Source organism: Pelobates fuscus, chromosome 4 (assembly GCF_036172605.1).
Source record: "Pelobates fuscus isolate aPelFus1 chromosome 4, aPelFus1.pri, whole genome shotgun sequence".
NCBI lineage: Eukaryota > Metazoa > Chordata > Amphibia > Anura > Pelobatidae > Pelobates > Pelobates fuscus.
Window position 1 is genome coordinate 334,667,208 of NC_086320.1, and position 576,716 is coordinate 335,243,923.

At 38.2% G+C, this 576,716-nt stretch overlaps 1 protein-coding gene across 1 annotated transcript; it reads right to left on the minus strand.

Moving 5' to 3' along the window:
* Positions 1–48,075: 48,075 nt before the first annotated feature.
* Positions 48,076–387,520, minus strand: NXPH1 (neurexophilin 1). Its single transcript, XM_063450742.1, has 2 exons — positions 386,834–387,520; positions 48,076–49,963 (listed from the first exon to the last, which is right to left on the minus strand). Exons 1-2 carry the CDS (start codon positions 386,885–386,887, stop codon positions 49,202–49,204), a joined length of 816 nt encoding a protein of 271 aa, XP_063306812.1. The 5' UTR covers positions 386,888–387,520; the 3' UTR covers positions 48,076–49,201.
* Positions 387,521–576,716: the final 189,196 nt, after the last annotated feature.

Below are 576,716 nucleotides of genomic sequence, written 5' to 3' on the forward strand. Positions count from 1 at the left end.
ATTGTTTTAGCAGCAATGCGACCAAACCAAGACAGTATTTGTGAGGTACAGTATAAATTGCTTCAGCAAAATCCAAATAGATCACATTCTCTGGAACACCTTGATCTATACTTCAACTAAATTATTTATAGAATGCAATTATGTTAGTCTGACATGATCGGTTTTCAATAAAGCATGTTGATTATTTCTAATGACATTGTTGTCTGAAATGAATTCCTGATAATAATCCTTGAATAACCCTTCAAATAATTGCTCATCCACTGCTAGAAGTCAATTATTAGATCTTACAAGAATGTCAAGTTGTTTGAGGTCTAATTTGAACAAAAGTTTTGTACATATTCAGAAATTATGTGAAATATCTAAAATAAAATCTGTCAGAAACTCAGAGGTTTATGGCTGAATGCACAACCCCCCACTGCCTGTGACTCTGGGCAAATGAAAGGCTAAGAATCAGATAGATGAGGTGGTGTCCGAGCAACATTTCCACTCTAAAAATAAGTGCAATAGTGCTGGGATACATAATTGGAAACAGATTTTTTAACACAAGACTGCAGATTGTGAGGAATGACTAAGCAGTTCAAAAATATTGGGTTGGTAAAAACTGCTATTTGAGTTATCAGTGGACTATGTTGTCCAGGTGATCCAGAAATAGTAATTATGATATACCTCTTTAAATGCATGCTCTGCCCAAAATAGCCTGCATAGTGGCTATGTAACGAACCTCATGTACTTCGTGAAGTACATTCGTTTGCACACTCCTGAAATGCTAGAGGCTTAGTAATTATAGCCCATTTGCATAGTACGCTGGTTGGTACTTTCCCAAAATCCAAGCAGGTCATGTTCACATACCCAAATAGCAGTCGAGACTTGATGAAGGGTACAACTGGAATGTTTTATTATGGCCAGATGGCCCAAGTATATACACAGACCCCCAATATTGGGTTTCAAGCAAGGACATAGTGTAAGACTCCTGCAACATGCCCAAAACACACTCAAGACACTCCCAGGCATCTGTGTCTGGGAGATAATTTAGTGTACTTTGCTTTAAACTAATTATCTCCTAGGCACTAGAGGTAAAAATCACAACACATAAAATACCCCAAAATACATATAACACATAGAGGAACCCCCGCAAATATGATATCCCTGTATAGCCTGGATCTGAGCGCCTAACATATCCAAACAGCGCTCAGATCCCACGAATACCGCCGAATAGTCACCGGGGTAAAGTTTTGACTGACTGTACCCGTGGCGCTTGCCCAAATTAGTTCTAGAGAGTCAGTGGTAGCAGTCGGTCAATTTTGGGAGTTCTAAAATGAACAAAAAGAAGAACAGTTCCCCTGGTTCAGAGGTAGCAATTGTTCGCCTTGTTTATTCGAACAATCCTACCAAACATCGCTCTCCTGGCTTGACGTGGAAAGAAGCAGGCGTTCGTGTGAAATTACCAGTGTTCACGGGGTCGAGTGTCTGACTTATAGTTCCAGAAACCCGACGACAAAGTCCCATTGTGTCATGTTCTCTATCAGGTCAGATAGGAGACAATTGCCAGGTTTAACAGAAGGGACTTTATTCATAGTTTTTGACATTATAACAGTATTTTTAGTAGAATAAATAATAAGCAAAAGGGAGAAATAATCGTTAAGGCAATATGCCCTATATAGAAAATAACCAAGAGTCCAAATTATAAAGCTGGAGAAGTATATTGAAAATAACAAGACAGGTATTAGTAACTTTAAAAGAATCAGGAATGATATCAAATTGCAGCAATGTCCAGATAGTGGTTTTTGCAGGTTTGTATTTATCAAGATAGTTAGGATAATTCAATAGCAATCCATGTAGGAAGGGTGCAGGATTGAACGAATTAGGTAAGCAGGTTCAATCAATAGTAGATCAAGTAGTTATGATGCAGGTTTGAAGAAATTCAGGCAGGATGCAATACAGGCAAGTACAGGAGAGTTGATAGCAATTCAATTTAGGAAGGAGTGAGTATGTTATGACTAGTGGCTAGGGAGGCCACTAGAGGTGAAAACCAGAACTGCATTTAAAGGGACGGTAACAAAAAGAAAAAAGTCTTGCTTGTCATCATAAGAATGTGACACACTGCCTGCTTTTATGCGACAAGATAGTCGCTATTTTCTCCAGCACGTGTTGTTGGGTTATACAAACGTTGGTCACACAACGAGAGCACTTGAATTGGCATTTTATTTGAAGTTATTGAGCCAGGGGGTTGGTCGGTGTTCTGTACATCCATCTACCAAACACAGGGAAATTAACTGGGTGAATAAAAATACAGAGTGTTTGTCACAGGCTACACCTTAATGGAAATCTTTTTGTAGATATGCCCATTCACTTCATGGGACTATGCAATAAAATGTGCTAAAGGTACTGACACCCAATTGATATCTTTCTGGGGATTCACATTGGAGCTTGATAGACTGTAACCGCAGCTGGTTCCCCTATTTACCACTATGAAGTCTTAAAACATAGAATTTAGAAGAGCTTTCTGTGGCTATAATTTTACATAGTTAGTAAGAGTTCTTCTATTTAAAATATATAAATAATTGATGATACAATAAAAAATAGGGATTGTGTTGAAAGCAATAACGTTTTGTCTTTTAAAATATTTTATTAAAATATAAATACATATAGACATATAAAAACGTAATAATCCATTGTACAAAATTACAGCAGAGTTTGTGAGATTAAAGTATGTTCTTGCACTATCAGTAAAATAGAATAACATACTCTCTTGAACAAGTCAACCTCTCAGTCTTGATGAAATAGAACCGCGTCTCTGCATCCAAAATTGTCTCCTCTGTCTCTAATATTAATAAGTACACATATTTATACCATGTTAAGACCTACCTTAACTTGGCAAAGAGAAGAGGCCATGATCATTAAATTACATAGCCTTGACCTATTAATTTCACATGGGAACATCTTAATCAGTCTATTATCATGACCTAGACATCTTCTCTATATTTGGACTAAAACTTAAGGTAGGCTTGAGGATGTCTTGACAGAGACCTTTTAGCAGGTCAAAATGTTGCTGCTCTTTTCTGTTCCATTAAAACTGCTTGCGGCTTGAACACTTTGAGTGCCTGGAGATTTTCTTTTTGTTTGCCTTATCATTGTGGGATTGCTGGTCCTGCTCCGGAGCATTGGGTGGCAGCTGGGATTGAGTGCTCCTATCTCCATTATGAAAACTTAAGGTAGGACATGATGTAGGTAAGGCCCTGATTTAGTGTCACACTAACCTAGGACAAGATGGTGTCTAAACGTCTAAACATCTAATGCACTGAATTTGGGTAAGAGGTCATTTACTAAATAAACATTGTATGAAAATCAATATGTTTCACTTCTAACAACTTGTCAGTTTGCTAAATATCTTAAAGACAAAGTACAATTTTTCATTCTAAAAACTTGTAACATTTGCATATGCCCATAACAAAGCAAGCTAATCATTTTCTTAACAGCAATCACCTTCTTTACATGGTATTTCAAACATTTAAATATAAATGGGATGATCTGGACTTACAGAGTGTAAGTCTTAGCTAAACAATTTGACCTTGTGTGGGCATCTTTTTAAGTCTGCTTTCACTTGTATAGAATCAATAAAGGTGCTGAATAGTGGTAATAGTAAAGGAAAAAGAAGGAATTAAAGGATCACTATAGTGTCAGGAAAACAAATCGGTTTTCCTGACGCTATAGTACCCTGAGGGTGTCCCCACCCTCAGAGTACCCCTCCCGTGGTGCTGAAGGGGTTAAAACTCCTTCAGTTATTCACCTTCTTCCACTGCCGGGCTCCCTTACCTCTCCTCCCCCGCCAACGTCAGCACCCCCGTCTGACGTCAGCAGAGCGGAATGCGCATTCAAAGTGTTCATAGGAAAGCATTTTTCAATGCTTTCCTATGGACGCTCTGCGTGATGGAGGCATAATATGCCTCCAGCGTTGCAGATGTGCCTCTAGTGGCTGTCCGGAAGACAGCCTCTAGAGGCTGGCTTAACCCCAAATGTTTCTCTGAAACTGTTATGTTTACAGCAGGCAGGGTTAACCCTAGAAAGACCTGGCACCCAGACCACTTCATTGAGCTGAAGTGGTCTGGGTGAGTATAGTGTCCCTTTAAGAAAAATCTGTCAGATGTGACTGCCTATGATTCATCAATGCCATGGTACAGGTGAAGATTAATATCTATGTGGATTTTACATTTGTGAGTTCCCTCTAAAGCTATACCACCACAAAATTCTGTCCTGACTTTCATTTTTTCCTTTTTTTCCCTTACCTCTAAGTAATACCCATAAAGGGTTATCAGTACGAAGAGTTCACATTTTTTGCTGATGTTTCCTTTTATACTTGGGAACAACTGAGAGCTTTTTCCCCTTTTACAAAGACTCTAAGGCAAAACAATATAAGATATGCATAGGGTCTTCTGACTAAAGTCCTTCTAACTTAAGAAGGCAAGTGAGACCATTTTTATTCCATAAAAAAGTTGCAAGAGTGGTTCAAGAAGTAGAAAATAGAGGATAAATCTCAAGTCTTAACACATCAGTACTGTATTATGATATTGTTAGGTTTGCAATAATAGAATACAGGAGTGAGGGGTTTTGTGTTTTTATTTTTTGTTTTTGTAGACTTATAGGGGCAGTGCACAGATAATATTTGCTAGTTATATCTTTGATATTGTTACTAATGTTATTTGATTCATCAGAAAAGTTTTATAAGAGGATATTAGAAAGATATTAGTTTCGGTTTAGTACAATTATATAGTGATAAACAATTTTTTTTGCAAAATTAGCTTATTAATCATTTGATCGGAGGTAGCAGATTAACACAATATATTGGGGGTTGTCTTTTTCATATAGATTTATTAGGGCAATACTAATACACAGGGAATATGTGCTAGCTATGTTGCAAATGTTGTCTGATATATCACAAAAGTTGCACAAGAGGGTATAAGATAGATTTTAGTATGTGTACATACACACATTTTTTTAGCGTAGAGATACACACTTGTTTTTGTTGTTTTTTGTTTTTTCTCTTTGAGAGAGATTTGCACAATAAAAAAATTGATAAATAACTAATCCAGGGGTTTTATATGAACAAAACATAATTATTACCAATTATTATAATTTATTGAAATATTGGTTTATTATTAAATTGACCAGTTGTTACAGAATACCACATCATATGAGTGTTTTTTTCCTTTGTTTTATTTCCCCACAGATGGATATTTTTAAAAGGGGCAGTTATGGTTCTGCATGAGTGTACGTTATTTGGAGCTGTGCTATGACTCTAAGAGTCAGGCACAGATAGTCAGGAAGAGTTGGGTATTTTCTTCCTGTTTTAAGATAGGTGATTTGTGTATTTCCCAACACTAAACTACTGATGATGTTATATGGTATCTATGTAAGTCATCATCTGAGAGAGAACTAGGTCAAGCTTTTTAAAGGCTTTACTTATTGAATTAAGTTAGTCACAAATAAATGCATGAGGGGTGAAATTTCCACAATAAAGTATGAGTTTTTTGGACTTTCTGAAAAAAAAAATATATTTCATATTTGTGTTTTACAGGAAATGCACTGAAAAATGTCTGATAAAATATATTTAAAATCAAAGCACACAATTAAAAAAGTGAACAGCACACTATAACACATTGATAGTTCACCACAAAATTAAATAATGTAAAATGGTGATATGCAGTGATATTAAAAGAGTGTGTATATATTCTTAAATAATCTTGAGCAGTCACTTTAAAATAGAACACATACTCTCATAGGGCAATATAGCAAGTAACTAGGATGAATAAATAAATAAATAAATAAGAACACTTAAAGGATACACACTCACATGTAAAAGAGCATGTAACAAGCTGGCTCGGGTGTATGTGCTTGAGTGTGATATGAAGGTTATCCCAGCAAGGTACTTTGATAGTAGCTTTTCCTCGGAGGCTAAAATGGAAGAAAGGCACAAAATGTAAGATAAAGCAACAATATTTATTAACATTAAAAACATAAAATCTTACATTCAAGTTTGCTAGGTGCTATATAAGTTCTCAATGATAAGCTGCAACAGCACAATGTGTTTCATCGCAGACTGCATCTTCCTCAGGTGCATAGCTTCTGGAGTGGAGATATTGACATTGACTTTTGCAGCTACTTTCATAATTTCCAGTTTCGCCTTCCACAGTTGCGGTTCTTGTGGCAAACATGTAGGTACTCCCGAACGTGTACTGCATAATTTCTGCAGGAAGAGCTTTGTTCGCTATTTTGTGGCTACTCACCAGTATCATCATTTCCCTCATGGCGTCCTCTGGCTCCGGCCAGAAATGTTGCGGAGGACCTATTAGGCCTCCCTTTGACTACAATGGTCCATTACTTACTACAGAAACATCGCAGCAGCCTCTCTCTGCCATAATAGTCTATTAAAACTCACCAAGGTCCATATTTTTCACCAGAATTGATCTGGTAACCATATTGCACATGTAAAATAAAGTAAGGGAATAAAGTAGAAAAGGAAGAGTGATATTTAAAATCTAAATTGTACTCAACTGTATTTAGTGTATCAATAGAAAAATAAAATAAAAGTAGCATTGCATTGAGGATTATTTAGCAGGAGCTAGATCCAGAAGGTAGATATATAATAATAGTTTGTAAAGTCAATAAAAATACCTATGCCACAAATGAGGCCATTTAACATTAACCAATTGGTCAATAAAACTAATAAAGTAAAGCAAGTTACAGTCGTAGTGATGGGGGAATTACAACTGTGTCTTAGATCACGACATTGATCAGAAATCTTAAAATTCCAATAAAATATATAGGAAAGTTAGGACAATATCAGTTAGATTCCAGAAGATTTTTGGAAAAAAGTTTATGGTACCTTACATGGGTTTTTCATTCAGATGAAAATGATTTTACATGTTACTCAAGGACAAATAATTATTATTTAAGACTATATTTATTAATTGAAGATACCTTTGTAGTTGAAAATACTAAAAGTGTTAAGATTAAAGATGTTGTTGGGTCAGTCCACAGTTGTATAATCCTGCTATTAAAGTAAACATTCAAAAAAATTAGAACAGATTGAAAACTGATTAACTTCTTATTACAGAGTAGATAAAATATGGAATATATAAAGGAGATGACATTCCAATATTGTAAAGATAATAATGATGAGGTTTCTTCCCCAGTTGCATTGTGTGCATTTAAAAGTGTAATAACAGGGCATTTAATAAAACTTGGCACTGTCATGAAAAAAGAAGAGACCACGAGATTTGCCAAATTTGCATATAACGTTAAATAACTAAACAAAAAAAGGATAATCCTTCTGATAATCTGTCTGAGAAGATTTATAAAATCAAGAAGACTATTAATGGACAACTTTTAAATGATGCTAATAGTTAATTGGAAGTTTTAAAAAAGTCTTTAGCATAATAACAAAAATAAGGTTAATAGTAAAATTACTAATAGAATCAAAGCTGGTATAGTTAAAAATCTGATCTCTAGAATGATTAATAAAATAAACTATTTTGTCACCTGTGAAGATAAGACAGGCCTTTAGAGATTTTTATAAGAATCTTTATAATTTACCATTTTAAGATGAAGAGACTAAAATAGATGACAACTTCATAGATATCCACTTACCCACACCTGAAGTACAATTGGGAAATTTAAATAAACCTACATCAGTTGAGAAAGTATGAAGAAAAATAGAGAGATTAAGATTGAATAAATCTTCAGGGCCAGATGGCTTTAATAATATTTTTTATAATTTGCTGAAACACGAAATTAAAAAACAAATGAACTAAAGTGTTTATTGAGATAATGACTTCAGGTAAAATACCAGATGAATTTTTGAGGGCAAGCATTGTTCCATTACGCAAACAAGATAAAGATACAGAATGTGTTGCAAATTATAGACCAATATCGTTATTGAACATAGACATCAAATTGTACTCTTCAATCTTAGCAGAGAGATTGAAATTGGTGGTAGGCTCTCTCGTGCATCTAGACTAAGTTAGTTTTGTGCTAAGGAGATCACTAGTTAGCAATATTGGCAGCATAATAGACATTTGAGATATTGGTGGTGTTAATGGAGTCCCATTGCTGACTGAGCCTTACACGCCAAGAAGACTTTTGATCAGATGGGACTATGATGAAAACACTGGAGGTTTTTGGTCTCAATGGTAAAATATTGCCAGGCATTATACACAAACCCTTTAGCTAGGGTGGTGGGTACAGGCTTCATTTCTGACTGTAACTAAACGGAAAAGGATCAGCGCTTTTAAAACCAAACACAAAATGTAGAATTTATGTAAATGAGGCAGCACACCTAAAATGGTAGGGCTCCCTCTAAGCCCCACAAGTAAGTAAAACCTAAACAAAAGAGGAGATAAGGTTGCTCCAAAACAGAATAGACACAATATATTAAAACATCCAATATAAAAAATATTTATTAAAAAAAGTCTAATAAAAGTCCCAATAAAACTTGCCAGAAGATATAGCCACAAATATGTCCAGAATAATTCTTCTGAACGAGTGTCATATCAGGGTATTCATCCGTACGGAAAAACTAATAGTGCAATATATCCCAGAGATAGATAATACCAGTATAAAAAGTCCAATATAGTCCTACTCACGTTTTAAAGAGTTTATAACCTACACTTAGGGATATGTTATAATATGTTGTTAGGTAGATGTTTCATCAATATGTAGACCATAAAATAAATTTAAAAGAGCCACAATAGTGTTTATTGTGTAACAAATTCCAGGAGAATGAAATAATAAATTGTTACTCACATTTAGTAGAGCAGACAAACTGCTCACTGTATAGGGCGTAAGTGGTGTAATCCCCACCACTTTAGGAGTGGGCCTCACTGGAACATAAAATGGATGCCAGGTAGAAAATAAAAAAGTAAAATGGCACACTTAAATATGGAAATAGCTAAAATACCTTTATTAAAACAAAATAAAATATCCACAGCAGTATAAAATATCCACAACGCGTTTCTCCAACAAGGCTTTATCAAGTTAAGATAAAAAACGTTTGCCTCTAAGTTCAATTTTTATCAATTCGAGTTTTATGTTGATATGAATCGTTTTATTAGGCAACTATGTTTAAAAACCTTTTTTTAATGTTAAAAACAGTGTGATAAAAACAGAATTAGAGACATAATTTAAACATACCAACTTGAAAGAGAAGTCCAATTTTTATCCAAGGAATATGATTTCTAATGAGATTAGGACTTTCAAAGTCATGGTTATCAAACATTAAATAAATACCAGCATACCCTCTCAGATAGTGAAAAGGATGCACTTAAGAACATGCAGAAAGATAAAAATGTTATAGTAAATACAGCAGATGAGAGGAGAATGGGTTGTTTTCCCTAAGGATTTGTATGTTAAGAAAGCGGAAAGACTACTCTCCGTTTCATTGACTTACAAGAAATTACAAATGAATTCAACAGAAAAAAAGAAAAAGACAAATTGAATGCGCATATAGAAAAAAAATCAAATGAAGATTTAATAGAGCAGAAAGCCAAATATTTATCCACCCTATATCTGCCCTTTATCCTAGGATTACAGAGTCTTACCATCTACCTAAGGTGCACATAAATGTACATAATGTACATCTGGTAGATCGATCATATCAGACATAGACTGAGTATCAGTACCAGTATCGACACTCTACACCAACCTGCACGGATTAAAAATCCAGCACTTCTAAACAAATCAAATTTTGTTAGATTTCTAAACAAATCTAATTTAGTTACATGTGATGTAACCTCCCTCTATAAAAACAGAGAATTTCAGAACTCTGAGAACAGAAAAAAAGCTTAGAGACACTCAGTAGCTTGCCCTTCGGTAAATCCCACTCAGGTATAAAAATTGTTTTTATTTTACTCACTTGTGCCATTAAAGAAAGAATCAGTTAAAAGGGCATATCATGCAATTCCCACCCATAAGGGCAGTCCAGAACTGAAATGCCAACAAGTTCTCCATGCACAAGAAATACACCAACCCTTGACAATCGTTTCGACTTTCTTTGGTCCTGGACAGCGAGGTATAGCACAGGATCCATGTCTGCATTACCATTTTGAACTTGGGGAGAGCCAAGTTAATGCATTGCAACAGAAACAGAGAATGATAACTCTGAGAACAGACAAAAGTTAAGAGGAACTCAGTAGCTTGCCTTTACGTAAATCCCTGCTTGGGTAGGAAAATAGTTTTTACTTACTTGTGCCATTTCAGAGAGAACCAGAACCTCCCTCTATAGCATTATACCACATGACATAGGAATGGAGGGGGTGAGACATTTTTTAACCCGGTCTAATTTTAAAGATAAATCAAATTTATTTTAGAGGGCATATTTTTAATACTTACTATTAATTGCTTTTGGTTCCAGGAAACATTTTATCTCCACACTCGAGGAACAACGATAGGCATCAAATTTATACCAAGTTATGCAAACTTATTAATGGACTTTTGAGAAGAAAAGCATGTATACCAAGGCCATTCCTGGGGTGAGAATTTGGTGTTCTACTGCCATCGATGGCTTTTTATTTGGACAGATACAAATACATTTAGATTATATTTTAAAATAACTCAATGATAACCTTTGGAGGATCATTTTTCCATCTATTAGTAGCCCCAGAGTCATTAAAAAACATTGGCATCTTATACAGGATGACCCAATTTTAAATGGAATATTGCCCCCAATACCCATTATAATAAATGGAAGAGCAAAAAAAAAAATATATAAAGTAAAAAGTAGCTTGGAACCAAAGATTCAAAATCATTTTTTAAATCAAGAGGTGGGATTTTTTTGGATGTGTTCTATGCCTTGCTTGTGGAGGCCTTAAAAGTAAGAAAAGAAACATAACAGAGATGAAGGAATGTATAAAGAACATCAATGACCAGTTAACATGTTTTCCAAACACCTGATATATGTAGTAAAATACCCTTGTAATTTACCATATGTAGGTAGAACCATTAGGTGCCTTAACGTTAGGATTGCAGAACATATCAGGAACATTAAAAAAGGTCTGGTGACCCGTAGTGCCTAAGATTGCACCTAACCAAAATCCTAAGGGACCGTTCTTTGCACTTTAAAATTAGTAAAAAGGAGATTGGAGACGAGGGGATTAAAATAAGAGAATAGGTATTGAAGAAATAAGATTTATGTTTCACTTTAACACTTTAATCCCAGACGGCCTTAACCAAACTGTTGAAATATGGCACTTTTTAAAATGAAAAACTATTTTTAGTAAAAAAGAATTGAGCATTTAGTTATTATTTATTTTAAATAATTTTTTTATAAAATTCACTTTTATTATAAATAATTTTAGGCTTTATAGAATTATTAAATAGTTTTACTTCATATCATATGTTCGTCCAATTACTATATATTCAAGAGGAACTTGAGGTTGGCACTTCATTACTTTACAATTAAAAAGCATGTTTCTTATTGTTTTGCCCATTATACTATTTACTTGGATTTGTAAGCATTTTTTTATGTGAAAATTCATTTTTTAAATAGGGGGTGATAACATGTAAGCATATAATAAAAGGTTACTATATAGTAGATTTCTTAACATGAATTATATTTTTTAATATTTGTTTTACTAATGTCTTATTTTTTAGATTTTAGACTCTGAGTTATTAATTGGTTATGCATTCATTTTGAATGTCTATTTTTATTTCTGGACTAAGAAAGTTTATAAGAAATACAGGGAGTGCAGAATTATTAGGCAAGTTGTATTTTAGAGGATTAATTTTATTATTGAACAACAACCATGTTCTCAATGAACCCAAAAAACTCATTAATATCAAAGCTGAATATTTTTGGAAGTAGTTTTTAGTTTGTTTTTAGTTATAGCTATTTTAGGGGGATATCTGTGTGTGCAGGTGACTATTACTGTGCATAATTATTAGGCAACTTAACAAAAAACAAATATATACCCATTTCAATTATTTATTTTTACCAGTGAAACCAATATAACATCTCAACATTCACAAATATACATTTCTGACATTCAAAAACATAACAAAAACAAATCAGTGACCAATATAGCCACCTTTATTTGCAAGGACACTCAAAAGCCTGCCATCCATGGATTCTGTCAGTGTTTTGATCTGTTCACCATCAACATTGCGTGCAGCAGCAACCACAGCCTCCCAGACACTGTTCAGAGAGGTGTACTGTTTTCCCTCCTTGTAAATCTCACATTTGATGATGGACCACAGGTTCTCAATGGGGTTCAGATCAGGTGAACAAGGAGGCCATGTCATTAGATTTTCTTCTTTTATACCCTTTCTTGCCAGCCACGCTGTGGAGTACTTGGACGCGTGTGATGGAGCATTGTCCTGCATGAAAATCATGTTTTTCTTGAAGGATGCAGACTTCTTCCTGTACCACTGCTTGAAGAAGGTGTCTTCCAGAAACTGGCAGTAGGACTGGGAGTTGAGCTTGACTCCATCCTCAAGCCGAAAAGGCCCCACAAGCTCATCTTTGATGATACCAGCCCAAACCAGTACTCCACCTCCACCTTGCTGGCGTCTGAGTCGGACTGGAGCTCTCTGCCCTTTACCAATCCATCCATCTGGCCCATCAAGACTCACTCTCACTTCATCAGTCCATAAAACCTTAGAAAAATCAGTCTTGAGATATTTCTTGGCCCAGTCTTGACGTTTCAGCTTGTGTGTCTTGTTCAGTGGTGGTCGTCTTTCAGCCTTTCTTACCTTGGCCATGTCTCTGAGTATTGCACACCTTGTGCTTTTGGGCACTTCAATGATGTTGCAGCTCTGAAATATGGCCAAACTGGTGGCAAGTGGCATCTTGGCAGCTGCACGCTTGACTTTTCTCAGTTCATGGGCACTTATTTTGCGCCTTGGTTTCTCCACACGCTTCTTACGACCCTGTTGACTATTTTGAATGAAAAGCTTGATTGTTTGATGATCACGCTTCAGAAGCTTTGCAATTTTAAGAGTGCTGCATCCCTCTGCAAGATATCTCACTATTTTTGACTTTTCTGAGCCTGTCAAGTCCTTCTTTTGACCCATTTTGCCAAAGGAAAGGAAGTTGCCTAATAATTATGCACACCTGATATAGGGTGTTGATGTCATTAGACCACACCCCTTCTCATTACAGAGATGCACATCACCTAATATGCTTAATTGGTAGTAGGCTTTCGAGCCTATACAGCTTGGAGTAAGACAACATGCATAAAGAGGATGATGTGGTCAAAATACTAATTTGCCTAATAATTCTGCACTCCCTGTATTGTTGAATAGAACAAAAAGACTACCTCTTTCAAATATCCAGAAGGAAGGTGTAAGAGGGGACACAAGATGTAGAGTAAGTGAAATGTACTCACGAACACCCAGTGTGCCTGATATGAGGGTAAACTGGGGACCTAATAGAACGCATCAGTGCATTCGGGTAAGAAGACAGAACACTTACTCATCAGCTGAGGAAGTCTTGCTGTAAGGCTAAATGCATTTAGTAGAGTAAAGGAGACCAAGGACCATATTGGATTTTTTTTCAATTTTCAATTGTCCAAACTTGGGATTTTTTATTTTATGTTTCTACATTTTAAAGTTGTTTTGTAATATTTTAATAAAGCATGTACTACCTTTTGGTGGGATATTTGTGGACTCTCTTAGTCTTCATCTGTCTTGAGTGCTTTTTGTTACATTTTATTGGTTTATTGTGTGGCAGTATTACTCTATAAGATCTCTCCCATCCTTGTAGTCACAGGAACCACAGAGAAGAGTGGTCAGGATTCTCTATAAGTATCCTACTGGCTTCCAGTTTGTGAGTATAACTTATCTATAACATTATATTCCCACTTTTAGGGAAAATAAACATTATACTATTATTATTAATTTTTTTGCTACTTATCAACTATAGATTATCATCTACAATTATTTGAGTGTTCCACATATTGTATGCGTACCTTTTGATATTGTATGTGTGTGAGTTAAGGGGATTTCACATGGGTGTTGAGTAACATTATATACACTTTATTACTGTGTGTTCTTAATTTTTCCAGTAGTAGTGAGACACCTATAAAGACCCTATCTAATGACTGTAACAATCGCAATTCTTACTAGTGCCAATGACAGTGCCCTAGATTACCGTCAGAGCTCCCTAGTCTTCCACACTATTTCTTCCAACATTGCTCTTCCAACAGTCTTGTGAAGACCACCACATCCATCCCCCAGGAGGAAGGCTGGGTTATACATCACTTGGCTGGAGTGGAATTAAGACAATTCCAGTTTGGGTGCTTGTGAATGTCAAATCGTAAGTGTAGCTTTTAAAAAAGGGTGTGAATCTGCCAGTTTAACCCCATGTGTCAGTTACAACCACTGCAGAACCTCCATTGGCTTGCCCACTAGTACTGTTTCCACTTCCTTCCAGAATTGAAAAACCCTGAGCTTGGACCATTCTAGCATATGCAGTAAGTGTGCAGGTTGGTAGTACCATCTGAAATCCAGCAGGGCCACTCACCTTCAACAGCGCAAGGGTGACATGTTTGATATGGGCCAGGGATTTACGCCAGACAAATTTCAGAATCATCTAATGGAGGGAGGTGAAATACACTTCAGGAATAGTTATCAGTAGGGTCTGGAATAGGTACAGAACCCATGTTAACAGGTATATTTTGACAGCACCCACCCTGCTGAACCAGGAGAGGCATGGAAATTTAGCAATATTTGTGCATATAGTAAAATATAAATATTTCACCAGATTTAGTTGCATTTTCATGTGTCAATGAAAAGCTTTATACATAGCTGGTGTCAAGTGAGTTTTCAAAATATACTATCTAAATGCATGAAGCTAGCTTTGTGGGAGAAGGAATTCAACCCCCTTTCAATTAAGAGATGGGAATCAAATTTAAATACTGTTATTCAGAAAAGAGAATGGAATAAGTCTTTGTAGTTGGTATATAAAACATACACTGTTTGCATTTAATATAATTACACTTCAAGATTATGAATCAATGGTATCTGCTACCCACTCATTTAGAAAAAATGTATGAGGGTGTGAATAATACCTGTTGGAGATGTTAAATCAGAGAGGGTAATTTTAAGCATATATGGTGAGATTGTAGTGATATTAAAACAGTTTGGATCAATGTTAGTAAATAAATTATTATTACATGTGAAATTGACATAACACCAAGCCGAAAGGTCATATCATTATATCTTAACCTGCCTAAAATGAACAAGGATAAAGTTATTATATGCCTCCACATATTGGTTGCTGAAAAGCTGATTTTATCAAAGAGCTGGAAATCTATTAGAATCTCAAGTTGTGACAGGGTTAAAGAGCAAGTTATTTGGCAATGCAAGCTGAAGAAAGATATAGTGTTAATTAACAAACCGATCTCTTCAATAATTTGAATGTGGAATAACTAGATTAAAAAAATACGATCCCCCAACCAAGTGGTAGATATTTTTTGAGATCTTTAGTTTAACTAATACTGGCTTAGTCCTCCACTCTTTTTAAGCAGATGACAGGAACATATTTAAAGTGAGGGATAGTTTGTGTTTGTATGTCTATTGTTTATAATGTGTGTTTACATTTATGGATAATTGTATCAATCAAATCTTCTAAATTTGTGAGACAAATTTGTAATGTATTGTTATTTATATATGTATGATAAAGATAACATTAATAAAGAAAGATTTATAAAAAATCCACATGAAAATATAAATAAAAAAGCAAATATTATACATGTATTACATAAGCTTAAACTCTATATTGTGATGTTCAGTTGCTTGCATTGTTTATCAGTGGTTCTGCAAAGAGCAATGCTTATAAGATGAATTAACTGGATCAGGTAATGTAAATGAGGTAATATATTTGAAAACAGATATTGAAAGTCATAAATATGAATTATAATTATAGAACATTGCAAAACAACCAAACGTATTATTTGAGCTTCTTATATTTTCATAAAACAATATGCATAAATGTTTTAAAATATTGTAGATCAGGTACAAGTGTGTATTCTCTATGTAATTAATGCTAATGTGAAATGTAAATTTGGGGAAGATTTAGTATAGATCATACTAGACCTACAAATAGACAAAAAAAAGTATTACAAATAAAAAAAATGACAGATCAATCATGCTCAACTTTTAACTTATTAGTTGGTTCATCGCTAATTGGGAATAATGGTGAGCAGTTAAACAGGCAAGGATTTAAACCTCTGTAGTGTTATTAGTTAGGTAAGAAAAAATAGACAATCACCAGTAATTGGAAGACGAGGGTGCTATCAAGATTTATGTTTATATTCATACATTTCATTATTTACAGGGTCATTCTAAACACCATTACCACCATATTTTATTGTCCTAAGACTCTCAGTCAACAATTGCCATCCAAGGATGAATTGATTCATACTAATGATGTGAATGTGTAATTTATTACCATTGTGGCTGTAGATAGACCAAGCTATGGGTATGAGAGGATGAGTTTTTGTCAAAACTCTGGAATGACAGAGAACGAGGAAACTTTATTCATAGACTCATACACTAGACTTGTGCAAGCTGAAAAATTTGGTTCAACCAAATTAATTTGAACGAATCAATGAACCAATGAACAAATCGAACAAAAACATTGTTTTTTTAGATAGCATGTACATCATTGACTTTTTTTTATTAGAGCACAGTTCAACGCACATATATTATATAATGTAGCATGAGGTAATTATAATCTCTGGTGTAGTTCATTGATTCTTGTATCATAATTTAATTGAGTCTGCTCTGCATACATGCCCTCGTGCCCCCATGAAGTGTACAGTACGTAGAAGTATTGTACCAATATAAAAGAATACATAGCAAACATAAAAGAACTTAAAGAAAAATATAATAACCAGCGGTGCAAGAGGGTCCACCCCCGAACATCCTCCTTTTATTGGCCTATACTTACCTGTCACCATATGTTTTAGGTCTAGTGGATACATATGGATGCCAAAGTTCCCATGACAATTTGACTGGAGCTGAAGGCAGGTCTAAGGAAGCACCCAGCGAATTCCAGGGTAAAATTGTGCCCCAGTTAAGATATATATGAACAGACTATTATTCGCCCTTGGCGCTAATGATGATGTTATAAGTAACAAGAAATATTCTGTTGAGCTCTGTATGTGAAGGTTCTCTACTGACTGTATTAAGAAGTAAAACCTGTGACAAAAAAAACTTGAATTCCTGAGAAAGTACATCAAACATGGTAAATTATGCCTTGTGCATTTTTACATCTCCAGCACTCTGGGGAAGCCCCTGTGAATATAATATATACCTTCTCTGGTGACATATACTGACTCATAAATAATTTGTAATGCATTTCCAAATGGTTGGTGCACTGAGTAACCTGTCGTAAGGCTGATGCTGCACCATTCTGACTCTGAGGAACTATGTCCTATGTCAGTTTTCCAACTCTGAGCATATAATGGTTTGTAGTCAGACAGATATTGTTGCAAAATAGCTATATGACACAAAGAAAGTAGCTCAGGTTTATTGGCTGAACAGACTCACTGCTGTGATAACAAAGCGGAGAAATCATGAAGCTCTGCACCTAAAGAAGTCTGTAATGGTAAGGAATACTTTGTCTCCATTCCAGATACTCTCAGGAATAAGAAGAGCGATAGTCCAAATATTTCTTTCAGAACAGGGAAAGGGGTTAGTCCAGTGCCAGCTATCAAATCTTGTAAAGTGGTCACTCCAAGCTCCCTCTAATGTCTCAAATGCAGGTCTTGGATTTGAAAAGACAATGTGTCTATCAGCTCTTGGTTAGTTATGTACACCACAGCCATCCAGCAGCTGATCCCAGATTGTGATAGTGTGTTTTGTGGTAGGGCATAGCTTAATAATATGTTTTCATAGCTTCTTTGGAAGCCACATTAAAAAAACAACCAACGTTTATTTCTTGGTACATAGCTATGTCCACCTGTAACCTTTTAGCCTCATCCAGTGCAAACCTACTTTTATTTGGGGAGTTTAAACCTTTACAGTTTAGGGATAGAAAAGTAAATAAACATAATTGCTCTACAGTACATCTCTCTTACCACTGAAACCTGCTTACCCACCCATTCACTCACTGTCTCCTCCCATATCCCCCTTTGACATTGACACTGAATAGACTAAGGGACCCCATTTGCAACACTACAACAGATAAAGAAAATTATAAAATAACTGAACATAATAACAGAACATATGGCATGCATTTAAATTGTGGGCTCTAAAAGAAAATATTAACTAGAGACATTTTACGTAAGCTTTTTGCCGAAGGAGAGCCTCCAAATTAAGACAACCCTACTGCAAATATCCATCTTTAGAGGAATATATAGGGACATAAGGCGTCTTCCCTTCAATGGAATTTGATGAGCAGTATTATTAGTGCTCTCTCCCCTCTGAGAAAATTTGATAGAATCTTGTTGCTTTTAATTATATTATTATGACACCCTATATATAGTAATGCGCATGATCCAAAGCACAATGACCTATGAATGTCAAAATTGCCTTGGAGGTTTTCAAAACAGAAAAATCTAAATGAATTATATACCGTTTGTAAAATAAATGTAATAAGTTTCCACGGTAGAGACGTCCTGCTCTAACACTATAGTTACAAAAATAACTTTAACTTAATGAAGTGGATTTTGTGTATAGATCATGCCTCTGAAGTTTAACTGCTCAGTTCACTGCCATTTAGGAATTAAAGCCCTTTTGTTTCTGTATATGCAGTCCTAACCACACCTCCCCTGGCTGTGACTTGCACAGCCTGCATGAAAACAAAATTGCAATCAGATGTAACTTACATTAAAGGAGACTCCTGCAGGAGGTTCCTGAAAGCTATTAACAGAGCAGGAGATAAGGAAGATGTCTCTTTACAGGAAGTGTTTAGTAAGGCTGTATGGACAAAGTGATTTAACCTAAATGGCAGAGAATTGAGCAGTGTGACTGCATGTACATGATCTATACCAGTGGTAGTCAACCTTTTTTTACCTACCGCCCACTAATGCAACTTTTTGGTTGAAAAAATTTCCTTACCGCCCACCAGTTTTCGCGCAAATGCGGAATATTTTTTAGAAAGGAGGGTGTTTTACAAAAAATAAATGTACGTACATTTATCTTTTTATTTCTACTTAATGCAGGTTTATAAGGTTTTTAACTTTATAAAGTGTAATGAGAAAACAATAAAGTAAATTGAAATTACCTTTACTAGTGATTAATGAGATCCTTGAGGTTGATGCTGCGAGACTAAATATTTGATATCTGGTTCGATTTTCGTAAGGAACAAACGAAGGTCTCTTTCAGTGATATTCAGACGACTTCTCTGTTTGCGCATAATATGATTTCTCATATTATCTCTCTATGATTTTTCTTGTGCGTCAGCTCATCTCCTCTCCCTCCTCAATTCCCCTCCCCACCTTTTTTTCCCCTTTTTTCTATTTTTTTAACCTTCCTTGTAGCAATGCCCAGTAGGAAGGCTGAGCTAGGTAGCCCACTTACTATATAGTCCACTATAACAGACAGACACACATACAGACACACATACAGACACACACACGACACACATACAGACACACACACGACACATACACACACACGACAAATACACACACACACGACAAATACACACACATACACACACACACGACACATACACACACACACGACACATACACACACACACGACACATACATACACACACACACGACACATACATACACACACACGACATACATACACACACACAGACACACATACACAAATACAGACACATAGATACACAAATACAGACACATAGATACACAAATACAGACACATAGATACACACACGACACATACATACACGACACATACAGACACACATGACACATACAGACACACACAACACATACAGACACACACGACACATACAGACACACACGACACACACACACATACATACACACACACGACACATACATACACACACACACACACACACACACACAACACACACACACACACACAACACACATACAGACACAAATACAGACACAGATACACACACACACACACACACACACGACATACACACACACACAGACACACATACATACACATACACAAGACACACCCGACACATACAGGAACACAGACAGACACACATACACACAAGACACATACATACAGACACACACAAGACACACATACCAACAGACAGTCACACATACATACACACACACAAGACACACATATATACAGACACACACACACACACACACACACAAGACATACATACAAAGACACACACACACACTATATTTAAGTCACCCTCCTGTTTCCTACCTTTAAGGTGCAGGAGGGTGACTTTCCCTGGGGTCCAGTGGTGGCTCAGGTGGATGGGAGTCAGAGTTCCCACTCTGACTCCCTGGTCTTCCTCCCGCGCGGCTCTCAGGGTTAGCTGGGAGGAGTGACCGGGGAATCTCTTCCTCCCAGCTCTGTGATGTCATCACAGGGGGCCCGGTCGCGCTGTTAAAGCGCCCAGCGCTGACCGGGCCCCCTCACAATCCACATCCATCGGGTGGCCCTGACAGCATGGGCCACCCGATGGACCCCTCCATATACAGCCCCGGCGGTTTGCCGCGCGGGCCGGAGCCGCAATTTGTCACGGCGGTACCCAGTCGCAGGGGTACCGCCGGCTCGCACCCGCCCGCCCGGTCGTCAGGTCGTCAGGTCGTCAAAACCTGGAAATCCCTACCGCCCACCTGAAATCCTAAAACGCCCACTAGTGGGCGGTAGGGACCAGGTTGACGACCCATGATCTATACACTAAAATTGCTTCATTAATCTAAAGTTGTTTTGGTGACTCTAGTGTCACTTTAAAGCATCCATATTGCAAAAACAAAGCCCTCATTATTTTAGGCCATCTTACTGCTGTACTCTTTAATCTTGATATTCTTTCTCTGTGAGTGTCATCAAAGCTACCTGTTTATTTTGGCATGAAACAACTACATGCAAATAACAAAATTAATTATAAAATGTAATTGTTTCAAATACCAGATGGGTATTTCACTAGACTCATGGATAAAGCAGCTGTTAGAAGTGGCCTTGTAAGAATAGGATTAATTGTCCCTTTTGTTTTTCATATTGGAGCACCAATTCTTTGCCACTCGCCCTCTTCTCTTGTCGTGGTCCCCGGTTTTCTCAAAGGGTGCGGGTTCTCCTTCTCCATCTGTATGCCCCATTGAGATCGTAGTGTTGTGCCTTTTTTCTCCATATTCATCAGTTTTTTGGGGAAACCCTATCTGTTGATGATACTAGCATTTCGTGTGACTTCTCCAAACTATCTTCTTTGTGCCAATGTGCCAGGTGTGAGGTCAGTGAATAATTTAAGTATTTGGTATTGTGGCGGTAACTCTGGTGATGATCTAGCTGTCATCATAACTTTCTCTTTTATCATAGGTGGTAGGTGTTTAGGACTGGGTATACAATTGGCCCTATGTATCAGTAAATCTCTTGGTTCCTCTCCTGGTACCAGACTACAAAAATATATTATCATAAAGCTTGTCATTGTCCACCTCCTCTGGCACACCCCATATATTAACATTATTTCGCCTAGAGCGATCTTATATATCTATGATTCTGCTACCCGTATCGGTACTTCTAATGCCTCATGGACATCCACCACATTGTTATATGCTGTCACAGACTCTTCTAGTTTAGTTTCTAACCTTTCTGTGTGGTCCCCCCAGGATTGGATTTTTGTTCTCTTTCATTTGCTTTGTTTGCGAGGAACGCGACCATCACATGTAATTCCCCCGCTTCCTTCGGTCATTTTAGGCTGCAGGGTTTTATCTATAATGTTCAAGTGTTTGATGTACTGTCTTTGGGCTTAGGTACAATTAAATTAGTGCTGTGGATGTGTCAAAATTGATCATCTCGGTTGGGAGCTCGCCATCTAAACACCCAGCTCCATTGACTTACAGTCTAATCCCAACCCAAAATGTAAATTTTGAGCAATTTGTTCATTAGTGTGAAATGCAATTCATCCGAAACTGAGTGCCCATGTCTACCATATAATACAACCCATTATAATATGTTGTATTAGGTATAGCACTTTTAGACAAATTATTACTTGAGAAAAATGCTAGTTTTATAAAGTACTATAAATTAAGATATCTCATTCCCTTTATTAATTTTAAAATACACGTTTTTACAGTTTTATAATGCCTTTCTTAAAAATCAATTCACAAAACTGTGCTGTATATTCACAGTAGGGTTTTGCTAGCTGACATTGCACACTGTTGCCAAATTGGTTGCCTTCAACTATTACTATTACAAGTCCTTTTAATGTAAGTGTTCACAGTGCAACTATATTTAGAATGTACTTGGAAGTTTATTTTTGTTTCTGAAATGTGTGTATTTGCATTTTCTTGGATTTCATCTACTAGGTACCTGTCCAGTCCCCAGTTTATTAAAATCAAAATCGTGTTTATTCTGTATTAAAGGGTGGCTCCCATCTAGGAATTATCCATTCCTTTTTAACACATTATATACATAATACATTTCCGAAAATGTGTAAAAACATCCAATCAGAAAAAGTAAACAATAAAAAGACAATTGGTTTAAATTTTTTTTGATGTTGCATTTGCATCAACAGGGACTCTGGTAGCAGCTTGGCCAATCAAAAGCCTCACATTCAGTTTGGATCTTCAGCCTTCAAGGGAGATAATGGCTTGCCCAGTGGCCCCCTATAAGCTGACTTTGAGACCTTGACAAACAAGTGCTAGTATGAAAAACATGGCAGTCCAGTGATTTTAAGCATTGTCCATGAATTTTGTGTCAAAGGTGAAAACATATAGAATAACAGATTCATGAAAATAAGGTGCAACTATGCAAGTGTTATCTATAATGACAGAAGAACCATCAGAGAGATTTCTTTCGATTAATTAGATTTGTGTTCAAATTATAATTGTTTTATAAATTGGCAAGATATATTGTTGTCGCAACAAATAAAATTAATGTGTGCATTTTTTAATTCTTTATTTTTTTATGCATATGGTAACAGACAGGCTTGCTTTTCCACAACAGTGAGTGCAAGCACAAAACTTTCGAACATAGTATAAACAGAGGCATGTCATATAAACAGTAGGACATTTTTAAATGAAGGTATTATGGAATAAGGACAACATGAAGACAGGTATTTCAGTTGTTTTTCTAGAGCACGAAGGCTGACGATTAAATTTGCCAGTCTGGGGCAACTAAGGTAATGCTAGGGCCTTTTCTGGACATGGCTTGCGAATGTGCCCATCGTCTGGCCTAGAGCCGACTTTGCATTTACTTGGCTGGATGAAGGAGTTGTTTGGGTAAATTGCCTTAGGCGATTTGCTAGCACCAGACTGGAACCTGAGTGCTAGTCATAAGTGGTAGGGAGGATGGGAGAACACAATAATCTCCCTAGGCATAGCTGACCGGTACGGACGCCCCATAGGGGTATGCCTTCTAGGTATAGTTGGGCAGTCACCCCCTTGCTGCTATTATCATCATAGTGTGTCAAGTAGCTGCTCCTGGGTTTTCTCTTGGTCGAGGAATGAAAGGGACAATCCTTAAGGGGTCCCATACATGTGATGGGATTGGATTTTCTGAAGGGTCTGAACTCTCTGGGAGACCGAAGGCGTGGAGGAACGGGACCGCTTCAGACAATGTGGTGAGTTTCAAGATAGTGCCATTGTGGGCAACTGTCAGAGCTCTTGGTAATGTCCATCTATAGTCTATCTCCACGTCCCAGAGCCGACTTGTTACAGGCCTCAGAGATTGTCTCCATAGTATCGTGTTGCGTGTAGGGTCTTGAAAGAACAAGAGCTGTGTGGACTCAAAGTTCAATGTAGTCTTGCCTTTCACCTAAGATGACCTGCTTGTCTGTCAGGTGTTGGCACCGCACAATAACATCGCATCAAACTGATGTAGGTGCATGATTTGGGGCATCATTGCCTTTGTAAGCCTTCTGAGGTACTGAGGCAATTCATCAGGACCAATTATGTCCGGTATGCCCCTAATCTTTAGATTGATGCGCCTATTCCTGTCATCTGCCATGTCGAATCTTGTCAGCCAGGCTGTGTGGGAGGACTGGAGGGGGAGAAAATCTTTCTTTAGGGCCTTAACGTCTTGTTGTACCTCCATGATGTCTTCCTCGGAGACCTGCACATGGTCTGTCACCGCCTGAACCTCCATTTTCATCAGGTCCATATCGGCCGCAGACATTTGTTTTAACTCCAGCAGGAGGTTATTGATGTCCAACTTAGTGGCTGGAGTCAGTGTGTCTGGGTCCACTGGACCTGTGTAAGAAACAACAGAAACTGGGAAAGTTGAAACAATCTGTGATTCCAATTACCGAACAAAAGGAAGTCTTTCCCAAGCCTAAATATGACAAACCAGAACTATTATTTCATCTAGTAATTCTCTGAATTTAGCAAAGCAATCCCTAGTAAAGGTGTATGTCCTCTGTATGAGAGGCATGAAGTACAAAGTCAAAATGCACACATTCATTTTATTTGTTGTGACAACAATATATGTTGACGATTCATAAAACAATTATAAAGACTTCCTCTTGTTCGGTAATGGAATCACAGATTGTTTCAACCATAAGTTATTGTTCATATGTTCCTTATATTTTAGGGAAGGAGCTACCAACTCACAGGTCTACTACAAAAGGCATAACTACCACAACAGCTATCAAAACATCTATATAGTGAATTGAATCTGGTTCATGTTGGAAGTACTGCTTTCACCTGTAGATGGAAAGGGAGAGATTTTGGGTTAGAGACATGCATTTTACCTCTTATACATATATCCTCTTATACATATCTAATATCCAACCTTCCATTTCTGGGGAAAATAATTGATAAAATAGTGGCAACTCAACAGGAGGTCCATCTATTAAGCTTGAATATATTTGATCCTTTTCAGTCAGGCTTCAGATGCCGGCACAGCACTGAAACAGTGCTAGTCCAAGTCCTAAATGATCTCCTTAAGGCGAGAGACAAAGGTGATTACTCCATCCTAATCCTCTTGGATCTCAAAGCTGTATTTGACACTGTTGACCAAAGGATTTTAACAGAGCACTTGCTGCCAGGGACGTTTTAGCCGCAAGGCAAACAAGGCATTTGCCTTGGGCGGCATTTTTCCGGCTCTCGGCATCACTCTGCGGCACGCGAGAGAGCTGAGCAGACAGCTCAGAGGAAAGTGCTCCCTCGACAGCGCCGCCCGCCCACCCAGCAGCCCCTCTAGACCCCAGAGAGAAAGATACCCCCAGCATTCCCAAAGGTAAGGAGGATGGGGGGGTGAAATTTAAAAAAGTGAGTGTGTGTATCTGTTAGTGAGTGTGTGTGTCTGTTACTGTGTGTGTGTGTGTCTGTTAGTGAGTGTGTGTGTGTGTGTGTGTGTGAGTGTGTGTGTCTGTTAGTGTGTGTCTGACTGTGTGTGTGTTAGTGTGTGTCTGTTAGTGTGTGTCTGTTAGTCTGTGTTTGTTAGTATGTGTCTGTTAGTGTGTCTGTCTGTTAGTGTGTGTGTGTGTGTCTGTCTGTCTGTCTGTTAGTGTGTGTGTGTGTGTGTGTGTGTGTCTGTCTGTCTGTTATTATGTGTGTATGTTAGTGTGTGTGTGTGTATGTTAGTGAGTGTGTGTGAGTGTGTTTGTCTGTTAGTGTGTGTGTCTGACTGTGTGTGTCTGTTAGTGTGTGTCTGTTAGTGAGTGTGTGTGTGTTTGTCTGTTAGTGTGTGTGTCTGTTACTGAGTGTGAGTGTGTGTATTTTAGTGTGTGTGAGTGTGTGTCTGTTAGTGTGTGCCTGTGTGTGTCTGTTAGTGAGTGTGTCTGTTAGTGTGTGTCTGACTGTGTGTGTTAGTGTGTGTCTGTTATTGTGTGTGTCTGGCTGTGTGTGTGTGTGTGTGTTAGTGTGTGTCTGTTAGTGTGTGTGTCTGTTAGTGTGTGTGTGTCTGTTAGTGAGTGAGTGTGTGTGTCTGTGAGTGAGTGAGTGTGTGTGTATGTGAGTGAGTGTGTGTATGACTGTGTGTCTGTTAGTGTGTTTGTCTGTTAGTGTGTGTGTGTGTCTGTTAGTGAGTGTGTGTTTGTCTGTTAGTGTGTGTGTGTGTGTGTGTGTCTGTTAGTGTGTGTGTGTGTGTGTGTGTGTGTGTGTGTGTGTCTGTTAGTGAGTGTGAGTGTGTTTGCCTGTTAGTGTGTGTGAGTGTGTGTCTGTTAGTGTGTGTCTGTATGTGTCTGTTAGTGAGTGAGTGTGTGTCTGTTAGTGAGTGTGAGTGTGTGTGTCTCTTAGTGTGTATGTGTGTCAGAGTGTGTTTGTGTCTGTTAACGAGTGTTTGTTTCTGTTAGCTAGTGTATGCGTATCTGTCAGTGAATGTGTGTGTGTATTTAGAAGGCGGGGCAGGGGGGAAGGGTTGGGTGGGGGTTGCGGGGGGCGGGGGCACCTGAGTTTTGTCCTGCCTACGGCAGCAGAAAACCAGGATACACCACTGCTTGCAGAACATATGTGGTCTAGGAGGCACAGTCCTTAACTGGTTTAAATCTTTCCTTGCTGGTAGATCACAGAGAGTAACATCAAGGATCAAGCTCGTCGGCACGAACAGAACTGACCTGTGGAGTTCTACAAGGATTCATCTTGTCTCCCATGCTATTCACAATTTACTTGCTACCAGTGGGGGACATCATTACGTGACATAGAAAGGCTGAGAATCATGGGAGTTGTAGTTCAGCAACATCCAGAGGGCCAGAGTTTGGGGAAGCCTGGCCTAAGGTATCATTGTTACGCTGATGACACACAACTCTACTTCTTCTTTGCTACCACAGACCCAACATGCCGCATCAACAGTTGCTGAGCAGAAAGTGAACCCAGAAAAAACAGTTACTCTTGGTGAGGGGACCCCAGGCCCCAGTTCATCAAAGGTACAAAACCTCAGAGTGCTGATTGACTCTGGACTATGATTTAAACAGCAGATTTCCTCCATCATAACATTTGCCTACTTTCATCTGAAAAACATAGCCAGGATACAACACTTAATTCCACCAGATGATATGCCAACATTAATCCATGCATTTGTATCCTCTCGGCTAGATTAATGCAATATACTTTACTTGGGCCTCCCGAAAAAAGAACTCCATCGCCTTCAGATGGTACAAATTGCAGCAGCCAGACTACTGAACAATCAAACTCATTCCTGCCACATAACACCTGCTTTCCACACCTGACTTCCAATTAAATGGCAAACATATTTTTAAATTGGTCTGCTGACCTTCAGAGCCTTAAACAATCAAGGCCCACAGTACCTGAAAGAGCTCCTGACACCCTACATTCCATCCCGTTCACTTTGGTCAGCCAGCAAATCCCTACTGTCAGTGCCAAGAATAAAGACAGACTCAGGTTTCAGGGAATTCAGCCACGCTGCCCCTACCTTCTGGAACTCTTTACCGTGCGCAATCAGAGAAGCACCGTCCTTACAGACTTTAAAAAAAACAAAAACTAAAGACCCACCTCTTCCATCAGGCATTCAGTCTGCTCATCTGATCTTCAGAAACTCCTAACTTTTATGTCTTCATGTTTGTTTATTTGTAAAGTGCTTTGAGTCTCACAGGGAGAAAAGTGCTATAAAAATCGCAAATTATTATTATTATTATAAATTTTTAGTTAATGCCATTTTTAAAATGACCTCATCTGTTCTGCGAAATGTGAGTCTCAGTCAATGTTAACAAAAGATAGAAGGAAATAATAATGAGTAGGAAATAATTCTTGTAACTCTTTAGTAATCATAGTTCTAGAATCATTATGTACAAAGCTTTGATCCAGCCAGAGAAGGGTCATGGAATTACCAGCATGTACCAATAGAGAACACATTTCTTTAACTTGAACATTTCAATTGCATGTTCACAAAATGCTTCCTAAGTGATTGAAGGAAGGACACTTTTTCTCATAGTCTTACCCATGTTATTCTGCTAGCATATGCTAAGACAGTGGAAGCAGTAATGGAGAGTTTTGGGGCAGGGTTTGAGGCTAAACATTCACTGTCAGTATTAGTTATTATCTCATTATAACATCCTTGGTTATCACCCTAAGGCTAACACAGAATCTGCCGTGTTTGCTTAAACATACAAGTATTCTCTCAGACACTACTGGTCACAAGTTCATTAGATTACCTGTACAGAATTGTATTTGATTGACAAACACAATAATACAATTGCAATATTTACTTAAATGACCTAATTAAGAGAATCCCATAACCATATCCAATGCTCAAGGATCCTGGATAAATCAGATATTTAATTTCTCTCTTATTGTGGCAATATCATGGTTTCCTGTAGAATAAAGAAGGCTAAAGTAAAACTGTCTTTATCTTTATTGGTTGTTGGAACCCCCAGTTTCTTGAATGTGGAGCTCACACCGTGCCTGAGTAGAATGCTCTTCCCAGCTGTTCCCACCTCCTAAAACCCCCAATCCATTACCAGCACTGTATTTAGCATTCCGCTATACAAAAAATAAAGTGGCCACATCCTCATATACATATACTCATATACATATACTACAGAGCACCACAATAATGGAATGACCTCACGGACACAATAAAATCTTCCTCCAGTCTAAAATCCTTTTAGAAATATATGGCAGCATACTTCAATACAGAATGCACTTGTAATCATGGTTGATGATATTTTATTGCCTGTTCAGTGTTAAATTTCTATATGTGTATTTTAATAGTATTTAATATTTTTAATACTATATTGTACCTTATTGTAACCGTGGAATGTTGAAAATTAGAAAAGTCTCAATGTATCCTTGTAAAATATTTTATAAATAAATAATAAATCCCCTAGACCAACTCTCCAAATCCTTCATTTCACTCTCTTTTTGTATTTTTTTAGTTTTATTACAGTTTACAATGTACAACACACATAGTAAAACAAGTAGTGCAAAGTTTGTTTGGACACGCAGGGCTGTCTTTCACATGTTACATAGAAACGTTTCTAAATGAATCATTGTAAAACAGAAATGTAACAAATAATACTTTTTCTACTTGTAGACTTGTACAGAGAAGCCATCTATCAAAGATCTTGATGCTGCTCTGTAATGTTCCCATCACTTGTTTAGCTCCAGGACACCAATTGTTGCAGTATGGAAACCAAATTTTAGTACCCCCTAATCCTCCGAGCTGTGATCGGTTCCCCCCGCTTTGATCTGTGAAAGAAAAATAATACCTAAGGGCAGTTTAACTAGTCTCTTCAGTTTGGGCAAGTGCCATAATCATTAAGGCATGAATTAACACATTATTGCCAAAACTTCCAAGGCACTTTAACAGCATTCCCAGAATAAGGTAAGAAGACATAGTATACTAGTGCTTGCTGGATTCCATCTCACCTATCACATTTATCAAACCTAAAGATTCTGGTGTTCTCCATGCTTTGGCTATGCTTAGTTGACCAGCTATTAGTATGTGTAGAAAGAGGGCATATGTACATGTTGGTACTTGTTCTGGGTGAAATAACATTAAAACGATTAGGGGCACCCATGTTTACCATCCCTTGTATCAAAAAGTGCACCTGGGACCACAAATGCTTGATAGTTGGCCATGTCCACCACATATCTATCAGTGACCCGTCTGCATCTTGGCACCTACAACAGACTGGTTGTACCCCTGAGTAAATTGTATTCAACTGTTAAGGTTAGATAACCATTTAATTGTTCATTTGTAATGCATATCTAGATGGTTTGTGCCTTTTGTCATTTTGTAGGTAAAGGAAAAAGCCTCATACTAATCCTTCAAACCACAGATCACTCTTCCATCATTGCATGTACAATAGTTTAGGGCCCTCTGGATATGGTGTCGCATGCATAGCACATGGACAGAAGCTTAGTTGTAGTCAGATTACATTTCTGGTGTTTAGCCACTAATGATGCCCAGTCATATTTCTCTGTTACATAGTTACATAGTTACAGAGTTGAAAAGAGAGTTCAGCCTTTCTCACATTTGTTTTTGCTGTTGATCCAAAAAAAGGGAGAAAAAAAAACCCAGTCTGAAGCACTTCCAATTGTGCAACAAACTAGGGGAAAAATCCTTCTTGATCCCAGAATAGCAGTTAAATATCTCCTTGGATGAAGCTATTACCCGACTAATTTAAAAATGATATCCCTGTATATTATGCTTTTGCAAGTATTTATCCAATTGCTGTTGAAACATCTGTATAGACTCTGATAAAACCACCTCTTCAGCACCTCTAACTTCTAACTATAAAAAAAACCTTTCCTGCCTTAGACTAAATCTCATTTCTTCCAGGCTAAATGCGTGACATTGTGTCCTATGCATAGTTCTATTTATGAAGATTTACAGACAATTGTTTGTATTGGCCCCTTATATATTTGTATAATGCTATTATATCCCCTCTGAGGCACAGTTTTTCCAAACTAAAGAGATTGGAATTTGTTAATCTCTCTTCATTACTAAAATACTCCATTCTTTTTATTAATTTTGTAGCCCACCTCTGCATTTTTTCTAGTGCCATAATATCCTTCTTTAGGTGCCCAAAATTGCACAGCATATTCAAGGTGTGGTGTGGTCTTACCAGTGATTTATAAAGAGGCAAAATTATATTTTCATCCCAAGAATTAATGCCCCTCTTTATACATGACAATGCCTTACTGGCCTTAGCCATTGCTGATTGACATTGCATAGTGTTGCCTAGTTTATTGTCTGTAACAATTCCCAGATTCTTCTCATGTGTTGTTAACCTTAATTTCCTTCCATTAAGGGTATAAGTTGCTTGTGAATTCTTTCATTCTTTACCCCAACGTGCATAACTTTGCCTTTTTCTACGTTCAATTTCATCTGCCATTTGAATGCCCAGTCCCCCAATCTATCGAAATCCCTCTGCAGCAAAACAAAATCCTGCTCACAATGTATTACTGTATTACTTTACAGAGTTTTGTGTCATTCAAAAACACTGAAACATGGCTTTCAATGCCTATTTCAAGATCATTTACAAATATGTTAAAAAAAAGCTGTCCCAGAACAGAACCCTGAGGGGCACCGCTTACCACTTTTGCCCAGCTTGAAAATGTACTATTAATGACAATTCTCTGTACTCTATCTTTAAGCCATCATCTGTTGCTTGGGGTCTATAACAGCAATACATATTTTTCCAAAATGCCTGAAAAATATGCCTAGAGTGAAGTTTGTGTCTCTCCACTAATAGTTTGAAATATTTGGGAAATATTAGATGTTGCCAATGGGGCATGACTAGGTATGCATTCCTTATCTCTGTGAGAGAATAGTTATCCCAAACTTGCAAAACATGTGTCGTGTCATGTTATGTCATAATCAGAAACAATTTAATTGCTATTTTCCTCAACTTTCTGAGGCAACCACCTATAGTCCATCAAGGAGGATGAGTCTAACAAACAATTACTTCCCTGATTACTTCTTCCCCCTGACCTATTTAAGAAAGCTTATTTAATAAAATGGTCCAAAAGGTAAGTTGGTGTTCACTTGGCCCATAGACATTAAATAATACATAAGGTATCTGATTGAGTGAGCAGTGTAAGAAGTATCTACCATTCTTGTCTACTAACTTTTGGGTCCCTGGTTGTAAACTGGCACATGGAAAATTAAGGCCTCCAACAGATAGACACACCAAGACTCCTCCCTTAAACCCTAAATGCTAAGCTGATAACAACTGCAACCCAAGCTTCAATGAGATGTAACCCTCCCCATATATTAAAATTTGCCTCAAAGTAAACATCATAAGATAATAACATACAAAACAACCTAAACAAAGGTATGTATAGTAATGTGTGCTCTGTGTGTACCCAGTATATGGATCTGATCATTGTTGATAATGTGGATAATTGTTGGTTACAAGATTACATTCTCAGCAGTTATGAATCATCTCCCCTCCCTAATTCCTACCATAGGAACCTTACTTGCAGGTAAACTTTACTGCAAATGGCTTATCAATCAGAGTGCCAAGACCACCCAGGCCAAAACCTTATATTTAGAGTCCAATGGGAGACAAACAGCTTCTTCTGTATTTTCTTTACATCACACCATTCTTTTATTATGCACATTGCCCAGGCCAATGCTGGGGAGACGCATGATCCCCAACATCCACCTGTATGTTCCTCTGCTATAGCCATTTCATCCCCTCATCTGCAAAGAGAGCAATTGTGTTAGACCTTGTCTTTGTACAATAAGTTTTGGTGAAGAGCCCCATTTATATAGGATGTTAGCGCATTTAAGCTCTTTGGTAGTTGCTATGAATTCCCACCGTTTAACTAGGTTGGTAAGCGAAAGGTCAAAACACGGTTGTATGTCCTTAAGGTGGTCTGGTAACTCAGGTGATGATCTGGCCGCCCTCATTATTTTTTCTTTAATAGTATAGAAATGTACCTTTACTATAACATCTTTAGATGTTGTAATTGGTAAGTGGTTAGGTCTCGGTAAGTGGTAGTCTAATAGTAGGTCCTATTGTTCCACAGTTGGTAGTAGGGCCTAAATTAGGCTTTAAAATAATTATACAAAGTGGTGTTATCCACCAATTCTGGAATGGTTCTGATTCTAATATTGTTTCTTCTAGACCTGTCTTCAAGGTCTGCTAGTTTTCATTCTGTTGCCTCTACTCAATATTTCAGGGACTCATGTGCATCAGCCATGATGTTATTAGCTGATGGCATCTCCTCAAACTTTCTTTGCATGTGATCAGTCCTGACCCCCAGTAGTTGGTGCCACTGTAACAATATAATCACTGTTATTCACTTCACCTGTCAGTTTTTTTTTTTATGTTGTGGCTGACCAGTGTAAAACAAATCTTAAAGGGAGGCACTCAAGGGATTTAGGAGCATTAATGTTTACCGCAAATGTATCTTCTTGATAAACGTTTGATAAATAGACTGAACAGACTGAAACATTGGCATGCAATTTGTATAATCTGCACAATAAATCAGTGCTACTGGAGTCCCTATATCAAGTTTCTTGAATGCACTCCTTTAAGATTTATATATCAGAAATTGGAGTATATACATGTATTACCAAATATGTGCAGCACTTGTGTGACTTAACATTGTTTTTTTTCCAAACTGCTAAATTTAACAGTTCATTTAAATATGTTAAATGGCAATTGAAAAGTATTTACAAGATTATACGTTATAGTCAATTTTAAGATGGACTTTTCCTTAGCAATTTTATCTGCTTTGTTACCATGTCTAGTTTCACCATGTTATTTTTTTAGAACATTTTCGAGGTATGTAGATAATCTTGAATAAGCCATACCTGGAGCAAAAGACATTAATGTGTATGACACCTATTTCCCTTTGATGGTGGTAGAATGAGAAAGTAACAACTGAATAGCTAATCTGTAAACTGAATTTGAGCATAAAACATGATGCAAATAAACAATGTTTGCAACAACATGTTATCAAAACTTTTCTGAAGTAAGAGCGTCTTTACTGTTTCCTAAAATATTCATACACATCTGCAATTGCATGCAAAGTATGTGATGGTTCCTACTTACAGTGTCCCTGCTATAAAATAATGTTCAACCTTGAATGGTGTACTATTTTCTTGTATTTTATTATGTGATCTCATTTTCCTTTACTCTAAGTTTATTTATTTGATTATCTTTTTAGCATTATAAAAGTACTTGTTTTTCTACTAATTAAATACATGGGACTAAAGAACATTTATTTATTTAGGATGGCATATCCGTGTCAGCCATTCAAAAGTGAGCCATTTGTTTATTCATTTTAAATGCATTTAAAAAAAAAAATATATATATATATATATATATATATATATATATATATATATATATATATATATATATATATATATATATAAAAGTATAGTCAGTCAAGCACAAACAATGTATAAAACAATACAAGAATAGCTCAACCTGCATGGCAACCCTAGCAGGGTGGAGATGAATTATTATTATTTTTTGGGGGGGTGGGGGGGTGAGGGTTCTGCCACTTATTTTTTCTGGTTTGGTTATTTTTATTTATTTATTTCATATTTAAATTTTTATTGTGGTTATAAAAAACACCTTTATTATAGGGTATATACGTTATAATAAAGGTGTTTTTTATTTTTGTCCAGTAAGGATAGACCCATAGAATCTATTATTGGTGCTCCTGAGCTTATCTGGGCTTGGGACCACCTCCAGTTCTCATATTTTGTTATATATCTAAGGGTTAACCCCTACATTAGATTATGTGGACACACTAGAGATCCCATTTATTGGGAATCCAACCACTTTACATTTATATTAAACACATACAGTATGACAAGAAGACTTAGGACTGTTCATGCTGCAAAGTGTACTGACTGAGGCAAACATAGCAAGATATTGTCACAAAATCATAACAGTGGACGTTTTAAAGTTACAGAGGGTTGCGCTCATTAAAGTTAACAGTAAAACATTTAGGCAACTAGATATTTCTTGATTTACTAACAGAGTAAACTAACCACTCTCCTTGGTTGGTTAAGTTATTTATCAACTATTAATAGTATTAATAGTATCATTATTGTGGATTCTTATTTAACCTTTTGGGAGACTGAACAAAAGAAGATGATTTAAGAAAAAAAGACTTCTGAAGGTAGATATTTTTCTTACAGATTTTAGATCTATTATTCTTCAAATGTCTTACACAACTTGTTGTGTTTGACATTAAAGGAAACACTGCACAGTGCTCGCACACTTGCACAGCACACATCAGATTGAACACAAGAAATAATAAAATAAAACAGCATTTTCTTTCTCCATACAGTTTAAAAAAAAATAACAACTATATATTGGTTAGGTAGTCTCACATTAGGACCAATTACAATTTTTTGCAATTTTGCAATATCCATACTCCCACTCAAACTTGTTTCAAGTGCCCCTGGCCATATCTAATAGCTAGATACAGTTACCAACATGCTAAGCATGATCTCACACTAGAATTAATGACTCAGGCTTTCTCACACTCCAGCACATGTACAGCAAGGATAAAACACACAGTATCGCTGCTGGCTTGTCTCCTTCACTTGCTCAAGTCAAAGTTTCTTGAATAATCCTGCTTCGATGTATAGCTTGTTTTAGATTGTCCCTCCTTTTTTTTCTTCTATTGGCCAGTTGTCACCTCTTCTGTGAATATCAACATTTACTGGTTGTATCCTCACCAACAATAGTCTTTTTTGCCACCACTTGATTAGACAGGATATTAAGACCATATGTTTTAGGAGACCTCTTTTCCATCCTGGCAAACTAAGCTGCTGTTTATTTGTGCCCAACAAAAACATTCCAACCCCCTTTTCTTTCTTTTGCCAGGAACAGCACTGTGAATCAAGAGCCAAACAGAGTATTCAGGATTGTGAAAGTTGGTTCCCCAGAGATTCTTGCACAGAAATCAAAATTTTGGCCAATCATCCGTTCAGCCAAATTTGGCTGAATTGCCTAAAACTAATCTTCAACTCTAACAGAGATCTCTTTAATATTTGAAAGTAGTGCTGGTGGTGGAAATGAAGATATCATTCTAAATATATAAACTAATTTTGGAAGAACTCTCATGCTTACTTTTGCAAGCTTGTCAAGTCAGGATAATTCAGATTTGCTCCAGTTATAAAGATCAGAAGAAATGTCCATTTAGATCAAACTTGTATATATATCACATAGCTAAGTAGTAAAATATCTTCAAATCTGTTCTATATATAAGTAGTAAAATATCTTCAAATCTGTTCTATATATATATATATATATATATATATATATATATATATATATATATATATATATATATATATATATATATATAACAGATTTGAAGATATTTTACTACTTAGCTATGTGATGTGTTGCCAAAAGTAAAATATTTTGAGGTTTTGGAGCTTTTCCCTGGGAATATTGATAGAAAGGGCTAATGAATTGGGTGTATTTATTTTATAGCATGATACTTTGCAGTATTGGGAAAAGCTGTATATAGTTTTCAATTAGTTAGTTGGGCTACAGCAAAAAAGTTGAACTGTCAGCATAAGGGAGAATTTGTTATAGCTTGAGATTATTGAATTTGCCCTGACCATCAGTTCCAAGAGTTCAAACACAAGAATATACAGCAGTGGAGATCACAAATGAGGCAAGCTGAATATTTCCAATTTTACAGTTGTGGACTGAGGGTTGATGCTTAAGACAAAACATGCTGAGCAGGGTGATGGAAGGAGGACAGAAGACAGAATATATTGTTCACCGATATGTTTGCATACATTTCTGGTTTCTATCAATAAGATAGGCCTAAAGGTTTCACAATTGGGTATTTATTTTTCCATGGTTTCAGATGTGTGAACAAGGAATGTAACTATTCCTGAGGAATAAACAAATTTCCTTTTAAAACTTTATCTGATTCCAGAAAGAAAACTCATTTTGATGTGGCTTGGTGATACCAAATCCTGATGATCTCAGCCAATCCAATACTTCACCATAGTCAAGCATTGGGAGGTTAGTGCACATGTGTGGCAAATCACAGGACTGCACTAATAATTGAGGCATTGCATCTCTGTTTGAAGTGTCCAGTGTCTCCTTTAAAAGTGTGGAAGCATATTTACGGTACAGTGAAATCTGATGATCTGATTTTGAAGGTGGTTTTAATGACATATGACCTTCCATGTAGTGGCAGAGTGGAAAGGAAAGTTGTGTCCTGGAAAGGAAACCTATATTTATGGAGCTAAATGCCTGTTGTTTAAGCAGCCTGCAACCATTTTCTAGTCTTTGGAAGACATGTGGAGAGCTGTTTGGAGAAATGATAAATTTAACTGGAAAATCCAATTTGTAGGGGCAGGCTTGCTTGTCAAAGAAAAGTAGTTAATGGGAAGCAGGATTGCAAGCATTGAGAAATATGTGAAAAGCTGAAGAGGAGCATATTTACAGAAGTTGCAGAATAAGCAATGTTTGTAGAGAATTGCCTCTTTTCTTTAAAATATACGTAGAGTAGTTTGGTGGCAATATTCTTTGTATTTTCTTTTGGATTGGTTAGTTAGCATCCTGAGTGATGCTATCAGCAGATCTCATTCAGTATTTCAGGATCTCCCCCCCAAAAAAGGATAATTTACAATTTATAACAGTTGATAACAGCCTCTTTTGTGTTTTGTACTGTGATTGATTACCATTGTCCATTAATTTTGTTTGGGCTGCAACATCTGAGAGAGCTTGGAGTTGATCAGCCAGAGCTGGGATTAGTGAAGATGCATGAGCTGCCCCTGCACTTCAGTATTTTCTAAGATATTTTTAAACAATAGCTACCTACCTAGTTAGAACTAAAGTGAAAAAAATAAAAATAAATAAAAAAAAAAGCAGAGGTAATATCGCCATAATGACCATAATGACAAGAGATTATTATCTAACAGACCTGAGATCAAGAGTCAGCAAATAAAAATGTATTATGTAAATATGTTGTATAAAGGGAGTAGTTGTTATACTTTGGAGAACTGACAACCAAATTTGATCATTTATGTCAAAATAATAGAGTTGGATTTTTTTTAAATAATTATTTTAGTTACTATGATCTATGTTATTCCAAGTTAGATTTGCGCGCAGTATAATTAACTGTTACATAAACTTTACTTTTTCACTGTCTACTAGTTCTCAAAGATTTGTCAAATGGGGGATTTACTTTTTCTTATTTTGCTCTTAGAATTTTTGCTATTTAGCTTTCATATTGTGACATTAAATATGTGACTTAGGAGAGTTATTTAGGCAAAGTTTCTGAGTTGTTCAAAAAGGCATCTTAAATAAATTCCATAAGTAATGGAACTGATTGTGTAAATGTTCTATGTCCCTAGTTTTCCAGTACATAAAGGTTATGCAAACTTCCAAGGGTGATGTCTTCTGTGCTCTTATAATGGTACTATCAACTGATCTTTATAATACATGCAATATTCATATACTAAACATATCTTGCCCTGACTCTTAATAATATGGAAACAAGATTAAATTAAACTATTTTTTTTTTTTGCTTTTAGAGAAAATATAACAAATAACCTCTTCACCTGCTTCTCAAGGGAAAATATCGGAACCCTTTCTGTATGGAATGTGCTAATTAGTTTTTCTGTTTAATAGATTCTTTTGTATGTTAGATAAAACCAGACATATTTTTATTTTGTGAAAATGATTAAATGATGATAATAAAAATTATTTCAATCTGGTTGAAGAGGGTTCGGGGATCCCTTGCAAGAAGCCTCAACAGCATGTACATAATGCACTCTTGCACAATAGCATAGGCATTTTAAGAACATTGACCCAGCCTTGCTAAGTTATATAAGGACTGAGGGTTAATACTTAAGACAAAACATGTTGAGCAGGGTGATGGAAGGAGGACAGAAGGACATATAGGACATAAATGTGGGACTACTAATAATCCAATGAAAAGAGCTGGGACAAGTAATAAATGAAATATATCCCAAAATGATTTAGCTTATGTTTTTGTAAGAAAATTGCAAAGACAAGGGAAATGTCTGAATCATAGCCTGGGGTGAAGATATATTAAGGATTTCAGATGAGATGTGCACAATTAACAAATGTGTTTCTTCCAAAAAGAAAAAAAAAATCGGAACGGTTACATACACGGTTATGCCTTATATGGATTCAAAAAAATAATAAGATTTAGGAAATCTAATGAGACTAACCAAAAGGTCATGAAAATGGGCCAATGAGTGTACAGTAAAATATATGCATACATGTTTGCTTCACAGATTAAGACCTGGATTTAATATTGTTGGATACGTTTTCCAAATTATTTAATATTTTTGGATAAACTTTTAAAATTATTTAATATTGTGAAAAATATTTAAATGTTTTAATATTGATATATTTTGATGCATTGAAATAATTTTACATATTATATATTTTTGATATTTTAATATTTTGAAAAAAATATTATTTTTAAAAGTTTATCGATTAATATGAAATCATTTGGAAAGCTTATCTAACAATATTAAATCAAGATCTAAGTGACAAAATGTAATTAATAAAGGGAAATAAATGAGGAACAGAAAAAATATCTATATTTATTTATCATAGCAAATATACTGTTCCTCCTTTTTTACCTTAGCCACTTCTTACTTGATTTGTGAATAACATCAACATTAATTTGCCTTAGCTAGAAATCTTATTTTTTTCTCATCAATTTTTTTGGGGGGCTCCATGGGTGTAATTCTGAATCACGATCAAGGTGAACATGTCCTTCCATTGCGCAATGTATTTGGTTCGTGAATTGGTTACATTTCAGCTCAGAGTTCAAGAATTTGTGAGATCACCTTATTGGGCCAAATTCTGATCAATTTGAGTTCATAATTAAATTAAACATTGTCTAATTTTCAGCTTTTCAAAACTAAAGAGAGATCTGATAGCACCTTATATATGTGGTGGAGCAACAACCCTCTTTAAGTCATTTACAACATGTGAACCATTTTTTTAGTATCTGTGAACAGGGTTAACCTTTAAGAGCACATTCATCAGATCTGGATAGTTACAGCAAATTTGCATATTTTTAAGTAACATCATTAAAGCATGGGCATTTCATCCAAAAAGGATGTTCCATTGATAAAAAAAATTGAAAAAAATAAAGCATGTTTCATTCTATTCTTAATGTAGCAGAGTATAATAAATACAAATGTGGTGCACTAAAAAAATATATTTAGTAGAGTATTTTTTTTAAGTGTCCCTCCTGTTTCCCTACACCCAAAACAATTAACAGCAGTTAAAATTACTTGAATTAATTTATTAACTGAACTGTAGGCTTAAAAAACATCTAAAAATCATATATTGGTATTTGATAACCATATAAATACACCGATCAGCCGCAACAATAAAACCATTTGCCTAATATCATGTAGGTCCCCCTCGTGCTGCCAAAACAGCTCTGATGAATTGAAAAAGACATAAGCAGCAGTTTTCCAGCAATTTGAGCTACATTAGTTCTTCTGTGTGATTGAACAAGACAGGCTATTCTTTGCTCTCCATGTGCATCAATAAGCTTTGGTGCCCATGAGCCTCACCCATTGTCCTTCCTTGCACCACTTTTGGTAGATACTAACCACTGCATACCAGGAACACCCCATAAGACTTGATGTTTTGGAGATGCTTTGATCCAGTCGTCTAGCCATAACTATTTGGTCCTTATCAAAGTCACTCAGAACTCTGCGCTTTCCCATTTTTCTTGCTTCCAACACATGAAATTCAAGAATTTACTGTTCACTAGCTGCCTAATAGGCTACTTAAAATAACCTATCTTAGCAAACAAATACATGGATTCAGTTACACTATATTGTCGTATTGTGTTAAACCCACCACTACATCAATCTACCCCAATATCGGTGGGTCCTACACTATTTTAAACACTGGAGACAAATATTCTAACTGCAATACTTATTGGTTAAATTGATTCCAGAGAATCTCCTCAATTTATGCTTTCATGTGGACACCTCCAGAAGGGTGCCAACAGTGGTGGTGTGGAGTCTAGATTCAAAACATACACAGAATAAAAGAGAATTGGGGGCACACCCATAATATGAATTTCTCAGCAGATTAATACATTAATACATACAAAATACAGATTAAGGAACAGGGCTCACACAAAAAAATACAGGTGATCAGAGTAAAGCATGCATTTGAGGAGAGTTTCTGGAAGCAGCTTAAGTAGTATGTATTGAAATTAGCATGTCTGTCTCCCCTGTTTAAATTAGTGTAGAACTCACAAATATTAAAGTACTGTGACAGAGAGGCGGGCTTAACACAATGTGGATTTATGGTGTAACTGATCCCCATATATGTTTGCTAACACAGGTGATTTTAAGTAGCCTTGTAAAATTTTAAACTATTTTTGTTTAGGTAAATGTGTTAGGCATTTCTTTCATAATATATGAATATAGCAAGGGAAGCTCAGACATTATCCCCCTATCCCTTCATGTTATTCAGGTCTAAAGGGATCAATATTACAAAATGGGATTTCAGAGACCCACATTTCCTTTCCCCTGTGCTATGACATGAGGGATAATAAGTGTGTGTGTCTTGAAGACCCAGTAATATCCACAGAGCAGTTTCTTTCCCTCCTCTTCACTCATAGTTGAGAGATGCCGAAGTATTATATCTGTGCTAAGCAATGATGAATACACGCTAAAGCATGACATTTGCATATTGATAAATGTGAGGAATTTCCTAGTTCCCTACATTGTTATATATGTATGTAAGCCAGTGTTAGATTGGAGAATGGAGGAAAGTGCAAAATGCAAAAGATCTTGCTGGGGTTTTTTAACATTATTTTCCTCACACCTAGTTACAGTATACTGTGTCTGCAGACTTAAAAATATCAATGAGTTTAGAACAAGAGAAGGTATTGTGGGGACACATGCTTAGTCACATTACTAACATAGACAAACATTGAAAAGAGATTAATAAAAAAGGATGGAGCCTGAGTGGAAGATATGCACCAGTGGTGGAATACTCTGTTAACGAGTAATGTCTTTAATTTAATCAAGGATGCAAGTCCTTCAATTGTTAAGATGACTTCATAACTTTACTTTCTTTTCTGAAGTATATCGACCTCCTCTATTTCATCCTGGAGAGGCACGCTGTTTACTATGTAAAGTTTTCCAACATCTACGTGAGATCTATCGGATAAGTATGTGTGATAATGTGTATACTGATTCATTTAGACACAGTTTGGTTCTCTGTTTAGTGACCTGGACCACGATCACTGGCAGAGTTGCAGACCATGCATACCCAGTCTAGGGCTTGTCCCTTTCAGTCGTAAGTTGAGTACACACACCACACGTACAAGCTGTGCAAAATTGACATCACCAGCCCACTATTTGACAGCTTTAAGGGGCTGTTTTAGAGCTTCAATATTTCCTTTACAAATGTATGCGGTTCTAAGGCACCCTCAGAACGTAGACTGTAGCATGTCCTATGCACCATCATTTTTACAAAATGTTGTGGTTTATGGAGTGTCCATTAGTTGTTGTTGTTCTCAAACCAGCATATTAATTTCATTAAAACTAATGTTGACGGTTTGAGGTTTTTTTAACCTACTTTCCAAAATCCTCTATAAATCTGATTACTTTGTGGTCCACTCCATTGAATTCATGCAAATATTTTTTTTTCCTTAATTTTATAGATATAGGCAGTTGTAAAATCTTGAATTACTGTATAAGTGATTTTGATTGTATGTTCTCTAACAGTGTGTATATTTTGTATTTAAATTTTAACACATTATCTAAAGTATGTCATAATTTATAGAGATACTGTATATCTGGGCTCAATATGTCCACTAGCTATTGACGAATATAGTGAGTATACCACAGGTTGCAGTGGCAAGTACATTTTAGGGCCTGACTAGTAGCATAGAACTTCAAATTTAAGACCTGGTATATATTGCCAATCCCCACAATTTAATCCTGTGTGGATACATCACACTTTTACCTTTTTGTGAAACTATACCCCACATAAACTGTATGTGTTCTTTTTTCCTTTGTGCAACATTACTGAATATTTAGGAATAATAAAATTCTACTACAAATACCACTTATATGTACTCTTAATCCTAACTAATATTAATAGTTAGTAACCTGATTTAAATGTTTTACTTTTATGTGTTTATGTGTGTGCGCACATATGTGTATATCTTAAAAAAATTTAGGATTTTAATTTTTAATTTTTTTTATTTTATATAGCTAAAGAATACACATATTTCATATAATTTGTGATGGCCCTCCTCCAAAATATAAAGAAACTATCATATTTTACAGTTCCACAGCTAGCACATTTATTACATAGCAGTTGATTTAATTTTCATTATTTACATTTTTTTGAATGAATAATTTGGCAAGACATAATTAGTGTCTTTATATAGTTATTCAGTACAAAAAGATGAATCTTCAAAAATAATTATTCAAATTTTTTTTATATGCTGCATCTAGTATTGAATAAGTAATAGAATGATGTCAAAAGTCATTTTTTTTTTATTTGGAAACCCGTATTTTAGACCGCAAATTCTTTATAATAATAATATATTTCAATAATATATTTAAAAGCAAATGGTAAATGCATAGGAGAGTAAATAAAGAACAGAAAGCTGCATTTGTCCATTCTGGTCATGTTACTTAAAACACTGTACATTAATAAAGACAATATGTCTACATACAGAGAATGTATTGCTAGACGTTTAAACAAATATAATACAGCATGGCTCTTTCTCATTGCTTCAATACAAAAAATTAAATCATATTGCCTGCAATAAATCTATCACAAAATATATTGCCATTGTCCTTAATACCCTGAAATCTAACATAATGAGATAAAACAAAGATCTATGTTGAAGAATTTTGAATACATACAATAAACACACTCTAGATTTCTATATCACAAAATGAATATAAACAAAGTTCAGGACTAGATTTAAACTTGCAGTATGACAAAAGCAAAAAAAAAAGCATTCTTTCAGTTATTCTGATTTAGTTTTAACATAATTTCTGTATCTTACATCATAAAGAAAAACTTACAAAAAAACAAACAAAGAAGACATAAAAATACGTCCAGAGAATCATCAAATCTAAGGTCAAATTTGGATATATTAAGCATAGTTCTTCAAATTACTCATTATAATAAAATAGAGTTTTTCTTATATTTTGTGTTTTTTTGTTTAGTCTGAATGGGATGTGGTGACTTAAGAATAAATCTCTAGTTCATCTAAGTCAAAGATGTTTTCCAAATTAAAGCTATAATCAGTAGATTACCACCAACTGTAATTTAAATATAGCAAACATCCTAAAATAATTAGTTATAATATTAGACTTACATTAGTCTATTTTTTCTTATTATTTTCATAAATTACATCTTCATATATATTTTTTTCTTTATCGTTGATAACATAATATAGAGTTTTAAAAATGTTTTGAAGATTAACGTATAAATAAAATAAGCCTGAGTTTCTTATAATTCAGTTAACAGTTTTCCAAATCATTCGGATTAGATATGTATAAGTCTTGTTTTAATAATTCGATAAAAACACAACTCAAACTCATATAAGAATAAAAAAAAAAATGCGCGGACCCTCTCTCAGCCACGTTGTGCATGTATATGTATGTTTAGCCCTGGACTGCTATTGTGGCACCATGGGCCCGTTTGTTAACTTGCGCACTGCAAAAATAAAGAATAAAAAATAAATTTAAAAAAAATATTCCGATAATAGGGAAATTTTAGCAAGATCAAAAAATCGAGCATGGTGTACACTTCCTTTAACCTACCGGTAAATGGTTCACAACTAAACTACGCAAATGGTTGTAAATAAATTAAGATCTTAAAATACGTTTGCACTGCGTGGGTCTGACAGGAGCTGGAGCCCTGAAAGGGGTCATGAAACACCCTGTTACTAATTTTGGGAGCATTTCATTGTTAGTCCTGAGTCCCCAGTGATACTAAGAGAGAAAAAACATCTCTAATTATATAATTAGCAAGAGTGCCACTTTAATGCAGCATATTTGGTGTTAATTATACGGCGCACATTATTGCTGTGGGTGTAAGGTTTTAATACAGAGCTGTAAAAGCTTAACCCCTTAAGGACCAAACTTCTGGAATAAAAGGGAATCATGACATGTCACACATGTCACGTGTCCTTAAGGGGTTAAACAGCATGGCTTGAGCTTAATAGAACAAATGTAGAGTTTACAAATATAGGCTTGGTGTCATAATGTAAATTAGAGAACATGTTATGGTTTAGAGTAGGACTTAGGGCATGGTATAGGGCTGGTTTAGGAGGGGCTTACCTCAATACTTGTGGTAGGGGCCATAACATATACCCTTGCTTTGAAGCCCTTGGTCTTTTTGTTACTTAGCAACACCTCTTCCAGGAATTGATGGATGTTAATATTAATTGGTTATTTTATGACCTTTTTTTTTTAATTACATATTCATATTAAAGGACCACTCTAGTGCCAGGAAAACATACTCGTTTTCCTGGCACTAGAGTGCCCTGAGGGTGCCCCCACCCTCAGGGACCCACTCCCGCCGGGCTCTGGGGGGAGGAAGGGGTTAAACTTACCTCTTTCTCCAGCGCCGGGCGGGGAGCTTTCCTCCTCCTCTCCTTCTTCCTTGCAACGTCATCGGCTGAATGCACATGCGTGGCAGGAGCCGCGCTCGCAGTCAGCCGGTCGCATAGGAAAGCATTTACAATGCTTTCCTATAGACGCTTGCGTACTCTCACTGTGATTTTCACAGTGAGAAGCACGCAAGCGCCTCTAGCGGCTGTCAGTGAGACAGCCACTAGAGGTTTTGGAGGCTGGATTAACCCTCAGTATTAACATAGCAGTTTCTCTGAAACTGCTATGTTTATAAAAAAAAGGGTTAATCCTAGAGGGACCTGGCACCCAGACCACCTCATTAAGCTGAAGGGGTCTGGGTGCCTAGAGTGGTCCTTTAATACTTATTTAGTAATTTGGTCATTAAAGCCAAACCTATGTTAAATTCATATGGCAATTAAAATTACACATTAAGTTTTTGCTTTACAATGAGACCACTTTTAAAAATAGCAAAATCTGGGACTATTCAATAACGTAGAAAAAAATATCTTATAAGCGCTTATTAGTTTGTGTTACATTTTCCTACTTCTGTTGTTTTCCTTATTAACCAGTTTCCTGTTGTATCCATTAAATGAAATCTTAAGAATGCTATGTTCACAGGGTTGCAGTGTATGCCCTACTGTAGCAGGTGCATGATCTTAACACATCTTCTGTTTTCTGAAATATACTGTTGAAGGCATTAAGAATCTTGTAATGCAAATTGGGGCCAAAGTAATCATAGACTTGTTCCATGTAATCCATGGTCCTTGAAAATATCTCTGATTTTACTGATATAGATACAAACAATAAACAATAATAATCAGAAAAATGACATAGTTATATTCTCTGAATGACTGCTTATTTATGGTCAGCATGGCCACAGATAGATTATACGTCTTCTGCTGCATAATTTGCCTAAATCGCTGAATTACACATGGAGTTTCCAGGTTTATTTTTAATTGCTCAAAACAACCAACCCTGATTTCCGTTGATAAACGATGTACTTGAATTTTTTAAATATTGCTGAAACAAACTGATTGCACTGGCTATTTAAGTACATACTAATTTAAGGGACTTAATAAAACATTGTCAGGCAGCTTGCTGCTTAAATGAAAAATTATGTTGATTGTAATTTTAAATTAATTTTGTTTTAAATTGTATAATAGAACTACCTACACAATTAAAAAAAAAGTGAAATATGCTATAAAAATATGCTTTACCACTGAAAATGTTTATCATTTTATTATAGTTTCATTAAATAGCATTAATATGATCCATTTTCTAGTAATGTATGATAGATGTCTGACATTAGGTTGCAAAAGTGTTCCCACACGTGTCATTCAAAAAATAGATATATTACAATATTTGTTAGTTATACTTCAATAGTGCTAGTCATGCCATAGCACAATATCACAATATCACATTTCACCCTGATAGGCATGATGAGGATGCACGGCAGGTCAGTCATCCAAGTCAGGAGCAAAGTTCAGGAAGGTTTAATACCAACCATTATACTGCACATTTCCTGCTGTTTTTGATAAAATTGGTTAACAATTACATTTTAGAACTTACCAATCACCTACCTTGTCACTCACAGAATTGTGTTTGAGAGGACAAAAAAGTATTTTTTTTATACAAAACAAGACAGGATATTACATCATATTAGTATTTCACCAGATAACATAAACTGAGTATTTTTCTGTTGAATCCCTTGAGGAACAAGAGCTCAGCATTGAACTACAAGTCCCATGATGCCGTGCATACCTTTAGAATGACAAAGCATCATGGAAATTATAGTTTTAAAACATCTGGGGATCTACTTTTTGGGCACCCCTGAGCTAGGCAAATCCTTTCCGCTATTTGTCAATGCAGAGTTTAATTCATAGAAATGTAATGAGCTTATTTAGTGAGTTATAGGGTTAAGCATGCAAATCTAAATAAAAGAAATATGACATATTTGTTCATATGTGTACTTACAGAGCAACAGAGATACTGCTTATTTGTGAGGTTTTAAATTTAATCAAATGGAACATGGACATGTATCATATCATATTATCTTAGTGCAAGTTTGTTCTTTTGAACCATAATGGTACTATATGTAGTTATTACTGTACACTTTAATCTAGCTCATTGGATTTGATGGTATCATTCCATACACTGGGGAAAAAAAAAGATATTTAATTTAAAATTTTTACATGTTAACAGCACAGCCATTTCTCTGTTTACATTTTTTTTTCAGATTCAGTTCCAGTGCAGTTTAACTCCATTGTGTTTTGCATTGCCATGCGTTACAGAAACCTGGTTAAACAAACCTTTATGCGATTTGTATAGGTGATAGAATACCGAGAGGAAAGGCATCTGTAAACCTGAATGTGAAGTCTTTGAAATTATCATGAAATTGTCGTAGAGTAGTCTGTTCTCCATAAAATTAGTCGTAACCACCAAGCAATCAAGGACAAATACATACTGATTTCACATTAGCATTTTCTACCTCCCAGATGCGCACATTATTAGAGAGGCATGTGGAAGATCGAAAACAAAATATGTACACTGTAAATACTATCAAGAGAACTAGTGTTCATTGAGGAGCTTGAATGAATCAAAGTACTCTTTACAGAATAATATATTATTCATTTGGTTTAAACTCCACACATTTTTTTCTTCATGTTGTTCATACCATTTTAATGTTATGTATTTACTCTTCCTATGTTCCAAAAAAGTACTTTTCTTTTAATAAAAAATATAAAACAATATTTAGATGTTCTTTAAATGTTGCTGCTTTCATCCATGCTTTACTTTTTTTTTTTTTATTAATTTAGGTAATCAATTTATTAATATTAATCAGCAATGACATATGAATTATTTTTCAATTTGTCAATTATAGGTCACCATTCCCAGTAACCTGCGTAATACATTGTAGAAGACCACTAAAACAACCACTGGTAAATATTTAAACTCAACTTAATGTATTTTATTTTATGTACAATATTTCTTTTTTTTTTCCAGAAATAAAATATCTAAATGCATACAGACTTCAATGTTGTATATGTTTAGCTTTCAACAATACTTTAGCAGAATAAATGCTTTGTACATAATTATGTCCCCTTCTTGTAATGACGTTTACAGCTAAGTTGATAGAATGGATTCCTCAGTTCCTTGTTTGTATTTTAACCAATAACAAGCAGAGACAATTACTAGTTATATTAATAAGCTGCTCAAGTAACACTGGTTAAACTATGTACAATACAAACCATTCATACAAATGTAGACTAGGATATTGATGTAGTTACAATATACTGTACTAAAGATGCCATCCTCTTATAAAATACATGGTAGCATTCACATATGTTTAATGTCTATACAGTAACTTCATAGTTTACAGGAACCCAAGTATTCAATATTGAAATACTAATAGAAGCTTAAATTCAGGTGTCACATTTGCTATCATGTACATTTTAAGTGGATTTCCATCTTTTCTTGTGACTGGCTCCCTTCAGAGATCATATGCCACCATACTTGCCCTAAAATGTGCCTACTATTTTCTGTTATTTAGATTTTTAGGGTTTATTGTATTGAACTTGGAGTAGAACATTCCCCGTTCATAAGTGTATATAAGGGTTCATAAGTGTATATTCTAGGACACTTTATTATATTTTTCCAATAACACCAGACGTGTGTAGGAGGAAATGCATACTGGAGTGAAAAACAGAATTATAACTTGAAATTAATTTGGGTCGACGGCCTTTTAGAAATGGCATTCCTTTTCGATTCCATCGTAAACTGGCAGGAAACATGTTTTTAGGTAATGAAGGCTCTTTTAAAAAGGACCTTAATAAACAACCACTTACATCGTGTATTTTTTGTTATATATCCACAGTGACTTACATCTAATAAATGATATATGGAGTGATTTTGGGAAACTAAATTGCATTTGATAATTTTTTTTTTCTGTATAAAAGTCTTGGTTGCCAGTTAAATTATATGCAATGTAGACACATTCCATGATGTTACTTCCTTTGTAAAGGTTCCAGCCTGGTCACTTTTTATTCCTTAGAGATAAAGTCTTGCATACATAATTCATCAACCAGAAGGGAAATAGGGTGTGTCACTGTGGTAGTTGTAATCAGGACACACCTTCTGAACTAGTTTATAATCTGTACTATAAAATGATATATAAATACAGATCACTTTAAAGGGCTTGGAACACAACCAAGATACGTGACTCTGGGTCTGCTCCTGGTAGCATGTTTTTGATGGATCATAATTGCAAAGTGTATTCTTCGTTGCTTTGTCAACCTTCTCATATTCAATGCGACAATTAAAAGACTTGGAATCTTTAGCATCTATCACTGATTGTTGCGCCAAGTCGAATTCCACAATTTTAGTTGGAGGAACCAAACTCACAGAAACATTTCCTTGACCGGTTGAGTTGTGTCTAAAATAAACACTGAAGGTTCCGTTGCCATGATCAACAATTTTCCCAGTTATCAATAAATTTAATTTTACGGTTTTGATATTGGAGTGAAAATCTCCCCATCCGAACATTTTCTTAAATTTTCCAGTTTTCACAATGGGCCGCCTTTTTGCTCTAGGACGAGGTTCTTGCAGGTCAGTGTTGTTCCTCAGCCAATCCCAAAGCTCTTGCTCAGTGTAAGGTTCTGGAGTATCATATCTCATATCCAAAGATGTTCTATTTTCTTTACTGCGAAAAGTCTGTGAAAGGAGTCGGCTGATTGACAACTCTTTGTTGCTTTCTGTCCATATGTGCTTAAGCGTTGATAAAGAATTTCCTGATTTTAAGCTTCCAAGTTTTCCACCACCTGTTGAATTTGCACATGTCACCTGCAAAGTAAAAAATAAATTATTAATCTCCAGATATTTTAGAAAAAAGTCACTACAATTTGCAATGTTAGCGAGAGCCTTTCTCACAATTTGCATAGCATAAAAAGGCTTCTGAGACCATGTGTATATATTTCTACATGTTAAAAAAAGGCATAATGTTCAATCACCCAAGGATAGATGGTAGATAGATAGATAGATACATAGCAAAAGAGCATCACGTTCATCCCCTCCTGAAAAGCTATACAGCTACAAACTGAAAACAAATCTGAATAATCTTATAGCACTCAGTGATTTTGTTGACATTTCAGTAGATGCCATTTAAGAAAGTTTGTATACAAATTGCAATGTTTTGGTCCAGCTTATGGAAATATACCAAGCTCGGGTGACAATCTACAACCATAACACATTTTGACATACATATCTTAAAAACAAAACAGTATTAAAAACAGTATTAAAAATAAATATAGATTAAAAGTCCTTATCCTCCTTCCTCCCAATAAGAATAAGGACATTAATCTATATTATTTGTAATTCTGTTTCCTTTTAAAGATACATGTTAAATAGATTATTTTAATTACTATACCTACTTATCCGCATAATTTGTATCCTTGTTAAAGAAGGAAAGTGTCACCCTCCAACTTGACACAACATCTATATACGTGGAGCATATAGTTAAATAGACTCAAAGTAAAGGTGAGCATTTGTGGTATATAGAGGTTGTATTCACTACATTGAGAATACTAATTTAGATTGCATTCTACTCTGTTTGTTCTTCAATCCATATCTGCTATAGGGAGAGATACTGGCAATCTATTGATAAAGGTTGTGATTGCCACATTAAAGGGACAGAAGTTCAATAGTCTGAGAGCCTATACCTACCAAAATGACTCTTATTAATGTGAGTGTAATTTCATGCACTCACACTGCATGATTTAGAATTACTATACAATATTTGCACTATCGTTGTTTTTTTTTCTTTTTCTTTTTTTTTCTTTTCTGCATGCCCATCTTACTTGCTGTGCTTAGGTGTGGGTGTAGCACCTAGATGACGAGTCACAGTTTGTTTTGTAAGTTAGGATCTAGTCTATCCAATCTGAGTCCTTGAGAATTTTACTATTTTCTTCAAAATTGTGTAGAGATAAGTTATGTGCTTTAAGAATTTAGCTAATCTGTAGATGGTTGGGTAATGTATAACAGGTGGGAGGATCTTCCCTGTTCTGCTTTAATCTTGTGAGTGTGACTCTGCATGCATCTTCTACAAAGATAAGCTAGTTAGTCATAAAGGTGTAGCCTAGTACTAAGCAGTATACACTATGGCATGTTTTTTTGAGATAGCAAAGCATTCATATATCTTCCAAACATGTGCATCTTTCTAGTCACTTCATCTATGTGTCCCATGAGTCATCTTGTTTGGGAATTTTTTCTCTGTGTGTATAGTTTGATATGGCCTCTATTCAAGCATTTATGTGCCTACCATACTGTCATACATGCCACATCAGGGGTGATGTTTTCCTAAAAATAAGTTTTAAGACCCTGATCTATGTCAGAGACAACCTCTGGTCCAGCAGCAGAGACTAAGTCTCCACAGACACTGGATGAGTCTCCACAGACACTGGAGGAGAGGGGAGACAATTCACCACACTTACTAGGGCATGGTTCAACCAGGGCATTATTCAGATGCTTGCCATCATGAAGTCCATTGGAACCGCCACGAGCAGATTATAATGGATACTTCATTTAGGAACCATTTTAGTGCAGAGAAGTCCCCCCACTCTGGGTGCACCGCACACAAACTGTTCACCAATCTCAGCCTAGCCATAATACGTTTAATCCTGCAGAGGCTCTGATTCATCAGAGAAATACCCCAGATGGAGACTTATGTTTAAAATGACTCCTCATCAAAATATTCAAGCTCTAATATAAAGGAATGGAGTTGTTACTGTGCCAAGAGCTCCCTGGTGCTTCCTTACCTTTAAAGGTTAAACAGTTCACTAACATTTTAACCCCTAAGTTGGCTCTACAGCACTGTTCCTCCCTGTAACCATTTACATCCATTTTCTCTAATTTTAATCCAGGAAGCATGGCATGCCAACAGGCAGAGGTAGTACTGATTGGCTTAGAGCAATCATTGATGCTCTTAGTCAATCAGTTGCCCCCATTCATAAAAATGGTAAATACCCTTCTAGAATGGGGGGCTGCTGATTTGCTTAGAATATCCGCCAATGGTTCATGCTGAGAGGTGACATTTTGAGCCCTGATATATTCACATATATGTATAATACATTATAAAATTATAAACTGGTAGTAATACACACTGGTGGTGCATACCATACTCGTTCAGAAACGAACAAACAAACTGATAGCTGTCACAATAGACCCAATATGTAAACCTATAAAACACTTTTTTTTTTCTAAGTTTCAAAATTGTTGTTCTGTATTTGACACAGATTCCAAACAAGAATTTTAAAATAGCATATTATCCTTTTCACTATGTATGCAGTTTGGATGCAGCATATCAATTTTAAACAACATAACCAATGAATCATACTATTCTACCGCTGAGAGATTGATTTGCACTCAATAGCAAATGGCTAAGCAGCTATACTTCAGATCATGCAATAGCCTCCAGTAATAGTTTGGTGCAGTCAATGCTATTAAGATCTGTAATGACACTTGGCATTAAGTACATGTGCCATTTAAGTCTTTTAACACTGCCACTGCCATCATAAGACATTTGTCCCCATGATGTTTCAAAACAATGAAAAAAAAATCAGTAGAACATTTAATATTAAACATGAACTTTCTAACAATAAAGCAAGTGTCATGTTCACATATTTTCAAAAACTAACATACAAACATAATCATTTATACATAATAATTATTATAATTTTTGTATAGCGCTAACACTAGTATAGAGCTGCATTTTACAATTATAAGATTAGGATAATTGATAACAAGTAATTGACATACAAACACAGGAGGCAAAGAAACCCCGCACAAACAAGCATACAATTTATGAAGAAAGGGTAGAGACACATGAGAAGCATAACAGCATGTCAGAGGAGAGGAGGGATTTATGGATAAAACATTCATGTCAAAATAAGCTAGCAAAAGTGGGGTGTCATAGAACCAAATAGTGGCAGGAAAGCGGATGAGCTGGGCTTTTGAGAATTGTATTGCTAATTGATATATATATATGTATATATATATATATATATATATTGATCATTGGTTTTTAAAGCTATTTAGTTAAAACCCACAGTATCCATAGATGTTGCAATAATCTGGGCATATTGCCCAGAGTTCCAGAACCTTGCAAACAAAGTGCAGGTGTCTTATCACATGACTTAGGGCACTCTGGGCATCTGGTCAGCACTCCAGAGTGGGCTGATGTCTCGTAAGCTGCACTCTCGCATGTATGAAATGTGCATTTCACTTGCACAAACTAGCTGGGTAAACACCTTTTTAGTTAATTATAAAAGCTGGGACTTCCAGTGGTTTTGTCAGAAGCTTCAACCTGTGAACAGAGGTGCTGTGCAGGAAAGTTCCCAATTAATTTACTCTTGACCAAACCTGACTGGAGCTTCCCAGCCTAAAGTGCTAAATGCGATGCTGCGTATTGTTAACATTATTAATAGTGATGTATTCTTCCTTAACTTTTATAATATTCTTTAATGATACTATTTATCTATGTAATACAATCTATTTTATTCATATTGGTATGGTTCTTAGCATGCAGAAAATAGCAAAACAGGAAGTGAGGAGAGCAATTGTAACAAAGCATCACCCAGGGACAATCCTGGTTGGATGCTCAGGTGCTCTGTAGATAGAGGCGGGTCGTGGGGTTATAGGCCCCACCCCTCATGTTTGGTCCTGCCCCTCACATAAGGCTTCACCTCTAACTATCTGCCTTGATTGTGAGAAATGGGACCTACTATGCGGGGACAAGCCTAGTGGTGCACATCCTGCAATCTGCCTCTATCTAAAGAGTGCTTGGGCACCCAATCATGATATGGTAAACTTCCTGAAGAGGTGTCTTTTCAGCGACATTTTAAAGAACTGCAGGCTAGGGGGGAGTCTAATAGCATAGGATAGGGAATTCCACAGGAATAGAGTAACCCTTGAAAAATACTGCAGATAAGATTTCCTAGTGTGGTATAAGCAGATGTCAGGAGAAGGTCACTCACAGAGCAAAGAGAACAATAAAGGTGTCGTTTTTGAGTAAAGAGGAAATGTAGTGATGAGTGGAGTTAGTGAGGACTTTGTAGGTTAGTGTTAAAAGTTTAAATGGTTGAATAGCACAGAAAGGAAATAATTGGCAAAGGGATAGTTAGATAGATGACAGATAGATAAATAGATGACAGATAGATAGATAGATAGATAGACAAAGGTGTATAATAATATATGGAAAGGTCAGCAACGTTTTAAAAGTGTAACAATCAGCAGAAATATTGTACTGGTTTCCATGGCGATTTCTTTTAAAACTGTGTCTGAGAATTTCTCTATATAGTTAGCCCCAGATGTGAATATGCTTGCATACGATATATTAAAACATAGTTTCAAAATGTATTTGTCAAGAAGGAAACTAATGCATTTCACTGAAAAGTCTCTGTAAGGGTACATTTTAGCTAAACTATTAACTTAAATGTAAATTCTCAGGGCTGGTCTTCTGATGTAAGGAATGTTTGGGCCTCCTCTACTGCTTCTTGCAAGGGTAGTAAGTTAAAGGAACACTCCAAACACATAAAGCACTTATGCTTGCTATTCCAGTTTCAAGAGAAATTGTCTCTTTTGTAAATCAACCTTGTTACAGCCCCCATTGTCAGTCAGACAGCCAGTCCTGTTACTTCCAGGTAATTTAGCTCCCCGGAGGTAAACTCAAGAGGCAGGTAATTGCCCAGACCACCTATTTGCAAAGTCTTCTCAGTGAGTTGTTATAAAGTTCATGTAAAGTTTGTCAATTGATAGCCACCAGAAACTCTGACAGAAACACAGAGACACAGAAACACAGAAGCTGTGGATGAAAGGGAGGTCTTGTAGTAGCTGCAGATATTAGGTCTGCATCTATAGCAAGCCAAGATTTCATACACCCCCAAAAATATATCTCTCTCTCTCTCTCTCTCTCTCTCTCTCTCTCTCTCTCTCTATATATATATATATATATATATATGTATATATATATATATATATATATATATATATTTACCACAAGCACATTTTGTTTGAAATAATATCTGCTAAACTTTTAAAATGCTAAAAAATATTTCCGAACAGTGGAGTAAGTGAAAATAAATCCTATTTTATTTTGTGAAAAATGCAGTAAAGCAAATATTTTTGCCAGCGGTAATATTTTGTATTTATGGATCACTAATTTATTGTGTGTGTGTGTTTGTGTGTGTGTGTGTATATATATATATATATATATATATATAAAACTCGAATGACTGAGATTGTCTTACATCCATATAACCTTATCAATAAAACATATTCATCATTTTACATGACGTTTTAGTTGCCCTGTTTATTTCAGTTCTTGCTTGGGTGCCACAAAAGCCAAAACAAATATGCCTTGAGCAATGTAGTTGGATCTCTTTACATTTTGAATAAATTGAATAGTAATGAGAACATGCCTTAGAGAAAAATAGTCTTAAATAATATATTGGATGTGAAAATACATCTTTGTTAAGTAAATGTATGAGCCTGTATTACACATTTCTATGAAAATTTCAGTGAGGATGATATTTGAAAGGGCACCCCATTGCTGACCTATCATTATTATTAACTAAAGCAATTCATTAAAATTATATTCATATATTTATATCTAGTAATAACTCTTTGGCCTTCAGGTATCCAGTGATGTCTATTGAAACAAGGAACTAAGGATAGGCACTTCATTGTCTTCCTTGTCTTTCAACAGAACAATAAGTGAGGATGTGTATGCTTTCCTAAAAAACAAACATACGCACTAATCTCTCATATGGAGTAATGCATGCAGATGGCATGCTCAATGTTGGTGTGTGTAGCATCTCATTCAGTGAACAAAATGAAACAAAAAAAACACTCCCTGAGGGTAGAAAGAAACCTCAATTGCCGTTATTTCACCTGATACTCTTTTAGGTATATTTGTCCCCTTCTGAAGATTTTTGCTATTCCATAGTAACATGCTATACAATGGACAATCACCATGGAAACTAGCAGAATGTCTCTCAACATTTGCCACTTGGCATCCAGAATACCTGATATGCACCATTGTTGCCTAGACTATGTGTCTATCTCTTTGTACTCATTAGAAGCATCTCTAATAATTGGAGTTGGTATACCGGAGCAGATAAACAACATGGTACATGACGAAGCTTGAAGGAGTAATGTAATCTTAACATGGATTTTTACGATAATGAGTTTTTCATCAAGTTTTGAGAGAAAATAGATTCTTTGTTAAATAAAGTATATGTAAAAACTCATCCCTACCTATAGTATATGACAGGAAAACAAACAGTTAGTCTCTACGGTCTTCCCTACTTCACATCCTGCACAGAGCAGTGATATCATCAGACTGACTAACTGTCAAAGTCAAACACTGTCTGATCCAATAAAGGATCTTTTCACAAACTAATAGTAGTTTTCTCTCTTTTTTTTTTTTTATTCTTTATTTTTGTAGTGCAGATAAGAACATACGGCTTGTCATGCCAAAAATAGCAATTGACAAGAGAGTCAGGATACATAATGTACAAGCAATAAGGCATTGAGTTTAAGATGCACCATTTTTTATAAGTAGGTATATCAGGATTATAAACATGCTTTTTAAATCTCTCTAGTAACAAGCTAGGTACATGCTATATCTACATCTGTCATAATAAACTCTTAAGTGAGTAGTAACAGTAGCTTAAGTGGCTTATTTTTATTCTGCTTAATTTCTATGATCTTGTTATGTAGAAGTTAATCATGTTTAGGCAATACAATTAGCTATTAATAACAATATCAAACAGGATCAATAATTTGTTTAACTAGGCTGCCCTAGAGCGTATTGCTGGACACGGGGGTTTCTTGTTTATCTGCTAGAAGCTACTATAGGTATACCTGCTGAAGTAGGGTTGTGCATAAGACAAGGGAGAATGCTGCTTATTAAGAGTGGCATCTCTGAGCTGCAGCTTACGAGCGTTAGTCCCTGAGACAGTTCGTCGTTGCTGTTGGCGGATTCTTGCTGGAGTTGGGTTTTGTCTCCGCGGGGAGCCGCCATCTTGGTGGTCTCGAGACCGTTCTTGGAGGGGAAGTCCCACTGCCGACCAATGCCAGTGCAGCTCGTTCCATGTAATGGGGAAGCAGGCATCTGACCGCTGTCCATCCCTGCTGCTCTGTGGGTTGCTCGCTGGCTCCAACGCCCGATCTCTCGAGGTCATGGGAGCTTGCGTGCGGTGAGGGTTCTCGTGGGCTGCAGCTGCTTTGCAATGTGCTTGGTCCTCCGAGAGCCTGGGTCAGCCGTGGTGGAAGGCTTAGTGTTGTCTGCGTGTGGTCGCTTGGGAGCAGGCTGGAAATAAGGTGAGTGGGATGCCCAGCTTCATGCTGGGGCACCCTGCTTGGTCCTTGCAGCCTGCTGTTGTCGGGGCTCGGGTCTCTCGCGCACATGGCGGCCGCCATTTTGGGTGCAGCGGTTTCGTCCGCTGTATCTCGATCAGGCCTTTAGGGTGAGGACCGGGATCACCCCACAGTCCAGAGGGGGCGGGGGGAATCGGGACCGGGTCCGCAGATGGTATCCATGTTCGACGGGCTCCAGTGGGCAGGTTAGTGGTGTGGCGGCCGTCCACTCCTCTCACTGCCGGGTAAGGTCTCGCCTGTTGCCACAGGGACCTCTCCCCTGAGGGACTAAAACCCCGAGGACAAGCCTCTCCTCAGCTCTGGTAGCCCTAGACATCTGGGGATGCATTTGTGGGCTATTCACTCCCTCCAAAAGCCCGGTTTACAGGCGTAAAAGGTTATATTTAGGTTATATTTAGCAGGAGCTGATCTGTCCTGCGACCGCTCAGCTCGGCGGCCCGGCCCCGCCCCCCGTTTTCTCTTTTTTTTTTTATGTAATCCTGGAGGTATACTTACTGTACTAAACTAAACTGTATTATACTATGTTATACTTTATTGATTGAAAAATCTGTAAAACCAAAACCAATATGAGGTGTGTGTCTATGAAAACTATACAACAATTAAAACAACTTTCTCTCTTTTGAAAATTACATTCTAAAACATACCATAAGCACGAAATAACTTGAAATAAAATTGAATGTCACCGGAATCTGCATTCCCAACATTCTATTGAGTTCAAACTGTGCATCATTGTGCTTATATATTACTGCCCCAAACAATACATACAGATATGTCCTTAGTAAGCATACATTACAAGAAAAGTAAGTAATAGAACAAAGAATGGATGGGGGGACTTCAGGAAAAGTGGGATTAAGATCTGTCACTTTAATGTCAAAAGTCTTTAATAGAGAAAAAAAACAAAGTGACACACACTTTCCTAGAGATCAGGGACACACAGTACAAATATAAATGAAAAGCAAAAATACCAAACTAATCAGGATATCAACTTCCTTATTTCCAGCCTAAGAAATACATTACAAAAAAGCAGAGAACAGGCCTACAAAATATTAATTAAAGCTGCAGTGCATACTTTAGATCCGCTAACAGTATTTTTTTACTGAAATGAGAATTCAAAGTGAATTCAAAGTGAATTTCAAATTTAAGGCACAGTAGCCAAACGAAACTGAATTGACTTGGAAAGATTTCTCATCCAATCATTTACCTAAATTGGATGACTAACCCTGAAAGGTCAAAATGTGAAGGCACCAACCTTGTTTTTGTGTCAAATTAAATTGCGGGATTAGCAGTGTTACCTTGAGGCTGCACTGATTATATCTCTAGTATATATTTCCTAAACAACAACATATACATTTAAAATGTCTTTAAAATATTTGCTTAAAATTTCACTGATAAAAGGGGTGATGTTATAATGACACTTCTATTATATGACTACTGCATCATTAAACTTAAACCGTAAGAAGATATGGTATTAAAAAGGATGCCCCAAGGTTAATGTTATGGTTATGATTAGGGAACTTTAGAGTTGGGGTGCCTTTTAAGATTGGGATGTCCTATGGGCAATTTAGAGTTAGGAAAATTAGGATAAAACCAGACTTAGGGTTAGAGAAGTATACAAATGGCTTTTTGTAGTATATTGTTGATAAACTGGGAAATTATCACTTTTTTCTGTGTATCCATGCATTGTTGGAAACAAATCGTGTTGCTTTTGTACTTTGCTTTCCTGTGTTCTGTCTCTCTTCATCGAGGTCGAAGCAAAGTCCCACAAAGTAAATTACATACAGCAACTTATCATAAGAGAGCACTTATATTGTTCATGCATTGAGTGTATAATATTGTAATCACTTTGCATGGTTGGAGTCTGACATATTTGACTATTTTGGTTACTTTGTTTCCTTATTTGCTGCTGAATTGCTGAGTGTAGAAGATTTCATGTTATAGACTAAAATATAAGAGTCATTATTAACTTGTTTGTTTCTTCCATATATAGAAGTCTATTCTTGATATAAAACTGACTTGCAAAACTTCAGTCAAACCATGGCTTCCCCTTAGAGAAGCATTGGCACACTACAGAGCATGCACAGCTAATCCCACACTGTGTCATTATCCCAACACATCTCTATGGGGAGCCTTTCACATCTGAGTTCATACTAAGCGTAATCGCTAGCACCACTAGTGGCTGTCTGAGGTCTACATTAAGCTGTAGTGCCTCTTTAAAAGCTATTTGATTGAATATAATTTATTCCGTCTGCTTAATTTCCGGTTAATGACACTGCTTCATTCATTTCTTTCACAGTGGATAAGGTGAGATAAGAGTCTTCCGATGGGGGGCGGAGCCAAGCTACCATGCTGAGAGGTCGCACAGGAGCAGAGCTCCATGCCGAAAATGCTCATAAACTGACAAAAACGGGGGAAAAAAACCTAACTAATCGTGGATTAAACAACCTGGAGAAAGAAGCCCCACACGGTAGACTCGGTCACTAAGCATCTCGACTGCAATTAGCGACTACTAACCGGGGATAGACATGAGGCCTACTAAGACAAGGCGAAGGAGGCGACCGATCCCCACGCTGACAGTAGCCACTCATCTGGAGGTCTCCCCGGCATACTCACTTCCCCCCCCCCGCCGGTGAGGGATATCCCGGCAACCAAAGCCTGTGACAAAGCGGCAAGAATACAGCAGTGCCCATCCCATATTTCCAGAGCGGCGTACACAATCATGGCGGACGCCACGTGTAACCCTCGGCACAATCATCAGCAACTCTCCCTAGAAGAAAGGCTAGACCGTTTGTTTGCAGCCTTCTGGGCTAAAATATACTACCAGGGAGGCTCAGGAACGGTGACCCCACCAGCGGCAACCCAGGGCCGGACCAAGCAAAGACGCGTTGCGCCTGGCCGCGGTAATAAAGTTAAAAAGGCGGGAAGGAGGAGGCGGGCGACTCGATACACACACTGTAGCCGCAAACCGGGACCAGTGGTGAGGCGTAGTACCCACCAGCAGGGACTACCCCTAAGCAATTTAATCTCCCTCCGGACGACCTGCACTCACCACGTGGAGTACCCTCGCAAGAGACCACAGAGACTCACCCCAGCACCCCACCGTACCCCCACAGCACATGGAGAATGCATGTCCAAGAGGCTGAACCATCCTGCACGCCGGCGATCAAAGAGGCTTCCAGGGAAACAGAAGGGAATGGAACCAGGGACTTACCTACACTGGGTATTGGATGAAGCTCTCATTACACCGCCGCACACGGGCCCTCTTAGCCTGGACTGTTCCTAGCCCACGCGGTAATGAAACACCCGGACTCAGAGATCTCATGTATCTCCTATGCAAACTGCACTCCCATGCTAGCATTAATAGATATTTAACGTGATATGTCTGACCACACTCGTGCCCAGTGATTTCACAACATAATGTTATTATGCTTTAGTCTGCAACCAAATGCCGTTCTGTTTTACGATATGTTCATGCTTATATTGTACATTTTATTTTTATTTCATCTAATCTTACTGTTCTAGTGTTAAAGCCTGTGTCTCACTATTGGTTATGATTAGAAGTCTATTTCATATAGTCAAGCATACTGCCAACTCACCATATGTCAGCCTGCTTATCTTTAGCTACTAATATTAATGCATTGCCATTCGGCAGACATATTAGACCTATACCAGTGTTTTACTGTTGTGTGTTCTGACTAATGAGTACCCTTGGTTTCCCTCCCCGTCAGCCGCACTTAGTAAGCCTATGCCATTACCATACATACATATGCCACTACCAGCTTATTCCATTACCATGTTATTAATATGAGTGCACTGACGCCACGGGAAACCATCCTGACTGCACTAAACATGTGTGAGAGTGTCTAGCATAATGTTTTTGTTCACTTGTTAATCCTCATGATACGATAGCTATACTACTGTTAATACTACTAAATGACCGTACTCTATAGCAACGTAACAACCCACTAGTTTTGTTTAAAGCGAAAATGTCTAGTTAGTCTATGTTTTAAAATGTATATACATTCACGCCAATACTAAGCTTGTATACACATCTAGGACCGCAACTATGGCGCATGGATAAACCTAAACCTGTACCTAAAAATCAAAAAAATGCGCATGTACCGATGCCACTGTTTAACTCGTTGATATGCACATGTCCGCCGTTGTGGCGTCCGTCAATATTTCTGTACCCTCCTGCGCAACAAAAATAAAGAATTAAAAAAAAAAAAAAAAAAAGAGTCTTCCGATTACAGTGTTCCGGTGCAACCAGGTAGGAGGGGGTGAATTCCAGATATTATCTATCACTCTTGATAAAAGCTCTTTAGCTGAGCCAAAACATTGCTTCAATACATTCTGTTCACTATCTTGATTCAGAGTAGTTTGCTTGTGATATTTCTTATAGGGGGTTCTCAAAGACCTACCAAGGAATGGATGGTCAATTTAGTACCTTGTCTTGAAGAAAATTTGCATTTACTGGTAAATCTGTGAATATGCATCCAAATTGTCTTAAAGGGACACTATGGGCACCAATACAACTTTTAATGCATTTTATAGATATTGGCCTTATTAATATGCTGTTTTTTGTTTGTTTTTTTTGAATGCTCAGAATGCTGCACCATAAGCCTGCCTAGTTACTTAATTCCCCTCATTCTAGAATCTTTATCAAATGTACGCATGAATTCAGCCACTGACCCTACTGAATGATCTGAACTACAAAACAACCTGCATTAGAAGGACAAGACACCCAGGGAGACATATAGTTAGGTTACCATTGCATGTTTATAGATTCTCTGACTGTCTGCAGCCAGGTTGTCAATTAAAGGCAGCTCAATCAGCTCTATTAGGGCTGAACTGTGTGCATACATTTGATACAGAGGTATTTCTGGCACGAGGGGGCGTGACTAAGGAGGCAGGCTTATGGTGCAGCATTCTGCAAAACGTTTGTATTTTTTGTGAAAAAAATATAAAGTTTTGAGCATGAAAAAAATTACAGCACATTAATGGGGCAAAGTCTTTTAAAGTTGCATTGGTGTCTGGAGTATGATTTTAAGTGCATGTGACGGACCTCTGGCACTCCGACCGAGTACCTCCGCCAATCGATGCTCCTAGTGCTTGCTGAGGACTGCAAGCATTCCACCAGACACCATAAGCACTGCAGACCCCACTTTCAGCGATGCAGCTGCGCCGAGGGTCTAGCTGTCCTCCATCCACCCTGGACCCAAGAACAGGATCCAGCTCTCAGTGGGTAGACCTCTCCTAATCCAGAGGGCGTATCAGGAACAAGTTCTTACAAGAGCTTATACTCAGGGGAGTATTGTGATATAGCAATCCCCAAGAGTGTAGTTTTCCCATCCCCCAAGCATGAGCCAAGGCTTCAAGAAAGGGTCAAGCAGGTCTGTTTAATGTAAGCAAGCATTCACAATTTATACAAATCCTCAGGCCAGAGGCACACCCCCTGGGCCAGATGGAACACAGGCACACAAACCAATCAGAACAATACAACAATGTCCGACACTCCCTCATACAGCACACAAGCCCTCCCTTCTGCCTGGGATATAATTAAAATAGCTAATACAATAACCTAATTATCCACATGCAGAAAAACACACATTTTACACAATTTCTATAACTTTAAAATTATACATCACATGCACATAAAACTTACATTTTCTGAACCAGCATACATAGCTGGAAGTTTTATTTGACCGACCGCTACATTCACTACAATTCAAATACTGTTCGAATGCACGAACGGGGCCATTTGTGCAGCCCTGCAATGTTAATGTGGCATTCCCAGAGAAGGTAAAACTTCAGCGGTGTTCGTGCCGTACGATTTTAGTTCCATGAACTCAACGGCAAAACACAGCTAACCGCGTTCGGCTAAATTACAATGCCCGCAGTTCGCCATTCGTTTTTTCAATGGCGCCCACTTCGACTACTTCGGCACAGCGGCTGTATCCGAAGTGCCAATTTAAAGTTGCAGAACTGCTCCAATGTAACTTAAAGGGGCAGAAAGAGTAGTTTACAGTCCAATAAGCCCAAACAGAGCTTTTGAAGGGCTTTACAGCCCAGGGGCCATAGTCACACGGCAAGAGGCTGGCAAGCAGGCCCCTCCAAGCACAAGTGGCGAGGTCACTTGCAGTCAAGGCTTTGTCACTGCTGCAGAACCTTAACCTCTGTTCTGCATCACTATGATCTTATTAGCCTTTTCCCGCTTGCTTGTTTGCCACAAAATAGAATTTATTCAGATAAGCGTGTGAGTACAAAAAGCTACATAAATACACACCTGTATTCTGTTAATGAAAATCAATGACCATTTAATCTCATATGAAATAGAGAACACTGCAACTTACTTAATATCAGATTGCCTCTTCTTAAAACTGACAGTAAATATTGAAGAAATAACTGTGCCTTCTGAGCATTAATGTTCACTTTGATGCTCCATGCATAAAAGGAGCTTTACTTTCCAGTCTGCTACTTGGTGTCTTATCCCTCATGAAAGGATTTGCAACCTAATCTCTTATAATGGGACTTAATGCAATACAAATGTAAGAAAAATCTGGCAGCTCAGAGGAGGAGAATTGTGTGTGGTATGAATTTTCAATTTGGAGAAGGAAAAGCAGTACGTAAGAAACAAATATAAAACACTATTCAGACGTTAGCTGTTAGAGTTACAAATATATATGTATTGAATGTCATTAAAAATATACATTTTATTGCTAAATACTCAGTGCCCCCCCTTTTCCTCCCTGACTTACCCCTCCCCCTATTCCTCCTGCCACTTCCTCTCACACTCCCTCCCCCTGGGATGCCAGGGGGGGGGGGGGGAGGGAGGGGCAGGTGGCCAGGGAAAACCACCACAGAAAATTGATATTTATGTTGCTGACTTGATAGCGTTCATTAAAGGAACACTACACTGTTAGGAATACAAAGTTGTATTCCTAACACTATAGTGTCCCTCAGCCCCCGTACCATACCGCAGCAGCGCTGAAAGCTCTGAAAATATTTTTCACTTACCTTATTCTAGCGTCGAGATCCCTCTTCCGACATCATTGCAACTGAAAGATAATGCTCATGCCGCGCATGCATTAGGCCTTCCCCATAGGGAAGTATTAACTCAAAGCTTTCCAATGGGGATTTTGGAAAAAAAAAATATTGTTCCTTCCCCTTGTTTTCCTCTCAGTTCACCTGGATCCACAACTGTCCATCTCAAGGGCATGTACAGCCGCACATATACATATTTAACTACATTAACATATATGCATACCCTCATATAAATATACATGCACACATTTTTCATTTACCTCCTATATTCTAATGTTTTATTTCTCAAAAACATTCTTATTCTATCATATCTAACTCGTTTCTATTTTCCTTCTTTTATTTTCTCGGTTATATCTCTCCTGATCCCCTGTCTGTGTAATAGTAATGTGAAGATTTATCTTTATAGTGTGCCTCTCCCTTTTCTTTTACTTTCCTTTTTCCATCCAGTTGCCTTTTACCGCTGAGATATGAACTTGTGCCGTAGACTCCAAGTCTGGGCGTGTTTGTCACTAGCATTTGAAAGAGTTGCAATCCTAGATTCTGCAGCTTCAATCTCACTCACTTTATCTTGCCCAGTCTGTACAGTAGGAGATTCCCTAGATTTCCAAACTAATGGAATTAAAATCTTAGCAGCATTTAAAATGAATCTTAATATAGATTTCTTATACTGGGCTATTGAGAGACTCGTGTGATGTAGGAGGACATTCTCCGGCCGGAATGGTGTTTTTTCCCCTAGAATTTTTTTCATAACTACTTGTACCCCTTCCCAGACATGTGTTGTAACCCTAGAATGCCACCATATGTGTAGGTGTGTTCCAGAGTGTTCATTACATCGCCTGCACATTGGTGATTGAGTGGGAAAGATTTTATGTAAACTGAATGGTGTGTGGTACCAAAAAGAAAGTATTTCAAAATTTGTTTCTTGGGATATAGTACAAACCGTACTATAATGGTTAAGTATCAACATTTTTGACCATTGTTCATCTGAATGTGGCCTCTAGATCCTTCTCCCATCTCCTTTTAAACAGAGCTCAGCTGAAATTGTGTTTTTCATATAACAACTGGTACATTGTTGATATTCCATGTGTAACTGAATCTCCCCTACAACAGACATTTTCAAATTTTGTAGTGCATCAATTTAATAAATATTTTAGGGTGTATAGATTCATTAACATGTTTGATTTGAATATATCTGTATTTTTCCATTAATGTAGGTGTACGATTATTTACCAAATATTCTATTATTTTTAACCCCGAGGTGCCCAGAACCTCTTGAATGGTTTTTATCTCACCTATCTCTGAAAAGCCCTCTCTTATCTTTGGGATTCCTCCCGCGAAATCGGGATTATGAATTAGTGGAAATACAGCACTAGGTGTAGGTGCCACTAATGTATGCTTTTTCATTTGAAACCACACTCTCAGTGTTGCATGAATGAGGCTACCTGGAGGTATCTGTTGGGGGATTGTTAGCTTTTGTAACCACATAAAGGCTGTCAAGGGAATAGAACTTAATTTCTTTTCCAAGGCCATCCAGGCTTTTTTAATCCTATGACATGCCATTCTTGTATTCTAAACATATGTGCTGCTTGATAAGATTGCTTGAAATTAGGGAGTGACAAACCTCCCTTTGATTTAGGTAGACACAAAATGTCATATCTGAGTCGTGGATGCGAGCCTCTCCATACGAAATGTATAGTTGCGTTTTTAAGTGATGCGAAAAAAAGAACGTGGAAGCTCAATCGGAATTGTGTGCAACAAATATAAAATTTGTGGTAGAATATTCATTTTGAGGACATTAATACGCCCAAACCATGATATAAATTGCGTATTCCATTTGCTAAGATCTATCTGAATTTCTTTGAGCAGTCGTAAACGATTCGTCTGATAGATTTGAGAAGACTCAGTGGTTATCCAAATACCCAGATACTTTATTTGAGTAGTACATCACTAAAATGGAAATTGTGTTGCTAACTTATTTAAAAAAAAAAAAAATGTGGTTTGTGTATTTCGGGTGCTTGGATTTATAGATGGGTAAGCAAAAAGAAGACAACAATGAAGGGATAAGAAAACGGGTAGAATATGCTTAACGATATGCTTATTTCTGATCAAGTACCCTGTTTATGGAAATGAACGTAAGGCGATAAAACCTGAAAAAGTCTTATTTGAAATTGTACCACCGTCAGATATTGATTTTGTATTCTATTTTTTTGTCATTTTGTAAAGAAAAATACTTAATAAACATAGATTGTCGACACTATAGGGATTTTGAAGATGCTGGATGCCCCCATGCTAAGTGTGTGGACATCTAGGTTAATTTCACAGTTAAACTCAATAAAACTGCATGATGCACCTCTAGTAGCTGTCTAGTAGACAGCTACTAGAGGTAATGTTTACACTGTAATGTAAACATTGCAGTTTCTCTAAAACAGGGACAGGGACAATGAGATGAAGTGGTCTGGGTACCTAAAGGGAAATCATAGGAAATATGCACACAAAAAAAAACCCTGCAGAATAGTTATGTAACTTTAAACTCCCGTATTTACACTTCTTTGCATCCTCATAAGAACAGGAGTGTATTCTTTACCAAACAAGAAGTAATATTTTGATATTTACAGAATGAAAAGAGCTAGTTGGAAAAGTCATAATTCACCTGCTCTCTTTTGCTCACAAACTAAACAATTGCTTAATTGCTATGACCAGCTATAATAACAGTCAGAACTACAAATATGTGTGGAAGGATGAAATCTTGTCTGGATAGACTCGAAAACATATCTTATATAAAGCAGAATACCGGCCAGTTTCACTTGTCTCCCGTTTCATTCTACAGTCCATTGTAGGTACTACATATCCACAATTTCTCAATGTCTGGCAAGAGAGTGACACATTAGGGTCAACTGCCAAAGAATGTTAGTTGACAAAAGTTGGATGAAGTTTGCTAAAGCCGACCTATACTTACTCTATCCTGAAAAAGTTCCAGGTTGTAGTTAAAGGGTTATAATAAAAGTAATCTTCAAATGACTCTTGAGACTGATGATATCTACTCATCACCAAGAGTACTACAACAACAAAAAAAGGATGGTTGGCAGCTCAGATGATAACATTGTCCAATTATTTTTCCATTCACTGATACTGTGAATCCGGTACATCCACAGTAACTGTGAATCAGGCAAGTTGTTTGTGCAACTGCTATACGCTTAGATAACCATTTCATTTATTGCATGTTATAAACAAATTGCTGCCAAATAACAATATATCGCATAATCCATGATGGCCAGTAGATTATGGAATAAATTCAGACCTTACTGAATACAATGCTGCTTATTGTCTAGCCTTGAGAAGATTAATATAAAACTCAGAAATACATCAAAACCGGAACTAAATGTATCATTTAATGAAACTTACAAGAGGTGTTAAAAAAAAGATATAAAGACGCACTATGTTTCTGCCTTTATCTTGTTTATGCCTATAAAAGAGTCTATTATAACTTTAGCGCAACTGTTAAAAGGTTAATGCAAGCATCATGAACACTTCAGTATGTTCAGCATTTCAGAGTGAAGCACTGCACACACAGAGATATTTGAGGTTGTTGCAGGAGATGTATCTCCATTTCTTGCAGTATCATGACTCCGGGCTTGGCAATGTGAAGTCTGTGCATAAAATATGTTCTTCGTCAGCACGTAAAACATGCTGGTGATGGACGAATAGACTGACCACGATCCATCCCTCTCTTTGTCCTTCCCTATCCCTGCCTCCCTCCCTCTCATTAGCAAAAAGTGAATGCAAGTGTTTTACATGCACACTCAAATCCATCAATGCTTCTCTATGAGAAGCATTTCATCGGAATAAGTGAGAGGAAGTAATGTCTTTGAAGGTTGGTCAGGCTGGAACTTGAACTTGTCCTCCATACTAGATTGAAGGTGCGTTATTACCATTTGAAAAATGCTTTATTAATAATGGTGAAGAGCAATATTTGCAAGGGTAATTCAAACAAAAGAGCAAAGGTTTAATAAGCATTTTTTGTGGGGATTGGTGTAAAAAGGTGTTTCATTGCATATACAGAATTTAAACAATAATTACACTGAATAAATCTGTAAACTAATTGGATGTCAAATTAGTCAAATAAAAAACTGTTTTACGAAGCCTTCACCCTCGTTCCCTGTTGTAATTAACTGAGTATACATTTATCAGTGCTTCATTTACTATCAGAAACAAATTTTAAAACTCAGTATTCTGTGTCAGTATTACACTTTACTTGCATGTTATACAGTTAAAATAGCCAAAGTCAATTTCCCAGTATCACTTTACTTCATGGCATTTATTTTTTATGAGTATTAGTCTGTCTCTTAAGATAACGTGCATGCTAGATAGGTCATTTAATCCAAACCCCATGGGATTTCCGATAAGGATATTCATCATTCTCAGGACAATTACCTAAGGCAATACAGATGCCTTGAAATGAAATAAAGGAGGAAGAAATTCAGTGCTCCATAAGTCCTCTCATTTCATTATATGTACTTATTATATTGAGGAAAATATGTTTATTTGAATATATTTTTTTCAAGAAAAAATAACTATTTAGGTGGTTAAGCCGAAATGATTTCTACTATTAGAAGCAGTTTAGATTTTTGTTTTTCATTATGAAATATGGTTAATGGCAGATACATACATTTAGAAGCTATATTCTGCATTCAAGAACAAAAAGGGCTAAAATCTAAGAATTATTCGAGCATAACCCTACAAAAATGCTCTTTAGATTGAATGTAATTCATGGGAAATTGGGGAAAATATGTTTTGATGATAGTGGTGACCAGTATACTTGTTTAATGTCATTAATCACAAAATCATAACCATAACAAAATGTTTCATACATACATAGCCTAAGGCAATGACAATTAGTAGAATCAGTCAGTTAGACATGAAGCAATAAAGAAGAAAAAATAAGGGACTATAAAAGTAAAGAAAACCTTACACGGATTGAAGTATATGTGGAATGTTGGTTGATACATTGTGTACATGTGTGTGTACATACAAGTAAATTGTGTGTACATGGATATGTATATCTTTTATCCCAAAAAAACACGTTACATATTCTATGAAGAGTATTGATGTGACAAAAATTCATGATATAATTGTAATTGTCTCTCCTGTCATCAATTGATGAGTATAAGGTCGTTTCCATAATTGTGAATTTTATTTTAAACTGCATTGTTTTGCATATGCCAAAATCAAATTAAAGGGCCATTGCAATAATTTCTAGTAAAACAATTATTAATGCTTTCACTATGGACTATGGTTCTGTGCCATCATCCGCAGAGCTTGTGAAATGTAGAGGATGACACAGTGTTGCAAATACATTTCTCCTACACTGAAGCATAATGACGAGTGATTTCTGCACGAAGTGATATTACCATGCATTTTGTCGAGACACTGCCACTTCCTCATTGTGGTGCAGTTGGTGGGATCCTCTTCCACTACCTTGTTATCTACCCCTATATCACCTGGAGGTTTAAGAGCTCTCTTGATTGAAAAGGTAGCTTTTGCAAAATGGGTGATTACCTGCAACAACTTCAAAAATATGTTTTTGCTTAGAGAGAGGGGGCCGATGTCTTTGCTTCTGTTTACACTTAGGGGGGAAGTTACCCTTCAGAATTAGCTCTTTTAAATGAGTGTACTCTTGGCAATAATAATAATGATCACCTACATCACTTTCTATAAGGGCAACATTTTATACTATATAATATAAATATACTTTAATAGTCTCTATCTCTACCTTTGTTCATCTTAGAGGAACATCTTATTTTAGAAAGATAAATTAGTTCTCTGGAATTAGGTGTCACATTCCCCTCTTATCTACATAGTAATGATCACCTGCAAAGAGATTCATTTTATAATAGGGTGCAGGGCCCTTTTAAAGCCCCTCTCACTCCCTACAAACAGATAGCAGCATAGGGAAAACCTGTGGTATTTTATACTGCACATATAGATACAGATAACAGATACAGATGCCTCATCTGAAGTAGGGAAATTAGAAGTACAGCGAGAATGCTGTACCTTTAACTAAGACCATCCTCATTCTAAATTGAGTTATATATTACAGATTTTTACCAACACGGACTTTTCTTGATAAAGCCCTTGACTTAGGGTTGAGATGCATTGTTAAAAGTGGTATAGTATGTGGAATATCCTCGCAAGTGTTTAACCAGAGATTGTGCTAGCATCCATCTAAAACAGGTTAGTTTAAGGTCAGCACTAAGAGGAGCGTTTGAATGCTGCACAGACTGTAGAAAGGTAAAAATATGGATGTTGACTCTTTCATAACACCAAGATGTTCAATACTGTCATTTAGTTCAGGGCTATAACGGACAAGAAAGGCATGGAACGCCATGTTTTTAAAGTATGAGCAGGGTTAAATCCCTGCTCCAATCAGTCAGCTGAGGTCATACTTTGTGGCCTCATACTAATCAATCAAGAGTGTGTAGTGCCCTTTAAATCACCATAACTGGGGACAATGCTCAGCGACCATGATTTTTTCAGTATTCGAGGGGATTGTAAAGTGCAGTTGGAGTGCACAAAACTACTTCTGCTCTGTTAGAAAGCTTATAATTGCTGTGTTACAGTGTTAGCAGTTTATCTAGCAAATAAGTAGAATGGGAGAAAAACCTATTAAATATATTTTTTTCCTCCCCCTGTCAATCAATTCTTCGGCATAGACTCTATGCTAAATAATTGATTAATTAAGGAAAGCAGATCATCCACAGGCAGTCTTTCTGCTCTCCAACCATAGCAACCACAGCACATGCACTGTGGTTGCTATGGTAATTCCCTAGTCAGTGCTAGCTAGTGAGTATGGGAACAGAGTGGCTGACATCACTCTGACTTTGTTGCCAGCATTCCAACATCTGAGCAGTGTGTTGGTGTCATGAAGGAGGTTTTCCCCACACTGCCCCAAGCAGGGCAAATCACTGAAGACTGTGTGAGATCGCTGCAGGGGAGTGGAGGGTCAGGTAAAAAAAAAAAATATTTGAAAAACAAAATGGTGAAATGTAAATTCCTGAAATTCATAACAACAAGTGCAGTCTACTTTCTACAAATATAGTTTTGTGTAGCAGTTTTGAATTATTTGACTACCTTTAAAGTTGTAGTTCTCATAGAAAATTCTGTAAATGTTTAACTTTAAAACCAGAATGAATTCCTTAATTCCTTCCTTGCAATATGTGTGCTATACCTTTCAGAAATGTATTGAAATACTGCAAATCTTTTAACAATCAGGATGCATAAGGGGATTGATGAGAACCATTATAATAACTTTTGTCTATCAGGATAATTGGTGTCCTATTCCTAAATATTACTTGTGGTATTTTGATAAAATAAGAACATTTAGGAACTGAATTTCTTTCAGGGTTATTCACTAAAATGAGAATTTCTGGGGATTCAATGTATTCCAAAATGTAGGCCAAAATTTGAATTTTATTTTGTTGGGGGTATTTCTAAAAACATCTTGCAAAAACTGCAGTTCTCTTGTCTGAAGCCTTTCCAAGCATTCCCTTTCCAACCCAGCCCACACATTTTGTGGCTGTCCAATTAGAGGCTTCCTAACGCAGCTCAATGACACTTTTTGTAAGGCATATGCTCTGAACTATTGCCAGTCTCTTGAGTTTATCTCCACTAAGCTAAGCAACCAGGAAGTAACAGAACCGATTTGATGATTGACAGCCAGGGGATGTAACAAGGTAAATTTTCTACAAATGTACAAAATAAAATCTTTCTTTCTATTTCATAAAAATATCAATTGGCTGCATAATATTGAGCAGCAAACATACTGTATAGCCATTGCTCTACTTAAACAAAAAACATGGACAAGGACATGATGCGTTTCAGGTTAAGAAAGAAAGAAAGAAAGAAAGAAAGAAAGAAAGAAAGAAAGAAAGAAAGAAAGAAAGAAAAAAGGAAAGAGGCCCCCCACAAGAATTTTTAGAGAATAATAGTTAGTCAACTAAAAGATCTTAAAAAAAAAGAGCCTTATGTTGGGAATCTAGAGGCCACCTCGAATTAAAAAAAAAAAAACAGCTGTGTTCCCTGCATTGTGAGGCAATCTAATGGAAACACATGCATTGGCAGAGCATTAGGGTAGGCTTACAGGAGATATCCAGATATGGATGATGAACTTTCTGGCAGCCATCCAGAACCATTTAAATAATCTAGAATATCTCAGAGTAGTGCCAGAATAATTAAAGAAAATATACAGGGATAGCGACATTGGGAATAGGGACTCAATATAAGACTGAATTTCTGCCTAGAAATCCCTTATCTGAGAATAGGCTTAAAAACAATGGAATATTTTGATCACCTCCTCCTCACACTTTAAGCATCTAGAGGAGTCTGCCAAATTCAGTCAGTGTTGCAAATCGGGCTTAAGTATGCAAGTAGGCATGTAACGCAAACCCCCAATGCGTCTCCTGGTACAGAGAAAAGAATTTAAGTCATTTTTTTGATTGCAGCAAGAATGTCATCGGTGGAAAGAAAGGGAAATGATACTCCCCATTAATGAACATGCCAGCTTGGTACAGAATTATCTGGGACTGTCTGTACACAATCGTATATGTATACTCTAATTGAGTAATGAGGTGAGTCTAGTGAGTTAATCCATTCAAACCAATTCAATTTAATTCTAAATCTGCAAGTAAGAACAAAAAGGCAGAATTGGAATGAGAGGTACCGCAGTAACACAGTTATAAGAGGGTTAAAATTTGATGATACAATCATTTCAGTTTCAGAGTGTTTAGGCCTGACAATCAAAGAGTTGAGCAAGTTAATTACATTATTTAATATTTATCTACCTATATAGGGTATAGATACGGATAAATGTATTCTGTAATTTTCAATCTTGATACATTTTAGAATTAATTCAGCTTACTAAGATTCTTTTTTTCTTACTTGATACTCATTTTGGAAACTGAACATAAGTTGTATTGTATCTGGCTTCTTGCTTTACTGCAGATATGCGAAAAGAAATCCTCTTTAGTGCACATCTCATTTATATTGGCTGAACACCACAACAGTTCTGATTACATTTGCATGTGTTATGGATGCATCTGGTGAAACCAGGTCCAACTGGGGCATGCAGTTGCTTCACTGCTGAATCTTCCTAGCAAGACAGAGGGGAAGCTTTGTGGCACATTAATTGCTCTTTTCCATTTAGCAACACAGTGTTTATTTTGTAATCAGATTAAGGAAGTTAATTCAATAATGATTAGGCATCGTTAAACTAATCAATGATGTTTATCTCATAGAAATAAAGATTCACGCAAATGAACTAAATTGACAAGCTTGAGTGAAACTATGTGTGTATACGTCTAAATATTGATAAATCTTCAGCAAAGTACAAATGTTTACACTCTAGCAAAGTGAAAACTGTCTGCTTTACATGGTGGGAATTACTCACTAAACTAGACACTGAGAATTTTCGATAAAACGACAAATTGTGGGTCAAAATAATCAAAATAATCAGATATTTTCCAAGTTCAGTTATTCAAACAAAATTATTTATTTTAATGAAGTGATCTGGGTGTCAGGTCCCCGAGGTTTTAATCCTGCATCTGTAAACATAGCAGTTTCAAAGAAACTGTTATGTTTACATTGCAGGGTTAATCCAACCTCTAGTGGCTGTCTTCCAGAAAGCCTCTAGAGGCGCTTCCGTGACGCTCAATGCGTAAATCGCATTGAGCACGCAGAACGTCCATAGGAAAGCATTGAGTAATGCTTTCCTATAGGCGGTTTGAATGTGTGCACTGCTCTGGCTGCGCATGCGCATTCGACTCCACTCAGAAGCTGACGTCGGAGGGGGAGGAGAGGTCACCAGCACCGAGGGAGCCAGCGCTGCATTAAGGTAAGTGGCTGAAGGGGTTTTAACTCATTCAGCCCGGCAGGAGGGGGGGGGGGGGCCTGAGGGTGGGGGAGACCTAAGGACTATATAGTGCCAGAAAGCCTGAAGGTAACGATTCTACTCACCAGAACAAATGCAATAAGCTGTAGTTGTTCTGGTGACTATAGTGTCCCTTTAACATGGAAGAAATAACTGTGTGTCTCCCATCTATACTTCTGTTTTCAGCTTTCACATTGGAAGATGGCTCTTCTGCATATCAGACATCCACAAAGGTGTGCTACCACAATACAAAGACACTAAAAGTGTACCACTGATTCTCTCCAAATTGATCTAGATATAACCTTTGAAATTAACTCCACTTTGTGAGGAAACACATTTCTCAAAGCAGGGCACTATATAAGTGCATCACAGGGTGAACCAATTGTAGTTTTGGGTTAAATGCTCTGTTCCTGGCAAATACTGAGTAATAGAAGAATCTATGTATTCACTCAATTATGCAGAAATAATAATTTGCAAAAAAAAAACAAGTATACATTCCCTAATTGTTTGACTGAAGCAATGCATTGGTGAACAAATAGTTGCATAAAACAAGAATCATCCTAAGAAGAAATGATCATTTATCATACATTGTCTAAAGCACAATGGGCATTCCCACATTTTCAGTGCATCAGGAACAGTCATTTGTTCAAGATAAACCACAAAACAAATATGCCTTATTTGGAAATTCTGTAATGTAACTGCACATCCACTCATCTCGCATTCAAGGAGCTTGCTAATAATGTATCACCTGTATTCTACACATCAGAAGATGTTGCTGTACTTAGAATCCAGCCTGTACTAGATATTTTTATATATGTTATATATATTGGTCCATAGTAATTCAAAACAATTTGTGTAAAAACAAAAGTTAATATTTATTACACATTTGGATTATTAAAAACTAATATAAGGGTCTATCAATTTACAAATGTTATAAGTCATGTTAGTTGGGAAAGATTTCCTCTAAAAATACCAACCAATTCATGCTTTTTATTATGATGTTTTTTGTGAGGATGACAAAAAAGAGAGAAGGTTAAAGGACAACTGTCACCTCAAAACTAATTTTGAATACAATAATTCATTTTATCATCTTTTGAAAGGAAATATTAGTTTTTTGGAATAGGACGTATATGCAAAAAAAAAAAATCTCCCTACCTTTAGATTATGACAGGATCCTTCAGCCATATACGTGCACCTTGGGTCGGACAGCATTTGAAAACTGACAGTCTCTCTGGTCTTCCATGCATCTTTGCAGAGAGTGAAGAAGGGAAGTTGATGGAAACTGTTGGTTTTCAAACACTGTATGACCTAAGTTGCATGTATATGCCTAAAGGACCCCGCCATATTCTTTTCAAAACGCAATGAAATTAATATTATATTAAAAATAGTTTTGAGGTGACAGTTGTCCTTTAATTTTCACCCATTGTGTAAAATGAAATAGAAGAAATGTATCTATAGTAGATATTATCTCTTATGATGATGATGGCTAAAATGTATAAGGAGCCACTCAAAATTCTGTAAGCATTACAACTCATTGTATGGCTCACCTTGTTTCCTCTTAAAGCAATGTGGTTGAACAAAAACTCAAACTCTCCCGTGTACCCATAGCCAAACCCCTCTGTAACTCTGGACAGCTAATAAATAAAGCATCTGGAAAAAAAACTTTATCCACACATAGTCATGTTTGAAAGTCACTTTAATTGGTATCATTAACACAATTAAATGATCTCAGATTAAGTAATGGCATGGCTGAGAAAGTCGATTTGCCATAATAGTTTCAATCACATTTACTTTGCACCTCCTTGCATGGGGTGCTGAGACATCAGAGTACATCAGATACTAGATATATTTACCTGAAACTGTCCCCTGCAGGAGTTGTCATCTTCTTTCTTTAGCTCCTGACTTTTTTTTTTTTTTTGTCAATCTGTATTTTATTGAGGCATAATAGTTGGGATACAGAATAAGAAGAGGGAAATGTGCATTTAGAATACAGTACAGGGTTCGGTAACAATGGTAACTAACATTTCCATAGTATTCGTGCCTCTTTTTTTTTTTTTATACAACCTGGTTTAACGTCGACAAGTAAACGAAACATAAAATAATATCAGTGAAATCAAGTTGGGTGCATGCTGGTCAGCAATAGTGAGTATTTCGATCGAATAGGTACATTAGCTCAAAGGTAATATATATGTTGGATGTCGTCGCTTTTTTAAAAAAAAATTACAAAGACAAGAGTAGGTGCACGCTTGTCATCGCTATTATAAAGTGAGATTATAACACCAGGATTTAAACATATGCAGACTTGGTAAGACTATCTAATGGTATACTGCATGTAAGTTTCAGCATTATTGGGTACACAGAGAAATTATAACGTTTATACGCGGCAGAACATAAGAACTAACTACGTGTATCTAAGCAAGGTGAGTTGGTTACGTTAACCCAGTTGAGCATTTATTAGTTAAATTATGGGTTAAACTCGCATACACGAGTGGGTTTAGGGATGTCAAACGCTTATGGTGCGTGTTGGGCACGAGAACAATATGATAGATACTGGCTAATGATACCTAGGCTATGACATAGTTCGTTACTGACAGTTGCATTTCCTAACCATTACGGCCTGGACTCTTACTGTGCCTCTGCTGCAGGAACACACCTATGGTCAACATAAAACATGCTTGTTAGTCTTAGAACATACTACAACTTGTAGTCTGCATGGCTGATTAGTGAGATGGTCAGGCATTGCTCTAGTCTAGTTAGGCCTGGACTAAATGACTATTATGCTAGCCTTAGAGTATAAATCCCACATATGTATAAGTTGTGTAGTAACAAAATTATAAACGTTCAAATTAAATCGCAGGTTAAAGATAAGTAAGTCTTTGATGCTTCTGCCTCAGTTCAAGACATATATTAGACATGCTGAAAAGAGGAAGGCTTCTTGAACTGTGATGTAAATTAACGAAAACTTCGGTGGTATGAAGAACGTGTAGTTAAAAATGAGTATGCTTAGGTAAAAAGAGTTCTCACATACATGCCCGGGCACAGGCTATGAGAGATTTTGTGGGTCAGTTCCTGAGAGGCCAGCCGACGCCCAATCTGGAGGCTGTAGGTACCTGTCTGGTGGGCTCATTGGGGCTGATTTCTGACCAGGGTGCAACCGATTGCCCTCTCCCGCTCTTGGCTCGTCATGAGGCCGGCGTCTCGTTGCCCTGGTCTCGGGGATCTGTGCCGTTGCTGTGCGCCACCGGGCTTCCTTCCCCAATGTGTGCCATGCTTGCTGTGTTGCTGCCGCTAATCCAGCGGCCGCTGGTACGTGGGTATTTGCCAAGCTTGGGTCCTGCTCCCGGTGTCGGTCGCGGTGGAGCAGAGCTGCGTCGGTCCGGGGGTGGGAATCCTCCCTTGCCCCGGGTCTGTAGGAGAGCTGGTGCTTGTGGTCCACGAGCCTGGGAGCCTGTGTGGTCCAGGGTCGCCCCATAAGGGGTGGTGCGGTAAGATGTGTGTAGTCGCTTACGTGGTCGCTGAACTGCTTTCCGCCTGTGTGGCCTGCACCGTCGGGTCAAACCCTGTGTTGCTCTCAGCCCGGGAGGGCCTTTGCTGTGGGACTTCGGAGTGTGGGTTGTGGCATTGCCCTGGTAAGAGTCCCCAAACCTCCGTCCGCCGCTGGCTCCAACCTTAGTAGGCGTTTGTCGGTGCGGGATTTCACGTTGCATGCAAGCCTCCAATTTTGCCCAGAATCTGTCGAAGATTTTATCAATAGAGTCACTCGAGCAGGCTTTTGTTACTGCCCTGTTAGTTTGGTGCCATCGCTTAACTGACACGCTCGTGTCAGGGTGAGCCACCATCTTGTGGGTGTCCAACCCCATTTTGTGTAGGGGGTTCGCTGCGTCCATTGTTTGGTGTGGAAGTCGGAGCACCCTGTCCGGTGGGGACCGAGATCTCTCCACCATCAGTCCATAGTGGGAGGGGGGTGAATACGGTCTGCGCGCTCGGTACGGTTGGCAACTGGCGGGAAGGCGGCCGTCCGTCCCCCGTGCCTCCGCTAGGCCTCATATCGCCACTGCGGTTTTCTGCCGAGTTCAGCGATGTGAAAGGTACCGGCAGGTCAGTAGGAGCCTCCTCTGTACGTTGAGCCCAATTGCAGGTAGATTCCAGCAAGCGGGTTAAAGATATTCGCAGGTTTTGGGCTCACACTGCAGGAGCTCAGGGAATGTGCGACTGGTCTGCTAGTTGTCTCGGCTCCGCCCCCCCAGCTCCTGACTTTTTGTCCATCAGGAGCTGTGTCAGACCTACGCAAGCGTACATACTGATGTCTATGTCCCTGTCAGGATTATAGTTGATCCAGCACACAGAATTGTATCACACCTAAAGACTAAGGATAACATCTAACTGGACCTTAGAATGTCTGGACTTAACTTACCAGAGAATAGTCAAAATACTTGCTGAGGTCAGGGACACAGAATGAGATGCAACGATGAAGAAAGCCAGAAGTCAAGGATACCAGAAATCAAGGAAGTCAAAACAAAGCCAAAGTCAAATACCAGAAAAAACACGATCAGGAACACATTCCTGGATAACCAGCTAATGGAAACCATGACAGGGCTCTGGCAAAAAGGTAATTTGGGTTTAAATAACCCTCTTTAGGCTGTAATTGGCTGTCTCTGACCTCTGACCCCAAAACGTGCATGCACATCTATGACGTGACGGCGCACGCACGTTGGCGTCATCTTTAACGTGGGCGAAGGTAAGTTTATTATAAAATCCTGGACCATAGCGACCGGCGTTCCTAAGAACGTCGCACCCGCTGGGCACTGGATTGGAGGGAGACCGGGCAACTGCCCGCAACAAACAAGGTAAGTTAGAAACCTTTCTGTCGGCAGGGCTGTCTAGTTTATGTGCAGCCACGCCGACAGAAGAGCCGAGAGCCATGGCAGTCCCTCAAGACCACAGGAAACTCCATAGACTAAGTCTCACAATCAGCAAGAAGAAGCCTGATTCAAAAAGCCATTTCTAGCAATGGCTGGGGAAACGTGACAAAACTTAATAGCGGGAACTCCACTTTTTTCACAATTTGTCAACCTATGGTCTTTATGATCTGTAGTTTGTCTTGTGATCTTTTGACTGTGTCGGCAACCCCAACTCTACCTACAAGTAGATGCAGAGTGTGTGTAGTTGATTCAGTGGATGTGTATAGTGAATGCAAACTGTATGTGCATTGAGTATACAGTATGCATAGTGGCTGCAGTGTGTTTGCAGTGTATGTATATAGTGGATACTGAGTGTGTGTGTGTGTGTGTGTTTAATGGATGCAAAGTGTGGATGTAGGTGTGTAGTAGATGCAGAGTCTGTGCATGAGTAACGTGGATGCAGTGTGTGTACATAGTGGACGCTGGGTGTGTGTGTAAAATGTATCTAGTGTGTATGAGTTTGTGTGTAAAGTGAAGGCAATGGTTGTTATATTTGTACATTTTTTTAGTGGATTATTTTTTATTATGAAAATATTATTTTGGTATTTAGTTTTCTGTATGTGTTTATACATTTGTGAAGCAAAAACTCAAGAAATTATCAGATGTTATCATCTTTTTCCATGTAGTCTGTGTATTTTGGTTTTTTTTGTCTCTTGTATTTGATATTCTGAACTACGAATGAATAAAGTATCTGAAAAAATTAATACCTTTATCCACACCTAGTAGTGTTTGAAAGTCACTTTAGTTGGCATCATTAATTCTGCAGTTTGCTCTTCATTGTAACTACAAAACCTACTATTGCTATATATAACTTTTGAATCAAGACTTACCCTTGACCATTTTTTTTTTGCTCAGTTCACAGCAATTTCATTGGAAATCTGCCACAATACCTAAGCAGTATCTGCCCTCGGTGACCACCTCCTGTTACCTCCAGTACACTTTCAGTACTTTATTCCATATCATAAAATGTAGGTGAATTTGAATAAACATCGAAATACTGTCCATTTTTTCCACAAGCATAAAATGTGTGGAAACATCGTATATTTATACATCTTGTATACATCTTGTATATTTAACTTACAATTCAGTTGTAATTTCTCTGAGCGCCTAATTGAATTGCATATAATTTGTTTCATTTTATCTGTATACAATTTTAGGATATGCTAGAAATTGAAAGCAAAATCAATGTATTCTTTCTGATAAATAATTATTTGGGACAAAATAAAACTCACTAAACTATTGAAAGAAGTATCAATTATTTTCTGTCTTCCAATATTCCAATATATATAAATATAAAACATACAAGATCTAGCTCATCCAGCTCATTCATTCACGTAATTTAATATTTACTTAATCTAGGCAAAATGAATGGAGGTTTAGTTACAGTATGTGATCATACATTGCATAAGCCTGCCACAACGTCAATTTTCCCTATTCTTGGCAGGTCCTATCCTAACAACCTAATGCCTGCTCTATTTGGGATATCCATCCTTCTGGGACTTTATGCAGGGCAAGGTTAACTAGGGTCCTGGAATAAGTCACCTGTGACAGTGAGGAGTGCATAACCAGGAGTTTGCCTGGACTCCCAAATATTGATTTTATACATATGTTTGGAACATGAATGAATGCCACTATTGTGACATTTATTATGGAGCTTTTTAATACTCAGATTAATGTTATTGATGTTATGTTTTTATTTGTATTTGTCAAGTACTCCATTAGGTCTGTTGTAAACATAGTTTCACAATCAGTGAAAAATGTGGTTCTGTAACTGAAACATAAAAATGTAATCACCTATACGGCAAAGTCCCATAGCAATAAAACTCAATTTAATTTTGAGAACAGATATTCATTGCTATCTATTTGAACTTATGGAAAAAGATTTATGAGCAATCAGGGGGATAATTGATGATTTGATTGATGTGATACATCTGGAAATGTACCTTGGGGTTTTTCTGGTAGCAGACAACTTTGAGCTTTAATGCCATGACACAGAAAATCAGTTAAATTAAGATTTAAAGCTGTCAGATATCTACTGAAAGCTCTTTAGCATCTGCCAAGGTATCGAGAGATAGCTAAATATATCTAACATCAATTGTTGGCGTTTTTTTAGGTCTTTCTTGTTGTTATGGCATATTCATCAAAAGAAGTATTTCAAAAACATAGTTTCACAATTACATTCAAAACAGCTAAACAAGCTAGAAAATTTAAGATCGTTTGAGTAGAGTCTTCTCTGATAATAATTTGTATGTCAATTACTTATTGTCAGTTACAAATATTCTAAAATTGAAAAGCGCTGTGGAATATGTTGTCGCTATATAAATAATTATATTAAAACAATAATGTATACAGTTTTAATATTTAACCTTCACCACAACGCAATTGCTAAAAAGTGTTGATGTAGCATAAAAAGTGGCTACTGTATGCCTAATTAATGTGGTATAATCTAATAATTTCTATCATATGGCTGCCTGCTAAGAATTGTAGAATTTGTAGACTTTATTTGTCAGTGTTCAACATTGTCTACATACGACAGCAGAAGTTTATTTTCAAGTAAATCTGTTACATCTATTGTGAATTTTGTCATTACAATGTACAAATACCATTATAATTACAAGGATTTATATATCTCCAGCATTATCTGAAACACTGTACAACAGATAAATAGTGATGCATATTCACTAAATGTAAAACATTGTTATATAGGGGAATATAACAATGTTTGGCATTTAGTGAATATTCCCCTATATAACAAAATTTGGTTATTTAGTGAATATTCCCCTGTATAACAATGTTTTGCATTTAGTGAATATTCCCCTACATAACAATGTTTTGCATTTAGTGAATATTCCCCTATATAACAATGTTTGGCATTTAGTGAATATTCCCCTATATAACAATGTTTGGCATTTAGTGAATATTCCCCTTTATTCACTAAATGCAAAACATTGTTATATAGGGGAATATTCACTAAATGCAAAACATTGTTATACAGGGGAATATTCACTAAATACCAAACATTGTTATATAGGGGAATGAAAATAATGAGGGGGGTATCTACTGTTCCCCCCCGGCCCCCACCCCTGAGCGGTGGGTGGGGGCCCTAAAAAAAAAAGGGGGGGACCTACTGTCCTCCCCCCCGGCCCCCACCCCTGAGCGGTGGGTGGGGCCCTAAAAAAAACAATAAGGGGGGGACCTACTGTCCCCCTCGGCCCCCACCCCTGAGCGGTGGGTGGGGGCCCTAAATACAAATGGGTAATACTAGGGTCCCCCCTCCCCCCCCCCAAAAAAATGATCCCCCTACCTACCCCCCTCACCCTAAAAATAATGAGGGGAGGACCTTTAACTAAGAACCTGTAAAAAAAATTAGAAAAAAACAACTTACCATTCGATGTTTTCTTTCTTCTAAAATCTTCTTTTTTCAGCCCCAAAAAAGGGCAAATAAAAAACCATAATAACTGACGCAATAAAAAAAAAAAATACGAGTGCAAAACAAAATAATCCATCTTCACCCATGGAGGGCTCCGCGCAGACTGAGCTCTGCAAGGCGGGGGAAGGCTTATAAAGCCTTGCCACGCCCTGCAATTAGGCTAAGAACACTCTGATTGGCTGGTTTAAGCCAATCAGAGTGCTCTTTGTAATTTTACACCCGCCGCCCAGGGGTGGGGGCCGGGGGGGGGGAGGGAAGGAGAGTAGGTCCCCCCCCCCTTCAATCACTATTGTGGCCAGAAATATTCCCTGTGGGTTTTAAAATTTGCCTGCCTATTAAAGTCTATGGCGGTTCGCCCGGTTCGCCCGGTTCGCGAACATTTGCGGAAATTCACGTTTGCGGTTCGCTAACCGAAAATGTTATGCTCGCGACATCACTACAGATAAACCAAGAAAATAATTCATTTTAGCAAAACATGTTTGACATATGAGATCAGTAGGTGAAGATGACTCTGCCCAAACAAGTTTTTAAACTAAAAGATGCATCGATACAAAAAGTATACATATTTAAATTTTACACTGTCTTCTATTAGTCTTGATATTTTGTTACAAAACATGAAGAGAATATTTGAATTGCTCATAAACATATGTTATCTATGGGCTGTAATGAATAGAATTCGTGTAAGTGTTTTGAAAAATGCAATAAAGTCCTTGAATATGTTGAAGCATGATCATAACCTTCTATTTAAAGATCATTTTGAAAGATAAGACTGTGTTCTCAAAATAAAATATCTTGTATCACATGCCATTAACAATTCAGTGTTCCATAGCAAAAAATAATGATGTATGCCAAACCAGGACACAAAACTATCCAATTAATTAGGTGTGTCAGGATGAATTAAAAAATGAAGAATGACTTCTTGAAAAAAAATGTCTGATGATTTTTAAGCTACTTTGTAAAATAAATCTTTGAGATTCAGGCAAATGGAAAAAAAAATCAAACAAAAGAGCTTTTGTACAAAATGTGTTATTTGCAGTTAGTGTAGCAGGTCACAATCATCTATTCCCTTGCCTAGGGGTTCGCCACAGTAAACTATATGACTTCATCACTGTCAGAAAATTCATTATACCATTGAATGTAAGAACATGCTTTTCATCCTTGTCATCACTTTCATCGTTGTCAGAAATGTTAACATTCTCATCTTATCACAAAGTTCTGATTCGTATAGCTTTTTTTTTCTTCTTATCATCATATCAGATAAAGTTTACACTTGCGGGTTCTTAAATACTCTAGTCATACATAGTTATATATAATTATATGCATATCTATGTATTATGATATATATAACTGTGATATGAAGAACAATGATGTCACTAATAATTTTTCAGAGCCATAAAAGTCCAATATGACTGAAGGTCAAGTTAAGTCAACTTAAGTTTATAGTGACATGTAGTTATTAGTGTTTCAAAGAGTAGCAGAGCTAATCTTTAGCAGCAATACCTATCAGAGAAGGTAAATGCACATACTATAACATGGCCTATTATTTCTGGAGATAAAAATACCAATTATCCCCTCTTTAATAACAATGCTATTAACCTTCAAACAATAATTAATCAATGGTATGATCTAAACTATAGTATACTTAATAAAGTTACACTACTGTTTTATCTGTAAACCATTGATTTGTCAATTAATGATACAGAATATGTATATATTTGTATTCCGGGCATAGAAAGCCATAATGACAGTATATAACTTATGCCATATAACAAAATAAAAAATATGAACAGTCGGTTGTGGTGTGCCAAAACCGACGATGCGGTAGGCCTGTAATAAAAGAGGGCAAAAAGAGTATTGCCATCTAAGGTAAACAAAAGTTGGTCAGGGGAACCAGGAACAATGGTTAGGAATTTATCTAGTACCTGTACCGGGCACCATTTGTTACCAGTAGGGTAATAGGGGATCTTTACAAGTTTATTTATTGGTGTGATTTTAGTGTGGTTGAGGGATAGTATGTAGTGATCTTGTATTTTTATAATCTGGGATCTCTTAATGGCGTCTTGGGATGTGATGTTTGTAGTGGTAAACTCTCCGGGTCTGAGGAACCCATCGAAAGCTAAGTAGATAGCGGTTTTAATGACATGATTAGTGTGTGATTCTAAAGGGGTTGTATCTGATAATGATTGGAAGAGTTGACTTTAAATAGGTGATCTAGAAGATAGTGGTGTCGGGTTTGAATTCTTAATGCCTTTTAGTATGGTTTTGTTTTGATAAGATGATAGGAAACTGTGGTTGTTTAGCCAATGTGTAATGATATGGTGTTGTATTCCTGTAAGATACAATTTGATGGTGTTGTAAGATAATTTTAATTTAAGGTGGCAAAAAGAAGTAAAAGCTACAATAGTTTCCATTGAATATTTATTTACAACCTGAAAGTCAAACAAGAATGTTATAAACACAGAAGGCCCTGTCGTATGATTTTCTAGTATTGTCAGACAAAGCTAATTGTGAAAGGAGTCTGCCATGAGTTTACAGATGCCCGAATCTAAGAGGCAAGTAAAGGGATAAACATGCTTTTCCCATTCCATCTCATTAAAAATCCCTGCCACATGCGTAAATACAAGGTGGCTGGAACGTCCAGTGAAATGGATTGTGCATTCTAGATCTAAAAGCCTTGCGGGATAATTTTCATGGCAACGTTGAGGGAGCCTAGTATAGACTGTAATTCTGTACAATTAGATCCCACAGAGAGATATAGACCACTGCTGAACATGATGCGCTCAATCTTATCTATAGGCAAACTGGCTTGCATATTAACCGAATCTAGCGTGATACCCAGAAAATTAATAAACGTGTTGAATCCTTTTGTCTTTTTAGGGTAGACGGGGACCTGCAGGTATAGGAAAAGCTGTATCATGGTTTTCAGGCTACTGGGTGGAAATAAGTTACTCTCAATAGTCAAGGTATCGAAAATCCTGGGGCTACTTTTTGCACCAAAAGTGAGACGAGTGAAAAATAGTAAGAACCCTGCCACTTAACACTGTGTAGATGCCACAAAGAAGGATCAATTGAGAGGAGCTTGAAGGCATTAATGAGGTCAGTCTTACTGAGCCATGCCCCCTCCCTGCAGTCAGAATTGCGTCAATGGTGTTATCAATGGTGGCATACTGAAGGGAGAATTCCTCTGAAGAATGAGAGTTCAGACTGGGGGTCGTGGAAGAGTGGGGAGCAGAGAGGATGTCAAGCAACCTTTGCTTGGCTGAACTTTTACCAGAGACCACCCCTATAGGGTTAGTTCTCCATACTGAGAAAGGTGGGGAACTGAACGGTCCAAGTAGGAAACCTTGATCCAATTCAATCTGTAACAGTGTTAACCACTATTGGATTGGCAAGGGCGGACAGTAGGTTCTTACATTCTACATTGCCAAATGGCATGTAAATGATTCCCATATGGAACCCTTCCGTGAATCCAGTCACAAAAAACTCCATCAAGTGGGGTTAGGGATGGTTATGTAATAAGACGGCGAAACAAGTCACATTGATTGAGGTCATGTAGGGTTTGGGAAACAATTTATTTGGACATCTTGTCTTGGCATGTGCCCTAAAACAAAGAGAACACACATGCAATAACTGGCAAGCACTAAATCCACAGGAACCTGCATTAAAGTTATTGCAAATATGGGAATTACCCAGAAAAACAATATTACGACCAAGCTTGTCCTTAATCACCTTTTCATGTTTAGCTGTGCAGAAAGGAAAGGTAGAACCTAGGTCCAGGGTATAAGGACATAGGTTCGTGGTATGTGAGGACGAAGAGCAAATACCACAAGCTGGGGACATGAGGCCCGCAAAGTGCCTGCAAAACAGCTCTGTGTGCAACGGGCTCCAGTCCGTCTGAAAATTGAACTGAGCCAGAGCTGCAGACGCCTTTGCGGAGATTGATCTGTGGTAATCATAAAATGATGTACCTCCATACTTATGCCCCAGATCCACCATCTTGTGTAAATACAGATCAAATTTCTCTCTGCGCTCGGGATAAACCGAGCACACCACGTCCCTATAAATACCAAAGGCCAGGACGAACTCAGGAATTGACAACTTCCTATTCAACCTGGGGTCCCTAGCCTTCAGTACAACAGAGACATCGCCAAGACAAGGCAAGAAGGCCAGAAAACTAAATAAGCTGACTCTGAAACCTATCAGCTAGTAGACAAAGTCTTATCCTAGTGTCAGTTGCAGGATGGGGAGGCGGGGAAGGTGTAACGACCACTGGGTTCCCATACCTGTCATATCAAATGGATATAGAGTAGGACAGAGTAGATAAAACCTGAGCAATACCTAAGAGTAATAGCAATGTTGTAGTACCCATATCGTGACTGTTAACTAGCAGAAAAACTAAATAATATGGGATACCTTCCAGCCAATAGGCTTAAAATTAACCAGCAAAGCGTAAGTGGTAGTATAACTAGTAGGGCCTAATACCTAACAAGTTAGGTTATCTGGGCAGTGAGGGTCAGATCGTGGACCCCCAAGACAAATCTAAACCACTAAATGATGTGAAATTGTAGAAATCGAAAGAGAGTAGATGGTAGTGAAATGGCAGAGTGACTTCAATCTGTAATATACAATACCCCACATATTAGAACCTTCAAGAGAGCATAACTGACTACTAATTGACAAAAAATTAAAAATCCACCTAAAGCGATTTGGAGAATTGAAACTTAGTCAACCAGAACCTATGAGACTTGAAAAACCCTCAGAGGCACAGCCATAAGGAAGGTTCAACCCCGGCAACCTATAAAACATATTTTTACAACATATCTAATAGGCAGAATTTTTTTTAGCAACAATGCTCTGCTCAATTAAATTTAAACAGAAAGTATTTGATCAGAAATGTAAAACATGCAGTACTCCCCTACGGCCTCTAGAGTCCAGCAGCCTAACAAGCATATAAATACAATTATACAAACGTCCGCATGGACCCAAAAAATACCTATTACTATAATATGGCATTCGGCTGTAATTACACGAACGGCCCCAAAGAGGAGCAAAGAGCCGCATAACAACTGAACGCTCCATGTCTAACACTATAACAGACATGTCGTAGGAATCTTAAGTAAAGTTCGTGCATACGAACTAAAGGCCAAATGGGTGAGCACAACCTCACGAAAGCCAATGTATACAAACCGACAAGCAGTAAAATAATTAAACCGTACATTCGTATGGAAGTTAACGAAAGACTTACGAAATAGAGGTAAGTATGAGAAGAGAGTTGGCCTGTAATGACGCTGTGCACCCGTGACAGGGTCGCGAAGGTCAACCAACTCACTGTTACTGCAGCTTCGAGACAGTTAGTGGTAGCAACCGGAAGAGAGGGGCAATATCCCGGAGGCCTTGGACGGCTGAAAAACTTAAACCAGGAATGGGCAGACACTCTAAGATCAGGTAAGGTATCCACGAGGAAAGGTAAGCAAAATGGAGATCTGCTGCAGCCGGAAGTCCAGGTGTGCAAATCGCCTGACTAACAACGGTAATGAGGAGGGGTCTGGCAATCCTTAAATTGGGAAATCATGCCCCTCTTACAACTACAGGCCCAGCCCTCCATATATTTATTTTAATTTTTTTTTCCCATTTGTTTTTAACGGACCACCTTCAAACATATCCCAAGTAAACCACCTTTAAATATATTCAAAATATATCTTCAACATATAAAAAATAATTTTAAATATGTCACAATTCAGAAAGAAAATGTTTTACAATTCATCATATTTACATGCATTTCTTTTCTTGTAATGTTTTGAATGTCAAATTGGTGATGTGCATAGAGACACAGTATGATTACCTTGATTCTATTTGAGATTAATCGTTGTTCCATAAAATTAGCAAGTACATTGCATTTTCTGTATGTTCATGGTTTTATGAAGGATAACAAATTATGCTTCTCACTCTTTTATTTAAGAAGCTTAGAAAAACAGGTTACTTCACCACAGTAGTTCCTTACATCTAAATCCCCAGGAATATGAAAACACAATTCAGACCAGAACATCTACATTCTATATTTAATTAGTAACTGTAAACATTAGGTTTGCTTTGTAAAGAGAAAAGAATATTAAATTGTAGCACCCAAGTTGTTCAGTATAGAGCAGATCATATTCTAAATCATGTATGTTAATTGCAGATAGACAGATATACGGACGGACGGACAGATAGATAGATAGATAGGATAAATCTGTTATGCATCTACAAACGCCAAGAAACACCCGTGCTAAATAGTTTTTAAATTTTGTCCTGAGTTGAGAAATACCCACTGTTAACATCTTCTTAGGGTTTTGTTTGCAGGTTATAGGGCAATAAGTGCAAGTAGCACTTTGCTATTTCCAAACCATTTTTTTACAATGTAACACTGATATCTGTCAGGAATCCCTGAATAACCCTTCACATGTATATGTTTTTTTAAAAGAAGACAACATAAGGTATTAAAATTGGGGTATTTTGACTCTTTTCATGCAACCATTTTACCACCAATCTATGCCAAAGATTTTAAAAAAACTATGTAAGAATACATGTACTGAGAACTTTAACCCCTTAAGGACCGCTGACGGTTCAGGACCGTCAGCGGTAAAACGTGCGTTTGGACCGCTGACGGTCCTGAACCGTCATAACGGTTTTGGGCTACTTACCTGATCGCCGTCGGTTCCACGGCGGCGATCAGCTCTCCTCCCGGTCCAGGGGGGTTGCCTGTCTGCCCGGGCAGTCCCCCCTCGGCAGATCAGGACCCCACGGCCATGTGATCACTCGATCACATGACCGCAATAGGGGTCTGTGTATCTGCCTGCAGGGGGACTGTCTGTGCTGACAGGCAGTCTCCCTGCATCTGTAAAATCATAAAATAAAGTGTAAAAAAAAAAACAATCAGTATAAAAAAAAATAATATGTGTATATATATATATATGCTATATATACATGTATTATATCTATATATACCTATATATAATATATGTATATATATCATATATATAATGTCACACTAAGTGTATTTTTATATTTATATATACGTATATAATTATAAAAATACACTTATATTTAAATTACACACGAATATATACAATATATATAATAACTATATATATGGTATATATATATTATTATAAAATACAAATATGTTAATAAAAATAAATAACAAAAAATAAAAATAATTTTTAATAATTAAAAAAAAAATTATATATATATATATTCAGTTTTATTCTAACAGTATTTTGATATTGATATATATATATTTATATCAAAATACACTTAGAATGTAATGATATATATATCTATGTATAAATAAATAAAAATAATACGAAATATACATATGTCCACATACATAATTACATAAATAATTTCATAAATATACACGTAGACGTCAAATATATAAATATGTATATATATTAAAATTCTACGTGCATATTTATGTAATATTTTTACCTAATTAAGTAATTTTAATGATTGCAATTTGAGGGACCTGCCTGCCAACCCAGGCCAAAAGTCCAGATAATTTAATTTGCTAGCACTGTGTTTAACCCTGTAACTTTCTATGACACCCTAAATCCTGTACATGGGGGTACTGTTTTACTCGGGAGACTTCGCTGAACACAAATATTAGTGTTTCAAAACAGTAAAACATATCACAGCGATGATATTGTCAGTGAAAGTGAAGTTTTTTGCATTTTTCACACACAAACAGCTCTTTCACTGAGGATATTATTGCTGTGATATATTTTACTGTTCTGATACACTAATATTTGTGTTCAGCGAAGTCTCCTGAGTATAACAGTACCCCACATGTAGAGGTTTTATAGTGTTTGTGAAAGTTACAGGGTCAAATATAAGGCTTGATTTTACTTTTTTTTTTTTTAATTGAAATTTGTCAGATTGGTTAGGTTGCCTTTGAGAGCGTATGGTAGCCAAGGAATGAGAATTAGCCCCATGATGGCATACCATTTGCAAAAGAAGACAACCCAAGGTATTGCAAATGGGGTATGTTCAGCTTTTTTTAGTAGCCACTTAGTCACAAACACCGGCCAAAGTTAGCGTTTTTTGCATTTTTAACACACAAACAAATATAAATGCTAACTTTGGCCAGTGTTTGTGACTAGGTGGCTACTAAAAAAGACTGGACATACCCCATTTTGAATACCCTGGGTTGTCTACTTTAAAAAATATGTACATGTTAGGTGTGTTTCGGGGATTTATGACAGATAACGGTGTAACAATGTCACTATTGATACATTTAAAATATATATATATTGAAACAGCAATTTCCTACTTGTATTTATAGGCCTATAACTTGCAAAAAAAAGCAATAAAGCATGTAAACACTGGGTGTTTTTAAACTCGGGACAAAATTTTGAATCTATTTAGCAGTTTTTTTCATTAGCTTTTGTAGATAAGTAAAAGATTTTTCAAGTAAAAGTCCAAAAACATGTTTTTTTTTTTTTTTTCACCATATTTTATTATTTTTTTTAAATACAATATATGACATAATATACATACTGGTATGTAAAGAAAGCCCTTCTTGTCGTGAAAAAAACAGTATATAACTTGTATGGGAACCGTAAATGAGAGAGCGGAAAATTACAGCTAAACACAAACACCACAAAAGTGTTAAAACTGCTCTGGTCCTTAACGTACAAACATCGCAAAAACAGGCCGGTCCTGAAGGGGTTAAGGGTTACTGCCAAAGAAAACCCAAATATGTGTTCAAGAACATCTCCTGAATACAGTGATACCAACCATGTACAGGTGTGTCAGATTCTCTGGGTACGTTTTCCAACATGGAATTTTCACATCTGGTCATCATGCACCCATGTCCTATTTGGGAAATTTTTGAAGCCGGCCAATGTAATTTACCCCCATCAAACCATATATCTTTGAAAGGTAGACACCCTAGGGTATTTTAAATGGTGGTATTTTAACACTTTCCATGCATTAAGTCTACCACCATCCTTTGTCAAACATTTGGCTAGTCATCTTTTTGTGTTATTTGTCCCTCACATTGTACTTTAGGCATGGAGTATCAGTTCCTGTTCTGTGTTACTGACAAAGAACATCCCAATATGTGTTCAGCAACATCTCCTGAGTACAGTGATACCACCTATACATAGGTTTGTTGGGTTGTTTGGGGGTGCAATGCCAAACGTCTGACATGTGTTTTTCGAATTTGACATATCTTCTTTGCCTATCTTCTTTTTGGGGGCCTTTTTACATATCCCAATTTATTTTCTTGCCATGAACGTGCATATATTTGAAAAGTTGACACCCCAAGGTATTGTATATGGAGTACAAGCAAAAAAGTCAATCACTATATGCTCTGAGAACATGAATATATCCTTTCTGGGAAAAAGTGTTCCCTTGAAACACTTAGAAGTACTAAAAAGTTACAAAACAAAACCAAAATAATAGAACAGAACAGCCTATATATTAATGCTGAAATACAATTGGTAGATGTATATGGGGAAAAATATGAGGAATATAGTGCAGTATAATCAGCACAGCGGTGGGGGGAAGGGATGATGGAAAATTCACTAGATGGGTGCAAAATCAAGCAAATCCCCCTCTTAACAGAGATGAACAATCTCCAGATGGATATCTTCAGAAAGGGTATCTTTTAATAGCACTCAAAATTAAGAAAATAGAGAGAAAAGATGTGCAGATTATATAAAAGCAACACATTTATTGAATACAAATGCACTTACAAGATGTCCAATGACAATAAACATATCTCCACATAAAAGTGGTATCCCGGACTCCAGCAAGTAGCAGGATAAAACTCCCAGAATGGAAGATGCAATAAAACAAACAATAATAAAACCGAGATAAAACAAAATAAAAAGTCCTACGCATTTCATCCTATCAGGACTTCCTCAGGGATGTATAATGTTGATCCGTTGAGTTCTTCTTAAATATGCTTTTGATTGCACCGAAATCTCTCCATATGGTGGTCGTGATGGCGTGCGTTCCACTGTGGAACGCTTGACGAACTTCCGGGACAAACAGCGTCACTTCCAGTACATCTCCGCCTACCGGATATTTACACGTTATCTCCTTTTTGGTTTTGTTTTGTAACATTGTATATGGAGTCTTTTGATGCCTTTGATGCAACCGTTTCTGCCAAAAAAGTTGAAGAAAATGTGTGGTGGTAATTTTTCAATTTTCATTTTTACACACACATTTGTGTGTGATTTAGGGGAACCTGTTGGTTATTGCAAGAAAACACTTCAGGTTGTTTTCTGCAAGGTCTCCTGAGTACACTCATGCCCCCATGCATAGGTTGTACTTAATCATAAAAATAGTCTGGCGCAGTAAAAGTAAAAAAAAAACTGAATGCCAAATGTAAAAAAAAAAAAATTACAAACGGACCAGTGTGTGATATCGCTTGAAGCAGTCCTCAATGCAGAGTCCAGGCTGTCCAGGGCAATCAGGACAGGAAAAGACGGTGTCCTTTCTCTGCCCCCTCTTGAAATAGACTCTGCATCATTTTTTGAGGATTCTGCTTTGCCGCAGTAGGGTGGATTTTAAAAATAAAGTGGGTAGCCACTTCTCAGCTGCATTTCCAGCAGGAGAAGCAAGTCTCCTTCTGGCAGGGGGTCTAGCAGCCACAGATACATCTAGTGATGTACCTGAGCACCTGGCAGGGTCAAAATCAGGGTCGGAGTGGGGTGTAGCCAAGCTACAGAGCAGAGCGGTCGCATGGCACTACAGCTCCTGCGATTTCCACTCAAATTACCCTAATCGGACCGAAATCAACCGGCCAAAACAGCCAAAAAACGGTGATACAGAAGCAGAACCAGCATGGGCCGCAAGAATAAGAAGCAAAAGCCCGACCAACCGAGAATGGGTCTGGACATTAGAGCCATGTGGAAGCAGGCTTATGAAGCGACAGGGCCCAAAATGGCCGACTACCCAGCTATGGACTCCGACCTGTCGGACAATTTCTCTCAGGGAGAGGACGCACATGACTCTCTTGTCCGCTCCAGTTCACACTCCAGGCAGAAATGGCGGGACTCCGCACGGACCTCCAGGGAATAACCGGGAGACTGACCACCCTGGAAAACGCCTCCACAGACACAGCGGCTCACATCAGCTCCATGCAGTGGGAAATACAAAACCTGCAAAGTAAAGCAGAGAGCGTTGAATGGAGGATGAACGCAGAGCAACCAATCTGAAGGTACGGGGACTCCCTGATGATATGCCGGCGGAAGAAGTGCCGCACTTTGTGCGAAGACTCTTAGCAGCACAGCTACCACAAAAGCAAGCCAAAACGATAAGACTGGATGGCATCTACAGGGTCCCCAAACCTGCCAAGGCCTACCACAACCTAACTCTTATGCTATTACTGTATCCACATAAAAGATTGCAGCCAGTTCACTGCATACCATGCACACATACCTCAGTCGTCCAGCATGTTAAAAAAACTCTCCTCTCCCCCCTCACTAACCCCCTCCCCCCCCGTCTTCCATAAACAGACACGAGATTCATAATCCCCTAGCGGCAACTAGACGGGCACACTACACACCTGGTAACCAGACCCTCGCCACGCTACACATCCACCACCATGACAACAGTAGGGAAGGCATACCACACTGCAGAATTAACCACTACCCACTAAACATACAACCTCCTGGAACAGCCACCTGATCACATAGCGGGGTATACTTTACGCCATGGCACTAACTTTTACCAGCACTCACCGAACAGCTCAGAGTGCCACATAACAAAGACCAAATGGTCCCTTGAGGCCATTATTGTATGCAACCTTTTAAGTACTCATCGCCCAACCTTTCGATCTTACCTTAAAAATAAGAAAAGGGCATTTAAAGCATTTAAATCAGACAAATCAGATGCATCTTATAAAAGATATAAGAAAGCAAATAATGCGTGCAAAAAGGCAATTAAACTTGCTAAACTTCAAAATGAAAAAATGATAGCTAAAGAGAGCAAAACAAACCCCAAAGCATTTTTTAAGTACATAAATTCCAAAAAACCCAAAAATGAAAGTATAGGTACACTTAAAACTGAAACGGGGGTGTTAGTTAATGAAGACCAAGAAAAGGCAGGAATTCTAAATAACTATTTCTCCTCCGTATATATTAAAGAAGAACCCATGGCAATAGATGTGCAAATGATTGCTACTAAAAACTTGCAGAATAATTGTAATTGGTTAACTCAAGACAATGTGCTGCAGCAACTAAAGAAAGTTAATATAAACAAAGCTCCAGGGCCTGACGGTATCCATCCACGTGTACTTAAGGAACTAAGTGTAGAAATAAGTGAACCTCTGTTTTTAATCTTTCAAGATTCTTTTCTTTCAGGAAGTGTTCCGGAGGATTGGAGGAAGGCAGATGTGGTTCCTATATTCAAAAAGGGTTCAAAATCCTTGCCTGGAAATTATAGACCTGTGAGCTTAACTTCTGTGGCTGGTAAAATATTTGAAAGGTTATTAAGGGATAATATTCAAGAATTCCTTGAGAAGAATATGGTTATCAGCAAAAATCAGCATGGTTTTATGAAGCACAGGTCATGTCAAACTAACTTGATTGCGTTCTACGAAGAAGTAAGTAGAAGTATAGATCAGGGTGTTGCAGTGGATGTGATCTATTTGGATTTTGCCAAGGCATTTGATACAGTTCCACACAAAAGATTAGTGTTCAAACTCAAGGAAATCGGTCTCGATGAAAATGCTTGTTCTTGGGTAGAACATTGGCTTAAAAACAGAATACAAAGAGTTGTCGTTAATGGTAAATTTTCAAGCTGGACAGAGGTGGCAAGTGGTGTCCCTCAGGGGTCTGTTCTGGGACCCCTTCTATTTAACATTTTTATAAATGATCTTGAAGACAGCATTGAAAGTCATGTCTCAGTGTTTGCAGATGACACAAAACTTTGTAAAATAATACAATGTGAGCAAGATATTACTTTGCTGCAGAAGGATTTAGATAGACTGGAGGACTGGGCACTCAAATGGCAGATGAAATTTAATGTTGAAAAATGCAAAGTTATGCACTTCGGCGTAAAGAATACACAAGCAACGTATACCCTTAATGGAAGTGAATTAGGGATAACAACACACGAAAAGGACTTGGGAATTGTTATAGACAACAAACTATGCAACAATGTGCAATGTCAATCAGCAGTGGCCAAGGCCAGTAAGGTATTGTCATGCATGAAAAAGGGCATTCATTCTTGGGACGAGAATATCATTTTGCCTCTCTATAAATCACTGGTAAGACCACATATTGAATATGCTGTGCAATTTTGGTCACCTGTTCTAAAGAAGGACATCATGGCACTAGAAAAAGTGCAGAGGCGGGCTACAAAATTAATAAAAGGAATGGAACATATCAGCTATGAAGAAAGGTTAACAAATTTAAACCTATTTAGTTTAGAAAAACGTCGCCTGAGAGGGGATATGATAACATTATACAAATATATTCGGGGCCAATACAAACCATTGTGTGGAAATCTATTCACAAACCGGACTTTACATAGGACACGAGGCCATGCGTTTAGACTGGAAGAAAGAAGATTTCGTCTAAGGAAAAGGAAAGGTTTTTTTACTGTAAGAACAATCAGGATGTGGAATTCTCTGCCTGAAGAAGTGGTTTTATCAGAGTCCATACAGATGTTCAAACAGCTACTAGAGGCATACTTGCAAAGACAGAATATTCAAGGATATAATCTTTCAATGTAGGGTAATAACTGCTTGATTCAAGGATAAATCTGACTGCCATTCTGGGGTCAAGAAGGAATTTTTTGTCCTAGCTTGTTGCAAAATTGTGCTTCAAACTGGGTTTTTTTTTGTTTTTGTTTTTGTTTTTGTTTTTTTTGCCTTTTGGATCAACAGCAAAAAACAGGTGTGAGGAAGGCTGAACTTGATGGACGCAAGTCTCTTTTCAGCTATCTAACTATGTAACTATGTAACTATGTAACCACCAACCCCCTCCACAAGGTGTACCTGTACTTCTCTCCCCTTCTCACCAAGCTGAAAATCACTAGCCTGAGTTCCACAATAACAAATATGTGCAAAGCCTTAGCGATGCCACAGTCTGTTTTCTATTTAACTAAAAAAATGCAAAGACTAGCCATGACAATGTTTATCTATTTTAACTAAAAATGTGCAAAGTCTTAGCAAGGACAAAGTTGATTATCTATTTTAACTACAAATGTGCAAAGTCTTAGCTATACCAAAGTTTGTTTTGTTTTCTATTTAACTACAAATGTGCAAAGTCTTAGCCAGGACAAAGTTTATCTATATTAACTAAAAACGTGCAAAGTCTTAGCTATGCCAAAGTTTATCTATTTTAACTAAAACCGTGCAAAGTCTTAGCTATGCCAAAGTCTGCTTTCTATTTAACTAAAATGTGCAAAGTCTTGGCCATGGCAAAGTTTGTTGGCTAATTTAACTAAAACATGTGCAAAGTCTTAGCTATACCAAAGTTTGCTTTCTATTTAACTACAAATGGGCAAAGTCTTGGCCATGACAAAGTTTATCCTTTTTAACTAAAAATATGCAAAGTCTTAGCTATGCCAAAGCTTATTTATTTTAACTCACAATGTGCAAAGTCTTAAAAAACAAAAAAACGTGCCATCAGTGCCTTAAGCGCACACCTATAATCTTATAGGCTGGTCCCCAGGATACCTGCAATACACTACTGCTAGCACGTACCCAGCCTGTTAAACACAAAACACGATCTTATAATACCCTACAGCTAATGTGTACCCAGCCTGTTACACACAAGACACAAGCATGTCATACACTATTGCTAACATGTACCCAGCCTGTTTACCACAAGACACAAGCTGGTCATACACTACTGCTGGCAAGTCCCCTGCCTGTCTACCACAAGACACAATCTTGTAATGCACTAATGCTAACACATACTCGGCCTGTTTAACACAAGACATTAGCCTGCACTTCATTACGGTTTCTCATTTAGACTAGAATACTAGAATACTTAATTGAACGCATCAGTTATATTAAGCTTGTTTTAAAAAAAAATGTGCAATTACTCATGCCACAGTCTAACCTGTACACTTTTATGTACGCTGTTGTGGCGTTTGACAATGTTATGTACTCACCTGCACAATAAAAATAAAGAAATAAAAAAATCAGAGATTGGCATATACCTCCTCAGCACTATACAACCTCTGTGACCTCTGTTACATGATCACAATCACTTTATTTAGTGATCTGTCACAAAAAGAAAGCACAAAAAAATAACCCCTAAAAAAATGCACAGACAGCAAAAAAGTGCTGCTGTGCAAGAGCCAGTGATTTATAGGGATCACTGGCAAGATAGGGGCTAATGGCTCTGAAAATAGCCTTTTGGTCTCAAAATTTTACAAATCCCTACGTAAAACTACCTAAATATCTCTATCTAAACAAAGATCCCTCTCTCTCACTAAAACACAAGTGAAGAGAGGGAGGGAGATCGACACTGATCAGAGTCAATATTTACTAATATTGACCTCACCAGACAAATGGAGATCATAGTAATAATAAATATTATTATAGGGGCAAGCTCTGATTGGATGACCCTAGCCTGCCTCTATGATGAGGCAGGCTAGGGACACCCCCACAAGCCCTATAATGCACTGCCTTGGAAGCCACATGGCTGAGGGTAAGGGGGGGATTAATACATTTATTTTATTCGTTTTTTATTAATTTGATTTATTTTATTGATTTTATTAATGAATAGAGGGAAATTGCAATCTGAAAAATGCTGGCACAGTCCATTCAAATAATTGTACTGGCAGTTAGAATCATAGCTTCTCAATGTGTTATCAAATAGCAAAGGGTGTGGACAGACTTAGGGCTTCAGCAATTTTTACAAATATCTAAAAGATTACATTATGACAGAGCAGCTCCTTGTACCACAATTAAGTATGCACTGAGGGCCTGCACCAAAAATCCCTCAAATGATATCATTTGAACGTGCAAAGTGCTACCTACATGTAAAGTGAATAAAAGAAAAAAGGAAAAAAAAGAAAACGCCTGACGCGCATTTCGGCATGAAACTATGCCGTCATCAGGGGCAAGGTGAGGTTGCATTCACAGTATAGTTTTGATGACTTCTATCCAGGTGAAAATAAGTTTTTACAGCTTTGCTGTACATGCATTATCCTCCATATGTACATAGTTGTGTCATCATGTTATTATTCTCCTGTTCTTTCATTGTTTTCACTAGACAAGGAATTGTTTGCAGCACTTTCCAGATTCCTGGAAGAAACGCATATGTTTGGAGTAAGTTTCATAAATTGAAACACAGGGGGTAAAAACATAGTGTAGGTCATTTAATAGAACTATATTAGGCGTGAGTTAGTTTGTCTTAAATGTACCAAGAAATGATCAGTCTCCTTGAGAGATGCTAATTTATGATAGCCAACATTTAGTACTCTTTCAGAAGTCTGTACCATATTAATAAATACAGCATATAGTATAAAACATATAGCACACAATGCAATGTTTGAAATATGTTTAATAACAATAACATTATACAATATAAGTACCTTTTCATTAATGTTATACATCAGAATAACATATTATTGCACATGATATATGTTGTTAGTGAATTATTTACTATTGTTTAACTTACTTAATATTTATAAATTACTTTACAAAAGAATAATAAAGATTGAAATAAGAAAAAAAAAGTGCACACCAAGCAATTTAATTATTATGCTTGAAAATGAAAGTGATTAGCTGTGTGATTGTAATTGGATTTTTGTAACCACAGCGACAAAACATATATAAAATGATCTATTTTTATCATGAGCAAGTTTACATTCATTTTCATTTGGTAAAGTCATTAACTTTAATTTCATCATTTTTTTATGTTGCTTTTTTTTGTTATATTTGGCAGGTGATACAATATGATGCTTGTAAATTTAGTTAATTTCTCACTTTCAAATTGTGAAGATATGTATTAAACAAAGATATGCAAATATCACAGTATAGGAATTGTGCAGAGCAAAAAAAAAAAACAATTAAGTCCAAATCAATTCACCTAAAAAACATTGGTTCGTCTATGGCATTTTGGTTCAGAGGAAATCTGTGTTTGCAATGCCAAGTGTGAAATTATAATAATTTCTATATTATTATTATATCCATATTAAAAAAAAATAAGTGGAGGGGCGAATCTTGACACTCAAACAGCTCGGACGCCATTCTTATGAGCTCCTGCATGCTACCAATAAATCTGCCACTAATTGTGGTTTTGGTGAGCCATCAGGGTGTGATACCACAAACCTTCTCTCCCTGATGAAACTAGCTACCAGCACATATCAATTCTTGTATACTCCAACTTGCAGGAGAACTCACTGATGCTCAGGGGCCTACCTTGCCCTACTGCCTGCTAAGGCCTTCACGCTTGATTGGACACCTACCCTAGAGCCTCTGGTCCCATCCCAGTTGCCTGCCACAAGCCACCCACAGTAGACACAATGGGCCGCTGCTCACATAAACCATAAGCAGAGGGAACAAAGACACCCGAGATATCGGTGCCTTGTTACAACACACAACGGCTCAGAGGGCACCAACTAATCCAGATCCAGAGGCCTGCTCCACGTGCTCTGACTTACCAGCGGAGACACTGTCTGAAATCGCCTAACCCCCAACAATCACTGCAGCATGGTCAGATAGAGATACACGGAATCTCACCACCAAAGAGGATATTCACAACATTATGCTGCAAATGCAGGAGATTTCAGGCTGTGACATCACAGGTACAAACGTCCGAGAAGGATGTCATGGATATGAGGCAGGAGGTACAGGGACTCAAAGACTCTATACTCTAATCTTCAAGCCTCCCACACTATGGTGCTCAATAGGCTGGAACTTGTAGAAGATCACAACCGGAGAGTTAATGTGAAGCATCCCTGGTGACATCGGTCCGTCCGAATTACCACAATACCTCCGACGTCTTCTAACCATGATCCTGACGCATGCACAGGCTAACATTTGACAACTACTTTAGGGTCAACAAGCCCTAACCTTGTACTGCCACCGAGATTTGATTATCCGCTGCTACTCGATCTCTGACAAGAACCGAATAATGGCTGCAGTAAGGAACAAAACCCTGTTTTACTTTGAGTTCTCCTGACTCACGTTCTTTCAGGACTTAACAAGGAACGATGAAACTTACCTCTTTGTCAGAAGCTGCTCCATTCCTGCAATCACTGGGACTCTCCCCACAGCACCCAAATATTGTGGAACCCTCCACCTCCCATATTTGGACCCTCCAAGGGCTGTACCATTCACACCACATAGAGGCAAGAGGCTGGGGGCAGCCACCTGAAATGCTCTCCAATCTAGCATATACCAAGTTTTACTGCTTTACATTGTTTTGCATTTATGTTTTTTCCATTCTACGTCTTACTAACATCTCTGACACACTATTACCCTGTCAGGCACATACGGACTTTAATGAAGATACTCTCACCACAGAGAGAATCCTATTATATACCATAAGCTCAAGTTGACTCCCAAACTTTTCACTCCCCCACCCATATCTCCCATTGGGTAGGGGTCACATAACGTCTTGTGGCACACGTAGGTTCCGGGCACCCATCCTAATCCCCAAAAAGCAGTACCACACACATGGGTTTAGATCCTGCAACATACGAGGGCACAGAAGCGATAGACCCTGTCCCCCTGCTATCTGACTGAAGACACAACTCTTGGTCTGCTATAAAGAGGCCTGACAACCCTCCTGGCACAACATGATTTCTTAACTACTACCAGAGGTAGTTGTCTCACACTATATAGGGCTATAGGTAACAATGCTGAAATAATGCATGTCCCAGTGGGTGGTCCCTAATTATGCCGCACACCTGTTTTTATAGGTCTTTTGAAAAGCCTGTACCAGCTGTTGTGGCGATGCAAGCTTACGTGTATGCGTTCTGCACAACCAAAATAAAGAATTATAAAGTGATAACTAAGTTTTGTAATGATTTCTTCCTTTTGGAACCTTAAATCGTAAATTAATGAAAAAGGAACATCAATAGCAGTACTTTTAATTTGAAAAGCGTGTTTTTTTTTAAAAAAAATTAAAGGAAAAATGAAATTGAGTGGGCAATTGACGACCCACTGAGAAGAACAACGCTATCCCACAAATCCAGTATGTATCGTGAGTGACCTGCCTTCAGTGTTGAAAAATAGTTCCCTATCAGGTTATACAAACTTTGTATGAAGAGGTAGCAGAAGTTACAACTTCCATTAACAGCACCACTACATTCTAGAATGCTTTTAAAAAATTGTAGTAAGCAGCCACACACTGTATTGCAATTTGCAAAGCACTGGCACTGATGTGCTCCTTTTTTTTCCTCTCTGTTGGTCACTTGTCACTTGATCTCTGAAAATGGGTACAAAGCATTTCCATATCTTTCAAAAGTGTAACTGGGATGTAAAACCTCAATATAAATCTCAGTTGTTGAGCAAATCATTATGCAAAACAGCAATTTTCTACTTTTAGTAGTTGACAAGATAACTTTAAAACAGAGACTTTCTTTCCCCTTTTTTTCTTTAAATAAAACTGATGGCATATTTCCCCCGACTTCAAACATTTTGGATGTGATTACGGTATTACCAAACAGAAATTTGCTAGTTGATGCAAAATATGATATAGGATTATGAATCCCGTTATTCTACTACAATCTTTTTGTCGGGTATTATTGGGTTTGAACTATTGACATATATTAACAATATACTTTGCATGCTTCATATCTTTCACATTTTAGTGCAAAACTAAAACTTTATAAATTGGCTAAATTGACATTGTTAAAATATTGAAATTCAATTTTATGATGCATGAATTTGAAAGATTAATTGAAGGAATTAACAAAGTGAAATATAATCATGGACCAACAGGAACAACGTTCTAACAATTTATTGCACTTTTCAAGGCATCAACAGTTTTAAAAAAAAAAAAAGTTGAAGACTTGAAAATACAAGAATAGCAATGATAATAGTATATATATATTATATATTATCTGAAAACGAATAAAATAAATATTAAAAAATTACACGACAACTTAATTATGGATGCAATTGCATGAAAAAAAAATGTTGCATAATTTATCAAAAAAGATCTTTGAATTAAAAAAGCACATTGAGCTTTTTAAAACTTTTTCTTAATTTCCTATTCATATGTCATATGTGCGTACACATGTGAGGGATAAATAGTCCAAGCAATATTGCAGAGAAAGATTTGAATACATATAACTGTGGTGAATAACTTTTCAAGTCAAACAAAACATTCCCAACTTCCTTCTGTATACCTCACCACATTTTGGAAGAATCTGCTAATTAACTCACCCATACAGCACAAACAACAATGTCTTCACATGCATAGCAAAACGCACCATCACAACAAACCACTGTATATATTAGCATACCGAAGAACTACAAAATTAAGATATTATTATTTTATCCTTAGATCTCTATAAAACCAAATATACAAGAACTTATAACTGATATCAATGTTTTCCAAACAGAAAAAAATTATTTTTCTAGGCACCATAGGTCAAGAATGTGTTAGATTCGTTCAATTTAATTGTTACCTGCAAAAAGTAAAAACATTTGATGAAATTGTGTACTCTCCTCTAATATTGAGATAAAAATCATGTTGAAAGTCTACACCCTGTTTGTTTGTTCATTGTTCCATTAAGTCCTGAATATGTTCAAGTGTATCCCACAGATGCTCAATTGGATTGAGATCTGAGGAATTTGGAGGTCAAGGCAAGACCTTGAACTCTTTGTCATGTTCCTCAAACCATTCCTGAACATTTTTTTGCAGTGTGGCAGGGAGCATTATCCTGCTGAAAGAGGTCTTTGCCATGAAAGGCAGTATGTGGTTTTCAACAATGTCTGGGTAGGTGGTCCATGTCAAAGTAGCATCCATATGAATGCCAGGACCCAATGTTTCCTAGCAGAACATTGCCCAGAGCATAACACTGCCTCTTCTAGCCTCTTCCCATAGTGCATCCTGCTGCCATCTCTTCCACAGAAAAATGACGCACCCTTCTTCCATTGCTCCATGGACCAGTTCTGACACTCATGTCCCAGGACATACTTGAAAACAAGAGAAATCTCAATGTATGTTTCCTGGTAAAATATTTTATAAATAAATAAATTGAAGATGCTTTCAGCGATGGACAAGGGTAATTTGGGACACTCTGAACAGTTTGCGGCTACAAAGCCCCATATGCAGCACACTGTTATCCACTGTGTATCGTGACACCTTTCTATCATGCCCTGCATTAAGGTTTTCAGCTATTTGAGCAACAGTAGCTTTCTGTGTGATTGGCCCAACTGGCTAGCCCTAAATCCAAACTAAAAACATATATCCAATATAAACCCACCATACCATATACATTGTAAGCTTGTTTGACTCTGTTATTTTTCTTATGTTAATTACTTGTTGTCAGATATCCCCATTTTATAAGTGTAAAGCGCTGTAGTGAGCAGGGCCTAATTGGTCTATACCCATGTAGAGTAGGGCATACAGAATTGTTACCAATGTTTGTGAGTAGGTGCAACCTGAATTACAAGAGTGACCATAGTCAAAGGTACAGTTATAGGTATTTGTAGTGGTTCAAGGAAGGAAGTACTATTTAGTGGGAGGTGGATGTCAGTGGGTTGTCTGATTCCATGCCTACAAATTCTAGCCAGGGCTTCCAGCAGGCAAGATATTGGGCATAGGAGTGTGATAGAAGTAGTTTAATTCTTCCATCACCCTAATGGACTCCACTTTTCCTATCCAGTCCCTGAGAGTCGGGGTCAGAGGTTTCTTCCAGTGTATGGGGATCAATAGGTTGGCTGCAGTTAAGAGATGGCTTACCAGTAGGCATCTGCACTTGGGTATACAATTTGGGTATGATAGAAATGGAATGACCTTGGGTGTATGTGGCAAATTTATGTCTGTGATTTGTTGAATCATTTTGTAAAAGGGGGATAAATGTTTGGTTTTCATTGAGTGGGCACTGCAAAGTTTTTCAAAGGGTGTGAGGTCCTTGGCTCCTTATATATGAGACGGATTTATTTTGAGTAGATGCGTGAGTTGGGAGTGTCAGGATCGGGTCAGGGATCCAACACGCAGAGTACAAAGAGTAGCAGATACGTATACCGGTCCTTAGAATGGCCGGACTTAACGTATAACTACAATAGAATGGTCAGAGACAAGCCGAGGTCGAGGGAACGAGAGAACAGGTAAGCGAGAGACAAGCCGGGTCAAGGATAACAGAAAGGCAGGAGAGTAAACAACAAAGCCGGGTCAGAACCAAAGGACAAGTGAATAACAAAGCACTGTGTGACTAGGCGGACTAGAACCACGACAGGGCAATGAGTGAATGAGAGAGCCACTGTTAAGTATCCTGGCTAGGGAGAGAAGACACGCCTCCGGCGAGTCCTGATTCGTCTCCCGAGATTTGAGTGACAGGACGTTCCGGGTTGGCGTCATGACGTCTACCTCCGGTCCTCCTGTTATAAAAGGAAGTGACTCCCTCGCGGCCGGCGTTAGCAAGACCGAGTGAACCGCGGGAGGCCGAGGAGACATGCCGTCCGGACGGATAAACTTCTAAGTCTCTACCTCTCTCAGAGGCAGAGACCTCAGGTACCCTGACAGTACCCCCCCTCTCAGATACGCCCACCGGGCGGAAGGAGCCGGGGCGAGATGGAAAGCGGGAGTGAAATGCCCTGCGAAGACGAGGAGCATGAACATCCTCTTGTGGTACCCAACTCCTCTCCTCAGGACCATATCCCTTCCAGTCAACTAAATATTGTACTCGCCCCCGGGAGACACGAGAATCAATAATGGAGTTAACCTCATACTCCTCCTGACCCTCCACCTGAACAGGGCGCGGAGGGGCGATTGTGGAGGAGAATCTGTTACAGATTAGAGGTTTCAGCAATGACACGTGAAAGGAATTCGGGATGCGTAAAGTAGCTGGGAGAGCTAGACGATACGCCACTGGGTTAATTCGAGTCAAGATCCTGTAGGGACCAATATAACGAGGAGCGAATTTCATGGAAGGAACTTTAAGACGAATATTCCTAGTACTCAACCACACTCTATCGCCTGGAACAAAATTCGGAGCCGCCCTTCTACGTTTGTCAGCATGTTTCTTAACCAGTACAGAATTGTGTAGAAGAATCTGTCGAGTCTGATCCCACAACTTCCTCAAATTGGCCACATGGACATCAACCGACGGCACTCCTTGGGAAGGAGAAACCGGGGGAAGAATAGATGGATGAAAGCCATAGTTCATGAAGAAGGGGCTTGAATGCGTAGAGTCACAAACGAGATTGTTGTGCGCAAACTCCGCCCAAGGAATCAAACCGACCCAATCGTCCTGGTGTTCGGAAACAAAACAACGTAAGTATTGCTCAATCTTCTGGTTGGTTCGTTCAGCAGCTCCGTTAGACTGAGGATGATAGGCGGACGAAAAATTCAATTTGATGCCTAATTGAGAACAGAACGACCTCCAAAAACGTGAAACAAATTGGGAGCCTCTATCAGAAGTGATCTCCGAAGGAATCCCATGCAAGCGAAAAATCTCTTTAGCAAAGACTTCCGCCAATTCAGGGGAAGTCGGGAGTTTAGGCAAAGGTACGAAATGTGCCATCTTGGTAAACCTATCGACTACGGTGAGGATAACAGTGTGCTTTTTAGAAACAGGCAGATCCACAATAAAGTCCATTGCCACACAGGACCAAGGTTTGTCAGGAATTTCCAGAGGTTGTAGAAGGCCACAAGGAAGCGAATGCGGTAGTTTAGTTTTAGTACAGACCACACAAACCCCGATAAAATCCTTAATATCCTTCCGTAACGACGGCCACCAGAAATCCTTGGAGATCAAAGAATACGTCTTGCGAACACCCGGATGACCAGCCACCTTACTCTCGTGAAGACACTGTAAGAGCTCCAATTGGAGTTCAGGGGGGACGAAAAGTCTGGAAGCCGGAGTCAGTCTAGGTGCCAGATGCTGCAAGTTCCTTATCTGATCAAGTAGCGGAGAATGAACTTTGAGAGTAGTGTTAGCGATAATGTTACACTTGGGTACTATAGAGGACAAAACCGGCTCAGATACGGCAGCAGGTTCATATTGGCGGGATAAGGCGTCGGCTTTAGAATTCTTAGAACCTGGCCTATATGTGAGTACGTAGTTGAAGTGAGTGAGAAATATGGACCAACGAACCTGTCTAGATGATAGTCGTTTAGCCTCTCCAATATAGGATAAGTTTTTATGATCTGTCAAAATAGTAACAGGATGCAAAGTACCCTCCAATAAATGTCTCCACTCCTTCAAGGCCATTATAACCGCTAGTAGTTCCCTGTCACCAATGTCATATCTGCTTTCAGTACCTGACAATTTTTTGGAAAAGTATCCACAAGGATGTAATGGTTTATCTACACCCAACCTTTGGGACAGAACAGCACCTATACCTGTCTCAGAAGCGTCAACTTCGAGTAGGAAAGGTAGAGTAGTATCAGGGTGAACTAAAATTGGTGCGGAAGCAAACAGCTCCTTGAGTGTCTTAAAAGCCAGAAGTGCTTCAGTAGACCAATTCTTAGTCTCAGCCCCTTGTTTGGTCATATTGGTGATGGGAGCAATGATAGAGGAGTATCCCTTAATGAAACGTCTGTAGTAATTAGAGAAACCAATGAATCTCTGGATAGCCTTGAGACCCTTAGGTAAAGGCCACTCTAATATGGATTGGAGCTTCTCCGGATCCATTTCAAACCCTTCCCCAGAAATCACATAACCAAGAAAGGTAGTTTGGGATTGGTCAAAGCTGCATTTCTCTAGTTTGCAGTATAAGCCATGCTGAAGAAGTTTGTGCAAAACCCTTCTGACTTGTCCGTGGTGAGTCTCAATATCCCTGGAATGTATAAGTATATCATCAAGGTATACAATCACACAGTCATCTTGAAACTCCCTAAGAACCTCATTAATAAGGTCCTGAAATACCGCCGGGGCATTGCAGAGACCAAAAGGCATTACAGTATACTCATAGTGCCCATATCGAGTATTGAATGCAGTTTTCCACTCGTCACCGTCGTGGATTCTCACCAAATTATAAGCACCTCTAAGGTCTAACTTAGTGAAAATTTTAGAACTTTTTAATCGATCAAAAAGCTCGGTGATCAAGGGAATCGGATATACATTTCTGATGGTTATCTTGTTAAGACCTCGGTAGTCAATGCAAGGTCTTAAAGAACCATCCTTCTTTTTAACAAAAAAGAATCCAGCCCCAGCAGGAGAGGAGGATCTTCTAATGAACCCCTTGTCTAGGTTTTCACGAATATACTCTTCTAGAACTAAGTTTTCATTCGTAGACAAAGGATATACATGACCCCTGGGAGGCATGGTACCAGAAAGTAAATTAATTTTGCAATCAAAAGGCCTATGTGGTGGTAAGGTATCAGCCTTTCTTTTGTCAAATACTGCCTTTAAATCTTGATACAAGGACGGTATCTGTACTTTGGTAGAGTCGGTAGCGTTATTAAATGAGTTGACACTACAAAGAGGTGACACTTTCTTTAAACAATTCTCTTGACAATTCTGACCCCACGAAACTATTTCCCCTGATCTCCAATCTATAACTGGGTTATGTCTCTTAAGCCAGGAGTATCCCAGGACTATGGGAACAGAAGGGGATGAAATGAGTAGTAGGGATATTTCCTCCTTGTGTAGAATACCAGTAGTTAAGTAAAGAGGTGTGGTCTCCCGGAAAATCACAGGCTCAACTAAAGGTCTACCATCAATGGCTTCAACAGCCAAGGGTGTCTTCCTTAACTGGGATGGGATAGTGTGTTTGGTGAGAAACTTTTGGTCGATAAAACTCTCAGCAGCGCCAGAGTCTATCAATGCCATAGTCTCTAAAGTTCCCTTCTCCCAAGTTAAAGAGACCGGTAATAGGAGTCTATGTTCTTTGTAGTTATGAGTAGAGGACAAAATCGAAACACCCAAGGTCTGTCCTCTAGAGAAACTTAGGTGCGAGCGTTTCCCGGACGGCTGGGACAGCTCAAACGTACATGACCTCTGGCCCCACAATACATACACAGTCCCTCTCTTCTCCTGTACTGTCTCTCCTCCTCTGAGAGACGAGTAAGGCCTAACTGCATAGGTTCTGAAACCTGTGGATTTTTGGTTTCAGAAATTTGAAATGATGGTGCTAGTCTAGAGAAAGATTTAGCGGTTCTATCTCGAGTATTCTGTCTCTCCCTTAGACGTTCGTCAATACGAGAGATAAAGGAAATTAAGTCCTCCAGATTCTCGGGAAGCTCTCTTGTCGCTACCTCATCAAGTATTACATCAGATAATCCATTTAAGAATACATCTATATAGGCCTGTTCATTCCATTTTACCTCTGACGCCAAAGACCTGAACTCTAGTGCATAATCCACAAGTGTTTGGTTGTCTTGTCTAAGGCGCAACAGTAATCTGGCTGCATTGGCCCTCCTGCCAGGAGGGTCAAAAGTTCTTTTAAAAGCAGCTACAAAGGAATTATAGTTATAGACTAATGGATTATCATTCTCCCACAACGGATTAGCCCATCTCAGAGCTTTCTCAATGAGTAAGGTAATAATAAATCCCACTTTTGCCCTATCAGTAGGGTATGAACGGGGTTGTAGCTCGAAATGAATACTGATCTGGTTCAAAAAGCCACGACACCTCTCAGGAGAACCAGCATAACGTACAGGTGGGGTAACTCGGGAAGAAGCACCTACAGTAGCTACCTCTAGCCCCGAACCCACAGAAGAAGCAGACGTATTACGCATCTCCTCAGGTGGATTAATAGGGCGAGACAGCAGCGCCTGTAGTGCTAGAGCCATCTGATCCATCCTATGATCCATGGCGTCAAACCTAGGATCAGGAGAACCAAGCTGACAATTTGTACCTGCAGGATCCATGGCCCTGTCGTAATGTCAGGATCGGGTCAGGGATCCAACACACAGAGTACAAAGAGTAGCAGATACGTATACCGGTCCTTAGAATGGCCGGACTTAACGTATAACTACAATAGAATGGTCAGAGACAAGCCGAGGTCGAGGGAACGAGAGAACAGGTAAGCGAGAGACAAGCCGGGTCAAGGATAACAGAAAGGCAGGAGAGTAAACAACAAAGCCGGGTCAGAACCAAAGGACAAGTGAATAACAAAGCACTGTGTGACTAGGCGGACTAGAACCACGACAGGGCAATGAGTGAATGAGAGAGCCACTGTTAAGTATCCTGGCTAGGGAGAGAAGACACGCCTCCGGCGAGTCCTGATTCGTCTCCCGAGATTTGAGTGACAGGACGTTCCGGGTTGGCGTCATGACGTCTACCTCCGGTCCTCCTGTTATAAAAGGAAGTGACTCCCTCGCGGCCGGCGTTAGCAAGACCGAGTGAACCGCGGGAGGCCGAGGAGACATGCCGTCCGGACGGATAAACTTCTAAGTCTCTACCTCTCTCAGAGGCAGAGACCTCAGGTACCCTGACAGGGAGTAGCTGAACATACTGAAAAGGCGTGATATGGTCATAAAAAAGGATTTGGGCAGAACAATGGGTAGAGCTTGCAATAAGAACAGTATTTTGGGTAATGTGTTAATTTTGAGTATGTGTGCTCAACAGAGCCAACCAAATAATGGTTTATTCCATTTGGAGAGGTCTGATGTCACAGTCTGCAGGAGTGGTGGAAAATTGAGAGAGTAGAGTTTATTTAAGTCATGGAGAGGTATACCCCCAAGTACTTGACTGCTGTTTTGAACCAGAGGAAGGGAAATTTTGGCTCTAGGACCACTTTGGTCTGGGAGTCTACACATAGTGGTAGAATTTCACTCTTAGTAAAGTTAACTTTAAAGTTTGACAGGCTGTTGTACATAGAGGTCTCCTCTAGTAGTGAAGGCATGGAGGACAGTGGGTCTGTAATGGTGAAAAGGAGATCATCAGCAAACACTGCTTATTTGAACTCTTGTTGGTCGGGTTTAATTCCATGAATATCAATGTTGGTGTGTGTACCTTGAAGGAATGGTTCCATCATAAGATGAAGAGGAGAGGGGATAGGGGACACCCCTGTCTTGTGCCATTGCAGATTTGGACCGGTTCATAGAGCTGGCCATTGATTTCAATTTTGGCGCTCGGGGAGGAATAAACTGCTGCTAACCAATGGACTATTTTAGAGTCTCAAAGAGCAAGGACCAGTCCACCCTGTCAAACGCCTTCTCGGCGTCTATGGAGAGTAGAAGGCATTGCGTGCGATTTAGTTTTGCCAAGTGGATCAGGCTTAACATCTTGGTGGTGTTATTTTTTTGCTTCTCGTTCTGGTACAAAGCCTGCCTGATCAGGATGGAGTTGTCCGTGTTGGAGAGGTCTTAACCTATTAGCTAAGATTTTAGTGAAAATGTTTACATCGGTATTGATCAGGGAGACTGGTTGGTAACTACCAGAGCTGGTTGGGTTTGCCTGGTTTGGGGATGAGTGTAATGTGAGCCTCTAAGGCTGAGTCGGGTAGATATATGGATTGAGTTACAGAATTGAAGGCCAAAATGAAGGGTGTTGCAAGAGTCTGCATGAATGTCTTGTAGTATTTGTCAGAGAAACCATCTGGGCCTGGGCTTTTTCTCAGTGAGAGATGGTTTACTACATTTTGGAATTCTTCCCTAGAGATGGGAGCCTCCAAAGTCACTAGATCTAAAGAGGGGATTGTCTGGTGAATTTTGCTATTTAGATAAGGGATTTAGCTATTTCCCTTTTTAGCAGGAGGTTCTTGTCTCAGGTTATACAGATTTGAGTAAAATTTGTGGAAGGCTGCAAGTATATCTAGGAGTTTATAGGGTATTTCCCCTGAGAATAGTTTTATTCGGGGGATAAAGGTGTTCTGTCGGGCATCCTGGAGCATACTGGCTAATAGGCGGCCATATTTTCCCACCCTGTGAATTAAACCTGTGTTTGTTCAAGAGTAATTTGCATTTCGTCTGGACATTAAGTAGTTGTTACAATTCGGATTGTTTGCTTGTCAGTTGTTTGTACATCTTAAGGGAGTAAAAACATTGTTAATAACCATAACCATATAATATACTTATCAAGCGGAGTGGTAGGAGAGGATATTGATGGGGCACAGTCTGGTTAGTGAGCGAGTACGCTTGAGCGTGGCATGCAACAGAGATTGTAACGGTAGTCTGTTAGTCCTGTGGGGGGGGGGGGGATTGCAGTAAGTCCATCGCATATATGTGTTGAAAAAAATCATCCTCGGACATAGCCTTAGTAGTTTAATGCTAACAGTTAAAATGTTGACGTCAGTAGCAAGCCGTATATGTTGTAGAGTCCCGGAGAGACAGAGTTCCACTGTGCTGAGGGATAGAGGGGAAAATGAAAAAGTGAAGAGAATAAAAGTCAACTGGGAAAGTCTGTCTAGGAGTGCCTTGAGCCTGGGACGTTGCGTTCATTATAGCTGTGGGACGGTTTGTAGCTCCCGGTTATAGGTGGTAGATGGACAAAGTGGTGTTTCTTCGTGGCTGTTGCTGAATTAGTCCTGGTGTGGGTATTTTGTATTCCAGCTGATGTTATCCACAAGGTCTAAGTATCCGGTTAATGGGAGGTGTGTGGGTTCCTAAGAGGTCTCGTCAGTGCACACGCTTCACCCTGTTTCTGCCTGTTTCTTTTGGAGGGTGTTTGCCACCATTGCCTCTGTGGGTGTTGGGTGCTGGAGACAGCTGATCCCGGTCAATACCAGTCTAGGATGTGTTTGTCGGTTAAGTCCAATGCCTGCATAAACGATTTAACATCCTGGGCCGAAGCAAGTGAGTAGGTATTTTATCAGTATTTTAGATTCCTCATGCGGAGTTGTTCAGTGATGGGCTGCAGAGCTTGTCTTGTATGCAGGGTTGCCCAGGATAAGTCCAGGAAAACTTGTACCGGTTAGTCATGAAACAGCAGAGGTTGGGGGGTCTGGCATAGGGCCTGCATGACCTCTTCCTTGTATGTGAAATAGTGTAGCGTGGCACTTCAGTGGTTACTCCTCGTGGTCGTAAAGCTCTATGCGCCCTGTCCATCCAAACCTGCGTGTCAGGGGTCTTCCCAGGATGAGGTTAAAAAGTTCAGTCAGGGAAGCCATTAGGTATTCCTGGTCCCGCTCTGGTAACCCCTTAATTTGAAGGTTGTTTTGCCTCCCCAGGCTATCCACATCATCGTGGAATCTGTGTAGATGTTACAGGTTTAGGGATGACTGTAACTGATGTATTTGAGTCTGCAGGTAGTTTATATCATCTTCAAGTGTACTTTCTTGGTCTCCCACCTAGTGGATATCTGCTCCAATAGAGTCGAGTTTTGTTTGAATCAACCGTTCTAGCTTCCCCAGCATATTAGTGATATCACACTTAGACGGCAAGTTTTTGATAACTACCTCGAGGTCGATATCAGCAGGGGGGAGGGAGTGTTCTGAGCCCTCCAGGCTTGACGGGGCTGAGCCGTCTTGTGAAGATGCAGGTGCCATGTTGTGACACGAGGTACCTTCTTGAGAGTCTGCATTGTCCCGGCAAAATTTTGTCAGAGCTCCCAATTTACCAGCAGTGCTCTTGTTCACCATGTGCTGAGTTGATAATGATTTTTTAGGGTTCCCCATCATTAGTCTATTGCCCGATGATTGAGGATTGACTGTAGGCCTGCTCGGAGCGCTCTCAGAACGCGTCCATTCAGCTCAAAGGTTAGCTCCGCCCTGGAAATATTTTTTTAAAGCAAAAGAGCATCTAACTGAAAAGACTAGAATTTATATTGTAAGTACTATGTCAAACTGAAATGGATAACTCATTGTTTGATACAATTTTACCAACAGCATCAGTATTACTAACAATGTTTTGTTCAGTTTAAACATTTTAAATAGCCGTATAGCCTAACCGTATATCTTTTAATTATTCTCAAGGACAATATGGATCTAAAGCCCTAGCAGTTTCATTTTAACAGAATGCAGATCTTCTCTCAAGTTCTCATTTGTTACTTTTTAGCTATGAAAAAGCAGCTCTATAAATAGGTTGAATATTTGGTAAATCTATTGATCCAGCTTTAGTGTTCCTAAGTAAGAGTTTTTGGCTGACATGCATCTGCTTAGATTTCCTGACATATCTCTTTTCATTTTCAACATGGAAACCTGACCTTGTTAGATAAGTGAGATAAGAGATGACCCATTTGGACATGTATTATATAGTTATAATGTGTTCTCCTTAGTATTAGGTAGTATCCAACACAATCAATGTTATTACCTGTAGGAAGTAAGGCGTAATGGTAAGGATGATTTTATGCTGAAGAAATAGGACTAAAGGGAAGTGTTGTACTAAGAGTGGCTGAGGAGGTAATTTAAAGGGACACTGCAGTCACCAACACAACTTTAGTTTAATGAAGCAGTTTTAGTATATAAATCATGCCTCTTCAATCTCACTGCTCGATTCTCATTTAGAAGTTAACTCACTTTTGTTTCTGTTTATGCAGCCCTTGTCACACCTTTCTTGGGTCTGAGTGACAGAGCCTGCTTGAAAACATAACAGTTTAACTTTTATTAGATGTAACACACTTTAAAAGTTTTTACCTCCTGCTCTGTAAATTGAGCTTTAATTACATACAGGAGACTCCAGCATGGTCTAGTAGGCTATTAACTGAGCAGGAGATAAGACATTCTAACTTAAATAGAAATAAATAAAGGAAGTATAAACATTAGATGAATATTTACAGGAATTGTTTAGGAAGGCTGTGCACGTCATATGCTGGCAGCTGTGACTAAGGCTGCATAAACAAAGTGATTTAACTCCTAAATGGCAGAAAACAAATCAGTGATACTGCAAGGGCATGATCTATACACCAAAACTGCTTCATTAAGTGAAAGTTGTTCTTGGTAACTATAGTGTCCCTTTAAAATCAGATACAGAGTAACCGATGTAGATTCAATTAAGATATTTGTGGTTTATTGAAGTTTACAAAAATGTTGTGAATACAAAATAGATTGGATGTAGACATTTGTCCTCAGAATAGGGTACTAAGTATATACAATGGACCATGAGTATAAGAGGAAGAACAGAGGATCAGGTAAGATATAACAGAAAAGATAGTGTGGTGTTTTTGTTTAGTAAGGGTGTGATGACCCAGAGCATAACAATATTTTTACTTTAGCAGAGGTGAATATAATATTGTCTCATTTATTGTCACTTGCAGTCTTGTGCTCAAACAGGGATGAATACAATTTGGGCTGTTTACCACCCCAGAGTACTGCAATTGCTGAGCCCTATAATTACAGAGGTTCACTCATTTCATTTAGTTTAATTACATATCTAATCTTCATTTCAAATTAAAGAATAAAGCTTAACCGCCGCATGGTTCTCAAAAAACAGATGGTGACTATCATTGTAAATAGAATCGTATGGGAAATTGGAAAACATTTTATGACTGTACAAATATTTGTTTTTTGTAACTATGAAAGGCTAATGTATGAACTGTGCCATAGAAGTCAATCTGCTCCGAACCCAAGACCAGGCACTTGTGGGCACATAATTCTAAAAATTCTAAAGGCTATTGTATTTCAATCCTTTATCTTAGACAAGCTTATAAGTAAAAAAACATGAGAAACGTGTGATCGTTTTTCAGATAAAATCTTTCTCATGGTTATTAGTATGAAAAATGATTACTTTGGAAAACATGAGGTCTCTACCAGATGTTTTGTTAGTGATGGGTAATAGGCCTTACACATCCCCAAATGTTTTTCTGCTTTGCCTCATAGCTGCCTGATGGGCTGGAAAACGTATACTGCAAAACCCCAACACAGCTGTTACGGATCTTCACTGAGAAACTCGACTTCGTAGCAAAAATCATAAATCCTCAGCGTCTGTAAGAGCTGAAAATACAACTGTCTTTTAAATCTCAACTAGAACATGATTAATTGCAAGCATCCAGTACCAGATCAAAACCAGTATTCATGTTTCATTATAAAGTACAAAATCTATTGGTCTTATTTTACCATTAGCATACACTTCTGAAAAATAGCAAATTTTAGAAAGAAAAATTGCATAAATATCTAACAACGCTTGCCTATTTATGGAGTACATCATTACATTATAATTTTTTTTTCATTGATTGTTTTTAGCAGCTTCACGTTATTTTGATAAGGCATTTTACAGATAAACTAGAATTAGTGTTTTGTAACTTGTTTGTTAGGAAATCTCTGCTTATGTGGATCACGTTCCACATTCTTCCTTAATATCTGCATTAGCACTGCAGTGGAAATGGGTTAAAACAACATATTAAAGAGCATGTTTAGCATATATATGTTTTGCTAAAGGAGTAAATCCAACATATTAAAGAAATAGGCTTATTGTAAAGGAAATGGTACATCATCATCATCATCATTTTAAAATAGCTTCCTTGTTGAATGCACTGCCAACAGTACCATCTAAAACAGGGCTGCAGGTTCTAGATCTAATAGAGTCAACTCATTGTTATGAATATCAGAAAATTCACACATTAGTTTGTGCCTATTCCCATCTGAACAAACATCTGTTAAAAGTCACCTGTGTATAATCCACAGGTATCACTGTTTAGCGTAGGTGGTAAACTATGAAAATATATAAGCTCTGTTTAGCTACTCATGGCTGTTCTAGTAATCTCTTCCTACATTTTGGAAGAGCTACATTGTAATTTTGCCCATTTCTTTTCATCCACTGGGCATGCAGATGTTGGACTGCACTACAAACAGTTTTGTTTTTGTGAATAGACATTATGATATTCACCTGAAGGATTGGCAAACTATTTTGTTATCTGGTATATTGCGGTAGTGTTGGAATAAACTCCTAATGACTGTTTTGGACAGTATATTAGTATAAAGAAAAGACTGCAACATAGGGTCCTCCTCTCATAAATCTAAATATTCAGAAGGAACTTCAAAATACAAAGGAGAGGTAAACCTGTTAGTCTCTAACACAAAAGATTATTATTATTTTATTATGTATATAGCGCCATCAGATTCCATAGCGCTGTACAATGGGTGGACTAGCAGACATGTAATTGTAACTAGACAACTGGACGTACAGGAACAGAGGTGTGGAGGGCCCTGCTCAGGAGCTTACATTCTAGAGGGAGTGGGGTATAGTGACACAGAGGGTAAAAGTAGGGGTATGAAGTACGTTGTTAGAAAAGTATTAATTGAGGGCTTAGTAGGTACTTTTTGACAGTTGCAGGAGAGGAGTCATGGAGGGTGGGGGATGAAAACCTGCTAACAGTTTAATTGATATGCTTTCTTGAAGAAGTGAGTTTTCAATGATTTTTTGAATGAGTGGAGACTGGGTGAAATTCTTACGGAGAAGGGAAGAGAGTTCCACAGAAGAGGTGCAGGCCTGGAAAAGTCTTGGAGGCGAGCGTTACAGGTGGGAGTACGGACAGAAGATATACGTAGGTCTTTGGCAGAGCGTAGGGGCCTTGACGGGACATACTTGTGTATTAGGGAGGATAGGTCGGTTGGAGCAGCATTATGTAGGGACTTGTAAGCAAGCACCAGAATTTTAAATTGAGCCCTATATCTAACTGGAAGCCAATGCAGGGACTGACAGAGCGGGGAGGCATGAGAGGTGCGAGCAGACAGGAAATGAGCCTCGCTGCCACATTCATTATGGATTGCAGTGGTGCAATCTGGGAACACGTAAGACCACTGAGAAGAGTATTGCAGTAGTCCAGGTGAGAGAGAACAAGAGCATGGACCAGCACCTTAGCCGCATCCGGGGTTAAATAGGGGCGGATGCGCGCTATGTTTTTGAGATGGAAGTGACAGGATTTGACGATTGATTGGACATGAGGGGTGAAGGATAGGTTGGAGTCAAAAAGAACACCCAGGCAGCGAGCCTGCGAGGTAGAGGTAAAGGTAGCGCCGTTGACTTGGAGGGAGACAGACATGGGAGTAGTAACACTTAAAGGAAGGAAAGACCAGAAGTTCTGTTTTGGACAGGTTGAGTTTAAGAAAGTTTGCAGCCATCAATTTGGAAATCGAAGAGAAGCAGTCAGAGACAAGAGTCAAGATGGGCGAAGAGAGATCAGGAGAGGACAGGTAGATTTGCGTGTCATCCGCATAGAAATGATAACGGAGGCCAAAAGAGCTGATGAGTTTACCAAGGGAGGCAGTGTAGATAGAGAACAGTAGGGGACCAAGGACAGAACCTTGGGGGATGCCGACAGAGTGTGGTTGGGGGGAAGAGGCAGAGTCAGAGAAAGAAACACTGAAAGAGTGCTGGGAGAGGTAGGAGGAGCACCAGGAGATAGCAGTATCCCGTAGACCAAAATGATGGAGAATGTGAAGAAGATGTTGATGATAAACAGTGTCAGACAGCAGAAATATCAAGGAGAATTAGGATAGAGTAATGGCCATGAGATTTAGCAGCAATTAAATGTTGGATACTTTGGTCACAGCCGTTTCGACAGAATGACCAGCGCGGAATCCAGACTGAAGGGGGTCAAGCAGAGAGTTGGTTTCGAGAAAGACAGTCAGTCTGGTGTACACAACTCTCTCAAGGATCTTGGAGGCAAATGGCAGTAGCAAGATAGGGTGGTAGTTGGATGGGGAGTTGGGGGCAAGGATGGGCTTTCTCAGAATTAGGGTTACAGTTGCATGTTTGAAGGATGAGGGAAATGTGCCAGAGGAAAGGGAGAGATTGAAAATTTTAGTGAGGGGAAGAGCAAGAGAGGGAGACATAGTATGGATGAGATATGAAGGAATAGGATCGAGAAAACAGGTGGTGGGGCAGGAATACCGGAGCAGAGCAGAAACCTCTTCTGCTGTAGCAGGTGCGAAGAAGTGTAGAATGGTGGAGGGAGTGGGGTTGGGGGATGTAATGGTAGGGGAAGGAGAGAGATTAGCAATCTCTTCTCTGATTGTAGAGAATTCAGTGAAGTGATATGCAGAGTTTGTGGCGGACAAGGTGGTAGAAGGAGGGGGAGAGCATCAAAAGTGTGAAATAGGTGTTTGGGTTTATGGGACAGTGTACTTATGAGGGTGTTAAAGTAATTTACTTTTGCAGTAGAGAGAGTCAGGCTTCAGGAGTGCAGCATAAATTTATAGTGGAGGAAGTCAGATGCAAAGTGTGACTTTCTCCAGCAGCGTTCAGCAGTTCTAGAACATGTTTGGAGGTAACAGGTCAGCTTGGTGTGCCAGGGTTGTAATTGGGGGCTCTTGCAGCGTTTAATTGTAGGAAGTGCCATGATGTTGAGCTGAGAGGAGAGAGTTGAGTTGTAGAGTGAGGCAGCTGAGTTAGGGCAAGTTAGATTTGAAATGGGCAAAAGGAGAGTATTGAGTTTGGTGGAGAACTGCTAGAGATCAAGGCAGATGAGGTTTCTGCGAGATTGGAGAGTTGAGGGTGGTCAAATTTTGGTATGGGGTATTCTGATGTCAAATGTTAGTAGATGGTGGTCAGACAAAGGAAATGGAACAGTGGAGAGATTAGAGGTGGTACAGAGATTGGTGAAGAGTGCAAGAGTGTTTCCTGCTGTATGAGTTGCTGAAGTTGACAACTGCGTGAGGCCAAAGGAGGAGGTTACAGAGAGCAGTCGGGAGGCATCAGGGTAGTTGAGGTTATTGATTGGGATGTTAAAGTCCCCAAGTATGAGGGAGGGAGGGAGTGCTAGAGGATAGAAAGTGGGGTAGACAGGAAGAAAAGTGTTCAATGAATAGCCTAGGATGTCCGGGGAGCTTTTAAAACTCAAACTGTGGAAAGAGAGAGGATAGGGTCAAAAAAAAGCCTGCAATAAAACTATGGAATGGAGATGCACAGAGGAGGTGAGGATTTGTCAAGCAAGACCATTCGGGTGGGTATCAACAAAATAAGGGGGGAGAGCAGAAATGACAGAGAAAGTCTTTAGAGAAAGATAATTAACTAACTGTGGATTAGGGCCTCTTGACACACTACTAACTACAGAAGTTTTATATGAGTACTTAGCTCCTCCTTCAAATCAAGGAGCTAAGTACTCATTACAGCCATAATTTTAATGTATGAATATATATACAACACACAGGCTTGTGTATTTTTCCAAGTTACCTCTTTAACTTGCAATCTGTCTATTTAACATTTTCCCCCCATTCTTCCCTCCCAGAGCAGGTTTATGACACCCTGGAATATTTTTTTTTTCTTTAAACTGTTCCTTACAGATATCTTAGCTTGCTTGTTAAACATGCCTTAGGTTTGGTATGGAGACGAACTCCTGAAAGGTCATCACTAAAAATGTTCTTAAGTCCAATAAAAGTGGTATTACACGATGCTGAAATACTTTACGCTCTTGCAGAGCTTTTATTATTTGTGAGTCTATTAACTAACTAGTGAATCCAGCCAAATCATGTCTGATTTACTTGACACAAGAATAAAGACCCTGACAATTTTGCAACCCATAATCTAACTCAAATTTTAAGCTCTAGATAACACCAACAGTGCGTGTGAGATTTGCACTATTAGAATTTGAATGGCCAACAAAGATGTCTTTAGTGAGATTTGAATGATCATACTGTGTTCTCACAGCATGTGAAAATAACAAATGCAAATCCCAATGTCACGCTAAAAAAGATATGCAATTTATGATACCACCAATGGATCAACTATATTTAAGCCTCCTGACCAATTTTTTTCATTTCAATGAATTTCAAATGATACATTGAAATGCATTCTTTATGATATTTTATTTTAACACACAGAAATGTAAAATCAATTCTAAGGCGGCATTAGTGTTATAATGAGATAAGTATTCAACCCCCGCATATTAATACTTGGTTGAGTTCATCTTTGCTGCAGCGCCAGTTTTAAGTATATTTTGATGTGTGTTTTAGCTTTGTGCCTTGTCAGATGGATTTTGGGCTATTATACATTCAGATTTGTTCTAGGTTGGTTTGAAGGTCCGCTGTGGGTTTTAATTTTATGATAGTGTGACAGATTGTGAAAGGGATAGGAAACAAGACTTTGTCAAGGCCCCCTTAACCCTTTAAGGACCAAACTTCTGGAATAAAAGGGAATCATGACATGTCACACATGTCACGTGTCCTTAAGGGGTTAAGATAGTCACCTATTTTTATTTAACCACTCGAATTTTATATTGACCTTGTCTTGGGAACAATGTCCTGCTGAAAAGTGGATTGTTTCAAAGTTTCAGGCTACAAAAGGCTCTTAAAGACTCATAAATATTATAGCTGTATTAAGTGATTATGGTGCAAATATGTTTTGGGTTCCATAAACCTATTTTTAGTCAAAAACAAGACTCTCTCAGGACCTAAATTCCAGTCACCAACTGCAGAGATAAAACTGAATTTTTACATCAACTTTGGAAAGTAATTGTAGGCTGCAAGTACCAACCTATCTTTATGTCACAATTATGTTAACTCTCAATCTGGTGCAGTACCTCACAGTACCACTACTTGTCTGTGGTGCCATTGTAGGCTGCTGTATGTAGAGAAATCTTTCTATTCCCAGCTGTCCAGTTTATTCTGTCAGGGCTCTGGTCCGGAAGGGGTGCTTACCAGTGCAGCAACCTCTATAGGGTTATTCAGATGACCTACTCTTACACTGAGTTATTTGTGCTTGTACTTGATTGTGTTTTGTTCCAAGTAAATAACAATAAACTTGTTTTGTCCTTTATTTGTGTGTTTGCTGGTTTACTTGCATTCTGGTTTCCACCCGATAGAGGCCGCTGCACGAGTCAGCACCCCTTCCGGACCAGACACCTGACACATTATTATCTAAAACCATTCAGTTAATGCAGACACACAAAAAAATATTTAATTCGTTATTTTGATGTTTTTTGATGGTTTGATGGCATTTTGAATGCCAGGAGAAAACTTTTTGAAAAAGGTTGACAAAAAAAGTTAGCATGCAAAGACTGTTTACACCATACCCACCACAGAGAGCTGTAGTTGGCATAGTGCTTATAGTATCCCTTTAAGAGGGCCGATACAGTTTCTTAAGCAGCATTTCCTTATATTCTGCTCCATCTGTTCTTCATTCTGTCTTTATAGACATTGAACCTTTGCTAATATGGAACACACCACTACATGATGCTGCAAACACCATATCTGTATTGATGTAGTGGTGTCCATCCTCATCCTGATTGTTATTCAACTACCTTCCTATTCATCTGTGTTGATATCTCTCTAACTTCAGTTCACTACTCTTTGGCCTTCATTGTCCATCAAAACCATAGCCTCGTTAACAACCCTTCAATAGTGTGTTGTGAGACAACGTTAATGATTCACAAGTGAATAATAATGGTAAAGTAATGGTGTCCTTGTTAGAGCAGGAATATAATAATTCACCTACACTAGGAAATAAATTACAGCCAATGTCTTTGTACATGCATGAAAATGGTCAATATATTTACTGTTAGACAAGTTTAATGGTTCAGAGAACATGATGATAATTGGTGGTGATGAATAAATACAAATAGTGAAAATGTGAATGAATAGATGGTGTTAAAATATCTGTGGGAAAAGTAATTCAATACTTAAGCCTCAAAATTATGCAAAGACACTTCCATATGTTCATCCAGAGATGTACTGACTCTAGAGAAAAGCAATTGGCATCAGCACTAGGCTAATGTGCATAAAATCAAAAACATAGTTTTGGGATTTTCTTGTGAATAAACATGTTTCCTCTTCTCTTGGATGAACCTTTGAACCATTAAATATGGTGAGACCACAAAAAAGGCTCCAAAACGATCAATAAAAAGCCTGTTAAATAGAAATAACAGTGAACGTAATTCTATCATATACTCTTAGTGTTCTCTGCTTTATTACGTGATAACTTATTTATATTTTCCAATGTAACATTAGCTATGTCGATGTTTTACATCCCATATAAATGCTAATATTGTGTGTTGAATTGTCAGTGGGAAGTATTTCATTATTGTTATCCTAGACACTGGCCACTGGTAAATCTTCAGCAAAGAATAACACTAAATCCACTAATTTAGGGAATATTTGTGTGCTAGGCATGGAATATTGCCATTGCTGCTATACTACATATTGCACTCCAATACGTGTTTTATTTTTAAGTGTTATTGATTTAAAATAATGTTGTTAACGAAAGAAAAGTCATTCATTTATAATTTTGAAAAAAGTAAGATTTTATTGGAAAAAAAAATAAAATAAATAAAAATCATATTTGCAAGCACTTTGTGCACTAGTGGTATATTGCCATTGCTGCTATACTACATATTGTACTCCAAAACGTGTTTTATTTTTAAGTGTTATTGATTTAAAATAATGTTGTCAACGAAAGAAAAGTCATTCATTTATTTTTTTGAAAAAAAAGTAAGATTTTATGTAAAAAAAAAATAAAAAAAAAATCATATTTGCAAGCACTTTGTGCACTAGTGGAAAAAGTATCCGGATGTGTTTTGTGAACCTGTTAATGCTTTCTAAAAGAAGAAAGGATCTTATTAAAGCAATGAACAGATGTTTGGCCGATAACACAGAGGAGCCACTGTCAAAGACTATAAACTAGGCTTGAAGTCGATAAAAAGCATGTGCTGAAAAAGAAATGTATAGTACAAAACAGGAACTTGTACAAGGGAGATTAAAAAAAATATATATCTGGATAGATATAAACCAAACCTGCATGCCATTATGTAATCTAAAAGAAATGAGAGATAGCCCAGAGTGATGTGTCAAGTGAGTTTTTAAAGATCTATGTAAAAAATACAATGTATGTAACTCATACAGTAACTCAGCAGTAAAAGCCTTTCATGAATAAAAACCTCAGTGTACTAACAATCAATAAAAATAATTTAAAGGCTTCTATAGCTGTATGTCTTTTAGTGACATAATGGACTATTTATGCTGTGGGATGAAGCATTAAAGAAACATGCAATTTTAAAACAAACAAACAAAAAATATATATATTTTTTTCTTATTTGAATGCGTTCCTTTAAAACTTTAGACTAAAAATAAAATAAAATAATTTAAAATCACAATTTGCATGTAATCTAGTGCCAGGACAGAGCCTTCACTGCAGGCAGCCCGATCCATGAAGTTATCTAGATTGATTACTTTTGTCCAGTCAGGTGCTTCCCATTGAAAAGCCCTAAAGGCACTTAGTGCATGCATGACTGTAGAGAAGCATTGGATGCGCACAGCCCATTGAATACCAATGCAGGACATCAAAACAAATTTCAATAAATTAATCTATTTCAGTATGCAGCATCCAGTGGCTGTCTGTAAGGAAATTGCAAACTGTAATTTCTCTACAATAGCCAGGCTGCATCTATGTCCCAAAATAGCTTCATTAGGATGAACTTATTTGGGTGCTTACACTGTTCCTTTGAATGAAAAACTAAACTATAATGATGTCTAAAGGAAACTAAGCCCACTTCCCCTGAGCACTTGTAGTACACCATGTGGCATAACCAAATAAACATTGTAGCGTTTGAAATACAAACATGTACTTTTAATGCTATAGTAGCTCAGTTGGTAAATTCCTTGACTACAGAGCCTGTTCAAAAAGGCAAGGTCACAGGTTCAAGTCAGCTTAGCCCTTCATGCTTCCGAGGTTGATACCATCAATTGGGTAATGATAACATTTATTATTTAGATGTCTATTTGGTTAATTCCGAGAGCGTGAGCTGAAAAGTGCTATGAGTCTCACTGTGAGAAAGACGCTATATAAATACAAGTTATTATTTCAAATTATAGTGTTCTGAAACCAAATATTGTCCTCTCCAGCCTCCATGTAAGACTTTTAAAGATAAATATTGCTTACCTGTCTCCACAATTGTGCTCTGCCTCTTTGGCTGAGATCATCAATGTAAGCGATTTCAGCCAATCTAATGTTTCCCCACAGGGGAAAATTGGGAGGCTAGTGCACATAAGCACACTATGCTGTGCCAATCAAATGCGCTCTATGAGACCATCTGGTTAAATAGCCAAGGCAAAAATGCTTCTAGTTCCTGTCTTGAAGAGTGAACGGCAATGTTTCTAGTTAAGCAGACAGGGACATGGCCTCCAGACTACTTCATCTCATTGCAGTGGTCAGGATTCCTATAGGATTCCTTTAAATAAAACAATTTTATGATTACAAATAAATTAGCTAGACGTTGAAATATCAAGTATCAAATATACAACTGAATAAACAATGTCAAGAGACTATTTCAGTTAATACATTGTTTTTCATTTCATAATTAAACCCACAAAATGCATTTCATTAATAGTTTTGATTATTTCCCATATCTTTCTCTGCACAGACATCATCATAGATAACCATATAAATACTATAGCTACTAGGCAGATTAATTGAGCCATAGTTAAGGCTAAAAGAATGTTAAGACAAAAAACAGAATTGCTTTCTATCCATTATCAAATTAAAAAGTTACTTTGGCTGGGGACTGAAGAATATAAATGTTGATATTTCATAGATTTACTGAAATGTTCTCATTCAGTAGACCAGGAGAGCCCAAAAGGCTAATGCCCAGATGTTGTACAACTATGCATGATGCTATGTATGCCTTTAGAATGGCAAAGTATCATGGAAGCTGTAGTTCTAAAACATCTGGAGATCTACCTTTTTTTTTTTTAGCACTCCTCCAGTAGACTATATACTAAGTCCAGAGTTTTGACTATCAAATTTGGCAAAGCCAAGAGCTTGGCACTCATATTTTACCAACACATTCTATTGATCTATATGAAATTGCTCAAAGACTACACTTTTAAAATCAACTCAAATTTGATAACATTATTATGTTACACACATATATGATATCAAACAAAAGTAATTTCAGAAGTGATGTTACAAGAGAAATTTGGAACTGAAAAAAAGAATGGCTATCGCCAGATCACTTATTTGCATAACTAATAAAATATGTAATAGGCTTATTTAAAACCAAACTAAATAATGCAAGATTGTAATCAGTCATTAACAGCACACAGAGGAGATTAGTCAATGTGTGTAAGTAGAAGAAAAATAAAGATGTAAATTTAGTAAAAAAATGGATTTTATGAAACCTTGAAGTCTGTTTATCTAGCTCAAACATCTACAGTGGCATTACTACATGGTGGGGGACTATGAAAATGGATATTTGAAATCTTTACCATTGCTTAGTCATCTTCTCCACAAGCGTTTAGTTAAACTCCTGGAATGTCCAGGATCAGACCTATCAGGGGAATAAATAAGCTGGGTCCTGCTCTATCTTGGCTCAATATGTGGACATACCTCCCAAATATTACTAAGCAGGAGGGACAGTCCCTATTTTGGGTCCAAATCTTTCTGTCTTGCTTTTCCATCCTAATGTCTTTATTTTCTAGGAGCTCCATATTGTTCATGTGTCTGATTTCATGACAGCAATAAAACACAACAATAAAAATTAAAACACAATAATATGACTTTAAACTACAATAAATGTATCAGTCTATGTAAATAAGATAAACCATTACATTGTGCTAAATTAAGTTCTAGCTGCATAATTTATTAGCAAGTCAACAATCATTTCTCAAAAGAGCCCAGCTCCTGACCACACCCTAATCACAGCAGTAAAATTAAAATCTCCCTCTTTATCCATTTGAAATATTGGGCAGTATAGAGGTTTTATGTGAGTGTGGGATTTCATACCAACTCAGAAACAGGTCTACTATTTCTTCATAAAGCCACATGGGTAAGCAGGTTGTGTATAGCAATGAGCTACAAGGCCTCTAATTCATACAGGGTTATTGAATTCAAAGTGACTTTTACATTTAAAGCGACAATTTAGTCACCAGAACAACTACAACTTAATGTAGTAGTTCTGTGAGTATAGCCTAACGGCCACTAGAGGTGCTTTCTGGGTGACTTTCAGTGTCTCCATGCTCTGAACTTTCCCCATAGAGATGCATTGATTTACTGAATCTCTATGAAGAGATCCTGACTGGCCATGTTGGTGTTTGGCCCCACCCATGCCTCCTTGGCGATGTCAGACAATTCAATGCTTCTCCTATGGGAAAGCATTGAATTGGCTAAGAAAATCAACTCAGGCGATGTCAGCCAAGTAGGCGGATAAGGTGTGGGGCCAGCGACAGTGGGCACTTGAGGCGTTGGTAATAAGGTAAGTTTTCTTACCTTTTAAGGGACTCAAGGGAGGAGCAAGCTACCTAAAAGGTGGTTTTAACAATATAGGGTCAGTAATACACGTTTGTGTTCCTGACTCTATAGTGTTCCTTTAAGAGCAAAATTGTTGAACTGGAAATATTCCCTAAATCAGCTATGCTTTCCGTTCAGCTATTTTGGCCGTAAAATAGAATTGAACGTTGAATTGTCACTTTTGTAAATAACCCTGAAAGTTAGTCTTAATCACAATTGCCCTCTTAGGCCCTTCAGCACCCAGAGCAGACATCCCCAACTATTTCTTTGCAAGACTAACTCAAATGATATATACACATACCTGTCGGATGAAATATGGGTGGGTTCAACTAATCTGAAAAAATATTTGAAAATCTCAATTATAAAATGGTAGTATCGAAGTAATAGCAATAGCAATACTATATCTGCAAAACCTTTCTATTATCTAGTTTTTATAGTATATGTAAGAACGTAGGCAATCTCACAATTGTCTATTCTGGAAATAACTTTATTGATCCATGCAAGTACACACAGGGAATAGACAATGGAGGCAAACAAAAATTCAAGGTTTACATTTTGCACTACTGATTACTCATAAGCTTTTCCTGCATTTACCTATTTATGGTTTTAACCATATATGCACAAAAATTAAACAATTCCCAGCTAGTTTATTTACACAATGTTTGACGAAAAAATTTAATTGAGATTCTTAATCCTATGTTTTTTTTTGTTATTGAAATGTTTTATTAAATGAACTGCTAGTGTAATGCACAGCTTATTGGAGAGACTGGAATAGTTACAACCATGTTCTAATAGGTCAGGCTCACCTTAACCTATAACATCTCCTATAGAAATAAATATATAATTTCATCATAAAATTAATTAGCTAGGCAACATTCATGATTCTGACATGCCATGTGAAAAATATTCAGTACCTTGTGATTTATATTTAAACATTTGTATTACAATTTTCTTTTCTACTTCATTAGCATATGAAGTGATGCCTGCTTTCTACAACAATCTACGCGTATACCGGTATATATACAACACACAAGCCTCAGCATTAGTACCTGCACTCTCAACCCTCCATACCTTGGTATCTCTTCATTTAACTCATTTTGTTTTCTTTTCTCAAATCTCCTGCCCCAGGGCAAATTTATGACACCCTGAAATAGCTTGTTTCCTGCTTTAACCTTTGCTTTCCAGCTGTCTTAGTTTGCTTGTTTCACTGCAGTCATAAATGCTTTAGACTTGTGAAACTCAGGAAAAGTTCTCACTACAAATCCATGCTAATCCAGTAAAAAAAAAGCAGCACAAGAAACTGCAATACTTTATTATTTTGATTCTACATTACTGGACTAATACAGAAATTCAAATATCATGACCACAAAAATCTAGCAAATTAGAAGGCCTTATTTTTGTTTTGATTTTTAACAATATATTAAGTTTTATTTAAAAGCAATTTTGACTACAATCATGCTAATGAAATAAAGAGAAAAAAAAATCAAATACTTATTTTGATCATAAATAGTGTTATCAAGAAAGTATTTCAACTAAGTTTAAAGTCATATGACTTACCTATTTTACTTTCATCATTCCAGAAAGGGTGTATTTAATAACAGACATGAGTCTAACTTTAGTTTATTCTCATAGCAGTTTCCATTCCTGGACACAAGGCCGTAAGTAGAACTGCAGGTGTATTCTGTTTTGTACAAAATAAAAAAGAAACCAAAGTAGAACTTTGATTTCAAACCAGCCATTAAAGCATTTTTGTATGATGTTTTTTCCTGCTGCTTTTGGTAGTACCATCTTTTCTAAAATGTATTGTGTCTTAAAGTTGTTGTGTTCGATAACTTTATATTCAGATTAGATTGTGTTTCAGTGTGTCATTTTAACTAGCAATAATTTGTATCACTTTGTTGAAGTAATGCTTTTAGTATGCATGCGCTAATATAGCACAAGATAACATGGAGCATCATGAAGCAACAATGTAGCCTAAACATAAAAGAGCCGTAGAGGTAAGCTTTTTTACTTACCTCCATAGCACTACTCTCTCTATAGTAAATGTTTTAATAGCATTTCTTAGGGTGATGAAATGAGGAACCTTTTGACAATTTCACTTTACACAAGGACCTATAGCAGCTTAGTACGACAAACCAAAATGCCAATGCTAGTGTAAGAATGGAGGCAAGGTAAACTTAGAAGGAGAATTATTTGAAAAATAGTAGCACCCTTCAAACTCACCTACACTGGTGATTGCAGCTTAAATGAGCATTTAATTACATACAAAAAGTTAGCAATCAGTAATTATAAAAAAACAGTGTGAGGAAGATAGACAGATCTTCGAGATTAATCAGAAATAGGCTATACACGTTATAAGAGCTTCCAAATCACCCACAGAAGAGAAAATAACACAATCAGTAAAAAAAAAAGGGGACAAAACATTTTTTAGATACATAAATGAGAAAAGGAAAGTAAGATAAGGATTAGTTAGATTAAAAACAAAAGAAGGATGGTGTGTAGAAAAGGATAAAGGTCTAGCTGACTGCCTCAATTAATATTTTTGTTCAGTATTTACAGATGAAAATGAAGGAAAGGGACCTCAGTTAGGAAAAATAACAAATTAGAAATGTGTTACATGTGAGGAAACTATTTTATTTCAGCAGTCAAAAGTAAAGACAAATGAGTCAATGGGGCCTGATGGAATACACCCTGAGTTATTAAATGAGCTTAGTGGTGTACTAGTAAAACCATTAACGGCAACTATAGGCCAGTAAGCCTTACTTAAGTAGTGAGGAAAGGAATGGAAACTATGTTAAAGGATAGGCCTGTTGAACATCTGAAATCACATTTATTTCAAGATCAGAGACAATATGGGTTTACTTCAGGAATATCATGCCAAACTATTCTAATTGATTTTTTTTGATTGGGTAACTAAAATAATAGATTAGGGTGGTGTAGTAGACATTGCTTACCTAGGTTACAGTAAGGCTTTTGACACTGTTGCACATAAAAAAAGCTTAGCAGTAAACTGCAATCTTTAAGTTTGAATTCCAATATTGTTGAATAGGTAAGGCAATGGCTAAGTGACAGACAACAGAGGGTTGTATTCAATTGAGTATATTCAAAGCATGATCTTGTTACCAGTGGGGTACCTCAGGCATCTGTACTTGGACCCATTCTCTTTTATATTTGTATTAGTGATATTGCAGAAGGTCTTGATGGTAAGTTATGTATTTTTGCTGATGATACTAAGATATGTAACAGGGTTTATGTTCCAGGAGGGATAAGACAAATAGCAAATGATTTAGGTAAACTAGAAAAATGGTCAGAGCTGTAGCAGCTGACATTTAATGTGGCTACGTGCAAGATAATGCATCTTGGACATAAAAACCCAAGGGCAGAGTACAGAATATTTGATAGAGTCCTAGCCTCAACATCTGAGGAAAGGGATTTAGGGGTAATTATTTCAGATGACTTTAAGGTCAGCAAATGATGTAATAGAGCAGCAGGAAATGCTAGCAGAATGTTTGGTTGTATAGGGAGAGGTATTAGCAGTAGAAAGAGGGAAGTACTCATGCCATTGTACAGAATACTGGTGAGACCTCACTTGGAGTATTGTATGCAGTACTGGAGACTGTATCTTCAGAAGGATATTGATACTTTGAAGAGAGTTCAGAGAAGGGCTACTAAACTGGTTCATGGATTGCAGGATAAAACTTACACGGAAAGGTTAAAGAATTTTAACATGTATAGCTTGGAGGAAAGACGAAACAGGGGGGATATGATAGAAACATTTAAATACATAAAGGGAATCAACACAGTAAAGGAGGAGACTATATTTGAAAAACTATCACAACAAGAGGACATAGTCTTAAATAATAGGGGCAAATGATTAAAAATAATTTCAGGAAGTATTACTTTACGGAGCGGGTAGTGGATGCATGGAATAGCCCTCTAGCTGAAGTAGTAGAAGTTAACACCGTAAAGGAGTTTAACCCCTTAAGGACACATGACATGTGTGACATGTCATGATTCCCTTTTATTCCAGAAGTTTGGTCCTTAAGGGGTTAAGCATGCATGGGATAGGCATAAGGCTATCCTAGCTATAAGACAAGGCCAGGCACTGATAAAAGTAGATGGGCCGAATGGTTCTTATCTGCAGTCACATATTATTTTTCTATGTTCTATGTTACACTAATAAACATCTACTTAAAACGAGGTGAACAGCTATCTTACTGTTGTTTTCAACCACATCTTCATGATAAAAAAACATGTAAAGAATAGCAGCTTAGAAAATATCTAATCAAATTTAAAATCTCCCAAACCGAACTTCTAAGCCTCTGCTGCTTGCATCGTAATAACAACAAGATTATCTATTAATTAAGAATCTCTCCATGAAGTTTCATGCTTTGCAAACTTCACCACATTACTTTAAATGTCTGTTTAAATCTTCACTGTGCATGTGTACAGCAAACAGTTTTATTTGTATTAATACTATGTGTGTATGAGTGTGTAGTATTAAAAATGAATACCTAAATATTTTGTAGAACTGTCAAGAAATGAATGATCTCTTTGAATGTGAATATATCGCTGTAGGGCAATCATACAATATGGTATTACTTCATTATAATTAAGTCTGAGGGACCCATGCTAATAATTGGGTAAGTGTTGTACAGTTCCCCTTAACCCCTTAAGGACACCTGACATGTGTGACATGTCATGATTCCCTTTTATTCCAGAAGTTTGGTCCTTAAGGGGTTAATAAAGTACAGGGAAATGGTTCTCAAAGGCCTTGGATAATTAAAGTACTTATCTGCCTTCATAGAATTCCCAAAAGAGGAATTAAACATGACGCTGGTATTAATAAGTTTAACCAGTCCCCACAAAAATGTGGGGAGTATCCTTGCTCTATTTGGAGCTGATGCGGATACTACATTTGTCCATGACACATGAGCATCACTCCACAGTCAGAGCACTTAGGTCTCTCTACTCCTGTCTGTTAGTGGCAACAGGGAAAAAAATCTTACCATGAATGGTACCTACTACGCTGAGGGGATATTCACTGAAGTTGGTAAAGTGATGTTGGTGCTCCAATTGGTACTGTAGCACCAGTATCATTGTACATTCATCCCAGCCCATCAGGCATGTTTTAACCCTAACACTAAAGTTAAGTTCTAATGACACAAGTCTATCCCGGGTGTGTGGAAGACAATTATGGCAACTTTAGAGCATAATTTAGTGTGAAAAATCATTATGTTTCTCCTACTCCCTACCCCAGTCTTTAAATACTATTTGGAATTTTGATACAGTATAGAACATTTTTAAGTTACAAATTATTACTTCTAACTTTCCTATTCACTTAGTTCTGAAAGTAGATAGGGAATCACTTTCATGACTGTCTTTTAGCGCTTCTGATTTGAGCTATAACTCTCATATCTACAACAGTATCAGCAAAAAATATATATATTTTTGTTGCAAGACCTTGTTAGAGCAACCATTTTTCAGTAATCACTGTACTTTTTTTTATACAGTGACATGTATCCTTGATATTTATTTCACATTTTCTTTAGACTTTTGCATTTTGAATCATGCACAAAATACTCAACGTAAATAGCTTAATATAATATCTTATAAAACTCCAAATCTGGAGTCCTTAAAATGTTGTCATTAAAAAAATAATAATAATAATAAAGATTACTCAACTGAAAAGATACATATTCTATTTTATAATGGTCTTGACCCATATTGTTTGCACTGGCCATATTCTTGCAGTAGATTTTGTGGAAACTGGAAGCATTGTTAAAAGTATGTCTCGGGAAATGGAAACATGAATAAATAAATTGCAACATATCTATATTTTATATTAGACTTATGCATTCGGTTTCAGATGAATCACGATTCATCTGATTTTTTTGCAGTCAGTGCGTCACACTATTTACGCAACTCACAAACAACATATAGATGAATCAAGAAACAAATGAAATGAACATTTAGTGACTCTCACCTAGCCATCAGTCATCAACTTTTTTTTCCATTAATCCTCTCTTTTTTTGGTATCACAGGGGGAACTCTGAATATCAAATCAAATTAGCATGTTTACCCATTCTGCTATTCGTTTGTATGATTATATGTTCGTATGTCACATTCTGTTCACCCCCATAAAAAAGTCTATTTATATATTTAATATATATGATATGTAAATAAAGACTTTTGAATGCTACTCCTCTTGTTTCCTCTATTGGTCACTTCTTTTTCTCTTGGTTCATGAACCAAATGGTGGAAAAATGCCCATATCAGTGTACATTTATATGATGTATATACATTGCAGTACACTGAATGGCCTGGTCTCAGTTTATCAAAATCATTTTCCTAAATATTTATTTATTTATTATGAATCATATTTATATGAGCTGAACCATCAACTAAATAAGTGTATCCGTTTCTAAAATAAATGTTATTTTAAGAAAAAATTGGTTCAGCTAAAGTTAATTTTTCTGCCATGCACAAGTCTAATATTTATTCAAAGATGTAGGTCACAAAAGGGTGACAATCAATTTGCAAAATGTTATCAGATTATTTAAGTTGGAAACAATTCTCCAATTTATTCTCTGATCATCGTGAAAGGACCCTCACAAAAGAATGATGATCTATGCATCACAATTTGAGTAACACTATCCAGTATCATACAGTATCATAGAAAATTTGGAATTGTCCTTTTAAATGACAAATGGGTAAGCAAAGCTGATATTATTTGCTAACAATAATGAATGCAATATGTACAAAGCCTCAACCATTTCATTTCATGCTTGAAACACAAATTGTCCATAATAAGTGAGAAAAAAAAATCAGAAAACTTGTTACATTTTACATTGTAAAATGTCAATAAAATCAGTATATGGAGGTGTCCAGCACTAGAATTACAAAGTGATCCAAAACCGTTTTAGTTGATAAAATAGCAGAGTTTACCATTGTCCTTTTTTGGGGAGTAAATTTTACAGATGATAGTTTTTGCACAGGCAACGGGATAATATTATATATTGTATACTGTTATACTTAAAAATACAGTCTATTTAGAATGAACCCTATTTGTCTCTAAAAATGTGCATTGCACATGCTAATGAGTATTTAAACTATATATATATAGGTGCAAAATTATGAATTTAGTCATGGATATCTTGAAAAATTAGCTATTTTGTCGTCTTCTTTTAATTGGGATGGTAGCAGGTCTTCCCTAAACCCCAAAGCAATCAAAGGGAACTATTTTTGCATAGCTAAATACAAAGGAGAAATATGAGTATTCAAACATGATCTAATTAATTTTCTAGAAAGAGCAGGGTCTCTTTGGTCCCTAGTACAGGATTATCATAATTTTCTCCTTGAGATTTTAATAATTGAGAACACAGACACTAAACTTTATGAGCAAAGAGAAGAAATCTATTGACACACGCATTCCAAATGTAGAGATATCAATTTAATCTAAAACAAAAGAGAAAAAAAATCATAACTTTATTCTGATCGAAAACTAAAAAATGAAGATTCATTGTTGTCTAAACTGTCAACAAGTTACAGTACATGTTGCTGTTGGAGTATAGTCTAACAAATCAATCTTTTTACTGGCAACTACAGTAAATGGAGATGACAAGATAACTGTACAAGAAACATATGTGACATCCCAGTCTTGTCAAAATGCTGTGAAAATGATAGTCTTTATTGTACTTGTCAGATTGCCTGGAGAACAAAAAAATAGTATTTGCTAACTTAAAACTTGCATGCTGGGTGCGAAAAACAAAATCTAACCATGACAATCTTCAATCTCCAGATGTCTGTTCTGACTTTAGTCATAGACTGATATGAAAATTGCCATAGTCGAGGCCAGTGCAAGGATTATTGACTAAACAAACAAAGACACATTTCTTGTTTTAATTAATTGTTGATGTTTTAAAGACACTCACTGACACACACTGGCATAACCACATTTACTGTCATAGACACACGCACACAAATTTACCAAAGACATTTACTCTAACACACTGATGGGCGTTGTCCTTACCGGGGTTGCTTTGCTGGGTAGTCACAGGGTCATGCAGCCTGATTTCTTGCCCCTTAATGTACAGCTATTCAGAAAGCTAAGGCTTTCAGAATCTGACATCATATGTGGGCGAACATAGCTCTGCCCATTGTGTGGCACGACTGGCTGTTGTAGCTACTCGCACCTACCACTGGCACCCTTGCTACAAAGAAGAAGAAGGCCTCAACCAGCATCAACAAGTCTCAGGTAATAGCGGCCCATCGGAAATTTCATGTTATCCTGGTGGGCCAGTCTTGTCCTTCACAGATTGACTAGCAGGATTGGGTGAACTATGTGTACCTTCTTCTCACCTGTCACATTGGCTTTGCTCCCCCCTGTGTCAGTGCCCCAAGCCAACTGCCTCTGCCGCTTTACAGTAGAACCAACCCTGGTCATAGCAATGTGTTATTTTTGTATTTTTAAAACACATTTTTACTTTTTACTTTAGGTTTAAAATTACAGAAAAAAAACTAAATAATTAGATTAAGATTCTCATTCCTATAGGATTAAATAAAAGCTGTTGATGTTTTGTTGCCTACAGACTTTCAGTGCCATCCCCCATTTTTTTTTTTTAATGGTTTAGGAATAGGTTAACATAAATTAGTACTCTTCCTGGCATCCAGAGTACACCTGTCACAAAACTGACATTTATAATGCCGAACTATTAATGACATATTTTCAATGTTGCCAAAGAGGAGGGAATGGTCTTTCGGATCCAAGAAGAGCCCCAGTTTACTATTCTTAGATGGTTTGACATTAAATAATTCCTGGACATGCTAGGCATATTAATCACTACAGGTAAAAGTTCAGTGTTATTTAGACATGTGCAATTTGTTTTGGTCCGAATGTAAATTCGGATGAATTTCGGCAATTCGGACATTCGGAAGTGGCGAATTGCCAAATTTCGGAAGTGCCAAATTTCAGAAGTGCCGAACCGAATTGCCAAAGTACTGAATTGCAGAAGTCCCGAATTGCCGAATTTCGGAAGTGCTGAACCGAACCGAATTGCCAAAGTGACGAATTTCGGAAGCGCCAAACTGCTTCAGATTTCTGAAAAGTGGCAAAACAGGAGAGGGAGGGAAAATTTTAAGAGAATGATGACAGGAATCTAATCTAACTCTACCCCTAACCCTACTTCTACCCCTAACCCTAACCCTACCTCTAACCCTATCCCTAACCCTATCAGGGTTAGTGGTAGTGTTGAAGTTAGTGGTAGGGCTAGGGTTGGGGTTAGGGGTATGGTTAGGGTTAGGGAAGTCCTGAAGTCCCGAATTGCCAAAGTCCCAAATTTTGGAAGTGCCGAACCAAACCGAAGTCCCGAATTGCCAAAGTCCCAAATTGCAGAAGTCCCAAATTTCGGAAGTGCTGAACCGAACCAAATTTTTTGCCCATGCACATCCCTAGTGTTATCACTGTGATTGGCTTAAAGTGGTCAGCTGACACACAGGGGATGAGCTGTTGGGGATTCTTGTTTAGTATTAAAACATTAAAACTGATTTAACACTGAACAGAAGGGTGGCACCAGGGAACTCAAGACACTATAAACACATAAATAAGATTAAGCAGTTATAGTGCCTAGAGTGTCCCTTTATATTTACATAGCTTTTCCTGTTTGGCTCAGAAAGATTTAAATATATCCTACAACTCACATTGGCATGTTTAAAATGATTGTCATGAGAATGGTAATAGTCTGCTTTTGTGGTCAAAATTACGAATACACCCATATTCATAGATCCTGATTTTTGATAACATGAAGGGATTAGAAAAACTATTTTCAGCTCAAGGTGAGTCTGAAAATTCAGAGCATATTTGCCAGTTAGGAAACTTTCAATGTGGTTGTCCATTGAATGCTCAATGTGCTGTGAACTATATTTTTAGTTGATTTTAAAGAATTTAAGAAAAGGCTGTGATTTTTATAATTGTACTAGAGTAGTTTGAATATTGTGTTTGTGAATAAGCATTGTAACCTAGCTTTCACTGTGTCCATAGGTAAGACACCTAATGAGATATGTCTGCCCACATCAAATGCTCATAGATTGTGAGCTTATTTGAGCAGAGACTTGTTCACCTCTAAATATCCCCTTTCTATAATAAAGCTCTGTAGAATATGTTTGCGCTATATATATGTGAATAATAATAACTCTTTCACTACCAAGTTCTTTTTGTTGAACAGAATTAAACTTCGACATGTGTCACCTATACATTAGTCCAGGGATAGGCAACCTTCGGCACTCCAGATGTTGTGGACTACATTCCCCAAAATGGCAAAGCATCATGGGAGGTGTAGTCCAAAACATCTGGAGTGCCGAAGGTTGCCTATGCCTGCATTAGTCAGTGGTAGCCACGTATCATTGTCCAGGATGGGCAAAATTGATATTGATAATGTGAAAGTGTAAGTGTAAGGTTTGCTTTACCAATGCGGTTGAAGAGAGGGAGAAATATAAATGTATGAGAAAACACCTGATTTTGAAATATGACTCTCTGTAAAAACTGTAGCCTCACTGCATCATATCCACATATATTATATATTGTTTTTCTCGTCATTAAATGGTATTTCTAAAGATACAATTATTTTCATCATATATAATTTACTCTAAAAAAATTTATAAAATATTCTGAAAAAATTTAAAAAAACCTTTTTCTAACTTTGACACCCAAAATCTGTTACGCATCTACAACCACCCATGCTAAATAGTTTCTAAATGTTGTCCTGAGTTTAGAAATGCCCAATATTAACATGTTCTTAGCTTTTTTTGCAAGTTATAGGGCTATAAGTACAAATAGGACATTGCTGTTTAAAAATATATATTTTTAAAATTCATCAATAGTGACATTGTAACACTGTTATCTGTCATAAATCTCTGAATCACACCTCATATGTACATATTTTTCTTTTAAAGTAGACAACCCAGGGTATTCAATATGGGCATGTCCAGTCCGCGGAGGCCTGATTTGCGAAGGGGGGGACTGTCTGGGCTGTCAGACAATGCCCCCAGACAGTGAGGAACACAGAGTGGTGGGGAAATGGCGGCGATCGGTTAAGTGAATGGGAATACCGCGGATGTATTAGGTATGTCTGCATCCTGGGGGGGGTTTAATACTTATATTTTACTTGTTTTAATTATTATTTATTCTCAACTGAGTGCCTCCACCCCTTGATGCACTCAGCACTCAGGCAGTGCATCAGAAGCCTGCCCGATGGCTTCTGATGCTCTGCGACACTGCCATGCGCCATGTGGGGAAACCCGGAAGTGATCACTCCTGTGGAGCTGTCACCCGGCGGCCCGGCAGTCAGGAGAGGTATTGCAAGATGCCTCGACATAGAAGCATCGCTGCTATACCATTAAAATGGCTGGAAGCGCTCACATTTGCCGCGGATGCACCAGGTACGTCCAAGGTTGTTAACGACCATTTATGGTTTTTTATTTGCTTGAAATTTTACTTTAGAAGTTGCAGAATATAGTGTAGCATATGAGCCCTTTAAATAGCAAGGGATGGATTACAATTTGAATAAAGCACCTTGTTTCAAAATAAATCAAACTGTAGCAATATTTATTCACGCTGTTTTAAAAGTTCCAAGAAAAAGAAGTATCCAGGGTTAATTGACTGTACACATGTCCATTATATACAGGATTATTTACTAAAGTTAGAATTCAAAGTTAATGCAAAGTAAATTTTAAATTTAAGACCAGAGTGGATAAACTAACATCATAGCTCGCTTAAACATTTAAAAATTATCACTTTACTGAATAAAACTGTTTCAATTCATAGGCCTCCAGTTGAATCTCCATTTGTTACATGTGGTCAATATGTCCCTCCACAAATTCATCTAGTTTAGATTTTACATGTGATGTCCTCACTCCAGGGTCTTGGATGTCGTTTTGGAATGCACTCATTGAGGTTTATAATCTTGTGAAGAGCTTGTCAGACACCACATTCAGACAAGTTTGAAGGACCACCTGAGTCACAGGTGATTGCTGATTTCAAGGGACCCGTGGCCAGAGTCACTGTCCTTATCTCCACCATCTTGGCCATGGTCTTGTGAGGCCTTCAGCTTTGTTTGGAGTGTACGTGAAAAAGCTTAATTTATTTCATTTTTTCGGCCTGTATCTTGCTTTTGCGGTGAGTCATCACTCTGAGGTATGAGGCAACCTCCAGTCTCTAGAATCACTTTATTTTTGCCTTTTAAGGCCAGACTGTTGCAGAGCTCTGCACTTTTATGTCCAACTGCTTTGCTCCAGAAGACATGCCCCTATTCATATCTATTTTAATAAGGATTTTATTAAGGTCATACATGAGCTTCAGATACAAATAAAATACAAACATACTTTAAAACTATACTTGGATGATATTTTCAGTAGTAGAAGAAATAGCCAATGAAGCTTTTTCACTAAACATTAAATTGTGAAGACTAGGCAAGTGCAATGCAATTTTGGGCTAAATTCAGCAACTCAACATTCTACAAACGTAGCTATACCCAAGCTCTTTTTTTCCCTTCTCGTTTACTTGGCCTAATATTTGGAAATGACTTGTCAATTCTCTGCAATTGTGAGTTTAGTGAACAAACCCCTACACTCTCCCTGACGCTGTCTCTGTTATATACATGTTTTTGTGGATTGCAGAGTGCAGATACATAAAAAATATATTTTCAAAGTGGAAAAACTGACACTCTTTGAAAATTTTACAAAAGTGGACATTAGAATAACTTGAAATATACATACGATCTATTAGATTCTGACTAATTAAATCTTGTGAACATTGCTTCGTTATTGTGTTAAGATCTCTATTATGATTTAGGTAAAATGTTGGATTTTTTAGGAATGTGTCTGATGTGTTAATTTGCAAGTAAATGCGATAAAACTCTGCATTGTTAAAATCAAAGTAATATGAACCATTTTATATTTGGAAACAATTTGTTTTTTCTTTTATGTTTTAACAAGTAGTTAATTAACATGTCAGAATGTTTTAGTATGAATTATCTGTGAATATCTCAACATTTTTGAAAAAAATGTTTTATTCTTAATTTTCTTTCTGATGAGATAGACCATTTTTTGTTTTCAATGTGTAAGAGTAGTGAAGTAGTAGTAAGTGTGCAGCTTAGTTGGTACTATGTATATCTGACATGTCTCCCAAAAAACATTGTGTTATTTATTTTTAACACAGCAGGACATTTCTAGTATTGAATAACTTCACCAATAACACTCATCAAGGACTGTAACTTGAGAATTCAAAGTTCAGCCCCTACCATTTAGTATCTTGTTAGTATTGGCAGAATGTCAATCCCTACCTACTCGAGGGACAAAATATCAGTTTATTAATATACACTTGATACATTTGCATATAGATTGTAAGCTCAAGGGCTATGTTGTATAGTACCTTATAGTAGGTTAAAGCACATGGGCCAGTTTCTATACTCCTTTTGTATCAGTGTGTCAAATTATATATCACTCTGTCTGAGTGCTATATGGGATCTGTGAAATAAATAGAATTCTAAGGCAAGTGAGATCCATGTATATATTTTATGTTTTTTGTTTTTATTTCCTATGGGTTTTCTTATTATTATCTAAATTTCTTAACTGGAAATAAGCTTCTTTGCTGCTCATGTAAAAAACAAACTAAAATTAACATTCACATGAGGTGAGGACATAGTAAATAATTGCATTTACGTATTTACAAATTTTTACCATTTGACAATATTAAATTAAATTCACTGCTTAGTAAATAAATCCTGCATCCTCCAACGTAGGTCTTGACTTAATAAGCTTTCCAAATGAGTTAATATTGGCCTTGATTTAATATTGTTTAATAAGCTTTTGAGATTATTTAGTATTTTTGGATGGGCTTTTTAAATGATTTAATATGATGAAGATGATTAAAATGTTGTAATATTTAGATAATGTTTTGATATATGTTTTGATATTTTAATATTCTGAAAAAGTTTCCATATCCAACAATACTAAATTGAGGCCAATGTTTAATAAAGTTTTGTTAAGAATACAAATTATTAGATAAATGTTCTTAATTTGTACTTGCATATAGTTGGTTTTATCTTTTTATTTTTTTATTAGGTTCATAATGACCCCAAAGGGCATCTATTACTGATTTTATTTTTATTATTTTAATGAAAGCAAGAAATATGTATATTTAAAGTCAACACATTTGGGAAAAATGCAATTATTATGTCTACAATACTTGCACATAAATGTTTGTTACACATTTGGTTAGTCTTTAGGAAATTAGTTAGAGAAAGTATCCTTTGCATTTTCTTGTAATGCATTTCTGTAAGAAGCTATTTTTTTTTCAGGGTCCAAAAATGAAGGCAGAAAAAATAATTAAAAATGAAATATTTACCGAGCATCTGCTGTAAAGTTAGAAAAGAAATGTTAATAGTTTATTTTTATCAGTTAACAAAATGTAACGTGAGTGAACAAAAGATATATCTAAATCAAATCTGTGTTTGGTGCGACCCTTTGCCTTAAAAACAGCATCAGTTCTTCTAGATACACTTGAACACAGGTTTGTTAGGAACTTGGAAGATAGGTTGTTCCAAACAGCATGGGAAATTAATCACAGTTCTTTGATGGATTTCGGCAGCCTCAGTTGCTTCAGTCATGTGATCCCAGACTTGATGATGTTGAGATCTGTGCCCTGTGGAGGCCCTACTCGCTTTTAGGACTCATTTTGTTCTGGAGATTAAAGGAACACTTTAGCATTAAGAATTCATACCTGTATTGCAAACGCTATAGTGTCCCTGACCCTAAATTTGTAGGTCTACCCCAGTGGTTGATTAAAAGTTTAAACGTTTTTTATCTAACCTTTTTCCAGCCCCAACACACTGACGTCTCCTCCTCCCATATCATAACGGTGATCGTCGGACGTAATATTTATTGTGCAAGCTTTAACCCCTTAAGGACACATGACGTGTGTGACACGTCATGATTCCCTTTTATTCCAGAAGTTTGGTCCTTAAGGGGTTAAAGCTTCATCATAGGTAGGCACTTATTCAAGAAGATGTTAGATGTCCTCATGCAAAGTGTGAGGACATACAATGTCATATATCAGAGTAAAGCTCTGTTAGGGGTCCCGGAAGTGCTGGAACAAAGGACTAGTGGCTGTCTGGTAAATAGTTTGCTCTTTATTGCACTTTAATTGTATAGCCTTTTTTTGAGACTCCACTTATGAGTGGTCTATGTAGTTACACTAAATATATTTGATTGTTTGTAATTAAGTATGTATTTAAATGGCATGTTTGTTACTTGCCACTCAGGCTGAAAAAGACCCTGAAGGGTCGAAATGCTGCCGAGTGCACTGTGGTGGAATAAATATACTGTTTTTCGTTACCTGGTGTTGCAGTCCCATTTTATTCCGTTGAGCAGAGAGAGAGAGTAAGAACCAATTTATCAAGCAATTATAGCCACATACTTGCAATTTAATGTTAAAAGTAAACCTCATAACAAACATGAAATTAGCTAAAACCATCTAGAGTTCTATCTCAAATAAATATATTGAATGGAGATAAAGATAGCTATTATTTCACAGTCCAGAAGATATACATGCAATGTAAACTTACAGTGTTATTCACAAAAGTGAGAATCCAATGTAAATTTCAAATTTAGGGCCAAAGTAGATGAACTGGATGCATAAATTAACTACTTTAGTGAAAAACAATGTTAGTCTACTATTAGCAGACTTAGTTTTCATTTTTTAATGATGCTAGAAGATTGTAATAGATTGCATATGGCTCCAATTTTTAAATTTAGATTAGAATCTAAGCCTAGCAATTACAGACATATGTTACTTTTTCTTTAGATGAATACAAATGAATGAATATGATGAATATTACATTATCTGCCTACCTTTAAGTCATCATCAGAAATAGTCACCCCTAAATCCATTTCCTCAGATGTTGAGGTTAGTTACCCCACTGGTGACAAACCCATGTTTTAAATATACTCCATTGACTACAACCCTCTGTTGCCTGTCACTCAGCCACTGCCTTACCCATTCAACAATATAGGAATCATAATATTAAACTACACTTAGAATAATGGATTGTGTATGTGTAGGTGCATATAAAAGTACTTAGATCACATATATACAAATATATATATGATCTAAATACTTTTATTTACTTTATTAAACTTTTTAACAACTTTTATAAATTTTTAAAACTTTTTTTTGCAGGTATGAGGGGGACAGCGTGAGAGCTCAGGGCTATTCCGGCCATGTGATTGCGAGGACCCCATGATCACATGGCCAGGGGGGCAAGAACAGCTGCAGGGAGACTGGCTGGGATGCTAGGAAAATCCCCACATCGTGATCGCCTGGTGGGGTTTTGCCAGCGATCAGGTAAGTGGATATTTGGGATTGGACGTACCAAGTACATCCACGGTCGTTAACAACCGTTTTTTGCAGGACGTCGGGAAGGGGTTAAAGATAAAATGTTGTAAAAATAAAATTCCAAAATCATTGTAACATAATAGTACACTGTTCTGTCCTGGGCCTGCTTTTTAATGAAAGTCATGATTTATTATTGGCAGATGACAAAACTAGATAACGTAATAGGGCATAAAAATTGACATTGTTAGTTGATTGACCAAGACAAAATACAGGCTCCATTCTGGGGTAGAAAGGGATTTCCCCCCCATTTTAGAGTATCATTGTAAATTATTGTAATGAGAATATTTTGCCTTCATTTTACCTAAATTGGTTAAACACGAGGGCCTTTTTTCTAACAGGAGAAGTATGCTATTTTAATTACGATAAATAACAGAGTAATCTAGCAACCTTTCTTAACAAAATTAATGGAAAGCAGCATGCAAAATTTCTGAATTAGTATCTATTTTTTAAATGCATATATCCACTAAAATTATATAATCCTATGTGTTAATGTTTTAGAAAAGTAATCTCAATAAATGACAAAAAAAATCACACTGTTATATTATATTTTTGTTTTAATAGTGGGGTAAAATTCATCATTTAAACTGACCACTATTTTCTAATTTCTAAACAAAATAATGTCTGTAAATATCTTCCAATTTTTCTTTTGGTATCTTAGTATTCGTCTAAATGTAGGCTCTGTATCCATATTCAGTTCTTTTATCTAGTCACAAGGAATAGTCAAGACCTGTCTTCCAAGCAATTTCAATTTGTTCTTTGTGCCACTCAATTAGTCATGTGTTACAGTACTTCTCAACAAGCACAGTATTTTATCTCTTTCACTTCCATTCCAAGCAGTGATGTTTCATCCTTAATATCCCAGGAGCTTGGCATCTCATTTCTTATAAAAGGTCAATGTATGGTAAATGTGAGTGCCCACTGGCAGAAACCTGCATCATTTTATTTTATTATTAAAGACATGAAGCTTCTTCAACTAATTAATTCAGTATTAACATTGGAAGTAATGTAATGCTACTTATTTTTTTTATACCAAATAGTTTTTTAGAAATGCTCATATGTAGACAGGTTTAATTTAATATTCTTTGTAATTTAAAATAATCTTTACTGCAAAAGCAATCCCTGTTAGTGTGCGTCTATTTTTTTTTTTTATTTAAACAATTTTAGAGCAAAACATAATTTAAACTCATATTTTACTTATTTTGTAAATACACCAAGGAACATTTTACCATATCCCATTTGTTACTGCACACATAAATATAATTATACCTGCATATTAAAATTATACAAACTTACAACATTTTTATGTATTCATTTATCTTTATTTGACTAAAAAATTGTTAGAGATTATATGTTGCAATACATCAGACAGGGTCTGTAATATTGCACAGAAGTGGAAGAACAACATTTGGGGAAAAAACTGTCAAACTCTATGCTTGGTATGGTACAATTGGCAATGCAAATTATATGAAGTAGTGTTACAATGTGTGCATGATAACACAATTAGTTAACTAGTTAAGACCAGATATATATAGTATATAAGGCTTTAAATGCTATAGAGGCTTTAACCCCTTAAGGACCAAACTTCTGTAATAAAAGGGAATCATGACATGTCACACATGTCATGTGTCCTTAAGGGGCTAAATGTGCCGGTATAAAGAAAGAACTTTATCCACTCCTGAATTTTAGAATGCAGCATTGTACAGTGTGAGCTTCTTAGGCTCCTGTGTAGTAAGGCATGGTTAGTGACGCGGGCTTTTACATGCCTTCTGTGCTATATACAAAGTATAAAAGTAGATGATGGCGTCTTGACAGAGAAATGTGTTTCTCTTCTAGGAAAAACTCTTCTAGTTAAATTCTAATTTACCACATCTGAACTGGGCTATACCTGTTAAGCAAAATTGTTGTCAGTTTGGTTATCCATTCACAAAAAAAGTTAAGTCCTCAATAAATACTGCTTAAATCAGTGTAATGTTTTTTTGAATAAAAACATTTCAGGAACACTCTAATTTTAAAAATCTATAAATGTATATTTTTTTAATTGGAAGGTTCTTGTATTTGTGGTTAGGTCATTGGGGCACACATTTTAGTACTGAATAGTTTAAAAAGTTATTAAACTCACCTTTATTCCAACATTAAGAATGTCTTTGCTCCCGGCAGCTTCAATTTACCTCATATAAAGTCATCATTACTGAGGACTTGTGTCCAACCAGATGAGTCTCATAGAGAAGCATTATACACACAGAGCATGCACAGCGATTCACCAGCAATGCTTCTCATAGTGAAGCATTTAAACAAATATATATTCTATATGAGAAGCAGTCGCGTCCATTTGTGAATACAGTTCAAAGCAAGTGAGTCAGAAAACCATAACAAGATTTATAAAAGTAGGGATTTCTCATGAAATTGTCACTTTTATAAAGACATTTATATTATTTAATGATTCAGAATTAAAAAGAAAAAAAGGGGATTGATGGAAAAAAAAGATGATTGATGGATAAGGGATTTTATCAAATGACGATTCAGAGTTAAAGAATTTAGGTGACAAATCAATCACCAAAAGTTCAGATGAATCAAGGATTGTTTGAAACAGAATACTCAAATCTAATTATTATAGCATAAAATACTGTTTTTTACCAAACAGATATATATGATATATACCGTATATACTCGAGTATAAGCCGACCCGAATATAAGCCGAGGCCCCTAATTTTATCCCAAAAAACTGGGAAAACTTATTGACTCGAGTATAAGACTAGGGTGGGAAATGCAGCAGCTACTGGTAAATTTCTAAATAAAATTAGATCCTAAAAAAAATATATTAATTGAATATTTATTTACAGTGTGTGTATAATGAATGCAGTGTGTGCGTATGTGTGTGTGTATGAGTGCAGCGTGTGTGTATGAGTGCAGTGTGTGTATGAGTGCAGTGTGTGTGTGCATGAATGCAGTGTGTGTGTGTATGAATGCAGTGTGTGTGTGTATGAATGCAGTGTGTGAATGCAGTGTGTGCAGGGCCCGTGCAAGGATATTTGCCGCCGTAGGCAAAAAATGTTTTGCCGCCCCCTCCCCCCCATATGTCCTGACTTCCCCTCCTCCTCCCTCAGTGGTCCTTACCTCCCCACCCCCGTGTTCCTTCACTCCCCCCCCCCAGTGGTCCTGACTCACCCCTCCCCTAGTGGTCCTTACTTCCCCCTCCCCTAGTGGTCCTTACCCTCCCCTCCCCTAGTGGTCCTTACTTCCCCCTCCCCTCCCATAGTGGTCCTTATCCCACCCCCTCCAATAGTGGTCCTTATGCCCCCCCTCCCTCCCATAGTGGTCCTTATACCCCCCTCCCTCCAATAGTGGTCCTTATCCCCCCCCTCCCTCCCATAGTGGTCCTTATCCCCCCCTCCCTCCCATAGTGGTCCTTATACCCCCCTCCCTCCCATAGTGGTCCTTATCCCCCCCTTCCCTCCCATAGTGGTCCTTATACCCCCCCTCCCTCCCATAGCGGTCCTTATACCCCCCTCCCTCCCATAGTGGTCCTTATACCCCTTTTTTTTGTTATTATTATTTTTTTATTATTTCTTATTTTATTTATATATATTTTTTTTCGTCCCCCCTCCCTGCTTGATATATGGCAGGGAGGGGGGCTCTCCTTCCCTGGTGGTCCAGTGGCAGTTCAGTGGGGGGAGAGGGGTGCTGGCAGAGCTGTACTTACCTTTCCTGCAGCTCCTGTCAGCTCTCTCTTCCTCCGCGCGGTCTGTGCAGCTCCCTCTGTCAGCTCCCACTGTAAGTCTCGCGAGAGCCGCGGCTCTCGCGAGACTTACACTGGGAGCTGACCGAGGTGCTGAACGGATGGCGCGGAGGAGGAGAGAGCTGACAGGAGCTGCAGGAAAGGTAAGTTACAGCTCTGCCAGCCCCCCTCTCCCCCCAGTCTGTATTATGGCAATGCAAATTGCCATAATACAGACTCTGACTCGAGTATAAGCCGAGTTGGGGTTTTTCAGCCCAAAAAATGGGCTGAAAAACTCGGCTTATACTCGAGTATATACGGTATATAGATCTCTACATGAAAAAGTTCAACATATATTATTATATTTATAAAAAACAAAACAATCTAAGCATCACCTTGCTAACTCTGTTTTACAACTCTATACACCATTGTGGGCATTCAAACATTTTAAACTTTTCTTGCCTTGTGTAGGAGAACAAGTATTAGGATATAAATAAGTCCTTAGATAGTTATGCATGATTGCAAAGCAACCCATAGTATACTGCACCAAATTATGGTACATTACGAGTTAAAAGTAAAATGGAAATAGAAGAAAATTCTGTTAAGCCAAAACATCTATCTCAATATTGGTTGTCTAAAGTACTGCTTTTTATCCGTTTGAATATATACAATGATTGCTTAGTTCAAGTTTTTCACACTATTGTACGTGCTATCAAATTACAGAAACAAAAGCAAAATAAGCTATAATTACTATAGGGTTTAGAACTTTGCCATCTGTTGGATATTAGCCTATGGCAGGGGTAGGCAACGAAAAGGTGGTGAAGGTCAATCCTCAATTTATACATTGCAGCACGTAGAGGAAGTGATCTCAGATCACTTCCTCCCAGCACTTGTGAATGGAAATCCACACTGTAGTAGAGCAGCCCGCAGCTGCTATCACAGCTCCTGTCCTTAAGCTGTACCTGGCCAGCCTGGTCCCCACTGGAACCCAGGCAAGCCAGCCACAATGCTAGATATACACAGAAATGCAGAATAACCCTCCCCTAAAAGTAATAATATGAAAAGCCCACACACAAACATACACACAATCCCCACAAACTCAACACCACTAACAATCCACATACATGCACACAACCCCACATGCAATACCACAAAAAGCCCCACACATACACACAATGTAATATATCCATCCACACACACAATTCCCAAACACAGTCCACATTCATAGGTATCATACACGATACCACAAACGACTCATGAACATATACAATATAATAGCTCATATACCCACAAATACAACAATAGAAAGCAACTGCAGTATAAATAACACTAGCAGAATATGACAACATCCACACCTCAATTTAAAAAAATAGGACTGGCATTCTACGGGACATCACAATCTTATTTCGGCACAGTGCTGCTAAAAGGTTGCCTACCCCTGGCCTATGGCATGCACCAACTGGTGCAATACCGAGCCAGAATCAATTTTTAAATTGGAAAAGACCGCATTGGAGTTTGTTTTTTTTTACTTTTCCTTTAATTTAACTTTTTTCATAAGAAAATAAATATTGTGCTATTGTGGTATTGATAAAACAATCAGTTTAAATTAAACTTTAAATTGCAATACAGGAAAAACTGTATCCATAGTTTTTTTCTTTTAATATTAGATAAAATAAAGGACATAGTATATGGTAAAAATAGTAGAATCTAAAAAAATAAATAATATAAAATGCTTATAAACATTGTGTACCAAGAGACAATTCCAATAGACTATAAAACCCCAAAAATATAAATGCTAAATTATTATCAATATAGGGTAATGTAATACAAATGCAAATCACCAATATCAGGTCATGTATTTCAGAAAAAAATATGAAAATTGTCTGTTACCTCAAACTTATCTTTTTTCCTATTGTTACCTCTTCTCTTCCTCTTTTAGAATATGTTCTTCCTTTCTTCATTTCTAATTTATTTATCTTTAAAATATTAAGACAAAGTAAGGACTACTTTGTCTTGTGTATTTTTCTACACTTGACAAGCTTCACCCTTTGTAAACTCGACAAAAAAAGTAAAGCTTTTCTTAAGCTCCACTGTTTTGTCCAAATTGTCAATCACAACAGGAGAAAACGCATAAGACAAAGTAGTCCATACTTCATCTTGTGTTTCAAAGATAAATAGAATAGAAATGAAGAAAAGAAGAACAGATTCTGAAAGAGATCGGGAAAAGGGAACAATGGCAAAATGGTTAGTTTTTAAGGTGACAGAGACACTTTTAGATCATTGAGCCTCAGCTCATAGCAAGATCCCATCTATACGTGTTCGTGAAATAGGAGCGCTGTCTATGAAAGTTAAGTTGCATTCTCTACAATATGATGATAATAAATACACAATCCAGTGGCAGCTGGTGAAGTTTTAAGACGTGAGGTGTCAGACTTCTCCCCTAAATGTGTACTACTTCCTATACAGTACAGAGATACTCACACAATACAGAGAGCTGAGTATAATGCAGAGATGCTCATGCAATAAAATAAGCTGGGAACAACATACAGATATCCATAAAATACATAGAGCTGAGTACAATACAGAGAACCATACCACACATAGAGAAAAAAATAGAGATATAATACACAGAGCTTGCACAATACAAACATACCTATACAATACAGAGAGCAGGGTACATAGATACCCAAACAACAGGTAGAGCTGAGTAAAATACAGAGAAATACACACAGTAAGGAGATACTCATACCTATTTCACATAGCCACAATCACCGTGACGGATTACACAGAGCTGCAATACAGAGATCGCCACACAATATATGTCTCTTGAAAATGCTATAGCTTTCTATTAAATATTGCTGCTGTTATAAAACATGTGAGCTAATCCATTGGCTATCAGCACACAGTGTGCACATGAATAAAGCATTAAGATATTGATAAACACTTTCATACAACTATTTCAGCTACTCCTGACTCACTATTAGCTCTCATCACACAGTGTACATAGGGTTAAAGTAGCAGGATACTGATAGACTCTTTATTACCTTTGCAGCTGGCAATATAATCAATCTGCAATGGTAATATGAGCCTAGTAGTAGCTAGCACGGTTAACAGATTCAACAATCATTACAGATTTAAACAGATTGAAATCAGAATCAGATCGGTCCTCAGAGTCCCAGCCCCATTCCTGTAGTTTGAGGCTTCACAACTATTAAACTATCCACAACGTGAGTGTCTTAGTTTTCAGCTGTAGAGTAACTGAGCACTTTAAAGATGATGGTGGGTGTGTACAGTAGAAGTTATTAAAACTAGAGGATCATACACTTACATTTGGCTGTGCTCTCCCTGTGCTGTTCCAATATGGCTTGTTACTTCTCTCTCCTGTGGGAACTGTAACCACACTCCTTGTTGCTAACAGAGAATGAGGACTCCTGAATAGAGATGCCATTAGCATGCCTTCCCGTTATGTGCAGCTGGCTTTGCTGCCCAAATGGCAATTCAACGGATGCTAGACATGTGCAAACCCTGTTGAAACAGGGCAAATTTCATGCTAGGTGGTGGTGGTGGTAGACAAGGAGTGGCAGTACTGGTGGATGTGGCAATGCCCAGTGATTTTATAACAAGACAGGAGGCTCGTATGATGCATTAACTTTCTTTACTTAACTCCAGCAGCAAAGACATTTTTTTCAATAAAGTTTAGTGAATAAAAAAGGTAAAACAACAGAGTAACTGAAATGGAACGTTGGTAGCCAATCAGCATCCAGCATAGTCCATATAGTGAATGATCCCCCAATATTCTCCCTCTTTCTTTGCTGCTCCAGTAGATATAAGTATCATATATATTCACTTATATTATTGTTTTCTAAACATACCTTCTAGTTTGATTATATGTTTGACATATGTATTTATTCATTTGTAATATATGTTTTTCTGAAGTAATACTATGTTTTTTATAGTTTTTTAAAACATATATATATTTCTATTTGGTACACTGTCTTTCATATTCTGTCTGGTAATAAATTGCGGTTCGTCCGCGTTCGGTAGTTTCTTGTCTTTAAACTGTTAGGTCAGTATTTTCTATGAATCACGTTCATTTTTTTTCACACGAATTACACCCATTTACCTTTGTATGTACTTTATTCTCGCATTCGCTGTTTTTTTGTATGCGAACGGTCAATTCACTGTTCAGTCATTTCGGCAGTTTCTACACGAACCGCTGCACGCACGTTTTTTCTGTCAGTTAGTCCCTTATACATTGATGATGTTTTATGGGCGGGAATACCAGTTACTTGGTCATCAGCTAACTTTCCCGCCCACTTTACCTCAGGACAGCGCTTTCCTCACAACTTGTTACTCTCTAAGGGTAATTATTATTATAATTTGAACTATTTGAATTCCTGTCAGTATTTCCCCTCATAATTGGCAACATTTATTTATTATTTAACTATTCTACGAATAGTAGATACAATTACTATTTGTTGAAATTTTGAAATTATGAACTCTAAGGAGATCAGACAGATTGAATCACCAAAACCTGGTGTTTCTCATGACTGAAATCTTCACTGAGGATTCTTTACATAATATTGTGGATTTATCCGTTCAAAAGTCAGTTTCCTCTGCTACTTATACTGCAATGTACTCTATGCAATTGCAAAGTCTGTGGCTCAAGCCATAAATAACTTAAAACCCAGTGAGAAGACTCATTTAATTAATACTCCTTCAGACCAATTCTGGTCATCTGTGGAGTCTGAACGAAACCTAGCTCAAGGTTTTAGGAGGTCTGGGAAGGCCACCCAGAAACGCAAACATTGCTTTGACGGCCCTGCAGAATCCCCTAATGGCTCTAAGCAAATTAAGAGAGGGAAGGATCAAGACAAAAAATACAATGCGTGCTTCACGCAAAACTGAAGAGTGTAATCAATCACTCAAAAGACCCTCTGCTCATGAGGAAGTTAAACGGGCTCTGAAGGCCATTCACAGGTACAAACCTGATTCCTATAAAACCTCCTCAGATAGTGAATCATCTTCAATCTCAGAGGATGAAAAGTCTGACTCTGATTCTGCCTCAATTTGTTCATATATCTAGAGACACCTGAGCTTATTTCTAAATCTGACGATGAAAACTTTATTTTGGATTTTAATGGTAAACCATTATTTGACCCAGACTATATTAAACACCCCAGGTCAGCCGAATGGGTCCCTATGGCTCATGTAGCCAAATATCTTGAACACTGGTTAAGGAAACCCCTTGACCAAGCGACTAGAAATAAACTAAGGGCTGAATGCTCTAGACCGACCTTATCAAAGAAAGTCGCACAGACCCCTGATCTAGATCCTACTATTGTACAATTTTTTATCAAAATTAGGGAAGAACCCAAATAAAGGTCTTGACAGGTCACTGAAATCTTGTCAAGGTAAATTAATGGACATTTCTGGTCCTGTGACTAAAATGTTTGAAACTTTGGAATATGCGGCAGCATCTGGGAATCCTCCCAGCATTGATACTTTGAGAGGCTGGTCCCAACGCATTATATGTCTTTTGGGGAATGCTAATGCAGAATGTCTCGCTTCAGATCTTCATCCGGTGAGTATGACAACTCCCCGTTCTTTCCCAGTAAGGTTAGGGGGCAGACTCACTAGTTTTTTCCAAGTCTGGAGTCAGGTTACAAACGACTCTTGGATACTAGACACGGTTCTAGGTTACAAAATAGATTTTATATCATTCCCCGTCCAAAGAAACATGCCTTTCCCGATAAAATTTTTGTCCCAGGACCAGGTCCTGGTGCATCAAGAAATATTAAGTTTATGTTCAAAAAATGCCATCATACAGGTGCCCATGAACAGCCCAGGCTTCATAAGCAATTTATTACTTTTGAAAAAGAAAGATTCTGGTCACAGACCAGTCATAAACTTGAAATACTTAAACAATTTTGTCAGATACCACCATTTCAAAATGGAGGGAATTTATTACCTCAAAGACCTGTTGATATTCAACGACTGGTTGATCAAAATAGATTTGAAGGATGCTTACGGTACCTATCCACCATTCATGTCAGAAATATTTACAATTCCTATGGCAAGGGAAGAAATGGCAATTCAAATCATTGCCATTTGGTTTATCCTCTGCACCTTGGTGTTTCACCAAATTACTGAAACCAGTAATATCCCTACTTCGAAGCAGGGGAATAAGAATGATAATGTATCTAGACGACATACTGATTATGTCACAGAGTGTGCAAACTCTTCAACTACATTCTTAATGGACATTGAATCTGTTAACAAGCCTTGGCTTTGTAATAAATTACGGAAAATCGATTTTTAACTCCCTCTCAGGAGATAGAATTTTTAGCATTTCTAGTAAACTCCAATTTAGCCACTCTCAGCCTTCCATCACGAAAGTTGAAAACAATTCGAAAAGAGATCAGGTCAGTTCTAAAGAAGGAATTAATTTCCATCAGGTCATTAGCAAGTATTCTAGGACTTATAATAGAACTTTCCTGGTGGTTAGATCACGTTCAAATTTGGAACGAGAAAGCCATGTTCACGTCATTCCCAGACCTAACTATAGAATCCGCGCAAGTCGTTTAGGCTGGGGAGCTCATTGTGGAGGCAATTCCACAGGAGGCAAATGGTCTCTAGAAGAGATGAATATGCATATAAACTGCCTGGAACTCATGGCAGGGTTTTTCGCTCTACGCAGTTTTGCGAAACACAAATCCCATTGTTGTATCCTTCTCAAGATGGACAACATATCAGCAGTCCAATATATAAATCGCTTAGGAGGTACAAAATCCAAGCAACTGACCAACATTGCCAAAGAATTATGGCATTTTTGCCTCGATCGAAGCATGACGTTATGAGCAGAATACCTTCCCGGCCTTTCCAATACAGTAGCATATTGGAATTCCCGCTTCCTAGTGGATTACAGTGACTGGATGTTGGATCCCAACATCTTCCAACGAATACTTACTCTGTGGGGTCCATTTCAATACGACCTCTTTGCATCACGGCTCAATCGCCAATTGGAAACATTTTTCAGTTGGCGGCCGGATCCAGAAGCAGTAGATCAAGATGCTTTCCTCCAATGTTGGAAGGACGGAGTCAATTATGCTTTCCCCCCGTTTACGATGATATCCCGGGTACTTCTGAAAGCATGGTCCCAGAAATCGACCTTAGTAATTATAACCCCTCTCTGGCCATCTCAACCATGGTTCCCTCAGCTTCTCAGCATGCTGATAGACTACCCTCGACTCATACAGATGCTTCGCGACCCGGAGGAAAATTGTCATCCTCTAGTACTGTCGGGCCAACTACCCTTGATTGCATCCCTTATTTCAGGTCATTCGAATCTCATAGTGAATTTTCAAACACTACTAGAAACATTCTCTCAGAAGCATGGGCACCGGGAACCCGTGCAAATTACAGATCAGCCTGGAAAATTTGGCTTAATTGGTGCATGGAACGGGCAGTGGATCCCATACATTCAGATTTAGCAAACATTCTAAATTTTTTGTCAGCCTCTTTTGACTCAGGGAAAGCTTATCGCACCATTAATGTCTATAGATCCGCTATCTCAGCGAATCACGACCCTATTGAATTTTTCCCTGTGGGTAAACATCCTCTAGTCTGCAGACTTATGAAGGGTATCAGATTTAAACGTCCTCCATGCCCTAAATATAATTCCACCTGGGATGTTACTCTGGTACTCCAGTTGATAGAATCATGAGGGGCCAATGATTCATTATCCTTAAAATTGCTTTCGTTTAAACTTACCACTTTACTATGTCTCATCTCTTTCAAAAGAGTTTCTGACATTAAGGCTTTAGACTTAAATAATAGACAATATACTCCTGATGGTGTTAAATTTTTTATTGTTAGACGTACCAAAACTAATCTCCGTACTGTATTCTATCCTTCATTTTCTGACCATCCTCTTCTATGTGTTGTTAGTTGTCTTCAAACATATGAGTTTAAAACCTCTTTGATTCGAAATTCTAATTTCTCACAATTACTAATATCCTTTCGTAAACCTTTTCTGCCTGTCTCCTCTACATCTTTAGCTAGATGGGTACGACAAACTATGTCTATGGCAGGTATTAATATTTCAATGTTTGGAGCTCACTCATCAAGAGGAGCTGTGACTACTGAAGTGTTTCAAGCAGGAGGCTCTTTAACAGATCTATTAAAAACGGCAGATTGGTCTTCAGAATCTACATTTAAACAGTTTTATTTTAGACCTAGCCAGCATGTTTCAAAAATAATATTGTAATAACTTCTGATGTATGTTATATTATGACTACATAGCTTTGAACATGCATAATACGAGCCTCCTGTCTTGTTATAAAATTCAAGATTTTCCTAGTCTTGACGTCAGAAAATATAGATTTTATTAAAGACAGGAGGCGAGTATTATCCCTCCCATTAACCCACTCTGTTATTTATATTTCAGCTTAATCCTGTTTGGAGTTTCATCATTCTATCCTTGGAGTTACTCTACTAGACACTTCTTCTACATTTGCAGCTCGAAAGAGGGAGAATATTGGGGGATCATTCACTATATGGACTATGCTGGATGCTGATTGGCTACCAACGTTCCATTTCAGTTACTCTGTTGTTTTACCTTTTTTATTCACTAAATTTTATTGAAAAAAATGTCTTTGCTGCTGGAGTTAAGTAAAGAAAGTTAATGCATAATACTCACCTCCTGTCTTTAATAAAATCTATATTTTCTGACGTCAAGACTAGGAAAATCTTGAATTATAACATCAAGAAGGAACATGAGACAGATAGTCCCAGCTGTGATAGGAGCAGTCGGGGGAGTGGCTTCAGCAGATTCCACATGGGACATCTTAGATTACTGTCCATTAGAGTGCAAAACCTTCAGACTCCCAGACCTCTGGTAGAGAACCCAAGAATTAGGAATACACACACACACATATATATATATATATTTATTTATTTATTTATTTATTTAAGTATATTGATTGACCCATCTTTCATTTGAATCACATGATTTTGGAAAGGATAGGACTGTCTCACTTGTCCTATCTATACTCAAGGAACCAAAGGATGGTCAGACCAGTACTTGCATATGTATGTAGTCCACTGCTATGGCAAGCATATACAATTAAATGTATTGTATCCAAATTTGTCAGCTAAAATGCTGATGTATCTTATTTAATGCATTACCAATCAAGGCCTCCGTTTTAAGTTTTGATTAAGCTTTCCGAATGATTGATTTTTTTGGGGATAAACTTTTAAAATGATTTTGTTTTCTAAAAATATTATATCAAACACACACACACACATATATATATCAACATATTAAAATGTTTTTCAAACTAATAATTCAATTTAAAAGTTTATCAAAACAATTTAACTCGATACCAAAGTAAGATATAGGCGCCCGTTTATGTGATGATATTTTTTAAATTTGCTTAATGAGACAATAAATATAACTGTCTATTTTGTGTTTGTTTGATGAGACAATAAATATAACTTTCTTTCTCAGAATGCAATTGATATGTGTATATTTTCTTATCTTATACTGCTGACATTTTCGTTACAATACACAAACGGTCTACTTTTAAGAAAGATTCTATCTATACTATCATGTTTTGTTGGATGATGTATAAGCAGGGATGTGCTTTATAATAACCATTAATCCCTGATACCATTTCTGTACATCTGTGTAATCTCCCTTCATCATCTTGTGTTGTGCTAGGGATATATTTTTTTCTATTCACTATCTCCAAACACTTCCCAATGGGATGAAATTTATGCCACCGAAACCTGAGCAGACTGATTAAGCAGAAGGGGCTAATAAAACAAACTCTCGATAAAATTGGAATTATGCAGCATTGTGATTTAAAAGCAAACACAGAGATTTGTATTTCGTGCATAAAATTATAAAAAAAGTCAACCGTGTCTGTCACTCATTTACTGCTCAAATACTTTCTGTGTTAGTTACCATTATCATAGCCAAAACACCCAATTGACATTTCCTCACTCATTCCAAAAACCACAGTTCCTTTCTCATTTCCAGAAACATTTTTTTCCTTATCCCAAGACATATTTAATCAATCTCCAGACCTATAGCCATTTTCACTCATCAGATGTATTCCCATGCCACCCCAAGTCATATATCCTTCAATACTCCCAAACATTCTGTCCATTTAATCTAGTTCTGTCACATCTACTGTAAATTACATAATTGCAGCTCTACTTCTACTCCCATATTTCAGACCCCGTCTGAAATATTGCTTGATAGTGCATGCCATGTATTCACAGAAATACCACAATCATATTTCTTAAAATGGTTAAGAAATACATGTAAAAAAATAATTTTATAAATGTACCATCACCCTGTGTTAGAAATTGCTGTTTTATCTTCTGTTCATGTTGGTTCGAATCCATTGTTTAAAATATCCCATGCTATCTTTTTAAATGTATACAAATAGGTTAAAATAGAAATGTTTGCTATGTAGGTAGATAATAAGGAATTCCCATAGCATGTCTTTAAGTGTTAAAAATTACAAACTGCGGAGTAGATTGTTAAAGTGCAAGTGCTGTCTTTAGAATGATATTTTGACACAACGTAGCATTAGGAAACATTATGAATACAACAATTAAAGGGATACTCTAAGCAAGGAAGTGGTTTTGGTGTATAGTTCATGTCCCTGCAGTCTCACTCCTCAATTCTCTGCAGCCCTAACCACACCTCCCCTGTCCGTGACATGCACAGCTTCCTTACACACTTCATGTGAATATAGATCTAATTTTTAAACTTTCTTTATTGCACAGGGTGTTTACTTTAGAAATTCTTATCTCCGACTCCATTAAGTGAACTTTAATCACACACAATAGGCCCCTGTAGGCTCTAACTGGCTAATAACAGCAGGAGATAAGCCTTTTTAAATTAAACACACTGCAATAAAGGAAGCTTAAAAGTTATATGTCGCTTTAGAGAAAGTATCTAGAAAGTGTGTAAGTCTCAGTTTGAGGATGTGTAACTAGGGCTGCATAAACAATGTGATTTAACTCCTAAATGGTTTAGAATTAAAACTGCAGGAGCATGATCTATGTACCAAAACCACTTCAATAAGCTACAGATGTTTTGGTGCTTAGAGTATGCCTTCAATAACTGAATATTGCAAAACAGCTTAGATATTTAAGATGTTAGTCTTATATATTACAGCTGTTAAAGGACACCATTGACACCAACACCCATTCTGGAAAGCCTTGCCCTTGCAAAAGGTACATTGCCAACAGCTAAAACTGCCAGGTAGCTTTATTTTGTGAATAAATCAAATGAAATATAAAAAAAGAAAAACCTGCAGAGTAGATTAGGTTCAAAAGTCCTGACTTTTTATAGCTAGGAACTCATCATGCATTTTAGATCATGCTGGATTTATGAAGCATGAGTATACAGTATATCATGCTGTGCTATTTGCAACAGAGCAATAAATATTATACAGGCAGGGCTTTCAAATATCTCCAAAAAATCCTTTACCTACTTTGTTGGGGCAGGATCTTTCACGATCCTGTTCTAGAAGCAACACATCAACATACATAGCAAATTCACTTATTATTATTACATCATGTTGCATTAAAAAACAAAAAAAACCTTGTATTTAAGTTATATAATTAGATACTTGTTTTTTATTAATGGGGTTAAAAAACAAACAAAAAAAACCTTGTATTTAAATTCTATAATTAGAGACTTGTTTTTTTATTAATGGGGTTAAAAAAAAAACCTTGTATTTAAATTATGTAATTAGAGACTTGTTTTTCATTAATTATATAAATGGAGTTAGACTTGTATTCAAGGCTCTTGATGCATAATATTGAGAATTATGCACAATATGTAACAAATTGTCATTGCATTTTTAAGGATATGTACAGTAAAATAAAGTGTAAATATTGTTATATTTGCACAGTTAAAAATAATAGATAATAATAAAATAATGTAATAATGGAGAGTAGATGCATTGTTAACATTACAGAGTAGGAAATCAGAATTTGACACCCATCTACAAAGTCTTGTCTTGTGTGACTGGATAGTGGCTTTATTACATATGGTTAAAAACACAGTTATTCTAATAATGGTGAGTTGCTTGCAATGAAATATATTTGCATTGCAACATCCTACACAATCCAGTTTATTTTAGTCAGATATGATTAAAAAGACGATTAACACGGTTGTTCACTATTAAATTAAAAGTGAATTTCAAAATTAAAGCATAGATAATAAGAATTTTTGACTAATTTGACCTTAAAAATAAAAGTTGCTTTGAATTCACTTGGAATTCGCTCTTTAGTAAATAACCCTGTTTGGCACCTTATAATGAAAGCAAAACTACTGCAGCTTTTTTGATCAAAATGAATTTGATGAAATCGGATGGACTGCTGAGTATCACTGACTGTGCCCTAGTAAAGGATTTGTCCACCAGACAAGATAGTCAGTGGATTGTTTTGAGATATTAATCCTTACTCATGGGTTTAGCAACAGGGAATTTATTTTTTCGCAAAAAATCATTATAAGCTTTTATTTTTTAACTAAGCAATCTTTTTTTCTAACACTGACCACATTTTTTTATTTTTTAGCTGTAGCCACATCGTCTATTTCCTAAGCCCTGTCTTTATTTCCAAACCTGCACAGAAAAATAATGAGCAGATGATATTATTCAAACACTGGCTATTTATATTTGGCCTTTTGACATTTTGGGCCAAGCAATAAAGAGGCACTGCAAGCGATAAAATAGCAAGAATGTGTGTAATAGGACATTAACCAAAACGGAGTTGTGATATGTTTCGTGATGTCAGATGCATGACTTCTGAAAAAAAAAAAGAAAAACCTTTTATACATTCTATTGTCTCCTACAAATGCCAACATACCTGGTAGAAAACATAGAACTCCGTGGTTTTTATACATTCCTTCACATTCAAGTTAATGAGACACTATTTTTGCTACTTGTCTTTTACCTGTGCAAGGGGTTATGGTTTTTTTTCTTCCATAAATAGATATAAAATGTGTTGTGCAAATGAACCCAAGAAGTTTTGAAAATAATAAACTTAAAGGCAAACCGGCGATGTTATTTTCAAACGCCACTAGAAAATGTAAAAACATTCACTCAGATGCTTTTCAGAATCAGTTGGATTCATTTGTTTTCCATTTACTTACATTTAAGATGGTAAGTTCAGGTATTTGACACAAAATAAAAAAATATAGTTTTATGTTAAACATCATATTTTGCATGCATTAACATCCATGTCAGATTACGGAGCAATCACTCATACTCAAGTTATGGTGGGGACATTACTGGCCGACAGATCTCACCCAAGTCTTTGTCAAGGAGGACATCTCTGAAGAAGGATCAGAGCATGGGGAATTAACTGTAGAAGAGAACATTTTAACGCTAAGCATGTTTCAAGATAGTTTTTAATGTTTTATCTCTCTAATGGATGAAGGAGACATTCATCATTGAGTTTCCCTTTAAATTACTACGTTTTACTACGAGACGTGAAACATTTCAGAATTCAAAATCATATCAAAATGTATCAGTCCAAAATCCACATTCTATGCATTTCTAGAATGTAATTTACTCCCTTGTTCCTGTTCAATAAAGAAAGATATTCACACTGAAGGTTTTCTGTTGTAGATATAATTCATGATAGGCCAGCCACCACTGAGTCTATTCTTTCACACAAAAAGGAATAAAAGGCTCTTGTATAGTTATGGAATGTCCTTTGGTATAAAATGTTCCACAGCAGGAAAGGCATATCTTAAACCCCTATCTAAAAATCCCAATAAATAAATTTTTAAATCTGTACATGCTGTTCCTCAGTAGCCGCTTGTGAGAATCAGTTTAAAGGATAGAAGTGTGTGCTTTGCTATAGACAGGTAAAGGATTAAATTGAGCACAAGAATTATATCTGATCATTATATATGATATGCAAAAAATGAACACTGTAAATGGCACATTTTTACATTGTTTCTAGGTAAAATGTTACAGACTGAAACATTTTAAATATTTCAAAGAAAGGCACGATTTCACTAAACTAACTTGTAGCCATAAAAAACAGATACAATTTGTATCTTGTAATATATTTTTAATGGGACTAACATGATTTTTTAATGACAAGCTTTCGGGAGAACCTCCCTTTCTCAAGTCTAAAGCATTTCTGAGCAAGACAACACATAGAATTCAAATTTGAGTTGTGATACAGGTGTTAAAGTGACATGAGTGCAGATAAGACACAGGTTTGATAGAAAACAGACACCATTCTCACAGAGGGTTGTAAATATCTTGTGTGAAGATCACAGAGTGAGGGGGGAGACAGAGAAAAAAAACAAGCAAAGAGTGCAGAAGATGGTGCTAGAAGGGGAGAGTAAAAACAAAATAATTACCTATATTAAGAATACATGAATACATGGACCTGAGAAAGGGAGGTTCTCCTGAGAGCTTGTCATTAAAAAAATCATGTTAGTCCAATAAAAAGGTATTGCAAGATAAACATTTGACCTGTTTTGTGTATATATATATATATATATATATATATATATATATATATATATATATATATATATATATATATATATATATACATTATCATGATCCTAATGAAAGTCCTCTTGGAAGGACTGAAACGTTGATCGCAGATATTTTTATGCTACTACAATAAACTTTGGACTTTTACAAAACCGTGAGTGCAGCCATCTACTTGTATTTTTTGGATACATTAGCTGTGTATGGCTGGCACCCGGTCATTAAGGGATGCATTAGCGTGAGTGCAGGAATCAATTAGTTTTTTTGGACACCAGTGATATATATATATATATATATATATATATATATATATATATATATATATATATATATATATATATATATATATATATATATATATATCACTGATGTCCTCCTCTTGGGTGAGATCTGTCAGCCAGTAATGTCCCCATCATAACATGAGTATGAGTGATTGCTCAGTAATCTGACATGGATGTTAATGCATGCAAAATATGATGTTTAACTTTAAACTATATTTTCTATTTTGTGTCAAATACCCAAACTTACCATCTTACATTTTCATAAACTGAACATAATGCATTGTATGTTTATTACATGCTCTGCCTGTTTTTTCAATCTTGCACATACCCATGTCTGGCTGAAATTAGTGGGTGTTACACTTCCGAGAAGCATCTGCTGCCATTTTAAGTAGCTGCAGCCTGGGACTGTCCCTCTAATTTTAGGAAGAACTGGTACACGTATATATAAACTTGCTTAATTCTCTTTCTCACTCTTTCACTATCTCCATAAATGCACAGTGTGCTTGGTAATAAAGGAGATACAGAAACTGCTATCTGTGCAGTAATTAACATAACTACACAGCTGGTACTAGTATTAGACTATCCTATTCCACAATTAGAATTTAAAGACATATCCACATTATATACTTTTTTTTCATTTGAGACCTCACTAGCAAATTATAATGGTGTAATATATTTTTATAAATTTTAATTAGCAGTTCTTTATTATCCACACTAGTATATAAAGCAAGGAGATCAAATTGGAAATGTCTATAGCACTATTTTGTAAACCCCATACAAATTGGTATGTGAAATGGGTTGGAGACCCCAATAACTTACACCCAAGTGTCCGATTTAAACTTACTTCTATCTTAGATTTAACTAATTGTTTTCCACAGTGATATTAACACTCCAAGAACCATAATCACTACTGCTTATTATAGCTGTTATGGTACTATGAAACTGTCCACTTAACTTTATTTATCCTTCCATTGCCTTATTTTATGACAAGTGTCCTAATTTGTGTACATGTAAGCACAGTGGTCTGAGCCAGGCTGGGAACAGTGCTGTAATCACAGCACACCTCCTCCAGATTCACCCAACTGCCTCATTCTGTTTCGGTAGAATAAATGCTTACCTTGCCCAAAAACTTTGTGGTTAAATGTGGAAGCTAGGTACCAACTGTCACATATTCATCCTCACCTTGTGATATCTGCGATAGTTAACTACCTTCCTGACATTAACAGAAGTACCGCTAAGCAGCCCTGCACCAGAATATCTGACTCCTGCAACATGTTGATGGATGCCGGCTGCTGCGGATCCACGCCCTTTTATAGCCCCACGTCCGCCCACGGTAATGACGACGTCAACGTACATGTGACATCACACAAAAGACGTGCACGCACGTTCTGGGGTCAAAGGCTGGTTATGGTCAATTGGATCTGAAGGAGGCTTATTTAGACTAATTTTTACTTTTCCTCATTGCCCTGTTGTGGTTTTCCTTAGATGGTTATCCGAGAGTGCGTTCCTGATCGTGTGTTTCTGGTTATTGACGTTGGCTTCGTTTTGACTTCCCTGACTTCTGGTATCCTTGATTATTGGCTTTCCCTTATCACTGTGTCCCATTCTGTGTCCCTGACCTTGGCTAGTATTTTGACTAATCTTTGGTACGTTAAGTTCGGCCATTCTAAAGGTCCGGTTAGACGTTACCCTTACCGTTAGTCCTAGGTGCTGGATCTCGCATATCTGCGTGCTGGATCAACTATAATTCTGACACCATCGTGACATCAGAGAATGCTAAGTGAAGTTTTTGTCACCACAAATTCAGGACAGCTTTATAACACAATAACCACCAAAATTAGCTGAATTGGCTATCATGACTAGACTTCAGTCAAGCATGCTAACACTAGTTCTGCTTCTGTATTTGTGACTTTTTTGAAAAACCATAATTTTGCAATGGTTTCAGAGAAATAGAACAACTGTAGCCAGCTGTCTAAGGACCAGCTTGTGACACCTGCTGTCTAGAATGAAGTACAGTAATTATTTGATTGCTGGAATATCATGTGTTTTCCAGTATATATAAAATATGGCCTATCATAAATGTATCTATTTTATTTAGACTATCAGAGAAGGTTTTAAACAAACAAAACTCTGGTGTTATAATATTATCAGCACATATATACTTTTTTTGATTATAATGGTACACCTTATTTGTGATTAATTATGGTTTGGATTCATTGGATTCTTAGAATTTGTATATTTAGATGGATGTTTTTTTTCCCCCGTTTTATTTTCTTATAATTTTATTGCTGGTTTAATTTTTAATTTTTTTACATTTGAAAAATCCTTTAATACAAATTATTGAACTAGAAAAGAAAAGTAGAACAATTCCGGCTATTGGATTAGAAAAATATACAACTATGGAGATACCAAGAAATATCAGAGACTTCTAAAAGACAAATCTAAAAGTAAACTGTAATTACACCACTTTTCAATTCTCCCAAATTGTAAGGATGAAAAGTGACTGCAATTTAAAGATTATATAGAGAGAAAAAGGATTGTACTCTGAGAATTACCGATGGTCAAATACAAGCAAACTCCATATCTCCACAATAAATCCCCAAGGTTTGACAGCTTAATAGAACAAACTGTGCACTGTCCTATTGTAAAAAAAAAAAAAAAAAACATTTAATAGTTCACAAACATAGCCAGTAAAAAAGCACAACTACTAAAAATAGGTTAAGGTGTAAAGAGTCCTAATTATAAATGTTGATTAGTAGTCTTAGAAATTAATTTACTTTAACATAGCACTATAGTATATATTTTAAAGGAACTGTTAATTTTCTGGAAATGATACCATTGGCTAAAATGCTAATAATCACGTTTTTCATGAAGTGCTCCATTTCCTTTTTTATTTATTCTAAAGATTTATCAAATAACATAATCTTTCATTTCAGACAAGGCAAAGCCAGGGCAAGTATTGCAAATGAAGAGGGAAAATAGAAACACAATTTAACTTATCCTTTTCTCTGTATGCTTTCTTTATATTGACTATGAGGTGCAAGCGGCAGAGCTTATAACAATGATGAAATAACTTGGACACAACTTGTTGCAGGGTAAAGAAGTGTTTTTACATTGAAACATTTTTCGTGAAAAAAACCCATAAACATAACAATAAAAATCATAGAAAAAGACAGTTCACCATTAAACATGTATCATCAAGATATGTAGGGTCTATTTGTGATTTTTTAAGTTTTGATAAATAGACAAAAAATTCATATAAATTAATTGTTATAGTAGCACTTATAAAACAAAAATCAATAATTAATCTGGAATTCTGTATTTTTTTTTTTTAACCAGCATTTCTATTTTGGCTTACAACAAAAGAGAGGACTCAACCTAGTCAATGAACCTCGAAGGCTATTTGTAATTATGTCTATGGAGTCATGCATGCAATCGTAGAAGGTCTCTAACTGATAATGTGTAGCAGTAGCATGCACTGTATAAAGATGTGGTTCATCATTTTCTAGAATGCACAAAGTGAAGCTAAAACAAAAAAAATGCATAATTGATGTCATATAACAGTTGCAAATATATGGTGTGCATTTTTAAATTATAATAATAATATGTATATCAGCATAACTTACCCGGAGTACTATATATAATGCAAAATAGAACCTCATTTATTAAATATACAATTCAATATATTCATAACAATGAACTATGATCGTGAATACAAAGAGGTCTGTAGCATAAGTATGCATTATACAGATAGAGCTGTTTTTTTTCTAATCGGGATGCTAAAGCCTGATTATTCCATATGAGGTTATGAAATGCCAGTTGTTTAACTAATCTAATCGTTTATCTAATACTATCCTTGTACTACAAACTTTGTAATATTTATCAACAAAGACAAGTTATACATGTCTACGCAACATCCCTTTGGAAGTTTCCAAAGAAACCTGCTGTAACTAACAAAAGGCCAAAATAATCAGTGTCCAAGAATAAATAAATACATCTAGAAAATTCTAAATATACCATTGAAGTTAATTTGCACTTTGCTGCAATTCATGGGGATTTTAATCTTTCTGCATTGCATTCTGCTGAGCCTAGGAAGCAACTGTTAAATCAGCTTATTCTAGCTATTCTAATCATTTCATTGAGTGTTTTATGGATAGCCTCTAAGTCCAGGTTTTGCAAGGTTTTATGTAATATGTTTCTTTACCATACAACATTAGTTCCATTCGTAAAATTATATCAACTACTATCGAAATACGTAAACACGGATTGCTTCTCAGTTGTTTCATGCTATCTAAACCAGTTTTTATTTTGTTTTAGATTTGAAGATTCATTTTGTGACCAGAATTTCATCCGAATTTGAACCGATCGGGAGACTGTTTGAATTCCAAAAACTCTGAGCTGACATGTGGCCAAATCATGAACTAAACAAACACACAAAGAATGAGCAAGTTATTTTTGATTCAGGATATTGATGATGACTTTTGTGGAGCCAAAGAAGAGATGATTCATGCGCACTAAGATGAATGATGGCTAGGAGACAGTCATTTAATGATGACTTTATTCACTGATAAAGTGGCACGCGACCAACACAAGAAAAAAGAAACATAAACAAATTTATAATGATAAATGTCATAAATATTAGAGATGTTTGCGGTCGCCGCGGCGGGCGAACATATGTGATGTTCGGTCCGCCCCCTATTCGTCATCATTGAGTAAACTTTGACCCTGTACCTCACAATCAGCAGACACATTCCAGCCAATCAGCAGCAGACCCTCCCTCCCAGACCCTCCCACCTCCATGATGAATAGGGGGCGGACCGAACATCGCATATGTTCGCCCGCCGCGGCGACCGCGAACAAGCTATGTTCGCCGGCGAACTGTTCGGGACATCTCTAATAACTATATAATATATAATAGCACTGGGCAGATGGTACCTTGAAGATAGTTATCCTAATAGTAATCCCTGGTTCATTGATTTATTTATTTATTATTTATTTTTTATCTTTATTTAAAGATTTTTCATTTTATGACAAACAGACAAATAGTTTTTAAAACAAAGCACATACATAAGCATTGGTGTCTTCTTTTATGATAGAATTACACTCCATATTAAAAAATAAAAAAAATATTGCCCTGGTCTTTTTCATTCAATTTTTTTTAATCTTTATTTATCTCCCGGTCGTTTGTAACTCCATATCTGTTTATTGTGCCACCTTTATATATGTGAATACATCAAAACTTACCATACATCACACAAAATATTTAAATCTTACAAAGATTTTTTAAAAATGTCTTCCTGTATCGTAAAATCTATCTCTTGTCTGATTTATCTATGTTCTCTTTATCTCTTATCCTCCTTTTTCCATCGCTAGTTATCCTGTTTTAGTCTTTTTTAATCCTCTCTACCCAATCATTCCATCTTGTACTTGCATTGCAATGAAAATGGTTATCTATGCCCTGTTCCATTTGACATTTATTTATAAATTTATATCTTTTATTTTTGGCGGGAGGTTGGATTTCCAATTTTTGGCTATTTGTAATTTGGTTGCTAATAAGATATGAATTATTAGATCTCACTTATCCTTTTTAATTTTATGCCATCCTAGGTGAAGGAGTGCCGATGCTGGAGAGAACTCTATTGTTTTTGTTGTCCACTCCTCTATCCATTTAAATATTATCACCCATATTTTTGTGATTTCTGGACATGACCACCATATATGGATGTAGTCTGCACTCAATTTTTCACATCTCCAGCATTTTTAAGATCTAGTTGTATATATTTTAGAAGGTTTTAGAGGGTCATAATACCATCTGTTGACTAATTTGTATTGTACCTCGATAGATTTAAGCAATGTATAGCTTTACTTAGTTACGTCAACATTTTATATGAAGTACTATATCCTATGCATATCTGTAGCTCACTATTCCAGCGTTTTATTGCTGATATTTCGATTTGTTCGTAGTGTAATGAAGTTAAGTGCATAGCTTTGGTTATCGTTTTTTTTTTTTTTTCGTTTAACATTTGGGTGAATAGATTTAGTTGGTCAGTTGAATTGATTAATCTATCTTTTGATAGGAAGCTTTTTATTCTTAAGTATGAAAAGATCTCTCACGATGGTAGCCCTAAATCATTCCTAAGTTGTTGAGACAATAATATTTCATTATTTCTTATAAGTTCTCCTTTTAGTTTTTTTCCTTTTTCTTTCCACAGCTTCATATCTAGGTTCTCTAGATTTATCTCTATTATTTCTATTGGAAGACCATCCGTAAATTTCTCCTGAATATCCCATCTGGCATTTAGACTTATCCAGAGTGGATACATATCTTCCATTATTATCGAAGATTCTGACATTGATTTTGCTTGTTTTCTATTTAAATTCCAAAAAATATTTTTCAAATTATTGGTTCCCATATTATGAATTTCTATTTGATACCATGCTTGTTTTTTAGCTTCTTTTTTTTTAACGTGCTGGCTCCCTTGTTCATGTATTTATACCTTTGTAAGCATTTCTGTTCTATATGTTCTTTCTTGATCATTACTCAGTGTGGTAGTATTAATACAATGCTAACTAAGGATGTGCCATAACATGGTAGGTTATAGAAAAAAAAAACGGAATAAGTCAACAATTCCTGATAACAGGGAAAAGGTTGATACACAGACCCCGACATCCAACATACCTTTTACAAGGAATTATGATATGAAGTGATGTTATGGTAGGCCTTTGAAATGGGTATTTGTCTTTTGGATGCATTGTACCTCATATGCTGTTACTTTGTGTAATTTTCTATGGAAAATCCAAATAAAAATACTTTGAAAGAAGATCCAGTGTACCTTATAGCTGAGCCTACACTATGCAATGTACAGTAGGAGTTATTAAAACTTTTAATGACAGGCTGCACTGTGATGTCTGTCAGAGATGTCTGACATTTTCCCTTCGTTCCCTTGTCCCTCCTTTGTCTTACAGATATATATTAATTATATATTTTAGTAAATGACCTTCCTTTATCAGATCTCAGAAGACACTGAGGCTATTGGGGAGAGAAAAATATAATATTAAACACTTACATTTGACAAATGACCAGAAAATGCTGCTTCTGTGCTCTCTCTGTTCTACTTCCGAGATGGCTTCCAACTTCTCTCTCCTGTGGGCACTGTAACCTCACCCCCTGGTGCTATAAGCCAATGATGGTCCCTGAACAGGGAGACTAATAACATGCCTCCACTCATGGACAGCTGTCTCTGCTACACAAATGGGATCGCAATAAGAGGCCTCTAAAATTCTTTCTTAAAAGAAAATAGGCATGTGCAAATCCTGCTGAAACAGGATAGATTCCAACTATCTCCCATTTTTTGACATTCCTAGTTGCTCTCAAAAAAGCTTTTCTAGGCAGCCACCAATGATGGGGAAAGGGCCCTGCAGTACTGAAACCTATTAAATAATTAAAAGTTAATTATTGCTTTATTTTACACCCACACAGACAATAGCTGGTGTATGTTAATTTGCCCTTTTCCATATTTTTCAGCTTATCCCTTCCCACCCAGAAAAAGTCAGGTCTTTGCTCACTCAACTGGGCCTCAACGCAGCTAACTACTCAGGGCACTCCTTCTGCATAGGAGCAGCCTCCAGTGTCAACATTCCAGTTCATGTTATAAAAACACTGGGGTGCTGGAAGTCATCCGCTTACTCACGATACATACCGAACCCAGTACAAGAATTAAGGGATGCTTTGAAAAACATGTCTGGTTGATATATGTATCTGTATTGGTTGTCTGTAATAAATGTGATTACTTAATTTTTGCCCTCTTCTTTCTCAGGCCTACCTCATCGTCGGTTCCGGCACACCACAACCGACTTGCCCTTTTTACTATCCTACATTTGATTATGGTATTTTACTCTGTACTATCATGAGCACCTAACAGAAGTATTAAGGCAATTTGGCCTGGATTTGTGGGAGGTGCTTGGTATCCACTCCTAGCCTACTTAAGGCACACCCCTTACCTTGCTCCTTACCGTTTAAGGTCAGCGTTGAATGACCCTCCCACCACACGACAATTTTAACATTTATTTCCTTTCTATTTCTTTTTTCCTTGGTAGGCCCTCTTCTTTCTCAGGCCTACCTCATTGTCGGTTCCGGCACACCACAACCGACTTGCCCTTTTTACTATCCTACATTTAATTATGGTATTTTACTCTGTACTATCATGAGCACCTAACACAAATAAATATAAATATATATATATATATTATTATTATTATTATTATTATTATTATTTTTTATAAGTACTGGTTTCAGATTTCAAGATTTAACACTGTATTTTGTGGTTTTATTGAATTGTACAAGCCTAATGCAAGATAATAGTTTATATAAATACAAATAACAGTTTGGTTTGGTTATGTTTGCTTTTCTACAAAGAAATCAACACGATAGCCGCTCTGCAAGCTTTTCTTCTTGTCTACTTTCTTCACAGTCCTATTGACACCTCGTAATTTGAAGAGAGATGTGGCTGGCCAGTGACAAAGAGCCCCTGGAAATTATACTTAAGTGTTGGAAAGCATTATCAGAAGTAGGGGGCTATATAGCACTCACTGAATGTATTTCACACAAGCAATGCACTTTCTCAAATGTGTTATTTATATCTGTACTCAGAGCATATGGAGCGATATAGCCAATCATCATATATGTGTTGACAGCTAATTGAATAATTAAGATAAATGAAGCTTATTGCAAGTCGATGTACTAATATATGTGTGTATTTTTGCATATGTTCATGTATATTCATTGTGAATAGTATATTAAAGCTGATTAGTCTTTTCTTGTTATTTATATATGACAGAAAATAGAAATGTGCTCGCACCTCCTGACATGTTCTATTCCTCATTGTAAGCAAATGTTATGTATATGTAAGTATAACAAAAATACTATGCATCTCAAGATACAGCATGAATATATTGTGATTAGTGATGTCCCGAACGGTTCGCTGGCGAATAGTTCCTGGCGAACATAGCTTGTTCGCGGTCGCCGCGGACGGCGAACATATGCGATGTTCGGTCCGCCCCTTATTCGTCATCATTGAGTAAACTTTGACCCTGTACCTCACAGTCAGCAGACACGTTCCAGCCAATCAGCAGCAGACCCTCCCTCCCTCCCAGACCCTCCCACCACCTAGACAGCATACAATTTAGATTAATTCTGAAGCTGCATTCTTTTTTTTTTTTTTAGACAGAAGTGTGTTATATTTGAGCATGCTAGGCTGAACGTGCGTATATCATGGCTAGTTGTACTGAGGGTATGAGTATATAGCAGTACATTGTTGTGAAGGATGGCTGTCATGTTTAGGGTGTAGCTTGCACGCACGTTATCAACTGTGCATTTATATCAGCAGCTCCACCACTAGTTATAAATCAAGTGTGAGTCGCCCCATGAGATGAGACTAGTGAATAACATAATACATGAACGGTTAAGGTAAAGGCATGTAAGGAACTACGACAATAAACTCTTTAGGAGGTGAAATAATGACATGTTTAAACGCTTGCTACTTTACGATTAGTTAATGTGCAGAGAGCAGTTCATGTGATCAAAGGCATGGTGTGGAGGATCGGCTATAGTGGGACATGCTTGGCAGGCTGCTGTTTACTGCTTGTGCTCATCCGATCCCTTCTGGGCGCCAGGTGCAGACCCTGTGAGTCCCTGATACCTGGAACAACAAAGGCAAGTCTCTGGCTGAGTGCCGGGTTCGCGGCTTGAGGTGGTGGAAGCTTATTTTGTCGGGTGGTCGAATCTGTCCCGGTGGTGCTTCATGTCCTGTGCGGGATTGTGGTGGCTTAAGGTGGAGGCGAGTGCTTGACGTCGGGCAGGCTCTGCATTTCTGTTTGTGCCTTCAGTCCCGTTTTCGACGCCTTTTGCGTTGGTGGATTTTAATGGGGACTGCGTCGCTTAGCTGTGGTGGAGCTTGCTGGGGCTGTGGTGGAGCTTGTTGGGGCTTCCTGCTTGTAATTTGCTTCCAAAATTGATTAAAGAGTCTGTCCAGCTTAGACTCAATATCCTGCCATGCTTTGCTGGTACCAGGAGGAGACACGGCTGCCGCCATATTGGGAGAGTCGCAGATGAGTATGTCAGCCTGGGAGACTGTGCTCTGTGCGTCCATTAGCTCCAGACAGCCTCTCAGTGGTGGACCGGGATAACCCCCACCGGTCCGAGGGGGGGTAACGGAGCTCCTGCCGGAAAGTAGCTGCTCCTGGGCATCCCAGGATCGGGAGATCGGTCGCCTCTCCCGCCCGTTGAGCACCAGGCCACACTTGCCACGCGGAGGTAAGTAAGGCTCTGTCGAGTTGCTGACCGCTATTAAGAATGTCGGGTCGGTCAGGTAGGAGCAACATTGCTGGGTCATCCCCTTTTGGGGTGAAATTCGCTTGTTGATAGCTGCTTAAAGTGAGATATTGAGGGAGCTCACACGAAGTGCGTCTTTCCTCCATGACAGCTAGTCCCCGCCCCCCGGAAGCTGCATTCTTAGTGAGAGGAGGGACAGTGTAGCTGCTGCTGATTTAATAGGGAAATCGATAGCTACGCTAGTGTATTCAGTGTCCACTACAGTCCTGAAGGACTAATCTGATCTCTGCTGTAAGGACAGCACCCAAAAAAGCCCTTTTTAGGGCTAGAACATCAGTCTGCTTTTTTTTTTCTGTGAAATCTAATTGCAGTTGCCTGCCTGCCAGCGTGTGTGTCAGGCTCACAGCGTATACTGTGCCCACTTGCCCAGTGCCACCCCTCATATCTGGTGTCACAATAGCTTGCATTTAAAAAAAAAAAAAACTTTTTTGACTGTGAAATAATAGCAGTCAGTTTCCTTCACACGTGTGCGTTTCAGGGCCTGCCAGGGCACAGTGTCACACCAGTGCAACTCATATCTGGTGTAACAGTAGTGTACATTTAAAAAAAAAATACATGGGGCTTGTTGTCACCTTTCGGGGACCCTTGGTGTTGTACGTGGCTGGGTGGAGGAAGAGACCTTCAATGACATCAGTGAGGACAAGGAACGGGACATTGCTAGCTTGGTATCCAACCTTGTGCAAATGGGGAGTTTGCGGTTGTGCAAATGGACTGTTTGCGGTGCGTTAAACGGGGAGATTGGTCTTTCACTGTGAAGCGGGCGTAACCCTTACACTACCTGATCGATACAACATCATACCTGATGTTTTAAAGCACGTTATTCCAAACAATTTAGGAATGTTAGGTGATTTTTGCCCTTTATGGATTAAAACCAGACTCTGCATCAACTATGTAATTTTCCATGGGAGTTTTGCCATGGATCCCCCTCCGGCATGCAACAGTATCCATCACTATTATGGCCAGAAAGAGTCCCTGTGGGTTTTAAAATTCGCCTGCCTATTGAAGTCTATGGCGGTTCGCCCGATTCGCCCGTTCGCGAACATTTGCGGAAGTTCGCGTTCGCCGTTCGCGAACAGAAAATGTTATGTTCGCGACATCACTAATTGTGATATTTAAATGCATTACAAATAATTAGTTTGTTCTTTTAATGCATTTCTCCTGTATGCTCATTATGTGCTATTTTAATATTCATAAAGTTTGACTGATATATTGTATTTTGCTCTTGCAGTTCATTATACTTGATACATGTTGCAGAGTTCTACGTAACCTTGGTGCCATCATTCCATTTGCAGAACCTTATTGTTGGACTCATTTTGCAGCCCACATCAGCCAATTTCCATTCAAAATTCATCTAGAATTTTAATATCTATTTTGTTTTTTTGTTAAGTATAAAACTACATTTTCATTTCTGATTTACTGTGATTTTCATGATTTTATTGTTCAACTTGACTGGTTCATTGGGTTGTCATGTTATTAGTTTTTTCTGAAAAAGATCTTATTCAAACTGCTATTCTATTAGACTTTATAATATATCTTCTTGCCATTTATGCTACACATAACTACCCAGAGGCACTAGTTGATGTACCAGATCTAGGCAACATAAAATGTACTGCTAAAAATGGTGATGTCTTTGTGTAAGTATGTCGATAATACAATCAAAACCTAGCTAGTATGTCCATAGTTGCCAAATTAGGACATATTATTATTATTTTTATTATTATTATTATTATTATTATTATCATTTACATAGCACTTACTTTTCACACAGTGCTTTACAATATTATAAAGGGAAAACATTTACATTAAATTAGATAATTACAAAATGTTACAGAACAATAGGTTGATGAAGACAATGCTCAAAGGAGCTTATGATACATTTACTAACTAAATTAAGAATTTCACACTTTGTAGTTAGTATATAGTTAATTATAATATCAAGGTTAGAAAAGTTATATTTTTTATACTCCAGCTTTTTAAAGGAGCATTATTATTGTTTATATATATATATATATATATATATATATATATATATATATATATATATATATATTCCAGAATCCTAATACAACAAAGGAATGAACTGTGATGGATTAATGGGATACACCCTTTGATTACTAGACTCTTTGCAGGGGTTGACATTAGTGACCAATTACTGCCACTTATGTCTGATGTAGTGATGTCAATGGTCCTACAGGTATTATGCATGGACTTCCACATTTAAGTTCCCCTGATGATTTTAACCCGGAGATACAACGTTTCCACCTGGCTCTAAATACTAAGATGTACTTAGATTGCCTTTTCATTCGCGTAATTAAATTATTGTACAATTCACACTTTTTATTGTAATGATTAAAATACCCTATTTTTCTGGCAGCTTTTGTGAACAGGAACCTTGATTTAAAAAAAAAAATGTAGAAATAAATGGCAAAACTCCTCACCAAATTTGCTGCATTACCATGGAAATTGCTAATAATGAGCTATATCATCAATAAAGGTTTAACCAATACATCAATACAGTACATGGATTTACAATGCAATACAGTATATGGAACTTAAATAGGAAATTAAATTCAATAAGCTATTCAATGTGTTGTTTCCCATCCTTAGTTCAGATTAAAATCCAAAAATAAAAAATATTGAGAAGGTTGAAGCTAAAATGATGACATGATTAATTATATGAATATGGCTAAATTAGATATAAATTGCAGGTAGTACTTGTGATTTGTTTATTTAATCCCACAATACAGCATGGATGTAAGGTGCCTATTTCATACAAATGCAGAAGATATCACAGAGTTAAATGTGTGCAGCAACACAAATGGAAGAACTTCAAGCAGATGTTTTAGAATCTTGTAGTGAATAGATAGAATGTATCATCCATGATATTATTCCCTGTAATGAACAGGGAATAATGCTGTTCATCTACATGCAAATTGGCTGCTCTAATCTTTAACATTTACTTCTAGAGAAGGGGCTATATATTGGGTTACATATTGAGATTAATGGGAGTTCTGAGCAACGACTATTTTAACTGGTGAAAATTTTCTCAACTCAAGAACGAGCATTTTACATATATATATGTATGTATTCCATATGATTGGATTGAAATGTTGGTAGGACTATGTATTTAAAAATAAAGATGAGAAGCTTCTCTATGAAATCTTCAAGCGCTATCTTTAATATTATATATTCAATTATATTGTTATATTATTATTAGATATGTTCTTTAAAAAGGTTATATACTAAAGTGAGAATTCAACATAAATTCAAAGTGAATTTTAAATGTAAGGCCAAAATAGGCGAGCTGGAAAATCATGATAGAATATTTCCGTCATGTGTCCTTAAGGGGTTAAAATTAATTCTGAATTCACCTTGAATTCTATCTTTAGTAAATTAACCTGTTAATATTTAATATTGGCTTTCCCGTGTAATTTGTTTTTCAAGTCTTTTTACAAATGCCAAAAACTCATCCTTTAAAACTGTGTTCCCCCTGCAGCCCAATTCTCTTCAAATGAAATCATAAAGACAGATGACTTTTGCTCAATTAGATGCTCCTCGTGGAGAGGCATTGAACATGGTGCACGCACAGCAATGACCACAAACCACCAATCCAATGCTTCTCTATTTAATACTTGAATCTATGGTAGTCCTAAGCCCCTAATGGATGTCTTTTTGACAGCCACTAGTAGTTGTGGAAACTGCAAAATGTATATATTTATCTGAAACGGTATTGATTACATTTAAAAGTTTGCACTTCACTTCCATAAAATGATTTTTGTTCTTAGATTGTTAATATAAACATAACTCCTACACTATCATTGCACATTACCACAAGTTCTAACATAAATCCTAACACTAACCCTAACTTAAAATATCATATAATATAATATCCACCTGAAAAGTGTGTTAGGGTAAAATAAGGACATCTCAGGGTTCTGGAAACATTTTATATGACTAACTGATGGAGATTTACCAAGGTATTCGGTTTTAAAACGTGGTCAAAAGGTATTAAAAATGGGGCAATAACCATGGAAACCAATAGAACCAGCAAGCACATTCCATTAGTGGCTTCTCCTCGTCTTCATTTTTGCATCACAATTTTAAACAGAACACTTTGATCAACCTCGGCAATATACGGCAATCATAACATAAAATCATGTGAACCATGTGATTTATCTACTGCCCTTCCAGTTTGAGTGGGCGCTATCACATTTGTTAACTCATGTCTTTGTCTCAATAGTATTCAGCACATAATTGTATTAATGTAAATATTTGAAAACTGAAATACCCTGGTAACGTATGAAAATAAATAGTGCTACTAGCATGCTTTATAAAAAGATTGCCAATTCATAAAATTGCAAATGTTTTAATAAATAAGTTATTAAAAATAAGTGCCTAGTTTCTGGTCCATGCATCTAAGTTCATGCCTTTCCCTGTATTTTACTGTTCTCCCAAGCGACTTAGTTGATCTAGTGAAAAAAAGTAAATACATCACTGAGTAGAGCAGTGGTAGTCAACCTTTTTCTAACTACCGCCCACTAATGCATCTTTTTGGTTGAAAAAATTTCCTTACCGCCCACCAGTTTTCGCGCAAGTGCGGAATATTTTTTTCGAAAGGAGGGTGTTTTAAAAAAAATAAATGTACGTACATTTATCTTTTTATTTGCAATTAATGCATGTTTATAATGTTTTTAACTTTATAAAAAGTTTAATGAGAAAACAATAAAGTAAATTGAAATTACCTTTACTAGTGATTAATGAGATCCTTGAGGTTGTAAGGAACAAACGAAGGTCTCCTCTTTCGTTGACATTCAGACGACTTCTCTGTTTGCGCATAATATGATTTGTCATCTGTGCGTCAGCTCCCCTCTTCTCCCTCCTCAATTCCCCTCCCCACCTTTTTCCCCCCTTTTTTTAACCTTCCTTATAGCAATGCCCAGTAGGAAGGCTGAGCTAGGTATCCCACTATAACAGACTGGCACACATACATACAGACATACAGACACACATACAGACATACAGACAGACAGGCACACACACACACACAAAGACATACATACAAAGACACATACACATACAGACAGACACAAGAAACAGACACACATACATACACACATATATACAGACAGACACACACACGACACATACATACACACATATATACAGACAGACACACACACACACGACACATACAAAGACATACATACAAAGACACACACACACACAAAGACATACATACAAAGACACACACACACACAAGACATACATACAAAGACACACACACAAGACATACATACAAAGACACACACACACACAAGACATACATACAAAGACACACACACACACACACAAAACATACATACAAACACACACACAAGACATGCATACAAAGACACACACACGACATACATACAAAGACAAGACACACATATATACAGACATACACACAGACACAAACAAGACATACATACAAAGACAAGACACATGTATACAGACATACACACACACACACAAGACACATACATAAGACACACACAGGACATACATACAAAGACAAGACACACATATATACAGACATACACACACACACACAAGACACATACATAAGACACACATACAGACACACACACAAGACATACATACAAACACAAGACACATGTATACAGACATACACACAAGACACATACATAAGACACACATACAGACACACACACAAGACATACATACAAACACAAGACACATGTATACAGACATACACACAAGACACATACATAAGACACACACAAGACATACATACAAAGACAAGACACACATATATACAGACATACACACACACATAAGACACACACAAGACATACATACAAAGACAAGATACATGTATACAGACATACACACACAAGACACTTACATAAGACACACACAATACATACATACAGACACACACAAGACATACATACAAAGACACATACACAAACAAACACACATTATATTTAAGTCACCCTCCTGTTTCCTACCTTTAAGGTGCAGGAGGGTGACTTTCCCTGGGGTCCAGTGGTGGCTCAGGTGCATGGGAGTCAGAGTTCCCACTCTGACTCCCTCCTCCTCCTTCCTCCCGCGCGGCTCTCTGTATGCTGGGAGGAGTGACCGGGGAATCACTTCCTCCCAGCAGATTTGATGTCATCACAGGGGGCCCGGTCGCGCTGTTAAAGCGCCCAGCGCTGACCGGGCCCCCTCACAATCCACATCCATCGGGTGGCCCTGACAGCATGGGCCACCCGATGGACCCCTCCATATGCGGCCCCGGCGGTTTGCCGCCGGGGCCGCAAGTGGTGATGGCGGTACCCAGTCACAGTGGTACCGCCGGCTCGCGCCCGCCCGCCTGCCCAATTTATAAAAAAAAAATTGAAAATCCCTACCGCCCACCTGGAATCCTGAAACACCCACTAGTGGGCGGTAGGGACCAGGTTGACGACCCATGGAGTAGAGAGTAGTCACTGTTTCTGTAGTTTGTATAATGATCCATTGTTAGTTTTAAAGAGTACACTATATGCCTTGCCCTGTATGCAATAAGTCTAAGGCAGTACTTCAGGCTGCTATTGACCCATTGTTTTTTATTTCAAGGACCCCAAAAGCACGTTAGCTTGCTGAAATGGTTTATGTGTGAAGAGTGTGACTGTGTCCTCTTTTTTCATTTTAGAAATAGCGCAGATTTTTTTTTTTGTATTAATTTTGTTACAAATTGTCTTTTTACTTCCTGGTTGTTTAGTTCAATGGAGCTAAACTCAAGAGTCAGGCAATTACCCAGAGCAAAAACTTCCAATTGAGCTGCACTGGGATATCTGTGATTGGACAGCCACAAGTCTGGGCTGGAGAATAATGGGAGGGCTTGCAAAGGCAACAGACCTTCAGGAATTCAGCTTTTCCAAGCTGTTTTTAGACATACCCCCCAATTAAAAAATAAAACAAAAAAATGCATATATGTTTTCACATTTAGTTCAACAATATTTTTTGTTTATTTATTTTTTTATATTTGGGCAGTGGAGTGTCCCTTGAATTGTATAGATAATAAAAGATAAAAATATACTTCTAAAGTTATTTTTTTTTTTACATATCTCTGCACATTATGTTATCAAGCTTTCCCATGCCTGTATGTAGCCTCTCATCCTGATCTAAGAAATTTGTATGAAAATTTCTGTTTATGTGAGCATTAGAAGTGAGGGACATAACTGACATTCCTATCAATACCTTTGTTAAGAGCTACACATGATAATTTGTGAAGTACAGGCAGAGAGGTATAATAAAATGGACAATCGAGTGAGTAGTTAAGTATTTGCTATGAGCTGGTGAATATATTTTTCAGTTCTTTAATTTTTAAATTGGGAACCGTTTGTGGATGTGTTTATATGCTTTCTTAATTTTTATTTAGATTTTCAGCTATGAATATTCAATGTAGCTCTGGTATTAAATTATTCTCAGGGCTTTTATACAAATGCTAGCAACGGTATAGCTTGTCTGTAATAAACAGCAATTTGGAAGGAGAATATACCTCTTCAATTTATGTGTTATGACGTAGGTGCAAAATGTATCAGTAATACACATGTAAAGAACCCTTTGTGTATGTGTATGAATAAAGGTAATTTGAGTGCTTATGTTGAGTCATTTTTTCTTTATTCCTGTAAACTAAGAATAAACCATAATGTTTTATAAGTGAAAAATGCATTTGTTAAGTAAATTCAAATGTGGTTTCTTTGTTTGGGGATTAAAACTAGAGTCTCTGTACCATCATGCTGTATGTGAGGGAAGTCCATCTGTATTGTCAACGTAAAGTGGTTTGGTGTGTCTCCTAATGAGAGTGAAGGAGAATGAAAAATGTATTTGATGAGTCACAGAAAGCCTGTTTGTTTTGCTAGTGTGAAAATATCATGTCATGTATTTGTAAGGAACTATGTAACTATGTATTTGTGAGATGAATGAAACTCTGTTGATTGAGAGAATGGATCCCGATGTCTGCATATATCTACAGTGTTTGTGTGAGGGATGTTTTTGTAATGACAGTAAATATGTGATCTCTATGACAGGGTTGTATAGGCAGCATATATGTTATGAAAACAAATCTCGAATATCTGCCAGCAGAATGCAACTAGAAATAAGTGGAAACAGAGTACAATGGCCCATTTTACAGCATGAGAAAAGGTGCAACCCAGTGGCATAACTAATGCAGAGAAGGCCCTGGTGCAAGAAATATTTTTGGACATCCTTCTAGCGCAAGGGTTGCTAAAAGGTAGATTCCCATCTGTCGTACAACTACCACAATTATATGCCAGCTGGGCAGCCACCATTTGCCGATCTGACAGGGCGAAGTCACAACGTTAAATTGCTGTGGCACCCGACTGTCCCCCTGTTCATATATACCCGTGGGGTGGCGCAAAGTGCATAAGTCAGTCAATGATACCCCCAGCGTATACAGAGAGTGATTATAGTTTTGGTATGGTAAAACCAAGTCATAATTGCATTTGGTTTGCTTTTTATTAGTATCAATTAAATATATTACATGATTCACTACAGTGCCATAAGATATAAAACACGTTAGGTGGCTTATTGCTGCAGTGCTGCACTTTGTATTAACCCTGTTGATATTTTATAAATCCTAAGCATGTTAATCTTCTGGATTTTTTGATACATTTCATATACTAGTTAGACACTCCATCTCTGTCTACATGTTTTTGGGTGAAGCCCACAATAATTTAGTCCAACAAAATCTTACCTGCCACAATAAAGAAGATAGACAGCACTGCATAAAAAAGTTATACCAAGCACCATGATCACTTCAATGTTTTGAAACCCTGCACATACTGAGATGCACAATGCAGCTGCTGGAGGGGTAAGTTCACCTCTGGCAACATCATTTTAACCCCTCAAGGACCAAACTTCTGGAATAAAAGGGAATCATGACATGTCACACATGTCATGTGTCCTTAAGGGGTTAAACTATTGTACTATGCACAAAAAATGTCTGTCCTTGGCTTACATAACATGCTGGCTACGTACATCTAATGGTGGTAGTACCATGCTAAACACTATATCTCGACCCTGGATTACAGGTTATGCTTTTATTTTATTTTATTTTTTTTGTTGGGTGGGGGGAGGGGTGCCAACAAGGGTTTTTCTAATATTAAAAAACAGAGTTTTATTGAAATGCTGCTTTTTTGGTCTGATTTTCTCTCAAATATTATATCCATTGTTCACAATAATGCAGAAAGTTGTTGCTGTGGTAAGGTACTGTCTTAACATAAAGTCCTTGATTTCCTGTGACCAAAACCAATCGAGGATTTAATGAGACTTATTTCTTGAAACATATTCCTCCTCTTTTTGGAATTATATGTATTTTCTGCAGGATTCTGTCAGTAAAATTGATGACAAAGAAAGGATAAATCAAGGGTATTGCATATCTTAGCATCCTTTAAACCACTCCACATCTCATTTGTGTTTGAAAACAAATGACAATCCGTTTTAGTATTTAAATTCAAGTATCTCAAATCAAGAATAATTAGATACGACCATTATTTTTATAAACGCCATAGCTGTCAGTTAGGAACAACATAGTTTAAATTATCTTAGACATGACTATTTTCTCCTTTTTTTGAGTTAATGGAAATAATAAACAAAATATTATGTGGCATTTACATTTAAGTTATTACTGGGAGCTGTGAATTAAAACCATGGTGAGTATGCCAGTCCCTTGTAACTGGAAGAGTTTCAGACTTGAAAATGGGAGAGTCCCATGATATGTGCAGGACTGGTCAGCTTCAGTTTAGGAGTGTCTTCCCACCATACCTGCTATGCACAGCCAAGTCTTTAAACAGGCAGAGTTTTATTGACCTAGTAGTTCTCAAACACAATGAGGCCATGCTGTTTATCCAGGCTTGAGGACTAGCAGAGCCTTACTAAAATTACATATCACATACATTTTATACTCCCTCCTTGGGTACCACCCTACTATTTATTTAAATGTGCATAGAAATTTGGCATAGAGCGCAAGTAACTTTTTTTTTTGGGGTGGGGGTTATTATATGTATTGGGGCTAATGTGTACAATAGTCATTGCTGCTGTCCAGTAGTTGTAGCAGTTGGAGAGTAGGGGTTAATTTTGTATGTTTTCCATAGGTGTCTTGCATTGGCGCCTTTAGTTGTCTTTCCATATCCCTTTTAGGTCTCTTCCTAGCTTCCAGTCTGTCTCCCTAAACCCTCAGATTGTCTACCTAGGCCATCAGTTTATCTCCACAGCCCCAAATTTGGCTCCCCACCCCAGCTTGTCTGGCACAAGTTTTCTCTTACTAAACTTACTTGTCTCCCAAGACTATCAGTCTGTCTTCATAGAACACATTTTGTCTCTTAAGCCTCCATTTCCCTTACCCTAGCACTTGGTTTATATCCTTAGCCCCCAGTTTGTCTCTACCTAGTACCCAGTTTTTCTCCCTAGCCTTCAGTTTGTATTCTTCTAGGCCCTACTTTGTCTCCTTGTTTCTTGAATCTCCAGCCCACCTGTAGCTGCCCCAGGTGGTGTAGCCATGCTTTGTGTGCCCCCCTGTGTTAAAAATTTAACAGCCCTAAGTTATGGACACATAGTCCTGGTACTTTCCCTAAATGGCCAGTAATGAGTGAAGGAGAGGAAATAAAATATTGTAACAGGGAATCCTATAATCTAATTGTATCCAGTAGATTCTTGTGTAATCCTTCTTCTCATCCATACACACACATTTTTACCCCTTCTATTCCCACACCACATACATGGTATGTGTCACTGCTTACCCTTCTTCAATCTCTGATTGGATGTCCTCCCGCTTTGTGAAACTCAATCTCTGTAAAACGGAGCTTCTTATTTTTCCCCCTCATAATGCTGATCCTCCTCCTTCGCTTTCTCTGCAGGTTGATGGTACCTGCTTCATTCCATCCTTGCAAGCTCGTTCTCTTGGTGTTATCTTTGATCCTGGCCTCACCTTTCTCACCTCTAGCTCTGCTACTTTTCCACCTTGTTTGGTGGCTGTCACCCTTTCTGCTATGTTGTGTATTTTTACCCCACCTCCTCTAGACTGTAAACTCGTTTGAGCAGGCCCTTAACTACCTATTGTTCCTGTGTCACTGTGTAATTATCACATTTATTGTAAATTTTCCCCTTTCATAATATTGTAAAGCGCTGTGGAATTAGTTGGCGCTATATAAATAGGAATAATAATGGTATACGTGGTAAAGTTTGGGTTAAACTAGTTAATGTCTTACTCTTGAAGAACTGTGCAAACAAACATCCCAAGATGCCTCCCGATTTAAAATGATCAGAAGAATTGTTTGAGGCTGCAGCCCACAGCCCCTTTTCCAGCTTCTCCAATTTCCCCACCTGCCCCCTTTACTACCGTGTTTCCCCGAAAATAGGACCTACCCCGAAAATAAGCCCTAGCCGAATTTTCGGGGTGGGCTGCAATATAAGCCCTACCCCGAAAATAAGACCTAGGCATTTTACCTTTGGCGGGACTTCCTTCTTCTATGAGGAGGGGGAGGAGCGTTGCGGGCCGCGGCATCGCGCAGCGTGATGACGACGTGCGCAGCGTGATGACGACGTGCGCAGCGCCGTCAGTCTGCCTTCACGGATCTTCAGCGGAAGGATCCATTCCGGGCGGTGAGGCACCCAGTGGTCGGACTCTTTGAACTGTGAGTAGATACCGGTATTTTATGCCTGGGACTTAATTAATTAAAGGGGGGGGGTGAATTAATTAAAGGGGGGGTGAATTAATTAAAGTGGGTGGATTAATTAGAGGGAGGGTGAATTAATTAAAGGGGTGGTGGATTAATTAGAGGGTGGTGGATTAATTAGAGGGTGGTGGATTAATTAGAGGGTGTGTGGATTAATTAGAGGGTGTGTGGATTAATTAGAGGGGGTGGATTAATTAGAGGGGGTGGATTAATTAGAGGGGGTGGATTAATTAGAGGGGGTGGATTAATTAGAGGGGGTGGATTAATTAGAGGGGGTGGATTAATTAAAGAGGGGGTGGATTAATTAGAGGGGGTGGATTAATTAGAGGGGGTGGATTAATTAAAGAGGGGGTGGATTAATTAGAGGGGGTGGATTAATTAAAGGGGGGGGTGGATTAATTAAAGGGGGGGTTCAATGTACATACCGGAACCGTAAATAAATAAGCCCTACCCTGAAAATAAGCCCTAGTGTGTTTTGTGTGACTAAAATTAATATAAGACCCGGTCTTATTTTCGGGGAAACACGGTAGTCCTCCCATGGCCTGTATTCACTTTTATTTCCCACTGATTTCCTAGATCACCCTTTTCATTATTATTTTATTGTATTAATCTATGCCTATTTCTATCACTACAAGTTATGTTTTCATTCTAGCCATAAGCATACCAAATGGATGGTGATGTTCTATGTGAGTTGTGGTTCACTAATAGCTGGAGGTCTGGCATTTAAAGAATACCACCGTATAACATATTTTCTATTTCACGCACATTAAGCAACGATATCAATAGAGATCTCAGAAAACTCTATTAGATTATCCCAGATAAACTACTAGCTCTGTATTATTAGCAAAAGGAGATTATCCTTTAAAAGCAGAAAAAAAACAGAACAGAGTAGGTAAGCAAACAGAAAGTAAATTATGTACAAAACCAGTTTTTTAGCAATTAAAAAAAAAAAACCTATACAGTTGCACATTCTTGAATGTAGGGTACAGTTTTTTTTAAGTATGGGATTGATGAAATTTCCATTTTGCAAAACTATTATTGTTTATTAATGTCAATAAATATGTATTTTCATATCTAAATAAATGTGTATTTTCAGACTAAGACGCGATATAGTTAATTTTAGACTGGATTTTGTCATGGTAGAGCTAGCATGATTAATTATTGTTAAATGGTATTTGGGGGGGGAAATGTTCATTAACATAATGCATAAAAATATGTTATCTGTTCCTTGTATCTCTTTTGTTAAAAGTCTGTATGTCCTGTGTAATAAAACAAAAAGTGGAACTTGGTGCCAAGAGGGACAATGGATGACCTTTCCTTCTTTCAATGCATTTTGCAATATTTCCAGTTTTTTAAATGTGAAGCTAGATCAGTGTAGCTCTGCAGAGGTGCCAAGTTTTACCTAGTCATATATTACTATGCATGACCTTGGCATGTTCATGCTTATATCTATTACCGAGCTCTGCCTAAAATTACTACAAAATGTTACTTTAGCATGAATAAAATTACCCTCCTTGACACCCACTCCATACACAAACTCCATGTCCATAAACAAATATTGGCATCAGAAAAGCATGTACTGCATCATTTTGGGAAGACTACCTATGCCTCCTTTCTAGTAGGCCTCTTTGCCATTAAGTCAGTTACTCTACTACATTAAGAGCTGGATTCAGATTGGCCAGAGCCATAGACACGGTGCCAAATTGGGGCCCACTCCTAGGGCCCTGGGCTCTGTTTTTGTGAGTGTTATGTATGCATTTCGGTGTGTGTGGTGACTGAGTATTATATATGTGTTGGAGAGATTGAGTGTGTTGTGTGTGAGAGTCTGTGTAGTGGCTGAGTGTTGTGTGTGTGAATGGAGGAGGCTGAGAGCTGTGGGGGAGGCTGAGTGTGCCTATGTGTGATGGTTGAATGTTGTGTGTTTGGTGACTGAATTTTATGCTTGGAGGAGTTTAAATGCTCAGTACAAGTGGAGGGGAGTCTGAAAATAAATACATACACATATATTTCTATATACATTGACACACATAGATACTCAAACACACAGATGCACACACACGCATATAAACTGAAATACTTCTATACACTTAGAGATACATATACTCACAGAAATAAGTTATGGCATTTATATATTAACCACCCTCTTGCTCCCTTACCATTTGGTGCTGGAGGATGGTTTCAGTGGGGGTTGGCTGGATCTTCAATGAGACACGTGACGGCAGGCTGTAGTTCACAGAAGTAGGCTGGGGACATGGGGCATCAGTTCTGCCTCCTGTCTGCCTATGCTGCTCTCTGCATGGTTTGAGGAAGTGAATTGTGAACCCAGCTCAGCATGGTATGTAGGGGAACTGACAAACCAACATGGACCCAGTCTGGTGCACAGATAAAGATCCACAACACCTCACTGTGCCCCTCAATAGATATGCGGTATGTGTCTCCAAAGCTTGTGTACCCCAGAGAGGTTGCATCACTAATAGTTTGGCACAGGACTGAGCAGGAAGATCTATTGATCTCCTTGATGACTCAAGGATGGCCCCTCACTTCCTAGAACAAGAAATCCAGGACCAATCAGGGGCTCTCCAGGTCCCTTTCTGACCCAGGGGCCCAGGTGGGAAATAGAAGTAATCCTTTTTTAGTTGCAACACTCACAATGCAGTTACAAATAGCTTCTAGAAGCAAATATAGCACATGAACTGCTCTTCTTTACCTTTACAAATGTTTTTCAAGCACGGCCAGACTGGAGCATTTTAAGGCAGGGCAGCTCAAGGATGGGGCGCGTTGTTTCCTACACACACACTAAAGTGAGCATATCAGCTCAGTGCCACTCCAAGGCAGTGCAATTGCAGAGACCTTTTGAAGAGCTCTCACATGGGGATAAATGCCCTGTGTTTCTATAACACAGTGCAAGTGATTCTAATGATACTCCTGCTCTGTATTTTCCAATTCAAATGAATAGTCAGAAGAAAGCTCATGAGGATGGAAGACCTCATACACGCACAGTATGCTCACAAATAGCTCTCATTTGTTTCTCTGAACAAGTGTTGAAGATGCATGTGTGTTTACTGAAAGGTAATTTAGTTACACAGGCATCAGCTGGAAAACAGGAACTGCCTGTGATTTCTTGGTCACCTCCTGGTTGATAGCAGCAGTTTGGGTATTTGCTCCAGGAGAGGCACATATAGCAGTGATACTTAATGGTATACATTGAGACCACAATGGAGTGTTCATTTCATGCCTAGAATTACACAGAATATAATATCTCCAAATACAAATTGCACACAAAAAAATCTATATATTTAATATGACTTCTCTCAGAAGGTCTCACCAGCTTCTCAATCCATCTTTTTTATTTTGTCCCCTCTATTGCAAGCCCCGTGCAGACTATATATATAGCATCACAGCAAATTTGAGAAAAGCAAGTCTTATGGCTTGACTGGTGTCCAGATCTGTGTTTAACAATGTATTGACTATCCACTGACTTCAGTTGGAAGGGGTTTTGAATCACATTTTTTCCCCACCATAACTTTTTGTTTTTTTGCTTCGCAAGTACGACCAAGCCTCAATAGCAATAATGAGTTGCATTAACAATGAAACAGCTGTCCATGAGTGGTTCACTGGCTTTGCATCTCTTCCTGAGTTTTGTTTCAAAGCTGTTGTATACAGCAAACACAAACTCAAAGGAATCCATGTTTAAAATGAAATAATGAGGTAAAATGTGACCTGTGTTTAACAATGTATTGACATATATATATATATATATATATATATATATATATATACACTGAACAAAATTATAAACGCAAAACTTCTGTTTTTGCTCCCCTTTTTCATGAGCTGAACTCAAAGATCTAAGACTTTTTCTATGTACACAACAGGCATTTTTCTCTCAAATATTGTTCACAAATCTGTCTAAATCTGTTTTAGTGAGCACTTCCCCTTTGCCGAGATAATCCATCCACCTCACAGGTGTGGCATATCAAGATGCTGATTAGACAGCATGATTATTGCACAGGTGTGCCTTAGACTGGCCACAATAAAAGGCCACTCTAAAATGTGCAGTATATATATATATATATATATATATATATATATATATATACACACACCATTTAAACCCTTTCATGCTCATGCAATGAGAATCCTTTACTGAAACAAATAACAACATAAGCATTAGGAAGTATTTTATATAAAAAAATAGATATATTTTCTATATTTATTTTTATTTGGTAATTGGTTTAGAACTCTATGTATGTCTCACAGATAAACAAATATATCAAAAGAGCAGTAATTAATATTATTAAAACACTTTAAAGAGTACAATAAGCTGGAATAAGTAAAAAAAATAAATCATATCAAACCAGATTAATGCAAACATCTTTGAGCACTAGTATTACGGTGACTGAGGGGCCAGGCCATAGGTGCCTTCGAACTAAAGATTGTTGTGAAACAATTCAAAATGGTTTGATTCTGAACCAGGTGATAGTACGTGCTGCCTACTAGCACCATAACCAATATTACTGTATGTAGTGTCCAGGGTTCCTAAACTTTCCCTTTGAGTTATGGAAAGAGAGACAAACTTGTAGATTTTAAAAAGTCCTCTTGCTTTCAATCTATCAGGAACATTGAAGTTCCGCACTGTACATGTAATTATTTATATAATAGTGAGTGCAAAACTCCAATATTCTGAAAAGCCTGGGTAATCAAAAAAAAAAAACATTGCTTCCAAGCTACCGGGGTTTGGTGTATTATCTTTAATCATTCTTGCTGGAATAAAACAGCAGCGACAACATGGCCAAACGCTATGGATTCCAGCAGAGCCATCAATGTGCAAATACATCTAATCTATTGATTCCATTAACACTAGAGAGACTGTTTAAATTAAGTAAGCCAATTTTTGTATCCCTGTGTTCATTAAATGTTGCCTCTGCAAGGGTGACCATAATCTATATAACACATGAACGTGAAACCATTGTTTGCTTACTTTATTTTTATCTCTAAGTCTTTTATAGTCTCTATGGGGTTTTTTGTTAAAACCTGCAGCACATTTTTCATAGGAATTTACAATACGGTCCATTGTCCCTTAAGGGTGTTTTTTATCACTCTGGTTGATTTTACATTGATGAGAAGTTTTTTTTTGTGTGTTTTTTTTTTCTTTGTTTCACTGAATGCAGGCATGACTTTCTATTGATATTTTTAGCATTGGGTGTTTTTTTTTTTTCTTTATACGATGAGAGTAGCAGCTTTTCAGGAGCAAAACATTTGTTACATGCTGATTCCTTGTCACTTTCTCAGGGATAATAGCCTTCTGCCTCTTTCTCTTATATAGCTTTCAGTGGCTGCTTTTAATGTTCTTTTTAATGGTATCACTTAGAACTGCACATCTTAAATGGCTATTTCTATTTGTTTTTTTACCAAGTGGTTTCACTTCATTGCAAACAACTTTTCATCCATTTGCAGGTTTAATTTTTGTATTTAAAAAACTTTAATAGATCCTTAATAATTTTATCCTTATAAATGTATTACCTCTTAAAGGAAAACTATAGTTGTTTTCCTCGCACTATAGCTTTCTATAGTGCCTCCCTCCCTTGTGGCCCCCCACCCGTGGTGCAGAAGGGGTTGAAAACCTCTTCTGTCACTTACCTGATTCATCCTCCGCCTTCGCTTTTCCCAAGCCGACATCAGCGAAGGTCACGCTCGCATTAGGACTCCCCGATAGGTAAGCATGTTTTGGGTGATGCTGGACGTCCCCATTCATAGCGTGAGGATGTCCAGCATCAGTTAGGTGACCAAAAGTCGCCTAACAACTGGGAAGTCCCTCTAATGGCTGTCTGGTAGACAGTCACTAGATGTGGAGTTAACCCACAAAGGTAAAGTTTATTTAAAACTGCAATAATTACCTTCACAAGGTTAAGGGACCTAAGACACTACACTCAGACCACTGAAGTGGTCTGGTTACCTATAGGGGACCTTTAAGGATCACAATCAGGTCCCTAAAGACCCTATACAGAATCTACTGTTTATTTTGCAATTGCAAATAGGGCCTATACAGTCCTATATTCATTACATGAGTGGGACATTCCATTTTGATATCGTTTATTAAAAGTTGGTTTATTAAAATGGCACATTTACGATGAGGAAACAATGCAGAATTTGCAAAGACCCCTGACGGTGACAATGCTGCTGGTGGTCTGGTAGGTGAGGTAAAGGTGAGCTCTACATGCCTGGTTTTGTACCTTGCGGGCATGGTCATATTCCTCGGGTGGGAGTGCAAGGAGCAGACATCACTGCTCTACTCTCTTCCATAGACAGAGCCATTTACCTGCAGCCTTCAGTGGTGACGCTTTGGATTGACACTTAAAGACGGCGGTAGCTCTGCCCAGTTTTTTTTTCGAGATGTTAGGCGTATGAAACATACAGAGACAAAGTAGCCCTAGTATACCTCTTGACTGGGTTGGGATTTCAGAAAAAATATTAACACATTCAAAATGAGTATTTCATAATGATTCTATCTTCATGAGATACTAATTTATCGGGTGTGGGGGGAGAGGGTGACAGTGCCGCTTTAAGGGTTTAAACGTTAATTTTGTTACTTTGCTATTTAATGATTGTTTTGCACAGGGGTTACTTAAACTGGAAAATAACTTTTTTTTAAATGTGTTTATTTAAACAAACAGGATACAATCATCAGACACAAAATTCCAAAATACTCAGATCTTAGTAACATAACTATTAATTACATAATCTTGTTAATAATAAACATTTGGCTTTACTTTTTGCAATTTTGAAGTGTCTTGTCATCAAGCTCCTATAGCTTAATGCTCTCATTTTAGTAGATTTTATGAATCAGACACTTTAGTTAAATACTAGAAGTTCTCTCAGAGATCCCTCTATTTAAATTTAGCCATGATCTATTGCCTGAGTCTTCAATCACTTCTATTAGAATCTCTCATCAAATATGATGCCTAAAATTTTATAGCTGAGTCTTGAATTCCTTGTACGTTTAGTCTTAAAGTCCTATCCTATTAGAGTTAGAGTTCACATTTTCCTTCTTGACATTAGTCTATCAGTATCAGCAGATTTGCTTTCAACCAATGAGCTAAGCCTTGCACCCCCAAGTTCTCCTGTAGCTAGTGTGGCAGAATGCTCTAAAGTAATTTGACTGCATACAATGGGATGGGTGCCAAAGCATTATTGTGGCCTGTAGTGGTTATGGTGCTTGGAGTGTAAAATGTATCAAGTTCTAGAATTTAGATGGAGAGACTCTAAATATTCTAGTTCTACACTAGATACAAAACACTGCACTTATGGCCCTGTCCACAATGCTAGTGTATAAAGGTGTTGTGATACCATCCAATTAGTATAACTGAAGAGTGCTAACAATTAGCATTAAACAGCATTGCATGAATTTAAATAGTATGCATTCAAAGCTAATTATACTTTTAGCACATTAATCCCAAAAAACGGACAAAAAAAGGATCTTTATACATGATATTGGATTGAAAATATAACTACTATTTGCGAAACCTATTTTTACAAGTGATAAGTGCATGATGCTTATCAGTAATATTAGTCTGTTTTAACACATCTTCAGGATAGGTCATACTTTAAAATATATGCCATATATAAACCATGGCATTAAAAATGAATGATGTCAACTCGGAGGTGAGTTAAGGACCTAGAGAAAGGTAAACAATGAAAGTGCATAACGCAGTATAAAATAACAATAAATGCTTCCAAATTTCTCCCTAGAGGAATATAAACATAAAACTACAGGAAAACGCATCTTGTGAATTGGATTTAGCTCTGATTGGGTATTTCTTGGTAACCGGGCACCCAGGTAGGTGATTCACTACAGGTGAGGACCATAAATATCTTTGACCTCTCATTTCATTATTATTATTATATTATTTATAGAGCGCCGTCAAATTCCGCAGCGCTTTACAATGGGTGGACGAACAGACATGTAGTTGTAACCAGACAAGTTGGACACACAGGAACAGAGGGGATGAGGGCCCTGCTCAATGAGCTTACATGCCAGAGGGAGTGGGGTAAAATGACACAAAAAGGTAAGGATAGTATTAGACTAGTGACAGTTGCAGAAGAGGAATCAGTTGGGAGCTATTAACAGTTTAATTGATACGCTTAAAGGCTTGTTGCCTAGCCAGATAAGAAGGGCTTTTGATTTAACTTACCATTTAACCATTCTGTCTTACCTATAGCTAGTTGCTAGTGGCCAGGCCAAGTGATTCACTTCTGCTAAAAGTTCCAGCTACACTTTTAGAAATCCCTCCAACAGTTAAGATCAGTGTATCAAGAGAAGGAAACAATTATGCCAATGGGAATACTTACAAATGTAAGTGTTTACTTAAAATCACTGCTAAAGTCACCTAAATGATCATATTATCACTGTAGACAAATTTCAATGGATGTGAGCACCTAAACCACTTCAGATATGAGAATGAAATACTAACCACAGTAATAGAGCAACAACATAGTCTAAAAAACAGTTTTATTCTATGCTCCATCATAACATTCTTATTATACACTTATTGGTCCTCATTTATTTACATTTCTTAGCAAATAATCAGAATATTATACTTCTTAGGATGCAGGAGGATTGATATCTAGTGATGTCGCAAATATGAAATTTTCCATTCGCGAATGGCGAACGCGAACTTCCGCAAATGTTCGCGAACGGGCGAACCCGGCGAACCGCCATAGACTTCAATAGGCAGGCAAATTTTAAAACCCACAGGGACTCTTTCTGGCCACAATAGTGATGGGCCCCTACCCACCGCTCAGGTGGGTGGGGGCCCTAAACAAGAATAAGGGGGGGACCTAATGTCCTCCCCCCTGGCCCCCACCCCTGAGCGGCGGGTGGGGGCCCTAAATACCAATAGGGGGGGACCTATTGTCCTCCCCCCGGCCCCCACCCCTGAGCGGCGGGTGGGGGCCCTAAATATCATTGGGGGACCTATTGTCCTCCCCCCCGGCCCCCACCCCTGAGCGGCGGGTGGGGGCCCTAAATACCAATAGGGGGGGACCTATTGTACTCCCCCCTGGCCCCCACCCCTGAGCGGCGGGTGGGGGCCCTAAATACCAATAGGGGGACCTATTGTCCTCCCCCGGCCCCCACCCCTGAGCAGCGGGTGGGGGCCCTAAATACCAATAGGGGGGGACCTATTGTCCTCCCCCTGGCCCCCACCCCTGAGCGGCGGGTGGGGGCCCTAAAAAAAATGTGTGTCCCCCGGGTGACTAGGGGTCCCCAAACCCCTAGTCACCCCCTCCACCCCCCAAAAAATGATCCCCCTACCTACCTCCCCTCACCCTAAAAATAATGAGGGGGGGAGTCAATAAAGCTAAAAACCTGAAAATAAATAAAAATAAACTTACCATTAGATGTCTTCTTTTTTCTAAAATCTTCTTTCTTCAGCCCCCAAAACGGCCAAATAAAAAGCCAATATAACCGTCGGCTTTTTTTTTTACAGTGAGCAGCCACAGGTTACATAATCCACCAATCAGAGTGTTATGAGTCAAATTACACAGCATGGGAAAATTCCACAGAACTTTCCCATGCTGTGTAAAATGACACAGGGCACTCTGATTGGGTGGCTTGAAATCCACCCAATCAGAGTGCTCTGTGCCATTTTACACAGCGTGGGAAAGTTCTTTGGAATTTTCCCACGCTGTGTAAAATGGCACAGAGCACTCTGATTGGCTTAAACCAACCAATCAGAGTGTTCTAAGCCTAATTGCAGGGCGTGGCAAGGCTTTATAAGTCTTGACCCGCCCTGCGGAGCTCAGTACGCAGCGTGCCCTCTAAGGGTGAACAAGGATTACATTTTTTTGGCGCTGTTTTTTTTTTTTTTTTTAAAGTGCGACGGTTATATTGGCTTTTTATTTGGCCTTTTTGGGGGCTGAAGAAAGAAGGTCCTCTCCTCTTTTTTTACTTTAGGGCCCCCACCCGCTCAGGGAGGGGGACCCTTTGTTTAATAAACATGCCCCTACTCGCGGTATTGCGAGTAGGGGCACAATTTACTAATACTTAGTAATTTTTACTTAGTATTAGTAAATTTGGCTGAAAGACCACAAAAAAAATAGGGGGCGGAGCGAACATCGCATATGTTCGCCGTCCGTGTCGAACGCGAACACGCTATGTTCACCAGGAACTATTCGCCAGCGAACCATTCGGGACATCACTATTGATATTGAAAAAGTGCTGTCCATGCATAAAGTGTATTTCATACCCCCGTGTCTTGCGATGTTTTTGGTGTTGATATTGTGTTTTCAGTGGATTTAATTTACATCTGTTCTTTTATACCAATATCATGCATTTAAATCTTTAGATCTTTGACATGAGGATTTAAGTGTCACATCTGTGGGTACCTCCAAAGCTGAAATTTAAATACTTAATGCAACTATACACTTTTTATTTATGAGCCTCAAAAACATGCTTATCATTCTAGTTCTTTGTACAAATATCTCTAATTTTACCCTTTGTTTTCATGTTCCGTTGCTGTGCCTCATCCTCATCTGCATGCTTTTTGTTAATTCCCCATCTGTTAGTTAATTTCCTGACTTTCAGAACGAGGATTACTTCTACATTATAAACCTATTCAGTAAGCCTTTATTGTAATCTGATTACTCGCTGTAATCAATGCGATTGCCAACAAATGAGAAATGAACACTAGGCAAATGCATTATATACTAAAATCAGCACTGCTTATTATAAACTTTGAGCGAAAATACATAAAACTGTCCATTGTCTCATGGGTATATATTGTATAAACACAAGCTGAACCTTCACTTTGTTGCAAGAAACTCAATTTGTTAAATTGGTTATTGGAAACAAAGACGAAGTATTGTTGCTAATCTGAATGGAACTGGACTGAATATAATTAACATTATTGGGTAATATTATGCAGGGTAGTCAATTCCATGGATAATTGTTTCATAGGACCTTTGTATATGAACATACATGTGACCAATGGTGGATTAACAATTTTAAGTGAAAGACAAATCTGTAATCACAGTGGTATGCAATTAAAATTTAAAAAAATTGCTAAAAGCAGATTACTTATACTTTACAGTTCCCCTGACACAAATAAATAATTGCAAATATAACTCAGTCTCAATCAGTGCGTTCTGTTGCATGTTCCTGTATTCTAGCACACTTAAGGCATTAATTGGAAAGGGTATAGGCAGTACACTGATAATAGACCCTCTCAGTCAGGGGAACCTGACTTTATTTGTGTGTGTCCAGGCTACTCAATGGACTTCATTGAAAACTTACAGCTCGCAATGCACTCCCAAATGGCAGCACTGGAAGGAGAAACGAAGGAGAAAAGAAAGCCCATCAATTTGTTAGAGTTTATTCCAAACTCAATACCAAGAAGGACATCCTTTTTGGTCAAGGGGTAGGCTGTATTAGTGTTTCTGGGTTGTCTTTGCCTGACACATTGAATCTGTATGTCTCTGGGTGTTTATATCCTAGTTTGTATCTCTCTGTATATGGCAATAAAGTATGTTTGTGTATATGTTTCATGTCTATGTGTGTCCTATATCCCTGCCTCTCCTGGCTGTCACCTGTGGGGGACCATCATTTCTCCCCTTTGTAGCCTGGAAGAGCAACTTAGCAGTTATATTTTATATTATGTGATTGCTTTAAAATTAGTTGCTTATGTTAAAAGGAAAAAGAAATAACACCATTATCCTACTAGCCTATCATCACATTTAGCCACATATAGTTTCTGGGATAGAGATGTCAGTAAAAAGATATAAATTGCAAAAAACAAGAACATGCTGCATTTCTAGGTAGTTAATTGAATCCTGCCTAATTACAATACTCAATCAATGGAGAAAGAGTATAGCTCAGTCCTCTGACTAGACCCCCTCCTGTCACCTGGAGGGGACAATCCATTATTACTTACCAGTGATCTTATTTATATCAAGGTGGATGTTTTGAGAATTTTCTACCTGATGTAAATAGAAAAATCTTAGTATCCTGCTGCCTATCAACCACCAGTGGGGATCCAAGGCTAAAGAAACCTATATCATGGGCTTCAGCCCCTAAAGCCTCCCCAGCAATGCCTCTGAATTGAAACAAACCTTAGCTGAGTTCCTATTTGCTTCAATGGGAAATTGAACGTACAGTCTATATGTACAGTCACAGCTGTAAATAATGACCATAGTTCTTGGCCACTGCTACCACAAACCAGGTGGATTAATTAGAGAATACACAAGTTAAGATAGAACTTTTAGATTTAGAATGAGAGAGACAGAGAGTGATCCACTAATAATCCACTGTTGATCTTATCATCTCAGCTGGACAGTTTGGCTGGGTACTCTGGTTCAGCATATAGCTGACAAATAAAACAGTAAAAGTAGTGAGAGCACACCCGAAATACAATCAATTTTGATAGTTACCCTTATGTCCAGTTAAAATCCTGCAGAAATAAAATCAGGAAAAACAGACATAGGGTAATAACGTACAAACAATTTTAAATGAGCAGATAAATATATAAACTCACATATTTCTGAGCCACTTCAATTAAAAGCTGGCTCAGACTAAGAACGTTAAATGGATGATGTGGTAATAGCTGGAATCAGATGCTAACTGCTCACTCGTCCTTTTTCTTTAACAAAAAAACAGGATGCAGGATCTTTGTAAAAGGTTTATTCCATAAATATAAAAAACAGCAGCAAAAAATTGAAAATCAGCAATCTTATTCTCCACACACTACACTCAGAGAATAAGATTGCTGATTTTTACTGTTTTATTTACATATGTATGTGAGGTGAGTGACCCACATTGGTGATTGTAGCACTCCATTTTATATTGTCTTTTTAACCAATATATCTATCTATTTATATTATATAGCTGACAAAGTGGATGGATTATTGGGAAGGATTGGGGATGACCCGGCTGTCATGATCCATATTGGTACCAATGACAAAGTCAGAGTAAAATAAAAGGTCATAAAGAACACGTTTAAGGAATTGAGAAGTAAACTGAAAAAAAGGACTTCCAAGGTAGTATTTTTTAGTAATATTACCTTTGCAGTGCACTACATTATAAAGGTAGCAGGAGATTAGGAAGGTTAATGTGTTGCTAAAGCCAAGGTGTAGAAAGAATGGTTTTGGCTTTTTAGAGCACTGGGCTTATTTTGTGCTTGGGTACAATGTTTATAGCCAAGATGGATTGCACCTAAACAGAAGAGTGTCTGCTGTGCTGTGGGACAGGAAGGCAAGAAGGTTGGAGCAGATTTTAAACTAGTGGTAGGGGAGGAACATAGAGAAATCTACAAAATGGAGATAAGACTGAAAGGAGTTGGGCTTTAACTCAGCAAAAGGGGTGGAGGTGGGGGGCGTGGTCTGACTGCCGACAGAGATGGCCGCCTAAAGCCGGAGCTCCGCACCAGAGGCTCGTAAATTAGCACTATAAACAGCACCAACCTGATCCAAACTCGCCCAGACTCAGCCCCAGCGAACCCTAAGCTGCCAACCCGCACCGATCGCGGATGTCCAGCCGCAAACCCGCCAAAAAGGGCCAAAAGGAAGCGCCATCAGTGGCGGAGATGTTCACGGCCCAGAGACCGTCGCCTCGTGGCACTGCTACCGACACGGGCCCCAGTGAAACACACCAGCCTGAAGCAGCCTCCACTGCCGCACTGACAGCCCCAGAGGCCTCTTCCTGCGCCATCCTTAAATCGCTGGCGGAGGTAAAGGGATACCTCGCAGCTGAAATCAGCCGCACAGCGGCGGAAGTGAAGGCAGAGATTGCCGCCATTGGGGCCCGAACAACCGAAACGGAGCGCAGAGTAGCCCAGATGGTCACTGCGCAGAACGACACCGCTAAGGCCACCAACACCCTCAAACAAAAAATTTCTGACCTAGAGATCGAACTGGAGGATATATCTAACCGGTCAAGACGCAATAATTTACGTGTTAGAGGCCTACCAGAAGCTGTGAGGGACGAAGACCTGGAACAGGTACTACTACAAACTTTCCAACAGCACCTGCCTAACATACCGGATTACCTCTGGCTGATTGACAGAGCACATAGAGCCCTCAGGGCCAAAGGCCCGAAGTCCAGTCCGCCAAGGGACGTCATTGTAAGATGGCACTATTTCCAGACAAAGGAAGCCATACTTAAACAGAGCAGAACAAAACCGTTCCAGCATGAAGAAGCCGAACTGCAACTGTACCAAGACATCGCGCCTGCAACCCTCCTCAGAAGGCGGGCATGGAAACCAGTTACAGATCTGCTGCGCCAGAAGGGAATCAGATTCGCCTGGGGGTACCCCTTCAAGATCATCGTCTTTCATGGGCCCTCACCATCCATACTGCTACCTTCAACAAATGTCCGAGACTTTCTAAAAGATCTGGATATACGGCTCCCAGAGGATCTGCAACTCCCGGTGACGGGCACCACGGACCTGCCACCATTGCCAGCTAGCTGGGAAGATCGCGACTCCCAAGTGGACTGAGTGATCGGACTGTAACAAACCAGTAATGTATTAACTGACTCTGGACTTGCACACGCATCATAGCAACCATTTTATTGAACGCAATTTAATCGCTCACGGTTAGAGCAAGTTAAAGGGGTTTTGAGGTCACATTTCGGCCTCGGGGGTTGAGGCTGAGGCAGGGGATGTGTGGGGGGGTGACAAGTGGGGTCCACTAACTAAAGAAACATGGGTGGGAGGGGGCGACCAACGGGGCCCCAGGCAATACGTTACCACACATTGTGATAGGCCATAACTGGGACAAGAAAGGGGGGTAAGAAGCAACAGGAGGGGAAAAAAAATAAAAAAAAAAAAAAAAAAAATACCAATGATAATAATGAAAGAAGCATAAAAAGACAAAAAATTGAAAAACAATAATAATAACCGAAATAAAAATAAACTGCATTTATGGGATGGAGGGAAATGCAAGCTTACAGGGAAGAATGGGGCGGGAAGGCAGGACAGTGTCCAGTAACTACATTAGACCGCTGTCCGAAGAGCGGGAATTTCGGGTCAGGTGACCTGGTGCTCCCGCCTAAATCGGAGACCGGAACGTTAGGATAAGAGAAAGGAATAGACGTTACCAAACATTCCAAGGGTGCCTCTTCCCCACCCCCATACTGCATAACCGCACTCTCCCGGAGGGCAGTAATCAGGATCCCTGTTAGCCGCACCTTAACAGACAAACCATGGGTGGTGTACATAGCCAGAACCCGGGAGACTTTTGACCCCGCACAAGGCAGCACACTCCCTGACGCCACATACATAATACATAAGCGGTTTACTCCAAGCTTCGACTGAGGTATCCCCCCCCCCCCAGACCAGAAAACCGAAAATAAGGCGTAGTAACGCAGAGCGCAAAGGGCTTGCTCAGGCAGGGAATATACGAGTGGACGACCCATCCCCCCCCCCCCCCCCCCCCCCCCCGAGATACTCAGCAGACACAGGTTGTTTATTCTTTGGCCGAGCCTCGGCAGGGTGCTTATCGGCTGAGTTTCCCCCCCGTTAGAGGAGATACCCTCAGCGCGGTGGATGCCCACCCCCTATAGCTCCTGGCGACTGGTAAGACCCGGATAAGTTAAATTTAATTTATTGTTTCACTATATTACGCTCATTGTGAACTTGGTTGGTTCACACTGCATATTGTACTGTTTTTAATTAATTATTCATTTGCTTCTTCGTAGGTTGTATTTTCACTACAACCTCCTCTTTCTACCTACCCACTTCAATCTCTCCACCCTCCCCTTTCCCCCGTTCCGCACGAATACACAAGCGACTTAGAGGAGATTGGCACCTGAGGACGCATCTGCTGGGGTGGACGGCACCGGTTTCGACCTGAGCGCGAGATAGACTGACACCTCGCCCTAGGTCAGGTAAGCGGACGCACCATATCCCACACACAGACATGGACCTAAAGATAACCTCACTGAACGTGAATGGGTTAAATGTACCCAACAAACGAAGACTACTTCTGAGAGAAGTGCGACGACAGAGGGCAGACGTCACATTCGTACAAGAAACCCACATACCCAACGGCTCCCACATAGCCTTAACTGACCACGTATATACAAGGGCATTCGCATCCCGAGCCCCATGGAAGAAAAACGGAGTAGAGATACTCATCCATAAAAAATGCCCCATACAGATCACAAATATACAAACTGATACAGAGGGCCGGTACGTGGTCCTGTCAGGCACAATTCACTCCAACACATATCATTTAATTAACGTATATGCCCCGAACACTCCTTCTCCGGGGTTCTGGGCAGAACTCGAGACAAGGATCTCCACCCTCCCAAGGGGCATAGTGATACTAGGGGGGGACCTTAATGCGACACCCTGTCCAGCGACGGACCGAGGAGGCGGGCAACACCTCCCACGATCACAATACAGAGGGGGACAGGACAAACTCCTAAACAACTTCATACTCAACACGGGACTACTAGATCCCTGGCGTATTCACCACCCGAGTACACGTGATTACACGTTCTACTCCGCCTCCCATGCCACCTACTCACGCATCGACCTATTTCTCACAAACAAGCTGGGCATGCAGTGGGTCAAAAATTCTGCGATTAACCTAATCTCCTGGTCAGACCACGCAGATATTGAAATAACCCTTAAAACTGCGGGCGCACGCACACCATGGAAGTGGAGAATGAACCCCTCCCTTCTTAAGAACCTACAGGTCCAAGAGAGTGTTAGACGCGAACTAACACAATATTTCCAAACCAACGACACCCCGGACATATCGCCCACAACCCTATGGGCGGCCCATAAGCCCGTTATCAGAGGCCTTCTTATTAAGCTAGCTACACAACACAAGAAGCAGAAATACGATAAGCTTACGGACCTACTCAAGCAATTACGCAGAACAGAGCAGCAACATAAACAAAACGCTACACCCACAACATATAGAGATTTACAGGAACTTAGACGGATGATCAGAGAGCTGATGGTGGACGAGGTCAGCAATGACATGCGCCACACCAAAAGACTCTTCTACGAGAAGTCCAACAAAATGGACACCCTTCTCGCAAGAGCCCTACGACCTAGAGCACATAAAACCACGACAATCATCGTCAAAAACGCACAAGGAACGGTCCTTACCAACCCCAGTGAGGTGAACGATGAATTCACACAGTTCTATACACAACTATATAACCACTCCCCCACCCTGACGGAGTCCAATACCGAGTACATGTCGGAGCTTCAGGCATTCCTAGCCAGGGCCCGAATCCCGAAACTTGCCACAGACCTGACAGAGCCCCTGGGAAACGCAATAGAAATGGACGAAGTAGTTGCGGCTGTCGCAGGGCTTAAGGGGAACAAAGCCCCAGGCCCTGATGGATTTGACGGCACATACTACAAGACATTCAAGGACGACTTAATGCCATACCTAACCAACATGTACAAATGCTGGACACAAGGCGACATGCCACACCAAGACCTCTCGACAGCAGACATCACCCTAATCCCCAAACCTGATAAGGATACCACCAGCATCACCAATTACCGGCCCATATCCCTAATAAATTTTGACCTCAAAGCTTACGCAAAACTACTAGCCAACCGGTTGAACCCGCTCCTCACAACATGTATACACCCCGACCAAGTGGGCTTCGTCCCCACGCGACAGCTGTATGAGAACACACGAAGAGCGGTGGACCTCATATGGAGGACGGGCGAGAAACAGACGCCTTCTCTGATCCTCTCACTGGATGCGGAGAAGGCGTTTGATCGGGTCCTCTGGCCCTTTCTCTTCACATTACTGCGCGACATGCACCTACCAGACACATTTATTAACGCGATCCAGGCCCTATATGCGAACCCCAGAGCACAAACACTAGTACCAGGAACAACACAACGCCCCTTTGCCCTTAAAAACGGCACGCGACAGGGATGCCCCCTGTCCCCCCTCCTATTCATATTAGCATTGGAACCGCTCTTGAGGCTCATTAGGGAACACCCGGGGATCCGAGGAGTCAGGGTAGCGACAGAGGAGTTTAAAGTTTCGGCCTATGCCGATGACATCATGCTGACCCTCACCAACCCGAAAGACTCAGTGCCAAACCTTCTTGACCTACTCGACGAATATAACCGCGTCTCAGGGTACAAGATAAATGTTGACAAATCGGTGGGCATGCCCATCGGACTCCCAGACTCAGACATCGCATGGCTGGCCAACACATACCCACTGAACATTAGCAGCCGCCCAATTAAATACCTAGGAGTGGCACTCCCCCCCGACCCTAAGGACCTGTATGCGGAAAACCATAAAAGACTGATAACCACACTGATCAAAGACATTACCAAATGGCATGAAAAACCCATCTCATGGATAGGCAGACTACACAGCGTCAAGATGAATATCTTGCCGCGCCTCCTGTTCCTCTTCCAGGCCCTACCGGTACGGGTCACTAAAGGAGACCTAAAACCAATTCAAACAGTAATAGACGACTTCATATGGGCAGGGAAGAGGCACAGGATAGCGAGACAAACCCTGTATACACCCAAAAGCAGGGGCGGTCTCGGGCTACCCCATCTCCACGCCTACTACCTATCCGCACAATTAGCGCAAATAATAGAGTGGCATTCGCCACCTGACACCCACCGATGGGTCGATCTAGAAACGATGATCATGAACACGGACCTACCGCAATATTGGATCTGGGTCCCCAAGCTGGACAGACCGGTTCTCTCTACGACCTGCCCAGCAATCCTGAACTCGATCAGGATTTGGGACGCCACGGCACACAAACACGCCTTAACTCACCCCATCTCACCCCTAACACCGTACCTACGCAATAACGCCTTTCCACCTGGCCTGACAGCTAGAGATTTTCAGGGAATAGAGAACACGGGCATCCAAAGATATCACCAGCTATACCAGGCAGGTACTCTCAGAACATTCGAAAACCTCGCCACCCTGGCCCCATTAACCACAAAGGACCATTTCAGATATATTCAGCTCAGGGACTTTGCGGGTAAGACACAGGTAAGGGAGGCCGCTCATACCAGACCAACATTCTTTGAAAAACTGTGCATATCCGAAGGACCACGTACCGGCCTAATCACCCTCCTCTACACCCAATTAAGCGCACCTACAGACAAGACATACACTCCCGCCTATGTCACACAATGGGAAACCGATCTACAACAAACACTGGAGGGGGGAGAGTGGCAAGATATCTGGGAAGCAGCAGCAAAAACATCCATCTGTGTACTCCATCAAGAACAATGCTATAAAACTCTTATGCGGTGGTACACCACACCGGTTAAACTGTACCGCATGGGTAAAACACCCATTGACACATGCTGGAGGGGGTGCGGGGAGAAGGGTACGTACCTACACATGTGGTGGACGTGTCCCAAGGCAATGACATACTGGGAAGGAATAGCCCGCCTTATGACAGAAGTACTACACAAAACACTGACCCCGGACCCTTGGTCCTTCCTGATAGCCAGACCAGTTGACGGCCTGACCAACAAAGAACAAAGACTGTTCAATAAGATATCCCTGGCCGCAAGGCGAGCTATGGCGCATACCTGGCTACAAACTGACATGCCACAAATAGAAAAAGTCATCCACAACATCATCCACAACATCAAAGAGGCACACCTTATGGATAAATTGACAGCACAAATAAGGGACACATATCCTCAATTCATCAAGACATGGGAGCCGTGGGAGGACTATACTGATAGTTGAGAATGACATAGACGAAGTGACGTTTATTCAGGAACACACGTTTTGGAGATGGCCAACGGTGCCGGCCACCCCGATCTCATGGATGCCCATACCGCACGAACGCAACCCTGTACTACCCCCCCCCCCCTCTCCCCTCCCTCCTCTTCTCCTCCTAAATTTCTCTACTTTTCACCCAGACCCACTCTCGGGTCATATCATAAAATTGTTCATGTCATGAAAGGGTGTATAAGACACAGATACAAGGCCACAGGCCGCAAATGTATAGCGTATATTGATACACAGAGATACAAAAAAAAAAAAGGTCTACACGTGGACAGCAGCTAGCATCGGAGCTGGAACAGAGGCCGAAGACATATCCTCGAAAAAGACCGATTGTCCTTACCTCACAAAACAAGGATAGTAAACTAATGTATATTGAAAGATGAACCCCCATTACTGTTCATAACTGCATTGGCTAGACCAGTCTTGTGTAACCTGGCATGGAACATCTCATTTATCATTGTATATTTGTACCACTGGCAAGTAATTTTTGTCTGTAAAACCATACAAGCATATACCCTATAAAAAAAAAAAAAAGGGGGTGGAGGTGAGGTAAGGACAATCTTTGAATAGAGGAGGTATGTAATAGTAATACAAATTCACACAAAGTACAAGAAACTCATGATAATATTAAATGTATGATAACTAATACAGGGAACCTAAAAAAACTAAATGGGGAAACTAAAGGCAATAGTATACACTAAGCAATATGACATAATAGGCATAATGGAAACATGGTGGGATGGGACACATGACAGGGCAGTTAACTTTCATATTATTCAGGAACAATAGAAAAAAAACAGGAAAGGTGGTGTGGTATGGTGTGGTAATGTCAGCAATTAGTTAATGCATACGCACATAGGGCAGGGGTGGGCAATCTGCGGCACTCCAGATGTTTTGGACTACATCTCCCTTGATGCTTTGCTAGCATTATGGCCCTAAGTGCATTATGGGAGATGTAGTCCAAAACATCTGGAGGGCCGCAGATTTCCCACCCCTGACATAGGGTATACTAAAACATCATTTTCAAGAGACTAATTTCTAAGATAATGGCAGCTTTACAGCATTTTGACTGGCATAAGCTTTTTAGTGAAAAAAAACACTGAGGATAAATGTAATATTAGAAAGATACACTTTTCAGTATGTACCATTGAGCAATACCTATAAAAAACACATTGAAACCAATTTGGCTTATTGGGAAAGTAAACCAAAAACTTAAAAAAAGGACATTTAAATCAGACATTTCCCAGATATGAGATTTAAGGCAATAATGCATTCAAAAAGGTGATTAGGGTGGCTAAATTAGAAAATGAGAAAGTGATAGCCAAAGAGAGCAAATGCAACCCACACATATTTTAGGTACATACATTCTAAAAAAACAAATCAAAATGAAAGTGTAGGTACACTGAAAACAGACATGGGTATGGTAGTTAATGAAGACCAGGAAAAAGTAGACATTTTAAATAACTATCTTTCCTTGGTATAAATTAAAGAGGAACGTATGGAAAGAGATATGAAAATGAATGCTGCAAAAAACTTGCAGTTAAATTGTGATTGGATGAATCAAGACAAGGTGCTGCAGCAACTAAAGAAAGTTCATGTTAACAAAACTCCGGGGCATGACGGTTTTCACCCAGGAGTACTTAAGAAGTAAGTGTGGAAATAAGTGAACCTCTGTTTTTAATCTTTCAGGATTCTTTTCTTTCAGGAATTGTACAAGAGGATTGTAATAGAGATTGTGTTCCTATATTCAAAAAGGGTTCAACATCATTGTCTGGAAATTATAGAATTCGGTGGCTGGGAAAGTACCGAATGATTATTAAGGGATACTATTAAAGAATTCATCGGGAAAAACATTGTTTATTATATACAATTCTTTATTGAATAATTATTGATTCTTCTATTCTCTTTAACAATTTTCTCAATACATACATAATATAGGAGACTAAATGACCGATAAGTTGGAAGTGATGAACACTGTTTATAGCAAAAATTAATGTTGTATGAAACATAGATCATGTCAAACTAACTTCATTGCATTCTATGAAAAAGTAAGTAGAAGAGAAGAATAGATGAGGGTGTTGCAGTGGATGTTATTGTTCTGTTCTGAGGTAGCTTCTATTTAACATATTCATAAATGATCTTGAAATTGAAATTGAAAGTCATGTTACAGTGTTTGCAGATGACATCTCCAAGAAGAGATATGACTACCATTCTGGGGTCAAGTAAGTATTTTTTCCTAGTTTGTTGCAAAATTGGAAAGCACTTCAAACTGTGTTTTTTGCATTCTTTTGGATCAACAACAAAAAACAGACGTGAGATGCTGAATGGGATGGACACATGTCTCTTTTCAGCTATGTAAAAATGCAAATTAATTTAAAGACGCTCCGTCACTTAATGTCACAATATGAGTATTTCAAAAGAATAAAATCTTTATTAAATACTATTGTTGAAATTCCAATACAATAAAAAGATTCAAAGTGAATTTAAGATAAATTACGATTTAAAATCAAAATAGCCAAACTGTAAAAATTCTCAAACTCGGCTATGCTTCCATGTTGGCTACTTTTGCCTTAAATTTGAAATTCACTTTGAAATCGAACTTTAGCGAATAAGTTTGACATTGAGAAAAAGTTGAGACTACTTTGTCTTATCGTCTAAGCCTAAGTTGACTAAAGGCAGATCTTCATGAAAGTATAACTCCCTTCAACTACACCTCTGGGCCACAAGACACTTAAAGGGGATGTAACCATAAAGGGACTTCTCAAAATATACAAAGCCCTCCAAAAGTGTCATAAACGTTTAAAAAAATGAGTAATAATGAACAAATTTTACTTTATATAACGTAAATGTTAAGGTGTTAATTACATAATGTATGTAATAATGTAATATATATATATATATATATATATATATATATATATATATGTATATATATATATATATATATATATATATATTATTATGCTCTTAATTAAAAGTTTAAACTGAATACACTTTAAAATATAGTCTATGACTGTCTTCACTTTTCAAGTCAAATAGGGTTTAATTTGCTCAACTCCAGTAACACTGTTTACCCCAAGATTTAAATGTCTTTTTTGCTTGTTTGATAAATTACAATATAATTGCAGACTGTCCTCCTCCTTAAATGGTTGATACAGAATGGTAAAGTAGGCTGGTATAAGTATATGCTGGAGTTTTTGCAACAAGTCAATAATTTAGCATCTCTATTAAGACATACTAGAATAGAAGGGAACATGCCTGTTTAAGCTTTTTGTAGGGATAATGTTTAAGCAAGATGATGAGTCTTAAATGAGCATTACATCTCACATTTAAAACACGCGAATAAAAAGGATTAATCTTCCATGCTACAGGGAGAAGGAAGGAAAGCGAGCAAAAAAGAGAAATATCCTTATATATTTTATATTCATGCTCAGGCACGGATTGACATCTTAAGTGTCTCATGTCCAAAAATTACACAGGGTTCCTACTCTTTCCACCCTTTACATAGTCCTCCCCTACATTGAGTATTTAGTCAAAGCACTGTGATCAGTTTGCTGTAAAACTACCGTGATCTAATGGGCCAGTCTAACTTACCCATTACATACTATTTTCTTGCACGTAAAGCACTGTGAAAATGACTTCTATGCCAACCAATCACTGTGCTCTGATTGAAAAAGGGAAGGGCTTCAAAAGGCTGACACCTTTAACATATACTCCCAATTAATGCGTGCATTCAAATTCATGGTATATCTACTATGCAGTGATTTATATTTTTGCCCATTTGGACAGGGGACTGTCCTTTTAAGGATGTTTAACCCCTTAAGGACACATGACATGTGTGACATGTCACGATTCCCTTTTATTCCAGAAGTTTGGTCCTTAAGGGGTTAAAGTTACTCCTTTCAAGTACATTCATACTGTACATTCAGGGTTCTAAGTATGTGCATCGAAGGGCCCTCTAACTTAGGGCTAGGCAACCTGTCAGATTGTTTGCCTGAACAACAGATACTGAAATGTTTTTCAGAAATTTTTTCCTGTTACGCCTAAAGATGACTAAACACATCATAGAACAATTATACTACCTTAATGATTTGTGACCTTCTACCTAGCTAAACACAAAATAAACTTTTTTCTTTAACTTATTCTTTTTGTTGTGTATGTTGAATATCTTTTAAATATTAAATAAGCCACGACAAAAAAATCCTTATATATATGTTTTTGAATAGAAACCATAATTTTACGGTGTAAATTGGCTATAAAGATAATTTTTAGATTGGATGTCACTGGGCAGGAAAATAAATAAGAGCAGTCTCTTGGACAATGGATTTTTGTAAGAACCTAAAACACTGTGCTGTACTAACTCACTAATGTACAATGTTTCAGATTTGTTTGAAGTTTGAATTATACAAGTGAACATTTTTGTTTCCATACAGACTCGATTCATTTGATTTGAAGTAGAAGGTGACAGAAGAGCAGCAGCAACGTAATGCAGCTGTGTCCTACGTCCAGCTATCTCCTGTAATATTAGACATGCCAGTCACAGTTAATGATCCACAGAAGGAAGGATCCCTGGGTTAAATACTGCTATCAAATGGCCAAGTGAGCTGTGTATTGAACAAATAAATATATAGTTGCGGACTGCAGGTGCAAAGAGATAAACGTAAAAATTGTAGGCCAAACAAACTACACACATATTAAAAGAAAATCGTCTTTATGTCCTACAGCTGTTTTTTTGTTGGGGGAAGTTTTATGTTTAACCTTTGGTGTGCCAGAATAAAATAGAAATCAGTACTTTATATATGACTGTGGAACTTAAAGGGTTAATCAAGCCTTCATGACCATTTCTACTCTTAGAAATAATCTGTATTTGCATCGTTACTGCTTCATACAATGCACATGCAGATATATTTGCTTAAAGTCCCACAGAGCCCAAGGCAGGTTACTAGTTTAGGGCCCCCGCTTCATTCTTAAATAGGACCAAGTGAATCTATGCTTCCAGTGCCCCTGTCTAACTCTTGGGCCCTAAACGGCCATTTAAGTTCACCTTATGGTTAATCCTACTCTACTGCTCTTCAATTACGGGCAGATGAAGCTGTCAGGAGAAGCATTTTTGTTTATAAACATATATCTATGGAATATTCCATGAGATCACAGCATCCTCTGTAGATCTTCCTATACATGCAAAATGAAATGCCTGAGGGAAACTTGACAGATCCAATTTAACCCCTTAAGGACTGAGCCAAATGTACACCTTGTGATCAAAACAAAACGTAAACAAAAACTTTAATTTGCGCTATATGTCTGTTCAGGCGTAATTCACCTCTTTCATTTTATGTGCACCCACACTTATTATATATAATTTTATTCAGGGGAAACAGGGATTTAATTTAACATCAAATATTTAGGTATTAAACAAAGTTTAATATGAATAAAATGTAAAATAAATGGGAGAAAATAAGATTTTTTTAAAAATGTTTAGTTCTATGTGACATTTTACCTGTGAATGTCATAATACTGTTTGATTTTACTGCAATAAAATACACATATTTGTATTCAGCGATGTATCACGTGTAAAACAGTACCCCCTATGTACAGATTTTATGGTGTTTTGGAAAGTTACAGGGTCAAATATAGCATGTTACATTTTTCACAAACACTGGCAAAATTTGCGTTAAAATTAGTTTTTTGCATTTTCAAATATTAACACTAACTTTGGCCAGTGTTTGTGACCAAGTGGCTACTAAAAAAGACTGGACATACTCCATTTGCAATAACTTGGGTTGTCTACTTTTACAAATGGTATGCCATTATGGGGGTAATTCTCATTCCTGGGCTACCATACGGTTTCAAAGGCAACGTAACCAATCTGGCGAATTTCAAAGTGAAAAAACTGGAACGCAAGCATTATATTTGACTCTCTACCTTTTGAAAACACCATACAACCTGTACATGAGGGGTACTCTTATACTCGGGAGACTTCGCTGAACTCAAATATTAGTGTTTCAAAATGGTAAAATGCATCACAACAATTATATTGTCTATGTAAGTGCCATTTGGGTGTGAAAAATGCAAAAAATTTAACGTTTACTGACAATATCGTCATTGTAATACATGTTACTGTTTTGAAACACTAATATTTGTGTTCAGCGTATTCTTCCCAGTAAAACAGTACCCCCCATGTACAGGTTTTATGGTGTCTGGGGAAGTTACAGGGTTAAATATAGTGCTAGCAAATTAAATTCCCTGGAATTCTGGCCTTGGTTGTCAGGCTGGTCCTGCTAATTGTAATTAATAAAATTACCTAATTATGTAAAATTATTACATAAATATAAACATAGAATTATTATATATATGTGTGTATATAAATATATGTATATATATATATGTATGTATATAATTTTTTTTATTATTTTTATATATATAGGTATATATATAGTGATATATACGTATATACTTGTGTATATAGATATATATATTATTTCGTTCTACATGTAGTTTGATATCAATATATATATATATATATATATTAATTTTAAAATACAGTTAGAACAAATCTACACATATATATTTTTTATTTATTTATTATTTTTTATTAAATTTTTTAACGTAATTACAGATTTATTTATTTTATATTATATATAAATATATATATAATGACAAATATATATATAGATATATTTAATCAATATCATTGTACGTGTATTTTGATATAAATATATATTTATAATTATGTCTATATTAATATTAAAATACACTTAGACAGTGTATGTGTATGTGTATATATCTGTATATATATATATATATACTTAGATCATATATATAATCAATATATATATGATCTAAGTATATATTATTTAATTTTACACTGATTTAACTTTTATTTTATTTATTTTCAGACAGCAGGGTGAGTACCTGTCATTACAGGCACTACCCCTGCTGGCAATGCCTTGGATGGCTATGCTGTCCATGTGTTCGTGAGGTCCTCGCAAGGACCTCGTGATCACATGGCCCAGGGGGCCGAAAAGGACGGAGGGGGACTCACTGGGCTCCCAGGTGAGTCTCCATACTGCGATCGGCGGCGTGGGATCGCCGGCAACCGTGTAAGTACAAAGGACGTTTTTTAATTTAATATGAATAAAATAGAAAAAATGTAAAAATTAAGAACCCCCATGTACAGGTTTGATGGTGTTTTCAAAAGTCAAATATAAGGCTTGCATTTCTGTTTTTTTTTTACATTGGAATTTGCTAGACTGGTCATGTTGTCTTTTAGACCAAATGGTAGTTCAGGAATGAGAATTACCCCCATGATAGCATACCATTTGCAAAGTTAGACAACCCGAGGTATTACAAATGGGGTAGGTCCAGTCTTTTTTAGTAGCCACTTAGTCACAAACACTAGCCAAAGTTAGCATTCATATTTGTTTGTGTGTGAAAAATGCAAAAAAATGAATTTTAATGCAAATTTTGACCAGTGTTTGTGACTAAGTGGCTACAAAAAAAACTGGACATACTCCATTTGTAATACCTTGGGTTTTCTACTTTTGAAAATGGTATGCCATTTTGGGGCTAATTCCTGGGCTACCATATGGTCTCAAAGGCAACATAACCAATTGGGCAAATTTAAATGTAAAAAAACAGAAATGCAAGCCTTATATTTGACTTTTGAAAACACCATAAAACCTGTACATGGGGTGTACTGTTACACTGGGGAAACTTCATTGAACAGAACAAAATTAGTGTTTCAGCAGTAAAATGTATCACAACTGAAAGTGCTGTTTGCGTGTGAAATTATTTTTAAAAATGGCCCTTTCACTGACGATATCAACGTTTTGATATGTTTTACTGTTTTGAAACACTAATAGTTGTGTTCAGCGAAGTCTCCCGAGTAAAACAGTATACCCCATGTACAGGTTTTCGGGTGTCTTGGAAAGTTAAAGGGTTAAATATAGGGCTTTCAAACCAAATTCTGTGGACTTTCGTAATTAATAAAATGACTTAATTAACCCCTTATGGATCAAACTTCTGGAATAAAAGGGAATCATGACATGTCACACATGTCATGTGTCCTTAAGGGGTTAAGTAAAAATATTACATAAATATATTCGTAGAATTTAAATAAATATATATATATATATATATATATATAAATGTATATATATATATATATATATATATATATATATATATAAATGTATATATATATATATATATATATATATATATATTTATGCTAGGAACCTTGAGTTTAATATTCTGTGTGTATATAGTTATATATAATTTTGTTCTAAGTGTATTTTGATATCAATGTATATATATATATATATATATATACATTGATATCAAAATACAGTTAGAACGAAATTATGCATGTATATATAATTTTTTTTTTTTTTATCTCACGGCTCCTATTGTCACGGCTCCCGGCTCCTCTCCCGGGTCCTCTGCCGGCGTGGCTACACAAATTCTAAATTTCTTAAATTTATTTGGAAGTAATTTGGCTACAACAAATAATATGTGGCTATTAAGTGACACCTTTGGGCTTATTTATTAAACTAGAATCCGTGGTGATTTTATGAAAGAAGTATGAATTCTAAGTAAAAATAGCAGAAGTGAAGATAGAGCAGCTATAGTTGGATTTATTTTTTCAGTTGGTTTATTTTAGATTAAAAGGCTCATCTCTATTCATTTCTCTACAAATCACGGCTTAGTGAATAACTTCTACTGTCATATTTCCATAGCACATGTACTTTTGTTCAAATGTATTTCACTGTTATAAGATTGCAAATTTCAAACATTCAAATTCACAAGCGCCTTTAACAATAGCAGATATTTAAACCATTTATTTATCAGCTGACAGTTCATTCTAAGACACTCTGATTCTCCTACGGGAAAAAAAGCGCTATATAAAACAAAGATTAAAATACCATCTTTCCTACAATAGTTTGATTAAGATCTTTCGCTGCACTGTTTTTACTGTGTCTAGATATTATTTGGAATCAGTCAAAAGTATATCTTTTTGCTTTATAAAAAAAAAAACTGATACAGAATATATTTGTAAATTATGAGCAAATAGGAAATATAGTTTAACAATGAATGCTTCAGTGAACTATGATTATATCTAACACGGCTACATTAGGCATGCTTTCAAGTGAGCAGGGTAGAAATACCATAATTGGTACATGTCAAGGATGACTGAATGGTTCTCTATCGAAGGGGAAATAAACTGCTAGCAATTCCTTAAAGGAAACTATATTTAGTTAGCACAACTGCACATAGGCGAGCTATCTCCAACTTCACACGTTCGTTCATAATGGAGGGGGCAAAAGGCTTTTATCCTCCTTGAGCTTGACTGCAACCACTGACAGTTAAATAATGATTACATTTTTGAGTGTGAGATACAAATGCTGATCTTTTAGGTTTTGCCGGCTTTCTTCTACTTGCAATGGAAAGTACGCACTGATAATGAACAAGTTAATAAAATAATAATTAGAAAATAGTTTTTACGAGGGAGGATATAATCACCCTTTCCATTTTCCATGCATACTTGGTTATTGATGTTAAATGAATAACAAAACTTTATGTTTGTAACATCAAAAATAATATCGGAATGTATGAAAGTTAAAGAAAAAGAGAACATATAACCATAATACAAATCATAACGTCCATTTCAGGCAGGTATCAAAATTATCTGTAACCTCCTATGAAATACTTTCTTTCCTAAGCACGGACTCAGGGCCGGCGCGTCCATAAGGCGGCACAGGCGGCCGCCTTAGGGCGCCAGAGGAGGGGGGCGCAAAAATCCGAATCTCCTGCCTCTGGCTCCGCCCCTGCCTCTGGCTCCGCCCCTGCCTCTGGCTGGAGACTCAGATTTGTAAACTCCCCTCTCTCCCTGCAGCCAGCACACAGGAGCAGGGCAGTGAAGTCAGCCGTTCTCCTCTGATGATGTCAGAAGGGGGCGGGACTTCTACTGCTCCCAGACTCCCCAGCGGTCCTGACTGCAGCTCCAGCCTCCCAGCCGACCACCAGTTGTAAGGTTCTCCCTCCCTGGCCCAAGGTAAGCTTCTGGGAGGGGAAGGGGGTGGGGAAGAACTTCAAGCATTTTTTTTTTTTTTTTAAATCAAAACGTTTTTTTTTTCAGCCCCTTTCTACAGCCCCTGCCCCCACTATACTCCCCCTGCCCCCACCATACGCCCCCTGCCCCCACCATACGCCCCCTGCCCCCACCATACTCCCCCTGCCCCCACCATACGGCCCCTGCCCCCACCATACGGCCCCTGCCCCCACCATACGCCCCCCACCATACTCCCCCTGCCCCACCATACGCCCCCTGCCCCCACCATACTCCCCCTGCCCCCACCATACAACCCCTGCCCCCACCATACAGCCCCTGCCCCCACCATACAGCCCCTGCCCCCACCATACAGCCCCTGCCCCCACCATACTCCCCCTGCCCCCACCATACTCCCCCTGCCCACACCATACTCCCCCTGCACCCACTATACGGCCCCTGGCGCCACTATACGGCCCCTGCCCCCACTATATGGCCCCTGCCCCCACTATACGGCCCCTGCCACCTCTATAGCCCCTGCCCCCACCCCCACCATACTACCCCTGCCACCTCTATGGCCCCTGCCCCCTCCAAACTGCCCCACCATACTACCCCTGCCCCCTTTACAGCCCCATCTATAACCCCTTCCCCACCATAGTGCCCCTGCCCCCTCTACTGCCCCATTTGCCCCTCTACAGCACTTCTATTTCCCTCTATAGCCCCTGCCCCACCATACTGCCCCGGCCCCCTCTACAGCCCCTGCCCCTCCAAACTTCCCCACCATACTACCCCTGCCCCCTTTACAGCCCCTCAATAGCCCCTGCCCCACCATAGTGCCCCTGCCCCTCTACTGCCCCATGTGCCCCTCTACAGCACTTCTATTTCCTTCTTTAGCCCCTGCCCCACCATACAGCCCCTCTATAGCCCCCACCCCTCTATGTCCCTCTATAGCCCCTGCCCCACCATACTGCCCCTGCCCCCGCCCCCTCTACAGCCCCTCTATGCCCCTGCCCCACTATACTGCCCCTGCCCCCTCTATAGCCCCTGCCCCGCCATACTACCCCTGCCCCCTCTACAGCCCCTCTACAGCCTCTGCCCCACCATACTACCCCTGCCCCTTAACAGCCCCTCTATAGCCCCTGCCCCACCATACTACCCCTGCCCCTTAACAGCCCCTCTATAGCCTCTGTCCCCACTCTACTGCCCCATGTGCCCCTCTCCAGAACTTCTATTTCCCTCTATAGACCCTGCCCCACCATACTGCCCATGTCCCCTCTACGTCCCTCTATAGCCCCTGCCCCACCATACTGCCCCATGTGCCCCTCTACAGCACCTCTATAGCCCCTGCCCCCACCATACTGACCCTGTCCTCCTCTACTGCCCCCTGTGCCACTCTACAGCACCTCTATTTCCCTCTATTTCCCTGCATAACCCCTGCCCCACCATACTGCCCCTCTACAGCTCCTCTATTTCCCTCTACAGCCCCTATTTCCCTCTACAGCCTCTGCCCCACCATACTGCCCATGCGCCCCCCTCTACAGCCCCTGTCCCCAGTATACTGCCCATGCCCCCCTCTATTGCTTTTGGGCCCCCCTCTTTATCCCGTGTGCCTCCTCTATTTCCCTCTACAGCCCCTGCCTCTGCCCCCCTTTCACACGCCTCTACTGCCCCGTCTCCCCCCTCTACTTCCTCTACCCGCCTCAACAGCCCCTGTCCCCCCCTCTACTTCCCATTTACCCCCTACCATATTGTCCCTGTGACACCACTTTATTGCCTCAGTGTCCCTCGTTACAGCCTGTGCCCACACCATACTGCCCGTGTCCCCCTCTACTGCCCCTGTTTCCCACCATACTGCCCGTTTCCAACCACATTGCTCCTTTGCTCCCAACACAGCCCCTATACTCCCTTCTACAGCCTCTAACTCCCTTACTTCACATCCCTTCCACTCCCTTTTACACCCCATAACTCCAGTACAGCCCCTATTCCCTTACTACAGTCCTTACCCCCACTACAGCCCCTCTCCCCCAATTGCTGCCCATATCCCCCACACTACAGCCCCTGTTCCCACTTGCAGCCATCAACCTACTTCAGTCCCTAACCCCCTACTACAGCCCCAATTCCCCAAAACATTTCCTAAGCCCCCAATTACAGCCCCTAACTCTCAACTACAGCCCCTGTCCCCCTACTACAGCCCCTAACTCCTCAATTAGAGCCCCTATTACCCCACTAAAACTCACTACTACCCCCCCCCCCCCAGATTAGGTTCTGGATCTGCCCCTGCTCTGTATACCTGTCTGCATCTCTCTGTATGACTATGTCTGTCTGTGTATGAAAGTGTATGTATGTCTGTGTCTGTATGTCTCTATATGACTGTGTCCGTGTGTTTCTGAATGTCACTGTATGCCTGTGTCTGTATGTCTCTGTATGACTGTATCCATATGTCTCTGTATGCCTTGTTCTGTATATCTTTGTGTGACTGTCTGTGTATATATGTCCCTGCATGCCTGTGTAAGTATGTCTCTGCATGCCTGTATGTATCTGTATGTCTCTGTATGCCTGCAGCTTCATGTCTCTGTATGTCTGTGTTTGTATAAATGTGTCTTTATTTATCTATATGCCAGTGTCTGCATGTCTCTGTGTGTGTGTCTGTATGACTGTATGTCTGTGTACCTGTATGTGTTGATTGTATGACTGTGTGCCTGTATGGCTGTGTTTGTTTGATTGTGTGCCTGCATATTTCTGTGACTATGTGCCTGTATGTGTGTGTAGCTATATATCTATGTCTATATGGCTTGGGAGGGAAAAGTTACACAAAGAAACATGAGGGGAAGAGGGACACACAAAAAACAGGCTGAGGGGAGAGACCCACAGAAAAGGGCTGTGGGAAAGAAAGACACACAGAGGGGCTGGGGGGGGAAAGGAGATACACATGGGGGTTGTAAGAGACATACAAGGGGGTGTAAGACACACTAAAGGGGGGTACAATACACTACATGGGGATTTCAAAAGGCTGGATATGAGACACCGCTAAAGATACATCTTATTCGTGTGTGTGTGGGGGGGGGGGGGGCGGCAAAATTAATCTTCGCCTGTGTAGCCAAAAATCCTTGCACCGGCCCTGCACGGACTTCAAGTTTATAAGTTAGTGCATAGAGCAATATCAGTATCAGGTGTAATAAATGTTTATGTTTCCCGCGCTGCTTTCTTTTTTACCTTTGGTGTGTCTAGATATCTTTTTTTTTATAAATTATTTTACTAAGCATTATTTTTAAATAAAGAGTAAATCTTAAGAAAAAATGTAGACAGGTAATTTAACCATGTATAAAAAAGTTATTTAAGGTCTTCTTTTAAGGGATTTACAAATTATCTCAACTATATCCTACTAAATACCTGGAATATGAGACTTTGTAGGGAAAAAACAACAACACATAAACAAACAACATTATAAACTAAGATCTTTTTGTAAAATATAGTGTGCACCTACATAGAATAGTTTGTACAAGCTGGAATAGGAGTAAATGAAAGAGTTACTCCAATTATCATTTAGCAATGGTTTGCTCCTTTACGTAGGCCCCCTGGTTGGTCAAGTCACCTGCTTCTAGCTACTACAGAACCTCAACCAGAACCATTCATTGTCTGAGAACATCAGCTGACCGATCTCAGCCAATGACTGACATTCTGTGCAATGAAAGTTGCACAGAATTGACATAAGAAGGCACAGAACTCAAGTTTTGGGTAGCTCGATGACACCCCAATGATGTCTAGCTGATGACATCCAAAGGAGTTACACTTTTGCACACTTCAAATCATTGAAGTGGTCATGGTGCTTAGAGTAAAATAAAATAGTCCTATGATTATAAATGCATTGCAACTCCCTAGGGGAGTAAAACTGAACAAACACCTAGCGGACAATAAAACCGTCACTAGGTACATTTCACTTTTTTAAAGATATTGCCTATTTTACTTGTGACTTCTACTAAAGAATGTGTACAATTTAACATGAAAGAGCAATGTGCACTCAATCAGTCTCTTGTTATCCTTCTATGTCCTATAATGTTGGAGAGTTTTGGTCAGTCCTACATCTCGAATATGCATTTAGCCAAAAATATAACTTTTCTGCAGTGAGTCTAAAGAGGAATTAGTGGAGGAGATTAATCAAAGCGTTCTGTATTTAAAACAGAGACATCACCAATGGAATGGTTCCAAGGTGATTGCCCCAATTTTAGTACTTTGAACTGTTTTTTTTAGAACAAAACATTGATAAATATCCCCCATGAGTTACAAGGTTGGCTATAGCATGATTTAGAATGTATTTTTAAAAGAGATTTTGCCGATTCTTTTTGTCATTGGAATATTTATTTAATTTTAGAAGGAAAAAGAGATGGAAACATAACCATTGTTTAACCCCTTAAGAACACATGACATGTGTGACATGTCATGATTCCCTTTTATTTCAGAAGTTCGGTCCTTAAGGGGTTAAATAACTTTCAAAACGTACAAATCTTTTAAATATCTTTTTTTGCTATCCATACTATTTATCATAATTTAATGTGTACTTGATGTTAAATAAAATCATACAATACATTAATGTCATGTTTTCCATTTTGCAAGCAAAATCACAAATTACATTTTTTTTTTAAAGTCCTTATAGCGCACTCCTACTATTTATGAGTATGAATCCGTATACACAAATAGCACTTCAAAACTTAGCACAAATCTCAAGACATATTTATGTATTTTTTTACCTTTATGTTGATAAACTAATATATTAATCCAATCTAATGTTAAACACAATTCTAAGCATACTGGTATACATTTGGTTAGCAATATGAATCGCGGAACTTGTCAATAAAGTACCTTTGTTTTATGTTTGCATGACAGTTCCATATTTCATGGGGGTGGGGGGACACAACTTACTACTTAGAAATGTGTTAAATTGCACTATGGGACTTATAGATCGGGTATTGGGAAACTGAACAATGATACAAATGCTGTCAAAGTCCTTTTTTAAGTAAAGGAAAATAATGCACTATTAGCTAGCAGTTCATTATGGAGTAAAATGATGCCTGTGATTTCTGATCAATATACATCTGGTAATTGACTAGCGTATGTTAAAAGGCTGAATCGATGTAATGTCTATTATTCCCTGGATGATGCTCCCTTTAATTTTAATGATTTTAATACACTACTGTTAACATTTTGAAGTCCGGGGAAGTAAGCAATAAATTGCAGTTTATTGTTCTATCCATTTTTCATTTCAGCCTTATTTAGCAGGAAGACTGCAGATGGTCGGATCATTATTACAAAACATTTTCACCAGTTTTAAGCACATCAACATCAAGAGGACTTTAAGGATGATTTGGAAAGTAAGACCACAGTTGTTAGATTACTTTATATGCTAGGTGTACAACATACTAACCACAACATTTTTATAAAAGTAAATACATAATAAATCAAATACTAGCAGAAATGAAAATAGGATTAAAGGACCACTCTAGTGCCAGGAAAACAAACTTGTTTTCTTGGCACTATAGGGTCATTAGGTTCCCCCCACCCTCAAGGGCCCCCTCCCGCTGGGCTGAAAGGGTTTGGTAGCCTATAGTGGTCCTTTAAGGAGCTTTTATAAAAATGTAATGGCATTTGGCATGTTTTGTGCTATGCTATGAGCTATATTTGGGTTTTGACTTTCCTTTGCGTGCATCTCCCTCAGCCACCGGACTCCCATCGAAGATGTCACCATTTGGGGTTCTTTGCAAATTCTGCAAAGACCTGTGACTGTGAAAGTCCAGATTTAAGGTGCACCTATAACACCTATGTTCTTTTTTTTCTTTTAATATAGTAATTAGGCTAACAGACAAATAAATGCCTTGCAATTTACAGGGCTATACCTCCATCATGCAGTTTAGAACAACATAAATAAATTCAGTGTTAATCATATTTTATTACATTTCGCTTAATCCCAAGGGGAAATGTGCTCATTCATTAACCATTATTAATCTTAACTTCATAGTATTATGATACACCAGTCTTTTAAAAATAATGCATCAATATGATTTGAGATACATAAATCGTAATCAGCATTTAGATTTCAATTAATGGATTTCAAATGTATATGTCCTTACATGTGCACTACCTCCAATATATGCAATATTGAACTATATCAAGCAGATCACTATAGCAGCATAGCTCATTTTCATTACGTTTGTCAGTTATGCAAGCACTGCGTAGAAAGAGCACCCTCCTCCTGTAGTGGCATCTAAAATCTCAACGCATGATATGTGTTTTAGAAGAGTTCATCCGCAATTAGATTACAACCAAAGAATCTAAAATGTAAAAAACAGTGTTTTGGTCTATTTATTGGCTGCCTAACTGCTTGGGTGGTACTTTATTTAATTCATTTATTTAATATGGTCAAGGCATTGTACATTGTATATTGTACATCAGACACCAGTCTTCATATAGAGTCAAAAACATAATAATGTCACAAAAACAATAAGAAAACGTTCAAAAATAAAATGCAATAACAGTCATACTGCCCAGCTATAGGCCACAGTAAGGATAGAAATATAGAAACATAACAACATAATATTGTAAGACTATCATAAGTGTTCCATTTTAGATCATTTTTTTAAATTGAGGGAGAGATAAACAAGGTTAAGGGAAGGGTTGGATAAACAAGAAAGTGGCTGTTTTGGTTAAATGGCTTCCTCTTATAGCAATAAATGGGAGAAAAAAATGCATATCATATAATTAATGAAAAAGCAACTGATATTGCATAGTCTCTTCACAGCTGTGCGTTTTTTTGTGCAACATGTTGGGGCTGAGAATCTGGTGAGGGGTTCTGAGCTAGTTGTAACTGGAAACCAAACTTTAAGACATCCACTAATAATTCCTGCATTATTCTATTTAGATAATTCTCTGTTTCTTGGTTTGCTATTTAAAATAAATTCATTATTTATTTACTGATCAATTTATAAGTATTAGGAAAGAACAGTTTATAGCAATGTGATTTCCAAAGAGGGAGTGGGACAGGATGGGAATCTGGGTAGAGTTAAGATAATGGCTAAGAGGCATAACTAGAATCCACCAGACCCTGGTGCAAAAATTACCCTGTGCCCCCATGTATCTCATCCCCACCCAGCCCTTTCATGTGACTCATCCCTCGCTTCCTTGTGTCAATGTCCCCCCAGTTTCTTCCATGTGTCTATCCCCAGTCTCTTCCATGTGTCAGTTTCCCCCAGACCCTTCCATGTGTCAATTTCCACCCCAGTTCCTTTATATGTCTCAATTCCCTTCAGTCCCTCCTATATGCCATCCCCCCAGTCCCTTCCATGTGTCTCAACCCCCCTCGTCCTTCCATGTGTCAATCGCCAATGAGCCCTTCCATGTGTCAACCTCGGCCAGTTCCCCAATGTTTCTCAACCCCTACCTAGTCTATTTCATGTGTCTCAATCCCCGCCGTCCCTCCATGTATCTCAACCTCACCCAGTCCCTTTCATGTGTCAATTACCCCCCAGTCCATGTATCATGGCCAAGCAGACTACAGTACCCGATCTGGCAGGAAGTGCTCTCATTGAGCACTTCCTGTCATACAGAGTAGAGGGAAACAGAGGCCGCTCTATCTGGAGTCCACTCACCCATACAGTGACAGTAGGGGTGTGCTGTGTACTCCCCTCCTGGTGGTCACACCACGAATCCGGGCTGGTGTAGCCGTGCCCAGGCTCTAAAGTGATTGCAGCCTGCAGTCACAGGGGTCACAGCTGCGACTAGGAGCCCTAGAGTGATGTGCCAGGTCAAAACTCCAACTCCTATGACCACGGTAGTTATGCCACTGGCTAAGCCTTATTTTAGAAGAAGAAAAAAACAGACAAAATTCTTGTTGGGCATCAAGGAACCAGAACCAGTCTTTAGAAGTATGCACATCAAAGCATGCCCACCTATCCATGTAAGTGCTTACAACCTGAGAATCCTCCAATCTTATTTCTTCCTGGTGCTGCTGTACCCTTTCCATTACTTATTATGTTTCAATCGTTTTGGTAAGTGGACTTGTCTTTGGACATTTTAACTGTAGTGCAGAGATGTGAGCATTACAAAAAGTACAAGTATAAACAAGACAGAGCCATATCCCCTGACTGTACATTATAATTTCATTAGACTAATAAGAACCACTGACAGAAAGCTCCTCTATAAAAATGTTCTAACCATTTTTTCATTATACGAAGTGCTAACAGGAACAGCTTTTTCTGATAGAATACCAAAACATTAAGATTTTTTTTTATTCATTTCCATGATATATTACTTAACTGACAAAATAGTGAAGCAAGCAGAAATTTATATAACAAAATACTACCATTTTAAAACTTAACCTTCTCTCCTCCGTGCAGATAAGAGCTTCTCTTTTCTTTCCCTGTTTGTTTTCAGCTTTTTTATTTACATTTTTATCTCTAGTGTGAAGGCGCTTTCGTGCACATACATTCGAGCACTCACTGGAGACATCATTGTCAAAATATGGCATGAAGAAGTAAACTAAGATGTAAGATTTAAAGTGGAAGCTAATTGTATATATAGTACTGATTAGATGACTTCTATTTTATTTTCTGTTGTCCACAAAGAGTTCTTCTTTAACAAGTACCCAAAATGATTAATACTTACTTGTCTTGTGCAGAGCAGAAAGTTTTGTTTTGGCCAAATCCCTTCTGCCAAAAATAAAATATTTTTAAGAATAGGCAAATTTCGGCCAATGACAATTCGGCTTGACTGAATTTTGTTTTGATAACGAAAAAAGAAACCTAAAGGAATGAAAATGGCCCCATTAGTGTAGTACACAATATATACATAATATGAATATTATGTATATATTTTACTGTACACTGATAAGCCAGTTTTCCTGCCATTGTTTCACAGATCAAGTAAGAAAACATAACCAATATTGTGGAAAAGAAGTAAAAAAGTCAATAGTTTTACTACTCCTCCCTTTTCCCTTCTATGGGCCATTTCTTACTTGATCTGTGAATAAAATTTACCTTTAGTTACTGTATCCTAGTCAGCAATCATCTTTTTTTCCCATCAATTATCTCTTTTTTGTGGAACCCAAGTCATAATCCAAATTCACAAATCAAAATGAACATGCTCGGCCATTGTGAGTGTCATTTGTCAAGATTGTCAAGTGTAGGAAAAATAAAACACTACTTTGAAGCACCTACTTTGTCTTGTGTTTTAAAGAGAAATATAACAGAAATGAAGAAAAGAAGAACAGATTCTGAAAGGAAAAGAGAAAAGGAAACAATAGGAAAAAGGTAAGTTTGACGTAACAGAGCCACGTTAAGGTCAGAGTAGTCATATTGAAAGCAAATCTGACTTACGGATTTTTCCAGTTTTGAAATGTTGTACTTAAATTTGAAATTTACTTTGAATTCACTTTGAATTCCCAATTTATTAAACAACCCTGACAATGTTTACCTTTAAACAATGACTTTATTTTCTCTTGTTCACATTCTGCTCAGTTAGAATTATCTGCATAGCTGACCAGACAACATACTTATTAGTACGGAGTAATTGTTTTAGACTGAATCAAAATGCCTTTTAATCCACACTTGGAAGAATCGATCTTCTCAGATTTACCTTTGGAGTCTTATTCAATTAATACTGTCCACTGTCTTGATGTCAACAAGTTTACCTTACTGTCCTCATGGCTGTATATTCTGTTGACTTCATAATTGCTGTGCCCACAAATGCTGCACTATATTGACACATAAATGATTAAAATATTTACATTTCTCATCCTGTGCCCCAGCATTGTGGTTTCCCTTAATGCTGGATGCAATATTCCAACATTGCAATACCATAAATGTTCTCACACACCTTTCCAGTGATAGATTCAACATAAACTCTTTTAAATTAACAGTGCTTGTGTTATAGCTTAGGAGACTGTTCTTTGGGATTTTGTAAAAGCTTAAGTGCAATAGCAGGGTCTCCTACCACCACCTAAAGCCAAAGAAAGTCTTAAAAAAGGACGGAAGGAGTTGGGTAAGTATTTTTGTTTTTCTAATGTGATGCCAAGGTAATAAAGGCTATCTTTATCTTAAAGGAACATTATAGGGTCAGGAACACAAACATGTATTTCTGACCCTATAGTGTTAAAACCACCATCTAACCCCCTCTGGCCCCCTTGTTTCCATAAATACAATAAAATCTTACTTGTATTCAAGTCTGCAGCAGCTGTCTCTGCCTCTGACCTGCCTGCATGCCTGACATCATCAGAAGTGATTTTGTGAGCCAATCCCAATGCTTTCACACATCATTGGCTGAGACTGTCAGTGAGGCAGATCAGGGGCAGAACCAGCACAAGTCAAACACAGCCCTGGCCAATCAGCACCTCCTCATAGCTATGAATTGAATCCATGCATCTCTATGAGGAAATATCAGTGTCTCCATGCAGAGGGTGGAGACACTGAATGGCAGTACTGAGCAATGTGCACAACTGCCTCAGAAAGGTTATGAAGAAATTCTTGGCAAGCATTGATTTTCCCAAGTGGTATTGTCTAATCACTGATAGCTAAACTGGCTAATTTATGAATTAGTCTTTTTGCTTAAATAATGCAAGAAATTCAAGGTGCAGCTTGACACACCAGATTGACTTTCAAGTCACCATGTAATAAAAAAAATAAAAAAATAAAAAAAATAAATCCATTTAATTTTGATAGAAAAGCATATATAAGCTGAATTAATTCTTAATGGTAAATTTTATTACTTACATTAACAGTAATGAGATTCAATGAATTCTAACAATAAAAATTTGTGATTAATAGTAGCTGGAAATGTATAATGATTTATGTTATTTCTTTTCATCTATTTTGGTTTTAAACTCTTACCAAATGAAAAATGTTTCAGATTAATTGAATTCTGTATTTCTGTATAGGAAACTGACTATCAAATTAATATTCTGCATAGGCTATTCTAAAGCTCAGTTCTTTTCAACAACGATTATATTCCACTAAGAAAAGAGGAAATTGTGATCTAAAATCAAGGGGAAATGTTATAAAAATACATACATGCATACATAGAGATCAACACTTTGTAGTTTATTTTGATTGTTATGTAAAAGCACAAGTTTATATGGATATATATTTTATTTATTTTTCAAACCTTATAATTCAATTGTATGTTTATCTGCATAATTTACTTAAATATGTCATTAAAAATATATATTTTTTAAAAGCGTCTTAGGTCTACATTCAAAAGCTCTGACTATTTAATTAAAATTAATTAAATGTATAAAATATATATATATTAAAAAAACATAGGGTTAAGTGTAAACATGCAGCTCTTTTACATCTGTACTGCAGCACAGCACATCTGTAACTGCACATTGGATGAACAAGAATGTGGCTGCTTTGGTCAAATGGCTTTTTCTTATTACGATAAGTGGAAGAAACACTGTACATCTGTAACATCACACTTGCACTTAAAGGTCTCTTGTTGTTTAGTGTTAATATGGTTTGTGTATATCAAAACAAAGCAAATAAAAACATACATGAGTATTATAACCAGGAGGGTGGGTAATGATGTCTCAAGATGAAACATGAATATAGGTGGAGGACCAGATGAAATCCAATGAAATCATAATAAATTAAAAATATTGTAATGGATCCAACCGGTCTCATGTTACTAATAATAACAAAAGCTTCACAAATGTGTCAGAGGTGTAATATAACACTTTGAATCCAAAGCCCTGAGCCAAGAGAAGATTGCACTCTGTTCACATGCAGTCTGCCTGTGGATTTCTATTCCTTACAGTAGTGGTCCCTCGTAGGCATGGTGGTCTTTCGACTGGCACTATTCCCACCTGGACTGTCAATTTCCTCTAAGACATTAAGCTTTCCAATACGATAAATTGTCAGACACAAATCCCAATAAATAGCTACATGGATCAGGGTCAGAGTAAGGGAGAAGCCATAAAAATATAAAGGTAATGATACTTAAAGGTCACAACCCCTAAACCAATTAAGACTGGGACAAGGTACTACTAGAGGTCTGAGCATGTAAATAGCATGTAATAAGAAAGATTTATAACACTATAACTAATGGATAAATAACTGGATACAATTCTTGTTTATTGGGACTTACGCCACAGAACATATATAAAAAACAATCATAAATTTAATGTTAAATTATTATATTATCAAGAAGGATATTATGGATTGGGGGACCTGTTTTTTAACAGTACTGTGCAAAGGAACATATGGTATCCATTGAGACTTGAACAAAAGAGAATGTACATATCCTCCTGGGAACTGAGGAACAAAATTGTCTTCCAATTTCTTTTTTTTTTTTTGTGATTTCCTACCTATTTCCTTCCCAGCATCTGAGCCTATCACATGACATATCACTGGAATGACATGTACTCTTTACATTACAGCAGAGATTGATAGAGTAGCTCAAAAGAATAAAAGGAGATGTATGTGAACGAAATGTCCTGTACAAAGGACACGAGTTAATGGGCTGGGTCTCAGGAGGATATAACAGATCTCTTTATAATCAGAACAATAAAGATTTATAATTATTTGCCTAGAGTGATTGTTTAAAGGGAACCTATAGTCCTAAAAATACTAAACATTATTTTAGGCCTATAAGATCCCTTTTGTTTAAAAAAAAACCTCACTTTCTTTCCAGCACCAGGATTCCTCCACCGCAGTCGCTCGCTTTGCCTTCAATCAGCATGCCTGTTGACATCTTCTGCTCCATTGCATCCTATAGACAAGCAATGGATTGGAGCTATGCATGCACATCATCATTTGATTCCAATGTTCCAGAAGTTGCAAGAAGTGCCTCTAGTGGCTGTCGGGAAGACAACAACTAAAGGTGGATTTAACTCTTGCATTTTCTTTAAAAACTGCTCTGTTTTACAACGCAGGGTTAAAATGACAGGACCAATGAAACCAGACCCCTTTATGGAGAAGAAGTGGTCAGTTTGACAATAGTGTTGCTTTAATTAGATTCTTTAGTTATGGATGCTTCCTGACAATTCATGATATTTATGGTAATGAGAATGAGAAATAATTATGTGCGGTATTACCAGCTTATTGATCCAAGGATCAAACATGTGGAGGCAACGAGGATTTCAGATATCAAAGATTAGATTTCCTGCTTTTGTGGACGATAAACTATTTCTTTTTACTACACCTGTACGCATACCGAATTAGGTTTTTTGAGAGAAAAGTAACTCTGACAAACTAGAATGAAAGGCTCCTGATAAGTAGACCATTCATAGTCTGTTGACACCTGCATATATGCAAGTGCAGCATTAACAACATTAAAGTAGGCAATTTCTGGCAATTCCTGCTGCCAAAAAAAACAATAAAATAAAAAAACAAGCACAGAATATGGAATTAGGAATGAATTATTCAGCATCAAATGGGATAATCCACAAAAAAATGTCTTTACTATTTTGTCCACATTTAAATCAATAAATAAAATACAAATAGTACATTGATGTTAAGAAATCAGGACAGTATGACATAAACTATATTTTTGCTACAGCTAATTATAGTAAACAAGAGAATACCGTGTAAGAGAAAATGTTCATTTTCTTTTTTTCATTTTTACTTTCCAATTAGCAAGTCATGTGACATGTCTTCTATTTTCCTAAAAATAAATACATCATAGTTTATGGAAAAGATGAATTATCTTTCAGGGTCTAATTATCTCAATATGTGTATTTCTGTGCAGTTATTCTATTGTTTTGCAGAAAGCAATTAAGATTCAACTTGAACAGGTGTTCTTGGTAGAGTGAAATAAATGGAACTGGTGAATTTACTAGCTTTTTGCAAACGTGAGACCATTGTTGTTCTGAGACAGCTTAGGAAAACATCTTGAAAATTAACACAATAATTAAAGTGTCATGACAGTGTCCATTTGATGAACTTCTCTCAGAGATACTTGAATGTCAACCCAACCTTTTAACCCTTTATCCTTCCAAACTTGATAATGATATCTAGACCAGTATTCCCCAACCCAGTCCTCATGGACCACCAACAGTCCAGGTTTTATCAGTATCTCCATTGGAATAAAACAGGGACTGGACAACTGGACTGTTGGTGGTCCATGAGCAGTGGGTTGGGGAACACGGATCTAGACCCTAGAACCTATTTGTAACTTAGCTAAATTTACAGTTCCAGAAAAAACAGGTAGTAAGCACTAAGACCTCAAGAGTACACTGTAGTGTTCATGGTAACAAAATTCTTTATTTATGGATAGGCACATGTAAACATACAATCATCAGTCATGACAGAGACACTCTGTGTGCCATATGTTTTCTTTAAAAAAAATGAGTGAGAGAACTAGAGAGATATAAATAAGAAGAAATCAAAGAAAAAGAATAGGTTAAAAAGACGAGGTAGATATGTTATCTGGTAGAGTTTGTGGCAAATCCCCATATCATAAGATAGTTAACCTCTGTCAATCTGAGGGTATTCAATGAAGAAAAAAGAAAGTATGCAGCATAGTTACAACACAAATCAAGTTCTGATGGGCATCTGATAAAAGCACATTACACCCGGGTTGGATCATGATTTATGAAAGCAAGTGCTATGTTCTAGGTTAGTTGAGATGGTTCATGTAGCTTATTGAGCAAGCCAATGAATAGGAAATGTAATCCCCCTTGGATTAGTGGTGACTATAAACATTAGAGAGAGTTAGGCTGGTATATGGACATTGCAATTTAAATGTGTAGGAGGAAGTTCTGAAAGGAATAGTCAAATTAAATCTTTAGATATTTGGAAGTGCATAATACATGTTGGGTAGGAACAGTTCCTGTCTTGGGTCCTGATAGTCAAAAGCGCCAAAGTAAAAAAACATTAAATCTTTAGGAGGTAATTACTATTCAGGTAATATTGGTACTCAGACTGGTACAGTAGGCTGTGGTCTGGTGTTACCCAGTAAAAGTAGCACAGTCTCTATAGAAACACAAAAACAGAGGACCGGGGCAATCTCATATCTTTATGGTTTAGTCTCAGGTTGCAGTAGTGGCTTGTATTATTATCGAGGTCATCAAGCTGCAAGATTTATCTTGTTAGACTTAATTATTCTTTTCTGATAATAAAGATCATTGATCATTTCATTTTATACATAAATACACAATAGTCTAATTTGCTGAGACAGAACCTTCTGTTGAATTCTCACTCTGTTGTAGTGTGTCCATACACAAGGGCCAATTTACAACAAAAAGCCAAATGTCAAAATGCATTCTTGCTGAATTTCTACACAAAAAATAAAAAAAAGAAAAGAACAGAATATAAATGTACACATTTTTATAAATGTTTAAGTTAAATTATAAGTTTGTTCCTGATTAAAACATTCCTTGAACTCATATCTCAATTTGTTCAAATAGTGGGGAAGTTCAGTGTTTATTTGAATTTCAAAGAAAATATGTAAAAATAATATTTACGTAATGCTGCCACCTTCTGACTACAAATGGGACACAATCAAAGTATCCTAATTTACTACAAAGAAATAATTATATTGTTTTTAATAATTATAGGTGTATGCAAATAAAATCTGCAGTTTCCTTGCACATTTGAATATAAGTTTGTAATAAATGCAATTTTCCTGCAGATGTAGTTTTAGAGGTAATTCACATATATGTGTTTGTTTCTGAAAACACCTCAGTAAATTTATCTGCGATATTATTAAATGAAGGGGGTGGGGCTATCACTATAGTACCGTAACAAACTGGGATTAACTTGGTACTGTCATGATTACATATAACAGTGTATGAGTTTATACTTGGCAATAGAAAATTCAGTTACTAAGATCTTAAATGGTACTAAGGGAGCAGACATATTATAAAAGGTAAGACAGGTTAAATCTATACTTTATGATGTTACTATAAATAAGCATTTTCCTATTTCCCTTTACTAACGTGCATGCACAAAAATATATTGCTCACCAGTATGGTATTTGAAGGTAAGAATTGTCGAAAACTAAAATTGCAACCAAGCAAACAATTTTAATATTCTGATGTATTAATTTATTTTAGTTTTTTGTTTATTTAAAACAATAGCATAACATTTATCTGAATTATACATAACTAACAAAAAACTTAAGATAGTACCAAACAGAATGCAAACATTTTTTTTATTTTTTGTACATCTATTACAGCAGAAATTTTCAGAAAACATATAACTAGATAAAACCCTTTAGAGAGAATAAGATATTAGGATAATAGATATTAGGATATTGTGTATTATTTAAGGCAAATTAGTATAGAAGTGATGTGACTCCTCATACCATAAGCACTTAATTGGCGGTGGTATGTTGTATTATATCCCTTCTATGTTTGCCCATCTGTTTTGATCATCAGTTTTTTTTATTCTTTTTAGACTTATAATGATTTTTTTCAAAGTAGAGTACATAAATATTTAACCCTCATAGGCCAATGAAGTAATTTACATTACAGCAAAATTAAATATTCTGCAACAATACGCAGAGAGATAAGAGGCAGTACAATACTGTAGAATGCAAAATGTTTTGAAAATATATCACCTAATACAGAAACATAGAACATAGCAACATTTTCCTAATGCCCATGACACGGGACTCATTCACAAGAGCTAATGAGGGAGCATAGCAGTATCTAAAGTCCAAGAGAGAAAGTACAAAAAGCCAGATGTGACCGATAGATACTCAAGAAGAGGTAAAAAAAGAGGAAGAAAAAGAGGAAGGAGGAAAAAAAAAAGAGAAGGAGGAGTAGGGTGGGAGCAAAGGAAACTTTCTTTCCCTCCCTTTTATATTATGACCCACTCCAAGTCCTCTCTGGAGCATAGTGGGAGGGGTGCTTGCTCCTCTACCCAAGCCTCAACCCTCCCAATGTCTCCTACCACCACAGAACTTGTCCCTGCGCACACTCCAAAACCCTCCAGACCATGTGTGCCAATCTGCTCCTACTCAATCCTCAGGGCTCTAGGATAATTGATTAAAAAGTATTAATCTGGGGTAAATCTCAATGACCATACTCACTGAGTAAGGGGTTGAAATTTAAGTATTGTGGTTCCAAGGACATGACATCTACATGCTGGGAGCCTTAAAGGGACACTCCAGGCACCCAGACCACTTCTGCTCATTGGAGTGGTCTGGGTGCCAACTCCCACTACCCTTAACCCTGCAAGTGTAATTATTGCAGTTTTTCATAAACTGCAATAATTACATTGCAGGGTTAACTCCACCTCTAGTGGCTGTCTACTAGACAGCCACTAGAGGTCACTTCCGAGTTTCTAGCACAGCGTCGCTGGACGTCCTCACGCTGTGTGAGGACCTCCAGCGTCCCTCAATACCCCATAGGAAAGCATTGAAATGATTTTTCAATGCTTTCCTATGGGGACACGTAATGCGCATGCGCGGCATTTCCGCGCATGCGCATTAGGTCTCCTCGGCCGGTGGGCGAGATTAGTCTCGCCCACCGGCCGACGTAATCACAAGGAGGAGCGTCGCGGAGGCGGAGACAGCGGCGAGGGACATCGCCGCTGTCCCAGGTAAGTCACTGAAGGGGTTTTCACCCCTTAAGTAACCGGGGATTGGGGGGTGGGAGGGAGAGGGACCCTCCAGTGTCAGAAAAACGGATCGTTTTTCTGGCACTGGAGTTTCCCTTTAACTTGCTTAGGCATCATAAAATGTTTTGTACAGATCCACACATTTATTCATCTAAGGATCCACATTATAAATGACTCCTAAAATGTATCATTCATCTAATCTACAGTTGCCACCTGAATGTTTTATCTTTGGAAATCAACACCCCAAATATTAAGTAATCTCTTTCATCCTAGTTAAGGCTTTAACCACACAGATCATAAGGTCTGTTCTATACACCACCGTCTAACAACATAATAGAGTTATACCCTATCTCTTTTAAAAGGAGAACACTAAATCTAGACATGTATTGGGGTTGATATATAAATATCTTGCTGTTGCTTCATATCAGTTGAAGCCTTGAAACTTACTCACATTTTTATTTTGTTTTCCTTTTGATATGCTTCAGCAGCCAATTGTTACCAGAGTAATGGATGTAAAGTGCTATACGAAGAATTCACCCCATAACTATGATTCCAATTTTATACATAATAGAATTAATATGGTAGTGTGGAAATGCTCTCTTCACATGCATTAATATGGGTTCTTTTTAGTAGCAGCATGTAATATGCATCCGGGAATGATGCAAAATGGAAACCGACCCAATAAATGTCAATTATAAAATGGACACGAGAGCAGCAATACATGACATATTGTGAGTTTTATGGTTTCAAATGAGTAACTGGAAAATATATAATTTTACCCACAGAGCTATTCATGCATTAAAGCATTGTTCTGACTCTAGAAATTTGGCTAGCGAACTTCATTACAAAAGATGGAAGTATTGCAAATTACATTACTGGATATTTGCTTTGTGTCTGCAAGCCCCTATTAAGTTTTTCCTTTCATCAATTGCAAGCTGATTTTTCACTTTCTTCTCAAATATAGTTCTTAGATTTGTTTTTTGTATATTTTATTTTTTGCTATTAACAAGTCTGGTTTCGTATTTTGCATTGAATACCTTCAGCACAGTTAATGTTCCTTGATTATTCCTGTTTTCCTATAAAGTGATCGTTAACGTTCCTTTATGTTTTTTCAGAACAGACCCGATTGACTGAAATAAATGTCAGTGTGAAATGCTCGATGCACAAACAAACAAACAAAATACCCCCAATTTTAGGCCTAGGACAATTTTCTTTTTTAGAATTTATTTTATAAGAAGAAAAGAAAAAAAATGGTTTTCCAGCATGGAAAAAAAAAAGTGTTGACAAACCTTGAAAATTGAGCATAAGAGGAACACTACACAGTAAAAAGGAGACTTTCAAAATTTTTGCTGGGTTTAATAGGTTTCCTGCTAACCTTTTTACAAATGTCAAAAAGAGGAAATAACTGGAATCATGTATGTATCAAAAGACTGAACAAAATACTCTCAGAACTGCAGTTTTCTCAAAAGGCCATATTTTTATCCATTTTCTCCATAACTATTGTAGATTTAAGTTTTTTTTTTATTCCTATTTATTCCAGCAAATGTCAATTTCTTTAAACTCTACATTGGGGCTCCATTTATCGTTTGATGGGAAATATTATATAGGAAATATTAATAATTACAAATGATTTACAATAGGTTTAAGCCATTTAATAATGTATAGGGTGATTATTTTTTTATTAAATACATCATAGTGCTCAACAGAGTTGTGTCTTTCTATGCAGAAATTCAGGATATTAAATATTTAAGAGCATATTTTCTTACTTAAATGCTAAGAGTCTCATTCAGCAAGATGTGTTAAAAATGCTAGCAGATCATGAGATAGCAGATCAGAGAGCAGATCATTAGTTCAGAAAAGGCTTGAGGGGGTGATAAAACTTGAAATGTGTGTAATAGGCTGCAAAACACCACGTTGCAGGCTGCATGATTCTGTACACATCAATAAATACGGTGGATACTGCGTCCCTGAGAAGCAGGATACCATAGAAATAACCCAGATTGGCAGAACACAGATCCCAGATTGGGACTGTGCCACAAGATCCAGGAAACTTGGGGGGTATGACGCTTTTAGGGTGTTCTATCCTTAGCATTCTGTAATAAGGACCATCATAATCATCAGTACCAGATTCATAAGGCTCTTAATACAGTACTGTATATGCTGCTATTGTCATTAAGTCATACTAAGTACTTTGAACTAATCACAAATGAAAATTCTATCATTATTATTCATATAGCGCCGACATATTCTTAAGCGCTTTACAATTATAGAATGAGGATATTTCACAACAAGAAATTGATATGCAGAGATAAGAGGTAGAGAATATATGTGTAAGTGTAATTATGATTATAACATATTACATTGTATACTTTGTCATACACAAATTCAATTTCTTGTATAATTCCCATTTCTGATCAATGAAAATAAAGTCAAATAAATGTTTTCGAACTTGTATGGTACTTGTTAAACTGATCTCTGGCCAAAAAAAAATCTATTTTCAGTTAAATTGTAATTTCCAACTAATTAGTTTATATAGGATTTATCTGCTCTGAAGTCAGTTTAATCAAATATTGCCTGAAACAAAATTGCCGAAATGGCAATAAACATATGTCTCAACATTAGTACATAAAATATACTGCATGCATGACACCATGACAATAGCAACTTTAATTATTTTATTGTCAGTTATTAAGAATACTCAGTAAATAACACATCACTAAATACTTTAAAGAGCAATGTAGTGTTTTGACTACACAGACGAAAATGCATTTTGCTGCCCCTTCTCAAAAAATACATCTTCACCCCCCTTTAAAATTTTGTACCCCAATTTCTTACCTCATTGTATGTTTCTTTTTTGAATGCCTTACCTCCTTTAGAGTATCTAACCTTCCATTTTCCCTTTTGTATGTCTAGCCCCTTTTTATGTGTTTTACTTCTCCCAGGCCCCTTGCATGTCTCTTTCTCCCAGCACATCGTCTCTTTCTCACTACCCCTCTGTCTCTTTTCCACCCAGCCCCTTTGTGTGTCTCTTTTCCCCCTAAACCCTCTTTTCCCCCTTTTAAGCATCTTCTATGTATTGACAGCTTCCTGTCAGACCAGGTAGAAGATACAGAAGATCCTTTACTGCAGTCCACTTGGCTACATGACGTGATTGGCATGAGGGGGAGCACTGCGCGGTGAGCTTCCCTCCAGATGGTCAACCAGACATTGTGCCCCCTAACCCAAGGCCAGGGTGCCCTTTTGGTTGCACTGGCCCTGCAACACAACTATCTGTTTTATTGATTATCCCCAGAGCTTCTATGGGGACCATGCACTACCTGATTCATGTCCTCATTGTGGCAAAGGAAAAGGGGAACAATCACTGGAAAGCAGAAGGGCAAGTGATGTTGTTCTCCATGCACCAGGAGAAACCAGTGCTATTGTTGTAAAGGGTTTCCACAATGCTGTGGTGACCATCCTGTGTTTTATTTGTGTATCTGCACTGTAACAAGTATCAGATGGGCACACAAGGGCTCTGTGCATATAACACTGCACAGTTTCTCCATGCAGTATAGCCATGCAGTATAGTAACGGATCTTCCTTACTAGTGAGAAACTTGTAGAACTTGTAGAATAGTTAAACTGTATACCAGGTAAATCTCCTTTGGGTAACTTTTAGAGCCCATTTTGCAAATCACATAAGGTTTATGTGGTTGGCACTTTAAGGTACAAATTTAACAGGTACTGAATTAAAATTCAAAGAGAAGTTTTAAAACTATCTTTTAATTAAATGTTATCTCCAGGGACACAGATAATGTATCTTTGAAATAAATGACAGCAAATAAAGCATTGTAAGATTATCCTATTCTCACATGCAAAGATAGACAATTAAATGAATACTTCATGACCCACTATGCTTGCTTGACCTGACATTTACTAATGTCTGAGAGTGAGTTGTTGTGTATTGACATGTACTGGTCATATAGAGCTGATTTGTACTACTGTATGTAAACAGTAAATGAGCCTGTTAAAGTAACACAATAGGCTCCAGAACCACTGCAGCTTAATATCATGTTTCTGGGTCATAGAAACTGTCCCGGCAGCCAGCAGCATAAACACAGTTTTTTCTGAGAAAAGTCATTGCTTACATTGCTGCATAATATCCACCTCTAGTGGTTGTCACTCTGACAGCCTCAGAATGGTTTCCTGGGTGTGGAGCTGCAAATATTGCAGGACCGATGTACAGTATTTCCACTAACTGCATGGAAATGCCGAATGCTACAGACAGAGATGCATCAACTCAATGCATCCCTGTAAAGATGCACTGATTGGTACAGTTTGGCAATCTGCCCTGCATGCACACCAGCCTCCCAATGCATCCCTGTGGGCAAGCAATGGATTGGGTAAGATCAATATAATTGATTATCTCAGCTAGGTAGGTGTGGCAGCCGAATGCAGACTGGCGTGCTGGGGGTATAATGGTAAGTAAACTAACACTATACATATTTGTCTTTGCCTTTGCCTTCTTAACGCTACAGCGTTCTGTTAATGTTAAAATCTACATCATATCACATGGTTTATTCAGTGTGAATTTAAAAATGAGCAGCAGTTTAGGCTAAAAAAAACCAAACCGTGATTATAGTTCATGTGAGGATTTTTTTTTCCCAGATGGCTATTTTGGTTTGATTTTTTAATTCAGTTTTTTATTCACTCTGATTCACAGTTTTATGAATAAACAGTTTGTTTTAGTGATTGATCCAATATATACCTGTATCATGAATGCATCTGAACAGGCACCCAATGGTAAGACCCCACCTTGAATATGAAGAGCAATTGTAGACTCTAGCTTTAAAGAAGGATATTGCAGAACTAGCAAAAGAAGTGCAGAGGTGAGGTACAAAACTAATAAGGGGGATGGAAAACATTAGTTATGAATAAAGGCTGGAAAAAACTGTGTTTGTTTTCTTTCATATAAAGACATCTCATAGGGTATATAGCATTATACAAATATATACAAAATATATATTCTAGTCTTTCCACCCACGGCCATGAGAAGGCATTGTGGCTATCTGTCTGCAGAGCTGGCCAGCCACTCACCCTTCCCTTCTGCTCACAGTGCCAGAGGAGTCTGCCCTGCTCTAGCAGAGAATAGCTGTGACTGGAGGACGGGGGGCTCATCTTAATGTAAGGGAAGAGGGGTTTGAGGGACCTTCCTGTGTAGTGTGTTAAATTGGGGAGGGGGGCAGTGTATTCATTTGAAGGAGGGAGCAGTGTATTAATTTGGAGGAGAAGGCCAGTGTATAATTTGGGGTAGGGAGGGGGCCGGTGTATTAATTTGAGGGAGGGAGGAAGCAGTGTATTAATTTGGGGGAGGGAGGAGCCAGTGTATTTGAGTGGTGGGAAGGGGGGGGGGGCATTGTGTTAAATTTGGGGGAGGGCAGTGTATTAAATAGGGGGAGGGAAAGGGGCAGTGTATTTATTTGGGCGGGAGGGAGGGCAATGTATTAAATTAGAGTGGTCGGAAGAGCGGCAGTGTATTAAATTAAGGGGGGGTATATTGGATTGGATGGAGGGGGCAGTGTATTTGATTTGAGACAATATATTGAATTTGTGGGCAGTGTATTAGAATGGGGGGAAGGGGTAGTGTATTAGATTGGGTCTGCATGTAGGTGCTGAATGCTCCCCATGGAGATACTGATTGGCAGCGCAGCGTTTTGCCACACATGCACAATAGCCTTCTTTCTTATGGGAGAGCACTGGATTGGCTGACATTATCAAGTTTGATGATCTCAGCCAAAGTGAAGAACACACTCATAGGACTTCAAAATCAACAAGATAATGTAATTTGTTTTTTACAGCTGTGCAGCAGCATACATTCACCATTTCATTCCCTTCACCAAAGTTTTCTTAATATGTCAAGGTCGTTGGACTAAAACATTGGTTCTATGCAAATGCACGTCTCCTTAAAATAAATCTGCTCTTTTCTTTACTTTGAAGCCCTACGAGCGTGAGGACGTCCAGTGTCAGTTAGGCGACTTTTTTTATACTGTACTTTTCGAAATAAACCTACATTTCTATGAAAACTGATTTCTATTTTTTATTTTTTGCGGCCCACATAAACGTAAACCTTGTTTATTTGGCCCATGTTAGCCTTTGAGTTGCTTGCTTTATAGTAAGAGCAATAAAGAAATTGAATTATCTCCTTAAAGAGGCAGATATTCTATACAGTTAAATCTAAATCATGTTTCATGTTCACATCCTTTATTATTTTATATTTTATTACCATCTTTTATTTTACATATTTTTTCCAAAGTTATAATATCTTTGAATAATTTGTTAATCCGCAAATTTGGGTAGTTTTTTTAACTCTGATTATAACTAAAAAATGTTGCATTCAGATTATATCTTGTGCAGACAGAAGGTTTAATAGATCAGCTATCTCCGTCTAATTAGCATTACAAAACCATAAGATTTACATATGAACATAACTTGCATTGGCATCTTGCCCTTATATTTCAGGCCTTGGCTTTCAACTAGCTGATGTCTGATCTTGATATAATCATGTTAAGTGCTGCCAACTTACTTTGCTTCTATTGACTGAATACAAAACCTCGCAGCAACAGTGTAGACATATGTTCTGTGCTGGACTTGAATGAAGAAAAATTGTTTGGTTTATAAACTGTTACTGAATTGCCTATGCTGTTTTATCTATTTTTTAAACAAGTATCTATCTATCTATCTATCTATCTATCTTTCTATCTATCTATCTATCTATCTATCTATCTATCTATCTATCTATCTTTCTATCTGTCTACAAATCAATAAAGCAATCATATTCCTATAAGTACCTAGGATATTTCACAATGGCTAAGGAACAGATTGATTAAGATATATAATAAGCAATATTTATGTGACACGGTTTAATAAATTACTGCAATGTATCATAAACCCATCAGCTGCTCTATGACATGGTGAGAACATTGACCATCTAATTTACTTGCATACGCTGAACGATTGATGTGATCTTTAACACCTTTTAGAAAATTAAGCAAATGTGAGCACATTTATATACTGACATTGTACTCACCCTACATTATACTATTTTTCTTAAACTTTTTTTTTTCTGTAATAGATTAATTTTAGAAAATATATTTTGTTGAAATACAAACTCTACTACCTGTCCATGCTGTAGTGAGTTGTTGCAGTACGCAGCTTGTCCACAGTAGGTATCTCTACTGGAATAATGACAAGATTGTCTTACTGAGTATTCTTTCTATATTGTCAGACTTTGCACTAATAATGTAAAGGTCTTTCTGCGTAACTTTGGTTGAAAAGTGAAGAAATTTCTAAAATGAGTATTCCCTCGATTTTGCATCACACACTCATATTGCCCACCCATTGTTCACCATAATCTATTACCCTTTTGTTGTAATGGAAAATATGACAGTAGAGGCAAAGCTCTGATTGATAAAATGGAAATAAATTTATATATTTTGAGTTAACCAGAGATCTAGAAATATTACAACTAAATTGTTAAAATATTTGGATGGTTAAAACAAAATTATTTTTTTATTAAATTATATCTTTGAAATAGTGATCTATTTAGAACATCAACATAACTATATGCATCGGTTTGATAACCAAAGGAAATGGGGACAGCCTTTATAGTAAATATGTGTGCCATAAGGGGTGTATATTAAGCCATCAATTTTTCTCTAGGCAAAATGATAAACTATGACTGGATATACTATTGGTACATGTTTAAACTTCTTGATCTCACATTTCAATATATGTAAATATTCAATTTCTCACATAAGAAATCAGTTAATCTATAAGGATCTTTTGAAATACTATATATTTGTTTTAAAAGCTCTGTGGAAATAAAAAGCAAGTATTTGACAAGTATTAGAGTAAGTGGACAGAGGTTTATGTACAAGCATACACCAAAGGTACTACTTAACACAGATCTTACCAACATATTCATAGGTGACGCAACCTACGATCTATTGCTGGTGGTGGGATGTTTGATATTTCGCCGTAAGATGTTATACTCATAAAAACAGCTGATCCAAACCTTAGGCAGGATGCCCTGTACAGATAGTTGGGTCTTTATTTATGTTGAATTTTTGATGTTATTGTTTGTTTGTTTTTTTCATAATGTGTTTTTTGGTTTTTATTTAACTATGACTGGAAACAAGCAATTGGAATGTCTCGAGTTCTACAGACAATAATATATGTAAATATATGTGATGATTTAATGCAAGGGTGGGAAACCCTTTATCTGCCAAGGGCCGTTTGGATATTTAAAACATAATTTGCATGCATTTGTGTGTGTGTGTGTGTGTGTGTGTGGTGTAGTGTATGTGTGTGTGTGTGTGTGTGTGTGTGTGTGTGAAGGGTGCAGTGTCTGTGTGTGTTAGAGAGAGGGGCAGTTTGTGTGTGTGGCAGTTTGGGTGCATTGTGTTTGTGTGAGGGGTTCTCTGTGTGTGTGTGTGTGTGTGTGTGTGAGGGGTGTAGTGTGTTTGTGTGAGGGATGCTGTGTGTGTGTGAGGGGGTATAGTGTGTGTGAGGGATGATGTGTTTGTGAGGGCTGTCTAGAGTACGTTTGAAAGGTGCAGTGTGTGTGTAAGGGAGTGTAGTGTGTTTGTGTGAGGGGGTCTGTGTGTGTGTGGTGCAGTGTGTTTGCGTGAGGGGGTGCTGTGTGTTTGTGTTGTGTGTTAGACGTTATCCACCCCTGATTTACTGTATGGAAAAGTACCAATGTACAAATAAAAACTTTGGATTGTATTGACAAGACATTATGTAATGATATTTTTTGGGTGAAAATCAATTAAACATTAATGGGAAAAGAAAGTTATGTGGAGAAGATAACCAACCTAGACCTTTAAGACATATTTTTTTAATCCATGACAGCATCAACAAATGATTAGCTCCACCCACTTGGCTGATCAGGACAGGAAATAAAACTGTCAATACATCCCCTTAGACTAAATAGCTTCAGTCTTTTTTCTCTCCTTTGGCGGTAGGGACTCTGTTCTCATAATAGAACATTTTATTGTTTTATTCACGTTTACCTTTTTTAATTCGGCTATCCTAGGAGATTTTAGCCATTCTCTCTTAGTAGCCCCCAGTATGAAGCCCCGTTAAGGGATTCGTGAAGTGACAAGGTGTTATGATTATGTAGACTATTATATGTCTGAGAAGAAAAGGAAAGCTTAAACATTAACTTTATAATTAACTTAATAATAGAATGTATGTTGTAAACTAAAAACCAATGCAATGTTGTCATTTTCCTAGATAATTAAATCTCTCAATAGAATAAGCTTTACAGTTGCTGGTCCCTTCTAGCCTGTCCTAATTACGAAGATATGATTTTAATGGAATCCTTTCACGTAAAATTCTCATCATTTATAAAAATTATGTGCTTTCTCTTTCAGCATTAAAAGATATCTTTCAGAGTGTGTACTGACCTCTAAACCCGTCTTCAGTACATCATATAATTCTATTTCTAGTGCCAGCTGCTTTGCACAAAACTTTGTTTACTAATTTAATGATGCCCCATTTGATAAGTTTAGCATGTTACTATGTCCTCTCTAATTCCACAATATCAGCTTATGATTTATTACCTTCCAATACAATCTAAACTATTCCCTTCATTATTCAGTTTCCCTTTTTCCCTGACATTTCATAAAAATGTATTTTGTTTCTTTTCATTCTTTACCTTACCTTTAACTCCTTGCACATCATCTAGCACCTTTTAATCAATATATTTAAATAATTAAGAATCAGATTATTCTTGTTATTCTACTATACCATGCTCCTGTTGTATCTCATTCATTTGATGTGTCTCATATTATTATTTTTTATTAATTTCCTTATTTATGAGAATTAGACTTTGTTTTGTTACAAAATGCAATTCATCCAAATTTGGACCAATTGGATGATACTCCGAATTCCAAGGTTGAGTTAAAATGTAGCCGAATCACGTAATAAATGAGAAAAAAAACAAAAATTGATGGGGCAATAATAAATGTTTTACTCACATATCAAATGACCAATAGATTGAAAAAAATGAGATTCAGTACAAGCAATATTAAGAATTATAATATGATTTTATAAATATATGAAAAATAAATATATAAATATAGACTTTTATTTTGTGTATTGCTCCTCTTCTTAATCGCCCTTTAGTGGTTTCTTTTTCTCACTTCATCTATGAACAAAATACAGACACTCCTCTCGATCCGGTCATAGAACAAATTGGTCGGTAAGTGAGTTAAGGGATTCCCTGCTCTGGTGCGTTTGACTATGTTTGGGGAAATTTCACCGAACATAGATTTGCGAAATTTCCTGTTCTGGTGCGCTTGTCTATGTTCGGGGTCGTAAGTGCGAGCAGTCGTAAAACAGGTAGGTCGCTAAATGAGGACCACCTGTAGCTGGAAAATGATTTTATATATATACATATATATATATATGTATATATATATATATATATATATATATATATTTGTGTTAAGGGCTCATGATAGTACAGAAGAAACAAACACTGATAAGTGTAGGATGGTATTAAAAGAGCAAGGCGGCTGTGGTGTGCTGGAACCGACGATGAGGTAGGCCTGTAAATAAAGAGGGCCCACCAAGAAGAAATGTAACAGAAAAAGAGTTAATAATGAGGAGTGGGTGGGAGGGTGATGCAGCGCTGACCTCGAACGGTATGGAGCCAGGTAAGGGGTGTCCTTTAAGTAGGGAAGAGGTGTGTCATACGCCCCTCCCACAATTACAGGCCAAAAGGCCTTAATACTTGTGTTAAGGGCTCATGATAGTACAGAAGAAACAAACACTGATAAGTGTAGGATGGTATTAAAAGAGCAAGTCGGTTGTGGTGTGCCGGAACCAACGATGAGGTAAGCCTGTAAATAAAGAGGGCAAAAGTAGAAAATCTAATTTATTACATACCAGCAATATACATACTTTTAACCAGACATGTCTTGAAAGGCATTTCTTACTTCTTTTAGGTATGTATCTGGAGTAAGCAGATGATTTCCAGCACCCTAGTGACTTGATAACATGTACTGGAATGTTTGCACTGGATGCTGTGGAGGCCGCTCCTATGCAGAAGGAGTGGCCCGAATAGTTAGCTGATTTGAGGCACAGCTGTGTAAGCAAAGACCTGACGTGTGTCATAAAGGTAGTGGTAGTGAGTACCGAACCTTGTAGACAGAAAAGTGGTTGAGGTGGTGGTGCATTGTTATGCTGGGTATATGAGTCCAGTAGTTTGACGGGGCACCACTTGTTGTGAGTAGGATAGTATTTAACCTCTACTGGAGGTGCATGTTGACTGGTTTTGGAGTGAGGCAGAGTCAAGATATAATAGTCCATGTGTTTTGTTAAGTGTGAATGAAGTAGGATGTGAGTGGACTGTGTTGTGTTGATGGCGGTAAATTCTCTTGGTCTCAAGAAACCATAAAAAGCTACGTATGTGGCGGTTTTAATGACGAGATTTGTGTTGTTGGCAAAGGGTTTTAAATCTAGTAAGTTGGATAAGTCTTTAAAAATATGGAAGTCTATAGGTAGCCTCTGGGCCATACGTGGGGGTTCGGATGTTCTTAATTTGGTAGGAGGACATGAAACTTGAGTTGTTTGGTTGTAAAGTTAGCATGTGATGTTGGACGCCTGTCAGATATAGTTTGATTGTGTTGTATGATAAATTGAGTTTGAGGTGGCAAAAAGAAGCAAAGCTCAACAAGGATGTCATGATGAAAGGTTGTAAGATGTTGTGTTCCGACAGGAATCTTTTAAATAAAATGAAAGCCCTGTCATGAGTTTTCCGGGTATTGGTAGACAGTGCTAATTGGGACAATGTTCTGCTATGTTGCATGATAGCGTCTAGTCCATTACTAGATGGTGCAATAGTGGAGTGGTCGTGGCTGTGAGTGCATCTGACGGGAGTATTTGCCGAAAAGCCTGGAAATTAAAACGAGACAAGTTGTCAGCAGCCGTTTTACATACACCTGGAACGTGAACACAAAACAAGAAGAAATTATGACATGCAGCCAGCCAAGTGAGTTTCCTCAGGAATCTCATACTAGTCAGTGATTTGGATCGGCCTTTGTTTATAATGTGACAGGTTGCTTGGTTGTCTGAGTAGCAACGTACTGACGAACCTGCCCATAAATGCCCCCATGCCACGGCAGCCGCCACGATGGGATATATCTCAAACAGAGCTGAGGTAGTGGAAAAACCCTCCAGGACCTGAACCTCTGAAGGCCAGCTGCCCCAAAGCCATTCGTTCCCAAAAATTGCTGCAAAACCTGTGGTAGACGCCGCATCTGACCAAATGGTAGGTGAGGAGTCAGACAATTTAGGGAGGAACATACTTTTACCATTCCAGGTGGTTAAAAATTTCTCCACATAAGTAGGTCTGCCTACGCTTGGGTATCCAGGGGTAACCTGTGTGCATCATGTCTAAAAAGGGGGAACATGTAAAGGAGTCGTGAGATGAAAGCCCGGCCTTGAGGTATGATGCGCATGGCAAAATTCAGTGACCCAAGCAGAGACTGTAATTCTTTTCGGTTGCAAGTACCGAGTTGTATATAGAGATTAATGTTGGTAAGAATGTTTTCTACCTTGGTGCATAGCAGGCTAGCTTGCATGGTGGCTGAGTCTAGTATGATACCCAGAAATGTGATGAAGGTATCTGTTCCTTCAGTCTTGGTGGGGGAGACTGGGACACCCACCTGTTCGAAAAGGCTGATGGTTTCTTTGAGGCTACTGGGAGGGGAAATATTCTCATCGACCAGTAAGAAATCATCCAGATAATGTATAACTGTAGGGCATCTGGCTATATTTAATAATAACCAGCATAGGGTTTTGGCGAATACGTCGAAAATGGCCGGACTACTTTTGGAACCAAAAGTTAAGCGTGAGAAAAAATAGTAGTTTCCAGCCCACTTAATACCATGCAGGTGCCACAGTGTAGGGTGGATAGGCAGTAACTTGAAGGCATTTGTGATATCAGTCTTGCTGAGCCATGCTCCAACCCCTGCCTGCATGATAGCCGTAATGGCGTGATCTATGCAGTGAAAATTCCTCAGAGGGTATGAGGGAGTTCAGACTAGGAGTGGCAGAGGTGTGAGGTGCAGATAGATCAATGATAAGTCTCTGTTTGTGGGAAGATTTCCCCGTGACAATACCGATGGGGTTTGTCTGCCATGTGGTGAAAGGAGGGGACTGGAAGGGCCCCAATAGGAAGCCCTCTGCCACTTCTTTGGCTATGAGTGTGTCCACCGCTGTAGGGTTTTGTTGTGCGGATTGTAAATTAGGACATTCCAGGATTCCGGAAGGCATGTGTATGAGACCTGTGTGGAATCCTTCTGATAGACCTGAGATAATGAATTCTACCAAATGTCTAGATGGATGATGTGACAGTAATGCGGTAAGTACAGAAATGTTTATCGACGTTAAGTATTGTTTAGGATACATTTTATTTGGACACATAGTTTTAGCATGTGCCCTGAAACATTTTGAACATATATGCAATAACCGACATCCACTGTAGTTACATGCTCCGACATTAAAATTATTACATATCTGGGACTTGCCCAGAAACTTGATAGGCTGTCCCAGTTTGTCTTTGGGTGTTTTTTCTGCAGAACCAGCGGAACTAGTGCCCTGCAAGGGGGTAGGTTCGTTCGCAGTGGTTGGACAGAAGTTAGCCGTATGAGCCATGGAGGAGCAGTATGCACAAGCCGGCGTTCTTAGACCTGCAAAGTGCCTGCAGAAAATAACCGTATCAATCTTGCTCCAGTTGGACCTTGTTCCGTACTGGGAGAAAGCGCCAGACACTTTGGCAGAAAAGGATCTATGGTAATCATAGAAAGCTGACCCACCATATTTGTTGCCCAGGTCCACCAGCTTGTGCATATACAAGTCAAACTCCTCACGTCTGTGGGGATATACTGCACAGATAGCATCACGATAATTGCCAACAAAAATTCAGGGATAGTCAGTTTCCTATTTAATCGGGCATCCCTAGATTTGACCACACACAGAAATATCGTCATAAGCGTATGTCTTATGTTCCACGACATCCTGGGAGGCAATCAGCAATGAAGCCAAGTTGATATCTTTACCTTCCATGATATCTTTTTTGAGGTGCTCAGGTTTCATATGGGCAGGGTAAACCTCTTGATCATCCGAGGTAATGGCTGGAGAAACTGATTGCAACTCGACCAGTGCTGGAGGGGTTGCAGCGGCCGGTCCAGCCATGGTAAGGGCTGTAGTGACCAATTCAAGTTTCTCCAGCCTAGAATTGACCTTGCTTATGGATGCCATGAGGGATGAGAGCATGCCATGTATATCTCATGGGTTAGACTGGCTAGTCCCTTCCCCAGCGTCCATATTATCGGTTGAGGTGTGCAGTAACTTGTAGAGCTCCGCTTTCCCTGCTGTTGCAGGAAATGGGATGTGACGTCTCCTGAGTTCGTTGGTTATGCAAGGGATTGTCCATGACCTGAAAGATGCAGGACTAGCCACCTCTCCTCCCTGTGATGGGGTGTTTGCTCTAGCAGGAGTGCCTGGTAGGGAGAAATCCTCTACCCCTTCTTGAGACATACTAAATGACAAAATATTTGGTTAGTGTATGAAAAACCCAGGGGTGATACTGGCAGGCTAACTAGGCCTGAAAGGCGAAAAATTAATCTTGTTTTGTGACAGGTGAGGCCCTGCTAGTTGTCAAGTGGCTATGAGAGGATCTGTCTATGAGTTGTCGCGAGGGGTTATTGAGGCCACCCGTTGTAGTGGCAGGAATCGTAGGCCTCTCGGTGATAGTAAAAGAAAACAGGGGGAGGGAGTGACAGGTGAGGCCCTCTCTATAATATTGCGAGGCGGCTAACGTGTGGCCCGATGGCGTTTGCCTCCGAAACGTTGAGGCGGGGTGTTGGCCTCGCGGACCACTAAACGATAGGCAGAAATGCCAAGAAGGGAGGTACCTATTTGGGTCTATACCCCTAACTTGCCAGTACTCTATGTCCTAGGAAAATGAAACGTATGTGAACTACAACGTGAACAGGCTTACGTACCTGGTAGTATGTATAAAGTTTTGAGATTCGACAGGTATGATAAACCTGGATAAACCTAAAAAGGGTAGAAAACAAAATGTGATAGAGTGAAAATGGATCCTGTGAGACCTGTGTAATCTGTATAGGCTGGGATTAGGGCTTCTACCAGTATGTGTGGCAGGTGTAAAAGTCTATGAGTATGATAGTGACATGACTGCCCATGCTTGGTGACAAGCGTTACGCTGAGTCCGATACCTGGCAGCAGGGGATTGACCGGGTAATGTGTGTCTATGGAAGGTGATCAGATGATATGCATGTCACTAAACTGATCTGGGAAATGCAAGGGACTTTTAACGTGAAATGACAATATGCAGAATCATAAATGTTGCTGTAACGTGACGTATGAATGGTTGAACCAAAACGTGTGATTCAAACCCGAAAGTCTTGTGAGACATATATGACCGTGTTCTTGAATACTCGTGTTACGTTGTCTGAGTATGTCAAGAAAAAGCCTGAGTTTGTAAATGCCATGTAAAACGTGATGTACATGGTTGTAAGTAACAGCATGATTACCATAAAACCTTAGAAATAAGCCATAATCGTAGGCTAACCTTTACATGAAAAATCTATAATTTAGTAAATCAAAATCACTATGATCTAAAACCAATACATAAGAGACAATTTTAACCAGATAGGAACTTAATATCATATGCATATGTATGGCAAGTATAACTGATTTATACGAATACATGACATTACCTAGAAACGGTAAAACCGAATTTGCCTTAATATAAAACAGAAACAGAGTTTGTCGTATGACAGATATGAAACGAATATGTGCATAACTGAGCAAACTGCCGAACGCATACTTAGAATGAATAGAAAGAAAACAGTGTAATTCGTCAAAATTGACCGACCTAGATGAAAGATATCTGTAACAGTCGAAACGGAAGGCAGCATGAATGAGAGCTTTCGGTACAATGAAGCGACAATGAAATGAGACGAAATGGTGTTTAAGAAACCTGCGTACCATACGGTAGAAACATACCGAAAGGATTATGGCACGAACAAGTGATACCGAAATGACAAATTAACATATGCAATTGCGACCTGGCCGTAAAGCCGTGAAGCCGTAAAGTGAGGACCCGTTTGAGAACGGAACGCTGTGGGACTAAACCGGGCATCAGACTTACGATTTTGAAGTCCCTGGGATGTTATCTTTGCCAAAAACCCGAGCCACGAGGAGCTGGACGGGCGGAAAACCTTGAAGAGGATTCCTGGACACAGCTACATGTGGAGAAATCGTGGGTTTCTGAAAAACCAAGATGTCTCTGTACGAGAACCGGAAGTGGATCCTCATGCAGCGCTGACCTCGAACGGAATGGAGCCAGGTAAGGGGTGTCCCTTAAGTAGGGAAGAGGTGTGTCATACGCCCCTCCCACAATTACAGGCCAAAAGGCCTTAATACATATAAAAGAAGAAAATCCAGATAGCACTCCTTGGACTTGATAAAAGTAAAACTAAGCTTTTATTTGTCCTACATAAAAATGACATGGTCAACAATTTTTATATAAATTGGTTCCTTTGATTTTCCCAAATCTTCCTTCATTAATGAAATTCAGCTGACCCAAACCACCATGCGGCCAAAATTCAGACATCCCAAAAGAAAGAAGAAGTGGTTTAGCTGTTATTAATTTTTTCCACCATGGAAGTCTAATGAGGATGATTTTACCTTAAATAAGTTGCCAAAATGGAATAGGTTGGGGTTCATCGTGGTCGGGAGAACAGCCCTTCAACAGACAATACAAGGTTATAAGAAATGACACAGTTATAGTCCAAAGTAGTTTGTTCCCAAATTAGCATATGTCTTTACATATCTAGCAAAATTATATTAGAAACAGCTTATGTATCACTAATGCTTCTATGGATTAGAGTTTGAAGGAAAGGAGGAGACATATATTTTTCCAAAATTATAGTAAAGCCTTTAATTTTGTATGGGATTTTTGAAGCATATTAACTGTTTTTTTTTATAATAATATATTTCCATTCTAGCAGAATTTGCTATTCTTCCATTCATCTCATATTCCTATCCATATTTTTGTCTTTGCTTGTTTGTGTTAATTATCCAGACAGTGTAAATAGACAATTCATTTGATGGCATACTACAAGAAATTAAGGAGCATTAAATTTCATGTGTACGTTTACGCTGGCAAAAATGTGAGCAAAAGTACAGATTTTAATTTAAACAGCACTTTGGTGCCCCCCCCCCCCCCCCCCCCTCCTACTTCCCATTGTAAGGAGTCAAACTGTTTTAGAATGCTTTGACTTCTTACCTGGGATTTTTCGGGCACCACTCCCTGCAGGTAGATAATGCAATAACAATGAGAGGGTTCTGATATTAACAGAGCCATAGAATGACGGTATAAACATTGTAGTTAATGCAATAACAGCTCACAAAGACATTAGATATTAATAAAAATATTATGATCACTGTTATAACTAATATTGAACGTCGACAGGGTAACAAGTTCACTTTTAGCTTCAACTAGTTCATAATAGTTCATATTAGCAGTGTCTTTATGCTACACATATTATTTTACTTAAATATAGTAACAGTAGCAGAGACATTTAATGATATAGCAATGAAACACAAGCATATATTTCATATAAAATATCATTAAGAATTAACTATGTGAGTAATGTACTTTCTAGCTGTATGTTCATTTGGCTGATTATTTATTGATCATTTCTGGTAATGTAACAATGCAGACGTGATAAGATTAAAAAAAAACTTACATTTGGTCTTGTTTCTTTAATCGTCCAAAGCATTTAAGGACAATAAAATCTCAGTATCTGTTATTAAGTTTTATATCAGTGTTTAATTAGCACTATTAGATGTTTAATTGTATGTAAAATGTGTTATTGACCGGCTACACAGTGTTGTACAGTCAGTAAGTAAACTTATAAAATGGCAAATAAATATTCAGTGAATATCTCCAAATATTCTCCAATGTACAATATGGTTGTATAACATATCAAGCGCATGTTCGGCATTTATAAGATATGTGCATATTATACTGGAATAGAGTCTGGTCAAATATATTATTCAACTTATATTATAGACCTTTTACATAGCTTTTTTTCATATATCATTTGGTAGAAGCTAAAAGAAATGTAAAATAAGATTTGACCTTATTTTATATTAAATTAAATAAAATTGAATCATAAGCATGAGAAGATTAACTTGCTAGAATATGAAAAGCAATCCTGCACATATAAATTGCTTTAAAATAAGTTTTAAACATATATCCCATGAGTCCTCTCTGATACCTTTTGCATCTTACCAACTATCAAATCACTGATTACAATCATCTTAAATTCACTGCAATCTCAAGCAGGTGCACGTAAACATAAAACACTAGAGAACAGAAATTGTTCTTCAGGGAACACACAATTTTTCTGCTTCTTCTAGAAGCTTAGGATGCCATATCTCAAACTAAAGATAAACTGGAGAATAATTATTTTTAAACCAATAATGTGTTTCTTTTTATATCATTTTCATGCAAAAGGTGACTGTAATTGACAGTCCTATGCTTCTATACTCTATTGCAGTGGTTCCCAAAACCAGTCGTCAAGACAATCCCAACCAGTTCAGGACTTAGGGATTACTCAGTCATGTATAAGGTGTTTTTATTTTATTTAAAAACACCTTAGACACAACTGGGTAATTCCTAAATTCTGGACTGGTAGGGGTGCCTTGAAGACAGGCTTGGGAACCCGTGCTCTATTATAGTCTTTGTTTATTTAATATGTAACTATAATGTTTCCTTAAACTCCTTTGCAGGTCAACTGTATGAGCTGCTACTTGACTTTTTCCTGGTTCTTCTTGGTAGACTCTAACAAATAGCTTTGAGTTTAAAAATTGAATCACACAATGAGCCATGTAGCTTTTTAAAACAGGTAAACAATTTGAAGCCTATCAAACATCTAACTTTTCAGTAAGGAGCATGATTGAGGTACAACAATATCAACAGTTTTATTGGGTCTCCTGGTACTTCGATGTGTGTATGCAACATACTCACCCAATGGAAGAATACAAAATAAATCTCCTTCAAATATCATGTGTAGTTACAGAAGACCAACAGGATATACCCGATTAGCAAAATATTTATTGTGGCTTTATGTTATAATAATAGCAAAGTTAAATTACTCTGCTCTAAATCTAAAATAGAGACTGAAAAACAGCAATCAGATTTACTGCAATTTATTCAAGGGCTCTCTTCCATCCAGAGAAAACTGAATTTCAATGCATGACCAAGCTGTAGAATCACATTATATTTCCACAAAATACAATACAACCAATGTATACTTAGCAAATTGTTAGTATCCATTCCTTTACACTGCTATATTTAAACAGTTTATCTGCTCCTTTGCAAAAGGAATCATCTAAATGTGTAAACCAAAAGCTTTTTCCTTAATATGTCTTTATACTTGCTGCATTTAAGAGCAAACAGTGAGAAGAAAAGTTGTGAGTAAATGCAAAGTTATATAATCTAAACATTAATCCCATAAACAAAATAAATCAGTGGCTTATCTTGGTCGGTACAAATACTTTAAGCAACAAAACAATTGTCTTTGAGCTGTAGACAGATTTTATTTGGGGACAGATTGATGACAGGACCTTAACATTAAATTGTTTCTGGATTGTCTTTGTTAACTGCTTGTCCTTGATCCATTTCCTCGGGTGACCACCTGTTTTAGTCAATACATGATTCTTCACATCCAAAAACCACACAAGGGTCGGTCTGTTGCTTGACTGATATTTCTGTTTTAACAATTTCCTAGTGTAGGCCAGTGCTTGCTCTCCCATTGTTTTTACATACAATTGTGTCACTATTAATTACTTAAAGGAAGACTATAGGGTCAGGAACACAAACATTTATTCCTGACCCTATAGTGTTAAAACCACCATCTAGCCCCCTTCTCCCTTGCTTCCCTAAATATAGTAAAATCTTACTTGTATTCAAGTTTGCAACTACTGCTTGGCTGACATCATCAAAAGTAATTATGTGAGCCAATCACAATGCTTTTCCATAGGATTGGCTGAGACTGTCAAGGAGGCAGATCAGGGGCAGAGCCAGCACAAGTCAAACACAGCCCTGACCAATCAGTATCTCCTCATAGAGATGCATTTAAGCAATGCATCTCTATGAGGAAAGTTCAGTGTCTCCATGCAGAGGGTGGAGACACTGAATGTCAGTCACACTGTGCAGCACTGTCCCATGAAGCACCTCTAGTAGCCATCTGATAAGTGGCCAGTGGAGTTATCACTAGGCTGTTATGTAAACACTTCATTTTCTCTGAAAAGACAATGTTCACAGCAAAAAGCCTAAAGGGAATAATTCTACTCACCAGAACAAATACAATAAGCTGTAGATGTTCTGTTGACTATAGTGTCTCTTTAAATAAACTTAATTGTATTTGTTGCTACCAGAGCTACGAGTTTTCCGCCATTGTAATCCTTGTGCAGATGTGTGTCAGTCTAATAATATCTCAGATATAATTTGCTTAGTTATATATTAGATAGGTGGACATTCCACCTATGCCACAGAGATGTTTTCAAGTTAAAATTTGCAGTATTTCTTTACTGTTAATACATGTGTGCAATAAAACTGGAAGGCAATCAATTTTAGAAAATAATAGACTTTCTTCAATGGATTTTATGTTGACTATGTACATTTTGGATTCATTTTACTGAGTCTATTACCCTAAGGTTAATGTGAGTTTAAAGGTTGTCTTTAAAGGGATTATTTTAAAGAGGGATTACTGTTTCGGAATATAATTGACACTAAAGCAGAGAGTATGACATTGAAGATCAGTTTTAATTGAATACAAAAAGAAGAGTATGAATTAATATTTGCTGTATTGATTAACTTTCCAAATAAAACATATGTATGCATCCTTGCAGCACAGATGCTTCATATCGTTTGGATTCTTCCAAAACCAATTAGCCCATATGTGGCATGTAAATAAAACATAACACAATCTGGAATCAGAACACACAAAGCATCATCTTACTTAAATAATAGTACGAGGGAATTCTGAATATTTATCTTGATTCAATGTGCTCCTGTTTTATAACCAGGATTAATTAGTACTTTCCACTGTTTTCTTATATATTTTATAGTTAATAAAGAGCGAGAGTGCCCTAGCTAGTATTTATTACAATAATTAGAGCTCACACCTCCTTTATAAAATGATTTCTTTAAAATTGAAAGATCGAGTGAGCACTGAGCACTATAAAAACAGTTTATTCTCTAATTTCGAGGTGCGAATAGCCCGATGGTAGCATAGACATAACAAATAATTACAAACTGCTAAACTAAAGTAAATAATTAGAAAAATAACATAAACTGCTTGGTAGTATCCTTTTTTTAGTACTTTAGCAGTGATAATGGATCCAAAGGGTTTTCAAGATGGATGCTGCGGGCTACTTTTTCTATCCATCGTATAAGTTACATAGGTCGGAGGCTGAGGCACTAAATTGAGAATATGGTAAGGTTTCTGCTGTTTGATCATTCAAGCCTAACAAGTTTAATCCTGTATTTGGGATATTTTTCTCAAAAGCAAGCAAAGTTCTAACAGTTGTTAATACAATTAAATAAAATATGTGATTGGGCTGACAGTATAATGTTATAAAGTCACATGTGAGTAGAAAATACTGTTATAAAAGCAATTGAATGCAAAGTTCTACATTTAACACCAACCTTACACTTCTTAAATGTTTACAATATACACACAGGTATGATGGCAATGAACATAAATGATTCAATGTCATAAAAACTAGATATGTAACACATTAAATCACATGTAAGTGGCAAAATGTTCAAAGCTAAATTGCATGGCTTCTCCCACTCATAGTGACTTAGACTTTTTAAAATCCCACCCTGCACCACAACCTACACCCAGCCCTAAACTCTCTAAATAACATTATAATGCACAATCTTTGAATGAATTCAGTGTATAATAGAAATCTTAATTTTGAAACATCACATCTGCTGTATGAAACTCATACCATGCAGCATGAAACATGTAACCAACTACCTTAAAACCCTCCCGCGCAATATAGCCATGCTGTGCAGTATATTTAACATCATATATGATACATTTAAGTGCCATTGTTATAAGCTATGCAATAAGTACAGAAAGGTGCCAAAATTAGACCATTTCAGGATGGTATTAAAATAGTACTCTAAATATGACGAGCACAAGAGTGCTTTGTAGTGGTTATGGTGCCAGGATTATTCTAGCGCCATCCCATTGTATAGATTCAAACTATTTCTAATGATTTGACACCTCGATCCTTTTCTTCCCACAGTTCTCCCAGTGTTCTGCGATATCAATTAGGCAGAATTTCCAATTCCACTTAAGCAAATATATTCGCAGCCAATACAAACCATTGTCTGGAAATCTATCCATAAACAGGGCTGTACATAGGACACAAGGTCACACATTTAGACTGACAGAAAGGAGATTTAGTCTTAGGCAAAAGAAAGGGTTTTTTACAGTAAGAAAAATAAGGATGTTGAATTCTCCTCCTGAAGAAGTGGTTTTATCAGAGTCTATTCAGATGTTTAAACAGCAATTGGATACATACTTGCAAAAACAAAATATTCAGGGATATAATTTTGAATGAGTGGGGTAATAACTTCTTGATCCAATGAGATATCTGACTGCCATTCTGGGGTCAAACTGTTGTTTTTTTTTTGCCTTCTTTTGGTTTAACACCAAAAACAGATGTGAGAAAGGTTGACATTGATGGATGTACGTCTTTTAGCGATGTAACTATGTAAATATAATTTTTTTCACTATTTCCTTATTAAGACTTAATTCAATGCCTATGATCGTCAGCTGACACTCTCAGTCAATGAATGATGTCCCCATTTGTACAAAGCAGATATTTCCAAAGCAAAATGGGAACTTTTGCTTTAGTGATATCACAGAAAACAGGAAGGACTGCAGGCACACATGGGATAAAAGATGCAAAGGGGGGTAAGGGCTGCGCCCAGGGCTAATAACAATAATATACAACAATAGAAAACAGACCAAATGGTCTAAATAGTGATACAACAACAAGTAGGCCTATGCAAATAAGGAAAATGGTAAAAAATAAAAAGTCTTGCTAAGACAACAGAATAAAATAGAGGTGTGATCCTCAGGAGTTGATCCTTCCGGATAATAAAATACAAAAGTCTCACAAATATATTAGGATAAGGTAGGGGTACAATCCTCAGGAGTTGATCCATCCGGATGGTAAAATATCCGTATATGTGGAGAGACAAAGGGGAAATACGACAAACAGCCGATAGTGTAATAAAGTAAAGGTCCAATGGTAAAAATGGATAAAAAAAAGGTAATAAACTCACATTTGTGAGAGCTCTAACCAGCTCTGGAGTGAAGGGCGTTTAGAGGTATAATCATAATAATAGTGGAGAGGTGTGTTGGTCAATCCGGTCTGAATTTTCAATGCTCCAGGATAAAAAATAGCAATAGTGCTCTCAATTTGTAAAACATAAGTTGTAAAATATATATATATATAAAATATACTCACAAGTATAGAGCAGAAGGTACTGCTCTATTAACACAGCGTTGGTGGAATAATTCCCACCTCGGATTGCTTGAGTACAGGATACAATAAAAATGCTAGGAAGAGTAATAATAAAAAGTGCATAAAAAACACAATTAAAAGAGAATGGGACCTTGGAAAATGGTATACCATTCAAAAATGATTGCACTCCTTACTGTAACATGGCACTAGGGGACTTGTAGCACCCTAACCACTACAGTACACTGCAGTGGTTATGGTGTTTGAAATACCCTTTAAAAACCTTTGTGATTATTATTCATCACATAGTTACACTATTATATGTCTGTATGTTTGACAAAGAGTAGAATGGATGCATAAATAAAACCATATAGAATAAATTAGCATAGTAAAAAGAGTGCTTTGTATCCCAATATTCCAAGATTGTAACCCAGAAATTATTTTTTTGTTTACATTTAATGATTTGGTAACTTCAGTTCCAATTTATGAAAGGCAAATAATTCTCAATACCACCATGCCAGCTGAACAGTGAGATAAAAAAAGAAGGTCAAACAAAAAGTTATAGATCCGAGGACAATGCCTGGCATTCAGTGCTCCTAAATTTCCTAATTAAATGATTAGCTTAAATGTTTTGTCTTCAGTGTACGTAAAGGTGAAGAAGGCAAATGTTCAGACTCACGGCAAAGCTAAATATATTTTAACAGGCACCATTTGAGTTATTATAATAGAAAAAAAATAAAATCTTGATTACCCAGAGAACCTAAAATGTGCTATAAAGTTGAAATGATGCAGGTAGTAAGCATTTATTGCTAGAACTGTAACTGTGCTTTATGGTAAAGAATAATCACATGCAAAATGGTGCAATATCTTAAGATCTTTATAATATTTATAATAATTGAGTTAGAACTGTGCTCTGCTGTTAGATAAAATGTGTCTAAATGTGAAATATCAATATAGAAACCAATGTAATTTTAATATTTTGTGAAAAAAACTATGGAATATGTTAGGCTTGTGACATGATATTTGTAAATTAGAATGAAAATATTAATGCACTTTTTTTTTATCTATTCCTTCGATGGCTTCCTTAATGCACTTTGCTGTGAATTATTCCCATTTTACATTTTGATAACAGGATGTGTTTATATTTTGAGAATAAGGACAGTCATCTGTTCAAAAATGCTTTTTGTTTAATCTCCAGCATTTCTTCTTGTTTTTATCTTGGGTAGTAGCGTAAAGAGGTGACTACAAAAGAATAAGATATTTTTACTGTAATATGTACTTAAATGTATCATCGAATATCCTTTTGTTAACAAAAAGAAGGGATTTACCATCCAAGAATGTATCTCACCTGTGATCTCTCTTTATATTATTATTCAGCAAAAAGGTGGAGTATCTCTACAGGCACATCATAAGCCATTACATTTTGTGTAAATTTACCCCACTCCCTCTAGAATGTAAGCTCATTGAGCAGGGCCCTCGACCCCTCTGTTCCTGTGCGTCCAACTTGTCTGGTTACAAATATGTGTCTGTTAGTCCACCCATTGTAAAAGCGCTGCGGAATTTGTTGGTGTTATATAAATATAATAATAATAATTGCAGTTTGATAATCTGACTTTGTTCCAGATAATCACTCTGAAAGGGCTGATTGTTTATCTCAAAGAGTTACTGCAGCCGAAAAACACTGTTGGCTGGAATGCCCCCTAAAATAATGAAGAAAGGCAAATATACCTGCGAACCCACGTCAAAGCCAAGTTCTTCCTCCTGGCCAATCCTTGTTCCATGATGTCCCTTCCCCTCGAGAGTTGGCTGAGGGACGACTTAGGGCAGCATGGTCAGGGGTGCAGTACGTTCATTGGTCTTTCATTGCCAGCATGCTTTGTGTGCTGGCAACAGATGCCTTTTATGCATAGATTTACAAAATCAGACCAGAACTTTCAGCTCCAGTAGTGCTTATCTGTGTGTGTAGTGATTCTTGTGTGAAACATTGCACATATAGATTTCGAACACCATGACAACTTCAAATCCCTGGTCAACAGATGGTTCCCCAAGCAACAACTGCCCAGCCCCTCACAAGTTACCCTTCTGCATTAGCCATATTGTTTTTCCATACCTGGATGGCTGTGATAGACAGAGCCTGCGAATCAATTAATCTCCTACAAATAGGGACAATCTTGAAATTGCTGATGTGAAAGTGTAGCGTGAGAAACCAGTCCATCTGCAACTTGTGGACTTGAACTTTTTTTTCTCAAACCTTTCAAAATTCAGAACCTTTCAGAACTGGGGAGTTTTACTGGTGGCCTTCTAACACCATAACTACTACAGCAGACTTTAATGTTAATTTCACTAAATAAAACAAAGATAAGAAACATTCCTGATTTAATTTAATTGATCCACATGTAGATAGTAATCTGAAAAATGTCCAATCACTTCACATTGGTAAGCAGACAATAAGGGTTACCATCCTTTTAAAAAAAAAAAAAAAAAACATGAAAAGAAATGTATCTTTTTTAAAATGCTAATTTTAGTTCAAGCTGTTGTATAAGAATGATTACAGCAGCATATATTCCAACATACTTACATGAATACACTCACAAATAAACTCGCTTGTAAAAATCCTACAACTGTGTTTCACAGTTTCACAGAGGTAATTCACGGAGGTTACTTACCAAGGGCTGAACGTTCCTCTGAATTATAACATTTTAGAGAAAAATCTTAAATTTCACTCAAAATTGCTACGTTGATATATAAAAAAGGAAATTCAGGAGAATGTTCCTCAAAATAAAATTATGAAAAAATGATTACTATAATAATAAATGTTAGCATGTCTAATTGTATCTGGGTTATTTACTAAACTGAGAATTGCAGGGAATCCAAAGTGAATTCAAATTTACTGTAGCAATAAATGGAAAATGTGACATTACAATAGGGTGAACGGACTAACCAATCACATTGTTTCCTTTGTCAACTGTCCAGCTACATCTCTACAAGTGACTTTAGCTATCTGTGATAAAAGAAAAAATGGACACTTCAATCTAAATAAGGGTCAGAAGAACTGTCCGTCCAAATGAACGACACAAGACAGATATGCCAATTATTGTCTACTGCAATAAAACAAGTGAACTATAGTTGTTCACAAAAAGGGTAATAGCACACATTTAAACCTGGGTTGTGATATATTTTAAATGCAGACAATTTATAGAATCTATCTTTATTTAGAAGGCACATGACAAATAAAAGATTTGAGATTAGCAGTAATACCTATACTAGTATGTGAAATAAGCCTTAATACCTGGAATATTGTGCAAATGGAGACTTTATGGGTTGAAATACTCAATGGGGTTGAATTTTCGAAGACACGTTGGTCAGAATATATTAGAACTTTCAGAAAAATGAAAGTGTCTGCTTAGTAAACTGATATTTTTATTATCAGGGAAAATCGTAGCAGAGACTTGACATATAAAGCATGCACTATAGCAAAGAGAAAAAGATTTCTGGTAATTCAAAAAAGCAACTTTTTTATAGCTGGCTGTGAAAAATACAGCAAGCCATGTTGTGTACATCATTGTAAGGTCATCTATCTGTATTAACATGTTTTTAAAGTTTATCTAATAACAGAAACAAAGATCACAAACTAATAGAAACTATGGTCATTTTAACAATTGTATGTGGCATTATCAATTGTACTTACCATATTGCTATGTGTTCCCTAGTTACACAATGCTGATATACACTAAATGTAAAAAATTATTGTTGGACATTTGGGCAAATATTTGCTAAAAGCATTTGGCTAACAATCACACATCTTGGTAAAGGTGGCAAAATAGTCAAAAGTATAAAAGTTGTTGGAGTTATTGATTTCACAAGGCCTATAGCAGGTTCTGATCCCGTCGATGAGAAAGCATACAAAATTCAAGCAAAAAAACTATTGTAAAAAAATAAAATCCCAAACAGTGCAAACTGTAATTAAAAACAAAATTGCCTTTACTACTCCATAGTTAATATTACGACTGGGACCAGCAGTAAGGGGAAAGACATCACTATGATAATGTTAACGCCTCACTGGCCCTTCATCGGATATATGATGATAAATTATGATGAATAAAATACCATTAGAAAGTTTTAGTTGTCACAGTTGAATGCATCAGTTAATTAACAATTAATATTGCATTCTTTGCAAAATATATATATATATATAATATCCGTTGTTAGTTTCAATATTTGTAACTAGTTTTTGTTTTCTGAATTTAGGGTTAAATTACACTAAAAAAACTAAACTCTTTTTTCCCCTGAAATACATGAACACCCTAGTCTCTTATTATGGAGTACAATAATATTTGTGTTCCATAATTAGCATAAGTTAATCAATTTTTCCCGTTATTGTTACTTTTGAATAGACCATTAGAAAAACCCTCAGTAAACAAATAATATCTGCTCTTTAGATTTGTGGTTTCATTTAGAATCGTTTTTGGTGCTTGTGTAAACCGATGTCCTATTTTGAAATATGTGTTGCAGTATTGTATAGAAGAAGCACTATTTGTTACTAAACAATACAAGAAATAGGCAATTAATTTTCTTTTCATCCCAGGAGGACATTTTCTGTAGGTCAAGGTTGAAACACATTGTAAAAGTATAATAGGGTCGTTTTTTTACTGGCCTACAGGTTCATTGACATAATGAATTATACCTTGAGTTAATATTCTCTTGTTTATCAGATATAGTATGCTTAACATGATATATGGAAATAAGGACAGGATGGCAAAAAAGACGCAAAAAGTAGCATTTTAGCAGAAACATTTTGGCTAACATTAAAAAACCGGCTGAGAAATCTTTATAAACTTGAAAGTGAGCAAATTGCTGTTCTTTTTACATTGGAATAGTAATCTAGCTACAAATTTGTAAATGTTCACTCAAATTATGAAATAAAATCAGTTAGAAACAAAAGTTGATTGAACAAAGTACTCCAATTTAAGGTGACAGCTTGAATCTGACACTTCTCGCAGAATACACAAAGTGCGGAGTATAAGTGGGGGAAAAAGCTTTATCCTTAAAAAGGTTGGAAGAATCATCTATAGCAGGGGTACCCAAGAGGTAGATTCCCAGATGTTTTAAAGCTACAGCTTCCATGATGCTTTGTCATTCTAAAAGCATTCTAAAGGCATGCAAAGCATCATTCGAGTTGTAGTTCAACACCATCTGGGGATCTATCTTTTGGGCACCCGGGATCCAGAGCAACTTTTTTAAAGACCTCTATTTTTTTTCTGGCAATAATTACTTTGTAACAGCTAATTTCAAAGTCACATTCTAGCATAGGAACAAGGTATAGCATGTTTCAAATTCCAGTTGGTCAGTTGGGATACTTGTAGGGTGGCAGCCACACTTCTATCATGTAGGGATTTAGTGAGAAATTGGAGGTAGGGTGGGTGGGGGTTCTATTTTTTTTTGTCTCTTTATTTATATTTGTCTGTTTGCCAGATGACAAATCAGTTCTGCCAGCACTCGTTTTCAATGGCATGCTTATAAAACCAGGATAATGGAAGCACCCTAATTGATATCTGTAAGAACTCACATCTTTAAGTCTAGTTCAGGTGTATGTTTGTGGATAACTCACTCACTATACTTATATATGTCTTAAGCCTAGTTCTGTACTTCAGTGCATAACAAAAGGACATTTAATTTAGGGTATTCAAATCCTTAAAAGAATACTATATTGGTTAAATAAATATTTAGGTTACCAGCCCTCCTCTTTGTGGAATAAAAATATAGTTTACTTACCTTTTCTCCACTGCCACACCGGACTCTCTGCTGCTGGCTGAGATCTCAGCTAGGAGGCTATTGAACATGTGCAGCAAAACACTGCCCTGCGCCAATCAGCATATCCTCATAGAGATGCATTGAATCAATGTACCTCTGGGGTGAGCGTTCATCATCTCAATGCAGAGGGTGGAGACACTGAATGTCAGTGCTGCACACTGTGCAGTACTGTCACAGAAAGCACCTCTTGTAGCCATCTGAGGAGTGGCTACTCAAGGTGTTCCTAGGGAGTAATGTAAACACTGTCTAGTGTTAAGACAATATTTTCTGATAAAAAAAAAAAGCCTGCACGGATTGACTATACTAACCAGAAAAACGACACTACCTTAATCTCAGTAGTTAAAAGAAACAAACCACTGATAAGTTTAAAAAAGTAGAGTTTAAAAAAGTAGAGTTTAAAAAAGTAGAGTTTAAAAAAGTAGAGTTTAAGTTATAATTTACAATAAGGATATTACAGTATATTACAGTATCTGTACACAGACCAATGGAATAGGTCAAGGTCAACCTGTAAAAGAGTGATGTAAAGAAAATAAGTACTGGGAATTAAATACACATAATCTACAGTCTACCATCTCATTGTGAATCATGGTAGCAGTAGTATTATGTCTTATGTATGTAAGAGTGTCACTGACACTGAATGATTAGTCCGTATTGATTATGTGACTGCCAAGAGCAGCAACCGATATGTGTAATCTACTCAGTTCCGACCAAATGCTGCATAAATAGAATTAAATGTAATTCACCCTACAGCTGGATAATAGCACCAAAGAGGGGAATGTTCTTAACTGGCCAAGCACATAGGCTGACCTGAATCCAGCTGAGCATGCATTTCACTTGATTAAGATGATACTGAAGCAGAACAAAAAAAGCTTCAACAAAAGTACCACCAAGGGAATATCATGCAACCTAATCAAAAAGATAAATATGTAACAAAAGCAATCAATCACTACAAGTGTCGATATAAGTGAAATTGGAGCTAGAGATGGTGAACCTCACCAACACCACCAAAAAAACAAAACGTACTAAACAGTGATAGACATGAGAATATATATTTATATATAAGTAGAGATTGTATCTTCCATATCCCCTGTATCACAACTCAACTTTGAATTCTATGTGTCGTCTTGCTCAGAAATGCTTCAGACTTGAGAAAGGTTGTCATTAAAAAATTCTGTTAGTCCAATAAAAAGGTATTACAAGATATGAATGTTATCTGTTTTTTACATATATATATATATATATATATATATATATATACAATGTCCTGTTTTTTACATATATATATATACAATGTCCAGAATAAAAACTTAAAACAGAGGATGGATACCACCTGGTAAACCAACAAGAAACTGATCAGGTAGTTATAAACATAAAACGATAAGACATCAGAATAAACAGGCTTGTCCCCCAAACGAGGGGTATAAGACCATGTAGATGGATACTCCGTATAATGAGCAGCTCACTGTCATTACCGCCAAGGTCCGCAGTCTTTCAGGGACTGTTGGTGTAGAGAACAGAACCGCCAAAGAAGTTGATAAAAATAAAAATATTTATTGGACAAAAAGTTAATTAAAACAACAGAGTAAAAAGGTCCCAACAGTTTTTTTTTGTTGGTTCATCAGGTGGTATCTATCCACTGTTTTAAGTTTTTATTCTGGAGTTTACATAGATATATTGTCATATATATCACTGTTTAGTGCAAAAAGATAAATATGATAACTTTGTATATATATATATATATATATATATATATATCTTGTATATAATATATTTAGTTGGACAATGTGCTTGCCCCCTCCCCATCTCAATTCAACATCAACTGAGTTTTGAAGTTTGAAGTTAATTATAATACATTAGGCAAACACAGATGCCACTTCACAGTTTCTTTGAACTATATGTTAGGGGCTATAATAATATAAACGTTTTGGATCGCACAGGTGTAGAGATGTGACAAACACACACAGTTATAACCACAACTTGACTATTCCAGCCTAAATGTTGCTCCCAAAATACCATTATAATCTAAAATGAAACCTGTATGTTCATAAAGCTCATATATATGTACAGTTAAACCGGGTATGTGTACAATACAATATATTGCAGACTAATATTTCAGCATTCCAAGAAACCTCCCTTAACTTAATTCATGATGTTTGGCTTGCAAAAGCTTGTGAGTTAGCCAACCATTTACATTAACTCTGCAGAGATTGAGAGGGACAGAAATGGGCCCTGGTGGCTAATTTGATTTCTCTGCAGGATGAAAACCAGGACTGGAGCAAAGGGCAAGTTATTGTAAGCAACTGCAAAAAATAAATGGTAGCAGTGAGAACTGAGCTTCCGCTGACTACTTCAGAGTGAGTACAAACTAATCTGTTTTCATATTTTAATATATTTTATCTATCATGTATGATGACACTTCTATGAATATTCCAATAAAAATCTAACTACCATATAGATGGTGGGTCTGATTTAAGAATAGATGAAGAATAATGTTTAAGAATATAAAGCTGTATTGCTACCATTCTTTAACAAAGAACTATATTGATTTAAATAAGCATATTTTTATGAAATCACAATGGCTAGTTTCCATTCATAGTAGTTATTTTTCATATGTATTTATTCAAATGGAGACAGGGTATCATAAATAAATGTAAGCATTATATGCAAGAGATAATATATTAGTCTGTTATTCAGATTGTGGTGTAATGACTAATGCGGTTGAATTTTCAGATAAGGTAAGATTTTAAGTCTTTTAGGAGCAAAAATATGAGATAATGAAAAGAAGATAGATGAAGAACTAGATTTAGCAAGGCACAGGGAAGTTAAGTAAGTAATCAGATCTGAAAAATATCTGAGAAAGGAATGAAATAGTCTGGTCTATCATTTACCACTATAATACCTTTATTCAGACACAAAAGTAGGAGAAAACAACACATTGAAAAGTAAGATTAATGACATATATTGACAGAAATTGCAGGGAAATAAGTCTTGCAGCATATAATTCTTGCCCTCGAACAATACAATGTGAAAGGCCAGAAGGATTCTGGGTTCTAGAAGTGGTGGAACAAAGAGAGAAACACCTGCAGTGAGCAAAAAAAAATAATAAAATAATCAAAGCAATACAGTTAAAAAATATTAGACTCTGCATGAATAATATAGGGGGTTATTCAGTAAATTCCACATGTAGATAATTCAAATCTGAATGGCAATATTAAGGCTAGAATATCATTTATGGAAACATTTCCAACTCAGCAACAATAACCACTTGGCTATCGTAGCCCAAATTTTCCATTTTAATTTTGATTTGCCTAGATTCAGGTTAATTAAACCTCTGTAGAGGTTTACTTTATTTTAAATTAATTTAAAGGGACAGCAAATTTAAAAATAAAACATTAGAAAAAACAATATTGCTCATTTTAATTCATACCCAAATTCAGTATAAAAATAATTGGATAGGGTAGTACTTTCCTTAGCCCTAGGGGGTAAATGAAACCAGATATAACTGATAAATCATACTTCAGACTTGTTATTTTGACTTTCATTATGTCTGCAGCTGTCAAACCAGTTTCTTGGGGTATCCTATTCACTGTCAGACAACTGATTCTAGAGCAGGTTCAGATGGATAAAGACTACTGGACAAAACATTATGCTGTTACCGATCATGAGGCTTCGCTAATGTGACATACATATAGCCAAAACACTTCTTTTTGATCATTCAATGTAATACCTCGATATGTATTTATGCCATATTAGGGTAACTGATCATGAAAAGCCCTACCAGTTCCACTCTTTTTTCTGCCCTGAATTTCAAGCTCATTTTTTTTATTTATTTTTTTATCATTTTAACATTGTAGCTGTGTTTTTTTTTAACAGCTTGGTTTTATACCAGTTGTCTGGTGTTGATAAAGACTAGTTGCAACCATACTTGAATATCATTGTAAATATATCTGCTTTGATTCCCGGTATTATATAAGTCATTATTTGACAAACAGCTAACTTGCTACACTTTTTATACGTAACGCAGCTCTTTTTCTAGACCACGGCATGCACGTTGTCCTATTTGAATTAAGCAGCTTGCGAAAATAAAGATGGATTGACACATAAACCGAATGGCATGGATATCTTTTAAAGACTGATATTTCAACTGATATTTGTCTGTAGAAAAATCTTCTTTATGTGATGTAACTCGTTATCCATAGAATTTCAGGGTCAGTACCAGAAACACCATTAGTCCATAATATAAAGATCTTCTCATATGAGCACATGTTATTCATTAGCTAAAATGATTTAGGGATTTTTACACTATTTTACAGTAATAATACTCTGACAAACTTTACAGCTAGCATATGAGTATTTGCACTGCCTGAAAAATTAAGAATAAAGATCAAATCATTAGAGAAACATGAGTTTTCTCTAACTTGCATTTCATGTGATTCAGACTAATGGAAACATTATTGTGTGATTTATTTTTCTTAAACTAGGATATATTGTACTAAATATTAATGTTGAGTGTAAACTACACTATTTTAAATAGACTTAATTTACATATTTTACATTCTCAATAACAATGGTTTAATTCTTTTTAGTGGAACTCAGAAACAACAATACTGTAACTGGCAAAGCCAGCTTATAATGTATCTATAATAAAATGGATCACATTTGTCATATTACTAAACAAACCATTTTATTGTTACTGAATGTTTTCTAGGTTTGGCCAAATATGAATAAATGTGACTTTCACTTAAGAAGGGCACTGAGCTAATTAACAACACCTATTAAAATACCCATCCTAATTAACCACTCTACTGCTGCAAACCTTTATGGGAAAATAATCATCTAATATTCCAAACAATTATAAGCTAAGAATTGAAAACATATTAATTGAAGCACATTACAAAAACAATAGGAGTTTTTTTGGATCATACAGTGGCACTAACCAAAATATATGTATATTTCAAAATATCTGGAGAGCATTAAGTAAAATATAACCATAATAATAATAATGCAAGCAGTGCAGATATAGCTCAGGGGTGACAAAACTAAAATAATACTAAACTAATCATTTAGAATATAGGAAGAAAAACACATTTCTATGTATCTATCTGTCTGTCTGTCTATCTGTCTATCCTATCCTTTTGCATAGATATACACAACCTCCCACTGAACTGTTCAACTTACAGTCCTAACTATCTGTACATAAAAAGATACAAAGGGAAGGTAAAGCAAAGGTCATTAATGGTCAACTTGTAAATCAAGCTCAATAACTATATATTTTGTTGAACATGTAGACTTTAGGCTTTTTGAAAGGACTCTGTAATGAAGATCAATACTTCTCCAGAGGTAAGTGGCATAAATAATTCCTCAACGTATACACCACGGGATCTTTACAGTGTGTTGTATACAGTAATTGCATTTTATAGATGACCGTGGAATGCTTCAGTCTTCATTGATTTTGATCATAAACTAAAAGGCTACAAGAAGAAAGAAATGGCACTTTTTATGAAGAAGTCAGTCAGCTGAAGCTGAAGGTATAATGAAAATGTGGCTTGCCGCATGTGATCAATTCATATTTCTTGGAAAATGAATGAAGGATTTGAGTGCTTTCATTATGGGCCGCCAGCGAGATTTTAAGAGTGAAATAAAATACTCAATGTCGTAGCACCCATCATTCGCATTTAAGACTTCCTGAAATACAGCTCCTTTAATATCTTTTGATCCAGAAATTTATATTTAGTGCAACACATTTTGCAAGGTATTATTAATCCCTTCTGGCTTACAGTAAAGTAGTGACTGTAAGCACACACCCATCTCGGTATAACTGTAACCTTGCAGTGATTATTTTTAAAGTATTGCTTATTTAATTTATTTCTTGTATTCATACCCTTCACAGACAGCAATTTAGAAGGGATTCTCGTATAGTCCTTTTTCCGCAGCCAACCTTACAATATGGGCACAATGAGTGAAAAAGTAACATTGAATAGAAAAAGCATAAACCATCTGTCAGGGACTCAATTAGCAAGATCTACACAGTTTCACAGCCAAAACTGATAAATTATGCCTGGATAAAGTGACCAGCACACAAGAGGTGACAATAAAGCTTATTTAGAAAAAGGGAATAATAATGTATGCAAATTAGATTGCTGTCTTATGACTGTACATTTTACCCCTTAAGGACAGAGCTTCGAAAGCTTGTCTTTCACTTAATGACAACGGCATTTTTTGCATTTTTTGCTGTTTGCGTTCAACTGCAATTTGCATTTTACTAATTTATTGCACCGACGCATATTATATACCATTTTTTTAAAGGACAGAAAGGGCTTTAATTTGATGTAACATATAAAACCATAAATGCTTATTTATTATAAAAAAAATACAGAAAAATTCAAAAAAAATAAAAAAAATTGAGTTTGTTTTACAGTTTTTGCAATAATAATGTGTGCACAATTAGTGCAGGTTAAGGAAAGTAATTAAAAATAAATTCATTTAGTTGTTCTGATTCACAGAATATATAATGTGTCTGGGATTTTAAGTTTTTTTTCGTAGTTACAGGTCACAAAGCACTAGGAGTAAAATAAACTTTTAACGTGGAGCGATTTTAGAATTTGGTATGTTTGTCTTGTAAGCTTAATAGCCATAAAAGAAAACAAAATTGCCACACAAAAGTATATATTTATATAAAGTAGACACCACAGGCTATTTACCTAAGGTTGTTTTGACACTTTCTACATAGCCATTTTACCGCCAACCTCTGCTTAAATTTTGCAGTAAAATTGTGTTTTTGGGGGGTTTTGGCACACAAACTTATAACAAAGAAATTCTCATGTGTATTTTGTAAAGTTGGTGTGTGCTATTCCTGTACAAAGTTTTATTGTGTGTTCAGTTACTTCTGCTGAGTACAATGGTACCCCCATTGTATGTCTTTGGCACTATTTCGTGAAGCTACAGTGCCATATAGGAGACCTGTCCTTTTCAGTATTCACAGTCGAATTTTGAGAGACGTATTTAATGAGCCTATGCTTCCATTTGGGGCAGTATAGTAGTTTGACTGTTCAAAAAACCCCACAAAGGCCTACGATTTGTAAAAGTAAACACCCCAGGGTATCTCATAAGGTGCATATTGTGCCTTAACATGCCCCCATTATTTCACCAATATATGCCAAAGTATGTGGTAAAAAATAATTTTGAGCATTTTTTACATACGGATTGCATTTTTGCTGGGCATTTTGTATATTTCATATGTGCCACTAAATTCAACCCCCCCAAATTATGCTCAGCTAAGTCTTCTGAGTAAAAGGACACCCCCATGGTATGTCTTTGGTACTATTTTGTGAAGCTATAGTGCCATACAAGAGACCTGTCCTTTTCAGTATTCACAGTAGAGTTTTGAGAGACGGATTTAATGAGCCTATGCTTCCATTTGGGGTATTATAACAGTTTGACTGTTCAAAAAAAAAAACACAAAGGCCTACCATTTGTAAAAGTAGACACTCCAGGGTATCTCATAAGGTGCATATTGTGCCTTAGCATGCCCCCATTTTTCCACCAATATATGCCAAAGTATGTGGTAAAATATTATTTTGGGCATTTTTTTACATACGGATTGCATTTTTGCTGGGCATTTTGTATATTTCATATGTGCCACTAAGTTCAAAACCCCCAAATTATGCTCAGCTAAGTCTTCTGAGTAAAAAGACACTCCCAATGAATGTCTTTGGCACTATTTCGTGAAGCTACAGTGCCATATAGGAGACCAAGCCAAATCAGTTTTTACCGAACTTTGAATTTTGATGCTGGGCCTATGTGCAATTTCCAAGCATCTTCGTAGGTTTTAAATTCAAACTACCCCACAAAGGCCTACCATTTCTTAAAGTAGACACCCCAGGGTATTTCAAAAGGCATATTTTGAACCTTAGCGTGGGATCATTTTTCCGCTAGCTTGTGCCAAGTGTAGTGGTAATAAGCGTTTTTTCTGCCTTTTTTACACACAAAGTGAGTTTGCACAGTATATTTTGCAAACCTTATGTGTACTACCACTGTATAATACTTCATATGTTGCTCAGCTATGTCTGCTGAGTACAAAAATACCCCCGTATGTACCTTTTCCAGGTATATGTGGATGTTGAAGGGGCACATTTGAGACGCAGCCATTCAGTTTTTTTCTAACTTTGAAGTTTTACGCTGTGTCCATGTTCCAATTTAGAGTAGTTTAGATGGTTGGTTATTGAAACTTCCGCACAAACTCATACTATTTAATAAAGAATAAGCCCTGGGGTAATTCAAAAGGCATATTTTGAACCTTGGCGTGGGATCATTTTTTCTCTAGTTTGTTCCAGGTGTAGTGGTAATGAGCGTTTTTAAATGTATTTTTTAACTTTTTAAAACTTTTTTAACTTTTTAAACTATTTTTTAAACTTTTGTTTTGCTTATTAATTTTTTTAAAGTTTCCTAAACTTTCTTAAAACTTTTTTTTTACAGATTTAGCATTTTTCTAAGCTTTTTCATTACCGTTAACCCCTAACTAGCAGTAAGCAGCACTAACTGTAAATTCCCAATTTTCCCATAACTCCCACCTACCCTAGCTAGCAAAATATTTAATTAAACAATATTTAAATTAGTTAATTAAATAAATTTAACCCCTGAGGGTTAAAAAATAAATAAAAGTTAATTGTCAGGGGTTAAAAAAAATTAAATCACAGTATAATACTGTGATCTGTATTTTGATCACTGTAGGCAGTGATCGACTGGCAGGGAAGGGGTTAATTTTTATTTGGACTGGGTAGGGGGGGGTTATTTTTTACTTTATTACTTTAACGTTATTAAAACTTTTTAACTTTTTAAAGCTTATTTTAAAACTTTTTTAACGTTAACCCCTAGTTAGCTTAACACTAAATCCCCCAATTCCCCACTAACTTCTACCCTCCCCAGCTAGCTAAATTTATAATTTTAAAATATTTAAATTAATTAATAAAATAAATTTAACCCCTGAGGGTTAAAAAAAAGAATTAACTCTCAGGGGTTAAAAAAAAAGTCAGATCATAGTAAAATGAAATCGCTGCCAATTAATCACTGTAGGCAGTGATCGACTGGCAGGGAAGGGGTTAATTTTTATTTGGACTGGGTACGGGGGGGCTTATTTTTTACTTTATTACTTTAACGTTATTAAAACTTTTTTTTAACTTAATTTTTTAACTTTTTAACCCCTTAAGGACACATGACATGTGTGACATGTCATGATTCCCTTTTATTTCAGAAGTTTGGTCCTTAAGGGGTTAAAGCTTATTTTAAAACTTTTTTTAACGTTAACCCCTAGTTAGCTTAACACTAAATCCCCCAATTCCCCACTAACTTCTACCCTCCCCAGCTAGCTAAATTTATAATTTTAAAATATTTAAATTAATTAATAAAATAAATTTAACCCCTGAGGGTTAAAAAAAAAAAGAATTAACTCTCAGGGGTTAAAAAAAATGTCAGATCATAGTAAAATGAAATTGCTGCCAATTAATCACTGTAGTCAGTGATCAATTGGCAGGGAAGGGGTTATTTTTTTATTAAACTGGGTAAAGGGGGGTGGGATTTTAATTTAACTTTATTTATTTTTTACAGGGGGCAGGATCAGCACTGATCCGTCTCCCTGCACTTCACAGTGAACCCGGAAATGCAGGGAGGCGGAAGGTGAGTATACTGAGCACATGTGCCCGCTCTGACATGTTGTCAGAGCGGGCACATGAGCTGGGATAGCCGGATCCGGTGCTCCATGCACAAATTATAACTGTCATAAAAAAATCTGGTAAAATTATGGAGTCAATTTGTCTTACAGATCGTCCATTTTGTTGGATGGAGGGAGGTTATAATACTGTTTTCGGTTCCACTTTTTGTTCATCATTGTTTTCATTATGCTAATTTTGTATTCTTCTTCTAATAAAGATAATTTGCCAGGCTATTTCAGTAATAACAGTTGAAAACTAGTTTAAAGAAAAAGCTCAGAAGGTTGTTACTAATGGGAAATTCTGACATTTTAACCAAAATAAAACCTGTGAGGAAATTGATAAACATATGAGTGATTTGTACCTGGAGACTTTTATGTACTTTCAGTGTTAATTATATTGAAATATAGAACTGTGTATTTTTATTTACAAAATACATCATAAACAAAAAATATTTTACATAAATAATATTTTATTTATTGATAGGGCATGTGTCTGCCTTCTTTACCCTACACAATAAATATAAGGAATACAAAGAAGTCCTACCTGCATATATAATTTTTATCTTTTTTCTTTTTGTTTAGTTTAATAATAATTTATGCTATTGTGTTTTCTGATCTCTTAGCACATCTAGGGATTTAGTACCTTGGTTTAATGCTATTTTTTTTTCTTTTAAATTGGTCCATACTATTTCATCCCATGTTTCCTACCTAGTAATTTATAACCTGCCTCTTCCTGTCTTTATTCAGAAATGATCTGTCTATCCTCATAGTGTTGTGATGCCATTATTTAATAGATTGCATCAAGGTTTAAATATAGGCTTGTTTTCTTGTATAAATTGATTAGGAACTATGTAGCCCTATTGTAGTATAGCACAAGTATTAAAGACTGGATTAGAGGTAGAGGTAGAGGTCTTGGGGACCCCATTCCCACCGTTATATTATTGTAAACCTGCTGCACGCAGAGTGGCGAAAGAGAGAGAGCTATATAAACCAACTGATTGTTGAGATTCCAAAAGGTTTCTACAGATAGAGATTTATGTCTCCAGAATGAGAAAGCCAAATCTTTTAGCACACATTGAGGTGTAACAGACCCCAGCATATACAATATCTTACAAAAGTGAGTACACCCCTCAAATTTTTGTAAATATTTTATTATATCTTTTCATGTGACAACACTGAAGAAATTACACTCTGCTACAATGTAAAGTAGTAAGTGTACAGCCTGTATAACAGTTTAAATTTGCTGACCCCTTAAAATAACTCAACACACAGCCATTAATGTCTAAACCGGTGGCAACAAAAGATAGCACACCCCTAAGAGGAAATGTCCAAACTGGGCCCAATTAGCCATTTTCCCTCTCCGGTGTCATATGACTCAACAGTGTTACAAGGTCTCAGGTGTGATAGGGAGCAGGTGTGTTAAATTTGGTGTTATCGCTCACACACTCTCTCATACTGGTCACTGGAAGTTCAACATGGCACCTCATTGTAAAGAACTCTCTGAGGATCTGAAAAAAAAGAATTGTTGCTCTACATAAAGATGGCCTAGGCTATAAGAAGATTGCTAAGGCCCTGAAACTGAATTGCAGCACAGTGGGCAAGACCATACAGCGGTTTCACAGGACATGTTCCACTCAGAACAGGCCTCACCATGGTCGACCAAATAAGTATGAGTGCTGTCAGCATTGCTGTAGAGGTTGAAGGGGTGAGGGGTCAGCCTGTCAGTGCGCAGACCATACGACTCACACTGCATCAACTTGGTCTGCATGGCTGTCGTTCCAGAAGGAAGCCTCTTCTAAAGATGATGCACAAGAAAGCCCGCAAACAGTTTGCTGAAGACAAGCAGACTAAGGACATGAATTACTGGAACCATGTCCTGTGGTCCGATGAGACCAAGATAAAGCTATTTGGTTCAGATGGTGCCAAGCGTGTGTGGCAGCAACCAGGTGAGGAGTACAAAGACAATTGTGTCTTGCCTACAGTCAAGCATGGTGGGGGGAGTGTCATGGTCCTGGCTTGCATGAGTGGTGCCGGCACTGGGGAGCTACAGTTCATTGAGGGAACCATGAATGCCAACATGTACTGTGACATACTGAAGCAGAGCACTATCCCCTCCCGTCGGAGACTGGGCCGCCAGGGCAGTATTCCAACATGATAACGACCCCAAACACACCTCCAAGATGACCACTGCCTTGCTAAAGAAGCTGAAGGTAAAGGTGATGGACTGGCCAAGTGTTCCTGGAGTGTTAAGTGAATTGATTTACATCAAATATTTTGTATTAATGTTTAAAAATATTATAATATATCATCCAACATTGGCATATATATAATGACTTATAAACCATTGTCAAAACTAAACAAGCAATCAAATAAAATACACATAAATATTAGAATTATTTGTATATGAAACAAGTAAACTAAGTAGAGAAATAAAATAAAGCGTCAAGTAATTAATTACAACATGGTTTTAAAAAAAAATCAAGAAGCAGAATATGTATTCAGTCAGGTGGGAACATGGTTAAAGTCTGAATTTATCTGTCACATCATCTTCCCACATTGACCATTCATGCTGCAATAAAGATGTGAAAGTAGATGGATCACGAAAAGCCAATTTACACCTTTTATGTTCAAAAACGAGAGATAAGACCTCACCCACAGTTGGTACAGTGGGTGACTTTCAATGACGAGAGGATGCTATGAGAAGATAACCTAGTATAATTTTTTTGTATTTCAGCAGGTTAGATGGAATTTTCTTAAAGAGACAAAGACACAGGGATAATATTACATTGAATTCTAATATATGATTAATTAATTCGAGAATTTTCAGCCAAAACGTTTTAATTTTGGGACACGAATAAAAGATGTGGAGTAATGTACCAATTTGACCACAGTCTCTCAGGCATTTATTATTTTCGATGAGGTGCCTGTTAAAAAGCTTGGAAGGGGTTAGGTACCATCTATAAATTCATTTGTAATGGGATTCCAAATAGTTTGCACATTGAGTGATACCTTTTAACGATAATAAAAATTAATTCCACTCTCTACTGTGTTTATGCCACCCAGTAACTCTCCCACCTCAACATGTAATTTGATTTATCACACATGTCACCTGCAAAAATATTGTAACACAAGTAGATGCTTTGTTTCCGACCAGGATCTAATAAATAGATTTTTTCTAATTTTGTCATATCCAATTTCAACACGTTTGAATCCTGATCGGAAAGAGCGAAATGTTCTCTAATTGTTGTCATGAGTCTCTCATAGGTTGGGGGCATCAAGTAAACTTAAATCAAATTTATCTTTCAATTGATCGAAAGGCAAAAGGCCATTGGAAGAAAATAGATCATTAATATGGACAATCGAATGGGAGGCCCAGTAAGCTACATCCAATTCAGGTAAAGCATTACATACTGCTGATAATGGTGTAGCTCTTGGCCATGTGGCAGAAGGTTGAATTTTTTTTAATAATAGGTTCCACTTTTTAAAAGTGAATTGATTTACTACTTAAAATTTGGAAGTAGATTATCTAAAGCTTTGTTACTCATTTTGATTATATGCTTTCCCTAGCTGTTCCCACTTCCTATAACCTCCGATCCAGTACCAACACAGTCTACCTCAATACAAAAAGAAAGCAGCCCGATCCTCCTTCTCCTACAGAGCACCGCAATTGTGGAACGACCTCCCGCACAATTTAAAATCTTCCCTAAGCCTGGAGTCCTTTAAGAGATCCCTCTCTACATACCTCAAAACAGAATGCACCTGTCATGGTTGATTATATATTTCGTACCTGTTCTATGTTAACTTTTGTATTTATTGTGTATTAATATTGTTTTTGTATTTTATTGTACCCTAATGTAACAATGCAATGATCTGTGGACCCAGGACATACTTGAAAACAAGAGAAGTCTCAATGTATCTTTCCTGGTAAAATATTTTATAAATAAATAAATATATACATGCATTTTACATACACAGCCTAGGCAAAAACATAAATTTTGGAAAAAGTGATTTGCGTAAAATGAAATTTCCCATGTTATCTTGTTTACTCTATAATTTTCTATGTGTCATAATACACCTCATATAGTTTATTTCACACACTTAAAATCAATTAATAGAAACAGACATGCTAATGAAATTTGGAGCACATACTACAGTCTAGCAAATAGCACAAAACAATTGCCAGGATCCTTGGCATTACTTTAAGCTTGAAACAATCTGTTTCATACAGCTGTCTCCTCCCCAAATTTGCAAAACATTGTAAACATCCAGCTCCGAGTAACAATTTTCATAATGTTCTGAATAACAATCATTAATTAAACAAGATCTCATTGTTACAGGGAACTATTTAAATACATACAATAGCAGGTATTCCCATTCATCATTTACCACTGAATCTATTATACTGGTATCTAATTATACATTGGACAATGAAAGCTATTATTTGCCTATATTTAACCCTTCGAATTTCTCAAATGTATACTACCTTGTTAAAGTATTTATGTTGTTTTTTTTTTCTGATAGCACAGATCTAAATGACTCATGCTCCCAAACCATCATTAACCCCTTAACACTGGGGGATGTACCATGCCGCCCTGCAAAAAGTGGGCTTTAACCCCACAGGGCAGTACACCCTGCAGATCACCACCCTCCCTTTCCCCCACGTGCATGCACCACCATACTTACCTATTGTTGCAAAACGATTTTGGGGGAATAACTAAGAACCTAGAAAGTCCCCTGCAGCCAATCCGGCTATCCAGAGCCTTGTGATAGCAATGACATTGTGTGAAAAATGCGGAAAAAAAATATCAATGCTAACTTTGGCCAGGGTTTTCGACTACATGGCTACTAAAAAAGACTGAACATAACCAATTTTGAATATCCTGGGTTGTCCATTTTTGCAAATGGTATGCCATGATGGGGTTTGTTTTTCTTCCTGAGCTGCCATACAGTCTCAAAGGCAACATAGGCTCAACAATCCAAGCTGGCAAATTTGTTAAAACTAAAAAGGGAAAAGCTGTATATTTCACCTTGTAATTTTCCAAAACTCCATAAAACCTGTACAAGAGGGGTACAGTTGTACTTGTCAGACATTGCTGAACACATTTATGTGTATTTTATTGCAGTAAAAACTAATAGTATTATGATAGTCACAATTAAAATGCCATGCAGAACTAAAAAAAAATAACATTTTATTCATATTAAATTATGTTTCATATCTTAATATTAGATTTGAAATCTGTTTCTCCTGAACAAAATTATATTTAATTGGTGTGGGTGCACTTAATATGAAAGAGGTGAATTATGGTTGAACAAACATTTAGTCAAATTCCAGGTTTTGTGTTGATTTCGTTTTCATCAGAACTTGTACAATTGCCTCTGTCCTTAAGGGCTTAACAAGCATTCTTATAAAATTAATTAATAAAAAAAAAAAAACCACAAATGAATGTTCAACAATCGTTTGGGTCACTGGTCATTTTCTACCTAATCCCAAACTTGTTGAAACTAATCCTAGGTTAACACTCAAGATTCTGTAGAAGGAACACCTAAGTGTGGATTTATCCAACAGCTTCCACTACTTGAAAAAAGATTATGTCTTTTTGTATTGATTTAATTAAGGATTTACTTTCAAGTCCAACCTTTCAAATCAGGGTTTCCCTATAGAATTTAAAGCATTATCCTAGTGTTATGGTAAAGGAGGATTGATTGATTTTTTTTTTAATTTATTTGGTTGTGATATCATGCAACCTATTATTGTTAGGGACAGCAAGGCACTGAAAATTGCATAGCCAAGCGAATACGTATTGGAAAAATATTGAGATTCTGAGCTAATATTTTACTTCTAGCAAGATATGTTAAAAATAAAGGAGGATCTGCTTTCAAAATGAGTTGATTCTGCTTTACCTTTATTTCAATTCTACATCTATATTTACGTAATCTTTTCCCATAATTATGTGATTTTATTAATTCTAATTTAAAGGACCTGCCTGAAAACCCAGATTCTTTAAATTCTTTATAGTACAGCCCTTTCTAGAATAAAGTCTGAATGGATGCTGCACCTTTACTAAACTAGTAGATTTTGTTGTGCGCTTTTGCATATATCCTTTTTATAATACTTTAGCAAGGATGAATTTTGATAAGCATAGAAGAGATCAGTGTGTCGCATACAAATGCTTTGCAAAATTAATTAGCTCATTTTATATGGTGCAAATTTTCTGTGAAAATGCCATTATGAATTGCACAGTATTTTTAAAGTGAACCTGATATGTTTCACACAACTTTAAATAAGTCAGTAGAACATTAAAATCACCCCATTTAAAATATATATATATATTTTTTTTCCTCCCCATGTCAACCACCTCTTCAGGATAGACCTCTATGCCGAAGAGCTGACTAACAAAGAGGAACAGGAGAAACTTCATGCATGTGGTTCTCCTCCTGTTCATTCATTCTGGTTGCTATGATTATTCATTAGCCAATGCTTCTAGTGCTGACTAGGGAGTATAGGAATGAAGTGACTGGTAAACTCTGTTTAGATGTTGGCTTGCTGGCTATAAAGCCATCATGTTGGTGACATGATGGAAGTTTGCCCTTGCTTGGGGAAGTGTCCCTAAGCAGAGCAAATGCAATCCAACTTTGGGGTGGGAAATGTACAGCAATGTGACAGCCACAGTGTTGAGGGTATAGCAGCAATGAACCGCAGGTAAGTAATAATAACATTATCTAGAAATGTAATGTTAAATACATAATTTATCTATGATAAATTATATATTCAATGCTTATAGGGGCACTCAGGTCTTAAGGACTGACATATTACCAATTCTCTGAGCAGATTTAAGACTAATCAAAGTGGTAGCATCCAAAACTTAAAGATTTATTGTCAAGTTAGACAAATAAACATACAAAATTTAATCCCACACATACAAGTGCACAAAACATATAATACCTGTGGTATATTGCTCATTAGTTGTTAAATTTGGATCAACAGCAAAAACAAATGTGGGAAAGGATGTACTTGACGGACACATGTCTCTTTTCAGCTAAGTAACTATGTAACCATGTAAATTAACTGAAATCCCAAGGTAGTTAGTGATACTTGTTGCTATGGCACCACCTCTTAATAGATACTTGACCCAGTTAACCCAAACTCAGTATTCATAGTTTATGTAATGTAAGAGAATGCCAAAATCAAGTATAGAATTTGATCGTTGGCAAGGCAACCATGTCCTTAACTACTTTGAGATTTAATCCCTCAAAAGCTCTACTTGCTGCCTATGACTATTATGTAATGTTGGTTCTCTGTTCTATGTATCCTGCTATGCCATTGTGTATTCTGTGTCATTGCATCCTCACAGTTCTAAGGGCTGACAGTGGTCTATAACCATTAAACTACCAACTGTGATTGGGTAAGTTATTTTGCTTGCTTGTCATTTTTCTCACTACTCAGGGCTGTAACCTGGCAGCTGGGTAGTCTCTGTTCATTATACATGTGTTTATTATGTGGTCTGTATAAGCAACCTTGTTTGGTGACCCTTCCCCCCATCTGGCCTGCCTTCTGACATCAAAGTGACTGGAGGGAGGCAGTGTTTGGGCAGAACTTTAAACTAGCAACCAATTAGCAATATACACTTGTGTGTGATTTTCATGATTAAGAAACATATGTTTGTATTTCTCATTTGACAATACATTTTAGATTTTTGGAGTTCTCCCACTGTGCAGCTCACTTCTTTTTTAATTTAAATTTAAAAAGGGGTGCACCAGGGGCAATTCCTCTTACTTCAAGAATGTTCCTGTGTGCAACAATTACTTCTGTTGCTTTCTAAATTGAGGGTGTGCAGAGAGTGAGCCCTTCTCCCCACATAGCATAAAGTTAAAAGGCAAATTAACAAATATATACTGTTAGTGACTATCGCATTTCTAATCTCTGTTTAAATATAGTTAAAAGAGATCTGTCAATCTTTTCATATATTTTGCAGAGACTACCAAAACAAACAGATCCAGTTTTGATCCGGTGGCCTCGAGGTGCAGGGGACGTGAGTTTTACTTACCTCATGCTGTCCATCATGGACACGACCACCATGTTAATGCTGTAGGCCTCTTCGGCTCCTGGTGCTTTAGATGCCAAGAGTCCCGTTAATGCTGTACTCTTGTGCATGCATGAGAGTACAACACTGAGGACTATATAGGATCCCACAAGACTGCGGGAGCCTCCACAGACAAAGCCGAATTCCCACCATCATCATTTGTTACTGCTGGGATTGGACAAAAGATTACAGAGGAGCTGCTTCTTTTGTCAACGTTTGTCAACCTAAAGGCTTTACCATAAGACAAAGCAGTCCCTACTTTGTCTTTTGATAACTCTGGATTGTATTGGTATTTTAACAAAATTCCAACACAGTCTTAATTAGTATTTCATAAAGATTATTTCTCTACGAAATACTGAATAGTGACAGATCTGCGTTAAGCAGCTAGTGTCCTGATATGAATTTAAAAAAACTTCCAGTGCTGGATTAAAAAGTTAAAAGTTCAGACTCCATGGAACAAAATGAGAAGCTACTGATTGGCCAAGATGATTCTTAGTGTGATCAAAGCTGAAGGCTTATGATGTAATGTGTGCTATTTTGCATTACATAAAAGAGCTTTAAAAGTGAGTATCTTTTTCATCTTTTATTATTTTGGATTGGATTTGTTTTGCATATTTTACCTCTATTATTTATACAATTAATAAAAAAAAAATACCAAACATGAGTGCTCCTTTGCAAACTGAATGTATTATAAAGAAAACAAACTTTAACAAATAAATAATGAACTAAAGATATAGGTATTATAAAAAAACTACATTTGTACAATACCTATACACTGTACTTAGAGTACCTTTTTTATCTTATGCACAAATGTAGGGATTAGTGTTTTTTTTTGTTTTAATTTAAAAAAATAAAAACATTTTAACTGTTTGAATATTTGTCCCTCTCCCAAAAATATTCTGAGCGTTAACATTGTCAACCCCACCCTCAGATCTTTTTCAATGAGATGGAAAGGATAAGGAACTCTTCCTATGATTTTTTTTATAATTCAGTACCTTGCTCGAGAGTAGATATGTAATTAAGATGTGGTTCACTCCTAACTTTCACATTAGATGCAGTCATGCTATGCATTATAAAGAGAAAATACGCAATTTTTTTATCCTGTGCAGATTTCACAGTAGGTTATCTCACTGTTAAAATCAAAGTACTATAGAATTCGCTGCGGAACATTGTATTTTCTATAAACGTTCTGCAATGATTCTGTGCTGAAAGCATAAAGCAAGGGATATCAAGTACAAGGACAAGTAACTATTTCTAATTCCACAGAGCTCTACACACCCTTGAGCATTTATTGCTGTTGTAAAAGTATTGATGAATCATATTGAATGAAGGATTTTACAAAAGATGTTCAAACTGCTTTAGAGAAGAAGTCAATAAATACAGTGCTTCCCGAGACAGTGATTTTCTGACATTTAAACTATACTGATTTATAATTTAGAACAAAAGCTCTTCTAATATCTGCAAAAGAATGGTGCACTATTCGAATGCGAAGTCGATGCACAGCTGTCCTTGTTGTGTGGAACTTGTCATTTAGACATAATTCATCTCCATCTTTTGTCTGAATAGATGTTATTATACATCTTGTTCTGTGAAAAGTGTTAATATCTTATTAACAAGAAGTGTTTTTCATATCCTTAACTAATGCAAGAAAGTAAACTTTGACATCATTGCATTTTTTTTATTTATGTATTTATTTAAGAAATTACAAGAAAGTGATGTGTGTATGTATGTGTATGAGTGCAGTGTGTGTGTATAAGTGCAGTGTGTGTGTATAAGTGCAGTGTGTGTATGAATGCAGTGTGTGTGTATGAGTGCAGTGTGTGTGTATGAGTGCAGAGTGTGTGTATGAGTGCAGTGTGTGTATGAATGCAATGTGTGTATATGAGTGCAGTATGTGTGTATGAGTGCAGTGTGTGTGTATGAGTGCAGTGTGAGTATGAGTGCAGTGTGTGTGAGTGCAGTGTGTGTGAGTGCAGTGTGTGTGTATGAGTGCAGTGTGTATGAGTGCAGTGTGTGTATATGAGTGCAGTGTGTGTATGAGTGCAATGTGAGTGTGTGTGATGCAGAGCCTTGGTGGGGGGTGGGCATTTTTATTATTATTATTTTTTAATTATTATTTTAATATAAAAAAATTGTTATATTATTATTTTTAATATTATTATTTTATTTATTTTATTATTAATCATATTTTTTTCGCCCCCCCTCCCTGCTTGATACATGGTATGTCATATACCTCAAATACTTTAAAGGGTCACGTAAGCAACGTGAAAAGCTTTCTGAAAAGCTTTATGTGTGAAGAGTGTGTCCTCTTTTTTCATTTTGCAAAAAGTGCAGATTTCAATAGAAATTGACTCTTTTATAAATTAACCTGGTTACACCCGCTTGGCTTTCAAGCAGACAACAGGTGATGTTACTTCTTGGTTTCATTAGCTCAACGCAGCTGACCTCAAGAGGTTGCAATTGCCCAGAGCACCTGACTTACAAAGACTTCTCATTGAGCTGTATTGGGAAGTCTGTGATTGGACAGCCACAGAAAGTCTGGGCGGGGTTAGAAGAGGAGAGCTTGCAAAGGCAGCAGATAAGAGAACTGCTGTTTTGCAAGATGATTTTAGCTATTTAACTCAATAAAAATAAATAATTAAATGCATTTCATTCGTGGTATACCTACTAAAATGCATATTGTGACTTATTTAAATATCTGTTAACATTTGTTGTGATATGGAAAAAATTATAAATATATTGTCAAAAGCCACCTTCTTTTACTAGTTAGTTCTAATTAAAATTTACACCTAAAAAAAAGATGAAAAGAGCCATAAAGATAAGATAGACTGTGTGCACTTAAAGGGCCACTTCATGCCCCATGGTGTTTTCCCCAAAGACATCCCCCGAAATTAAGCCCTAGTGCATTTTTCGGGGGGGAAATTAATATCAGACCTGGTCTTATTTTATTTTCAATTTTTTTATGAAACTGACCAAGCTGGGCTTTACAACAGAACTCATAGCTCTTTCTCGAACGCTGTCAATCAGAGAGTTGAAACTTACCCTTCCCAGATCTCATATCAATGAATTGGTATGTCAGCAAAAGTCCACATGCCTCTGTGATGATTGATGCTGCACACAACCCTGTCTGTATGCCTAGTACTAATCATCATAACAGTTCATTGCTGATGCTTGTACACTAGTGGCTTTAATGCTCCCCAATGAGAAGTGATGATTCTGCATGAAAAACATTTAACTGATGCAATGCATAGTATTAACACATATGCCATGCATTCTCATTGCTTCTCTGTGAGAAGCATTTGATTGAACAAACATCATCAAGCTAGATGTAATAATTGATGGATTAAATGGTGATAGTGCTAATATACTGTCCCTGCTTTCTTTTGTTACAATTCTTTTATGAAACGAATAAAGCAAGGTTCTACAATAGAATAAGATTAAGTCATAAAGCTTGTTTCATTTTATTAAAAAGTAGAGGAGGTATCCAAGCACCATAATCATCTCAATAAACAGAAGTAGTTAATTTACAAAATGCTTTCTCTACATAAGGTACTATCTAATGTTTTCATGCAAAATGAATCCATAAAGCACTACCTGAAACCTGAACAGTTCTTGTTTAATATACATATTTGTATTGCAACACAATATGTACAAAAAAAATCTATTCATGCAAGATCAATCACATTCAAATGTACCAGTTTAGAGATGCACTGTGGTCAAAGTTCAAGCGTACTGGCTCCAGGAACGATCCCTTCACTTACAGACAATGGCGAAATGCATGCACAAAACAAACACAAATGGCAAAGGCCCAATATTTCAGTGAACATTTGAACAGCAACCTCTCAAACCCAAGAAACGTTTGGAAAATCATAAATAGCATACAAACCCCCACAATCCACTCCCAACCAACCCTCCACCGTCAAAATGGACAACCAAACACTGCAACACCCCCTAGATGTAGCTAATGCCTTTAATAATTATTTTGTTGGATGTGCTACCACCCTGGTTGCTACGATAACAAATGACACTCATTTTCAGACCACAAATAAAGATCAGGCCCTGTCAAATATTCAAAATCCTCATATAGAGAAATTAAATTTTAGACCTGTGCCTGTTAGTGTCGTTAAAAAGCATTTTAATAATTTAAAAATGAAAAACCAGTGTGGACCAGATCTAATCCCAGCAATGTTGCTGAAGCTCAGTTCGCCAGCAATTGCTAAACCTGTCACTACCCTAATCAATGAATCCCTGGTGTCAGGATACATACCCAAACTTTGGAAGACTGCAAAAGTTGTACCTATTCATAAAAGCTGCAACAATACTTTGGAATCTAACTATCGCCCCATATAATTTCTCCAAGCATTGTCAAAATCTTGGGAAACTGCATCCACACATAACTATGTGAATATTATCGACGTTCAAATTATCTGACCCCTGATCCACATCACTCAACTTTCTCTGCCCTCTTAAAAGTTTTAAAATGACATCCAAATTGGCATGGAACATGGATACTTAACTGGAGCTATTTTCATGATTTCGCCAAAGCCTTTGACACAGTAGACCATGGCATTCTTTTGCAAAAACATAAAAACTCAGGCATTGGTGATCGTCCGCTAACCTGGTTTCGATCATATGTTTCAGACCGATTGCAATATGTGGCCATTTCTGATAGCGCCTCCCTCCCTCTTCCAGTCATGTGTGGTGTTCCCCAAAGCTCCATACTTGGCCCCCTACTATTCACATTATTTATAAATGATCTGCCTAACATCTGCAAATCCTCAACTGTACACATGTATGCAGACGACACTGTAATCTACGCTAGTAAACCCAATCTACCGCAGCTTGAGGCTGTGGTCCAAAACCAATTCACAGAAGTAGAAAAGTGGATAGCGGATAACAAATTCTTAGTAACTGACAAAACTGTTGCAATGATCTTTGGAACTGTAACTAAATTATGTGAACTACAAAATCAACAACTGTGTATCAGAACAAATTCAAATACCACACTGACAGCAGTCTGCTCTAGGTATGTTTCTAGACCCCAATGTTTCCTATGGCCTTCACACTAAAACAAAATTCTTCAAAACTTTAGCCAAAACTAGGTACCCTGTACAGAAACAAATCCTGCCTAAGCCTACAGTAAGGAAACAGATAGTGCAACAAATGCTAATGCTGGTCATTGATTATGGGGATGTAGTGTATGCACCCGCACCGCAAACCCACCATAATAAACTTAATACGTTATATAACTCATTCTGCCGCTTTGTACTAGAATGTAATTACTTTACCCACCACTGTGACATGTTAAAAGGGCTATCGCTGGAATCCCAACGCACTCTTCATCTTTCCAACCTTGTGCATAAGAGCATTTCTGGGAATCTCCCACCCTACCTGAGTAGAATGCTCTCACTGGCTGTTCCCACCTCCTATAACCTCCGATTCAGTACAAGCGGGATATTTAGCATACCGCAATACAAAAATAAAGTGGCTCGATCCTACTTTTCCTACAGAGCACGGCAATTATGGAATAACCTCAGGGACACAGTCAAATCTTAATTTAATCTAAAATCTTTTAAGAGATCTATGGCAATATACCTCAATACAGAATGCACCTGTCATGGTTGAATATATTTATTACCTGTTATGTATTAAATTTATATATGTGTGTGTGTGTATGTATATATTTATATGGTTTGTATATTGTATCTGTTTTGTATATTGCAATGTTTTGTGGACCCAGGAAAACTAGCGAAATCTCAATGTATCCATCCTGGTAAAATATTTTATAAATAAATAAATAAATAATATGGCGTAACAGTTTCTGTTCTTGTATGATGGATTTTAGGTGGAGGGAGAGCAAATAATCAGTGGTGCTTGGCTTCCAAATGCTTATTTAGTATTGTTTCCAACTTCCAAGTCTCTATAAGTCCAGAAGGAGCATATTTTAAAAAATTGTAACAATGAGCTATTACTCAAATAATAGACCTTTTCCATACTATTATGCTAGATGCTATGATAAGCAATACACATATATCTGGTAATTGAATAGCAATTTATCCTATAGTTGTTAGAGAGAGAACTGCTATTATTAACCAAAGTTACAATTATCTCTAGTAATAGAATAGAGACATATATTGGATTGTATTTTCTGTTTCTAATACTGATTGTGTTCTGACATCCTGGAATTCATTTTAATGACTGATATAAATATAAAACGTTTGTCATATAAAGACATTTGCATGATTGTCAAGGTTTGGTATAAGAAACCCAAAAAGGCAGAATTTGTAGCAAAATAATTTTAAGAATAAGTCCAAGGCAAACAAATCCAATAGGGCAAGGCAGAGGCAAAGTACGGCAACCCAAGGTTCAATGGCCAGACAGCAAAGGTTCAGTAACAGTAAGGTCAGGTAACAGGTAGTGAGAAAACAGGTAACACAGGTAACAGCAGGATGTAGCACAGGACAACTAAGAAATGAATGCTCAGCTGTTTTAGGTTTAAAAAGGGTTGCCATATTGAAACCCCCCTTCTTTGGCAAGCCTCCATAACACCCCATGGGGAGTGACTGCCTTCAAATCTGTTCCAGCCGCACTGTTCTGCGTTTTGGAACGCTCGTCCATGCCTTCCCATATCTATGGTTGCCTGAGAGACGCAATCACAGTTCGCACTTTGCAGCCCACCCCCTGCCATCGCACATGCGCACATTCGGGCGACCGTGACCCGGAGATACCGCCAGCATAGCAAGGGAGTGAAGGCAAGTCGTGACAATGATATTGCAAAAATGTCCCAATCAGCATTATTCTTTGAATAGTAGGCAGTTAAGACAAAGGTTATATAACATTAAAGATTAATTAATTTATGTTGATGCAATAAAATGAAACCCAAAACAGAATATGAGTAGCATAAAATGACACTTAAAGAGAAAATGCAAACAAAACTTCAAAAATCAGAACTTGCTTTCTAGTTGAGCATGTTTGGAGTAGGAATCTTGTCTGCAGCTTGATAGTAAGAGGTCATCTTTTATAGAATTGTCTTTATTCATCTACACATCACCATAGTCAACGTCAACGTATAAAACATGGCACTAATGGTTAAAAGAAGAAAGCGAGCAACATTGTGTTCAACATTCTTATATTTTTAGAACAAATATAAATGTGTAGCTAAACTCCAAATAAATGCCTGAATTTGGATGTTTCTTTGACAACCCCACGGAATTGTAACACAATGTATAGGATTAGCTCAAAGTAAAATGATTAGGTGAAATATTCCATGCCAAATCATAGTAATAGTAGATAATTGTCAATTTCCCCATGTCACCTATGAGAGCGACCTGAAAATTGTCTGATTTTTTTCTTGAAAATTGTATAAATATGTTTATTTTAATGTAGCAGTTTTATCCTCTCATTGGAAATTCTACAAGGCAAAACCAGGTGTTTGCAGAATTAGGTGGCAAATTGCTCTTGTGAGTTTCTAGAAAAAAAAAATGCTAACATATACAGAGTTATTCACTACAGTGATAATTAAAAGTCAATGCAAAGAGAATTTGAATTTTAAGGCAAATATAATATAGGCAAAGTGGAAAACAAAATTAGAGAATGTTTCCAGTTTGGATATTTTTCTACGTTGAATTTGAAATTCCATTTGAAATCACTTTCAATTCTCACTTTAGTAAATAACCATAATAAATTAAGGACATGAAAACTCTCTCCGTGTCTGTAACTAAAGTCTGAATTATTTGGAATTCAAACAGAATTTCATGTTTTGGGCCAAAATAACCAAATAGGAAAAGAAAAATCTCCAAGTCAGCCAGGTTTTCAAATTTGCTACTGTGATCAGAAGTTTAAAATTCACTTTGTATTCTCGTGGAAATATAAACAATTCACATTTTATTGAATTACCGTTAAAGAGCAGAAATAAATGTTTCATCCGGTTTCCAATACAGATTATCATTGTGAGCAAAGGAACTCTTCCCTTACTCTTTATTAAATGTATTTGGAATAATCTGCAAATTTGGTTTTTATTACTGACTTTAATTGACCATAAGAATGTATTAAGCTATTATTTAATGAAGTGAAGAAATTTGTACACGATATAATCTAATATTGAAATTATTATTCTGTTACTCTTTATCGATGTTTATATAAGATAATCATGTAAATAAATTTTCTGACACTAATGACTACAACCTTAGCAGCAGATGAGTAAGTAGGTTTAAGAAAGTGAATAAACTTTGAATGCATCGTGCTTATTCTAGCTTTACTATAGGCTGTCTATAGTACATTGCAAGTGGGACATGTGCCATTGTTTAAATATGTTTGCCGTTAGCATGGAATAAGAAAATTCATTTCAAGCTGGGAATTTGTGCTCAGTCAAGTATTCAGTGCATAAATGAACAAATTCAGTGTATCGTTTCAATAAGAACACCCCATATCTGCCTGGCAGTAAAAGAGGATTAAATGTTGGACACATCTCAGCACAGTTTTTTGATTAATTAATTTCTGGCAAGCAACAGTAGCCTGACCTTTTCTCGTCTTCATGCACTTTTGGTTGTGGCGCTTGATATGCCTTTCTTTTAGACATTGACTGAAGAGGAAACTACAATGCAATGACTGAAAATTCAGAAATCTCCATCAATGTCAATCGCCCAGCCTACCGGGTCTCATTAAGAATTGGTCACAGTGCGTGTGCTATGCTCATCACAAGATGTTGCATTACAAATGGTACCGTGCTACTGAGAGCGCTTATGTGCAGTTTTTGTCAGTAATTGAAGTGTCTGGAAGATAAAAGGATCTGACCATGAAAGATAAAAAAAAGAAATGAAAGAAATCCTTAGGTTGCATGAAACAGCCATTTCTACTCATAAAATGAGACGAACCAACACACTTATGACTCTGGAACCTAGGAGAAGACTTTTGTTTAGTGTAACTCGTGGTGAAAAGGGTAATAAATGATGACGCCTAAGTCTGAATATTATATTTTTAAAATGAAGCATATCTTCATCTACACATCAATGGTTTATAAAGTACTATTGAGTGTATTACTGAACATCTATATTAAAAATGTTTGATTGTTTGATCCTGATGATTGTTTGATCCTGAATTATTTATTATTGTCTCTGTGAAACACAGATTCTATAAAATTATTATGTTGATAAACATGGTCTTTTGATATTCACTAAGAGTATTTTTTAATCCGTTAGACCTAATTGTTATGTAATGCGCTAGATGGTGAAATTTATTAGGACACTTTGTTTATACAGTTTATGCTGTATGTTTGTCTTGAGTAACATTTTCATTATGCTGAAAACATTTTACAAGATTAAAATATAAAGGTTCTAGAATAAAAAAATATCCTGACTACAGAGAGATATCGCTGTTAATTTTCCCAACACACAGTAGGGAGCCTATTTTGGCAAGGAAACAGCTTATATGTTTGTATAATAATTCCCTCCTCCAACATCATTTTACATTGTTATGAAAAACACAGATGTGTAAGAGACAAACACATTAACCTCTCCATCCACTGCCCTTTACTAAATGCAGTGGTTGGAGAACCCACTTTTGAATGAAGAGCAGATAACATTGTGGTAGACCCCTGAAAACACGTCACAAACAAAAAGAAAATCTCATCAGCTTTTCTTCTTCACGGCTTCAATAAAAAAGATCTAGTGTGTATATTCCACTGATATATTTAATGTTGTGCTAGGATTCATTGACTTTGCAGCCAACCAAATACAATGCAAGAATACAAGTATAATGGTTATGCACAGACACTGATCAGCCACAACATTAAAACCACTGACAGGTGGAGTGAATAACATTGACTAAATCATTACAATGGGTGGGATATATTGGGCAGCAAGTGAACAGTCGTTTCTTTAATTTTATGTGTTGGAAGCAGTAATAACGTGCAAATGAAAAGATCTGAGTGACTTTGACAAGGGCCAGGTAGTGATGGTTAGACAACTGGGTCAGAGCATCTCCAAAACAACAAGTGTTGTGGGGTGTTCCCAGTATACAGAAGTTAGTACCTACCAATGTTCTGCTGAGAAACCTTGGGTCCTGACAATTATGTGGATGTTACTATGGCATATAACACCTACCTAGAGATTGTTGCCTTGGCCTCCAGATTCCCCAGATCTCAATTTGATTGGTCATCTGTGGGATGTGCTGGAACTACAAATCTGGCCCATGGAAACCACATCTTGTTACTTGCAGGACTTAAAGGATTTGCTTCTAATGTCTTTGTGCCAGATACCACAGGATAGACTCAGAGGTCTTGTGATTTATTTTTGTGGGGCTCTTGTGGAGTCCATGCCTTGACACATCAAAGCTGTTTGGCAGCACAAGAAGGAGATACACGATATTAGGCAGGTGGTTTTAATGTTGTGTCTGATCAGTGCATTATTAATGAATAGGGATAATATCAGGCAAGGGTGAATATACTACTGCTGTGAACCAATAAAGATGAGAATGATGGACCATCTGATTGCATTAGGTAATAATTATAACCCCCTCATATGTAAGCCTATTAAGGTTGAAAGAAAAGGGCACCAGTTTCAAGCCTTGTTAGGCTAATGAAGATGCTGTGAAAATTCAGTTCCACTTACAGAATTCTCCTACATCTAGGCACAGTGTTAAGGTAATATGCATAGCATTTATTATACAGATATAGTACCCAGTCTGAATTTTTTTTTGTATATACCTAATAAATAATCCTATAGTTTTTAGACATACATCCAGGGACGTTTCAGCCGCGAGGCAAACAAGGCATTTGCCTTGGGCGGCATTTTCCAGGGGGCGGCAAAAATCGCCGCCCCCCAAATGCCCAGGGCAAATGCCTTGTTAGCCTTGCGGCTGACTGACATGCTGGGCTGGGGGGCGGCACTGGCGAGCGGGCGGCTGGCGAGGGAGCTCTTCCTCTGAGCTGTCTGCTCAGCTCCCTCGCGCGCCGCCCGCGAGGGAGCTGAGCAGAGTGCTCAGGGGAAGTTCTCCCTCGCCAGCCGCCCGCCCGCCAGCAACTGGACCCCCAGGGAGAGGGAGAACCCCCGCCCCCCCAGCATTCCCAAAGGTAAGGAGGCTGGGGGGAGGTTAAATAATAAAAAAATGTGTTAATGTGAGTGAGGGTGTTTCTGAGTGTGTGTGTGTGTGTGTGTCTGTTAGTGTGTGTGTATCTGTTAGTGTGTGTCTGTTAATGTGTGTGTGTGTGTCTGTTAGTGTGTGTGTGTCTCTGACTGTGTGTGTGTTTGCCTGTTAGTGTGAGTGTGTGTGTCTGTTAGTGAGTGTGTGTGTATCTGCTAGTGAGTGAGTGTGTCTGACTGTGTGTGTGTCTGACTGTGTGTGTGTCTGTTAGTGTGTGTGTGTCTCTGACTGTGTGTGTGTTTGCCTGTTAGTGTAAGTGTGTGTGTCTGTTAGTGAGTGTGTGTGTGTGTGGGTGTCTGCAAGTGAATGAGTGTGTCTGTTAGTGTGTGTCTCTGACTGTGTGTGTGTGTGTTTGCCTGTTAGTGTGAGTGTGTGTGTGTCTGTAAGTGAGTGTGTGTGTGTCTGCTAGTGAGTGAGTGTGTCTGTTAGTGTGTGTGTGTCTCTGACTGTGTGTGTGTTTGCCTGTTAGTGTGAGTGTGTGTGTCTGTTAGTGAGTGTGTGTGTGTGTCTGCTAGTGTGGGTGTCTGACTGTGTGTGTGTCTGTTAGTGTGTGTGTCTGACTATGTGTGTGTCTGTTAGTGTGAGTGTGTGTTTACCTGTGAGTGTGTGTGTGTCTGTTAGTGAGTGTGTGTTTCTGTTAGCTAGTGTATGCGTATCTGTCAGTGAATGTGTGTGTGTATTTAGAAGGCGGGGCGGGGGGATGGGTTGGGTGGGGGTGGCGCGGGGCGGAGGGGGGCGCCTGAGTTTTGTCCTGCCTAGGACAGCACAAAACCAGGATACACCACTACATACATCTCTAGCAGTTATATTCTTTAAAAGTATGTGGGCATTTAAACAAGATCGCCATATACTTGGGGAACTTAATTTAACCAGTTCGGTTTTAAAAAAGCAAATAATGTGCTCAGGGCCCTATCAAAATAACTAAAGGTTTAACAATAGCATTTTCCCACTCTGATTAACTGTCACCCATTATTAAGAATGTCTAGAGGAATGCCATATATTTCTTGTCTAGTTAGAATCCTCATTTACTTTCTTGGTATTCTAGAACTGCGTGCATTCATTGACTCTGACAGATGGCTCTGGCATTATGTGTGTATTCCCAAAAGACTTTGTTGTAAAGAAAATAAACTCAATAAAGCACATAAGCAATGGATTCTATCTACCTGCAGCGTTTGAATAAATCTTTGCAAAAACAGGCTCCTTTAAAACATATCTCGTTCATAAATCTTTTTATTAATTGGATCCAGTGCTTTGAATTACAGCCTTAAACACTGTAATGAATTTATCTATGAATTTTTAACAGATACAAACTAAAGAACTGCAAAGCACCAGGGACACACAATATAGAAGTCAGTTTAGAGAACTCAAAGTATTTTGACATAAATATATAATTTATAAGGAATACTGCTTTATTAACGCAGCTGAAATACATTCCACAAAATATACATGAACAGAAGAATATCCGCAATACACGGTTGTGAAACAGGGGGTTAAACCTATAAAGGGTCAATAAAATTTTTAAGTAAGCCATAGAAATTATTTAATGTTGCACAATGTATTTCATCCATCAATTTAGCCTGCTACCTGAAAAATGTATTCTGGAAATCAGGTATAAATATGTTCAGTAAAAGTACTTCTGGACCAGCAATTTAATGTGGATTAGTCATTATGCTTTCTTACCTTGTTTGTTTGTTTTTTAATTACATTAATATACTATCATTCTGCAAACACAACTGCCTTCTGAAATTTATAGTTGGCCAATTTAATGCATCACTATGAACTCAGCTCTCCAAGATGACAAGTTGACTTGCTGTAACAGGTATTGTGAACATGCTTGGCAAAACCTACAAAGGTGAATAAGCAGTGCTTTTTATTATTACCTGCTCTGTTTTGTATCACAACCATGGGTGCTGCTAGGACCCCCTGGATTTCAGCTCAAGGGTAAATTTGATGGCACATCCTGCGTAGACAGTAAATAGACTTTGAGAAGCACTCTGGGCACCATAACAACTTCATAAAAAATATCAGTAGCTCCCCATTCATAAAAACGTCTTGAAAAAGTATGCTGACCATTCTAAGCCAATCAGAATGAATGAAGAATTTAAAAATCGCAAAGACAGTTGGGCAGAGCAAAACGGCACTGGAGCACAGTGTTTGGGGTTAAACTGTTCGTAAATGGTTGAACCCCTAATGATGAGCCAGCACCAGGGACCTCCTAGCACTATAACAACCTAATTTAGTTGATGTTGTTGTGGTACCAAAGCTGTTCCTTAAAGGCACTCCTAGAATCAGCCATATACCATGCCCAAAGTCCAATCCGAATGTATTCTATAATATCACATTGTCACCCCAAATCTTTTAAAAAAACAAACAAACATCGAACCTATATTTATAAACTCCACACTTACTGTATTAATCTGGAGCCATTCTGTATTAAAGGACCACTCTAGTGCCAGGAAAACATACTCGTTTTCCTGGCACTAGAGTGCCCTGAGGGTGCCCCCACCCTCAGGGACCCACTCCCGCCGGGCTCTAGGGGAAGGAAGGGGTTAAACTTACCTCTTTCTCCAGCGCCGGGCGGGGAGCTCTACTCCTCCTCCTCTTCTTCCTTGCGACGTCATCGGCTGAATGCGCATGCGCGGCAGGAGCCGCGCTCGCATTCAGCCGGTCGCATAGGAAAGCATTCATAATGCTTTCCTATGGACGCTTGCGTGCTCTCACTGTGATTTTCACAGTGAGAAGCACGCAAGCGCCTCTAGCGGCTGTCAATGAGACAGCCACTAGAGGCTCTGGAGGCTGGCTTAACCCTCAGAATAAACATAGCAGTTTCTCTGAAACTGCTATGTTTATAAAAAAAAGGGTAAAAGCTAGCTGGACCTGGAACCCAGACCACTTCATTAAGCTGAAGTGGTCTGGGTGCCTAGAGTGGTCCTTTAACCTTTCACTCCACTGCATTAAAACCCTGTATCTCGAGAAACACCCGTACACTGTTCTGTATTATTAATTCCAATATAGAGAATATTAATGTGGCACTGTAACAAATTATGTAATTGAAGGTGCGATGCTAACAATGAAATGGTGCCATAATTAAACCTGATCTTTTCAGGACCAACCACCACCACCACCTGCAAATCTCTTGATTACAAACAAGTCTCCTCTTGAGGTATTTGGGATTGAAGATCACAGTGGAATCCATCAGTTGAATACTTTCTGTGCTTGATGGGATTGATAGGAAGGCTTTGTAAACTAGATAATCCAGACTCCTACCAAGTGGCTTATAGCATGTGGCCATTCCACATGACCAGTAAGGCACAAATGTTTTCCTTGGCCAGGCTGAGTATCATGAGAAACTCTGTCCACAACCTTGTGTGGGACAGACTTGTAAAACAGGGGTGTTGTTCTGTAATTATTGGAAAATTAAATAGATTTGCAAAAATACTAAGAAAGATAGACTTTTAACTGGTGCAGTCAAAAGTGTTAAACGTGTTTTTAAAGAACATTGACTTGTTATTTGACAATAGAATATATTGTAACTCAGTAATATTGTCATATTTGTACTATATACAACTAAATATACAAGCCAGCCACCGATAAATGAATTTGTTTCATATATAAATCAATACTTTTCAGCTGAAACAATGTACCAATGAACCAAGAAATTTTTATAATTTGTTTTCCATAGATCTGCACATCTCCTCAGCGTTCTGAAGCAGGATACACAAAGTAGATGTATGTTTCTTTTTAAAGGGAAAGTATGCAGTAAATTATAAATTGATGTGTATCAGCCAAGAGTCAGTTCTCAAAAACAAACAATGCTCCTACTTTATTTTTAAAATTCAGAGGTTTTGTTTTTTCCCATTATAACTTAAGCTTGTTTGAGAAGGGCCCTCGGCACCTTCTGTTCCTGTACATATAACATGTCTTTTTGCGACTACTTTTTCGTTAGTCCAACTATTGTACAGCGCTGCAGAATAAATAATAAAAAATAATATTGGCATTCACTTGATAGTTTACCACAAATGCTTGTTTAGTAGACAAATCCTTGAGTTTTTCCCAATACATTTTGAGGAATTGAAAACTACATTGCAAAATTCAGAGTAAAACAGCCAAGCATTAATTATAACTGAATAGAAAAAAATTACCTTATTTTCTAAATATTTTTTTTTAGTCCTCTGTAATTCAGTGATTATTGAATGCATTCCTTCATTTTTGTACTATAACATATATTAGATTTCATTTAGGGGTAGGAATTCCTGCAGATCAATATAGGTTATATATTTAACATCCATCTAACACATATAGAGTTAATATGATTAGACCGATTTTTATGTTTAGCGGAAATAACTAAATAATGATTGTACGTCACATCAAGTAATAAGATCTTTTTTCAATTATTACTTTATTTCACACTTGCATTCGATTTGTATGTCGGTTGTATCAAGACTATGGTAATCAAAGTGTAAACATCAGATCGTGCGAAACATATCTTCTGCTGTTAAGGAAAGTATCCATGTACTGTGTCTTACAAATCAATCTTCCATTTCTATTTATCTTATAAATTATATGGGATTTAGTCAGTTAGTTATATGGCATTTGGTCAGGGGAGTATACCTCCCTCTCTAAAAGAGAAAAGAAAAAAATCTTTAATCAAAAAATCAATGTTTGAAATAGGCTGTATAAACATCTTTATCAGAAGAATATCTGAACAGGTATCATTCTTGTCAAACAACTGGACAATGACAATGAAGCTCTTATGTTGGCATCAAACAGGAGGTGCGTAGGTTCAACCTCCTGTTTGATGCCAACATGAGAGCTTCATTGAGAGAGCTTTGGTAATCATTTGTGAGATCTAATCAGATATGAGGTGGGAAGATAGGTAGACAGTTAGGAGGTGAAAGAGAATGGGGATCAAGTGTTACATTAGTGTAACACTATGAATTGGGGATCATGGCGGCCAAAACGCTACAGGAGAAAGGGTGGTTAAAAGCTCCTTATGTAATGCAATTTACAATGTATTATTATTCTAGATCATATATTCTTTGTATAAGGAAATGTAAAGAAAAATTAGAAAAGTGAAGTAATGAGCGAATCAACGTATTGCACTTATACCGCAATAGATTTTAGTCACTGCTTATACCTCCTGCTTTTGTCCTGCCTTCCTTTCAGTAATATCTCCTAATAATCAGATAACGCTTTGCTTAAATTGTTCTCTATTGAACTGACCTTAGAACAACACACACACACACAAAAAAACACAAAACTTCTTTTGATTTTGATTAACAAACCAATAATGATACAATGATCATAGACATCCCTGCTGTGGCTATAACACAAATGAAAGCGTAGCTTGTTAAACATATCCCTCAAGTCATCAGCCTACAAACGGTTTTCATTAGGGAAATTTCCTTAAAGTTATTCATTAAATTGCCATTGCTTAAACTGTTAAGTGTCTGTAAACCGAAACACTGCTGAGATCAATTTCTTTTTAGAAAAGAGCAGACAAGATGAGCTTCACTGGGTTTGTTCACCTGGGACTTCAGAAGACTAAGGTTAGGCATTATAGACTTTAGGATGCTCAAAGGAATTTGAAGGAAAGACTAAATACATTTATTTGATCTGTTCTCTGCTAGAACTAAGAATGAGATTGTTTCGCAAGTGGGAAGCATTTTAACAATATAAAGACATAAGAGTCGATGAGCCTAACCCTTTCAGAAGAATGGCTAAAAAGGCTAAAAATAACCTAAATGCTGTTGTTTGTTGTTGATGACAAAATTTAACAAAGAGGTCTCATTGTCTGAATTTATATGTTACAAAAAGTAATAAAATACATTGTTTAATTCCTTTTTATAAAACAAAACACTTGTGGAAATTTGCATGATTTTCTTTATTTCATTTATCTGTTCATCCTTTACAGAAAAAGTGGGGGAAATTAAATCTTATGCATCTCTTGTTGCATATATTATATCTTGTTATATTAATACATTGCTCTATTAGTACAGAAATACACATAGGTGTAACCAAATTTATAGAATTGCTCTAATTGCCTGTTTTTATGTATATGAATAGGCGTAACAGATCACCTGGCACCCCGACTGGGTGTAACAGATCACCTGGCACCCCGACAGGGTACCTCTGTTGATGGATGCTCACAGTGCTTCCCGATGGCTCCAAGCACTCCACTTGACACCATAAGCACCGCAGACCCCACGAACCGCAACAGCTTGGTTGGGGTCTCGCTGTCTCCTACCCACCCTGGACCTACGACAAAGCTCCAGGTTCCAGTTGGTGAACCTCTCTTTCCCCAGAGAGTGAAGCAGGAACAAGCTCTTAAAAGAGCTTAGTGATTATTCAAGGGAGTATGAAGAGCATAGCAATCTCTTGTAGCTGTTTCCCCCAATAAGAGACAGGACTCTAAATTGAGGGTGAAGTAGAACTGGCTTTATGAGCACAAAGGCATTTCTTATATACAGTTTTCCCCACAAGATTACCACCCATGTGGACCTTGTGGAGCACAGGACACAAAGTCACAACAGCCAATCAAAACAGTATTGTACAGTTAGACACTCCCAGCTAATGTACACAAACCCTCCCCTCTGCCTGTGATACAATTAACAAAGACAATGGACTAACTCAATTACCACAGGCAGAAAATATCCAGTTCCACCCAAAGTCCAGAAACACCCCGAAACACAAATACATTCCCATAATTCTACATCCCTGGATAGCCCTGATCTGGGTGAAAAACATATCCAAAAATCACCCAGATCAGAGCAGGGGTTCAAAGGTTTTATGGAAGTCACATTTGACTCAAAACCCTAAAAGTGAACTGTTGGTCTTTGGAGATTTTAATATTCATTGGCTGAATCCTAAAAATAATAGTTCTTGCACGCTGTTTAAGACTTTGCAGCTAACGCAATTAATCTCCTCCCCAACTCGCATGAACATTAAAAGCTTTACCCATACCCTGCTAGATTGGATTCTTTCCACTTCTCCTGATAGAATCCAGGAGGCCGGTGTTTTCCCAAACACTTTCAGTGATCACTGTTTAGTGTACTGTGTGCGCAAAATAAAGGCTATTAAATCCTCTCCCAAGGTAAAAATAACTAGGTCCTTCAAAAAATTTAATCTTGAATCCTTTCTAAAGGACATCAAGAACCTCCCATGGCACAGATTAAACATTATCCCAGATCTAGAATGTGCTGTTGAATTCTTTCAGTCTGAACTCCTACAAATTTGGAATCTGCATGCCCCGTTGCGTAAGGTGAGGGTAAAAGGAGCATATATGAACTGGATCACAGCTGACCTCATCCAAATGTACCAGTTTCGGGATTCTTTTCGGTCAAAGTTTAAGCGTACTGGCTCTATGAATGATCACTGTGCGTATAGACAATGGCGAAATATATGCACAAAACAAACAAAATTGGCCAAGGCCCAATATTTTTATGAAAATCTGAACAATAACATCTCAAACCCTAGAAACTTTTGGAAAGTCATAAATAAACTACAAACTCCCCCAATCCACCCCCAACCCTCCGCTGTCAAAGTGGATAACCAAACCCTGCAACTTCCCTTAGATGTAGCAAATGCCTTTAACAATTATTTTGTCAGATGCTCTACTGCCCTGATTGCCAAGCTAATAAATGGCACACATCCTGAAACTACAAATGTGGATCAGGTCTCACTAAATTTGCAAAGGCCCAATATAGACAAGATCATTTATAGACCTGTACCTGTTAGTGTCATTGAAAAACATCTTAATAATCTAAAAATTAAAAACCAGTCCGGACCTGACCAAATCCCAGCAATGCTGTTGAAGTTCAGTGCGCCGGCAATTGCTAAACCCGTTGCAACTCTAATTAACGAATCCTTGGTGTCTGGATACATACCCAAACTTTGGAAGACTGCGAGAGTAGTGCCTATCCATAAATGTGGTGACACTACTTTGGTTTCTAACTATCGCCCTATTTCATTGCTCCCGGTATTGTCAAAAATCTCAGAAAAATGTGTCCATACACAACTATGTGAGTATTACCAACAATCAAACTATCTGACCCCTGATCAATCGGGCTTTTGCCAGAATCACTCCAATACAACTGCCCTCTTAAAAGTTTGCAATGACATCCAAACTTGCATGGAACAAGGAGACCTAACTGGAGCTATTTTCCTTGATTTTGCTAAGGCCTTTGACACAGTAGACCACGACATTCTACTGCACAAACTCAAAAACTCAGGTATTGGTGATCATTCGCTAAACTGGTTTCGATCGTATGTATCGGATCGCTCGCAATATGTGTCCATTTCTGACAGCGACTCCCTCCCTCTCCCAGTCACGTGTGGTGTTCCCCAAGGTTCCATTCTCGGCCCCCTACAATTTTCATTATTTATAAATGATCTGCCTAATGTCTGCAAGTCCTCAAATGTACACATGTACGCAGATGACACGGTAATCTATGCGAGCAATTCCGATCTACCGCAGCTTGAGGCTGTGCTCCAAGACTAGTTTACAGAGGTAGAAAAGTGGATCACAAAAAACAAACTGTTCCTGAACACTGACAAAACTGTCACAATGATATTTGGAACAGTACCTAAATTACACAAATTACACAATTCCCACCTATCCATCAAAACAATTTCAAATGGCACACTGACCACAGTCCACTCTTTCAAATACTTGGGTATGATGTTAGACCCCAATCTATCTTTTGGCCTGCACATAGAAAAGCTTGCATCTAAACTTTATCCAAAACTAGGTGCCCTGTACAGAAACAAATCCTGCCTAAGCCCTTCAGTAAAGGAAAAGATTGTACAGCAAATGCTGATGCCAATCATTGATTATGGAGATGTAGTATATGCATCTGCATCGCAATCCCACATTAATAAACTCAACACATTTTATAACTCGTTCTGACGATTTGTGCTACAATGTAATTACAGGACCCACCATTGTGACATGCTAAAAGAACTAAACTGGCTGACGCACCCTTCATCTTTCCAGCCTTGTGTTTAAGAGCTTTTCTGGGAAACTCCCACCCTACCTGACCACAATGCTTTCCCCGGCTGTTCCCACTTCCTATAACCTCTGATCCAGTACCAACACTTTACTTAGTCTACCTCAATACAAAAAGAAAGCAGCCCAATCCTCCTTCTCCTACAGAGCACCGCATTTGTGGAACGACCTCCCGCACAAATTAAAATCTTCCAAAGCTTAAAGTCCTTTAAGAGATCCCTCTCTACATACCTCAAAACAGAAAGCACCTGTCATGGTTGATTATATATTTCCTACCTGTTCTATGTTAAATTTTGTAAATATTGTATATTAATATTGTTTTTGTATTTTATTCTACACTAACTGTAACAATGCAATGATTTGTGGACCCAGGACATACTTGAAAACGAGAGAAATCTCAATGTATCTTTCCTGGTAAAATATTTTATAAATAAATAATAAAGAATTCTTAATACTCTTACATCCCCTATGTATAATTTTAGGTTTAGGCGGCAATATATTTTTCAGAATAAGGTCATCTTGTAATAAATGCCAATATTTATTAATGGCATATCGTACTTTCTTGTTCTGAGCAGAGAAATTACAAATAAATGGAACTTTGATTTTTGTCTTCCTCACTTCGTTTTTTCCTGTAGGTGAGTAATGTTTATCTTTCCAACCCTTTGACTTCTTCTCTATCCTGGAGATAGTTGGCTTAAGTGGCTGTGGTAACTTAATTATCTCCAGGTACAGGAAATATCTCTAAGTCAAAAACTGTTACAAAAACCACATAAAAATACATAACTCTTATAATACAACGTTTAACCTATGTGTCCAACATATCCCCAGATAGCTTGGATCTGAGCGCTCAATATGTCTAATGTTAAAAGTGCCCTATAGTATAGGGAAGGGTGGGGTCAGACAATAGCAAGGGCTGATGAGAGATTGATGGGGGACAAAGCAGCCAGTTTCAATTGGTCTGGCAGTGTCCCTGGGACAACGCCCTGCTGGAGAACAATAGGACAGGAAAAAGGGGAGGGGAAGAGGCACATTTTGCCATGGAAGTCACTTTTTAGCCTGTCTTTTTGCAGGGGCCATACTCTTGGGGCAGGAGGCTGGCAAGTAGTCCCCTCCAAAAACTCACGACAAACTCCCTAAAAAAGGGGAGTTTGTCACAGTGGGCATTATGCATGTTTGTATGGTCCCTATGTTGTTAAAAAAACTATTTAAGTGGCTTGCCCTCCTTAGCCCTCTTAAAAGGTTAAGGAAAAGCATTGGATTGGCTGAAATTGACAAGGAGGCAGGATGGGGGTGGGGCCAAATGCTGGATTGACCAATCAGGACTCCTCATAGAGATGCATTGAATCAATGCATCTCTATGAGGAAAATTCAGCATCTCTATTCAGAGTGAGGAGACACTGAACGATAGTGCTGCAGAGTGTGCAGCAGTGTCACAGGAGGAGTGAGGAGTGACACTGCTGCACACAGTGACCACAGTAGGTGTCCCTAGGCTATAATGTAAACACTGCCTTTTCTCTGAAAAAGCAGGGTTTACATGAAAATGCCTGCAGAGAATGATTATACTAACCAGAACAACTACATTAAGCTATAGTTGTTCTGGTGACTATAGTGTCCCTTTAAGGTGCAATGTTGATGTTCTGAGCCCACCCTCTAACTTAGAGACATCACCATAGGAAGATGTTTTGATTTCTTAGAAGTATTCATCTGTTGGGCAGATATTTGTAACAGAAAGCTGTAGAAGAGACAGAGCAAACTGTGTGGTTGGAATTAGTTCCATTTATAAATTAAAGGGAAATAAGCTATGGAGCCAGGATCTCCTGACACTGTCACGCTGTTATGTGTCACATCATTTTCAAATGGCTTACCCACATCACGTCATCATTATATCTCTAAAGTAGAGAATCAAATTCCAGATACAATTGATATTACTAATACAGAAGGTGAACTTTTACTTTAGCAGTATCTTTAAAAAGGAGCAAGACATGAGGTAACAGGTGTTTTTCTGCAGTTAGTATCAATCTTTTTGAAAATGTTTTGGCACTCAAGGTAGCACAGGTGACTCTTGGAACATTTTCATTTACAGTGGGCTGTAGTGGTTATGGTGCTTAGAGGCCCCCTTTAAAGTGATGGCAGCCATACATAAGCTAACAGTTTTGTCAGGATATCTACTCCTATACTTGAGTTCTATTTGAGTTTTATGTAATCTGCTCAGCTTCAACTGAGAACAAACATTGCCAGAAAGATTTCTGCTATTTCCTACCATAAGAGCAAGTAATTGCATCTAAAAAACTACAAATCTAAGTTCCCAGATGTTCCAGATTCATTTGTTCCCACTGTTCAAAAAATGTTTTTTACAAGGGTTTTACAAGCATCCTACACTGAATAATAGAGTATTTTCTATATGGTCAGTCTTTAGTTTAAAGTCTAATTCAGCAGTGTTTCATTAATTACAAAAAAACATAAAAATTAAATTAAATAATAAAATGTTTCTGATGTAATATGTCAGTGAAATATAGTCTAGAATAAATTATGTTTCTGATGTAATCTGTCAGTGAAATATAGACTAGAATAAATAAAAATAAAAAAGCATGCTTTTAAAAGTCGGTTTGGGTATTTATCAAGAAGTTTTATATAAACTGTTGTGTAACACAGAAATTCAATGCATCTGATTAAATGACCTGTATGCAATGTGTTGTGTAGCAAACTCCTCAAATTAATATATCACTTGTAATTTTCTTAAAAATCACCAGGGTGCTATTGAAGTGTGAATGAGGAACAATCCAATCGCACTCTTGTGAATTCTCAGAAAATTAAAAGTGACATATTTATTGGCTGTGCACTGCCAACAGACTAAAGGATTTTTTCTTACTTGCTAGTTGTTATAATACAATGAAAGCATTTTTTGAGGTGTTTTTAAAAATCCTGTTCTGTAATTTTATTAAATCTGGCAGTAGAACAAAAATAAAATGTTGCAAAAAATTGCCAAAAAATATGTATATGTAATAGATGTACATTTTTCTTAAGTAATAAGAAAATAGTTGGCAATAATAACAATGAAAAAAATATCTGATTGTCCTTAAAACTACTCCATAAATAATTTACAGAATAAAATAGTATTCAATCAAATTATAGCACAACAAGTCAACGTCAGAGAAATAAAAACACTTTAAAAAAAGTACTTAAACTGGCACTTGTCAGCAAAATTACATAACAAAATATACCCACTGTTTCTGACAATAAAAATGTGTATTTGAAGATAATGAAACAAAAAAATACAAACTTTCCAGTCAATAGAATCTTAACTAAACTTCGAAATGAATGTGTAAAGGCTTTTAGCATTCACATTTTAATTTATTAATTAAAAAAAAAATCTAAATGTGGTCACAACAATCTTCTAGTATATATTAAAGTACACTGATGCCAGTTCTAACCCATATGATTAACATTTATATTTGGATATATAAAGTTGTTGAGTTAGGCTAGAGTTTGTAGCCATATTAGTCCAGTGATGCAGATGTAAAAAAAAAATAAAAACAGATAAAATGTGTATCTTGTAATACCTTTTTTATTGGTCTAACAGAATTTTGGAATAACAAGCTTTTTTATGAGAACCTTCCTTGCTCAGTAATATATGAAATTGTTTTGTAATACTGACCACAAGATTATATCATCTATCCTCAAAGGACCATGTTGTATATGGATGCACTCATGATCAAGATACATGAGAATTTTCACCTTGCAATGTTCATTAGCGAAGGGGAAAGTCAACCTTTTTGTTTCTCAGTAATTGCTAAATTCTTTAATAGTTTCTTTTGCTCAACTTTTGAAAACTTGCCAGAAACACTGTAAGATTTTAGAATGTAAGATAGCAGTACAGGTAATGTATTAGTATTTAAGATACTCACCTTTACATTAAATTTATTAGATCATTTCCCCCTAAGTCTTTTCTCCTGGTTTTCTGTGCACATTGGCTATTTATTTTTTTACATAAAATTTCAGTGGAAAAGGTTAAGATTAACACCCAATTATGTTCTCTAACACCATGGAATTGGAATTGGATCCAGTCTGCCTCTCTGCATTATGGGGTTTGGTGTAATTTCCCCTTACCCCTCCTGTGCTTCATCTTAACCTACATGGTTCAAAAGTACACTGCTACCGAAAGCAGCAGGGAAACTTTGGTTCTATTCATGTTTATTGTATTTACTATATGTGAAATATACCATATGTACATCCTAATTGTATTCAGGAATCTGCATTTACAAAATGTCTACTAATTTTCTCAAATACCCATTTGCCATTAATGGCATTAGTTTATCTACGCAAAAATTCCAGATCTTGACTGATATATTGCAAGATAAGGGAAACCGCATAGTACCCATAGCTCTTTATATTAATGAAAACATAGAGTTGCGCAAATTTACAAAACTTGCTTTTTTTAAGCATGCCTACAAGTAGTCTATACACTGACAACGCTATCTATGCATCTTCTGTTTTTAAATTTATTTTTAAAGAGCTTTATGTAGTGACGGATTTCATTTGAATCCTATTTATTTCTTAAACAATTTTTTGCAATGAAAAATGAATTTATATAAATAAAGTCTCACTTACCTCAACATCTGCTCCCACTCTGGTCATTATGCAGTCTAAAAAAACTCAATTTAGTATCTCTGCTTGTGGGCAGAGGAGTATAAATTATATTACCCTCTCCCACGTTCTAGGAAATATCTATACATCTATTGTTCTATTTATCTATCTATCTATCTATCTATCTATCTATCTATCTATCTATCCATCCATCCATCCATCCATCTGTCTATCTATCTATCCATCTATCTATTTATCTATCTATCTATCTATCTATCCATCCATCCATCCATCCATCTGTCTATCTATCCATCTATCTATTTATCTATCTATCTATCTATCTATCTATCTATCCATCCATCCATCCATCCATCCATCTGTCTGTCTGTCTGTCTGTACATATTGTGTATACATGTGTGTAAGCATACATATGTAAATATTATGCATACATCTGTGTGTGCATATATATATGCACCTGTGTATGCACATGCACATAAATATATCTGTGTAAACAAACAGTATGCTTCTAATAAAGCTTTACCTTATTTATCTGTAGATTATTCTATTGTTTTAAACACATGATTACCAAAAGGTTTTCTGCTGATAACCAAACTACGGTTTATTTTGTATTCATGTTTAGTACGCAATAGTAAATGTGGTGTACAAATCCCCTGGGCTTTTTTCCTTTCTGTTGTCTCCGTAACAGCTAGGACAGACACGAGCTTTGGACAGTAATATCTGAAGATGGCGTTTCTGACAGCTGTGCACATGGATCCCACAGTGCAAGTCCTTTGTACTGTCGTATAAAAATGAGTGAAGTGTTAACATTAGATAAACTGACAGCCAGGTTCATTTGCAAATGCCTGTGGATAGCTGGCTTTTTAATGATAAAAACTACTACTCAAAGAAACCTGCTATGAGACAGAGAGAGTGAAACATAATGAAACAAATGATGTTTTATTTTTTTCGTAACCATTACGGCTTGTGTTTGAGGTACTATTTATTCAGCTTTGCAGTCATAGCAATGAGGTTCCAGCCAGCCTCCGTTCAATGGTGTATATTCTAGTTAATGCTATATTTTGATAACAAATCATTTGTAAGGGAAGAACATTGTTCCTTTCATGGCACATAAATGTATAGAAATATTAGTCACATAAATATATACAGAAAAGGTTTCTGTAAAAAGTCAAAATGTTAAATTTAGAGATACAATATTGTCAATTTTCAATTTAATAGGTAAATGATACCATTCAACTACACTCTTTATCAAGCTTTTACAGAGATGAAAAGGTTGTATTCTCATGGTAGAATGTTACATTAAAGCACTACATCCGTGGTTCTCAAACCAGTTATTAAGGTCAACAAGCAGAAAGGTTATAGATATCAATATTTGAAAACAATTGATCTATCCTTAAATCCTGTGTTCCTAATGGTCCTTGAGAACTGTTATCCCCAAAAAAAATTTTAATGGAATGTTTTTACATTTTACTAATGTTAGTATAAATTTCTTATAGGCAAAAAGTACTTATTAATTATATTAAAACTCACACAATGCATTTATTTTATAACATAATCATCAGTATTAAAAAAAAAATAGGATCAAGGAATATGTCCCTATTTTACATGTAATTAACCAAGTGAAAACTCCAAGTTAGCCACCGTGTTCTATTTTACACAGATCGGAGTTTAGACTGAAATGATATTTTATATAATGCCTGTTGTTCAACTTGAAAATGTCAAATAAAAGTAAAAAAGTTTATGAACTGTGATTTGTTCAAATTTGTCCAAATTCCCGAATTCCCTAAATGTTGCTGAATCACAAACCAAACGCACAATGGACAAGCATGTTCATTTTGATTCATGATTCTGAACTCTGCCCATGGTGTAAAAAAAAAGAGATAATTCATAGGGGGAAAAAATTAATGTTGGCATGGGGAAAGCCTTAAATGTTGATTTTATTCCCATAGAAAAAGAGGGATTTGTTATTAGACCAATAATTGAAAAAAAAAGGAGGAGGACCAAAAAAAACCCTCTATATTATTTATATTTTTATATATTATATAATAAATGTGTAATATACAAATATAGATTTTTTTTATGATTCCTCCTCTTTTTCCAATTGCTGGTCTTGTAACAAATGTCCTGTTTCCAATTGAACCCAAGAGAGTGAAAATTAATTTTAAAAAATAATAATAATAATTAAATAAAACATATCTTTAGTATTCAGAGTGAAAAAATAATTTAATGCTATAAATACCGTTTTCTACTTGTTACTAAATTGTTTCAAGCTCACACATTATTCATAAGGTAGACAAACCCTTAGATGAAATTAAACATAATAATTATGCGGCCTTAATCCCTAAACTGTGGAATAGATACCACCACAACCTTAAAGTGGAACCTTCCCTTGTGAGATTTTTGCACAACTGAATAGCTGAGTAAAAGTTACTCAGCATTATTTGTATTTTAATTTGCATGCTGCAAAGGGCATTTGTTTGGCATTTCTCTATAGATGCATGGGTGCATATAACCTGCCCAAGGAACCATGTGACGGGAAAGCCCAGAATGTGGAAGTGCAGAAGAGGTAAGTGTGTTCTTTACTTACATCTACTGCATTCACTCCAGTAGATGGTATAATAGCATTTTCTGGGGTAATCGAGTATCTGTCACTAGCAAAGAAGAGAGAGTTCTGCTTAATGCTCTTGTTCACTCTTGCTGGATATTGTAATTAACTAATTATTTCTACCTGAAAAGTATTTTTTTATCTTTTTATGAACACGATGCAAAAACCTGAATACTGCTCACAGTCCGATATCATTCCATCCGATTCAAATTATTTTAATTTGCATGGATGTACAGAAATTTGTGATAATCCGTGAAATAGACTACAGTGGTATGATTATTATAGCAATGGTTTCATTCTGGAAAGCATTAACACGTTCAAAAAGGAGATTTACCATGTAACCCATAATTCCCATACGCAAGCAAGAAGGACTAAGGTCTCCTAAAGGAGGTCCCTAGATATATTGCTTTATGGAGATTGTAATCAAATGATTATTTCTGCCTGTAAGGTATGATTATTTCAATATGAACTTGTAATGCAACATTTAAATACAGTTCTCCGCCAGATACTGGACATTCATGCCACATTATGTGCATTCGTTTTCCATGATTTGCTCCCCTGATCTATAATAATGATATATATCTTTCAGTAATGCTCGAACAAAAATATCTTTGCTAATGCAATGTCTTGAGAATGCCAGTACGGAGGTCTTAAACATATCCCTTTCCCTCTTCATCTCGGAGTAATCAAATAGTATACTTATAGCTGTATTAGTATCACACAGATATGACGCTAAGACAGTCTTAAGGCTGTGAGAACATCATGGGAACTTCAGTTCTACCACAGCGAAGCATTTTAAGCATTTGAGTATTGAATAAAGGTTGTGTAAGACAACACCCTATGCCCACATGGGTATACAGGCATGGAAGGATGTAGGGATTTTATGCCAGTAGTGCCAAGTGGATTGAGTGTTTGCTAGCACTACTAGCATGAGAAGATCAGTGGCAAGTACCCCGCCCCATTGTAATGCAGTCAGTGGGGATGGTCTTGGGAGATTACTGGCAGGTCCACTTCTTATGTATTGTTCTGCCCCCAACCAATGCCTTTGAATAGGGCTTAGAGAAGGATCCCTCTGCATTATTTTTTTAATAGAGTCACTGGTCATAAAGAGTGGGGGCTTAGGGGGAACAATGGAAGATCCCTTAATGTACTATTTATCATATTGTCATAGCTACCCTTCTAATTTACCTTCTAAATGCTGGGCAGTGGGTGGGATTAAGTGGGGACCAGAGGCAGGTCCACATTATTATTATTCTATATAACATATCACGGTTCAGTAGATTAGATGGGATATTAACTGTTGAGTAGAAGGTGTTAAATGCCGACCAGTTGCTGCTTAACCTATGACATGTCAGAAGAGGTTTAAAGAAGGATGTGTCATGCCAATAATTATATCGGGGTAATAGAGAGACCATTTTTATTTTTTTTATTTTTGTTGGACATGTAATAAGCAGGCACTGACCAGTGGCCACATTATGCCATTTTGGACTTTATTGAATAAGCATCTTACAGTTTTTGATATGCATATTGACTCTGTTTGGACATAGTTTGGACACCATATACTTTCTTTCTTCTGAATTTGAGTTGTTGCAAATTACTATATTTAAAAAAAAAAGAGTCTAAAACTATTTTGTGGTACAGTACTAATAAACTAGAAAAACAAACATGATTGTAATCATAGTAATTAATAGAAATAAGAAACACTCTTAGCTACAGACAATGCCTCAACATAATACAGTACAGATGGCAAAATAAGTTTAGCCCTATTATAATCGTATTCTATTAGTCTATAGCAATGTTAGATGTAAAAGGTTGAGATACAGTTTTCAGCATTGTTGCTTAGTTGAAAACCCAAATTGTAGTGTATATTCACATGCATTTTATGATGCTTCTAAAAATAAAGTATGTTTTCTTTTCCAAACACTGGTTTTGGAGATTGTAGTATTGCCTTTGAATTAATTTTATACAAATAATCAAATGCAAGTAGTTAATATGTATATCTGTATTTACTGCATCCTACCTCATCCAATCCTAATTACCTTTTCAAAGATTTACAGCAGGCTTTTCTGTAACTTACATAATACATTATTTTATTTAAATGGAACTCACAACACTTTTCTCTGTTAATTTCCGTTATAATGTTTCTTTTCTGTTTGTTCAATACTTCATGAAGTTTAATCTATCCATTTGTGTCTTAATTAACTGAAAGAAAATGAATAAAATATTGGGTTATTTAAGAATAAAATAAACTATGTTAGATGATTATTAAGTGACTATTAGAAGCCTTAAACTATGAAAAAAAAACTCAATTCAGCTTCTTCTCTTACATGCAAAAAAAAGAGTAATTTATCAGGCTTGATAAAGAATCCTCAGTGGGCTGAAACCTTGCTTAAATGACAATTAATTGCCCTTAAATTAACTTTATTCAAGTAGATTCGTAAAAACAAATATTTAAATATGAGTGATTTGGGTCCATTTGTCCATGTGACGTTAAATTTTGGACTAATTTTGTCCATCTAAATATTTCAGGAAAAACAATTTGGATAAAGAAAATGATGCAGGAGGTGCCTTTAAATGTTCTGTAAAATACATGCAAAAAGTAAGTATCTAAGGTGAATTCAAAGTGAATTTCAAATTTAGAACCAAAGTAGGCTAACAATTTTAAATTAAAAGTTCACCTTTCAATTTAATGAATAACCCTCTATATACAGTTGGTTGCAGAATTATTTGGACACTGACACAATTTTCGTAATTTTGACTCTGCACGCCACTACAATGGATTTGAGATGAAACAGCTGAGATGCAGTTGAAAAGCAGATTTTCAGCTACTAATCAAGGGGTGGAATTGCAACTCTTTTCATACACAGTACCCTTATTTCAGTGGCTCAACTATAATTAGACAAATGAATACAATTATGAATAAAATGTATTTTTTTTATTACTTTTTCAAAAATCCTTTGCAGACAATTACTGCTTGACATCTGGAACACATGGACATCACCAAACACTGGGTTTCCTACTTTGTGCTTTGCCTGGCATCTACTGCAGCTTTCTTCAGTTGTTATTTGTTCATGGGTCTTTCTGCCTTAAGTTTTGTTTTTAGCAAGTAAAATATATACTCAATCAGTCATTGCAGAATATTCCACTTCTTTGCCTTAAAAAAGAACTGGGTTGCTTTCGCAGTATGTTTTGGGTCATTGTCCATCTGTAATGTGAAGCGCCGCTGAATTTGGATGAATCTGAGCAGACAACATATCCTTATACACTTCAGAACTCATCCGGCTGCTTCTGACTTCTGTCACATCATCAATAAACACTAGTGACCCAGTGCCATTGGAAGCCATGCATGCCCATGCCATCACACTGCCTCTACAGTATTTTACAGATGATGTGGTATGCTTGATTTGGCCACTCCTAATGTTCGTGTTATCTCTCTGTTTTGTTTTCGCAGCCTAAGGATGGCCTGTTTCACTTGCATTAAGAGTTCCTTTGACCGCATGTTGTTGGTTGACAGCAACAGCTTCCAAATGGAATTCTGGAATCAACTCCAGACCTTTTACCAGTTAACTGATGAATAAATAATGAAGGAATATCCCACACCTGTCTATGAAACAGCTTTTGAGACAATTACTTTTGGTCCCTTGGAAAAGAGGGGGCTATATATTAAAAAAAAATGTAATTCCTAATCCCTTCTTCTAATTTGGATGTGAATACCCTCAAAATCAAGTTGAGATACTGCACTTTAAACCCATATCCATTTTTTTAACTGCAACTTGACAGTTACAGACAAAATAACAAAACGTGTGTCCATGTCTGGACCTAACTGTACACATTTTGCTCCGTTTGTTTCACAGATAAAGAGAGAATAAGTGACCTATAAAAGGAAGAAATATGAAGCAGTAAATAAATATATATATATATATAAATTGTAAAACCTTTCACTAACAAATCTCCATTCGTTCCAGCCCTTCTCCCTGTCCATTTTACATCAATAAAGGTTCTATTTCATACCAATTTATTACAGGCTCATGTCATCTCATGCCTCTTACAATTTATAGAAAGTCACCTAAGCACCTTGCCCATGTAATTTATTTATTGTTTTCATTCCTCATCAACTCTCCACTCTCTTTCCATTTCTTCCCAGCTCCACCACATTCTTCTTCCCTCTTTTATCTGCTCTTCCACTTTCCATTGAATCCTCCTTCAGCAATTTCCAAGTTATGACATTTCCCTGCTTCATCAGTTATTCCTCCGCCAATCCCTCCTTCATCAGATCCACATTTCTACCACGTTAGATGCAGTCTACTCAAGCCAGTCACCACACTGATATCATATATTGAAATGGGATTTGAAATAACAGGCAGACCATGTGCTATAATCTTAATATCAAAAACAAATGTATGAATTGAATTAAAATGCATTATTCACATGTGTACAATTAAAATGCTCATTAATAAGACCTCTTATTTAAGAAAGAGCAGATATATTAATTATTTCTAACAAATTAATTAGTGGTCTTTCCAGTATGTAAATCAAGCTAAATTAATGAACTGATATGTTTATTTTATTATTTTCCTACTTTATAAATATAATCAATATAAAAAAAAAATTCTTGGTCAGGTTTGAATATTTATATGTGAGTTCAGCATGTTTATTTGTTTTACATAATTGTGGCAACTGATCCTCCCCAACAAGCCACCTGGGACTGCATGACGTTTACACTTAAAGGTATGAAACACGGAAATTATTATTATTATTATTACAATTTATATAGCGCCAACAGATTCCGTAGCGCATACTATGTCTTTAGTGGAATTGGAAGAAGGCTATGAAAATGCATTCGGTTCCACTCCATAAGGATTCATCCTTGTATCTTTAGCATAAATGTAAGCCCCTATAGACAACATAGCTGTGACTATTCAATAAACAGTGAATTCTATATAATTGAAAAATTAATTGCAAAATTGTGGCTAAAATAGCTATGACTATGGTAGAATTGGAGAAATACCCAAATCATTGGTCTACATTTTTCCAGTTCTGCTTTCATTTCACTACAATTCACTGTTCCCCCAATAACTTCCTTTCAAGAAAAGCCTTTAAAATGCATGAAACAGACATGTTTCATGAATAGTTGTTCCTATTAAATTTCATGTTCCACAAGATTAGGATTGCATGGTTTGTCATGCTTTTGAATCTCTTTTTACCCATTCTCCACGATAAGGCATCTCATATAAACAGGTTTCTGGGATTGCTTTTGTTACTTTATTTATTTTATTTTTATCATATTTATTTATTTATTTTACTTTATTTTTAATCTATGAAAAAGACATGTCAAAAACATTTTATTTGTGTTTTAATTACTTAAATATCAAACCACTCATCAATGCAAATTAAACCTATCAATGAAATCCCTAATGCTATCCGAAAATAAGCTTAATTATGTGACAAGTCATATTTGATGTTTTTTGTTGTTTTTTTTCGAAAAGCTTTTTATGGTTTTGTTTCTGCAATATGAAAACATGAATGGTTTCCTTCCCTGTCTATAATAAGTGTTAAAATATGTTCGATTTTTGCGATCCTTTATTATGATCTGTTAACTGCAATGAAGAAAAGAAAAGGAATTTAATGCCAAGAACCTTAACAATTTGTAACTTACAATATTGCAATTAACACAACTCTCCTAAATTTCAAACCCTTTGTTTCAGTAGTTCACAGCACAAGATTGAACAAATAAATGTGATCTCAATGTGATCTCAGCTAATGTTTACATTTTATAGGGTAAGTCTGTTGGCTACAAAAAGTGTTGCTGCAGGAGCTATGGAAGGTTGAGTTTTGTAGTTGAATTGGAAGTGGTTGGGAATCACCCCTTCCAACAGTTTAAAGTCAGGATAAGAGACGCTAAGAATGTTTCTTTAACCCTTTAACCCCTTTAGGACCAAACTTCTGGAATAAAAGGGAATCATGACATGTCACACATGTCATGTGTCCTTAAGGGGTTAAGGGGTTAAGGACACATGACATGTGTGACATGTCATGATTCCCTTTTATTCCAGAAGTTTGGTCCTTAAGGGGTTAAAGTAAGTTTGAGATGACACATTACACAACAGCTTGATCAAGTACCCCTCCATCAATGCTTGTCAACAGCAAATACATTTGTGGCCAGGTAAACCCCATACAGCCTCTGGAGGAGGCAGGAACTGCAGTCTCTATAATTGCAGATGTAATAAATCAATAATACATCAATAATTAATGTAATAAATCAATAATAAATACATCAATAATAAATGTAATAAATGATGCACACCAGTGAGAATCAGATTAGCTTTGTATGTTGGACAGTAACTGATAGCGATCAGTATGATACATGGACCAATAAACTAAACAATGATATCATAGCATATCAATGTATAAAGAGTTAAAAGGGGCAATCTTTATTCATATCAATGTATCCTATAAGAGTAGCAATTCAGACTCTAAAAGTGCCAAATGTAACACTAGCAAATATAAACAATGCATGAATAGAAACCACACAAAATGCATATATATATATGTCTATATGTATATCCTGATAAAGACGGGTCATAAGGTTGATTCATGTAATGTTGAAATACACAGTGTGATTGATTTAAAATCCAGTAAGTGTTCTAATTTCTTCTTTAAAAAAATAATAATAATAAATATATACTAATACTAATAATAATAAAAATAATAATAATAATAAAAATAAATACTTATATACATATTTTATATACATATAAAAGCATAGAACAACAATTTGACTGGATACCTTTTCACTGGGTATAAAACAAACTGGCACTTTTCTGATATATAAGCCCAAACTGCTACAATATAAAGCCAGCAAAAATTGGCACATCATTGGTGCCATCCACATTACAAGTGCAAAAGAATCTATAGGCTTAGGCAATGACACAAGCAATATGGAATACCATGCAGACCAAAATAGTGGTGAACATATTTGCAGTATTATCATATTTGTAGTAAACAGGTCACCTGTCACCTGAAATGCATGCTTCATTATTATTGGTATGGTCACTAACACGTGTCATTTAAAATAATCGCCAAATTCAAACATTATTGCCAGTTCCTGTCTGCTGCTGAAGGACAGCATCACTGCTGCATTTTTGCACAAGCTTAATAAAAGTCTGCATGTTCCACTAAAGTTTACTGATATTCCGAGCTTCTTAATAAGCCGCATAAAAGAACACAGTTATTGCAATAGTGCTATGATATTATTTAGTTATCAATATAGTTCAGAATTTCATCCAAAACTAAGGCTTCTTTATCTCAAGTCAGTATTCCACGATCAACTGCTGATTGGCCCAGAGTATGCTCATGTCAGTAAGACCAATAGCCAATCATCTACAAGGCAGGGTAAATTATAATGTACTTGGTAATATACAAGCAGCTTTCAATCAGACAGATGGCATTTTTATTGTACTTTTTAATTGTATAAGAAAACTAAATGTCTACATTAATGTAAAATGTCACGTTAATCAGATAGTTTAGAAATTCCTTGGTTGCCGTCTATTGCTTTAAGGGTTAAACTGTGGAAAGAAATTGAATTACTTTATTGAGTTCTATAATCAAACTACATTGCCTTTCACTGCTTGGAAAGTCACTTCTTGGAGTTTAATGTCAGTGATCTACATTGAAGTGGAAGCAAAAAGAATGGATAAATATTTCTGATTTATAGCCACAGAAAATTCTCAGTGAGCACTTTCTATGGCCCATATAACAAAGAAAGTGTCTACATTTTATCTCTCTCAGCATTTGACTACAAAACATTCAACAAACTATGTACTGTCACAGAGACTTCATTAAAATTCAAGATAAATTAATTATAGCTTTATTTGTATTCGTACCATGCTCGACTTTAACCATAAACAACCCAGAATTCATTGCTAACATCTGGAGTGTCTCATTTTATGAGAGAAAGCAGGACTCTTCGCTTTTTTCCAATTGTGACATTTCCATAAAGGTTTAAGTTGATAATGCAAGAAATACCACTAAGTAGTATATACATTAACACATCTTCCCACGGTTGCAATGCACTAAGCACAAATTCTCCATTCACTGATTTAAAATAGCACAATCATATAGTATTATGGAAATATGGGAAAATAATCAGGCACACCCAAAATTCTAAAGGAATCCAAAAGCGCGTTAAGAAGCAAATGTTTTCAATGTTTTCAATATGTATACAAACATATAAACATATAGTAAATATATATAATGTGTGTACTATCATTTGCACAAACCCGTTTTCCTGACACTATGTCATCCTCAGGGTCCCCCTCCCGTGGCGCTGAAGGGGTTAAAACCCCTTCAGCAACTTACCTTAATCCAGCCCGGCGCTGGTGACCTCTCTTCCCCCGTCGACGTCAGCTCCCGAGTGGAGCGGAATGCGCATGCGCGGCAAGAGCCTCGCGCACATTCTAACAGTCCATAGGAAAGCATTTCTCAATGCTTTCCTGTGGATGTTCTGCCCGCTGGATGCGAATTTTGCATGCAGCGTCACAGAAGCGCCTCTCGCGTATGTCAGGAAGACAGCCACTAGAGGTTGAATTAACCCTGCTATGTAAACATAGCAGTTTCTCTGCTACACAGGACACATAGTTTGCACACATACTGTGGGTAAATAAAATAATAATCTTGTATATGGATTGTTGGTCAGAGATATCTAAAGCATTGTAATGACACATTTAAATATGGAACATATTTACACACAAAATTTTTTTTTTCAAAATCACTGCAGAACTAACCCAGTGTGTGCTTGACACAGCTCATTGTACTATAACCTATGCAAAAACATATGCAATAATCGTTTGGTTGTTAAGCACTTGGAGAGTCCCTCTATGATGCACCACCAACCATCCATGTCGGTTTATTTGTCACCTTTTTTGTTATTTCATTTACACCACTTTTTAAGTACCGGTAATATTGTATTGCTTAATTTGTTTGCCTTTTTTGTATGCACACAAATGCTAATCACTGTAGGTAATATATTTAATTTACTAGACCTGGCTTTTAGGAACAGGCCTTGAAATTGCTTCTAGAAATAGACTAACTAACCATTCTTTAGAATATAGCAAACAATACTTACAAAAACAGCTTTCGTTTCTTTAGTTTGGCGAGCCAAACAGAAAGGCAATGAGAAACTGTCGATGATAAATTATACAAGTACAGAACTGAATTGCACAAGCTGCTGTACCAATATATGTGCAAGTTATACATAGATAACATAATACAGAACAAGAAAATCAACCCAGTGACATTTTGATTAAGTGTTCACCATTCTAAGTCGAGGATGATACGACAAAATTACTGTGTGACACTGGAAGATAAAGTACATTTTCTCCCAGCATGATTGAGGTCCACTGACAAACTGGCACTATAATTCACATTGTTTTCAGCCAATTGCAGAAGGGACATGTAGCAGGAAATATATAATGAAGAGCAAAGGAGTGGAAAAGTGAGTTTAAACTGGTTTTGTGATCAGTATAGTTTTGTGTTACTTTTTTTCCTGAAACTCAAATTTACAATGTTACATTTCCAATAAGTTCACATTTACTAAAAATAAGTAAATGACATGTCATAGTATTTTTCAAGATTGCGACATTTTATTGTGGTATATAGAAAAATAATAAAATAATAGCATTATTTCCTTAACGTTTAGGGACAGAATGTATCTGGTGAATAAGATAATACCATAACAGGTATGAAACAAAAAACAAGCACAAATGTTTGTTAAGTTAAAATGGTATCATATATGGAGAAAAAGTCTTAAAGGAACACTCCACAGGTTGCTGAAGTGCTTTATCTGTCATGACCGTCTCCTTTTAATTGCTGTTTAGGAGATTGCCGATTTCTATTTGAAATTGGCACATTTATAAATTATTGCAGAAACTGATGTTCCACAGAGCTAACGGTAGTGGTAGGTGCACTTTAGTCACAATGTACTTGTGGGTGCATGCACATCCACAGAGCTCTTGCGTCCTTTCTTAGAGGGACTCCTGCCTGGCCTCTAAATTGGAAAGCCATGTGCATGTGACTCAGAATCAAATGGAATAACAACAAGTATTGGTTAATAATTAGACTTTGTATGGGCTACTAGCTACAAAAAAGCATGGTGAAATTGCACTATGGCTTATTTTCTTTCTCTTTTCCACAAAAGCCATGCATACATTATCTTAAAAAAGTATAAGTAAAGAGAACACGTTCAGACTTTGTGAATTATCTTACATAAAATGTATCCGCTTTTTCTTCTAAATGAAAGTGTGTTTGTCATAGGCAAACCAAAGAAAAATACATATCTAGCATAGTAATACCTTAAAAATCAAATGTTACACTTTGGAGTCATTGTAGGTTGGTCTCTGAAGGCCTCTGAAGGCCAGCATGAGATGTCCTTTTTATTTGGCTTTTCGTTGTTCATTCAAGCCAATTACTTTTTTTTCCAATGACAATTAAAGACAGGATTGTTAAAGACCAGTTTATCGTGATGGTATAAAGTAGATCATCTTTGGTCCTTAAGGAGTTAATTGTGAATATTCAGTATCTATTAAAAGAGCCTTCCACACAATGCTTGGATGATCATGACAAGGATTTGATGAGGATCTGCTATGCAATTTTGATGATTCCTATATTTATCATTTTCCACTCGACTTCCCTGTCTATTCTTAGCTGAGTTAGAGTTGATCTTGCTAAGAATCTAAATAACTTACTGAAGAAAAACGTTTGAGCTGCTAAGTAGGCAAAGCTGTAATTTCTATTTCATCATCTTTCTCCAATTACATTTACCATTGCTTACTTCTAGGCCTAAGCCAACAACTACAGGATCTCTTTACAAACTAAAGAAAATTTGTGTGAAAAGAAAACTTAATATCATAATAAACTGCAAAATCTAAACTCCAGTGATAGTTCCCCTTATGCAAAAGAACCAATTTTTCAGTATTTGTATTATTTCTGCAACACCTAGAGCCATCCTGTATGTGATCTAGAGAAGCTAATCATTTCCATTAAACAAATTTCTATTTCATTACCATCAAACAAATGGTAACTGTTAGTAATGCTTCCCTCATAACACTGTCTTGTGAGACAGCCATGGAAGACCTGTCAATGGAAGCATGGGGGAAATGTCCCAATAGGATGGTAGTATATAGGGGTCATTGACTGATGCCTTGCACCATTCTCCTACAAATTAAAATAGCAGGACATGCAAATAATATATTGTGGCAAATTACTATGGGCACAAGGCAGCTAGTTGAATGTGAGTAGGTCCTTTGCTAACTGTATGTGTTTGTGCTGAGGATGGTTTACAATCCTAATGCTGTGGCTTGGATTGGCTCACAGGAATCTGTCCAAGTGGACTTCAAGCAGCCTCACAGATGATGAGACAGTACTCGTAATGTTCATAGTACAGGCCAATTCTAAGTGGTGGCAATAGAGTTGCGGGACATGGATTCTGTGTCATTTGGGCTTCCAGTATCTCTACCAATGCTCAGACACACTGTGCAAGTCAAACGGATGGAAATTACAGGGATACACATTGTCACAACTTGTAACTCCACAACCTTCCAAATGACAAATGTATATATATATCACATGCTAAATGTGAGTACAATCATCTTTACAGAGACTGTTTTATTTGTACTCGGCCACCAGGCAAACCGTTGCCAGCCCTCCCTTGAAAGAGCTTGCCATTCACCTTGAAATCCACAAGTTCCTCTAGGAAATTCATGGGAACCAAGGGGAAATGACAGAATAATAATACAATATAGACATGTGCAATTTGATTTGTTCCGAATGTACATTCGGACGCATTTCATGCAATTCGGACATTCGGATGTTTACGAATGTTCGAAGTGCCGAAGTTCCAAAGTTTTTGGGAGTTCAGAAGTGCCGAACAGAACCGAATTACATTGGTCCGAATTGCCGAAGTGCTTCAGATTTCTGAAAAATGGCAAAACAAGAGAGAGGGAGGGAAAATTACATGAATGATGACAGGAATCTTGACCACTAAGCTAATTAATGGCACTGGGAGCCCTACAGATGTGTAAGTGGTTGTGGTGGCAGTCCGGCACTGGGAGTCCTATAGATGTGTAAATGGTTGCGGTGGAAATCCTGGCACTTGGAGCCCTAGAAATGTGTAAGTGGTTGTGGTGGCAGTCCGGCACTGGGAGTCCTATAGATGTGTAAATGGTTGTGGTGGCAATCCTTGCACTGGGAGCCCTATAGATGTGTAAGTGGTTGTGGTGGCAGTCCTGGCACTGGGAGCCCTACAGATGTGTAAGTGGTTGTGGTGGCAGTCCAGGCACTGGGAGCCCTATAGATGTGTAAGTGGTTGTGGTGGCAGTCCAGGCACTGGGAGCCCTATAGATGTGTAAGTGGTTGTGGTGGCAGTGTGTAAGTGCGGGTACTGCCACCACAACCACTTACATATATTTGGCTCCCAGTGCCAGGACTGCCACCACAACCACTTACACATCTGTAGGGGTCCCAGGGTGCATACTGCCACCACAACCACTTACACATCTGTAGGGCTCCCAGTACCAGGATTGCCACCACAACCACTTACACATCTGTAGGGCTCCCAGTGAAATACCAGTACCTCATTTAGCCTTGAGGTGATTTTTTCTTTGTTACTTTTTATAACCTATATAAATGATGAATTCATATTTGAATCCTGGGTGGTATTACAAATATTTACCTACAGGATTATTTCCATTTAAGACAAGAAAAGAGGCTCAAAGAGGATTAGCAGACAATGAAATGTAAACAAATGTTTAACTACCACTGCATTGATTTACTGCATTGAGCACATTCTAGTTACACAAGGACAGACTTTCCAAATTGAGAATAAAATATATTCATCACACTTTGTTTTGAGTTTTTATTTTTTATTTTTTTTGTACTTGTCTAATTTAGCCTGAATCTCATATATCAGTGCTAAATTCACCAAAATTCACTATATCTGAAATTCCACAAAGATCAAGGGTAATGCATAGTAGGTAATGGACAAGAAATACTGGCTGCTAGGGTCTTGCACCATCAATAAAAAAATAAATAGGCATCTGGTCCTCTCACTCTTTGGTGAATATTCTTTCAAATGGATTCCACAAAATATTTTTACTTATTTATTTAATAGATTTGGCATTACAATTCTAAAGTTTCAGATGGCATCATGATTTCTAAAGGTTTCAATGTGGCTCTTTACTTACAACTTCACTCTTTTGATTGCAACAATTCTACAAAGTAATTAGCAATTTTGCATACAAATTAGCACTTACTGTTTTAGTGCTTCTCCCGTTGGTGCTGCTTACTCAACTGAGTCCATTGAAATGGAATGTTAAAGTGGAGGGATATATGAGTCACCACATTAAAAAACAGCAACTGACTTGTAAGCCACATCTGCATCTTCAACCAGGAGTGTCTGCTTCCCCGAGATGATCAAATTCCGAAAGACAGTGATGTCTATTTTTGGTTAGTGTTATCCTCAATGAGTCTTTGATTATTGATTTCTAACAATAATTATTGAATATTAAAATACACTTTTTTTAAACAGTTTTTTTAAAACCTTGCAGGACATAAAATTGTCTCCAGGTCTTTGCATTAAGGCAATAACCATACAGTATTAAAGAGTTATGCTGCCTTTAGCAGTGACTAGAATGCAGCTGTACAATTCAAAAGGTTTGTAGTTCTACCAATATTAGAGGCAGACAAATAGTATACAGACATTTACTCTGGACTTCACCATAATTTGCACCATAAAAGGAAAGAAAATCAAAGTTACCATGTTCTAGTTAAATTTTAAAGGGATACTATAAGCATCATAACCATTAAAGGTCATTGTATTGCTTCTCTGGCTTTAGGCTTTTCTGAAAGCCTTCTTTTATTTTGTTTTTTATAAACTGCACAAAACATTTTCACACAAGCCAGAGAGGCCAAGGCTCATAGATGTTTTTCACCAGAGCAAGATTAAGATTGTCCAGGGCCCTAGGCAGTATGTCAGATAAGAGCCCTGTGATCTTTTATGTTAGTGTTGTGTGTGGTGACTGAGTGTAGTATGTGTGTGGGGGATACTGAGTGTTGTTTGTGTAAGAGTGTGTAGTTGCTGAGTCTTTGGGGGGCTGAGTGTTCCTGTGTGTTCTCATTGTGTGTTGTGGGTGGGGAGAAGGAGTCTGAGTATTTGGGGCTGGTGTTTAACATTTGCCTTCCTCATGTGTCCAGTGGGGAAGCATTTTGGTCTGCATCTATATTGGATGCAGACTACTTTAAGAGCTCCCTTACAGTTTGGCACTCAGCTAATGACTCAGTGTGCTTAACCCCTTAATGACCAAACTTCTGGAATAAAAAGGAATCATGACGTGTCACACACGTCGTGTGTCCTTAAGGGGTTAATGAGGAAATCTGATGTCCTGGGGGACATCGAGGGTGCTCTTAAAGTGGTCTTCACCTGAGACTGTTGAAGACTATAAATGTCTCTAGATTAAGTGAGTCTTCCAGCTCAGAGAGGGCCTTCTCTCATACACAGCCAGAGCACCAGACCCAGACAGGGACCTACTGGGCTTCTGTCAGAGACTGGGCTCTATGTGGCCACCTAATGGGTAATCTGGATCTGACTGCAGGGGTTCTGTTGCTAAGAGTCCCCCAGTATGGCAAAAATACTATAAGCAGGTGTGCCTGTCTCTTAAACATATAGAGTAAATTCTGAATTAAATGTAAAGTAATTGCATTTCCAGTTTCTATATATGCAGTTGAAAAAATGTATGTGGACTTAGTGTTGCAAAAAGTCTGTAAAATATAACTTATTCTGCAGTATAGCAGTGGGGGTAGTTCTTGAAAGCAGGGCTTGTAAATGATAACCTAATGAGATACGTGTGATTTAATCATTGTAATGCTGACATTAGTTGAGAAAATAGTAGAATAGTTCGCTTTCCACTTATCTGCAAATTTCCATTTTATAGCTACAAAAAACAGACACAACAAACAACAAAAAGAAGATCACAGAGATGTGACGGTCCACAAACAATGCATACATTGCTTTTATAAAGTGATTCCAGACCTTTATTCAGCTCAGTTAGTTTTGAAGTGTAAATGCGTTTGACAGTCAACATGGGACTCATGGCAACATGTTCTCTTTAATGTCAAAACAAAGCTAGCACATCCACGTATAAATGTCTAAAAAAAACAGGGGACTGTAAATATGTTAAGATGGCATTTTTCATTGATGTCTTTTGTCTTTGCAAATCACTTTACCCCAGAGAAATATTTGAAAGACCCATGATGACAGCTTGTATATGACCTGTGAAAACAGCAAAAGTATTTTCCTTTAAATTGTCACATGTGAATCAAATAGCAATATGCTGCAGGCTCTGCTATCATAGTCTATATCCGGGGTAGGCAACCTTTTGTACTCCAGTAAACATTAAGTACATTTTAAATTATGCATGCAGAATTTGTCAGTGAACATAAGTCAATTCATATTATTTAAAACAATTCTGCAACTTGCGTCTTGTTATGAAAACTTTTGCTTTTGATTTAAATCTTTCCCAGAAGATACCAATAATAATATTTTCTATACTTTTGTGAGGCAGTTTTGGTTTCTGCTAGAACTATGAACCCATCAGGAACAACTGATGTTTTAAGCTTTCATCATATTTCATCATATTTTGGTCCTTAAATACCATATGCAAGTACCCAGTGTCCTGCTTATTTACTCCTTCCAGATCTACACAGTTCTAGTTCTGTTATAATTAAATAAGTAGAAACAATCATATTGATTTAGAACTTAAAATGTGTTTTGTTATGATGGAATTGGAGTTAAACTTCCCTAACATGGTTCTACCATACAAATTTAGCAGACATGCTACATGCATGTCCTATAATATATGACCTATAAACGCAAACAAAGACTTTTTATATGAGATAGCCTTAAATTAGAAAAAGATATATGGATTTTGAAACAATTACAGACACAACTGTAAAAACAAGATTTTCTTCCAAAAATGCCAATGCACAATGTATATACAAACAAACATAAGTGTTATTGAATGTCTGCATCACTTTTCTCCAATTTCTACACTGAAGCTAAATTGTACCATTTTGGTTATTTGACAACATTCAAATTGAAAATAGTGTAGACACTTTGAGTAGGCTGGGCAATTAGCATAGACAGTAAATTCAATAGTCAACAGACATGAATGAGCTTCCTAAGCAATCAGAATCGCTCAGGAGTTAAACTCAGGGAAAACCCCCACAAAAAAGCATGAATGTGTCGGTTGAGGGATGATGCTAGCCTGTAGGTACACTTAAGTATTTTTCCTAGAGTGTCTGAATGAGTCAAGCGCTTAAGTATATATAACTGTAGCACTGGCTATTTGATAATATCCAAATCAAAAATTGCACTGTGTACAATGCGTGCTTGTATGGAATAAAATATAAAAGAAACATAAAAACATTAAATGTGATAGCAGACAAGAACCGTTTGGCCCATCTAGTCTGCCCAAGGCCCATCTAGTCTGCCTTTTTTTTTTTTTGTCTATAATATAATATATTTTTATGGAACGATAATATAATTTCAGGGTTCAATCTCCTAGTTTATTGTGATGTCTCTAGAACCATTCTGTTACATATTTATCCCATAACACACACTTCACAATTATGTATCCGCTCTCTTTCTCTTTCTGTTTCACACCCAGTGGAGTAATCCCGACACTGTTAGTTGATACATAATATTCTATTTATTTATCGATGTTAATGGTATCTGTTATGAAGCAGTAAAACACACAAAAACTACAATCAATAATGGCTGGGGCTTGTGGAAGATGTTGTCCATCTACAGTTTTGTTAAATCTGAACTTATATTGCAAACTATAGCTGCATTCCTGTGACATTCACATATTTTCTCATGTATACTTTTTATTGGCAAGTAGAAATTCCATACTTTGAGATTTTATTTGTTTGACTCTTTCAGTATAAATGAAACCACTGCAAGGAGCTTGATGCATCAGGGTTTCCTCTGTGGCCTATATTCATTAAACTGCACATGTCAATGCACTGGCCTCAATGACCTTTGCTGTAGCTAGGGATTGTTCTGCACTGTTACTCTTCTAGATAACATGTGTAGTCATACTGCTTGATGATGGAGCTGCAAAAGAAACAATGTAATGGAATGTATCACACTTGTATTTCACCTTTTGTTCTCTGTTATTGGTCTGCATTGAGCAAATATCTACTGAAAGAAACATTCTAGAGTTAGGAATGGAACATGTTTTCCTAACGCTAGAATGTTTCTATAATTATTGATGACCTTAATCAACCAAATGATTTCATTTCACCTCATTTCCTGTGGCTTGTTGGTTTCACCACAGCACTTTCTCCTCCACTGGCAATACTGATAATCTCATCCGATCCAGTAATTGGGAGGCTAGTGCGCATGTGTTGCAATCACTATGTCAATCAGCTTTAATGATTAAATGCACATCTATGGGTAGTGTTAGGCAACTCCATGCAGAGCATAGAGACTCCAATGTCAATCCTGCAAACTTTGCAGGACCGCAACCAGGAAGTCCCTCTATTGGCTGTCTGAGTGAAGTCCATACTGAGCCTGCAGGGACGGGTCCTTTGCCTCAAACCACTTCATTAACCTATAGTGGCTCTGGTGCCTAGTGTCCCTTTAAATTGCAAACTCCTTACTATTATATAAATATAGGTGCTGAAAGCTTAAAAGCAGAGAAACTGGGTAACAGTATAGACCATAAATGTCATCTATAATAATACAATGTGCACGTATTCACACCTCCTACTCTATTTTCCATTAGCAAGAAAATTTTATTTTAATGTTATTTTAACATGATGCGTAAAACATTTTTTTCTATATTAGGAAACGTTATGACTAAAATGTATTTTGCCTTTTAAATTATTCAGTGGTAATAAATCCACATTAAAACTCTAAAATATAAGCACATCTGTGTATATAGTACTGATCATTATTGTATTAATATTGTTACTTTAATATTATTATTTGAATACCAATGCTGATTAAGCAAAAATCACAGTCAAAAAGCTTGCTCCTACCAGGGGCAATTCACATCTTTTGGCATCCCAGAGAAATCTATACCCTATCCCAGGGCCGGCCCAAGACATTGTGCTGCCTGGGTACAAGGGTAAAATGCTGCCCCTGCACCACCAAAACCACGGCCACAATAGTCCGATTGGTCACGCTATATGAAGTGATCAGTAGGAAGTGGAGCGCTGTGTGCTCTCCCCCTGAGGCACCCAGAGTCCAGTTATAGTAGCTCTTACTGATGCACCCTAAGGTGGCCCCCTGTGCCATCTTTTGGTATCGCCGAACCTGAGTGTGTGTAGTGTCTGTGTTTGTGCAGTTGATGCAATGTGTGCTGTGGATGCAGTGTGTAGTGGGTGCAGTGTCTGTGTAGTGCGTGTAGTGGGTGCAATGTCTGTGTAGTGCATGTAGTGGACGCAGTTTCTGTGTAGTGCATGCAGTGGTTGCAGTGCCTGTGTAGGGCATGTAGTGGGCGCAGTGTCTTTGTGATGGGTGCAGTGTGTGTAGTGCACGTGTAGTGTGTTTTGCGTGCAGTTTTTGAGTAGTGGGTGTAGTGGGTGCAGTATCTGTGTAGTGCATGTAATGTGTGTGGGTGCAGTGTCTGTGTAGTGTATTTATGGTGTGTGCAGTGTTTGTGTAATGCATGTAGTGTGTGGTAGGTGCAGTGTCTGTGTAGTGGGTGCAGTGTCTTTGTGGTGCATGAAGTGTGTGTGGTGGGTGCAGTGTCTGTCTTTATGTAGTGTGTTAATATAGTGCATTTTTGTATTTTAAATGTATAATTGTTTATTCCCCCCTTCCTCCCTCTTACCTGTGGTCAGGGAGGGGGAACAATGGATTCCCTGGTGGTCCGGTGGCAAATCATGTTGTACTATTTAGTGTTGTATTTTATTTAGTCAGTGTAAGCTTCCCCTCCAGCAGCAGGTACTCCTCTCGCGAGCAACAGAGAAGGGGTACAGGTTGCAAGCAATGCTCCACGCGGCAAGCACTGCATGCCGGAGTGTTGCCATGGCCAGTTATAGCTGTGCTCTTGCGCCTCGCAAGAAGAGAGAGGAGCACCTGCTGATTAAGGGGAAACTTACACTGCCGGACCTTCACTTCACTGTGTGAGCTAGCTGGGGACAGGGTATGGAAACATAGAAACATAGAATATGACGGCAGATAAGAACCATTCGGCCCATCTAGTCTGCCCAGTTTTCTAAATACTTTCATTAGTCCCTGGCCTTATCTTATAGTTAGGATAGCCTTATGCCTATCCCACGCATGCTTAAACTCCTTTACTGTGTTAACCTCTACCACTTCAGCTGGAAGGCTATTCCATGCATCCACTACTATTATATATATATATATATATATATATATATATATATGCAGATAGGTGGCAAGACCCTGCCCAGCACATTTGTTAGTGTACAAAATGCTGCCCCTGCTAAAGTGCCGCCTGAAGCCATGGGTACACTGGTGCCAATGGACGGGCCAGCCCTGCCCTAGCCCATATATGAATACAAGAAAAATGTAGCTGTGTCCATTCTTTAAAGGCCCCTTAATTACTTTTATTTAAATGTTAATTAAGTAAACAAAAAAGACAATACGGTGTGATAAGTATCCTTGTCTGCAAGCAACAAAAAGAGTAAAGCTTATAAATTGCTCTCATATCCCTGTCTTATTTTTTATAACTTCAACATGTCTTCAATTTTATTATAATCAAATTATATATATATATATATATATATATATATATATATATATATAATGCAAGTAATTCGTCTTATACTTGAGTCAGTGTCTGCATTATGCCAATTTACATTGCCATATTACAGACTGGGGGCTGTGTGCGGTTACTTACCTCTCCTGCAGCTCCTGTCAGCTCCCTCCACCTACGCGCCGGTTCGGTCAGCACCTCTGTCAGCTCCCAGTGTAAGTCTCGCGAGAGCCGCGGGGTCATAGTGCGGCTCTCGCGAGACTTACAGTGTGAGCTGACAGAGGAGCTGCACGGAACGGCACGGAGGAGAAGGGAGCTGACAGGAGCTGCAGGAGAGGTAAGTGCTTCCTGCCAGTCCCCCTCCCCCCACTGAACTGCCAATGCCACTGGACCACCAGGGAGTGAGAGCCCCCTTCCTGCCATGTATCAAGCAAGGAGGGGGGACGAAAAAAATAATAAAAATATTAAAAATAATAATAATTAAAAAAAATTAAAGAAATAATAATTAAAAAAAATTAATATAACAAAAAAAACTATTAAAATAAAATAATAATAAAATAATAAAAATGCCCACCCCCACCAAGGCTCTGCATCACACACTCAAACACTGCATTCATACACACTGCACTCATACACACACACTGCATTCATACACACACTGCATCACACACACACACACACTGCACTCATACACACACACTGCATTCATACACACTGCATCACACACACACACTGCACTCATACACACACACTGCACGCATACACACACTGCACTCATACACACACACTGCACTCATACACACACTGCACTCATACACACTGCACTCATACACACACTGCATTCATACACACTGCACTCATACACACACACTGCACTCTTACACACACACTGCACTCATACACACACACTGCATTCATACACACACACACTGCACTCATACACACACACTGCACTCATACACACACTGCACTCACACACACTGCACTCATACACACACTGCACTCATACACACACACTGCATTCATACACACACTGCACTCATACACACACTGCACTCATGCACACATTGCATTCTCATACACACACATTGCACTCATACACACACACTGCACTCATGCACACACACTGTAAATAAATATTCAATTAATATATTTTTTTTAGGATCTAATTTTATTTAGAGATTTACCAGTAGCTGCTGCATTTCTCACCCTAGTCTTAGACTCGAGTCAATAAGTTTTCCCAGTTTTTTGGGGTAAAATTAGGAGCCTCGGCTTATATTCGGGTCGGCTTATACTCGAGTATATACGGTAATACAATACACATGGGCATCAGATTTGAAATGTACATGCATATCTGTTCACTGCTTAAGAACTTTGACATTTAGGTTCTAATACCCTCATTGAACTCATAGGAGGGAGTTGGCATGAAAAATAAATATTGAATGCAGTTTTATTTTAAAAGGAGCTAAACAAAATGTGTGATCCAATCCATATTAATAATATCTCACTACCTGTATTATTAATATGAGCTTAGTTCCATAAACTGACCTAGGTATTGCAAGAGAGTCTCTCCCTCTAATATATCACGCAGGCCTCGTGCAGGCCTCAAAATTTCCATTTACCACTAGCCAATTGGGAGTAAAAATGTTGCCCTGTTAAGTAAATTGAGATATAAATTATCCTGTGGCTTGCAGGAGTGATGGGCTTGCCATGGCTTGCAGGGGTGAGTAACTTTTAAGGCCTGGCTACCAGTGTAGGACTTGAAATTTTAAGCCCTGATAATGTATTATAGAATTGAGCATATTGGACAAGACAAAATTATAGTGATTCTGACGTAAAGTGTAGAAATATGCCCACTAGATTCTCCATATTTCTCAATTTGTTCCACAACTGCTCCAGTTTTAAATAAATATGGTGTATTGCATATACTTCACAGAGCCTTCCATCATTTCAGTTTTATTAAATAAATGTAATACCTAATACATATTTTTAAGATGGAGTGATAAATATTGGAATCCAAAGCAATAGTGACATAATGAATATTTCAGCTCTACTGCATTAATTTTGGGTAAGACATTTGAGTAAAACTTCACACTGCGATATTAAAAATAAATATATACACTTTTTATTTTACATATATACATATTTATATTAGTAACTTGTGGAAAAATTCAATTTCCCTTACAACTCAACATAAGTACAAAGTCACAGAATACATGAATATTAACTATGGTAACGTACATAATTTTCACACCGCTGCAGATAATTGTTTTCCTTGTAAATGTGTTAGTAGAAGTGGCATAGTGTCTTCCTCTTGGAAAACTTTCATGAATTTCTTTTAATGATTTTTCAAAACTTTTAATTAGGTAGTGGCTTGGATTTTACGAGAAAGCAGATGAAATTTTGTGCACTGTAGTAGAATTGTCCTTTTCGGTAACTTATAGTTAAATTGAATGTAGGTCAAGCACGTTAACCTAATTACCATTCTATTTTAATTTTTGCGTGTCTAATGCATTTATGAATGTAACTCATAATATTTTACATGTTTACTTTAAGTTGAAATTTTAAAATAGGGGTTCCATTTCCAGTAACAAATACCTTTCTTTGTGAAACTCAAATATAAAGGTGTTTTGGCTATTAAAGGCACCTTATAATTCACAAAATGTACACCTTCACATAGATATATGTATGTAATAGACTTGTGCACAGTGGAAAAAAAAATTCTGCTCAACCACTTTGGCAACAAAAACAAACCTGGGACGGCAGAATTTAGTCCATGGTCGTGTTGTGGGAGTGTTCTGGGCATGTTTTGGGAGTGTTTGACGGTATCCCTGATGTGTATAAAAGCAGGCTATCTGGCCTGAATAAAAGATTCCTGTTGTACCCTTCATCAAGTCTAGGCTGATGTTTGGGTAGCTCAGAGCTCTAATCACTGCTTGGGATTTGAGAGAACTACAGCGGATATACTCAGACAGAGTATAGGGGATCCGTTACAGTGTATTTCGAGAGTCTCCAGAATTCTCTGATTGAAGAGTTTCCACAATAATGAATAAGACTCCACACTGATAGTTAGGCATGTACAAAAATGATTAGCATAAAAATCATTTTACTTTTTCATGTTTCTAACCAGTGTTGACTGGCCAAAAATTTTTTAAATCGAGTACTAGATGAGGAGGAGGAGGAATTTGACTCTGCCCTCGATTACCCTTTTCACCCCACATCCTTAACCCCTGACTCAAACAGAGATACCATGTTGCACCCTGTTCAAAACCATAAACATTAAGACACACAAATTTGCGAAACAAACAGGTCCAACTCCACCTCCTGACGCTGATACCCAATGACAGCCCTGAAAGAGAAGGCAATATGTAGGCCTATCTCTTACGGTGTCTCACATCTGATGGACTAATACAAAGCAGTAGAGATAGTTTCTCTGCCTCTCAGTTTTTTGATTTCCAACCATTTGTAAAGGGGAAGTAGTGGGATAAGAAATTGCAGAACTAATCTTAAGTGATACCACGTGTTTTTCCAACACATATATATAATTAGCCCCAGTAAAGCGGGGGCTTTTCCCGAACTGCCCTATGTGCCAGCCTCCACTTGTTCTTACTAAACATAATGTTGTCTTTTGTTATGCTCTGACTTCAATCTGTTGCTTATTTTCCTATTCCTGTTAGTGTGTTTCTAAGAACTAGCTTGCATTATTGTAGATAATAAATAATGGCATTCATCAAAGTCAATGTAAGGGGAAGCTGGTAATCAAAGAGCCTCATATCATTTTAGTACAAAACATGATATGCAATAAAGCTACATTTTGTTTCTTAATTGTACATCATGATAACCAGTGAATAATATTTGAAATAGGGAGGTATGCCTTTTTTTCTGACAAGTAATTTAAAAATTATATCTTATAGTAACTACTTCTACTTGTCTGCTTTTACATAAAACTATTATAATAAATATTGTATTCTCTGTGGGATTCATGCATACCTCTGCTACACGGATCTAAATGAGTCCCTTGACATGTTTACAAGGTTCCTAAGAAGAGTAACATAATGATACAAAGTCTTTGGGAGTTTTATTGCTTTGAAAAACATAGCTATGCGGAGAAAGCCATCAGCTAGCTCAGCTGCAAAAAAAAATTGAATATTGATGTGACAATTAAGAAACAAATTCAACACGAGGATAAAAGTCCATAGAGGAAGATTAGTGCAATACAGTGTAATATAGGAGTTTCATTTAGGCAATTACAAAATGTCCTCTTGTGTGATACACATTATAGAGAATTTAATAGGGGTGGGATTTTTATTATTCTATAATACGCTGAAAATAGAAAGCTTTGAAATGAAAAAAATAATAAAAACATAAAATGCCATGAAAAAGTTCATGCACTGTTTCTTGTTAGTATCTTCATGTCGATTCTTCGTAGATCCTACACTGTGCGTCAAAATGCAATACATGACCATCTGAAATATTGTACTTCCAGCAGGTGTACATCCACCATAAACAAGCTGTGTTTAACCAGGAAAGTTACATTCAGATATTCACTGGTTTCCAAATGTCCATTTTGCCCAACATCCAGGGGATGTTACCGTTACCCAAATTAATGGTGCTCATTTTACATACCTCGGAAGGATGAAGGGCTGAGTCAAGATTGCCAGGAATTGAACCTGCAACCCTTAAAGGGGTCTGATGATGCATTAGTCCACTGAGGTAACTCACCAGCTTTGATAGCTTGATAGTGGTCTTTGCTATTGATTAAAAGTCCACATAATCTATAACTAGTGCACAGTGTGGACAACCTAGCATTAAACCCCCCGTATCTTGAGCTAGTCTTTTAGTTCACTTATGTTATCCTTGATTGAAAATGTAATCTCCATATACCTAATCTTACGTTTGTTCTTCAACCTTCATGCTTTGTTACACATCCTAACTTTTGGAACCATTATGCTATGGATTTTAATTTCATTCTGGGACCTTGCTTGTGGACCTCTTCCATTCAAAAGCTAAATTTGGGGGAATACATCTCGTCAGGTCTCTTTATCACTAGTAAGTGGGCTTCACTGAACCTGTATTCAAGAACTGACATAGAGCTTATGGACCTCACACATCACTATGTGAATGTCATTTAGTTCAGCCAAGCATAGCTACATACATATATTTTGTACAGATAAACAGTAAAATGACAGCATGTCACATAGTATAAAAATAACACATATTTGACAGGCATACAAGTTGGCTCAATAAAAGTCATATGGAATTTTCAGTTAGTATTTTAAAGTGTTAGGAAAAAACGCTGAATATGGATGTTCTGAGGCAATTGGTATCAGGTATCCTCTATATACATTTTTTTTTTCGTTTTTGCATTTTTCAAAGAGAAAAATATATTTGATTGCATATGTGCTTGTTTCCATTCTAAAAATGGTAATTCAGTAATCCATCTATTTTTACCAGCAATTTTACTAGGTAACACTGAAATAAAAACTATAATTTTAAATCTATATAATTATTATAAACACTATAAAGTAAAGTAATGAATAGACTTGGAGACTTGTTTCAGTTCAAGCTGCAATTCATCTGAGTTTGAGCTGATTGAGTCAAATTCATGAACGCCAAGCCAAATGTACCCTAATTACAAGCCAAAGGAAACACTCAATTCCCGAGCCAAAAGGGGATATCCATTTCAGTTTGCAATTCTGAATTTTACCCATGGTGCCAAAAAAGGGGTGATTGATGGTAAAAAGAAGATGATTGATGGCTAGGGCATCGTTTCCCAATTGGTGTTCTGCAGAACCCTCGGGTTCCGCAAGAACACAAATGGGGTTCCGCCAAAATTTTGAAAGACAAAATGGCCACAGAGCACTCTCTCCTGCTCAGCGCCCTCGCGCGCACAGCAGTAATGCTGAAGCCGGAATATGACATCACTCCGGCTCCGGCATCACTAATAGGTGCGCGAGGGAGCTGAGCAGGAAGATCATTGCAATGAAAACATTGCAGTTTCTATAAAACATAATACTTTTAATTGCAGGGTTATAACAACATAGACACTGCACCCAGGTCACTTCATTGCAATTAAGTTGTCTTGGTGTCTTTAGGGCCCCTTTAAGTGATATGAGTCTGGGTAACATCATAAATTGCCAGAATAAGGACCTTTAAATGCAATCCCAAAAGATATACTCTGCTGTGTCAGGGATAACATCATGGCACATATTGATATCGTGTTTTTCAATATGGGATAAAAATTATATCTTAATACAAAAAAAAAAAATGTTCCATGCAATTCTAGCACAGTTTTAAATCAAATGGAAATTGCCTTTTTCAAAAAAAACAATCCCAACCTCTTTGCAATACTGTGTTGCAGAGAAGATTATAGTCAAATTGCATAGGTGCATTTCACTATTGAACAGAGACAATGAGCTATCTGTCAACTTTCTTTTCTTTGTTTTATAACTAGAGGTTGTGATTAAAGATAAACGTTTAATCAAAGCATTAGTCTGAGTACATATGTAAGAAAATGTTTCTCCACAAAGTAAAAATAAAGTAAATGAAATATTCCTGAAAATATTGTAAGTGTTAGAATTAAATTCAATAAATTAAGAATTCAATAAATTAAAAATAGTAAAACATGAAATAATCTCAGGTCAATTTGTTCAGGGCTCAAAATACATTTTGGATTTTCAGAATATACCTGATCATGCTGGTATTTCAAATATTATATTCACAATTATATAGTTCACACCGATTGTGTTATTAACAAAAATACAGTTTTACATTTTACAAGGCTACTAAAATTCACCTGTCTCAGCAAACAAATATGGGGATTCAGTTCCACCATATGGCCATATCGGGTTAAGCTCACCACTACCCCAGTATTGTTGGGTCCTGCACTCATTTTAACATGGGACACAAATTAAATAGTGCTATGAGCTTAACACGATATGGCCATATGGTGGAATTGAATCCCCATATTTGTTTGCTGAGATATGTAATTTCAAGTAGCATTGTAAAATTTTAAACTGTATTTTACCCAATAAATTCTATGTATTTACAAGAGATAAGTGTCAGTGTACAATTGGCTGAGGATAGCATAACTGATTTTTTTTTACAACCAGTAGTTATGCACTTCACATATTGTGGGGTTGCATCATCAGATTCCAACTTAGTGGTCAGAAACCACTGGTTTAGAAAGAATCAAAAATAGTTATATGTTTTTAATTTGCTTTTTCAGAGAAGCACTTATAATGACAATAATGGATGGATTCTGTACATTTACTGCAGTGGTAAATGTGCTTTGTATCCGTTAGAATTAATGACAAATCAACGGTAAGGTAAACAAAGAATAAACAAGAAAGTAAAGAAAAGTTAAATAGCGAAAAAGATATAAAACCTAGGTATCATCAGGGGGTGTCATATTCAAGTCTGTATCCAATTCCCATTGCTAATCAAATATGATAACATATTCAACAAAGCAAATAGCTTTTTATTTGGATCAAGACATTAAATTGAAAGGTGATACTAGTACACATTGTTATTCATGCTTAAATCTCAGTGTGTTAGATTTGTGCTTAATAATTCAGCGAGAAAATGGATTTTGACTGTATTTGTTTTGTTGTGTTAGATACGGTGAACTTGGAGTATAAAGCAGATTGAACGTCAATACAAATAAGAAAATATGTTAATTTAAGAATTGAAACTCAATGTGTTATCTATGGTTATCATTAAAGTCATGGATGAGTGATTATCTCTATGTTGTCTTGTTTAAAGTTATACTCAGTGATCTAACTTTATACTAGTGGAACAACGTGTTTAGATTTTACTTGTTTAAATGTAGCTTCTTCTCCACTATGAATGCTTTGATTGGGTCAGCAACATGTAATAGTACAGTGCACGTTTTGTAAAACCTATGCATTGCGATCCCAATTGGTCGATTTTTGCCAGATTGGAAGATCTGGTCCATGTACCTAGAACTGGGGTAGGCAACCTCTGGCTATTGTGAACTTCATATCCCATAATGCTCATACAGTCATAAGCATTTTACGTTGCCTGCCCCTGACCTAGGACATTCATCGGAATGGAACCTGCTACTGATACCAGCGCTCAATTTAAGGATAAGCTAGCCTCAGTGTTTTTTGAATAGTCCTGATTAAGAACTGCACCCTCAGGAGGGATCTTTTCTCCTACTAACGTCCTATGTAGGTATGATAATAAACCCACAATGCAATGTAATTACTATACAGTTATGGGAACCACGCTTAAAGCTAGTTATTAGAAGTCTTAACTACTTGACTGTGGTGGATGATGTTGTATTGATCACCATTGTCACTGTCCCTGTCTGCATTTTGCTGATCTGAACCCTCTCCATGAACACTTGATAGTTGAGAAGTATTTTGACTTTTAGTCCCTCCTTCTGTGATCAGGAACCTGAAAGTGCTTAGTGATATTGGAAAGCATTGTTGTCATATTATAGGAAGATCAGAAATCACTTTTGTTTAACCCCTTCACCATGAGCCTAGTGTTTACATCCGTCCAAGCATGTGAAAATGAAAAAAAAGTTGTGAGTGAACTAAGTATAAAAAGTCCTAAACCTGAGAATGAGACCATCCACAACTGCTGTACAGGGGGGAGACCACCAAAAAAGCCAACCCTAAACAAAGATACGAAAAGCCCTGAACACGTTTCGCACCACTCTGGGTGCTTTCTCAAAAAGCACCCGGAGTGGTGCGAAACGCATCCCATGCTCATGTTTTGGACTGTTTATATTTTGTTCACTCACAACTTTTTTCAATTTCACATGCTTCGACCAATATAGCATACTGCTGTTCTTGTATCTTGCCATATGTATTTTATTTTTTGACTACAATAAATGTTTTACAATTCTATCCTGATGTATTTTTGGGGATTCCCCATAAATTCGGATCAACATACTTGTCCTGTGTGAAAATATAATTGTTTCAAAATATATGATATGAGTTTCTCAATTAGGCCAATTAAGTTTAATCACATGGATCCCGAGTGAATCTAAAGCTGTTGCCTGTTTGTTATTTACAGATTATAATCTCACTAAATAGAAACTGAATGAGTCCTTGTTGTTTACACAGGGTAGCACAGTCATATTATCATTCATGAACACAAATTGAGGGTGTACTTGTACTGACTTTCTAAAAAAGGTTAACATACCGTAACGTATAATACAATACATTTTATACACTGTTATCTTCTGTCCAAAATGTCAAGCACTCTTGTAATACTCAGTGGTGGAAGTTTATCAAAGTGTCTCGGACACATTTACGTCAAAGTATTGGCAAATGTTTGACACAATTTATTAAATCTGTTGGATTTTTTGCTCCCTATCATTTTAAAAAATATTTGAAAGGAAAGAACAGATTTCAGAATTTTCTGACACTTTTCTAAATAGAAAATAGCAGACTTTTTCCTGCCACTGTAAATTTGGCGGTCTTCCGAAATAGAAATTTCAGCAAAAACTGTCAGAATTTACAGAAACAGATCATTTTATAGATCACTTTAATAAATGTGATCATCACAGTCACTTTTCAGAATCAAATATTCCATAAAATGTACAAATACTAAATAAAAGCCTTCTAACCGATTAAAACTATATAAGCTATAGTTTATTTAGAATCGGCGTTATGGTTGCATGCTTGAAGGGTGAAGGAAATGTGCCGGAGGAAAGAGAGAGATTGAAAATTTTAGTAAGAGGAAGAGCAAGAGAGGGAGTCGGAGTGCGGATGAGATATGAGGGAATAGGATCGAGGGAACAGGTGGTGGGGCGGGATGACCAGAGCAGAGCAGAAACCTCTTCCTTTGTAGTAGGTGCGAATGAGCATAGCACAGCGGAGGGAGTGGAGCTGGGTGATGTATTGGAAGGGGAGTGAGAGAGGTTAGAGATGTCTTCCCTGATTGTAGAAATCTCCTCAGTGAAGTGAGTTGCAAAGTATGAGGCGAACAGGGTGGTAGGAGGAGCGGGAGCAACAAGATGAAGGAGAGCACTAAAAGTGTGAAATAGTTGTTTGGGTTCGCGGGAGAGTGTGGTTATGAGGGTATTGAAGTAATTTACTTTTGCAGAGGAAAGAGCCAGAGTGTAGGAGGCAGCATAAATTTATAGTGGAGGAAGTCAGGTGCAGAGTGAGACTTTCTCCAACAGCATTCAATTCTTGAATATTTTTGGAGATATTGGGTCCGTTTGGTGTGCCAGGGTTGTAATGTAGGAGGTGCCATGATGTCTAGTTGAGAGGAGAGAATGGAGTTGTAGAATGAGGTTGCAGATTTAGGGCAAGTGATATTTGAGATGGGTAAAAGGAGAGTTTGGAGTTTGGTGGAGAAATGCTGGGGATCAAGGCAGTGGTGGTTTCTGCGAGATTAAAGTGGTGAAATTTTGGTATGGGTATGCTGATGTCAAAGGTTAGCAGATGGTGGTCAGATAAAGGAAATGGAACAGTGGAGAGATTGGAGGTGGTACAAAGATTGGCGAAGATGAGGTCAAGAGTATTTCCTGTTGTATGAGTTGCTGAAGTAGACCACTGTGTGAAGCCAAAGTAGGAGGTTACAGAGAGCAGACGGGAGGCATCATGGCAATTGAGGTTGTTGATTGGGATGTTAAAGTCCCCAAGTATGAGTGAAGGAGTGCTAGAGGAGATAAAGTGGGGTAGCCAGGAAGAAAAGTGTTCAATGAATAGCCTAGGATGACCGTGGGGGGTAGACAAGGGTGATAGATGATGGCAATTCATAAAGGAGTGAGCTTAAATATGCGGACAGTGTGAACTTCAAAGGAAGTAAAGGATAGTGCAGAGGCAGGGAGGATAGGTTGAAAAGTACATTGAGTGGAGAGAAGGATGCTTACACCGCCGCCCTTACAATTGAGTCTGGGAGTGTGGGAGAATTGTAGTCCACCAAAACATAAAAAATCTGGAGTAGCGGTATCAGAGAGGGGCAGCCAGGTCTCAGTGAGTGCAAGGAATTAGAGATGAAATGGTCGTGTATGGCTGTTGATCTAACATCTAAACTTGGGACATAGATTAACATCTAAACTATGGGACATTTTTGGAGACAATCAAAAAGCTAAAATGTACCTTTACTGGAATAAATAATGAAATAATGAAATAATAAGTGTAACAAAAATACATTTTCAAAACCATGCTTGTTTTGGATTTTGTGAAACCTGTTTTCTTAAACCAGCTATTGGGCCTACCTTAAGATTTTAAACAATTGGAGCCCAGAATAATATGACTACAATGTATTAGTAGAGGCCCAAACCATAGGAAGATGTATTAAGGCAAAAACAAGTGCTACTGGGACAAAGTGTAATAACATAATCAAAGAAGGACTTTTTCAATCAAAATAGAAACCAATGGAATCCCTCTTCATTTAGCACGTTACATCCAAAATAGCACCTGTTTCACTTTAATAAAGCGGCCCCAAAGTCAATGGAACCAATAGTGCCTCCATGCGTTTCACATTTAGCACTTTCTGCTCAGAGTAGCACACTCTAGCCTTGATATGTCTCCCTATATATTCCTTGTCACTTCTTAATCAGTAAAATAAAAGTCAAAATGTGATAGATAGATAGATAGATAGATAGATATACTTTGTGGAAGTGTTAATATATGTTTCAAAAACTGAAAACTGAGTTTATTTCAGATCTAGAAAGCAAGTATGCTGCTTTTTGCTTTGTTCTACTAATGCAATGACCTAAAATTCTAAACACATTGACTAATAATAGCTGCTACTAATAGAATGCAATTAAATACATAATAATTTTCATAAAAAGTTCATATTCTGTGAAATTACAATAAAATGTATAATAACGACTGTGTTGGTATAAGTTTATTGTTAGAACAAATGAATGGCAAATGGTAAGATACCCGACAAGCGGGATCTAGATGTGTCCACAGAATCTTTGGTAGGGGATAACCCTTCAGTATAAGATAATTAAGTAGATAGTTGGTGGTCAAAGGGCCCAGATAGGCACATGAACACCGGTAAAGATTCTATGATTCTACCCTTGGCGAACAAAAAAATAAAAAACACCTTTATTGTAGGGTATAGATTCCCTACGAAAATTTAAAGGAAACTTATAACAGATAACCACATCTAATGAACCACATCTAATGAAAAAAAAGGGGGAGATAGTGCTATATCAATATGAGATAGGAGTGGTGAGTATAGTAGTTCGTGATAATAGTCGTCAGACCCCTAGGATAAAATTATGATCTGCATGCGAGGTGACTGTTGCATATTGATCATGGTCTAGGGATCTTGTATGGAGTGTTGGACGTTGTCCCCTGTACAGAGAACCCTTGCTTAGACTGTGGTTGGTAAGGGAACTATTGCATTTGTGATGCTCCAGTGTTGACAACAATGTGTCGATTGTACTTGATAATTCCCAGACCCCTAGCCGTACATAGTGGATAAACCGGTGGGGGGGTATCTAAACCACACACTCTGTAGATTTATAGACTTATCTAGAGCTTACTGTCGGACAGTATGACCGTATATTAGATAGCGCCTATAGTAAAATCCCAAAACACCTAGCCGTGAGACGGATAGTGAATCGCTTAAATGAGTGGGATAAGAGGTTACTGGTATCTGGACACCTACAGTTGTGCTAGACTGTCCATTTAATCCCGGCAGACCCTCTAGACCCTCTTCGGAATAAGCGTGGAGCAGACCATACTCCTATTCAGTAGGCTCTCATCAGGGAAATAACCTTGAGTTACGGTATACTGTGGTAAACCGAGACGCTGCAGGACCAATATAGAGTCTACTCGTCGTACTATTCATCAGGTGTATAGCATACTGAGGAATCTGAAAAATAGTCTTTACAGCTTAGGTCTACCTGACTGAACCTTAAGGATTACTGCTGCTCGCACTGGACGCTAGATACAAAGTAACATGCTTTACTGACTGCTAGGACTGAGACAAGTGACTACCTGACTTATTAGAACTACAAAAAACTCCAACTTAGTAAAAATTAATTAAATTTCTCTTGTAAATCTCCTGTTCATCTCAAGAATCTCCCCCCACCTAGTGAACACACAAGTGCTAGTGAAAAATTAATAAAAGCATAACCTAACGCACGTTTCGGCGCTATTCACTAGCACTTGTGTGTTCACTAGGTGGGGGGAGATTCTTGAGATGAACAGGAGATTTACAAGAGAAATTTAATTAATTTTTACTAAGTTGGAGTTTTTTGTAGTTCTAATAAGTCAGGTAGTCACTTGTCTCAGTCCTAGCAGTCAGTAAAGCATGTTACTTTGTATCTAGCGTCCAGTGCGAGCAGCAGTAATCCTTAAGGTTCAGTCAGGTAGACCTAAGCTGTAAAGACTATTTTTCAGATTCCTCAGTATGCTATACACCTGATGAATAGTACGACGAGTAGACTCTATATTGGTCCTGCAGCGTCTCGGTTTACCACAGTATACCGTAACTCAAGGTTATTTCCCTGATGAGAGCCTACTGAATAGGAGTATGGTCTGCTCCACGCTTATTCCGAAGAGGGTCTAGAGGGTCTGCCGGGATTAAATGGACAGTCTAGCACAACTGTAGGTGTCCAGATACCAGTAACCTCTTATCCCACTCATTTAAGCGATTCACTATCCGTCTCACGGCTAGGTGTTTTGGGATTTTACTATAGGCGCTATCTAATATACGGTCATACTGTCCGACAGTAAGCTCTAGATAAGTCTATAAATCTACAGAGTGTGTGGTTTAGATACCCCCCCACCGGTTTATCCACTATGTACGGCTAGGGGTCTGGGAATTATCAAGTACAATCGACACATTGTTGTCAACACTGGAGCATCACAAATGCAATAGTTCCCTTACCAACCACAGTCTAAGCAAGGGTTCTCTGTACAGGGGACAACGTCCAACACTCCATACAAGATCCCTAGACCATGATCAATATGCAACAGTCACCTCGCATGCAGATCATAATTTTATCCTAGGGGTCTGACGACTATTATCACGAACTACTATACTCACCACTCCTATCTCATATTGATATAGCACTATCTCCCCCTTTTTTTTCATTAGATGTGGTTCATTAGATGTGGTTATCTGTTATAAGTTTCCTTTAAATTTTCGTAGGGAATCTATACCCTACAATAAAGGTGTTTTTTATTTTTTTGTTCGCCAAGGGTAGAATCATAGAATCTTTACCGGTGTTCATGTGCCTATCTGGGCCCTTTGACCACCAACTATCTACTTAATTAAGTTTATTGTTATCCCAAAAATGCTGATATATTGCATTAAGTAAGGTGAAATATTTAATTTAAAATAATTTATTTTTACTGGGCAAAGAATTTTATCATTCAGAATTATTAATTAGTCTCCAGAAAACACAATACCCTTTTTGTTCTATACTACTTTGATCAATGGTGCCTTCTATGTATATCTGCCATCATTGATAGGCCTATTACAGTTCATTAGCAGTAACCATGGAAATGACATTTCGAGACACTGATTAATTACACCATCTAATGAATCAAGTCTGAAGATTAGACAAGCTATCAAAGACAGGAGCGTTATTATATGAAAACACAATCACAAAGGCACACGCAAGCAGTCTTAAACATAATGCTATTGTATGTATGCAACTGCATAAACATTACAGCCTATATTAGCTAAAGAAAGCTCGACTTGAGCTAGATATATCTATGATTAACTATGCAATCGATTGCTCAACCCCTGAATTTTGGCAAAGAAAGTGTTACGTTAAAATAGAGTTTTGCTAATGGCTTTTGTTACATGTCATCTTGTCTGCAAAAGGCGTAACCCACAAATTGTTGTTTTGACATATGAATTGGACTAATTTGCTGTTGATCATTTGTATAATTTGTGCTTGTCTGTTCAAGGTTAACATGGTGTGAAAATTTTGGCATTAGTCTTGCACTACATCTTATTAGGTACAATGAAAGGAATTGAGAATCATCATATTTTGAGTAAATGGAAATCTGCCATTCATGTGATGTTTAACTCATATAATGACAAGTTCATGTTAACGTCTTATTCGGTATAGGAAATAACACAATATTAACAGAGGTTAACTTAATCTCAAACACATTCAATTAAAAAATAATGGACATTAATGAAAATGAGCTGTAAATTGCAAACTAATAAGCCACAATCATAAGCATATCATATTCAACAGACTCTATTAAAACTGCATAATATTTCATTATTTACGAAATAGCTAAATCTGGCAGTAATATCCCGTTTAGTTATATTAAAGCTTAATGCGACATTAGTCTTATGTTTAGACTATTATACATCTACAGAATTATTAGGTTAGTTTTCATTCTAATACATCACAATAGCCTACAATTCACATGATAATTCACTATTTACAGACCTTTCTACCTTTCTTTAAAAAAGGGAACATGTCACGTATATAGTATCTAACTGTTAGACTGCATTCTAGTCAATAAAGTTAGGTTTATAAAAAAAAAACTATTTTGGGGTAAAGTCTAAAAAAAGGAGGTGAATTACCATGGGAACCAAGTGAATCATACATATGCCCTGATGTATTTACTTGTATATAAGTGTTTCAACTGGGATATGCCTTTAACCCCTTAACACCGCAGCCAAATGTACAAGTTGTGAACAGAACAAAACGTAAACAAAACCTGGCATTTGCGCTATATGTCTGTCCAACCGTAATTCACCTCTTTCATATGAAATGCATCCCCCCTTATTATATATCATTTTATTCAGGGGAAACAGGGCTTTCATTTAACATTAAATATTTAGGTATTGAACATAATTTAATATAAAAAATATATAAAAAAATGGGAGAAAAAAAGATTTTTTTATTTTTTTTTAGTTCTATGTGACATTTTAACTGTGGATGTCAAAATACTGTTTGCTTTTACTGCAATGCAATACACATATTTGTATTCAGCGATGTCTCACGTGTAAAACAGTACCCCCTATATACAGGTTTTATGGTGTTTTGGGAAGTTACAGGGTCAAATATAGCGTGTTACATTTGAAATTGAAATTCGCCAGATTGGTTACGTTGCCTTTGAGACTGTATAGTAGCCCAGGAATTAAATTTACACCCATAATGGCATACCATTTGCAATAGTAGACAACCCAAGGTATTGCAAATGGGGTATGTCCAGTCTTTTTTAGTAGCCATTTGGTCACAAACACTGGCCAAAGTTAGCGTTAGTATTTGTTTGTGTGTGAAAAATGCAAAAAACGCCAATTTTGGCCAGTGTTTGTGACTAAGTGGCTACTAAAAAAGTCTGGACAAACCCCATTTGCAATACCTTGGGTTGTCTACTATTGCAAATGGTATGCCATCATAGGGGTAATTTTCATTCTTGGGCTACCATAGGGTCACAAAGGCAACGTAAGCAATCTGGCGAATTTTAATGTGAAAAAACTGAAACACAAGCCTTATATTTGACGCTGTAACTTTTGAAAACACCATAAAACCTGTACATGTGGGGTACTGTTGTACTCGGGAGACTTCGCTCAACACAAATATTTGTATTTCAAAACAGTAAAAAGTATTGCAGCAATAATATCGTCCGTGTAAGTGCTGTTTGTGCGTGAAAAATGCAGAAAACGTCACTTTTACTGGCGATATCATCGTTGTAAAACATTTTACTGTTTTGAAACACTAATATTTGTGTTCAGCAAAGTCTCCCGAGTAAAACAGTACCCCCCATGTACAGGTTTTATGGTGTCTTGGAAAGTTATAGGGTTAAATATAGTGCTAGCAAATTAAATTCCCTATACTTTCGGCATGGGTTGTCAGGCAGGTCCCGCTAATTGTAATTAATTAGGATACCTAATTATGTAAAATTATTACATAAATATATGTGTAGAATTAATATATGTATATATATACATATGTGTATATATACGTATATATATATATAATTTTTTTTTAATATTTTTATTTATATATAGGTATATATAGTGATATATACGTATATATTTATGTATATAGATATATATATTATGATATATATTATTTTGTTCTACGTGTATTTTGATATAAATATATATATATTATTATCACAATACAGTTAGAACGAAATAACACACATCTATATATTTTTTAATTATTTATTTTTAAATATTTTTTTAATTTTATTTTTTTACGCATTTACATATATATTTTTTTTATATTATATATAAATATATATATAACAATAATTATATATATATTTAATCAGTATCAGTCTACGTGTAATTTGATATTAATATATATATATATATATATATATATTAATATTTAAATACACGTCGTGTATGTGTAAATGTGTGTATGTGTATATATATATATATATATATATACTTAGATCATATATATATAATATATATGATCTAAGTATATTTTATTTGTAACTGTAATTTTTTTTATTTATTTTTTGAACTAATATATTTTTTTTTTTACAGGACAGGGGGCAGAGACAGTGTCAGCCAGTGATGTCACATCACTGGCTGACACACAGGATCAGTGATCACAGTGACTGCCTGTCACTGTGATCACCTCCTGCAGATTGGGTAATTGACCACAGGGGGGAGTGCCTGGGTGGTACAAGCACTCCCCCCTTCCAATCTGCAGGGGGATCACTGTGCCAGTTACATGTGTCAGCCAATAGGCTGACACATGTAACACTGATCGCAGTGACAGGCTGTCACTGCGATCAGAGCGCTCTGAGATCGCAGTGACAGCCTGTCACTGCGATCTCAGACCTAGCAGATCGCGGTCACTGACCCCAGGGGGACTGCCTGGGGGGCCAGGTAAGTCCCCCGACCGCGATCTGCAGAAGGGGAAAGCCGCCGGCCGCATGTGTCAGCCGATTTGAAATCGGCTGACACATGCTGAATACTGGTCGCAGTGACAGCCTGTCACTGCGATCAGAGACTGCAGATCGCGGTCACCGGCCACAGGGGGGGTTGCCCGGGGGGCCAGGCATCCCCCCCGACCGCGATCTGCAGCGGGAGAATACCGCCGGCCACGTGGGCGGCAATAAAAGCGAGGACGTACTATTACGCCCGCCGGCGTTTAGAGCCGGTTTCTGCGTGGCGTAATAGTACGTCCTCCGGACTTAAAGGGTTAACATTAAATTGGTAAATGTTCACTTTTAACTGTTATGTAACTCTATACCACATTCTCTGAGTTGTGAATATATTTTAGCATCATATAAGTGTATTTCTTGTCAATCAGATTATTATGTTTTGTGTGTGTGTATATATATATATATATATATATATATATATATGTGTGTGTGTAGTACATACCAACAGAGCTGTGGTGGGGACAAAAGTGTGGATGAAAACCCCTTCCACCTGAAGTAAGTGGATAGTTAATACATTGCTAAACACAGATACACACACCAGTCAAGCCATAAGACTTGCTTTTCCCACTGAAATCTCACTTTAACAGTGCTCTCACTACTGCAAGGGATTCTGGGTAGGCATATGCAAATGAGCTCAACAAAGAACCACATTTTTGCCTCATAATTCCACTTTATACATGGATTCCTTGGAGAATGTGTCTGCTGTATACAACAGTTTTGAAACACAACTCAGGAAGAGGAGTAAAGGTACTGAACCACTCATGGACAGCTGCTTCGTTCTTAATGCAACTCATCAGCATGAGGTTGGTTACTGGCTTGCAATGGAGGCTTGGCACGTAATCTACTTTACATGGATATATATATATCCATTGTGTATATGCAAAATAAGTTGGCCCTTTATAAATAACACAATAAAGTTTGATTAAGATTTAGCTAAAAGTAAATAGAATTCATACCATGGGTGGCATTCACAGGCATAAGCTATCATAATAGGATGTTAAAGGCACCCTTGATAAAGGCAGCCAGTTGGTGCCGAAACGTTGGGGGGGTTGGTGACTCGTGTTTCTGCCTGAGGCTTGTAAGGATTTTTGTGGTAATTTATTACTATTATTTTATTGTATTTGCCTTTACTTCTGTTACTTTGTTTACATTCATTTTTTCTTATATGTTTACATTCTGGTACTTTTTTGTACATAATAAAATTTAAATATTTTTTTGAGATTGTTATGGTGTGCATTCTATATCCTATATACATTTGAATATTTAAAGCACTTGAGGGAGTGCTTATATGGTTTGCACCTGGCTGTTCTTATATTGTTTTGTCTCTCCATGTGCTGTTGATTTGAGAATAGGATGTTTAAAAAAATTCTATAACATGATTTACATGGTTTTCTTGCTCCAAATGTCTCTTTTTTTCTTACTTAAATATTTAGGTGTTCATTATAGTTTAATATGTTACAATTATTTGTTTTTTTAAGCATTATGATGGGATTTTTAAGTATTATTCCCAGACAGCTGGTAGAATATATACACTATGACTATATAAAGTTACTTACAGAAAGGTAGCTGTAAAAAAGTAGCATACAGTGACCTAGAAACAGGCATCTATATTGTATATAGGGCCGGCGCTACCACAATGCAGCACATGCGCCTGCCTTAGGACGCACCGACCCTGGGACGCAAGATCCTGCTGACCAACAGGAGGGGAGCGTACTGCACAGCACTCCCTTCCAGCCTGTCACTCCTGTGTAGCATGACCGAGCGGCAGACCAGGGGAGAGGAGCTTCAGTAACCTCTACCCAGTCTGACAGGAAGTGCACGCAGTGAGTGCCAAACTGCTTAATGTCAGACCAACACTACACAGGAGTGAGGCGAGGAGATACATGGGGATAGGGAGAAAGGGGGTAAGACAAACAGGGGGGATAAGGCACATGGTAGGGCTGGGGGAATGAGACACAATGGTGGGGCAAGGGGAATGAGACACTTCGTTGCACTGATGCCTGAATAATGTGCCTACCTAGAACATTTTTTCTCTTCTCCTCGAATGATAACAGTGCTGTATTCTGAGCCATATAGTCTCCCATACCATGAAGCAGGGAAAGGGAAGAGAAATTTGTTTCACGGCTAGGTGAAAACATTTGTCAAATTAGCAAGTAACACAAGTATTGTTTATATTTTACATGCAATACAAAATGCAATAAATCATATGTGTATAGAAATTTGGGAGGTAATGGGGTAACTATTGATTACGCTTGCTGACGGCAGGATATCAACGAAGGCATTAAACTTGTCAAGTGTGTCAAACATACTCAGAATAAATGATATTGCTAAGCCAACAGTAACCAGATATGAAAACATTTTTACTTTTATAAATATATATAAAATGATTAAAAGGCAATTTTTTTTTCCTTATTGGAGCTATAATGTGCACAATTAAATGAACGTTCAGACCTCTAGGTTTAATCCTTCCGATATTATCCATTCCCAGCCAATAGAGCCAAGTGTATACTCAGGGTCAAGTGTGTGTATAACAAATGACACTAGTCTGCAAATAACAGATAATGCTGTCTGCAAGTGCATTGTATATTGTATCTCATATTTCTGATTTGTGTAAAAAAAAAAATAACCGCAGATAAATAACAATAACTGAAAAAAATATATTTATTGTTACATACTGTCCGTTTCATGAGCACAGACCTTTTTTTTTATTTTGATCAAAAGAATAAATATTGTTCTTTAGATTACTGTTGTCTATAGTCAAGCTGTATTTACATCTTATTTTATTATCATTAGCCGCTCAACTCACCTATGCTTTCTATTGCACTCTAATGTGCCTTTGCTGAAATAGATGTATGCGTTTCTATTTTTCTGTACTGACTCTTGCTGGTAATTAGTGCTTTAACTATATTCCTGTTCTATTTTTGCTTTGTTGCATGTTGATGTTTGCTCATTAAAATTTATCAACAATATGCTGTTATAGTACTCCCTGGAAACAGCAATAACTTATGCAAGTGGTTCACGAGCTTTAAGTAGAATACCTGCAAGAAATTACAATTGGTCGCAAATAAAAAACTGAGTCTATCCAAAAAGGCTATTGAAGCATCATTGAATTTAATAGCTCACCCCTCTTTCATGTTGTCATTCTGGTATAAATAGCATTACATGCCAAAGGGTCATTTAACAAGGACCTAGCAGTGGAACGAGGACCAATTTCATTTTGTACTCAGATAAACACATTAATGTCATATGTAAGCTCCTTGCATATGCAATATTACACACTTCTTGCTGCATGACTGTAAAATATGTACCTCATTAGTGGATGCACAATAAGAATAATAACTATTTTATCAGGCACTCATTTGGGAAGGGTCAAAGAAAATTGCATCCTATTTTTTAGCTAGATGAAAAAGGATAATTGTTAGATCTCATGTGTGTTGCAGAACTTCATGCCATGTGATACTGAATGGGGATACAAAAGCCGACAGGGCTACCTAAGTGGAGTTACTGTTATCACAAGGTTAACTATTATTATTATTATTATTGCCATTTATATAGCGCCAACAGATTCCGTAGCGCTTTCTATGTAGTGTATGGGACAGTGCAAGGGGACCCAGTAAGAAGACTAAACAATGGTAATACTGAATTATTAACATCATACGTAGTGCAAACTTAGGATGAAGATATCCAAAAAACATGTATCTTAAAGGGACCCTATAGTCACCAGAACAACTACAGCTTAATGTAGTTGCTCTGGTGAGTATAATCATTGTATGCAGGCATTTGAATGCAAGCACTGCCTATTTGGTTGGTTATGTTTGGTAGTTACACTGTACCTGCGGTGGCTATGCAATTCACAGCAGTTACACTGTGTCCTAAAATAGCTGCGATACTTACTACACACGCTTGTTAGACTTTTGTGTTATATATTATTATCTTATTAAGTATTTTTGTTTTTGTTTTTAGACCCTCGATGCTCACTGAGCCCCTCTTTGGTGCAAACGATTTTTTGCACTTTCTTTGTATTATTTTTAGTTATGCTATTAAATGTTACGTTGTAATTGTATATATCTTAGATTACTTTGTGTTGCTTTCTTTTATGAAAGTTAGAGCAGGAACGTATTATCTCCACTTTCTTTTTTTATATGTTCATTTTGTTCAATTACACATATATTTAACAAAGATTTGGGGGGGGGGAGGGGAATAAACTGGTGTTGTGTTTGCAGTTGTTTGCTATCTCTGAAAGCAGAATATTTTTGTGTATTTTTGTTAAGCAAAAGATCAAAAGGTTAAACAATAAAGACCATTTTTTACAGCCCTCTCTGCTCATATTGACCAGTGGTGCCACTGATATTGGAAGGCACTGCCAGTAAATACTTTGATTTACAAATATACAAAAATAAGTCCTGTGCTCAAACTCCCACTACTCCTGGGCGGCAGCAATTACTATAGTACATATAAGCCCCAATACATAAAATAAAAAACAAAGAAAAGAGTTACTTACTATCCCAAATCCCTATGCACATTTAAATAACTGGAGGTTTTTAGTATCACTCCAGTGGCCACTTGAGGGTAAGCTCACCTGTCACATCAAGGCAGTACCGTAAAGTAAATACTTTGTTTTGTATACACTGTGTCACTTATTGCTGTATTGCAAACTGCATTGACCATAAGTCTGAATAAGTTATGCATGTATATGTTTCCAATATAGCCAAAATACAGCATTTAACCCAAATGTATAAATAAAGATCTTTGTTGCAGCATTCTATATCACTCTGCTATTAAAACTCAGACATCTTGCTATAAAGCATGTTGTCTTTTAAATTGCTTGCAAAAGAAAAATGCACGGTGTGCTCAAGAAACTTTAATTACAATAAAAGTGATGAGATAAGAGTAAAAAATCGTTTCTAGTGAAAAAATCATTAACGAAAAAAAAATCATTATATTCTTACAGCAGTTCAACCCCATACTAGCTCAGTCCCTAGAAAGCTTTGTAGCTTTTGCCAAGACGGGAACGATCAAACTATTAATTGTTCCCTATTAGGTAGAATCTGTATTTTTGTGCATCGTAAACGTTTGCTCACTAGGTATCAAATAATAGGTTCTGCATTGAGCTTTGTAAAGCTTCTATTACCAAAAACTCCAGGGTAGCTTGTTCATTTACAGTGTTGGCGGGTGCAGCTTTGCTACATTTTAGCACTTCATATGATTTATGAACAGTGAAAAGCACAAGAATCTTTCAAACGCCTTTCACATCCTGCTCATATTGCTAATCTTTCATATTACCTATGATCAGCAAAGACTGCAAGGCCGGCACACCACTTGTACAAGATCACAGATTGAAATCCATGATGGAACATGCTAGCATTAATAACAAAATAAAGCTTTTAGCGATTAATATCACATATCAACATACTTGTAAAGCAACATAAAAATTGAAGACCATAAAATGCTTGGAAGAAAGGCTATCGCGAGCCCATTGAATGCATTATCTTTTGAAGGAGTGATGGGTCAAATGACATTTTGGATTCCATAAAGAAGTATGACCTTCATACGTAGCATTTTCAAGAGGCAATTTTATTTACATTTTAGGCCCTCATATGGGTGAATTATTTCTTTGCAGCAAAATGGAACTTGTATTTATAGCACAGTCCACAGTCATAAAAAGATTCACTCAAGGTCAAGTAGAGTACATGCTTAAAATGAAGCTAGTTGTTTCTGTTCTAGAGCACTAGTATACATTGCATTGTTATAATACTGTGTGGTAGTAGCTTTATAATAATGTTGACAGTATCTGACTTTTTTTTTTCAAAATGTTGCCTGGTGTAAATAGAAAAACAAAGGAATTTAGATTTTAACAGTTTCTTCTTTTCAATTATATTAAAAAAAAACAAAAAACATGACATCAATAACAAACTAATTTACATATTTATTGAGAATGCCAGATGTTATTCTTTGGCACTCCATAATGACAAAACAGGGCTTTTTCTTTTTAAATTATGGTTAAGCCGTGGTTTCAGAGTTAAAGGAACACTTTTATATTTAGAATACAAATTTGTCATTTTAATGCTGTTGTGCCCTAGTCACCATTTAGGGTGCTGCCAGGGTTAAAAAAAGGTCTATTTACATTTTCTCCCGTGCAGTGCTGGTGTGTTGGTTAAGCGCCGCCTCTTTGGCTGAGATCATCGAGAGTAATGATCTCAGCCAAACCAATGGATTGGGAGGCTGTGCACATCATTAATATAGAGTTTTACTCAGCTATTGCACCGAAGCACCTCTAGTGGCTGTCAGCATAAGGGCAGATTAATCCTACAGAATAGCAATGTTTTCAAATGAAAGGTTAAAACGTAGGAGAACCTGGCTCCTGGGAGACTTAAGTGTTCCATTAAGTCAAAATAACAGAGATAGCACCAAATCTACAATGCACTTGTTTGGGCTGCCTAAACTTTGAAACTTTGAAACTTTGCCTAAACTTTGAAAGTCATACAAAAAATATTTAATTAATAGTCACTTTCAGTACGCAATTCCACAAAATAATATTTATATATAAATTATACACTTTATACACTGATCAATATGTTTTGCAAAAAAAAAACTGATAGATAATTTTTGTCATCTGACGATTATTATCCACACTCCACACATTTGTTTGGAAACATAGGATGCCCAGCTAGCAGATGCACGCGAGGTTAAACAAAATTTGTGTAGTATAGATTGATAATATATGTACACAATTTAACACAATTTTATTTTTATTTGTTCATCCTTTACAGACATATTGGAGGGGTGGACACTTTAGACACTATACATTATCGCTTATTTTGCAATATATCACACAGAAAATGCGATACCATTATAGAAGCAAAATTAAAATTTTTGTCACATACAGTATGTGTGATGAAAATATAGCAACACTAAATGCCTTTTTAAGCACCTTGATTGCATTTTTATATATTTTCATAAAATAACAACAGAAAGCAAAAGGCACCTGTACATGAGCATAATGTCTACATACAATATATTCAAATTGTAAAATACAGAAATATATAATATATATATATAGCAACCTAGAATTAACTTCTGTACTGAGACCCTCCCCTCCCTACTCCTCCCTTCCACACCGTCTGTTAAAATGCAGTAATAAAGTTTTTTTGCTCTTAGGCTAAAACCCTTCAACTTTTTGTCACCTAGCAACACCACTGGTTAAAATAGTAACACTGTGACTATAACTGAATTTGAAATTTTTTCCAAATCAACTATTTCATCCTAACTTTGTGAGTTTACTACAATTCATTGTTCAGTGAATAAACCATTAAACATATATATATATATATTTGCTAGGCAAACTGTCAACATGAGTATAGCTTAAAACGAGGGTAGGCAACCTTTGGAACTCTAGATGTTCTGTAGACAACATGCCACCAGATACGTTGCCAACATTATTGCTGTAAGTGCATTATGAGAGCTGTAGTCCACGACCAGAGCCGGCGCTACCATGAGGCGGCCCAGGCGGCCGCCTTAGGGCGCACCAGCCCTGGGGGCGCAATGTCAGGCTGACCGGAAGGATCCCAGCCTCCGCCCGCCCACCTCCTACCCTGGTGTCTGCCGACTGCGGCGGACTGTGTGGAGGGGGCGGGGATATGACATCATATCCCTGCTCCCTGTGTACCGCACAGCGCGGTTGGCGCCCAGTGATGGGGCTGGGCTGCAGGACTCCATAGAACCGGACAGAATGCACCCAGGGGACAAGATTGAACTGTACAAATGTAAGTATGTTTGTCTCTGTATGTATGTATGTATGTCTCTGTCTGTATGTCTCTGTCTGTATGTATGTATGTCTCTGTCTGTATGTCTCTGTCTGTATGTCTGTATGTCTCTGTCTGTATGTATGTCTCTGTCTGTATGTCTCTGTCTGTATGTATGTAAGTCTGTATGTCTCTGTCTGTATGTATGTAAGTCTGTATGTCTCTGTCTGTATGTCTCTGTCTGTATGTATGTAAGTATGCATGTATGTCTCTGTCTGTATGTATGTATGTCTCTGTATGTATGTAAGTCTGTATGTCTCTGTCTGTATGTATGTATGTCTCTGTATGCATGTAAGTCTGTATGTCTCTGTCTGTATGTCTCTGTCTGTATGTATGTATGTCTCTGTATGTATGTATGTAAGTCTGTATGTCTCTGTCTGTAAGTCTGTATGTCTCTGTCTGTATGTCTCTGTATGTATGTCTCTCTCTGTATGTCTCTCTGTATGTATGTCTCTGTCTGTATGTATGTAAGTATGTCTCTGTCTGTATGTCTCTGTCTGTATGTATGTATGTCTCTGTCTGTATGTCTCTGTATGTATGTATGTATCTGTATGTATGTATGTTTGTATGTCTCTGTCTGTCTGTATGTATGTATGTCTCTGTATCCATGCATGTATGTATCTGTATGCATGTGGGTAACTCTGTGCCTTTATGTCTCTGTACGGATGTACGGATGTATGTGTCTGTGTTTCTCTGTATGTCTTTGTATGCATGTTTCTGTATGTATGTGTCTGTATGATGGTTTGCCACTGTATGTATGTAGGTTTGTATGTGTCTGTATGTCTTGTATGTATGTTTATGTATGCCTGTATGTACTCATGTATGTTTATGTATGCCTGTATGTCTCTGTATGTACGTATGTATATGTATGTGTATGTATGCCTGTATGTCTTTGTATGTATGTTTCTGTATGCCTGTATATATGTATGTGTCTGTATGGCGGTATGTCTCTGTATGTATGAATGTATGTCTCTGTATGCCTGTATGTGTCTGTATGACGGTATGCCTCTGTATGTATGAATGTCTTTATATGCCTTCATGTCTCTGTATGCATGTATGTCTTTGCCTGTATGTCTCTGACTGTATGTGTCTGTGTCTGTATGTCTCTGTATGATTATTTCTGTATTTGTATGACAGTGTACCTGTGTGACTGAAAAATGATGCCTGTGGCTTGGGAGGAAATACACACAGGTGAAGATGCATTTTTTTTTTTTTTTTAAAGGAGGGTGAGGGGTGCCAAAATGCATCTTCGCCTGTGTAACTAAAAATCCTAGCACCGGCCCTGTCCACGACATCTGGAGTGGTGAAGGTTGCATATCCCTGGCTTAGAAGATAAATATTTCTGGAACTTTCTTTCACCTATGTTAAATGATTAACGCAGTGTGCTTTAGTTAATGTAAATCTATGTGGAATATAATGCGTAGATGAACACCAATAGGCTCATTCACTGATGTTTGGGTTGTTGGGAATTTTAAGTATATTTAAAATTTTAGGACAAAATCAGCAAATTGAAAAATGTCCAACTTAGCAATAGTTCTGTTTTGCTAATGTTGTCTAATATTTTGTATTCTCTTAAGAGTACACTTTGAATTCCTCATAATTCACACTTTTCCGAATACCTTTAATTAATAGCTCACTGTCAACATTATGAATGGAAACCGATGAAGGTGGTTATTCGCAAATAATAATTTGCAAAGTTAAAAGTACATGTGAATAACAGGTAACTTGCAACGTTCCATACATTTCATGTTACCAGAACACAAAGATTTCACACAAGTCCAAATATTGCTAGTGATCAGAATGCAAGATCCAAAAGTAGGCCAGTCAGTAGGAAAGAGTTTATCTGCTAATTAAGTGTACTGTGTGTGTAAAAAATATGCTCTCATTTGCATTAAAAAAAAGTTCTTCAAAAAAAAAAAAATATTAAAACAGTTGATAATTAAAACAGTTTAACATATCCACTGACAGTTATCCCCAAACACTTAACATGACTGAAACCGGCAAGATCAACTCTCCATTGGCTCGTGTATCGGCAGATGAAGTCGACTCTTCTTCATATATTTTAATGCAAATGATAATTTACGTGATCAAATAAGACTATGTAATTATAGATGCTAATATTGCCTAAATCATTTAATATTTGTAAGTGATACAGCATTTCATTATAACATGGTTAGACTCCGAAGGCTGTGTATAATCTAAAATGAGTTCTATTTCACACGGAGGTAGTCCTAATGAATAATTTAGTAACAGCTTAGTAAATTAAGTACATTTATTTAAGGAAATTATATTATGTTGAAGCAATGCAGATATTTAGTGCCAGATTCTTTCTAGATAACTTGATACTCCAAAGCTACCTAAAGTCACTATGTTGGTTAAATAATTTGATACATTACTGCTTACATTCCCTGCTTTTTTGTCCAAAATAAATCGCCCATTTTTATTCTAAATAGAGTTTTCGCAATAACAATAATATATAGCATTTGCAGTTATAAATAGTACGATAGAAATGCATATATATATTTTAATTTTACACATCAAAATGCATGTACAGGGTACATTTACATTTCATAAATAACGGCAACATTTGCAATCTAGTTATATCAGAAAACGTAATAAAAAGTAAATTTTCCACGTTTCAGTTAATCAATTGAGCTCCCAATTGTTCAAAGTAAAAAAATAATTAAAATAATTGCCAACAACGGAAATATATTTTATAATATATTATCATGGTATAACTGTGTTTCTCTACTAAAGGCACTGATGGTGTATATATGAATGCCAAGCAAAAGAGCCAAAAGCAGTTTCTACTTGATCTGGGTAAATAGTATGTTTCCAAAAAAGCACTGGCCTAATTGTTTTTTTTTTTAATGATATTCGTTTTACCATATTCACTAATATTTTTCATTAAAAAAAAGATCAAGAAAGCATATATAATCCTATAGAGATTGCTGTTGGAACATAAACAAAAAATAATTTTGTCAATTTTTGACACTATATATGTGCATTATAACCACAAACGAACATCATTTTTACATTTGAAAGTCATGTGGGAATATGCATTTATTTAGTTGCGGATTACCCCAAATAATAATTATAAAATTCCAATCCAACACACAGCTAGATCAGAACAGAAGGGGAGAAGGTAAGGCAAAAGTACCAATCATACAAAAATGTTTAAACATGTTAATAATAAGCCTTTTATAATCAGAATTGAATTTTTAGAATCATATGTTTTAGTTACTACTGCAAGTTTAGAAGAATATAAAAATATATATTTTTCAAACAACATTCAAATAATTAGTTTTAAGAATGTGGCATGGACAAGGAAGCAATGAACAATGTAGACACATGCATAATCTAAGTCTGGATGCACCTAGGCTCACCCTAATTTTGGCCCTCTCTGTCATCTCCCCACCCCTCAGTTTGTTCCCTTTTGAATACATTTAACATTCTCCTTTTAAACATAAAAACACCCTTGTTATCACTGAGCAAGAAAGTTATATTTTAGGATATTTTTTTAAGTAAAATGTAGCAGGTAATTTTAAAAGACGCATTTGCATTTCATCTGCTTACATTAGTTACATTAATTTAATCGCTTCACTATTGTTAAATAATTATAATATACAGAGAATTTGGCAAACCTGTTCAATATTCATATTCCCCCTTTCAAATGTACTATGGGTCTTTTTTCATTGATTGTAATATGTTCAATACCTCTTTTGCACAATAGCAATATAATACTATCCTGTAATGTAAATTTATTTTCTATTTGCATTGTGTTGGCACCACTAAACATTCTGTAACAGTCCAATAAATATAAAATAACTCCTTTGCAAAATCAAAGCCCATTCTGTATTCACCTGATGGAAATGTTATATATATAAAACCGAGGCTTGACTGGCATAAAAGTAAACAGGAGATTTCTTGGTGTGGAGTGGGCAGAATGTCCACCTCTGTTATGGAATAAGTTGACTCATGGATGCTCTCAGCAGTGCCTAAGATCACCTGACCAAATGTTTAACCATGAATGTCTGTGGTGATCCAGATCCTTGTCCCAACAAAGACATGATGGTGTTTCTCTTGCCATGGGAGATGATGAATGGCAGTATAGTATGCGCTTGCTATGTGCGATAACACATATAAGAAGGTAGTGCCTAACATAAGATTGCATATCCCATCAAGGTGCTCACATATGCTTGACCAAATGTGCTCATTACCTGGGATGTAGATGGCATCAGTAAGGAGAATACTAAATGGCATAGGATTCTAAATGTTATAGAATTTGGAAAAAAAAGAACCTAAAAAGAAATGGGAGCAATTAAAAAGCAAGACAGCTGTACAGTAGGTCACAGAGAGATCCAAGAAAGAATGAAATAGGGAGGAACATGCAAAAGACAAAGGGAGCTAACATAAACATTATTTTAAAAAGCTGATGTAGAAAAAGACATTGAGCAAGTATGGATAGTCATGCAGGCTGGTACTGAACATAGGGAACTGCTACACACTAAATAAACACTGCATTCACAAACATCGCCACTAATCACAAATATACCTCTGCATTTATATACAGACACACCACAGAAAATACACCATTGCATTCACACACATTATGACACTACTTATAAAATATGTTCTGCAATTATATTTACACTGGCACACAGTAAAAGCAAACATCATTCATATACAATGTCAAATACTAAGAGATCAACAAACACTTTAACAGCCCTCACAATTACACACATACAGTTACAGTCTATCCTGACACCTTTACATTTGCTCATTGACACTCAGCACAAACACACCCTGCAGTCACACACATTGACACTCTTTAGAAATATACTCCTGTAGTCACACACTTATACACTACACACATGAACCCTCCACACTTACTCTTCACAAAGATGCACCCCATATTCCCACTCCACTTTAATCTGTGTTTGATGATAGGAAAAACACACTAGTTAACAGAAAAGAGTTGTTTCAAACAAAAACAAAATGTGATTGCGTGGGTTATGGAGCAAATAGAGCCATTTTCGTGCATCACTGACCCCAGTTGGAACATTTTGGGTCTATCTATGTATTTAATGTGTCTTTGTTGTCATCCTAAGTGAGTTTTGGGTGAAATGCATATTTTGTATGATGGCTGTTCATTACTAAAATACTCTTTCTTATCTGCATACATTGTCTCCTAGCAGTTCCACAGTGAAAAAACACTTTTCTAAAAGTGTGATGTAAATTGTCAAAAACATATTGCTAGCTTGACCTGGTCAAGTAAGTCTTGCAAGTAACTGTAATTAATCTTGAGTGAGCATTGTATTGGACATGTTTACAATATTATTTTGATTGATTACTTTGGACATGTTCGTTTTTATTGGCTACTCATTGGCTATCTGCAATCTATAATGTATTCATCTCTATGTATATCATAGTGTTTTCATTTGTCATATTGTAACTTGGATTTCATTTTTTATATTTATATCAGTCTAACATCTCAACTTACTAAGGCAAATTTAGCAGGTGGACTCATGTAGCTAGGGTTTTGTTATAAAAGTGAGATTGTTGAAGGAGAAAAGGATGTTGATTAAAGCAATCCTTGATCCATAGACTGAGCCACCCTTGAACATAATACCGATCTCGGATTCTTTATTTTTTTAGTACGGGCTTCTTTCAGCTTGCTTTCAAAATTCTAGTTCTACTTGATTTATTTTATTCATTTTCTTGCCTCATTTGAATTTGCATTATTTTTTTTTCTTTCCAGTCTTCATCTTTTAGGTTGTTTTATAGTTTGTCCAAAAAGGTTTTTGACAAATGCATAAACTACATAATACATTAAATGTAATAAGCTCCAATTGTATTTCATTGATTTCTGACTCTTGTGGAATTTTCTCATTAAATGTGATAATTAATCACATTAGACAAAAAGAACATCGATCTAGCTTACTATCTTCTACCGTTTTAAATAGCAAGACCTCCAAAAAATATGTCCAAATCAATATTTTTTAATGTTTTGAACAGTTTTTATTTTTTTTCAGGTGTCTGTCCCTCATCCATTTTTCAACTTTTTGTTTTTACGTGGGCTTTTATAATACAGTAGTATTATGTATATTTCAAGCAGTAGTAAAAGTAGTGGATTTTTCCAGTTTCTCGAAGTTTAGTCTTATTGTTTTACTGCAGACTATCCGAAGAGACATTTCTAGAGTAATTAGAAGTAATTAGATAAAATTAAGGTCTTTAAAACATTAATGTGTAAAAATATTACATCATGATGGCGAATTTTTTTCTGTTTATATAATGTAATCCAAACAGACATTTCTAGAGTAATTTGAAGTAATTAGATGAAATTAAGATGTTTAAAACATCAATGTATAAAAAATATTAAACCATGATTTTCTGTTTATATAATTTATTTTGTAATATTTAAATGTTAGATATACAGTGCACAAGACTAACAGCTATTCACTAAGTAAGAATTGTGTGAAATTCATTGTGAATGCAAAGTGATTTTTAAATTAAAGGCTAAAGTTATTGAAATGGAAAAAGATCTCCACGTCAGCTATTCACATTGATTTCACTTTTAATTCTTGATAATATTTATTTCAGTAAATAATCCTGTAAGTAAGGCTTTAAAGTTACGCACCACCACAATTCTAATTTAGTATTGTCTGCAGTATGCGTCAATGTGATTATTAATGCACTTGAGTGTGCTGTGATAATGTGTCTGTGAATGAAAAGCTGTATTAGTGTGGAACTACAATGAGTGCGTATCTTCTAATGCAGGGGTGTCTGTACATATAAACAAGTGGTACACACACTATACACGCAAAAACGTCAAGACACTCATAAATAGAAAAATAAAGGTGTAATATTATAATACAATTACCCTTTTCCTTAAAATTGTAGATATAAGTAAGACACCTCCAAATCTTCTGATAATCACAACATTCACACCAATATCTACAAACATAAAACTCATCATAGTGTAATACAGCTTGAAAATATTAAAAGGGGGAATAGATTAATGTTTCACTCACAAACATTTCATTGCTTGAAGGCCTTTAATCATAAATTCTTCAAAATTGCCAGTAACCAGCAAACCATGTATGGTAAAAAAAAAACAGACATGTAGAATAGGACCTTTTGAATAAAATCACTCCAATCATTTATTCCACTTAAAGAATTAAAATAATTTTCAAACACAAACAAATACATACACCAAAATTTAAAATAAAAATTATTATATTTTAGAAAAGTTCTATACGTTTCCTCCCTTTGCAAGGACTTTTTCAGGGGTAAAATAAAATTCAGTATGATCACAGTCTGTACATATATTTGTGAAGTGTCAGTATGTGCGTGCATGAATGTGTGAATGCTGGGGTGTATTTGTGTTGAGGGCAGATCAAATCATAGCAGAAGGCAAAGCTGTGCAGGACAAAAGAAAGGGCAGAGCAGGCAGAGGAAGGAGAATGGAATGCTAGGCGGGGTGGGGAAGCAGGGTAGGGTCAGATCATAAAGCAGGCAAGGGGCAGATCATAAAGCATGTCCGGTGTGCTTATCAGGCAAGAGTATGACTGAGGGAAGAATACTGACCACAGTAGGGTGTGGGGTGATTAAATGCTTAGCGTGGAGTCTCCAGCTCAAATTGTGCACATGTAGGGTTTATTTCTGCAGGACTCACAGCTACAGTTTTAAATCATTCCACCAGTGCAGTCCCTGGGGAGAGGAGTAGATGCTCCCCAGGGCTGCTCTAAACTGCTAGCTGGGACTGGAATCAGAGAGATTCCAAAGATATCTCGCCAAGGCTCCATTTCCACTCACAAACTGGGAGCACACCAGTGGAATTTCTGAGCCCTGATCTATTGTATCCTCTAACCCCTATATTTCTAGAATTCAGATTCTGAAGATGGATTCATGACTTTTATTATTATTTTATATGAACATAAATGACCTCATATTGTTCCAAGGCTGTGTCTGCTTTATCTATCTGTACTCTTATTACAGTTCATCAACAGCAACACTAAAAATAGATTATGTGTTCAACATCATTAATCTAATTTAAGATTGTGAGCTATTTCTATGTCATTTGTGTCCAGGGGCGTTGCTAAATTCCAGAAATGCGTGGGGTTTGAGCTCAAAGAAAAATGTGATGATCCCTACACTAACAGAGGGGTGGGGATATGTCTTAACAGTTCCCATATTTTTTTATGCTGTGTTCTCCTTTCTACTAGCGTAGCTAGGTATCCATTGCAATTCCCCCATTCTACCTAAGTAATAGAGTGGTGTTTATAAAAGTTCTATTTCGCAGTTCCTCCTCCCAACAGTCACCTGATGGGGCAACATAACCTCTCCCTAAGTATCCTGGCATTGCACAATACTACTGATCTTTCCTTTTATAATAGGTAGCTGGAAAAGCATCTGTTTGATGTAAAATAAAAAAATATTATCGTGCTGCCCCTGTCTCAACTTTAGAGATCCAGGGCTAATGGACCGCACACCGAGGGGTTCAGCCTCCCCTCCTCCCCTAAGCAATGCCTATACATGCAATTTAAATACATGTATTTTTTTAACTTTTTTATTTATTTATTTGTATATATAGTAGGCAGTAACAATGTAAATGCTGGTGTGGACCCTGAGCCCATTCTCAGCCCAATATATGCAGTTGCAGGATTTAGACTTATACACAAATGCGTTTCAGCTGGTTCGAACAAATCAATCGATCTGGGATTTACTGGTAAATCCTGAATGGATCGGTTCGTTCAGGCGTAGAGTAAAAGGGATTTGCTTTGTTTGAACTAGCTAAAACATCTTTGTGCACATGTCTAGCAGAATCCAGTTGTGTTCAAAAATAGTAAATCGTTACATTGCATCTTGACTGCAGGCAGGTGTAAGAACTCCGTAATCAAAATAAACGATTCCCTGCAACCTATCAAATGTCAACTGATGGAAAACATAACAAAACACGAAGACCTCAAATTTATAGCAACACAGAGCAGGCTGTTCATGGGTCATGGAGATCCACTACTTGTACAAATATTTTGCTACTAGCACAGAGGAACTGGGTGCTACTTGTGAGTATTCTGCCTTTTCTGCTCATGAATTGAGAAATATACCTGTAATGTCTGCACTAAATATTTTCTATAACCTATTCCTGCTCATTCCATCACAAGAAGGAAGTAACTGATAATGTTTCAGTCAGTCAATACTCACTCATATAAACATATCAGATTATTGCTCGGTCTATGTCTATTGTAAGTTCGAAACGTTGCTGCTCATTTTGTGACAATAAATCTGCCTGTGGCGTACACAATTGGAGTGCCTGTGAATCTGTTTTATTGCCTTATCGTATTGGGATTGCTGGTCCTGTTCCAGAGCACCTGTGGCCGCTGGGAGTGATCGCGGTTCCTGCAACCTACCTTTACTATACAGTCTATGCATTAGTGACATGACATATATGCACGTTGAAACACCAGCTTAATTAAAAGATATACATAGACAATTAACGAGGGATATTTCAGCAGACATGTTTTGACATTTCTTATAACTCACAAGGGTTGGAGGGATAAAGGAACTTCTCACACAGTTCACAGTGCAAACAGCCTATTGCATCTACTTGTGTGAGAATATCCGTGGACCATCCAGTGGTTTTGCAGGACCTCCTTGGACTCTCCCTATTTGTACTTTCGAGCAAACACAAAATTATATAGATGTCTCAGCTGAAGAAGGATGATGGCTGCACCAGTGATGAAAGATTTATGGTGGATATGGTATCCCATTATTTCTCTCTCCAGGTGCCACTACACAGCAAAAATGCAGAGATCCCAGAAGTGACCCCAGAAGTCCACAATGAATACAGCAATTGAAAGAAAATCACAGTAAGTATTTTAACTCTGCCTATTATCTCAGCTGCTTAAAACATAACACACACTGGTGAGCTGATCTAACATGTTGCAAAGTTAAAGTTGATTCCCTATGACCTTTCACAAATTGTAATCCCTTTTTAAAACATTCATATAGACTTGTAGTTAACATAATTTGGAATTCCTTTGCATAAAAACTGTTTTTTATTATTCTGACTGTTGCAGATATGTTAAGAGTAAATAGTATTGTTATCGTAATATAAACCATCTTGTCTACATCATTAATGCCCAGGACAAAAATGTAAACTGAGAGAGCTACATGGACATTTAAATTGTTCATCACTTGCCACAAGAGTGTAATAAAATGTGTCAAAGTGCTTGGAAAGGTGAACTACACCATGATGAGACCCATTTATTGCTATGCTTCTTTGAGCATAGCAGCACCATCTGTTAGTTTAAAGAGGATTGCTGCTAAATATGTCCCAGTGTTGTATGGCTGTGGCTATTGGATACATGTTTATTCTACTGCGATTTTTCTTATTTATATTTGCAAGGACTTTAAAGTTTTTTTAGGATTCCAAACTAAGTGCAAATTAAATATACCTTTTATACCTCCTTTAAAAACCTTTTTAAATATTGAGTAATATTGTTTTTTTCTAAGAAAAATGCTAAAAGTCACACAGCTCATAGGAGGTTCTATGTACTCAATAGCTTTACAATTCCCTTCAATAAATCTCCATAATGTTTAACCAACTTAATATTAAATAAGCATATATAATATTGGTAATAAGATACTAAAATGTTTTTTTAGAATCTCAATTCCTACATTCTGAATACAGATGCACTTTAGAAACAAACAACCCCCATATCACATTTAAACTCGAATATACAAAACCCTAGATATTTGAATTTAGAAGATACTAATTTGTCCTGAGAAAATTACTACTTATCCACTCAGAAATGTAGGAGTGAGCAAAAACAATGCAAAAGTTCCTCACCTATCAAAAAACTGATTTGAACTAGCTGCAGTTCCTGCCGCTTGGCATTTTAACCCTTTGCTGAATAACATTGGTAAAGAAACACCGTAGTGTCGGGAACACAACCATGTATTCTTGACCCCTTGCCACAACTGGCCCTGCCTCGCTCCACCTCCATGACTGAGATCATCAAATTTGACCCTCTCAGCCAATCCAGTGCTTTCCATAGGAAAGCATTGGGAGGCTATTGTGCATGCTCAAAGAGATGCACTTAATCAATGCATCTCAATGAGAAGCAGCGCTGAACCAGGAATCCCCTCTAGTGTCTGTCTATATGTCTGCCATGAGATGTGTTCCTAGGGAGCATTGTAAATGCTGCCTTTTTTCTCAGAAGGCAGTGTTTAAATTAATATTCCTGCAGGGATATGATATAGACATCAGAATGGGCCCATTTGGCCATGGATGGTACAATGGGCCTGTCAAGAGAAATATGCAGCATAGACAATAAAGCATAAGCTGTTTCTGCACACTGTTAGCAGAGACAGCTTCACCAGCTTCCTATCGCTCATGTGCAGGATTCTAACAGCAACATCCAAAAAGAAAGAACATCACATCCTTCCCTATTCTGACTGATTATGTTGTATTTTGAGTAGAAGCAAGCTAAGTGATCTATCTCTGCTAATGTAGAGTGCAGAGATAGCCTGCTAAACATATATGAAGCCATCATTCCACTCTATAAAGTTACGTAAATAGAAGGGTGTTTTAAGTATTGCTTATATATCATTAATAATTGAAAAATGGAAGAAGGGTGTGTTTAGACTAAGATGACTGTAGCCTTCATATACTCAGAGGGCAGGTAGGGGTATGTAACAACTGGCATATGGCACACCCTGGCACATACTAGAAACAGTTACAATTACCTAGCCACGTTCCCCGTTGGCATCCGTGAAGTGATAGTTATGTTCGGATGTATAAAACAACTGGTTTTCTAAGGCAACCGATTATTTTTCCGATTTAACTTAGATGACTCCAATACTGTGCCTTATTGAGATTCACTGTACCCACGTACCAGCTTAATAATGATCCTCCAGGATTTATGCACATATTTATTGAATAGCCTTGTTGGCTAAATGACAGGATAGATCATATTTTTTTTTTTTTTTTTAATAAAGTTTCTGCTCCCTACATTTTTTTTTTACAGGGGTGATAAAGGTTTTGTGGGTTTATAACAGATAGGCATTTTTTTATGAAATAGACATAGATGACAAGTCTAATGCTGATTATTATCTATGAATTCAAAGTGAAAATGGAAATGTATTTACAGGACATTTCTACACATGATAAGCAAGATAACATAATCACTATAAATACAGATGCAGGATTTCATAAACACAAGCTGTTAGATGTATTTTGCGCATATAATAGTGATGGTATTTAAAAAAAAAAGGATCAAAATGTATGGAGACCACCTGCGAATTCATAATGTTCCGAAAATAATTGCAACAAATCTCTTCTCTCTAGTTCTTTTATCCATCAAAGGCTTTGAACTAAGGATTCATAAGATGAATGCAGATAAAAGAACGGAAGGCATCATTCTATTGTACGGTAACCTAGAAAGAGGCAAACTACAATCACACAGCTGATTCTGTTGACAGCAGCAAAGTCTACGAAAGGTAATTCATTCTCTCTTTTTTTCATTTATTTATATTTTTATTTCGGGATATTAAACACCAAACAAAGAGAGATGTAGTAATGTGTTCTAATTAGTTGCAAAAAGACTGCATATTTCACTAGAGATCTGCAAATGTACAAACATCCTGAAAAAGGTGCAATTTCTACAAAAGAGAAGTATGGTAACACGGCACAAAAAAAATGAAGAATAGATATATTAACTAGTGTACTTCAGTAAGTTAAGTACACTAAAGGGACACTATAAGCACCAACAACAGCTTAGTGTAGTGGTCATGATGAAGGAATGTACAAGACCAGTTATACCAGTTCCACCAGTCCCACCAGTTCCACCAGTGTTTGAGAAACTTGTAAGAGAAGGCACAGAAGCTGATAGGATGGTACTCCCTATCCCCACCTTTTATTACTGTACTTAAAAGGTCTAGCTATAGCTGGGTACAGGGTGTTAGGGCACAGGACAAGATTAGTGTAGAACTATATAAAAGAATTGAATACTAGGCAACATCTCTATAGTGTAACATTAAAATCCAATTGTTTGCAGACATTGTATTAATAATAACCATCAGACATCGGAACACAAACAGGATTATTCCTTAAAGTAAGAATTATCGGGAATGTTAAGTGAATTTAAAGTAGATTTCAAATTTAAAGTTTCTCTGTCACCTCAAACTTACCTTTCACCTATTGTTTCATCTACTCTCCCTCTTTCAGAATCTGTTTTCTCTTCTTCACTTCTCATCTATTTCTCTTTAAAACATAAGACAAAGTAGGTACTATTTTGTCTTGTTTTTTTTCCACAGTTACAGTCTCACACATATAGTTACAGTCTCACACACACAGTTACAGTCTCTCTCTCTCAGTTACAGACAGTCTCTCACACATACACATGCATAGTTACAGACAGTCTCACACACACACACACACACACACAGTTACAGACAGGCAAAATGCTGCCCCTGTAAAAGTGCCGCCTAGAGCCGTAGCCCCACTACTGCCAATGGACAGGCCAGCCCTGGTCAGGAACACAAACATGTATTCCTGACCCTATAGTGTTAAAAACACCATCTAGCCCCCCTGATCCTCCTTGCCTCCCAAAATATAGTATAATCTTACTTGTATTCCAGTCTGCAGCTGATGCCTCTGCCCAGATCTGCCTGCTTGGCTGACATTATCAGAAGGGATTCTCTGAGCCAATCACAATGCTTTCCCATAGGATTGGTTAAGACTGTCAAGGAGGAAGATCAGGGTAGAGCAGCACAAGCCAAACACAGCCCTGGCCAATCAGCATCTCATCATAGAGTTGAATTAATGCATCTCTATAAGAAAAGTTCAGTGTCTCCATGCAGAGGGTGGAGACACTGAATGTCAGTCACACTGTGCAGCACTGCCCCAGGAAGCACCTCTAGCAGCCATCTGAAGAGTAGTCAGTGGAGGTATCCCTAGGCTGCAATGTAAACACTGCAGTTCCTCTGAAAACACAGCAAAAAGCCTGAAGAGAATGATTCTACTCACCAGAACAAATACAATAAGTTGTAGTTGTTCTGGTGACTATATTGTCCCTTTAAACTTCACTCTTTGTCAAGATTGAGAATCTAGGAAAATACATAAGACAAAGTAGTCCCTACTTTGTCTTGTTTTTTTTTTTTTAAAGAGATATAGATCAGATATTAAGAAAAGAAGAACAGATTTTGACAGATGAAGAGAAGAGGTACGTTTGTCCTACTGAGACACTTTAAGGTCAAAATAACCAAGTTGGAAACATTCTCCAAGTTAATTATGCACACAGTACAGCCATTTTGAATTTACTTTGAATTCCTGACAATTGTCACTCAATAACCCTTCTAGAGTGGTGGTAAGAAAATGGCAAAAATAGTTTATACTCAGGCCATACTCACCATGGGCATAACAAAAGAGGAAACAATGGGTTTATAATCACTGTGTGGAACAATAATTACCCCCAAGGTGCTTTATCCTGTAGTATACACCATTTACTTTACACTTCCGAATTATTATGTAGATTACATTCCCTACAAAATTGTATTTAGATTTTTTTTCTAGTTAAAAAAAAAATTGCACATCACAATCAACTAAAAGGCACCTGAGCAATCCCAGTGACATATTGGCACATGAAAATATATATATATATATATATATATATATATATATATATATATATATATATATATATATATATATATACGGTATATATATATATATATATATATATATATATATATAATAACAATACACCGTGGCTAAATGTGCTTTTTAAAACCGCTTTTCCTAACATGAGCTCAGCACAAAAACCTAATAATGTTGTGCATGCACCCTACCAGAAATATACAGGGATGTAAGCTTATTTTCATTGACCCATATCATCTATTTTCTTCAAATACATCAAATCTGATTTTTCAGATTTTTTTTTTTATGTCTACCCACTACAAAGGGCAAAGGATTATGTTGGCAGTTTATAAATAATAATAATATGCTCCCAAATGACCCCTAGCTCAATTTAATAACTAGTGTTAGATTAAAACATGGGTCAATAGAGATCATATGTAAAAGGTATGTTGCTTATCAAAAATTAACTAGACATAATAGAAACTAGGCGACAAATTTACAAAAAAAAAACAAGATGCATGCTATTAATAAAGAGGTTGCGTAATACCATTTTTGCATTTTGTTTAATTGCAATTGTTTTGATTTTTTCATTTCTCCAAATGGAAATTGTGTAATAATAAACCCGCTATGCAAATTTCCTCCCTGGATAATAAACCACAATCATTAAAAAGAACACAGGTTCATACCCCTTTAACATGTAACAATTAATTTCTTCATTAAAACATAAACTCCCTATCAGGTTCCTTCTCCGTCACCATGGAAACACTAATGAATAACATTATGTACTGCATGCACATTTGCGTTTGCTCATCTTACACTTTGCTCTCTTGAGCAACCTAAATTAGCTATGCTTCGTGGAACGTCTCTGCCCAAGACCTCTCTTTTTGGAAAGGAGCCTTAAAATCATTTTCACCTAAAGTGGTAATAAATCAGTATTTTTATATCACCACACTAGACCTAACACCTCAGAGAGCTTTGGTTCTACACGCCATAATGGCAAAAAAAAAAAAAAAGGATTGGTGATTCTTTCTGTTATTATGACTATTTCCAATTTATAGCAGTAGTATTTTCCATATTTACTGGTTAGTCACATTTTTCGAAAATTAAAGGGACACTATATTCACCAAAACAACTTTAGCTTAATGACGCATATTTGTATAGATCATATCTCTGAGGGGCATGATCTATGCACCAAATCTGCTTCATTAAGCTAAAGTTGTTTTGGTGACTATAGTGTCCCTTTAAATCCAAAAGACTAAGGCAAAACTAGCTGATCCAGAAAATGCTCCAACTCTGCAACAATCAAAACTTTGTCAGTCTTGCCCTAGTTTTGCCATTTATTCTTAATTCATTAATAAATCAGTTTAGTGAATAAACCTGTAAGAGTATACAACCCAGCCTAGGCTTCATTTCAGGTTTCTTGTGGGGTTATTTACTAAACTGAGAATTCAAAGAGAATTTCAAAATGAAGGCCAGATTAACCGAACTGATTTTTCCATTTTGGCAATTTTAGCCTTAAATTTGAAATTCATTTTAAATTCCTTTTGAATTCTCACTTTAGTGAATAACCCTGTTTTTTTGGCCACATATTTACAGACCTGAGTTTCAAAATGCAGATAAAATTAGAAAAATCAAAACACTCCTTCTTCTAGTACTTTTTTTTTTTTGCTACAATGCACAGTGCTACTCATTGCAACAGATAAGTGTGCACATTATTTAGAAGATGGATTAAATGATTTTTGGGGCTGTCAGTTTTGAGTGCTGTTTAGACTCCAAAGCCTGCATCTCTAAGAAAAGAATGCTGAATGGCTAGGGCTGTGTTTTGCTTGTCCTGGCTCTGCCCCTGATAAGTCTTCTTGAGAGTCTCAGCCAATCCAATGCTTTCTTATGGGAATAAAAATTGTGATTGGCTCAGAGAATCACTTATGATTATGTCAGCCAAGCAGACAGATCAGGGGCAGAGCTAGCAGCAGCAGACTGGAGTAAATATAAGATTTTACTATATTTAGAGGGGCAAGAATGGTCTGAGGGGGCTTGATGGTGTTTTTAACACTATAGGGTCAGGAATACATGTTTGTGTCCCTGACTCTATATTGTTCCTTTGAACCATTATTCTAACAAACTTTGTACTTTGAATTCTACTAGAACACACTCTTATTTATCATGACTGACAAAATGTTGTAACACTCCAAAGTTAATTTGTTTAACAAAACAAGATTGCAGTGGATAGAGGCTCACGTTAAATGTACTGTTTGCCATTATTGTTCTAAAAATGTCATTGTGTAAACTGAATAAAATAATTAAAACACGACATTTGATGTTTGATTTTTTTTTGGCACTGTGCTCTTTCTTTTCAACAACATTTCTGTAATTCACCAGATATAATCCCTCACTCTTACAAACCTACTACTCTATTCTATTTTGTGACTACTTATTTTACGACTTTCCATTATGTCCCTACTTACAGTTCTAAAACTATTTCACTTACGAAGACTGCTTTTAGCATTTTCCTCCCATGTGCTTCAATATTAAATTGTACATCAGTTCACTTCAGAATAAAATAAGATTGCATTTCTAAATGATAAACCTAAAAATATTGATCTTCATATATAGAACGAGGTAAAGTGCAGTCTAAATCAGTGGTTTCCAAATGTAATCTTTGTTAGATGCAAATAGAAAACCCAGAATAATGAATAGAATCTACAGGGCTTTCACGTACTTAAAGAAATACAGAACAAAACGCATTCAACAACAACTGAACCAAAATAATGGAGATTCAGTTGCAGAGAGCAAGTAGTATTAATAAAACAGATTTTAGTGGCGGTAGCACGTGGAAAAAGATGAATAAATATTACTTCTTTCCAAAATATATTAAATCTTTAAACCAGGAAACAATGAAATGTGAATACATAACAGCTTTACAGTCGAACATGTCTTCACAACAACTTCATTAGAGATGTACTTAGTTATCAGTATAACGAAATACTGCAAGAACCATAAGTGACTGAGCATTTTGCTCTTTTTAGCTGTAATCCAATGAGTTGTATATCCCTGTGTATCAGCATAAAGTGTTACAGCTATAAAGATCAAAATATGCTTCAATTTTAGTCCAATTTCCCCCATTACAGCCCATAAAAATACTTAAGTGATGTGTACATCATGCAAACTCCTTCACTCATCTGACTTGTCTGTGGTGTCCCCATAAGTGGGATATCAGAGGACAACACAGGGAAAGAGATGGGAGAGGGTGTTGGGGGGGATACAAGCTGTAGTATATGGTTGATAGGGGCTTTAGTGCATGGGGGAGATACAGGCTATAATATATGGTTGATAGGGGCTGTAGTGCATGGGTTAGATACATTCTGTAGTATATGGTTGATAGGGGCTGTAGTACATTGGGGGAGATACAGGCTGTAGTATATGGTTGATAGGTGATGTAGTACATGGGGGAGATACAGGCTATAGTATATGGTTGATATGTGCTGTAGTGCATGGGGGAGATACAGGCTGTAGTATATGGTTGATATGTGCTGTAGTGCATGGGGGAGATACAGGCTGTAGTATATGGTTGATAGGTGCTGTAGTACATGGGGGAGATACAGGCTATAGTATATGGTTGATAGGTGCTGTAGTGCATGGGGGAGATACAGGCTGTAGTATATGGTTGATAGGGGCTGTAGTACATTGGGGAGATACAGGCTGTAGTATATGGTTGATAGGTGCTGTAGTGCATGGGGTAGATACATTCTGTAGTATATGGTTGATAGGGGCTGTAGTGCATGGGGTAGATACATTCTGTAGTATATGGTTGATAGGGGCTGTAGTACATTGGGGAGATACAGGCTGTAGTATATGGTTGATAGGTGATGTAGTACATGGGGGAGATACAGGCTATAGTATATGGTTGATATGTGCTGTAGTGCATGGGGGAGATACAGGCTGTAGTATATGGTTGATATGTGCTGTAGTGCATGGGGGAGATACAGGCTGTAGTATATGGTTGATAGGTGCTGTAGTACATGGGGGAGATACAGGCTATAGTATATGGTTGATAGGTGCTGTAGTGCATGGGGGAGATACAGGCTGTAGTATATGGTTGATAGGGGCTGTAGTACATTGGGGAGATACAGGCTGTAGTATATGGTTGATAGGTGCTGTAGTGCATGGGGAAGATACAGGCTATAGTATATGGTTGATAGGGGCTGTAGTGCATGGGGGAGATACAGGCTGTAGTATATGGTTGATAGGGGGTGTAGTACATTGGACATACAGGCTGTAGTATATGGTTGATAGGGGCTGTAGTACATGGGGGAGATACAGGCTGTAGTATATGGTTGATAGGTGCTGTAGTGCATGGGGAAGATACAGGCTATAGTGTATGGTTGATAGGGGCTGTAATACAGTGGGAGATAATGATTTTAGTATATGGGGATAGAGGTTGCGGTGTATGCAGGGGATACTGACTGTAACATAAGGGAACAGAGGTTGATGAATAGGGGGATACAAGCTGCAGTGTTTGTGGGAAATAGGGATTGAATAGTGAGTGCATATGGGTTGTAGTAAGTGGATAGAAGCTGTGGTGGTAGATAAGGGCTCTAATAGAAATGGGAAAGGGATGTGATGGTGAATAGAGGGTATGATTAGAGGTGAGGGCTGTAGTGGGTGTCTATGGGCAATACATATAGATAAAATAAATAAAGCTTATCCCCCCCCCCCCCCCTTCTATAGAGGGAAGGAGAATTCTGATCTGTGGTAGTCCAGTGAAACCAAGTCTAACCAAGTTCTCCCTCCTAAACCACGGCATCAGAGTGGCCTTGCCGGTGAGGGATATCTTGTATCTCCCCACCAGCCATGCAGCCCCTTCTATGGGCCCTGGATGGGAGCTGAGGGAGATCCTTTGATCTCCCTTTTTGGGCGTCATGGTCTGTTTGTATTGTATCAACCATTTTTCATAAGATGCTCTGCTTTTCTTTTCAATGTAAAGTAAAGATCTAGCAAATGGTATCATAATCCAATTCAAACAATGGAAAGACATATCAAGCAGGAGAAATAAAAACATTGTTTTATTTCTCTATATCCCTCTTGCTGACGGCCAGATGTAAAAATAAAGGCTTATATAACAATGACTGACACTGCACTAGGATGAAACTAAAGCTCCACATCTGGCTATTAGCCAGCCCTTCAGCCCAGCCCAGTTAAACCTGGCTCAGCCAGCCCAGCCCACTCAGTTAAACCTAGCTCAGTCATCCCACCCCACTCAGTTAAACCCTAGCCCCATTTAGCTCAGCCTACCTTAGCCAGGCCACCCCACTCTGCTCAAGAAGCCCACCCTACTCAGTTCAACCTAGATCAGCCAGCCCACCCCTCTCCGTGCAGTCAGCAAAGACAGCCCACCCTATTTAGCTCAACCTAACTCAGCCAGCCCACCCCACTCAGCGCAGCCAGACCATTTTTATACTTTATATGCACTATGTGCACATATTGTAATAAAATATAGGCATCATCTGTATGCCTCTAAGAATATCACTGGTTGAAAACAAACGCATTTATCAAAATACATACACTAGTATGACTGATCACTTGTCTTTAACCAAGTCTTACACATGTTAAAAATAGAGGAAAAATTTGAATAATTTCAATGCTGCAACATTCATTGTCTAACTCTATGAATTTGAAAATGTATTCTTCACATTGATGGGATTTATGTGGATAGACACTGGATATACTTGAATTAAAAGGACACTGCAGGGTCCAACACAAATTGATCAATTTGTAGCTTTTGGTCTAAATAGTTATCCATGTAGTATAAAATGCTCAATTTCATTTAGTTTTTGCAAATAAATAAATACATTGTTTTGTAACATTTTACATCATAGCCCTTCACCTTGTTCCCCAACTCCCGCATTCTAAATTGTATCTCTGAAAAGCTCCATTTCTATGTCTGTCTCGAAATTACAGAGCCTTGTGTAAACAACTGTGATATCACATAAATGCAAAGTGCCAAAACATATTAAATATTTCGATATGCAAAACCATTTTTAACAAAATTGATTCCTCAATTTAAGCAGAGCACTACCAAAAGCACAAAAAAGGTTAAATTGCTTTTTTTCTTTGCAAGTTTGTTCTTGGTGTAATCACAGCTGTGTTGAAACAAGTTAACAAGAAGATTATCCAGAACTACAGTGAAGAACCTCAGGATTTTATATTGACAAACAAAAACCATCTCAATATGTATCTGGTTTCTAGGACAGATTGGCTATAGTGGTGGAACTGAATGCCCATGTTTCTTTGCTGAGATGGGTGATTTTAGGTAGCCTTATAAATTTTTAAATTGTATTTTTATGTGTGCACTGTCCCTTAATCGGTATTGTAGGTTGGCTATCTAAAACATGTTATTTGCCTTATAATATTAAACCGAACCAACTTTTGTATAGAAGAGTAAACCAACCATACCAACGCTGGACAGACTCTAAATTTAACGCTGAATTAAAGGTGGGACAGAAATTTGGAGTGCCGGATGTTGCCTACCCCTGCTCTAGAGCTTTCAACAGTTAATACAGTTGTTTAACGCCAGTCTTCATGGCAACATAGATTAGGCATTCAGGCACTGTTAATAATCTGTTGATTTCCTACAGCCCTGAAGATCTAAACATGCAATAGGGAGAGGGGGCTCATTACCACTTGCCACGTCGATACTCAAGCCCTGAATATAAATGTAGATGTTATACATATATCACAAACATCTATATATGTATTTGCGAGATGGGCGAGGCATAAATTCTCCAAATTGGAAAAATCAATCAGAAAAGCATCTATTACCTTTTGTTTTGGTGGCTATGCTAGTATACATTGGGAATCCAGTAATCCACTCAGCGTAAAATTAGAGAAAACCTCTCTCATACCTGGAAACCAGTGGTGTCTCTATAGAGCTTTTATGATTAATAAAAATTAGCTAGGACTTATCGCTATTAATGTATTGATACAATAGGTACCTGTAGACACAGCTTTGAATTGTTGCCATTACTGCCATCTATCACTGCCACTGTTTAGCTCTTGGTTGGATAATATGCCTTTTAGCATAGATATATTGATTTTCACGAGCTGAGTGATCTACAAGTGTAAGTATATCACACTGCGTTCTTAAAGTAAATTTGTGTTGCTACTTCTGTAGTGATGCTAAATTGAGTGCTGCTGTTTGTTTTAATTTATTTAAATATTTTAATCATTCAGATTTTATATTGTTGTGGACTATATAACATGTTTATATTATTTTGTTGAGTAAAAAAAAAAAAATAGGAATTTGGAGCATAATGTTGTGATATAACGACCCCTGATTTATTTAGTCACCATTTCTGAATATTATATTTTTATGGATCACTTCTAGCAGATTATCTATGCACCATTTGTTCAGTCAATGCATATAATTGTAATTAGTCAGCTATTAATAAAGTTTAGACAGCCAAATGGCACAGTTGCATGCCATCAAGAAGCAAAGCTTTCTGGGATTGTAGTATAGCTGTCAGTTTTCAATTAGAAAACGAATGCCTAAAATACAGGCCCCAGAAACCCCGTCTCTGAGCAGAACTCAACATGTGCACTTTAACCCTTGCAGTTCTAAATTAAATTTGTCTAGCAGTCCAGAATCCTTAGATCAGAATGGGAGGCTTTGACTGGCCAAGTTACTTTCTGAAGAGGGACACATTCAAAGCTAACAATGTAATGTGTCAGGATTTGCACAAAAAGAAGAATATTTAAAGGGATGTTATAGTCACCCAGACCACTTTGTCTCAATTAAACAATATGAGTGCAATGTCCCTGCACTGCAAAACATTAGAATTTTTTAGAAAAACAGTCACTAGAGGCACTTCCGCTGCACTGAGTGAGTAACATTCGGTCATGTGATGTAGAAGCACCCATAAGAAAATCATTAGGTCCCCAATGTTTTTTTATACAAGGAGCAAGGGATTGGATCATCGCAGTGGGGGTCATGTTCCATCTGTGATGTTGCGAGCAGTGGTAATGTAAGTAGCGCCAAGGCAACCTAGTTGCACATCGTTGTGGGCTTTATAAGTCTTGGGACAGGGGCACTGTAGCATTAAGAATACAGGTTTGTATTCCTACTGCTATAGTGTTCCATTGAAAGCAGCAATCTTTTTATCAAACATTATTTTGGATTGGTTGCTGTTATTTGTGACCATTTTATTCAACTGCTTAATTCCAATATTGAGCATCGCTTCTAAAAAAAAATGTAACTGAATTTCACATTTTGTAAAACATGGTTTATTGTACATAGGCACAATTCAACATGCATAATATTTGTTACCAAAGTACCAAAATAAAGGTAAGTGGATGACAAACGTACCTCAATCTGAAAACAACATTAACAGTTTCCTTATAACTGAGATTTGTTGATTATGTAGTGAATTGTTTCACATGACAACTACCAAAAATCTGAAAAAAATCTCCTGAACCAGTGATTCTACTCCTCACCGTAAGTTTACCCTGAACTATAACATTTAAAGGACCACTCTAGTGCCAGGAAAGCATACCCGTTTTCCTGGCACTAGAGTGCCCTGAGGGTGCCCCCACCCTCAGGGACCCCCTCCCGCCCGGCTCTGGAAAGGGGAAAGGGGTAAAAACTTACCTTTTTCCAGCGCTGGGCGGAGAGATCTCCTCCTGCTCTCCTCCTCCGATCCTCCTCTTCTCCTCCCCGTCGGCTGAATGCGCACGCGCGGCAAGAGCTGCGCGCGCATTCAGCCGGTCACATAGGAAAGCATTCACAATGCTTTCCTATGGACGCTTGCGTGCTCTCACTGTGAAAATCACAGTGAGAAGCACGCAAGCGCCTCTAGCGGCTGTCAATGAGACAGCCACTAGAGGACATAGGGGGAAGGCTTAACCCATTCATAAACATAGCAGTTTCTCTGAAACTGCTATGTTTATGAAAAAATGGGTTAACCCTAGAAGGACCTGGCACCCAGACCACCTCATTAAGCTGAAGTGGTCTGGGTGCCTAGAGTGGTCCTTTAAGGTGGTTTTAATTAGCCACAATGTATTGCTTAGTAAAGTGACCCCACTGTCTTAACAATTCCATATAAACCAGCATTTGTCGTTTTAAAAAAGAGATTATTATTTGCACAAAATCAAATTTAAAAAAAACTTGAGCAAACAAGAAAACTATTTAACTAAATGTGGCCAATCACAGCATAGTTATGTGAGATAGTCGCCCCGGGTCTGTAAATGTCAGTATCCTATATAATCATATCTATAGTATAATAAAGTCTATAGATTAGGGTATTTTCACCACTGGTTGTCTTTATACATTTTACCCCATAATCTCAATCACAGCTAACTAAAGGAATATAAGTGTGTTAACATTATTTTCAGATATACTGTTATTTTGCATCTATGCACACTGGTTTTCACAAGTCTTCCAGAATGCAATGCAATTATGAAATGAAAACAGCTTGCAAAAGCTGCATTTCTCTTGTCTGACGCCTGTGCAAGCCCTCCCCTTCTAACCCCGCCCAGACTTTCTGTGGCTGGCCAATCACAAACTTCCCCGTGTTTGCAAGGCAGGTGCTCAGAGCTATTTCTGCCTCTTGAGTTTAGCTCCACTAAGCTAACCAAACTAGGAAATAACAGGACGGGCTGTTTGGTTGACAGTCAGGGCGGTGAAACAAAATTGATTTAGAAAAGCGCCAATTTCTATAGAAATCTGCACTTTTTGTAAACTGAATAAAAGAGGACACACTTTTCACACATAAAACTTTCAGCCAGTTGAAGTGCTATATGGGTCTGGAGTGTCCCTAAAAGTTAAGGTGAGATGAAAAAGTGATATAAAACTATCCACTGATATAAACAATTTTTCAACATATTGCTCTCCAGCATCCATATATACTAAAGCAAATTAAACTCAAAAAACTGCCCAAACACAAAAGTTCTGCTTCCACAACTTTCTCAGAATTTTCTGTGAATGTCCAAAATAAAGCAGTGTTATCACCTGGTCACAATTATATCCAATCTTTTTTGTTGTGAGTGCATATATTAATGACGGGAGACAGCATTTCTTCATAGACTAATGTTTAACCCCTTAAGCACCAAACTTCTGGAATAAAAGGGAATCATGACACATCACACATGTCATGTGTCCTTAAGGGGTTAAAGGATCACTATAGGGTCAGGAACACAAACATGTATTCCTGACCCTATAGTGTTAAAATCACCATCTAGCCCCCCTGGTCCCCTCATGCCTCCATAAATATAGCACCATCTTACTTTATTCAAGCCATAAGCTGTAGATTTACATGCCGTTTGCCTAAAAAAAACAAGCAGTCTGCTGACATTAGCAGAAGTGGTAGCCTGATCCAATCACAATGCTTCCCCATAGGATTGGCTGAGACTGACAAGGAGGCAAATCAGGGGCAGAGCCAGCATGATTCAAACACAGCCCTGGCCAATCAGCATCTCCTCATAGAGATGAATTGAATCAATTAATCTCTATGAGGAAAGTTCAGTGTCTGCATGCAGAGGGAGGAGATACTGAATGTTTGGATGCATTTTAGGCAGCCATGACCCAGGAAGGATCTCTAACAGCCACCTGAGGAGTGGCCAGTGAAGTTATCACTAGGCTGTAATGTAAACACTGCATTTTCTCCGAAAAGACAGTGTTTACAGCAAAAAGCCTGAAGGTAATGATTCTACTCACTAGAACAAATTCAATAAGCTATAGTTGTTCTGGTGACTATAGTGTCACTTTAACATATATTACGTGATTTGTAATTATGAAAAAAAAAATCTGGTGCAAGTAAACCTACCATCTAAGACTAACTCACAGTGTCATTTATTAAATGGAGAATTAAAAATGAATTTCAATTGTAAGGCCAAAGTACCTGAAGTGAAAGCACAGCTGACTTTTTCTATTTTTTCCCAAACAACGTTTGAAGAATTTTTCCAGTTTAACTATTATGAGTTTAGATTTGAAATTCACTTCAAATTCCCCTGAATGCAACACTTCACATTTCTGACCCAAACTAGCAGATCACGAGTCAAGCACAATGACTTGTTAATAAAATCCCCATACACAAAGACAGTGCAGTGGAGGGACACACATATACATAATCTGCCTTGATTGACTCCCCCTGCCATTGTCAAAGTGAATCCATTACATCATGTGGTCCACAAACTGGATGGTCACTCAATTGTCTGATAGAAGTTGGATATCAAAGAAATATTAAGAGTCTAACTGCTATGATTCAGAAATCTCAGATCTGAGTTCCCCAAGCCCTTTGTGCCTCCATCTGGGGTGTTTTTAGAGCCATGAGAAAATGAGCCCCATTCCTCATTAACAACTAATATAGAGATGGGGTGATGGGGAGGAGCAGATCTCTTTTTTAATGGACAATACTGAAAGGACTTACTGAGATTATTTTAAATCCAGTTTTTTACAGCATTACATCATACCTATACATTATGAGGGCAATGTGTACTGAGCTGCTGTTATTCATCTAAACTACAATATTTAAAAGCATGATTTATCAATTAACGCTGAAAGTTTGAAGCATTGATTTAATTTGGACACGTGTTTTGGTTTTTTTTAACTGAATTAGATTTTGTGTATATCACCTGCCTGATATACTTTTTTACAACAATTCAAATTTACAAACTATGAATGCAATTTCTGAACTGTATTTCCAAGAGGTCAAAGGATGAAAATAAATATATATATAATAATAATAATGGTAAAACTGATATCACCCTATATCATAACCTTTTTTAATAATTGATATAAACAAAATCTCAAACAAAAAAGAAACAACTGTGGCTGAAATAAACTCACAAATATTATGAAAGATTTTTTTAAAAATGGTTAATACAGGTAATCATGTTGCTAGCTTTAAATAATAATAATAACCATTTGTTTAAACCCATGTGGGGATTGATAGAATCCCCACTGCATGTCTTCCCTGAGCATAAAAGAAGGGGTGTCTGTCAATAGGAGGTGGAGATTTATATAATGACTGGATATAAAAGATGATTGCAGCTTATTTAAAGTACAGGGGAATGAAAAGTCTAACAACCTTTTTATTGAATAAAAATCTGCTCCACTTAATGTTTGGGATCTTACATGGAACTTTATATCTTCCTTGCTCTATAGTAAACGGCTGTGGTTGCTTGTTAAATCAAATTTGCTGTGCTATAAAAGGCTTTCACTAAATAACAGAAGCTTGTTATAAGTCAGTCACAGGAGGGTAAAGTGTCAGTATTAATGACTAGGAAACTATTCCAAGCTATGGTTTTCTTCAAGCACCATCTGAACCGACAATCAATACAAAGCATCTGAGCACATTTATCAAAATTAAATGGAGCTCATTGAATTCTTATGACTTAAGTATTGTGGCAGACTTAAACAACGAGACAGGAACAAGGCTGGCTTGGAAATCAATAAAGATTCCTGTACATTTCTTGCAAACGTCTAATTTTTCATAGATTTAACACTAAGGTCCCACTCTCTGTATTGTGTGACAAGCCTACCCTGTATAGCTTCAAAGACAGCAGACAGGCACTGAGTACAGACAGGGCTCAGGGCAGAAAGACTCTAATAAGAAGGAAAAAAAAAAACCTATCCATGTGTGCCAAAAAAATACATTAAATCATAAATCAGTTTTATAGTCTGCAGCAATTAAATTACATTTTAACCCTTCATTTCTCCTTGCGAAATAGCCATAAATGGTTTAAAATAAGGCTTCTGGGACATGAGATCATGGCAATGTAAAGTAATCCAATGATTAGATGATACTACACCCAGGTTTCCTTTAAGACATGTCCTCTTTATCTTCTCCGGTTTACTCATTTTATAATCAAAGGGAATGATGTTCATTTGTCCCCCAGGAATATGTCTTTTTTTTCTCTGATACATTCTAACTCCGCAGGACCTTTTCAGCTTTATAGAAACTTATGAATCAACACTGGCAGGCTGTGTGTTGCTGGTAGACTGAGATTGCAGTGATCTCTGAATTACCAGCAACACCGAGCAGTGGGAGCTCTCCATAGTGCTGAAAGGAGAGCAGAGCTGATCGATGCTTCCATACGGTCCATGCAATGTATACAGAGGACTTTGCTGGACTCTCCTTTAAGATACAGTTACTTTATCAATGGGATCTCAATCCACAGGAAGCTATCTTAGGTTTCACATGCTTACGGCATTTAATAGGCAGTTTACTCGATACCTATACAATGCAGAGTGAAAAAAACTATATATATATATATATATATTCTTAGCTTACTTGGAAGGCCTCTGATAATTTTATATTATTAGTTGAATGACAGATATATTTTTTTACTACATATAACATATAGCACAGCATGCGTATGCAAATATAGTACACTTGTCTAGCCACATGTATGTGCATGCACACAATTAGTAAGAGGAGATGGTCTATAGTAAATACATTTGTAAGAATTTGGGGTTGATATATTTCTCTAGACAGGCACATCAACGACTAGTAATAATCAAAGTATAAATATATACTCACACACAGACACAGACATGCGTACATACATACATACATACATACATATATACTCAGCATACATACATACATACATACATACATACATACATACATATATACTCAGCATACATACATACATACATACATACATACATACATACATACATACATACATATATACTCAGACACAGACATGCATATACGCACACACAGACACGCATACATACATACATACATACATACATACATACGCAGACACAGACATGCATGCATGCATACATACATACATACATATATACTCACACACATACATATAAATACTCAAATACTCACTCACACACACACATCCATATATATATATATATATATATATATATATATATATATATATATATATATATATATATAAGAGATGCACCTATGCCTTTATAGCATAGTCGACAGAAGAAAGATAGGACATTGTCTGGGTGTGTGTCAAAAAATTCATTTCACTTATGTAGATTTAAGTGACCCTAATCCATTTAGTCATTTTTGTCCTCATTCTGAGGGTTTCAGATCATTTATCTGCTACCCATCACTGGTATCCTTTCCACGGCTCAGTAGCGCAGGGAATTATAAAGATTCCAAACCCGAAAAGCACAGATGGTTTCTAAGGAAACACCATTTTTCCCAAAGCAGCAATTTATGTTATTGTGAGTAAAATAAATAGACCAAGACAGCCCATAACATGGTCAGTTCTTCAGCGAATTATCTTATTTTTGTTGTGTTGTTTTATTTATTTATTTATTTATTTATTTGCTATTGTAGTTTTATTTTTATTATACATTCTGCGATATATTTTTTTTATTTTTTATTTTTTTTTCTTAAATCCACCACAACAAAAAACATAAAATAAAATGAAAATGAAAAGAAAAAACAGGAAAAAAAAACAACTTTTATAAAACAGACATTTTAGATAATAACTTAATATTTACAAACAGGCTTTCACAGTCTAACGACAGAGGATAGGAGTGTGATTGTCAATTGCTTTGCAAAATAAAACACTGGTGAAATGGAGAATAATATATGTTTCTGGTAGAATGCAAATTTTCAAGTTGAAAGAAAATAAACGAGGTGTTTCGTCCCAGCTTTACAAGACATAATTTGTATGGCACAGAAAGAGACAGTATATATCCTATCAATATAACTAGCTCTTCAAAAGCTCGCATAGTAATTGAGATTGGGGGATAGCTTTTGCAGGGGGCTGGCATTTTCTCATATCAATCTGACAGAGCCAACTCACAAAATTGCTGGTAATATTCATCTGGGGACCACTTTCATTAAACGTAATTCATTCGACTTTCACAATAAATTGAGTGACATCCTTACAGCAGAGGCATTTCATCCTTGATGAAGTGCTTGCCAGGCCTCCTGTTTTTTTCACATCCCTTTATTGTCACATTTCTTAAAGAACAGTCGTCAACATGTCAATCTGCTCCTTAAAATGGCCAAAGCCATATTTACCAAGCACCCAGGAGGTTGTTTAAAAGAGCTGACTTACAAGGCGAGTTAGTGTAGGGCTAAACTAGCAGATAAATCACACCCAAACCTTACTAAAAAAAAAAAAGAAAATAGTGTCACACTTTGTTATAGGAAGACACCCAGCAGCCTGAGATTGTAGAAGAAAAGATTGCATGGGTAAAGCAAGGTTACTGCTAATATTTGGGGCTATTTAGTGCAATATTATTTAAATGGCAATAAAAAAATAAATTAATAAATTTAAAAAAAAAACAAGAACTGGCACAGCTATTTCCAAAAATATGCTATTCATAGATATTGAGAATACATATCCATTTGCAAGTGAAATAAATAATGTGTGTGTGTGTGTGTGTGTGTGTGTGTGTATGTTTGTGTCTGGGAAATAGCAGGAGATTGTAATAACTAATTCCCAAACAGAAATCCCATTATAAAATAGATAGTCATTTATCTTATGTAAGGATAGGCAGCGCTAAGATAGCACTCCATAGAGGCTGGTACTAACTTCAACGCTCTTGTATTAATGCCATAAAATATTCGTAGTAATAGAATTCAGCAGGTAAAGGGTTAACCGTTTAATTCACCTGAAAGTGGACACATTGTAATGTAAAAATAAAAAAATAAAAATGTATATTATTTTTTTTTTCTTTGTACTTACACAGGTGTGTGTTGGGCTTAGTTAAACCGATGTATGAATTTAAATATATTAAAATCAGAAGAGACTGGGGTTATGTTATTCCCTGTCCTAAAATCCGAGCACCAGCATTAAAGGGGTTAAAATGCTCCAGTAATGTAATAGTTATTTTTGTCTTTGTTGGAATTTCTAGAATCACAGAAATTCTAGCAAATCCCAAATCTACATACACTTACTGTACATAATAGACATTATTCCTTGCAACAAAAGACTAAATGCAGTTTCTTTATAACTCAAGTGACCTTTAGAAAAGTGAAGAAAATATGACAAATCAGGTCTATTCATTAAGCTGCCTACAATAGGAATTATATAATTGCATAAGGTAAAATTTTAGGTTTAAGAAAATATGAAGTTTCAACCTTTGGTTTTTAAAAAGCAGAACCTTATAAAGTACAATGGGAACAAATCATCATAAATAGATCACTTACAACCCAGTAATACCGGCAGTCACTAGTAAGCATATACGTGATAGCAATTTGATAGATCTGTTATTTTTTAACCATTGGAAATGTCATTTTATTTGCAATTAATTTTAAAGAAATGCATTGCCTGTTGTTAACTTGTTTAATTCTACAAAAAGCGTTAAGAAAGTCATTTTTATTACAGGGAAATAAAGCGTACCCTTAAAAAAAAAATAAAAAATTAAAAAGAAATCTACCTTAATTTTTTTACTCTTCCAATTTAAAGAATATATATATTATTTTAAGCAATTTTTAAGGGCATTTATTATCAACTATTAAAGCCATTCCCGTGAATAAGTTACATAAGTTAATTTAAATTCAAGTAATAAATCAGTAGATAGATAGATAGATAGATAGATAGATAGATAGATAGATAGATAGATAGATAGATGTAGATAGATAGATAGATAGATAGATAGATAGATAGATAGATAATGTGGCAAAGGTGAAGTCCAGTTTTTAATTAAAATAAATTGTAATTTTAAAAGCGATTTATGAATGAACTCCACACCCTAAATTATAGAGGTAAAACACTATTTTATTGAAAGCTGATTTTTTTTTTTTTTAATTAAACCTGAAGAGCAGGAGAAAGATTGCGATGCCCTCCTTTCCCCTTTCATTGCTTGTAAGCTTTTTCCAAATATTGTCTGTAAAACATATTTGAGAAATAATTAACATAACACACTGTTATATAGTGTTTTCAAATAATGATCTTTTAGCCTGTAATTGGTGTTTTTATATCTGTGTGTGTGTATTCCTTGTTTAATTTCCTACCATATATGAACTGAGCATTAAGCATCATACGGGTTTCTAAGTGTGGATTGGAAGCATTGTAGAAAGTTGTATCTGTTGTGGACATTCCATATTGGAATGTTGTACCTGCAAAGGATTTGAGCTGTAGGAAAGGTGTGCACTGTGACAATGCTGTGCCTGTAGTGGAGATGCATTATGGGAGTGTTACACCTGTTAAGCAGATACACTGTGGGGATGTTGTACCTGTTAATGGATATCACTATGGGAAGCTGCACCTGTCACGCAGAATGCACTATGGGACATTCTTTTCCTGTAATGAAAACACACTGTGACTCTAATGCTGTAATCACTATGGCCAGTTCTGTCTGCAGGGAGTTTGATTAAAAAAAAAACAAAAAAAACTTCTTGGTAAAGAAATAGCTTTTTCTATCACGGCAAAATCACAAGATAGGATACTAAATATCAAAAAGGTGTGCAGATTGATGAAATCAGAGTTATTGGCCTATTCATTCAGAGGAGAATCCTGTTTCTATTAAACATTTATGTATTTGAGGGTAACATGGATTTAAAGTTAATTGCACCCTCATTGTGAACTCATTTAATGGCATAAAAATGTTTTGTTTTTTTTTGTTTTTTTTTTATATAATTTTACAAGGAACATAGCCTATTTATTGTTACAGACCCTAGTGGGATGTGCTCAATGTCAATCAAAAGGTTTCATTGCAGAACAGAGACAGGCTTTAGTTAGAAAAATGTAAAAATGAAGAATTATTATATGCAGCATATATACAATAAATCTTTATAATTACATTTAATGAAAGTACACGTCATAGAATTGAATTCCCTCCTGGGTGCAATACCTTAAATAATTGTAACATTATAGCTGTTTAAATGGCAAATATGTGTAGCTTACAAACTGACAGATACATTTTTGACAGTAAATAAAATAAGAAATTACTTTAAATTAATTAGAATTCAACACTGGGGAATATACAGCGAAAATACTTTCATTACAGGAAACAGAATATTTAAATACCATGTTTTGGTTATTTTTATTTTCTCAGTCTCTGTCTCAGTCTTGATAGTTTTTTTCAATGTAAATATGCTAATTACGCTGCTATAGTTTAAAACTCATACAACACAAATAGAACGATTTTAATTATTTGGTTGCATGTTTTCAGAATTACTGTATTTTAAAACACAGGCCTAAAAACATAAAGAGGCAATAAAATCTTAACCCAAATGACATATTATGGGGTATGATATGTAAGGTATAACAATCCCAAATACAAGTTTATACACACACACACACAAACATATACGAGAGAGAGAGAGAGAGAGAGAGAGAGAGAGAGAGAGAGAGAGAGAGAGTGTGTGTGTGTGTGTGTGTGTGTGTGTGTGTGTGTGTGTGTGTGTGTGTGTGTGTGTGTGTGTGTGTGTGTGTGTGTGTGTGTGTGTGTGTGTGTGTGTGTGTGTGTGTGTGTGTGTGTGTGTGTTTTTTATTTTTATTTTATTTATATGCCCAGAATGTCTTGAGTGAAATTGGAAAATTGTATCCTATGCCACAATTGCCAACCCCCTGTGAAAACGCATTCAGGTAATGAAGTCTGTAACTAAACGGTAATTGAATCAGCATAATTTGCACACTGAATGGTTTTCAAATGCTCCCAGTTTACAATTAAAGCAGAATTAATGCGCTTGTTGTTCAGACTGCACTGTATTCGGGATAAATCCAACGCAGTTGTTATAACGAGAGGGAAAAAAAAACACTTTAAGAGCCAACATACACATTTAAAATTTTTACAGCAGCATATTGAGTTCATTCTGCTCCATGGCAATTATTTGCCCATGTTTTCGTAATAATGTTAAATATTGTGTGGCTCATTGGAAGGGACATAGAATGCACATTTCTCAGTCCAGTTAGAAGAACAGGCTGGGTGCAGTGCTCCTAGTCACTATACAGAGTTCTTCTTCACATGCCTAGTCTAACTCCATCTGCACAGTGCAATGAGGACCTGCTGTTAACCCCTTGACTTCCAGAACATTGGCCACACTTTGTATCATCTTCACATTGAATTGAGGATATGGTATTAACCCTTTGGTTGTCAGAACAGTGAGCAAACTTTGTATCATTTTCATGACTAGAAAAAAAAAGTTTCTCCTATCTTTTTTTTTTTCTTTCTTTTATGTTTCCTTAAGCTTTCACATCCTACTCCGGATTTCCTATCAGAGTGCATAAAGAACCCGGGATTGTCGAGTGTCTTTCCCATTTGATGAATCTTAATCAGCAGATCTGGGGACATTGAAGAGAAAACAGCTGTGTCTTTAGCACCAGTCTCTTTCACATGTGTGCAACCCTCAGTGCCAAGTGCCACTAGATGGGATTTGCAGCGCCCTCTGGTGGCAAAGTTGAGGCAAGGTCCCTGTAGACTAGGCTAGACGTTGCTGCTTGGGTTCCTTCAGTAGCAAAGGCAGAACTTAGCCTGTGTCAGTTCATTTCAGACCACAGGAATAGGCTTGTAACAGCGCCAATACATTGCTTGCCTCTTATCAATCATAGACAGAAGGAACACAAAGGTCAGTAATGACTTCATGTGAATTGCACCTGACTTTAACTGCAAGGGACTCACCTGCCCAGCATATGTCCAGTACTCCACCAGTACAAACTAAGTAGCAATCACAACCTGAAATATATATATATTGAATTGCAGCCTAGATCACTCTTGCAGTCCTTCAGGCAGTTAAATTATATATAAAAAAAAAAAAAGCTGAGGTTGCTATCCAACTTTTACTTATTTACTATTTAAATTAATGCTAGCTCTGTGGCACCAGGGGTACAAGATATTAATATTATTTCACACATTCCATGCATCCTCGTTAGCTTGTCAAATTAAAGAAAAATAATTAAAGACAATAGTGTACAATCCATATGTGAACGTCGAGAGCCTTACAATAAATCATTTTGCATCTGTGTAGCAAGCACTCTTGTTAATCAATGCAATACATAGAAAGGGATTTTACTGAAATTGACTATATTACTAGACATTACCCAAGCCATACCTGACTATACGTGAGAAATATTGAGATATTGTTTGTTGCTTTTAAAGGCTTATAGGCAACGTATTTACTTTAAAGTTAACTGGGGAAATAGTAAGACTTAATAAGACTTTTAACCCATGGGTTTCTGAGCTACTGCATGTTTTGCTTTGGTACTCAAATGGTTAATCGTGCAAAGTTTCACACCGAGGTGTTGAGTGAATAGATTTTTTTTTTTTTTTTTTAAGTGTGAATTAAGCAGGGATGGACAGCTTGTAGCATTTCACCTGTCCTGGACTGCAATTCCCAAACCCTCAGTCTGCCACAGCTGAAGGCTGACTGAGTGTCGTGGGATTTAGAGTCCACAGCAGACGAGCTGCCATAAACTGACATTGCGTGAAATCATAATAAGTGATTATGTCCCCAATTAACATTGAGCCTGTTTGAAGGACCATATCTTACCTCATGGATGGACAATCAGCAGATACTTAGAATCTTAGAACTAGATTGTATGCAGGAACATCTGTACATGTTTTTTTGTTTTTTTAAAAACTCAGACACTTGTATATAAAGCAATCAGGCTCATGCAGGGGTGGTAATGGAGCTGATTAGCCCAGGATATCACTCGTGGGTTTGACTGCATACATTATCAGGTAGGTAGAAGTGAAGTATTTGGGACTTACCAGGTGCAGAGTGGACTGCAGGAGAAGGACGAGGAGATAATACACAGCCTGCATCCTCCTGGATCAAACTTACTTGGGATATCCTGTTGGGTCTCTCTTATTCCTTCAAGGACATAAATCCAAACCTGACATTCACTCTACAGAACCTGGACAGCTATCACCAGCCTAGATAAAAATGAAATTATACACTCCATGACCACAAGACAAGGTTACACTTCGAAACAAGGGGGAGACACAGGACAAGTGGAGAGGGTTGGGGATAAAACAACAGATAAATGGGTTAAAATGAAGTTAATCCAGCTGGGAAGCGAGGCGATCGTCCAGTTGTTAGATGCCAGGATTATTGTGGAGATAGATCACTTGAGATCAGTCCAAGAGTGAGTGTTTTTTTGTCAGGGTGGGGGTTGCAGTCAGAATGCAATAGGTTGCTGGGAATGAATAGGCAGCCCTTGTTTGCTGGAGCTGAGCTCTCTTACTGATTGCTAGTGCTAGCTTAGTGTCTTATATCTCTCGGGCTAAAAAAAGCTTGCTAGGCGATCAGAGCCACATCCAAGTAGTAACACTGTATCAGCGAAGCAAAAAAGGTAGATTGGACGAACTGGATACAAGGTAGCAAGCACCAGGAATAGGGATCACTTTCACTACATCTGCAGATCAGAGGAAGTCACCTCTATTTGCATTAAGAGCATCAGGAGGGAGAGAGAGAGAGAGAGGGAGAGAGAGAGAGAGAAAGTCTTGTACAGTAAAACACAAGCCATGTCCCCTCCCACACACAGTTCAACAATACAGTGAACACAACACAAGAACAACTCTATGGCACTTGCCTCTATTTGCATCAAGCAGTGTGATCATGACCTTGGAACTCTGCAGTCATGGGGATCTGGGGATGTTGGGGTTAAACTGGCAACAGGCAGGTGCTCCCATAAAGGGCATAAGTCTCTAACTAGAGGCAGGTGGCGGGTACCAAGGCAGAATGCTGCTGGGGGGGTGGAGGGGGGAATCATGCAATCCAATGAGTGTAGCTGCCACTGAAAATACTTACTGAGTTGTGAAGAAGCGAGTTTTTTGGTCATTTATCTTCAACTACACACATACTCCAGATGATGCTCCAGGGCTTTATTCTGCTCTAGCTGCAAGATCTTCAGTATCCCGTCAACCCTTTCTACAAATGCATATTTACATAATAGGCTGTGACCATTCCCTAGGTCAAGTTAAATCAGGGCAGGTCAGACCATCACCTGATAGTATATATATTTACAGTATTTAAAAGAACTAACTCACCTTTGCTTCTTCTAAATTGCATGGGAACAGGGCACAGTGTAATTCTGACTGTATTCCCCGACCCTACCACTAGAGGCACCGTTTTAAAGTATTGCCTTAAAGTGTCACTAGCACTTATGGATGCATTTGATAGGAAAAGTGGATTCTATGCCATATTAATTTTCATAGGGAAGTACTTTTTTTGTGGACGGAGAAAAGTACTGCTTGGGAAAGAGAAGCATGTTTTGTTATTGGATTCTACCTGCTTGTTTTTAATATCAAGGTGATTGAAGGAGCTGTGTAGGCTTGTGTCAGTGTTTTGGAGATAATGGATGATTACTTCATTAAGAGGGGCACTTTGGGGCTGCAGCTCTACCTATAACAACATAAATCTGGCTGGCAAATTCAACAATCCTACTGTCAAAGAGAGATCTGCTTGTATCTGGAGAAGACTTGCTAACCATGGGTCAATGAAATCTGGATTTTCCATATTCCAGGAAATCTTTGTATATGGCAATCACTCATTATCTGGCCTTTAAATCAGGTATATTATTGTGAACACTCAGAAACATTGTATCAATGCAAACTGGAGAAATCAAACATTTTCTCTCTATTTTTTGGACTATGCCATTGCTGCTAACCTTGACTCTTCACAGGTTTGTCACATCTCATGGTGCTCAGCCAACCGACAACTTGATGCTGGTAAACTATATTTCTGAGCTGCACCTGGCTGGCTGAGGATCGTGGGTGATGCAGTTCAAACATATCTCTAGCACCAAGATGTATCAGCCCTGAGCAAGGCTGCTGCACAAGTCTTCATTGTGGACACACATTAAATAGAAACCTTCTTGTCTCACCTTATTCATCTCACAGGATTCATAAATGCAATTTCAGGAGAACGAATGGGGTTTATTCCCTTTGGAATTAGATTATAGAGCAGTTTTTAATTTTCCATGCAGTGTACGTTTTTATATATCCCATTAAAGGGCTCTATCACTGGAATGTGTTCTGGGCAATTTTCATTTTTTTTCCATGCAGTCTGTCCTCTCTTTGCTTGATGTGAATTTTAATTGAAGACATTAATAGCAGCATGCAGTGACATATAACTGTAGAATTGTTTTCTATTAACCAAGGCTGTAAGGCTTTGTCAGTCCAGCTGCTGTGAACCACAACCTATAGCATCCTCATGTCTGCCTGAGAGCAATGGGAGTTGTAGTTCAACCCACCTTGGCTACCTGAGGGTAATGAGAGCTGGAGTTCACCATTCTTAAAAGAGGCTTGCAAATGACATTCTACAAAACCCATGGTAATACTTGTAGTATAGAGCACATAAAAAAAAACATATATATTTGTTTTTACTTTTTCCAAGAAATATGCCCTTATCTTGTGTCCTAAGAATTCAGTTGTAATCATTCTATCTATCTGTGACAGGGGTATGGATATAGGACATGCCATTTTTCTTGTTAATAAAATTATATTTTATTTTGAGAACGTCAAAGACAACATCTATTTAAACCCTCTCTCCCATTTTCCCAGGTCTCTGTATCTATCTATCATATTCGCAATATATTCCATAGAATGTCATTGAGTGATGGCTATCTATTAAACAAGAAGGGCACCTTTCCCCAACATACATTGTAACAAGTCATATATCAGCATGGCCACCGGATTGCACCCATAAAGTTATAAATGGGGCTCTGATTGACAGTGACAATAAATAGACTATCACAACCATTCTGCTTAAACTACTCACCGGGTGGGTGTCTAACCGCATATAGGTTATCAGTTAATGTGAAATATGACAAATAGCTTAAATACAAACCAATGGCTTTTTATTTATATATATATATATATATATATATATATATATATATATATATATATATATATATATATATATATATATATATATATATATATATATATATATATATATATATATATACCTATTAACTAATGCAGTGCTGGAGGGAGAGTATTCAATTCTTCCTGTACGTATATGACTTAAAATACTTAATACATCCTTTTAAATTACCACCTATATATTTAAAATATTTGAAGAAATTTGATATTTTTTTTACCAAGTCTGTATCAATTTTCAATTTACAGGTATTTTCCTTAAAAAATGGAAAAAGTAATAGAAAATGTAAATTGAATTTAAGTCCTATCAGAACTCATTCATTCTCTAGCTTCTTCAAAGTGTCATCATATCTTCACTATCTCTAATACTTTATTCACATGTGTGTGTCTGTAGTATTGTTTGTAAGAAGCAATGTGTTAGAATTTAAGAAACATGTCACACTATATTGCTAACTGTACCCGATGCAGAATAGAATATAATAGAATGTTCATTTCACAACATGTTTAAATCGTGGCCTATTTATATTCAAATATGTTATGTCTGATGGAGAAGGTGCTTTGATGAAGTTTATTAATACAGTGCTGAAATGGCATTCCAATGGCTTTCTATAGTACATTCATTTCAATCATAGTTAACACATTTGTGGCGTGTATATGTAGAACGTTCTGTAACTGCTTCGAATATTGAAAACAATTGATATTTCTAGGCGAGTTTGTATTCAGTAATTATACTAAATGGAACGAGGCTATATGTGCTATTTTGCAAAAGGTTTTATCAGTTCATTTTAATGGATGTATTGAATGCCATTTCTTATAGTGCAATCTATTACATGTGAATGAGACAAAAATATTAAAGTATGTTCCAATCTTAGTATTTCATATCCAATTTTAACTGAATTTGGTAACTTATATGTGCATGTGTGTGTGTGTGATATAGATTAGATATAGATAGAAAGATAGTAGAATAGATATAATTAAAGAGACAGACAGACAGACAGATAGACAGATAGATGGATAGATAGATAGATAGATAGATAGATAGAGAGACAGACAGACAGACAGATATATAGACAGACAGACAGACAGATAGATGGATAGATAGATAGATAGATAGAGAGACAGAGAGACAGATAGATAGATAGATAGATAGACAGATAGATAGACAGACAGACAGATAGATTGATAGATAGATAGATAGATAGATAGAGAGACAGACAGACAGATAGATAGATAGATAGATAGATAGATAGATAGATAGACAGACAGATAGACAGACAGACAGATAGATAGATTGATAGATAGATAGACAGACAGACATTGTCTACTGACATTGACATCACCTTTTGACATTCGATATATACATACTGATTGTTTACTCACTGTATACATATATATACTATATATTCATGCATACTGTATATGTGAACAGGTGTAGGTAGAGTAGGTATGAATGTAATTTGTTTGTACATACATACTAATACGATACACATAGTTATATGATACATAAATAACGTTTTACTAATTAATTCTCTTATTGATGTGTGCATAAACACACGCACACACACACACACACCACAAACAGACAAATTCATCTATACACACACTTACACAAATATATATATATATATATATATATATATATATATATATATATATATATATATATACACATCCATAAACCCAGCCATTTATACATACCCAAACATGTATACACACACACACACACACACAGTTATATATACCCTCTTGGGTTTAATGGTAAAGTGAGATTGTTTCCCAGTGTGCAGTGTTTGGTAGAAGTATATAACATAAAAACCTTTAGGCTCACTTTCTGCATAATGCATTTAGACGCTATGCTGGTTCTACTTCACTTCCCTTAATGTAAGCTACTTAATTAACTTTAGATTAAAAAAAAGCACAAAGCAATGGATGCATTGAAGCCGCTGAGGCTGAATCCTAACACAATAGCATAGTGCCAGCTTCAGAAAAGCAGGTTGTATTGCAGGCTTTTACAAAATACAGCTGGCTGTGCATTACTTTATTATACTATTAGATGCATTTTTTTTTATTGATACATTTCTGTTTGTATGTTAACCGCAACAACCTATCTGTGTGGTTTATACCATTTCAAACAACAAGAAACCTAAATCAGTCATGTTCTTGGGAGCTAAATATAGCATGATGGCCAGTCATCTCTTCCTGATGGGAGTTGTGTTCCAGAGCCCATAGAATGTGAGAGTGTACCTACAAATATTTACAAAGTCTTTCATGAAATCTCCTTTTTAATATTTAATATGGTTATTTATATTAATTCCTGAGGACTGCACCTACAAACAGTTAACCCTGGAGAGTTTATATTTACACTTGGTTCTATTGCTGTGTGTTTGTATATACATGTTGACAACCTTCCCTGACACTGCAACCTGTTTTGAAGGCATCCTTGTTATCAACAGAAGTCAATCTAAACCACAATACCTGGCAGGGTTATACTGCCACCCTCTGTTCACATAAGCATGAGCACTAATTCACCGTGCATGAGCCCCTAACCAATTGCTCTGTGATTGGCAGACATGTGTAAAAAGTACAAACTCTAGTTATAATCTATTATAAACTAGCATAATAAGTCATATATGAGTGTTGCATTACCTGTTAGTATTTTTTTTTAATTAATGAATTGATTTGATTTGTAACACTACATTGAATGTTTTACAGTTTTATAATAATATGATTAATACTATATATAACTGTCCCATAAAGCACAATTGCAATTATTTATTTATTGAGAAGTACAGTATTTATGACGTCTAGCGATGAATAGTAAAGAAGTAAATAGGGAAGAAATCCAAAAATATATTGTGGGAAAATGTAATTGTACCAGATATCAAAAAGATCTCTGCAAGTCTATGGAATTCCCAATAAATTCCGCTGCTCAGAAATACATGTATGCATACCCTTTTCACCAATTATTTTCACCTCGTTTTGCTGTTATGCAAAAAAAAAGATAAAACTAAAAAATAATCAAATATTGGCAAACTAATGGACACATTTTATAAAGATTAAAATGCATACAAACTTGCTACATTTATGTGAATATGACTACTTCTTGTATACCGCATTCTAACATCGTGGGTTCTAATACTAGTGATAGCGTTCTGCTATATGCTACATCGGAGGTTCTGTGCTTCACTTAAAGAGTCTAATGTCACATTGTGATGTTTGGATTTAAGGCCTCTTGTTCGGCATTCTGTTTTATTCCAAAGATGTTTGATGGATCTGAAGAATGAGTGTTAAATTCTCTAACACTGGTCAAAGCATTACAATACGGACCTCATTTACACATTGTCATAATTGAAGATTAGTCACAAAGTGGTGCCACAATGTTGGAACCACATAGTTTACAGAACGTCCATTTTATACTCTAGGGTTAATATAGCCAGTGCTGAGATAATAGGGCTTAGCTGAACCATTAAAATAACCTCATACTATTATAACTCTGTTCCAATTGCCAGTATGCTATTACACAGGTAGCTTTGTTATGGTATCTGCTAAGCCGTTGGACTGCCAGATGGTGACTTGATTCATGAACCTTGACAATGTATTTCCACTGATCTATAATATAATGACAGTGATTGCTGATTACAAGCATTTTGATCTGAAGGCTTTCTCATTGTGCCAGGGACTGCTGGGCTGCTTCACCCTAAACTGTGTGTTTTAGGTGCCCTATTCTGCAGCCCTTTGTCTTCCTAATTGTATCATAGCTGTTGTGTTATTCTTGTGTTACTCCTCTTGTGTTCCTCCAGTGCTCTTACTTCTCACTAGACTTCTGCATTAAGATTCAGTCAAATTCAGATCAGCCCGATTTTGGCCAAGAAGATTGTGGCCTTCGCCCCAAGCACATACCCATACAATGCTGAGCTACTAAAGGACCTGCACAAATTCTGTCTGCTATCTCACTACTCACTGCTGCTGTACTGCACCTCCTGATGATTTTAATCAGCATGATTATGGTGTATGGCTGCAGGACACAACCCATGCATGCTAGTAAAATTGCCCCCTGGGAGGGCCCAATGCCCTAGACTTAAGCATGGCAAAATATAGGTTTGTCCAAATAGGTTAATCCAAACAAAATTTTGCTTCAGTCGATTCTGGAGTGGCCATTTGGCGCTTCATTTTAGATTAATTTTATGATGCAACTGTTTCAGGAAAAACGATTGGGACGATTGGGATAGATTATATTGTTATGGTGGCACCTGTTAAGGGGTGGAAAATATTAGGAATCAAGTAAACAGTTAGTTGTTGAATTTCATGACTTGTAAGCAGGAAGAACGGACAAGCAAAAAGATCTGACTGATTTTGACAAGGGCCAAATCATGATGGCTAGTTGACAGGGTCGGAGCATCTCCAAAATAGCAAGTCTTATGGGGTGTTCCCAGTATGCAGTGTTGAATACTTATCAGAAGTGGTGCAAGGAAGGACAACTGGTGAATTGGCATCACTGTCGTGGACACCCAAGACTCATTGGTGCACATGTGGTGCAAAATCTAGCCTGTCTGATCCAATCACACAGAAGTGTTACTGTAGCTCAAATTGCTTGAAACGTAATGCTAAACATGAAAGAAAGGTGTCAGAGTGCATCGCAATGTGCTGCGTATAGGACTGCATAGTCACAGACCATTCAGGGTGGTCATGATGACTCCTGTCCACCACCGATAATGGCCCCTATGGGGACAAAGCATCAGAACAGGACCATAGAGCACTGAAAGATAAAGACTGCTTCATCTGATAAATTAAGTTTTATTTTAGATCAAGTAGATGGCTGGGTGTGTTTCATTTACCTGAGGAAGAGATTGCTGCAGAATGCACTATGGGGAAAAAAGCAGGCTGGCAGAGGCATTGTTATGCTCCGAGCAAGTTCTGCTAGAAAAACTTGGGTTATGGCATTCATGTGGATGTTACTTTGACACGTACCACCTACCTAGAGATTGTTGCAGATCATATACACCATTCATGGCAATTGTGTTCCCTGATGCCGGTGGCCTTTTTTAGAAGAATAATGCACCCTGTCACACTGCAAACATTGTTCAGGAATGGTTTGAGGAACATGACAACAATTCAAGGTGTTGCCTTGGCCTCCAAACTCCCCAGATCTCAATCCGTTTGAGCATGTGTGGGCTGTGGAACAACAAATCTGATCCATGTAGGCCCTACCTTGCAAAATGCAGTGCTTAAGGGATCTGCTGCAAATTGTCACTAGATACCACGAGACATGTTCAGAGGTCTTGTGTAGTCAATGTCAGTGCATCAGAGCTGTTTTATCAGCACTAGGGGGACCTACACAATACTAGTCAAGTGGTTTTAATTTTGTGGCTGATTAATCTATTTTGCAGCACCCATTTTGAAGCCATGTGGTTCACAAATTAATAAAAAAAAAATTGCCAAAAAAGGAGAAAAGGAAGTGCAGTAAAATCTATATTTATTCAATATATATAACAGGGGTAGGCAACCTTTTAGCAGCACTGTGCCGATATAGGATTGTGATGTCCCTTAGCGTGCCGATCCTATTTTTTTTTAAATTGAGGTGTGTATGCTGCCGTATTCTGCTTGTGTTATTTTTACTGTAATTGCTTTGTATCGTTGTATTTGTGCGTATATGAGCTATTATATTGTATATGTTCAGGAGTACTTTATGGTATCGTGTATGATACCTATGAATTCGGGCTGTGTATGAGGGCTGCTTGTGGAATTGTGTGTGGATGGATATGTCACATTGTGTGTTTGGTAGTGTGTGTATGTGAGGGTCTGTTTGGGGTATTGTGTGTGTGTGTGTGTGTGTGTGGATGGATATGTCACATTGTGTGTTTGGTAGTGTGTGTATGTGAGGGGCTGTTTGGGGTATTGTGTGTGTGTGTGTGTGTGTGGATATGTCACATTGTGTGTTTGGTAGTGTGTGTATGTGTGGGGCTGTTTGGGGTATTGTGTGTGTTTGGTAGTGGGTGGGGGCTGTTTGAGGTATTGCATGTGAGAGGCTGCATGTGGGGTTGTGTGCATGTATGTGGATAGTTAGTGGTGTTGCATTTGTGGGGATTGTGTGTATGGGCTGTTCGTATTATTTGTATGAGGGGAGGGTTATTGTGCATTTCTGTCTAAATCTAGCAGTGTGGGTGGCTTCCTTGGGTTCCAGTGGGGACCAGGCCGGCCAGGTATAGCTCAAGTATAGGAGCTGCAACAGCAGCTGCGTGCTGCTCTATTACAGTGTGGATTCCCATTCACAAGTGCTGGGAGGAAGTGATCTGAGATCACTTCCTCTATGTGCCGCAACGCATAAATTGAGGATTGTCCTTTACCACCTCTTCGTATTAGCAGATATCTGAAGTTTCACTGGGACTGGGACTAGAGCCTGTTTGGCTCTAGCAGCCCTGAGTGCCGTGCAAAGTCACCTTGAGTGCCGTGCATGGCACTAGTGCCGTAGGTTGCCTACCCCTGATATATAATATATGTCTTTATACTACTTCTCATTTTTCCCCTTTGTTATTCACTTCTGACTTAATCTGTGAATACAATCAACATTTAGTGGCTCTCCCCTAACTATCAATCATATTTTGCCATCATTCATCTTTTTTTTGGATGCCATGGACAGAACTCTGAATTACAAAACAAACAAAAAAGCTGGTTCATACTTCATTTTGTTCGATTTGTCTATATTGCATTTCAGAGTTCGTGATTGGGCATGAATAACCGACCGTCGATAATTAAGACAAATTGCGATTTGTTTAAAACCAAATGCACAAGTCTACAATGCGCACGTTAGGGCATTTGTGCAGAGTGCAGTTGCATATTGTAATTCCCTTGGTAACTCTACTATGGATTGTGTTTCCAAAAATAATATGAGCAGATTACTTACAGATTCCGAAGAGAAGAACATATCCTTATAAGGCATGCATATTTAGGTTAGTGCAGCCCCTTTGGTTTGATTTGTATTGGATATTAATTGGATAAATACTTGCAAAAATATAATATTCAGGGATATCATTTTTAATTAGTGAAGTAATAGCTTCTTGATCCAATGATATATCTTACAGCATTCTGCGGACAAGAATAGTTATTTTCCTAGTTTGTTGCAAAATTGAAGGCACTTCAAATTGTGTTTTTTGCCTTCTTTTGGATAAACAGCAAAAACTGATGTGAGAAAATTTTTCAGCTATGTAACTATGTAACAATTTTTCTGCAAAGCATGCACAAATAAATTAAATAATGTGTAACGGATACCCTATACTCTGACTGGGTATATCCGTTGTAATTCTCCCAAGTCCCCAGTGAAGCAGTGATTATAACTCTGAGCTTCCCAAACATCAGCCAAGTCTCGATGAAGGGTACAAGGAGACTATTTATTATGGCCCAGTGGCCAGCTTATATACGCAGACCCCCAGCATGGGATCTCCAGCATTAACATAGTAAACCACTCCCACAACACGCCCAGGACACTCCCACAACATGCCCAGGAGTCTCTGTGTCTGGGAGATATTTAAGCGTACTTTGCTTAAACTAATTATCTCCCAGGCACTAGAGTTACAAAGTATAAAAACATAAAATATTAAAAATACATATAACACATATAGGAACCCCCACAAATATTATATCCCCAGATAGCCTGGATCTGAGCACCCAAGTTGTCCAAATAGCACTCAGATCCCACAAACACAGCCAAATCGCCACCGGGGTAAAGTTTTGACCGACCACTCACATGGGTCTGCCCAAATTAGTTCCAGAGATATAGTGGTAGCGGTCGGTCACTTTCGGGAGTTTCATACGAACAAACTGTCGAACGGTTCCCCTGGCTCATAGGTAGCGATTGTTCACCTAGTTTGTGCGAACAATCCTACTGAACAGCGCTCTCCTGTCTTGTCGGGAAAAAAAGTAGGCGATCGTATGAAATCACCGGTGTTCATGAGGTCGAGTGTCTGACTTATAGTTCCAGACACTCGATGACCAAGTCCTGCTGCCTGCGTTCGTGCAACAAGATGGCCACCGTTTTCTCCAGCATGTGCTGTTCAGTTATACGAGCGGCAATCACACAGGGAGAGCACTTAAGTTTGTGGTTATTTTGTAGTTAATGAGCCAGGGGGGTGGTCGTGTTCGGTAGATTGTAGCTGCCAAAGTGGGGAAATGTATTTGTGTTTGGGAAACTTTATACCACGAACTCGGAGGGAAATGTCTTGTGAACACAGGGCAAATAGTGAGTTTCCCAATGTATATGGCCCATAGTCGGTGGGCAGGAGTCCAACTTCCACACTCCTCTAGCAGTTCATGCCAAACGTCCAAGCTAAGGGGCATTTGTCACATAATGAAATTCTGTAAATGTAGTTTTTGTTTGCATGAATAGCAGTTTATAACTGATAAACGGAATTTTTTGTGCTAGCTTGTAACGACACCCCCAGGCATAAAAGGGGTTAACAGCCATTTAGCAGCTCTTCCCCTTTCAGAGACACAGGCACAGCTACTGTAGGCACCAATCCACCGAACCAGAGAAGCATATGAATGCCGTAAACAGCTGAACCGTAACTATATGAATGCTGTAAACAGCCGAATAGGAAGAAACATATGAATAGGTTTACACTCCTAGCAGTCAAACTGGAACAGCATACCATAAATCCCCCCAAGAACGAGACAAGGCTCCGTGTTGAGGGTCAAGCAGTGAACAGACAGAGCTGTGGATTTATTGTTCTTATATACACATTAGTACCACCCACAGGGTTTTGGAAAACAACCAATAAACACATACAATACACTCAGACACTGTCACACAAAATCCTCCCCTCTGCCTGTGATACAATTACCTTACACAATGGGTAATGTAATTATCACAGACAGAGAAATACAGTTTTTTCCACATTATTCATAACTTTAAAAGTATGCATCACATTCACATAAAACATTTTCAAAATCAGCATACTCCAAATACAAACATACTTCACAATCATACAAATTGGTCCAGTGGTTCAAAAGATAGATCGTAGTCCTTTGTGACCAAATGAAGCATGGCTTTTCTGCCCAAAACCAGTTCCACAGAGTCTTCTATCCTGGAGATAATTGGAAAGTAATCCAATTATCTCCAAGTACAGGGGCAAAACTCCATTAACCACATGACAGTACAAACACAGTAAAATACAATAAAATACACAAGGTTACATTTATTACATAAAATACAGACATGCAACATATCCCCAGATAGCTTAGGTCTGAGCACACATTATTACTGAATGGCGCTCAGATCACATACATACAGTTCAAGCCATGGAGCCAAAGTCTTTCCCATAGTCTTTCATTCTACAAATGGGCTCCATGGCATAGCTATCTGGGGTATAACCGCTCAAACAGGGCAAGCACCGAATGACCCGGCTTTCATGCCTTTGCAGGGGAAAATCAAGCGTTTCAACATGGGGCCATAGTCTAAAGGCAGCAGGCGGGCAACCAGGCTCCTCCAATGCACAGTGGCGAGATTGGTCTCATAACATAGCTATTCTGGGACGTCCCATACGTAGGTCCTGATGGATCCATGGCTCAAGATGACACTTTGACAGGGGTGGCATTTTTGTACCCCCTGTCTCAACCTAAGAGCAGTTTGAGCATAACCTTGTCTTCCCCTGGGAGGCCTCCCAAAATTCTAAATAATCAGTGGCACAGACCTGTTGGGGGAGCCCACTGAGAGGTTTCCTGGTTGGCTGCCCTGCTGCTATCTGGGGCCAGTGTGCTGGGCGAGCGGCTCCTTAGCACCGAGCGCACCATTCATCTGCTGGACTCCTCTCCGCAAATTATCTGCTCAAGGAGTGGGGTGTGCTGTATCCCCAGCTCCTGAGCAGAACACACTGCTTCCTGAAGGCAGGGGATGCCGGGACATGACCTGGTATCCTGGCTGCCCCCTGCCTGTGAACACTGGAAGCAGTGTGAAGGGAGCAACAGCAGCAAAATCCCTCTCAGTGTTTGGCTATCTGCCTGCTGGCCACCCACAGGGTTGCACAGGCTGTAGCGAATACAGCTCCTTCATGCAGGAGTCGGCAGCAAGGAGCAGGGCAGGAGTCAAGACTCCAGACTTCACACCAGCCAGAATTCACACCACTGTGCCACAGATACAGTAAGTACAAGTGTCATGATTGGCTGCAGTGTACACACTGCACATAAGAAGCCAATCCCCCACACACACAGACACATACTTCATCCCCAGCACACACAGACACACTACATCCCAGCACACACATGGACACACTAGATCCCAGCACACACTTCATTCGCCACACACACTACACCTCCATCACACACACAGACACACTGAATTCCCAGCACACACACTGTATCCAAAAGCACTCACACATACACTGCATCCTTTAGACACTGTCTCACCAGCACACACACAAAATACATTCCCTACACACACTGCATCCCCTATCTCATTCTACATCATAAACACACACTGCATCATTGAGGGAGTCAGCATTTAATAATAATTTTATACTTAATTTTCTCCACAAAAAAAAAATTGTAGGGATAGGATGATGGTGCATATCTACTTTAGGGTGCATATATATATTCACTATATATAAAAACTATTTATATAATGCTGTAAACTCTCCACACTGTTTGCAGATATAGGAGGATGTCTCATGTGCATCGGCTAGACAAATGCAAAAATGTGCTACTTAATTCTATTTATCTCCAGGCCTAATACTGCCAGCTCTCCCCGGGTTAGAGCCTGTAGTTTGATAAAGAATATATGCCATCTTAGGTGAGTTTCTTTTACTTTTTATTATTTAATTTGATTTAGCTTATCCGTTTAATGCATTATTCATGTAACATTATTAGAAAGATGTAGTAAAATTCACTGATCAGTATCACTTTAAAACCTGGCTCATTAGACTTGAGAAATGTAGTTTTTAAATCCTCTGAGTAACAGTGAGAACTGATTTATTTCTTTATGGAACACTCTTTAAGTGAGAGAGCTTTTTCATTATTATGAACCTACACGGTCCTGACAAATACTTTGTTTTGTAACACTGCTACTGCTCTATCTAATTACTGGTGGGGGCATGCAAATATATGTCTTCTTACATTTCTGCATCTCCATAATAGTTTGAATTTGCTAGCATCTAGCATCTTTTAGCATTATATCGTATTGCGATGTTCAAAAATCTACATACATTACTTAAAGGAACACTCCAAGCTTCATAACCAACACAGCGCACTGTAGTGGTTATGGTGCCAATAGTTCCCTGGCATCCCTCATTGTGTAAGCAGTCAAGCCTTTCTGAAACAGTTGGACTTCTTACCTGGTATTATCCAGATTCCACTTTCTGCCTCCTCTCAGCTGAACGGTCTACGCTCTGATTCAATCAGCTGATGCTCTTAGCCAATGAGCTGGCCCTGCTGTATGACTTAGCTCAGGAGAGCTAAAGGAAGCTCCTAGCCGATGCTTCTGGCTCCCACCTGCATCTATGAGGAGTGAGGGTGTATTGCCCAGATGATATAAGGTCACTAGGAGGAGAGATGGTGTAGAATGAGAAGAGGTTCCAGTACAGAGCCTTGAGTTTTTCCAGCTGAGAAGGGTAAAGAAGGAGACACTAAAGGACTGGTTAGAGAGGTAGGGAAATAACCAGCAAAGAGTAGGGTCTTTAAGGACAAGGTTGCACGAGGAGGAGAAGCAGGTGGTCAACAGAGTCAAAAGTGGCAGACAGATTAAGAAGAATAAGTAGTGAATAATAGCCTTTGTATTAGCTATCAAGTCATTAGTCACTTTGGTCAGGACAGTCTCTGTGGATTGTTAGGAACAGAAGCCAAACTACACTTGGTCAAGAAAGTAATTGGAGTTCAGATTACTGATACTCAGTCTTTAAGACAAGTACAAACAAGTCTTTCAAGGAGCTTGAAGGCAAAGGGAAGAAGATAGGACAATATGTAAGTAAAGCATCTGGATCAAGAGAAGGCTTATTTAGCATGGGCATGATCAGTGTGTTTTGAGGAAATGCCAAAGGAAAGAGATAGATTGAAGATGTTAGTCAAAAATAGACAGTAAAAGATGAGAGAGATTAAAGGGACACTCTGGATCCCAAGAGCACTTTAACTTGCTAAAAAGCTTTATGTTTGAAGAGTATGTCCTATTTTTTCATTTTGCAAAAAAGTGCAGATTTTAATAGAAATTGACATTTATTTTACCTGCTTACACCCCCTTGGCTTTCAAGCTGACAACAGGTCCTGCTACTTCCTGGTTCGGTTAGCTCAGTGGAGCTAAATTCAAGAGGCGGCATTTGCCCAGAGCACCTGCCTTGCAAAGACTTCTCACTGAGCGGCATTGGGAAGTATGTGATTGGACAGCCATAGAAAGTCTGGATGGGGTTAGAAGAGGAGGGCTTGCAAAGGATGCAGACAAGAGAACTACAGGTTTTGCAATTTGGTTTTGTGTGTGAGTTAATATCTTTATGATGAGTTTTTAATATAGAAAGGAACTTATATATTTGTCATTTAATTTGCCTTGTTAATGTTTCTAAATATAATATATTTTGTTTACATGAGTTTCCTCTGCCTATGAACATAAAAAAGTCATGATTGTTTTAACCTGCATGCAATCAAATAAATAAATTAATGAAATTAATTAATTTAAAAAACAAATGCATAATCAAATGCATGCATCTCTTCATTTAGGGTATGGCTACTAAATGTAGTTAGTATAATGTCTACCAAACTGGTAAAAAATAAAATAAAATAAACCTGATTACATAACACTTTTTAGCTTAGTGAGCTGTCAACATCATAAAATGTCAGGCATCGATAACCTCTAACTTATATGTCTACAATGGTTGTCAAATGTTTATAATATAAAATGTACTGGGAATGCAACCCAACTTCATGTCATCATTGCTTACACAGTATTAAAATGAATCCAACCCAACTCATCTAATACAATATCTGATACAATATTCTTTTAATGTCCAATTGATCTGATTTGCTACAGTTAATCTTGTTTTGTCTGATCACAAAATAAAAAAATATATAAAAAATAAATAAATTGAACCACATAGCATAAATTGATGCGTTTTTATCTGAAAAAAATATATAAGAATTATGAATAAATATAATTATTTTCACAACAGTGATAACTAATAATATCAGAATAATCATACAGCCTTCAAAGAACAATGGTGTTATTATTTTAAGAGAATTTAATTTTTTTTAACAGTTATTGAAGAACTAAGAATATAGAACAAAGAAACAAACTAGCTGTTAATAATGTTATTAACATAATATCTGATGTTACAATTTTCCTTGATGCAGTACTCTGTGCAATTTCAAAAGATGTTAAGATCTAAGGCAAACCAGTCTCGGTAGGACATTTTTAATATTTTTACATATGCAGTTTCAGGGTTGAGAGCGGAGACTCAAGGCTTGTTCTTTGTATATGTAAAAACAATATTGGAGCAGGAAAATGTAAAAAAATATATATTTTAGTGAGTATGGCACAAATACATTCTGTAGAGCAAGATCACCTCAAAAGAGATATTATTTTAGAATAATATAAAACCATTACAATATTTATGAAATGTCAGCTAAATAAGGTATACTGTATGTGTCTTAGTCAGAAATACTGGTAAAAAATAAATAATAATAATTAATATATATATATATAGTAACAATAGAAATCCAGCGCACTCACTTATCAACTAAACAGCTACTTTGATGCTGACAGATTTGACTAGTTTTATTAAAAACACCTAATCTAGGCAAAAAATAATGGGGGTTTAGTTACACTATATGATCATACATTGCATAAGCCTGCCACAAACGCCAATGTACCCCATCTTTCTCAGATCCTACTCTCACTGCCAACTGTCTACTAAATGAGCTACTCACTTGGGGAAATCCTTCCATCTCGAGTTCTCTGCAGTACAAGGCTTAAATAGGGTCCTAAGATGAGACACCTGTGACAGGGGGCGGTGCAAAACCAATATATATATATATTATTATTATTTTTTTTATTATTTATTTTATTTATTTTTTGGTTATCTTATGTTGATTTGTATGTTTAATCTTTATAATTTCTTAATGTTTGAGAGCATTAAACTCTGTACGTGTCCTGGTTGTGGTTTACTGTCACCCAAAGTGGTGCCCTTCTTGTGGACAGTCAGTATGGCAGGTAATGAGTGGTTGGATTCTATTTAACATGTTCATTAAATTATTTTGTATACATTCTGCTTCTTATCTGATGCCCTGGCTATACATGTAAGAAGAGCCACCGTCAATGAGAGTAAGATACAAGAGGATCATATACAATATAGATAGAGCCTACCAGCAGTGAGGTACACTTTGCTAAATGCTGAAGGAAATGCTACCAAAATATAAATGAGAGAGTTAACTAAAGTAACAAAGTAAATAATTCTAAATGAAAATGATAAAAGATAGCCCACGCTGGAGTCAAGGTAAATCACAAAAATAACATGTACAGAGAGACTTTCTAGAAGAAAACAAAAAGGCATAGAGAGGGTATATAGAAAACAATAAGAGAAAGAATGGGGTGATGGCAAAACAGGAGACTGAGGGGAAATAAATGAGAGAAATCAAGGAATTGTGGGTTTGTGAAAAAACTGAGAAATGGGTGGCAGTAAATTAAAACTGAAGAAGCAAAGGGTGATGTGAAAGAAATAAAAGAGCAGCTCAGCTTCTCTGATTTTTCTGCATGTCTTTATTCAGCTGCAGGTCAATATATTGCTAATACAAGTACAGTATATTATAATATATGAGCGCAGGACTTATTTTTGTGTATTTATATTTGCTTTTGTAACACAAAGCCATGTGACAATGCTGCCACTCACCCCATGTGTTCCCTAATAGTGTTAATAATTATCTAGGGGTTTAGAAAAATACCCCTCTCCGTCTCATTAGAGATTTGCCTGAAGTTGAAAGAAGCATGGTGAATTGTTAGTGTAGGACTCCCTTAAGAGGTTTGCCTTGACATGGCAGGTGGGCTTACAATCTTATGGCTATTGGAGTGATACTTAAAAACCTCCAGTTATTTAAATATGCATAGGGATTTGGGATAGTGCGCAAGTAATTATTTTCTTTGTTTTTTTATTATATTGTTAGTTGTCTTTCTGATTTTTCTGGCCAGCAGACCCAAGATAAAAAGTCTAACTTTTTAAAAAAAAAGTTTCAATGCTTAAAATTGGTGGACGCAAGAGCACTCCTGACACCATAACCACTACAGTAAGCTGTAGTGGTTATGTTGTCTGGAGTGTTCCTTTAAACTATATTATTTTACAAAGAGGATATATAGACCAGACAACACAACATACCGGATAGTGTCTCTGTATTCTCTTCGAATAGATTAACTGGAAAATATGGCCTTTAACAAATATTCTAAAAATGGCATAGATAAGAAAATTCACAAAAACTCTTTTTTTTCTTTGGAATAAAGAAGAACATTTTTAATCACAGTACAAAATAGTAGCAGATCCTTTTCCTTTTCCTATGTATAGGAGGATTTTGAAAATGTTATGTACACAAAAAAAGGACTGGTTTTCTATATAATCTCTACATGAAACATAATTTGGAGAATTATAACCATCTTAATGGAATAAAACGACATTGTATAAACTGACGTGAATATTGTTTATGAGGGATTTTCCCAGCTGTTGGCAAATTAACAAGCTGCACAGCTGGTTAATTTAATGTAATAAAGAAATACTACTCAAAAAAACAAGAACAATATGTGTGCTTTACATTCTTTCCAGCATATGCACATCATTTTAATTAGTGTCTTAGAGTGTGCGTTTGCCTATACCATTAAAACGTGAGTTTTCAAACTATAATGAAGCTAAACTTTAGAGCATCTGTTGTTCTGATATGTTACATTTCACTGCAGGTCATAGAGAATCAGATTTCTGATGTTTATTATAATCAGAGTGGTGTGAAGGAATGAAAGTTGCCTTTAACATGAACATACTGAAAGGACTGCAGTTCCTGGAGGTACGTCTGTTAGGGCCAACATCTGATGAACAGTACCCAGCTAACGAGAGCCTGGCACCTATTAATTAACGCCACTCAAGTCAAGAAACAATGTACAATATTTAAATTTTTACGAGGTAAGCAGGTACCACTCTATTATAGAAGCTAAAATTCTTGGGAATATTATTTTATCAAGTGCTGTTCAGCACAGTAGGACATTATTACTAAGAGGAACCCTGCTGATTCAAGATCATCGTCTAATATTTCTCTATGGATCTTATTCTCAGTACAGATTGAGTCAGTTGACTTCAAGAATCCCTTTTGGAGTATTGTCTTGTCTCTCTACTGAAAGAGAATTGTTATACGTCTGTCACAATGTATATTTGAATTATTCTGTCACTTTGCTTTACTACAATTGACTTATATATCATGTACTGCTCAGGGGGATCTAACGCAATTAATACATTCTTTCAAACTTAAAAGCACAATGCCAAAGTGAGTTTTTCCACCATTTTTTTTGCATCCATTTCATATATATGTAACAAAAAATATGCGTTTATAGTTTTTATTGATCTATTTTTTCCTTAAGTTGAGAGTGGCTCTTCTATGGGAAAATGCTGTATGTGTATTTTAAAAGTGTACTATGATACATTTCATGATAAATCTCTCAGTGATTCCTACAAGTTATCGTTTTTTCTTCTCAAACTGTACACACAAATATGGTTACATGGAGAATATGTATGTGGACTTGCAGCCTAAAGGGTCCATGTAAACCACTTCTGTAGTTGGTAAATAATATATTGCTTTTACCAACATATACTCTTTTTTTATCAACAACAGTAGGATAAAAGGCTGAAACCTTGCTGGGGCTAGTACCTGCAATACTAAAATTTGAACAAGTTATATCTATTGGTTTTGCTGAGCATGGAATCTGGTGCACAAGAGTTCAGCCTTGAGGTCTATAGAGTATTCAGCGAGACCGCGGGATCCTACATAGACACAGCCCATTCCCTGATGTCTGTCAGGATTGACTTTTAGTCTAAGAAAGTCATACGGAGGAGAAATACAGAGACAAAGTAGGTCTTTGTATATCTCTTGACCTGGTTGGAATTTCCCAAATTCAGCCAAAATGAGTATTTCATAAAGATTTTCATGAAGATTTTTCAGGGATAACATTCCCGCTTTTAGCCTAACAAATTCTAACAATATCTGTAAACCGGCATGCATTTACACAGGAACATACGCTCACCGTACTCAGAGATTCATACAAAACATTACCAGCAGAGCAGAAATACACACACACACAGATACATTTATACATACGCAGATGTCAAATACGAATGTGTTTCAGACGTTTGTTGGCCGCCAATGCCAAGTTAATAAAATAATTATACTTTAAGGAAGTATTTTGAGGTTGGTAAAAAATTACACGACTACAGGGGCAGGAAAAACCTGATCCACTAGTCAAGAATGGACTAAATGGGTAATGTGGACTTAAAGAACCACTCTAGTGCCAGGAAAGCATACTCGTTTTCCTGGCACTAGAGTGCCCTGAGGGTGCCCCCACCCTCAGGGACCCCCTCCCGCCCGGCTCTGGAAAGGGGAAAGGGGTAAAAACTTACCTTTTTCCAGCGCTGGGCGGAGAGATCTCCTCCTGCTCTCCTCCTCCGATCCTCCTCTTCTCCTCCCCGTCGGCTGAATGCGCACGCGCGGCAAGAGCTGCGCGCGCATTCAGCCGGTCACATAGGAAAGCATTCACAATGCTTTCCTATGGACGCTGGCGTGCTCTCACTGTGAAAATCACAGTGAGAAGCACGCAAGCGCCTCTAGCGGCTGTCAATGAGACAGCCACTAGAGGACATAGGGGGAAGGCTTAACCCATTCATAAACATAGCAGTTTCTCTGAAACTGCTATGTTTCTGAAAAAATGGGTTAACCCTAGAAGGACCTGGCACCCAGACCACTTCATTAAGCTGAAGTGGTCTGGGTGCCTAGAGTGGTCCTTTAACCCAGAAAATACAAAATTGAAAAAAGATTAATATATTTTTCTTTGAAAAAGGGGGTCCCAAGTCAAAAGACTATTGGTAACGATTCTCAAAAAAAGGTTACATTACTTATATATAACATGTATAACCCTATATAACAGGTAAGAAACAAACATTTTTAATACAAACTTATTTAGTATTTTAACCCCTTAAGGACCAAAGTTCTGGAATAAAAGGGAATCATGACATGTCACACATGTCATGTGCCCTTAAGGGGTTAAGGGCATATCTACATAATAGTGAAACAACAAGACAAAGTGAAAACAACAAAAGTGACTTGTGAAAGTGTAATATTATTTTGGGGTTGGGGAGCAGGGAGCCCCCTAGGCTTTTGTGCCTACAGTTGCCTGACATTTACCGTATATACTCGAGTATAAGCAGAGCCGAATATAAGCCGAGGCCCCTAATTTTACCCCCAAAAAACTGGGAAAAGTTATTGACTTGAGTATAAGACTAGGGTGGGAAATGCAGCAGCTACTGGTAAATTTCTAAATAAAATTAGATCCCATAAAAATTATATTAATTAAATATTTATTTACAGTGTGTGTATATAATGAATGCAGTGTGTGTGTATGAACTCAGTGTGTGTATGAATGCAGTGTGTGTGTATGAGTGCAGTGTGTGTGTGTATGAGTGCAGTGCATGTGTGTATGAATGCAGTGTGTGTGTATGAGTGCAGTGTGTGTGTATGAGTGCAGTATGTGTGTATGAATGCAGTGTGTGTATAAATGCAGTGTGTGTATGAATGCAGTGTGTGTATGAGTGCAGTGTGTGTGTGTGTGATGCAGAGTGTGATGGAGAGCCTTGGTGGAGGGTGGGCATTTTTATTATTATTTTTTAAATTATTATTTTAATATTATTTTTATGTTTTATTTGTATTTTTTTTAATTATTATTTTTTATTATTATTATTAATATTTAATTACATTTTTATTTATTTTTTCGTTCCCCCCTCCCTGCTTGATACATGGCAGGGAGGGGGGCTCTCACTCCCTGGTGGTCCACTGGCATTGGCAGTTCAGTGGAGGGGGGCTGGCAGAGAGCGTTTACTTACCTCTCCTGCAGCTCTTGTCAGCTCCTTTCTCCTCCGTGCCGGTCCGGTCAGCTCCCTCTGCAAGTCCCAGTGTAAGTCTCGCGGCCGTGCTCTGACCCCGCGGCTCTCGCGAGACTTACACTGGGACTTTTTCACAGGGAGCTGACCGGACCGGCGCGGAGGAGGAGGGAGCTGACAGGAGCTGCAGGAGAGGTAAGTAAACGCTCCCTGCCAGCCCCCTCCTACACAGCCCCTTGTCTGTATTATGGCAATGTAAATTGCCATAATACAGACATTGACTCGAGTATAAGTCGAGTTGGGGTTTTTCAGCACAAAAAATGTGCTGAAAAACTCGACTTATACTCACATGGATTAACTGGCTGTGTAGCATGTGCTTGATTCTGGCTATGCTTTCCCTAACATACCAGAGAGATAATCAACATGCGGTTCATGGGTAGAGTGGAAAGGACAGAATATAGAAAGTCAAGGGTATGTCATGACATTACCCCACCTGCAGAGGTCAGCAAGTTTTCTTTTGGGCTCAAGCTGTAGGTGTTTTAGGAATCTAGCAAAACCCCTGGGTTCTATAGCTGGTGCATAAACCCACTAGTCTACCAGCCCATGACAAATGAATGGACCACAAAGTGAATAAGGTAATATTTATTTATATCATTGCCATTTTTGTAAACTTATTAAGAGTTTTGTTATTCTGTTGTTTCTTTTTATTGTTTTGAAAAAGAAAAAAAAACAACACTTTTGTTCTCAGATTTATCTTTTTAGGGTGAATTTAGACAGATTGCTGAAAAACAGATTTAGGAAATATTATACCCTTTGCAGAAGACATTTGCAGCTCAAAAGGCAAGTTGTGCCCTTTTAGTATGCTATTCATCAAGAACAAAGCGGTAGGGCCATAAACAGCTAAATAACAAGTGCCATTTGGACTGTACAAACCTGTGCCCCAATAAAACAAGAATGATAGTGAAGGATAATTATTTGTATGTCAGGATGGAATACATTAGCAGAATTATTATAGTCGTTTAGCTTTAACCCTGTGTGTCCAGATAAAAGTACAATATAACATATATGTTTGAAATTGTTTATCTTTTTATCTGTAAATGTCCAATGGACATTACAACTACTCGTGGAAACAATTATTATAAAGCAATGTAAATACATCAATATCTTGGTAAAACTAAATATCTGGAAATGAAATGTCCTGCTTTCAACAACAATGTTTCCATTATATGTCCTTCTGTACCTACAACAGTTCAGGATTTCGGGATATATCATTTCTATTCCAGGGAAAATATCTATAAAAGCTGAGCTACTAGGGTTTCACAAGGACTTTTTTGAAACCTCTGCTCTGGACAATAAAGTGAAGTGTAATGCATTCTTTGAACAGGAACCTGTGTAAGACCACCAATGCAGATAATAAAGACATGTAAAATATTATACCCAGGATGCGTATTATTATTATATCATAGTATTCACCACTATCCCCCAGTTAAAAAAAGTGATCATAGGGACCATTAAACTTTTATATCAACACCCCATTCCACAGCCTGCTGGCCAACTGACATGCTCAGCCAACGAATGGTGATATAGATATAAAATAATGTGGTGAGGCCCAATCCCACAATGCAGATAGAAAAATTACTGTCATCTCTTGCATATCTCAAGGTTGACTTTTCGAAGTCCTTCTTGGGCACAGAAACTTGAGAAATCATGTTTCCACAGCTATCCCAGAGTTCCCAGCTTGAAAAGTAAATGAGCACAGAAAGGCGCCATGTTTCAGACTTTATACTGCATTTCTGCAGGTACCCTTAGATAGGACACTTTTCTTTAAAGATTTTTTTTAAAACTCAAGCATGGTCTATGATCTATGACATTGAAGTCTCTCCTAGACTATCGCAGTGGGCTAATTCTCCCACCCATGTAGCTGGCAATACCCTCGACCTCATTTTCTCCTATATATGTACAGTACCTAATATCTGCAACACTCCATTTCCTCTCTCTGATCACCACCTCTTATCGTTTGCTCTCGATTACCCCCTCACCCAACAACCTCAGCCTAACCCCTCTTAACTCAGGAGGAACCTTAATTCTATTGACCTCCAGCAGCTGTCAGCTGATATTGATTTACAACTGCTATCCATCACTTCCCTCTCCTGTCCCTCACTGGCCATCTCCCTATATAACACTACCCTCAGTCTTGAATGCTGCAGCCCTGCTCCAAACATGCAACTCGAGGAGGACATGCCCCCAACCGTGGCATACTAAATCAATACGCTATCTGCAAAGATGCTCCGTTGTGCTGAACGCTCCTGGAGGAAGTCTCGCACCCAGTCAAACTTTCTCCATTATAGATTCATATTGTGTTCATACAGCGCAGCCCTTGCCCTTGCCCTCGCCAAACAGTCATACTTTTCCACTCTCATTAGTTCATGCTCCCGCAATCCCAGGCGTCTTTGACACCTTTAACTGTCTTCCTCGCCCTGCTGTGGTCACCCCTCAAACTAACCTTACAGCCGATAGCTTTACATGTTACTTTACTGACAAGATTGCACAGCTAAGGAAAGAATTTTCCCCACCTTGCCGTTCTCTTTCTCAAACACACGTAGATCATGCCTTTCCTACCCTTCAGAATTTTTCCAAGGCTACTGAACAAGAGGTCGCTGCACTTCTCCTTTCCTCTCTCCCAACAACTTGCCCGCTCAATCCTGTCCCATCTCACCTTATTAGATCTCTCTCCCCTCGTCTTGTGCCTTCCTTAACACACATCTTCAACTGTTCTCTCTCTTCTGGCACTGTCCCTGCTGACCTTAAACATACCACTGTAGTACCTATCCTGAAAAAAACATCCCCCCCTCTAACTATCGTCCCATATCCCTGCTCGCTTTTTCCTCAAAGCTTCTGGAAAGAATTGTCTTTACCCGTATGTCTCACTTCCTTAATTCCAACTCTCTCCTTGACACTCTTTAATCAGGCTTCCGCCTAAATCCAAAGGCCACTACTCCATACTAATTCTTCTTGATGTCTCTGCTGCCTTTGATACCATTGATCATGTTCTCCTTCTTCAAACTCTTCAATCACTTGGTCTCTGTGACTCTGTCTTCTTGCGGTTTTCCTCTTATCTCTTTCAATGCTCATTCAGTGTCTCCTTTTCTAATTATACCTCCTCCCCTCGTCAATTCTCAAGGCTCTCTCTTGGCAAACTTATTACCTCTTTTGGATTCCACCACCACCTGTATTCTGATGACACCCAGATATATCTCTCCTCCCTGGACCTCTCCCCTTTTGTCATACAACGTGTCACTGCTTGCCTTTCTTCCATCTCTGACTGGATGCTTTCTTAAACTCAATCTCTCTAAAACTGAGTTCATTGCCTTTCCTCCTCCTAATACTGATCCTCCTCTTTTGCTCTCCCTTCAAGTTAGTGGTTTCCACATAAGTCCATCCTTGCAAGCGAGCTGTCTTGAATCTGTTGGCACTATATAAATGGTGATAATAATAATAATAGACTCTGGGATATTTGTGGAAACATGATTTCTCAAGTTTCTGTGGCCAAGGAGGGCTTTTCAAAGTCCAACTTGAATAAGCAGGTGATGCATAACAGATAAAACAGATCAGTACTTATGATTTTGTTGAAGGAAGTTGGCATCTTCACTAACATTAAATACAGGAAACACTTTGTCTAACACCTTTGTGTAAAACGTAGACATGCACAAACTGAAAAATAGCTTGCAGGTCCTCTCATTGATGTTAACCACAAATCATCTTCTCTCATGATGTGTAATAAATGTCTAAGAGAAATGTACCTATATGTATGGAAGGATTCTGCTGATGTCACATGTCTAGTAAGATCTTCCATTGCATACTATGCTATATACAGCAAGACACAAAGATAGCAGCACAAGATACACAACTCCCAACAATCTCGGATTCCAGGAGTTGCAGAGCAATGTCCAAAGTTGGTACTGGGGCCTGGTGAGTATTCTTGTTTCCCACATAGGTTTAATTTTTACCTGGTTTTGCAAAAAATAGTACCAATGCCACTTAAACCTCTTAATATTTTGGTGAGGTTTCCAATAAAGAATGTCAACTTCCTGTGTCTAGATTTTCATTTTATTTCCACGATAAAATTTGTCTTCAGGAATTGTGAGTGAATTCATCGAATCACCTCTAGAAATAAAGCAGTTTTAGGTGGTTTTCATGCGGCAGCATAGTAAAGTATTGAGTGAAAAACCCAGAGTCTAGAGACTTTCTATTGTTGCCTGTAATTAAATGGCATGATCCTGGAATGGGTTGTGCAGTTATTTTATTTCTGTTCTAATGATAAGACATGGCAATCTGAGAACTGTAATTACCGAATTATTCTTACAAAGGTCACTAGAAAAAGGTAGTGATGTGTAGTTCAGGATTTATCTCTTTATTTTCAATAATTTGAGCAATCCATTTATGGGTTTATTGACTAAACTGTGAATTGAGAGAAATTGACAACTGAATTGAAAAATGTAGGAAACATTGTTGAACTGGAGACTTCGGAGAGGTGCCTGTTTTAGCCTACATTTAAGAATTCCACACACAGAAATTCACACTTTCTATAAACTCCATAATTAAGATAAAATAAACTCTCACCTGGAATATCTTTCTTAAATTGGAACACGGTCACACATGGAGAGAAAAATTGAGTGAATAAAAGAATTAAATTATACAAAGAAAGGCTGCCTGAACTGGATATGTTTATGTTGGAAAAGATGTGTATTCACTGTCTTGATTACCACATTTAAATGAATCTAATGCCAAAGCAAAGACTTATCTTAAAACTTGTTTATTAACTGTGCTTTACAATACAGAATAGTCCCTTTAGACAAAAAAAAGGGTGTATCTTTCTGTGAAGGAAATGTTATTGAAATAATGTGGTTCTAAATAGCAAAAATATTTAATATTCAGTTTTCATTTTCATTCTAGTTAATGCAGAAATTGACTTTAGAAAAAAAGCCTAGATATATTTACATAAACAGAAAACAGAAAGACACAATTTGTTGGGCTAAACATCCTATAATTATCTGTCTGCTTATGACTCACAGAGAATCATGGGGATTGTAGTTCAAAACACTGCAGTATATGTTGACGCTATATAAATACTAATCATAAAATGGCAGCCAACCTTTGTGGACACCAATATTAATACTTTTAACTTATTTGCCACCCTAGGGTGATAGGTATGCTTGCTAAAAGATCTTGAACATAATTCAAATGAATTCAGGACATTAAAGTCATGCCCATATTGACTTTAGCTCTTTCTAAAGAGCATACAATTCTTTTTTTCTAGCAAATGTATAGGTTGGGAAAACAAACATTAAAAAATATATGCTTTTCTTCTCCCATCTGTATCTTAATTCCTCGGAAGAGACTCAATGCAGAGGAATTAAGAACCAGTGAGAGCAGAAAAGACCTCCCACAGAAGGTTCCTCTGCTCTCCACCCATAGCAACCACAGAATGCTTTGTGGTTGCTATGGTAACTCCTGAATTGTATGGTAACTTCCTGAACATTTTTATTATTAATTTTTTTGTTTTGGTAACGTATCAATGAATAACATTATGTAATAGGGGAAGATCGTCTTTCCTGGTAGATGGAAAATGTCCAGGCTGGAGTAAATCAGGTCATAGCAATGCTCCAAAGTCCGACCGGTTTCGGACGTTCCTACAAGCTCTTCCTTGATAAAGTCTTAAGGTCGAAAACAGTCAGACTTTGGTTCATTGCTATGATTTGATTCACTCCAGCCTGGACATTTTCCAGCTACCAGGAAAGAAGATATTCCTCGATTGCAAAGAATTCAGAACCTAAGCAGAAAGGAGGACAGAACACAGAATACATCCTGGGACATTTCACAGCTGAACTTTGGAGGTCTTTGCGATCTATCTATATACCCTTCTGGCCACTTTGTATGGCACAGTGTTCTTGAGTGCAATATTATCCTTTATATTTTTTTAGGTTATGTGGGCTTTTACACTAGGTTGTATTTGTGTATGTTTTTAAAATTAGTAAAGTTTGGGAAGATAATAGAAGCCAACTTAGCAATACCTTTTATTACACAGTCATTTTCCTCCATTGAAAGCACAGCACAACAATTGTTGCTGTTTGTGTTATTGTATTTCACGTTTTTCGCAGTTCAGCAGTGTTTGGATGTAACTGGGGTACACACTATCCTTTTTGTTTTATAGTTTAATGTTGGAAATTCTTACGCACCTTTTGCTCTGGGCTGTGCCATTCTATTCTTTAGCTTATTTATCCTATCTTGAATGATAATCTTCAGTTATAGATCAAATGACTCTCCAAGAATGCATTTGATTGGCACAGTTCTGTGTTTTGCCTCTTATGCACACCAGCCTCCCAGTGTTTCCCAATGAAAACATTGGAATGGCTTATATAATGCATCTTGATGATCTCAATGAAGGACATGGAGAGGCAGGATGGAGACCAGCACAGAGAAGGTTGAAAAGTAAGTAAAACTCACATTTCGAACTCTCACAGGCATGAAGGTGGGACATCATTGATACATTAAAAGGACTCTCCAGTGCCAGGAAAACAAACCTGTTTTCCTGGCACTAGAGAATCCTACAGTGCCCCCTCCCTTCTGCCCCATCCCATGTTGCTGAAGGGGTTAAAACCCCTCGGCACTGGGTCAGGCTACACCCACGTCCGCCAGCAGGGGAGACCTAATGTGCATGCGCGGCAATGGCCGTTTGCGCGCATTAGACCTTCAAATAGAAAAGCATTATTCAATGCTTTCCTATAGGGATTCCGGCGACACTGGAGGTCCTCATGCAGAGCGTGAGGACGTCCAGGGTCGTTTAAGCGACCAAAAAGTTGTTTAAAGGAACACTATAGTCACCTAAATTACTTTAGCTAAATAAAGCAGTTTTAGTGTATAGATCATTCCCCTGCAATTTCACTGCTCAATTCACTGTCATTTAGGAGTTAAATCACTTTGTTTCTGTTTATGCAGCCCTAGCCACACCTCCCCTGGCTATGATTGACAGAGCCTGCATGAAAAAAAAAACTGGTTTCACTTTCAAACAGATGTAATTTACCTTAAATAATTGTATCTCAATCTCTAATTTGAACTTTAATCACATACATGAGGATCTTGCAGGGTCTAGCAAGCTATTAACATAGCAGGGGATAAGACAATCTTAATTAAACAGAACTTGCAATAAAGAAAGCCTAAATAGGGCTCTCTTTACAGGAAGTGTTTATGGAAGGCTGTGCAAGTCACATGCAGGGAGGTGTGACTAGGGTTCCTAAACAAAGGGATTTAACTCCTAAATAGCAGAGGATTGGGCAGTGAGGCTGCAGGGGCATGTTCTATACACCAAAACTGCTTCATTAAGCTAAAGTTGTTCAGGTGACTATAGTGTCCCTTTAAGAACCCGAAAGTCCCTCTAGTGGCTGTCTATCAGAGGACTTAAAGGACCACTCTAGTGCCAGGAAAACACTAGTTTTCCTGGCACTAGAGTGCCCTGAGGGTGCCCCCACCCTCAGGGACCCCCTCCCGCCCGGCTCTGGAAAGGGGGAAGGGGTAAAAACTTACCTTTTTCCAGCGGTGGGCGGAGAGCTCTCCTCCTCCGATCCTCCTCTTCTCCTCCCCGTCGGCTGAATGCGCACGCGCGGCAAGAGCTGCGCGCGCATTCAGCCGGTCACATAGGAAAGCATTCATAATGCTATCCTATGGACGCTTGCGTGCTCTCACTGTGATTTTCACAGTGAGAATCACGCAAGCACCTCTAGCGGCTGTCAATGAGACAGCCACTAGAGGAAATAGGGGAAGGCTTAACCCATTCACAAACATAGCCGTTTCTCTGAAACTGCTATGTTTCTGAAAAAATGGGTTAACCCTAGAAGGACCTGGCACCCAGACCACTTCATTAAGCTGAAGTGGTCTGGGTGCCTAGAATGGTCCTTTAACCCTGCAAGGTAATTATTGCAGTTTATAAAAACTGCAATAATTACACTTTCATGGTTAAGGGTGATGGGAGTTTGCACCCAGACCACTCCAATGGGCAGCAGTGGTCTGGGTGCCTGGGGTGTCCCTTTAAGATTATAGCATTAGGAATACATGTTTGTATTAATAGCCCCTGATAATTCAACTATTCAAAGCAGGGCGATTAAACCTTCGTTGGTTGCCCTGTAGCCATGTCCTTAAAGGACATTCACTTTGTCCTGTATTCTATCCTCATTCCAAGTCTGCCAATCATTATAGATACAGAAAGATAAGTCCTGCGCTCACTCCCATCACTCCTGGGCGGCAGCAACGACCACAGTACACAACAGCCCCAATATATACAGTAAAAACCAACAAAAAAGTTACCTGCACTCTCTCCTAAATCCTTATGTATAGTCAAACAAATGGAGATCATTTAGTTACTCCAATGGCCACTGGAAGGAATGCCCGCCTGCCAACGTCAAGGCAGATCCCCCATAGGCGGGTCCTACACTGACCTTTCACCTTGCTTCCTTGAGCTTCTGGCAAATATATCTCATTAAATATACTCAGTTTGTGCTCTTTTGTTATTTTTTTAATGCAACAGAAATGTATTAAAATGATAGATAAATCAACTTACATTCTTTGCACGTATTTCTACAGCAATAAATAATATACATTGTAGTTGACCCACTAAAGCACAACACATTATTGTGCTTTCTACAAGTAGCAACTTTAAAGGAAATATCACATGTTCCATTTGAACTATTTCAAGCCCCTGGATGCTGATGTCAAGTATTCCTCTTTGCAGACAATTTCAAATAGCTTGCTGTCAAGACAGAGCCATAAAGTACCATACTAAAAAAAAAAAAAAAGACGCTCTGTCCTCCATTGGTATTAGGGGATTCTAATAATGGTTTATTTATGAGAAACAGCGATGGCCATGGATGCCAATAACCATAGGCATTTGTAATCAATAATTCTTTTTTGATCAATTCTCCTTTGATGTTGCTCTGCTGTTTATACTTTAGGACACCCAAAACCCATCATTGTCAGGCAAAATAACACTTGGCAAATTTTAACATGTATATTTTAAAAAAATAGCACATGATAAAAAAAAAAAAACGTATGTATAATTAAAGCGAACTTTCACCTGCACACGCAGCCTAAAATCCTTTATCAGCGCTGGACCCACCGACTATAATTCCATACTCCCAGGTATTCTAGGCTTCTCTTTGTTAGGGACCAGGAACCAGACAGAGACAGAACTAGATGCAAAAACACCTTTATTAAAGGAACACTATAGTCCCCTAAATTACTTTAGCTAAATAAAGCAGTTTTAGTGTATAGATCATTCCCCTGCAATTTCACTGCGCAATTCACTTTCATTTAGGAGTTAAATCACTTTGTTTCTGTTTATGCAGCCCTAGCCACACCTCCCCTGGCTATGATTGACAGAGCCTGCATGAAAAAAAATACTGGTTTCACTTTCAAACAGATGTATTTTACCTTAAATAAATTGTATCTCAATCTCTAAATTGAACTTTAATCACATACAGGAGCCTCTTGCATGGTCTAACAAGCTATTAACATAGCAGGGGATAAGAACATCTTAATTAAACAGAACTTGCAATAAAGAAAGCCTAAATAGGGCTCTCTTTACAGGAAGTGTTTATGGAAGGCTGTGCAAGTCACATGCAGGGAGGTGTGACTAGGGTTCATAAACAAAGGTATTTAACTCCTAAATGGCAGAGGATTGAGCAGTGAGGCTGCTAAAGTTGTTCAGGTGACTATAGTGTCCCTTTAATAAATAACAAATAAAGAACCAAAAGCAAAGTCCAGGAGGCAAGCAGGGGTCAGTCACCAGAGCGGGTAGTCAGACGAGCCAGGATCAGGAGAACGGAGATCAGCGAAGTCAGGAACAAGGCCAGAGTCAGGAACCAGGAACACACAGGAAACACACACAGGAAACACACACAGGAAACACACACAGGAAACACACACAGGAAACACACAGGAAACACACAGGAAACACACAGGAACAAGGAGACTTCTGGGGAACAGGAAACCACGCAAGGGCAAGGAGGTTCTGGGATTTGCTGCTTAAATAGGCTGCACTGATTAGCAGCAGGGTTGATTACTATTCTCAGGTTAGTACCGAGGCAACATAGTGAAGGAACTGATCGTTAATCTCAACTGAAAGCTCAGACACTAAAAAAGGAAGGGTTGCTGTTTAAAACAGCAAAGAAACCCTGACACTCTTTCAGCGTTAGCCCCCACTACCCAAAATAATTTTCCTCAGTTCACGGCCCAAAGCCACCCTGGCTAGACACCCTGTTTGGTAAGCCCTACCATATGGGAATTTTGTCTTGCATGCAATGCTTTTCTATTAACTTCTGTAATCTATTGAGCCTCTGACCTGAGTCAAAAATAAAGAACTAAAAAAAAAATTATAATAATTAAAGCGAATTTTAGTGGAGTATGTTGAATACTCCAGGTGGTCTGCAAAGCACCTTTATTAAAATAAGTTTTGCATTTTATACCCAATGTTGACCTTATCCTCATGATTTCAGCTTTATTATGTAACCATATTAATTCTTCCCTATAGATCCGTGGGAGATCTGTGTATGTGACTTGCACTCTTAAAACAATGACAAACATCCACATTAATTTTACATTAGTTATGTCATATTGTTGTTATGAATAACTAGTGTCTGGAAAATGCCCCTGGGAGTTTGTAATCATTTATATTCCCTTTTGTACAATACCCTTCTCCACTAGATTCATTTTGCCTTTTTGGCTGTTTGTGTTGTTCCCTTAATATACCTTCAATTGCTTGAACAACTATTACTGGGCAGATATTGCTGTTTTAGAGGGGGGGGGGGAAGTACCAGCTGGATTTAAATATGTTTTATTCATTCAAGGAAGATAGCTTACAAATGTAAGCATTTTGTAAGCTGGGTAGAATTAACAATGAGCAGTTCAGTTTTGAAAATGTAAACTAGGGATAATGTTTTTTTTTGTTTATATAATTATTATGCAATACGAGATTCAGTGTGGTTAAATATTCTAATTAGTAAATGACTAGTCATATTAAATGGTTCTTTTTTTTTTTTTTTTTTCTCGATGATCGCTATTCTGGAAAAAGAAGAGATTTGGGCAGATCAGCTTTAAAGAACTCGATTAATAGATACTGTTCAATGTTGACTTAATCCTCCGTAGTTCATAGCTGTAGATGGAGGATAGACTTGATTCAATATAGATTCACTCTAAGAATAGATTGGGATGAATACTAAGACACTTTAAGGATAGACTAGGATTAATTCAGAGTCAGTCAGAGGACAGACCGGAATCATGAAATCAATTCAGATGCATTTGAAGGATACAGTGAAATCAATGCATATAAAGCATGGGGATAGACTGGAATCAATGCAGTTGGAGTTGAAAGATAAACTGGGAATCAATAGACACACTTTTTGCATCCCTGTTATTGGTGATGTATAAAAGAATCCTATTTGCAGCTATTGTTTAGATCTCACCTACCTTTTTCAATACTACCGGATATTTGTGATAGACAGAGCATGGCTGGTTTGAAGCTCTAACATCTCCTTAAGCAATGCATATTGGTTATTAGAAATACACCTTACATTACATTGCCATACGAGATATTAACTTAACACTTCACACATATCTTCAGTAAAATACAGGGGTTTGCAATATGCTATAGCGACCAGTATTAATGTCCGCATTAATGAGTGACTGCAGAGGCAGCCATATTATTATGTTATTATTTATATAGCGCCAACAAATTCCGCAGCACTTTACAATGGGTGGATGAACAAACATGTAGTTGTAACCAGACAAGTTGGACACACAGGAACAGAGGGGTCGAGGGAGTGGGGTAAAGTGACATGAAAGGTAAGGATAGTATTAGACTAATGACAGTTGCAAGAGAGGAATCAGTCAGGAGCTATTAACAGTTTAATTGATACGCTTTTATGAAGAAGTGGGTTTTTAATGATTTTTTTGAAGGAGTGGAGACTGGGTGAGCATCTAACGGAGGAGGGAAGAGAGTTCCACAGGAACGGTGCATATCACCTCCCCCCGCACTGACTGTTACAACACATTAATAAAATATTATTTTTAGCTTACTTTGCTGTCTGTAATGTTTGAGGGTTGTCACGTTCAGCCATTGGCAGAGATTCTAAAGGCAAAATTGAGCCTGGGCAAACAAATGTGATTCTTTCCAGCGAAGTTCCTGGAAGTTAAGTGCGGCTTTATGGACTAAATATGTTTATTCTCTGTACATATACTGCAGTCTAAATGGTAAATCAGTCAAAAGATAAAAGCCACTGTTCTTCTTTGACTGTCTATGCCAGCCTGCATCACTTATAAATGTAAGTACCACAATAACCACAGTAGCTCATCTTCCCAACACATGTCCATCTAAGCAGTTGGATAATCTGGAATATGAATCATCATCCAAAGCCATCCAACAATGAACGGCAATGATAGGCCGAGAGTGTGAGTCACAAGTTAGTCCAGCTCAGTCAAGCGATCATTGACTTTAAAGGTTGGAAGGTTCTTGACAGATAATGTAGAAGTGAATCCTCCATACCATCCAAATGGCTACAAAAAGGCCTGGACTTTGGGCACCACGAAGAGCCTGTAAAATATTTTAAAACTGCTCAAAAACTGTTTAACAGAACTCTGGGAGATGGCCCTCATAATTGTAGCACCATAAGCACTATAAGGGGTGTAGTTGTCATGGTGTTTAGAGTGCCTCTTTAACCCCTTAAGGACACATGACATGTGTGACATGTCATGATTCCCTTTTATTCCAGAAGTTTGGTCCTTAAGGGGTTAAGCTAAGTAGGTTCAATTGCTAAAAGCTATTTGTGTGCATCAACTGATTTAAATCCTTGCTTTCCATGGAATATATAGAACATTTCTTAAATATTTGAAAATGAGTGAGTTACCACATGTATCCGATGCTAGAGTTATTGTAACAAAAATCAAGACTTAAATGTTTTATTTTAGAACACAAACATTTACCTACACTGACTTCAACATAATCCTACTCTCGCAAGGGGCAAATCGTGCTAAATTATAAGACATTATTGTTAGAAAAATCCAAAAGCCATGACTAATAAATTGAATAGTCAGCCCATGGACCCTGGATTTGTATTTTAAATGTAATTGTACTTTCAACACAACAGACAATCAAGACACATGTTTGCAGAATCAGCTTTGAAAACCTTTCCTAAGGGGTTCTCTAATGCAGTTTACTGGCTTTGAATGCGCTCTGGGTGTGTAATGAACTTGTTTCTGATTTTGAGATTAGGATGTAACTAATGGCTAAATATGACAGCACAGTTCTAGACTTGCCTTGCCTTACCTTCACTTTGCTTTCCTCTCCTAATAAATGGATCACACATTCAGTATTGTCAGCATGCAAGACGTCTCATATATTACCACTAGCACATTGAATATGAAGTTAATAATTGGAAGGTATTTGTCTTGTCATCTTTCATTATTTAATTTGCAACCTACAGAGAGCAATTATTCTCCAACTAAAACATGTAATTTGGTTCCTCAAACATAAATCATTTTAAGTGACTATAAATTCAGTAAGAAGATCTGTACCCCGTCCTACCTCATTTCATTATTTCTGAATATTGCACATTGATTTATAAATGTGCATATCATACTTTAAGATGTTACTCTTCTGGAAATACTCCCCAAAATAACCGAATTTCATAATAAAGAATTGGAACCCTGACTTTTAATTATCCACAATGGTGATAAGAAGTGCAATCGTAGACAATGTTCCCTTTTTAAAAGCAGCCCAGCTACTGAATAAGTTAACAGTGGAATCAATGAACCCCAAATTAATGCATGATATAAAAGGTAAACTGTTACAATGTGTTCGTGTTAAGAGGATTCTTTTCCTAATTATTTCAGTGCTCGAGCTCTTAGAAAAATACTTAGGGGGACCATGAGTAGTAAGTTGCTAAATAGTCGAACTATGCTTTTTTATTATTTTTTAACCCTCAATATTTTTTGCAAAACAATTAATTACACAAAGAACATATTTTTCTTAGATAATTTCGTTCGTGCAAGTCAGTAGAATGGAATGTGTAGAGGTTGATAAACCTAGACAACTAGACGGGGAAAAAAAGTTATTTTGAAACAAGAAATTTTCAAAGGATATTTGTCAATTTCATTTGCCACAGAGACAATTCCTATATTTTTTTTTTTAGCCGTGCTGCTGTGCCTGCAGCTCCGTGCCCTGATGAGCTGTCTGTGTTGACAAAGATGGAACGCGGTGACAACCATTGTATAGAGAAGATGCTGGGGTCAGCATGATTTCAGAGCTGACAGTTTAAATCACTCTAGTGTAGAATTGTTCTTAAAAATACATTGCATGTAATAGATTTAGATGCATGCGACCAATTTTTTTTTTGGAGTAGCTAAGAATGGTTCACTAGCCATAGAAACTCTTTCCTTCATCCTCCACTGATACAGTTCCACATGGTAGCACAGGATGTGCCTCTTGGGTCATCTTCTAACATTTCCTTCCTCCTCAATTTTAAGCTATCGCTCTAGATTTTTAGACTTTCTAGCTCTCTCACATTAAGAAGAGTTTTATGCATCCAATCTAATTTAATATTATTCTATTTGAGGCCCTTTGAGATTATGGCCTTTTTCTTATTTAACTAAAAATAAAAAAATTAATTGCAATACTGGTGGCTCTATGTGCAATTATTTTGTTTTTACATACTTGCAATTAAAAGTACCTAATTTAAATTTATTATATGTTAACGAACATATAGATAGCATTTTATTTGGAACTAAAGAATAGCAGGGTTATTTACTAAAGTAAGAATTTAAAGTGGATCGAAAGTGAAATTCAAAATTAAGGCCAGAGTGATCAAGCTAAAGACATAGCTCACTTAGAGAATTTCTCCACTTCAGGTTTTTTACCTTAAATTCTAAATTCATTTTGAATTCACTTTGAGTTCTCACCTTAGTGAATAACTATGTAAGTCTTATGCTTCTCTGTGTTCAGCATTAAGATGTAAACTATGTCAGCCAGAGAATTGTGTGCTCAGCCCTGAGCATCCTGTATTACTTGCTGACAGATCCCGCAATGTACTTGCAACACATTTGGCATAGCATGTCCATGTTAAAGGGTAACATTGACTTACCAGACTTTTTAATATTAGTATCCCTGTAAAGATGTATTTGTGAGGTGTGAAAAATAATATTAAACATATAAATCTACACCATTTTTTCCTGAAACGGTGTGCCTTTAACATAGCTTCATGTCAATCATTGTCATACAGTCCGTTGCACCTGGCAGTCAACATAGAGAAAGCATGCAGAACTAAAACAATGTTTTTATTTCTCCTCTTCATTTGCATTGTTTGCCCTGATCTGCCTTGTCTGAACTGGATTATGATGTCATTTGCTAAATAAATGTAAAAAGAAAACAGAGCATCTAATAGAGTACAAAGGCTAACACAAGTCCAAGTGACAATTTGCAAAGTTTTAGCAAAATGTGCAATTTTTATAGTAGTTACAGTTCAATTTTTTAAAAGTCTTGATTTAGACCATATGAACCCTGATCTTTCAACCCCACCGGAGCATGACAACGCTCCAACACCCACGGTATACTATAACCTTTGGCAGGTATCTTCTCCCCTCCCCCCCCCACCCCAGTTTAGTCTGTTTCCCCCTATAACATTTAACTTAGAGCACCTAAGGTAGCCCACTCTGAAACTAGGCGCCCTTGGAGCGGCGTTCCCCACAATCTCCAAGGTTCGTAAGACACACTGAGTACCGAGACCATCACCTGCAACCCCCACTGATACAGTTCAGGAGGGTAACTTAAGTTAAACCTCAACTTTGGAGATGTAATGTCTTACTCCTGCAACTAGGGCGACTCTCGACAATCTGTTTTTGGACTTGCGCTCCTGCGCGATGTAAGATATGCTGTGTGCGCTTATGATGTATACAACCGATCCGTCCAAGTGTATATCTGACATGCATAATTGACTGATGTATCTACCTGAAATGCTCTAATAAACATTATATATACAAAAAAAAAGTCTTGGAAAGTTGTGCAGGGTATATATGGTCTGTGATTTAAAAAAATGAATATTGAGAACTTATTGGCCAGTGACAAGAACCATTATCTGCAGCTGCGTTTTCTAATCAGTAACTGTCACTAAGTGCTTGACATTTTTTGTGATTCCTTTCTTGGCTAAAGAAGTAGAATTAGAGTTCAGACTTTCTGAGCAAATTATGTCTGTAATGCTCACCATCAAATCCATCTTAGTTTGTAACATCAACTTTATCCAACAGGATTCATCAACCAGAAGGAAAATTGTGGATACTTAACAAAGGGAATCATAACTAGGTGATTTGTTGTTGTATTTTATTTTCATTGTATATAATTTTTTTGTTTGTTTTTGAATAAACTATTAAAATTCTAAACATTACTTTATTATTGCAGTTGCTGTTTAAAATAATTTATGAGAATAAGTAACCAATTCAGTTTTACTAGATATGTAGTTTTTTTTGTAAAGATAATACATATTTGCCTACAATTCAAGCAAAAGTACTGGCAGGTTTAAAACGTGGATTTCCGTAATGCTTTTTATATGTTGAGAATGGGTTAGGCACAACTCATGCCAGGTCAAGTTAATACAATAGACACAACACTAATACATAGTGTTTATATCTCCTGAATGTAAATTGGATACAGCATGTACAATTGCAGAAACTCAAAGAATAATACTGGTTTACTTTTGAATCTAACAATAAATGTAAGGCATGTAAGGCAATGTAAAGCGATGTAAGGCATGCTATTGCCTGCTTTCATTTTCTTAATACAATGTTATTTTACCCCAAAATATATTTAAAAACAGGTGAGAAACAAACAGTTTTTAACGAGATTTCGCTAAAGGATTATCAACTCAAAACTAGAATACAAATAAAAAATGTTTTGTGATCTCATCTGCTTTATTCACATTTTAAATTTGACTAATTCTACTCCTTTCTGGCAGCAAATATTGGCAATTGACATTATTTTATATTCATCTTTAAACACTTGTACACAAGCCCAGCTCTAGCAATGGACTCCTTTTTGTATTACACCAGATGTTCTTTCTCTTTCTGTCTGGTTACCGCTAGCACTGTGGCACCTTATTAAACAGCTCCTTCTGGTAATAATGCCAATTCTGATTCACAATCAGCCAACAGAGTAGCAGAATCAATGAGACAGCTGGTGTTTTGCTCCCAAGAGAGCAAATCCGTTACCTACATGATTCATGCAGTTTGTACTAGCTTGAATTCAGGATCACAAAAAAAAGATTTTTCTTAGAGAGAGAGATAAATGAGAAGAAAACATGCTTTGTAAGCCTAATTCAGTAGGAGTTGTGAACCTCGAGGCTTTCAAATATTTTCGGATGATGTAGTGAGATTGCATTTTTCATTTTATCTCTCTTTAGGTTTTTATTTTTTGTAGTTTTATCTGTTAGCTTAAATGTAGAATATCTAAATCTCCAGATTTGAAACTGTTCTATAATGGAATCTTGTATGGTAATTCCATCTAAAGAATTTTAAATAAGTCACGTTCAATCTGTAATAGGGAAATAATGCCCAGGGAACAAACTATTCTATTTGAACAAAGAAATGTATAGATGTTAAAAATGTACAACTTCAAATGCAAAAGATGTGACGTTAGGAAGAAATAAAATAATAAATCCAAACATTTATTTGGATTCCAGCTGTTCTGATCAGTAGAGCATTGTTCAATGTACTATATAATAAAGAAGTCCCTATGACACATTTTATTTGATGTCTACAAGATATGTAAGTAGAAAAGAAGACGGCGTTTTATTAGGATTTTGAATGGATGTTAAAACTCTACACGCCTTTATTGAAATCGTAGCTTTTGTTGATATAAAGGCTGGAATGAAGTCAAATCATGTCAGACCTTTTTTTGCCTTGGTTGCATTTAATTAATACTTTGTAGGAACAACTTTTGCTTTTAGTACTGCAGGAAGTCTATTTGAAAAGGTCGTGTCAACACCTGGGTCTAGAATGAAGCGGGAGTTTTGCTATTCAATGCTACCTGCAAAGATGCCTTAGTGCTGAAAGAACAATAATGATTTGAATGTAGAATCCTATGGGAAAAACACTCAAAAAAAGTGCTAAACTTTTTTATAAGTACTAAAACGAACAAACCGAAAAGACTACATATGAACTTGCCAGCTGTCACTTTACTAACCTTCTTGATAACCTAAAAGATCAAAAAATGAAGGCCAACTGTATGGCAGTAGCATTTATATGCACCTGTAGCTTCTGTATTAATCCATGATTGGCTTGGTAAGTCATAAAGGCTGGGGCAGTGTGCCCTCAGGAAATCATAAACTCCTGCAATGCATGTCCAGTGACCACTTCATGTAGACTTCAAGGAATTTTCCTATTCACTGAACTATCTGGAAAATTTCAGTGAACCAATCATGCGGAAGTACCCAAAAGATCTGCTCAGTGCTGATTTTTGATTGGTTATGTGTACAGTCTGCCAATCATAATACAGGATGTGCATTTGCATTTATTAGAACAAACAGGATGGTCCAAGCACCTCGGTGAGGTCGAAACATTGCTTTGTTCTCCAATAAATCTGCCTGTTTACACAACTTGAGTGCCTGGACCATCACATTTGCTCTACTATTGACCTCGGTCTGCCCAGCCTCAGGTCCATCAAAGCATCTTGTTTATGAAGGGTGTGCGGGAAACCTCCTGGTTCCATCTATATTTATTGACTTTTGCATTTCTGGCAAAGTAGTCTGAGCAGAGTCAATCTAAATTGGTAATACTTTACACATATATATTATAATCTCAATTTGCTTTAATACTCTTTCAGCAGTGGGCATTATATTACTAAAAGCGGTGAATCTGAGCCAGTATGACATAGTAAATGTGTGTGCATACATTATTACATCCATACCATATTTAGCTAAACATATAACACCTTTTGAGTAATGTTTTGTACCATTTACTTTCATTCATATTAAATACTCTCTGGATATTGCTAAAATGTGCCTCGTTAGTGGTGATTGTACTACTATATCACTATATAATATCAGAGCATTAGGTGTGATATATCAGCATTCATAACTGTAAGATAACTTTCCTAGAAAATATTACACTATTATTGGTTTTCAGTTTTTGTTTTACTTGAATTTGATAAATACTACTGTCGGCATTTATGAATACCATTACCAATAATCTGTATCATCTTTATGCTGACAATATGCATTACTCTATTAAATTATGTTTTACAGGCTTTTTCAATGTAGTTAGAGATAAGTGGCAGCAAATAGTTCAGTAGTTAACTGTTTAATGAAGCCAGATCTCATATCACAGAGTCACAGGTCTGATACCCTTTAAACCCTTAATGACACATGACGGAAATATTCATGATTCCCTTTTATTCCAGAAGTTGTGTCCTTAAGGGGTTAAGGTCAAAACAACCTTTCATCCTTCCAAGATAAAATGAGTAGCATTATATGCAGGCATTACAAATCCCAGGATGTGTTTGGAAACCAAATAATTTTAGTTATCCTGCACAAATACTTTGATATTATTGCAATATATTATGAAGGCCTAGATACAGGAGGAGACGAATAGTTACTTAAGGATTGGTTGGCCAGTAGATTTACTTTAGTAAACCTCTGCTGGAGTTACACCAATGAACTGGGTATTGATTGATCCTCTATTAAGGATGGTTTTATAACATTCACTTTAGGGACTTGGGGACTCCCGACCTTCATGCATAACTGAGGGGAGCTGGTTATCTACTTGTCCTCTGCTATACCAGTCAGTGAATTTGGGGTCTCTCAGTGCATGTTATGTGTTGATTACCATCTCATCCACGGCACAAGAAGGGAAGAAAGGTCTATAATTCTTGGCAGAGTATTTTATATACACTGATCAGCCACACCATTAAAACCCCTGAGGAAGAGAAGTATTGAATATGTTGTTACAATGGCACCTGTCAAGGGATGTGATATATCAGTCAGCAAGTAAACAATCAGTTTTTGAATTTCATGAGTAAATAGCAAGGAAAATGAGCAAGCGAAAAGATCTGAGTGGCTTTGACAAGTGCCAAAATAGTAACCCCTTCATGGCATTGGTGTTCCGTGATGACAATGGCTTCTTTCAGCAGGATAATGCACTCTGTCACACTGCAAAAATGTTCAGGGATGGTTTGAGTTGTTCTACAAAGTAACCACAACGTGTTTGCACTATTATAGGTACAAAGAGTTCAAGGGGTTGTCTTGGCTTCTACATTCCCTAGATCTCAATCTGGACGAGCATCTCTGGGGTGTGCTTGAACAACAAATCCAATCCATAGAGGCCCCACCGTACAACTTCCAGGACTTAGAGGATCTGCTGCAAATGTCTTGGTGCTAGATACCACAGGACACATTAAGAGGGCTTGTTAAGTCCATGCCTTGACACATGATTGCTGTTTCACGATATTAGCAAATTAAGGGTTAACGTCATTACTCGGTTAACCTCTTAAGGACAAGAGATTGGACATCATTTGCCCTTTTAGAGCAAGATAAAGCTTGACTTCTTTATAGGTTAACCGTTGAGATTAGGTGATATCCAAAACCATTAGAGTCACTTTTATTTCTTCTTTTACTGGTGCAATGAAAGTAAACATTTTGTTCTTGTATTTTTAATAGTACATTAACTTATAAACAAGGAAAAATACTGTACTCTGATATAGTGACTGTACAAAACATTAATTGGGTGTCTATGCACTAAGCACAGGACTAAAAAAGTTAAGCAAATGTATTTCCATTCTTCATCTAGTTTGTATAATTTCAGAACTTATTGGTCAAAGTTATTTACATACTGGGATAGATATATTCAGACTTAAAAGTGTCAAATAATTGGACAGTTACATTCTTTCATTCTTTCCAATTTTTGCCGAACATTGTGTACCCACATTTTTAAAACATAGAAAATAAATGTAAAAATATAGTATAATATGTGTTGCCAAGTAAACCAATGAGTCTGCTCAGCTTTTCTAGTATTCAACAGCTTAACAATCCTCCACAAGCAGATTATTTACTGTGATATGTAGATACTTTGCTGTCACTTGCCAGTATACATCAGATATAATAAAAATGCTAAAATGCAAGTTTTCAACAGTTTTTTCTGACAAACCAAAAGAAGAGAATTGGAGGATGCAGAAACTTAACGTGTTGGCAAGGTGGAATACTCATTAGGGGAATTAGCCACAAAACATTAAAACATCACTTTTAATACCGTAAATCATACATTTAAAAAGTCCATCATTAGTGGTCTTGTGAACGTGACACAAACTGACAAAAAATATATATTTATATAAATATATTATCAATAAAAAAAATATATACAATCGGTCATTAGGAGGAACTATAGTAATATAGTGGTATAATGGCTGGAATATAATGGCTGGAATAGCCCATTAATCAAGATGAATATAGTATGGCTCGCTAATGACGCACTTGATCTAGTTAAATTGACAACGAGATGTCAAGGTAATTTTGTCTCAACAGACAGTATTATTGAGTAACAGTGCTAAGCCCTAATAAGCTTTTACCCAATTGACCCTAGCATAACCAGCTACAATATGGAGTGTTGCCACAATATGTAACAATTGCAACAAATGTTGCAATGTCTATAAACTTGGTGTAGTTATGTCAGGTGCGGTATGCAGTATTTGTATATATTGCGACAATTGCAATTAATGGTTTTGCACTCTTTATTAACGTGAGTGCAAAGAAAAATAGAACTTCACGGCAATAGTTAAATATTCACTTATTGCAATGGTATCTCAGGCACGCCGAGTAGTGCCAATCTAAAAAATAAATTAGAATGTTGGAGGAGGGATCCAAATACTATGGATAACAATGGAGGGGATGGTAGGTCTGCAATTGTCTTTCCCTATTGTGCCTTCAAGGGCACCCCTTATCCCCAACAAAAGCTCACCCTATCCTGCCTTAGAAAAAGTATCCACCTCCCCCAAATAACTAATAGTACTGGTGTAACATAAAGTTAAATATCAATTTTTGTTACACGGAATTATTCCTGTAGCTGGATGATATCTCTGTAGCTGAATGTGGATCATGATATAATGCTAGTGGGAATGAAAATGCCCCTGAGGCGCGTTTCGCTTGTCAGCTCATCAGCTCATCAGAGGTGAACCGGACGTTAGAGTTTGCCGGTATAAGAAGGGGGTTGCTTGAATCTGATTGGAACATCAGAATTTGAATGTATCAATGAACTATCAGTGCACCAAAGAATGTGATGTCACTAATTAGTAGTAAGGAGATCATGAAGACACAGAGAAATCGGTTGATATTACTATTACTATAGTTCCTCCTAATGACCGATTTTGTATATATTTTTTTATTGATAATATATTTATATAACTATGACATTTTTTGTCATTTTTAGCTATTGTAGATAAATTGATTGTTAAAGAATATTGAACCCTGAATAGCTAAGACACTTGCCGAATAAAGCATGATATCTATCCTGTATCAACTGTTATATGCTTACATAATGCATCTTCTGGATTGAATTAGTGGAGGAAAGAATTACATATGTTTTAATAATGATATTCATTACTAGAGCTGTTTTATAACCCGTACTGTTTCATTCAGGTTATTTCCAGCCTTTGCAAAATTATCATGAAATGAAAACTAGAAGTGATACATATATACATGGAAACCTCTGAAAAGGCATGTACCTATATAAGTGCAAACACGTTGTGGTTACTTTGTAGGACAATATCTAGAATTATAATGATATTCATTACAATTGAGAAATTAGTGTTTTGTTTTCTAAATCAATACCCACATATGTACATATTTCCAAATGTACTATTGCATTCTGATTAATACACAATTAATTATATAATTAATTGTATAATGATATAATTAATTGTGTATTAATCACATAAGAACAACACGGAGGAGATCTGTGCAGCAGCTTAATAAAATATATATCAGCCCTTGTATAATTACGAACATTCTTCATTTATGTTTAGAACGACCTGTAACCACTTCTCCATTCATATTTGCTTTATTTTAAAAATAATTGTAATTCATTTCTTAATTCATTTCTTAATATCGACACTTGCGGCTTTTCAAATTGCAGTAAAAAAAGTGTGTTTTGTTCCACATCACAAAAAAGCATGTGAATGTTCTGAATCTCCTTCAGTTCTGATGACCGATGCCCACCCCAACAGTGCTCATTATATATAATATTTAAAATAACACCATGTCGCAATAAAAGGAAGACTTTTACTGCAATTTTAAGACCCAGGAGTACCCTGGAGCACCTGGGCAGGAGGAGTCAAAGCATACATTGTAAGGGCGTGCCATCGCATATTGCATTTAATATGTATACAATTGGCATCCTCAGCCCTTCAGATGGTAATTGTGTATTCCTCATTCTCAGGAGCTCTACCAGAGGCCTGGGATTGTGAGGGTTCTGTATCAGGATTTTTGGCTACACAAGGGAAGATGCACCCCCCATGCAAAAAAAAAACCAAAAATGCATCTTCATCTGTTTATTACCAATTTTGTGTTTCTTATCTCATCCTTTAACCCCTTAAGGACCAAACTTCTGGAATAAAAGGGAATCATGACATGTCACACATGTCATGTGTCCTTAAGGGGTTAAATGCCTTACCTCCTTTAGTGTTTCTTGTACCCATTGTTCCCCTTTGTGTCTTACACCCCCTTGGGTGTCTCTTATTCTCTCCATTTGTGTGTTCCCCCCAGCCCCTTTGTGTGTCTTTTACTCCCCACTATTCCTTTCTGTGTCTCTCTCCTCCCAAACCCCTCTGTGTCTCTTCCCCCAGCACCTTTGTGTATTTTTTTTATATCCCAGCTCATTCCTGTGTTTTTCCCTCTTCCCTTTGTGTGTCTTTCTTCCACCAGTCCCTTTGTGTGTCTCCTTCTCCCTTCCCCAGCCTCTCTGTCTCTCTGTCTCTCTCTCACCCCAGTCTCTTTGTGTTTCTCTTTCTCCTCTTCCCCGGTCCCTCTGTGTCTCTTTCTCCACACCGGCCCCTTTTTGTGCCTCTTTCTCATGTTCCTGTCTATGTTTCTCTTCGCTAGCCCCTTTGTTGTCTATTTTTCTCCTTCTCCAGCCACTCTGTGTGTTTCTGTCTCTCAATCACAGCTCCTGTAGGCATTTTCTCCCCCAGACCCTCTGTGTGTCTCTTTCTCCCAAGCTCTTTTGTGTATCTATTTACTCTTCCCAAGCCCCTTTGTATGTCTCTTTCTCCACCTCAGCTCCTTTTGTGTGTACCCCCTCCCCCGCCTCTTGGTGTGTCTATTTTTTCTTCCACAGCCCCTCTGTGGGTATCTTTCTCCCCTAGCCCCTGTTGTGTGTCCCTTCCCCAGTTTAACTTTGTGTCTCCACTCCAGATCCTCTATTTGTCTCTTTCTCCCCTTCCCCTTTGTGTGCCTCTTTCCTTCCCTCATCCCCTCTGTGTGTCTCTTTCTCCCTTTCTCTTCTGTGTGTCCCTTTGTCTCCTCTAAGATCCTTTTGATTGTCTCTCCCCACCCCAGTCCATTGTAGATGGAATTTTTGCATCTAGGAGTAAGTGCCATCACATACCTGTCATGTTGATATATAGTTAGATGAGTGACACAGAGAGACAGACAAACAGACAGAGAGAGATAGATAGATAGATAGATCTATAGATCGATAGATCGATAGATAGATAGATAGATAGATAGATAGATCGATCGATAGATCGATAGATCGATAGATAGATAGATAGATAGATAGATAGATAGATAGATAGACCGACAGACATATTTATTAGTAAGCTTATTTCAGTGGATTGGAAAATACAGCTTTCTGAATGTAAAGCACTGGACTGGCACCTAGTTCATATCATGTTATGTATAATCATTTTTTAAAGAAACGTTTATAAAAAATAATTGCTGCATTGGATGCCTACCTTAATGATTTTGCTTGAAAACTGTTCTTCTTCTCTGACTGTTCTTCTTCTTCTCATGACTAGAAAATACAGAATGCAAAATATACATGGACATAACAGACATGATATTTTACACTGCAATAAATGTACAGGCGACTACACACCTTTGTGTTGGAACCTCACCCCAACATTAATAAAGATGACCTCTATACCATACATACTTAAGTGAGGCACCAAAGGTAACTCTTCATTACTTTAATCAAATACCAGATGGATATAAAAAATAAGGAAAAAATATATAGTGTAATACAGTCAGATAAGAATATAAATATGATCAATATAGTAGGACGATAGCAGTATTTCTAACAAATAAGTGTAAACCGACAAAGTTTACTAACAAACATCAAAATAGTATAAAAACAAGCTAAACAGGCTTTTCAAATAGCGATACAGTCACAGTAAAATAAAATGGCTAAAAAAACCTCTTACTAAATCACAGTTGGTGAGTGTATGCAACTGACTCCCACTACTCACAAATTTGATTTGATTGTAGATGTAGAGCTTTAGTAAGTAGCTGCTGTTGGCTGCATACACTCACAAACTGTGATTTAGTAAGAGGCAATTTTAGCCATTTTATTTTACTGTGACTGTATTGCTATTTGAAAAGCCTGTTGAGCTTGTTTTTATACTATTTTGATGTTTGTTTATACATTTTATGTCAGTTTACACATTTATTAAAAATACTGCTATCTTTCTACTACATTGATCATATTTATATTCTTATCTGACTGTATTACACTACATATTTTCTAATTTTTTTATATCTATCTGACATTTAAGGAATCATTTCCTTAAAGGAACGATGAGTTCTCTTTGGCGCTCCACTAAAAGGACCACTATAGGCACCCATACCACTTCAGCTTAATGAAGTGGTCTGGGTGCCAGGTCCAGCTAGGATTAACCCTTTTTTTTCTGTAAACATAGCAGTTTCAGAGAAACTGCTATGATTACCTATGGGTTAATCCAGCCTCTAGTGGCTGTCTCATTGACAGCCGCTAGAGGGCTTCCGCGCTTCTCACTGTGATTTTCCCAGTGAGAAGACGCCAGCGTCCATAGGTGTCAGGATCGGGACAGGGATCCAACACGCAGAGTACAGACAGTAGAAAGGTATGTATACCGGACCTTAGAATGGCCGGACTAACGTACGGAGATAGAGAGAATGGTCAAAGGCAAGCCGAGGTCGAGGGAACGAGAAGACAGGTAAGCGAGGAACAAGCCGAGTCAAAGGGTAACAGAGATAAGCAGAGTAATACAAACAAGCCGGGTCGGAACCAAAAGGATAACTGGAATACAAGAGCACTGAGTGACTAGACAGGCTAGAACCACGACAGGGCAATGAGCAAATGGAAGAAGCACTGTTAAATACCCTGGCTCAGGAGAGTAGACACGCCTCCGACGAGTCCTGATTAGTTTCCAGACAACTGAGTGACAGGTCGGTCCGGGTTGGCGTCATGACGTTGACTGCTGGGCGTCGTGTTACAAAAGGAAGTGGATCCCTCGCGGCCGGCGTGTAAATGACCGGAAGGACGGAGGAAACAGCCCTTCTGGACGGATAAACTTCTAAGTCTCTACCTCTCTCAGAGGTAGAGACTTCAGGTACCCTGACAGTACCCCCCCTCTCAGATACGCCCACCGGGCGGAAGGAACCGGGGCGAAATGGGAAGCGGGAGTGAAACGCCCTGCGGAGGCGAGGAGCATGAACATCCTCTTGAGGTACCCAACTCCTCTCTTCAGGACCATATCCTTTCCAGTCGACCAGATATTGTACTCTCCGCCGGGAGATTCGAGAATCGATGATAGAGTTGACCTCATACTCCTCCTGACCCTCCACCTGAACAGAGCGAGGAGAGGATACCGTGGAGGAAAATCTGTTGCAGACTAGCGGTTTCAGCAATGAAACATGAAAGGAGTTAGGGATGCGTAAGGCAGATGGGAGAGCTAGACGATACGCAACTGGGTTAATTCGAGTCAGAACCCTGTAAGGTCCAATATAACGAGGAGCGAACTTCATGGAAGGCACTTTTAAACGAATGTTTCTAGTACTCAACCATACTCTATCGCCTGGAACAAAAACCGGAGCCGACCTTCTACGTTTATCAGCGTGTTTCTTAACCAGCATAGAATTGTGCAGAAGAATTTGTCGAGTCGGATCCCACAACTTCCTCAAATTGGCAACATGAACATCAACCGACGGTACCCCTTGGGAAGGAGAAACCGAGGGAAGAATGGATGGATGAAAGCCATAATTCATGAAGAAGGGGCTTGAATGAGTAGAATCACAAACGAGATTGTTGTGCGCGAACTCCGCCCAAGGAATCAAACCGACCCAATCGTCCTGGTGTTCGGAAACAAAACAACGTAAATATTGTTCAATCTTTTGGTTGGTGCGTTCAGCAGCTCCGTTAGACTGAGGATGATAGGCGGAAGAGAAATTCAATTTGATACCCAGTTGAGAACAGAAGGATCTCCAAAAACGAGAAACAAATTGGGAACCTCTGTCAGATACAATTTGGGAGGGTATCCCATGTAAACGAAAAATCTCCCTTGCGAATATCTCTGCCAACTCGGGAGAAGACGGAAGTTTAGGCAGAGGGATGAAGTGAGCCATCTTGGTGAATCTGTCAACCACGGTGAGGATAACAGTCTGTTTTTTAGATATAGGTAAATCGACAATAAAGTCCATAGCCAAACAGGACCATGGCTTTTCTGGAACCTCTAAGGGATGCAGAAATCCACATGGAAGCGTATGAGGTTGCTTGGTCTTAGTACAAACCTCACACGCACCGATGAAATCTTTAACATCCTTACGTAAAGCAGGCCACCAGAAATCTTTGGAGATTAAAGCATACGTCTTGCGAATGCCAGGATGCCCAGCTACCTTGCTGTTGTGGAAACACCGTAACACTTCCAGTTGGAGAGCAGGAGGAACGAAGTGTCTATCCCCAGGAGTCTGTTTAGGAGCTAGATGTTGTAACTTCATGATCTCAGCAAGCAACGGAGAATGAATCCTGAGATTCGTGTTAGCGATGATATTACATTTAGGAACTATCGAGGAAAGAACTGGCTCAGCTATAGTGGACGGTTCATATTGGCGAGATAAAGCATCGGCTTTAGAGTTCTTAGAACCAGGTCTATAAGTAAGCACATAATTGAAGTGAGTCAGGAATAAGGACCAGCGAGCTTGCCTGGCGGATAGGCGCTTAGCCTCCCCAATATAGGACAAGTTCTTGTGGTCCGTTAGAATCGTAACAGGATGTAAGGTCCCTTCTAATAAATGTCTCCACTCCTTTAGAGCCATAATGACCGCTAACAGTTCCCTGTCACCGATGTCATATCTGCTTTCAGGGCCAGATAGTTTCTTAGAGAAAAAAACCACAAGGGTGTAACGGTTTGTCCACCCCTAACCTTTGTGACAGAACAGCACCTACTCCCGTCTCAGAGGCATCGACCTCGAGTAGGAACGGCAGAGTCGTATCAGGATGGACTAAAATTGGGGCAGAAGCAAAAAGTTCTTTGAGAGTCTTGAAAGCAACAAGGGCCTCAGTAGACCAGGTCTTAGTATCAGCCCCTTGTTTGGTCATATTGGTAATAGGCGCAATAATAGAAGAGTATCCCTTAATAAAGCGCCTATAATAATTAGATAAACCAATAAACCTCTGAATCGCCTTGAGTCCCTTAGGCAATGGCCAATCTAAAATAGATTGGAGTTTGTCAGGATCCATCTTAAAGCCTTCCCCAGAAATCACGTAACCAAGAAAGTCTATCTCAGACTGGTCAAAACTGCATTTCTCCAATTTACAGTATAAGCCATGTTGCAGAAGTTTGTGCAATACCTTTCTGACTTGTCTGTGGTGGGTCTCAATGTCCCTAGAGTGTATAAGTATGTCATCCAGGTATACAATAACACAATCATGTTGAAACTCCCTAAGAACTTCATTAATCAAATCCTGAAATACTGCCGGAGCATTACAAAGACCAAATGGCATAACCGTGTATTCATAGTGACCATAACGGGTATTGGACGCTGTCATCCACTCGTGTCCATGCTGGATTCTCACCAAGTTATACGCCCCTCTGAGATCTAACTTGGTGAAAATTTTAGAGCCCTTTAAACGATCAAACAGCTCGGTAATCAAAGGAATCGGATAGGCATTTCTGATGGTTATCTTATTCAAACCTCGGTAATCAATACAAGGTCTGAGAGTACCACGAATTCTCACGAATATATTCCTCTAGAACTGAGTTCTCTTGAGTGGATAGAGGATATACATTGCCCCTCGGAGGCATAGTACCAGGTAGAAGCTTAATTTTACAATCAAATGACCTGTGTGGAGGTAAGGTATCAGCATTCTTCTTGTAGAATACTGCTTTTAAGTCCTGGTAGAGAGACGGTATCTGTCTCTCTGTAGACTGAGTGGAAGTACCTGGTGTGTTTATTACAGCCAATGGAGAAACCCTGCGTAAACACCTCTCCTGGCAGCCCTGACCCCATGAGAGTATCTCCCCTAACTCCCAATCGATAATAGGGTTATGTCTTTTTAACCAAGGGTACCCCAGGACTATGGGGACAGAAGGGGACGAAATGAGCATAAGTGATAACTTTTCCTCGTGTAAGATACCAACAGTTAAGTTAACGGGTATGGTCTCACGGGAGATAACAGGCTCAAGTAAAGGTCTACCATCTATGGCCTCAACGGCCAAGGGTGTATCCCTTAACTGGGATGGGATAGTGTGTTTAGTAGCAAAGGCTTGGTCGATAAAATTCTCAGCAGCTCCGGAATCTATCAAAGCCATGGTCTTTAGTACTCCCTTCTCCCAAGTTAAAGAAACTGGTAGCAGAAGCCTGTGATCTTTATAATTATGAGTAGAGGACAAAATAGAAACACCCAAGGCCTGTCCTCTAGAGAAACTTAGGTGCAAGCGTTTCCAGAGCGATTAGGACAATTCAGGCGTAAGTGACCTCTGACTCATCAATACATGCATAATCCCTCTCTTCTCCTGTACTGTCTCTCTTCTTCTGAGAGGCGAGTATTGCCTATCTGCATAGGTTCAGGAAACAGTGAGGTAGTGGGATCAGGACTTTGAAATGCGGGAGCTAATTTAAAGGAAGGTCTAAGGTTCCTCTCTCGAGTGTTTTGTCTCTCTCTTAAACGCTCATGAATACGAGAAATGAACGAAATTAAATCCTCCAAATTTTCAGGGAGCTCTCTAGTAGCAACCTCGTCAAGGATTACATCTGATAGCCCGTTCAAAAATACATCTATATAAGCCTGCTCATTCCATTTAACTTCTGCCGCCAAAGACCTGAACTCTAGTGCATAATCCACAAGTGTTCGGTTCTCTTGTCTCAGGCGCAAAAGTAATCTAGCTGCATTGACCTTTCTACCAGGAGGGTCGAAAGTTCTTCTAAAGGCAGCTACAAAGGCATTATAATTATATACTAACGGGTTATCGTTCTCCCATAGTGGGTTGGCCCATCTCAGAGCTTTCTCAATGAGTAAGGTGATAATAAATCCAACCTTCGCCCTATCTGTAGGATAGGAGCGAGGTTGTAATTCAAAGTGGATACTGATCTGGTTTAAAAAACCACGACACTTCTCAGGTGAACCACCATAACGTACTGGTGGGGTAATACGGGAAGAGGCACCTACAGTGGCTACCTCTAGGCCTGAACTCACAGGGGAAATAGAAGTAGTACGCGTCTCCTCTGGTGGGTTATTAGCACGAGATAATAACGCCTGTAGTGCTAGGGCCATCTGATCCATTCTGTGTTCCATGGCTTCAAACCTAGGATCGGAAGGACCAAGCTGACTGTTTGTACTTGCAGGATCCATTGGCCCTGTCGTAATGTCAGGATTGGGACAGGGATCCAACACGCAGAGTACAGACAGTAGAAAGGTACGTATACCGGACCTTAGAATGGCCGGACTAACGTACGGAGATAGAGAGAATGGTCAAAGGCAAGCCGAGGTCGAGGGAACGAGAAGACAGGTAAGCGAGGAACAAGCCGAGTCAAAGGGTAACAGAGATAAGCAGAGTAATACAAACAAGCCGGGTCGGAACCAAAAGGATAACTGGAATACAAGAGCACTGAGTGACTAGACAGGCTAGAACCACGACAGGGCAATGAGCAAATGGAAGAAGCACTGTTAAATACCCTGGCTCAGGAGAGTAGACACGCCTCCGACGAGTCCTGATTAGTTTCCAGACAACTGAGTGACAGGTCGGTCCGGGTTGGCGTCATGACGTTGACTGCTGGGCGTCGTGTTACAAAAGGAAGTGGATCCCTCGCGGCCAGCGTGTAAATGACCGGAAGGACCGCGAAGGACGGAGGAAACAGCCCTTCTGGACGGATAAACTTCTAAGTCTCTACCTCTCTCAGAGGTAGAGACTTCAGGTACCCTGACAATAGGAAAGCATTGATAATGCTTTCCTATGGACTGGCTGAATGCGCGTGCGGCTCTTGACGCGCATGCGCATTCAGCCGGTGACAGAAGAAGAGGGAGGAGAGGAGGAGGAGAGTTCCCCGCCCGGTGCTGGAGAAAGAGATAAGTTTAACCCTTTCCTCCCCCTAGAGCCCGGCGGGAGTGGGACCCTGATGGTGGGGGCACCCTCATGGCACTATAGTGCCAGGAAAACGAGTATGTTTTCCTGGCATTATAGTGGTCCTTTATGTGGTGACATTCTGTCATCAAACTAGCATGGTGACCAGGGGTCATGTGATCAAGTTCATGTAGATCTTTCTTACAGGGGGATAAGCTTTACTTTGATATGGTAATTGATATGGTAATTTACAAGTCAGGAAAGAGATAGCCACTCCCCCCTCTATCCTCATTCCTCTCTGTTCCTTCTTGGCTGTGCTACTAAGCAGATGTGCAGACGCCATGTGCTATCTTGGTAAACCATGTTATACTCTGTTGCTTCCTCTTCTTCCTTGGTGGATGTGATGTTGGACTTGCAGCAGTGGGCCATTACTAGATGTGAAGGCCTAACCGTGGGTGAGATCAAACGTGTGGGGAAGGGGATTACTATATAGATAGATAGATTTAAAAGGGTTGTTGCTCCGTGGGTCTGGGCTGTGTGTTTGTTATATATTTATAGTATTGTGTTGTTGCCTTCTAAATAAATACCTTTTAATGTAGATGAACCTTGTGTAATATTTATATTAATTTGGTGATACACCACACTTTACGTATATATATTGTATAGAGATCCCCTTTTGATCTTCTGCTCATTATGAGCACATCAGATTCAGGGGCTGTGCCGTGGTGTTTTCCTGCTCATTTTATCTTCCCACGATTGGAATATAGTCATCAAATGTATATTATCTTAATAGAATTAAGTGAATGCCCTTATTGATACTTGGACAAGCTACATTAAATTCACTTATTGAGTTTCTTTGAAGTGAACATGCAAGAGTGAATAGGTTTACTTTCTTATGTGTTGATTTGTGTAAAAAATATATTCCCTTAATGAAATATCTCAAACATTGTTTTTAGCTGACTTTGTAAAACACATGATAAATAAAGCGAAAATAAGATTTGAACCGTTATTGCCAAAGGCTTTAACCACTAGGGTAAAGGAAAAACATACAAAGGAGCAGGGCCCCGTTTCTATACCAGCAATATGTATTATCAAACATGAACAATGTCAGGGTTATTCAATAAAGTAAGAATGGTTAAGCCAAAATGCTTTTAGTTTGAATATTTTGATCTAACATTTGAAATTCACTTTGACACTCCTTACATTAGCAAATAACCCTGCATGTGCCTTCTAGAAATATCTCCCTCATGTCTGTTTAAAGTTATTAAAATGTGTTACTTCTGGAAATGTTTCACCCAGACCCAGTACTTTGTGTGTATGTTGAAGTATGCTGACACACACCCCCAGGTTTCCAGGTACCGTTCCATTATTGGACTGACCTGCATCCTCAATTGTTTTTTTTTCTGTGTGTACATTTTAGTATATTTTTTTGTATCAAAACTGGAATAGTGTAACTCATTAGCCGAAGCAGTTTCCTGCATACTAAGTGTGACGGAACTCCCTGTACATTGTTACATCCGCCAGCTCTCTTTCTAGCTGGAACCGGGACACCTGAAGTGCTTCTGCCCAGGCACTACAGTTTGACTAGGATCCTTCTGGAGCTTTTGCACCCGACCAGGGCCGGTGCATGGATATATGGGTACACAGGCGAAGATGATTTTGGCACCCCCCCCAAAAAGCATCTTCACCTGTGTGCTTCTTAACCCGCCTTTAGTTTCTTATCCCCCTTTTTTAAAAATATCTTATCCCCTATTTTTCTCTTTTTCACCATTGTGTGTCTTACACCTTGTGTATCTCTTACAACCCCCCTTTTACTCCTACCATCTCCTTTGTGTGTTTTTCTTTCACCACCAGCCCGTTTATCTCCACCCAGCCCTCTGTGTCTCTTTCACCCCCAACTCCTTTGTATTTCCACCCTCAGGCCCTTCTGTGTGTCGCTTTCATCACCAGCCCCTCTGTGAACTTTCTCCCCCTTATGTCCCTCTATGTGTCTTTCTCCCCACTCAGGCTACCCTCTGTGCCACTCTCCCCTCCATGTCCCTTAGTGATCCTCTCCTCTCCCCTCCCCTTCCTGTCCATTAGTGTTCCTCTCCCATCCATTCCCTTTCCCTTGGTGTTTCTCTCTCCTTTATTCCCTGTCCCTTAGAGTTCCTCTTCCCTTCCTTCCCTGTCCCTTAGTGCCCCCCCATTCCCCTTAATGTTCCTCCCACCCACCACATCTTAGTGTTCCTCTCCCTTTTCTTTTAGTGGTCCCCCCTATCCCAGTGTTCTATTTCTCTTCCCTCCCCTGTACCTTAGTGCCCCCCTTAATATTCCTCTCTCTTCCCCCCCCCAGTGTTCCTCTCCCCTCCCTCTTTTTTTAGTGTTCTTCCCCCTTCCCTTTCTTATAGTGTTCTTTTCTCCCCCCTCCCCTGTCCCATAATGTTTCCCCCCCTCCCCTGCCCCATAGTGTTCTCCCCCCTGTTCCATAGTGTTCTCCCCCGTCCCATATTGTTCCTTTCCCCAACCCCTGTCCCATAGTGTTCTTCCCCCCTCCCCTGTCCCGTAGTGTTCTTCCCCCCCTCACCTGTCCCATAGTGTTCTTTTCCCCCTCCCCCATAGTGTTCTTTCCTTCCTCCCCTGTCCCATAGTGTTCTTTTCACTCCCCTCCCCTATCCCATAGTGCTCTTTCCCCCATCCCCTGTCCTATACTTTCCCCCTCCCATCTCCCATAGTGTTCTTACCTGCCCACCCTGTCTCATAGTGTTCTTTCCTGCTCTGTCCCATAGTGTTCTTTCCTCCCCCTCCCCTGTACCATAGAGTTGCTTCCTCCTCCCCTCCCCTGTTCCATATTGTTCTTTCCTCCCCCTTCCCCTGTCCCATAGTGTTCTTTCCTCCCCCCCTTCCCCTATCTCATAGTGTTCTTTCCTACCCCCTGTCCCGTAGTGATCTTTCCTCCCCCAGTCCCATAGTGTTCCTCCCCCCCTCCCTTGTCCCATAGTGTTCTTTCCTACCCCCTCCCTTGTCCTATAGTGTCCTTCCCCCTCTCCCCTGTCCCATAGTGTTCTTTCCTCCCCCTCTCCTTTCCCATAGTGTTTTTCCTCCCCCCTCTCCTGTCCCATAGTGTTCTTTCCTCCCCATCTCCTGTCCCATAATTTTTTGGCCCCCCTTCCCTGTCCCTTAGTGTTCTTTCCCCCTCCCCTGTCCCATAGTGTTCTTTCTTCCCCCTCCCCTGTCCCATAATGTTCCCCCCCATGTCCCATAGTGTTATTTCTCCCCCTCATCTGTGTTCTTCCCCCTCCCTTCTTCTTCCTATAGTGTTCTTCCCCCTCCCTTCTTCTTCCTATAGTGTTCTTTCCCCCCTCCCCATCCCATAGTGTTATTTTCCCCCCTCCCCTGTCCCATAGTGTTTTAACCCCACCTCCCCCGTCTCATAGTGTTCTTTCCTCTCCCCTCCCCTGTCCCATAGTGTTCTTTCCCCCCCTGACCCATAGTGTTTTCCCCACCCTCCTCCCCTGTCCCATAGTGTTCCTTCCTCCCCCTCCCGTGTCCCATAGTGTTCTTTCCTCCCCTCTCCCCTGTCCCATAGTGTTCTTTCCTCCCCCTCCCCTGTCCCATAGTGTTCATCCCCTGGTCCCATAGTGTTCTTCACCCTCTCCCGTGTTCCATAGTGTTATTTCCCCCCCTGACCCATAGTGTTTTCCCCACTCTCCTCCCCTGTCCCATAGTGTTCCTTCCTCCCCCCTCTCGTGTCCCATATTGTTCTTTCTTCCCCCCTCACCTGTCCCATAGTGTTCTTTCCTCCCCCTCCTCTGTCCCATAGTGTTCTTTCCTCCCCCTCTCCTTTCCCATAGTGTTTTTTCCTCCCCCCTCTCCTGTCCCATAGTGTTCTTTCCTCCCCATCCCCTGTCCCATAATGTTCTTGCCCCCCTCCCCAGTCCCATAGTGTTCTTTCCCCCTCCCCTGTCCCATAGTGTTCTTTCTTCCCCATCTCCTGTCCCATAGCGTTCCCCCCATGTCCCATAGTGTTCTTTCTCCCCCTCCTCTATCCCATAGTGTTCTTCCCACTCCCTTCCTCTTCCTATAGTGTTCGTTTCCCCCTCCCCTATTGTTCATTCCCCCGTCCCATAGTGTTCTTTCCCCCCTGCCCTGTCCCATAGTGTTTTAACCCCACCTTCCCCGTCTCATAGTGTTCTTTCCTCCCCCTGTCCCATAGTGTTCTTCCCCCTCCCTTCCTCTTCCTATAGTGTTCTTTTCCCCCTCCACTATTGTTCATTCCCCCGTCCCATAGTGTTCTTTCCCCCCTCCCCTGTCCCATAGTGTTTTAACCCCACCTCCCCGCCTCATATTGTTCTTTCCTCCCCCTGTCCCATAGTGTTCTTTCCTCCCCATCCCCTGTCCCATAATGTTCTTGCCCCCCTCCCCAGTCCCATAGTGTTCTTTCCCCCTCCCCTGTCCCATAGTGTTCTTTCTTCCCCCTCTCCTGTCCCATAGTGTTCCCCCCCATGTCCCATAGTGTTCTTTCTCCCCCTCCTCTGTCCCATAGTGTTCTTCCCCCTCCCTTCCTCTTCCTATGGTGTTCTTTTCCCCCTCCCCTATTGTTCATTCCCCCATCCCATAGTATTCTTTCCCCCCTCCCCTGTCCCATAGTGTTTTAACCCCACCTTCCCCGTCTCATAGTGTTCTTTCCTCCCCCTGTCCCATAGTGTTCTTCCCCCTCCCTTCCTCTTCCTATAGTGTTCTTTTCCCCCTCCACTATTGTTCATTCCCCCGTCCCATAGTGTTCTTTCCTCCCCCTGTCCCATAGTGTTCTTTCCTCCCCATCCCATAGTGTTCTTTCCTCTCCCCTCCCCTGTCCCATAGTGTTCCTTCCTCCCCTTCCCTGTCCCATATTGTTCTTTCCTCCCCCTTCCCTGTCCCATATTGTTCTTTCCTCCCCCTCCCCTGTCCCATAGTGTTCTTTCCTCCCCCCTCCCCTGTCCCATAGTGTTCTTTCCCCCCTCCCCTGTGCCATAGTGTTCTTTCCCCTCCTCCCCTATACCATAGTGTTCTTTTCTCCCCCTAACCCTGTCTCATAGTGTTCTTTCCTCCCCCCTCCCCTGTCCCATAGTGTTCGTTAATCCCTCCACTGTCCCATATTGTTCTTTCCCCCCGTCCCATAGTGTTCTCTCCTCCACCCTCCCCTATCCCATAGTGTTCCTTGCTCCATCCCCGGTGCGTCTCCTACCTTTCTGAAAGCGCGGCCGAGTGGAGCAGACCGCACTACAGGAGCTTCAGTTTTCTGTACTTGACTGGACTGACAGAAAGTGTTCTCTCAGTGAGCACTTCCTTTCAGTCCGGCCGGGTACAGGAAACAGAAGTTCCTTTACCACGGTGTGCACTGCTCCGCTCGGCCATGCTACACTGAGTGCCTGGCAAGAGGGAGCGCTGTACGCCCACCTTCTGCCAGTCACGCTAATCTAGTGCCCCCCAGTCCAGTGCTCCCTAAGGTGGCCGCTTGTGCCCTGCACCCGGCTGCAGCTCCCCTTCCAGGCAGGTTTCGTTCACTCTGCCTATTCCGCTGCAGCCTTTCTTCCAGGCAGGTATCGTCCCCTACTGCAGCTCTGCTTACAGTGATTATAGTTATTGCTTTTACAAAGGCAATTATGGCTCTCAGGCCTAGCTCTCTTGATTTATCCCAGGGCTTAATAGGTCATGCAGTCAGCCAACAGGTCCAAAGACTCTGTCACTGAGATCCCTAAAAATCCACACAGGACACCTAGTTACAAATGGAACTAACTTGCAAAGTTTTATTTTTACTTGGAACTAGCCCATATGATTATTACATAAATATTGCTGTGACAACTTAATAAAAATACAAACCGTCAAATCAAAGCAGACAACATCATTATATCACAATGACATATTTATAAAGGGGTGGGGAGGACATTAATTAACAGAAAATATATCTCCTTCTGCAGAATTAGCAATATGAAAATCTACCCAAATATGCAAATTAGAAAACCTTGCTATTCAGGTTGTGCGTATTGATGTTGCTAGATCATTGCAATCAACATGTGGCATTGTACAGGCTCCATAGCCAAATCCACCTAGTTGATTGCAAGCCTTAGCAAGACGGGAGAGCACACTAACATTTAACCCCAACCATTACACACACACGCTGCACCCACAATGGACACAGGATGACTTAAACATAGGAATCATTCAGATACCTAATTGAATTGTCCATCTTGAGCTCTTGGTGATGGTGACTACCATCACACTAAGTAGTACATCATTATTTATTTTAACTTGTTCAGTGCCAGGGGTGTACCACTCATGTTTCCTTGCAATGTGCATGTCATATCTCTGGCCGTCAAATGGTTAAATTATTATTATTATTACTATTTTTAATTTATTTTGACAGCTATTTGATTAGTTTGCATGAATCCCATAGATTAGGAGTTGGGGATTTTAGAAAGGGGGTGTGGAATCAAACTCCGTGGCTGGAATCAAGCACCCAACTATCTTAAAACTTCCCACTGTGGCATTTGCCTTCTGTGGTCCTAGCCTTAGTCCAGCCCTTTCCTTTTAAGTAAGAATTCTCTTGCCAGTACATTCCAGATCATTTACTACTTAGTATCCTTCCAAATTCGATAGCAAGCTGTGTTCCAATATTAAGTTATTGATCCACACTTTATCTATATCCAAATTCGCGCTTTAGTCTTGATTTGTTCTTCTAATTCTTGTACCTAAGTTTAGAACTAATTTTATCTACCAATAAGTCTGGGTCTACCATGATAAGTATCTTATAACGTATTATAGATAGTATATTTTATATTATAAGTATATTCTTAAAGACAAAAGATCTCAATAGCCCAATATGAGAATAGTGACTTTAAGGTCACTCTTTTAAAAGTAAATTCTCCATCTGTGTATGTTTAAGTTCAAAGAAGATCCAGATCAACTCTTTCCATATCAGTGAATATCTTTGGTGTTCCTTGCCAATCCATTTGTTTCCCTGCAGAAGACTCCTTAACCCCTTAAGGACCAAACTTCTGGAATAAAAGGGAATCATGACATGTCACACATGTCGTGTCCTTAAGGGGTTAAAGTTAAATTATAATAATAATGATAGATAGATAATAGTTATGATACAAGAATCCAGTATAAACAAACATGTATATAAAATGATTATTTGGACATATAAGATGTAATATACCTTGTGGCTATAGTTCAGTCTGAGTTACTGCATTTTCCCATCCACACACATCCAGAGAATGGATGTCTCGGCATGGGATTTCAATAATATATGTACACAGAAGGTCATAAATGCTTACATAATTCACGCTAAAAAGGATTTTAAGGAAGCTCCAACAGTGAAAATAGATGTTTCAAATCCTGTGGCGACAATGTTTCTTGTCCACTAACGCCGTAAGAAAATAGAATACTTTCTCTGTTTGGATATGTGCTACATGGCTACCAATGTTTGTAGAAAATAAAATAGTCTGATATTCACAAAAATAAATGTTTACTCTTTTTTTTCACTCTAACCTGTTCTAAAGGAGGGTATCATGGCACTAGAAAAAGTGCAGAGACTAGCTAAAAAATTGATAAAAGGAATGGAGCATTTTAGTTATGAAGAAAGGTTACAAAAATTTAAATCTCTTTAGTTTGGAAAAATGGCACCTCAGAGGGGATTTGATAACGTTATACAAATATATTCAGGGCCAGGGCAAACCATTATCTGGAAATCTATTCATAAACAGGGCTATTACATAGGACACAAGGTCACGCATTTAGGCTGGAAGAAAGGAGATTTCATCTAAGGCAAAGAAAAGGTTTTTTTTTTAAAGTAAGAGCAATAAGGATATGGAATTCTCTGCCTGAAGAGGTGGAGTCCATACATATGTCCATACATATGTTTCAACTGCAATTGGATAAATACTTGCAAAAACATAACCTACAGGGATATAATTTTTTATTAGTGGAGTAATACACAAAAATAAGGTATAAGAGTTATACCAAACAAGTGGAGTGCTCTAAATAGTAGAGGGGTTTACTCACCCCTTTGGTGCAATAACAGTCTTGAAAAACTTGAATGCATATATAGAAGGGAACATAAAAAACAAAACAAGAGATATAGACTATAGTGCAGACGGTTTCCCAAAATAGGCAGTTGATAATTAAAAAATGACTGAAACCACTCACATGGACAGGAGCCTATGTAGTATTGGCTCCGTAAAAGGATCCTTTTTGCTCTTGGGGCAGCAAAACACCCCTTTATCCCAGGCTGTATCTCTCCAGGAATATACAACGAGAAAGAAAGCAGAAGAGCAACTGTGTAGAATAGCACATGCTATAGTGATATTAAAGATGTAAATAGTTGCGCTCACCTTCTCCAGATCCCTGGAATCCCGGCTCTGCTGTTGATAAACAGTGTGCTACCTTAAGGGGGGATTAGCACTTTCCCCAATGGAGTTCCTGATGGCTAGAAAGGACTTAGGACTAAAGTATAAAATAATAGAGTTGAATTTATTAACAAATAGTAAAAACAAATATGTACTAGCAAGTAAAAATCGATTAAAGTCCAGTAAAAAGTCCAAAATAATCAGCTAAACGCGTTTCACTCTATGAGCTTCCTCAGTAGCTGTATAGTAGCCTCAGGAATCCTTCTCCTTTTTAAATGTTTGAAAGTCCTTGTAGATCCTCCTCTTGAAGTCACATGGAGTGTAATTAATCACTAATCAAAAGCAGGTTTCATCCTACATTATTTGCTAGGAAAGAACATCTGTGATGGAAAAGTTCTCATTTGTTGTCAGAATTGTCAATCATCAATAATGTTTAGTTACATAATGTTTATTGGTGGTAACATAATTTTAAGTATTCAATAGTGTAAATGGTTGGCGGAAGTGGCATCACTAGATGGTATTGCCAACCACCTCCGTCCTCCATTATTAACAGAAATAAAACAGTATTTATTTAATGAGCAAACTAAATTTATTGTTTATCATATGTATCACATCGCCCATTTGTTCCCCTCTGACTCTTTGGATATTAGTTCCGGTTCGCAGGCGGGGGTGTCCGTTCTCGGAGGGGGGGATCTCGGAGGGGGTGTCCGTTCTGACGCACATTTTCTAGTGACGTCAGCGGAAACGTTCCCGCCGATTAAACGCTCGTTTTTTCTCATTAACGCTTTTTATTATGCCAATATATTTATAAATTGTGATACATATGATAAACAATACATTTAGTTTGCTCATTAAATAAATACTGTTTTATTTCTGTTAATAATGGAGGACGGAGGTGGTTGGCAATACCATCTAGTGATGCCACTTCCGCCAACCATTTACACTATTGGATACTTAAAATTATGTTACCACCAATAAACATTATGTAACTAAACATTATTGATGATTGACAATTCTGACAACAAATGAGAACTTTTCCATCACAGATGTTCTTTCCTAGCACATAATGTAGGATGAAACCTGCTTTTGATTAGTGATTAACCCCTTAAGACCGCAGGACGTTCTAGGCCGTCCTTATTTTGGTGGCTCTAAATGCCCCAGGACGGCATAGAACGTCCTGCGATCTTATGTACTTACCCGGTCGCCGGCGATCCCACGCCGGCGATCGTGGTATGGGGGACTTACCTGGTAGCCCAGGGAGTCCCCCTCTGTCCTCTTCGACCCCCCAGGGCCATGTGATCGCGAGGTCCTTGCGAGGACCTCGCGATCACATGGACGGCATAGCCGTCCATAGCAATGCCAGCAGGGGGAGTGCCTGTAATGACAGGTACTCCCCCTGCTGTCTGAAAAAAAATAAAACATGTTAAATAAGTGTAAAATTAAATAATATATACTTAGATCATATATATATTTATTATATATATGATCTAAGTATATATATACACATATACACATAAATATACATACACTGTCTACGTGTATTTTAATATTAATAGATACATAATTATATATATATATTAATATCAAAATACACGTACAATGATATTGATTAAATATATATATAATTTCCATTATATATATTTATATATAATAAAAAATAAATAAATATATAAATATGTTAAAAATAAAATAAAAAAAATAATAAAAAATAAATAGATAAAAAATATATAAACATGCGTCATTTCGTTCTAACTGTATTTTAAAATTAATATATATATATTGATATCAAAATACATGTAGAACGAAATAATATATATATCTATATACACAAGTATATACGTATATATCACTATATATATATACCTATATATAAATAAAAATAATAAAAAAATTATATACATATATATACACATATATATATATACACACACACATACATATATATAATAATTCTACGTATATATTTATGTAATAATTTTACATAATTAGGTCATTTTATTAATTACAATTTGCAGGACCTGCCTGACAACCCAGGCCGAAAGTTCAGGGAATTACATTTTCTAGCACTATATTTAACCATGTAACTTTCCAAGACACCATAAAACCTGTACATAGGGGGTACTGTTAGGGGGTACTCGGAAGACTTTGCTGAACACAAATATTAGTGTTTCAAAACAGTAAAATATATTACAACGACGATATCGTCAGTGACAGTGAAATTTTTTGCATTTTTCACACACAAATGGCACTTACACTGACGATATAATTGTTGTGATACGTTTTACTGTTTTGAAATACTAATATTTGTGTTCAGTGAAGTCTCCTGAGTATAACAGTACCCCTCATTTACAGGTTTTATGGTGTTTTCAAAAGTTACAGAGTCAAATATAAGGTTTGCGTTTCAGTTTTTTCACATTAAGGTTGCCTTTGAGACCGTGTGGTAGCCCAGGAATGAAAATGATCCCCACGATGGCATACCATTTGCAACAGTAGACAACCCAGGGTATTGCAAATAGGGCATGTTCAGTTTTTTTTAGTAGCCACTAACACTGGCCAAAATTTCCATTGAAATTAGTTTTTTGCATTTTCAAATATTAACACTAACTTTGGCCAGTGTTTGTGACCAAGTGGCTACTAAAAAAGACTGGACATACTCCATTGGCAATACCTTGGGTTGTCTACTTTTGCAAATGGTATGCCATCATGGGGGTAATTCTCATTCCTGGGCTACCATATGGTCTCAAAGGCAACATGACCAATCTGGCGAATTTCAATGTGAAACAACTGAAATATGTAACACGCTATATTTAACCCTGTAACTTCCCAAAACACCATAAAACCTGTACATAGGGGGTACTGTTTTACACGTGAGACATCGCTGAATACAAATATGTGTATTGTATTGCAGTAAAAGCAAACAGTATTTTGACATTCACAGTTAAAATGTCACGTAGAACTAAAACAATTTTAAAAATTCTTATTTTCTCCCATTGTTTAATAATTTTTTCATATTTAATTATGTTCCATGCCTAAATATTTGATGTTAAACGAAATCCCTGTTTCCCCTGAATAAAATGATATATAACAAGTGTGGGTGCATTTAATATGAAAGAGGTGAATTACGGTTGGACAGACATATAGCGCAAATGCCAGGTTTTGTTTACGTTTTTTTTTGGATCACAACTTGTACATTTGGCTGCGGTCTTAAGGGGTTAATTACACACCATGTGACTTGAAGAGGAGGATCTACAAGGACTTTCAAACATTTAAAAAGGAGAAGGATTCCTGAGGCTACCATACAGCTACTGAGAAAGCTCATAGAGTGAAACGCGTTTAGCTGATTATTTTGGACTTTTTACTGGACTTTAATCGATTTTTACTTGCTAGTACATATTTGTTTTTACTATTTGTTAATAAATTCAACTCTATTATTTTATACTTTAGTCCTAAGTCCTTTCTAGCCATCAGGAACTCCATTGGGGAAAGTGCTAATCCCCCCTTAACCCCTTCAGGACCGCTGACGGTTCAGGACCGTCAGCGGTAAAACGTGCGTTTGGACCGCTGACGGTCCTGAACCGTCATAACGGTCTGGGGCTACTTACCTGATCGCCGTCGGTCCCACGGCGGCGATCAGTGCTCCACCCGGTCCAGGGGGACTGCCTGTCTGCCCGGGCAGTCCCCCCTCGGCAGATCAGGACCCCACGGCCATGTGATCACTCGATCACATGACCGCAATAGGGGTCTTTGTATCTGCCTGCAGGGGGACTGTCTGTGCTGACAGGCAGTCTCCCTGCAAGTAAAAAATCCAAAAAATAAAGTAAAAAAAAAACCAGTGTAAAATCAGTGTAAAAATAAATAAATAATATGTGTATATATATATGATATATATACATGTATTATATCTATATATAATATATGTATATGTATCATATATATATATAATGTCATATTAAGTGTATTTTTATATTTATATATACGTATATTAATATAAAAATACACTTATATTTAAATTACACACGAATATATACAATATATATATAATTGCTATATATATGGTATATATATATTATTATAAAATACAAATAATATGTTAATAAAAATAAATAACAAAAAATAAAAATAATTTTTAATAATTATAAAAAAATATTTATATATGCAATTTTATTCTAACAGTATTTTGATATATATATATATATATTTATATCAAAATATACTTAGAATGTAATGATATATATATCTATGTATAAATAAATAAATAAAAACAATACGAAATATACATATGTCCATATACATAATTACATAAATAATTTCATAAATATACACGTAGACGTCAAATATATAAATATGTATATATATTAAAATTCTACATGTGTATTTATGTAATATTTTTACCTAATTAAGTAATTTTAATGATTGCAATTTGAGGGACCTGCCTGCCAACCCAGGCCGAAAGTCCAGATAATTTAATTTGCTAGCACTGTGTTTAACCCTGTAACTTTCTATGACACCCTAAAACCTGTACATGGGGGTACTGTTTTACTCGGGAGACTTCGCTGAACACAAATATTAGTGTTTCAAAACAGTAAAACATATCACAGCGATGATATTGTCAGTGAAAGTGAATTTTTTTGCATTTTTCACACACAAACAGCACTTTCACTGAGGATATTATTGCTGTGATACATTTTACTGTTCTGATACACTAATATTTGTGTTCAGCGAAGTCTCCTGAGTATAACAGTACCCCACATGTAGAGGTTTTATAGTGTTTGTGAAAGTTACAGGGTCAAATATAAGGCTTGATTTTACTTTTTTTTTTTATTGAAATTTGTCGGATTGGTTAGGTTGCCTTTGAGAGCGTATGGTAGCCAAGGAATGAGAATTAGCCCCATGATGGCATACCATTTGCAAAAGAAGACAACCCAAGGTATTGCAAATGGGGTATGTTCAGCCTTTTTTAGTAGCCACTTAGTCACAAACACCGGCCAAAGTTAGCGTTTCTTGCATTTTTAACACACAAACAAATATAAATGCTAACTTTGGCCAGTGTTTGTGACTAAGTGGCTACTAAAAAAACTGGACATACCCAATTTTGAATACCCTGGGTTGTCTACTTTAAAAAAAATATGTACATGTTAGGTGTGTTTCGGGGATTTATGACAGATAACGGTGTTACAAGGTCACTATTGATACATTTAAAATATATATATATTGAAACAGCAATTTCCTACTTGTATTTATAGGCCTATAACTTGCAAAAAAAAGCAATAAAGCATGTAAACACTGGGTGTTTTTAAACTCGGGACAAAATTTTGAATCTATTTAGCTGTTTTTTTCATTAGCTTTTGTAGATAAGTAAAAGATTTTTCAAGTAAAAGTCCAAAAACATGTTTTTTTTTTTAATTTTTCACCATATTTTATTATTTTTTTTAAATACAATATTGGACATAATACAAATAATGGTATGTAAAGAAAGCCCCTTTTGTCCTGAAAAAAACAATATATAACTTGTATGGGAACCGTAAATGAGAGAGCGGAAAATTACAGATAAACACAAACACCACAAAAGTGTTAAAACTGCTCTGGTCCTTAACGTACAAACATCGCAAAAACAGGCCGGTCCTGAAGGGGTTAAGGTAGCACACTGTTTATCAACCTCAGAGCCGGGATTCCAGGGCTCTGGAGAAGGTGAGCGCAACTATTTACATCTTTAATATCACTATAGCATGTGCTATTCTACACAGTTGCTCTTCTGCTTTCTTTCTCGTTGTATATTCCTGGAGAGATACAGCCTGGGATAAAGGGGTGTTTTGCTGCCCCAAGAGCAAAAAGGATCCTTTTTACGGAGCCAATACTACATAGGCTCCTGTCCATGTGAGTGGTTTCAGTCATTTTTTAATTATCAACTGCCTATTTTGGGAAACCGTCTGCACTATATCTCTTGTTTTGTTTTTTATGTTCCCTTGTATATATGCATTCAAGTTTTTCAAGACTGTTATTGCACCAAAGGGGTGAGTAAACCCCTCTACTATTTAGAGCGCTCCACTTGTTTGGTATAACTCTTATACCTTATTTTTGTGTATTTGTTTTTTATTGTGGGTAAGGGGTATTCCACTTTTAGTGTTGAGCAGCTTTTACATTTTGGGCACTGTAAAATAACACTCTCTATCTCTTTTTTAGATATAGTTTCTTATATTAGTGGAGTAATAGCTACTTGATCCACGGAAACATCTGACTGCTATTTTGGGGTCAAGAAGGAATTTTTTTCCTAGTTTGTTGCAAAATTGGAAGCGCTTCAGACTGGGTTTTTTTGCCTTCTTTTGGATCAACAGCAAAAACATATGTGAGGAAGGCTGAACTTGATGGACGCAAGTCTCTTTTCAGCTATGTAACTATGTAACTATAGTTTATCTGGTTAAATTTGGCTTAATTTTAGTTCACTTTTGTCTGCTACAAACATTATTCACACCTAAATTTAATAATCATTTACAACCATTTTATGTTTTAAAGAAAACTAAAGCAAAAAACATGGAAATTACAAGGCATTGTTTTCCAACTAAAAATGAAACCGACATATTGTGCAAGGATAGTTAATTTCCAAAGTATATATTGAGCTTTTAACCATATTTTATTTATTTTTTTAAATTGTATTTATAATAGTTATATTATATTTTTAGGGTAGGATTAGAGATAGTGTAAGTGTTATGGTTGTGTTTGGCTTAATGGTTATGGTTATTGTAGGAATTAATGTTTAGGAAATGTCTATCTACAAGACAGCCAAAAGGGTGAAGATAATGAGAACCATTTATCAAGTCACCCTAGTCAAGTTTTTTCATCCAAATCTAAACACCAGGAACATTAGACTTACCTGACTGCCAATTATCTGGTCTATAACATACATAAAGGGACGCTGTCACCTCAAACTTACATTTCTCCTATTGTCTTCTTTTCATCTCTCAGAATCTGTTCTTCGTTTCTTCATATCTGATCTTTTTCTCTTAAAACATAAGACAAAATAGGGACTACTTTTTCTTGTGTATATTTCCTACAATTGACAATCTTGACAAAGAGCCTTTGTTAATTGAGAAAGTGGAGGTTGCCTTAAGCTCCACCATTTGTCAAGATTGTCAAGTGTATGAAAATACATATGTCAAAGTAGTCCCTTCTTTGTCTTGTATTTTAAAGAGAATTAGATCAAAAATGAAGAAAAGTTAATGTTGGGGTTTTTTGACAGGTGGTGCCCAGGAGGCAGTAGTGAGCCAAAAAGCGAGGTACCAAATAGAGATTAGACAATCTCGTAGCCAATTTTGGGTGTTCTGTCCCATTAAGCTGCCGGCTTTCGGGCACGCGGGCGCCTATTGTAAGAGGAATTCACATTTGGGTTTAACTTGAATCAAAGTTGATGAAGTCACTTTCTGATTGGATTGTTTATGAGCTGCTCTATTTGAATATTTTAATTAACCCCCACCTCGATTTGTCTCTTGATAAGGACTAGCCTCATGGCTGGTTATTTCTGTTGATTGATTGGACATTTACAGTTGCAAGAAAAAGTATGTGAACCCTTTGAAATGATATGGATTTCTGCACAAATTGGTCATAAAATGTGATGTGATCATCATCTAAGTCACAACAATAGACAATCACAGTCTGCTTAAACTAATAACACACAAAGAATGAAATGTTGCCATGTTTTTATTGAACACACCATGTAAACATTCACAGTGCAGGTGGAAAAGGTATGTGAACCCCTAGACTAATGACATCTCCAAGAGCTAATTGGAGTGAGATGTCAGTCAACTGGAGTCCAATCAATGAGATGAGATTGGAGGTGTTGGTTACAGCTGCCCTGCTCTATAAAACACACACACCAGTTCTGGGTTTGCTTTTCACAAGAAGCATTGCCTGATGTGAATGATGCCTCACACAAAAGAGCTCTCAGAAGACCTACGATTAAGAATTATTGACTTGCATAAAGCTGGAAAGGGTTATAAAAGTATCTCCAAAAGCCTTGCTGTTCATCAGTCCACGGTAAGACAAATTGTCTATAAATGGAGAAAGTTCAGCACTGCTGCTACTCTCCCTAGGAGTGGCCGTCCTGTCAAGATGACTGCAAGAGCACAGCGCAGACTGCTCAATGAGGTGAAGAAAAATCCTAGAGTGTCAGCTAAAGACTTACAAAAGTCACTGGCAAATGCTAACATCCCTGTTAGCGAATCTACAATACGTAAAACACTAAATAAGAATGGATTTCATGGGAGGATACCACAGAGGAAGCCACTGCTGTCCAAACTAAACATTGCTGCACGTTTACAGTTTGCACAAGAGCACCTGGATGTTCCACAGCAGTACTAGCAAAATATTCTGTGGACAGATGAAACCAAAGTTGAGTTGTTTGGAAGAAACACACAAAACTATGTGTGGCGAAAAAGAGGCACAGCACACCAACATCAAAACCTCATCCCAACTGTGAAGTATGGTGGTGGGGGCATCATGGTTTGGGGCTGCTTTGCTGTGTCAGGGCCTGGGCGGATTGCTATCATCGAAGGAAAAATGAATTCCCAAGTTTAGCAAGACATTTTGCAGGAGAACTTAAGGCCATCTGTCTACCAGCTGAAGCTCAACAGACGATCCAAAGCATAGAAGTAAATCAACAACAGAATGGCTTAAACAGAAGAAAATACGCCTTCTGAAGTGGCCCAGTCAGAGTCCTGACTTCAACCCGATTGAGATGCTGTGGCATGACCTCAAGAAAGCGATTCACACCAGACATCCCAAGAATATTGCTGAACTGAAACAGTTCTGTAAAGAGGAATGGTCAAGAATTACTCCTGACCGTTGTGCACGTCTGATCTGCAACTACAGGAAACGTTTGGTTGAAGTTATTGCTGCCAAAGGAGGTTCAACCAGTTATTAAATCCAAGGGTTCACATACTTTTTCCACCTGCACTGTGAATGTTTACATGGTGTGTTCAATAAAAACATGGCAACATTTCATTCTTTGTGTGTTATTAGTTTAAGCAGACTGTGATTGTCTATTGTTGTGACTTAGATGATGATCACATCACATTTTATGACCAATTTGTGCAGAAATCCATATCATTCCAAAGGGTTCACATACTTTTTCTTGCAACTGTAGTTACATATTTTGTTCTCTATTTTGAACCCTGCTCTGCAGTAAAAATCTATCATGTTTAATGGATTTTGGAGGAGGATGCCTAATTTTTTTGCAGCGCAAGATGCCAAAAAGATGCCAAAAAGATAGTCCACTTGGAAGGGTTGCATATTTATTCACTAAACATAGAATCAGAAAACCAAATTTGTCAAAAACAGCTGATTTCAAAATATTCTCAAATTCACTTGTTGTTTAAATAGCAGTTTGGCTATTTTTCATCCAAATTTCACAATTCATTTTTCAGTTCACCACTATTTAACAAATAAAACCCACAGTAGCATGCTATTATTGACGTTATACATTGGTATTTCTCCAATTAATTAATACATAATGTCACTGCTCCATGCAAACACAGTAAAAAGTTTCTTGATTTCTTGGATACAGAGTTATAGAGAAGAAAGCGAAAAAGATATCCACACCATAAATCAGAATGTTTCTTTATCTATGATGAATAAATTCTATGGCCCCACTTGACAGTTATTTACATGTAAAAGTTATTTCGGTGCAAGCATAAATATATTATATTGCCATCAGATGCTGGAAATATCATAACCTTTGCTTTTCGTGAGATGTCTTTGACAAATAATATACGCTGTATTAGAGGCTATATTGCTACCTCAATTAACGATGACTTGTGTATCCAAACAATGAGAAATACAATTGTGACATAAGCACACTTTTCTGTTTAGTTTTTTCCTTTAAAACCATTTTTTATAAAAAAAAAAAAACTCACACTTTGTCAAAATTTCCATTTCATTTTCATGCAATATTTTTATTGATACTTAATCATCCCTCAAATGGCAATCTGCCTCAGAAACTGTAAAATGCATTTTGCAATTCTCAGCAAAACATCATTTTAGTACAATTTTCTAAACATGATCAATGGCCTTTACACTACGTGTATTTGTACTACATTTTTTTATTCGCTATGTTTAACTGCCACTTTGAACTATATAACCAATGTACAAGTACGGCATTAAAATTTTTTTTTAAAAAATCAGAGATTAGAGAGAAAACAGGTTTGAAGAAAACATTCATAGCTGTCAATTTTGCCACGTGTAGTAATGTAGCAAATAATCATAGCAGGTTTATACTTTTTTTAAAAAAATTTAAATGTATTGTTCTGTTGGTCAATCCATCATCGTTGAGACATATTGCGCCTTTACAGTGAGATTTGTATGACGGATAAATTGTAGAAAGAAAATTAAGAGACATCATTTTATATCAAGAGTAAAAAATAAAGGCAATTATGTTTTATTTATTTATTGTGCATTGCTGTGTCATACTTGAGGATTTATTCCCATACTGGGAATTGTGGAAAAATGTCAGGGTAAAATTTACTAACTTTATGCCAAAATAGTGAAGCTGGAAAAATGCCCTTGTTAATTCTTCACAATTCCTAGAAAATGCCCGATCTATGTGCCAGATATTCATAATCACAGCTGTGCTTCATGCTGAGAATGGATATGAGCCTCCTTAAACTTTCCTAATTAATTTTTTGTTCTTCTCTCTCTAACTGCTTTCATCAAAAATCCTTACTCACAATGGCAGTGCCACCTTGCCACTTGGTGCCCTAGGCAGTGGAGTACGTACCGCGGTCGCAGGGGTCGCAGCTGCGACCGGGCCCGGCACTCCAGGGGGCCCGGCCGCCCTGCGGCCCCCCGCGACCGGGTAGCAGCTGCCACGCTTTGCGGCCCCGGCCCGTGCGGCAAACCGGCGGGGCCACATGTTTAGGTGTCTCTGTCTCTGTGTATCTGTATGTATGTATATGTGTGTACGCCACTGGCCCTAGGCAGTTGCCTAGTTTAGCCCTGTAGGTCTGCTGGTACAGGGTTCAACCTGACAGCAGGGCCACCATCAGAAATGCTGGGGCCCCTAACACAGTTCAAGGTCTGGGCCCCCCAGGGGTCTGCCTCTAAGCCCACCCACAGGACCTGCCTCCCAATCCCGCCCACAGGACACGCCTTCAAATGTTCCCACATGGAAGCAGTGTTTGTAGAGTACATACAAGGTGTGTGTTTTGTGGATGCAGTGTGTGTTTTTGTTTTGGCTGCAGTGTGTGTAAAGTGGACACAATGTGTGTTAGTGCACGTGTAGTGGATGCAATATGTGTATATGAATCTTTATATATATATATACACACACACACACACAAATTGTGTTTAAATGTAAGCATATTTTTGTATTGATTATATGTGTGAATGCTGGTGTTCAAATGCAGGTGTGCATTTGTGTGTAGTGTATACACTTCCACACACACTGATACACAGACACATATGCTGACACACATGCCAATACACACACACATATACCCACACTGACACACACAGATATACAGACACTCAAACATTGACACGGAATACACACAGACACATACACTGACACAAAATGACACATAGACATTCCTGACACACATACGCTGATACACAGACACACACACACACTGGCACACAGATACACACAGAACTTCCTGATACACATACACTGACACACAAAGGCAGTGGAGTACGTACCGCAGTCGCAGGGGTCGCAGCTGCGACCGGGCCCGGCACTCCAGGGGGCCCGGCCGCCCTGCGGCCCCCCGCGACCGGGTAGCAGCTGCCACGCTTTGCGGCCCCGGCCCGTGCGGCAAACCGGCGGGGCCGCATGTTTAGGTGTCTCTGTCTCTGTGTATCTGTATGTATGTATATGTGTGTCTGTGTCTACATGTGTGTATGTGTGTGTCTGTCAGGGGTGTGTGTATGTTTTTGTGTCTGTATGTATGTGTCAGGGGGGGGGAGGGACCCACAGTCAGGGGGGAGTGGGTCAGGGTAGGGGGGGGGCCCACGGATCAGTTTCGCACCGGGGCCCCATGGAGTGTGTGTACGCCACTGGCCCTAGGCAGTTGCCTAGTTTAGCCCTGTAGGTCTGCTGGTACAGGGTTCAACCTGACAGCAGGGCCACCATCAGAAATGCTGGGGCCCCTAACACAGTTCAAGGTCTGGGCCCCCCAGGGGTCTGCCTCTAAGCCCACCCACAGGACCTGCCTCCCAATCCCGCCCACAGGACCCGCCTTCAAATGTTCCCACATGGAAGCAGTGTTTGTAGAGTACATACAAGGTGTGTGTTTTGTGGATGCAGTGTGTGTTTTTGTTTTGGCTGCAGTGTGTGTAAAGTGGACACAATGTGTGTTAGTGCACGTGTAGTGGATGCAATATGTGTATATATATCTTTATATATATATACACACACACACACACAAATTGTGTTTAAATGTAAGCATATTTTTGTATTGATTATATGTGTGAATGCTGGTGTTCAAATGCAGGTGTGCATTTGTGTGTAGTGTATACACTTCCACACACACTGATACACAGACACATATGCTGGCACACATGCCAATACACACACACATATACCCACACTGACACACACAGATATACAGACACTCAAACATTGACACGGAATACACACAGACACATACACTGACACAAAATGACACATAGACATTCCTGACACACATACGCTGATACACAGACACACACACACACTGGCACACAGATACACACAGAACTTCCTGATACACATACACTGACACACAAATAAACAGACATTCCTCACACAGATATATACTAACAGGCACACATACTGACACATACATACACATACAGAAACACAAACATGCATAAAGACATACACACACATGCATACATTCTGACATACATACATATAGACACACTGACATACACACAGACACACACATACATGCTGACATACATACATACATTCATACTGATATACTGACATACATACATGCTGACATACATACATACATGCTGATACACACACACACACACAGCACATTTTTCAGCCACCCTCCTTTTTCTTGCCTTTTCATTGCAGGAGGATGTCTGGGGCTGATGGGAGTCGGCCAGCTCTCCCTCTTCATGGCCTGGCTGTCTCTTTACTCGCACGCAGAGTATGCTGGGAGGAAGTGATGGGTCATCACTTCCTCCCAGCAGTATTGCGGCTGATATTTTTAAAGAGGCCTGGTCGAGCTATTATATGGCAGCAGCACTGACCGGGCTCCTGAAGAAATAAGCCCCATCAGCGTGCGGGCCCAGATAAAGTAAGAAGTGGTCAATAGCCGTGAATTGTCATAAGAGCAATGATTATGGCTTACAGCTTATGAAAACCCCAAATCCACAATCTCAGTAAATTAGAATATTGTGAAAAGGTGCAATATTCTAGGCTCACAGTGTCCCACTCTTATCAGCTAAGTAAGCCATAACATCTGCAAAGGGTTTCTGAGCCTTTACATGGCCTCTCAGTCTGGTTCAGTAGGAATCACAATCATGGGGAAGACTTCTGACCTGACAGTTGTGCAGAAAACCATCACTGACGCCCTCCATAGGGAGGGAAAGCCTCAAAAGGTAATTGCGAAGGAAGTTGGATGTTCCCAAAGTGCTGTATCAAAGCACATTAATAGAAAGTTATGTGGAAGAAAAAGGTGCACAAGCAGCAGGGATGACCGCAGCCTGGAGAGGATTAAAAGGAAAAGGCCATTTAAATGTGTTGGGGACTTTCATAAGGAGTGGACTGAGGCTGGAGTCAGTGCATCAAGAGCCACCACACACAGACGGATCCTGGACATGGGCTTCAGATGTCGTATTCCTCTTGTCAACTCGCTACTGAACAACAAACAATGTTAGAAGCGTCTTACCTGGGCTAAAGAAAAACAGATATGGTCTATTGCTCAGTGGTCCAAAGTCCTCTTTTCTGATGCAACTTTTGCATCTCATTTGGAAACCAAGGACCCAGAGTCTGGAGGAAGAATGGAGAGGCATACACTGAAAGGTGCTTGAAGTCCAGTGTGAAGTTTCCACAGTCTGAGTTGATTTGGGGAGCCATGTCATCTGCTGTTGTTTGTCCACTGTGCTTCTTTAAGTCCAGGGTCAACGCAGCCATCTACCAGGAGATTTTGGAGCACTTCATGCTTCCTTCTGCAGACGAGCTTTATGGGGATGCTGACTTCATTTTCCAGCAGGACTTGGCACCTGACCACACTGCCAAAAGCACCAAAGCCTGGTTCAATTACCGTGGGATTACGGTGCTTGATTGGCCAGCAAACTCGCCTGACCTGAACCTTATTGAGAATCTATGGGGCATTGCCAAGAGAAAGATGAGAGACATGAGACCGAACAATACAGAAGAGCTGAAGGCCGCTATTGAAGCATCCTGGTCTTTCATAACACCTCAGCAGTGCCACAGGCTGATAGCTTCCATGCCACGCAGCATTGAGGCAGTAATTGCTGCAAAAGGGGCCCAAACCAAGTACTGAGTCCATATGCATGCTTATACGTTTCAGAGGTCCGATATTGTTCTATGTACACTCCTTGTTTTATTGATTGCATGTAATATTATAATTTACTGAGATTGTGGATTTGGGGTTTTCATGAGCTGTAAGCCATAATCATCGCACTTATGACAAATCATGGCTTGAACTATCTTGCTTTGCATGTAATGCGTCTATTTCATATATTAGTTTCCCCTTTTACGTTCCATTACTGAAATAAATGAACTTTTGCACGGTATTCTAATTTTTGAGTATCATCTGTATTATATTTTAAATAAATTTTTACAAAATATATATATATATATATATATATATTTTTATTTTTTTTACTGCTCCTCATATTTTCCCTCTATTGCTTACTTTTCTAACTTGATCTATGAACACAATGGCAGTAACATGCATTTATTAGTGTCACTGCAAAATATACATAATATTCATATACCTATTTTCTCTCCCTCTTGGTTCATCTGATTTGTTTTTCAAATCAGTTTTTCAGTACCGAAACTCTGCCAAGGTGAACTGATGTACTGCATAGTTGAAATTTGGCTGCCCTGAAACATGTTTGAAAAATTGAAAAATGTCCGGCTGAACCAAACTTTCATACCATGCACAAGTCTACTAAAAATGTTTTATTATGTCATATTACCTGCTGTGACTTTATAGAATTTTCTCTGTATTCTTCAGTAATGACAATTATACTGAAATAATTTTGCAGACAAGCATGCTTCCAACTCAACAATGACCTAAAATTTAGAATTTCCTGGTTTGGGGACTAACCCTGAAAGGTATCCGCTCCAAGTTATTCAGCTCCTGCTTAGGTTTCCCAGCCACCAAGCACATAGAGTAGGGACCGAAAGTTCTTAGGAATATAAAGAACATGGAAAAAATGATACTGGCATGTGATGGAATGACAATTATAATTATAGTGTGGGTAGCAGTTTGCTTTTATGGCTGATGATAATTAATAACAAAACGAGTCGTTTAATTCTCAAACTAACATCTAATATATAGCTTGGACAAATTAAGCAAGCAACTTACCGTATATACTCGAGTATAAGCCGAGTTTTTTAGCACATTTTTTGTGCTAAAAAAACCCAACTCGGCTTATACTCGAGTCAATAGTCTGTATTATGGCAATTTGCATTGCCATAATACAGACTGGGGGAGAGGGGGGCTGGCAGAGCTGTAACTTACCTGTCCTGCAGCTCCTGTCAGCTCCCTCCTCCTCCGCGCCGTCCGTTCAGCACCTCGGTCAGCTCCCAGTGTAAATCTCGCGAGAGCCGCGGCTCTCGCGAGACTTACACTGGGAGCTGACAGAGGGAGCTGCACGGACGGCGCGGAGGAGGAGAGAGCTGACAGGAGCTGCAGGACAGGTAAGTACAGCTCTGCCAGCCCCCCTCTCCCCCCACTGAACTACCAATGCCACTGGACCAAGCAGGGAGGGGGGACGAAAAAAAAATAATTAGTAATAATAAAAAAATTATATTAATTAAAAAATAAATAATAATACAAAAATAATAATAATTAAATTAAATAAATAAAAATAATAATAAATAATAATAAAAAAAATTTAAAATAATAATAAAAAAAAAATTCCCACCCCCCACCAAGGCTCTGCAACACACACACACACACCACTCATACACACACACTACATTCATACACACACACTGCACTCATACACACACACACTGCACTCATACACACACACACTGCACTCATACACACACACTGCACTCATACACACACACTGCATTCATACACACGCTGCACTCATACCCACACGCTGCACTCATACACACGCTACATTCATACACTCACACTGCATTCATACACACACACTGCATTCATACACACACACTGCACTCATACACACACACTGCATTCATACACATGCTGCACTCATACCCACACGCTGCACTCATACACACGCTGCATTCATACACTCACACTGCATTCATACACTCACACTGCATTCATACACACACACTGCACTCATACACACACTGCACTCATACACACACTGCATTCATACACACACGCTGCACTCATACACACACGCTGCACTCATACACACACGCTGCATTCATACACACACACTGCATTCATACACACACTGCATTCATACACACACTGTAAATAAATATTCAATTAATATATTTTTTTTAGGATCTAATTTTATTTAGAAATTTACCAGTAGCTGCTGCATTTCTCACCCTAGTCTTATACTCGAGTCAATAAGTTTTCCCAGTTTTTTTGGGTAAAATTAGGGGCCTCGGCTTATATTCGGGTCGGCTTATACTCGAGTATATACGGTAATAAAATGTTGTGCATGTGCCTTATCATTTAATATTTACATTCCCACACAGTATTATTATTATTATTATTATTATTGCCATTTATATAGCGCTTTACAATATTATAAAAGAGGGGAGATTTATATAAAAGAGGAGAGATTTAACAATAAATAGGACAATTACAAGAAAACTTACAGTAACAATAGGTTGAAGAGAACCCTGCTCAAACGAGCTTACAGTCTATAGGAGGTGGGGTATAAAACACATTAGGACAGGAAATAGCAGTAAAATAAGGTGGGAGTGAAGCAGAGCTGAAGGAGAGAGTAGAGTGCTGCCCTTTAGGAGCGAGCAAGAGACAGGTATATGAGGTAGAGGTTACTCTGGGAGGCCATAAGCTTTCCTAAAGAGATGTTTTTTAAGGCACTTCTTAAATAATTGAAGACTAGGGGAGAGTCTGATGGTGGTAGGCAGGCTATTCCATAGGAATGGAGCCACCCGCAAGAAGTCCTACATGTGAGAGGACTGACTAGAGAGGAAAATCAGTCTGACGGCAGCATTTATTACAGACTGTAGCAGGGCAATACTGCTTTTGGGAAGACCAATTAGGAGAGGGTTACAATAATCCATGCGGGAAATTACTAGAGCATGGACAAGCTACTTGGTAGCATCTTGCGTAAGAAAGGGGCGGATGTGGGCTATGCTTTTTAAGATGGAATCTACAGGATTTGGCAACATACTGGATGTGAGGCTCAAAGGTGAGGCCTGACTCAAGTATGACGCCAAGACAGCACGCTTTCAAGGATGTACTTATGTGGATACCACTAACTTGAAAAGGAGGATCAGTATTACGGGGAGGGAAGACGAGGAGCTCAGTTTTAGAGAGATTGAGTTTCAGAAAGCAGGAGGACATCCAGTCAGAGATGGAAGAAAGGCAAGCAGTGACACGTTGCAGGACGGCAGGGGAGAGATCCAGGGAGGAAAGATATATCTAGGTGTCATCAGTGTACAGGTGGTAGTGGAATACAAATGAGGTAATAAGTTTGCCAAGAGAGGCAGTATAAAGAGAAAATACAAGGGGACCAAGGACAGAGCCTCTAACCGAGACAGGACGAGGGGAGGAGGTATCATTAGAAAGGGAGACACTGAATAACGAGATAAGAGGAAAACCACAAGAGGACAGAGTCGCAGGGACCGAGTAATTGAAGAGTTTGAAGAATGAGAGCATGATCAACGGTGTCAAAGGCAGCAGAGAGGTCAAGAAGAATTTGTATGAAGCAGTGGCCTTTGAATTTAGCTGCAATTAGGTCGTTAGTAAGTTTGATAAGAGCAGTCTCAGTAGAGTGGAGAGGGCGGAAGCCAGATTGAAAAAGGTCAAGGAGAGAGTGGGAATTGTTGAAGTGAGACATATGGGTATAGACAAGTCTTTCCAGAAGCTTTGAGGAAAAAGGGAGCAGGGATATGGGACGATAGAGGGGATAGAGGGGGAGGACGGGTCAAGAGATGTTTTTTTCAGGATAGGTACTACTGTGGCATGTTTAAGGTCAGCAGAGACAACGCCAGAAGAGAGGGCAGTTGAAGATGTGTGTTAAAGAAGGCACAAGACAAGGGGAGAGAGATCTGACATGGTGAGGTGGTACAGGATCGAGCGGGAAAGTTGTGGGGCGAGAGTAAACAAGAAGCACAGCCACCTCTTGTTCAGTAGCCAGGGAGAAAGTCTGAAGGGTAGGAAAGGCATGATCTACTTGTGGTTGAGAAAGAGAACGGCAAGGTGGGGAGAATTCTTTCCTTAGCTGTTCAATCTTGTTGGTAAAGAAGCATGCAAAGCTATCGGCTGTAAGGTTAGTTTGGGGGGTGGCCACAGCAGGGCGAAGAAGAGAGTTAAAGGTGTCAAACAGATGCCTGGGATTGCAGGAGCATGAGCTAATGAGAGAGGAAAAGCATTACTGTTTGTATGAGTATGCCAGAGTGGAATATTAGATCACCAGAAACAATACAAATGTCATGTTGTTTCCTACTGAACTATCGTGGTTATGTACCAAAGAGAGAAAAAAAGACATCTCAGTAAATATTATGTTTTTCCGTGATAAGTATGCCTGATGTTTATTAGACATTTTCATAAATTAGCCTTCCAAGTTTTTATATGTTAGCCTCATTATTTAATAAACCTGAGCTACTGCATAAAAAATGAATGTTATGTGGGAGCTGTGATGTTTTTATTATTAGCTTACAATGCTATGGAAATGAGGCATTACATAGCTGGTGCTATCAGTTACAATCCATTTAACTGAAAGGAGGCTTTCATATTGATTTAATGCTTTAACTAGAATTAAATAGCATTAATAAAGAGCAATTCTTTAAACATATTTGTACTATTTTATAAAGTCTAAACTGTCCTTGTAATTGTGTATATTCGTCTGTGCATCTATGTGTATGCTCATGTAGTGCTTTAAAAATTCTGTATGCAACAATTTGTGAAGTACTGTTTAAAGGGACACTATTAAATTAAATTAATATTAATGTAATTAATATATAACCACTACGGTGTTAATATTTTGCCTATAGTGCCACAGAACTTTCCCCCAGGTTAATGTCTAACTGTTTAGAAATAGTTTGATACCTGGAGACTGTCCCTTTACTACACTATTGTGGCTGAGGTTAATAGTGTTATAAGGTAAAGCCATGTTGCATTATTATTATTATTAATATTAAAGAGACACTCCAGATCCCTAAAGCACTTTAGCTTGCTAAAATGCTTTATGTGTGAAGGGTGTGTCCGCTATTTTTATTTTTTTAAAAGTGCAGATTTCAATAGAAATTGGCACTTTTAAATTAACCTTGTTACATCCCCCTGGCTCTTGAGTAACAGGTCCTGTTACTTCCTGGTTTGGTTAGCTCAGTGGAGCTAAACTCAAGAGGCAGCAATTGCTCAAAGCAGATGCCTTGGAAAGATTTCTCATTGAGCTGCATTGGTAAGTCTGTGATTGGACAGCCACAGAAAGTCTGGGCGGAGTTAGAAGGGGAGGGCTTGCAAAGGCAGCAGACAAGAGATCTGCAGGTTTTGCAAGCTATTTTTGGATATACCACCGATGACAAAAATGCATAATTAAATGCATGTCTGTTTTCATTTGGGTAGTATCTACTGAACAGTGATTTTTCTTTTATTTATTTCATGTATCTGGGCAGTGGAATGTTCCTTTAAGGTTTTTCTCCTGAGCATCTTTTCCAGATTGGCTCTTTCAGCATAATGTTTGCAGTTTTCACTTACTGTATAAGTCCCTTCTGTGATGCTGAAGCTGTTCTCACAGAATTAAAGTCATTCTGAAATTCCTTCTTCAGAATTTAATGTAAATGCCTCAATATAGCCAGTAGTCAGTGCAAGAGACCCAACACGATGCAGTTCAATTTTCTTTCTGACAAGTGCATTTTCTTTCACTGAAACTGACTAAGAATTTTGGACACATCTGAATGAAGTGCCAATTACCTGCATGGTTGCCACTACATCTTTCACAATGCTCTTTTAGCCAAGCAATCTCATTTTTATGAAAACAGCAGTGTTGGTTTTAATTTATTTATTTTTTGTAACGTTGAAGTACATGATTAAACATTCCACGTTTCTCCACTAGCCCAAGAAACCTATGGAGGAATCGAGAACTGAATGACTTACCTGTCATCCCAGGTAGATTGTCTTACTATGAGCTTAGCCAATTTGCAATCAACTTGGCACATCATTTTGTGTCTCGGTTCAGGGGAAAGGTATGTCGGAATTTTGATAACTTACTTGCTGACTTGGGGAGAGTAAGAATGTGGGCCATAAGCATCGCTTGTGGTAGGGACCACCTGCCATAGCAAATATTTTTTTTAAAACTGGTCAAATAAGGAGCGAAAATATTATAGAAGGTTTGGTAGTATCAGTTAGGTAGCCAATCTGGCCCCAAGTAGCAAATCCCTAAGCGGTGCATATTTGGTTTGTGAGTTTTATTTCCCATCCTGACCAACTAAAAATGCAATTTAAGGCTAAACTGCTTTCCTAAGTTGAGAGGCCAATAGAGCTTCTACCCTATTCCCCTGAGCAAAATTCCTCTGTTTCAATTTCATCAAAATAAAATAGTTTTTTTATAAGTTCTATGTCTCTTAGGTGTTCTTTAATTTTAGTTATTTGGTACAGGAGGGTGTTTGAAGGTCGAATTTTGTTGTGACTTTGCAGGTTTGCAAATTGGAAGTTGGGTATCAAAACTTTAGCTTTCCTCTGTTTGTTAAGATATTTGCCGTGTTTTATAAATATCCTTCTAATGAAGTTTTTATGGGCCAGCCATATAGACTCAATGGAGGAGTTTGTGGTATTGTTAGCAGCAAAATAAAGTTTGAGCTCCTCAACTATGCATGGATCTGCTTGGATGTGTTCATTTAAATGCCAAAAGCCCTTGCCCTTAGATGAGTATGATTCGGTAAGAGAAAGGGTAAGGGTTGTGTGGTACGACAAAGAGCATAATCCTTTGGTTTGGTGTCTCTAATCTAGGTAAGCTAGCGATGTGGAATAGGATCTGTCTATATGTGAGTAGGAGTTATATACCTGTGAGTGGAAGGTGTAGTCTCGCTCTGTGCTGTAAGTTGGACTCTAGGGGTCTATGCAATTCTGTTTAAGTAGTACAGATGTTTTGGGATATGTGAGCTCTATGCTTTTGGGTGTGCCACTTGATACAGGACTGTGTCCTGAGGAATCTCAATCAGCATCTAACAGAAAGTTGGTATCTCCTCCTATTACCACTGTAATGAAGTAGTATCTATGCCGAAGGTGGAAAAGTAAGGTTAACAATTTTGTTTGGTTCTCATGTGGCCCATATACATTGATTAGGGTATATGGAGCTTTTTTTAATGGTGCTTTGGAGTAAAAGGCACATCTTTTTCTTATTAATATAGAAGTCTCTCTCTTTTTTAGTCTTATGACATGAGTGGCAATTAATAGAGTATTATGTTGCATTAAGTTTAGATCTCTGTCTCCATTTAAATTGGGTTTCCTAAAAAAAGAGAACATGGAAACCAGCCTTTTGTGCCTCCTGCAGGACTAGGCGCCTCTTGTTTGCAGTGTTATATCGCTTTGTGTTTATAGATTAGGCTATAGTACTTAAAACAAAATAATAGCTTGTGTGTAACATAGTTGATGTCACGCTAAGGTAGGGCACACACTTAGGGCCACCCGATGAGCCCCCTCCTTCAGGGGCCCGGTCAGCGCTGTGGCCGGTATAGCGCGACCGGGCCCCTTTAAAAAAAAAAGAAAAAAGCAGCAGCAAGTGCTGCTGGGAGGAAGTGGTCACTTCCTCCCAGCTCACTCCGTGCGGGAGGAGCTCGCGCCTGTGAAGAGGGAGCCACGCTGACTCCCATCATCCCCAGCCACCCTCCTGCAAAGAAAAGGTAAGAGACAGGAGGGTGGCTGAAAAATGAGCTGTGTGTGTACATGTATGTATGTCTGTCTGTGTCTGTCTGAATGCATGTATGTCTGTGTGTATGTCTATGTCTGTCTGTCTGTATGCATGTATGTGTATGTCTGTCTGTGTATGTATGTATGTCTGTGTGTCTGTATGCATGTATGTGTATGTATGTCTGTCTGTCTGTCTATGCATGCATGTATGTCTGTCTGTTTGTGTATGTCTGTATGTATGTATGTCTATGTATGTCTGTCTGGATGCATGCATGTCTGTGTGTATGTCTGTCTGTCTGTATGCATGTATGTGTATGCCTGTCTGTATGTATGTATGTCTGTGTGTCTGTATGCATGTATGTGTATGTATGTCTGTCTGTGTGTGTATGTATGTCTGTCTGTGTATGTATGTCTATGCATGTCTGTCTGTATGCATGCATGTCTGTCCGTATGTCTATGTATGTATGTCTGTCTGTACGTCTATGTCTGTCTGTCTGTATGCATGTATGTCTGTCTGTGTATGTCTGTCTGTCTGTATGTCTCTGTCTGTCTGTCTGTATGCATGCATGTATGTCTGTCTGTATGTCTGTGTATGTATGTCTGTCTGTATGTATATGTCTGTATGTATGTATGTATGTCTGTATGCATGTATGTCTGTCTGGATGCATGCATGTCTGTGTGTATGTCTGTATGTATGTCTGTGTGTATGTCTATGTCTATCTGACTGCATGCATGTAGGTCTACGTATGTATGTCTGTCTATGTATGTTTGTGTATGTCTGTATGCATGTATGTCTGTATGTATGTCTATGTATGTATATATGTCTGTATGTATGTCTGTATGTATGTCTATGTATGTATATATGTATGTCTGTATGTCATTATATATGTATATATGTATGTCTGTATGTCATTATATATGTATGTCTGTATGTCAGTATGAATGTATGTCTGCATATCATTATGAACGTAGGTCTGTGTGTATGGATGTCTGTATGCATGTATGTTTGTCAGTATGTCTGTATATATGCATGTATGTCAGTCTGTATGTATGTATGTCTGTATGCCATTATGAATATATGTCTGTGTATGAATGTATGGATGTCAGTGTCTGTATGTATGAATGTGTGTGTGTGTGTGTGTGTATGTATGTATGTCGGTGTCTGTATGTATGTATGTGTTTTTATGTCCTCATGCATGTGTGTCTGTATGTATTTGTCTGTCTGTCACTATGTATGCCTGTGTGTATGTCTCAGTATGTGTGTGTCAGTATGTATGCCTGTATGCGTGTATGTCTGTTTCAGTATGTGTGTCTGTTAGTATGTATCTGTGTCCGTGTCTGTGTGTGGACCCAGTGGGCGGTATTTGGAGGCGGGCCCCAGGGGGCCCAGACCCTGAGCTGAGTTTTCTGGTGGCGGCCCTGTTGCCAAGCGGTAAACCAAACGTTAATTTTCGTGCAGTATATTGTACACTTGTGCAGCTTACTAAAGAGTATGTGGACGATACAAACAAACAAAGCAACATAAAATTAAACAGAACTTTATATACAATAGCCTGTGATAGATGAACCAATACAATAAAGGCAGAGAATCCTGGTGGACTAAATAATAAACAGATTGCAGAGGCAAGAGGCAATGCACACACTCACTAGGGGAATACTCCCACAGGGGTGCTCCAAACCAGGAGGGCCAACTCCAAAACGATCCAACTGGAACAAAAACATACATCTGAGCTGTTTTATTTGGACTTCAGAGGAAAAGGCAATATTTTGGCACTATCCTGTGCTTTTGTCAAGTCCTGGAGATTTGACAAAGGTACAGGATAGTGCCGAAATGTTGGCAGCCATGGTGATATACACATCTGCAAGAGTGTTGTGAGCCCCAATAACCTCCTCCATTTTCTCCTCCAAATGTGCAGTTTGATCACCCAGTGATAGAATCTCAGCTTTGATGTCTGTAGAGATCTTGACGAGGTCTGATTTAGTTGTGGCTTGAATCTCATTTAGCATTTTCTTCACTAAGCCATCTGTGGCAGGTGCTGTGGTTGAGTAAGAAATAGAAGTATCATCACTCTGCTGAGAGAGACACAGAAGATGAGGCTTGGTCAGCACCATCGTGGGTAGGCTCGGCTAATGAGGGGAGGGCTACAGAGGTTGCTGCTCCCTTTTGGGGTATTTTTAGGAGTGGTTGGACATGATTGGGGGAAGGTAAGTGCCATTTTGGTTGTGAAGGTGGCTGATTTTGCTGTGGTACTTGCTGTGAACACACTGTGTTTTCCCCAGCTTCTGGATCACATGTGGTTTAGATGAAAATAAAAAATTCTTGGATAAAACACTGACTTAAAGAAAGAGTGCAGAGAGTAGTTGTAAATGGAAATGTTCAAATTGGACAGAAGTTGTAAGTGGAGTGCTGTCCTAGGTTCTCTTTAATCTGCTTATAAATGACCTAGGAGTAGGCATCAAAAGTTATGCGCCGGAATTTGCAAATGACATAAAACAAGGTAAAATAACATATTCCAACCATGATAATACATCTCTACAGAGGGATGTGGGTAAATTATGGGAATGAGCAGGCAAGTGGCAGAAGAGATTCAATACAGACAAATGCAAAGTCATGTCATTTTGGAATAAGAAACACACAAGCAACTTCTAAATGATTAAATGACGTTGAGTTTGGGATAACATTATATGAAAATGACTTGGGAACAATTATAGAAAAAAAAATGGCCAATAGTGCGCAATGTCAGTCTGCCATTGTAAAGGCTAGTAAGGAACTGTCATGTATAAAAGGGAGTATTGATTCACGCGATCAAAATTGAATATTGTCTCTATATCAAGCAATGGTCAGACCCCACCTTGAATACGCTTTGCAATTTCAGGCACTAGATTTTAAAAAGGATATTGCAGACCTAGAAAAAATTCAGATGTGAGCTAAAAATGTAATAAGGGAGATTGTCAGGATTAAAATGTTATAGGTAATACGCCATCATCTACTATTTTGTAATCAGGCAGAATTTTGTTATCAAGCACCATTATATATTTAGGTGCCATTTTGTGATCAGGCTCCATTTTCTTGTTTACTGCTCAAAGCTGCTTAAATTAGTCATTTATGTAAAGACAGTTTGAAATATTATATAGAATTTCTACCTTGCTAGCACAAATAACTTTTTACCCAGACTCATCCTTAGACAGATGTTTCCTTTTAAGTATATAAATAAAAACTTAAGTGGCCAGCAGATAGGGAAGGAAGAACCTTTCCCAACTCCCGTCTCTCAAGTAAAAAATGGTCACCTAGACTGGGTAGAAGGGGGTAACCCAAGGATAATGAAACAAGATAAAGAGAATATATCCGATAGTTGTCTTGCTAGAGGACAACCATTCGGAAAGGCACCCAGTCCAATCTCAGTAGTAAGTATTGAAGAAAAAAAAATACAATAAAAATATAAAAAAATAAAAAAAACTTTATTAAAGTCTATTAAAACACAATAATGATGGACAATTCTAGATAGAAAGAGTCAACCAAGGAGAGAGACCAAGCATAGAATAGAAAGTGGCTAGATAATAGCCTACTACATAATTCCTTTCAAAAATGAAGGAAGGTAGGTTTACTAATAGTACTCAGGCTAAGGGTATGGAAGCAGTAAGAGAGATGAAAGGGGGGAGATAAAGGAGAGAGGTAGAAAATTAAGTATATAGGTGTAGTATATAGTATAAAACTTTTAAGTATATACTTTGGAGAAGTATGTTTACAGTAGATACTTTGGGGAAGCAACATAAATAAATTGTCAAAGTTGTAATATTGTCAATTATATTTTGGGACATTAGCTTTCTGCCAAGTTAAGAGTAACGTCTGTCCCCATGGGTAATTTTTGTCAAATATCCAAGATAATTGCTGACTCTGTATAATGTGATGTAATGCAAAGTGACCAAATACCTATATAAACTTATATTAAGAACAATAAAATTGGGATTTTGATTGGAAACATCACTACAACGGTGTCATGTGTCCGCCATTCCCCGAGCTCGTAGGTGTGGTGCTAGTTAAAATTGCAAAGATGGACTGCAGCCGTCAATAGATTTCCAGTGGAAGTAAAATAGCCCTAATAGGGATGGAAAACATTAATTATGAAGAAAGGCTAAAAAAAACTGCATATGTTTTCTTAAGGGATAAAGGTGTCTCAGAGGGAATATGATAGCACCATACAAATATATACAGGGTCATTACAAACCACTCTGTGATGTGAGGTCATCCATTAAGACTGGAAGAAAGATGCTTTTACTTACAACAAAGGAAAGGGTTCTTCACAATAAGAGATCAATAAAGATGTGGAATTCTCTACCTGAAGAGGTTGTTTTATCAGATACTGTAGATACTTTTAAAAAAAAAAGACCTGGATGTTTTTGAAAAACTAAATATTCAAGATATAATTTATAGGTTTGTGGACAGGTTGTTTTTCCAAGGAAAAACCTGATTGCCATTATTGAGCATTACTGTCCCTTTATGTGGTATAATCGGCCATCCTTTGGATCAACAGTATAAAAAAAAGGGTTTTAAAGGTTGAACTCGAAGGACTTCAGACATTTTTCAACCTAGACTGCTATGTAACTACCGTATATACTCGAGTATAAGCCGAGTTTTTCAGCACATTTTTTGTGCTGAAAAACCCCAACTCGGCTTATACTCGAGTCAATAGTCTGTATTATGGCAATTTGCATTGCCATAATACAGACTGGGGCTGTGGGGGCTGCAGAGAGATGTTACTTACCTTTCCTGCAGCTCCTGTCAGCTCTCTCCTCCTCCGCCGGTCCGTTCAGCTCTTCTGTCAGCTCACAGTGTAAATCTCGCGAGAGCCGCGGCTCTCGCGAGATTTACACTGGGAGCTGACCGAGGTGCTGAACGGACCGGTGGTGGAGGAGAGAGCTGACAGGAGCTGCAGGAAAGGTAAGTAACATCTCTCTGCAGCCCCCACAGCCCCCTCCTACACAGTGCCCATCCACTGGACCACCAGGGAAGGAGAGCCCCCCTCCCTGGCCAGCTAGCAAGCAGGGAGGGGGGACGAAAAAATTTATATATATTAATAATAAAAAAATAAAAATAATAATTAAATAAAAAATAATAATAAAATAAAAAAATAATAATAATAAAAAATGTAATGATACAAAAAAATATTAAAATAATAATTAAAAAATAAAAATGCCCACCCCCCACCAAGGCTCTGCATCACACTCTGCATTACACACACACACATACACACACTGCATTCATACACACACACTGCACTCATACACACACACACTGCATTCATGCACACACACACTGCATTCATACACACACACACTGCATTCATACACACACACTGCATTCATGCACACACACACTGCATTCATACACACACACTGCATTCATACACACACACAGCACTCATACACACAGCATTCTCATACACACACACTGCACTCATACACACACACTGCATTAATACACACACACTGCACTCATACACACACACACTGCATTCATACACACACACTGCATTCATACACACACACACTGCATTCATACACACACACTGCATTCATACACACACACTGCATTCATACACACACACACACACTGCATTCATACACACACACACAGCACTCATACACACACACACAGCACTCATACACACAGCATTCTCATACACACACACACTGCACTCATACACACAGCAATCATACACACACTGCACTCATACACACACACACTGCATTCATACACACACACACTGCACTCATACACACACACTGCACTCATACACACACACTGCACTCATACACACACACACTGCACTCATACACACAGCATTCATACACACTGCATTCATACACACACACTGCACTCATACACACACACTGCACTCATACACACAGCATTCTCATACACACACACTGCATTCATATACACACTGCATTCATATACACACTGCACTCATATACACACTGCACTCATACACACACTGCACTCATACACACACTGCATTCTCATACACACACTGCATTCATTATATACACACACTGTAAATAAATATTCAATTAATATAATTTTTTAAGGATCTAATTTTATTTAGAAATTTACCAGTAGCTGCTGCATTTCCCACCCTAGTCTTATACTTGAGTCAATAAGTTTTCCCAGTTTTTTGGGGTAAAATTAGGGGCCTCGGCTTATATTCGGGTCGGCTTATACTCGAGTATATACGGTATAATTGGCATTTGTATTCTTATTTAAAAACCATATTACTTTTGTTTACTATAAAATTCAAACAATTTGACATAAATAAAGAATGTGAAAGAAAATGAGAAATTACTTTGTGACTGTCCCTACGAAATGTTGCACCCAATCCGTTTGCAGAATGATCTGTCTTTCTGATAGTTACACAGTCATGTGTGATGCTGAAATGTGACTATATTCTAATATTTTTCTGCACAGCTTATTCTGATCTTTCCAATTCTTCTTACATAAATTAACTTTATCTGTAAGGGTAAATATATGATTGCCAAGCATGGAAAAATAAAGCCCTGCGGCTACTACTTCCCGACATAACTCTAGTCCAGCAGTTGGCACAGTTTTGAATTATTATAACTTACATCCATTAACCCCTTGCTGGAGGGTGTTCTTTGCTTTACAGAAAAACACATTTACAAGGCCTCCAGCAGAAAAAAAAAAAGATTTAAGTACAAATGCAGCAGAACACATCCAAGTAAAATGATATATTTTTCGCTATCCTTCACTTCTTCTACTTTAATGTTATTTATTTACATTTTTATAAACTAATGCGCGTGCATTAAAATTAAGTTCCCTTAGAAGTGGTTAAAGCGGCACAAAAACGTTTTACAGAAAGACAACCAATTCTCTGATTCCGTGCCTGTGCCCTGCATAAAATTGTAAGGGAATTGAAAATTTGAAGGTATTCCCAAGTGGAAATTGTTGAAGAGGATGTGTTGAGTTTTATTGCTGGATAGAAGCAATATAGATTGTAAGTCATTACAAACAGCATCATGTGGACAATGTGCCTGATATATACAATCAAACTGTCCATTGAGGCATGGAACTACATTGCAGAGACAATCACAGCAGAAAGCAATACGGTAACAATACAATTTGAAATCCATCTGAAAGGCAAACTCTAGCAGTTGAAAGTTCTAAGGGTGAATGGGTTTAAAACTCATTATCAATATTGTGGTATATCCCAGGACACCGACATGTTTATCCAGATAGAAATTCAAGAACATTAGCAGACAATGGGAAAAACTATTTACTTAAATCAACGTTCCCAGTTTGCGTTCAGTGTGCAGACTTTAGGATGCATCAATATTTCATTTAAAAATAACATGTTAGAGTATTTATCGTTTTACATGGTCAGTAAGCGCATTCAAGATCACAATAATGCTGTGTCAAAAAGACTATTGGATTTGCAATTCTAGTCATTAAATGCTCTTGTAATACACATCGCTTCTTTTGTTTATTAATTTCACACCACACTGTTTGCTAGCTGTGATTAACCATTTGCTTACATCATGTTGTATGTCTTCAGGCCATCTCCAGCTTTCTTTCTTCTTAAAAGCTTCCCGGCAAATGACCTATTTTCCCTCGATAATTTGACACGTACCTGTATGTCCTGTTGAATTGTTCATATTGTACATAATTTTTCGATTGCAAAAGGCAAACGGAAGGCACTACAAGAGATTGAAAACCTCTTGAGAAATATCCCAGCTCAGTAAATATAGAATGGATCTTTACGTGGTTCAGTGAAATGACTACGCAGGGCTGATTGAATTTTAAATAGGAATCACCTATTAATCTTATATCCTCTTGACACTTTGTGTGATGTGCATTAGAAATTAACTATTGAGATGCAATATGTTTCACAAAAATTATCATATATCATAATTTGGTGTAATATACCCAACATCCATACAAATATACACTGACCTTAACTGGGTAGAACTGTTCAAAGAAAGGTTAGACAAAGGGAATGGCGATCTACATACATCTTAAATTTTGATACATTTTCCTTATAGATACGTGTGAGCAAAGTATTTGTGCTGTGAATGATATTACACTGTATTTAAGGTCTGCTTTGCTTATTTGCCTAAGATTAATATTTTCTATTCTTTGCGGATTATTACGTGAATATTTTTAAAGCTGGCAGAATATTTTTGCAATGTGTATATGAAAACATGTAAATTGTTTATTTGTTCTAAAAGAATTATATTTAAATTGGATGAACTACAAGAAAAAAAAATATAAGGATAAAATCTCGAAATATAGTCCTATTACCACATTTGAACAAAATGTTGGGGATCTTAAGTTAAAGTACATAATTCATTTTCTGCACTTTCAGAGTGTAATGGTGTTATGGAGACAGGCACTGAGGGTAGTGGTGTTGTGGAGAGAGGCACTGAGGGTAGTGGTGTTGTGGAGACAGGCTCAGGCACTGAGGCTAGTGGTGTTGTGGAGACAGGCTCAGGCACTGAGGGTAGTGGTGTTGTGTAGACAGGCTCAGGCACTGAGGCTAGTGGTGTTGTGGAGACAGGCTCAGGCACTGAGGCTAGTGGTATTGTGGAGACAGGCTCAGGCACTGAGGCTAGTGGTGTTGTGGAGACAGGCTTGGAGACTATGGTGAGGCCTAATAGAAAGCAGTTGTTGTTGGGGGATTCCATCATAAGAGGTGTGGAGATGGACAATGGTGGTCTTGTAAGGTGTCTTCCCGGAGCTACTGCTCACAGAGACAGGAGACGTATCTGTAATATTGTTAAGCGAGCAAAGCAGGAAGTGTTATTGGATGTACTTGTCCATCTAGGGACAAATGACTTGGCTTGCAATGAGGTTTCAGAGGTTAAGGAAGTTTTTTGTGTTTTTGCCAATGATATACGGCAGGTTGCTTCCACACTGTCATTCTCTGAAGTTCTGCCTGTGCATAACACTCAGAACGATAGGCAGATGCGTATTAGGGACTTTAACTTGTGGCTTGGTGAATGGTGTCGGGAGCAAGGATTTGGCTTTATTTCTCATGGTAGCTCTGTTTGGAATGGAAATAAACTGTACAAAAAAGATGGTTTGCATCTTTCTCAAAAGGGAACAAATGTTCTCAGTGAGCAGTTCAGAGGTTTTGCTAGGATGTATTTAAACTAGGAGGGGGGGGGGGCAAAAGGGTGATAAAACATCAATCCAATTGTCCTCCAAAATAAGGACAGAAGGTGCCTGTAGCAAGTGTGTTAAAAAATGATAAGCTTAGAGTCATGTCTACAAATGCTCGCAGTTTAGGGAATAAGATCCATGAACTTGTGGCAATAATGGCAACTGATAGTGTAGAGTTAGTCGCTGTTACTGAGACATGGTATAATGAGAAAAATGACTGGGACATAGCAATACCAGGGTACTCTTTAAAAGTTAGTGAGGCGAACATAGAGTCCGTTTGTAAAATACAAATGGATAAATTCTGTGATAGAGGTGCTTCAAATAAATTAGTACAATGTACAATATCGTGATAAATGTACAATATAGTGATAGCAGCTGACACACCAAAAGTAGGAACGCTACAAACTACTAACATTCAATTGTGAAAAAAACGCTATTGTGCAAATTCATGCAAAAATAGTGCAGAGGTGGAGCGCTTTAAGAGATAAACCACTTACTCCTGCAAATTTCAGGAGGCAATATGGATGATGTTAAGGTCCATATGAATGTTCTTAGAAGTTGAGAAACCTCAAATAGGAGACAAAAAATGGGAGAAAACAGGGAAGCAATGTTTGGGTTACGTTCGAATTTGGTAATCACACAGTAACTCGTGTAGGTGTGATTTATAGGCCCCCAGGACAAATTGAAAATTTAGATAATCTACTAGTTGAGGAAATAGCTAAAATGACAATGAAGGGGGAAGTTGTCATGCCTTAACTATGGTATCCTCTTACTTCCTGGTTCCACGGAGCTTAGCCACACCCCTTTATGACACGGTCTCCCTATTTAATCCGACCGCACCAGCTGATCGACGCTGGATTATTGAACTACGTTCCGTACTCACGAACCGGCTACAACATCGTTGTGAAAGCCCTCTGTTACCGGACCGGACTGGAAGACTTCAAGTTCCCTTCACCTCAGTTATCGTTTACTACTTAAAGCTACAGTGCCTGTAATTGTGGACTTCAGTTATCGTTTACTACTTAAAGCTACAGTGCCTGTAATTGTGGACTTCAGTTATCGTTTACTACTTAAAGCTACAGTGCCTATAATTGTGGACTTCAGTTATCGTTTACTACTTAAAGCTACAGTGCCTCTAATTGTGGACTTCAGTTATCGTTTACTACTTAAAGCTACAGTGCCTATAATTGTGGACTTCAGTTATCGTTTACTACTTAAAGCTACAGTGCCTATAATTGTGGACTTCAGTTATCGTTTATTACTTAAAGCTACAGTACCTGTAAATTGGAATTAAAGTCAATACCTTTTACTTTTTATAATAAATATTCAAACTATAAGAAATCTGCAGTTGTGTTCCTTCATAACAAATGTTTAGACGTGACAGAATAATCCAGCCATTGTAATGGATCCAGCAGATTTCGATTCTACGATAACTACGCTGAATCAAAGAGTTGATACACTAGCCCAAGGTGTGCAAGACCTGCAAGTTACTAACGAAAGAATTCTCACTTATGTCAGAGATCTACAAACTCATACTCCTCATACTATTCTGCACTCGGCTAGTGATCCTGCTGTATGTAACCCTGAAAAGTTCTCCGGAGATCGTTCTAAATACAGGGAGTTCCTCAACTCTTGCAAACTATTAATTGCTTTGAAACCTAGATCTTATCCTACAGAAAGAACTAAAGTTTGTTCGGTTATTTCCTTTCTAAGAGGTGAACCTGTGTCATGGGCCCATTCCTTTCTGGAAAACGATGACCCCATCTTAGACTCACTGGATGAATTTTTTGAAGCCATGTCTCTTCTCTATGAAGATCCTAACAAACAAGCTACAGCTGATTTAACAATCAGAACTCTACAGCAAAGAAATAGACCCGTTGAAGATTACATTGCTGAATTTAAAAGATGGGCAGTAGAAACGCAATGGAATGACATCACATTGCGCAACCAATTTCGAATTGGTTTATCTGAAGCTGTAAAAGATGAACTATCTAGAACAGAACTCCCTACTACTTTGAACGCTCTAATTCACTTATCAATCAGCATTGACAGAAGATTAAGAGAAAGAAAGGACGAAAAAGCCCTCTTACATTCTAAAGACCGCAAACCTTTCACTCCCTCAAAAGCTCCTGAAAAGACTTCCTTACCAAGTGAACCTATGGAAATAGGGGTAATAAGAAGTCCTCTCACTCCTGAAGAGAAGAACTGAAGACGTCAATTAAACCTATGCATGTATTGTGCTTCTCAAGATCATTTAGTTTCTGATTGTCCCTTATTAAAACGGACAAAGGCCGGTAGGCAAGCCTATACCTCTGCGATCTTCAGTGCACTCCCTTCTACACCAACCACTCAGTTCACTCCTATATCTCTCGTACTACAGTGGGATAAGGTGAGAATTATGACTGAAGCTATCATCGATTCTGGTGCAAATGGAGTATTCATCGATTCAACCTTTGTAACAAAGAATAAAATTCCTTGTGTTCGAAAAACCATTTCTGTTCCTATTAAAGTGATTGACGGCTCCCTTATCTCCTCGGGACCGATTCTTCATGAAACCATCCCTCTAAAGGTAACCACCAATCATATTCATACTGAATTTCTAGTATTTGATGTTATTCCATCACCTCTCTATCCCGTTATAATAGGGATCAACTGGTTAAGGAACCACAACCCTCAAATTTCTTGGTCTCCTTTCTCTCTCACCTTTAACTCACATTATTGTAAAGAAACATGTTTACAGCAAATTCCTATTCTTCAGATCTCCAAAGAACCAACTATACCTTCTTGTTATTCAGACTTTTCAGATGTATTCAGTAAAAAAGAAGCTGAAACGCTCCCACCTCATCGTTCCTACGATTGTCCTATAGACCTCATACCTGGTGCCCCAGTACCTTTTGGGCACATCTACCCTCTCTCTGAGGCTGAATTGCAAATTCTCAAAGAATATCTAGATGAAAACCTACGGAAAGGGTTCATTAGACCCTCTAGTTCACCTGCTGCCTCAAGTATGTTTTTTGTAAGAAACAAAGACCAGACTATACGTCCTATCATTGATTACAGAGCCTTAAACAAAATAACAGTTAAAAATCGTTATCCTCTTCCCCTCATCAATGAACTGGTTGAACGATTGAAAACTGCTACCATCTACACCAAGCTTGACCTTCGCGGGGCATATAATCTCATCAGGATAAAGGCTAATGATGAATGGAAAACTGCTTTCCGAACAAGATATGGCCTCTTTGAATATCTGGTGATGCCTTTTGGCCTCTGCAACGCCCCTGCAACTTTTCAACATTTCATAAATGATATCTTTAGAGACCTATTGGACGTCTGTGTCATCATTTATTTAGATGATATTCTCATATACTCCAACACTCCTGATGAACATAGAAAACATGTCAGATGGGTGTTATCCAGACTCAGAACTCACAAACTATTCGCTAAACCCGAAAAATGTATTTTTCACGTCAAAGAAATAACCTTCTTAGGTTATGTTATCTCCCCTCATTCAATAGGTATGGATAATTCAAAAGTCGATTGTATCATCAACTGGCCTGTTCCCTCTACAGTAAAAGAATTACAGTGATTTCTAGGGTTCGCCAACTTCTACAGAAAATTTATTAAAAACTATTCTGAGATAGCTCACCCACTCAATCAACTTAACAGTAAAAAACATCCCTTCAATTGGAACGAGAAGGCTCAAACTGCCTTCAATGAATTAAAGAGAAAGTTTACAACAGCTCCTATTCTTCAACTTCCAAATCCTTCATATCTTTATGTCCTTGAAACGGATGCTTCGGAAATTGCAATTGGAGCTGTCCTTTCTCAACACAAAACTCCTCACGAACCTCTTCATCCTGTCGCCTTCTTCTCACGATCATTATCTCCTGCCGAAAAGAATTATCCTACAGGGGAAAAAGAATTATTAAGTATCAAAGTGGCTTTAGAAACCTGGAGACACCTTCTTGAAGGTGCTCCGAACTCTTTAATCATATATACTGACCATAAAAATCTCGAATATCTTCACTCCAATAAAACACTGTCTGCTCGACAAGTAAGATGGAATCTCTTTTTTTCCCGGTTCAACTTCCAAATCGTCTTTAGACCTGGGTCTAGAAACAAAAAGGCTGATGCCCTTTCCAGGATCCATAAAGACACTAAAATTGAACCTCCTTCGCCTACAGTCATTGGAATCTTATCTTCTCTCATTGACGACATTAAAGATCTCAGTGAAGATGCTCTTGAACTTCCTAAATCAATTAAATTATCCAAGAAAAACGGTCTCTACTATTTTAAAGACCGGATTTATGTACCTCCCTCTTTCAGAATTAAAGTACTCGAATTTATTCATGATTCTCCTCTGGCAGGTCATCCAGGTATAAAAAAGACCCTTGAATTGTCTAAAAGATACTATTGGTGGCCTCGTCAAGACCAAACTATTGAATCTTATGTCAAATCTTGTTCTGTATGCCAAAGATCCAAACATGTCCATCATCAACCATTCGGTCAATTATTGAATTTACCGATTCCTGAACGACCTTGGCAATCCATTTCTATGGACTTCTTGGTGGAATTACCTCCTTCTCATCATCATACCACCATTTTAGTGGTAGTAGACCGCTTCACGAAAATGTCTCATTTTATTCCTTTAAAGAAATTACCCTCATCCTCTGAACTTTCGAAAATATTTCTTGACAACATAGTTAAACTTCACGGACTGCCAGACGAAATCATTTCAGAACGAGGAACTCAATTTACCTCCAAATTCTGGAATGCATTATGTGCCACTCTTCATATCCAACGTAAACTATCATCTGCATATCATCCTCAAACAGATGGACAAACTGAAAGAGTCAACCAATGCTTAGAACAATATCTACGCTGTTATTGCTCTCACTTACAAGACGATTGGATAACATGGTTACCCATGGCAGAATTCGCATACAATAACTCTTTTCATACCAGCAGCAAAATGACTCCATTTTTATCCAATTATGGATTTCATCCTTCCTCATTTCCTGCTCAGACAGTTTCTTCATCTAATCTCTCCGATTCGAATCAAATCTCTCATATGTCCTCTTTATTCAAGAAATTGCATGAAAATCTAGAATTGGCCTCCTCCAATCAAAATAAGTTTTTTGATACAAAAAGACAACCTTCACCCTCTTATAAAATCGGTGATCTTGTCTGGCTTTCCTCAAAGAACATCTCTACAAACCGTCCATCAAAGAAGTTAAGTTCCCTTTTTCTTGGTCCTTTTCCAATAATATCGGTTATCAACCGTAATGTTGTTAAATTGAAACTTCCACCTACTTTAAAGCTACATCCTGTTTTTCATGTGTCCTTGCTGAAGCCTCATCATCCTGACCCTTTCCAAAGAAATGTCACTACTTCTCCTGATCCCATATTGGTCCAGGGTGAAGAAGAATACGAAATTCAAAGTATACTGGATTCAAGGATCCATCGTGGCTCTTTACAATACCTCATCAGATGGAAAGGATATGGAATTGATGAAGATACATGGGAAAACTCCTCTGTCGTTCATGCTGACAAATTAAATTCCAAATTTCACAAGCGTTACCCTTCTAAACCAAGTCAATAGCACCCAGAGGTTGCTCATTAAGGAGGGGATACTGTCATGCCTTAACTATGGTATCCTCTTACTTCCTGGTTCCACGGAGCTTAGCCACACCCCTTTATGACACGGTCTCCCTATTTAATCCGACCGCACCAGCTGATCGACGCTGGATTATTGAACTACGTTCCGTACTCACGAACCGGCTACAACATCGTTGTGAAAGCCCTCTGTTACCGGACCGGACTGGAAGACTTCAAGTTCCCTTCACCTCTCCTCATCCACGACTAAAGCTGAACTCTCTCCATTCAGGATAACCGCCTCTGAGGAGATCTCGGGAACCAGTGTTCTATGTGCCGGAAGCTAAGTAAAACCTCTGTGATAAGCGTTGCATCTCAAAGCTGTTATTTCCTGTCTCCAAAGTCCTTTGATAAAACAAACCCGTTACAACTAACTTCAACTCATACTTTATCTCAGTTAGCTGCATCTGTCTTGCTTCAGTTAAAGTCTATGGAACAGCTATTGTAACTTCTTATCACCTAATTCATTAATACTACTAAGAGACTCTTTCTGATTCAGTGTCTGCTAATTACTACCGTTTACTACTTAAAGCTACAGTGCCTGTAATTGTGGACTTCCGTTATCGTTTACTACTTAAAGCTACAGTGCCTGTAATTGTGGACTTCAGTTATCGTTTACTACTTAAAGCTACAGTGCCTATAATTGTGGACTTCAGTTATCGTTTACTACTTAAAGCTACAGTGCCTCTAATTGTGGACTTCAGTTATCATTTACTACTTAAAGCTACAGTGCCTATAATTGTGGACTTCAGTTATCGTTTACTACTTAAAGCTACAGTGCCTATAATTGTGGACTTCAGTTATCGTTTATTACTTAAAGCTACAGTACCTGTAAATTGGAATTAAAGTCAATACCTTTTACTTTTTATAATAAATATTCAAACTATAAGAAATCTGCAGTTGTGTTCCTTCATAACAAATGTTTAGACGTGACAGAAGTTATCATCATGGGTGACTTTAATCTTCCTGATGTGAATTGGAAAACAAAAATAGCTGCTTGTGCCAGGAGCACACATATTCTAAACTCCCTACTGGGATTGTCTCTAAAACAAGTCGTTGAGGAGCCAACCCGTAAAGAGGCCATACTAGATTTAGTGTTAACAAATTGAGATTTGGTATCAGATATTACTGTAGGTGAAAGTTTATTGAGTCACACCAAACAAAAACAAAAGTTTTAGACTTTAGAAAAACAGACTTTTCTAAAATTAGAATATGTGTAAAGGAGTCATTATCAGACTGGAGCAATTTAAATTGAGTCCAAGAGAAATGGGATTATTTAAAAGTTGCACTACTGAAGGCAACAGAAATTTGCATTAGGCTTGTCAGTAAAAGCAAAAAAATTCAAGAAACCACTGCGGTACTCTGCAGATGTGGCCAAAATAGTAAAAAACTAAAAGTTAGCATTTAGTAATTATAAAAAAAAAACCAGAGTGAGGAAGACAGAATGATCTATAAGATTAGGCAGAAAGAGGCTAAGCAAGTTATAAGAGCTTCCAAATCACACACAGAAGGGAAAATAGCACAGTCAGTAAAAAGGGGGACAAAACTTTTTTTAGATACATAAATGAGAAAAGAAAAGTAAAACAAGGATTAGATAGATTAAAAACAAAAGAAGGAAGGTATGTACATGAGGATAAAGGTCTAGCTGACTGCCTCAATGAATATTTTTGTTCGGTAATTACAGATGAAAATGAAGGAGAGGGACCTCAGTTAAGAAAAAGGATAAATGAGTAATTTATTACACGTGAGTTTACAGAGGAAGAGGTTCTATTTCAACTGTCAAAAGTAAAGACAAATAAGTCAATGGGACCTGATGGAATACACCCAAAGCTATAAGAGCTTAGTGGTGTATTAGCAAAACCATTAACAGATTTATTTAACCAATCATTGTTAACAGGAGTAGTCCCAGAAGATTGGAAGTTAGCGAATGTTGTGCCCATTCACAAGAAAGGTAATAGGGAGGAGTCGGGCAACTATAGGCCAGTAAGCCTTACTTCAGTAGTGGGGAAAGTGATGGAAACCATGTTAAAGGATAGGATTGTTGAACATCTAAAAACACATGGATTTCAAGATCAGAGACAACATGGGTTTACTTCAGGGAGATCATGCCAAACTAATCTTATTGATTTTTTTGATTGGGTAACTCAAATTATAGATCAGGGTGGTGCAGTAGTCATTGCTTACCTAGATTTCAATAAGGCTTTTTACACTGTTGCACATAGAAGGCTTATCAATAAACTGCGATATTTAAGTTTGGATTCCAATATTTTTGAATGGGTAAGGCAGTGGCTGAGTGACAGGCAACAGATGGTTGTAGTCAATGGAGTATATTCGAAGCTTGGGCTTGTCACCAGTGGGGTACCTCAGGGATCTGTACTTGGACCCATTCTCTTTAATATTTTTATTAGTGATATTGCAGAAGGTCTTGATGGTAAGGTATGTCTTTTTGCTGATGATACTAAGATATGTAACAGGGTTGATGTTCCAGGAAGGATAAGCCAAATGGCAAATGATTTAGGTGAACTAGAAAAATGGTAAGAGTTGTGGCAACTGACATTTAATGTGGATAAGTGCAACATAATGCATCTTGGACGTAAAAACCCGAGGGCAGAGTACAGAATATTTAATAGAGTCCTAACCTCAACATCTGAGGAAAGGGATCTAGGGGTGATTATTTCTGATGACTTAAAGGTAGGCAGACAATGTAATAGAGCAGCAGGAAATGCTAGCAGAATGCATAGTTGTATAGGGAGAGGTATTAGCAGTAGAAAGAGGGAAGTGCTCATGCCATTGTACAGAACACTGGTGAGACCTCACTTGGAGTATTGTACGCAGTACTGGAGACCATATCTTCAAAAGGATATTGATACATTAGAGAGAGTTCAGAGAAGGGCTACTAAACTGGTTCATGGATTGCAGAATAAAACTTACCAAGAAAGGTTAAAGGATCTTAACATGTATAGCTTGGAGGAAAGACGAGACAGGGGGGATATGAGAGAAACATTTAAATACATAAAGGGAGTCAACACAGTAAAGGAGGAGACTATATTTAAAAGAAGAAAAACTACCACAACAAGAGGACCTAGTCTTAAATTAGAGGGACAAAGGTTTAAAAATAATATCAGGAAGTATTACTTTACTGAGAGGGTAGTGAATGCATGGAATAGCCTTCCAGCTGAAGTGGTAGAGGTTAGCACAGTAAAGGAGTTTAAGCATGCGTGGCATAGGCATAAGGCTATCCTAACTATAAGATAAGGTATTTAGAAAATGGGGCAGACTAGATGGGCCGAATGGTTCTTACCTGCCGTCATATTCTATGTTTCTATGTTACATTCTATGTACTGGTTAGTATCTGCCTCACTCAAAATATTAGACATTTTAGATGGAAATAAAATTAAATCGTTCCCCCAATTACAACAATCTTTTACCCTTCCTCCAAATGAGATCTTTCCTTATGTAAGATTAAAAAAATATCAGGCTTCATACCTGATAATAGATAAGAAAAGTCTATTAAAAAAAAAGAATTAAAGATTTATGCAAAAACTAAACTAAATTTTGATCAATAGCATATTGCTATGAAATAATGACCTTTGAGGAGGTGGAAACTAAGCCTAGAGCATGGAAAAGTTGGGACAAAGAAATTGGACATACTACACAGCTCGACGAGTGGTTTAAATCTACTCGAGAGATGAAAAAATGTATAAATTTCCTAAATATTGTTGAACTTCTCTATAAGATTATACATCAGTGGCATCTGGTTCCAAATATATTAAACAAAATTAATCCTAAAATTTCAAAGTTATGCTGGAGATGCCATAATGCTGAGGGTAGTTCTAAGCATATTTGGTGGGAATGTACACTGATTAGACCCCTATGGACCACAGTAATAAAATACATTTTCTGCTTGGCTATGGAGCACAGGGATCTTGATTTTATGACAGCGTTGTTCCATTTCAATATGTCCAGATTTCCATTACCAACAAGATATCTAATAATACACTTACTTACTTACATGGCCACTGTGAGGAACTGACTCTGCTGGGTTTCGAACCCTGGTTTACATGCTGCTAAACCTCTTCCTTACCACTACACCACCCTGCCTTTTGCAAATGTAACCTTGACTCTATAAGCATTGGTATCAGTGACAAGTCTCTTCAGCTGTGTCTGGTCATGTATAGAACCACAAGCAGAAGTGGGATACGGCTGTACAGTCTATATAGGGAACATACAAGGAAAAAAACAATAGTGTGATACAGTATATACAGTGAAAATGTGCGCTTAAATGGATGCACTCACGAGATAGTAAAGGTAAAACAGCATTCAAGGTGCCTCCCCAGGAAATATGGGGGGATGCTGGTATCCTTCGGTAGTGTCTAGCAGCCAAATGGGACACAGGACTCCAGGTGAGTAATGGTAGAAAATATTTGTAGTTTTATTTTCTTTAAAAGGTGATACAACACCAAGCAGATAAAATATAAAAGTGCAGCAGTAGGTCCAACGCGTTTCGTTCAACACAGGAACTTCATCAGGGACCGCACAGTAAAAGAAATCAACAGCAATATTGCAGATTGTAAAAAAATACACATCCTACTCACCCTAACAATAATCACTATAAATAGGGCTAATCCCAATGTCCCATTGGTCCTAAGTGTGGGGGGTGTCCTCCGGGCTGCTCTCCATTGGTCAAGGGATAGTATCATCCAGCTGATTCCATTTTCGGCATTTCAATGCCCAGAAAACGAGCGCGTTTTTTTCATACGCCGGAACCGGAAGTAGACGTTTTCTTTCACTTCCGCGTTCCACATGCGTTCCACGTGCGTTCCACATGCGTTCCAAGGGCAGTCCGCACATGCTCAGTGGGTATTACACAACTATCTTAATCGGAAACATCCTAATGCATTTAAAAAATCCCTTAAAAGCTCAAAACATAACTAAAGGTGCAATTAATCTCTAGAAAGAGAAAAAATAAATTAATATATGATATACAAACATAATTAGTTACTTTAGTGAACTTGAACTTGTCATGTGACAAAATTAAACATTAAACATTATACTTCTGGTGTCTGTAGTTCTATGGAAATAGCAAACACCTTCTCTGCAAATCTATTTAAGGTGACAGACTCTTCATAAATTTCTATAAACCTCTTCTTTATTGAGGATATTGTCATAATAAACCCCTCTATAGGTTTATTTTAAAGTGACACGCACCTTATCTCCAAAACTCATTCAGTCTCCGCCCACTGCTCCAGCTGTCCTTCTTTTTCATTTAAAGAATTTCGATGTATGGGGATCGAGCATGTTCTGCCCTACTGGCGGGGAGGAGATAGAGTTAAAAAGCTATCCCAGAGGGAAACCTTCTGGATACACAAGTTAAAGACCCTGGAACCCAGGGGCTTAAACATTGGGATAGATCTGGTGTGCTTTTTGGAGTAACCGTAACGATTACTCTTCTCTTTATAATTTCTTTTTAAAGGGAGTACCCTTCCTCTAGACAAAGGAACACCAATCTATCATATAGGTTATTAGGGACATGTTAATGTGGACTCCCTCTGGCCTGGGGATAACTTTTTTTTCTCCTTTTTTCTCCTTTTTTCTCCTTTCTTTCTTTCTTTTTTTCTTTTGATGATATGGGACAATGAGAGTGATCTATTTTTGGTGCATATGTATGAAACCAAAGAATATAATTAAGATAAAAAACAGATCAAGACAACATATATGAAACAATAATAATAATTAACGTAGTTTATATTATACAGTTATGTGTACTAATCAGGTATTTATAATGTCCTTAACTAATAATATTCAGGGAACATTTGTAAAATTTATAGGTTATGGTTGTTTATTTTTTTATTTTTTTAGTCTATCAGGTATGAGTCACTTGGATAATTTTGTAATAGGTGCTTGTCACCTTTACTGATTCACGGAGGAATCTATAACTTAAAACAGGTTTTTGGAGATAAGGTGCGTGTCACTTTAAAATAAACCTATAGAGGGGTTTATTATGACAATATCCTCAATAAAGAAGAGGTTTATAGAAATTTATGAAGAGTCTGTCACCTTAAATAGATTTGCAGAGAAGGTGTTTGCTATTTCCATAGAACTACAGACACCAGAAGTATAATGTTTAATGTTTAATTTTGTCACATGACAAGTTCAAGTTCACTAAAGTAACTAATTATGTTTGTATATCATATATTAGTTTATTTTTTCTCTTTCTAGAGATTAATTGCACCTTTAGTTATGTTTTGAGCTTTTAAGGGATTTTTTAAATGCATTAGGATGTTTCCGATTAAGATAGTTGTGTAATACCCACTGAGCATGTGCGGACTGCCCTTGGAACGCATGTGGAACGCACGTGGAACGCATGTGGAACGCGGAAGTGAAAGAAAACGTCTACTTCCAGTTCCGGCGTATGAAAAAAACGCGCTCGTTTTCTGGGCATTGAAATGCCGAAAATGGAATCAGCTGGATGATACTATCCCTTGACCAATGGAGAGCAGCCCGGAGGACACCCCCCACACTTAGGACCAATGGGACATTGGGATTAGCCCTATTTATAGTGATTATTGTTAGGGTGAGTAGGATGTGTATTTTTTTACAATCTGCAATATTGCTGTTGATTTCTTTTACTGTGCGGTCCCTGATGAAGTTCCTGTGTTGAACGAAACGCGTTGGACCTACTGCTGCACTTTTATATTTTATCTGCTTGGTGTTGTATCACCTTTTAAAGAAAATAAAACTACAAATATTTTCTACCATTACTCACCTGGAGTCCTGTGTCCCATTTGGCTGCTAGACACTACCGAAGGATACCAGCATCCCCCCATATTTCCTGGGGAGGCACCTTGAATGCTGTTTTACCTTTACTATCTCGTGAGTGCATCCATTTAAGCGCACATTTTCACTGTATATACTGTATCACACTATTGTTTTTTTCCTTGTATGTTCCCTATATAGACTGTACAGCCGTATCCCACTTCTGCTTGTGGTTCTATACATATATATGATCGTTTTGTGGTGGATAACGATCTTGGGAGGCTACAGACTAATTGAAGTTAAGTAATCGATATTTAACACTCAACAACGTAGTTGTTTTGTTTTGCTGTTTGTTATATCCACCTTTTCTTTTTGGTACACATATCTGACATTGATTGCATTGACTATGGCCACAAATGTGAACTTTCTGTCCAATTTACAAAATAGCCGCAGGAGAAGATTTGAGGCAATGTTTAGTGAGTGGGATAAACCACAGCCACTTAAAGGGCTAGATGAGTTCTTTAAGAAAAAAGAAAGGCTACTAACGGCTGAAACAAAAAAATGGTGGGAGATAGCCTACCTAGAAAACTATCTCAAGGAAGGTTTAATCCCACGGGGTCTGAGAATAGATAAAACACCGGCCTTTGGGTTGGAGGATGACCTTTTTTTACAAGAATGGGATGAAATTCTCACAACTTGTTCTTTTCAGTTAATTCAACTTATAATTAAACATTCTAAAGAAATGCAAAATAAATTGGAGAATGAACTAATTGAACTTGAATCTAGTCCTCCTATTGATACTGAGGGAAGGGACTTTAAAGAGAGGGATGAAATCTTGCAAACTAATATTAAAAAACTTGATGAAAATATTGCTGAAACAAAAAACAGGAAGTATAGTAGGGATAAGGAGGATAAATTAACTAATAACTTTTCCACTCGTAACAAACTAATAAGAAAAAAATCACGTTACATTCCTCTTAGAAATACCCATACTACCTCTTCAAATAGAACACGAAGCAATTCGAGATCCAGAGCCCATCATAGGGCTAGTAATGCACCGAGGACTGGTCGGTCTGCTTACCACCCCTCTTCGAGGAGTGGACAGAGACCCACGCCCCCTCGGAGGCATACACCAGACAGAGTGGTGAATGCTAGATTTCAGACCCAGCCTCTATATAATCAATCAGACAAACTTAGGACTCTAAAACAAGTTAACGAACAGGAGATAAATTTTCAGGGGAGACCGAGAGGTCCAAAGGAGAAAACCATCACAAATTATTTCCGCCCCAGAACCGAAACTTGGGAGCATCCCAACAGGTTCACTCCCCTGTATCAAGACTCCCCCCACAAGAGGGTGAGAACAGAGGACTAGATTCAAGTTCCAACTCTTTTTCTTCCCGTGATGTGGAGGAAAGAGGTAAAGGCATTTTCAATTTAACTGGTATCCCCCTCACATCAGATGAAATAGATTTACTTTCAAAAGGGATGAAGTTTGCCCCCAATAAGATGGCTAATGATTTCAATCTGTATATAGACCTCAAAAAATTTATTCGCTCCCTAACTATTAAAAGGCACTTTCTTCTACACCCATCTAATATTGAGGGTGAGGTTAATAGTATAGATGTGAAAGAGAATTATAAGTTTCAACCTAGGTCCCATTTTTTTCCGGTTCAAAGTAAGGGTCCATTCTTGGAGACCTTTGAGCATATGGTGGACCAGGCTTTTCAATCCATTACTCTCGAAAGAAAGAGAGGTTCATCCCCTTTTAATTTAACTAAGAAGGAGAAGGACACTTTACAACATCTTATGGAAAGAGAGGACCTGGTGATCAGGGAGGCCGATAAGGGAGGAGGGATAGTGTTGATGACAGCCTCCTACTATCTGAAGGAGTCCCTTAACATCCTGGGGGATAGGAAGACATATATCAAATTACAAAATAACCCCACCCTGGTGTATAACTTAAAACTGAAAGAAATTTTGATCAAAGCCAGGGATAGCGGAATTATATCGCAAAAGAATTTTGATTTCTTGTTCCAAAAAAATCCAGTAATTCCAATATTCTATTTTCTTCCTAAAACCCACAAACGCCTCCCTGATCCACCAGGTCGCCCTATTATTAGTGGAGTGAACTCTCTCACAGCTAATTTATCAGCATATATGGATTCGTTTCTCCAAAAATATGCCCAGGGGGCCCCCTCATATATACGCGATACTAAGTCCTTTCTCCAAGAATTGGAGAGTATAGAATGGGAATCCGACTACAGTTGGGCCACGCTTGACGTGACATCTCTGTATACGGTAATCAATCACCGTTTGGGTCTGGAAGCTCTTGATCACTATATGTCCCAGGATTTGGACTTGTCCTCAGGCCAGAGGGATTTCATATTGACTTCGGTCCAGTTTATATTAGAACATAATTTTTTCTTTTTTAACGATCAACATTATCTCCAGATAACGGGTAACGCCATGGGCACCAGGTTCGCCCCCAGTTATGCCAACACCTATATGCGGAGATGGGAGGAACTCTTCGTATGGTCTGGGCATGACTGGAGGGAGAGCCTGGTGCTCTGGCGGCGTTATATTGACGATGTGATCGTTATCTGGAAGGGGTCTTCTGACAGCTTTTCAGATTATGTTCATTATCTCAATTCCAACTTGTTCAACCTTGTGTTTACTCCTGAGTGGAACAAGAGCAGGATCCATTTTTTGGACCTCAAAATTTTCTGTGATCAGGGCCAAATCCATACTAAATGTTTCTTCAAGCCAACGGATGGCAATGGTTTCGTTCACCAACGTAGCTGCCACCACAAACCGTGGCTTAAAGGCATAGCGCGTAGCCAGTTCACCAGACTTAAGCGCAATTGTTCCCGCCCACATGATTTCCATACCCAGTCCACACATATAAAGAATAAATTGTGTGCGAGGGGCTATAACAAAAACACCCTAGAGAAAGAGATCCGTTCCATAGGCTCCTTAGAACGAAGCCAACTTTTGGAGGACAAACCACCGGGGACAGGAGGGAGGGGTAATTTCAGATCTTCCTTTGTAACTCAATACAATACCGATCATCTTAAGATAAAAAGAAGTTTAACTGAATTTTGGCCTATCTTACAACAGGACCCCATTTTGGGCAGTTCTCTATCTGAACGTCCAACAGTGATTTTCAAGCGAAATAAGAACCTTAAGAACATGCTAGCGCCCAGCTATGCGATTAAAACCAACAGATCTAATGTACCTCCCGACTCAGGTTGTTTTAGAGGATGCAATAGCTGCAAAGCCTGCACCACTGCCCATATGGAAAGAACCAAGGAATTCGGCAGTTTTGTAACTGGAGAATCCTTTGGGATTAAATCACCAATTAGCTGCCACACGGACCATGTAGTATATTTACTGCAGTGTCCGTGTGGCAAACAGTATGTGGGACGGACACAACGTATTTTTAAAGTTAGAATCTTGGAACACCTAAACAATATACGTAAGGGACTTGTAACTCATTCAGTCTCCGCCCACTGCTCCAGCTGTCCTTCTTTTTCATTTAAAGAATTTCGATGTATGGGGATCGAGCATGTTCTGCCCTACTGGCGGGGAGGAGATAGAGTTAAAAAGCTATCCCAGAGGGAAACCTTCTGGATACACAAGTTAAAGACCCTGGAACCCAGGGGCTTAAACATTGGGATAGATCTGGTGTGCTTTTTGGAGTAACCGTAACGATTACTCTTCTCTTTATAATTTCTTTTTAAAGGGAGTACCCTTCCTCTAGACAAAGGAACACCAATCTATCATATAGGTTATTAGGGACATGTTAATGTGGACTCCCTCTGGCCTGGGGATAACTTTTTTCTCCTTTTTTCTCCTTTTTTCTCCTTTCTTTCTTTCTTTTTTTCTTTTGATGATATGGGACAATGAGAGTGATCTATTTTTGGTGCATATGTATGAAACCAAAGAATATAATTAAGATAAAAAACAGATCAAGACAACATATATGAAACAATAATAATAATTAACGTAGTTTATATTTTACAGTTATGTGTACTAATCAGGTATTTATAATGTCCTTAACTAATAATATTCAGGGAACATTTGTAAAATTTATAGGTTATGGTTGTTTATTTTTTTATTTTTTTAGTCTATCAGGTATGAGTCACTTGGATAATTTTGTAATAGGTGCTTGTCACCTTTACTGATTCACGGAGGAATCTATAACTTAAAACAGGTTTTTGGAGATAAGGTGCGTGTCACTTTAAAATAAACCTATAGAGGGGTTTATTATGACAATATCCTCAATAAAGAAGAGGTTTATAGAAATTTATGAAGAGTCTGTCACCTTAAATAGATTTGCAGAGAAGGTGTTTGCTATTTCCATAGAACTACAGACACCAGAAGTATAATGTTTAATGTTTAATTTTGTCACATGACAAGTTCAAGTTCACTAAAGTAACTAATTATGTTTGTATATCATATATTAATTTATTTTTTCTCTTTCTAGAGATTAATTGCACCTTTAGTTATGTTTTGAGCTTTTAAGGGATTTTTTAAATGCATTAGGATGTTTCCGATTAAGATAGTTGTGTAATACCCACTGAGCATGTGCGGACTGCCCTTGGAACGCATGTGGAACGCACGTGGAACGCATGTGGAACGCACGTGGAACGCATGTGGAACGCGGAAGTGAAAGAAAACATCTACTTCCGGTTCCGGCGTATGAAAAAAACGCGCTCGTTTTCTGGGCATTGAAATGCCGAAAATGGAATCAGCTGGATGATACTATCCCTTGACCAATGGAGAGCAGCCCGGAGGACACCCCCCACACTTAGGACCAATGGGACATTGGGATTAGCCCTATTTATAGTGATTATTGTTAGGGTGAGTAGGATGTGTATTTTTTTACAATCTGCAATATTGCTGTTGATTTCTTTTACTGTGCGGTCCCTGATGAAGTTCCTGTGTTGAACGAAACGCGTTGGACCTACTGCTGCACTTTTATATTTTATCTGCTTGGTGTTGTATCACCTTTTAAAGAAAATAAAACTACAAATATTTTCTACCATTACTCACCTGGAGTCCTGTGTCCCATTTGGCTGCTAGACACTACCGAAGGATACCAGCATCCCCCCATATTTCCTGGGGAGGCACCTTGAATGCTGTTTTACCTTTACTATCTCGTGAGTGCATCCATTTAAGCGCACATTTTCACTGTATATACTGTATCACACTATTGTTTTTTTCCTTGTATGTTCCCTATATAGACTGTACAGCCGTATCCCACTTCTGCTTGTGGTTCTATACATATATATGATCGTTTTGTGGTGGATAACGATCTTGGGAGGCTACAGACTAATTGAAGTTAAGTAATCGATATTTAACACTCAACAACGTAGTTGTTTTGTTTTGGTGTCTGGTCATGTGTCTGGTTCTTGGCCCATGCCACTTACTGTCTCTGTACCTTTGCCAGATTATTGTGGTTCCTGTACTCTCTAATCAAGCTTGTTCCTGTTTCTCCTACCTGTTGCTGATTTTGGACCGTTTTGACTTTGCTGCTTCTCCTTCCCACTGACCTCGGCTTGCCTCACTACGATTATCATCTCTCTGTTCCAGTCTCCCATCTCTGCTTAAGACCAGAAGGCCACTCAAGGCTCAGGGGCTCAACCACCTGGGTAACGAGTGGCTACCTCTGGCAGAAAACATTGCTGATCTGGCTACTGGACTCCAAAACTTTGTAACATCAATATCATTACAGAATAATCTGGCCCATTCATGGAGACCGTCGGATCAGATTCTGCATTGGCCCAGCAGGTTGCTTTTAATGCACAGACCATTCAAGTGCTGCAGGATCAGGTAGCTGAACTGCAAAATGAAGTTCGATCAATGCATGGTGAGCTTACCAGCTACAGGGCACATGATGTTGCGGCTGCTGCTGCTACTACTGTTACACCTGCACAAGATGCCCGCTTGCCTCTACCAGAAAAATTTGGAGGAGACCGCAAAAAATTTAGGGGTTTCCTAAATCAATGCCGTTTGCATTTCATGATGTCACCTAACCGTTTTCCATCTGAAAGAGAGAAGGTGGGATTTATTTTCTCCCTATTCAAAGATGAAGCCCTGGCTTGGGGCTCCCCTTTTCTGGAACAGGACAGTCCAGTCTTGGGAAATTTAAAAGACTTTCTTGAGGCCATGTGCCTAGTTTTTGATGACCCCAATCGCTGTGCTACAGCAGAAGCCACTCTCCTTCATTTACATCAAGGGAGGCGCTCTGTGGCTGAATATGCTGCTGAATTCAGACAGTGGGTTGCTGATACTACTTGGAACCAATCAGCCCAGAGGTTCCACTTCAGAAGGGGTCTCTCAGAAGCTATAAAAGATGAGTTAGCTCGTGTTGATCTTCCTGTTAAGTTTGATGCATTTGTGCGGTTGGCTATCCGATATTGATCGGAGACTTTCAGAAAGAAGATTGGAAAGACAGGGCTCTTTTAAACCAAGTGCTACTCCTACTTTCTATTCAAGAATTTCTACTCCGACCCCACAAACACCTACAGAATCTGAACCTGAGGCTATGCAGGTAGATCTAATAAGAGGGTCATTATCCAATGAAGAAAAACAGTGGCGACGCACTCACAATTTATGCCTGTATTGTGGTAGTGCAGGGCATTATGCCATCAATTGCCCTAGCAAGTCTAAAAGAACAATAGCTATGACTGCTGAGGGTGCACAGATTCAACACCAATCCCAGATTTCAGACCAACTGGATTCTGTCACACAACCCTTGTTTTCTCTGGCTCAGGGTGAAGAGGGTATGATGACTCAACATCCTCATTTGGTGGTGCCTATCACTTTGCAATATGGTGATAATAAAATTTCAACTACAGCTATGATAGATTCTGGAGCAGGCGGAAACTTTATGGATATCAAATTTGCAGCAGGAAATAAAATTCAGTCTATCCCTAAATCTTCACCTGTGTTAATGGAAACAGTAGACGGTTCTCCACTCACGTCAGGCCCAGTTACACATGAGACTGTGCCCTTAAAATTGATGCTGGAAGTGAATCACCATGAGTCTATATCTTTCCACCTAATTTCCTCAACACAGTTTCCAGTGATTTTGGGTATACCCTGGCTTGCTCTGCATAACCCACAGATTGATTGGAAGACTAGAACTTTGTCCTTTCCTTCAGAACACTGCTTGATAAATTGTCAACCCTCCAAGGCAACAACTGTTGCCACAACAATTAATGAAATGGTTGATACAAACTTAACTAAGCTTCCTCTACAATATCGGGATTTTGCAGATGTCTGTGATAAGAAGAATGCTGATCAGCTTCCACCTCACAGGCCTTATGATTGCCCCATAGAGCTGCTACCTGGAGCTGCTATCCCATTTGGCCGTATATACTCCCTTTCTGAGCCTGAATTGAAAGCACTTCGTGAATACATACAAGAAAATCTTGCCAAAGGCTTTATTCGACCATCTACTTCTCCAGCAGGAGCTCCTATATTCTTTGTAGAAAAGAAAGATGGCAGTCTACGGCCATGTGTCGATTACAGGGACATTAATAAAATCACTGTTAAAAAACGCTATTCCTTGCCTCTCATTCCTGAACTTCTGGAGAGACTTCTAGAATAGGAAGTACAAGCGCTTATGTATATAGGTCAGTAATCTGGATAGTTCCAAAGTTATATATTGTTGTGAGCTGCTATGCCACCGTGCTTATCTTTCTATCAAAGATAGTGGAAGTGGAAGGGATATCCGGTGTAGCGCTCTAATAGTAGTGGATATACAGAAATAATAGAAAGAAATCCTAACTGTACCTTAATAGATCATATACTTTTATGAGTAGTATCACTCTATTCAGGGTAACCTTAAACAAAAAACACAAATATACAGAACATAGTGCAACCTGTATACAAAGTGTAAATACAAAAAAGGGAGTGCGTAGATAACTAACTCACACTTTCAAGAGCTATCACACTAGCTCAGGTATATGCGCCTTAGGGTCCGTAGAGGCGACCCTCACCCTCCTTTCAGTCCAAGTTTTCTCCAGGTGCAATGTCCTAGGTAATGGGTATAGGAGGGAACATATAGCGTAGTACAGTCTATATATATAGGAGGTATAGTACGAGGTAATGTAGATATACTCACAAACCCGGAGCCAATATATCGGCTCGTTTCATAAGGTGTATGTGGTTAAGGACTCTCCTGTACTCTCTAATCAAGCTTGTTCCTGTTTCTCCTACCTGTTGCTGATTTTGGACCGTTTTGACTTTGCTGCTTCTCCTTCCCACTGACCTCGGCTTGCCTCACTACGATTATCATCTCTCTGTTCCAGTCTACCATCTCTGCTTAAGACCAGAAGGCCACTCAAGGCTCAGGGGCTCAACCACCTGGGTAACGAGTGGCTACCTCTGGCAGAAAACATTGCTGATCTGGCTACTGGACTCCAAAACTTTGTAACATCAATATCATTACAGAATAATCTGGCCCATTCATGGAGACCGTCGGATCAGATTCTGCATTGGCCCAGCAGGTTGCTTTTAATGCACAGACCATTCAAGTGCTGCAGGATCAGGTAGCTGAACTGCAAAATGAAGTTCGATCAATGCATGGTGAGCTTACCAGCTACAGGGCACATGATGTTGCGGCTGCTGCTGCTACTACTGTTACACCTGCACAAGATGCCCGCTTGCCTCTACCAGAAAAATTTGGAGGAGACCGCAAAAAATTTAGGGGTTTCCTAAATCAATGCCGTTTGCATTTCATGATGTCACCTAACCGTTTTCCATCTGAAAGAGAGAAGGTGGGATTTATTTTCTCCCTATTCAAAGATGAAGCCCTGGCTTGGGGCTCCCCTTTTCTGGAACAGGACAGTCCAGTCTTGGGAAATTTAAAAGACTTTCTTGAGGCCATGTGCCTAGTTTTTGATGACCCCAATCGCTGTGCTACAGCAGAAGCCACTCTCCTTCATTTACATCAAGGGAGGCGCTCTGTGGCTGAATATGCTGCTGAATTCAGACAGTGGGTTGCTGATACTACTTGGAACCAATCAGCCCAGAGGTTCCACTTCAGAAGGGGTCTCTCAGAAGCTATAAAAGATGAGTTAGCTCGTGTTGATCTTCCTGTTAAGTTTGATGCATTTGTGCGGTTGGCTATCCGATATTGATCGGAGACTTTCAGAAAGAAGATTGGAAAGACAGGGCTCTTTTAAACCAAGTGCTACTCCTACTTTCTATTCAAGAATTTCTACTCCGACCCCACAAACACCTACAGAATCTGAACCTGAGGCTATGCAGGTAGATCTAATAAGAGGGTCATTATCCAATGAAGAAAAACAGTGGCGACGCACTCACAATTTATGCCTGTATTGTGGTAGTGCAGGGCATTATGCCATCAATTGCCCTAGCAAGTCTAAAAGAACAATAGCTATGACTGCTGAGGGTGCACAGATTCAACACCAATCCCAGATTTCAGACCAACTGGATTCTGTCACACAACCCTTGTTTTCTCTGGCTCAGGGTGAAGAGGGTATGATGACTCAACATCCTCATTTGGTGGTGCCTATCACTTTGCAATATGGTGATAATAAAATTTCAACTACAGCTATGATAGATTCTGGAGCAGGCGGAAACTTTATGGATATCAAATTTGCAGCAGGAAATAAAATTCAGTCTATCCCTAAATCTTCACCTGTGTTAATGGAAACAGTAGACGGTTCTCCACTCACGTCAGGCCCAGTTACACATGAGACTGTGCCCTTAAAATTGATGCTGGAAGTGAATCACCATGAGTCTATATCTTTCCACCTAATTTCCTCAACACAGTTTCCAGTGATTTTGGGTATACCCTGGCTTGCTCTGCATAACCCACAGATTGATTGGAAGACTAGAACTTTGTCCTTTCCTTCAGAACACTGCTTAATAAATTGTCAACCCTCCAAGGCAACAACTGTTGCCACAACAATTAATGAAATGGTTGATACAAACTTAACTAAGCTTCCTCTACAATATCGGGATTTTGCAGATGTCTGTGATAAGAAGAATGCTGATCAGCTTCCACCTCACAGGCCTTATGATTGCCCCATAGAGCTGCTACCTGGAGCTGCTATCCCATTTGGCCGTATATACTCCCTTTCTGAGCCTGAATTGAAAGCACTTCGTGAATACATACAAGAAAATCTTGCCAAAGGCTTTATTCGACCATCTACTTCTCCAGCAGGAGCTCCTATATTCTTTGTAGAAAAGAAAGATGGCAGTCTACGGCCATGTGTCGATTACAGGGACATTAATAAAATCACTGTTAAAAACCGCTATTCCTTGCCTCTCATTCCTGAACTTCTGGAGAGACTTCTAGAATAGGAAGTACAAGCGCTTATGTATATAGGTCAGTAATCTGGATAGTTCCAAAGTTATATATTGTTGTGAGCTGCTATGCCACCGTGCTTATCTTTCTATCAAAGATAGTGGAAGTGGAAGGGATATCCGGTGTAGCGCTCTAATAGTAGTGGATATACAGAAATAATAGAAAGAAATCCTAACTGTACCTTAATAGATCATATACTTTTATGAGTAGTATCACTCTATTCAGGGTAACCTTAAACAAAAAACACAAATATACAGAACATAGTGCAACCTGTATACAAAGTGTAAATACAAAAAAGGGAGTGCGTAGATAACTAACTCACACTTTCAAGAGCTATCACACTAGCTCAGGTATATGCGCCTTAGGGTCCGTAGAGGCGACCCTCACCCTCCTTTCAGTCCAAGTTTTCTCCAGGTGCAATGTCCTAGGTAATGGGTATAGGAGGGAACATATAGCGTAGTACAGTCTATATATATAGGAGGTATAGTACGAGGTAATGTAGATATACTCACAAACCCGGAGCCAATATATCGGCTCGTTTCATAAGGTGTATGTGGTTAAGGACCACATTCCTTCTTTGTTAAAGCAGGTAGAAATAAAAGCCATAAGTATGAAAAATATATATATGTAATTTATTATAAAAAAATATATAACATGTAACTTTAAAATAGTATGTAGATAAAATAACACTAGTGGCTTATAGTCCAAAAAGCAATTCTGTCTGCTCACTGTTCATCCAGGACGCGTTTCACCAAATTGGCTTCCTCAGCTGGAAAAAATGTTCAGAAGATATTGTGGACTCCTTCCTGCTTATATACCTTTATTGATTGTGGGCTTCAGGCTTGTATTTCGCGGACAATTTCCATGGGAACGGAGATGCCCTGCGTTTCAAGCCTCCTCTTCGTTTAGTTACTTCCGGGTATGATCACTTCCGGTTTCGGCTCCATTAGCATCATGCGTTCCACAGTGCGTTCCACAGTGCGTTCCACCGTGCGTTCCACTTATAGGGCCGTGTTTAGAACTGTCCTTTGCCATATTAGTGGATGTAGTCCTCGGAAAATTTATAAAATTGCATCAGAGAGAGTGGCAATTCATCCAATGTAAATACATTAGTTTATATATCCCTTGTGAGCCATATGTATATGTATATATATTTATCACATGCATGGCTATTTATTTGTGTAGTTAAAGAGACAGGTAATGATCTAAGATTATCAAAATTCTATAAATTGAGCTATTTAAAAACCCTAGTGATTATCACATTAGGTTAAAACTTACAGGGAATTTATAAAATCAAAAGAATATAATATGAAGAATGGGTGGGAGCAGCCCTATATGGAAAAAACTCCAAGGGCAATGGATGAACCCCATAACAAATTGGTTTCGAATTGGAGATATACTAGAGGTATAAATATATATATATATATATACATATAAAAAACTTGTAATATCACAAAAAAAGGTGGCTTAGTAGGACCAATAAATACCATACACAACATGCTTCCTAAATAAAAGGGAAATACTAAAAGGAGTAGATAAAATCACTCAGTTAAAAAATGGCACATTTCAAAGTCTGAATTAAGACCGTACGGAATGAGACTATTTAATTTAAAAATCCATTCCATTTCTATTTTGCTGAGTTTTAAATTAAAATTTCCTCCTCTCCAATCTTTAGATATTTTGTTTATTCCCAGAAAGATTGTACCTTTTATCTCACAATTATGATGAGTTTTATAGTGTGATGACACGCTGTGTTTTTCGAAGCCTTTACTTATATTTCGACCGTGTTCTTCTATTCTTATGTGTAGAGCTCTTGTGGTTTTACCTATATATTTTAGCCCACATGGGCATTGCATGAGGTAGATCAGGTTTTTCGAATGGCATGTTATAAATTCTTTAATCGGATATTCTAGCCCTTCATTACATGTGAATTTTTTTATATGCCTTTTTTTATTTTCCGTTCTTTTGCAGTTTTTTCCATATAGGGCTGCTCCCACCCATTCTTCATATTATATTCTTTTGATTTTATAAATTCCCTGTAAGTTTTAACCTAATGTGATAATCACTAGGGTTTTTAAATAGCTCAATTTATAGAATTTTGATAATCTTAGATCATTACCTGTCTCTTTAACTACACAAATAAATAGCCATGCATGTGATAAATATATATACATATACATATGGCTCACAAGGGATATATAAACTAATGTATTTACATTGGATGAATTGCCACTCTCTCTGATGCAATTTTATAAATTTTCCGAGGACTACATCCACTAATATGGCAAAGGACAGTTCTAAACACGGCCCTATAAGTGGAACGCACGGTGGAACGCACTGTGGAACGCACTGTGGAACGCATGATGCTAATGGAGCCGAAACCGGAAGTGATCATACCCGGAAGTAACTAAACGAAGAGGAGGCTTGAAACGCAGGGCATCTCCGTTCCCATGGAAATTGCCCGCGAAATACAAGCCTGAAGCCCACAATCAATAAAGGTATATAAGCAGGAAGGAGTCCACAATATCTTCTGAACATTTTTTCCAGCTGAGGAAGCCAATTTGGTGAAACGCGTCCTGGATGAACAGTGAGCAGACAGAATTGCTTTTTGGACTATAAGCCACTAGTGTTATTTTATCTACATACTATTTTAAAGTTACATGTTATATATTTTTTTATAATAAATTACATATATATATTTTTCATACTTATGGCTTTTATTTCTACCTGCTTTAACAAAGAAGGAATGTGGTCCTTAACCACATACACCTTATGAAACGAGCCGATATATTGGCTCCGGGTTTGTGAGTATATCTACATTACCTCGTACTATACCTCCTATATATATAGACTGTACTACGCTATATGTTCCCTCCTATACCCATTACCTAGGACATTGCACCTGGAGAAAACTTGGACTGAAAGGAGGGTGAGGGTCGCCTCTACGGACCCTAAGGCGCATATACCTGAGCTAGTGTGATAGCTCTTGAAAGTGTGAGTTAGTTATCTACGCACTCCCTTTTTTGTATTTACACTTTGTATACAGGTTGCACTATGTTCTGTATATTTGTGTTTTTTGTTTAAGGTTACCCTGAATAGAGTGATACTACTCATAAAAGTATATGATCTATTAAGGTACAGTTAGGATTTCTTTCTATTATTTCTGTATATCCACTACTATTAGAGCGCTACACCGGATATCCCTTCCACTTCCACTATCTTTGATAGAAAGATAAGCACGGTGGCATAGCAGCTCACAACAATATATAACTTTGGAACTATCCAGATTACTGACCTATATACATAAGCGCTTGTACTTCCTATTCTATTTGTTCTTAAGTATTTTTATCTTTCTACTTTTCGTACACAGCAGCTAATTTTTATTTTTTTGGTTTTAATATGTCATTGTTTGATAAAAGGAAAAATACTCTGGTGGATATGGAAAATGAGTTGGCCAATTGGAATCCCCAACCATTAGATAGAAAGAAAAGAGAATACGATAACAATTGTGATAAACTTGAAAAACTGTTACAAAAAGAGCTAAAAATTAAATGGGAAATAGCCACACTAGAAAAATACCTAAAAGATGGAATCACTCCAAGGGGTTTAAGATATTTTAAAATGCCCACTTTCGACAAGGATAGTATGGGTTTTATGGACGAATGGAATACCATGCTAGAAGGGTTTTCCATTACGACCATTAACCTAATTATCAAAAGACGGAAAGAGAATATAAAAGAATTAGATCTAGAGATTAACAGATGCCAGAATGAAATACTTAATTCATTGAATCAAGAAGAATTCGACAATGTAACAGAGGATATCAAAAATAATCTGGATAAAATAGAGAAAGAGGTAATAGAAACTAAAAAAAATAAATACTATAGAGACATCAGGGATTATAAAACGAAACAGGTCAGAACTTTTTCCAAATATAATCACAACCATACGGAAAAAAACTCTCTATGAGAAAAGAGGAGGAACAGAGTTAGAGGAAAGACCAATTACTCCCAAAAAAGTTGAAAGACAGGAACTAAAAGGGACCCCTTCTAAACGCACACAGACACCTAGAAACTATTACCCAAGACCAAGAGAAAATAGATTTGACCAATACAGAAATTACCCTCCAAGACACTACCAGAATAGACGACCATATGACGATTGGGAAAAGGTGAGAGTACCACATTGGCGACAAAAAGAAGAGAGGAGAAGGGATTTCTATACTAGAGAGAGACAAGACAATGAAAGAGGATATAGGGATGAAAGACAAGAGAGGAGACAGGAATACAGACAAGAAAAAAGAGAATATAGACCTTACAATACCTACAAACAATATAGAAAAGAGGAACCAATTAATACTAGTAATAGATTCCAAATACTAGATGAATGTGAGGATGAGGATTTTTGGAGGAGCAAAGGAAAAGAAAGGCACAAACGAGAGGAAGATCAGCTAAATACCACACACTCCAAAATGAGGAGAGATCTAAGTATAGAGGCACAAGAGGAGGAAAATACACCAAAAAAAGAGAGACGAGAGAAACCATACAGAACTCAACATCAATGAAAGGGATACACAATTTAAGCAATAAAATCCTCACAGAAGACCATAAAAAGGTATTAAGTAAAGGATTAAAATTTGCCCCTAACCAACCTCTGAATAAATTTGATTTTTTTTGTGGATCTTAATAGATTCAAGAGAAATCTGTGCCTAAAAAAATTCTTCCTGAAAAACCCAATAGAACGTCAAATGGAATCGGAGAATAGGGCACATACAGATTTGAAATCAAAATCACAATTTTACCCAAAACATATGATTTCGGAAAAAATGACCACTTTCGAGACCATGGTTATGACAGACATAAAAAAATTAGATAAAATAAAAACGTTTAACCAAAATTTAAGTGCACAAGAAAAGAAGGCTCTAAAGGACCTAAAAGAAGACATAGACCTCATTATAAAACCTGCGGATAAAGGGGGTAGTATAGTGTTAATGTCTAAAGAATTTTATCATAGGGAGGCTGAAAGAATTTTAAACGATGCGGAAACGTACAAGAAACTAAGCAATAATCCGAGTAATGAAATTAATAATATATTTGTAAACTTTTTTAACAAAGGGCTGAACCTAGAAATTTTAAATCAAAAGGAATTCCATTTTTTAAATAATTTATATCCTAAAATACCTGTCTTTTATTTCCTACCGAAAGTCCACAAAGATCTAAAAAATCCCCCGGGGAGACCCATTGTGGCGGGAATAGATTCGATATCTAGTAGGCTGTCTCAATATGTCGATATACATTTGCAACCCATAGTCAAAAATACCAAATCCTATATTAAAGACACGATGATGATGCTGAAACTTCTAAATGAATGCAAATGGAATAATAATTGCTTCCTTGTTACCTGTGATGTCACAGCATTATATAGTAACATCCCACATAAATACGGATATGAAGCAACGAAACACTTTATGGAACATAGTTCAGATCTTACCCCGACAAAAATACAATTTATTTTAGAAGCTATAGAGCTTATTTTAAACAAAAATTATTTCTGGTATAATGAAGAATTCTTTCTCCAAATTAAGGGTACGGCCATGGGAACCAAGTTCGCCCCCAGTTATGCCAATCTGTTTATGGCATTCTGGGAAGACCATTTTATTTATGGGCAGCATGACTGGGTGGAGAACTTGGTTACCTATGGCCGTTATATAGATGATATCTTTTTTATATGGGAGGGACCAGAGGAAGATCTATCTGTCTTTTTAAATATTTTAAACTCCAATACATGGGGGATCCAATTAACAAGCAACTGGAGCAAAAAAGAAGTAATATTTTTAGATTTGCATATATATATAGAGAACAGTTCTATTAAAACTAAAAATCATTTCAAAACTGTTGAAGCCAATAGCTTTATAGGAAGAGACAGTTGCCACTTCCTACCATGGTTAGAGAATGCCCCTAAGGGACAATTCCTTAGAATAAGAAGGAATTGCACAGATGTAGAAATGTTCGAAATTCAGTCCAATAAAATCAAATCAGATTTCATAGAAAAGGGATATGAAGAGACAAAATTAAAAATATCAAGACAGGAAATTAAAGAAATAGAGAGAACCAGCATCTTAAAATACAAAAAGAAAGAGGAACCTATTAATAATGGAATTCCGTTTATATGTAGCTATAGCTCTAATAATTATAGAATAAGGAAGACTGTGTCAAAATACTGGCACATCCTCCTCCAAGATCCAGCTTTAAAGACTTTTCTCCCGGAGAAACCTCGCTTTATTCACAGAGGAGTCAATAATCTAAAGAAGTCCCTAACTTCCAGCTTTATTAAAGACAAACCCAATACTGGCATGACTTTCTTAAACACAGAAAAGGGCTTTTTTGGTTGTGGTATGTGTTTAGCCTGCAAAAGAACGGAAAATAAAAAAAGGCATATAAAAAAATTCACATGTAATGAAGGGCTAGAATATCCGATTAAAGAATTTATAACATGCCATTCGAAAAACCTGATCTACCTCATGCAATGCCCATGTGGGCTAAAATATATAGGTAAAACCACAAGAGCTCTACACATAAGAATAGAAGAACACGGTCGAAATATAAGTAAAGGCTTCGAAAAACACAGCGTGTCATCACACTATAAAACTCATCATAATTGTGAGATAAAAGGTACAATCTTTCTGGGAATAAACAAAATATCTAAAGATTGGAGAGGAGGAAATTTTAATTTAAAACTCAGCAAAATAGAAATGGAATGGATTTTTAAATTAAATAGTCTCATTTCGTACGGTCTTAATTCAGACTTTGAAATGTGCCATTTTTTAACTGAGTGATTTTATCTACTCCTTTTAGTATTTCCCTTTTATTTAGGAAGCATGTTGTGTATGGTATTTATTGGTCCTACTAAGCCACCTTTTTTTGTGATATTACAAGTTTTTTATATGTATATATATATATATTTATACCTCTAGTATATCTCCAATTCGAAACCAATTTGTTATGGGGTTCATCCATTGCCCTTGGAGTTTTTTCCATATAGGGCTGCTCCCACCCATTCTTCATATTATATTCTTTTGATTTTATAAATTCCCTGTAAGTTTTAACCTAATGTGATAATCACTAGGGTTTTTAAATAGCTCAATTTATAGAATTTTGATAATCTTAGATCATTACCTGTCTCTTTAACTACACAAATAAATAGCCATGCATGTGATAAACATATATACATATACATATGGCTCACAAGGGATATATAAACTAATGTATTTACATTGGATGAATTGCCACTCTCTCTGATGCAATTTTATAAATTTTCCGAGGACTACATCCACTAATATGGCAAAGGACAGTTCTAAACACGGCCCTATAAGTGGAACGCACGGTGGAACGCACTGTGGAACGCACTGTGGAACGCATGATGCTAATGGAGCCGAAACCGGAAGTGATCATACCCGGAAGTAACTAAACGAAGAGGAGGCTTGAAATGCAGGGCATCTCCGTTCCCATGGAAATTGCCCGCGAAATACAAGCCTGAAGCCCACAATCAATAAAGGTATATAAGCAGGAAGGAGTCCACAATATCTTCTGAACATTTTTTCCAGCTGAGGAAGCCAATTTGGTGAAACGCGTCCTGGATGAACAGTGAGCAGACAGAATTGCTTTTTGGACTATAAGCCACTAGTGTTATTTTATCTACATACTATTTTAAAGTTACATGTTATATATTTTTTTATAATAAATTACATATATATATTTTTCATACTTATGGCTTTTATTTCTACCTGCTTTAACAAAGAAGGAATGTGGTCCTTAACCACATACACCTTATGAAACGAGCCGATATATTGGCTCCGGGTTTGTGAGTATATCTACATTACCTCGTACTATACCTCCTATATATATAGACTGTACTACGCTATATGTTCCCTCCTATACCCATTACCTAGGACATTGCACCTGGAGAAAACTTGGACTGAAAGGAGGGTGAGGGTCGCCTCTACGGACCCTAAGGCGCATATACCTGAGCTAGTGTGATAGCTCTTGAAAGTGTGAGTTAGTTATCTACGCACTCCCTTTTTTGTATTTACACTTTGTATACAGGTTGCACTATGTTCTGTATATTTGTGTTTTTTGTTTAAGGTTACCCTGAATAGAGTGATACTACTCATAAAAGTATATGATCTATTAAGGTACAGTTAGGATTTCTTTCTATTATTTCTGTATATCCACTACTATTAGAGCGCTACACCGGATATCCCTTCTGGAGAGACTTCGTTCAGCTAAAATATTTACGAAGCTTGATCTACGGGGGGCATATAATCTGGTTCGCATAAGACCAAATGATGAATGGAAAACAGCTTTCAGAACCAGGTACGGACATTACGAATATCTAGTAATGCCATTTGGGCTTTGTAATGCCCCTGCAACTTTTCAGCATCTAATCAATGATGTACTACGGGATCTCCTGGATCAGTTTGTTGTGGGATATTTGGATGATATCCTGATATTTTCTGATAATCTTGAAAATCACAGAAAACAGGTCTGCATTGTTCTTGAGTGCCTTCGTACCCACCACCTATACATTAAACTGGAAAAATGTGAGTTTGAACAAACAGAAATTCAATTCCTGGGATATGTAATAACTCCTAAAGGTTTAAGTATGGACGCAAGTAAAATTAAAGCTGTGCTGGACTGGCCCATCCCCAAGAATGAAAAAGATATTCAGAGATTTGTGGGGTTTGCCAATTTTTACAGGCGTTTCATTAAGAATTTCTCTGCCGTTATTACACCGATCACTGAACTTACACGTAAAGGGACTTCTTTTCAGTGGTCCAATAAGGCTGACACTGCATTTTCCAGATTAAAGACTCTGTTTACATCTGCCCCGATCCTGGTACATCCTCAGCCAGAATTGCCATTTACTGTAGAGGTAGATGCTTCTGATTCAGCTGTTGGGGCTATACTGTCTCAAAGGACTGGGCCTAAGATGTTGTTACATCCATGTGCCTTCTATTCCCGCCAGATGTTACCAGCAGAAAGAAATTATGACATAGGGAATAAAGAACTTTTGGCTATAAAAGCTGCCTTTGCCGAATGGAGACATCTCTTGGAGGGAGCCACCCATCCAATTACTGTCCTCACAGATCACAAAAATCTGGAATGTATTCAATCAGCTAAGAGACTGTCAGCCAGACAAGCACGCTGGTCCCTATTTTTCTCAAGGTTTAATTTTTTGATTTCATACCGCCCTGGTTCCAGAAATGGCAAGGCAGATGCCTTGTCTAGGATAGCTGACCCCCTCCATACTACAGTAACCAAAGCCACCATCTTGCCTGAGAGTAGATTTTTAGGAGTTACCTTTCTTTCTGATCTAATGTCTCGCATTAAAAAGGGCTACGCTGATGATCCAGTTTTTCGTGATCCTCCTCGTGATCTTCATATGACCATGCTTAATGGGTTTTGGATTTTTCAACAACGTCTGTTTGTTCCAGAATCAGTGCGACTGGACGTTTTACGTCTCTACCATGACTCAAAACCAGCAGGTCATCCAGGAATCCGAAAGACACAAGAACTACTTACCCGATCCTTTTGGTGGCCTAAATATTATGAGGATGTTAAGAAGTATGTGTCCTCTTGTGATGTATGTGCCAGACATAAGACTCCTCGCTCATCCCCTGTTGGCATGCTTCAGCCTCTTCCTATTCCTCATCGTCCCTGGGGATCTATTTCCATGGACTTTATTGTGGAACTACCTCCCTCTAAGGAACACACTACCATTCTTGTTGTTGTGGACCGGTTAACTAAGATGAGTCATTTCATACCAGCTCGTGGTCTCCCTTCAGCTAAACAGACTGCTGACCTAGTTATTCGGGAAATATTTCGCTTGCATGGAGTGCCTGATGAAGTAATTTCTGACAGGGGAGTGCAATTTACATCTAATTTTTGGAAATATTTTTGTTCTATTCTAGGTATTAATGTAAATCTGTCGTCAGCTTTTCATCCACAAAGTAATGGACAGACTGAGCGAACCAACCAGACGTTAGAACAATATTTGCGGTGCTATATTAGTTACCTGCAGGATGACTGGCTGGATTTTCTACCCACGGCGGAATTTGCCTATAACAATGCCCAACACTGCTCCACTTCTCTGAGCCCATTTTTTGCTAATTATGGTTACCATCCAACCTTTCTAGTGAGTCTCCCAATTACTACTTCCATTCCTGCAGTCACTGACCGGCTAACCGCCTTACGAGATTCCCAAGAACTGTTGAAGAAGACTCTTTTGGAGGCTCAGGAATGTTACAAAAGAGCTGCTGATAGGCATAGAAAGGAGGCCCCAGTTTATCATGTTGGTGACAAGGTTTGGCTGTCAACAAAGAATCTTAAACTTAGGATTCCTTCTCATAAATTGGGTCAAAAGTTCATGGGACCTTTTGAGATCATCGCTCAGATCAATGCTGTCACCTTCCGTCTGCAACTTCCAGATTCCATGAAAATACATCCAGTGTTTCATGTTGCACTGCTTAAACCTTTTCATGAAAATACTTTCCCTGGTCGAGCCCTGCCTGCCCCACCACCAGTCCTCGTGGATGGTGAAGATGAATACGAGGTGGAAAAAATTCTTGACTCCAGGATATTCCGCAACAAGCGTCAATATTTGGTTCTTTGGAAAGGCTATGGTGAAGAGGATAGATCATGGGAACCAGTGGACAATATTCATGCTCCTGATCTTCTTCAGTCTTTCCATGCACAGTACCCTGCTAAACCAGGAAATAGGGCATCCAGAGGCTGCGCCTGTAGAGGTGGGAGTAATGTGAGGAACTGACTCTGCTGGGTTTCGAACCCTGGTTTACATGCTGCTAAACCTCTTCCTTACCACTACACCACCCTGCCTTTTGCAAATGTACCTGAGATCTGGTAACCTTGACTCTATAAGCATTGGTATCAGTGACAAGTCTCTTCAGCTGTGTCTGGTCATGTGTCTGGTTCTTGGCCTATAAAAGCCACTTCCTGTCTCTGTACCTTTGCCAGATTATTGTGGTTCCTGTACTCTCTAATCAAGCTTGTTCCTGTTTCTCCTACCTGTTGCTGATTTTGGACCGTTTTGACTTTGCTGCTTCTCCTTCCCACTGACCTCGGCTTGCCTCACTACGATTATCATCTCTCTGTTCCAGTCTCCCATCTCTGCTTAAGACCAGAAGGCCACTCAAGGCTCAGGGGCTCAACCACCTGGGTAACGAGTGGCTACCTCTGGCAGAAAACATTGCTGATCTGGCTACTGGACTCCAAAACTTTGTAACATCAATATCATTACAGCCACAAAAGTAGTCCTATCAAGACATTGGTTACAACAAATTACCCCAAGCTGGTCTCAGATCCTTTTACAACTTAAATACCAATATAACACGGAAATGGGCATTTATTTTCAATTGAATGAAAGCTCAGTTTTTGATAAAAGATGGCTCCCCTTGATTGAGACATTAATTAAATAACCACTTACATTTTTCGTACTCCTGACATATTGCATTCAAGGACAACCGATTAAAAAATTAGTATTTTATATATAAACAATCTCAAGATTTAGGTTGAGAATTGGTTTATAAAATTCCAAGGTAACAAGCTTTTGAAAAGTGCCTTTTAACTCCGCTGAACCATTGGTCCGCACCCGAATTGTTTAATATTTGTATTATGTTATTTCTAACTGTGTCCATGATAGTCGTTATCAAAATAGTATGTATTGTTTTTAGACATGGTTTGAAAATATGTCTTTTGTCTTACACGTGTGTTGTCTTATTGTGGAAAACAATTAATATTTTAATAAAGAATATATTTACCACCAAAAAAAAATTGTTTATTTGTAATAATTTATTTAACAATTATTAAACGATCTCTTTTATCCAGAGCGGATTATAACACTTAGCAATGATATAGTCGTCAAAATTAAAGGTGCACTCTCAGCACCAAAACTACTTTAGCTTAATTAAGTGGTTTTGATGTATAGATCATGTGTTTACAGCCTCACCAGTGGCGGAACAACCACTAAGGTCGCAAGTGTGACTGGGCCCTTAGTGTTCTGTCTGTCACAGTGGGCCTATGAACTGGCTGGCTGGCCACCTTAGGGTGCTCCACAAGGTGGCTCGTTATGGTGTAAGACAAAGTAATTTTTTGCCTAATCTGCCAAAATATACAGTGCGCTTGTGCGGCAAGGGAGTTGGAATCACCATGCTCTTCCAGCACAGCTCCCTTATGCGCTATGCGATACCTAAATATGCCACTGAGCCTCACTGCTCAATTCTCTGGCATTTAGGAGTTAAGTCATTTATGCAACCCTAATCACACCTCCCCTGTCTGTGATTGACACAGTCTCCCTACACACTTCCTGAAAAAGAGGTATGTTTTAAACTTCTCTTATTGCACACTATGTTTCATTTAGTTTTTTTGTTTTTTTTCTCCTGCTATTTTAATTGGTAGTGTATGCCACAGCCTCTTGTATGTGATCAGGCCCAGACTGGCCATCAAGCAAACAGGGCAAATGCCTGGTGGGTCACAAGGGCCATGGGCTGAGGTCTTCAGGGGAGATCAGTAGATCTCCACTGCCAGCCCATGCAGGACCGGCACTATCCAAGCCGGCCCTGCTGTGTGCCATGAAAAGCCAGTGGGGAGATCTTTGGGCACATTACTGCGGCCTCCGGGAAAGGAGGGAGGAGGGAGAATTTTTAAAATTAGTCCTCCGCACACAATAGATCCCCTATACACACACTACACAATCTACACACACACACTACATTCCTTAAATATACACTCTATATACCCTATGCACACACTACATTCCCTAAACACACTCTCTGCAAACCCTACCCTGCATTACCTGTACACACAAACTACAGCTCCTTTAAACATACTCGCTACATCCCCTATACACACACTATGATCCCATACACACACACATCCTCTCTCACTCTCTACAGATCCCAAGCCACACATGTTACACTACAAACACAACACAACTAAAACCGACCTATTTACACAAAAGACCACACCACAATCAGCTCACTCTACAAACATGCAATCTCAAGCAGACTCCAAACACATGCACAATACGCTTTCCTGGCCCTTTTGTCCTCTGGTATCCCATGTATGGAGTCATCATAGACATGTCATAAGAAAACACGGTGCAAGCATGTTAATAAAGAAAAAATACAGGGCCTTTTTCTCATACAAGAGCTCTTCGGCAAGGCTCTGCGCATGGGCTGCCCTGGAAGAGTACTGAACCAATATGCTTACTTTGAGAGGGGGCATACTTGTCATTGGTGATGACCAAGCACCCCCCCCTCTGGTCCCTTCACAGTGGGCCACTGTGATAACAAAAATATCAGGCCTTATATGTGATTAAAGTTCCTTTAACAGAGCAGGACAGGAACCTCTTAAGTAAATACACTCTTATATAAGATCTGTTTGAAAGTGAAAACACTTGTTTCATGGAGGCTGTGTATGTCACAAACAGGGAAGGTGTGTCTAGGGTTGCATAAACAAAGTGATTTAACAGCTGATGTTGTTTTGGTGCTTAGAGTATCCCTATAAGTAAGTAAAAAGTCAACAAACACATTATAAATCATTACCAGGATTATACACTGCAAATTATAGAGTAAAATAGCTGAATTTGGAAAAATCTTGGTAAAAACACAGCTATATCACTAAACGTCTTTTGGACAATTTGTGCAGCTCCCAATTACCAACATTTCCCAGTTTAGTGAATCATCCTATACGTGCTCACATTATGAGGAAATAGTAAAAAATCTATCAAAATATTCTAGATTCTAAACTTACCTTAATGGGTGGCAACATTTGGGGGTTCTAGGGGTCAGGTGTGATGAACACACAGGTTGTGGATACAGAATGAAGGCAAAGAAAAGGAGGTGAACTAAGAGGAACCAGTATGTGTATTGAGCAATACAATTAAACCGATTTTTATGTTTATTCAATACATTTGCTTCATCTACAATGTTTAAAATAAATTATACAGATTACTTTCCAAAACACCATGGCGCATAGTTTCTCAAATTCGTGGTAGTACAAGTGTTGAAAAAATATCATGTTTCATCATTATTTATGTAAAAACTTAATCAAAAAATGGGTGTCCTTTGTATGATTAAGGCTAACAATATTCAGCAAGGTTTTCATAAAAAAAAAAATGTAATTTGAAAATAATTGCTATTTTTAACCTAAGACAATGGTAAGTGAAGTTTAAATCTGACTCTTTCTTTCTCCCTTTCACACACTATATACATCCATGTACCTGTATTTTGTATATAATATGTCACATAAGTCCGTTAACTGCCATATATTCTATAACTCTATAGCTGCGCCATAGCATGCAGAACCTCAAGGCTGATCTAATTCTTTGGTTACTGGTAAGTAAGACGAGTTGCTTAATGTCACAAGTAGAAGGCACAAGAAGCATGACTGAAGCTGGGGAGATTTCTCTCTCTCTCTTTCTTTGCTCAACTCTTAATACATTGATCAACAATTAATGCTACAGAGAGGAAATACTTGTTTTGTGCTACATTTGTTTTAATTGATGTTTTATTATCTTTGGGGAGAATTGATTGGAATCAGTAATACTCCATTGGAACATTGTGATTATGCATTCCGCAGTGTTTCTATTTCCCTGTTTACACAAATAGAATTCGTTCAAGCATAACCCATGAGAAGCAAGGCACCCTTAAAGAGCTGGAAAAGGAATCTTGCTGCTTATCGCAGCATATTGTTCAGTACAAAACAGAAATGGTGATGGATTTTACTTACTTAACTATTGTACCGCTTCAACATAATATAATGCCTTAATTAATGACATTTGCAACATCATCCTTAAACGGTCACTCCAGACCCCTGAATCACTTTATCTTGCTGAAAAGCTGTATGTGTGAAGAGTGTGTCCTTTTTTTTTTTTCAATTTGCAAAAAGGGCAGATTTCAATTGAAATTGGCATTTTATAAAGTATGCCGGTTACACTCCCTGGCTTTTCAAGAAGACAACAGGTCCTGTTACTTCCTGGTTTGGTTAGCTTATTTGTACTGAACACAAGAGGCAGAAAATGCCCTGAGCACCTGCCTTGCAAAGACTTCTCATTGAGCTGCACTGGAAGTCTGTGAGTGGACAGTCACATAAAGTCTGGGCGGGTTTAGAAGGGGAGGACTTGCTAAAGAAACAGACAACAGATCGGCAGATTTTGCAAGCTGTTTTTATATATAACTCCAATGAAAAAATGCTTAGTTAAATGCATGCAAGTTTTTATTTGAGGTATATCTACCAAACAATAATTATTATTTTTTATTTTGTATTTGGGCAGTGGAGTGTCCCTTTAATGGTCAGTTTATCAACTAATATAAAACAAAGGAAAGGCATGTTTCCCTCAAATTGTGTGTAACAAATTATTTAAAATATATGGAGACACTCGCAGTACACAGTACATCTATGTGTATCTATGTAAGACTTTCTATCCATTGCTGGAAGTTCTTACCGCAATATTTTCTCTGTCAGATTTTGCCAGGTTTATTACTTAAAATTGAAATTTTCATGGCAAAATAGTCAAACTGTTGGCCCTAAACATTTATTGTAATTCCCCAGTATGCAATATTTCATCCCTCTTAATATTTTAATCGGTACCCTATTTACCAGAAGGGGGACTATACCTTTACCTATAAGTATTTATGAAAACTATAATTTTTTTTTAAGGAACATAAAGCTGTTATAAGAAAGGAGAGCAAAAGCAATGCCCCGAAATATGAATTAATTACATCAACAGAAAAAACAGAATTGTTGACTCTTCAAGCATGAAATGAATGCAGTGGTCAGAAAAGGCTGAATAAGGATCAATAATAATTAAATACATACATTTTGTTCATTTTCTACTAAATATAATCAAATCAATAATGTCATTTGGAAAAGATTTTGTTAAAGTCTCTTAGATCTAATGGAAGTCAACAAGAGGGTTTTGTTACTAAAGCTTAGGGGAATAATTGCCATTTTGGCATCATAATTTATTTTCACGTACAAAACAAATTTCTATTGAGTTTCTGTGTGCTTTCTAAATCACTGATGCAAAAGAATTAGAAGAATAAAAAAAATGTAATTTGAAAATAATTGTTAATTTTAACCTAAGACAATGGTAAGTGAAGTTTAAATCTGACTCTTTCTTTCTCCCTCTCACACACTGTATACATCCATGTACCTGTATTTTGTGAAAGGGTGCTGTTGCAAACAAACACAAACACACAGGCACATATACAAATAAAACCAATAAATTAGGGATCAGCACACGCCCGATATAACAGCACACGCCATCTATAACAGGCTGTGGATCTTTAATAGCTTCTATTTATTAATTAAAATAATAGTATTATTGAGAAGTTAAAATGAAGGCAGAAAATTTGACCCAATTTTGGATCTCCTTTACCAAGAAGAGGAGTGGGGCCAGTGGTGCCCCGCCATTAACACTTATTCAGCAAACACTGCAATATTAACAGGTGGAAAGCTGCCCTGACCAGCCACACAAAGGGTAACTTTCTCGTAGAGATATCTAGAAGCATTCTTGTACGGCCTAAATACCCCCGAGTTCAGTTTGTGTAATGCATTCAAGTCTAATGATGCATTTTGCGCTCTACAGATTGAGGACTTGTCTAGGGTGTTGCTGAGATTTGGAACACCAAACAGCAAACTCAGGACATAGGGAGGTGGGGAAAAAGCCGCAATTTCGGGGCTGTTTTTTTCAGCTCCCCTCTATAATACGTTCTTCGTTTATTATTATTCTTTTTAGACCCATGAAAGTTGCACATTTCAGTAGCTTTAACAAAAAGTAAATATTAATGAATTAAGTGAATTGTGATTGGGTCCGGCGAATTGTTCCCTACGTGATACAAACTCATTCTATAAATGTGAGCTGGACTAATACACAGTCTGTTGCCAAGTCTAGAGAACAAATTGGTAATGGCATTGCTAGACTGCTGCTTAAACTATTTAACATGCAGGCTCCAGGCCACAAAACAATGATAGATAAGAAGACAATTTTCTTATAAGCTTCTGGAAGAAGGTATGAAACTAGTAAAAAAAATGTTTTTGAGAATAATTTCTGAGTTAAATTCTAATATATTTATGGAAATAGAAATGTGGTTTAATTTTCTTTTTTTTTTATTTAAAGTGAAAGTTTCAGGATAGCAGAAGGTTGTGCATATTCTAAAAAATTAATTATATACAGAACAGCACAGCACATTTTTGGGTCTCTACTCATTCTAAATAATGGTGAGCGAAAACAATGATTGTGTAAGAAAGAACACAGCAAGGAATGTGGCAAGACAGAAAAAAAAGTTCCTGAATTAAGTACCCTAAGTCTGTCACATTGCAGGGGACACGTCGGAGATAGTCAAACCATGGAAACTGGAGAAACTCTTCATCAAAAAAAGATAGAGCTTGACAGAGGAGACTAAAAGAGATTTAATTGAAGCAGATGTTGACAACTATTATCTTTCACCAAACTGATTACTTAGTCAGGGAGTGAGAATCTCAGCAACGAGTTTGTTTACCCAATTTTAGAAGAACACTACATAGTGGACAAGGAAAACACATGCCTAACCATTAGACCAACCCAATATTCCATTTTGAGTATGCCACCAAGCTAAAGCAAAGATCAATGGTTTCATAATGTTGTGTACAGTTACAACCAGTTTGCACTTTATTATGTCTTTTCTTTTTTTGCAGGAGTCATAATCTCCTGCAAATCCTCTGTTTTATTATTTTCACCTGAGTAAAAAAATGATTTAAACCAGACTTGACATTTTGTGGCCATTTCCATGAGCTGAATATGGTGACTTCAATTAACACAATTCAACTTCCCTGATAATCGTAGTACTGAGTTTTGTTCTTAAAGGTTTTTCTTTAGACCACTTTCTGACATCCCCTCATCAGTAAAATATTTCAAAATAAAGACGTATGGCGGGACATACTTTAAACATGAAATAATGTTATGAGGAACATGTTGCTTTTATCACTTAACCATCCCCAGTGTTTTCAGTAATGGAGGAAAACGTAACCTCGAGTTATTTCTCAAGAACTTCCCACTTCCTCATGAATGTAGTAGAAATAATTCAACTCCTCTGATTTTTGTCTTATGGGTTGTTCTGTGGAACCCCAAAAAGTTTTCAATTAGTTATTGTAATTGTTTATATATACAATATGTCTTCACTATCTTGGCTAACTTGGACTCCGGAAATGCTTAATGCTTAAAATGACACTTAAGACCATATATGTCTAGTTCCAGGAGCAGATAGCCCCCACCTGAGCTGTCTCTCCTAAATCAGTCTATTCCTTCTCTTTCCTGGAACTTATCTGTTATATGTACATGACGTTCATCCCTATGTCTTATCTGTACTCCCTTCACCCTTTCACTCCCTTCCCACTACTGTTCAATGAGTATTTGCACATAAGCACTTACTTTTTAATGTATAAAAACACAACTGACAAAATAAAGATCAGAGGCCCTTTTTTGATAACCAACACAAGTCTGGTGTCTAATTCACGCTTCTCCAAGTGCACTTGAAAACAATTTGGGTTCCCTTGAATATAACAAAGATCAAATTGGATCTATATCATAGATCATGTAAACATACAGTGATATATATCACTATATGTTTTCATTATTACATTTATGTTGGTGTTAGCTGTAACTCTGGGTATAGGATGTTCTAACTGCCTGGATTTCTTTTTCAGATGTAAATTTTTTAAAGATTCTAGACTTGCACTAAGGGATAAAAAGTGCCGCCAGATGATTTTAATTATAAGGGTTTTTTTGGGGGGGGGGTTTATGGAAAGGCATTGACTGACAAACTTTACTGATTCTGCCTCACTGATTTATTTTGTTTATCTTGTTTTATATAATAATGAACTTTTGACAATAGTCAACAATATTACTGTCATTTTTGTCACAGAATGTTAGCAACTAAATCTAGATGATGTTCTAATTTACTGTATATTCTTGTTAGTCTGTTGTAGATATGCAGATCACTTCACCACCTGGTCACACAACCTTGTGTTTATAATTGGCAATGTGAGCACTTAATGTCATCATCTTCATTTTATAGTTATATACACACGTTTTGGAGCAGTGTACAAACAGTATAGCAATATGATTTTTTATTTTCGATTGCAATTCAGTTATAATACTGTTAATGTTCAATTGTTAGACATTTTCTTTGTAGAAAGTTATGGCCACAATGTGAATCCCAACTATATAACTTATTAAATTGCAATAAATGTCAAACCAATTTAGACTATTTCTTTAACTTAAACTACATGTCATCAAGGGAGTGTCGCATAGCAACATGGTAGCCCTCTAATTGCTTGTTGAATTGATAATTTAAAGAGGTGGCCGTCATTTGGTCTTTGATATAAAAAATATTTGAGTTTGACATTTAAGAGACTGTGTTTGATAGAAGGAAATAATTATTTTTGAGGCCACACTCAATAAGAAACATAGAGTAATTGAGGCCTTGGGTAAAGTTACTTGACAGTCGGAATTATTTCCTGTAAAGAATTTCTGTTAAATTGCCTAAAATAAATATTTATTTTAATAATACCCATAATTTCAACAACTGTTTCTGCAACATTAATAGTTTCATATGCTAACCAGGACTGACAAAAAAAAAATAGTTTTCCTGCTTTTTACAATAAAGTGCTACCAATCTGCATCCTCACAGTATTAAAAAATAATAATAATGGGGCGGAGTTTGCCTGTCATCTTGATCGGACACCATTTCTGAGAGCGCTCCTGAATCCTTCTCAATCTATCTAAATATCGCTCTCCCCAAAGCTCATACAGCGCTATAACCCATAACAACCTTTTCGGGAAGGTGTGCTGATTCTATTGATGCCTTTCTTTCAAACACCGTAACAACCCAGGCAGCTGGCTTCACCACTCCTAAGCCTTGATGATGTTGCCCTAGTCAAATTGGAAATACAGCAGGTGACTGACCGTGTCAGAAACGCTGAGGATGATATTACAGACGTCCAGACTGCAGTGTCCAACCTCAAGGACTCAGTACAACACATCTAAGCTGAACAGCTGGCAACACAAATGATGTCCCTAGAGGACCGCCAGCGCAAAACACACATCAAGATTCGGGGTATCACAGCAACAGTCATGACCGAGGAGCTCCCCCAATATATATTGGGGTGAGTAAAAAAAAGTCCCCAATACAAAAGTGAATTTTTGAAAAAGAGTGTTTGGATGCCAAGTCCCAGAACACCCCACATGTGAAAGCCCATAGATCTCAATCACCTTGATCCAATTAATTTGTCCATGGGGAGTACCAAGGGATGAATGGTACCCTGGTTCTATGGTCCTTGGTTACAAGGAAACCTTTATATGTATAAATATTTTGTGTGAGGAGAGGGAAAATTATGGCTTTGGTGTTCAGATCCGTGTTGCTAGCTGTGCTGTTAAGGTCCTAACTTTTTAGTTTCCTTTTCCAAATTAGTAAAGATCAAGACATTCCACTGACTAGCACTGAAAGAGGTTAGATCTTTCCTTAATTCCATCCAAAAGACGCAATCCCATCCAAAAGAAAGTCAGTGGACTGTCAGGTTTACAGCTAACATGCATTTAGGCACAACATTCTCAGTTTCCTCTCCCCTACTTCCCAAATGTCTCTATTCAAAAATAAATATATTTTTAAAATCTACATTATTTTAATTCATGCAAATACAGCACACATACAAAAAAAAATCAGGACCATGCAACCAAGGATTTCTGCTGCCATGGGCCTGACCAAATACATGCACCCTGTCGTATTGCAATCACTATATTACATTTATCCATTAACAGAACCCTAAAATCAAGCACCCAGCATCTGCATATAAGCTGCACAATGTCCACCAATCACATAATGCGCGCATTTTGGTCCCAAAGAATCCACAAAGCATGTAGACCACTTAAATCAGCAACCAAACATCTATGCATCATCCATATATGATCTTAAGAGCATCCATCTGCCGTGATACACCCATATATCAACCAAATCAGCCCAGCAGTCATACCATATTCGAATAATGACCAAAGTACACAATGGTGTGGAATAGGTGGCGCTTATATAATCGTGTATATTTATATCAGAATAGCCGCTAAAACACTCTGTGGGCACTCCTATGAACCCACCACACATACAAGATCACCAAAAACAACAATGAAAACCTAAGTTTTCTATGAGTGTAGCGCTAGGTACAGTTGGAAATATAAAAGTGAAAAAGTGCTTTAAATGCACTTACCCTCTTTTTCTCACTTGTATATATGAAAAGAAAAAGAGAGAAAATATACAAATAATTGTGCAGTATATTACAATGGGTTAAATTAGATAGTGAATATGCCGGATATAGAGTTGAATCCACTCACATTTTTTAGAGCCTTTTACAGATCTAAGGCTCTAAACTTCCTAGTGTCTGTGTCTTTTTTGGGTAGACCACACGACCCTTCTCTCCCGATATACGTGTGTGTATTTTCCTCCGTGTTGGGTAGAAAGAAAAAGGGCACAGGTAATCCAATCTGAGCGTAGTATTTCAGATACTTTAAATGTCAAGATGTGAAAAAGAATATATAATATTGCTCACCTTCTTTAGAGCCTTTGATAACCGGCTCTAAGTATATTAGCCTAGTGTCAATTTGTGGGGTGACACTTCCCCTTTCTGGAATCACTCCAACAGGATACAGCAAAGTAGGTTTAAGTATAAAATATATATTTATTATAAACAAAGAATTTCTAAAATTTTGTATACAGTATACTAGAAAATAAAAAATTAAAATATCATGTGGATAGTACAAATATAAATATAAATTATTGCCAAAACGCGTTTCACCGTTACACGGCTTCCTCAGTCGGCTCCTGATCTTCTGCTGGGTGATTCCGCTTTATGTACCTTTAAATTGGCCGCCAAAAGTCTCGTAATTTTCAGTCCGGTGTGTTTTCAGTGACGTGGGTCGATGCCGTCGCGTCACTTCCTGTCTTTCTGACTACATTTCCCATGATGCTGCGTGCGTCCCGACGTCACTTCCGGTTTTCGTCAGTGGTGTTGTGGGAGATCGAGTTCGTAGTAACATCGTTGGAAAGTTCATTTATAGTCCATAAACACATAGTTAGCATATTGTTTGTTGGGACAGGGATAAAAGGAGACATATATAATTTAATTATTAAGAGATTTTACAATATAAAAAATATATATAAAACTCAGTAATAAAATTTGAAATAGTGATAATAACAAAGTGAAAACACAGATTTGACTGTATTTAATGTGTAGGTTTCTTCGTCTAAAATCATGTTATTCTCTCTAAGGGTTTTACTGTGGGGTATATCTATAAAGATAAAAACTGTTGGGTTGTCCTACATTTTGAGCAGCCTATGTTGGAGAATTTTTTATATTAAAAGGATGGAAGAAAAGATGAAGAAATGATAAAAAATGATGATAAAAAATGATAGAAATGGTGATAAAAAGTTAAAGGAAATGGCATAATTCGAAATCCGCATTTAAACCCAAAGGGGCTAAAGTATTTAAATTAAAAATCCACTTTGTCTCTGTTTTTCCTAGCTTTTTTATTTCATCTTCCCCTCTCCAGTTTAGAGTGACCTTCTGAATGGCTAAAAAGTTTAAAAATTGAGGATCATTGTTATGTACTTCTTTAAAATGATTTGACACACTGTGTTTTTCATACCCTTTCTTTATATTTCGTATATGTTCGTTTATTCTTACGTATAAAGGACGCTTGGTTCTGCCCACATATAGAAGATTACAAGAACATTGTAGTAGGTATATAACTCTCTTGGAAAAACATGTAGTCATTTCCCGTATTTTATATTTATTCTCTTTTTTTGAATCTAAAAATTCTGTAACATGTCTTTTCGTGCTCTTTGTATTTTTACAAGCTGAGCATAGTCCACAGCCAAAAAAAACTTTTTTTTGAAAGAAAGGGGTGGATTTCTTGTCCTTTATATGGTTGTGTACCAATTTCTGTTTTAGGTTGGGTGCTCCCCTATATATAAATTTGGGGTTCTCCGGTAAAATAGAGTGCAGCATTGGATCATTTCTTAGCATTGGCCAATGTCTGCTGATTATTCTTCTTACTCTATGGCTTTCCTGATTAAAATTGCTAATAAAAGGTAAAATGCTGTGTTCTTTTGTGGTTTTTTGTTTGTATGTCAATAAAGAGGATCTATCCATAGCTCCTATTTGTTTAATAGTGTTTGAAAGGGATTCTTCTTCATAGCCTTTCTCTACGAATTGATTTTTAATTTTAATGGCTTGGGTTTCGAATGTATTTGTGTCTGTACAGTTTCTGCGGACCCTCATTAGCTGAGCTTTCGGGATATTTCTTTTTTTTTTTTAGACATTCTTTATTTATAATGGTTTTCAAAATAGGGAGGGAGACAGAATAAAGAAAAAGGGGGGGGGAGTAATATATATTTCACAGAATACAGTACATTGTTAAACAATTTAAATGGCTATTCCAAGTTCACAAGCAATATCTGTAATATCTGAACGATTGACATCGAGCCTGCCTGCACCTTTCCTGCAGGGGCGGAGTCCCGCCAGGGAGCGGGGCCATGGAGCGGGCAAGTGGCACGGAAAGCAGGCCGATCTGGGGTAGTAGAGGAGTGTGTACCCAGTTCTGGGTCGGGAGGTGAAGGTCACCCTTCCTGGGAGAATACCTGACTCGTAGTGAGGGCTGGGCTCTAGTCGCTGAAAACCGTGTCCTGGGTCAGGCACAGGGAAGGGGGGGGACGGGAGGGGGGGGAGGAGAGAAGGGGAAAGGCTGAGTCCAGGGCTATCCCCAGGGGGTGCGGAACACAACTGTAAGTTCAATTGCCTATGTTTTATCAATGGCAGAGTAGGCCGATCAGGCCTGTCCACGGGCTATGTAGGACGTCCATGGAAACCACAGGAGAGCACATTTGTCCGAGCGATCCTGCAGGGAAGCGGTCAACATTTCCATGTTATGAATTTATTCTACCTTATCCACCCATTGTCTATATGTGGGCACTGCCTGGCTTTTCCAGAGCAGAGGGATGAGACTTTTCGCGGCAGAGAGCAGGTGTATCGTGAGCGTCTTCTTATACCTTTGGACCGACATGGCTGTGTGGTGCAGAAGCATTGGTAGTGGTTGCAGTGGAAGGTCCGGGTCTGCAATTTCGGTGATCTTAGTGTGTATCAACTGCCAGAATGGGACAATGCGGGGACAGGTCCACCAGATGTAAAGGGTAGTGCCCGGGGCAGAGCCACATCTCCAGCATTCGCCAGAGGAAGTGCCATACATACGTTTAAGCATGTCCGGGGTTCTGTACCATTGAGTGAGCAGTTTATAGCTCATTTCCTGGTACTTAGAACTAATGGAGCACTTGTGGGTTAGGAGGAAGATTTTGTCCCACTCCTGGGCCGTCAGGTGCATCCCTGTCTCCCTTTCCCATTTATCCGTGAATCCTAGAGGTCTTTCATTGCCCAGGGCTTGTAGCATAGTGTAAAGATGCGATACGGCATGATCTAGGTGTTTCCTGTCTGTACATAGGCGCTCGAAGTCTGTCAATGGTCTGTGTAAGTGATCTAAACCTTGGAGGCTCATGTAGTAGGTCTTCACCTGGTGATAACGGAACCTGTCCAGTGTAGTCGGTCTCTGTGCCGTCGCTACGTCAGTCAGCGGTTTAAGGGCTCTGTCTCCCGTCCATTGTCGAAGGTAGATCCAGTCCGTCTGGGTGAAATTTCGGAATGCCGCGGGGGGAAGACCTCCTGCTAGATTTGGGTTGTAGGTTAGAGGCGTAAGTGGGTTCGGGGATGTAGTGAGTCGGTGTGCGTAACGCAGTGTGCACCATACCCTAAGGGTAGCATCGATGAGTGGGTTGTGGGTCCGGAGTTCCGCGAACGTGCGTGATCCAAGCCACAGCCTGGCTGGGATCGTCCCCCCGGCCTGGTGCACCTCCATGGGTACCCATCTTTTGGCCCCAGGGCGTGCATGCCAGTCCACCACCCGTTGAAGATGTGTGGCGCGGTAGTATTGCTGCATGGAGGGCAGCCCGGCACCCCCCGACGATTTTGGCCTTTCTAATGTGGCTCTACGGATGCGGGATGCGGAGCGATTCCAGATAAAGTTGCGTATTTCCCTCGTAAGAATGCGGAAAAACGCTTGGGGTATCGCGACAGGTAGGGCCGCGAAAAGGTACAACAGTCTAGGGAGGACGTTCATTTTAAGTGCCTGAATGCGGCCAAACCAGGTGAGATATTGTGGTGTCCAGCGAAGGAGATCCTTTTGAATGTTCGTTAGGAGGGGCGGAAAGTTAGCTGTGTACAATTGGGTCAGATCGCGTGTTAGCCAGGTGCCTAGGTATTTTAGTTTGGTGGGTTGCCAGGAAAAGGAGAACAGGCTTTTCAGGCGGTCAGCGAAACTGGCGTCACTTAGCAGTGGCATGGCTTCAGATTTATCAAGGTTGAGTTTTAGGTTGGAGACTTGACGGTACTCACGAAACGCTTGAAGAAGGTTAGGAATGGAGATTAGAGGTTGTTCTATAAAAAACAGCATATCATCCGCGTAGGCGGCCAGTTTGTGTTCCTCAGCTCCCATCGACACCCCTGTAATGCCCCCATCCTGTCTGACCGCCTCCAGGAATGGTTCTAGAGAGAGGGCAAACAGGAGGGGGGACAGGGGGCATCCCTGGCGAGTGCCGTTACTGATGGGGAATGGTTGTGTAAGGGTCCCATTGACTCGGATCCGCGCTGTCGGTGTCGTGTATAGTGCCGACACCCAGGTGCATATTTGGGGGCCAAATCTAAAGTGTCGGAGGGTGGACGCGAGGTATGTCCAGTCTACTCGATCGAACGCCTTTTTGGCGTCCGTCGAAAGTAGGACAGCCTCTCTCCGCTCAGATGTAACCGAGTGTATTATATTGAGTGCTCGTATCGTGTCGTCCCTGGCCTCCCTCCCTGCGATGAACCCTACCTGGTCTGGGTGGACCAGGTCCGGGAGAAGTGGGGAGATCCGTCGAGCTAGGGTCTTGGCAAAAAGTTTTAGGTCGGAATTCAACAATGATATTGGTCGGTAGCTCGAGCAGTTAGTCGGATCCTTCCCTTCTTTGGGGATTACCGTGATAGTGGCAGCTAAGGTATCAGTGGGGAATTGCCCGCCCTCACGGATCGAATTCAGCCCCAACAAAAGTTTGGGCAGGAGGGTGTCACTGTACGTGCGGAGGTACGCAATCGGTAACCCGTCAGGACCGGGGGCCCTATGCGGCTTCATGAGTTTCAGTGTGCCTTTGAGTTCCTCAAGTGTTATGGGTTGCTCTAGGCCGTCTGATTGATCTTGGGTGAGTGTCTTGGAGATGTGTTTGGTGAGGTAGTCCGCGACCCTCTTCTGGTGTGTCTGGGTGTCTGTCCCTGGTGTGGTTTGCGATCGATTGTACAGGTCTCTGTAGTATGTCTGAAAGGCGTCAAGTATCCCGTCCGGCCGTCTCGTGCTATGTCGGTCATGCGTGTTTATTTTGTGAATGTGGTGTGCCCTCCTCTTTGCCTGTAGCATCTTCGCCAGAAGCCTACCGCTTTTATTGGAATGTTCGTAGAAATACCTGGTGGATTTCGTAATAGTGTGTAATAGTCCCTGGGAAAGGTGATCTCTAAGCTCTCTCCGTGCAGCGGTCAGTCGTAGGTAGTCGTCGTCGTCTAACGTTTGTTTATGTATGGCTTCCAGGTCTGACACTTTAGTCGTGAGGTCTGTGAGTTGTCTGCGCCTGTCTTTTTTGCGCTGTGTACAGAGGGCGATGTAATGCGCCCGTATAACACATTTATGTGCCTCCCAGACCGTCAGGGGGGGGGTGTCGGGTCCCTCGTTCGTGTCAAAGTACTGCAAGAGCGTTTGGAGCGTGGATGAACGGACGGCCACGTCGTTCAGCAGGGATACATTGAGTTTCCATTGTCTGTCCCTAGGTCTGTGGAGGGGCGAGCTCGTGCGAACCTTAACCGGTGCATGGTCAGAGTGGGTCGTGAGTCCGATATGGGCATCGTGGAGTAGTGAGAGGAATTCCTGAGGCATGAATATATAGTCGATACGACTGTAGTGGCGGTGGACATGGGAGAAGTGAGTATAGTCGCGTCCATCAGGGTGTGCGGTCCTCCAACAGTCCACAAGGCCTAGGCCATTCAACGCCCTAGCAGCGGTTCTAAGGCAGTGGGGGGGGATTGTGCTGGACCCGCGAGACGTGTCTCGGAGCGGGTCAAGGGGCATATTTAGATCGCCCGCGACCACTAAAAGGCCCTCCCTGAATTTACTAAGTTTTGTAAGAGTGCGGGAGAGGAAAGTGTGTTGTCCGTGGTTGGGGCTGTATATGCAGGCAAACGTGTATTTGTGGTCAGCAATGGTCCCCTTAACGAAAAGGAAGCGGCCCTCGGGGTCAGGGAGAGTTTCCGTATGTCTAAAAGGTATTGAATTCGCTATGAGTATCGCTACACCCGCTCTCTTAGACGACTGGTGGTTGGCATAGTAAGCCAGATTGTAACGATTATTTTCAAGTTTGGGCGCGTCAGGACCCCTAAAATGCGTCTCCTGCAGGAAAGCCACAGACACTCTCTCCGACCAAAGACGGCGCAGCAGGTGGGAGCGCTTCTCCGGTTGGTTGAGGCCCCCGGTGTTATTGGACCAAAACGTGAGCAAGTCTGGTTTAAATTTCGTCCGCACCCCCGTGGGGAGAACCCCGGGGGGAGGGGGATCCATAGGTGGGGGGTGGGGAGGGTAGGATCGAAGAGGTAAGGGAGGTAAAGGCAACTAATGAACCTAGACCGGTAGGTGGTGTTCAGGAGACAATGAAAGACTAAAGGGTCTCACCGAACCCCGGTCCTATGTACAGGGAGAGGTCAGTTGCGGGAGGTGCGGAGAAGTCCGCACACGGAGACTGTCGCGGTAAAGTGTGGGCGGTCAGCGCCCGCCACCCTCGGCACCCAACCCGCTGTCCGCGTTTAGGTGTCAGGGATTTCACAAGTCGGGGGGGGGGGGGGGGGGAGAGGACGGGTGTCGGGGGGGGAGGGGGGGGGGAAGGGGACGAGTCCTGAGATGCCGTGGAGAGCGGGCCAGGAGGGGCCGCCGGCTGGAGGGGGCACAACTATGGCGCAGTCATGGAGGTGGGGGGGGGGGGGAGGGGGGAGTGTGGCCATCAACTTCCTGATGGAGGAGAAACACAACACACTCCAAAAAAGCAATTAAAACATCAAACAGTTACAATCCATAATATGACAAAGATCAAAACTTAACCCAAGGAAGGTATCCGGGGCAACGCTGGGGGTATAGAGGCTATCTGGGTGAGCGTTTTGGAAAAACATCGCAGAAACATAATAATCTAAATCCGAAACAAGACTGCAAGCTGACATTGGTGTTTTAAGTTATGTTCATAGATATGCTAAAGGTATCCTGGGGGTAATTTAGTAATCACATCGCCTCATGTATTGCACCTGTGGGTACGGTCTAAACCGCTCCATTCGGATCACACCAAGAGGTTAAACATGTGTTTAGGGAGTGCCGGAAACATGGGAATTACCACCTACACAAGCAACAGCGCCTCAGCGTGGTATGTGGACCTGGAGTATCAATAGCTACTCGATGGGGACATAAACAGAATATACCAAATTAAGTGTAGAATGTCAGGGCACAGCCTCACCACATTTATCAAATAAAAAACAAGTTGTTGCATAGAACAAATATGTTTACCATATGCCTTTCAGAGAGCGTTAACATGTGAGCCATATAAACCGCTACACTGCCCTAGGTAGCCTAGGCCCTCGCGAGTCTCGATTCTGCCCGTACGGACATCACGCAGAATGCGGGTGGGTCTGCGCAGTGCACTCAACATGAACTGTACTATCTGCACTAAGGGGGTCGTGGTTGAATCATAGAGGCCATCATAGTGGCTACAGTAAGTAATTGGGAACGGGATATAGAGTGTTGTTGTAGCGTGCGGAAGGGGGAAAAAGCAACCGCACGGGTCTGGCTCACGGCATCACGTGGCGAGGACCCCTAGTTGCAGGTTGTGTGCTATACAAATACTAGTTGCACCCACCCCAGAGGGAGGCATATGGCGTCAGTTAGGTCCCTCATATCACGTAGGCAACATGTGAGGCAGTTTAAAAAGGCATCATACAGTACCCTCGTGTCATGTTCCCAAAAAAGGGGGGGAGGGGGCGATGTACTAAAGGCAGCGAGGGCACTGTAGGAGGAGCAGTAGGTTACGTGGCTGCCCGTTACCAAATGAGAAATTCGTGGAATCCTAACCAGCAAAGTGAAGAACTAGGAACATATAAATGCAAATGTGAATACAATAAAGAGAAAAAAATTACTGTTACCGGGAGCTGGAACCATCACCCATAAGGGTGTTTAACTTACAGGTCGCAGATATAAGTTCATGCCCACGGAGTCCAGGAATGCATGGCCCAGTCCCCCACCCCACAATGGCAGAAGCAAAGCGGCTCGCTGTGTGCGGCCTGCCAATCAAGCAGCAACCCACCCTCTGTGAGTCCCCAAGGCCCGTGTTGCTAGGTGATATTCTCGTCTTCGGCCCGGTCTCCGGCGATCTAGGCCTGCAGGTCTTGTCCCCCCTTATGTCACGGTGTGGAGTCGCTAAGTGCCAGCAGGAAACAAAAGTCCTCATCTGTTAAGTGGGAGAATGTTTTAAGTAGTGGTCCGTGGTCCGTAAGGCAGGGGTTCAGCAAGAAAGCGGTAGGGCCTCATTCTTCCGGGCCGTCAGGGCCGCCACGGCGTTGCGGGGGGGGTGCAGCATGTCCCCCTGTGAGGTTCTCTGCCGCCGGGTAAGGTCCGGTGGGGCGAGCAGGCGGGAACTCGAGAATCCAGTTCGGGATATGGACATGTGGCAGTCCAGCGGACTGTAGAAATCGGGGAACGTCATTAGGCCAGCGTAGCGTGTGCCAGCGGTTCTCGATCCTAGCTTGTAGGCTGAATGGGAAACCCCATTTGTAGGGAATCCGTTTTTCGAGCAACATGTTCGTCAGGGGTTTCAGCGCCCGACGGGCGTCCAGCGTGAGAGTTGACAGGTCCTGGAACAACCAAACCTGGGTGCCCATGTAGGTGATCGTGCGCTGGGCCCTGGCCGCCCTCATTATGGCGTCTTTCTGCGGGAACGAGGAAAGGCAACAGATTACGTCTCTGGGTAGGCCGTCTCTCCTGGGGCCCCGTAGAGCTCTGTGGGCACGTTCCAATGGAATGTCAGCCGGTGAGTCTTCGCCAAGCAGTTGCCTGAAGAGGCCAAGCAATAAATCGCGGGGAGACTCGTCGTCCGCCTCAGGGAGGCCCCGCACCCGTATATTGTTACGGCGGCCTCTATTGTCCAGGTCCTCGACCTGTCTACGCATTTCAAGCAGGATATTCCCCTGTCGCGTCGTCGCCAGGTCCACGGCTTGCTGGTGGTGCGTCGAGTGGAGGCGGTGTTCCTCCAGGTCGGTCACCCTCTGTTCCAGGACCGTTAAGTCCCTACGCACCCCAGCAATCTCCTCTCGGATGATGGTGCGCAGTTCAGTGATCATGGCAGCTTTATCACCCCTCGTAAGCATGTTCGCCGAGATGAGAGCTAAATCCCTGGACATCTGGGTTAAGGCATCTGCATCAGGTGTTCTCTCCGCGGAACCAGCCAAGCTGCTGGTGCTTGGGGAAGGAGGGGAGGTAGGCGCCATCTTGTCTGCGCCTCGTGTGCCTCCAAGTTGTTGTGGGGTGGACATAAACTCGTCCATGGGACCCAGTCGAAGGTTCGTGTGGGGAGTGGGAGGATGGCGAGGGGTGTTCCGTCTGGGTTTCCCCATGTGGGTCGCGGGTTCTGCTCTGAAATCGGGCTTATGCGGGTTGGGGCCTGGGAGCGAGTGCAGCGTGCAACTTACTCCATGAGCGGTCAAGCCACGCCCCCTCGGGATATTTCTTAACCAGGGTGAAAAATGGCAGCTGTTTAAAAAAATATATATAATTGTTCACAACCACTGGTTTAAAAAAAGTTTTTGTCTTAATTTGGGCTCCTTCTATAAAAATTGTTAAATCAAGGAAGTTCACACTTGTTTTGCTATACTCAGTGGTTAATCTCACTCCCCAATCATTAGTGTTTAAAAAGTTTAAAAATGACTTTAAAAGATCCTCTGACCCATTCCAGATAAAAAATATGTCGTCTATGTACCGCTTATAAGAGACCAGGTTCGCTCTCCAGTCCTCGTTATGATTTATGAACTTCTCCTCCCAGAATGCCATGAAGAGATTCGCATAACTCGGAGCGAACCTGGTCCCCATAGCGGTACCGACTTTCTGTAAAAAGAATTCGTTATCAAACCAGAAATAGTTGTTGTTTAAAATAAGTTCTATCCCTTCTGTTATAAAATCAGTTTGTTCTTCAGGGTAGAAATTTTCTTCTTTGAGAAAAAATTGTGCGGCCTCTATTCCTTTAGTGTGTGATATAATCGTATAGAGTGAACTCACATCCGCAGTGACTAAAATATAATCTGGTTTCCATTGTGTCTCCTGTAAAACTTGGATGATATTTAGTGTATCTTTGAGGTAGTTTTTAGTTTTTTGTACAGTTGGTTGTAGACACTTGTCCAGGTATTCCGATAGTCTACTCGATACAGAATCTATACCTGAGACTATCGGTCTACCTGGAGGGTTAATAGCATCTTTGTGGATTTTTGGTAAATGATAAAAAACAGGGATTTTTGGTTTCGTGACATTGAGGTATTTATACTCTCTGTCATTAAGTATCTCTATTTCCTTTCCCTTCTGTAGTAGATTCTCAAATTTTTTCTTAATGTTGGCTGTTGGGTCTCCTGCCAGTTTCTCATATGTGTCTACATCTCCAACTAGTCTACGTCCTTCTAATAAATAATCCTCCGTCTTCATGACTACAATGCCTCCTCCCTTGTCAGCTGGTTTGATCACTTTCATCTTGTCTTTCTGGAGTATTCTTAAAGCTGCCCATTCTTCTTTATTTAAATTCATATGTTTTTTATCTTTCGGTTTTATCTTATTAATTTCTTGCATGACTGCATTTTCGAACGAAATCATTTCTTTTGATATAAAGTTGTTTGGAAAGAAAGTGGACTTTTCTTTAAGGTCAGTATGTATATATTTTGAGGTAGGTATCTGTTGCACTGTTTTATCTATCCTCATAAAACATTTCTTTAGACATAGTTGTCTCTTATATTTATTTAAATCAATAAAAATGTCAAATTTGTTTAGGGGTTGTGTGGGAACAAATTTTAATCCCTTGTTCAGAATCTTTTGTTGAGCCAGTGGTAGGGGGTTGCCAGTTAAATTAAAAATAATTGATTTAGGTTGTGCTAATATTTTCCTTATCTTATTGTGTGTCTTTCCTCCTCAGGCACCCCTCCTCTTAAATTTCTTTGTCTTTTGGGGGGGGTGTTTTGAGGAGAGTTTGTATTGTGTGGGGTTTGTGCTGCTTTGTATTTCCCTTTTTGGCGTCCCTCCTGAAAAAAATCATCATCTTCGTTGTGTCTGTTTGTTAGAGTGTCAAATCTATTTGTAGTGAAGTCATGACTTTTTTGTGTCTCCTTTCGATTTCTCGTGAGGATGGGTGATCTCTCCCTCACTTTTCTATTTGGTTCATGTCTTTCCTTTGTGGGGGCTGGTGCAAATTTGTTGAACCTCGGTTGTGGCATAGGGGGTCTATGTGGTGATCTGACTCTAGAGTGGTGTCTCCTATCCCGTGAATGGTTGCGTTCCCACTGTGAATGTGTTGTGTTCAAATCATAGTTATTCTCCCTTCTGTTTGTGTGAGTGTGGTTTCTAACTGGTTGTGGGGAATAGTTCCTTCTCTCCTGATTGTTGTAGTGATTGGTGTGTGTGTCTATGTGTTTCTTTGTTGCATACGTGGTTACTTGATTGTTATCATAGTCGTATCTATCCCTTTTGTATTTTTTTCTTTTAATGTTAATAGTTTCTGTCTCTGTTTTGTCTATTTGTTTTTGGATTATTTTTGTTATGGTTTCATATTCTTCGGGGGAGGTGTGGTTTAGAAGTTGGGTTTGGATTCCGTTAATATCTTTATCTAATTTTTGTAGGGTGAGTTTTCTCCTTTTAATTATCATCTTCATACTAGTGAAGGAGAAAGTTTCTAACATTTCCTGCCACTCTTCTATAAATTCCTCCTCCCCTTTATCAAATGTGGGATATTTGTTGTATCTTAGACCTCTAGGGGTAATTTTTTCTTTGATATACTTCTCTAGGGTCGCTACTTCCCAAATTATTTTAACCTCTTGATTCATGCATTTTGTTAATTTGTATTGACATTCTCTTAAGTCATAGGTATTAACTTGAGGTTGGGAGTTGTGAGTTGAGGTGGGGGTATCAAACATAGTGTCTATATTTGTGCAGTAATTTTTTCTCCTTTCAAATAATGACATTTTAGCTGCCTCCACACCTACAAGGAGTAGGATATACAAAAAAGACCAAAGTACACAATGGTGTGGAATAGGTGGCGCATTTTTCACCCTGGTTAAGAAATATCCCGAAAGCTCAGCTAATGAGGGTCCGCAGAAACTGTACAGACACAAATACATTCGAAACCCAAGCCATTAAAATTAAAAATCAATTCGTAGAGAAAGGCTATGAAGAAGAATCCCTTTCAAACACTATTAAACAAATAGGAGCTATGGATAGATCCTCTTTATTGACATACAAACAAAAAACCACAAAAGAACACAGCATTTTACCTTTTATTAGCAATTTTAATCAGGAAAGCCATAGAGTAAGAAGAATAATCAGCAGACATTGGCCAATGCTAAGAAATGATCCAATGCTGCACTCTATTTTACCGGAGAACCCCAAATTTATATATAGGGGAGCACCCAACCTAAAACAGAAATTGGTACACAACCATATAAAGGACAAGAAATCCACCCCTTTCTTTCAAAAAAAAGGTTTTTTTGGCTGTGGACTATGCTCAGCTTGTAAAAATACAAAGAGCACGAAAAGACATGTTACAGAATTTTTAGATTCAAAAAAAGAGAATAAATATAAAATACGGGAAATGACTACATGTTTTTCCAAGAGAGTTATATACCTACTACAATGTTCTTGTAATCTTCTATATGTGGGCAGAACCAAGCGTCCTTTATACGTAAGAATAAACGAACATATACGAAATATAAAGAAAGGGTATGAAAAACACAGTGTGTCAAATCATTTTAAAGAAGTACATAACAATGATCCTCAATTTTTTAACTTTTTAGCCATTCAGAAGGTCACTCTAAACTGGAGAGGGGAAGATGAAATAAAAAAGCTAGGAAAAACAGAGACAACGTGGATTTTTAATTTAAATACTTTAGCCCCTTTGGGTTTAAATGCGGATTTCGAATTATGCCATTTCCTTTAACTTTTTATCACCATTTCTATCATTTTTTATCATCATTTTTTATCATTAATTCATCTTTTCTTCCATCCTTTTAATATAAAAAATTCTCCAACATAGGCTGCTCAAAATGTAGGACAATCCAACAGTTTTTATCTTTATAGATATACCCCACAGTAAAACCCTTAGAGAGAATAACATGATTTTAGACGAAGAAACCTACACATTAAATACAGTCAAATCTGTGTTTTCACTTTGTTATTATCACTATTTCAAATTTTATTACTGAGTTTTATATATATTTTTTATATTGTAAAATCTCTTAATAATTAAATTATATATGTCTCCTTTTATCCCTGTCCCAACAAACAATATGCTAACTATGTGTTTATGGACTATAAATGAACTTTCCAACGATGTTACTACGAACTCGATCTCCCACAACACCACTGACGAAAACCGGAAGTGACGTCGGGACGCACGCAGCATCATGGGAAATGTAGTCAGAAAGACAGGAAGTGACGCGACGGCATCGACCCACGTCACTGAAAACACACTGGACTGAAAATTACGAGACTTTTGGCGGCCAATTTAAAGGTACATAAAGCGGAATCACCCAGCAGAAGATCAGGAGCCGACTGAGGAAGCCGTGTAACGGTGAAACGCGTTTTGGCAATAATTTATATTTATATTTGTACTATCCACATGATATTTTAATTTTTTATTTTCTAGTATACTGTATACAAAATTTTAGAAATTCTTTGTTTATAATAAATATATATTTTATACTTAAACCTACTTTGCTGTATCCTGTTGGAGTGATTCCAGAAAGGGGAAGTGTCACCCCACAAATTGACACTAGGCTAATATACTTAGAGCCGGTTATCAAAGGCTCTAAAGAAGGTGAGCAATATTATATATTCTTTTTCACATCTTGACATTTAAAGTATCTGAAATACTACGCTCAGATTGGATTACCTGTGCCCTTTTTCTTTCTACCCAACACGGAGGAAAATACACACACGTATATCGGGAGAGAAGGGTCGTGTGGTCTACCCAAAAAAGACACAGACACTAGGAAGTTTAGAGCCTTAGATCTGTAAAAGGCTCTAAAAAATGTGAGTGGATTCAACTCTATATCCGGCATATTCACTATCTAATTTAACCCATTGTAATATACTGCACAATTATTTGTATATTTTCTCTCTTTTTCTTTTCATATATACAAGTGAGAAAAAGAGGGTAAGTGCATTTAAAGCACTTTTTCACTTTTATATTTCCAACTGTACCTAGCGCTACACTCATAGAAAACTTAGGTTTTCATTGTTGTTTTTGGTGATCTTGTATGTGTGGTGGGTTCATAGGAGTGCCCACAGAGTGTTTTAGCGGCTATTCTGATATAAATATACACGATTATATAAGCGCCACCTATTCCACACCATTGTGTACTTTGGTCTCTTTTGTATATCCTACTCCTTGTAGGTGTGGAGGCAGCTAAAATGTCATTATTTGAAAGGAGAAAAAATTACTGCACAAATATAGACACTATGTTTGATACCCCCACCTCAACTCACAACTCCCAACCTCAAGTTAATACCTATGACTTAAGAGAATGTCAATACAAATTAACAAAATGCATGAATCAAGAGGTTAAAATAATTTGGGAAGTAGCGACCCTAGAGAAGTATATCAAAGAAAAAATTACCCCTAGAGGTCTAAGATACAACAAATATCCCACATTTGATAAAGGGGAGGAGGAATTTATAGAAGAGTGGCAGGAAATGTTAGAAACTTTCTCCTTCACTAGTATGAAGATGATAATTAAAAGGAGAAAACTCACCCTACAAAAATTAGATAAAGATATTAACGAAATCCAAACCCAACTTCTAAACCACACCTCCCCCGAAGAATATGAAACCATAACAAAAATAATCCAAAAACAAATAGACAAAACAGAGACAGAATCTATTAACATTAAAAGAAAAAAATACAAAAGGGATAGATACGACTATGATAACAATCAAGTCACCACGTATGCAACAAAGAAACACATAGACACACACACCAATCACTACAACAATCAGGAGAGAAGGAACTATTCCCCACAACCAGTTAGAAACCACACTCACACAAACAGAAGGGAGAATAACTATGATTTGAACACAACACATTCACAGTGGGAACGCAACCATTCACGGGATAGGAGACACCACTCTAGAGTCAGATCACCACATAGACCCCCTATGCCACAACCGAGGTTCAACAAATTTGCACCAGCCCCCACAAAGGAAAGACATGAACCAAATAGAAAAGTGAGGGAGAGATCACCCATCCTCACGAGAAATCGAAAGGAGACACAAAAAAGTCATGACTTCACTACAAATAGATTTGACACTCTAACAAACAGACACAACGAAGATGATGATTTTTTTCAGGAGGGACGCCAAAAAGGGAAATACAAAGCAGCACAAACCCCACACAATACAAACTCTCCTCAAAACACCCCCCCCCCCAAAAGACAAAGAAATTTAAGAGGAGGGGTGCCCGAGGAGGAAAGACACACAATAAGATAAGGAAAATATTAGCACAACCTAAATCAATTATTTTTAATTTAACTGGCAACCCCCTACCACTGGCTCAACAAAAGATTCTGAACAAGGGATTAAAATTTGTTCCCACACAACCCCTAAACAAATTTGACATTTTTATTGATTTAAATAAATATAAGAGACAACTATGTCTAAAGAAATGTTTTATGAGGATAGATAAAACAGTGCAACAGATACCTACCTCAAAATATATACATACTGACCTTAAAGAAAAGTCCACTTTCTTTCCAAACAACTTTATATCAAAAGAAATGATTTCGTTCGAAAATGCAGTCATGCAAGAAATTAATAAGATAAAACCGAAAGATAAAAAACATATGAATTTAAATAAAGAAGAATGGGCAGCTTTAAGAATACTCCAGAAAGACAAGATGAAAGTGATCAAACCAGCTGACAAGGGAGGAGGCATTGTAGTCATGAAGACGGAGGATTATTTATTAGAAGGACGTAGACTAGTTGGAGATGTAGACACATATGAGAAACTGGCAGGAGACCCAACAGCCAACATTAAGAAAAAATTTGAGAATCTACTACAGAAGGGAAAGGAAATAGAGATACTTAATGACAGAGAGTATAAATACCTCAATGTCACGAAACCAAAAATCCCTGTTTTTTATCATTTACCCAAAATCCACAAAGATGCTATTAACCCTCCAGGTAGACCGATAGTCTCAGGTATAGATTCTGTATCGAGTAGACTATCGGAATACCTGGACAAGTGTCTACAACCAACTGTACAAAAAACTAAAAACTACCTCAAAGATACACTAAATATCATCCAAGTTTTACAGGAGACACAATGGAAACCAGATTATATTTTAGTCACTGCGGATGTGAGTTCACTCTATACGATTATATCACACACTAAAGGAATAGAGGCCGCACAATTTTTTCTCAAAGAAGAAAATTTCTACCCTGAAGAACAAATTGATTTTATAACAGAAGGGATAGAACTTATTTTAAACAACAACTATTTCTGGTTTGATAACGAATTATTTTTACAGAAAGTCGGTACCACTATGGGGACCAGGTTCGCTCCGAGTTATGCGAATCTCTTCATGGCATTCTGGGAGGAGAAGTTCATAAATCATAACGAGGACTGGAGAGCGAACCTGGTCTCTTATAAGCGGTACATAGACGACATATTTTTTATCTGGAATGGGTCAGAGGATCTTTTAAAGTCATTTTTAAACTTTTTAAACACTAATGATTGGGGAGTGAGATTAACCACTGAGTATAGCAAAACAAGTGTGAACTTCCTTGATTTAACAATTTTTATAGAAGGAGCCCAAATTAAGACAAAAACTTTTTTTAAACCAGTGGATGTGAACAATTATATTTTTTTAAACAGCTGCCATTTTTCACCCTGGTTAAGAAATATCCCGAAAGCTCAGCTAATGAGGGTCCGCAGAAACTGTACAGACACAAATACATTCGAAACCCAAGCCATTAAAATTAAAAATCAATTCGTAAAGAAAGGCTATGAAGAAGAATCCCTTTCAAACACTATTAAACAAATAGGAGCTATGGATAGATCCTCTTTATTGACATACAAACAAAAAACCACAAAAGAACACAGCATTTTACCTTTTATTAGCAATTTTAATCAGGAAAGCCATAGAGTAAGAAGAATAATCAGCAGACATTGGCCAATGCTAAGAAATGATCCAATGCTGCACTCTATTTAACCGGAGAACCCCAAATTTATATATAGGGGAGCACCCAACCTAAAACAGAAATTGGTACACAACCATATAAAGGACAATAAATCCACCCCTTTCTTTCAAAAAAAAGTTTTTTTGGGCTGTGGACTATGCTCAGCTTGTAAAAATACAAAGAGCACGAAAAGACATGTTACAGAATTTTTAGATTCAAAAAAAGAGAATAAATATAAAATACGGGAAATGACTACATGTTTTTCCAAGAGAGTTATATACCTACTACAATGTTCTTGTAATCTTCTATATGTGGGCAGAACCAAGCGTCCTTTATACGTAAGAATAAACGAACATATACGAAATATAAAGAAAGGGTATGAAAAACACAGTGTGTCAAATCATTTTAAAGAAGTACATAACAATGATCCTCAATTTTTAAACTTTTTAGCCATTCAGAAGGTCACTCTAAACTGGAGAGGGGAAGATGAAATAAAAAAGCTAGGAAAAACAGAGACAAAGTGGATTTTTAATTTAAATACTTTAGCCCCTTTGGGTTTAAATGCGGATTTCGAATTATGCCATTTCCTTTAACTTTTTATCACCATTTCTATCATTTTTTATCATCATTTTTTATCATTTCTTCATCTTTTCTTCCATCCTTTTAATATAAAAAATTCTTCAACATAGGCTGCTCAAAATGTAGGACAACCCAACAGTTTTTATCTTTATAGATATACCCCACAGTAAAACCCTTAGAGAGAATAACATGATTTTAGACGAAGAAACCTACACATTAAATACAGTCAAATCTGTGTTTTCACTTTGTTATTATCACTATTTCAAATTTTATTACTGAGTTTTATATATATTTTTTATATTGTAAAATCTCTTAATAATTAAATTATATATGTCTCCTTTTATCCCTGTCCCAACAAACAATATGCTAACTATGTGTTTATGGACTATAAATGAACTTTCCAACGATGTTACTACGAACTCGATCTCCCACAACACCACTGACGAAAACCGGAAGTGACGTCGGGACGCACGCAGCATCATGGGAAATGTAGTCAGAAAGACAGGAAGTGACGCGACGGCATCGACCCACGTCACTGAAAACACACTGGACTGAAAATTACGAGACTTTTGGCGGCCAATTTAAAGGTACATAAAGCGGAATCACCCAGCAGAAGATCAGGAGCCGACTGAGGAAGCCGTGTAACGGTGAAACGCGTTTTGGCAATAATTTATATTTATATTTGTACTATCCACATGATATTTTAATTTTTTATTTTCTAGTATACTGTATACAAAATTTTAGAAATTCTTTGTTTATAATAAATATATATTTTATACTTAAACCTACTTTGCTGTATCCTGTTGGAGTGATTCCAGAAAGGGGAAGTGTCACCCCACAAATTGACACTAGGCTAATATACTTAGAGCCGGTTATCAAAGGCTCTAAAGAAGGTGAGCAATATTATATATTCTTTTTCACATCTTGACATTTAAAGTATCTGAAATACTACGCTCAGATTGGATTACCTGTGCCCTTTTTCTTTCTACCCAACACGGAGGAAAATACACACACGTATATCGGGAGAGAAGGGTCGTGTGGTCTACCCAAAAAAGACACAGACACTAGGAAGTTTAGAGCCTTAGATCTGTAAAAGGCTCTAAAAAATGTGAGTGGATTCAACTCTATATCCGGCATATTCACTATCTAATTTAACCCATTGTAATATACTGCACAATTATTTGTATATTTTCTCTCTTTTTCTTTTCATATATACAAGTGAGAAAAAGAGGGTAAGTGCATTTAAAGCACTTTTTCACTTTTATATTTCCAACTGTACCTAGCGCTACACTCATAGAAAACTTAGGTTTTCATTGTTGTTTTTGGTGATCTTGTATGTGTGGTGGGTTCATAGGAGTGCCCACAGAGTGTTTTAGCGGCTATTCTGATATAAATATACACGATTATATAAGCGCCACCTATTCCACACCATTGTGTACTTTGGTCTTTTTTGTATATCCTACTCCTTGTAGGTGTGGAGGCAGCTAAAATGTCATTATTTGAAAGGAGAAAAAATTACTGCACAAATATAGACACTATGTTTGATACCCCCACCTCAACTCACAACTCCCAACCTCAAGTTAATACCTATGACTTAAGAGAATGTCAATACAAATTAACAAAATGCATGAATCAAGAGGTTAAAATAATTTGGGAAGTAGCGACCCTAGAGAAGTATATCAAAGAAAAAATTACCCCTAGAGGTCTAAGATACAACAAATATCCCACATTTGATAAAGGGGAGGAGGAATTTATAGAAGAGTGGCAGGAAATGTTAGAAACTTTCTCCTTCACTAGTATGAAGATGATAATTAAAAGGAGAAAACTCACCCTACAAAAATTAGATAAAGATATTAACAAAATCCAAACCCAACTTCTAAACCACACCTCCCCCGAAGAATATGAAACCATAACAAAAATAATCCAAAAACAAATAGACAAAACAGAGACAGAAACTATTAACATTAAAAGAAAAAAATACAAAAGGGATAGATACGACTATGATAACAATCAAGTCACCACGTATGCAACAAAGAAACACATAGACACACACACCAATCACTACAACAATCAGGAGAGAAGGAACTATTCCCCACAACCAGTTAGAAACCACACTCACACAAACAGAAGGGAGAATAACTATGATTTGAACACAACACATTCACAGTGGGAACGCAACCATTCACGGGATAGGAGACACCACTCTAGAGTCAGATCACCACATAGACCCCCTATGCCACAACCGAGGTTCAACAAATTTGCACCAGCCCCCACAAAGGAAAGACATGAACCAAATAGAAAAGTGAGGGAGAGATCACCCATCCTCACGAGAAATCGAAAGGAGACACAAAAAAGTCATGACTTCACTACAAATAGATTTGACACTCTAACAAACAGACACAACGAAGATGATGATTTTTTTCAGGAGGGACGCCAAAAAGGGAAATACAAAGCAGCACAAACCCCACACAATACAAACTCTCCTCAAAACACCCCCCCCCCCAAAAGACAAAGAAATTTAAGAGGAGGGGTGCCCGAGGAGGAAAGACACACAATAAGATAAGGAAAATATTAGCACAACCTAAATCAATTATTTTTAATTTAACTGGCAACCCCCTACCACTGGCTCAACAAAAGATTCTGAACAAGGGATTAAAATTTGTTCCCACACAACCCCTAAACAAATTTGACATTTTTATTGATTTAAATAAATATAAGAGACAACTATGTCTAAAGAAATGTTTTATGAGGATAGATAAAACAGTGCAACAGATACCTACCTCAAAATATATACATACTGACCTTAAAGAAAAGTCCACTTTCTTTCCAAACAACTTTATATCAAAAGAAATGATTTCGTTCGAAAATGCAGTCATGCAAGAAATTAATAAGATAAAACCGAAAGATAAAAAACATATGAATTTAAATAAAGAAGAATGGGCAGCTTTAAGAATACTCCAGAAAGACAAGATGAAAGTGATCAAACCAGCTGACAAGGGAGGAGGCATTGTAGTCATGAAGACGGAGGATTATTTATTAGAAGGACGTAGACTAGTTGGAGATGTAGACACATATGAGAAACTGGCAGGAGACCCAACAGCCAACATTAAGAAAAAATTTGAGAATCTACTACAGAAGGGAAAGGAAATAGAGATACTTAATGACAGAGAGTATAAATACCTCAATGTCACGAAACCAAAAATCCCTGTTTTTTATCATTTACCCAAAATCCACAAAGATGCTATTAACCCTCCAGGTAGACCGATAGTCTCAGGTATAGATTCTGTATCGAGTAGACTATCGGAATACCTGGACAAGTGTCTACAACCAACTGTACAAAAAACTAAAAACTACCTCAAAGATACACTAAATATCATCCAAGTTTTACAGGAGACACAATGGAAACCAGATTATATTTTAGTCACTGCGGATGTGAGTTCACTCTATACGATTATATCACACACTAAAGGAATAGAGGCCGCACAATTTTTTCTCAAAGAAGAAAATTTCTACCCTGAAGAACAAATTGATTTTATAACAGAAGGGATAGAACTTATTTTAAACAACAACTATTTCTGGTTTGATAACGAATTCTTTTTACAGAAAGTCGGTACCGCTATGGGGACCAGGTTCGCTCCGAGTTATGCGAATCTCTTCATGGCATTCTGGGAGGAGAAGTTCATAAATCATAACGAGGACTGGAGAGCGAACCTGGTCTCTTATAAGCGGTACATAGACGACATATTTTTTATCTGGAATGGGTCAGAGGATCTTTTAAAGTCATTTTTAAACTTTTTAAACACTAATGATTGGGGAGTGAGATTAACCACTGAGTATAGCAAAACAAGTGTGAACTTCCTTGATTTAACAATTTTTATAGAAGGAGCCCAAATTAAGACAAAAACTTTTTTTAAACCAGTGGATGTGAACAATTATATTTTTTTAAACAGCTGCCATTTTTCACCCTGGTTAAGAAATATCCCGAAAGCTCAGCTAATGAGGGTCCGCAGAAACTGTACAGACACAAATACATTCGAAACCCAAGCCATTAAAATTAAAAATCAATTCGTAGAGAAAGGCTATGAAGAAGAATCCCTTTCAAACACTATTAAACAAATAGGAGCTATGGATAGATCCTCTTTATTGACATACAAACAAAAAAACACAAAAGAACACAGCATTTTACCTTTTATTAGCAATTTTAATCAGGAAAGCCATAGAGTAAGAAGAATAATCAGCAGACATTGGCCAATGCTAAGAAATGATCCAATGCTGCACTCTATTTTACCGGAGAACCCCAAATTTATATATAGGGGAGCACCCAACCTAAAACAGAAATTGGTACACAACCATATAAAGGACAATAAATCCACCCCTTTCTTTCAAAAAAAAGTTTTTTTTGGCTGTGGACTATGCTCAGCTTGTAAAAATACAAAGAGCACGAAAAGACATGTTACAGAATTTTTAGATTCAAAAAAAGAGAATAAATATAAAATACGGGAAATGACTACATGTTTTTCCAAGAGAGTTATATACCTACTACAATGTTCTTGTAATCTTCTATATGTGGGCAGAACCAAGCGTCCTTTATACGTAAGAATAAACGAACATATACGAAATATAAAGAAAGGGTATGAAAAACACAGTGTGTCAAATCATTTTAAAGAAGTACATAACAATGATCCTCAATTTTTAAACTTTTTAGCCATTCAGAAGGTCACTCTAAACTGGAGAGGGGAAGATGAAATAAAAAGCTAGGAAAAACAGAGACAAAGTGGATTTTTAATTTAAATACTTTAGCCCCTTTGGGTTTAAATGCGGATTTCGAATTATGCCATTTCCTTTAACTTTTTATCACCATTTCTATCATTTTTTATCATCATTTTTTATCATTTCTTCATCTTTTCTTCCATCCTTTTAATATAAAAAATTCTTCAACATAGGCTGCTCAAAATGTAGGACAACCCAACAGTTTTTATCTTTATAGATATACCCCACAGTAAAACCCTTAGAGAGAATAACATGATTTTAGACGAAGAAACCTACACATTAAATACAGTCAAATCTGTGTTTTCACTTTGTTATTATCACTATTTCAAATTTTATTACTGAGTTTTATATATATTTTTTATATTGTAAAATCTCTTAATAATTAAATTATATATGTCTCCTTTTATCCCTGTCCCAACAAACAATATGCTAACTATGTGTTTATGGACTATAAATGAACTTTCCAACAATGTTACTACGAACTCGATCTCCCACAACACCACTGACGAAAACCGGAAGTGACGTCGGGACGCACGCAGCATCATGGGAAATGTAGTCAGAAAGACAGGAAGTGACGCGACGGCATCGACCCACGTCACTGAAAACACACTGGACTGAAAATTACGAGACTTTTGGCGGCCAATTTAAAGGTACATAAAGCGGAATCACCCAGCAGAAGATCAGGAGCCGACTGAGGAAGCCGTGTAACGGTGAAACGCGTTTTGGCAATAATTTATATTTATATTTGTACTATCCACATGATATTTTAATTTTTTATTTTCTAGTATACTGTATACAAAATTTTAGAAATTCTTTGTTTATAATAAATATATATTTTATACTTAAACCTACTTTGCTGTATCCTGTTGGAGTGATTCCAGAAAGGGGAAGTGTCACCCCACAAATTGACACTAGGCTAATATACTTAGAGCCGGTTATCAAAGGCTCTAAAGAAGGTGAGCAATATTATATATTCTTTTTCACATCTTGACATTTAAAGTATCTGAAATACTACGCTCAGATTGGATTACCTGTGCCCTTTTTCTTTCTACCCAACACGGAGGAAAATACACACACGTATATCGGGAGAGAAGGGTTGTGTGGTCTACCCAAAAAAGACACAGACACTAGGAAGTTTAGAGCCTTAGATCTGTAAAAGGCTCTAAAAAATGTGAGTGGATTCAACTCTATATCCGGCATATTCACTATCTAATTTAACCCATTGTAATATACTGCACAATTATTTGTATATTTTCTCTCTTTTTCTTTTCATATATACAAGTGAGAAAAAGAGGGTAAGTGCATTTAAAGCACTTTTTCACTTTTATATTTCCAACTGTACCTAGCGCTACACTCATAGAAAACTTAGGTTTTCATTGTTGTTTTTGGTGATCTTGTATGTGTGGTGGGTTCATAGGAGTGCCCACAGAGTGTTTTAGCGGCTATTCTGATATAAATATACACGATTATATAAGCGCCACCTATTCCACACCATTGTGTACTTTGGTCTTTTTTGTATATCCTACTCCTTGTAGGTGTGGAGGCAGCTAAAATGTCATTATTTGAAAGGAGAAAAAATTACTGCACAAATATAGACACTATGTTTGATACCCCCACCTCAACTCACAACTCCCAACCTCAAGTTAATACCTATGACTTAAGAGAATGTCAATACAAATTAACAAAATGCATGAATCAAGAGGTTAAAATAATTTGGGAAGTAGCGACCCTAGAGAAGTATATCAAAGAAAAAATTACCCCTAGAGGTCTAAGATACAACAAATATCCCACATTTGATAAAGGGGAGGAGGAATTTATAGAAGAGTGGCAGGAAATGTTAGAAACTTTCTCCTTCACTAGTATGAAGATGATAATTAAAAGGAGAAAACTCACCCTACAAAAATTAGATAAAGATATTAACGAAATCCAAACCCAACTTCTAAACCACACCTCCCCCGAAGAATATGAAACCATAACAAAAATAATCCAAAAACAAATAGACAAAACAGAGACAGAAACTATTAACATTAAAAGAAAAAAATACAAAAGGGATAGATACGACTATGATAACAATCAAGTCACCACGTATGCAACAAAGAAACACATAGACACACACACCAATCACTACAACAATCAGGAGAGAAGGAACTATTCCCCACAACCAGTTAGAAACCACACTCACACAAACAGAAGGGAGAATAACTATGATTTGAACACAACACATTCACAGTGGGAACGCAACCATTCACGGGATAGGAGACACCACTCTAGAGTCAGATCACCACATAGACCCCCTATGCCACAACCGAGGTTCAACAAATTTGCACCAGCCCCCACAAAGGAAAGACATGAACCAAATAGAAAAGTGAGGGAGAGATCACCCATCCTCACGAGAAATCGAAAGGAGACACAAAAAAGTCATGACTTCACTACAAATAGATTTGACACTCTAACAAACAGACACAACGAAGATGATGATTTTTTTCAGGAGGGACGCCAAAAAGGGAAATACAAAGCAGCACAAACCCCACACAATACAAACTCTCCTCAAAACACCCCCCCCCCCCAAAAAGACAAAGAAATTTAAGAGGAGGGGTGCCCGAGGAGGAAAGACACACAATAAGATAAGGAAAATATTAGCACAACCTAAATCAATTATTTTTAATTTAACTGGCAACCCCCTACCACTGGCTCAACAAAAGATTCTGAACAAGGGATTAAAATTTGTTCCCACACAACCCCTAAACAAATTTGACATTTTTATTGATTTAAATAAATATAAGAGACAACTATGTCTAAAGAAATGTTTTATGAGGATAGATAAAACAGTGCAACAGATACCTACCTCAAAATATATACATACTGACCTTAAAGAAAAGTCCACTTTCTTTCCAAACAACTTTATATCAAAAGAAATGATTTCGTTCGAAAATGCAGTCATGCAAGAAATTAATAAGATAAAACCGAAAGATAAAAAACATATGAATTTAAATAAAGAAGAATGGGCAGCTTTAAGAATACTCCAGAAAGACAAGATGAAAGTGATCAAACCAGCTGACAAGGGAGGAGGCATTGTAGTCATGAAGACGGAGGATTATTTATTAGAAGGACGTAGACTAGTTGGAGATGTAGACACATATGAGAAACTGGCAGGAGACCCAACAGCCAACATTAAGAAAAAATTTGAGAATCTACTACAGAAGGGAAAGGAAATAGAGATACTTAATGACAGAGAGTATAAATACCTCAATGTCACGAAACCAAAAATCCCTGTTTTTTATCATTTACCCAAAATCCACAAAGATGCTATTAACCCTCCAGGTAGACCGATAGTCTCAGGTATAGATTCTGTATCGAGTAGACTATCGGAATACCTGGACAAGTGTCTACAACCAACTGTACAAAAAACTAAAAACTACCTCAAAGATACACTAAATATCATCCAAGTTTTACAGGAGACACAATGGAAACCAGATTATATTTTAGTCACTGCGGATGTGAGTTCACTCTATACGATTATATCACACACTAAAGGAATAGAGGCCGCACAATTTTTTCTCAAAGAAGAAAATTTCTACCCTGAAGAACAAATTGATTTTATAACAGAAGGGATAGAACTTATTTTAAACAACAACTATTTCTGGTTTGATAACGAATTCTTTTTACAGAAAGTCGGTACCGCTATGGGGACCAGGTTCGCTCCGAGTTATGCGAATCTCTTCATGGCATTCTGGGAGGAGAAGTTCATAAATCATAACGAGGACTGGAGAGCGAACCTGGTCTCTTATAAGCGGTACATAGACGACATATTTTTTATCTGGAATGGGTCAGAGGATCTTTTAAAGTCATTTTTAAACTTTTTAAACACTAATGATTGGGGAGTGAGATTAACCACTGAGTATAGCAAAACAAGTGTGAACTTCCTTGATTTAACAATTTTTATAGAAGGAGCCCAAATTAAGACAAAAACTTTTTTTAAACCAGTGGATGTGAACAATTATATTTTTTTAAACAGCTGCCATTTTTCACCCTGGTTAAGAAATATCCCGAAAGCTCAGCTAATGAGGGTCCGCAGAAACTGTACAGACACAAATACATTCGAAACCCAAGCCATTAAAATTAAAAATCAATTCGTAGAGAAAGGCTATGAAGAAGAATCCCTTTCAAACACTATTAAACAAATAGGAGCTATGGATAGATCCTCTTTATTGACATACAAACAAAAAAACACAAAAGAACACAGCATTTTACCTTTTATTAGCAATTTTAATCAGGAAAGCCATAGAGTAAGAAGAATAATCAGCAGACATTGGCCAATGCTAAGAAATGATCCAATGCTGCACTCTATTTTACCGGAGAACCCCAAATTTATATATAGGGGAGCACCCAACCTAAAACAGAAATTGGTACACAACCATATAAAGGACAATAAATCCACCCCTTTCTTTCAAAAAAAAGTTTTTTTTGGCTGTGGACTATGCTCAGCTTGTAAAAATACAAAGAGCACGAAAAGACATGTTACAGAATTTTTAGATTCAAAAAAAGAGAATAAATATAAAATACGGGAAATGACTACATGTTTTTCCAAGAGAGTTATATACCTACTACAATGTTCTTGTAATCTTCTATATGTGGGCAGAACCAAGCGTCCTTTATACGTAAGAATAAACGAACATATACGAAATATAAAGAAAGGGTATGAAAAACACAGTGTGTCAAATCATTTTAAAGAAGTACATAACAATGATCCTCAATTTTTAAACTTTTTAGCCATTCAGAAGGTCACTCTAAACTGGAGAGGGGAAGATGAAATAAAAAAGCTAGGAAAAACAGAGACAAAGTGGATTTTTAATTTAAATACTTTAGCCCCTTTGGGTTTAAATGCGGATTTCGAATTATGCCATTTCCTTTAACTTTTTATCACCATTTCTATCATTTTTTATCATCATTTTTTATCATTTCTTCATCTTTTCTTCCATCCTTTTAATATAAAAAATTCTCCAACATAGGCTGCTCAAAATGTAGGACAACCCAACAGTTTTTATCTTTATAGATATACCCCACAGTAAAACCCTTAGAGAGAATAACATGATTTTAGACGAAGAAACCTACACATTAAATACAGTCAAATCTGTGTTTTCACTTTGTTATTATCACTATTTCAAATTTTATTACTGAGTTTTATATATATTTTTTATATTGTAAAATCTCTTAATAATTAAATTATATATGTCTCCTTTTATCCCTGTCCCAACAAACAATATGCTAACTATGTGTTTATGGACTATAAATGAACTTTCCAACGATGTTACTACGAACTCGATCTCCCACAACACCACTGACGAAAACCGGAAGTGACGTCGGGACGCACGCAGCATCATGGGAAATGTAGTCAGAAAGACAGGAAGTGACGCGACGGCATCGACCCACGTCACTGAAAACACACCGGACTGAAAATTACGAGACTTTTGGCGGCCAATTTAAAGGTACATAAAGCGGAATCACCCAGCAGAAGATCAGGAGCCGACTGAGGAAGCCGTGTAACGGTGAAACGCGTTTTGGCAATAATTTATATTTATATTTGTACTATCCACATGATATTTTAATTTTTTATTTTCTAGTATACTGTATACAAAATTTTAGAAATTCTTTGTTTATAATAAATATATATTTTATACTTAAACCTACTTTGCTGTATCCTGTTGGAGTGATTCCAGAAAGGGGAAGTGTCACCCCACAAATTGACACTAGGCTAATATACTTAGAGCCGGCGTGGTTTGGCCGCGAACGAAGATGGCCGCTTAAGGGACGAGCTCCGACCCACACAGCAAATATAGCAGGCTTACTTACCAGCACGGCACGGAAATGCGGCGCACTAAACGCCCTGACGGCTCCCAAACCCCCAGGCATCCAGCGACTGCCGCACAAACGGGTCCCATGGATGGGTACCTGGCCCCGGCACCCGCCGAGTACCACGAGGCCGCGGGCGCAAGCATGGCCGACTCCCCGGCCCACTCACCAATAACGGAGGCGGCTGCACCCACGCTGGCGGAGATCAGTGCGGACATTAAGGCAATAAAATCCCAGGCAGCAGCAATGGTCACCAAAACTGACATGCAGACCCTCTCTGATAATCTACATGCGGCGATCCGCACGGAGGTTGTAACGGAGCTCCGTGTACCCCGACCGAGTACCCTCCGTTGATGGATGCTCCTAGCGCTCTCAGAGGACTCCAAGCACTGCAGACGACACCACAACCACCGCAGGCTCCACAACCGCCGTAGCTTAACTGGAGCCGCGCCGTCTTCCTTCCACCCTGGATCGGCTTCTGTCCTCCAGGACCGTGTGGGGAAGACCTCTCCTCCAGGAGAGCGTATCCGGAACAAGCTCTTACAAGAGCTAAGTGATTAAGAGCTCAGGGGAATATGCAGCGCATAGCAGTCCCCAGTGAGATATAGCAGTTCCCTCCAATAACGAGACACGGCTACGTATTGAGGGTCAGAAGAGGTCTTAGGACTGGAACACCCAGCCTGCTTTTTATTAGGATCAGGTACATACAGGACACTCCCAGGGGGAGGATGAAATTGACCAATCACATGCATGGTAACACCCCCACGTCTCCTCCCCTCAGATAAGCACATAACCCAATTAAAACATACATTATTTTACCCAAGTTCTGGATGTACCCCAAAAACAGGGGGTACAGCTTTAAATCTGGTATCCCCCAATAGCCCTTGTTCAGGGGAACAGTCTGTCCAAAAATCAGCCCATTCGGATGGATGGTTCGGGAGATACAGGGCTCCAAAGTTTTGACCGACCGCACAGACCAACTAGCCGAAAATAGTTCCATGAGTTTTGGCCTTGCGGTCGGTCTCCGTTCGCACGGTAAAATAGACGAAATTCTTGCCATCCATTCGCATCTTTGTGGTCGCTAGAATCCCCATACTAAGTTAAGTATAACTACCGAACGGCCGGTCGTTCGGTAGTTTCCGTGCGTATTTCTGGATGTCTGGAGGTCTTAGCGGTATTCGCCTGTTTGTGCTTCCGATTTCAGTTCCATGCGTTCACAGGCAAACACCGCTGTTCGCACGCAAGATGGCCGCGAACACGTGGAAAAGTCCCGAAATGGCGGCCACCTATTCAGAGCACAAAGAATTCGCATGAAATCATACGAACGGCTGTATTCTCCAGTAATGGCATTCTCATGCAATATATTCGCCTAAATCCCCTGGCTGTTAGGTTATATTAGCAGTCCAAACCTACAGCATAGATAAAGGGTAAAAGACAGTCTAATACAAGTCCATATGCCTGAATACAGGGTTTACAGTGCAATATAGTCCAGGACCATAGTCGCAGGGGAGGAGGCGGGCAAGCAGGCCTCTCCAGGACAAAGTGGCGAAGGGCACTTCGTCACACATCTCCCCTTTGGGGGGAAGACTAACCAGGCACCTGACCTTCTGTCGGTCAGTGCCTCCGTTAGTCGATCCACCAACCCACAATAAACAGATGTCCGAGTGGCCCCCCCACAACATCAAAGTACAGGAACAGCCTACCCACAACACACAGTTACTGCACCTGGGTATTTGGCTGTGGTAATGAGGCCACATGCCGAGGGTACTTGAAGGGCAGAGGCCAACTGCACTCTGCCCAGATGCCAGCTCTTCCGCTGGGGTAGCCTGCAGGACATCAGGCTCGGGACCAGGGACAAAGGTAGGGCAGAGGCCGACTGCGCTCTGTCCAGCTGCCAGCTCTTCCGCTGGGGTACTGAGACCATAGTCCGGCTCAGTAGTCAAGGGCACATGGACGTCAGGGGGGGTTAGCATCGCCTCCGTTAACCCTGGTGCCACGCTAGGAGTTAGCTGGGGAGGGGAATTTGTACTTACCCCCTCCTCTGGGTGTCCCGGTGAGGGTAGTTGGGGATCTGGAAAGGCTGTCCAGCATCCCTGTAGGTCAGGCACAGAGACCACGGTCCCATCTGCGCCGTCTGGAGGATTAGTGTCTCCCCTTGTTAGGGAAGGCTGCCGCTGGGAAGAGGGGGTGCTGTGCTCCTTTCCCGGAAACATAGGCTGCCGCTGGAGAGGGAGACCGCCTGTCTCCACTCCCTTACCATTGTCCTGTTGCTGTAGAGAGGGACCAACTGTCTCTGCTCTCTGTAGGACACACTGCTGCTGGGGGGGAAGGACGGCACCTTCGGCCCCCTGGGGTACACACTGCCGCTGGAGAGGGAGACCGCCTGTCTCCACTCCCTTACCATTGTCCTGTTGCTGTAGAGAGGGACCAACTGTCTCTGCTCTCTGTAGGACACACTGCTGCTGGGGGGGAAGGACGGCACCTTCGGCCCCCTGTAACTCACGCTGTTGTTGGGGCGCAGGGACGGAATACTTTGCCCTCACTGCCCGATATTCTGCTTCCATCTGCAGATACTCCGCCAGTTCTCTCCTCGCTATTGGTACAATTTCCTCTGTTAGGAGGGGCCCGTAGACAGCCAACCGCCGCTTCAGCATAGCGTCAAACTGTACGTGACTATACCAATAGTCCAGTTTTGCTTGGTGTTCCCAGGATGCTGTTCCTCGCACTAGGGAAGCCATCCTGTTGTAGCCAGGGGCGCTGCCCAATGGCTAGCGTTGCCCTCAATTGTAACTCCAAACGTTACCAGTGTCTCTGAGCTGCTTCTCCTCGCACTAGGACGCCATCCCACCGCTGCCACCACTGTAACGGAGCTCCGTGTACCCCGACCGAGTACCCTCCGTTGATGGATGCTCCTAGCGCTCTCAGAGGACTCCAAGCACTGCAGACGACACCACAACCACCGCAGGCTCCACAACCGCCGTAGCTTAACTGGAGCCGCGCCGTCTTCCTTCCACCCTGGATCGGCTTCTGTCCTCCAGGACCGTGTGGGGAAGACCTCTCCTCCAGGAGAGCGTATCCGGAACAAGCTCTTACAAGAGCTAAGTGATTAAGAGCTCAGGGGAATATGCAGCGCATAGCAGTCCCCAGTGAGATATAGCAGTTCCCTCCAATAACGAGACACGGCTACGTATTGAGGGTCAGAAGAGGTCTTAGGACTGGAACACCCAGCCTGCTTTTTATTAGGATCAGGTACATACAGGACACTCCCAGGGGGAGGATGAAATTGACCAATCACATGCATGGTAACACCCCCACGTCTCCTCCCCTCAGATAAGCACATAACCCAATTAAAACATACATTATTTTACCCAAGTTCTGGATGTACCCCAAAAACAGGGGGTACAGCTTTAAATCTGGTATCCCCCAATAGCCCTTGTTCAGGGGAACAGTCTGTCCAAAAATCAGCCCATTCGGATGGATGGTTCGGGAGATACAGGGCTCCAAAGTTTTGACCGACCGCACAGACCAACTAGCCGAAAATAGTTCCATGAGTTTTGGCCTTGCGGTCGGTCTCCGTTCGCACGGTAAAATAGACGAAATTCTTGCCATCCATTCGCATCTTTGTGGTCGCTAGAATCCCCATACTAAGTTAAGTATAACTACCGAACGGCCGGTCGTTCGGTAGTTTCCGTGCGTATTTCTGGATGTCTGGAGGTCTTAGCGGTATTCGCCTGTTTGTGCTTCCGATTTCAGTTCCATGCGTTCACAGGCAAACACCGCTGTTCGCACGCAAGATGGCCGCGAACACGTGGAAAAGTCCCGAAATGGCGGCCACCTATTCAGAGCACAAAGAATTCGCATGAAATCATACGAACGGCTGTATTCTCCAGTAATGGCATTCTCATGCAATATATTCGCCTAAATCCCCTGGCTGTTAGGTTATATTAGCAGTCCAAACCTACAGCATAGATAAAGGGTAAAAGACAGTCTAATACAAGTCCATATGCCTGAATACAGGGTTTACAGTGCAATATAGTCCAGGACCATAGTCGCAGGGGAGGAGGCGGGCAAGCAGGCCTCTCCAGGACAAAGTGGCGAAGGGCACTTCGTCACAGAGGTAAACTCACTTAAGGCCGAAATCTCCACACAGGCCTCCAGGATACAGGCAGCTGAAGCTTCAGTGCAGGCTGTTGGAGAGAGGGTTGAGGCTTCAAATCTGGCTATACACAGGCAAGGTAATATTCTTCTACACTTAAGACGCCAAACTGAAGATCTTGATAACAGGGGCCGCAGATCAAACATTAGGGTCCGCGGCCTACCAGAACCCGAGGGGGCGGAGGTCGTGGAAGCAACACTACAGACGCTGTTCCGCGACATACTAGGCTCAGATGCGCCAGACTCCATAACGTTTGATAGGGCGCATAGGGCCAACAGAGCACACACGTCTGATAACACACCGAGAGACATTATATGTTGCCTACACTCCTACAAACTGAAGGAGAAAATAATGAACAAAGCCCGCGCAAGGCCCACCTGGCGTTTCAACGGCGCAGAAGTTGCCCTTTACCAAGACCTGTCTCCCCTCACGCTTGAGGCCCGCAGGGCCCTGAGACCCATCACAGCGCTACTCATAGATAGAGGGATCCCATACAAATGGGGTTTCCCCTTTATGCTATTGGCCAGACACCATGACGACTGGCTCCCGCTACGCTGGCCGGAGGAGGTGCCCAGGTTCCTACAGCGCCTCAACCTTCCGCCTACGGAGGTCACCGACTGGATCATGGGGCCAATGGACCAGAGGCAGGGAATTCACACTCCGAACCTGCAGCGAAGGAGACGAGACGTCACACCTAGGCGCCCGCAGGCCCGCAGGCAACTGATACCCACGGACCCGGAGGAATAAGGTTATGCTCCCCACCTACACCCACCAGGCAAGGAAGACCGACCATGACACACCAACATATCACGGCCTGCTGATAACCACAGATGCCAACGCCATCCCGCGTACAGCAGAAGTCAGATAAGTACTGTTCACGCATACACATGTATGGGGTCTCACACATGACCGGGTGTTGCAACACTTTCCTAACACGCCCTTGGGTAAGGGAGGCTACCCCAAGTTGAATGGGGAGGGGGGCCTGACGGGGGGTGGGACGCACCGCTTGGCTTGCCCGTGGGTTGGGGCACCTGCAAGGAATATCCCACATATGTACGTAGAACATGAACTGTGTCGCTATACGGGACTGTTGAAATGCTGTATACACGTGCACATGTGCGGAGACTTACGCATGACCGGGTGTTGCCACACATTCCTAACATGCCCCTGGGGAAGGGAAGCTGCCCCGAGTTGCTTGGGGAGGGGGGCCTGATGGGGATGGGACGCACCGCCTGACTTGCCCGCGGGTTGGGACCCTTGCAAGGAATGCCCCACTTGTGCACGCGGAACATGAACTATGTCGCTATATACGACTGTTGGTTACCTACGGGACGCTTGAGCACTTGATATATTGTGGGTTTTTCTGATGCTGCAAATGTGATTTGGTCAGGTCATATTAATCACTTAACAGCTGCCTATAGCACTATCTAAAAGATGGATGGAGGGAGGTGGGGAACAATTGGGGGACATATTTGGGTATGTAATCTTATTTCGTTAATACTGATGTACCGGGCTGTAATGGGTGGGATGGCTCTGGGGGTGGGAGTATGGCAAGGATGCTGCTGTGCCCTAGGGCCACGGAGGGAGTAGGGGATATATGGAGAGTTAAACTGGGACTACACCTATGGCTCACTAGTAGCACAAGATACCTAGGATTGCGGGGATGCGGGTGGGTCTGGCTGGGTGGGGGGGCGGTCGGTTTCTGAGTGGTACTGAGGAGTGATGTTATATGTTTGCTATGTCGCATTGTCAGTTCCTTGCACCGTAAGACAGTCGCAAATTGAGACGTTCACCCACGGCGGACAAGCTCGCACGCGCCCATACCACCTAGCGCCTGTAGCGGTACTTACCTTATCCGGGGGCCGGCCGCGGTCCTCTCTTCAAGCCGCGCGCGGTCCTGCGGCTGCACGAGCCACGCGCGGCTCGTCCGACTGTTCAGACAGGAAGGCGGGCAGTGACCGCGAGAAGCGGTCACGTGTCCCGCCTGCAGCTAAGAGCGCGCCGCGAATCTCGGGCGCGCTCTTAAAGAGACAGTGGGAGCCTAAATTGCAAAAAGGCTCCCATTGGCTCCTGTCATGCCAATCACCCCATACACTTACCTGTTGGGGGAGTGGAAGTGACAGGAGCCAATCACATTAGTTTGAAGGCTACTTATACTTACCCTTTTCCCTTAGTTCCTTGCCCTATCGTGGTTTCTGCTACAGTTCCCTTTAGTGCTTGTTGTGTTCAGTTGTGTTTCTCCGTATTTGACCTTGGCCTTGTATTCTGACTTCGTTTTCGCTTTATCCTATTCTGTACTGTTTGCCGGCTTGCTGATTCCTGTGTACCAGTCCCCGGCTAGTTTTCGTTTACGCTGTCTCTTTGTGCCCTTGACCTCGGATCGTTCCTGACTCTGTCTTATACTATTACGTCGAGTCCGGCCACTCTAAGGTCCGGTAGACGTATCTCTCCTCTGTACTGTCTTCTGTTAGGCTGGATCCTGCGTGTAGGGGTATATACTCGTTACATTACGATAGGGCCATGGACCCCGCAGATTTAGCTCAACAGATGGCGACCCATGAGGCTAGATTTGTAGAGCAGGATCACCGTATGGATCAAATAGCTCAGGCTCTCCAGACGCTCTTAGCTAGAACCATTCCAGCAACCGCACCTAACCCTCCTACACCCCTGCTTCCTGAAGTATCGACTATGCCTAACGCTACAGCACATTTAACGCCTCCTCCTAGGTATGGAGGGGATTCTAAGACATGCAGAGGGTTCATTAACCAAATAGAGTTTCATTTTGAAATGTATCCACGTTCATTTCCCACAGAGAGGTCTAAAGTTGGGTTCTTTATGCACCAACTTACCGACAAAGCACTTGAATGGGCAAACCCTATTTGGGAGGCTAATGGACCTATGGTGCATAACTTTCACAGTTTCCTAACAGCTTTTCGCATAACTTTTGATACTATGAAAAGGTCTAAGAATGCCGCTAGAGCATTAATGAGGGTTAAACAGGGTTCTAGGTCTGTGGCTGATTACGCTATACAGTTTCGTACCCTTGCCTCACAGGTCGATTGGACCAATAATGGGTTAACTACGGCCTTCATGGAAGGTTTATCAGACTCTATATTGGATGAGGTAGCAGCTAAGGAGCTTCCTATTGCCTTAGAGGACCTTATTGACTACCTCATCGATATAGATAATAGGATTCGTGACAGGCTCTATACTAAGAACAGGAATAGACGTTTTGTTACACCTATTCAACCCAGAGTTAATATACCGGAGAGTGTTAAAGTATCTGAAGAGGAACCTATGCAATTAGGGGTTGCCAAACTCTCAGATACTGAGAAATTACATAGGAGAAGGGAGGGACTCTGCCTATATTGTGGTAAGAGAGACCATATGGTAAAGGAGTGTCCTCTGCTCCCGGAAAACTCTCGCACCTAAGACCTTATAGGGGACTGGCCTTGGGTGTGATTTCTAAGTCTCCTACATTGCCTCCTAACCGACTGCTTCTCCCTGTTTCTTTACATATGGGAGAGAGTTGTATAATTGATAACATAGACGCCCTGGTTGATTCTGGGGCAGCCGAGAACTTTATAGACTCTGGTTTTGTAAAGAGAAACAATATTCCCATCAGAGAGAAGGAGATACCCTTGGCCGTTGAGGCCATAGATGGTAGACCATTGATATCTCCTGTTGTTACTCACGAGACTGCACCGCTACACATGTACACAGGGGTTCTACACTATGAAACCATTCGGTTCCAGGTCATCACCTCTCCCTCTTCACAGTTGGTGTTAGGGTATCCATGGTTACGTGCCCACAATCCCATTTTTGACTGGGAGACAGGGCAGATAAAATCATGGAGTGAAGCCTGCCATGAGTCATGTACTATTGAAGTCACGCCTGTGAATTCTATTAACGTTCCTACTGTTCCTCCTTTATCTACGGCTATACCCTCTCAGTATTTAACTTTAAAGACTGTCTTTGATAAAAGAGAGGCTGACAAATTACCGCCTCACAGACCCTACGATTGTGCTATTGATTTGTTGCCTGGTACTATACCTCCTAAGGGCAGGGTGTACCCCCTATCGGTTCAAGAAAACCGTGTCATGGAGGAGTACATTAAAGAGTCATTAGACAAGGGATTTATTAGAAGATCCTCTTCTCCGGCTGGAGCGGGGTTCTTCTTTGTATCAAAGAAAGAGGGTGATTTAAGACCTTGCATTGATTATAGAGGTCTTAACAAGATCACCATCAAAAATGCTTACCCTATACCTTTAATAACAGAATTGTTTGACAGGCTCAAACATGCTACGGTATTCACCAAATTAGATCTTAGAGGAGCATACAATTTGATACGTATTAAAAAGGACCACGAATGGAAGACAGCCTTTAACACTCGGTCAGGTCATTATGAGTATACCGTCATGCCATTTGGGCTTTGCAATGCCCCAGCAGTGTTCCAAGAATTTATTAATGATGTCTTAAGGGACTTTATTCACTCATTTGTTATTGTGTACTTGGATGACATTTTAATATATTCTACAGACATTCACACTCATCACAGACATGTTACAACAGTTCTGAAGACCCTTCTTGCTAATGGTCTTTATTGCAAATTAGAAAAATGTCTATTCGACCAGTCCGAGGTCCAGTTTTTAGGGTATTTGATTTCCGCTGAGGGTTTTCGGATGGATCCCCAGAAGCTCGCTGCAGTCATAGAATGGCCTCTGCCGCAAGGTCTGAAAGCCATCCAGCGTTTTCTGGGTTTCTCTAATTATTATAGACGTTTTATCAAAGGTTTTTCGTCTATAGTAGCGCCTATTACTCGTATGACTAAAAAGGATGGCAATACACGTGTCTGGTCTACTGAGGCACTTCAGGCTTTTGACTTTCTTAAAACTACGTTCGCCTCTGCCCCTATTTTACAGCATCCTGTCCCCTCATTGCCATATATACTTGAGGTTGATGCTTCCGATATAGGGGTAGGTGCTGTCTTATCCCAAAGAGAGTCTCCTGACAAGCCATTGCATCCTTGTGGCTTCTTTTCTAAACAAATGTCCAAGGCAGAGAGGAATTATGATGTGGGTAATCGCGAACTCCTTGCTATCATTTTAGCACTCAAAGAATGGAGACATTTGCTAGAAGGAACTAAGGATCCTATTCTCATATTTACAGATCATAAGAACCTATCCTACCTTAGCGAAGCTAAAAGATTGTCTTCAAGGCAGGCTAGGTGGTCACTGTTCTTGTCTCATTTTAATTATATAATCACCTATAGGCCAGGTGACCGGAACACTAAAGCGGACGCTCTGTCCAGACAATTCGAGACTATTGACAAACAGGAGATTGATGTCACTCCTGTCATTCCCCCAGACAGGATAATAGCAACTACTATATTGTCTATTTCCTCGTCCCTCTTGCAGGCCATACAAGCGAAACAAAGCATGGCACCCAGCGAGAGGCCTAATGATAAATTGTTCGTTGACGTTCCCAAGAGACGGGATATTCTGTCACTTTATCACGATACTAAGACTGCTGGACATCCTGGTATTTCCAAAACAGTGTCAGCCGTTTCTCGGTATTTCTGGTGGGATACCTTACGTAAGGATGTTACTGACTATATAAGTGCTTGTACTACTTGTGCATGTATGAAAACCTCTCGTAGAGTTCCTTGTGGGCTGTTGCATCCGTTACCCGTTCCCAAGAGACCTTGGTCTAATCTATCAATGGATTTTATTGTTGAATTACCCCCTTCGAATGGTAACACAGTCATCCTAATGATAGTAGATCGGTTTTCCAAAATGGCTCACTTTGTGTCTCTTCGCAAGTTGCCCACTTCCAAGGAATTGGCTCTTATCTTCGCTAGAGAAGTGTTTCGATTACATGGTATTCCCTTATCTATTGTATCCGATAGGGGTAGCCAATTTATTTCCAGGTTCTGGAAAGCCTTTTGTTCGGAGATGGGTATTTCCCTCTCATTTTCTTCCGCTTACCATCCCCAGTCTAATGGAGCTGCTGAACGTGCCAACCAGTCTCTAGAGCAGTACCTCCGTTGTTTTGTGTCTCACCATCAGGACAATTGGTCTGACCTGCTTCCTTGGGCTGAATTCGCTCGGAATAATGCCACTCATGATTCTTCCGGCAAAAGCCCTTTTTACGTTGTCTATGGCCAGCATCCCGTTGTTCTTCCGGCTGCATTCTCCTCACAGGGCATGCCAGTTCTGGATGAGCATTTGGCTGGTTTGCGTAATACTTGGGAGCAGGTTCAGCGTTCTTTGGTGGACTCTGCTGCCCGCCAGAAGGCTCAGGCTGACAAGCATCGCAGAGCGGCTCCTTCCTATGTTGTGGGGGACAGGGTTTTGCTTTCCACACGGAATATTCGCCTCCGGGTGCCTTCTATGAAATTGGCTCCCCGCTTCATTGGTCCTTATCGCATTATACATAAGGTTAATCCCGTTTCTTATGCCTTGGGTCTGCCTAAGAATCTGCGTATACCCAATGTATTTCACACCTCTTTGTTGAAGCCTTACGTACGCAACCGCTATACCCGGCATACTCCCCCTCCCCCTCCTGTCTCTGTGGAGGGTCATGAGGAGTTCGAAGTATCTGCTGTTATTGACTCTCGTTTTCTTAGGGGTCGGCTTCAGTACTTGGTACATTGGAAGGGTTATGGGCCTGAGGAGCGCAGTTGGATTTCTGCGGATGCTGTTCACGCTCCCCGCCTTGTACGTTCGTTCCATTCGCGTTTTCCTGCCAGGCCTGGTCCTGCCCGCCCGGAGGGCGTGTCCTCAGGGGGGGGTACTGTAGCGGTACTTACCTTATCCGGGGGCCGGCCGCGGTCCTCTCTTCAAGCCGCGCGCGGTCCTGCGGCTGCACGAGCCACGCGCGGCTCGTCCGACTGTTCAGACAGGAAGGCGGGCAGTGACCGCGAGAAGCGGTCACGTGTCCCGCCTGCAGCTAAGAGCGCGCCGCGAATCTCGGGCGCGCTCTTAAAGAGACAGTGGGAGCCTAAATTGCAAAAAGGCTCCCATTGGCTCCTGTCATGCCAATCACCCCATACACTTACCTGTTGGGGGAGTGGAAGTGACAGGAGCCAATCACATTAGTTTGAAGGCTACTTATACTTACCCTTTTCCCTTAGTTCCTTGCCCTATCGTGGTTTCTGCTACAGTTCCCTTTAGTGCTTGTTGTGTTCAGTTGTGTTTCTCCGTATTTGACCTTGGCCTTGTATTCTGACTTCGTTTTCGCTTTATCCTATTCTGTACTGTTTGCCGGCTTGCTGATTCCTGTGTACCAGTCCCCGGCTAGTTTTCGTTTACGCTGTCTCTTTGTGCCCTTGACCTCGGATCGTTCCTGACTCTGTCTTATACTATTACGTCGAGTCCGGCCACTCTAAGGTCCGGTAGACGTATCTCTCCTCTGTACTGTCTTCTGTTAGGCTGGATCCTGCGTGTAGGGGTATATACTCGTTACAGCGCCTCCCTCTCCTCCCCCACGGACGGCTAGCTCCGCTTCCTATCCCCAGAATAGGGGACCCAAAACAGAGCCCGCTATGGGAGGTGGGGGGACCCAGAACGCACTCCATACGCAGCCGGCCCGGCCCGGCACGACCCACGACCTGAACTAACTTAAGATAGCAATGGGCTACCCGCCCCGACATAGGGAAGGACCAGCAGCCACTCACACCATATATCCCAACAGATGTTAACTCATACCCCCATATTACGTGACCGTACTAATCGATATTTTCACTGTACTAGCCATTGAATTCAGATTGGGAACAAGTGGGACACGGACACCCCTCTGAGAGTTCATACACTACTACACCACTAGACACTGAGCCTCTGCGGCCGACTGGACAGTGGCTCTGGACTTCTTCGGTCTCACCACCACCCCGACTTACACCTGTGTAGACCACACTACTGGGGGACCCAACACCGCGGCTGCCCTAGCTTGCTAGGGAACGGTACGGTCTTGTAATCCACCCAGCTACACAGGACTCCCTCGTATTGAAGGGATAACTTTGATTCTTATTGACATCACACCTCTGAGCACTCACACCAGGGGCCTCCTGGGACGGGCTGAACTGGGCGTGGGCTGAGCCGCCCCCAACTCGTGGGAATTGTGACTCACGAAGGTTCTACCTTCCCTCTTCTCTAACTGTACTTATATTCTTTTTCCCCATCCATCCCCCCCCCCCCTCCCTCCCCCACCGGCAGTTGACGTGCGCGAGGGCCACTGAACCCAGAACTCCTGAACACGACTACGGAGACGCCAGCGACTTCGCCCACACTCACTCCATGGCGTACACAGCAGCACCTCTACATGTCCTCACGCAGAACTGCCGAGGCCTTAACTCACCTGAGAAGCGCACACACCTCCTAAGGGAACTCCATCGCAAACGGATCTCAGTAGCAATGCTACAAGAAACGCACCTCAAATCCTCGGATACCCATAGACTGAAAGACAGAGGTTACCCAATCAACTACCACAGCACTCACCCCGAATCCCGAAAGGTAGGAGTTGCGATACTGTTGGCTGCTAATCTTGCCTTCACTTTGCTGGACCAAAAGACAGACCCTAACGGTAGGTTCCTTTTTATCAAAGGCACGATTACGGGGAGGACATACACCTTTGCCTCTATTTATGCGCCTAACGCAAAACAGGCGATGTTCTTGTGCTAAACATTCCGCCAACTGGCAATATTCACGGAAGGTTCGCTCATCATAGGGGGGGATTTTAACGCACCGCTTGATCCGTTGCTGGACTCCTCGACAGGACACAGCAGTATACCACAAACCGCGATCAGGGCTATAAAGAAGACCATGAGGGACTCCAGACTGGTGGATGCGTGGCGGACCATACATCCAACGACTCGAGATTATACGCACTACTCAGCCATACATAGGAGATACTCTCGCATCGATTATGTTCTTATACAACAGGAAGGCCTACGACACCTACAGTCAGCAACAATCGCGCCAACACCATGGTCGGACCACAGCGCAGTGTCCGTGAAGCTGGACTCCCCGCTGTTCAGGCCCACCAAGACGGAGTGGAGACTAAATGAGTCGCTCCTGTCAGACCCAGGAGTGCAGGCTGCCCTGACAGAACATCTCACCAACTACTTCAGGGGAAATGACACGGAAGAGGTGTCAAAAGTGACGCTATGGGAAGCGCACAAGAGTGTACTTCGAGGCCATCTCATCAGGATTGCCTCTCGTAAAAAAAGGGAATCGCAGCGACGTATGTTGGAGCTCACCGACCAGATCTCCCGACTGGAAGCACAACACAAGCGATCACAACTCGAAGAGCACTATCGCTCACTCCTGGACGCTCGCCGACAACTGGCGGACCTGGTAGCCAGCAAACACCATAGGGCGACACAACGATCCAAGGCCTTCTTCTACATCCATGCTAACAAGGGTGGGAGGCTCCTAGCCCGCATGATCCGACCCCAACAAGCGAGGGCGCAAGTACATGAACTACGGAAGACCGATGGCACACTCACACAATTCCCAGAAGCAATCGCCACTGAATTTTGTAACTACTACCGACAACTGTACAATTCCACACCGTCACTTCCCAACGCCCGCGGAGCGGACCTACAAGACGCAACATGGCGTTACCTACAAGGTTTCCAACCAGACGCTCTAACACCAGAAGAAGCGGAACTACTGGAGGCCCCGATCACCACGGAAGAGGTACAGGCGGCGATTAAGGCAGCGAAGAAAGGGAAGGCCCCGGGACCAGACGGACTCTCGGTGGGATACTACAAGTCATTCAGAGACATTCTTACGCCACATCTAATGGCAGCCCTCAATCGACTCCAGCAGGGAGACACATTCCATCAGGAAACGTTAGCGGCTACTATCACGGTAATCCCTAAACCCGGCAAGAACCCAGAAAACTGCAGTAGCTACCGGCCGATCTCGCTTCTCAACGCGGATGTGAAGCTATTCACCAAGATCATTGCAACCAGACTACAAAAATATGTACCGCGCTTAATACATCCGGATCAAACGGGTTTTGTGCCGGGAAGGGAAGCCAGAGATTGCACACTCCGGGCGTTTTCCATACAAGCATTAGCCCTTAGGGAAAAACCAGGCCTACTAATGCTCTCAACAGATGCCGAAAAGGCTTTTGACCGGGTAAACTGGAGCTTCATGATGGCGACACTACGAAAAGTGGGACTGGGAAGAGGTATGATGACTTGGATTGAAGCGCTCTACACAGACCCCAGCGCCAGAGTAAGGGTGAATGGTGCGCTTACGGACACCTTCACCATTCACAATGGCACGCGACAGGGTTGCCCACTATCGCCACTCCTGTTTGCCATCTCGCTGGAACCGTTCCTGGATAGAGTGAGACATACACCAGAGATCAGAGGGTTTAGGCATGGGACCCAGGAACACAAGGTAGCTGCATACGCAGACGACATGCTCTTCTTCGTGAACGATCCAGCTGAATCCCTGCCGGTCTTGATGCGAGAATTCGATACGTATGGCCAGTTATCAGGGCTGAAGCTCAATTTAACTAAATGCAAACTATTAGACGTCTCAACCCCGACGAACACAGGAGAGCGAATTCAACGTGAGTACCCCTTCCATTGGTGCCAGGACCAGATGCGATACCTAGGAATCTGGATACCCAGGAACCCGAAAGAACTGTATGCCAAGAATTACATCCCCCTCTTGCGCACAATACTAAACGACCTTAAGAGCTGGAATTACGACCACATCTCCTGGCAGGGACGTATATCGGTAATAAAGATGAACATTCTCCCGCGGCTACTTTACCATTTTCACACCATTCCCTGGCACATCCCGCCAGGATTTTTTACATCTCTTAAGTCGGCGGTGACACAATACGTCTGGAAGGGAGAAAGGGCACGACTCAGCTTTGACAAGCTATGCCTACCTAAGAATTGGGGGGGCCTGGCTTTACCAGATATCCGCAAATACTTCCATGCCACGGTACTGCAGCGGATCAGGGACTGGCATGTGGCATCTGATGACAAACTGTGGGTGGCATTGAATAGAGAAGTCATAAACAAAGCCCTCCCCAGACTCACATGGCATAACTCGGCGGACGTAACATCGAAGCTGGGCGCTGAATCACCCGTCATTCAAACGTTAAAGACATGGTCTCACCTGAGACGAAACCAACATATCTCCCCACAGCCGAGCCCCCTGATACCGATAACTCATAATTCGGAGATAGGCGGAGGACTACATCGTTCTTCCTGGCCAATAGAGGGAAGTGGAGACTTTGTCCCGATATTCGAGGTCCTCAGTAACGCGGGAATACGAAATCTTCGGGAATGGAGTGGAATACCACAACCGACACTAATGCACAGATTTCATTACGCGCAACTACGACATTTTTACTACAACCTCCCCAACAGGGTAGTGTTACATAGAGAACAGACGTGGTTTGAACGCTCCTGCATGACCGGCTCCGCCGCCGATGGCAGTGTCTCAGTCATCTACCAACAGCTAATAACAGGAGACCGCACACGGAACACGGCGTTCAAGAGAAGATGGGAAGAGCTGACGGATAGGACGTTTACTGACACACAATGGGAACAGATATTGATTTTGCAGCACAAGAGCTCCATTAGTACCAACTACCAGGAGGTCAACTTCAAGCTACTCTCCCACTGGTACAGGACTCCATCCCTACTACGTAGAATATTCCCGGGGTCTACAGACACTTGTTGGAGATGTGAAACCCACACAGGCACAATAAGACACATCTGGTGGGATTGCGCAAAGATTAAGCCGTTTTGGGAAGACATACAACGGGAAATGACAATCATCCTGGGAGACCTACCTGACTTCAACATAGAAATGGCTCTACTCCATCACACGGAAGGCTCAATAGCCCAATACAAGAGGTCGATAATCCGCCACCTACAAAATGCGGCCAAAGCATCCATACCCGCTAAATGGAAACAAACACAACCACCAACTATGACAGACTGGCTTCAGAGGATAGAGGACATACACACGGGCGAGGCGCGATACGCAGAACTGCTCGGAAGGAGCACCAAACATGTCGAAGCCTGGACCCCGTGGTATGTATACCTCTCAAGACCGGGAGCAAGAAGACCGTAAAGCACACTATTTCACACGGTTCAGGAGTGCCCGGGCGCGCGCTGACGTATGGTGCCACCTATAGACCCAACCCTCCTTCCCCCCCCCCCACATCTGTCCCCCCCCCCCCCCTTCCTCCCCCCTCTTTTTCTCATTTTCACAACGTACAAGGTTTCTACTCAAACCCACGCGACCTACTTCTGGGACACAGTGGCGGCGGCTCGGACTGGCCCGGGGAGGTCGGATCAGGGGTACCCGACTGTGAGGATGCGCGAGCTATAGGCGAAATAGGCGGTAGATCCCAGGGAGGCGTACCAGTACTATCACCACATGCTGACTAAAGGGACAAATAGGGAACTGACCATACTGAGAAGTGACCCCAAAGTATGACACACTAGACCGACGAAAGGAAGGGAATATAACATACGCCCTACGACACTCCAAGGCACCTCATCAGACGTCTGACTGACGGACTACTGAAGTAGACAGACACACCCAAACCACCTATGTAACACGAGGGACTACTAGAATTTCCATCTTCGGGAGATCCCAGATTAAGGTGCGGATTTGGGGGTGGCGCCCTTAGTGGTGCATTGTAAGTGCTTGGAACTCACAATCTCGCCTGCAACACAACACACTTAGCTTAACATCATATGCCTACACATCTTCGACACTACCCCCAACTGGGGATGCGCAGGTTCTCTCAGCCATATATGTCACATCTAACCATGTTTGAGACTGAAGCTCTTACCTACTCTCTTGGCTATTAGGTCTATATGCCAGGTCACTTGGAAGGACTGCGGAACGGGGGCTCCGAGATATCCCCTTGTTTAACCTTGCTTGATTGATTATTGAAGTTACTGGAACTGTTTTAGCTCTTAACGATGCATCTATCTATAGTCGTTCAATTGTTTAACTTGCTCAAATTACCTACGCTTTACTGATTGATTAACAGCCATATGACGCTTGCTGAATGTTAGATGATCAGAAGCTAACAATGCTTATTTTCAACGTTGAGTTACGATCTGACATACCGTATATACACTGTTGTGGTGTATGAATATTTGTGATTCTGTACTCACCTGATCGTCATAATAAAGAATTTACAAAAAAAAAAATATATACTTAGAGCCGGTTATCAAAGGCTCTAAAGAAGGTGAGCAATATTATATATTCTTTTTCACATCTTGACATTTAAAGTATCTGAAATACTACGCTCAGATTGGATTACCTGTGCCCTTTTTCTTTCTACCCAACACGGAGGAAAATACACACACGTATATCGGGAGAGAAGGGTCGTGTGGTCTACCCAAAAAAGACACAGACACTAGGAAGTTTAGAGCCTTAGATCTGTAAAAGGCTCTAAAAAATGTGAGTGGATTCAACTCTATATCCGGCATATTCACTATCTAATTTAACCCATTGTAATATACTGCACAATTATTTGTATATTTTCTCTCTTTTTCTTTTCATATATACAAGTGAGAAAAAGAGGGTAAGTACATATTCGAATAATGCCTTTACAATGGATGACAATTTAAACATTTTCAGACTCCATATTAGACTCATGCACCATGCAAACAAATGTTTAATTTGTATCACTTTAGCAAAAAAATAAAAAATAAAAATTTCCGGGACTGCAGAATTTTGCCCATGAGAGGGTTGGATGCAGACAAATTATGTTAATAAAAAAAGATTTCAGAAAATGAATTAGATGAACCAAAGGGGAATGAAAATGGGTCAAATCAGTGTACGGCAAAATATATACATAATATAAATATTCTCGTAATTTGGTTCGCAGGTCAAGTGAGAAAACGTAACCAACAGAGGGAAAAATAGAAGGAGCAGTGAATAAAATCCATGTTTATATATTATATATGTTAAATATTTAACAAATACACACCTAATAAGAAATATTGCTAAATTGCTGTTTTGGAATTAAAATAACTATTACGGTTCTTGTATTCTTGGTTCAGGTCATTCCATAATATGGTCTAATACTTTTGGGCTAATTTGTTCAATGTTGTTCCTACGTAAAGCACTTCCGAGCTTCCATATTGATTGGGGAATTATTTCACAAATTTCATCTCACAAGACTTCTTTACTCAACATGATAGAGGGCATCTGCAATTTTTTAAGCAAAGAATGACAGTCTTCAAATAACCCTGCAACATATTATCTATTGCCTATTTTCTCACCGCCTATACATACCTACCACTAATTTAAAACAAGTAACGGAAACAGTTCCAACATGACCGGCTAAAAAACTGTATAACAAAATGCACATTTATTATTGGCTATGTTATGGTACTTTTTCAGTAAACCAAAAATGTTTAAGTGTCTATCTGTTCCTGTCCAAATTAAAGAGAATTGAATTGCGTATATACGCTGAAGTAATTCAGTCTGACACACGGAGTTCAGGTTAAAATAACTTCGAGGAAATTTATTGGCAAGTCCAGAATCAGAGGGCGCGCAGGCCCTTTTAAGAGACATTTTCGTCATCATTGATTATCAAGATATCAGTGAATAAACATCATTAATTGGATTAATTGTTAAGTGTCTGGATTAGTGTCCACCTATCAATATAATTAATTGGATCAAAAACTAAGTGGTTAGTTCCGTGTCCACCCACCAAGAGGTGGTACTTTTTGGACACGGGTGGGGGACAAGGGGTCTTGAGCGTCATTTTACTCGGTCGGTGATGTCAAATCTCGTGGTTAGGTGCAAGGTCTCTTATGAATAGAACATTTCATTACTACTGTGTTCTCATGGCCTTTAAATTATACTATGTTGCGAGTTAGGGGAAATTCAACAGTTCCTGGGTTAGTCATATCCTTATGGAGAATACAGTCTTTGTCTATTGTATTAGATGTGCTGAGAAATACTGTCATGTAATGTAGTTTTCAAATGGAGAAGTCAGGTTATGAGGACAAAATGGAGGATTTGTCACAGTATCAGGTTAATACAGAGTTAGAGCAGCAATTCAATATAAGTACAATAAGATTTTTTAATAATTCTACATCAGTCCCCCCTATGAAATGTTAGATTCTAAGAAATAAAAACTTTATTTGTTAATACCAGAAGACGTGTTAGCCCAAAGGCACAGAAACCCCGTGGCCGCTAGCTAGGTGTTAATGCAAAGTGCAAGTCTGTCCCTATTTTCTGACCCTACTAGGCTAACTCATCTGTCAGTATGGCTCTCGAACACTTCACACCCATGGGTGTCCCACGGCAGCTAACCCACCGCTTCTCCACACGGGGCCTTTACCATTCACTGACAGATGCTGTCCCTAAGGTGGTCCCTTCCTAGAACTCTCGCACTTTATCATCAAAAGGGATAGATTGCAGCGGCAAACAGGGTGAGTTGAGATCCTGGAAATCTTGGTCATCAACATCAAGAAGTGTGAAAGTGGGTGCCGCTTGGTCAACAGTCTTCGTGAGAGCTTTCCTCAGACAGGGGAAGACACAACAAAAGAGATAAAGATAAAAAGAGAAATTAGTATTGCCATACCAATATGCATTAAAGCCTTTTTCCAACCCGTCATCCAACCAAACCATCTGTCCCAGGGATCTTTTATCCCAGAATTCCTTTTTAATTCCTCTGAGAGGTCATTTAATTTTGCTATGGCTAATGTAACTTTACCATTAGGACCTGTGTTTTCTGGGATGTAGGTACAACACGTCATGGTGTCGGGCAAAATTTTACATACTCCTCCTTTTTCGGCTAGGATCATATCCAGGGCTATTCTATTTTGGAAGGCCATTTGGGATGTTGCCTGCAACTGTTCGGCTAATCCCTGGAGGGCATCTCTGGTGTAATTAACGAAACGCTGTTGATTGTAATAAATGTAGTTTATCCAGTTTAAGTTCTTGTTTGCGGTAACTATGGTAAAAATTGATTCAAATCCTGCAGCAACTTCATCTCTCGCTTTAAATTCATTGGGTACCCCCCTAGGCACCCCAATGGCATCAATGTAAATGTGAGGGTCAAAACTTCCTTTTACTGGGGCTTCACGCTTAGCCTTAGTGTGGCTGGACTCATGGGTGTTGGTGTGTGTGTCAGAAATAATGTGTATAGGCATAATGGCCTTGGCCAATGTACACTCCCCCCACCACTCTGTGTCCATTCTGGATCTTAGCTGTAAATCCCCACACAACCAGTAAATATCCCCCAGTGACCTAATGTGCTGCTGCAGCAAACGTACAGGAACAGTTCTATATGTAGTACAATAACCTGCGGGAAAGTTACCCACAAATTTACCAATCCCATCATGTTTGACATAGCAAGTGTAATTACCTTTATATACGGTAACACCATGAGGAGGTCTTACATTTTTGGCTATAAGAGGATACTCCGCTGTCCATGCTTGACATAGAGACCTGTTGAAATTATATTGGTAGGCAAAAAGACTTAAAATACAATTTTCTTCATCTACTGGCAGGGTTAAAGGTACAGTGCCCAGATGAGGCCGGGCACCTCCACACACATAGCATGCGGTTCGGTTATGTTTGTTGGCATTATATTTCATCCATTCTAACCATAGGTTAACATCATTAAAACCTGTTTCAGCGGCCATGGTATCTTCAAAGGTGGGGTTAGCAATGGCCATCATGTCCTTAAAGGACTGGATGTGTGGTTTTAATGGGTTTGTGACCATGTGAGTAGCTCCTTGCCACTCAGGGGAATTACACATATCTTTAAGGTAGAAATGCCCTAATTTAGTATAGGAGCCCTTTTTCCAGTACATTCCCAATACATACTGGTCTGCATCTGTTGGGCTTGGATGCTCAACATTAAGAATTATTTCATTGGTGTGCCTCCTCCAGGCTTTCTCAGAGTCATTCTTTGAAGGAGGGACCTACCATGATCATCTACTTTAGATAAGGCACTTTTTGGCTTGTAGCCCCAGGAAGGCCCGGCATTCCATCCCGCCGCCCCCCAATGGCCACAATTGTGCCCCCATTGTTTGTCAACTACACAAACATATGGATCTTTTACATGAGGGATATCTCTATAGATATTCTGGATTTGTGTTGTAGAGAATGGGCATTCTACGATGTCACAATAATCAAAGGTATAGGTAGCCACACGGGTACATGATGAATTATACCAGAAGGTGTACCCACTAACATCTTTAGTGATGGCTACTTGCTGGGCCTTAATTAGACTAATTAAGGAGACAATGTACCAGAGGTACATGGTTGTGCGGTATCTGCTTCCTCTGGGGCAGGAGACTTCTTGCAGTGGGAAGCGTGGATCCAATGTGGCCTGCCGGCCAATTTGACGGAGGTTGCGGTGATCAGGAGAACTTGGAATGGCCTGTCAAATCTTGGTTCCAGGGTACTTTTCCGCACGAACTTCTTGACCAGAACCCAATCTCCGGGAAGCAGGTTATGGGTACCTGTGTCCAAATCAGGATCTGGAATTGAAGAGAAAACTTGGGCATGTATTTTGTTCAAGACACTTGCAAGTTCAGTTACATAGTCTACTAAAACATCAGATTGCAGCTGTAACTGTTGCGGATAATAACAACCTAGTCTGGGTGCTGTCCCAAATAGAATTTCATATGGGGATAACGAGTGCTTCCCTCTAGGTGTGTGTCTAACGCTGAATAAAGCTATTGGCAGGCTTTCTGGCCAGGGCATCTTTGTTTCTTGTGACATTTTTAACATTCTGGCTTTTAGAGTGCCGTTCATGCGCTCTACTTTACCACTACTTTGTGGGTGGTAAGGGGTGTGAAAGGCTAGGGTCACCCCCAGAGCAGTCCAAATGTCTTTAGTCACTGTTGCTGTAAAGGCTGGACCCTGATCACTTTCAATGACTTCTGGAAGTCCAAATCTACATACTATGTCTGTAAGTAGGCGTTTTGCGGTTGTTTTTGCAGTGATATTGGTCACAGGGTAGGCTTCTGGCCAGCCTGAGAACATGTCCACTATTACTAGTGCATATTCATGAGGCCCACTCTTGGGCATTTGAATGTGGTCAATTTGAATTCTCTGGAATGGGTACATGGGTTTTGCTAGGTGCTTTGCAGGCACCCTGATTGGTCTTCCTGGATTGCATTTTGCACAAATGACACAGGCCTTACAGAAATTGCTGATCAAAGTTGTGATTCCAGGGGCTTCATAATACTTTTGAATGAGGGCGGCCATTAGGTCTTTTGACAGATGTGCAGGCCCATGTGCCCATTGGACAACTGCTGGATATAAATTCTTCGGAAGGCAAAATTTAGAGTTGTTGTAGTAAATTCCATCTTTTAGGACAGCTCCCTTCTTTTTCCATTTCTGGATTTCTTCAGGAGTAATTGCAGCTTGTTGTTCTCGCAAAATTCTTAGGTCAGTAGGAAGAGTTTGCAAGGTAAAGATAGGAACTTCTTCTTCTTGACCGGACACTTCTTCATCCACTTCCTGCAAATCTCTGGCCGCTTGCTTAGCAGCTTGATCAGCTAAATGGTTGCCCTTAGCTTCATCTGAATCCAATTTCCCATGTGCCTTTATTTTCAAAACGGCCACTTCTTCAGGGAGTAGGAGGGCATCCATTAGCTCCTTGATTGCAGAGTTGTGTTTGACTGGTGTACCGGCAGTGGTAAGAAATCCTCTTGTCTTCCAAATGAGGCCGAAGTCATGTGCCACACCCAGAGCATATCTTGAATCTGTATAGATGTTGGCACGCTTTCCCTCGGAGATCTTGCATGCTGTAGTCAGGGCTTGCAATTCAGCTTCTTGCGCAGACATTGCTGGCGGTAAAGATGATGACTTGAGAACTTCCTCTGTTGTGGTTACGGCATATCCTGTGTGGTATTTTCCTTCTTCATCAGCATATCTTGAACCATCCACAAACAGAGTAAAATCCGGATCCGGTAATGGATTCTCATGCACGGTTGGTAAGTGCACTGTTTCCATTTTCATCTGTTCGAAACAGTCATGAGGAGTTTCTGGGTCATAGTCATTTGTTATAACTAGGTCTTTGAATTCTTTTTCTAGGAAATGGCGTGGCCATGCTTCAAGAAGGTCAGTTGCTGGGTATTTGGCAATGCCATTTTCCTGTAGTTGTGATTCATCCATGGTGGCCCATAATTTTGCCATGGGCCCAAGGTCATTCCATGATCTTGTCTTTAACTTGGTAACAGGAATATGTGGAATAGCAGTATCCCAATGGCGGTATAGGTAATTGAGCTCTGGAGGCAGTTGGATCAGGATCACGCTGTTGCCTTCCGAATCACAATAGAAATCTTGGGCAGTGAGCTTTACTTCAAACCAGTGGTAGAGCTCATCTTCATAGCAAGGTTCAGGAGTAATGTCCGGCTTGTACCTGTCACGGTAATATACCCCAACACGCAGGAATAGTTCAACAGTCACGGGGCAAGAAACAGAGTTCGTCTTACCGGACCTTAGAATGGCCGGACTTGGACGAGAGAAA

What these genes read in the sequence shown, in the direction of transcription:
- NXPH1 (XM_063450742.1), bottom strand. Translation starts at nt 386,887, where the DNA reads ATGCAGGCTGTGTATTATCTCCTCGTCCTTCTCCTGCAGTCCACTCTG. An exon ending in TGCAGTCCACTCTGCACCTG is followed by an intron (nt 49,964 to 386,833) that starts GTAAGTCCCAAA and finishes TTTACTTTGCAG; the next exon opens with GTGACATGTGCAAATTCAAC.